Here is a 412,359-nt window from a genome sequence, read left to right on the forward strand (position 1 = left end):
TGTGCAGAATGTTTCCATATCTGCGGGAATGTGGAACTCATTACCACAAGGAGTAGCTGAGGAAAATAGCATAGATGCATTTGAGGGGAAGCTAGATAAGTACATGAGGGAGAAAGGAATAGAAGGATATGCTGATAGGGTGAGATGAAGAGGGGTGGGAGGAGGCTCGTGTGGAGCATAAACACTGGCAAAGACCAGTTGGGCCGAATGGCCTGTTTCTGTGATGGACAGTCTATGTAATCCAATGTCTCATGTTACCTCAACACAGTTACCTCCCCACCCCCCGACCCACACCCCTCCCTTCCTCTCCTGAAGGTGCTGAGTCTCACTGGGATACAGTACCATGGGCACCGGCAACCGCCAGTGCTGGGCTGAGTGCCCACTCTTCATGCGCTAGCCTAGTGTGCCAAGGTCAGCCGAGCCCGAACTGGTCCTCACACGTGCACCTCCAGCAAAGGCCATTGAATACCTATCGGGAGCGGGAGTCCCACAAGGTCAGCCGAGCCCGAACTGGTCCTCACACGTGCACCTCCAGCAAAGGCCATTGAATACCTATCGGGAGCGGGAGTCCCACAAGGTCAGCCGAGCCCGAACTCGTCCTCACACGTGCACCTCCAGCAGAGGCCATTGAATACCTATCAGGAGCGGGAGTCCCACAAGGTCAGCCGAGCCCGAACTGGTCCTCACACGTGCACCTCCAGCAGAGGCCATTGAATACCTATCGGGAGCGGGAGTCCCACAAGTCTGGAGTTTAGTAGTTACCATTCCCTTCCTGTTACTCTGGCTGGGATCAGCTAACTCAACAACTTGCATTTATATAGCGCCTTTAACAACCACCGAACGTCTCAAAGCGCTTTACAGCCAATGAAGTACTTTTGGAGTGTAGTCACTGTTGTAATGTGGGAAACACAGCAGTCAATTTGCGCACAGCAAGCTCCCACAAGCAGCAATGTGATAATGACCAGATAATCTGTTTTTTAGTGATGTTGATTGAGGGATCAATATTGGCCCCAGGACACCAGGGCGAACTCCCCTGCTCTTCTTCGAAATGGGATCGCCATGGGATCTTTTACGTCCACCTGAGAGAGCAGACGGGGCCTCGGTTTAACGTCTCATCCGAAAGACGGTACCTCCGACAGTGCAGCGCTCCCTCAGCACCACACTGGGAGTGTCGGCCTAGATTTATGTGCTCAAGTTCCTGGAAGTTCCTTTAACTTTGTAAAACGTCCCAGGGCACTTCACAAGAGCGATTATCAAACAAAATTTGACACCAAGCCACATAAGGAGATGACCAAAAGCTTGGTCAAAGAGGTAGGTTTTGTTATGTCCGTGTATCTTAATGTTGTGTCCTTCAATAATCAGACAACAGACTGCAGGGAACGATTCAACCGGTGTTTACTGAAAGAGGGTTACTCTAGAACTAACTGTACAGATCACTACTCAGGGTTTATATACAGGTGTGGTCACTGCCGGTACTACAGTATACAGGAGCTGTGAAAAGTAGTTCTCCCCTTAAAGGTACATACACTACAATTCCTCCCATTTTAGATTAACAGTACCATAACACTCATTTAACAATTAAATATCAAACTAATTACAATTAACACTTTTAACATGCAACATTAGCTGAAAATAGTCTATTTATAAATTCAGTCTTTGGGGAGGCTTCCTGGTCCTTTCTGGATAGCGCCTTTCCCGAGTGTCTTGCTCTTGGTGCGGAGGCGATTCTGGCCCCCTGTCGTCGGTTGGTTCATCAGCTTCCGATGCTACTGTTTCTGGGGTAGATGCTACCTGTACGTCGGGTTCATCACCAGGTACGTATGGGCGAGGCATGGGGTTGACTTGTTCCTGTGACTCTAGGATCTGGTCAGCATGGCATCTCACGATGCTCTCCCCAACGTCCACTGTGTACATTAGTGGGCCCTGCCGTGTGCATATCGCTCCGGGCTGCCATTTTTCTTTTCGGTAGTCACGGGCCAAGACTGGTTGCCCTACACTGAAGCTCCTTGTTGGCTTCTCATGGATGTGCTGGAATTGCTTACTCTCAACATCTCTTCGTACGTTTGGTCTGAGCAAATCCAGGAGAGACCTTAACCTTCGGTTAAAGAACATCATGGCTGGGGCCTGGTTGGTGACTGCATGTGTCGCATTCCGGTAGGCGAACAGGAAATTGTCCACCTTGTGCTGCAGCGGAATGTTGTCATTGTACATAGCCTTTATTGCCTTCTTAAAGGTTTGTACGAACCTCTCAGCCAATCCATTTGTGGCTGGATGATACGGGGCGGATGTGTAATGCCTTACCCCATTCCTTTTCATAAATCTTCGAAACTCTTCGGACACAAACTGTGGTCCGTTATCAGAGCAAATCTGCTCTGGCAAGCCGTTCCTGGCAAAAATGGTCCGTAGGACTGCAATAGTTTTCTCCGTGGTGGTGGAGGACATTTTGATGACCTCAGGCCATTTCGAGTGCGAATCCATGGCTATTAAAAACATTGAGTCCATGAATGGACCAGCAAAATCAATATGCACCCGTTGCCATGGAGATGAGGGCCACTCCCATGGGTGTAGAGGGGCATGTGGTGGTGCATTTTGGACCTTCTGGCATCCTGAGCAGCTCTTTGTCAGGTCCTCGATTTGTTGATCGATCCCCGGCCACCACACATAAGCCCTAGCAAGGCTTTTCATTTTCACCCCTCCCAGATGACCTTCATGAAGCTCATTGAGCACTCTCTCCCTTAACTTGGGTGGAATTACCACTCGGGATCCACACATCAAGGTCCCCTGGCATACTAACAGCTGTTCTCTTCTGGATGAGAATGCTGGCAACAGTGAGTCGCCATGTGCCGGCCATCCCTTCACCGTCAAATCATATACCCGAGAGAGTGTCGGGTCATTTCGGGTCTCCTTCCCTGTACCAGCGTTAGTTACTGGCAAGCATTCAATTATAGTCGAATGAAATATTTCGACAGGATCCACTGCTGGTGCTTCCTCCGCAGTAGGCAGTGGCAGGCGTGATAGCCCATCAGCGTTTCCATGCTGTTTCGTGCCCTTATGCTCGATTTCATATTGGTGCGCCCCTAGAAAAAGGGACCATCTTTGTAGCCGTTGCGCAGTCATCACCGAACGCCCTTCTTTGGATTAAAGATGGAGACAAGTGGTTGGTGGTCAGTCAGCAAGGTGAACTTCTGCCCGTGCAGATAGTGATTGAACTTTTTCACTCCCCACATTGGCTGAGGGCCTCCCTGTCAACCTGGGCGTAGTTACGCTCGGCTGAGGTTAGTGGTCGTGACGCAAAGGCTATTGGCCTCTCTGAGCCGTCCGAGAATTTGTGCGACAGCACCGCTCCAATGCCGTAGGGCGACGCATCACATGCCAACCGAATTGGTAGTGCCGGGTTGTAATGGGCCAATACCTCTTTTGATGTGATTAGTGTTTTGCTCTTCTGGAAAGCTCGTCTACATTCGTCACTCCACTTCCATGGCACCCCAGTTTGCAGTAGGGTGTTCAGTGGGTGTAGTATTGTAGACAAATTTGGCAAGAACTTATGGTAGTAGTTTACCAGCCCAAGGAACGACCTCAATTGTGACACATTTTCCGGTGCTGGAGCCTTGACTACTGCCTCAATCTTCTCTGGGGACTTATGTAACCCCTCTTTATCGATAACGTGGCCACAATACGAGATCTGTTTTCTAAAAAACTTGCATTTGGGGCGGTTAGCTCGGAGCCCATATTCCTGCAATCTAGTGAGCACCTGCTCCAGGTTGGCAAGGTGATCACTGTCATTTTTCGCCCATGACCAGGATGTTATCCAAATAACACTGGGTCCCTGGGATCCCTTGCAGGACTTGTTCCATTGCCCTCTGCCAAATAGCCGGAGCTGATGCTACCCCGAATACCAGCCGGTTATATTGGTAGAGACCTTTATGGGTGTTGATTGTGAGGTATTTTTTTGATGCTTCTTCTACCTCCATTTGCAGATACGCCTGGGCCAGGTCAATCTTAGTGAAGCATTTCCCTCCAGATAGCGAGGCGAAAATATCTTCAATCCGCGGAAGTGGATATTGTACGGTGTGAAGGACCGGGTTCACTGTTACCTTAAAGTCCCCACAGATGCGAACCTTCCTTGGTTCCCCAGGCGTGCTGCTCAATGACTTTTTCATCACAGGGACGATGGGTGTAGCCCACTCGCTCCAGTCTACCTTGGACAGTACACCTGAACGTTCCAGACTCTCCAGCTCTGCTTCGACAGCTGGGCGGATCGCATAAGGTATCGGTCTGGCCTTAAAAAATTTTGGGCTTGCGTTTTCTTCAATTTTAATCATTGCTGTCATGCCTTTTAGTGTTCCGAGTCCTTGCTGGAACACTTCTTTCGCGTCAGTTAGGATCTTTGACAGTCGCCCAGGTGTGACGTCGTCATCCTTTTTGCCAGCCACAGTCAGTGCCTGTATGGAATGCCAATCTAGCTGTATCTTCCGGATCCATTCACGTCCTAATAGTGGTGGTCCTCCATCTGGCAATACATATAGGTCCATTTTTGGTGTTTCCTTACCGTTATATATAACGTTCACCCTTATTTTTCCTTTGGGGTAGCCTTTTTGCCCCGTGTACGTCTTCAAGACAATCTTTGTATCTCTCAAGGGTATATGTGAGAATAGCCGCTTGTAGTCGCTTCGGTTTATGACTGTTAGGGCTGATCCTGTGTCCAATTCCATTTTCATTTGGACACCTGCTATCTTGAGCGTGACCCAGATAGTTTGGTGATCCTCCATTTTGATCACATTATGTAGTTTCAGACAACCCAGCTCCTTGCTTCCGGAGTCTGTATCGCTCTTCTGTTCGTCTGAACTACTCTCCGTCACCTTATGTACCTTCTTGTACTTCTCCTGTGGAGATTTCTTGCTGCTGGTTTTCTTTCCCGACCTGCAGACTCTTGCTATGTGTCCTACTTTTCCACACTGTCTGCACACTTTGTCTTTGAACCAGCAATCATTATGGTCGTGTGTTGTTCTGCCGCAGCGATAGCACTTCACTGTTCCGTATGACATTTCATTTGTGCCATATTTTTGCGGTCTCCGTTGTATCTCTGCAGCGCCCCGTGCTGCTGCTTCGTGTGATACTGCAATGCTGAAAGCCTTGTCCAGCGTAAGATCCTTTTCTGATAGAAGCCGTTTCTGGGTTCCTTCACTTTGAAGCCCACACACAAACTTGTCCCTTAAAGTATCTGCTAGTCCCGTTCCAAACTGGCAGTATTTCGATAGCTTGCGCAGTTCCGTTAAATACTCAGCATTACTTTCATCTTTATGCTGGTTCCTTTTGTGAAACTTAAATCTTTCTGCTATCAGCAGCGGTGTGGGGTTTAAGTGGTCCTGTAGAATTGACACTATGTTTTCAAAATCCTTTTCTACTGGCTTCTCTGGGGTTACTAGGTTTCGTAGTAAGCCATACGTTTTGGCACCCATTGAATTCAACAATACCAGCGCTTTCTTGTCATCTGGCACTTCATTCGCCTTGCAGTATACTCCTATGCGTTCGACATATGTCGTCCAATCTTCGACTTCATTGTCGAACGCTGTGATACTGCCACTCTTCGGCATTTTTGGGTGTGGTTAGACTGGCTTAAAATGGCGTCTCCCGCGCTTTCCTTTCTTCCCCGCTGCGGCTTAAAATGCCGTCTCCAGCGCTTTCCTTTCTTCCCCGCTGCGGCTTAAAATGGCGTCTCCTGCGCTGCTGCCAACGCCGCTCTCTGCGGTCCTCGTGGCAATGGCAGTGCCTCGCGTTTTCCTGTGCGCCTCTCTCCCCCGTTGATGCTGCTCGGCCCTTGAACACCGGCTGCGCTCTGCTCTCTCTCGCCTCTCTCCCCCGTTGACGCCGCTCGGTCCTGAACACCAGCTGCGTCCTGTGCGCTCTGCCGTCTCTCTCTCCCCCGTCGACGCTGCTCGGTCTTTTTCTGTGCCGCTTGGTCGAGCTCTAGCCCGTCGCTGTCCGGGAAGGGTCTGCACAGTACCTGTTGCCAGCCCGTTTTGCTGGACCACCGTGACTGGAAAGCCAAGCCTGGCTCTCGACAGCCTCCCCTGCGATGCTCAAATCTCCGCTGGATGACTGGGCAGTTGCCCGTGGTCGACGCCCGTGCTTCTGGACTCGACCTTCTTCCACTGTTCTCCAGGAGCGAATCCCTGGGAGGTGATGCAGAGTTGCAGGTAGGTTCGAATCTGCTCGTCGCCAATGTTATGTCCATGTATCTTAATGTTGTGTCCTTCAATAATCAGACAACAGACTGCAGGGAACGATTCAACAGGTGTTTACTGAATGAGGGTTACTCTAGAACTAACTATACAGATCACTACTCAGGGTTTATATACAGGTGTGGTCACTGCCAGTACTACAGTATACAGGAGCTGTAAAAAGTAGTTCGCCCCTTAAAGGTACATACATTACAGGTTTCAAGGAGCGTCTTAAAGGAGGAGAGAGAATTAGAAGCAATGTTCCCTTCAATTTTTTTTTTGTTGTGCGGCCCCTTTAAAGGGCTGCGTGGCCCATTCAAAATACCGCGCAAGCGTGGTTTTCCTATTTAAAAGCCGGTGAGTCGGCTGCATGGCAGCTGCAGAAAGCTGCGCGGCCTAAAGGGAGCATTGGTAGAGTAGCAGAGCGGTTTAGGGAGGGAATTCCAGAGCTTAGGGCCTATGGCCATCAATGGTGGAGCGTTGAAAATCGGTTATGTGCAAGAGGGCAGAATTGGAGGAGCGCAGATATCTCGGGGGGGTTGTGGGGCTGGAGGAGATTACAGAGATAGGAAGGGGTGAGGCCATGGAGGATTTGAAAACAAGGATGAGAATTTTAAAATCAAGGTGTTACTTAACCGGGAGCTAATGTAGGTCAGTGAGCACAGGGGTGACGGGTGAACGGGACTTGATGCGAGTTTGGACACGGGCAGCAGAGTTTTGGAAGGCCTCAAGTTTACATAGGGTAGAACGTGGGAGGTCGACCAGGAGTGCGTTGGAATAGTTAAGTCTAGAGGTAACAAAGGCATGGATGAAGGTTTCAGCAGCAGATGAACTGAGGCAGGGGCGGAGTCGGGCGATGTTCCGGAGGTGGGAATAGGCGGTCTTAGTGATGGCGCGGATCTGTGTTCGGAAGCTCATCTCTGGGTCAAATATGACACCAAGGTTGCGAACAGTGTGGTTCAGCCTCAGACAGTGGCCAGGGAGAGGGGTGGAGTTGATGGCTACGGAACGGGTAGCCGGGACCGAAGACAATGGCTTCAGTCTTCCCAATATTTAGTTGGAGGAAATTTCTGCTCATCCAGAACTGGTTCAAGAACTGGATTACCCAGTTCAAACTGGACCGGAGCAGTATCGGCTTAACTGTCTACCTTCGTAGATGTTTGGAGATATGAACCTGAGTCTGAAAGAGAAAAAAAATGGCAGAAAATGCTGGTGGAGTCGCCAACCCTCCAGGACTGTCCAGGAATTGAAGATTAATCTCCCGGACATGGCTGCGAGCAAACCCGGGAGGAAAAAATCCAAAGAGCATTAAAAATATGTTTCTTTAATGCTCTTTGAATATTTTTGTTTATCAGTTATAAAAATGTTGGAGTTGGGTAAAAAAAAAAAATAGTTTGACTGACAGTCAAGAATCGTCCAATCAGGTAATGACCTGAAACGTTAACTCTGTTTCTCTCTCCACAGATGCTGCCTGACCTGCTGAGTGTTTCCAGCCATTTCCGGTTTACTCTTCAGGCATTGAAGAGTCTGTTTGCTTTTCAATTGTCTTGGGAAGGCGGGGCCCCGCGAGGCTGGACGTGTTGGGCAACCAATGGTGGGGGGGCACGGGGGGGGCTTCTGGCGGGGTGAGGTCACGTGACATGACCGCCCAGCAAACGTCCAACCAGAGCTCCCGACCCACGTGCAGGCCTGTGGCCATTGGGAAAAAACTTCAGGCGCTTCTGGTGCGAGGTCGGCACCCAGCACGTCAGATGCAGCGCATTTCTGGCATTTTCTCCATACTTTTAGAAAAATTACTCTGTAGAGCAGAACACACTCCCCTTTCGGAGATTTTTAAATTAGTGGCGGCCTTTCTTACTTTCTTTATCTAACGTCTTTCGGCATTTTCCCACTGTCCTAGTGGAAATTCTGACCCCACATCCATTATATGACGTGGTTAAGAAAGACAGACTTGTACTTATACAGCCCCTTTCACGTCCTCGGGACGTCTCAAAGCGCTTTACAACCAATTAAGTACTTTTTGAAGGGTAGTCACTGTTGGAATGTAGGAAACGTGGCAGCCAATTTGCGCACAGCAAGGTCCCACAAACAGCAATGTGATAATGACCAAATAATCTGTTTTAGTGATGTTGATTGAGGGATAAATATTGACCAGGACACCGGGGAGAACTCCCCTGCTCTTCTTCGAAATAGTGCCATGGGATCTTTTACATCTACCTGAGAGAGCAGTTGGGGCCTCGGTTCAACATCTCATCCGAAAGACAGCACCTCTGACAGTGCAGCACTCCCTCAGCACTGCACTGGAGCATCAGCCTGGGTTATATGCACAAGTCCCTGGAGTGGGACTTGAACCCACAACCTTCTGACTCAGAGGCGAGGGCGCTACCCACTGAGCCAGAGCTGTAAGAGGTTAAGGGAATACCTGACAGCTGAAGAAGTCTCTGTGGTGGAGAGGTTCTCCCAGACTGAAGAGGAATTCATGGCACCTTGAGCCGAACAGTGCTGACATCAGCTCCACTCTGGTTGCGACAGGTTTAATTTGTCCGACGGCAACTATGGAAGTCGCTCATCCCCAGACGCCAGGGGTTGGATTTTCCTTCATGATCCCGCCTGAAATTGGGCAGTAAAGCCAAGCATCACGTGTCCGCCCCAAGCTAGAATTCCCCCTCCCACCCCCATCGCCCCTGCTGCCGGCCGCACCGCCCCTCCCCCCAGGTGCGAGTGCCAGCCGGTGACATTTTCCTCCCGTCCGCCCGGCCTGTCACTGCTCCCTGCGGCAGGCTGATGCCAGGTCAGCCTAGGCAACCAGCGGTGATAGAAACATAGAAACATAGAAGATAGGAGCAGGAGTAGGCCATTCGGCCCCTCGAGCCTTCTCCGCCATTCAATGAGATCATGGCTGATCATCCAAGTTCAGTACCCTGTCCCTGCCTTCTCTCCATATCCCTTGATCCCTTTAGCCTTGAGAAATATATCCAACTCTGTCTTGAATATATTTAATGAACTGGCCTCCACCGCCCTCTGTGGCAGAGAATTCCACAGGTTCGCCACTCTCTGGGTGAAGAAATTCCTCCTCACCTCTGTCCTAAATGGCTTACCCCTTATCCTTAGACTGTGACCCCTGGTTCTGGACTCCCCGACCATCGGGAACATCCTTCCTGCATCCAGTCTGTCCAGTCCTGTTAGAATTTTATAAGTTTCAATGAGATCCCCTCTCATTCTTCTAAACTCCAGCGAGTACAAGCCCAATCGACCCAATCTCTCCTCATACGTCATTCATGCCATCCCAGGTATCAGCCTGGTGAATCTTCGCTGCACTCCCTCCATGGCAAGAACATCCTTCCTCAGATAAGGCGACCAAAACTGCACACAATACTCAAGGTGCGGTCTCACCAAGGCCCTGTACAACTGCAGCAAGACATCCTTGTTCCTGTACTCGAACCCTCTCGCTACGAAGGCCAACATACCATTTGCCTTCTTAACCGCCTGCTGCACCTGCATGCTTACCTTCAGCGACTGGTGCACAAGGATACCCAGGTCTCGTTGCACTTCTCCTTTTCCCAATCTATTGCCGTTCAGATAATAATCTGCCTTCCTGTTTTTGCCACCAAAGTGGATAACCTCGCATTTATCCACATTATACTGCATCTGCCCAATCACCCAACCTGTCCAAATCATACTGGAGAGAGAGGGCATTGTTGAAGGCTCCTCTCCCTCAATTTTGACCCAATCAGCTTAACTTATCTTTTGAACCTCAGTTTGAGCCGAATCCTGAAAACGGGCTTTCCCTTCTCCTCTTTGGGACTCTCTTGCCCCTTTGCCTGGAGTCGCGGCTTTGGTCCCGCTGCGTTGTGGGTTGTGTTGCTCGCTCGCTCACAGTATCGGGCTTCCACTTGGTGGCAGGAATCCTGCCAGGAGCCTGCCGTTCGTGACCCACGACCTCCCCCACCCGCCGCTTCCCCTCCCCCGCCCGCCACACCCCCCAACCCAGGACAATGGCCCAGGGTTGCAGTGGAATCGGAGGAGCAGGTGAAAATCCTTCCCTGCAGTTTTGCAGATAATCCAGCCCCGTTCTCCAATCTATGGCGCAGTGGGATGGAGGAGCACTACGCAAAGGGCAGTCCCCTCCCCGCAGCAGATTACCGGTCTGCTACTCACAATGGTCCAATATTGGTGTGCGATCTGGTGCAGTCAACACACTCCAGAACTAGGGGCCATAAATATAAGATAGTCACTAATAAACCCAACAGGAAATTGAGGAGAAACTTCTTTACCCTTGAGAGTGGTTAGAATGTGGAACTCGCTACCACGGGGAGTGGTTGAGGTGAATAGCACAGATGCATTGAAGGGGAAGCTAGATAAGTACATGAAGGAAATAAGAACAGAAAATGCTGGAAAAACTCAGCAGGCCAGGCAACATCCGTGGAGAGAAATTAGAGTCAACGTTTCGGGTCAAAACCCTTTATCAAGACTAACGAGGCACAGGGAATGAAATAGATTAAGAGGCCAGGCTGGGAGAGAACAAAATAGAAGTGAAGAGACATTAAGAGGTATTCAAAACGAGACGAGATGGTGATAGGACTAGTGGAGACAAAAGACGGCTCTAGATTAGGTGTGAAATGCGCTGGCAGAGTGGGAGACAGCTGCCATGTGGGAGAGAGAAAAAAAAGGAAAAAAAAGGGAAAGTGGGGGGGAACTAAAACAAATATATTTTTATCCACACCTTTGTTTTGGTTCCCCCCCCTTTCCCTTTTTTTCCCTTTTTTCCTCTCTCCCACATGGCAGCTGTCTCCCATTCTGCCAGCGCATTTCACACCTAATCTAGAGCCGTCTTTTGTCTCTCCACTAGTCCTATCACCATCTCGTCTGGTTTTGAATACCTCTTAATGTCTCCTCTTTTGTTCTCTCCCAGCCTGGCCTTTTAATCTATTTCATTCCCTGTGCCTCTTTAGTCTTGATAAAGGGTTTTGACCCAAAACGTCAACTCTAATTTCTCTCCACGGATGTTGCCTGGCCTGCTGAGTTTTTCCAGCATTTTCTGTTGTTATTTCGGATTTCCAGCATCTGCAGTATTTTGCTATTGTACATGAGGGAGAAAGGAATAGAAGGATATGCTGCTAGAGTTAAAGAAAGAAAGACTTGCATTTATACAGCACGTTTCACGACCAACAGACGTCTCAAAGCGCTTTACAGCCAATGAAGTACTTTTTTGGAGTGTAGTCACTGTTGTAATGTGGGAAATGCGGCAGCCAATTTGCGCACAGCAAGCTCCCACAAACAGCAATATGATAATGACCAGATAATCTGTTTTTGTTATGTTGATTGAGGGATAAATATTGGCCGGGACACCGGGGAGAACTCCCCTGTTCTTCTTCGAAATAGTGCCATGGAATCTTTTACGTCCACCTGAGAGAGCAGACGGGGCCTCGGTTTAATGTCTCATCTGAAAGACAGCAACTCCAACAATGCAGCACTCCCTCAGCACTGCACTGGAGTGTCAGCCTAGCTTTTTGTGCTCAAGTCCCTGGAGTGGGACTTAAACCCACAACATTCTGACTCAGAGGAGAGTGTGCTACTCACTGAGCCACAGCTGACACAGATTGACACGGATGAAATAAGGTGGGAGGAGACTCTTGTGGAGCATAAACACTGGCATAGACCATTTGAGTCGAATGGCCTGTTTCTGTGCTGTAAATTCTATGTAATTTGCTGGCATGAGGCCTGGGTGTCACCTTTATTGATCCAGCGAGCACCAACCCCCCCTTCCATGCCCCCGCTCCAAAAACCGCCTGCACACTGCCCACTTCGTCCACCCCACCGCCACTCCAAAACCGCCCACCACCCTCTGTGCCCACCCCCCACTCCACCCACCACCCTCTCTACCCACCCCCCACTCCACCCACCACCCTCTCTACCCACCCCCCACTCCACCCACCACCCACTCCCCCCACTCCACCCACCACCCTCTCTACCCACCCCCCCACTCCACCCACCACCCTCTCTACCCACCCCCCCACTCCGCCCACCACCCTCTCTACCCACCCCCCACTCCGCCCACCACCCTCTCTACCCACCCCCCACTCCACCCACCACCCTCTCTACCCACCCCCCACTCCACCCACCACCCTCTCTACCCACCCCCACTCCGCCCACTCTGCCCACCACCCTCTGTACCCACCCTCCCACTCCACCCACCACCCTCTCTACCCACCCCCCACTCCACCCACCACCCTCTCTACCCACCCCCCACTCCACCCACCACCCACTCCCCCCACTCCACCCACCACCCTCTCTACCCACCCCCCCACTCCACCCACCACCCTCTCTACCCACCCCCCCACTCCGCCCACCACCCTCTCTACCCACCCCCCACTCCGCCCACCACCCTCTCTACCCACCCCCCACTCCACCCACCACCCTCTCTACCCACCCCCCACTCCACCCACCACCCTCTCTACCCACCCCCACTCCGCCCACTCTGCCCACCACCCTCTGTACCCACCCTCCCACTCCACCCACCACCCTCTCTACCCACCCCCCCACTCCGCTCACTCCACCCACCAGATTTTAATAAATATTAAAATTCGGCTCAGGGCCATCCAGCACTTAACGAACACGGCTCAGTCATGAGTACTTTCCCCTGGGTAGTGGGTTGAAGCTCTCTTCCAGAACTTGAGCACATAAATAAGGCTGCATCCCCAATGCAGTACTGAGGGTGTGACGCATTGTCAGAGGTGCTGACCTTGGATGTGACGATAAACAGGGGCTTCTCCTGATGCGCTGGAGCTAGCCAACATTCCTCTCTCACTGGGAAACAGGTTAGCTGCTCATTCATGTGATTGTTGTTTGCAGGATGTTGGCAATGCAGACTAGCGGCTGTGTTTACCTAACAATTTCAAAGGCTGTGTGAAGCACTTTGAGACGCCTTAAATTCAATCTAATAAATTCAATTTCTTTCTTTCAAATCTGCATCCTGGGACAGTGCTGTGCTTTCTTTCGTAGCCAAAAGAGGGCGATGTGGAGGGAGGGGGGGGTTTCCTCCTGGATCGCTTGTCATAATACAAGAGCACCACCTGCTGGAGGGAGATTGCACTACACAGAAACCACTTCCCACCCGACCTGCATTTTGCTCTGGAAGGGGGAGATTCTAACCAGGCCTAACCAGGGCAGTAGTGGCCTGAAACTGGTGTAGGTTAACTGACCGCCCTGCTTTTGCTGGCACTCCAGCCACCGCCATCTTGGCAGGGTCCTTTAAGTGGGCAGCTGGGGTTCTCGCCTGCTTCAAGTGGGAAGGCACTTGTCCCAGACCCCCCGGACTGCAACTTTCAGATAGAAATGGACATGGCCATCTTTTATTATTGTGGGGCCAGAAGGAGCAGGATAAATACTTCAGCCCGCTGCCAGCATTTGTCCGCCCCAACCCCACCGCCACCCAGGGCCAGCTCCAACACGGAGCTGATCGTTTCCCTGCCCTTCCCTACCGGCGAGCTAATCGGAGCCCCAATTTGGTACGCGCAGGTCGCTGGATCAATGCAAATGGCAAACGGGCCCCAAAACAGCCCGGGCCTCACGGCAGCGAGAGCTGGCAGGTCCATTCCGCCCACCCACTGCCTGTTTTGCACCAAGGATTATAGTTGACCCAGTCACACAGTTCATAGAATCGTAGAGCACAGAAGGAGTTTTGGTTTTGGTCTCCTTATTTAAGGAAGGATATACTTTGCATTGGAGGCAGTTCAGAGACGATTCACACGGTTAATTCCCGAGATGAAAGGGGTTGACTTATGAGGAAAGGTTGAGCAGGCTCATTGGATTTTAGAAGAATGAGAGGTGATCTTATCGAAACATATAAGATACTGAGGGGGCTCAACAAGGTAGATACAGAGAGGATGTTTCCCCACATGGGGAAATCTAGAACTCGGGGGCATAGTTTCAGAATAAAGGGTCGCCCTTTTAGAACTGAGATGAGGAGGAACTTCTTCTCTCACAGGGTCGTAAATCTGTGGAATTCTCTGCCCCAGAGAGCCGTGGAGGCTGGGTCATTAAATACATTTAAGGTGGAGATAGACAGATTTTTGCAAGATAAGGGAGTGAAGGGTTATGGGGAGCGGGCAGGGAAGTGGCTTTGAGCCCAAGATCAGCCATGATCTTATTGAATGGCGGAGCAGGCTCGAGGGGCCGAGTGGCCTATTCCTGCTCCTATTTCTTATGTTCTTAGGAGGCCATTCGGCCCATCGTGCCTGTGCCGGCTCTTTGAAAGAGCTCTCCAATTAGTCCCATTCCCCTGCTCTTTCCCCACAGCCCCGCAACTTTTTCCTTTTCAAATATATATCCAATTCTCTTTTCAAAGTTACTATCGAATCTGCTTCCACCAGCCTATCAGGTGCTGCATTTCAGTCCTTGATGATAGCAGCAGCTTGCATCTATAAAACCCACTTAATGTAAAAAAAAGTCCCAAGGCACTTCACAGAATAGACGCCAAGCCAAAGCAGGAGCTGTTAGGAGAGGATGACCAAGAGCTTGGTCAACGAGGTGGATTTTAAGAAGTTTAAAGGACGAGAGAGAGGTGGAGGGAAGGAGAGGTTTAGGGAGGGAATTCCAGAGCATGAGGCCTAGGGAGCTGAAGGCACGGCTGCCGATGGTAAAGTAAAGGTTGGCAAATGCACAAGAGGCCAGAGTCAGAGGAACAGAGAGTTTGGAGAGGGTTGTAGGGATGGAGGGGGTTACAGAGATGCAGCGGGGGGGGGGGTGGGTGGGGGTGAGGTCATGAGGGATTTAAACATGAGGATGAGAATTTGATGAGTGAGCAGGACTTGGTGTGGGATAGGCTATGGACAGCATTCGAGTTTTGGATGAGTCGCAGTTTATGGAGGATGGGAGGTCGGCCAGGGGAACACTGGAATGGTTATCAGGAGGTGGCAAAGGCATGGGTGAAGGTTTCGGCAGCAGATAAGCTGAGGCGGGGCGGAGGTGGGCGATGTTACGAAGCTGGATGTAGGCGGCCTTCGTGATGGAGAGGAATTGAGATCGGAAGCTCAGCTTGCGGTCAAATAGGGCGCTGAGGTTGCAGATAGTCTGGTTCAGCCTGAAATAGTGGCCTGGGAGGGAGATGGAATCAGTGGTGAAGGTACAGGGTTTGTGACAGGATGGGGGGGGGAGAGTCGGGGCGAAGACAATGGCTATGGTCTTCCCAATTTTTAACTAGAGGAAAATTGCAGCTCATTCAAGACTGGATGTCAGACAAGCAGCATGACAACACAAAGGTAGCGGAAGGATCAAAGGAGGTGATGGAGAGGTAGAGCCAGGTGTTGTCAGTGTACATGTGGAAGCTGACCTCATGTTTGTCAATGATGTTGCTAAATTATCAAGAATGAGCTAGTTAGATTTTTGATGGGTAAGGGTATCAAGTATTATAGAACAAAGGCGGGTAAGTGGAGATGAGGTACAGATCAGCCGTGATCTAACTGAATGACAAAACAGACTCATGGAGCTGAATGGCCTACCCCTGCTCCCCCGTCCCTAAGAGACAGCATGTAGATGAGAAAGAGGAGGGGGGTCAAGGATAGATTCTTAGGGAGGCAAGAGGTAACAGTCATGGTTTAGTTGGTAGCACCCTCGCCTCTGAGTCAGGAGAGTCTGGGTTCAAGTCCCACTCCAGTGACTTTGGCATAAAAATCTAGGCTGGCACTCCAGTGCAGTGCTGAGGGGGTGCTGCACTGTCAGAGGTGATGCCTTTCAGATGAGATGTTAAACTGAGGCCCTAGCTGCTCTCCAAGGTGGATGTAAAAGACCCTGTGATAAAAATAATAACTTCCGGGAAGTTATGTCATCACTTCCTGTGAACTGTGAACTGTGAACTATGAACTATGAACTGTGTACATACCTCACTTCCTGTCATGTGTCACTTCCTGTTGGACTGGTATAAATACTGGTCTGTTCAGTATTGTAAGAGGCTTCTACCAGAGGCATGGTAAAGACCTCTCTTGTATATAGTGTGTTTATAAGTTACTTAAAGCTTACTTTAAAGTTACTTGATGGTAAGCCTCCTTTTTCTTACATCAGACCCCATGGCACTATTTCGAGGAACAGCGGGGGAGTTATCCCCGGTGTCCTGGCCAATATTTACCCCTCAATCAACATCACTAAAACAGATTATCTGGACATTCTCACATTGCTGTTTGTGGGAGCTTGCTGTGCACACATTGGCTGCTACATTACAACAGTGACTACACTTCAAAAAAGTACTTCATTGGCTATAAAGCACTTTGGGACGTCCTGAGGTCGTGAAAGGCGCTATATAAATGCAAGTCTTTCTTTTTTTTTGTCTATAACGAGGGAAGGGTCACAGGAAGAGCAGACATCGTTGGAAATGGTTTGGCTGTGATCGGATAGGTAAAAATGAAACCAAGCAAGAGCAGTCCCACTGAGCTGGACAACAGAAAGGAGGCTTTGGAGGAGCATGGAGCGGTCGAATGTGTCAAAGGCTGTAGAGGCGATGAGGAGGGAGGAATAATGCACCACAGTCACAGAGGATGTCATTTGTGACTTTGGTTAGGACCATTTTGGTGCAGTGATGGTGGAGACCTCATCGGAGAGATTCAAACAAAGAGTTGCAGAAAGAATGGATATGGATTTGGGAGGCGACAATACATTCAAGGACTTTAGGCAGGACAGGGAGATCGGCAGTTTTCAATGACAATGGGGTCGAGGTGGGTTTTTTCTGAGGGGGTGCAGATGATGGTAGTTTTGAAGGGGAGGAGGACAATACCTGAGGCGAGGGAACCATTTACCAGCTAGCATGGGGGAACAAGAAGGGAACTTGGGTGATTAGCAGTTTACTGGGAATGGAGTCAAAGGAGCAGAAAGTAAATCTCACAGATGGGATGAGCTCAGAGAGGGCATGAGGGATGATGGCCATGAAACTGGAGTGAGGCGTGGGCACGGGGCTGGGGCAGGGGGAAGCCTGGGGGGAGGTTTGGCTTGGTGGAGGGGAAGCTGCAGAGGCAGCTGACTGGATGGTCTCAATCTTAGTGACAAAGAGGTCCATTAGGTCCTCCCACTTGTTGTTGGAGGTGAGGGTGGAGAGGGCAGGGGTGAGGGGTTTAATGAGACAGCTGGTAGTGGAGGAAAGAATCCAGGGGGGTTAGTGTAGCTCTCCAGGATGTTCCTGGAATAAGAGCGGTTTGGCAGAGGAGAGTGAGGCCCAATAGTGCTGGATGTGGTCCAGCCAGATTAGGTGATAGACCAGTTGAGCACCAGATATGCTCTGAACCTCTTGGACATGAGGGAGTGAAAATGGGGGCCATACCAAGGGGAGCAACAAGGATGAGAGAGAGTAAAGGTTTTTCTGGGGACAAGATGGATATGAATAGTCGAACAAATTGATGGCTGCAATTGTCTCCTTGGATTGGCAAATTGCCATTGTCACTTCATTATTTAAGAAGGGTGGGATCGAGAAACCAGGAAATATGACTAGTGGTGTCCTCCAGGGATCTGCACTGGAGCCTCAGCTTTTCACTGTATTTATCAATGACTTGGATGAAGGAATAGAGAGCCGTATATCCAAGTTTGCTGCCGACACTAAGTTCGGTGGCACAGTAAATAGTGTAGAGGGGAGCAGAAAGTTGCAAAGGGACATTGATAGATTAACTGAGTGGGCAAAACTGTGGCCGGTGGAGTTCAGTGTGGGGAAGTGTGAGGTCACTTTGGGCCTATGAATGATGAATCAGGAGTATTTTCTAAATGGTGAGAAGCTAGGAACTGTGGACAAGCAGAGAGATTCAGGGGTCCAGGTACAGAAATCACTAAAAACTAGTGGACAAGTACAAAAAATATTTTAAAAGGCGAATGGAATGTTGGCCTTTATCTCAATGGGGCTGGAATACAAAGGGTGAAAGTTATGTGACGGCTGTATCGAACTCTGGTTAGACCCCATCTGGACACTGCATTCAGTTCTGGGCCCCGCCCCTCAGGAAGGGTAGATTGGCCTCGGGGGGGGAGCAGCGCAGATTCACCAGAATGATACCAGGGATAAAAGGGTTAAATTATGAGGGCAGGTTGCATAGACTAGGCCTGTATTCCCCTGAGTTTAGAAGATTAAGGGGTGATCTAATTGAGGTGTTTAAGGTGATTAAAGGGGTTGATAGGGTTGATAGAGACAAACTATTTCCTCTGGTGGGGGGAGTCCAGAACAAAGGTGTAGTGTATGTAACCTGTACCACCTTAAGAGGATACCTTAAGGTGATGGACTACTTTTTGATGGCTCCTGTACATTGTAGTACCGGTGGTGACCACACCGGTATATAAACCCTGCAGAGCAAAGTGTATCCCAGTTCAGCCCTGACCCTCAATCACTAAAGACCTGTTTACTTACTTCTGTAGTCTGTGTCCTGTTATTCAGTATAACTGCAATTGAAACCACAGACTCAACAGTGGCGACGAGTCTGATCTTACCTTGCGGCAGTTCTGCATCAAAGGAAGCTTCATCCTCAGGAACGGGAGTCGAAAAAGGGCATCCGCCCTCAACATCCTGCATCGCACGGGAGGCCATCGGAAACCCGGGTTGGTTTGCTGACCACGAAGTCAAGCATCAGTGAGCATCCCTTCTACGACAGCGGCGGGTAAGCCCGAACGAGCGGCACGGGGGGGAAGTCGGCCGAGTTGTCAGGGGAGAAGGGGAGGGAAAACGACGAAAAGGGCGGAGAACACGACCACAGCCGGTGTCAGGGGCCGGACTGCAATCGGGCAGAGACGCGCAGCAGCCAGAAAAGCATTTATGGCCACAAGGACCGCGGGAGCAGCGGGGGAACAAGAGCAGCAACGCAGGGGAAAATAAAGGACCACTGGGAGGCGTGGACGGCAACAGCGCGGGAATCGCCATTTTGAGTCGGCGGGGGAAGAAGACAAGCGCGGGAAAAGCCGCCAAGCGCGGGAAAAGCCGCCATTTTGAAAAAATAATAATAATAATAATATCCAAAGGGGAAGGAGAAACTCAGCAAGGATGCCAAAAACAGGTAACATCACTGCTTTTGATAACGATGTGGAAGACTGGGCCACTTATGTGGAACGCATCGAAGTTTACTGTACAACGAATGAGATACCGGATGATAAGAAAGCACTAACCCTATTAAACTCAATGGGTGCGAAGACGTACGGGTTATTAAGGAACCTTGTAACACCAGACAAACCGGTAGGGAAGAGTTTCGCGGATATTGTTACTATCCTGCAGGAGTATTTAAACCCCACGCCGCTGCTGATAGCGGAACGATTTAAATTCTACAAAAGAATTCAACTTAAAGAAGAAAGCAACGCTGAATTCCTAACAGAACTGCGCAAGTTATCAAAGTACTGCCAGTTCGGAACAGGACTAGCAGATGCAGTGAGAGATAAGTTTGTGTGTGGGCTCCTAAGGGAAGGAACCCAGAAGCGACTGCTAGAGGAAAAGGACCTTACGCTGGACAAAGCTTTCAGCATTGCAGCATCCCACGAGGCAGCAGCACGAGGCGCTGCAGAGATACAGCAAAGGCCATTGGAATTCAGCACCAATGAAATGACATTGGGCACGGTAAAGTGCTATCGTTGTGGAAGGACAACGCATGACCAGAACCAGTGCTGGTTCAAAGATAAAGAATGCAGGCAATGTGGCAAACTTGGTCACATAGCGAGAGTATGCCGGTCAGGAAAGAAGACCAGCAGCAAAAAGTCACCGCAGGAGAAGTACAAAAAAGTACACAAGGTGACAGAGAACAGTTCGGATGAACAGAAGACGGATTCAGACTCCAGCAGTAAGCAACTGGGTTGTCTGAAAATACATAATGTGGGTAACACAGCAGACCACCAAACTATCTGGGTCACGCTTCGGATAGCAGGAGTCCAAGTGAAGATGGAATTGGACACTGGGTCGGCATTAACGGTCATGAATAAGCAAGATTACAAAAGGTTATTCTCGCACATTCCCCTGAGGGATACGGAGATTGTATTGAAAACATACACGGGGCAAATAGTATACCCCAAAGGAAAGATAAAAGTAAACGTGGTCTACAATGGTAAAGAATTTCAGAAAATGGACTTGTATGTGTTACCTGATGGAGGTCCGCCACTACTGGGATGGGAATGGATCCGGAGAATAAATGTGGACTGGCATTCCATACAAGCACTGACTGTAGATGCCTGTAAGGAGGATGACGTCAAACCTAAACGACTGTCCAAAATCTTAGACGATGCTAAGGAGGTGTTCCAACAGGGACTTGGAACACTGAAAGGAATTACGGCAACCATCAAGGTTGAAGAACATGCAAACCCAAAATTTTTCAAAGCCAGACCGGTGCCTTATGCGATACGACCTGCTGTGGAAGCAGAGCTGGAAGGGCTAGAACGTTCAGAGGTACTGTCCAAGGTGGACTGGAGCGAATGGGCTACACCCATTGTTCCTGTCATGAAGCGTTCGTTGAGCAACAAGCCGGGGGAACCTGGGAAGGTTCGCATCTGTGGCGATTTCAAGATCACTGTTCTTCACACGGTGCAATATCCACTTCCGCGGATTGAAGATATCTTCGCTTCGCTGTCTGGCGGGAAACACTTCACTAAGATAAACCTGGCGCAGGCGTACCTACAGATGGAAGTTGATGAAGCGTCACGTCAGTATCTCACGATCAACACGCATAAGGGCTTATATCGGTATAATAGACTGGTTTTTGGAGTGGCATCGGCTCCAGCAATTTGGCAAAGGGCCATGGAGCAGGTATTGCAGGGAATTCCAGGAACACAATGCTGCCTGGATGACATCCTGATTACAGGAGATAATGATAACGATCACCTCGCGAATTTGGAGCAGGTGCTCATCAGATTGAAAGAATATGGGCTCAGAGTTAATCGCCAGAAATGCGAGTTCTTTCAAAAGCGAATCTCGTACTGCGGCCACGTCATTGACCGGGAGGGGCCCCATAAGTCACCGGACAAGATCGAAGCTGTTGTAAAAGCTCCTGCACCAGAAAATGTATCCCAGTTGAGGTCGTTCCTTGGGTTGGTTAACTATTACCATAAGTTTCTTCCAAATTTATCCACGGTGTTACACCCGCTAAACACTCTTTTGCAAATGGGAATACCATGGAAGTGGAGCGATGATTGTAAGTGGGCTTTTCAAAAGAGCAAAGCACTGATCACCTCTAAGGAAGTGTTGGCTCACTTTAACCCAACGCTGCCTATTCGCTTAGCTTGTGATGCTTCTCCATATGGTATCGGGGCAGTGCTCTCACATAAGTTTCCAGATGGCTCAGAAAGGCCAGTCGCTTTCGCATCCAGATCATTGACCTCCGCTGAGCGCAACTATGCTCAGATAGATAGGGAGGCTCTCAGCCTCGTGTAGGGAGTTAAGAAATTTAACCATTACCTGCAAGGCCAAAGGTTTACGCTGCTGACAGATCACCAGCCGTTGGTTTCCATTTTCAACCCTAAGAAGGGTGTTCCGGTAATGACGGCACAGAGGCTTCAGAGATGGTCCCTTTTCCTAGGGGCACATCAATATGATATTGAATTCAAAGGTACAAAACAACATGGTAATGCTGATGGGCTGTCGCGCCTGCCACTACCTACAGCGGAAGAGGCACCGGCAGTTGACCCTGTAGAGATATTTCACTCGACCATCATCGAATGCTTACCAGTCACCAATGCGGGTATTGAGAGAGAGACCCGAAATGACCCGACACTGTCTCGGGTCTACGACTTGACAGTGAAGGGATGGCCAGCACATGGCGAACCACTGTTACCAGCATTCTCAGCCAGACGAGAACAGCTGTCCGTATGTCAAGGAACATTGATGTATGGAACAAGGGTGATTATTCCTCTAAAATTAAGAGAGAGAGTTCTGAAAGAATTGCACGAAGGTCATCTGGGAGGAGTCAAGATGAAAAGCCTTGCTAGGGCTTATGTGTGGTGGCCAGGTATCGACAAACAAATAGAGGATCTGACTAAAAGCTGCTCAGGGTGCCAAAAAGTTCAAAATGCACCTCCAATTGCACCGCTGCATCCGTGGGAATGGCCTTCAGCCCCATGGCAACGTGTGCATATCGACTTTGCAGGTCCATTCATGGATTCCATGTTTTTGATAGCAGTAGACGCACATTCTAAATGGCCAGAAGTGATTAAGATGTCGACCACTACCTCTGAGAAGACGACCGCAGTTCTAAGAACCATATTTGCAAGGAATGGGTTGCCGGAGCAAATATGTTCAGACAACAGACCACAGTTCGTGTCAGAAGAATTCCAGAAATTCATGAAAAAGAATGGGGTGAAACACTATACATCTGCCCCATATCATCCGGCTACAAATGGGTTGGCCGAGAGATTTGTTCAAACGTTCAAAAAGGCGATAAAGGCCATGAGTGAAGACCATATTCCACTACAACACAAGGTGGACAATTTCCTGATGGCGTATCGAAACACCACGCATTCAGTGACAAATCAAAGGCCTGCCATAATGTTCTATAACAGAAGGTTGTGGTCCCAGTTGGATTTGTTAAAACCCAATGTGCGAAGGGAAGTCGAAAACAAGCAATTCCAGCATGTAAATAACAAGGCCACTCGTAGTTTCGAAATAGGACAACCAGTGTTGGCCAGGGACTATAGGGGTGATAAATGGCAACCTGGAACAATTCGTGCCCGACAAGGACCCTTGATGTACACGGTAGACGTTGGAGAGAACGTAATACGACGTCATGCTGACCAACTTGTGGAATCGAGAACAAGGGTCGACCCCATGTCTACGGCAGAGACACCAGTTAAAGAACTTATTGAGCCTGTGGCATCTACCTCAGACTCGAACGTGCCTGATGATGTTCAATCCATAGGAGATCAAGTGGATGAGTCACCCCAGCAATGAGAACCAGAGACCCCTGAAAGGCATTATCCGGGCCGGATCAGGAGGCCTCCTCAGAGACTGAGGGCTAGAAATTCACTTTGGCCCCGCCAGCTGGCTAGCGCCCAAAAGTTAGCGCTGCGCGCGGAGCCAGTTGCGCCCGTCAGAAATTCAGTTTTTGCGCCCCAAGTCGGAACCGGGCGCTATTCCAGGGTGTGCCCGCCCCCGCTTGGGGCGCTGAAACTGAATTTCAGCGCTGTAGGTGCCGCAGCGCCACCCGCTGCGGAGCGTCAGGCTGCGGTACTGCAGGCCTCCTCCTTCTCTTAAGGGGGAGGTGCCTGCAACTCGGAGATTGCCGCTCGCTAGTGCCGGCAAATGAGCCCGGCACCACGGAGAAGTGCCGGGCTCCCGGAAAGCAGCCGGCAATGCCGCGGGGGGGTGGTGGAGGAGGCCGGGGAAGGAGGTGCGGGCAGGCGGCCGCCGAAAAAGCGGCCGGCCACACCTCCGCCTTAACTAGCGCCACTAAGGCTGCAGCACGGCCCGGTCTTCACATCGTTGTTTGCGGCCGCAACTAAATATGGGGGTCGGGCCGGTAGCGGGGCGGAACCGGGGCACTGCGCACACCGATGACGTCATCGGTGCCGGCGCAGCGCTACTGGCTACCGCCGCCATTACCGCAGCGCTGAATATCAGCGCAAACTCCTCTACTGGCGCAGAAGCCATCTTTGGGCGGTAACTGGGTGCAAAGCCCACTGAATTTCTGGCCCTGAATCTTTGAACAGTTGTGTGTAAATTGTATATATGTTATCCATGTAATGTTTAATTTGGGGTGTACACTGTTAAGCTAAAAGGGGAGAAATTGTAGTGTATGTAACCTCTACCACCTTGAGAGGATACCTTAAGGTGATGGACTACTTTTTGATGGCTCCTGTACATTGTAGTACCGGTGGTGACCACACCGGTATATAAACCCTGCAGAGCAAAGTGTATCCCAGTTCAGCCCTGACCCTCAATCACTAAAGACCTGTTTACTTACTTCTGTAGTCTGTGTCCTGTTATTCAGTATAACTGCAATTGAAACCACAGACTCAACAAAAGGGACATAACCTTAAAATTAGAGCCAGGCCGTTCAGGGGTGATGTCAGGAAGCACTTCTTCACACAAAGGGTAGTGGAAATCTGGAACTCTCTCCCCCAAAATGCTGTTGAGGCTGGGGGTCAATTGAAAATTTCAAAACTGAGATTGATAGATAGAACCAAGGCGGGTAAATGGAGTTGAGATTCAGATCAGTCATGATCTAACTGAATGGTGGAACAGGCTTGAGGGGTTGAATGGCCTCCTGTTCCTATGACGCTCGCTCCTGTTTTTGGAGACTGGGATTCTGTGGCCTTGCTAGAGCTCCTAATTGCTAGAGGACAAATGGAGGGTCAAAGGCTAGGCAGCTGGGAGTATGAAAGTGCAGTTGTAAGTGAGTTGGGGGTGAGTTTTTTCAGGGATGGATGCAGAAGGAACTGGGGACTTAGGGGAATGTGGCTAGTGAGGAATACATGGGGCTGGATTTTCCAAACCCAGAGGAGGCGGGAATGGAGGCGGGACAGCCGGTAAATTCGGAAAAAGTGGGGGCGGATGGCAAAGCTGCCCCCATCCCACCTCCGTGCCCTTTTGCCAGGAGGCGGGAAGATGTGTTGCTTCGGGTCCCGTCTTCTGGAGGCGGGAAAGGCATTTAATCCTTTTAACTGCCTGTTTAGTTAACAGGCAGAAAAAAGGATTAGTGCCGTTTTACCTTCACAGGTGAAGGCTTCCTGACCTCAGAGAACCCCGTCGGGTTGGAGGAACGTGGAGGAGGTCTGCGGTGGTCGGAGGCACCTGAAAGTAAGGTGTAGAGGTGAGTGATGGGTGCAAGAGTGGAGTGGTAAGTATGCAAGGTGAGTGATAAGTTATAAAGAGTGTTCACCTACCTTGTTTTCTTTCTTCAGCCTTCAGCCGCGGTGGATTGGGAGAGCTGACATCCTCCTTGTCTATTTCACAGACTGGCTCCGTACCAACAGCCATGTGAAATTTACAAATTTGAAAGGTTTGATGAGTCCTGAACACAATGACTCATCAAACTAAAGGGAATGTCAGTGTTTGACAGCTTCACAGAGCTGTCAAACGTTGACAATTCTTCTTTTAAGAAGCCTTGACAGATAGCACATCTGACATTGATGTGCTCTGTCAGTGACTTCCTCCCTAATTGGCCTGCTGAGCCCACAGGGCAGGCTTAACAATCTCAATCAGGGGAAAATCCCTCTGGTTGGTCAGGCGAGGATGGAGGTGGGACATTGACAGACAAGCAGCTGTCCCGCCTCCAACGTGCCTCCATTCACAAAATCCAGCCCAAGGAATTGGTCAGAGAATGCCTTGTCAGTAATGCAGACTATGGGAGGAGAGAGGCCAGTGGAGATGGCAATGTTGCGGGGCTGAATGTGAATATAGATAGGAGAGCTTTATGTGGATGGAGTGGTTTAGGGAGGGCTAGTTGGTTACATTCAGTATTATGCTATTTTTAAACCCATGTTATCAAGACAATTCAGATGCCAAGGCAAAAAATTAAACTCTTGTGTCTTGACGCCAGTTAAAAATGAGGCACTTAAGACTAGGAAGTGCAGTCACTTAACTTGGAACATCCATGTGTGTGGAGCCCGGGCGAGGATCGGGTCAAGATTGATTGTGGCAGTGGGTACTGTCCGGGCAGCGGGTACTTACCTAGCAGTGGGTGCATTTCTGTCCCATTTTAGACTTTCCAGCTAGGAAATCAGGCCGGGGAAACACTTTGGTGACATCTACCCTGGATTCATGCAGCGCACGATCCTCCGGTTGACATGTTAGGCTGGTCTAAAGTGCTCTCTCATTGCACATCCTGCAGTCTCATGTCTTATAACTGGGATTGGTCTTTCCAGTTGATGCTTTGTCTCAGTGGACAGCACTCTCTCCTCCGAGTCAGAAGGTTATGGGTTTAAGTCCCACTCCAGAGACTTGAGCACATCAATCTAGGCTGACACTCCAGTGAATTATTGAGCGAGTGCTGCACTGTCGGAGGTGTTGACTTTCAGATGAGATGTTAAACTGAGGCCCCATCTGTCCTTTCAGGTGGACGTAAAAGATCCCATGGTACTATTTGAAGAAAAGCAGGGGAGTTCTCCCTGGTGTCCTGACCAATATTTATCACTCAACCTACATCACTAAAGCAGATGATCACATTGCTGTTTGTGGGAGCTTGCTGTGCGCATGTTGACTGCCACATTTCCTACCTTACAACACTTCAAAAGCACTTCATTGGCTGTAAAGCACTTTGGAACATCCTGAGGTTGTGAAAGGCGCTATCTAATTGCAAGTTCTTGCATTTTTGTTCTCTTGCCTGGACCAGTAATGGCTCGCACTGTGCCTCATTTTGATACAGTCAGGGTGCTTGAGCTCTCTGGGGGCTCACCTCCTTGTGTTCTTACTCTGTGGGCAGTTACTGGTTCTAGGGGCTGTGGGCATAGAAACATAGAAAAATAGGAGCAGGGGTGGGCCATTCGGCCCTTGGAGGCTGCTCTGCCATTCAATATGATCATGGCTGATCCTTTATCTCAATACCATGCAGGGGCAGGTCCCAGATTTGATCCTGATTTGTGCTGAGTTTGCTTAATTCAGCTGTGTGGCAGTGAAACGCTACAATTGGCCTCAGTGCGTGGGATCCTTCTCCTGACTGACTTCCTGCTGGGCATCGGGTGAAGTTGGGATCAGGCATGGGTGGGATGCACCTCCCTCCCCTGCTGGAATAGCCTGCTCACACTGACTACCTGGGCTCACATAGAAACATGGAAACATAGGAGCAGGAGTCGGCCATTCGGCCCTTCGAGCCTGCTCCGCCATTCAATATGATCATGGCTGATCCTCTATCTCAATACCATATTCCCGCTCTCTCCCCATACCCCTTGACGCCTTTTGCGTCTAGAAACCTATCTATCTCCTTCTTAAATATATTCAGTGACTTGGCCTCCACAGCCTTCTGTGGTAGAGAATTCAACAGGTTCACCACCCTCTGGGTGAAGAAATTTCTCCTCATCTCAATCCTAAATGTCCTACCCCGTATCCTGAGACTGTGACCCCTCGTTCTAGACCCCCCCCCAGCCAGGGGAAACATCTGTAAAGAATGGCCACATGGGTCAAGCACACAAGGGTGGGCAGCACCTGTAGAACTTCAACCCCAGCATGAGAAAATACCCTCAGAAGAGGATGGAAGAGAATTGGTGTGAGAGAAAACAGTCAAAGGGGAATGGAAGAGCAAGGAATAGAATGAGAAAAATGGCAAAATGATGTCATCTTATATAAACTCTATTCTTTACCATTTCCAACAAAAGAAAGAACTTACATTTATATAACGCCTTTCACAACCTCAGGATGTCCTGTGAACCTGTGGAATTCTCTACCACAGAAGGCGGTGGAGGCCAATTCATTAAATATATTCAAGAAGGAGTTAGATATATTAATTAAGGCTAAAGGGATCAACGGATATGGGGAGAAAGCAGGGACCGGGTACTGAATTTGGATGACCAGCCATGATCTCATTAAATGGCGGAGCAGGCTCGAGGGGCGGAATGGCCTACTCCTGCTCCTATCTTCTATGTTTCTATGTCCCAAAGCGCTCTACAGTCAATGAAGTACTTTTTTGAAGTGTAGTCACTGTTGTAATGTAGGAACCGCAGCAGTCAGTTTGCGCACAGGAAGCAATGTGATAATGACCAGATAATGTGTTTTTTTAGTGATGTTGATTGAGAGATAAATATTGGCTCAGGACACCAGGGATAATTCCCCTGCTCTTCTTCGAAATAGTGGCATGGGATCTTTTACGTCCGCCTGATGGGGCCTCGGTTTAACGTCTCATCCGAAAGTCGGCACCTCCGACAGTGCCGCACTCCCTCTGCACTGCACTGGGAGTGTCAGCCTAGATTTTTGTGCTCAAGTCTCTGGACTGGGACTTGAACCCGCAACCAACAAGAGAGAGCATAAGCACCTTCCCTTGACAGTCAGTGGCTTACCATCGTCGATTCCCTCACCATCAACATCCCAGGGGTCACAATTGACCATAAATTAACCTAGACCAGCCACATAAATACTGTGGCTACCAGAGCAAGTTAGAGGCTGGGTATTCTGCGGTGAGTGTCTCACCTCCTGATTCCCCAAAGACTGTCTACCACCTACAAGCACAAGTCAGAAGTGTGATGGAATACTCTACACTTGCCTGGATGGGTGCAGCTCCAACAACACTCAAGAAACTTGACAGTATCCAAGATAAAGCAGCCCGCTCGATTGGCACCCCATCCACTACAAACGTCTGCATCCTCTACCATCAGCATACAGTAGCTGCAGTGTGTACCATCTACAAGATGCACTGCAGCAACTCACCAAGGCTTCTTCAGCAGCACCTCCCAAACCCACGGCCTCCACCACCTAGAAGGACAAGGGCAGCAGAGGCACATGAGCACTATCACCTCCAAGTTCTCCTCCAAGTCACATACCATCCCGACTTGGACATATAGCGCCTCCTTCATTGTCGCTGAGTCAAATTCCTGGAACTTCCTACAAATGTTCCCTGTCATTTTTTTTTTTGGGTGCACAGCCCCTTTAAAGGGCTGCGCGGCCCATTCAAACTTCCGCACATACGCGTTTTTTACACTGAGAAACCGGCAAGCGGCCTGCACGGGAGCTTCGGACAGCTGCCCAGCCGCGTGGCCACATAGCTAAACAGGAACACTGCTCCCTACCTAACAGCACTGTCGGAGCACCTTCACCACACGGACAGTAGCGTTTCAAGAAGGCGGCCCACCACCACCTTCTCATGGGCAACTAGGGGATGGGCAATAAATGCTGGCTTTGCCAGCGATGCCCACATCCCAAGAATGAATTGAAAAAAAAACCTTGGATAATCTCTTTTCTTATGTGCTCATGACTGAAGACCTCCAAGAACATGTGGTTTCAAGACTACAGCTCTACAAACTATTTGGTTACTTTTTCTTGGTGCATGTGAGACTGTGATTGTACACACAAGGAAATCAGACAGACAAGGTATGGGGACAAGGCTGGCTGGAACACAGGAGGTGCTTTGCAGCATGGGCTGAGGAGCTGGGAGGCACTGAACCAAGACGCTAAAGCACCACCACTGTGCGACAACATTACATGAGCAGCTTTCATAATACATGTGGGAGTTGGAATTTATGATGCAAAAAGTTGACACAAAAATCTGACAAACCATGACAATAGGAAGTAAGGTTTTATTGAAATGATGAAGCAAACCAAGACATAAGATTTTACTAGTCAATCACCCATGGCGGCGGCACACTGGGAGTCAAGACTAAGTGCAGACTTCAGTTGAAGCAAGGTTTAAGGCCTGGGTATATTTGGATCAGGGCATGCAGATGTTATTCAGTCCCCATTTTAGAGTCATACATTATCTCCTTATTTTTATATTTCCATTATAAATTTCTATGTCCACATTTTTAATGGAAGCTGTCTGTGTAAACTCATCACACTGTAATTACACCCTCCCATGAATTGGTGGCGCTGCAGCACCTCCGCTGGGAGGCGGGTGCAGTTACAGTGTGACGTAAGAAAACTACTCGGCACTTGGTCTAAGCGTTAAACAAAGCTTTAATCAACTGTTTTTCAACATGGAGATCTAGTTGTGTCCTTCACTAGTTCCTGTTAAAGAATGTCCTGAACAAGCTGGGCCCATGCCCGAGTATTTATACTCTCCCTGGACAGCGCCACCAGCAGGCCACCCAGTATTATTTGATAAGTCATTTCCACATGTCACAGTGTTAGAAGTTTACATAAGAGGCTTTCGTTATAAATGAGTGCATAATTTACGACGCAAAAAGTTGACAGAAGTATGCAGATTTAAGAAGTTTACAGAAGCAGATTCCATTATGAACGTGGACGTTAGCGTTTATAATGCAAACAGTTGATAGGATGGCAGACGCAAGATTTTAGAGATTATAGATGAATATTTCCCACCCTCACTCTAGGGTCTCCCTTTCCCCGGCCAAGAGGGATGCTGCCCGTTAACAGCCAGTACAACTTATCCTCTGTAATGAAATCTGTTTGTCTTGCCTGTATTCGTTTTGCACTCATGTATATTACCCTCCCCCACACGGTGTATAGTTTCACTTCCTCTTTCCTGACTAACCTGGAAGGTTCCAGGTCTTGGCTCTTGGCTCCGCCCCTGACTTCTCTTACTTAAAGATCCCAGGATCTGTATGACTCATTCCTGTGAGCCAGTTGGTGTGTTGAGATGTTAGCTCTGATCTTAGTGATTAAAAGCCAACTGGTTAAAGTCTATAACTTCTAGTTTTGTGGTTATTGAAGGCACATCAATTTTAATCACTAAAGAATACTAGGATGGATCGACTCCTAAAACCAGAGCGTCTGGACTTGGATCCACATTCTGCTGAAGCATCAAATCAATTTGGACACTGGCTCAAATGCTTCGAACTCTTCGCGAGGGCCTCATCCGCTAGCGAGGTAGATAAACTGAGTCTACTGACTACTCGCGTTAGTCATCGGATTTATTCGTTCATCCGGGACGCCACCTCTTACACGGAGGCCATCACTATCCTGAAGGCCCAATACCAGAGGCCAGTAAACGAAGTGTACGCCAGACATCTGCTGGCTACACGCAGGCAGCGACCTGAGGAATCAATGGACGATTTCTTACAGGGCCTAAAGGACTTGGTCCGGGACTGTAACTGCAAGGCCGTGACGGCCAATGGGTACTCTGACGAATTGGTCTGCGATTCCTTCATCACGGGCCTCAAATCGAATTATATCCGGCAGAGACTGCTGGAGAAGGAGGTCCTGGACTTCAAAAAGGCAGTGGCCACTGCGCGATCGCTGGACGTGGCCCAGAAAAACTCTGACTCTTATTCTTCTGGCCATGCGGCCCTCACCGCCTCGTGCGCGCCGAGCGGGCCGCCATCTTGGAATCAGCCATCTTCCCCATCCAGGTCTCAGACCAGCTCTACACCGCTGGAGTCCCCGCACAGAAGTTCACCCAGGAGTCCTACTACAGCGGCAATGTCTCGAGGCCCGAAATGCCACTTCTGCGGCCAGGTCAAGCACCCCAGACAACAATGCCCAGCGAAGGACGCTACATGCTTCAAATGTAAGAAAAAGGGGCATTTTAGCAAAGTCTGCAGGGGGAATCCGATTTCCAACTCCGTCACCGCCTCGTGCGTGCCGTGCGGGCCGCCATCTTGGGATCCGCCATCTTTTCCCGACTCAACGGCCGCCCGGGGCCCAACAGTGGCTTCGACCACGGTGGATCAATCCAGGCCACACCCGTTGACAAAATCTATGATGGACATACAGGTAAACGGGAATTTAACGAAATGTTTAATTGACTGTGGGAGTACCGAGAGTTTTATCCACCCTAGCCTGGTACGGCGGCACTCATTAACGGTAACCCCTACACAGAGCAGAATTGCTATGGCTGCTAAGCCCCACACTTCGGACATTTTGGGCTACTGTGTGGTAACACTGACTGTAAAAGGCACGGACTACAAGGATTTTAAACTCCTCGTGATGCCAGAACTCTGTGTTAATGTAATCTTGGGCCTGGACTTCCAGTGCCACCACGAAAGTGTCATGCTAGCATATGGCGGGTCCCAGCCGCCACTCACAGTCTGTGGCCTATCAACCTTAAAAATCAGCCCGCCCTCTTTATTCGCTAATCTCGCTCCGAACTGTAGGCCCATAGCGACCAAAAGTAGACGGTACAGTCTGGAAGACAGACACTTTATCAAGGCGGAAGTGGACAGACTCCTGCGGGAAGGCATTATTGAATGCAGTACCAGTCCGTGGCGTGCCCAAGTAGTCATAGTTAAAAATAGCGAAAAGAAACGGATGGTAATTGACTACAGCCAGACTGTTAATATTTATACCCAGCTGGACGCCTACCCTTTACCCCGCATATCAGAAATGGTCAACCAGATTGCGCAATACCGAGTCTTCTCGACTATCGACCTCAAATCCGCATATCACCAGCTCACCATTAGAACGGAGGACCGCCCATACACCGCCTTTGAGGCAAACGGACGCCTCTACCATTTTCTCAGAGTGCCCTTCGGGGTAACAAATGGGGTCTCGGTCTTCCAACGTGAGATGGACCGCATGGTTGACGAGAATAAACTACAAGCTACCTACCCCTATCTGGACAATGTCACTATCTGCGGGCACAACCAGCAAGACCACGATCTAAATCTTGCGAGATTTTTAAAAACTGCCCTAAAGCTGAATCTAACCTACAACGAAGACAAATGTGTCTTCAACACAACCCGTCTCTGTATCCTCGGCTCTGTGGTGGAAGATGGGGTAATTGGACCGGACCCTGACCGATTACGCCCCCTAAAGGAACTGCCCCTGCCACACAATCCCAAAGCTTTAAAAAGGTGCCTGGGATTTTTTTCGTATTATGCCCAATGGGTGCCCAATTACTCTGATAAGGCCCGACCCCTCATTAAATCGACGTCCTTCCCACTATCAGCTGAAGCTCGGGAGGCTTTCACCAGTATCAAACAGGACATTGAAAGGGCTGCACTGTGTGCAGTGGACGAAAGCATTCCCTTTCAAGTCGAAAGCAATGCGTCAGACTTTGCCTTAGCTGCGACCCTCAATCAGGCTGGGAGACCTGTGGCCTTCTTCGCCCGAACCCTTCAGGGACCTGAAATCAGGCACTCTTCTGTCGAGAAGGAGGCACAGGCTATAGTGGAGGCAGTGCGGCACTGGAGACACTACCTAGCCGGCAAACGTTTCACCCTGCTCACCGACCAGCGGTCGGTGGCTTTCATGTTTAATAACAAACAAAGGGGGAAAATCAAGAATGACAAAATACTCAGGTGGAGGATCGAACTATCCACGTTCGACTATGATATTATGTACAGGCCAGGAGCCCTTAATGAACCCCCAGACGCCCTATCACGGGGAACGTGTGCCAGCATTCATACGGACAAATTACAGGGTCTCCACAACGACCTCTGTCACCCAGGGGTCACCCGACTATACCATTTTATAAAGTCCCGCAATCTGCCCCACTCCATCGAGGAGGTCAGGGCAATGACCAGAGCCTGCCGCATCTGTGCGGAATGCAAGCCTCGTTTCTACAGGCCTGACCGTGCACACCTTATCAAAGCCACACGGCCATTCGAGCGCCTAAGTCTGGACTTCAAGGGACCCCTTCCCTCTGCCGACCGTAACGTATACTTCCTCAATATCATCGATGAATATTCCCGCTTCCCCTTCGCCATTCCCTGCCCAGACATGACCAGTGCCACGGTCATCAAGTGTCTCTGTAATCTATTCTGCATGTTTGGCATGCCGAACTACATACACAGCGATAGGGGGACGTCATTTATGAGTGACGAACTGCGCCAGTTCTTGCTCTCAAAGGGGATAGCCACTAGCAGAACCACTAGCTACAACCCCCGGGGTAATGGGCAAGTGGAAAGGGAGAATGCAACTGTTTGGAAGGCTGTCACGTTAGCCTTAAAGTCAAAAGGCCTTCCGACCTCCCGCTGGCAGGAAGTCCTCCCAGACGTGCTCCACTCCATAAGGTCTCTGTTATGTACAGCCACTAACGCTACCCCTCACGAAAAGATGTTCGTTTTCCCCCGGAAATCCACCTCGGGCATATCTCTACCCGCGTGGCTGACGTCTCCGGGGACAGTACTATTGCGGAAGCACGTGAGAGGCCATAAAACGGACCCCCTTGTGGAAAAGGTACAGCTCCTCCATGCAAACCCTCAGTATGCCTATATCGAATACTCTGACGGGCGAGAGGAGAGAACGATGAGAGACTACCCGAGGAAGACCTACACCAAAAAGGGACAGGACGCCCAGAGGTATCAATGCTCCGGTTTCCTCCCACAGTCCAAAGATGTGCGGGTTAGGATGATTGGCTATGATAAATTGACCCTTAGTGTTAGGGGGATTAAATACGTGGGGTTACGGGGATAGGGTGGGATATGTGTTGGTGTAAGGGTTACGGGGATCGGGTGGGATATGTGTCGGTGCAGGCTCGATGGGCCGAAATGGCCTCTATCTGCACTGTGGGGTTTCTGTGATTCTGTGATTCTGTGACACTGCAGATAACCTGGAAGACACTGCGGAGGCCCGGACAGCGGAGGAACCAGAATCCACTCCCCTAGAGGCACCCCAACCGGCTTTGCGCCGATCACTGAGAACCACAAAACCTCCTGACAGACTCACTTATACCAACTTTTAAGAAACATCACCCCGATGGACTAAATCTAAAGAAGGGGTGAATGTAATGAAATCTGTTTGTCTTGCCTGTATTCGTTTTGCACTCATGTATATTACCCTCCCCCACACGGTGTATAGTTTCACTTCCTCTCTCCTGACTAACCTGGAAGGTTCCAGGTCTTGGCTCTTGGCTCCGCCCCTGACTTCTCTTACTTAAAGATCCCAGGATCTGTATGACTCATTCCTGTGAGCCAGTCGGTGTGTTGAGATGTTAGCTCTGATCTTAGTGATTAAAAGCCAACTCGTTAAAGTCTATAACTTCTAGTTTTGTGGTTATTGAAGGCACATCATCCTCTGACCCTGATGGACTCCATTATCCATTCTTGGGATATGGGCATCACTGGCAAGGCTGGCATTTATTGACCATCCCTTGAGAAGGTGTTGGTGGGCCTTCTTCTTGAACCGCTGCAGTCCGTGTGGTGAAGGTGCTCCCACAGTACTGTTAGGTTGGGAGTTCAAGGATTTTACCCAGTGACAATGAAGGAACGGCTATATATGTCCAAGTCAGGATGGTGTGTGACTGGGAGGGGAACTAGGGAGATGATGGTGTTCCCATTCGCCTGCTGCCCTTGTCCTTGCGAGTTGTTGCAGTGCATCCTGTGGATATTACACACTGTCGCCACGGTGCGCCGGTGGTGGAGGGAGTGAATGTTTAAGGTGGTGGATGGCCTGCCATTCAAGCGGGCTGCTTTGTCCTGGATGGTGCTGAGCTTCTTGAGTGTTGTTGTAGCAGACGCATGGGAGCACCACCACTTCCCAGGTTCCCCTCTCAGTCACACACCATCCCGACTTGGAAGTATATCGGCCGTTCCTTCATCATCGCTGGGTCAAAATCCTGGAACTCCCTCCTGTAATGATCAATAACATGTCATTCTATAGTGGACACTAGGTGGAGCCGTAGAGCTGTGTAGAGCTGTATATAGCTGTATGTATATAAGACTACACTACCCAGCTGTATAGATATTAAGACTACATTACCCATGAGGCACTAGGCTACCCACAAGGCAACAGTCAAGATGGTAGCCTGCACACAGGAGCACACATGCTGCATCTCTATAGATACTGTACCTAGAGAACGTGTACTGAATAAATGACTAGCTAGAAGCTAGCTGTGTTCATAATAAGAATGTTTAGTTATTAATGAACATAAGATGGTACCAGGGTGGTGAAGATCTGCTGAAAATTGTGAAAAGCGACATGGAGAATTTGAAGCCACCAGAGCGTTTGAATCTCACAGAAAAAATCGACTACAATTGGCAGACTTTTAAACAACAATTCAAACTCTACATTGCAGCCATCGGATTCGGTACGAAGCCAGACGCAAGGAAGATAGCGTTGCTGCTTACGGTTGCAGGCCCACAGGCGATAGAGGTATTTAATACATTTGTATTTAATCCAGAGGAGAACAGAGAAAAATTAGAAGATGTGCTAAAAAAATTGATGCACATTGCTCTCCCAAAAAGAATGAGACATATGAAAGATACATCTTCCGTTCTCGGACACAGCAACAAAATGAGACTTTTGATAGCTTTATAACTGATCTGAAACTGAAAGCACAGACATGTAATTTCTCTGAGCTGAAATCATCCATGATTGTGTTTGGTATTCATGATAAAAAAGTCAGGGAACGCCTGTTGAGAGAAACCGAACTAAATTTGGAAAATGCAGTGAAAATATGCCAAGCCAGCGAGCTAGCTCAAAAGCACGCGAAGACTTTCAGTGAAATCAATAATGATGCGATTGTAATGAGTGATAATGCTGCTGTCGGTGCTGTGTCCTACAAGGGGAAGAAACGTGGGCAGAACAGAAATGAAAAGCAATCGGAGGATGAAATTTTTAATTGTAAACGCTGTGGTTACAAACACCAGTTAAGACAATGCCCAGCGTTTGGAAAAATGTGCACAAAGTGTAATGGAAAGAATCACTTTGCCAAACAATGCTTTTCAAAAGTAAAAACAACGAAAGGGCAACAAGTTAATGTGATTGAGGACATTGATTTAAGTGAGACATTTTTTGTAGGAATGGTGTCATGTGACGATATCAAAAAAGATACAGAAAATGTGCAGCCCTCAGAAATGGACAATGCTGAACATAAAGTCAATGCAGTAAAAGAGGACAAATGGATGATCCCACTGCAGGTAAATGGAGCATTAGTTACATTGAAACTGGACACTGGGGCAAAAGCAAACTTAATCAGTATGAGTGACATAAAAAACATGAAAGAAAAGCCCAAAATACAGAAAAAGTCAGTACTACTGAAGAGCTATAATGGACAGAAAATAGATAGCTTAGGTGTATGCAGACTTAAAGTGACAGTCAAAGACAAAGTGCATCATCTCATGTTTTCTGTTGTGGCTGAAAAACTTGATTCGATACTAGGTGACAAAGCTTGTGAAGACTTAGAACTGGTCAAGAGAGTCTACCGTATAAACTGTGCCATAAGCAGACCAGATGACTCAGGTGATGAAGCAGAGAGCCCATCAAGGATGAAAAGGCCAAAGGGTATCCATGTCTTCAAAAAGCCTAGTTTCTCCAAGAAGAAAGAAAAAGACTTTAAGGTCAAAGAGAAGCCAAAGGAAGAAAAGCACAAAGAGGAAAAACACAAGGAGAAAAAGTCCAAAGATATAACCGCAGCAGATGTTGTTAAGCAGTGGAAAGAGAAAAAGAAAAAGAAGAAGCCTGCACCAGAGCAGGAAGCAGTTCTGGTGGATACTCCTTCTTCCCTCAGGCCAATCTTTGGTGTTCCATTAGCCGAGGCTGCTGAGAGGACTATGCTGTATGATGGGATCCAGCTACCAGCAGTTTTTCGAGAGTGCATTGACTACATTGAGAGTTATGGCATGAAGAGTGAAGGAAACACTGAAACCCTCTCCAAGCAAAGATCGCAAGGAGACCTCGATCTATACAAGAGCAGATTGATGACAATGCCGCAACTGCATCTTGTCAATCACCGCCAGAACAATCTCATGAAGACACATCAGACTTACCCGTGTTGAGAAGATCCACACGTGAAGTAAAAAAGCCTGATAGACTTAATCTTTGAGTACAATGTAAAGCTTTGAAAATGTGTTAACTGTTTTGAAAATGTTTATGTTTATAGAGCACTAACAAAAGTGTTACTGATATTATCTTTATTGTTTTCTTGAAAGTTGATTGATATTGATTTTGTTAAACCTCAAAGAAAGGGGGATGTAATGATCAATAACATGTCATTCTATAGTGGACACTAGGTGGAGCCGTAGAGCTGTGTAGAGCTGTATATAGCTGTATGTATATAAGACTACACTACCCAGCTGTATAGATATTAAGACTACATTACCCATGAGGCACTAGGCTACCCACAAGGCAACAGTCAAGATGGTAGCCTGCACACAGGAGCACACATGCTGCATCTCTACAGATACTGTACCTAGAGAACGTGTACTGAATAAGTGACTAGCTAGAAGCTAGCTGTGTTCATAATAAGAATGTCTATTTATTAATGAACACAAGACCTCCCTAACAGCACTGTGGGGCGTACCATCACCTCACGGACTGCAGCGGTTCAAGAAGGCGGCTCACCGCCACCTTCTCAAGGGCAACTAGGGATGGGCAATAAATGCCGGCCTTGCCAGTGACGCCCACATCCCGAGAATAAATTTAATAAAATCCTTCTTCTTCAAACAGCATGGTTAAAGTGGGTTGTATTGGGGAATGGTGACCCAGGTCTCTTGGCAGAGCATGTTGCTGCAGTGCCATACCACCAAAAGCACCAAATCATGGGCTGGGTGTAACACCAATAGCTTGAACTTTTTAAATGGCTTCATGAGTGACATGAAGAAGAAGTGAAAAGTTTGCATTTATATAGGGCCTTATAATATTCCACATCCTTCACAGCCAATGAGTTATTTTGAAGTGCCATCACTGATGTTATGTGGGCAACTAATTTGCACACAGAATGATCCCATAAGCAGCGATGAAGGTAATCTGTTTTGGGTGGTGACGGTTAAGGGAAGAATGTTGACCAGGAGTCGGGCCTGCTGTTCTTCAAATAGTGATGTGGGATCTTTTGCTTTCACCTGCGTAGGAAGGTGGGGCCTCAGTTTAAACTCTCATCTGAAAGACGGCACCTGTGACAGTGCAGCAGTCCGTCAGTACTGCGCTGGAGTGCCAATCTAGATTGCACGCCCAAGTCCTGGAGTGGGGCTAGAACCCACAACTTACCGATTCAGCGATCTCTGTAATTGTATATCATTCATGGAATCCGTTTGTTGTGGGAATCCTCAGTCCCTGTATCGTCCTTAGGAAATTGTAGACTAGACTCGATGTGTTTCAAGCTGCGGATTAAATTGATACTGTAATTTCTGGGTGGAGGTTAACTGCTATTCAAAACACAAATCTCACATTTGCTGATTTGAGCTTCTCGCCCTCCTATTTTGTACTATGGCAGTCTCTAGACCGGCTGTCAGCACTATTCTGACCATTTACGAGTATGTTGCTGCAAGACTAATTTGAAGTTACACAGCTAGTCCACCATGTCACATACAACAATTGCACCTTCCACTACCATGACAGCAGCAGTACTGTACACAGGCTACGGAGCCACTAAACCTGACTTTTGCATTAGTCTCTCTGACCTTTGCCTGGCATAGTCTCCACAATGCAAACAATTCACACCCCGACCCAACTGACCTAACTTTATTGGTAAAAGAACACAACAAAATACATAAAATAACAACAGAAAACGCTGGAAACACTCAGCAGGCCAGGCAGCATCCGTGGAGAGAAAAACAGAGTTAACGTTTCAGGTCTGGGACCCTGCATCAGAACTGGAAAAAGCTGGAGATGTAACAGATATTAAGCAGGTGCAGAGACGGGGACGGGGAGGGGGTTGGGGGGTAGTGGGGGAAGGAATTGAAGGAACATACTGTGCTTAGGTAAGAGGCAGGAAAGATGAAATGTTGCAAATGGGAATGGCAAAATGATACAGCATGAAAAATGGGGGCAGGGGTTATAGTTTGAAATTGTTGAACTCAATGTTGAGTCCAGAAGGCTGTAAAGTGCCTAATCGAAAGATGAGGTGCTGTTCCTCGAGCTTCCGTTGAGCCTCATTGGAACAGCGTAAGACAACAAAATACATGGCTGGTGTGGCAAAAGACTTGCATTAATATAGCACCTTTCACAAGCTCAGGACATCCCAAAGTCCTTTACAGCCAATGAAGTACAGCAAGATCCCACAAACAGCAATGAGATCATGATCAGATAATCTGTTTTAGTGATGTTGGTTGAGGGATAAATACTGGCCAGGGAGAACTCCCCTGCTCTTACTTTGAATAGCACTGTGGGATCTTTCATATCCACCTGTGAGGGCAGTACAGGACCTTGGTTTAACATCCAATCTGAAAGACAACGGGCTGGAATTTGTGAATGGAGACATGCTGGAGGCGGGACTGCTGCTTGTCGGGTCTCAGTCCCACCTCCATCATGTTCTGGCCAACCAGAGGGATTTTCCCCTGATTGACCTTGTTAAGCCCATCCTGCGGGCTCAGCAGGCCAATTAGGGGGAAGTCACTGACAGAGCACGTCAATGTCTGACGTGCCGTCTGTCAAGACTTCTTGAAAGAAGAAATGTCAGCATTTGACAGCTCTGTGAAGCTGTCAAACACTGACATTCTCTTTAGTTTGATGAGTCCTTATGTTCAGGACTCATCAAACCTTCCAATTTTGTAGAAAGCAGATGACTGTTGGTTCGGAGGATCTGTGAAATCTACAATGAAGATGTTGGGACTCCGGATCCACAGCAGCTGAAGGCTGTAGGCAGAAACAAAGGTAAGTGAACATTTTCTAACACTTAACACTCGCCTCACATACTTACCACTCCACACTTGCACCCATCACTCACCTCTACATCTTACTTTCAGGCCCTTCCGACCCCCGCAGACCTCCTACTCGACTCCTCCAACCCGGCGGGGTTCTCCAAGGTCGGGAAGTCGTCACCTGAAAAGGTAAAATGGCACTAATCCTTTTTTCTGCCTATTAACTACCTGTTAACAGGCAGTTAAAGGATTTAATCCCTTTCCCGCCTCGAGGAGACGGGACCCAAAGCAGACATCTTCCCGCCTCCTGGCAAAATGGCACTGAGGCGGGTTGGGGGCGGGTTTGCCAGCTGCCCCCACTTTCTGCAACTTTACCGGCAGTCCCGCCTCCATACCCACCTCCTCGGGGCTGACAAAATCCAGCCCAACACCTCCAACAGTGCAGCACTCCCTCAGTATTCCACGGGGAGTGTCAGCCTGGATTAAGGCCTCCAGTCCCTGGAGTGGGGCTTGAACCCACAACCTTCTGAGTGTGCTGCCCACTGAGCCACAGCTGACACTTATACATTGACAAGAGTTTTTCTATTCAACCCCTGAGCGTGCTGGAAATTACATGGATACTGGGCAAGTGAAGGCACACATTGGTTTGTAGGGAGACAGGGCCCACCTACTGGTGGTCTACAACCCCAAATCTGAGGCTAAAAACACAAAAGATTAACAGCTTCTATCTCATTTTTATTTAGGTTTCCTATTGAAGCCGAATGCCTGGAAGCAAAAGTAAACAATGAATGATAATGACAAGCCTTCGTAATTTAGTCTCAGAAAACCCTGTGGTGAGACTCCCTTCGTAGTGCGACCTTTCTGTTGATTTTATTGTGGGGGGGTGGGCGGTGAGTCTCTCCAGCCTGTGAAGGGACAATTACTAGTCCTAGCCCCTTTAGGGCTACCCCGGATCAGGCGTATTCCTCAGATGTTCACTTTCAACTAAAATTTGAGGTAGCCGAATCCTAAAGACGCTTAATTGGGTCTAAAGGTCTGGACCATCTCTCCCCAAAGGAAAGGAACAACCTGAAAATGTTACCGTCCTCCAGATAGCACTTTTAATAAGTTTAGCTAGACTGTAACGTTCCGGATATTATGAGGGTCTGGAAAACTCCCCCAAAATTCTGCAACTCCTCACCAAAGGGTGTACAGAAATTGAGTTCGCGAGTTTGATACAGAAGTCTTTTGTGAGACAATTCTAAAAATATATAGATTTATTAAAGAACCGACATGTAATTTACAGTTGGTGAGTCAATCGCAACATTAACAGTTCCAAAAAGAGAATGCTTACAATTCTATTATCAGAGAACCTTACTCTCAAATCTTAACTTCACTACAGTTTTACAGTTCTTAGTTTTATTCAGGATATCCACCAAAATCAAATACCTTTGATCCCCGAGGTACAAAGAGTTGGTGACTTACAGAGCTGCCTCTGAAGCCGAGAATCGCTTTGCCCCTTTAAAGCGAGTCTACTATCCCATTTGAGAGTTCAATATTTATACCCTTTTCCAGTGGCATTTCCTTTAAGGTTTTCTGCTGATGCAAGCTAATTATCTCTAGTCATTTTTCTGCTGACCCTTGCAATTCTTACAGTCACCTCAGCTGGTAGCATTACAGAATTATGTCTCTTCTCTAGGTGTTCTAAGTTTACCATAAAAAACCCGGTGTAACGGCAGGTGTGTTTTACTTGATGTCATTTTTACAAAGGCAGATGTTTGTGCTTCTTTACAAAGTGTAAATTAGAACAACTTGTACAGGGTGAACTATTGTCTTGTTCCCAAAGGTTCAGCCTACCAGAGCCTTTAACCTTCTGTTTCAATAACGTTATTGATTCAGTGTCAACAACTATCTTATCTCAATAGCCAGAATGCTATCACAGCTTTTTCATCGTTCGGTTTCTAGATTTCCAAACCCAGTTTGTCATGTTTTAATAAAGCCAGAATTCTTTCACAGAATGGTGTCTTTTTCTGAATAGGTTATTTGGCTTATTCCTTCACACCTGTTCCCCATAAAACGATCAATAATCTGCCATCATCTCTCTCATTGAGCGTGCGTGAAAGACTTGGGGATGGATGAAGGGTCCGAGGGCCTCTCGAGTAAATCTTTTTAGACGAGGAAAGGGTTACACAAAGACACTGTAACAGAAGTTCTAAATAGTTGCTGAGTCTCCAAATATTTCTGATAGATAATCCAGAACAAATCTGTTCTCAAATCCCTGCTTAATTCATCAGTTAGGGCTGTGGAATAAATGATTGGAAGCAGTAACTTTTAAAACCTGCTCCTAAATCAGTCTTTGGGAATAACAGCTCTGTGCACTGAAGGTTTATAGCTTGTAAGCTGTCAATAATGCTGGATGGTGCCATGGGTTTAGACATGCTCAGCAAGGTATAACAGCTGAGCTTTCTATTATAACCCTTTCAACAGCTCCTTCCAAATACTCCGGGGGAAACATTTGGTTGGTTTGCGCCTCCCGTTAGCGTCCTAAGAGGGCGCTAATGGATCACAAAGCAACTAGCGCCCAGGCGCAGCGATGTTTGCACTGCTCGCGAAATTGACCAGACATTTTGCGGTGGCACTAAACACTACCGCCACGATCTCCTGCGCCCGCAGATCGCGACGTCAATCGAGCATGCAACGCCCCGGACCGTATATTGAGTGGCGCCCCCTGCCTTACCGCCTGCCGCTACTAACAACAGGTTGAGGGGAGCGTTTTGCAGTCAGGAAGGGACTGGGGGAGCACTATTTAAAGGCGAACACTTTCTGCCTTTTTTTGTCACCGACATTCTTGCATCACGCATTCTGAGAGAGAGAGAGAGAGAGAGACTTCTGGAGAGATTCAACGCTGTGTGAAGGAGTTTTGGGTACTGAGCAGCACTTTATAGGTTCATTTTGATTTGACCTTCCTTGCATCGATTTAGAAGAGATTATGGGGGCTGCACTCTGAGCTCTTTCCCTGGGCCTCTCCATTGTTCTTTCCAGCAGATTTGATGTACAGGTCTGTCCAGGCTGAGATTCAAGGCTGCAATGAGCAGGGTGTGGATGGAGAGCAAGATCGACCCTCCCCTTTAAGATCTGGCCGCAGTGTGTCTGTGTTCCATTGCTGACTGACATCACATGAGCTTCGCCAGCGCTCTGAGGTAGCGCCTTGCTCCTCGGCGTTAGCGCCTGATTTAGCGCTCCAATCAGCTCCAGGGGCGATAGAAGCCAAGTTTGCAGTCAGAGGCGATTATTAGTGTCAGGCGCTAAACTTTGCGCCCGGCCGATAATTGCGCCCCAAACGGGGCGATACCGAATTTCTCCCCCTCCATTTCTAAATTGTCTTTGTGGCTGCAGTTATTCCCCTCAAACAAATCTGGATGCTTCTCCAGGTCTGGTCAGATACAGGGGCCCAAGTTGTCAGCCGTGGCTCAGTGGTAGCACTCTCACTTCTGAGTTAGAAGGTTATGGGTTCAAGTCCCACTCCAGAGACTTGTGCCCGTAAACTAGGTTGACTCCAGTGCAGTAATGAGGGAGTGCTGCACTGTCAGAGATGCCGTCTTTCTGATGAGATGTTAAACCGAGACCCCATCTACCCTCTCAAGATCACATGGCACTATTTCAAAGAAGAGCAGAGGGGTTCTCCCCGGTGTCCTGGCCAATATTTATCTCTCAACCAACACCTAAAAATAGATTATCTGTTAATTGTCACTTCGCTGTTTGTGGGACCTGTACAGATAGGCTGCTGTGTTTCCTACATTACCACAGTGACTGCACTTCAAAAGTACTTAATTGGCTGTTGATGCGCCATCAATTACTCAAAAGACTGAAGTTGAGCGAGTAACAATCAGGCTTTTATTAACTAAAGAATGAAGGTCTTGTCTCGAGTGGTCGACCCGTCCAGAATACTAAGGGACTGGGAGGTAGTCACTTATATACCTGGAATAGTGGGAGGAGTCAGCCGAGGCATGTCCAGACCTGTACCTAGTGGAATACACATACAGACACAGACAGGTATGACAGTGGTTTACCACATTCACCCCTTGTTTAAAAATGAGTCCGGCGGGGTGAAGTGTATTTAAAAGTTCGTGTATTGGAGTCTCTCCGGAGGTCTTGTCTGCCGCTGTGATCGACGTGGCGACGGCAGGGGTGGTGGAGCTTCCGGCGTCGCGTCCCGTGTAGGCTGGGGCCCTGGAGTGTAGTCCTCATGGGTGACGGTCCAAGGCGAGCCGGCTGCTGGGGTTGGATATCGGGTCGTGGGGGGGGGTGGTAATGGGTAGTGGGTTACAGCGGTCCCCGAGGGTGCGAGGTCTCGTATGGAGACTGTGTCCTCCCGCCCGTCCGGGTACGCAATGTAAGCGTACTGGGGGTTGGCGTGGAGGAGGTCGACCCTCTCGACCAGGGGGTCCGTTTTATTGGCCCTCACGTGTCTTCTCAGTAGTACCGGCCCTGGGGACGTCAGCCATGGCGGTAACGATGTCCCCGATGTGGACTTCCTTGGGAAGACAAACATTTTCTCGTGAGGGGTGGCATTGGTGGCAGTGCAGAGCAGTGACCGAATCGAGTGGAGCGCATCGGGGAGCACCTCCTGCCAGCGGGAGGTCGGAAGGCCCCTAGACTTTAAGGCTAGTAGGGCGGCCTTCCAAACTGTTGCATTCTCTCTTTCCACCTGTCCGTTCCCCCGGGGGTTGTAACTGGTGGTCCTGCTTGTGGCTATACCCCTAGCGAGCAGGTACTGGCGGAGTTCGTCGCTCATAAACGACGAGCCCCGGTCGCTATGGATATAGCTGGGGAAACCGAACAGGGTGAAGAGGCTGTTCAGAGATTTAATGACCGTGGCACTGGTCATGTCCGAGCAGGGGATAGCGAACGGGAAACGGGAGTACTCATCAATGATGTTGAGGAAGTACACATTGCGGTCGGAGGAGGGGAGAGGCCCTTTAAAATCGACGCTCAGGCGTTCGAAAGGGCGAGTGGCTTTTATCAGGTGGGCTCTGTCTGGTCTATAAAACATCAGGCAACTGGTGGCGCGGCCGTTTACCGCGATATCCATCATGGAGCTGGATAGATGGTGAGGGTGGCCTTGATCCAGCGTCACGGAGGCCAGTATGTGGCTTAGTGAGTCACTATAGTCATCCGCCGAGACGGTGGTCGGTTCCGGTGACGAAATGGCGGTTGAGTGCGTTGGATACGATGGCGGCGGATGCCATGCGGCCGGGGGTACACAAAATGGCGGATAAGATGGCTGCTCCCACGGCCCGCACGCTGCGCTGCTGGCTGGCTTCCCCTTGCAGGCGTTAGCGTAATGGCCTTTCTTCCCGCAGCCCGAGCAGGTAGCTGTCTTAGCTGGGCAGTGCGCTCTGGGATGTTTTAACTGGCCACAGAAATAGCATTTTTGGGCCTGGTTACTGGGCATCGAAGCAGTTCTTACCGGAGGCTGCTGTCTCGGTTGGGTCGCTGCAGCGGTTGGTGCCGGGGGCGGCGGTCCCGTGTCCCACGGTTTCGATTGCCATGTCTCGGCGCCGTTACGGGGGTATGCCTCGAGGTTTCGGTGGGCCTCCTCTAACGAGAGCGCAAGGGCAATGGCCGTCTTCAGGTCGGGTTCCTTGCTTTCTAGCAGTCTCTGCCGGGTGTGGTCTGACTGGAGGCCCCTGACGAAGGCATCACAGGCGAGTCCCTGCGCGTGCTCCACAGCCGTTACCGCTTTACAATCGCAGTCTCTGCAGAGTGCCAGTAGCGCCCGTGCAAATGCCCCTACCGATTCTCCCGGTTGCTGCCTGCGGGATCCCAAGAGGTGTCGGGCGTAAATTGTGTTCCTCAATGGAGTAAGGCAGGTTGCGGGCCTTGATGAAGTGGAAGAACCTGGTGACCCCCGGGTGGCAGAGGTCATTGTGGAGGGCCCTCAGCCTATCGATCTGCGCGCTGGCGCAGGTGCCACGCGATAGGGCATCTGGGGGTTCATTGAGCTTCCCAGGCCGGTACAAGATCTCGTAATTGTAGGTGGAAAGTTCGATTCTCCACCTCAAGATCTTGTCATTTTTGATTTTGCCCCTCTGCTTGTTGTTGAACATAAAAGCAACTGAACGCTGGTCAGTGAGCAGGGTAAATCGTTTTCCGGCCAGGTAGTGCCTCCAATGACGCACAGCCTCCACGATAGCCTGGGCCTCCTTCTCGACCGCGGAGTGTCTGGTCTCCGGGCCCTGGAGGGTTCGTGAGAAGAATGCCACAGGTCTCCCCGCCTGATTAAGGGTGGCGGCCAGAGCGAAGTCGGACGCATCGCTTTCCACCTGGAAGGGGATGGATTCGTCCACTGCGTGCATGGTGGCTTTGGCAATGTCTTCCTTGATACGGTGGAAGGCTAAGCGGGCCTCTGCCGTCACGGGAAAAGAGGTGGACTTGATCAGCGGACGGGCTTTGTCTGCATAGTAGGGGACCCACTGAGCGTAGTAGGAAAAAAACCCTAGGCACCTCTTCAGAGCTTTTAGGCAGTGGGGCAGTGGGAGTTCCATAAGGGGACGCATCCGGTCCGGGTCGGGACCGATGACCCCGTGTTCTACAACACAGCCAAGGATGGCGAGGCGGTCTGTGCGGAATATGCACTTCTCCTTGTTATATGTCAGGTTCAGGAGTTGGGCGGTGCGGAGGAATTTCTCGAGGTTTGCGTCATGGTCCTGCAAGTCATGGCCGCAGATGGTCACATTATCTAGGTAAGGGAAAGTGGCCTGCAGCTCGTTTTGATCGACCATCCGGTCCATCTCCCTTTGGAAGACGGAGACCCCGTTGGTAACGCCGAAGGGAACCCTAAGGAAGTGATAGAGGCGGCCGTTTGCCTCAAAAGCAGTATACTGGCGGTCTTCAGGGCTGATGGGGAGCTGGTGGTACGCTGATTTCAGGTCAATGGTCGAAAAGACGCGGTACTGCGCGATCTGGTTGACCATGTCAGCTATGCGGGGGAGTGGGTAGGCGTCCAGCAGGGTGTAGCGGTTTATTGTTTGGCTGTAGTCGATGACCAGGCGTTGTTTCTCGCCGGTCTTAACGACCACAACCTGGGCTCGCCAGGGGCTGGAGCTGCCCTCAATAATCCCCTCCTTCAGGAGCCGTTCCACTTCGGTTTTGATGAAAACCCTGTCCCCGGCACTGTATCGCCTGCTCTTTGTGGCGATGGGCTTACAGTCAGGGGTGAGGTTAGCAAACAGTGGGGGGGGTGGGACTCTGAGTGTGGAGAGGTTGCATCTAGTGCGCGGCGGGCAATTTGGAGGCTGCTGGCTGCGGACTGTGAGTGGGGGGAGGGGGCCACCGTACGCCATCGTAACGCTTTTGAGGTGGCACTGGAAATCCAACCCCAGTAGAACGGCAGCGCAGAGGTCGGGCAGGACCAGGAGTTTAAAATTATTGAACACAGTCCCGTCTACTACTAGTGTCACCACGCAGTAGCCGCCAATGTCCGCTGACTGGGACTCGGAGGCCATAGAAATCCGCTGGTGCGCAGGCAGGACTGGGAGAGAGCAACGCCGCACCGTGTCGGGGTGGATGAAGCTCTCTGTGCTCCCGGAGTCAAAAAGGCAGTTTATTGCATGGCCGTTTACCTTAACGTCCATTTTGGACCGAGCTAACTGGTGCGGTCTCGTTTGGTCCAGCGTCACAGAGGCCAGCGTAGGGGTCGGTGTGTCGCTGCGAGTATCAGATGGGTGGGGGTTGGCAGTCTGCTGCGTCCCGGCTGGTGTCCAAGATGGCGGCGCCCATGATTCCCATGTGGCTGGAGTCGTCCAAGATGGCTGCTGCTGCGGTGGTTCGCACATGGCTGGGGAGGCCCAAGATGGCGGCTCGCACGGCCCACACGCGGCGCTGCTGGCGTTCGGGGTGGCTTTGGCCTTGCAGACGCTGGCGTAGTGTCCCTTTTTCCCGCAGCCCGAGCAGGTTGCATTCTTCGCCGGGCAGCGCGCTCTGGGGTGTTTGGCCTGGCCACAGAAGTAGCATTTCTGGCCTTGGGATACTGCTGTCTGGCTTTGGGACACTGCTGCGGTAGTTGGGCCGTTGTTGGGCTGTGGCTGGGGTGGCACGGTGCTATGGGGCTGTCCTACCGTGTCCCAGGTTGTCGTTCCCCGCGGCGTCCACGGTGCAGAGGAGTAGGCATCCATGCCCCGGAAGGCTGCGTCCAGCGTTAGTGCGATGTCGGAGGCTTTGTCGAGGGTGAGGTCACTCTGCTCCAGCAGTCGCTGTCGGGTGTAGTTGGACCTGTGGCCCGCTACGAAGGCATCCCGGATCAGTTCCTCCGTGTACTTAGTGGGCGTTACCGCCTTACACCCACAGGCCCGGCCAAGCACGGACAGTGCTTGGAGGTATTCCTCAGTCGATTCCCCAGGTTGTTGCTTGCGACTCCCCAGAAGGTGCCTAGCGTATACTTCGTTCACAGGGCGCGTGTACTGGGTCTTGAGGAGCTGGAGGGCGGCTGTGTACGAGGTCGCATCCCGGATGACTGAGTACACTCGGTGGTTCACCTTGGAGATCAGGACAGACAGTTTGTCCGCATCCGTTTCGACCGCAGTGGAGGCAGTCAGGAATGTCTCGAAGCACGTGAGCCAGTGAGCAAACTTGGTGGAAGCGTCCGCTTCCCGACTGTCCAGGTCCAGGCATGCTGGTGTGAGGATCTTCTCCATTATAAAAAATTTAGTTAATAAAATTGATGCGCCATCAATTACTCAAAAGACTGAAGTTGAGCGAGTAACAATCAGGCTTTTATTAACTAAAGAATGAAGGTCTTGTCTCGAGTGGTCGACCCGTCCAGAATACTAAGGGACTGGGAGGTAGTCACTTATATACCTGGAATAGTGGGAGGAGTCAGCCGAGGCATGTCCAGACCTGTACCTAGTGGAATACACATACAGACACAGACAGGTATGACAGTGGTTTACCACAGCTGTAAAATGCTTTGGGTCATCCTGAGGTCATGAAAGGCCCTATATAAATGCAAGTCTTTCTTCTAACCCATGCACTGTGGCAATTCTGGCCCTGCAATGTCGAGGGCTGCTGTCTCTGTCTTATGGATGCTCTCGTGTGCTCACTGAGTCCATACCAAGAAAAATTATTCCGTGTCTAGTCTCAGTTCCTAACCTTCTGTCTGTCTGTCAGCACATTTCCCCTGCCCCATATAGCAGGCACTGTAAAAACCCAGCAAACGACCCACTGATGGGAACCACTAGGAGGTCACAGTAAAGGAAGGGAACCTACAAAAGTTGAACAGATGTGTGGGCAGATGTAAGTTGTTTAATATATTTTAGATGGAAATTCCTCACCCTCACTTTAAGCTCCCCCTACCCCCCTGCCAAGATGGCAACTGCCCACTAATACTGCTTTCAGCAGCCAGTAAAATGTATTCTCGTGGACTCCATTGTCCTTCTTCCCCATACAGCATGGCTGAAGAAGGTTGTATTGCGGAATGGTGAGCCAGGTCTATTCCATGTCAGAGCATGTTGCCGCGCTGTCACGCCACCGCAAGCACCGAATCATGGGCTGGGCGTATCGCTAACTGCTTGAACATTTTGAACAGCTTCATGGCTGAGGTGAAGAGAGATGAAAACTTTGCATTTATATAACACCATATGACATTCTCAGGACATCCCAAAGCTCTTCACAGCCAGGAAGGGAACCGACAAAACCAAACCAGAGGCAGATACAGCAAAATATCCAATTGTAGTTATTGCATACTGGTTAAAACTACTAGGGTCATTCAATTCAATTCAATTCAATTCAAATCGCTTTATTGGCATGATAAGTTACATCTTATGTTGCCAAAGCATCAAAATACATTTATGGTTGAGCACATAAACACAGTTCTATTCATACAGTGTATAAACAGGTATATCCCTGAGTGTATAAATATACATTCGCATTGTTTATATATATTCATTTCTTAGTTTATTGGTTGTCCCTCTGTTCATGGCAAGCTGTAACATAGTGTGCCGCCAGTGTTACACAGCTTCTCTCCTCTCCCAGTAGGAATGGGAGTTTTTGGTTGTCATTCAGATTTCTGAATTCAGGGCATATTTGTGAGAATTTTTGGTAGAAATTCTCCCTGATGTCCTGATATTTTCCACAGGCTGTGCGGAAGTGCATCTCTGTCTCCACTACTCCCTGACTGCAGTGAGAGCATATCCTGTCTTCTCTTGGCAGCCTGGTCTGCCTGTGTCTGCCTTTTTCGATCGCTAGGCTATGTTCGCTAAGTCTGTACCTTGTCAAGGTTCTTCTCAGTTTGTTATCCTTTACCATGGTCAGGTAATCAGCTATGTTGTATTGTCTGTTTAGGGCCAAGTAGCAATTGAGTTTGCTTTGGGTTTTTGTTGTTTCTGCCCAATATGTCAGATATTTTTCCTTTTGCTTAGCGACGATTGTGTTGGGTCCTAATGAGGTAGAAAATGCGGTCAGAGGCATACCTCCGGAGTACGTCTCCAACCAGCGAAACAAATCCGAACCTACCTCCCGGCGTCCAGGCTGCGAAGAGTTGCGGTCTCGGGCCTCCAGGTGTAAGCCTGCGTAAAGGCTCACGGATCCCAGGGACACAGGCGGTTCGGAAGTGTCCCTGGGATCACATGGGCCCAGTCTTCCAATCACACATCCATTGCCATCATTTACGAAGGGAATGCCCTAATGATATGCAATGTACATAATTCTAATAAATATAAATGTACTGAATTTCAATTTTATTCATACATCCATTCATTGCACCAACCTCAATAAAAATTACATTTTTTGATAAATAATTTTAAACATCTTAATCCAGGCCAATGTTTGCAAAAACGAAGTTAAAGTGTATGTGCATAATTTTTGATTTTTAAATGTTTAATTTAAGGCTTATATGTACCCTTGTGCTGATGAAAGCAGGCCCTACACCTGCTTTCACCAGCCATAAGAGTTCCGTGGCCAATTGCTGAGCAAACGCATAAGGAAACGTGGAAGTTGCGGGGCCTTTGAAATGGATTATAACGGCGTACTCTGAGAGTACGCCATCAGGGAGACCGCAATTTCAGGGCCAGGTAAGTGCAGGTCGGAGGCTTGCACCCGCAGGAAGCCTCCGACCCGAATTTCTGGGCCCATATCAGCTTGCTGGTAGAAAATATACATGACAGAGCCTGTAGGCCATGGTGTAATGCACTGCAACTGAAATACAATTGCAACAAAAATTGTTTAAGCAGTGAAATAAAATGTAAAGGCATTTATCTAATACAAAAGCAAAGTACTGCGGATGCAGATGCATTAAACGCGCTATCAACTGTTGGGCTTCTTAACTGAGGTGCTGGAATTATGTAGTTCTAGGCTGTATTTGTAGCTGGCTGCTGAGACCTGGAGCTGAGTTGGTCAGGAACTGCGTGCAGTGAATGACCTCGTATCATTCATTGCACGGCTCCAATCCACGGTCTGCCCAAACCCAGTCCCACAAGATGGGAAGTCACATTTATCATTGGGAGTTGCAACGTTAACCAGCGTAGACATCAAAGTGTCGGGATCGGAATGTATTAAGGCAGCTTGACATTAAACGACATTAAAGAAAGGTCACATTGTGCAATAGTTCTCTTCTTTGTAGCTGCTATATAAGGCTGGGGTACAGTCCTCACAACAGCGTAAAGCAGGGTAATAAATTATGTAAAAGATCCCATGGCACTATTTTAAAGAGCAGGGGAGTTCTCACCAGTGCCCTGGCCAATATTTATCCCTCAACAATAACTAAAAACCAGATTATCCGGTAAGGTTTATCATTGCGGTTTTGTTGGATCTTGCTCGTGCAGAGATTGGCTGCCGCGTTTCCAACATTACAACAGTGACTACACTTCCAAATTACTTCATTGGCTGCAAAGTGATTTGGGATGTCATGAGGTTGTGAAAGGCGCTATAGAAATGCAAGTTCTTTCTTTCATTACATCACATTGGGAAAAATTTACATACTATAATTAAACTCTGTTGGCTGATTAACAGCTGTAAAAACTGATAAAATGTTCACTCCATGCTGTAAGGCTTGTGATTAGAATTTGTTCGTAGATTATTAAAGTCAATTGCTGTAGGAGACTCTTTTGTTGGTACGTGGCTGCAATTAGGACACAGTGTGACCCTGTTGTGTTTCTCGATTTACTGGCGGGTTAATAGCATTAAGACTATAAACAACTTCTTTTGTGTGGCACTCACTCAGGCATGGTGCTGTTTAAGCCAAACTAAAGAGAGACATACAAAAGCAAAAATACTGCGGACGCTGGAAATCTGAAATAAAAGCAGAAAAATGCTGGAAACACTCAGCAGGTCAGGCAACATCCGCGGAGAGAGAAACAGAGTTAACGTTTCAGGTCGGTGATCTTTCGTCAGAGCTGGAAACAGTTGGAGATGTAACAAGTGCAGAGGCAGCGAAAGGGGGGAGGAAACAACAACAGGGAAGGTCTGTGATGGGGTGGAAGGCAGGAGAGATTAAATGACAAAAAGGATGAAAGAAACAAAAGATGGGTCTCCATATATGCTGCCTGACCTGCTGAGTATTTCCAGCATTTTCTGTCTTTATTAAAGAGAGACATACCCGCTAATTGTTTTACCAAAAATACTCATTACCGTTAAGTTTCCCACATTTTCCCACATTACAACAGCGACTCCACTTCAAAAGTACTTCATTGGCTGTAAAGCGCTTTGAGACGTCCGGTGGTCGTGAAAGGCGCTATATAAATGCAAGTCTTTCTTTTTCTCAAGCTGTAACTTGCTGAGAAAGAGGAACTCCGATTGGCTCGGAGTGGTTTTCTGTAGAACTGGGAAATCAGCTGATTTGTCGGCTTTGGTTGACTTGTGTGTATCACTGCTGCTTCTCTCTTTCGGATGAGACGTTAAACCGAGGCCCCGTCTGCTCTCTCAGGTGGACGTAAAAGGTCCCACGGCGCTATTTTGAGGAAGGGCAGGGGAGTTCTCCCCGGTGTCCTGGACAATATTTATCCCTCAATCAACATCACTAAAACAGATGATCTGGTCATTTATCACAGTCTGTGGGAGCTTGCTGTGTACATTTTGGCTGCCGTGTTTCCCACATTGTAGTGTATGTAACTATTCTACCTTTAAGAGAACTACTGTATGTAACCGTCCACCTTTAAGAGAACTATTTTATGTGTGGCACTACTTTGCCTTGGCTGCTGTATACTGTAATACCAACGGTGACCACACCGGTATATAAGTGCGGTGTCAGGATTTATTGGGCAGATTCGCCCTGACCTTCGAATAGTAAAGTCCTGTTAAAGTTACTCTGGTAGTCTGTGTATTACTTCGCTATACAACCCACAGACTTTACAGTGGCGACGAGTTCGATCTTACCCTGTGTGCAGCAATACGTCCGAAGCAGTTAACGAAGCGTCGAGAAGAGGCAACCGCCCTCGTCGTTCTGCTGAGAGAAAACTCGAGTCTGCACAGCAAGAAAGAAGGAAGACTTCAGACACGAAGCCTTCCATCAGCAACAGGCACGGATTGTCCCTTCTGCCACGGTGGTGCTTGAGCCGAGCAGCACGAGAAGCAAGTCGGCCATGGTGACTGTGAGTAAAGGGAAAATAAATAAAATCAACGAAGGAGAAGGGCGGTGAACTCGACCACGGTCAGGGGGGAAAGGAGCCGGACAGAAGTCGGGCCCAGAGGCGCTGAGACGGGGGCAGCGTGGAGCACGGAAGCCGCGGTACAAGCGGGCTGGGAGACGCAACGGCGTCGTGAGACAGCTAGACCGCGACCGGCGAAAAAGGCCGGCAGCGACCGGGGCCACGAAAAGCGGCGACTGGGATCGTAGGGCGCGGGAAGAGATAAAATAAATAAACCGCGGAGAACTCAGCCGCAGCCGGGGAGGGAAGCACCGGACTGCGAGAGGGCTGGGAGGCGCGATTGGGAGCCCGAGCGAGCGGGAGAGACAGAGCCCGAGCAAGGAAGGCCGAGCGAGAACCAGCCCAGCGGCTGAAACTGTTCGCCGCCAACGGGTTGTACCCAGCGCCGGTTGCCCTGCCGAGAGAAGGGAACGCGCTGAAGCCGACGCACAGGCTGCGAACCGCGAAAGCCAGCGGCCGTCGCCCGAGGGAAAGCTTACCCCTCCCGCCAGGGGAAGAAACGCGGGAAGCCGCCAGTAGGCGGGGAAGAAGACAGAAGCGGGAACCGCCATTTTGAAAGTGGGCGGGGAAAGAAGATAAGCGCGGGAAACCGCCATCTTGGAAAAAGAAAAAAGAAAAAGTTAAAGAATATTGTTGTTGTTTCTCAGGAAGAGGTGAAGATGCCTAAGCGTAGTAACATCAACGGGTTCGATGCCGAGGTGAAAGATTGGCCCACGTATGTAGAACGCATCGAGATATATTGTACGGCCAATAAGTTAGCAAATTATGAAAAAGCTCTAACCTTACTAAACTTAATGGGTGCGAGAACATACAGGTTATTGAAGCATCTTCTATCACCAGCTAAACCGGCAGATCAGTCTTTCACTAATATTGTTGCTGTCCTGAAGGATCATTTTAACCCCGCACCGCTGATGTTAGCGGAACGATCTAAATTTTACGTGAGAATGCAACGAAAAGAGGAAAGCAACGCGGAGTACCTGGTTGAACTGCGGAGGCTAGCAAGATACTGCCAGTTTGGGGTAAATCTGCCAGAGGCACTGAGAGACAAGTTCGTGTGCGGGATGTCGAAGGAAGGAACACAAAAACGACTGCTCGAAGAGAACGATCTTACACTTGATAAGGCTGTCCTTATTGCAGCATCGCACGAAGCCGCAGTGAGAGGCACGGCGGAAATGCAGCGGAAGACAGCGGTACTCAGAGTGGATCAAATGACTTCGAGTACAACGAAATGTTATCGTTGTGGGAAGACAACACACGACCAGAACCAATGCTGGGTTAAAAACCAGGAATGTAGGAAATGTGGCAAGCTTGGCCACATAGCTAAGGTATGCCGGGCAGGAAAGAAGACCAGCAATAATAAGTCACCGCAGAAGAAGTACAGAAAGGTACATGAGGTGACTGGGAAGAGTCCAGATAAACAGCATTCAGACGCAGACTCCAACAGCAAGGAACTGGGTAGTCTGAGGATTCACAATGTGAGTAAAGAAGCTGACCGACAAACTATCTGGATCACACTACAGATTGCAAAAGTCCAAGTGAAGATGGAAGTGGACACCGGATCGGCGCTGACGGTCATGAATAAGCATGATTACAAAAAGTTATTCAAACATATTCCCCTACAGGATACGGAGATGGTATTGCAGACATACACGGGGCACAAAGTATACCCCATCGGAAAGATAGAAGTCAAGGTGAGATACAAGGACAAAGATCACCAAAGGATGGACATGTATGTGCTGCCTGAGGGAGGTCCACCACTTCTGGGACGGGAATGGATCAGGAAAATAAAGATAGACTGGCATTCGCTAAACACAATGACGGTAGATTCCGGAAAGGAAGAGGTCAAACCTGAACGGTTGTCCAGAATATTGGACGAAGCTAAAGAGGTATTCCAGCAAGGACTGGGAACACTGAGAGGAATTAAAGCAAAAATCAAGATTGCAGAACATGCAAGCCCAAAATTTTTCAAAGCCAGATCGGTACCTTACGCGATACGACCTGCTGTGGAGGCAGAACTGGAAGAGCTTGAACGTTCAGGGGTACTGTCTAAGGTGGACTGGAGTGAGTGGGCCACGCCCATTGTTCCCGTCATGAAGTCTTCATCAAGTAACAAGCCAGGGGGACTGGGAAAGGTCCGCATCTGCGGAGACTTCAAGATCACAGTTAATCCGGTGCTTCACACGGTACAATACCCGCTTCCGCGGATTGAGGATATCTTTGCTTCATTGTCTGGCGGGCAACACTTCACCAAGATAGACCTGGCACAAGCATACTTACAAATGGAAGTCGAGGAAGAATCGCGCCAGTATCTCACAATCAACACGCACAGAGGCTTGTATCGTTACAATAGACTGGTTTTTGGAGTAGCTTCGGCTCCAGCAATTTGGCAGAGGGCAATGGAGCAGGTCTTACAAGGTATTCCAAGCACGCAGTGTTACTTGGACGATATCCTGATTACGGGAGAAGACGAAGAGGAACACCTCACAAATTTGAAACGGGTGCTCACCAGGTTGAAGGAATATGGCCTTCGAATTAATCGCCAGAAATGTGAGTTCTTCCAGAAACGGATCTCGTACTGCGGTCATGTCATTGACCAAGAGGGGCTACACAAGTCACCTGACAAAATAGAAGCTGTCGTGAAGGCCCCCGCTCCGGAAAACGTATCACAGTTGAGATCGTTTCTGGGGGTTGATTAATTATTATCACAAGTTTCTGCCAAATTTATCCACGGTGTTGCATCCACTGAATACTCTGTTGCGGAAAGAAGTGCCATGGAAGTGGAGCGAGGACTGTAAAAAGGCCTTTCGCAGAAGCAAGGCGTTGATTACCTCTGAGGAAGTGTTGGCTCATTTCAACCCAACGTTACCTCTTCGGCTAGCTTGTGATGCTTCCCCTTATGGAATTGGAGCAGTACTTTCACACAGGTTCCCAAATGGCTCGGAAAGGCCAGTCGCATTTGCGTCCCGATCATTGACCTCCGCTGAGCGAAATTACGCCCAGATAGATAGGGAGGCCCTCAGCCTTGTGTGGGGAGTAAAGAAATTCAATCATTACCTGCAGGGCAAGAAGTTCACATTACTGACAGACCACCAGCCGTTGGTGTCCATATTCAACCCTAACAAGGCCGTTTCCACTATGACAGCACAAAGGTTACAGAGGTGGTCCGTGTTACTTGGGGCACACCAATATGACATCGAATACAAAAGCTCCAAACAGCATGGAAATGCTGATGGGTTATCGCGCCTACCGTTGCCGGTAGTTGAAGAGGCGGCTGCAGTGGACCCGGTAGAGATGTTCCACTCGTCCATAGTAGAATGTCTACCAGTGACAAATTCGATGATCGAGAATGAAACAAGGAATGACCCGACTCTCTCACGAGTCTACGATTTAACAGTGGAGGGATGGCCAGCACATGGCGAACCAACGCTGCCAGCATTTTCGCAAAGAAAAGAACAGCTGTCAGTGTGCCGAGGAACCTTGATGTGTGGATCGAGAGTGGTGATTCCACCCAAACTTCAGCATAAGGTGCTAAAGGAGCTTCACGAGGGGCATCTGGGTGGAGTGAAAATGAAGAACCTAGCAAGAGCGTTTGTGTGGTGGCCAGGTATTGATGGAGACATCGAAGAAATAACCAAGAGCTGTCTAGGATGCCAGAAGGTCCAAAACGCGCCACCACGAGCTCCTCTGCATCCATGGGAGTGGCCCTCATCTCCTTGGCAAAGGGTACACATCGACTTTGCTGGTCCATTTATGGACTCAATGTTTCCAATAGCGGTGGATGCACACTCCAAGTGGCCGGAGGTAATAAAGATGTCCTCCACCACCACAGAAAAAACCATCACAGTATTAAGGACCATGTTTGCCAGGAATGGGCTGCCGGAACAGGTCTGTTCTGATAATGGACCGCAATTTGTGTCCGAAGAATTCAGGAAATTCTTAAAAAGCAATGGGGTCAAGCACTACACGTCAGCCCCATACCATCCCGCCACCAATGGATTAGCTGAAAGGCTTGTCCAGACATTCAAGAAGGCCATAAAGGCCATGGGTAATGAAAACATCAACTTACAACATAAAGTAGATAACTTCTTGTTGACGTACAGGAATGCAACACATGCGGTCACAAATCAAACTCCCGCCATGATGTTTTTCAATAGAAGACTGAGATGCCGGCTGGATTTGATTAAGCCAAACGTCAGAAGGGACGTAGAGAACCGGCAATTCCAGGGCATGAATGAAAGGCCAACTAGATCTTTTCAGATAGGTCAACAAGTTTTGGCCCGGGACTACCGTACCGAGAAATGGCAGCCTGGAACTATTGTAAAAAGGCTAGGGCCGCTGCTGTATACCGTGGACATTGGTGACAGCATAATAAGGCGCCATGTTGACCAGATCATAGGGTCATCCACAAAGAGCCAACCTACTCCACAACCTTACACTGCTAATGTTGAAGCAGAGATACCCAGAACACCTACCTCTGATCTGGTGATACTGGAATCAGATGAACCTGACACTGTCCTTCAAGCCGACTCGACCTTACCAGAAGAACCTACTACCCCGCCGAAAACTACTACACCACTGAGGCGTTATCCGGATAGAGTCAGGAAACCTCCAGAGAGACTGAATCTGTGAACTGTTTTGCATAAAGTTGTATATATGTTATGATGTTATGTTAATGGGGAATAAGTATGTTGTAAGCTAAAAAGGGAGGATTGTAGTGTATGTAACTATTCTACCTTTAAGAGAACTACTGTATGTAACCGTCCACCTTTAAGAGAACTATTTTATGTGTGGCACTACTTTGCCTTGGCTGCTGTATACTGTAATACCAACGGTGACCACACCGGTATATAAGTGCGGTGTCAGGATTTATTGGGCAGATTCGCCCTGACCTTCGAATAGTAAAGTCCTGTTAAAGTTACTCTGGTAGTCTGTGTATTACTTCGCTATACAACCCACAGACTTTACACACATTATAACAGTGACTTCACTGCAAAAGTACTTCATTGGCTGTAAAGCACTTTGGGACGTCCTGAGGTTGTGAAATGCGCTATATAAATGCAAGTCTTTCTTTTTTTATATGTGTTAGAAAAGGAAAATGATTGCTCTGAGACTCTTTAACTGATACAGATTACATATTTTAATTTTGGATACAATACTTTTTACAGCTTGTGTGGAATTTGGGATTCATCCCTTTTAGAATGCTTTTTAATTGCATATTAAATGGTCCATACAACAGCAACAACCACACTTGCATTTATATAGCGCCTTTAACGTATTAAAACATCCCAAGGCGCTTCACATGAATGTTGTCAATCAAAATTTGACACTGAACTACATAAGGTGATATTAGGGCAGGTGACCAAAAGCTTGGTCAAAGAGGTAGGTTTTAAGGAGCGTCTTTAGGAGGAAAGAGAGGCGGAGAGGTTTAGGGAGGGAATTCCAGAGCTTAGGGCCAAGGCAACTGAAGGCACGGCCGCCAGTGGTGGAATGATGAAAATCGGGGATGCGCAAGAAGCCAGAATTGGAAGAATGCAGAGATGTCGGTGGGTTGGAGGGCTGGAGGAGGTTACAGAGACAAAGCCATGGAGGGATTTGAAAACAAGGTTGAGAATTTTAAAATGACCATAAGTATCATCAGCTGCAGTTATCTACATCCAGGAAAACTAGTCAGTCTCTTATCTGCTACTTGTCAGATTTATTGGATGATGAACATGTTGAGTTTGGACTTTTTCTCAACTCTCTTTATTCGTAAACACAGAGAATTACAGTTTCCTTAAGCTGACCCATATCCCCTTTTGAATTAAAATTACTATCATACATAGAATCTGCAGCACAGAAACTGGCCATTCATCCGGTGTTTAAACTCCACACGAGCCTCCTCCCACACTAATTAACTCTTCCCACCTTGCTCCCATCTCCCTCTATTGCCTTCTCCCTCAGGTATGCTTCAAGCCTCCCCTTAACTGCACCAATGCTCTCTGCTTTAACCACTCCATGTGGCAGTGATTTTCACATTCCACTTACATTTTCACCACTCTCTGTGTAAAGAAATTCCTCTTAAATTCCTTATTTGACCTAAAACAGCTACCTGGACTACACTTCCTCCCACCCTGCTTCCTGTAAGGACTCTATTCCATTCTCCCAGTTTCTCCGTCTCCGCTGCATCTGCTCTGATGATGCCACCTTCCATACTAGTGTTTCTGATATGTCTTCCTTTTTCCTCAACCGAGGATTCCCCTCTACCGTGGCTGGCATGGCCTTCGACCGTGTCCCTTCTATTTCCCGCACTTCTGCTCTCACCCCTTCTCCCTCCCAGAACTACAATAGGGTTCCCCTTGTCCTCACCTTTCACCCCACCAGCCTCCACATTCAACGGATCATCCTCTGCCATTTCCGCCACCTCCAACATGATTCCACCACCAAACACATCTTCCACTCACCTCTCCTTTCAGCATTCCAAAGGGATCACTCCCTCCGCAACACCCTGGTTCACTCCTCAATCACCCCCAACAGCCTCTCCCCTCCCCACGGCACCTTCCCGTGCAAGCGCAGGAGATGCAACACCTGCCCTTTAACCTCCTCCCGTCCCACTGTCAAGGGCCCCAAACACGCCTTCCAGGTGAAACAGCGATTTACTTGTTCTTCTTACAATTTAATATACTGTATTCGCTGCTCAGGATGCAGTCTCCTCTACATTGGGGAGACTAAATGCAGATTGGGTGACCGCTTTGTGGAACACCTCCGTTCAGTCCATAAGGGTGACCCCGAGCTTCCGGTCGCCTGTCACTTTAATTCTCCGCTCCACTCCCACTCTGACCTCTCCATCCTCGGGCTCTTACACTGAATCCAATGAAGCTCAACGTAAGCTCGAGGAACAGCACCTCATCTTTTGATTGGGCACTTTACAGCCTTCTGGACTCAACATTGAGTTCAACAATTTCAGACTATAACCCCTGCCCCCATTTTTCAGGTGGCAGCTGTTGCTGATTCTGCCATCCCCATTTGCAACATTTAATCTCGCCTGCCTTCCATCAGACAGACCGTCCCTTTTATTCTTTCCTCCCCTCCCCCCACACCCCTTTCCCTGCTTAAAACCTGTTACATCTCCAACTTTTTCCAGTTCTGACGAAGGGTCACAGACCTGAAACGTTAACTCTGTTTCTCTCTCCACGGATGCGGCCTGGCCTGCTGAGTGTTTCCAGCGTTTTCTGTTGTTATTTCAGATTTCCAGCATCCGCAGTATTTTGCTGTTGTATTTGTCCTTATTTGATCTGTTAGCGGATATCTTATAACTATGCCTCCTTATTCTGGAATCACCCTTAAATGGAAAAAGTTTCTACAGATCTACCCTATCAAACTCCTTCATAACTTTAAAGACCTCTATCAGATCGTCTCCTTGACTTTTCGTTTCCAGAGGAAAGAGCCCCAGAGTGCGCAACCTTTCCTAATAACTCCAATTCTGGTAACACCCATGTCAATCTTTTCTGCACTTTCTCCAGTGCTTCAATAGCACGTTTGCCAGATGGAGACCAGAACTGTACCAGACTAACAATTTCCCTTTGTGCAATATATTTGAAACTGAAGGTTGCATGGGTTGCCTACTATATGTTCCTGTTCTCACTGCTAGGTAGAAAAACAACATGCTGTCAGACTGCAATGCTCAGGCTAAATCTACAAGACAAATTTATTATGAATTATGATTATACAGAAGTAAAAAAAACAGTGAAAGCATTACTATTTTTATTCTTTATAAAGACAACAAAAATTTGGATCCATTGCCAATAACCTCTCCAGCACATGTTGCTTGCACAGTCCAATAAATTCATGATTTCCTGATATGATGGGGGCGATTTTGCCAATGGGGGCGCATTGGAGACGGGACTGCTGCTTGTCGGGTCGTTGTCCCGCCTCCATCGACTTGTGGCCAACCCACGCTATTTTCCCTTGATTGACCTTGTTAAGTCCGCCCAGCGGGCTTAGCAGGCCAATTAAGGGGAAGCCGGTTACAGAGAACGTCAGCGTATGACGTTTCATCTGTCAAATTTTTGACAGATGAATTGTCATTATTTGATAGCTCTGTGAAGCTGTCAAACACTGACATTCTCTGTTGTTTGATGAGTTCTTGTATTCACGACTCATCAAACCTCTTTCATGAGCAGAAATTAGATGGTTGTTGCATCAGCGAATGCAGCAGCCATTCTGTCATCTCTGCCGGTGAGATGCGGGAGTCTCCAGATCCCCAACTGTTGAAGCCTGCAGGAAGAAACAAAGGTAAGTTAACATTTTCTATCACTTTTCACTCACCTCACATACTTACCTCTCCACACTTGCACCCATCACTTACCTCCACAGTGCACTTTTGCACCCCTCCGACCCCCGCAGACCCACTGCTCGCCTCAGTGACCCTGGCGGGGTTTCCCAACGTCAGGAAGCCTGCACCTCTGGTGGAAAAATGGGGATAATCCTCTTAACTGCCTGTTAACAGGCGGTTGTATCCCCTTCCCGCCTCCAGGCGACGGGACCCGGCGCGGGTCGGCTACCCAGCTCCTGGGAAGATGGCACGGAGGCGGGTTGGGGGCAGGATGGGCACCCACCCCCAGATTCTGCCATTTTCCCGGCAATCCCGCCTCCAAACCCGCCCCCCCAAGGCTGGCAAGATCGCGCCCGATGTTTTTAATCGGGAACTACCTGACTCCCAATGGAGCACAGCATTACCTTAGGAACAATCGAAAATTTAAGTAAGTATGGAAGATTGTTGTATATATTTCCTCATTAACAGGTGCTGAATAAACAACTATGAAGCAAGCTAGATCAAATACAAAATGGTGGGAGACGCTTACATTCTATGTCAATGAACATCGAGACCCTTCATTTTTCAAGAATTGCTAAATGCTGCATGCATTGCTCATGTGGCTCCTTTTCAATGTCTCAAGTATTAAAGATAATGACTAAGCCTGTAAGCTTACATTCCTTGACACCAGTTTAATAGTTATCTTCCACCCAGTTATTCCTACCTTAACCACAGATCCTGGTTGGTCATTCCTGTTCAGGTGTCTCACAGGTACAGAACAAAAGGGGACAACTCCTGTAGTGTCCCCCAGGAATATCCAGCTTCCGGAACCAAAGAAGAACCCACTTATCTAGGTGCAAATATTTTTTTGAATGCTGCACAGACTGCTATTATAGGTTTAACTCCATATGAACTGAATCCTTTCTTCATAGTGCAAAATCAATGATTTAATGCCTGTATATCATTTGTTTTGCTGTCCGATTCTACGTGGCTTTTTGTCTTAGTCTGGTTCTGAATGCGTCATTTTGTGCAGTCACCTTAAATGCAGCTTTTGATCCTCAGCTTTCATTTCTATCCCGTGTTGGAGAGCCCTCTTTATTCTTGATTTCCACATATTATCCAGGCCAAAAAGCCAGGCAGGTATCTGCCACCAGGGCTCCACCAAAGCATCCCTGAAGACAATCGCTGTGAGATAACGGCAATGCCTCAGGTTTAGTTTCCTCCGACATGTCTTCCACTGTAGGGAAGTGTCTGGTCTTGCACCTGTCCGAAAAGTTTTGGTTGAGATTGGCAACTCAGCATATGGGCACAAACCCATCTCCACCATTTCCTGGCACATCAATTGCTACCGAATTATGCCAAAACTCAGATAGTTCTGCATGGCTGTGGGGGTGGGGCGAAGGAAGTGACTTTTCTCTATTGTCAAGGCCTGTTGGAAAAAATTACAGCAATAGTTTCTGTGGACAATCATAGCAACTGCAATTACCCTCTAACTGACCTCAGGATTTTTGGCCTTAAGCACAACGTTACCTGCGTAGGTGTCAGCCGTGGCTCTGTGGTTAGCACACTTGCCTTTGAATCAGAAGGTTGTGGGTTCAAGTCCCACTACATGAGACTTAAGCACAAAAATCCAGGCTGACACTTCAATGCAGTAACTGAGGGAGTTCTCCCCAGTGTCCTGGCCAATATTTATTCCTCCACCAACATCACTAAAACAGATTGTCTGGTCATTGCTATTTGTGGGACTTTGCTGTGTGCAAATACTGCCTTGTTTCCTACATGAAAGGTGCTATATAAATGCAAGTCTTTCATTTCAGTATAATAATACAATGTGCTTTATATGGTATAATAATGCTTTTGTCCGTATCCATTGACTTAAGGATTCATAAGCAATGCTATGGGAGCTCAACTATAATATAATGCCTCTCTTGTTGCCTCCTCTTCCTCAAAGTGCAAAAAGCAAATACCTGAGGATTTCGCCTTGGATCTGCCCAAAGAAGGAGTTTGGATATCATTGTGTACTGTGGCTGCAGTGTACCATCCACAAGATGCACTGCAGCAACTTGCCAAGGCTTCTTCAGCAGCACCTCCCAAACCCATGACTTCTTCAACCTAGAAGGACAAGGGCAGCAGGCGCATGGGAACACCACCACCTCCAAGTCACACACCATCCTGACTTGGAAGTATATCGGCCATTCCTTCTTCGTCGCTGGGTCAATATCCTGGAACTCCCTCCCTAACAGCACTGTGGGAGTACCTTCACCACACGGACTGCCGCGGTTCAAGAAGGCAGCTCACCACCACTTTCTCGAGGGCAACTAGGGATGGGCAATAAATGCTGGCCTTGCCGGCGATGCCCACATCCCATGAACGAATAAAAAAAAAACGTTGAGTCCTGTGAAGCTTCAGAGTGTAATGGGTAAAGCCATGAGCATGTTCACCAGGGAGGTATTCCTTCATGCCAACGTTCACATTACACAGCTTAAAGTTGTGGTTATGCATATCCTTGCCACTCTTTTGCCGCCCATTCTGCTTCTGCTCTTCCTGTTTCAGCTCACTTTACTGCCCTTCACAGAAATCACAGAAACCCCACAGTGCAGATAGAGGCCATTTCGGCCCATCGAGCCTGCACCGACACATATCCCACCCGATCCCCGTAACCCCACATATTTTAATCCCCCTAACACTAAGGGTCAATTTATCATAGCCAATCAACCTAACCCGCACATCTTTGGACTGTGGGAGGAAACCGGAGCACCCGGAGAAAACCCACGCAAACACGGGGAGAATGTGCAAACTCCACACAGACAGTCACCCGAGGCCGGATTCGAACCCGGGTCCCTGGCGCTGTGAGGCAACAGTGCTAACCACTATGCCACCGTGCCCTTATTTTGGATAGGATTGTTGTGCCCTCATCTGCAAGGCCTTGGTCTTGCTGCACTTGCTCTTGCAGTTGGTAATTTTGTCCTGCCAATTGATGGGATGACAGATGTCAGGTGTTGGAGGTAGAACTTATCAAGCTACCAAATGTGATGGTGGTAACAAGCCCGCGACTCGAATATCCGTATAAAAAGCCAGTGGTGACAATAGCTCTGTACAGCTTCAGCTTACCAGATATGTGATTTGGGTAGAAACACAAAAACTGGGAATGTGACCTAATTATACAGCGCAGTTTCAGCCCAAAGCTTATGTTACTTAATAAAGAGCATTTGATACAAAGAGTACCAATGCTACAATCTATTGGTTAATACTTTACCTGCAGTCTTCCCTCAGCCAATTCTCCTTCCATAAATTCTGCTTCCTGCCAGAGTAAATGGGACACACATGAATGACAATCTTGGGCACACTTCCCACCCTCATATAACGGACAGGCAACATCTGGGTGTCAGCAATGGGAAAGATGTTTTGCAAGAACATAAAAAAAATCAAGGGCAAGAAAAATATCAAGGACAAGAAGACATTTCAGTCTGTCAAAGCTCATCCATTTGGCATGTAAGCCTTCCCATTATATCATTGCACTATTTCAGTCTCTACTCAAAGTGAATTTCTGTTGAAATAATCTGCCAGTTAATAGTAAACAGAGATTTTTGTTGTATAGCTCTCATAAACTTGGCATAAATGTCTCTTTACAATGTATTGCTTTGCGATGCAGTGACCTGTTATGTAGGCAAGTAATAGCCTAGACGCAGAGCAGTGCAAGGGTGTCAGGCTAGAGAAAATCACTAATTAGAGTGGGCAGTGGCCTTGGAGGTAAAGTGAGGGCAAGAACTTTGAAGCTAACTCACTGGTGGATGAGGAGCCAGTGCAGCTTGCAGAGCATGTGGTAATGGGAAAGCATGAGTTCTACGGCTGAAGAATCAGGCTGCAGCATTTGGAATGAGTATTTACTTGTGGAGGGTTGAGGTGTGGAGGTCAGCTCGGAGAGCATCAGAGAAGTCAAGGTGATGAAGACATCATTGCGTCTCTTGCACATGGCATTGCTGCGATGAGAACGATTCTTATGAGCTCACTCTGTGGGAGAGATTACAAGGACTTTCCCTTGCAACTGTCACTTAATATGTCCAATGACAATAAAGTGGCATCACATTCAAAAAAGAACTGGATAACTTCTTGAAGGGAAAAATATTGCAAGGCTGTGGGGAAAGAGCGGGGGAGTGAGACTAATTGGAGAGCTCTACCAGAGCCAGCACAGGTACGATGAACTGAATGACCTCCTTCTGTGCTGTATCCTTCTATGATTCTACATGACATTTTCCCTCCAAATTTCTCAAATTATTCACTTTTCAGGAGCCAGATTCTCCAGTTTCACCGAGCCTAATTGTTGGAGGTGCTGTCTTTGGGTGAAATGTTAAACTGAGGCTCTGCCTGCCCTTTCAGGTGGATGTAAAAGATCCACTGGCACTATTTTGAAGAAGAGCAGGAGAGTTTTCCCTGGTGTCCTGGCCAATATTTATCCCTCAACCATCATCGCGGAAACAGATTATCTGTTCATTATCACATTGCTGTTTGTGGGAGCTTGCTGTGTACAAATTGGCTGCAGCGTTTGCTACATTACAACAGTGACTAGACTTCAAAAGTCTGTAAAGCGCTTTGGTATGTCCTGAGGTCGTGAGAGACGCTATATAAATGCAAGTCTTTCTTTCCCCAGTAATTGCTACATCTCTTTGTCTTTTGTCCATTGAGGCTAGCTCTGGCATTACGCATGCGTACTTCACACGTCCGGCTCTAACCTTGCGCAGGCGCAGTTTGCCCTGCAGCTTCCGGCATACTGCGCATGTGCGTTTCCCGGCGCGCCTGCTCCGGCCTGTGGCCAGTGCGCATGTGCGGCGGCAGACCCGGCTGACGGTAAGCGAGGCCGGCTGAGTCCTGATGCGGTTTGAGCCCCGGCCCCGGCGACTGACTGGCCCAGCCTCTCCCGCACCACCGCCATGGAGATGCAGGAGTCCAAGAGCCAGGTAAAGGCCCGCGGCGGCTATTGTCGCCGCTCTTTGTTTTCAGAGTGCCAAGGCCGGGGGGACAAGGGGAGGTGGCATCAGAGAGGGGCAGGACTGAGGGAGGTGGGAGATCAGGGGAAGGGGGGAACTGGGAAACTGGGGAGGTGGGAGATCAGGGGAGGGGGGAACTGGGAAACGGGAGGTGGGAGATCAGGGGAGGGGGGAACTGGGGAGGTGGGAGATCAGGGGAGGGGGGTAACTGGGGAGGTGGAAGATCAGGGGAGGGGGGAACTGGGAAACTGGGGAGGTGGGAGATCAGGGGAAGGGGGAAACTGGGGAGGTGGGAGATCAGGGGAAGCGGGGAACTGGGAAACTGGGGAGGTGGGAGATCAGGGGAGGGGGGTAACTGGGGAGGTGGGAGATCAGGGGAAAGGGTGAGGGGGAGATCAGGGGAAGGGGGAACGGGAGTGGGGAGATCAGGGGAAGGGGAACTGGGGAGGTGGGAGATCTGGGGAAGGGGGAAACGGGAGGGGGGAAGGGGGAAACTGAGGAGGGGGGGAAGGGGAAACGGGAGGGGGGAAGGGGGAAACTGAGGAGGGGGGAAACTCGGGAAACTGGGGAGGGGGGGAAACTGGGCAATCGGGATGGGGAAACTGGGGAGGGGGGAAACTGGGGAGGGGAGGGGGCAGATCTGGGGGAAACTGGGGAGGGGAGGGGGCAGATCTGGGGGAAACTGGGGAGGGGAGGGGGCAGATCTGGGGGAAACTGGGGAGGGGAGGGGGCAGATCTGGGGGGAAACTGGGGAGGGGAGGGGGCAGATCTGGGGGAAACTGGGGAGGGGAGGGGGCAGATCTGGGGGAAACTGGGGAGGGGAGGGGGCAGATCTGGGGGGAAACTGGGGAGGGGAGGGGGCAGATCTGGGGGAAACTGGGGAGGGGAGGGGGCAGATCTGGGGGAAACTGGGGAGGGGAGGGGGCAGATCTGGGGGAAACTGGGGAGGGGAGGGGGCAGATCTGGGGGAAACTGGGGAGGGGAGGGGGCAGATCTGGGGGAAACTGGGGAGGGGAGGGGGAAACTGGGGAGGGGAGGGGGTAGATCTGGGCAAAAGGAGGGGGTAGATCTGGGCAAGGGGGAGATCAGGGGAAGGGGGGAAGTGGGGAGGGGGGAGATCAGGGGAAAGGGGAACTTGGGGGGAGACCGGGGGAAGGGGGTGGGGGGAGATTGGGGTGGAGGGAGATCAGGGGAAGGGGGAACTGGGGAGGTGGGGGGACAGGACTTGAGAGGGGGTGTGGGAAATGGGGGGAACAACATGGGAGAAAACGGGGTGGTCAGGACTGGAGAGGGGAACACGGGGATTGGGGGGAGTACAGGACTGGAGAGGGGGAGAACAGGGGGGCGGAGATTGGGGGAGAACAGAACGGAATGGGACAGACAAGAGAGATGGAGAAAGGGGTGGAACTGGGTGGTCAGGAGGGAGATTCGGTTCAGAGAAGGTGACAGAATCAGTGAGGGGTGCCGGGGGGGTGGTGCAGTAAGTTTTGTGGGGGTGGGATGAGATCTGGGGAGGTGCCCCCTGACGTTCGATGGACTCGGGGTGGGTGGAGAGGGGGTTAATGTAGGCTTCTGATTTCTTGTGGGGTGGGTGAAGTGGGCTCTCGGTAGGGGAGGCAGGCTGCTGATACTCTGGGGAGAGCTGGGTTCAGGGGGGATTTGAGCTTCAAGTACCCTGGGTGATGGTGAAGTGGGCTCGGAGTCCCCTGCGGGTGGGGGAGTTAGGCTCCTGGGGTCATGGGAAGTACTGTCCATGATTACTGGGATCGGGCAGGGTCAGGTGTGCTGCAGGAGCGGAGGGAAGGGAGATGCGATCCCTGTGCCTGGGACAAGTGCCGACACGCGTTTCTGTGTCCTGGCTGATTTCCACATGTACCCGACACTGACCATTCTTACAATACCTATGCAGTGTGTAAAGATGTACTCAATGTGTGGCATGAGGCAGACTGATGAGAAATAAGAAAATTGTGTACTTTTCTGTTAACATGTTTTGTACACAGTGTTGACGTGTGTTAGTGTGTACTGCCTGTTTCCAGTATTGCTGCATTCGCTGTCGTGTTTGTGGTTTAGCACTCTAAATTTGTACTGATGACTTGAGTCAAGCTGTTCTTCTGTAATAATGTCACAATGCATTGATCAGTGGACTTTCTCGTGCTAGCTAATGCAGGGCAAAAAAAAATGGGTGGCTTAGAATGGAATAACAGTTATTTGCCAAACTCTTAGACGTATGTAATAAAGAATTCTGTGGAGCCATAACAAGGTTGGCTTATTGGATTTGGACAGCGGTTATGAAAAGCTTGAACTTTGTGCTTGATGTCAGAGATTGTCCAAACTCTCTTGTGAGAAACTATGTTTGTCCTCATTCCCAGATATTCACTGTTAAATAAACACTCCTTTCAGTGAAGAAGTAGTGACATGGGAAGCTAGCTAAGTACATGAGGGAGAAAGGAATAGAAGGATATATGCTGATAGTTCAATGAAGTAGGGTGGGAGGAGCTTTGCGTGGAGCATAAACATCGGCAGAGAGCTGATGGGCCGAATGGCCTGCTTGTGTGCTATGTAATTCTCTGTGTGCCTTTGCTGTTGAAATGAATAGTGGTGTATCTGCACAACTCATTCTAGTTGGAGTGAAACACAAACTGCTTTCCTGTTTGGAGATGGTGTATAAAACACTTAACCTCACGGGCTGTGAGACTATTGAAGGCCCTGGAGGCCTGCATTACATTGGAGATAACAGCCACTGTCCAGGTTAAATAGACACATTCCGCAATTGAGCAACATTGAAGAGGTATGGAATGGTAATTACAAGAGACTGATGTTACGAGGAATCAGAAGGAGTGGCTACTGGAGGAGCAGAAAGACAGCAGTAAATGCTCGTCAATACTGTACCGTGTTTGGCAGCTCTGATAGTTGATCTTATTAGAGGGTGCTGGGTCAGGTGAAGATGCTGAAATATATATACGTTTATATATTTATACATTGGAGTTTATTTTTGCTCCAAGTGCATTGAACAGTGCCTGGTCAATTATAGCACAGATTGGGTTAAAAGTAAAAATGTATCTGCACTGCCCCATCCCTTTTCGGATGAGATGTTAATCTGCGGCCCCGCCTGCCCTCTCAGGTGGATGTAAAAGATCCCACGGCACTATTCGAAAAAGAGCAGGCGAGTTCACCCAGTACCCTGGCCAATATTTATCCCCCAACCAACAGGTAAAACACATGATCTAGTCATTTATTTAATTGCTGTTTGTGCTGTGCGCAAATTGGTGGGCATGTTTCCTACGTTGCACAGTGACTACACTTCAAAAGTACTTCATTGGTTGTAAAGCGCTTTTGGACTTCCTGAGGCTGTGAAAGGTGCTATATAATCTTTCTAATGCAGTAACTTGACATTTAATTTCTCCCATAAGCCATCCTTGTGGCCACATTAGTATGGGTGATTAGGGGAGAGGGTGGTGGAAACACAATCGGTTTGTTTTATAAGGATCCGCCATGCATCGAGTCCGAGGCATTTTCAACCCAGTTCTTAGGGGTGTACAGTGCAGAACTCCCCATGATTTGGTATAAATTGGCAGTCCCACGGAGGTGGGGAACTGGAAGTATTGCAGTGGTGCAGTGTAAGACAGTATTCTGAGGTTGGGACCAAGGCGCATTGTTAGGCAAAGTAGTGGGAGTTTCCTTCTGTGTCGAACCATATTACACGCGACCTGGGAGTGGTTGTTACTGATAGTGGAAGAAATTGAGAAGTGCTGCTTTTCCGAGCAGTGACATTCCTCATGTTAATGAGCACCATGAGGCATCAGAAATATAAATCGAATATAATAGATCAGAGCGTGACTGCTAATTAGTGACAGACTGTGAGCTGTTTTAATCTGTAGACTCGGAAGAACTTGGATAGAGTGCTCAGTCTTATATCACTGAAGACTGTTACGGTTGTTAAAGAGTAAGAGGTGCTTATTCCATCAGACTTGAAGGTGGTAGACTGCAGCGCTGCAGGTAGAATTTGAGCATGCTTGGGAATTGGGCAGAGAAATGCAAAGTGCTTCTTCACACAAGAACAAAAAAAAATCCAGGAAGGGACTGGTACTTAATAAATGAAAAGAAAATAACGTGTATGGAATCTGAAAGTGATCTGGAGGTCCTGATTAACAATAAATTGAAGCTATCGCAACAATGCTTGGTGGCAGTGAGTAAAGGAAATCAGTAAAGGAAAATGTCTTCTTCCCTCCCACGTGGCAGCTGTCCGTCATTCTGCCAGCGCAGTTCACACCCCATCCACAGCCATCCTTTGTTCCTTAACCTGTCCCACCACCACCTCCTCTCGCCTTGAATATCTCTTAATGTCTCTTTATCTCTCCTGCTTTCTATCCTATCACTGACCTTCTCTTTTGTTCTTTCACCCCCTCCCCCTTTTCCCAGCCCCTAAACTTGCTTTCCATTTCCTGCTTTTTTCCAGTTCTGACGACAGGTCATCGACCTGAAACGTTGACTCGGTTTCTCTCTCCACGGATGCTGCCCTGGCCTGCTGGGCTTTTCTAGCGTTTTCTGTTGTTGTTAAAGGAAATCAGATGTTGGAATGTAATGAAAGGTCAATATTGAGTCGAAATAGTGAGATAATGCTACCATTTTTAAATCATTGATGACACCGCACTTAGAATACTGTGTACAGTTCCGGCCATCACAGTACAGAAAAAGACACTGCCGCTATTAGGGTGAAACAGCAACCAGAATAATTGAGGGATGGAGGGATTGGGTTATGAGAAATGATGGCATGAATCGGGCATGTTCTCGCATGAAAAGAGAACATTGAGAGGTGATATGATTGGTGTTTGTAGCATCTTAAAGAGACTAGATAATGCAGACCATGACAAGCTGTCCAGAACGGTAGAACCAGAGGACATGGTCTGCGTATGAAGGGGGTAAATTCAAAATTAACCTGGGGAAAGATTATTTCGGTGAGTCAGTGGTAACTCTATGGAGCGGTCTGCCGAGGGAGACGGTGGAAGCATATAGTGTTGATTCATTCCAATGCAGGTTTGATATCCTTCATAAAATAGTAATTTGAGATATGACGTTACAAAGTATTTACAGCACAAACAGGCCATTCGGCCAATAGGTCCATGGCGGTGTTTATCCTCCACACGAACCTCCTCCTCACACCCATCTTCATCTAACCCTCTAACCCTATCAGCTTATCCTTCTACTCTTTTCTCCCCTGTGCTTATCTAGCTTGCAAGTGTAACACGCTTGAGACTTTGGACCTATGGTTCCCAAAGCGATCCACCACTGGGGGTTTCCTCGCCTCATGTCTGGGTCTGTTGTAGACTCATTGATAAGAGATTGATTGCTATGATTAGTCAACAACTCCATTATCATTGTACAGGAAACTCTTTTTTATCCGGGACTGGCGTGGTGCTGGTTTATCAAAAAGTCTGGATTACCGAGAGCTATAGTTAAAAGGTACGAGAGCTGAGAGCTCCGTATACAGCAACAAACCCAGGCTTCCCTGTTGCTTAGCAACAGGTGCAGGAACAATGGCCACAAGATCCAAGTGTCCCTGTTGCTTAGCAACAGCTGCAGCCACACCCGATTGCACAGCCACAGATCGAGGAACGGCCAGTAATATGAAGTAAAACTTACCTGAACCTACTCCTGAATTTTGCCGGTTAACCGAGATTTCCGGTTATTTAGGTGCCGGTAAATCGAGAGTTTCCTGTATCATGTGACTACCAGGATGGTAGAAAGCGAACTAGATGGGCCGTGGTCTTTTTCCATCTAGCAATTCCTATGTTGATTTGGATGCAGATCCAGAGGTGAAATGCAGGCTTGAAGACCAAGTCCCATTCGTCCAGCAGTATAGTAGAAACAGCGACCAGGGCTTTCTACTTCTGCACTCATTTTGTGCCCGCTCACTTTCACTGTGCGGAGAATGACAGGCTGGCGAATGCCACAGCGGAGGATGCTGGCCTACCACCCAATGTTCCCTCTAATTTTTTTTGGGGGGGGGTGGTGCCGCACGGCCCACTCAAAATACCACGCATGCATTGTGCATTGAAAAGCTGGCTGTGCGGGATCCTTGGAACCCTGCTCGACCGCACAGCTACCACCAAACCTCTTGCTGTGAACCACCCATAGCTGTCTGGGGGCACTTGCACATTTACAGATCATAAAAAACATACAAGATGGTGCAGCTTGACCAGTGAACTTTAAGGTACTTTATGGGCTCTGTTGTGTATTGGAAGTACTGTCTAAAGAGCCTGTCTGGGCTCTTTCAGTGAGGGACCAAGCCTCGCACACCAGGTGCTGTGTTAATTGGCCTGAGGCATAGCAGTACTATAATTTGGCCTTTGCTAACGAGGGAAAATATCATAGCAAAATACTGCGGATGCTGGAAATCTGAAATAACAACAGAAAATGCTGGAACGCTCAGCAGGCCAGGCAGCATCCGTGGAGAGAGAGACGAAGGGTCCCAGACCTGAAACGTTAACTCTGTTTCTCTCTCCACGGATGCTGTCTGGCCTGCTGAGGGGGAAATATCAGCCTGGAGTCTGACTCCTGATCACTTCGCAGTGTGTGTGGCTGGATGGCACGATCACGTTCGGCTGTTCACCTTCCGCCCTCCGTATACACTTGAGCTCATCCCAAACTGCGCTGCCCGTATCCTAACTCGCCCCAAATCCCGTGTGCCCCTCACCCCTGTGCTCGCAGACCTACATTGGGTCCCAGTCGGCAACGCCTCGATTTCAAAATTCTCATCCTTGTGTTCAAATCTCTCCATGGCCTCGCCTCGCCCTATCTCTGTAACCTCCTCCAGCCCTACAACCCTCTGAGATCTCTGCGCTCCTCCAATTCTGGCCTCCTGCACATCCCTGATTTTCATCGCTTCACCATTGGGGGCCCTGCCTTCAGCTGCCGAGGCCCTAATAACAATTTGCATTTATATAGAGCCTTTAAGGAAGTAATTTGTTCCAAAGTGCTTCACAGGAGCCATTATCAAACAAAATTTGACACCGAGCCACATAAAGAGATATTAGGACAGGTTGAAAAGAGATATATTTTAAGAAGAGTCTTAAAGGAGGAGAGAGAGAAGGGCCTTAGGACGCTTTACTGCTTTAAAGGCGCTACATAAATGCACATTGTTGTTGCACCATAATTGAAGAAGTTGCAGAGACCTACTGTGCTGGTTCAGCGGTGCTCGGATGAAGTACTGCTAGGTGACTGGTGCTGTAACCTTAGCGTAAATGAGCACATTCAGGAGAAAAGGGGAGAGTGTGGAATTGTTCTTAAAGAGCCAATGGAAGAACTGCATGCCTGCAGATACACAGTTCATTAAGCCGGGATTTGGTGTTGGAATGCATTCACTCCAGGCCCCTCAGTCCAGACAGACATTTATGGACGCTGGGGCAGCGTATTGTACTGCTTTGAGTTTCGAACACCAGTGCTGAACTAAAGCTCTGTGAAGTGAAAGAACCATGTTACGCTGACCCACTGCACCTTCAAGCCCTGGAACATATGGTTTTAAACTGCTGCAGAGTAACCATGAAGTATGATGTCCTCGCAGAAAATGTCCAAACACAAATCACAGGTGCCGGATGTAAACGTACAGTCATCTTCCAGCATTTTAATAGCTGTATTTACTCAGAAGCTCCTGTGTGTTTCACTGAAATGTCACCGGGTGTAGAGCAGGAATCTGATTTTATGGGGTAGGTACACTCTGGTGTACACATCTCATTTTTGTGTATGTCTTTGTGTCAAGGGCATAAGAATTAGGAGCCACGCGGCTCCTCGTGCCTGCTCCGCCACGCGGCCCCTCGGGCCTGCTCCGCCACGCGGCCCCTCGAGCCTGCTCCGCCATTCAATAAGATCATGGCTGATCTTCGACCTCAACTCCACTTTCCCGCCCGATCTCCTTATCCCTTGATTCCCCGAGAGTCCAAAAATCTATCGATCTCAGTCTTGAATATACTCAACGACTCAGCATCCACTGCCCTCTGGGGCAGAGAATTCCAAAGATTCACAACCCTCGGAGTGAAGAAATTCCTCTCATCACAGTCTTAAATGGCCGACCCCTTATCCTGAGACTGTGGCCCCTGGTTCTAGACTCTCCAGCCAGGGGAAACAGCCTCTACCCCGTCAAACCCCCCCTCAGAATCTTACAGTATATGTTTCAATGAGATCACCTCACATTCTTTTAAACTCCAGAGCGTATAGGCTCAATCTCTCCTCATAGGACAGCCCTCTCATCCCAGGAATCAACTTAGTGAACCTTCGTTGCACCGCCTCCAAGGCAAGTATATCCTTCCTCAGATAAGGAGACCAAACTGTGCACAGTACTCCAGGTGTGGTCTCACCAAGGCCCTGCAGAATTGTAGCAAGACTTCCTCACGGTTGTACTCCAAGCCACTTATTGTCTACATGTGTGGGAGTGACATCGATAATATGTAAACTTTACATGTCCTGTCTGCCACACTTAAGCTGGTCCAATGCCAGCCTCTACGTCACTTTTATTAAAACTTTTATGAAGAATCAAAGGCAGTCGCTTTTGTTGTACAGAAAAAAACTCTTCTGGGACAGAAAGTACCAGTGGCACAATGTCTACAGACCGTTAGTTAACCTTTCCACAAACAAAGCCAGCCTTCTGATCTCAATCCTGCCTAGAAACTAACCTTTGAATGAACTCTAACATCAATTAGACTCTATAGCCTTAACAGAACCAATACTTGAACAGCACAATAATAATATAATTGTTTTACTTGCTACAGTATAACATTCCTGTCCTGGTAGAACAGGCCACCCTCTGCCTCACTGTGAGCAAGGCACAGGAGGTTTTAGATTATCATAACTTATGTTTTTTTTATGTAAGTGAAATTGCGAACCAACGACTGATTTAATAATCTGGAGTATGTCTGTCAAAACTCGTGATCTCTCCCTTATCTTTGTGATGAGGTGCAGAGGGTGATGAGGTCCAAAGCAGTGTGGAAAAATGCTGATCGGGTGTTCTCATCACCTCACCAAATGGATCTTCCATAGCCCTGCTCACAGCAAAAATGTGTCAAATTAAGGACTTGTATCAGAATTAAGATTGTAAGAATGTTTTTTTCCCCCTCTGGTGGCTCTTGTATCTAATTTCTGTCACCTTTGTTTGGTGGTTGTCTTTTGTTTAAGTAGTTATATTGTGTTGTCCTTTTCATTTCACTCTGGGGAGAGGAGTGAGAGCGTGCACCGAATGGGGAGAGGAGTGAGCCCCTGGGGGGAGAGTGGGAGGAGTTCACCCAATGGGGAGGGGGAGAGGAGTGCGCCCCTGGGGGGAGAGTGGGAGGAGTTCACCCAATGGGGAGGGGGAGAGGAGTGCGCCCCTGGGGGGAGAGTGAGAGGAGTTCACCCAGTGGGGAGGGGGAGAGGAGTGCGCCCCTGGGGGGAGAGTGGGAGGAGTTCACCCAATGGGGAGGGGGAGAGGAGTGCGCCCCTGCGGGGAGAGTGGGAGGAGTTCACCCAATGGGGAGGGGGAGAGGAGTGCGCCCTGGGGGGAGAGTGAGAGGAGTTCACCCAGTGGGGAGGGGGAGAGGAGTGCGCCCCTGGGGGGAGAGTGGGAGGAGTTCACCCAATGGGGAGGGGGAGAGGAGTGCGCCCCTGCGGGGAGAGTGGGAGGAGTTCACCCAATGGGGAGGGGGAGAGGAGTGCGCCCCTGGGGGGAGAGTGAGAGGAGTTCACCCAGTGGGGAGGGGGAGAGGAGTGCGCCCCTGGGGGGGCGGAGAGTGAGAGGAGTTCACCCAGTGGGGAGGGGGAGAGGAGTGCGCCCCTGGGGGGGCGGGGAGTGAGAGGAGTTCACCCAGTGGGGAGGGGGAGAGGAGTGCGCCCCTGCGGGGGGGGGGGTGAGAGGAGTTCACCCAGTGGGGAGGGGGAGAGGAGTGCGCCCCTGGGGGGGCGGGGAGTGAGAGGAGTTCACCCAATGGGGAGGGGGAGAGGAGTGCGCCCCTGGGGGTGGGGGGGGAGTGAGAGGAGTTCACCCAATGGGGAGGGGGAGAGGAGTGCGCCCCTGCGGGGGGGGGGTGAGAGGAGTTCACCCAGTGGGGAGGGGGAGAGGAGTGCGCCCCTGGGGGGGCGGGGAGTGAGAGGAGTTCACCCAATGGGGAGGGGGAGAGGAGTGCGCCCCTGGGGGTGGGGGGGGAGTGAGAGGAGTTCACCCAGTGGGGAGGGGGAGAGGAGTGCGCCCCTGCGGGGGGGGAGTGAGAGGAGTTCACCCAATGGGGAGGGGGAGAGGAGTGCGCCCCTGGGGGGGGGGGGGGGGAGTGAGAGGAGTTCACCCAATGGGGAGGGGGAGAGGAGTGCGCCCCTGGGGGGGCGGGGAGTGAGAGGAGTTCACCCAATGGGGAGGGGGAGAGGAGTGCGCCCCTGGGGGGGGGGGGGAGTGAGAGGAGTTCACCCAATGGGGAGGGGGAGAGGAGTGCGCTCCTGGGGGGAGAGTGAGAGGAGTTCACCCAATGAGGAGGGGGAGAGGAGTGCGCCCCTGGGGGGGGGCGGGGAGTGAGAGGAGTTCACCCAGTGGGGAGGGGGAGAGGAGTGCGCCCCTGGGGGGGGGGGGGGGGGAGTGAGAGGAGTTCACCCAGTGGGGAGGGGGAGAGGAGTGCGCCCCTGCGGGGGGGCGGGGAGTGAGAGGAGTTCACCCAGTGGGGAGGGGGAGAGGAGTGCGCCCCTGGGGGGGCGGGGAGTGAGAGGAGTTCACCCAGTGGGGAGGGGGAGAGGAGTGCGCCCCTGCGGGGGGGGGGGGGGAGTGAGAGGAGTTCACCCAGTGGGGAGGGGGAGAGGAGTGCGCCCCTGCGGGGGGGGGGTGAGAGGAGTTCACCCAGTGGGGAGGGGGAGAGGAGTGCGCCCCTGGGGGGGGGGGGGGGGGAGTGAGTGGAGTTCACCCAGTGGGGAGGGGGAGAGGAGTGCGCCCCTGGGGGTGGGGGGGGAGTGAGAGGAGTTCACCCAGTGGGGAGGGGGAGAGGAGTGCGCCCCTGGGGGTGGGGGGGGAGTGAGAGGAGTTCACCCAATGGGGAGGGGGAGAGGAGTGCGCCCCTGTGGGGGGGCGGGGAGTGAGAGGAGTTCACCCAGTGGGGAGGGGGAGAGGAGTGCGCCCCTGGGGGGGGGGGGGGGAGTGAGAGGAGTTCACCCAATGGGGAGGGGGAGAGGAGTGCGCCCCTGGGGGGGCGGGGAGTGAGAGGAGTTCACCCAGTGGGGAGGGGGAGAGGAGTGCGCCCCTGGGGGGGGGGGGGAGTGAGAGGAGTTCACCCAATGGGGAGGGGGAGAGGAGTGCGCTCCTGGGGGGAGAGTGAGAGGAGTTCACCCAATGAGGAGGGGGAGAGGAGTGCGCCCCTGAGGGGAGAGTGAGAGGAGTTCACCCAATGGGGAGGGGGAGAGGAGTGCGCCCCTGGGGGGAGAGTGAGAGGAGTTCACCCAGTGGGGAGGGGGAGAGGAGTGCGCCCCTGGGGGGAGAGTGGGAGGAGTTCACCCAATGGGGAGGGGGAGAGGAGTGCGCCCCTGCGGGGAGAGTGGGAGGAGTTCACCCAATGGGGAGGGGGAGAGGAGTGCGCCCCTGCGGGGGGAGAGTGAGAGGAGTTCACCCAGTGGGGAGGGGGAGAGGAGTGCGCCCCTGGGGGGGCGGGGAGTGAGAGGAGTTCACCCAATGGGGAGGGGGAGAGGAGTGCGCCCCTGGGGGGGGGGGGGGGAGTGAGAGGAGTTCACCCAATGGGGAGGGGGAGAGGAGTGCGCCCCTGGGGGGGCGGGGAGTGAGAGGAGTTCACCCAATGGGGAGGGGGAGAGGAGTGCGCCCCTGGGGGGGGGGGGGAGTGAGAGGAGTTCACCCAATGGGGAGGGGGAGAGGAGTGCGCTCCTGGGGGGAGAGTGAGAGGAGTTCACCCAATGAGGAGGGGGAGAGGAGTGCGCCCCTGGGGGGGGGCGGGGAGTGAGAGGAGTTCACCCAGTGGGGAGGGGGAGAGGAGTGCGCCCCTGGGGGGGGGGGGGGGAGTGAGAGGAGTTCACCCAGTGGGGAGGGGGAGAGGAGTGCGCCCCTGCGGGGGGGCGGGGAGTGAGAGGAGTTCACCCAGTGGGGAGGGGGAGAGGAGTGCGCCCCTGGGGGGGCGGGGAGTGAGAGGAGTTCACCCAGTGGGGAGGGGGAGAGGAGTGCGCCCCTGTGGGGGGGGGGGGGGAAGTGAGAGGAGTTCACCCAGTGGGGAGGGGGAGAGGAGTGCGCCCCTGGGGGTGGGGGGGGAGTGAGAGGAGTTCACCCAATGGGGAGGGGGAGAGGAGTGCGCCCCTGTGGGGGGGCGGGGAGTGAGAGGAGTTCACCCAGTGGGGAGGGGGAGAGGAGTGCGCCCCTGCGGGGGGGGGGGGGGGGGAGTGAGAGGAGTTCACCCAGTGGGGAGGGGGAGAGGAGTGCGCCCCTGCGGGGGGGGGGGGTAAGTGAGAGGAGTTCACCCAGTGGGGAGGGGGAGAGGAGTGCGCCCCTGGGGGGGGGGGGGGGGAGTGAGTGGAGTTCACCCAGTGGGGAGGGGGAGAGGAGTGCGCCCCTGCAGGGGGGGGGGGGAGTGAGAGGAGTTCACCCAGTGGGGAGGGGGAGAGGAGTGCGCCCCTGGGGGTGGGGGGGGAGTGAGAGGAGTTCACCCAATGGGGAGGGGGAGAGGAGTGCGCCCCTGTGGGGGGGCGGGGAGTGAGAGGAGTTCACCCAGTGGGGAGGGGGAGAGGAGTGCGCCCCTGGGGGGGGGGGGGAGTGAGAGGAGTTCACCCAATGGGGAGGGGGAGAGGAGTGCGCTCCTGGGGGGAGAGTGAGAGGAGTTCACCCAATGAGGAGGGGGAGAGGAGTGCGCCCCTGAGGGGAGAGTGAGAGGAGTTCACCCAATGGGGAGGGGGAGAGGAGTGCGTTCCTGGGGGGAGAGTGAGAGGAGTTCACCCAATGGGGAGGGGGAGAGGAGTGCGCCCCTGGGGGGAGAGTGAGAGGAGTTCACCCAATGGGGAGGGGGAGAGGAGTGCGCCCCTGGGGGGAGAGTGAGAGGAGTTCACCCAATGGGGAGGGGGAGAGGAGCGCGCCCCTGGGGGGAGAGTGAGAGGAGTTCACCCAATGGGGAGGGGGAGAGGAGTGCGCCCCTGGGGGGAGAGTGAGAGGAGTTCACCCAATGGGGAGGGGGAGAGGAGTGCGCCCCTGGGGGGGAGAGTGAGAGGAGTTCACCCAATGGGGAGGGGGAGAGGAGTGCGCCCCTGGGGGGAGAGTGAGAGGAGGTCACCCAATGGGGAGGGGGAGAGGAGTGCGCCCCTGGGGGGGAGAGTGAGAGGAGTTCACCCAATGGGGAGGGGGAGAGGAGTGCGCCCCTGGGGGGGAGAGTGAGAGGAGTTCACCCAATGGGGAGGGGGAGAGGAGTGCGCCCCTGGGGGGAGAGTGAGAGGAGGTCACCCAATGGGGAGGGGGAGAGGAGTGCGCCCCTGGGGGGGAGAGTGAGAGGAGTTCACCCAATGGGGAGGGGGAGAGGAGTGCGCCCCTGCGGGGGGGGAGAGTGAGAGGAGTTCACCCAATGGGGAGGGGGAGAGGAGTGTGCCCCTGGGGGGAGAGTGAGAGGAGTTCACCCAATGGGGGAGAAGAGAGGAGTGCGCCCCTGGGGGGGGAGAGTGAGAGGAGTTCACCCAATGGGGAGGGGGAGAGGAGTGCGCCCCTGGGGGGAGAGTGAGAGGAGTTCACCCAATGGGGAGGGGGAGAGGAGTGCGCCCCTGGGGGGGGAGAGTGAGAGGAGTTCACCCAATGGGGAGGGGGAGAGGAGTGCGCCCCTGGGGGGGGAGAGTGAGAGGAGTTCACCCAATGGGGAGGGGGAGAGGAGTGCGCCCCTGGGGGGAGAGTGAGAGGAGTTCACCCAATGCGGGAGATGAGAGGAGTGCGCCCCTGGGGGGGGAGAGTGAGAGGAGTTCACCCAATGGGGAGGGGGAGAGGAGTGCGCCCTGAGGGTGGGGGGAGAGGAGTGCGCCCTGAGGATGGGGGGGAGAGGAGTGCGCCCCTGGGGGTGGGGGGAGAGGAGTGCGCCCCTGGGGATTGGGGGAGAGGAATGCGCCCCTGGGGGTGGGGGGAGAGGAGTGCCCCCTGAGGGTGGGGGGGGAGAGGAGTGCGCCCTGAGGGTGGGGGGGGGAGAGGAGTGCGCCCCTGGGGGTGGGGGGGGAGAGGAGTGCGCCCCTGGGGGTGGGGGGAGAGGAGAGCACCCTGGGGTGGGGGGGAGAGGAGTCCGCCCCTGGGGGTGGGGTGGGGGAGAGGAGTCCGCCCCTGGGGGTGGGGTGGGGGGAGAGGAGTCCGCCCCTGGGGGTGGGGAGGAGAGGAGTCCGCCCCGTGGGGTGGGGGGGAGAGGAGTCCGCCCCTGGGGGTGGGGGGGAGAGGAGTCCGCCCCTGGGGGTGGGGTGGGGGGAGAGGAGTCCGCCCCTGGGGGTGGGGAGGAGAGGAGTCCGCCCCTGGGGGTGGGGAGGAGAGGAGTCCGCCCCTGGGGGTGGGGTGGGGGGAGAGGAGTCCGCCCCGTGGGGTGGGGGGAGAGGAGTCCGCCCCTGGGGGTGGGGGGGAGAGGAGTCCACCCCTGGGGGTGGGGTGGGGGGAGAGGAGTCCGCCCCTGGGGATGGGGAGGAGAGGAGTCCGCCCCTGGGGGTGGGGTGGGGGGAGAGGAGTCCGCCCCGTGGGGTGGGGGGAGAGGAGTCCGCACCTGGGGGTGGGGGGTAGAGGAGTCCGCCCCTGGGGGTGGGGGGAGAAGAGTCCGCCCCTGGGGGTGGGGAGGAGAGGAGTCCGCCCCTGGGGGTGGGGTGGGGGGAGAGGAGTCCGCCCCGTGGGGTGGGGGGAGAGGAGTCCGCACCTGGGGGTGGGGGGTAGAGGAGTCCGCCCCTGGGGGTGGGGTGGGGGGAGAAGAGTCCGCCCCTGGGGGTGGGGAGGAGAGGAGTCCGCCCCTGGGGGTGGGGTGGGGGGAGAGGAGTCCGCCCCTGGGGGTGGGGAGGAGAGGAGTCCACCCCTGGGGGTGGGGGGAGAGGAGTGGGAGGGTGTACCTAACAGAACCAGCCTAGCTGGAAATTAGTAAGAACATTGGCTGAGGGGGGTGGGGGAGAATAAAAGAATACAGAAATGTGGAAAAAAGACTTGCATTTATATTGCGTCCTTCACAATGCGCTTTACAGCTAATGAAGTACTTTTGAAGTGTAGTCACTGTTGTAATGTAGGAAACGCAGCAGTCAATTTGTGCACAGCAAGCTCCCACAAACAGTACTGTGATAATGACCATTATGCAATGTTGGTTGAGGGATAAATATTGGTCACGCCAGAGAGAACTCCCCATCTCTTTTTCGAATAGTGCCATGGGATCTTTTAAGTCCACCTGAACTAAGGGTGGAGCAAGCCAAGAGGAACTGTGAATGGGGAGGCAGTATGACTGCTGAAAGTACTGCGACCAGGGGGGAATTATTTTCAGAGATGCACTCAAACAAAGAGCTAAGTTTTGAAGTGCTTTTTGATTAAGTTTCCCAGGAATCACGTAAAAGAAAACGACAGCTTTTTCTTGTTTAAAGTGTGATGCATGGGATTTAGTTATGTATGGTAGGTAACAACAAGGTATGATTTATTAACTTGCGTCCATTAAATTCTGTACTGAGTGTTCCAATATAGTGTTTTAGGTTCACTATGAATAAAAAAAATGTTTGGTACATGGGGCAGTGTTCTGTTATGTACCCCACTCTCACTATAAAGCTCTCGCTTACAGATATTCCTCCATGCGACAAAAATGTGGATTTATATAGCGCCTGTAAAGTAGAAAAACACTCCAAGACACTTCACGGAGGCATAAGGAAAATGGATGCCGAGGCAGCGAAGGAGGTATTCCAAGGAGTGACCAAAAGCTTGGCCGAAGAGGTGGGTTTTGAGGATGGCCTTAAAGAAGGAAAGGAAAGTGGAGAGGTGGAAGGGTGAACGGAAGCAATTCCAGAGAGTGGGACCTATGCGGCGAAAGGCACGGCTGCCAATCGTGAGAAGAAGGGGGGGTGGGGGGGATGCACAAGAGGCTGATGTCGGAGCAACAGAGGTCGGGGTGAGAGTTGTAGAGCAAACACAGAAACATAGAAGATAGGAGCAGGAGTAGGCCATTCGGCCCCTCGAGCCTGCTCCGCCATTCAATGCGATCATGGCTGATCATCCAAATTCAGTACCCTGTCCCTGCCTTCTCTCCATATCCCTTGATCCCTTTAGCCTTAAGAAATATATCTAACTCCTTGAATATATTTAATGAATTGGCCTCCACTGCCTTCTGTGGTAGAGAATTCCACAGGTTCACCACTCTCTGGGTGAAGAAATTCCTCCTCATCTCAGTCCTAAATGGCTTACCCCTTATCTTTAGACTGTGACCCCTGGTTCTGGACTCCCCCGCCATTGGGAACATCCTTCCTGCATCTAGTCTGTCTAGTCCTGTTAGAGGGACGGGGGCCACAGAGGGTTTTAAACACAAGGATGAGAATTTTAAATTTTGAGGTGTGGGGGGACCAGGAGCCAATGTAAGTTTAATGAGGACAGCTGTGATTGGTGAGCAACGTTCCCTCTAAGCAGCGCAGCCGCATAGCTGTCTGCCGGCCCCACGCAGCCCGGGACCCGCTTTTCAAATGTGAATTTTCGCGCGTGCACAAAAGTTTGACTGGGTCGCACAGCCCGTTAAAGGGACCACGCACCTCCCCCCAAAAACACTAGGGGGAACATTGTTGGTGAGCGTGACTTAGTCTGCGATCTGACCTGGGCAGCAGTGTATTGGATGAGTTGACGTTTGTAGATGTTGGAGGACGGGAGGCCGGCCAAGGGGCCATTGGAGTCATTGAGTCCGGAGGTGACAAAGACTTGAATGATGGTTTCAGTGGTAGATTGGCTGAGTTAGGTGGTCTTTGTGATGTCGAGGGTATGAGGTCAGAACCAAGACCCGAGCTTGCGAACTGTCTGATTCAGCCTGAGACAATGAGGAGTGGAGTCTGGCAGTGGTATGGAGCTTGTGGCTGGCTCCTGATTTGTTCTTAAGTACAGTATTCACGTTCACGTTCCGGTATGTAGCACACACCTAATGGCATGCAAAATGCACGCTGTCCAAGAACTGCGTGAAGGTGAAGTGTTTTCAATTAGTTAAGCAGCCATAAATATAGAGCAATGCAAGTTAATGCTCAAATCTGCATTCTTTATGTGCATTAATATTAATGTTTCACAAAGTCTGAACAATTAAGAGTTTCCACAAAGTCTTCAGATACCCGCACAAGGTTCTCTGTTCCCTCCCCCATGGGTAGTGCGGCCATCTTCTCCCAGATAGATGGGTGATAACGTGGCAAAGGTCATTTCTGCTCAGCACAGCCCCTGGCATGACTGGGCAACATTGGGAATCTCTAGGTCGCCACCTCCTTTACATCGGCTTTCATTACTCAGTGCAGAACAAGTGCTGCGATTTGTTTCAAACTTGTATATTTCAACAGCGGCACCAGTCATAGAGTTATACAGCACAGAAAGAGGCCCTTCGGCCCATCGTGTCCACACCGGCCATCAAGCCCTGTCTATTCCAATCCCATTTTCCAGCACTTGGTCCTTGTATGCTATGGCGTTTCAAGTGCTCAGCGAAATGCTTCTTGAATGTTGTGCGGGTTCCTGCCTCTACCACCTTTTCAGGCAGTGAGTTCCAGATTCCAACCAACCTCTGGGTGAAAAAGTTTTTCCTCAAATCCCCTCTAAACCTCCTGCCCCTTACCTCATCCTCGGAATAGGAGCTGAATTATCTGCCATAAATCAAATGGATGTGCAGTATAGGACTGCGCCAGGCTGCCTCAGTGGCCAATTAAGAACATTCCCTTCACTTAAATGAGAACGCAAGAACTTGCATTTCTATAGCGCCTTTCACAGCCTCGGGTCGTCCCAAAGCGTGTTACAGCCAATGAAATACTTTTGAAGTGTAGTCCCTGTTTAGACAAACACGACAGCCAATTTGTGCACAGCAAGGTCCCACAAATAGCAGAGATGAATAACTAGGTACAGGAAACTCTCTCAACCGGCACCCAAATAACCGGAAATCTCTGTTAACCGGCAAAATGCAGGAGTAGGTTCAGGTAAGTTTTACTTCATATTAGTGGCCATGTAACCGGGGTTCCTGCACCTGTTGCCATGCAACAGGGACGCCTGGATCTGTGGCCGTGTACGGGGCTCTCATACCTTAGTAAGTATACCTCTCTGTAATCTGGACTTTTTGATCAACTGGCACCACGCCGGTCCCGGATAAGAAAGGAGTTTCCTGTAATCTGTTTTTGGTGGTGTTGGTTGCGGGGTAAATATTGACCAGGGCACCGGGGATAACTCCCCTGTTCTTTTTCAAATAGTGCTGTAAGATCTTTTGCGTCCGCCTGAGATGGCAGACAAACAGGGCCTCGGTTTAAGATCTTATCCGAAAGACAGCACCTCTGACAATGCAGCACTCCCACACTGGAGTGTCAGCCTGGATTATGTGCTCGAGTCCTGGAGTGGGACCTGAACCCTTGATCACCTGCCTCGGAGGCGAGAGTCGTACCACCGAGCAATAATCCTAAGAATGTTCCGCAGAGAAAAATAAATGGCTGGAAGTACATTGCCAGGCAATAAGAAACTTGAGGCATTCAAAATACATCGTAAATAGTGTGTGCAAAGTTTGAGCAGCTGGCAGATCTGTCAGCAAATTACTGCCTTCCGCTCACTGACTTTTGCTTTAAATTACTCGCGGATCTCTCGTGATGTCAGCTGTTCTCAGGACTGGAATGTTATACCGTGTAACGCAGAATGAATCATTCCGCCACGGTGCAGCTGTGTGCCTTTAAGACCACAAAGTCTAATGAAGACCGCACAGATACTCGGGTCAGTCGGAGTTTAATTGTTGTATTGGCCAGGGAACTTTGCAGATTGGGATGTGCTGGTCAGTTTCATGCTGCAGCTAATAAGCACCCGGCATCTTAAGACTGTTTTGCACCTGCAACTAGGTGTGGCATGTGGAGTTGCTGGTTGTGTCGCTTTTAATATATGTTGACCGGTAAAGGTAATACAGTAAAACCTGACGCAAGATCGCAAGGCGTGTGTGTTATCACGTGACTAGCATGGTAGTATTTCAGCATCAAAGCTTTGACCACGCTCGATCAGCTCCGATGGACGGGTCACATTGTCCGCATGCCCGATACGAGACTCCCAAAACGAGCGCTCTACTCGGAGCTCCGGCACGGCAAGAGAGCCCCAGGTGGGCAGAGGAAGCGCTTCAAGGACACCCTCAAAGCCCTGCAGCGGGTAGTCAAAACTGCCCAACGCATTACCGGCACCCAGCTACCGACCATAGAGCACATATACCAGAAACGCTGTTTACGGAGGTCACGGACCATCATCAAAGACCCTACCCACCCCAGCCACAGTCTGTTCGCCCTCCTGCCATCTGGGAGACGCTACAGATGCATTCGCACCCGTACGACCAGATTTAGGAACAGCTTCTTTCCCAGGGCTGTCATCCTACTGAACTCCACAAATAAACTCTAAAGCCTGCACATCTGCCAATGCACTTTATTATGGTTATGTTTATGTTAATATATTACAAGCCGAATGTATGTTGAATGTTTAAATGTCTTAATCTAAATGTACACTCTCGGGAGCCGCAAGCCTACATTTCGTTGTACTGCACTCGTGCACTAACAATGACAATAAAGTTGATGATTATGATTATTATTGAAAAAGTGTAACATCCCCATCGACACCTGGGAATCCCTGGCCCAAGACCACACAAAGTGGAAGAGAAGCATCCGGGAAGGTGCCGAACACCTCGAGTCTCTTCGCCGGGAGCAAGCGCAGGCAGCGCAAGGAGCGCACGTCAACCCAAGCACCCCACCCACCCGCCCCTTCAACCACCGTCTGCCCCACCTGTGACAGAGACTGTAGGTCCCGCATTGGACTCATCAGTCACCGCAGAACTCATTATTAATGTGGAAGCAAGTCATCCTCGTTTCCCGAGGGCCTGCCTAAGAAGTAGAATTTCCAGTTCTGTTTAAAGGAGCAAATCCTACCTTCTGTATTGTATTCTTATTTGGTTATATACTGGAAGCAGCATTATAAGAGGCATATAGCGCAGAAAAATAGGCCGTGAGCAATCTCCCCCTAAGCTGCGCGGTTGCACAGCGCTCTGGCGGTCCCACGCGGGCCGGCTCACCTGCTTTTAAAGGGGTAAACTGCGCATGCGTGGAAATTTGAATGGGCCTCACAGCCCCTTAAAGGGGCCGTGCACCCACAACCAAATGAGAGGGAACTTTGTCTGAGAGTCACAGGACAAAGTAGTTCATTTCATTTTTAGTATCTCCATTATGGTCTGCTTCTGATGCTCCAGAAATACTTGAGGGGAAGGAAGCACTTTGGCAAAAACTGTTTGCTCATGGAGCATGTCTTAGTGATTTTTGTTTTAAAACTCAACGTAGGGGCACCTCCTGAGTTTGAATGAAGTCATTGCAGACAATGCAGGGATCCCATTGTAAGAGTGGATCGGACACATGGGGTGATGTAAGGCACTGACGGGGAGCCCCTCTCGCAGCTGGCGGAGTGGATGTGCGGGAAGGAAGGAAAGGATCAGGTTGCGGCAAATGGAGCAGACTTGCTGGACTGATCAATCACAGAATCACAGAAACCCCACAGTGCAGATAGAGGCCATTTCGGCCCATCGAGCCTGCACCGACACATATCCCACCCGATCCCCGTAACCTCTACATCAACACATATCCCACCCTATCCCCGTAACCCCACGTATTTAATCCCCCTAACACTAGGTCAATTTATCATAGCCAATCAACCTAACCCGCACATCTTTGGACTGTGGGAGGAAACCGGAGCACCCGGAGGAAACCCACGCAAACACGGGGAGAATGTGCAAACTCCACACAGACAGTCACCCGAGGCCGGATTTGAACCCGGGTCCCTGGCGCTGTGAGGCAACAGTGCTAACCACTATGCCACCGTGCTGCCCACCTGATGTAGACATGGGGGGATTGCTTGAAGTAAGGTGGATGTGCTGGGCTAACAGGTTCAGTATTTGCCTCGCAGCTAGTGAAGTGCAGACACTGGAGTGACAGGGCACATGTCTGTTCGGAGCAACTGGTGGCGTTCAAAGCCTGCAGAGATCAATTGCGTCTGGGTGTGACTGTTTGTTTACTTTGAAGGCTCCACTAAAAGTAGCAATAAATACTGAGCGAAACAGACGTCAAACCTCACAACCAGCTCAACGGGTTGTTAAAGAGACGGAAAACATAATTGTAAGAGCCCTTCTGAAGAAAAGTCTTCTGAAAACGGAAACCAGGGAGTTCATTTGTGGAATAACAACAGAAAATGCTGGAAAAACTCAGCAGGTCAGGCAACATCCGTGGAGAGAAATTTGAGTTGACGTTTCGGGTCGAACCCTTCTTCAAAACTGGAAAGAAAAGAAGATAGATCGGAGGTAGGGCTGCGATCGGATAAAAGAAACAAAAGAAGTAAAAGAGACAATAAAAGGTATTAGAAGCTAGACGAGATGGTAATAGGCTGAGATTAGGTGTAAAGTGTACTGGCAGGGCAAGAGATAGCTGATTGATCTTGGTTACGTTCTTTTGCGTAAGAATATTGAAGTCCTGCAACAGCCTGATCAAGTACTTGGACAATTCCCTCCCATTTTTAAAATGGGGGTGGGGGGAAAGAAAACTCTCCGAGCTATATTTCAAAAGAAGCCCCGATATGCAGCGGCCCACCTCCTGATTGGGGTTATAACAACAGGAAACGCTGGAAAAATTCAGCAGGCCAGGCAGCATCGGTGGAGAGAGAAACAGAGTTAACGTTTTTCCAGCGTTTCCTGTTGTTATTTCGGATTCCCAGCATCCGCAGTATTTTGCTATCTTATCCCGATTGGGGTTACCATGTTCATGCTGTGTCAATATTGAAATTTGTGGCTTGCAAGGCAGATGTCTCTGAGTGCAAACCACAATCAGCTGGGAGCCTTAAATGCGGCAGCAGAAGCAGAAGCTGCCGCAGTTTTTATTTTATAGTCCCTCACAGGCGCAGCTTTTCTGTAAAGATTGCACCTTTTGAAACTAGCACGAATCTTTGCGGTTGAGAAAACTGCCGCAGTCGATAAGTGGCAAAGTGTCTCGTATCTGCCTTGTGAACATGATCCCCCTCTTAAAAGGATTAAAATAGCCAGCCTGTGAAAGCAGGAAGGAATGTATCGTGGAGGCACTTCCATGGAAGTTAGGGGAGGGTTCGACTTTCAAACACTCGAGTTTTCCGTTTGCCGGTTTTCTCCCCATCTCGCCTACATGTGCGGACTTGTACTGCGGTACAGCTCATCAGCAGCCCTCTGTTCACGTGCAAATCTAGACGGTGAGTATCTGCAGACGATTCTAATGTAGAGCAGTCACTGAAGAGCAAGCAGCATTGTTGATGTTTGGCTGATTCGCTACCCCCGCCCCCTTCTCCGTAACTTAAGGCGTTGAGGCCAATTATAGTGTCCCAATTGCTGCCCAGTTGATATTGGCCAACTCGGTATAGATTGGGAGTCGAATCTGGGATCTTTCAAGTCGTTACTTAACAATCTGAACTGTTCGCCATCGTGTGAGGGTCAGCTTATTTGTTTCACGACTCAGATTTATAGAATGGTAAAGCACAGAGGGAGGCCATTTGGCCCATCGAGTCTGCGCTGGCTCTTTCGAAGAGCAATCCAGTTAGTCCCACTCCCCCGCTCTTTCCCCACATCCCTGCAATTTTTTATCCAAGTATTTATCCAATTCCCTTTTGAAGGCTACTATTGAATCTGTATCCACCGCCCTATCAGGCAGCGCATTCCAAATCCTAACCACTCCTTGCGTAAAAAAAAGTTTGTCCTCATCTTGTTAAATTTTTTTTAAAGTATTTCTTTTCTCCAACAGTCTTTCTAACAGTACTACATTGACATCTTTCAAAGCCCTTGTGAGTTACTGGTGCAGCGTTAAGATGGGTGTAGTTTCAGAGCTGCGGGTCCTCGCGCGCAGTTTCAGCGATGCCATTGGGGGAGAGGCGCCAAGGTCAGGGGAAAACCCCGAGCGAAGTCAATCCGCAGCGCTGCAGTATTCTGCCCAGCCAAAAAGCAGCCATCTGCCTGCTTGGTTGTAAAATGATGTACGGGCATCTAAAGAGAGCCAGGCAATAAAAGGGGCGGGGAGGAGAACAGCAGGCTTCTGAAATTCTGAGAGCAAGAGATGCGCATTATTAGAGCCTTTTGTTTAGAAATCCTGATTCAAAACAAATTGCTGCTCTGTATTTCACATTGGATTTTCCCTAAACCTCTCTGCTTCTCCCTCCTCTAAGTCGCTCCTTAGAATCTACCTCTCTGACCAAGCTCTTGGTCACCTGTCCTAATAAGTCTTTATGTGGCTCGGTGTCAAATTTTGTCCGATAACGCTCCTGTGCAGCGCCTTGGGACGTTTTACTACGTTAAAGGCACTATATAAATGCAAGTTGTAGTTGAATCTTCAGGAGTGCAGCCCTCCAATAACCCAGTAAGCAGTAGAATGCCCTGTGTGGTGCCAAACCATTGAGACCAGAACGTTTCGTGTTTGGTCTTCTGTCTGTGCTGAACTATCTCCAACAAGCGAGTGTCTAACCACCGCCCCGTGACATTCAACGGCAATACCATCGCCGAATCCCCCGCCATCAACATCCTGGGAGTCGTCATTGACCAGAAACTTAACTGGACCAGCCACATAAATACTGTGGCTACAAGAGCAGGTCAGAGGCTGGGTATTCTGCGGCGAGTGTTTCACCTCCTGACTCCCCAAAGCCTTTCCACCATCTACAAGGCACAAGTAAGGAATGTGATGGAATACTTTCCACTTGCCTGGATGAGTGCAGCTGCAACAACACTCAAGAAGCTCGACACCATCCAGGACAAAGCAGCCCGCTTGATTGGCATCCCATCCACCACCTTAAACATTCACTCCCTCCACCACCGGCGCACCGTGGCTGCAGTGTGTACCATCTACAAGGTGCACTGCAGCAACTCGCCAAGGCTTCTTCGGCAGCACCTCACAAACCCGCAACCTCTTCCACCTAGAAGGACAAGGGCAGCAGGTGCATAGGAACACCACCACCTCCAAGTCACACACCATCCTGACTTAGAAGTATATCGCCGATCCTTCATCATCGTTGGGTCAAAATCCTGGAACTCCCTCCCTAACAGCACTGTGGGAGTACCTTCACCACACGGACTGCAGCGGTTCAAGAAGGCAGCTCACCACCACCTTCTCAAGGGCAACTAGGGATGGGCAATAAATGCTGGCCTTGCCAGCGATGCCCACATCCCATAAACGAATAAAAAAAAAAAGTGCAGCAGTTGGGGTGCTAGAATTGGCCAGGATGCCCCTAGAAAGGGAGAAACAATCAGCTAAGGTACCTGCCCCTCACCATTAGCCAGGGGATCCAGCTGGAAATTAGCTGTCCCAGTAAAAGGGCCTATTTGACGACATCGGCTAAGAACAGGATCGGGTCCAACTGTGATGCCCTCCATGCCTGAATTGCCAGCCGCCAATTACTAAGCTCACACATGAAGAATGGCCACTTGGGCCCCATACTAATAGCACCTAGGAAGAATCAGAGGGAAGGTGAGAAAATGTCCAAAAATTAAATAAGAAAATAGGGTGATACAGCGCATTGGCATCAACAGGGTAACAGGCCATTTCAATCCATTAGTAAATGAGGCTGTGGGTTGACAACTGAAGTGTATGCAATCGATGTGGAAATACAGATCCTGATGCAGAAGGGTTGGAGCTTTCGATTTTGAAAGAATTTATGGGGGAATAAATGTTTTAATTGATTCACCATGCAGTCACTAATCTCTCAAATGAGTTCCTGCCTATTTTGACTACTAATCAGGCCATACAGGGTTCAGGCGATTGGAAGCTAAGCTGCAATAATGTTCAGTAATGCAGCATGTCCAGTAAACAGGAGGTCTCTTGATGGTTACGCATATACACCATTCCAATTCAAGCCTTTCTATAGATCGGGTTACTGCAAGCAGTTACGATAAGAAACAAAGTGGGTGGGGAAGTGTCCTTCTCTTGAGTAACTGATCCAATTTCCAGTGTGTATGGCTCGGGAGAATCACATGAATGCAGCCACACGGACCTTTTTGATTCTGGAAATGCAACCTGCTTATATGCGTAACTTAGCATTTGAACTATAACTATCCCAAATCCCGTTCACCCGTCGCCCCTGTGCTCGCTGACCTACATTGACTCCTGGTTAAGCAACGCCTTGTTTTTAAAAATTCTCATCCTTGTTTTCAAATCCCTCCCAAGGCCTCGCCCCCCCCTTTCTCTGTAATCTCCTCCAGCCCCACAACCCCCCCCCCCCCCCCCCCCCCCGAGATATCTGTGCTCCTCCAATTCTGGCCTCTTGCGCATCCCCGATTTTAATCGCTCCACCATTGGCGCCTGTGCCTTCAGCTGCCCAGGCCATAAACTCTGGAATTCCCTCCCTTTACTCTCCTCCTCTCCGTCTCTCTCCTCCTTTAAGACGCTCCATAAAACCTACCTCTTTGACCAAGCTTTTGGTCGTCTCCTTATGAAGCTCGGTATCATTTTGCTTTATAATCGCTCCTATGAAGCGCCTTGGGATGTTTTACTGCGTTAAAGGTGCTATATAAATGCAAGCTTTTGTTGTACCAAATGTTGCCTAGATCCCCAAATGTTTCTTCTTGGTCCCAATGCCCTGCAGCTCCGATTGTTTCATGTAAACATGACTAATTTGAGGAAACTTTACTTTTCACTGCGCAATATCATTTTGGGTGCAAGAATTTTTTTTTTTAATTTGTTCACGGGATGTGGGCATCGCTGACAAGGCCAGCATTTATTGCCCATCCCTAATTGCCCTTGAGAAGGTGGTGGTGAGCTGCCTTCTTGAACCGCTGCAGCCCGTGTGGTGAAGGTGCTCCCACAGTCTAAGGATAAGGGGTAGGCCATTTAGGACTGAGATGAGGAGGAATTTCTTCACCCAGAGAGTGGTGAACCTGTGGAATTCTCTACCACAGAAGGCAGTAGAGGCCAATTCATTAAATATATTCAAGAAGGAGTTGGATATATTTCTTAAGGCTAAAGGGATCAAGGGATATGGGGAGAAGGCAGGGACAGGGTACTGAACTTGGATGATCAGCCATGATCGCATTGAATGGCGGAGCAGGCTCGAGGGGCCGAATGGCCTACTCCTGCTCCTATCTTCTATGTCCATTTGTCCCCCCTCGCCTGGAGATTGCACTTAGTCTTCACTCCCCGTGTGCAATGTCACGGGAGATCAGCTAGTTGTCTTCAATTATTTTCGGATCATATTTGCTCCTTAATTCTTTATTTGCAATTTGAGTCTCACCAAATAATTTAACTGTCAAAATTTGCCCCGGTGTTTATCTGAAGGCAATATGGTACAGGAAACTTCGTGCTATCCGGCACCGACGGCACCGAGCTGTCGCCGTGCCCTCAAAACTGCCGGACAAACCAGCGCTAATGTTGAAGCATACGGAGCTCCGTATCTGGCAACAAACACTGTTGCTTAGCAACAGCTTCTAAACAGTTGGCCGCACTCTCTCTAGCTTAGCAACAGCTTCAGAGAGACTTTGCAGAGCCTGACTGTTGGAAAAAAAGCCACGAGAAGAAAAAAAACCTAACAAAACGGCTCCTGATTTTTGCCGGTGAAGAAATATATTTTTATACCACTCTCGGAAATCGTTCAAAGGGTTTCACGCACAAATGAAGAAATTGGAAACACAGTGACTGTTGTTACACAGGGAAATGTAGTCATTGTGCACACAGCACGATCCCACAAACAACTGAGAGTTGATCTGTTTTTGGTGTTGGGTGAAGAGGGGTGGGGGGGGGGGAAATGTTAACCAGGACGCCATCCTCTTATTTGAATAGTATGGAGATCTGTAACATCCACTGGAAGAGACGGGCCCTGTAAAGTATCATGTGAAGGGCATCACCCACTGACAACACGGCACTCTCTCCATACTGTCATGATTATGTGCTCGTGTTCTGGAGTGGGGCTTGAACCCATAATCATCTGACTCCGGCAAGTGACTCATCCAACTGAGCTAACCCCATACTTCAAGTTGGGATGGGAGAAAGCCTGACGCCTTTATTCGAACCTATTATATACCCTCTTCTCCTCTATCCCGCACCCATACAGCAGTCTTGAATTTGTGCGCGAGCCAATACTGAGTGTATTTCTATTTTTAAAGAGTGAGCTTGTCCAGAGAGTTAAAGGCGTTGAACAGCAGCAGCAGAGTATCCTTTCAGCTGCAGACAAACCCCGAGCCAGAGTGCTGCGCATGCTAAATTTATCGATGGTTCCATTATGCTAGGTAGCTGGTAAGGAGCCCATCGCGTACGTGACCAGGAGCAGCGTGAGATGTTGGCTGTTGCTGCTGCTGCGTTTGTGATCCCAGAGCTATCTGTGCCTGGCAGTTCTGGCTGAACGCACGAGAAAGCCGCCTTATCAGCATCTTTATACCTGCAACATACTTTGGGCCCGATGCTTTTCAAAGATCTAAATGCAGCTGCAACAAAGCCTCGGAGATGGGCCAGGACGCAAGTGAGTGTTGGTTCAGGTTGTATTTAGCAGAATCAGTCTCTCGGTGCCGTGTCATGGGACAGCATATTTCTTTGTTGCGTGAAGCGTTGCCTTGTCTCTTCTTTGAGAGATCGAGACAGACGTGGTGGTTCAGGGATGTCAGTGGAAATGTTTTTCCCCCATAGCTTTAAGCTGTTTTGGTATATCGTTCGTATATGTTTGTGCTGTTTGGATTAGTGCTGTTTATGTGTAGATGGGTAGACAAGAATGATGCAGTTAGGGTCACGCTCCTTCTGTCCAATTCGAGAGGCTGTTTTGAAAAAGCTGTGCATGTTACCTTATTTAAAGATATTAGAAGGTGCATACTTTAAAGGGGTAATGCTCCCACTAAAAAGCAGTTGGACAAGGTTTACTGCTTTTTGTAAACGTTGTGCAGTAGCAGCACGCACCCGAAGATGTTGCATTGCTGGCACATGATAAATGTTATCCTGGACCTAATTCCCTTCCCTAGTATGCAAGTTTCCCGGTAAAAGCAGTCCAACGCGAACGGCCCCGTACAGTTTTATAACGATACTGAGCACCGAATACATTGTAGCAGCGGGGCCTAATTCTTTTAATTGTCCCTGTACTATGAATGTTGGTTATTTCGGTGGGGAAAGATCATCCGCGGCGTGAAATTCAAGGAAGACCTATCTTTGAGTTCTGAAACCCATTGTAGCAATTCCACGAGTTAAAGTAGCAATTAACAGGGTTGCCTTTGCTTTTAGTTTTGAAAAAAGTGAACCGAAAGCATCAATTTGGTGTAATTACCCACGACACGGTCTATTTATGTGGATTACACCCAATCATTTTTCTATCTATATCTATCATACGCCCTTGTGGCGGTGCAGACACAACGTTGCATTACTGTTCCACTGAACACGATTAAGCTGAAAGAAAATCCACATTTATTTTTAAGTTACTCATCATGAATATGCTTGTCAAGGATGGAGCTGATCTAAATTCACACAGACCTGTTGGGTTGGTGCACTGATCAGATAACCTCCTCTCTACTGCTCCCAGTTCAGTGTTCAAGAACCACTATGTAATGTGCAGTGTTGTGCTTTTAAAATAAAAACCTGACTATTATAATACCAGTCATTTGATTATCTCTCACTGTTTTATTACCCTTTCACCTATGTCATGCCAGCTGTAGCACACTCTGCGTGTGTGCTGTGTTGCGTATGAATAAGACCAAGTGCATTATAAAGAACAACCAGCTCTATTGATGGCTTGGTGTTAAACACATTCCCTGCTGTGCAACTCTGCTTCAGAGGCTGGCAGCGCCCGAGAAACCATACCCCGGCACAAGTTCGTGCCTTCAGGAGAGATGGGATTGCTTCCTTTGTTACAGTGTCCTGTGGTTGTAACACAGTTCAATAAACGGAATAAATTCCACAGCTAAGAGGGCGGAGCTACGAGGAGAGGTTAGCTTACCCCGTGACTTGCCTCTCTCGCTGCGTTTCAAATATAACATAGAAACATAGAAGACAGGAGCAGGAGTAGGCCATTCGGCCCCTCGAGCCTGCTTCGCCATTTAATGAGATCATGGCTGATCATCCAAATTCAGTACCCTGTCCCTGCCTTCTCCCCATATCCCTTGATCCCTTTAGCCTTAAGAAATATATCCAACTCCTTCTTGAATATATTTCATGAATTGGCCTCAACTGCCTTCTGTGGCAGAGAATTCCACGGGTTCACCACTCTCTAGGTGAAGAAATTCCTCCTCATCTCTGTCCTAAATGGCTTACCCCTTATCCTTAGGCTGTGACCCCTGGTTCTGGACTCCCCGGCCATCGGGAACATCCTTCCTGCATCTAGTCTGTCTAGCCCTGTTAGAATTTTATAAGTTTCAATGAGATCCCCTCTCATTCTTCTAAACTCCAGCGAGTACAAGCCCAATCGACCCAATCTCTCTTCATACGTCATTCCTGCCATCCCAGGTATCAGTCTGGTGAATCTTCGCTGCACTCCCTCCATGGTAAGAAATTCTTCCTCAGATAAGGCGACCAAAACTGCACACAATACTCAATAAAGACGACACAAGAAAATAGGAAGCTCGGTCAAAAACTTTTCAGGAGAAGTGTCATGGGTATTGGACCAAGAAACTGATGGGGTTCAAAAAGGGGAGAGCGATGTTCCTGTCTGCAGGATTCTCAGTCATTAGATTGAGAAATGCATCAAAATAATCTCATGGAAAGTTGGGTTGGTAGAGCAAATGGATCAATAATCTACTGTCTGAAAATTGTTATTATGTAAGCTGTGTTCTCCCAGCTTCCTAATAGTAGAATCTCTTGATTCAATTTGTGCCTTATTATTACTCCATATCAGCCACCTTTTGCCATAGAATCATGGAATAGTACAGCACAGAAGGAGGCCATTCGGCTCATCGAGTCTGCGCCAGCTCTTTCGAAGAGCAATCCAGTTAGACCCACTCCCCCGCTCTTTCCCCATATCCCTGCAATTTTTTCTCCTTCAAGTATTTATCCAGATCTCTTTTGAAGGCTACTATTGAATCTGTATCCACCCCCGCTATTGGGCAGTGCATTCCAAATCCTAACCATATCTTATTAAGCTTATTAAAAAATCTTGCACTTTCTTATCTACAAAACCTTGCATCCCATGGTCAATTTTTGTCATACTTTTGTCAACTGAGTGTGTTGAAAATTCCCATGTCCACATTTATAACGGACACTGCCCAGCGCACACACACTCGTCACTCTGTAATTGCACACTCTGACCACCAGGTGGCGCTACTCTCTCCCTCCCCCCCCCCCCCCCCCCACAAATTGCTCAAAATGGTCTCTGAACCTTTTTCATCTGCGACTGCCCTTGCTCTTGAAAACTACCCGGTGATCCCTGCTGGAAAGTGTGTGGATGTCGAGTGCAAACAGGATTGAGCTGGGTTGTGATGCTCATTGTGGTTGAATAGCCAGCGCTCACTAACTAGGGGCAGACACGAAAAATTACCATTCACAGAATCACAGAAACCCCACAATGCAGATAGAGGCCATTTCGGCCCATCGAGCCTGCACCGACACATATCCCACCCGATCCCCGTAACCCCACGTATTTAATCCCCCTAACACTAAGGGTCAATTTATCATAGCCAATCAACCTAACCTGCACATCTTTGGACTGTGGGAGGAAACCGGAGCACCCGGAGGAAACCCACGCAAACACGGGGAGAATGTGCAAACTCCACACAGACAGTCACCCAAGGCCGGATTTGAACCCGGGTCCCTGGTGCTGTGAGGCAACAGTGCTAACCACTGTGCCACCGTGCTGCCATTTGAGGAAGGGGGAAAATTTGGAGGAGAATTGGTCTTTTGGAGCTTTGAATGAGGTTGTTATGGGAACTTGGCCTCCGAAGTTTGACAGATTTGTTTTGATTTTGTTTTTGTCCCTTAAGCTGTAGTCAAGTCAAAACCAGGGGGGATTTTGTTGAAATTGTATTGTAATATCTTCTAATGATAACCGAGTGTTGACAGTCTGGAGATGGCATGACAAGATTTGACTCAAATTTTTTCCCTCCTCTCTTGAAATTATCGCTGAAGGAATAAAAAGACAAAACAAGTTACCAAAATCCCACACTTATGCATTGATAACCACACTTCATTTTCGTCAATGTGAAGCTGTTGGCAGCAGAGCTTATATGATATTAAGAGGCATCTCTAGGGCATTTGTCTGTAATTTAAAGGTAGTTATTCTGACATTGCTCACAGCACCGAGCTGGCCACGCTACTCCTCTGTGCTGGCGGACCTAAAATAACCCATGGCACTATTTGGAGTTTGAGCAGAGTTCTCCTGGTCTCCTAATCGAAATTCCTTCCTCAACTAACACCATCAAAACAGATCAACTGTGTCAGCTGTGGCTCAGTGGGCAGCGCTCTCGCCTCTGAGTCAGAAGGCTGTGGGTTCAAGTCCCACTCCAGGGACTTGAGCACAAAAATCTAGGCTGACTCTCCAGTGCAGTGCTGAGGGAGTGCTGCACTGTCAGAGGTAAGACATTAAAAGATCCCATGGCACTATTTCGAAGTAGAGCTGGGGAGTTCTCCCCGGTGTCCTGGCCAATATTTATCCCTCAATCAACATCACTAAAAACAGATTATCTGATGATTATTCACATTGCTGTTTGTGGGAGCTTGCTGTGAAAATTGGCTGCCGCGTTTCCTACATTACGACAGTGACTACACTTCAAAAGCACTTCATTGGCTGTGAAGCACTTTGGGAGGTCCTAAGGTTGTGAAAGGTGCTATAGAAATGCAAGTCTTTCATCTGATTGCTGTTTGTTTAGACCTTGCTATGCACAAATTGGCTGCAATTCAAACGTAATTTGTGTGAAGTGCTCAGCGATATTTCTCCGATGTGATGGGGCATTATATAATTGCAAGTCCTTCCTGTCACAGCTGTCAAAGGAATTCATCCCCCACTGGTCTATACAACGCTGAGGCATAGGATATGTAGATGCGAGTACGCTGTTTGACTGGCACTGTGATTGCAGAACTAGAGGACATGGATTAAATTAGCCAGTCTCTGGTGACCTTGCCCATCATCATTGTTCTGGTTTTTAATTGGCTTAGAACGGAGAGACGAAGCCAATCAGAAACAATTCTTTTAACTTCCCACCTCCAAAATGGGCAGTAATACTGTAGTTAGAAGGCAAGTACAGAAATAAAGCACAGAAAGATAGAAAAATGTAATGTAAAAAAAAAATGAGCAAAGAATGGGGAAAAGAGGGACAAAATGATATTCCAATTAAAATGTTTGTCTTTGAGGGCTAATGGACATTTGAGTAACTGTAGTGCTGCAGTAGAGTTTCTTTCAGCATCACAGTGTGAGCTGTAAAAGCAGCGGGGCCAGGGATGATTGGCTTGCAGCAGTCTAAGGGTTAACGGCATTGTTCTCATTTTATTGAGGCCATAACATTGGGCTCAGCAGTAAAACTAATGGATGGTAATAGAACTCCCCGACTTCAGATGGCCATAAATCAGCAGCGTTTTGGCCTTGTATTTTACAGCAACATCTGACTCCTCCATTAAATTAGAGCTTTATTACTAATTCCCAGGCAGCCATCATTTTAATACATACATGGAGATAAAACAGTCAGTTTACAAGACTGTGTAATCAACATACAGTATATAGTATGTTAAGCCAGCAAATGTGTAACCTGGATTATTTCTCTATACCTGATATAACTAAATAGTTCCAGTAGACTAAAGTGTTGCTATTTTTGTGCCCTGCATTTACTACTTTATCTCCCCTTCTCAGTGACTCGTGCTGAGATAATGGTCCACTAGCACAGGCTGTCCTCCATGACTTCACCAAACTGGCCATCCTTTGTGTGAGTCCCAACCAAGACCACGGAGGGTACCGGAGCCGAGCCTGATACAGTTTCTACCAAACGTCCGCACATGCACATATTCCAGTAGGAATAATAATCTTGGCTAGTTATCACCATTGGGAACTCTGGCTAATTTCTTCCCCGTTTTTGTGTTGGGGGTGCTGAAGCTGGTCACAGCACCCCAGCTGCGGCCCCGGTCCAGTCCCGCTCAGCCAGGATAGACCGGTGGATCACCTTACGAATTCTAATAAACCGTTTGGTTCCTTTTGGAAATAGAAATTTCTCCACTCAGAATACCTTTGAAGTTGCTGTGCATCATTCTCTTCCCATCTGCCTGGAGCGAAGGTGACCTACTGCCAGATCTGTGCCACTGAAGGTGCATTTGTACTGCAGCTATTGATCTGAGGCCAGTAACTGCAGAGCCTGCTCCATTCAGTGACATCTCATTTCGACATGCCTGGTGTGGAGTTTCCCTGCACAGGAGAGAGTCCTTCCTGCGTGTGCGTGCTGGGCAGGCGCACAACTGTCCTTCAGGCTGTGACATTTAACACACAGCATTCAATTCCATTCTCCGGGGCTCCCCGAGCACCTTTCACACAAAGCGGTGTCGAGCCCAAGTAGTGTGAGACTGCCTGTGTGAGCAGGTCGTTCGGGAGTCTGATCAGCACCTGACTGCACTGTTGTGCTCCACTGCAACTTTAGTGTTGTTACAAAGCAGAAACTGGTTTGCACTGATGCTTAAATTGCAATATAAAATCATCCTAAGACGTATGTGGCAAGTGACTACCCTTCACTCAAAAAGCGGTTGTGACATTACCGTATAGTGCTTCCGTTCCACAGTACGCAGCCTCAAAGGCACTAATGGCCCAAACTATGTGAACATCTAGTTTCAGGTATGGACCAGCAGTGAGAACTCAGTAGATGGACCAGCGCTGGTAGAGCTTGGGTGAACAGTCTGCTCAAGGTGTTGTTACAGAGCGCTCTTTCCTGCAGGGGTTCTGTCCGGGAAACCGACTGATGCAACATCTGGAACAGTCGCTGAGCCACCCGATGTCAAAGTCTATTTTTACATTAATGTTACACAATGATTATTGTGTCAGCTTGGCTCAGTTGGTAGTGCTCTCACCTCTGGGTCAGGAAGTTGCGACTTCAAGGCTCATGCCATGTTGAGTTGATGATCCAGGCTGATACTGGCGTGCAGTACTGCAGGAAGTTCCTCATTGTTGGACCCTGCCATCCTTCCGTCGAGACTTGGAACCCAAGTGTTATCTCCCCGTTCCAGTGGTTCGGCTGACATTAAATGTCCCACAATGCTATCTAAAGAAGAATAGAGAGTCCTTCTGATGTCTGGGCTCAACCCTCAACCAGTACGACAAAAAAGACAGATTAACTAGTCATTCATTTCATTTGCAGTTGTCGGATCTTGCTGATGTAACATTGCTGCAACCTTAACCTCGGCTACCCGTGTCCTAACTCGCACCAAGTTCCGTTCACCCGCCACCCCTGTGCTCGCTGACCTACATTGGCTCCTGGTTAAGCAACGCCTTGATTTCAAAATTCTCATCCTTGTTTTCAAATCCCTCCATGGCCTCGCCCTTCCCTATCTCTGTAATCTTCTTCAGCCCCACAACCCCCCTGAGATATCTGCGCTCCTCAAATTCTGCCCTCTTGAGTATCCTTGATTACAATCGCTCCACCATTGGCGGCCGTGCCTTCTGTTGCCTAGGCCCTAAGCTCTGGACTTCCCTCCCTAAACCTCTGCCTTTCTACAGGAAACTTTGGTTTATCCGGAGGTTAACTGTCCGGAATGCTCGATCCACCGGCAAAATTCAGGAGTCGGTTCAGTAAGTTTTTTTTTCTTTTCGTTGCTTTTTTTTCACCAGTCAGGCTCTGCAAGGTCTAGCTAAAGCTGTTGCTTAGCTACAGAGACGCTTGCAAGCTACGGCCAACTGTTTAGAAGCTGCAACAGGGTTTGTTGCTAGATACGGAGCTCAAAAGCTCCGTATGTTTTAACATTGCCGCTGGTTTGTCCGGCAGTTTTGATGGGACGGCAACAGCTCGGTCCCGTCGGTGCCGGATAGCACAAAGTTTCCTGTACCTCTCTTTCCTCCTTTAAGACGCTCCTTAAAACCTACCTCTTTGACCAAGCTTTTGGTCACCCACCCTAATTTCTCATGTGGCTCGGTGTCAATTTTTTGTCTTAATACTCCTGTGCAGTGCCTTGGGATTTTTTACGGTAAAGGTGCTATATAAATACAAGTTGTTGTTGTTGTACATAACAGCTCCTGCACTTTGAAACAATTCATTGTGTTTGAGATGATTTTGAGGCATCCACTCAGGTGCTATATAAATGCAGCCTTTGTATTTCTTTATTATGACACCTTTTGGTCATAATTACCATCAACCTAAAGAAATGGGAAACAAATGAATGAAAATCGGAAAGCTACTTGAGAGAGCGATGCACATTACCGCAAAAGCAAAGACTTTCATTTATATATCGTGCCTTGTAATTTTATACAGTGCTTCACAAAGAATTAATTCGAATTATTTTTTAAAAAACAGTATTTTAAGCATGAATTTGAAATGAAGCCCAGTAGTTTACTGTGGATGTAAGCTGGAAAACTAATTTTTAATTTGTCTTTCATTGATTCTTAATGCGAATTAAGGGATTTGGGAGCTGGTCTTGCTGGGATCAACTTTTTTTTCCACTTAGTTGTAGAGTGACGATAGGCCACGGTGTGACTGACAGCTGGGGCAGGTGCTTCTGCAGTTTGAAAAGAAACTCTGACTCGTACTGTCTCGTTAACAAACAGCGCAAGCACTCCAACTAGACAAATGCCGTTAGAGATGATGTACACTGACTAACACATAAGCATGTAAAACCACAAACTGAAATCTGATGACAGAATTGCACTGGGTAGTAATGATGCAGTATTTTTATATATATATAATATATATATGTGTGTGTGTGTGTGTGTGTGTGTGTATGTAGCGTTTCACCATGTACAGGAAACTTTGTGCTATCCGGCACCAACGGGACCGAGCTGTTGCCGTTTCCTCAAAACTGCCGGACAAACCAGCGCTAATGTTGAAGCATACGGAGCTTTTGAGCTCCGTATCTGGCAACAAACCCTGTTGCCTGGCAACAAACCCTGTAGCAACAGCTTCTAAACAGTCGGCCGTACCTTGCAAGCGTCTCTATAGCGTCTCTGTAGCTTAGCAACAGCTTCAGTGAGACCTTGCAGAGCTTGACTGTTGAGAAAAAAAGCAACGAAAGGAAAAAAAAACCTAACGAAATGGCTCCTGATTTTTGCCGGTGGCTCGAGCATTCCGGACAGTTAACCTCCGGATAATCCAAAGTTTCCTGTACGATGAAAAAAAGTGGAGTGCTAAACCAAACGCTAGCAATGCTCTGAAGCCCTGATCATATGCAGTCGGGATAACTGCTCTTGTGTCATTTGGCACTCCTGTAGTATTAAAAAATAAAGACCAAGTGGCAGCAACAGGAAGAAGAGGTGCTGGAGAAGGAATTATACCAGTTTCAAACAGACGCTGTGGGTGAGCATAGCAGAGGATTTGTGATGCTTCGATAGTCGCGCACAGGGCTGGCCTTGTTCCACCATTGATCTGATTGTCCCGCTGAGCTCCTCAGGACTGGGGCTTTTGTATGGCCATGCCATGAGGTCATGGAAAAATCTGCTCAAATGATCACCCGCCACGATTAATTACATCCGTTTATCCAGGACCTCGAGCTGCAAAGCTGCCTGGGAATTGTGCCGATGAAGCAGCGATGTGGCCCCAGTCTAAACATCCGTCTCTCTCGCTCTCTCTCTCTCTCTCTCTCTCTCTCTCTCAAGTGTATTGGAGCTAAATCTGTGCTAACTTGCGAGTTCCTTGTAACCTCATTGAGTAGACTAGGCCTATATCCCCTCGAGTTTAGAAGTATGAGAGGTGATCTCATTGAAACCTATAAAATTCTTACAGGGCTTGACAGGGTAGATGCAGGGAGGATGTTCCCCCTGGCTGGAGAGCTTGGAACCAGGGGTCACAGTCTCAGAATAAGGGGTCGGCCATTTAGGACTGAGATGAGAAAATTTCTTCACTCAGAGGGTGGTGAATCTTTGGAATTCTCTGCCCCAGAGGGCTGTGGATGCTGAGTCGTTGAGTATATTCAAGGCAGAGATCGATAGATTTTTGGATACTAAGGGAATCAAGGGTTATGGAGATAGGGCGGGAAGGTGGAGTTGAAGGCGATGATCAGCCATGATCTTATTGAATGGCTCGAAGGGCCCAATGGCCTACTCCTGCTCCTATTTCTTATATTATGTAATGGGATGCTCCAACCACTGTGCATCAGTTTTCTCTGTCCCTGAATGTTGAGGATGTAATGCAAACCTACATCAGCAGGGAGAAAGAGCGCACACAAGGGTCTATGATGCAGCAAAATGGCGAATCTCAAATAAACCTTGAAGAAATAAGAATTGTCTTCAGTAACAAGGTGGGGGGGGAGGGGGTTGCGGGGGTACTTTGAGCGTCTTGCTTTTGGTACAATAGCCTTAATTATCTCCTCAAATTGCAGCTACCAGTGACAGACCCAGAACCACCAGTACATCACCCCAGTGTTATAGAATGATCTTTCCGGCCGTACCCCAAGTTTGGGGGAAAAAATCTAGAATTTTACTGCTGTATGTTTTTCATAGTTAAAATGTGCATAATATTAAAACATTTCAAACTATCTCAATCATATCTTATTGAAATCCTAGTGATAACCGTGTCGCCAGCAGAGACTCGGTCCATTTAGGTGTCTTTCTGGTCGTACGATAAACTACCCATTGGCTGTGTGAATAGGGGCATCGGCTAAATCTTTCTGTTCTGATTATTTCACAGGATGAGATGTTCGCAAACTTGGGCCTTTCCACCAGGCAGGCTCTGACGGTGCTACGTAACCAGCTCACTGCAATCCTGGAGGAGCACCAGAAGCAGCAGAGAAGGAAGGATTCCTGGAAGGTACAGGCATGACTAAAACTCTAGTGATTCACCCGTCTCTTTGTTAACCTCCAGACTCGACTATTCCAACGCACTCCTGGCCGGTCTCCCATCTTCTATCCTCCATAAACTTGAGCTCATCCAAAACTCTGCTGCCCGTGTCCGAACTCGCACCAAGTCCCGTTCACCCATCACCCCTGTGCTAACTGCCCCGTGTCCTAACTCGCACCGAGTCCCGTTCACCCATCACCCCTGTGCTCACTGCCCCGTGTCCTAACTCGCACCAAGTCCCGTTCACCCATCACCCCTGTGCTCACTGCCCGTGTCCGAACTCGCACCAAGTCCCGTTCACCCATCACCCCCTGTGCTCACTGCCCCGTGTCCTAACTCGCACCAAGTTCCGTTCACCCATCACCCCCTGTGCTCACTGCCCCGTGTCCTAACTCGCACCAAGTCCCGTTCACCCATCACCCCTGTGCTCACTGCCCCGTGTCCTAACTCGCACCGAGTCCCGTTCATCCATCACCCCCTGTGCTCACTGCCCGTGTCCGAACTCGCACCAAGTCCCGTTCACCCATCACCCCTGTGCTCACTGCCCCGTGTCCTAACTCGCACCGAGTCCCGTTCATCCATCACCCCCTGTGCTCACTGCCCCGTGTCCTAACTCGCACCGAGTCCCGTTCACCCATCACCCCCTGTGCTCACTGCCCCGTGTCCTAACTCACACCCAGTCCCGTTCACCCATCACCCCTGTGCTCACTGCCCCGTGTCCTAACTCACACCCAGTCCCGTTCACCCATCACCCCTGTGCTCACTGCCCCGTGTCCGAACTCGCACCAAGTCCCGTTCACCCATCACCCCTGTGCTCACTGCCCCGTGTCCTAACTCACACCCAGTCCCGTTCACCCATCACCCCCTGTGCTCACTGCCCCGTGTCCTAACTCGCACCAAGTCCCGTTCACCCATCACCCCTGTGCTCACAGCCCCGTGTCCTAACTCGCACCAAGTCCCGTTCACCCATCACCCCTGTGCTCACTGCCCCGTGTCCTAACTCGCACCAAGTCCCGTTCATCCATCACCCCCTGTGCTCACTGCCCCGTGTCCTAACTCGCACCGAGTCCCGTTCATCCATCACCCCCTGTGCTCACTGCCCCGTGTCCTAACTCGCACCAAGTCCCGTTCACCCATCACCCCTGTGCTCACTGCCCCGTGTCCTAACTCGCACCAAGTCCCGTTCACCCATCACCCCTGTGCTCACTGCCCTGTGTCCTAACTCACACCCAGTCCCGTTCACCCATCACCCCCGGTGCTCACTGCCCCGTGTCCTAACTCACACCCAGTCCCGTTCACCCATCACCCGCTGTGCTCACTGCCCCGTGTCCTAACTCACACCCAGTCCCGTTCATCCATCACCCCCTGTGCTCACTGCCCGTGTCCGAACTCGCACCAAGTCCCGTTCACCCATCACCCCTGTGCTCACTGCCCCGTGTCCTAACTCGCACCGAGTCCCGTTCACCCATCACCCCTGTGCTCACTGCCCCGTGTCCTAACTCGCACCGAGTCCCGTTCATCCATCACCCCTGTGCTCACTGACCCGTGTCCTAACTCGCACCGAGTCCCGTTCACCCATCACCCCTGTGCTCACTGCCCCGTGTCCTAACTCGCACCGAGTCCCGTTCATCCATCACCCCCTGTGCTCACTGCCCCGTGTCCTAACTCACACCAAGTCCCGTTCACCCATCACACCCTGTGCTCACTGCCCCGTGTCCTAACTCGCACCGAGTCCCGTTCATCCATCACCCCCTGTGCTCACTGCCCCGTGTCCTAACTCGCACCGAGTCCCGTTCATCCATCACCCCCTGTGCTCACTGCCCCATGTCCTAACTCGCACCGAGTCCCGTTCATCCATCACCCCTGTGCTCACTGCCCCGTGTCCTAACTCGCACCGAGTCCCGTTCATCCATCACCCCTGTGCTCACTGCCCCGTGTCCTAACTTGCACCAAGTCCCGTTCACCCATCACCCCTGTGCTCGCTGACCCGTGTCCTAACTCGCACCGAGTCCCGTTCACCCATCACCCCTGTGCTCACTGCCCCGTGTCCTAACTCGCACCGAGTCCCGTTCACCCATCACCCCTGTGCTCACTGACCCGTGTCCTAACTCGCACCGAGTCCCGTTCACCCATCACCCCTGTGCTCACTGACCTACATTAGCTGCCGGTCCGCCAATGCCTCGATTTTAAAATTCTCTTGTTTTCAAATCCCTCCACAGCCTCATCCCTCTCTAACTTCCCTAACCTCCTCCAGCCCTCCAACCCTCGGAGCTCTACGTTCCTCCAACTCTGGCCCTCTTGTGCATCCCCCACTTCCTTCATTCCACCATTGACGGCCGTGCCTTCAACTGTCTCAGCCCTAAGCTCTGGAATTCCCTCCCTAAACCTCTCCACCTCTCTCTCTCCTCCTTTAAGACACTCCTTAAAACCTACCTCTTTTTTCCAAGGTTTTGCCACCTGTCTTAATGTCTCCTTCTTTGGCCTGGTGTCCATTTTTTGTCTGATTACACTCCTGTGAAGCGCCTTGAGAGGGTATACTGGGTTAAAGGTACTATATAAATGCACGTTGTTGTTGACCAACCTTGCCTTACTGACTTTTACTTGTTGCTGGGATTCTGCATGAATTGGTGGAGAGAAAGGCTCTTCTGTCCACTCCCTCACTCCCCTCACTCTCACCCCAACCACATGGATGTTGAGAATACATGATTTTAACCAAGGCACCAATGCTTGTTGCCCATAACACAATGTTTGGCTTGGACTGAATTTTTAAATGAATAATCGTTGCTCCCCATTCTAATATGAAAAAGGTGAATCCCTCCATAATTCATTCTCCGAAAATGGCCTGGTATTCTGTGAAGTCCTGTGCAGTTCCTCTGCAACAAACCTTTGAAAGTTCCTTGGTATCACACCTCTGAAAACACAGTTACTGGTCAACATTACTCTCAATGTATTGCACTAAAAACAACTTTTTTTAAAAATGGCTAAGGTTGCAATTGGTGAACCAATCTTGTGTTTCACCAGGCTGATACCTGGGATGGCAGGAATGACGCATGAGGAGAGATTGGGTCGATTGGGCTTATACTCGCTGTAGTTTAGAAGAATGAGAGGGGATCTCATTGAAACTTATAAAATTCTGACAGGACTGGACAGACTAGAAGCAGGAAGGATGTTCCCGATGGCGGGGGAGTCCAGAACCGGGGTCACAGTCTAAGGATAAGGGGTAAGCCATTTAGGACAGAAATGAGGAGGAATTTCTTCACCCAGAGAGTGGTGAACCTGTGGAATTCTCTACCACAGAAGGCAGTAGAGGCCAATTCATTAAATATATTCAAGAAGGAGTTGGATATATTTCTTAAGGCTAAAGGGATCAAGGGGTGTGGGGAGAAGGCAGGGACAGGGTACAGGAAACTCTCGATTTACTGGCACCTAAATAACCGGAAATCTCTGTTAACCGGCAAAATTCAGGAGTAGGTTCAGGTAAGTTTTACTTCATATTAGTGGCCGTTCCTGGATCTGTGGCTGTGTAACCGGGGTTCCTGCACCTGTTGCTAAGCAACAGGGAAGCCTGGATTTGTTGCTGTGTACAGAGCTCTCGCACCTTTTACTATACCTCTCTGTAATCCGGACTTTTTGATAAACCGGCACCACGCCAGTCCCGTCAGTGCCGGATAAAAAAGAGTTTCCTGTACTGAATTTGGAGGATCAGCCATGATCGCATTGAATGGCGGAGCAGGCTCGAGGGGCCGAATGGCCTACTCCTGCCCCTATCTTCTATGTTTCTATGTTTCAGGTGACTCAGTTTAATTGCTTTATATCCCACCTTCTAGTCTCTGCGCAGTATAACAATGATTCTGTAAATGGCGGTGCAAAATGAGATTGAAAAAAGTGCAAGTTCTGCCCTGTGATCTAGTATCCCTTGGAATGCTGCATTTAAAAAGAAAAGAGTGATGCCCTTTACTCTGTTACTTTGCACTGCTTTCATTTTTAAATAAACCTCATTGAGCACAACTTTGGTCTGATGGTGAGAACACTTTGAAGGGCTGGGCACCGTGAGTTAGCACAATGTTGTCCCGGGGCCTGGGTTACAATGCAGCCATGCCGGGGGACGGGACAAAAGTTTCCCCCTCTCGGCTGGGAGTAAGTGCCCTATCTCATTAGATGTTTTGAAATGAAATGAAGCCATCACTCTAGTCTCAGCATTCAAAGGGCATTTACAAACCACTCTTGCGGATAATGATGTCCTCTGAGCCCCTCAATCAGATCTCTGCCCGATAACTCACAGAGAATGTAATGGAAAGCTTGGTGTAAATTGCTCCCCAGTGTAACTGATACAGTTTATAATTTCCCTGCCCTTTGCTCTGGCGTAGCTGTTTTTTTGATTCTCTAATTTCCAGTCCTGCAGGTGATCTTAACGAGCTGAACGTATTTTCACTCGAGTCTTGTATGTGGAAACTAAACCAGTATCACACAGTTAATGTGTGGTATCCAGTGTGAATCCATTTTGTTCGGTATTTAAAGTTTGACGTGTCTCTGTGTGTGATCTCCATGGCCATCTGACTGCTGCACTGGTTTTATTGCAGGAAGTGTGGTTTAAGGGCTTCCTCAACCCCAACAACCGATCCTCCAGCTTCCATTGGCCAGGGGCAGTGCTCATGCTGCTGGCTGCCATCTTACTGCTGTGTTGCTATGGCAGCCAACCAAGTGGAAGGTAAGCGATACCTCATTGTGTGAATCTAGTGATTGGGTTCGTGAGACCAGCAACCAGTTTTGATTTAGGAACACAATACTGTATCTCTGACAGTGCAGCAAATGATTCTTAAACCCTATGTGAAGACTTCATAGTGCAGGGCGCCACCACGGATTAGCCGAGATGATGGCTAGGAGTGTGCTACCTGCAGGTTGATGCATACTCCAGAGTGAACTACAAAACACTGATCGAGTTGAGGGGTCCAGGTGACATCACAAGCTTCCAAGAACAGAGCTCGTCTGGTTTCTGAACATTATCCAAAGCCCAGGAATAAATTTGCTCTGAACACACCTGTTCCCACTTGTAAGATGCTGGATTTTCTTTTCAAATTTGGTTCCTTGCTGTTGCAGCCATGTGGGAGATTTCCAGATACAAGGGGCTTAGAGTTGTGCTGCGTGTGGGACAGAAGTTATTAACTTTTTTGTGTGATAACGAGCCTGTAGTGTTATCTAAATGTTTTATGCTGATCAAGGTGAGGAATGTTAACCTGAGGAATGGAACCCGCCCCCTCCGCCAGTGTCAGCATGAAGGTCAGGTGTAAAACTCCCTCAGAGTTTTTTTACAATACATTTGTTTGCCTATTTCTTGATGAGTAAAGCCTTTTTTGAACGATTTCGCAAGTAACTTCACCCCTAACCGGAAGAAAATGGTGAAAGCAAATCAGTTTTGGTGCAGGTAAGGTGACGGTCAGTTTGGAGATTGTCCATTTATCACAGTTTGCTTTCTGCTGCCACTCTGATTTTCATTCCCGCTAATTCTAAGTGTGTTTGTCTTTAAAAGCTGACCAAGTGTGTTCATCTGAATTGATTGACAATCCTAAATATTATAAAGGGGCTATATCTGTACAGCAATTCGAGCCTTGCAGCTTTCCTTCCCCCGCCACCCCTGTTTCTAAACTTTCTGCTGTTCAGAATCAGCCTGGTTGCTAATATTTTTATGTAGAATTCTCTCTCTGAATTCTGCGCCAGTGACACAACTTGACTTGACCTGCCAGCAATATATTCCCATTGATGTGTCGCTGAGGGGGGTATTACGTAAGAGATATCTCCCAGGCTGCCTTAGGACAGCAACTACCACGCATTAAACCGAAGCAGAGGACAGCTAGTTAACATTGCCTTTCCTTAGAAGGGTTAAGACTGTGCGGCTTTTCAGCCAGATACTTTTCCTCTTGTGCACAGACAAGAGGTGAAACAGAAAGATGCTCAGGATATAGGATGAAATATAGGATGTGCTGTACTCCTAACGCAGTTCCAGGGCTACTTCTGACGCACCTTCTCCCTAACTTGCAATCCTCAAACGAACAGCCGTTTGTGTATGTATGGGCCATAATTCAGAGCGTGTCAGCTCTGGATGCTGCAGAGAGCTTGGAAAAAATTGTAAAAGTTGAGATGGGGAAAGGAGCAGAAATGATAGACCTACAAGAGTGACCTTTGAGCAAGTCATTGCTTCGGACTATGGCTTTCGATTAAAAGGTTACTGAATGCTCCTAGTATAACCCTGTGCTATTCATATAGTCAGCATATGTTGCCATGTGAATCTGGTGGTCCTCAATAACGGGAATTTAAAATACAAGTGACCAACGATGAATAACAATGTCTTCTTAAGCATAATTTCTCTGTGGTCTTCTGTAAAATTTTATCGTGAAATTTCTGTACTGGGACAGCAAGACTCGTATAACTTCACTTATCAACTGCAGGCAGCTAATTCTTGTGCTTCCTTCTCTCCTCTGATAGCCAGGGCACCGCAGTACTGAACGCAGCAGTGTTGTTCCTGCTTCTTTTCCTCAACCTATATGTGATTGGGAGACAGGGGAGCCTGAAAAAGGGAGAGATCATGGCCAGACTACAAGAAATCATCAATAAGCTGAACGGTGAATAAACTTGAAACAAGTATTTGTTTGATCTGAGAATCTTTCTGACAGATTAAGACTGGGATTTATTAGTTCAGCTGGAGTGAATGCTCAAGATAATGGAAAAACAGCATTCACTAATGTTCTCGCAGATAATAGAACTTAAAACAGAAAATGCTGGAAACACTCAGCAGCAGGTCAGGCTGTATCTGTGGGGAGAGCAACAAGAGTTAACGTTTCAGGCTGGTGACCTTTCATCAAAACTGGAAACTTGGAGGGGAATAGCATTTAAGCAAGTACAGATCCAGGGAAAGGGGGGCAGGAAAAGAACAAAAGGGAAAGGTCTTTTGTTCAATTCCTGCGCGCTCCCCACCACCACCTATCTCTGGCTCTACACTTGCTTAAAAGCTGTTCATCTGCAACATCTTCCAGTTCTGATGAAAGGTCATGGACCTGAGACGTTAACTCTTTCTCTCTCCACTGGCGCTGCCTGACCTGCCGAGTATTTCCAACACTTTCTGTTCTGATTTCAGATTTTCAGCATCTGCAGTATTTTGCTTTTGCTACAGATAATAGACCCTAAATAAGATTAAAATCTTGAATTAAACTGTCAAAAGTGTTGTCCGTTTCCTGTGACCAGTTTTCTGGTCAGACTGACAGATGCTGGGATGTCCAAACTACAGGCCATTGGCCACGTGTTTCTTGCAAGTGCTGTCTATCCGGCTTGTAAAACCCCATGTCAAACGGTTTCTGTTGGTGCTTTCATATCTTACGGTTTGCTTACACATTTGCTGATTTGCCTACTTGAATCTGACGGGCCTGTAGTTTGGAAAGCGCTGTTCTCAACATTCCTCCCACATCAGTGAACAGATAATTCCAACTCCATCTGTAACTGACCTGGGAGGGAACGCTTTCATGTTGAGTTTAATTCGCAAAGTTAGTTTTCAGTAAAGCAGCAGCACCAGCCGATGGAGTGGTGTTTTGTATTGTGACCCGTCAAAAAGTTCAGGCAAGCCTGCCCCAAGAAGTCAGAATCACATCCTCTGCATTGTTCAACTTTGAGCATCCTGCTGCAACCATGGTTCATTCAGTGCAAACCTGTGACCCATTTGCCTGTCAGTCAGGCAACAGGTGGCGTGCTTGTTGGTTGAAATTTCTTTGAAAGGACGGGGGTTAAAAAAAGTGAACTTTGCACAACAGGAACCATGGCTGATTTTCTTTTCTTTCACCCCCCCCCCCCGCCCCCCCCCCCCCAAATCCCCTCCCTAGCCCAAGGTGCTGAGGCCGAATGTATTGCTGAAGTCAAATAAATCTGGACATACTACGTGTCAAATCCATGACCTCCTGATCTATATGGTTCAGTTACACATTGCTTTACTGACTAAACTGTGTCAGCCATGGCTCAGTGGGTAGCACCCTCGCCTCTGAGTCAGAAGGTTGTGGGTTCAAGTCCCACTCCAGAGACTTCCGCACAGAAATCTAGGCTGACACTCCAGTGCAGTACTGAGGGAGTGCTGCACTGTCGGAGGTGCTGTCTTTCGGATGAGACGTTAAACCGAGGCCCCATCTTGATGTGTTAGTGTGTACTGCCTGTTTCCATTATTGCGACATTCACTGTCATGTCTTAGTGGTTTAGCACTCTAATAGTGTTAGATGAGGATTAGTAAGGTGGGAGGAGGCTCGTGTGGAGCATAAACACCGGCATGGACCTGTTGGGCCGACTGGCCTGTCTCTGTGCTGTAAAATTCTATGTAATTCTGTGAATGGCTTTTAGGCACATGCCCAGATAATAAGATAATCTGTCAGTTTGTTAACCAAGTATGCCACATAGTCACGTTAAAGTATGCAACTTAATTCAATTATTAAATTTGCATGGAGCAGCAAAATGGTTTGTTGTAAATGTTGATTTTTGTTTTGTTCGATGTTTACAGAAGCACTTGTGGGTAATGAGGATCTGAGATGGGAGGATGCATTGTACCCAGACCTCTTTATGCCCTCTGCTCCATCCTGGTCACTCCACTGGGCCTATAGAGATGGGCATCTGTGCAACCTTCCTGTCTGTTTATTAGTGGAAGGGGATGTCATTGCACTTAGACCTGGCCAGGAGTCTTTTGCCTCGTTAAGAGGAATTAAGGTAAGCATTGTGGTTTCTCTTCTAATTAAATATGGAAACCAAGCCCTTTGGGAAAGAAAATTGTGCCAGATGGTGGCAATTGTGAGATCCCTCTTCAGAAAAGGAGAGGGGGAGCAGCCAGGAAATTATAGACCAGTTACAGGAAACTTTGTGATATCCGGCACCGACGGGACCGACGTGTTGCCGATCTATCAAAACTGCCGGACATACAAAGTTAATGTTGAAGCATACGGAGGTTTTCATCTCCGTATCTGACAACAAACACTGTTGCTTAGCAACAGCTTCTAAAGAGTCAGCTGCAGCTGCAAGTGTCTCTAGCTGAAGCTGTTGCTATAGCTACAGACCTTGCAGTGCCTGACTGGGAAGAAAAAAGAACGAGAACTAAAAAAATCTTATAGAAAACGGCTCCTGATTTTTGCCGTTAGATCGAGTATTCCGGACATACAACCTCCGGATAAACCAAAGTTTCCTGTAGTCTTATTTCAACTCTTAGAAAACTACTAGAGTCTATAATACAGGTTGAAATTACTAAGCAGTTGGAGAATCAGGAGCTAATCTGGCAATCAGCATGGATTTCTAAAAGGCAGGTCACACTTGACCGTAGACAATTCTTTGAATAAATATCCATAGATAGAAAAAGGAAATGCAGAGGATGAGTTTCATATGGATTTTCAAAAAGCTTTGGATAAGGTACCACCTAAGAGATTTGTGGCAAAGATAATGATGCACGGAATTAAGGAGAATGTGGACCACAGGTAGAGATAAGTGGAGGGTAGGAAGCAAAAGGCAGAGGCAAAAGTAAGATTCTCGGAGCAGAATGGCGTGCTGAATGGTGTTCCCCGGGGGCCTTTGTTAGAGCCACTTTTATTTAATGTGCAAGTAAATAATTTGGATTTAGGACAATATGGAAATTTCCTGACTGCACTCATGTTGGAGGTATGAACGACGCTTGTGGAAAACCTGCAGCAGGACTTGGCTAGGCTTGTAGGATGTGCAGATAGCTGATACTTTGCAGTTAAGTGTAGAAACATATAAAGTAATGCATTTTTGGAAGTAAGATTAGGGAAAGGAAATAATGTTAAGTTGTTAAATGAGCTAGAGGGACCTAGTTGTGCAGATACACCGGTCAAGAAAGATTTCAATTCAAGTTTGTAAGGGCATTAAAAACTTCAAATGGAATTCTTGTTTTTGTACTTGGAAACATTGGACTACAAAAGCAAGGAGGTAATGTTGTACTTGTACAAGATCTTAGGGCACAGTTGAAGTGTGCTGTCCTGTTTGGGCTCCTCTATTATAGGAAGGATATAAAAGAGTGGAAAAGGTGCGGCGTAGATGGATGAGGATGTTACCAGGGATTAGGGGTTCCAGTTCTGAAGAAAGACTTGAGAAGTCAGGACTTCTTTCAGCAGAGCTGAGAAGATTGAGAGAGTGATCTGATCGAGGGACTGTGATAGGGTAAATAGCGATAGGTGGCTTCCATTGCTCAGTTAAGGTGATCAGACAAATTTTAAAAACCTTATCAGTCAGAAGCTCTGAAGAACACCCTATCTCTGATCAAAGGTTTTCTTCAAAAAAAAATGAGCAGTGTGTTCGGGAGAAAATAGATTTAGTGAGGAGATCTGGAGGAAAGTACCGGCCTGGCAGAATTAGATACTGCTTCCTGAAGACCAGGAAATAACCCTTTCTAGCTCAGTAATGTCATTGAAATTTATCAACACTGCAGATATATCCCCGGACCCTTGATAGCTGCTGGTGTGTATCACTTGATGTGGAGTGTTTTATTTTGCTGTGGCTGTATTAATCAAGTAATGAGCCTCCGCCCCTCTTTTCTCTATCTTTCTCTGCCTGAAACAGGATGACGAGCACATAGTACTGGAGCCTGGTGACTTGTTTCCCCCTTTTTCTCCTCCGCCAACACCCAGAGGAAAAGGAAGGAAGGGACCCGAGACTCCTCAACAGCACAGACTCTTCAGAGTAGTGAGGACCCCGGTTCTTGAAAATGTCAGGTATAAAGAGCTGAAGATTTCTTGTGGTGATTGATGGCACCGTGGTTTCATGCCCGAGCCTTAGAGTGGCACCTCGGAATTCACCGAGGTGTTAAATCAGTCACTCATTTACATATGTGAATATTTGATATAAAAATAGAAAATGGTGGGAATACTCAGCAGGTCAGGCAGCATCTTTGGAGAGAGAAACTAGAGTTAATGTTTCAGGTCGATGACCTTTCGCCATAACTGTGGATATTTGATACCTGTCTGTCTTTAAAGAACCCATTTATCTTCTGTGGCAAACATTTTATCGCCATAGAAACCAAAATAAGGTTTGCTGCGTGCAGCTGCACTAGATAATAAAAAAGGCTTGTAACTTGGACGGGCAGTGAGGTGCGCTTCATTGAGCTTGTATAGCCGACTGTAGGCCCTGATGCTCATGCTGGGCAGCTATATTTGACTATTTCATGTTTCTGTCAGTGGTGTTGGAGAATTTTTAATTAAATTGACATTGTGACACCGCACTGTGGCAGTATAGCATGGTGCAGTACATGTAGAAATCATAAGTAAATTACAAAAATGTCGATTGATAAATCTGTTCTTGGTGATTGGGGTGAGGAGGGGGTACAGTGTCCATTGTTTGACCTTTTTACGGCATGGATTTCTGAAAGACTCTAAGCAAAGATGAGGTGCCGAGCTTCTGGTTTTACACAAACTCAAATAAGTCTCCTGTTCCATGCATGAATATTAATTTGACTGCAGTATTACAGGGCAGGGATGTGCATACACAGAGAGGCATTGACCCGAGCCAAAGTGCAGGACAGGAGAGACACTCTGACTAGGTAAATTCCGAGAAGCTAGGAACGCAGCCAATCGACTAATTGGAAATGACTTTTGAACAAATAAATCGCAGGAGGGGAGAGAGGTCTCTAACGGCAACAGTGAGGGCTGGTAAAACTGGAGCTCTCTTTAATAAATGGATCAGTAAAAGGGAGCTGTAGTCACTCTGTACAGCACAGGACATGGGGAGCTCTCGGCAGTGTCGTGCCATAGAGTATGGAGGAGCTCTGAACTGATTGATACGGTACTGCACAGAGAGGAGCTTTAGACAGTGTCAAGGTACGGCACAAAGTGTGGAGTAGCTCTAGACGGTATGCTGCAGGGCATGGGAAATTCTAGATCATGTAGAGGGTTTGTGCACATTGTAATACAGTAGAGTAATGAGCCTCTGTACAGTGTTGCAGTATGTAGCATCAGTGAACAAATTAGTACACTACTGTATATTACTTTATAGAGGAAACCTGAATTGAACAGTAAAGTACACATGAAGCCTTTAGACCTGCAGTATATAACTGTGGGTAAGGAGCGATGTGGACTGAGCAATGTATTGTATAGTTAATGTGTAACACACTGCAGGCAGAAGTTACTTTGACCAGTTTGTTATTCTGGTCTCTGCGTTAATATGTGCAGTACAGAGGAAACCTGTAAGAGGTTACAAGTCAGTTTAGTCCTGCTCTCCACTGTCGCTGTCCTCTCCTAACACTTTCAGCAGTAATTGAAGATGCAGTTTATCTGTCTGCACTGCATCGTCTTGGCCCCATTCTGAGGGCTGCTTCTGTCTCCAATTGATTTCTGGCTGAGTGGTAACATTTGCTGCATTATAGTCTGCAGAAATGCTCAGTCTGCACTGACTGAATCGCTCAGGAAGTGCGGGTCAGCAGTCTTGGTTATATTCTTGCAGCCACACTATATAGAGTTTTATTTAAAGCAGTAAGTAACTCCCAATTGGCAGATTGTTATGTGCCAGATATTAGTCTATTTACACTCCTCTAATCACAGCTGCTTAGCTTTATTTCCATTGAAGTACAATTTAACACCAGAAATTGCTGTGCTATCTAGCACTGAAGGGTGCGACACAGTCAAAATTGGGAGGGTAATTGCCCCTTTTGTTTGCAGTGCAGATTGATACTCAAGTTTATTTTCTGCATCGACTTGAAATAGTCCTGCAATGAATATAAACATAAATCTGCCCTATTTACACTTCAGGGTGTCGGTTGAGCAATCGCTGTGCTCGATCGGGCAGTAGAAATGGCGACACAAGCTTGCAGGTGCGCACTTGCTCCCAAGTTGCAATCATGACATTAAGAGTGGTCATGGACCTTTCCCTATGCAGAGAGAAGGGCCATACGGGCCAGCAGTGTGGCCATTAGCTGAATATGGCAGCCTTCCTTCAACTTAGCAAAGGGCCTGTGGTCGTAAACTTGAATCATAGGAACAGGAGTCGGCCATTCAGCTCCTCCAGCATGTTCCACCATTCAGTGAGATCATGGCTGATCTGTGTCCTAACTCCATCCACCTGCCTTGGCTCCATATCCCTTAATAGAATCCTACAACACAGAAGGAGGCCATTCGGCCCATCATGCCTGTGCCGGCTCTTTGAACGAGCTGTCCAATTAGTCCCGCTTCCCAGCTTTTCCCCCCATAACCCTGCAAATTTGTCCTCCAAGTACATGTCCAATTGCCCTTTGAAAGTTCCTGTGGAACCTGATTCCACCGCCCTTTCAGGTAGTGCGTTCCAGATCGTAACAGCCCTCTGTGTGAAATCATTTCTCCTCTAATTCTTCTGCCAATTATTTTAAATCTATGACCTCTGGTTACCGACCCACTTGCCAGAGGAAATAGTTCCTCCCTATTTGCTCTATCAAACCCCCTCATAATTTTGTATGCCTCTATTAAATCTCCCCATAACTTTCTCTGCACTAAGGAGAACAATCCCAGCTTCTCCAATCTCTCCACATAACTGAAGTTCCTCATCCCTGGCATTATCCTGGTAAACTATTGCTGGGCTCTCGTTGCCCCCCCCCCTCCCCAATCTCTCCCTCGCCATTACCAGTCGCCTCCTGCCACTGGTTTTCCCGCCCAGCTGCCGGGCAGGAAATGGAAGAAGAAAATGACAATTTAACGGCAGCCCCATCTCATCCCCGGCCTCTCCGGGTTTTACCCCCTCCCTCCCTCCCCAGCAATATCGGGGCCAAAGAATCTGCTCCCCTTCCAGTGGTAGGCAGTGTGCCTGGAAAATGGACCAGTGGCGGGAGTGTGGGGACGGGGTGGCTCACGGCAGGAGGTCCTGTGATGAAACCCCCAGGAATACACCCAACCAGAGTTGGCAGCCCTACTTGTACCTGGCCCAAGTGCCCATTCTTCACACAAAGCCTGGCCTGTGAGCATCAACAGGCTGCTTTGACCACAGGAAACATTGCAGCTGAGCTCGATCCTGTTCTCTCTCCGCATCCACACTTCCACTTACCTGCAGGGCTCACGCGTTAGCAGTACGGAGCAGGAATCCTGGCTAGTTTTCCATTTCCCCTCCCACTCTCCTCCTGCCCCCAGGCTGACGACGCTGATGCCAGTTACAGCAACCCAATTGCTTCCCAAGTTGAGACAACTCCTCTCTTTTCAGACCTGGGACTGGGAGTCTTTGGTCGACATAACTTAAAGCTACAGGAGTGATGCCTTTGCCCACCAATGCTATTGGGGGTTATGTGTGAATTTTCCTTGAAGATTAAGAGCATTTATCTCCCCATTCCCCTCCCCCTTGTTTAGTAGTGCTGCCCACCTCCTATAATTATTCAAATTAAATGCACAGAGGTCAAGGAGAGGTGGTACTTCAATTTATTCTTCTATTATGCTTTTGTGTAGAATTTCATGCTTTCACTCCTGCCAGGGAGAGGAGATTGTGATCCCATTAGTCACGGTGAATTACGAACCATGTTGCTGTTCACCAGTCTGCACCCTGTCCCACTGCTGGGCTTTCCACTCTTTAGCTATTTCTGCTTCCTATTGCTTTGACTTAATGGCCCCGGAAATGAAAGACGCCTATGTGGAATCATGCCTTTTTGTTTCCCCCATGTAAAATCATTCTTGGAACACAAGAACATAAAAAATAGGAGCAGGAGTCGGCCATTCGGCCCCTCGAGCCTGCTCCGCCATTCAATAAGATCATGGCTGATCTTCGACCGTAACTCCACCTTCCCGCACTATCCCCATATCCCTTGATTGCCCTAGAGTTCAAAAAACTATCGCTCTCTGTCTTGAATATACTCAATGACTGAGCCTCCACAGCCCTCTGGGGTAGAGAATTCCAAAGATTCACACCCTCTGAGTGAAGAAATTTCTCATCTCAGTCCAAAATGGCCAACCCCTTATCCTGAGACTATGACCCCTAGTTCGAGACTCTCCAGCCAGGGGAAACATCCTCCCAGCATCTACCCTGCCATAGCTGTCCTGTATTGTTTCTCAGGCGGAGTTTGGACCTAGCACTTTCTCGGCCTGTCACTGCACTTGACAATGAGCGCTACACAGTGCAGTCAGCGATGGAGAAATACACCGTTCCTTTCGTTCTGGTAGGTCATTTTCATGTCCGTATTTACATTCCAGAGTTGTTGAGTTGATTCTGAATTATATGAAGACCATGTAAGCACTGGATAACTGGTTCATCAGCTCCTTCCAGGCAAAACTCCCAACACGTATAGAACAGTGTATTAGATGTTGCATGTGAGCAACTGCAACAGCATATTGCTCTCATTTGCATTCTGTTCCCCTTCCCTCAAGATTTTTCCTTATGTACTCAGTTTCCCCCTCTCCTTCCCCGGGGTAGGAAGAGCTACAATCCCATGTCCCACACTTGAGTCCCTCGGGATCACCGCATATCCAAGAAAGCAAGTTTGCTGGTCTCGGAGAAAACGTAAAAAAAAAATTGCCCCCTCAATCTTCTCCCTTTCCCTGTAGACATTGAATAGTGCTGGGGGACAGTTCCCTCCAGTACTTCGGCCAAGTGCTGTTTTTTTTTAATGTGAACCTGGCTAGCGTTCAGCAGCCGTTCACCGTGTGGAGCATCAAAGCTGGGTCTGATCCTGTCCATGTACGTTTTCCAGCGGGGGTCTCTGGCGAATGATCAGGAGCAGGAACTTGGATTCATTGTTTTTTTTTTCCACCCTTCCAAACCTAGAGGCGTAAGTGTAGAACTCCTACCTCCTATACAGGACCGCATAGCTCAAGAGATTGAAGCTGGGGCCGCCTTGATTTTATAGATCAGCTTCACACTGGCAGTGCGTTTTCTCACTGAGGAAACCTTGTAGCACTTTCCTGATGCATGTCGTGGTCTGTCTGATCACAGAGCTCCATCGGTGGCATCTTGGAGACGTCCACAGATTGAACTGTCCCACCCTCTCAGCGAAGGAAAATAGTGCGGATGTCAGCGAAGAATCAGTGCAGACTTGTTTTTGCTGTTTAATGAAGGCAGAGTTCTTGCATGGTGGGATATAGTTCGTAAGAGAGTTTTATTTTGCGGCATAGCCTGATTCTGTTAGCCTCTTTAAAAACTGGTTAAGATCTGGAGCTTGCGAAGATCAGTATGTGTTTGTGATTTCATTTCAGTTATTATCAGCAACCACTTCTTTACTTAAAAGATGTTTGGAATAATCTGCCAGACAGACAATCAGAACCAAATTTAATAGCGTTCAAAATGATTGCACTGTAGGGGAGTCCAAAACTAGAGGCCATAAACATAAGATAGTCATTAATAAACCTAATAGGGAATTCATGAGAAACTTCTTTACCCAGAAAGTGGTTAGAAGGTGGAACTCGCTACCACGTGGAGTGTGTGCGGCGAATAGCATAGATACATTTAAGGGGAAGCTAGATAAACGCATGAGAAAGGAATAGAAGGTTGTGTTGATATTAGATGAAGAGGGGTGGGAGGAGGCTCATGTGGAGCATAAACACCGGCACAGACCAGTTGAGCCGAATGGCCTGTTTCTGTGCTGCAGATTCTATGTAATTTAGGAGTGGTGGCACTACTCAAACTGGTTTGAAGTGGGTTTCCGGGTGCTCTTTTAGAGGAGGCTGCATTTACAATACAACTAGAAATTGTCAGTATGGTTTTGCCTTGATCTAATGCTAAAGTTTCTGTGCAAATCCAGAATTGGGCACAATCTGGAGGAGGCAGTCTCACCCTGCTTTGCTCTGGATTTACACTAGAAGTGTGGCGATACTGTAGCTGCAGTGTGCACCTAGGTTTCAACCTCATGGATGTTGTTGTTCGACAGCTAAAGAGGACTTTACTAATGCAGAGTAAACCATGAAGATTGTTTATGAGAAAATAAATCATGATGTCTGGCCAAGATTCGGTGGCTGTCTATTCAGTAAATGCCGTCACCAAATAGTTAAATTATAGCACATGGTTTTTAAATAAACACCACTAAAAATAGATGCACTTCAAAAGGAGTGTTTTTGGTCAGTTTGGGCAGGTAATCAGATAAGGTGATTCTGGTGGAGGATGATCGGCTATGTTATTTGTTGATGGGTTTCCTACTAACCACAAAGGAAATGATCCACAGTTCTGCCTGTTCTTTTTTTAAGGCTGTGTTTCTGATCACGAACACTGTGCGGTTTGCACTCAATGCACCTGGAATCGGCAGCTGGCAGTTCACCTTCTTCCAGCTTCAGGTACGCTTGTAGCCCTTATAATAACGCAGAGCACTGGTGCAAGCTTCACATTGCAGGATAAGAACATTTCATGCCTCCCACCAGGACCTCAGCACATAGTCTGTGAGGCTGACACTCCAATGCATTACTGGGTTGGGTGAGGGGGGGCTGAGGGGGAGGTTTACTGCATTGTCAGAGGTGGCCTTCGGAAGAGGCGTTAAACCGAGCCCTCCGATTCCTGTTTCACTAGCTCAGGTGAATGTTGAGGATCCCATGCCACCGTTCAGAGAAGAGCACGAAGTTCTCAGGATGCCCTGGTCAACATTCCTCTCTCAACCATCACATTCACTTGATCTTTCTGTGATCTGTTTGTGCTCAAAATGGCTGTCGTGCTCATCTACGTAGCAAGTAATTTCTTTTCAATGTAATTAATTGTATGTGAAGCATTTTTGAGGTGTTTCTGGGAAACGGTAAAGTGTTTTATGTAAATGTAAATTCAGTGTTTACTATGAGGCCCTGATATTCTTCCGCGTGTGTCTGAGCCAGTGTGCAAGCGTCCGCAGGAGGTGGGGAGAAATCTAGTGGCTGATTCAACCCTTAAAATTATAACTACCAGCCACTTGAATTTGTTAAATAAAAGCTGTGACACTCTTGGGCATCACCGATCTTGGCATGGTGGCAAGTTAGCCAGTGCCTCACTGCAAGGATGTCAATCTGCAGACTTTTGCTTTTCTTCAACTTTTTTCCCCCCCTTTGAAAAATTTGAAAATAACCAAGGAGTTTCATGATTTTTTAAGAAAGGGCACTTTGAGTGCTACAGATGAGGTGCTGGATGGCTTTGGGATGCTTCCAGAGGAAGCGTCTATTCCCTGAGTCTCCTCCTCTTAGGCAGTCCCTCGGAACCGAGGATGACTTGCTTCCACATTAAAAATGCGTTCTCAGGTGACTGATGAGTCCAATGCGGGACCTACAATCTCTGTCACAGGTGGGGCAGACGGTGGTTGATGGGGCGGGTGGGTGGGGTGCTTGGGTTGACGTGCGCTCCTTCCACTGCCTGCGCTTGGCTTCCGCTTGCTCCCGGCGATTCCCAGGTGTCGGTGGGGATGTTGCACTTTTTCAAGGAGGCTTTAAGGGTGTCCTTGAGTGCTATGATGAGGAAAGAAGGAGTGGAGACCCGTGATGCTAGGGGAAAGCAGGTCACCAGCCCCCCAACTCAGACTCTCCTCGCAATGCGGCCCAGGGGTGCCCCAGTAAGCTGATGCTGGGCTTTGCACCAGGACTAGGTTGCAGTCAGTCCCTCTGCAGCTCTTGCTGGAAGGTTGTTGAGATGAGCTACTGATGAGGTTGGTGATTCTCGTAGACTTGCATTTGCGTTGAAGTATGGGCACTGACCCCCCTGAGCAAAAGCAATATGTGGGAAGGAGAGGTGCAGACTCTCTACTGACGCACATTGTGGCTGAGACTTTCAGTGCTGCAGAATGGTGAACCATTCTGTAGCTCGATCACCTGCCCTTCAGGCTGAAGGAAAGAGCAAGGATGCACATACTGCGTCAGAATTGCACTTCATTCTAACTCGCAAGTAATACGAAGTCAATTTCAATCCTAACGGTGTGTGTGATCTGAATGATGTTTCATAGTTTATTGCATAGTTTGTAAGGATCACTTTCTGTGTTTAGGTGAATGGAGTTCTGCCTATTCTTCCCTTGCTCTTCCCTGTGGTGTGGGTGCTGGTCACAACCTATGGAGAGGCTAGAGTCCTAGCTCAGTTTGGCAAGGCTCCTCCCGTTGGCCTGGTAAGGTTTTTCTCCTGCTTAGAATTAAGGTGGGACTGCAACAAATCAGACGGACGTAAAGGAGAGGGATACTCTGCCTGATAGTTGTTTTAAATAAACTTTTTTTACTGGCTTCTCAAGAATGTACATTCAAAATGTAAAATATATATGTGTACATTCATACATTTATTTTATGAAGTCATTGAATGATTATGGGTACATTCATACAGAAAATTTGAGGTCATTGCATATTTAGGTGTCCACACACAATTTATCAGGTGTATATTCCCATATATAGTTAATCGAGTCATTATGTATCTTGGCTATGTCGCCGGTGGGGGTGGCGGCGGATTTATTACCGCAACAGGCTGCCCACACAGAGAGCAGTGCCTATCATGGAGCCAAGGCAGCTTGTTTGGCCCAGGGTTCTGGGGTTGGTGACAGTGGGGAGTGTTCCTGAATAGTGGTGTTGGTGGCCCTCCTGGCCACTGGATGGGTTGGTGTGCTGAGAGAGTAATTTGTGTCGAGTGCTTCTCCCAGACTGCCTGGTACTTCACGAATTCACGACAAAATCCTAATTCTTCCAGTTGGAAGATGTCCCGCAAGTGTTTCGTCCGCGCATTTGTTGTGGCTGGGGCTGCCCTGCGCCAGGGGATGGGGAGACATCTTGGAGCGAGAGTTGTACTAGTCTGCTTGATGTGGAAGGCCATTTTTCTCCCGTGGACAGGCTCGGGCTCAGCAAGCAGAGTCCTCTGTGACTGTGAGATTGTTCATGTTCCTAGTGATCTCCCAGACTGTTGTCGAGAATGGCTCAATGCTTGGGCATGACCAGAATATGTGGAGGAGTGTGCTGTTCTGGGCACAACCCCTCCAGCAGTCAGCTATGGGGGTTGCGGGGGTGGGGGTGGAATTTGCTACAGGTGATGGCGTTTAATCTGTCGCCATTACTTTAGTCATTCCTCTCCCTTACGAGTCAGCCGAGGTCACATTCCCAGTCAATCTTCAGGTTTTCTGTCCAGTCCTTAGTCACGGAGGTCAGAATGACATACCGTATGGAATTTCCTCCGGAAGAGGCTATTAGGGAGAGGAAGAAAAGTTCCAAGATGGTCATGCAGTATTGCAGGGTTCAGGAGGTAGTGCTGTATCTGGAGAGAGCAGTATTGGTCCTATTGGGCAAGGTGAAAATTGTCAGAGAGCTGGTGAAAGGGCATACTATGGTCCTCATGGAGCAACTGCATCCAGCTGTGGTATATTCTCTTGGGAGCTTCCCATTGTGCCATATTTGGGGTAAGGGCTGATGGATCCAATGGGATCTTAAGGGAGGTGCAGGCCCAATTCCATACTCGGGACTAAATAAACCTTTTGATACCGTGTGTTGTAAAGGTGTAGATTCAACAGCTCTAATTCGAATTGACTGATTCTTCTCTCCTTTCAGTTGGCGAAATTCTCCGAGGACACGCTCAGCAGCTACACTGAAGTGGTTTCTTCAAAGGTACAGACTTTTAGCTGCATCACGCCCCATCTATATTCCCTTCAGATGCTTTTTGTACCTGTATTCATCTGATGCAATTAGATTTTTTCGCTCATTCCTTTATCCTAATGAATGACCTGCTGTCAAGCAAAACATGTCCTGAAGGAATTGGGATGCAAGAAGTGTGAATGGGCAGAACTGTCATCGAGTGTTATCTGTCAATACATCAGCATTGGTGATTTAGTTTTTATTTTCAATGTAACTATTATAAGGACTAGCTTCAGAGTCTGTTCTGCAGCGAATTCCCGCGACTATATCTCAATTACACCTAATATAATGAGCTTTTATAGAGATGCCATTGTTAACCGTGTTTTATCTTTGCAGCTGTTATTTATGCACTTTCAGGCAGGTTGCTGACGAGCAGCTGCCTGGGGTGGGGAATGCAGCATTAAATCCTTTGCAACGCCTCCGACAATGTGACGTGGTGGTACCCAGACTGACCAGCAGAGCTGCATAGGTGTGTGAAGCAGTGGGTCTGCCACCAGCACAGGGGCCTTGGCCAGAGGATTGGAAAATGGCGTGAATAGTTGTGCAGCTGAATGAGATTGAAACTTTGTTTTTAAGTACAGCCTGTGATGGGAGTGGATTTAACTGTGGATCGACTGCAAGCACAGTCAGGTTAATGTTCCACTCGTGCAGATCATATCGGAAAATTGCATTGGCACTTCTCTTAGAGTCTTTGGGCTGGATTTTCATTCAGGAGTCGGGTAGGAGGCGGGACTACAACTTTTGGGGTTGTAGTCCCGCCTCCATCGAGATGCGGCCAATCCACGCGATTTTAACTTGATTGACCTTGTTGAGCCCACCCAGCAGGCCAATTAAGGGCCACCCGGCAACAGGTGACGTCACAGACTGAAATTTCATCTGTCAGGAGGTTTTGACAGATGAAATACCAGCGTTTCACAGCTGTTTGAAGCTGTCAAACACTGACAGACTGACTTATAACCTGAGTCCTTCTCCACAGACTCAGTTAGAAATCTCTCCTGAACAGAAAGCTGAAGCCTGTCACTTTTGACAGTTTGCAGCCATTCTGCTTTCTGTGCCGGTGAGATGAGGGGCTCCCGAGACCTAAAGGAAGGAAGGAAGGCTGAAAAGGTACAAAAAGGTAATTTTAACTTCTTTAAACACTTTAGACACACCAAACACACTTACCTTTGCACTCATGCACACATCACTCACCTGAACACCGACATCTCGACCCCTCCAAGCCCTTCATCCCGACGGTCCGCCTCCTCTAACTTGGCGTGGTTTGGCGCCGTCGGGAATCCCACACTTCCACCTTCAGAATAGGGATTAGGCTAAAAACTGCCTGTTAACTACCTGTTAACAGGCAGTTAATTGGCACTAATCCCTTCCCGCCTCGGGGAGGCGGGTCCCAGTGCGGGGCGGGTACCCGCCTCCTTTGAAACTGGCATGGAGGCGGGTTGGGTGCGGGACGGGGTCGGGACCCCTGATTTTGGGATTTTAATCCCCCACACACCTCCAATCCCTACTCCACGGCCCAAAGAAAATCCTGCCCATAGAGTTATACAGCACAGAAAGAGGCCCTTCGGCCCATCGTGTCCGCGCCGGCCATCAAGCCCTGTCTATTTTAATCCCATTTTCCAGCACTTGGCCCGTAGCCTTGTATGCTATGGCGTTTCAAGTGCTCATCCAAGTGCTCATCTAAATGCTTCTTGAATGTTGTGAGGGTTCCTGCCTCTACCACCCTTTCAGGCAGTGAGTTCCAGATTCCAACCACCCTCTGGGTGAAAAGCTTTTTCCTCAAATCCCCTCTAAACCTCCTGCCCCTTACCTTGAAATTATGCCCCCTGGTTATTGACCCCTCTACTAAGGGGAAAAGTTCCTTTCTATCTGCCCTATCTATGCCCCTCATTATTTTGTACACCTCAATCAGGTCCCCCCTCAGCCTTCTCTGCTCTAAGGAAAACAACCCCAGCCTGTCCAGTCTCTCTTCATAGCTGAAGCGCTCCAGCCCAGGTAACATCCTGGTGAATCTTCTCTGCACTCTCTCCAATGCAATCACATCCTTCCTATAGTGTGGCAACCAGAACTGCACACAGTATTCCAGCTGTGGCCTTACCAGCGTTTTGTACAGCTCCATCATAACCTCCCTGCTCTTATATTCTATGCCTCGGCTAATGAAGGCAAGTATCCCATATGCCTTTTTAACCACCTTACCTACCTGTCCTGCTGCCTTCAGGGATCTATGTACATGCACACCAAGGTTCCTCTGTCCTTCCTAGGGTCCTACCATTCATTGTGTATTCCCTTGCCTTGTTAGTCCTCCCAAAATGCATCACCTCGCACTTTTCAGGGTTAAAATCCATTTGCCACTGTTCTGCCCATCTAACCATCCCGTCTATATCGTCCTGTAGCCTGAGGCTTCCCTCCTCGCTATTTACCACTCCACCAATTTTCGTGTCATCTGCGAACTTACTTATCATACCTCCTACATTCATATCTAAATCATTAATGTACACTACAAGCAGCAAAGGCCCAACACCGAGCCATACGGTACACCACTGGACACAGGCTTCCAGTCACAAAAACAACCTTCGACCATCGCCCTCTGCCTCCTGCCACTAAGCCAATTTTGGATCCAATGTGCCAAATTGCCCTGGATCCCATAGGCTCTTACCTTCTTGACCAGTCTCCCATGTGGGACTTTGTCAAAAGCCTTACTGAAGTCCATGCACCACCCTCATCCACGCACCTAGTCACCCCCTCGAAAAATTCAATCAAATTAGTTGGACATGATCTCCCCCCTGACAAAGCCATGCTTACTATCCTTGATTAATCCTTGCCTCTCCAAGTGGAGACTAATTCTGTCCCTCACAATTTTTTCCAATAATTTCCCTACCACTGATGTTAGGCTCACTGGCCTGTAATTCCCTGGTTTATCCCTACTACCCTTCTTGAATAATGGTACTACGTTAGCTGTTCTCCAGTCCTCTGGCACCTCCCCTGTGAACAGAGAGGTTCTGAAAATTTGTGTCAGAGCCCCTGCAATCTCCTCCCTTGCTTCTCAACAGCCTGAGATACATCTCGTCTGGGCCTGGGGATTTATCCACTTTTAAGCCCGCTAAAACCGCTAGTACCTCCTCCCTCTCAATACTAATTTGTTCAAGTATATCACAATCCCCCTGCCTGATTTCTATGCCTACATCGTCCTTCTCCATAGTGAACACGGATGCAAAACTTCACCTACATCCTCCAGCTCTACACACAGATTGCCACTTTGGTCCCGAATGGGCCCTACTCTTTCCCTGGTTATCCTCTTGCCCTTAATCAATCTATCTATCTATCTATATATATAAACTGGTATGTCTCTCTGTCTGGCTATACAGTCAAAAGTTATAGAGCGTACCTACACATATGTTATATCGAAAGAAAGCTCATCATTAGGGGACTCTTGTAGGCGTATTTACTTTTTCGTCGGACAAAAATTGTTCGCGCATTATACAAAAAACCTTCAAAATTCCACTCATTATCTACTCATTAGCATTGACTGACGTCAAGGTCGACCAATCCTGTGCCGTGATGATTGACCAATCCTACAGTTCAGCCACCTGATGGTTGACCAATCGGTGTGTGTGTGGGTGGGACTAACCATTCTCAGCTCAGGGATCTGGCAGCCATTGCCTCAAGCTAAAAACCCCATTGCCTCAACCTAAAAATATGCTCATCGAGGTTAGTATCTTATTTTTTTTATAAAAGATTTACCAAAAATGTTTTATAAGTACTTTAACTTTCATCTTTGAAGGTATTAAAAGCTAGAAATGTTTAGGTTAAAAAACAGTGCAAAACTGGCCTAGGCTTCTCCAACTGCCGACAGCCCAAATCCAGTCCCAGGCTTCCGGCCCACACATCCACCAGGCCCAAAAAAGCCCTGGAAACTGCTGACAACCCAAACCCAGTCCCAGGCTCCCGGCCCACACATCGACCAGGCCCAAAAAAGCCCTCGCAACGTGGGGCTCCCCTGCTAGTATACTAATAAAACACCTTGGGATTTTCCTTTATTTTGCCCGCCAGTGTTTTTTCATGCCCCCTCTTCGCTCCCCTAATTTCTTTTTTAAGTACCCTCCTGCACTTTCTATACTCTAGGGCTTCCACTGTTTTTAGTCCTTTGTATCTGCCAAAAGCCTCCCTTTTTTTCCTAATCCATTCTTGTATATCCCTTGACATCCAGGGTTCCCTGGGCTTGTTGGTCCCACCCTTGACTTTACGGGAACATGTTGGCGTTGTACTCTCTCTCTTTCTTTTCTGAAAGACTCCCACTGCTCTGATGTGGATTTTCCTACAAGTAGCTGATCCCAGTCCACTTTGGCCAGATCCTGCCTTACCATATTAAAATCGGCCTTCCCCCAATTTAGAACCTTTAGCCCATCTTTGTCCTTTTCCATGACTACCTTAAATCTCACCGAATTATGGTCACTGTCACCAAAATGCTCTCCTACTGACACTTCTACCACTTGCCCGGCTACATTCCCTAGAATTAGGTGAAGTACCGCCCCCTCTTTTGTAGGACTTTCTACATGCTGGCGCAAAAAGCTCTCCTGGACGCACTTTAAGAACTCTGCACCCTCTAAGCCTTTCACACTGACTATCCCAGTTAATATTGGGGAAGTTGAAATCCCCTCCTATTATTACGCTATTACTTCTACACTTCTCTGAGATTTGCCTACATACCTGTTCCTCTATCTCCCCCTGACTGTCCCAGCAAAGTGCTTGCCCCCTTTTTGTTTTTAAGTTCTACCCATCTGGCCTCATTAGAGGAACCTGCTAAGATATCATCCCCCCTTACAGCAGTAATTGACTCCTTGATTAATATTGCGACACCCCGCCTGAAGATTCTATACCCCGGAATAATGAGCTGCCAGTCCTGCCCCTCCCTCAACCATGTCTCTGCGATGGCAACAATATCATACTCCCACGTGTTCATCAACACCTTCAATTCATCTGCCTTACTCGCAAGACTCATTGCATTAAAATAAATGCCATCCAGCCTTGCCATACTCCCTTGTGCCATTACATATTTTGTTCTGCCTTCCAGGCTGACTTGTTTTTTTCCTCTATATTTGGCTGTGCATCACCCCCTACTATAGCTCCACTCCATATCCCATCCCCCTGCCAAGTTAGTTTAAACCCCCCCCCCCCCCCCCCAAACAGTACAAGCAAACCTCCCCGCAAGGATGTTGATCCTGTTCCGGTTCAGGTGCAACCCGTCCGACTTGTACAGGTCCCACCTTCCCCAGAAGCAGACCCAGTGATCCAGGAAACTAAAGCCCTCCCTCCTGCACCAACTCTTTAGCCACGCATTCATCTGCTCTATCCTCCTATTCCTATACTCACTAGCACGTGGCACCGGGAGTAATCCAGAGATTACAACCTTTGAGGTCCTGCTTTTTAATCTGCTACCTAGCTCCCTAAATTCTTGTTGCAGGACCTCATCCCTCTTTCTACCCATGTCGTTGGTACCAATATGAACCACGACCTCTGACTGTTCACCCTTCCCCTTCAGAATGCCCTGCAGCCATTCAGTGACATCCTTGACCCTGGCACCAGGGAGGCAACATACCATCCTGTAGTCACGTCTGCCGCCACAGAAAGTCTTATCTGTTCCCCTTACGATAGAATCCCCTATCACTATTGCTCTCCCACTCTTTTCCCTCCCCTCCTGTGCAGCTGAGCCACTCGTAGTGCCACAGACTTGGCTCTTGCTGCATTCCCCTGAGAAACAATCTCCCCCAGCAGTATCCAAAACGGAAAATCTGTTGGAGAGGGAGATGGACCCAGGGGACTCCTGCACTACCTTCCTAGTTCTTTCACTCTGTCTGGCGGTCACCCATTTCCTGTCTGCCTGTGCATTCTTTACCTGCTCCACAGTGACTCCAGCCGCAGCTCCAACTCCGAAATGCAGATTTCGAGTAGCTGCGGTTGGAGACACTTCCTGCACGTGTGTTCGCCCTGGACACCGAAAGAGTCCCTGACTTCCCACATAGCACAGGAGGAGCACTCCACGCAGCCGAGCTGCCCTGCCATGTCCTACCCTTAATTTACTCCCTTTACTTCCTTTAAATTAAAGAATTAATTAATTAAAATGGCCGGGAAATCGAGGGCTGTACTTGCCCAATTTTCTGATATTCACTCCCAAGCAATCAAGGCACCACACCAGGAAGCACGCAGAAAATTTCCCCCAATGTGCCTTTAACTCTCCCCTTAAAGGGGATTGTCCCCACTGAAGGGAGGTGGAAGATGTGAATCATATCCTTCCCATCGCAGCAGGGTCGCAAGCAAAGCACTGGTGTCTTCATGATGCAGTGATGCCAATTGAGTTTATCAAAGCTTCTCCGGTTGCTTTGTTAAACTAAAATTGACTTTGCTGAAATTATGCAATCTCCCAGGCAAATGGTACAGTCCCCACCACTTACACTGTCCCTGTTTTTCCCGGACAGCCACCTATATCGGGCAAACGGCGCTCGTGACCATTTGCCATCACCATAGGCGTCAATTACAAAGGCGCTGCTCTTGCTGCATTCCCCTGAGAAACAATCTCCCCCATCAGTATCCAAAACGGAAAATCTGTTGGAGAGGGAGATGGACCCAGGGGACTCCTGCACTACCTTCCTAGTTCTTTTACTCTGTCTGGTGGTCACCCATTTCCTGTCTGCCTGTGCACTCTTTACCATTTTTCCTGTCCAATAAACTATCAGTAACCAAACATGTAAGAGTTGTTGTGAAATGGGAGGTTGTTGGGAATATGACAACTCGCGGTACTGTTTGCTCCAGATTCGGGGTCACCTTCCACCTGCCCCCCCAGTCACAGTCGAACCCCCCCCCCCCCTTAAACGGCCCAGGGCTTTAATCTCAGCAAAGTTGACAGATTCATCAGTGCACTGACTGCTGGCACAAGGCCCCCTCAACACTGTTGGAATAAATTGTTTTGCAGAAAAGCTAAGGTAAACAAATACTTGTCAGAGATACTTGCTCATACTACGAGATTATTAGAAAGTCCGATGGATTTGCCATCCACCGTGAATATCTGGCAAATCGCGTTAGTCCGAATGTGCCCGCTTTATGCGGTGGGGACTGTACCATCTCCACTGGTGTAAATCGTGGGCTCTCACCGTTCGACTCAGTAATTTCTGCGAGCCAACACCCTGTTATTGTCTATCTCTACTAATCCAGCTCCCCGACACTGTCAGGCTCAGTACCTCCTGCTAACCAGCAGTACCAAGGCAGTCAGCAACATTCACAGTCTTATTTTTTTAAATTAAGCCATTGACCCAGGTGTTTTGGCAATAATTTTGCTTCAACTATTGGGCTCAGTGACTCATCCCAGTCAGATGCCATCAGTGTTTGACTGTTCAAATATTTTTGACTAAAAGGTAGTGACCAAAGCAGTTTATGAAAGATAATTTGATGCGACACCTACTACCCACCCAATAACATAAGACATAGGAGCAGGAGTAGGCCATTTGGCCCCTCGAGCCTGTTCCGCCATTCAATAAGATCATGGCTGATCTGATCTTAGCCTCAACTCCACTTCCCTGCCCACTCCCCATAACCCTTGACTCCCTTATCGTTCAAAAATCTGTCTATCTCCACCTTAAATATATTTAATGACCCAGCCTCCACAGCTCTCTGGGGTAGAGAATTCCAAAGGTTCACGACCCTCTGAGAGAAGAAATTCCTCCTCATTTCCGATTTAAAAGGGTGCCCCCCTTATTCTGAAATTTTGCCCCCTAGTTCTAGATTCCCCCACAAGGGGCAACATCCTCTCTGCATCTATTCTGTCAAGCCCCTTCAGAATCTTATATGTTTCAATAAGATCCCCTCCCATTCTTCTGAACTCCAATGAGTATAGGCTCAACCTTTCTTCATAAGACAACCCTTTCATCGCCGGAATCAACCTCGTGAACCTTCTCTGAACTGCCTCCAATGCAAGTATATCCTTCCTTAAATAAGGAGACCAAAACTGTACATAGTACTCCAGGTGTGGTCTCACCAACGCCCTGTACAGTTGTAACAGGACTTCCCTGCCTTTGCAATAAAGGCCAACACTCAATTTGCCTTCCTAATTACTTGCTGTACCTGCATGCTAACTTTTTGTGATTCATGTACAAGGACCTCCAGATCCCTCTGTACCTCAGTATTTTGTAATCTCTCCCCATTTAAATAATAATTTGCTTTTTTATTTTTCCTACCAAAGTGGATAACCTCGCATTTTCCCACATTAAACTCCATCTGCCAGATTTTTGCCCACTCACTTAACCTTAGTTTGCATAGTTTTCCTGCATTTGACACAAGAGGTAGCAATGGGGGAATATTAAAGATGTCAAGCTGAAAATCTGGGTTATTTTTCGGGACTTTGAATGGAATATTATTATTTCATTCAGAGTCAAAAGATCGAGGCAGTCTGGTGTATCTTGCTTTGCCTGTCAGATCAGGGCCATAGGCAAGAGAATGCACTTTTCCAGCAAAGATGAGTGTTGCTCCCCACTCTGCTGCCCCAGCGGATGCTGTGGGCGGAAATCCTCACAATAGTTTTGTGAGACTGGGATTCACAAAAGGAGGGGTGTGAGGTTTGGGTGCTAGCATCAACTGAAGGGGGAAGGACAGTGTCAGCATGAATTGAGGGAGGGGGAAGAGTGCTCAAGATCTGAAGGGGAAGGTGATCAGTATGAAGGGAAGGGGAGCAGTGTACCAGTGTTAGCTGGGGAAGGGAGACAAGAATCCGCATGAACTGAGGGGAGAAGAGTGTCATCTTAAATTGAGGTGGAAATGGATGAGTGCCAGCATGAACTGTTGAATAAACCCAAACGTCATGTATTTTTTCTGTTTTTCAAAAGGTAATTGAGTCCAACAATTTTGAAATAAGTTTTTTAAATGAACCAGAATGCACCATTTTTATTGTAAAAATTCAAAATTTGCTGCCTACAGCCCTGTGTCCTACCTCTCCGTTCTCCGTACTTATTCTGTACTTGGATAAGTCTTGGTTTTCCCTGACAGGAAATGACGTTCTGTATCTGGAGTCACTTTCTGTCACTACTGCGAGGAAGGTCTCTTACCCTCTGCTACACTTCCAGTCTGCTTCAGAACCTGGGCTCTGTCACAGTGAGTATTCGGCTATCCAGTGTTTTAGTTCATATCTATGGGTCTGCTCTAGCCAGATGTGAAAATCAGTTTTGCACATGGGCTTAATGGTGGTGTCTGTTGCAATATCACTGCTGAGAAATCAACAGGGGAACTTAACCTTTGGTTCTTGAGGTTCAGTGAAAGAGTGCTCTGTGCAAACACCAATATTTTGTAAGAGAGCATACATTTAACTGGCATCCGGTAAGTCTTGTCAGAGTATCTGCACTGGATAATCTAGAATTCATTGTAATTTTATTCCTCATACAAAGGCAAGATACTGCGGATGCTGAGAATCTGAAATAGAAACAGAAAGTGCTGGAAATACGCAGGTCAGGCAGCATCTGTGGAGAGAGAAACAATTGAGCTTTCAGGTCGGTGACCTCTCGTCAGATCTGGAAAATATTAGGGCCTAGAAATTCACTATAGCCTCGTTTGGGGCGCCAGCCTCGCCAGGGCGCTAACCTAACCAGGGCGCTAAAAGTAGCGTCCCGGAAGCATTCGCGGCCGCCCGCCGGAAATTCAGTTGGAGCGCCCCAGAGGGAAGCGCGGCGCTACTAGAGGCGCCCCGCATCCCTCTTGGGGCGCTGCAACTGAATATCTTGGCGCTACGTGCTGCAGCGCCACACGCTGCGGCACATCGCACTGCGGTACTGCAGGCCTTCCTCCCCTACTTAAAGGGGAGGGGCCTTGTTCTGCGCGATCTGGGGCCCAGCTGGGCCCCCGAGGATCGCGAGTGCCGGCAAAAGAGCCCGGCACCGAGGAGAAGTGCCGGGCTCTTGGAACGCAGCCGGCACTCCGCGGGGGGGCGGGGTGGGGGGGGATCAGGAGGCCGGGGACGGCAGCGCGGAGAGGTGCTGGCAGGCGGCCAGCAACAAAAATGGCCGCCCCGCACCTCCTTTAATTTGCGCCTTTACCGCCGCAGGAAGGCCCCCCTGAACCGGTCGCACATAGCGTCCGGCGGTAAATCAGGGGGCGCTTCCTAATATCGCGGCCGGGGCGCTGCGCACACCGATGACGTCATCGGTAGCGGCGCAGTGCTAACGGCTAGCGCCACCATTAGCATCCCGCTGAATTTAGCGGGAGGCGTGGCCAGTAGCTTCCGACCCACTTAGCGCCCTCTTAAGGCGCTAACGGGTGGCGCAGCCCACTGAATTTCTAGGCCTAGATGTTTAAAAGCATTTAAAAACCTGTTCTGTCTGTAAAATTTTCCAGTTCTGACGAAAGATCACCGAACTGAAACGTTAGCTCTGTTTCTCACTCCACAGATGCTGCCTTACCTGCTGAGCATTTCCAGCATTGTTCTGTTTATAATTTTACTCCTCGATGTTGTTCTGGAACCACAGCATTGGCCGAGCTTTACCCATGAACCATTCTGTCCCAAGTGTGGAGAAGTCCAATTTGTAATGTTTGTTTTTTCCACCGCCAGTTCAGCCCCTAGCTGCAGCGGATCTTATGTTAGATGATATCACTGTGGCCAGCGGATAATCTGTTGAGCTGGACAAGCCATTCTTGGGCGATTACTCCATACCCATGATGCAGGAGCAGTGGCTTTCTGTGGTAGAGTAGAGCAGAGCAGAGGCGCAACATTTCCCCAGTTTGGTTTTGGCTTTGAGAATTTGTTTTTTTAATGGCATCAGTTTATCTTTTAAGCGAAGGTTAACTCTCAGTGGGGAGTTTCTGGGCAGACTCGGTTCCTGTGATCTATCTAACCTCTTGTATATTGCCGTGTTGCCTGCTGGGGAAAGTTCTCACCAAATTACAAGCCTTTGTTTTTGCGTTTTAGTGCTGCTTAGGTTGTCAGTTATCTTCTGATTCTCTGATCTGATCTGATCTTCTCAAAGATTAGGTCAGTATACTTCTGTCATTAACCTGGGTGATTGGTCTCATGAAACAATGTATTGCTAGAGAAACATAGAAACATAGAAAAATAGGAGCAGGAGTTGGCCATTCGGCCCTTCGAGCCTGCTCCGCCATTCAGTATGATCATGGCTGATCCTCTATCTCAGTACCATATTCCCGCTCTTTCCCCATACCCCTTGATGCTTTTTGTGTCTAGAAACCTATCTATCTCCCCCTCAAATATATTCAGTGACTTGGCCTCCACAGCCTCTGTGGTAGAGAATTCCACAGGTTCACCACCCTCTGAGTGAAGAAATTTCTCCTCATCTCAGTCCTAAATGTCCTAGTGTTTAAGGACAAAAATGACTGCCTCTGGCATAAGAGACGGCAGATGAAGCAATATATTAACTTAGTCTGTCCCGCATGAGTCGAGTAGGGATTAAAGGGTTCATTTTTGGTTGCTTATTCATGCGATCCCCTTTTATTCCCTAAAGTCCTTTCATGTACTCCTTGAGGTAATGGGCAGGTAACGCACGCCCATTCTCTGTTTAATGATGCTGTAGAACGGATTTTCGGCAGCTGTGTGGGAGTAAGTGGGATTTACACTACTTTCTTGTAGCTGAAATCAGAAACTCGTGTTGGAAATCATGGGAACAGGAGTAGGCCATTCAGCCCCTTGAGCTTGATCCGTCGTTCAGTGAGATCATGGCTGACCTGTATCCTAACTCCATCCACCCTCCTTGACTCCATATCCCTTAATACCCTTGGCTAGCAAAAATCTTACCAATCTCAGATTTAAAATTATTAATTGAGCTAGCATCTACTGTTTTTTGTGGGAGAAAGTTCCACACTGCTACCACCCTTTGCATGAAGAAGTGTTTCCTAACTTCCCCCCTCAATGGCCTGACTCTGATTTTAAGGTTGTGTCCCCTTGTACTAGACTCCTCTCACCAGCGAAAAATATTTCTCTCCATGTACCCCATCAGTTTCTTTCAAAATCCTAAAAACCTCAATTAAATCACCCCTTAACCTTCTATATTCAAAGGTTCAAGCGCATGGTCTGGCACATTGGCCCATCAATGCGCTACTGCTTCCCGCTGCTTAGAATTGAGTGTTAGCCAATTTGTATCATTGAGCGTATATTAGCATGAAAGCATTATCTTGTCATTCTGAATGTTTAGGTGCTTTGCTGCGTGGACAAGCAAGGAATACTGTCATGGCCCAATCCCAGTCCAGAAACGGTTCTGTTCTTCAGCGGACGTGTGGAGCCACCCCACGACAGCCTAGAGGATCTGAAAGATGACTTGTCCATGAGGTCCTTTGGTCACCCAGAGATGGAGGAAGAGAAAGATGAGGTGAGGGTCCAATTCATCTTGTTATTCACTTGTTAAAATCTGCCATAGACAAAGTATCTGTTTCAGGGCTGCTATTCAAACCATCAGTTCCACGTTTTGAGTGCAGAATTATCTTGGAACGGAACTTCTTAATCAGGGGTCATAAATATAAGATAGTCATTAATAAATCCAGTAAGGAATTCAGGAGAAACTGCTTTACTCAGTGGTTAGAATGAGGAACTTGCCACCACATGAAGTAGTTGAGGTGCATAGCATAGATGCATTTATGGAGAAGCAAGATAAGTTCATGAGGGAGAAAGGAATAGAAGGTTATGCTGATAGGGTTAGATGACATAGAGTGGAAGAAGCTTATGTGGAGCATAAACACTGGCATAGACCAGTGTGGGCTGAATGGCCTGTGCTGTAAATTTTTTGTAATTCTATGTACAGGAAACTTTGGTTTATCCGGAGGTTGTATGTCCGGAATACTCGATCTAACGGCAAAAATCAGGAGCCGTTTTTTTAGATCTCGTTCTTTTTTTTTCCCAGTCAGCCACTGCAAGGTCTGTAGCTATAGCAATAGCTTCAGCTACAGACGCTTGCAGCTGCAGCCGACTCTTTAGAAGCTGTTGCTAAGCAACAGTGTTTGTTGTCAGATACGGAGATGAAAACCTCCGTATGCTTCAACATTAACTTTGTATGTCCGGCAGTTTTGATAGATCGGCAACACGCCGGTCCCGTCGGTGCCGGATATCACAAAGTTTCCTGTAATCGTGTTGGAACAGATCAGCATTCAGGGCAGGGCTGGATGTCATTACCAACTCAATGTAATGAGGCAGCCAAAGAATGACCCACCACATGCACCATCCAAATGGGCCTTTTCCAATGACGAGACATTGGTGGTGGGAATGGGGGTTAGCAGAGGATTTTATGCTCTGTAGTGCTTGAGATTCACTCTAATGGAAGAAATTAGCCTCTCCACCCAACATGCTCTTTCATTTTTAAACAAGTGTAGTTTTGTAAAATAAAGTGTTAAAATACTAATGCACACATGGGAACAAAATGTCAAGCTGTCTTGCTTAATTGTACCACACGCTGACTTTCAAATTCTGAATCTTCTCAATTTGTTTCAATGTGGTTGAAAATCCCAACTGTAATCCTCCTTGTGCCAAAGCACAGACAAATTGACAGATTAGTGCCTTGAGATAGAGATGTGTTGTCACACATCCTGTTTGGTTCATGTACAGTATGATTTGCAGCCAATATGTTTTTTTGTCCTTCTGTTTTACTCCCTTTCCCTCCAAAAGGGGCCGACACTTGCTAGGGTATGAAGTCGCAGGCAATGGTCACCCTCCAATATCTTGCCCAGTTGGCCCTTTCGTCATACGAGTGTGTTGGCAAGTCATTGCATCGTGTTGGGCATGGCACCCGAGCCAGATCCTGACCTTGCCCGATATCCGCACACGTACCTTCCGAGACGGATTGTGACTGTGCCTGATAGTTTTTCTCGTCACTAGCCCAGGGGAGCGGAGGTCAATGTATCACAGCCTCCCTCCCACACAAACACACTAACGCCACACAGACTGAGGATCAAACCTCGGGCTTCATGGGACAAATCAGTGAGATGGCCTCCAAATGTACCAACTGAGCCGGAGGGGTGTGAAAACCTGTGCTTTTCACCACAGGGGAACATTCATAGGTGTAATTTTCATGAACAATGCGCAGAATTAAAAATTGCTCGGCCTTACACAATTAAGATTTACATTCTAACATTGCCAGCTTGAGCACCATTGGTAAGTAAGAACCACTGAGGGGTTTTGATAGAATAAGTAGGGACAAACTGCAGGAGGGTCGGAAACCAGAGGACACAGATTTAAGATCATTGGCGATAGAACCAGAGGGGAGATGAGAAATGTTTTTACGCAGCAAGTTATTACAATCTGGAAGGCACTGCCTGAAAGGGTGGTGGAAGCAGATTCAATAATAACTTTTGAAAGGGAATTGGATGTATACTTGAAAAGGAAACATTTGCAGGGCTGTGGGGAAAGAGCAGGGAGAGTGGAACTAATTGGATAGCTCTTTCAGAGAGCCAGCACGTGCGCAATGGGCCGAATGGCCTGTACTGTGTATGATTCTATGATACTCTTCTAAAGGAACGTTGAGATTTTCTGACCCTTGTATTTTGAATAATGCCTAGTCCAGGGAAGCTGATGCTCTGTTGCCCACCGCTGGTCTGGAGTTTGTCCACATCACCAATGAGATCGGACAGGACAAAGACGAGAAGACTGAAAGCACTCCGCGATCGAGGAAGCGCAGCGAGAATCGACGGTGCAAGCACCTGTCGGGATCCAATGTCAGCTTCAGCAAAGACACAGAAGGAGGGGAGGATGATCTGACACAGGTAACGGGATCAGCAACTACATTGTGTGCGAGTAGTGGACCCCAGGTATTTGTTCGGAGAGGGTTGAAAGCAGGTGCTGGATGTATTGTGAAGAGGGGGGCGGGCGGGCGGACGGACCCCACTTCTATTGCCAGGGAGGAGCGGGCGGACCCGGCTGTATCACGAGGAGGATAAATAAAGATCCTTAGGTGTAGTGTGAGGGAGGGGTGGATGGACCCCAGGCGTATTGATAGGGGAGGACGGGCAGGCCCCAGGTGTAGCATGAGGGAAAGACAAGTCCTGTTATATTGCCAGGGAGGGTCGGGCAGACCCCAGACGTATAATGAGGGAGGGACAAGGCTTGGGTATACTGTGAGGGAGAGTTGATCGGACCACGGGTGTATTGTTGGGAAGAATCAGGGCCCAGTAAACTGAGAGTGTGTGGACCCTTTGGGTATTATTTCTCATTGACTAATATTCATCGTGATTGACTGGAGTTCACTTACTGCCCCGTCCGATCACCATTATTATAGAACATAAGAAATAGGAGCAGGAATAGGCCACTTGGCCCCTCGAGCCTGCTCCGCCATTCAATAAGATCATGGCTGATCTTGGGCTCAAAGCCACTTCCCTGCCCGCTCCCCATAACCCTTCACTCCTTTATCTTGCAAAAATCTGTCTATCTCCACTTTAAATGTATTTAATGACCCAGCCTCCACGGCTCTCTGGGGCAGAGAATTCCACAGATTTACGACCCCCTGAGAGAAGAAGTTCCTCCTCATCTCAGTTCCAAAAGGGCGACCCTTTATTCTGAGACTGTGCCCCCGAGTTCTAGATTTCCCCATGAGGGGAAACATCCTCTCTGCATCTACCCTGTCGAGCCCCCTCAGTACCTTATATGTTTCAATAAGATCACCTCTCATTCTTCTAAATTCCAATGAGTATAGGCCCAGCCTGCTCAACCTTTCTTCATAAGTCAAACCCCTTATCTCTGGAATTAACCTAGTGAATCGTCTCTGGACTGCCTCCAATGCAAAGTATATCCTTCCTTAAATAAGGAGACCAAAACTGTACGCAGTACTCAAGGTGTGGTCTCACCAATACCCTGTACAGTTGTAGCAGGATTTGCCTGCTTTTATACTCTAACCCCCTTGAAATAAAGGCCAACTTTCCATTTGCCTTTTTGATTACTTGCTGTACCTGCATGCTAACTTTTTGTGTTTCATGCACAAGGACCCCCAGGTCCCTCTGAAGTGTAGCATTTTGTAATCTCTCTCCATTTAAATAATTTGCTTTTTTATTTTTCCTGCCAAAGTGGATAACCTCGCACTTTCCCACATTATACTCCATCTGCCAAATGTTTGCCCACTCACCTAGCCTGTCTATATCCCTTTGCAGATTCTTTGAGTCCTCTGCACAACTTGCTTTCCCACCCATCTTTGTATCATCCGCAAACTTGGCTACATTACACTTGGTCCCTTCATCCAAGTCATTAATGTAGATTGTAAATAGTTGAGGCCCCAGCACCAATCCCTGTGGCATCCCACTAGTTACTGTTTGCCAACCGGAAAATTACCCATTTATCCTGACTCTCTGCTTTCTGTTAGTTAGCCAATTCTCTATCCATGCTAATATTTTTCCCCCAACTCTGTGAGCTCTTATCTTATGCAGTAACCTTTTATGTGGCACCTTATCGAATGCCTTCTGGAAATCCAAATGCACCACATCCACTGGCTTACCCTTGTCCACCCTGCTTGTTACATCCTCAAAGAACTCCAGCAAATTTGTTAAACATGATTTCCCTTTCCTAAAAGCATGCTGACTCTGTTTGACTGCAGTATGTTTTTCTAAATGCCCTGCTACTGCTTCCTTAATGAAGGACTCCAGCATTTTCCCAACGACAGATGTTAGGCTAACTGGTCTATAGTTTCCTGCTTTCTGTCTCCCTCCTTTCTTAAATAGGGGTGTTACATTAGCGGTTTTCCAATCTGCTGGGACCTCTCCAGAGTCCAGGGAATTTGGTATATTGTAACCAATGCATCCACTATCTCTGCAGCCACTTTTAAGACCCTGGGATGCAGGCCATCTGGTCCAGGGGACTTGTCGTCTTTTAGTCCCATTATTTTACTGAGTACTATTTCCTTAGTGATAGTGATTGTCTTTAGTTCCCCACTCCCTGTGGCCCCTTGATTATCCATTATTGGGATGTTGTTAATGTCTTCTACAGTGAAGACAGATGCAAAATATTTGTTCAGAGACTCTGCCATTTCCCCGTTCCCCATTATTAATCCCCCAGTTTCATCCTCTAAGGGACCAATGTTTACTTTAGCTACCCTCTTCCTTTTTCTATACCTGTAGAAGCTCTTACTATCTGTTTTAATGTTCCTTGCCAGCTTACTCCCATTAATTCTTTATCTCTCTTATTTTTTTAGTCATCCTTTGCTGGTTTTTAAAAATTTCCCAATCCTCTGGTCTCCCACCAATCTTGGCAACATTGTATGCCTTCATTTTCAATTTGATACCATTCTTTACTTCCTTAGTTAGCCACGGATGGTGCTCCCTTCTCTTAAAACCTTTCTTTCTCACTGGGATATCTTTTTGTTGAGCGTTATGAAATATCTCCTTAAATGTCCGCCACTGCATTTCAACTTTCTTACCCTTTAATTTGTTTTTCCAGTCCACTTTAGTCAGTTCTGCCCTCATGCCATTATAATTGCCTTTGTTTAAGATCAGGACACTGGTTTGGGATACAACTTTCTCGCCCTCCAGCTGAATTTGAAATTCAACGATTCTATGATCACTCTTTCCTAGAGGATCCTTTACTATGAGATCATTTATTAATTCTGTCTCATTACATAGTACCAGATCCAAGATAGCCTGCTCCCTGGTTGGTTCCATTACATACTGTTCCAGGAAAACATCCCGGATGCACTCTATGAACTCCTCCTCCAGGCTACCATGGCCAATTTGATTTGTCCAATCAATATGGAGATTAAAATCCCCCATGATTATTACCGTACCTTTTTTACAGGCCTCCATTATTTGTTGTTTTATACTCTGTCCAACAGCATTGCTACTGTTCGGGGGCCTGTAGACTACACCCACCAGAGACTTTTTCCCCTTATAATTTTTATCTCCACCCAAACCAATTCTACATTTTGATCTTCTGAGCCAATATCACTTCTCACCACTGCACTGATCCCATCCTTTACCAACAAAGCCACCCCACCTCCTTTTCCTTCCTGTCTATCCTTCCGAATTATCCTATACCCTGGAATATTCAGTTCCCAGCCCTGGTCGCCCCGCAACCACGTCTCTGTAATGCCGATCAGATCACACCCATTTGTATCTTTTTGTGCTGTCAACTCATTTATCTTGTTACGAATGCTGCGTGCATTCAGATATAGAGCTTTTAATTTTGTCTTTTTACCATTTTTCCTTGTTTTGGCCCCATTTTCTGTTACACTCTTATTTTTAAACATTCTGTCCCTTCCTGTCACACTCTGGTTATTATTTCCCCCATCTCTAGCCTGATCTATTGCTTTCTCATTTCTCATTGACTTTTTACTTTCCCGCTCACCTGGATCCTCTCCCTTCTCCCCCCCCCCCCCCCCCCCACCCCCACTATTTAGTTTAAAGCCCTCTCTACAGCCCTAGTTATTCGATTCGCCAGGACTCTAGCCCCAGCATGGTTGAAGTGAAGCCCGTCCAAACGGAACAGCTCCCTCTTATCCCAGTACCGGTGCCAATGCCCCACAAATCGAAACTCATTTCTCCCACACCAGTCCTTCAGCCACTCGTGCATTTCTCTGATCTTATTTACCCTATGCAAATTTGCTCGTGGCTCAGGTAGTAATCCAGAGATTATTAACTTTGTGGTTCTGCTTTTTAATTTAGCCCCTAGCTGCTCATACTCTCGCAGCAGAACCTCTTTCTTTGTCCTACCTATGTCATTGGTACCTACGTGGACCATGACAACTGGATCTTCCCCTTCCCACTCCAAGTTTCTCTCCAGCCCAGAGGAGATGTCCTTAACCCTGGCACCGGGCAGGAAAGACAGCCTTCGGGACTCACGCTCTCGGCTGCAGAGAACAGTATCCCCCTCACTATACTGTCCCCAATCACTACAACATTTTTTTTTGCTCCCCCCCACTTGAATGGCTCCCTGTACCACGGTGCTGTGGTCAGTTTGCTCCTGCAGTCTCTGGCCTCGTCCACACAGGGAGCAAGAATCTCGTACCTGTTGGACAAGGCCAAGGGCTGAGGCTCCTCCACCACTACCTCCTGGATCCTAATACCTGCCTCGCTTGTAGTCACACCCTCCTGTCCCTGACCATGGGCCAAATTGAAAGTAATTATTCTAGTGGATGTGACTGCCTCCTGGACCATAGTGTCCAGGCAACGCTCCCCCTCCCTAATGTATCGCAGTGTCTGAAGCTCGGACTCCAGCTCATCAACTCTGAGCCGAAGTTCCTCGAGCAGCCAACATTTGCTGCAGATGTGGTCGCCCTGGACCTCCATGGTGTCCACCAGCACCCACATGCAACAACAACAACACATTGCCTGGTCTCCCATCTCAATTAATTAATTAGTTTTAAAATTTGGAACACATATCTTTTAATCTACACCAAGGCACTTAAATTTAGACGTTCAAGTTTGGGAAAAAAAGCAAGAAATACTCACCAACCAATCACTTACCTGCTTTCTGGTGACGTCACACTTCGATTACTTTTTACTTCTTTACACTCACCGGTCCTTTGTATCTCAGCCACTCCCGCTGCTCCCGAACTCTCCCGGGTTTTGGCGCTCTCGCTCTGCTCCCGAACTCTCCTGGGTTTTGGCGCTCTCGCTCTGCTCCCGAACTCTCCCGGGTTTTGGCGCTCTCGCTCTGCTCCCGAACTCTACCGGGTTTTGGCGCTCTCGCTCTGCTCCCGCTGCTCCCGAACTCTCCCGGGTTTTGGCGCTCTCGCTCTGCTCCCGCTGCTCCCGAACTCTCCCGGGTTTTGGCGCTCTCGCTCTGCTCCCGCTGCTTTTGAACTCTCCCGGGTTTTGGCGCTCTCGCTCTGCTCCCGCTGCTTTTGAACTCTCCCGGGTTTTGGCGCTCTCGCTCTGCTCCCGCTGCTTTTGAACTCTCCCGGGTTTTGGCGCTCTCGCTCTGCTCCCGCTGCTTTTGAACTCTCCCGGGTTTTGGCGCTCTCGCTCTGCTCCCGCTGCTTTTGAACTCTCCCGGGTTTTGGCGCTCTCGCTCTGCTCCCGCTGCTTTTGAACTCTCCCGGGTTTTGGCGCTCTCGCTCTGCTCCCGCTGCTTTTGAACTCTCCCGGGTTTTGGCACTCTCGCTCTGCTCCCGCTGCTTTTGAACTCTCCCGGGTTTTGGCGCTCTCGCTCTGCTCCCGCTGCTTCTGAGCTCTCGGGTTTTGGCGCTCTCGCTCTGCTCCCGCTGCTTCTGAGCTCTCGGGTTTTGGCGCTCTCGCTCTGCTCCCGCTGCTTCTGAGCTCTCTCGGGTTTTGGCGCTCTCGCTCTGCTCCCGCTGCTTTTGAACTCTCCCGGGTTTTGATAATGTATTGATAATGTTTTGATGAGAAAATTAGTTTAAGACCATGCTGTCTTTATTCTTTTTTGGATGAAGGAAGCTCAGTTACATTACTGACATTGTACAATATTGTTGATATTTCTGGCTAACCAAGTATTCTTTTTGAGTTATTTTTGGGTAAATTGGATACCGGGCAACATTTTTTAAAGTAGTGCTTTGTGGGAAACTGGCCAGAGGCAGGAATGGTTTGTATTCCATAGATTGCTGTCTTCTAGTTTGTAGTTTGTATTACATCTGTCCCCACTGGTACCCCTGCACAGTCAATGCAAGGCCACTCCATTGTGTGTGGACACATCTTACAGCAGACCTCGAAACCACAATAAGCACATGTCGAAAGGACCAAATTAATTTGATTCCGATTCTGCACTATTTACAGGTGAGTGGTATTGGTGAAGACCTGGACCTGGAAGTAGAAGATTATATCTGCGATTACCACTTGGAAATGTTGAGCCTCTCGCAGGACCAGCAGAACCCGGCCAGTATTCAGTTCGATGACACCAACTGGCAGTTTCACATCTCCTCGCTGAAACCACTGGGCCTCAACATCCTCCTCAACCTGTGCTACTCCACCGTCACCGAGCAGGTGTGCCGCTTCTCCGACCACCTGTCCAACGTCGCCCTGCAGGAGACATCGGGCACTGCCATGCCCATCCACGTTCCTTGGGGGCTCTGTGAATTAGCCAGGCTCATAGGTGCGTGGCCAGTCTAGTACTTCGAAGATGGTTTGTGGTGCTAATTTGATACGTTAATTTTAAGATGTAACATCTGAGGCGAACCAACAACACATTGGCCCGTATTTTCCGATCGGAGGCTTCCTGCGTGCAGAGGCCTCCGATCTGAAAAAAATCTACGAACTTACCTGAGGTGCGTATACTTCTGCTCCTGGGCCCCTCGAGTCAAAATGCGCAGGGCCCACGTATCCCAGGGGCGCATGCAGTTCGCAAGCGTCCCTGGGATTACGTGGGCCATGGGGAGCCAATAGGAGAAGGGAATCTCCCTTCATACACTTGACAGATCGACCTGTCAAATAGATGAATGGAGATCACCCCAAAAACACAGTAAAACATTAAATAAATTTTTAAAAAACCATCACATTTTTAAAATGAGCTGAAATTACAATAAATTAAAGATTTTAAACAAAAATTAAATTTTTTGAAAAAAATAATTAATGTTTTTAACAGGGCTAAAAATAAACTTACCTTTTTGAAAAGCATTTTTAAATGATAAATGAGTGGGGGGAAAAGATATTTTTAAAAACTTTTTTTCAACTCTTATAAGCAGGCCTTACACCTGCTTTTACCAGGCGTAAGATTTCTAAGGGTTTTCTGCGGGCGGAGGTTCTCCAGAAAGCGGAACTATCTACCCGCAGAGGCCTTTCTCTAGGGCAGGCATCAGAGCTGTCGAGCATTCTTGACAGATCGGAAATGCCGGTTTTCAGCGCATGCGCTTGGCATGCCTGAAACCAGCATTTCCGATGTCCCTACGGGTGTGTACACAGCCCGTACACACCCGTAGGCATCGGAATATATGGCCCATTTTGGATTTTCGGATCCTGATTGTCCTATTGAATACCAGATTCTGAAGTACGTTTTGAAGTGTAGTCACTGTTGAAGGGGTTCAGATGATGCCACGAACCATCACTTTCGCAGTTAATTAAGTTATTGGAGAACCCCAAGATCCGGTTACATTTCTCAGTAATGTAGGGGTAATTCCTCATTTTTCTCGGTCTAATTAAACCTATATGCACCTGTACCTACTATATGCTGTAATCCATGTTGTACTTGGTTTAAACCAAATGAAACTGAAGGTGCCGAATGATGTATCTTTTTTTAAGAATGATTAACCAAAGGGAGGGGCCACAGCCTGTAGGTGCAGGACTGAAAAGACTAATCTTTTCTAATCCATCCACCACCTTAAACATTCACTCCCTCCACCACCGGCGTACCGTGGCTGCAGTGTGTACCATCTACAAGATGCACTGCAACAACTCGCCAAGGCTTCTTTGACAGCACCTCCCAAACCCGCGACCTCTTCCACCAAGAAGGACAAGGGCAGCAGGCGCATGGGAGCGCCACCACCTCCAAGTTCCCCTCCAAGTCTCTCACCATCCCGGCTTGGAAATATATCGGCCGTTCCTTCCATCGTCGCTGGGTCAAAATCCTGGAACTCCCTCCCTAACGGCACTGTGGGAGCACCTTCACCACACGGACTGCAGCGGTTCAAGAAGGGGGTTCACCACCATCTTCTCGAGGGCAATTAGGGAGCAGTAAGTGCTGGCCTTGAGAGCGACGCCCACATCCTGTGAACGAATAAAAAAAAGAGGTATGGGAAGGAGTTCCATCAGTCTGAAGAAAAGCCTAGAGTGGAAATGTTGCTATTTAGAATTGGTGCTTTTTATTTTGTAGGCTTTACTCCTGGTGCTAAAGAGCTCTTCAAACAAGAGAACCATCTGACCATGTACCAACTTCCGACAGCAGAGATAGTCAAAGAACCAGTGCCACGGCGACTGCTATATGTAACCAAGAGACGACCACCACTCAGTCACATGATTAGCCTTTTTGTGAGAGATACAATGACCAGTGAGTATTATTTTGAATGTACCTTGGTTTTGAAAGCAAGAACTTCCATTTAGATAGAGCCTTTCATGGCCTCAGGACGTCCCAAAGCGTTTTACAGTCAATGAAGTACTTTTGAAGTGTAGTCACTGTTGTAATGTAGGAAATGTGGCAGCAAGGTTCCAAAACCAGCAATGTGATGGTGGACCAGGTGATCTGTCTTTTATTGATGCTGCCTGGCCTGCTGAGTATTTCCAGCATTTTCTGTTTTTGTTTTTTATTGACCGAGAACTCCCCAGCTTTTCTTCGAAATAATGCTATGGTATGTTTTATGTCTACCTGAGAGGGCAGACAGGACCTCGGTTTACGTCCCATCCGAAACACAGTACCTCCGACAGTGCAGCACTCCCTCAGTACTGCACTGAAGTGTCGGCTTTGATTTTGTGCTCAAGTCACTTGAGTGGGGCTTGAACCCATGACCTGCTGACTCAGAGGTGAGAGTGCTACCCACTGAGCCACGACGAGCAACTTTCAGTGAAACTTCATATTAAGTATAATTTAGGATCAGTATCTTTGAAGCCTGTCTAAAACTGTTTAGCTAGACATGGTCCATGTGTATTTGTTTGCTTCAGTTTGATCCTGCTACCTTTTATCAGAGTCTTGTATCCTGTTTAAGTTGGAAAAGTGATGTACAACTCCAGCATCCATTTCACAAACCATCTAAAGTGAACTTTCAGTGTGTGGCTTGACCTAAATAGACATAGAAACATAGAAGGTAGGAGCAGGAGTAGGCCATTCGGCCCCTCGAGCCTGCTCCGCCATTCAATGAGATCATGGCTCATCATCCAAATTCAGTACCCGGTCCCTGCTTTCTCCCCATACCCTTTGATCCCTTTAGCCTTAAGAAATATATCCAACTCCTTCTTGAATATACTTAATGAATTGGCCTCCACTGCCTTCTGTGGTAGAGAATTCCACAGGTTCACCACTCTCTGGGTGAAGAAATTCCTCCTCATCTCTGTCTTAAATGGCTTACCCCTTATCCTTAGACTGTGACCCCTGGTTCTGGACTCCCCGGCCATCGGGAACATCCCTTCCTGCATCCAGTCTGTCCAGTCCTGTCAGAATTTTATAAGTTTAAATGAGATCCCCTCTCATTCTTCTAAACTCCAGCGAGTATAAACCCGATCGACCCAATCTCTCCTCATATGTCATTCCTGCCATCCCAGGTATCAGTCTGGTGAATCTTCGTTGCACTCCCTCCATGGCAAGAACATCCTTCCTCAGATAAGGCGACCAAAACTGCACACAATACTCAAGGTGTGGTCTCACCAAGGCCCTGTACAACTGCAGCAAGACATCCTTGTTCTTGTACTTGAACCCTCTCGCTACGAAGGCCAACATACCATTTGCCTTCTTAACCGCCTGCTGCACCTGCATGCTTACCTTCAGCGACTTGCACAAGGACACCCAGGCCAATCTATTGCCGTTCAGATAATAATCTGCCTTCCTGTTTTTCCACCAAAGTGGATAACCTCGCATTTATCCACATTATACTGCATCTGCCATGCTTCTGCCCAATCACCCAACCTGTCCAAATTATACTGGAGCTTCTTGGCATCCTCCTCACAGCACACACGCCCACCCAGCTTTGTGCCATCTGCAAACTTGGAGATATTACACCTAGTTCCCTCGTCTAGATCATTTATATATATTGTGAATAGCTGAGGTGCTAGGACCGATCCCTGCGGTACCCCACTAGTCACTGCCTGCCACTCGGAAAAAGAGCCGTTTATTCCAACTCTTTGCTTCCTGACTGCCAACCAGTTCTCTATCCAAGTCAGTACCTTGCCCCCAATCCCTTGTGCTTTAACTTTACACGCTAATCTCTTATGCGGGACCTTATCGAAAGCCTTCTGAAAGTCCAAATACACCACATCCACTGGTTCTCCCTTATCTATTCTACCAGTTACATCCTCAAAAAATTCCAGTAGATTAGTCAAGTACGATTTACCTTTTGTAAATCCATGTTGATTTTGTCCGATCCTGTCACTGTTTTCCAAGTGCTCTGCTATTACATCTTTTATAATGGACTCTAGCATTTTCCCCACTACCGATGTCAGGCTTACCGGTCTATTATTCCCTGTTTTCTCTCTACCACCTTTTTTAAATAGTGGGGTTACATTAGCTACCCTCCAATCCATGGGAACTGTTCCAGAGTCTATCGAGTTCTGGAAGATGACCAGCAATGCCTCTACTATCTCCAGGGCCACTTCCTTAAGTACCCTAGGATGTAGATTATCAGGCCCTGGCGATTTATCGGCCTTCAATCCCGTCAATTTCCCTAACACCATTTCCCTACAAATACTGATTTCTTTCAGTTCCTCCCTCTCATTAGACCCTATGTTCCCCGACATCTCTGGGAGGTTATTTGTGTCCTCCTTTGTGAAGACAGAACCAAAGTATGTATTTAATTGGTCTGCCATTTTTTTGTTCCCCATTATAAATTCCCCTGATTCTGACTGCAAGGGACCTACGCTTGACTTCACCAATCTTTTTCTCTTCACATAGCTATAAAAGCTTTTACAGTCAGTTTTTATGTTCCCTGCCATCAACCCTCAGAATTAAGAGCCAGAATGGTTGAGCCTGTGAGGAAAAAATTGGTGTCTGAACTTGACGCCAACAAAGTTTAAAAACTAAAACTGTTATTGCTCTATGCCCCTTCTCTCCTGTGGTTGCTTCACTTTTCTATACCGTGGTCTTCCCCCAACTTTCCTTGATCATTGTACAAGGATCGGCTGAAAAAATATGGATGAATTAACGGCTTAAAAAATACCGTGAATTTTATTTTATTGAAAAGCAAACAATCATACTTTAAAAAACGGCCACAGAAACATCCATTTGGTAAACGGAGCAGTGAGCCACTGCACCCACTTCTCCCCTCTTTCATTCCACGTTCCTTAAGACAGACTCAACACACTGGTTACGGTAGAGGCAGAATCAATGTGTGGGTAGATTAAAGTGGTCGAGGCCTATTCTATTTTCTCTGCCCTCTGGCCATCCTGAAATATAAACCGAGGCAATATTGATACCACTGTCAGCCAATGAGTTGGAGGCAGGATGGGACTTGTGGTTTACATTTACTCAAACAGAGTCCATTTACTCAACAAAAAGTCTCTATAGCAAACAAGCCTCCGAACTCATGACTGAAACTACAGCAGAATCTCCCGAGTACAACAGGATTATTTCTCTTTTTAAAAAAAAAAATGCATTGAGTGGAGGATAGTTGCATAATACAAATTATGTACATAAAATCAATCCCAGTTCCCTTACAGCAGTGCAGTCTCCAGGCGTGATTGACGGGGGCATTATCCAATCATCTCCATTCTTGGACATTAGGCATCACTATATGCAGCCAGCTATAAATGAGATGGTCCCGTGAGCTGATGGAAAGAGGCAGTTGAATCTGCCTGTTTCCATACTAAACAATGTACAGGAAACTTTGTTATATCCGGCACCGACGGGACCGAGCTGTTGCCGATCTATCAAAAAGTTAATGTTGAAGCATACGGAGGTTTTCATCTCCGTATTGGGCAGCACGGTGGCATAGTGGTTAGCACTGTTGCCTCACAGCGCCAGGGACCCGGGTTCGAATCCGGCCTCGGGTGACTGTCTGTGTGGAGTTTGCACATTCTCCCCGTGTTTGCGTGGGTTTCCTCCGGGTGCTCCGGTTTCCTCCCACAGTCCAAAGATGTGCGGGTTAGGTTGATTGGCTATGATAAATTGACCCTTAGTGTTAGGGGGATTAAATACGTGGGGTTACGTGTTGGTGTAGGGGTTACGGGGATCGGGTGGGATATGTGTCGGTGCAGGCTCGATGGGCCGAAATGGCCTCTATCTGCACTGTGGGGTTTCTGTGATTCTGTATCTGACAACAAACACTGTTGCTTAGCAACAGTTTGTAACCAGTCGGCCCATACCTTGGAAGTGTCTCTGTAGCTTAGCAACAGCTTCAGAGAGACTTTCCAGAGCCCGACTGTTGAAAACAAAGCCACGAGAAGAAAAACAACCTAACAAAATGGCTCTTGATTTCTGCCGGTAGATCGAGGTTTCCGGACATACAACCTCTGGATAAACCAAAGTTTCCTGTATTGGAAAATAAGGCTCACAATTCAATGCTTCTGAATAATGCACTCTAAAGTGCTTTACCTTGACAGCAAACTAACTGAAGACAGTGTAACGAGGTATATAACTCCCTTGGTGTAGCATGTCAGTGCTGGCAGGAGAGATTCTGGGATTTTGCCCATGGCAGTTACTACCTTTTGAAAGATGAGGATCTTAGTATTCTAACAGCTGCAGAGGTGACTGAAATCAAGTGACCTGTGGAAGAGCCAAGATTAGGAAATACTAACGATGAACTATGCTGTGGAACATGTAATAGATTTATGATGCAATAATGTCAAGTGCGATCTTGTAAAAGCATGTGCCAGCAAAATAAATTGTTAAACACAGTACTAAAAGGAGTGTAACTGTGATACTGAATGGCTACCTGTGAATCACAAGAGTCTAATCCAGTGGAGATAGGGGGCCTCCTGAGCCATGAAGGCAACGGTCAAATGGACTCCTTATTTGGCATGTTCTTCACTGATTGCACAGTCAGTAAAGCATGAAATTCATCAATTAATTTTATAGTCATTCAAGGAGACATTGCTGCATTTCACATGTCCTGCTGATTTCTGTGGGATATGTACCGTATCTGTTGGATTTGTGCATTGTAATTCATTAACGAGCATCTAGCACCTTTAATAATCAGAGCAAAAATTACATCTTAAAATATTTTAGTAGCACAGATATCAAAGTAGTGCCATGTCGGGATGTGACTACGAGTTCCCAGGATGTCAGGTTATTTTAAGTCCATCAGACTTGTATTTTGATTGGATTGGAGTGACCACATTACCAGAAGACACTGCATGCTGGTATCTGGAAAAACCTGCTCAATCCAAGGTGACACCCAGTGCTTCTGCAAGATCCTGTGTTTGTCTGTTCCTGGGGCAACAACTTCTCTTTTTTTATATTAAAGAACAAAGAATTGAAGCTTTCAAGGAGTGCCGCCAATTCTTTCTACCACGTTTTTTTTTGCATTCACAGATAGCGTACAGATGCTGTCTCATGGCACAGCCGACCTCATCCTGGAGGCCTGCACAGATTTCTGGGATGGAGCAGATATTTATCCACTCTCTGGCTCCGACAGGTTTGTTCTTCCCAATTACTCAGTGTGCTGCATAAAAAGCAGGCGGTGCCTGATGTACGTGGGTTTAACCCTTCGATGTAAACCATCCATGTAAACCATCAATTACACAAGAATCTTAGGAACAGGAAAAAACCAGTTGGCCCAATAAGCCCACCCCTTTCAGTTTGAACTTGACCAACCTGCCATCTCAATACATCCCTCAATCCATAAACATACCTAATTGTTTCTTGAGCCTATTTGTACTATTTGCTTCTGATAACTTAGGTTTATATGACATGGCTCTGCTTGAGCTCTATATAGTATTTCTAATTCCTACATTGCATGCAATGATTTATACTATGGAGTGAACCTGTCAGTTAAAGTACTCTCAAACATTATAGGTGTCTATGTGGCAGCAGTTGAGGCTGGTCATTGTAGTGGCTGACCTCTTCCTGCCAGGCTCCTTCAATGATGTGAAACACAGATGAGCTTGTCTAGCTGCACACAGTGACATTCCCTCTTGAAGAAATAGTGTCTAGGTGTAGGGTCACAGCAGTACTTTGAGAAAGTGCATAAAGCTGACACCACCGATGATGAGCCTTTCCAAGCTTTTACCAACCTTTTCTTGATACCTTGCCATTTCCCACCGCCTCTCCTATCTCTACCCATGATTTCTGTTCATGCGGACTGTGGGGTTTCAATAATGGTGTTCCTCCTATGGTTGCAGTTCTTTGGCACTGGTTATTGGCCAGCTCTTCCAGCGCGTGTATCCCATGATGGTGAGAGCTGGAGGTCCATTGTCCCTTTAAATGTCCTTGAACACGAGGAGTAGATGTTGTGGCAGGCAATGTGTGTTGACTGGTTTTGAGTCTAGGTGGTGTCTGAGTTTTCGCAGAGTTTGTCCTTTGTATACGTGAGTTTCCCTGACACACGTGCTGACAGAGAATGATAGCTAAAGAGGTGAATAAAGGTTCTAGCAGTGGTGGAGCATATGGATGTGGCAGCCTAACCTTGACTTACCTTGGTACCCTTGTGAGGTCATTAAACCTCATTCCACATTGTGTGGTAGATCTCGGAGTGGCGGAGGTTGCGTGACCGCCTCTGCTACATCCCGCCGAACAGCCTGAGCGATCCTCCCTGTCCTCCGTGCCCAACAGTCGATCCTTGCTGACCTTGACGGCAGCAAGCAGCACCCCCACAGCTGCACCTGGGACTTCTCCCTGTTGTTGATCCCTTTTTCTCCCCTGAGGCTGCTGCTCCTTGTGACATTCTTGCTCTTGTGCTTTCAGCTGCTTAAAAACTGGCTGAAAGGCTGTACCAGCACACACACTTCCACCCTGCCAGCAGCAGTGCACTAATGAGCAGTATAGCTGCCTCAACCAGCCTTGCATTGATAACGAGGACCCGGGGAGGAAAAGCTGGCGGGTTAGTGGCGGAGTCGCGTGGGGTGGTGAGGGGGAGCAATCGTTTGTCACCCGCCAATCGGAGGAAAATCCACCCCATGTTCTCCACCTGTTTCATATTACAACAGGAACTGCACGCCCAAGTAATTAATTGTACGTGAAACACTTTGGGATGTTTCTGAGAAAGAGCGAGCTTGCCTTTATATGACAACTTTCTCATCCTCAGGACATCCCATAGTGCTTTACCAAGCAATGAATTACTATCACAGTTCAGTCACTTGTTATGTAGGCAGAGAGCTGTGATCAGGTGCAGGGTAACTGCAACTTCTTTATTTTTTCTTTCATCCGCGTTCCTTCTTTTCATGCTACTTCAGCTCTGTAACAGTCATTTGCTGCATTTCAGTGTCAAAAACGTTCTGTAAATGCAAATTTTTCCATGATTAGAATTCTGGAAATGTGTAGATTCTCAATTCCTCCAAGCAGTTTCTGAGATTGACTGACACTGGACATTTCATTAGGATTGAAAACCCTACGCATGTTGGATTTACAACAACTGTTAGCGAACTATTTGCAAGTTCTGAAAAAGCAAAGTGATTTATTAAGAGCATAATACTTTGCAGTATATATATATATTTTTGTAAGTCATTTAATTTTGTGTCTGTGTGTTTCCTGATCTCTCTCGTATTGTGTTTTTCTGGTGCTGCAGGAAAAAAGTGCTGGATTTCTACCAACGAGCCTGTCTCTCCGGGTACTGCTCAGCTTTTGCCTATAAGCCGATGCACTGCACCCTGTCCTCCGAGCTGAACGGGAAGTGCATCGAGTTGGCCCAGGTGCCAGGTCAGAATGCCATCTTCACCTCGTATGACTTACCAGGGACCACGCCCATTAAACACGGCAGTAGACGGAACAGCTGGAGCTCTGATGGTACTTTCGGTCTTCACAAAATTATTGACTTGTGCTATTTGCGGGGATTTTTTTCTCCTAATGTGGTGTGACGTGATAAAACTCACTACGCACTTGGTTTGAGTATAAAGCAAGGCTTTAATCAACTTGTTTCAGAACATGGAGGTCTAGTTGTACTTCACTAGTTCCTGTCTTACAAAATGTCCCTGGGCAAGCTTGGCCCACGCCCAAGTATTTATACTCCTTGGACGGCGCCACCAGCTGGCTGTCCAGCGTTATTTCATGAGTAGTTTCTTTATGATGATGAGATTTATAACGTGTGTGTGTGGTTTCTTCCCCCGTTTTACCTCCTTTCCTGACTCTTACTTGGGTACAGTTCCATTGGCAGCTCAACCCTTCAGGGTGACTTGTGCAAGTCTTATGAGCCTGTTTAGTGCCTTTTTTTGGGGTATAAAATGCCTCTACTTTCTCCCCAACAACCCAGGTCCGCACTGATTACAACCAAACTGAAGGGCAGTCTGCACTGGTGCCCCAGGTTGTCTGATCACTCAGCACCTCCCTAAAAAGCAACATGGATAGATCAGTAATTCAGAGGCGCAGGAGTGGTGTATCAAACCTGAATCCGATCACCCCGGAGCGTACATTTTCCAATTACCATTATTTTATCACTGGGTTAAATGGGTTATAGCTGACATTAAAATGACTGTGATTGAAAATCTAGGCTTGAACTACCACAGAATCCGACAACCCCGTGTTGCCCAATTCCTTAAAGGGGACAGTATTTTTTAGGGGATAGTGTGTGTTAAACAGACGAGCTTTTTTTCCACCGCAAAGAACTAGTTTCCCTGTCAAGCTGTTCATGAGGAAAGGTAAATGTAAGCTTGAATTACACTTGGAGACAATGATGCTGACACTTTTTTTATTTTCTTTCCCCCCTACCATTTTCAGATGGAGTGGGTAGACTAGGAACCTGCTTTTAGGGCTTAAAGATACATTCTTGGGGCTGGTGGGCCGGTGATCTGGTAGCTGACCAGCTGTGTTCCTGCCTCACATGAGGGAAAATTCGCGCAGGGGATTGCATGGCTGTGGCGGAGGGGGTGTCGGGAGAGAAGGGATAGGTTAGATGGTGGAAAGGGCAGCTTCAATGGACCGGCAGCTCCCAGCTCCATGGCCTCTTGCTGAGGAGGACAAGAGCAGTATTACCATGAGCGCAATACCACCTACAAGTTCCTCTCCCAAGTCAGATGCTGACTTGGGACATTTATCGCCGTTCCTTCATCGTCGCTGGGCCGCAATCTTAGAATTCCCTATTTGACACCAACACGAGAGCTCCATCAGCCCAAGGATGGCAGTGATTCAAGAAGGCCCACCACCACCTTCTCAGGGTATCGAGGGGAGGGTAACAGGTGCCCACATCCTGAGAACAAATTTTTAAGAACTCAGTGCAGCAGTGCACAGTAGCTTGTGCAGTATTTTGCTGTTTCTTGGAGACGCATTTGTCCGTTCCTGATCACTGACCCCCTCGGTACTTGTACTGGGCTCAGCCTGGCAGTCACTGTCTAGTGTTGGGAGGGATCTCATAGAATCTTTCAGCATAGAAAGGGGTGCCATTCGGCCCATCGTGCATCTTTGAAAGAGCTATTCAATTAGGCCCACTCACCTGCTCTTTCCCCATAGCCCTGCAAATTTCTCCCCTTCAGGTATTTATGCAATTTGCTTTTGAAAGTTACTATTGAATCTGCTTCCTCCATCCTTCCAGGCAGCGCATCACCTAGTAACCCCCCCCTCCAAAGGACCTCGGGATCTTTCACTACATTCAAGGCGATATGAGTGCAAGTTATTGATAAGTAGTTGTGCAAACCATATTTTTTGCTTGCCAAAACTGTTTGGCTTGTTTCAGAAGGAATAGTGGAAGTGATGGAGAAGGAGGACTGCATCCAAGCCTTGAGTGGGCAGATCTTCATCGGAATGGTCTCCTCCCAGTATCAGGCTCGGCTGGACATAGTCCGGCTGATCGACGGGCTTGTCAATGCGTGCATCAGGTTCGTCTACTTCTCCATGGAAGATGAATTAAAAAGCAAGGTACTGTCTGCAGTTTCGGTTTCTGCCCTTTTAACCAAAAGCCCCACGGTATCTCGGGTGACTGTCGCTGTGCTGTAATTGCAAGAGCCATTGCAGCTTGGAGGCAGTCATTCCCGCGATCACTTGGCATTTCAGAATTTAGACTTTTGTTGAGGGAGGGTGGGTTGTGAAAGCTGTTTTGCAGAACGAGATTGTGCTGTTTTGAATTGTGTATGGACGCTGATCTTTAACTGCAACTGCTTGCCGGTTTGGGAATGATTCTGTCTGCTGAGACTGACTTTGATTGTGCTAAGTCTTTCCTGCAGAGTTCTTTCTGCTTTAAGCGCTAACATTTCCTCAAAGCAGACATGGGAGAGAGATTTAAGAACAAAGCCTCATTAAAAATGAAAAAAGAGTTGTTGTTTTCAGCATTTCTATTTGTATTTCAGATTTCCAGCATTTGCGTTATTTTAATCTCATTTAAAGCTAACTTTTTGCTAATGTAACCTGTAACAGCATTGTTAGATACTGTGGGTTAGGAAGGTAGGAACAGGAGGAGGCCATTCAGCCCCTCGAGCCTGTTCCGCCATTTAATTAGATCGTGGCTGATCTGTACCTTAATTCCATTTACCCGCCTTGGTTCCGTAACCCTCAATACACATACCGAACAAAAATCGATCAATTTCAGCGTGACATTTTTCAATTGACCCCCGGCTTCACCAGCTTTTTGGGGGCGAGAGTTCCAGATTTCCGCTACCCTTTGTGTGCTTTCTGACATCACCCCCTGAACAGCTGAGCTTTAATTTTAAAGTTAAGCCCCCTTGTTCTGGACTCCCCCCACCAGAGGAAATCGTTTCTCTCTCTGTCAACTCCTTTGATCAGAAACACCTCAATTAGATCGCCCCTTAATCTTTTATATTCAAGGGAATACAAGCCTAGTCTACGCAACCTGTCCTCATAATTTAACCCTCTTAGCCCCGGTATCATTCTGGTGAATCTGCGCTGCACCTCCTCCAAGGCCACAATCTATCCTTCCTGAGGTGCGGGGCCCAGAACTGAACACAGTGTCCAGATGGGGCCTGACCAGAGCTCTGTACAGCCGTAACATAACTTTCACCCCTTTGTACTGCAGCCCTCTGAGATAAAGGCCAACATTCCATTCGCCTTTGAAATTATTTTTTGTGCCTGTCCACTAGCTTTTAGTGATCGCTCACTCACTGCAGGACTTGATCATGTAATCTGGGGTGACTCACTGAGGGAGTGCTACATTGATGGAGGTGGAGTCTTTCAGATAGGATGTTAAACTGAGGCCCCGTTTCCCTGCTCAGGGATAAGATCCCGTGGCACTATTAAGAGAAGGCAGGACAGTGTCCTGTCCAAATATTGATCTCTCAATCAACACGCCAAAAACAGCTTATCTGCACCATCATTTCATGTGTTGTTGCTGTGTGATATTTGACTGCTGCATTAAAACTACAGTGACGTTAAGTGATTGATTGGCTGCAAAGTGCTCGGAAATGTCCTGAGGATATGAAAGGCACTATATGCATGCACTGTCTTTGTTCCTTTACTGAAGACTGAGTGAGTGATATTGTTTTATTTCTACTTGTAACACTACCTATGTGATTGTCTTACTCGTGGGTGGAAAAAAAATCCTCTTGTATCTTATGATCTGTCTCGTAACCAAATCTTAAGCTGAGCTACCCCCTGGAAATCTTTTCTCTTGGAAAGAGATGCAACTGAGCACTCGCTAACCTTCTGCTAATAATCTATCTCTTCGCTCTAGGTGTTTGCAGAGAAGATGGGTTTAGAGACAGGCTGGAACTGCCACATCTCTCTGCTACCGTACAATGGAGGTCCCGGCTCCGAGATCCCACAATCCAGCCCGAGCCACACGGGCTCCCTGCATGACGACCTTCATCAGGGTAGGGGACCCTTTGTTACTTTTTATTCAGGCCTGTAGAATATGTTCTGTGTGTGTAACCAGTGTAATATGTGCACAAAATTCAATACCTATGTTTCAAAGATTAAAGGCTTGAGAGCAGTCAACCCTCAGTTCATAGATATAATGGCCCAGAAATTCGGGTCTCCACGGGTGAGTACGCACGACGCACTCACCCGTAGGCCCAATGGAAGTGCCGGTTTCGTGCATGCACTGTGCATGCGCAGGAAACCGGCACTTCCGTTCCTCTGAAAGAAGGGGTTAAGAGGTGGAACGCGTACGCAGGAGAGGCAGCGCGTGCGCATTGAACTTACGTTTTTTTTGCAGGTTTTCCCGGGAAGGTAAGTCTCCAGAAGTTAGACATGTAAAAAGCAGCCGCAAGGCCTGCTTTTTACAAGGTACAGGAAACTTTCGTTTAAACGGAGGTTAAATATCCGGAATGCTCTATCCACCGGCAAAATTCAGGAGTCAGTTCAGATAACTTTTTTTTAACTTTTCGTTGCTTTTTTTCTCCATTTGTGGCTGTGCAAGCATGTAGCTGAAGCTGTTGCTTAGCTACAGAGACGCTTGCAAGCTGCGCCGACTGTTTTGAAGCTGTTGCTAAGCAACGGGGTTTGTTACTTCAGACGGAGCTCTGAGCTCCATATGTTTTAACATTAGCGCTCGTTTCTCCGGCAGTGTTGATCGACCGGCACCAGCTCGGTCCCGTCAGTGCCGGATGCCAGAAAGTTTCCTGTAAGTGGTGAATTAATTAAAATTAAAACATTTTTTCCACAGGTTTATTATTTTTAAATACTTTAAAGAAAGGTAAGTTTATTTTTAGCCCTGTTAGAAAATAAAATTATTTTTTTCAAAAATTTAAATTATTGTTTGAAAGTTATTTCATGTAATTTATAGTTTATTTTAAAAATGTGATTTAAAAAAAATTTATTTGAAGACTTAGTGATGTTTTGGGGCTTATACCATTTATAGGTTTGACAGGCGTTCCTGTCAAACTTATGAATGAAGCATTCCCTGCTACCATTGGCTCTCCATGGCCCGCGCGATCCACTTTGAAGCAGCGTTATTTTTTTTACTGGGCGGGGGAAGCAGTGCAACCGGCTCTGTAGAACATGGTGAGAACAGAGGAGCCATGGAGATGTTAACTGACTTATCCATCCTATCTCCTTAAGTCAGTGGGGGTGATTCAACCACGCTGAATCCTTGCACCCTAGTCAGTGTTCTTTTTTAATACGTAGATTCGAAGGATGATGCAGAGGGAGCATTGCTTATGGAAGAAGAGAGACACTCGGACCTCATTAGTTTCCAGCCGACAGACAGTGACGTGCCCAGCTTTCTGGAAGATCACAACAGGGTAAGATGCAGGCTCGGTGATGGGTCTGTACATGGAGCCACTGAATTTGTGGCCACTTCCATTACGTAAATTGTTACCTTAGAATTGGACGGAAATCTTAATTCAATGTATCTTCATAGATGTTGATGGCTGGTTCATAAAATCGTGTGTAGTCATTGCAGTTTAACATGTACCCAGTTGATCATGAGATTGAGTGCAGGGAATCCACTTTGAAGCAACTTACACAACACAGTTTTAACAATAACAACAATAATGTGCATTTCTATAGCACCTTTAAAGTAGTAAAAGCATTCCAAGGTGCAGGAGCATTATCAAACAAAGTTTGACACCAAGCCACTTAGAAATATTCGAACAGGTAACCAAAAGCTTGGTCAGAGGATTGATCTTCAGGGATTCTGTTTTTTTTTAAAGCTATTTTTATTTGTTTTCCTGAGTTGAGCCACATTCTTGGTTGAGAGGTCTGAGGGGTGACTTGCTCTCAGCCCTCTGCAGATGTTACTGGAGATCTCATCACTAGCGTGGGTGCCTGGGGGGAACGCACACGCTTTCTCTGTGGAGGAGGACCTGCACTGAGCTTTGTGCCTTCCTACACTGGCACTGCTGAGACTGAGAGTTCACTAGCTGGGGAACGGCAGAGCAGGCTGGTCTCCTGTCACTCTGACCCACGCCTTAGAAAGCTCCAGTACAGTCTGCATACAGCCCTTGTAGCATCCATTTTTAAAAATATTGCAGTAACGTAAATGAGACACTGGCTTTCTTTTCCTTAGGCTAAACTGCCACGAGGAATCCATCAGGTGCGACCACATCTCCAGAACATCGATAATGTGCCTTTACTGGTCCCTCTGTTCACAGACTGCACTCAAGATAGTAAGTGAGCATCATATACCTGTGCACTTTTAGCCACATTTAGCAATACATTGACAAGTGATGCTAATGTTGTACTTCTAGTCGGTTTGAGATAATTGGCTAAAAATCCAGGAGGGAAATTTGGAGAATTTTTTTTTTACGCAGTGAGTTGTTATGATCAGGAATGCACTGCCTGAAAGGTTGGTGGAAGCAGATTCAATAACTTTCAAAAGGGAATTGACTAAATCCTTGAAAAAGGGAGAAATGTGCAGGACTGTGGGAAAGAGCAGGGAGTGGGACTAATTGTGACGCGATGGCCCAAATGGCCTCCTTCTGTGCTGTAAGATTCTGTCTCTCAAAATGTCGCTTGGACCCAGCAGTCAGTCTGAGAAATGGGGCAGGGTTGACTCGGCAATTGGTACTTGGGGAAATGCACGACAGCGTTTCAAAGCGATTTTATCGATTCCACGGCTGAATTTGGGGGCCGCACCCCCAGGCCAGTAAATCACATGTCCAGTTGCATTTTTACACTCACCAATCCCAGAAATTTCAGCAACTCTGTTATTTTAGCAACACTTGTCTCTGAATTCGTAAGACGGGAAGTAATGCAAAGTTCAATTCATCAGCACCCCAGAGGCCTGGCCCAGAGATGGCATTACACATGGATTAAGTTATCTCCATGATGTTTCACAAAAGTCATCTATCTGGCCTCATACCTTGCGCCCTGTAGTTTCATTTACAGGAAACTTTGTGCTATCCGGCACCGACGGGACCGAGCCGTTGCCGTCCCATCAAAACTGCCGGACAAACCAGCGCTAATGTTGAAACATACGGAGATTTTGAGCTCCGTATCTGGCAACAAACCCTGTTGCTTAGCAACAGCTTCTAAACAGTCGGCCGTACCTTGCAAGCATCTCTGTAGCTTAGCAACAGCTTCAGCGAGACCTTGCAGAGCCTGACTGGTGGACAAAAAAGTAACGAAACGGCTCCTGATTTTTGCCGGTGGCTCGAGCATCCCGGACAGTTAACCTCCGGATAAACCAAAGTTTCCTGTATAAGTTTCTTTATTTTGTTGAGTGAAGGGCCAAAGCCTGCAGCACAGGACTCCCATCAAGCTTGTAAAGAGGAGAGAAATCGGGAAACAGTGATTATACGACCCCAAGCTTTAAAAGCTTGTAATTTGTCGGAAAAGGAAAAATTGGGGGCAGGTGAAGCGTTCCACGGTTTGGAGGTCCGAGGAAAGAATGTGTTGGAGTAGGAGAGAGGGCGAAGAGGTTTGATTGCAGTGAGGCGGCAGCGTGTAGGATGTTCATTCTTACGTAATTCCCTGGTAATGTGAATTTTTGTTTTACACGCACGCTGCTCTTCCTTTTCCAGCAATGTGCGAGATGATGAAGATCATGCAGGAGTACGGGGAGGTGATCTGCTGCCTGGGCAGCTCTGCCAACTTCCGGAACAACTGCCTTTTCCTGCAGAGCGACATTGGGTGAGGGTCTCGTTCTGCGCACGTTTGGCACAGTTTGCTTGTAAAGCAAGGGGTGGATGGGAGGATTGAGTGTAGAAGAGTGGAGGGATTGTCCAGTTCTGGGCACAGCAGGAATCTCTGAGCAATAGCAAAATACTGCGGATGCTGACGAAGGGTCACAGACCTGAAAGGTTAACTCTGTTTCTCTCTCTACGGATGCTGCCTGACCTGCTGAGTGTTTCCAGCATTTTCTGTTGTTATTTCAGGAATCTCTGAGCGTTTAGTAGTCTAGAATCTAATAGGCAACCCTGCATTCGGTGTGGTCACAGAGTAAGGGTGTTGACTCTATGCACTCAAGTGGAATTCTTTTTCTCCTTTCCAGCTGCTTTCCGTAGGGAACAAGCGCTGAAGAACTCGAATGGGGGGAGGGTGGAGATTGCCACAGGGAACTTGTTTCACTGAGTATCTTCAGAATCAGCTGCTTACCAAAGGCATGGTGATATTGAGGGACAAGGTTTGTTTTATGAAGGACAGAAATTACTCTTAACCAGCTGCCTCTCAACCAGGGGGAAAGGAAGGTCATTAAGAATTTGGTTTCATCTTTGGGGTTGACACTGTCCTGCGGATATTGATGGCTTAGAGGTGAAGACTGCAGCCCCGAGCCATTGGACCAAGGGGAAGGTCCAAAGGTTCGATCCCCAGTCTATTAGCCAATCTCAGCTGAGGGTGATACTATATATGTGGTCACAGAGCTCCTGGGTTGGGGATGAAAAAATCAGCCAGGGAGTCCCCGACCTTTTGAGGAAGTAATAGGAATTTTGGACATAGATGGCACTACACGTGATTACGGTAGACAAACGCAGCAACCCATTTCCATGCAGCAAGGCCCCGCAAACAGTGAAGAGATAATTGACCAGTTAATCTGGTTTGGTGAAAAGTTGGCCAGGACACTGGGAGAAAAAAGTGCCTGGGGATCTTTTACATCCACCCAAGTAGACAGACGCCTTTGTTTTAACATCTCGTCCAAAATTCAGCACCTCCGACAGTGCAGCACTCCTTCATTATTGCACTGGAGTGACTGCCTAGATTATGTGTCCAGAGTTGAAACGTGACCCCACAACCACCTGACTTGGAGACTAGAGTGCTGTGAACTGAGCTAAGCTGGCACTGAGTAATACTGGACTTGGTGGACAGTCTCACCAATATTGAGACAGTCAATATAGCTGGAGAGTCACTGAGACGGCCTCCATTCACATTTCTATTTTTTATATATGATTTATAGATTTTCTATTTGTTTCTGGGCTGCTACATTCTAGTCTTTTCACACAGTGATTATTCCAGTTTGCATCTTTAAACACAAAGTATGGATTTTACCAACAGCAGACCAAACCAAGTGGTGTTCTTGCAAAGTGTAATATTTCACATGGGTTGGAAGAATTCCTTTTGAGAAAGTCAGACAGTAGTTAAATGAAGAGTGGGATGGAGTCGCAGTTACAGCTCAGACCAAACGCACAGGTTCTGATCATAGAATCATAGAAATTTACAGGATGGACGGAGGCCATTCGGCCCATCTTGTCCATGCCGGCCGACAGAGCTATCCACCCTGATCCCACTTTCCAGCACTTGGTCCGTAGCCTTGTAGGTTACGGCACTTCAGGTGCATATCCAAGTACTTTTTAAATGTGATGAGGGTTTCTGCCTCTCCCACCCTTTCAGGCAGTGAGTTCCAGACCCCCACCACCCTCTGGGTGAAAAGATTTCTCCTCAATTCCCCTCTAAACCTCCGACCAATTACTTTAAATCTATGCTCCCTGGTTCTGCTAAAGGAAATAGGTCCTTCCTATCCACTCTATCTAGGCCCCTCATAATTTTATACACCTCAATCAAGCCTCCCCTCAGCCTCCTCTGTTCCAAAGAAAACAACCCCAGTCTATCCAATCTTTCCTCATAGTTAAAATTCCCCAGCACAGGCAACATCCTCGTAAATCTCCTCTCCACCCCCTCTAGCGCAATGACATCCTTCCGGTAATGTGGTGACCAGAACTGTACACAGTATTTCAGCTGCGGCCTAACTAGTGTTTTATACAGTTCAAGCATAACCTCCCCGCTCTTATATTCTGTGCCTCAGCTAATAAAGGAAAGTATCCCGTATGCCTTCTTAACCACCTGTCCTGCTACCTTCAGGGATCTGTGGACATGCACTCCAAGGCCCCTCTGATCTTCTGCACTTCTCGGTGTCCTACCATTTACTGTGTATTCCCTTGCCTTGTTAGCCCTCCCCAAATGCATTACCTCACACTTCTCTGGATTAAATTCCATTTGCCAAGGTCACTGGTTCATGGTGACCGAATAACATAACAATGGGGTTGCATGAAAGAGGGCTTGGCAACACAATGGGAAATCCTGAAAGATATAGACAAATATATACAATGAAAAACAAGAGACAGAACATTTAATAGTCCATTTTTTTCCAGAAATGTATTCTCTTGGTGCAGTGGTAATTCAGTTAACATGATATTTACAGAAACCTATTTAGATACAATCAGTCTGTTGACATCATTGTATGAATTTAAAAAACTGGGCATCTAAACTTAAAAAGGAAAATGCTGGAAATACGCAGCAGTCAGTCAGCATCTGTAAAAGGACAGGTCTGTACCTCGGATGAGTACCTTTCGATCAGCTGACGACTGAGAGAAACACGTTTATTAAGGCTGGGGGAAAAAAGGGGGAATAACAGATAACACCAGTCACAGAGAGGGAGTAACTAGGCTGAATGATCTGCAAACTGCTTAATGGGGAACGCCCAGCATATTTGTATGTTCTGTCTTTAGCACACTTCAGGATCAGGGCATTCTGTAGGTAGCAGTTACAAGGTGAGGGGAGTAAACTACAGAGGGGGTACCCTACCATGTCTAGCTGTTTGGTCGCTGTTATGCCTGGAATAGGTGGTGCTGAGCTCCCTTGCTACAGACACCACAAGAATAAATTTGGTAGTCAATTTTTTAAGATACAGGAAACTTTGCGATATACGGGACCGGCGTGATGCCGATCTATGAAAACTTCCGGACAGACCAGCGCTAATGTTGAAGGATACGGAGGTTTTCATTTCCGTATCTGACAACAAACACTGTTGCTTAGCAACAGCTTGTAAACAGTCAGCCCGTACCTTGGAAGCGTCTCTGTAGCTTAGCAACAGCTTCAGAGAGGCTTTCCAGAGACTGACTGTTTAAAAAAATGCTAGGAGAAGAAAAAAAAACGAACAAAACGGCTGCTGATTTCTGCCGTTAGATCGAGGTTTCCGGACATACAACCTCCGGATAAACCAAAGTTTCCTGTATATATTAGAAGTTTGTGATTCCTCAACTACAGTTTTTATTTGTTAACAGCGTTGCACTGGATCCACTCTACCCATCCCGATGTTCCTGGGAAACCTTTGGCTACGCCACCAGCGCCAATGTTTCATTTGATTCTGATGAACTTTCGCCTCTGCAGTTATCTGGCCTCTTGAACAGCCTGCCCTGTTCCATTTCCTTTCACCAGGAGGAGAGCATCAGCATCATCAAACTCATCGAACAGGTGCGTGTGTGTGTGTGTGTGTGTGTGTGTGTGTGATCCAGCGTGCGCGCGATCCAGCGTGCGCGCACGTACGTGTACACGCATACTGCAACATAACCCTCTGCTACTAGATAACTACTTGCCCCAACCTGCGCTCCCATCGCCGTGAGGCAAACCCTTTGTCTGAGCTGAGGTGTTACGCAGATTGGGATGTTTAAAGGGCTGAAGGTAAGTAAATTCTATTTGAAAATATTTTTCAGTTTCTTTTGTGAAACACTCCTCTCATCTTCATTCCACATTGGGTACGTGAGGTAGCAATCAGCCCCTCTTTCAAAAGGGTTCCTGTGGAACACAGAGTCACTGTGTCATCTGTACCAATGCCGACATATGGCCAGCTGCCCCCTCTCCTCATAAAGGCAGCCACTGAGCCTGCACATCAGTTCATTTTTCCCCAGCTCCGTTGCACTTGGTGCTCAAAGTGCCACTGGCTTCTTGAATTCCAAAATAAATAAATAGTGTGGGCTTTCTCTATTAAAGAGATATTTGTTGCATAAACCTAGCTTGTGGTCCCTTGGCTATATAAGGTTGTGGGGTGATCTGAGCGAGGTGTTTAAAATGTTAAAAGGATTCGATGAGGTGGATACGGAGAAACTATTGCCTCTGGTGGGGGGAATCAAGAACGAGAGGGCATAATCTTAAAATGAGAGCTGGGTCGTTCAGGAGTGAAATCAGGAGGCACTATTTCACAACGGTTAGTAGAAATCTGGAAAACTCTCCCCCAAAAGGCTACGGATGCTGGGACTGTTGGAGCTTTCGAGACTGAGATCGATAGATTTTTATTAGGTAAGGGCATCAAGGGATATGGAGCAAAGGCAGGTAAATGGAGTTGAGTTACAGATCAGCCGTGATCTAATTGAATGGCGGAGCAGGCCCGAGGGGCTGAACGGCATCCTCCTGTTCCGGTGCTCCTGTTTGTAATTAAATTGGGTGCTGTGTTTGTCTCTATAACAGTGTCTACACTTCAGATGTCATTTATTGGCTGTGAAGCGTTTTTGGACGTCCTTGCTTCTTTTCTTGACTGCCTTTTTTTGAGGATGTACCTCTTTTTTTTTTAAAAAGGAATTAATTAAGGGAAAATGACCCGGACGATCCTTGTCAGATTGTTAATCCGTTTGTGAAAAGAATGTGGCTGCTTCAATGCAAAGTGGTCTCGAGCATTAGAAAGATTGTAACACGATATTCTCAGTAACAGATGGGCTTGGAAAGTGTAAGATGTCTGTCGCCAGATTTCGGCGTCAATAATTGCTGCCTCAGGTTCTCGAGATATGCCCACAAGGGCAGAGTGCTCTACTTAAACTGCATAAACCAGAAAAACACAAGAAAAAAACAACACTCCAAAGAAATTCTGAACTGAAATTTTCCAGTCTCAAGTAAACCATATAGAATTACTTACTTTACAGCACAGAAACAGGCCATTCAGCCCAACAGATCTATGCCGGTGTTTATGCTCCACACGAGCTTTCTTTCGCCCTACTTCATCTCACCCTATCCACATATCCTTCTCTTCCTTTCTGCCTCATGTACATATCTAGCTTCCCCTTAAAGGCATCTGTGCTATTCACCTCAACTACTCCGTGTGGTAGCGAGTTCCACATGGTTAGAACCACAAGAAGTTACCCAGTAATCAAATAAGAGCCGAGTGGATGGTTTGCATGTATTTTACATTGTTACTGTTCCAGCTGTCCCAGGGCTGGCTTTCCAGGCATCTCTTAAATACTGTTACATGGAGTAGTCCTCGTACGTTTACCTAACGTTCATTGCAGAGACTCACTGTGGGTAGCATCTTTGACAGAGCTGGTGTGAAGTTAAAGCTCCATTTCAGGACCCTCCTTCCTCTTAAAATTTGCGACGTAGGCGTATCGAGAATGTGGAATAAAGGGGAAAGATAGGTTACCTACCTTGGTACATCAGTCATCAAAATAGAATCTCCACACGCAGTGCCCCCATAGGCGTGGCTCAATGTTTGAATCATCTGAGGGGGGCGGCGGGGGTTTGCGGTTAGAGGACTATCTGCTAGTTACTGCACCTCGCGTCAAAACGAACCAATGCGCAGGTGGAGTGTCCCCCTTTATCAGAAGAGCAGCGGGTCATGTATCAGCACCGGTGCAGATGCTGCTAACGTTTGTTGCATCTGAACATACGTTCCCCAGGAGTCAGTTTGACGAGGGCTGCACTCCTGTGGGGAGTGGGGGGAGGCTTCCGTTTGAAGAAGGAAGGTGACCGTACCAAGATGGCTAATCTCTTTGGTCAGTGGGCCCAACACAGTATGGGGACAACACAGTGTAGGGACAGTTTCTTTGACAGAGCTGCTGTGATGATAAAGCTCCATTTCAGGATCCTCCTTCCTGATATGCTTGGTTAGATATTCATTTCATGGTGCTGAAAGGCCAGGCCTGCCAGTCAGGCTGCTTGCATACATGCGGGCAGGGAGCGCCCCACATGGAGCCTTGTATATCATCACAGCTATATGGATTATGCTTGTAAAGATTATTTGCAAAGATTAAGTATAATTAACAACCATTATGGGCTTCCTGAGTTAAATTGGGCATCCGCGTTTTGTAGAATGTCCGAGAGCTAGGGAAGGCTGTCCACTGTGATAGAAATGTATTGCACCAGCCCATGTAGCATGTGTCTACAGATTATTCTACCATGGAAGGCATCGCAACCAAACCCAATCATGTCCTCCCCCTGACTTCCACCATGGTGAACTCTCCAGCAAGGGCCCCTGGAAGACCGTCAGGAGCAAGAATCACAGCTAAATGTTTTTTTTCCCTCCCTAGTTGAGGGTGTCTGTTAACACCCCTACTGGCGCATCAGCTAATTCAGCACACTCCAGCCATCAGACCTGGGGCCTCTTGCCTATATGGCTCAGTACCATAGCGCCAGCTAGATTTATGTACGGAACAATATGGGCAACTGCACTAGTCAATTGTTTGAGGTTGCATGCTGACTGCAGACTGGTACAGAGTGTACACGCCGAGGCCTTTGGATCACATGCCATAATCAATATGAGGCAGGATTACTATACTGTCTTCTGAAGCTGCTACTTTCTACACCGGGCGGCACGGTGGCATAGTGGTTAGCACTGTTGCCTCACAGCGCCAGGGACCCGGGTTCGAATCCGGCCTCGGGTGACTGTCTGTGTGGAGTTTGCACATTCTCCCCGTGTTTGCGTGGGTTTTCTCCGGGTGCTCCGGTTTCCTCCCACAGTCCAAAGATGTGCAGGTTAGGTTGATTGGCTATGATAAATTGACCCTTAGTGTTAGGGGGATTAAATACGTGGGGTTACGGGGATAGGGTGGGATATGTGTTGGTGCAGGCTCGATGGGCCAAAATGGCCTTTATCTGCACTGTGGGGTTTCTGTGATTCTGTGATAATGCATGACCTGTTGTTGAAGTGGTGCCAGTTTTGGTGATAATCTCACTGATGTTTGGTAACAGGATCCTTGAACGACAAGTGTGCTGTCTAAATATACACAGAGGTATTTTAGCTGATTAGCATTCTCAAGGTTAAAGCTATTCGTGTCGCTTCATGAGAGGCTTTCTCCAGGAAGATGTTCCAGTGAGCCAAATCAAATTAGGTTTTGCTTACACTTAGCATAAGCTGGTTGGCATCTAGCCACTGAGACTGTTTTACCAGCTTTGAGGTTACCTAACATAAGTATGTAGGATCAGAGAAATATGAAGGTAGTTTAAGATAGGTGATTGATGTAATAAGTTTGTAATTCTATAACTGAAAGACAGCAAAAAAATAGAAACACTTGCATTATGTAACAACCTCAGGACGTCCCAAACTGCTTCACAGCCAATGAAGTACCTTTTTGAAGTGTAGTATTCAACTATGAAAGGCATCACAACCAAGCCCAGTCATGTCCTCCCCTGATTCCACCATCATGCTCTTTCCAGAAAGAGCCCCTGGATGATAGTCAGGCGCAAGAATCACAGCTAAATGTCACTGTTGTAATGCAATGCCACTGTAATGACCAGATCATCTGTTTTTATGATGTTGATTGAGGGATAAATGTTCGCCAGGGCATTGGGGAGCAGTCCCCTGCTCTTCTTCGGAATAGTGCAGTGGGATCTTTTACGTTTGCCTGAGAGGGCAGACCAATCCGCGATTTAACGTCTCCTCGTCCGAAAGACCTCCGACAGTGCAGCACTTCCTCAGCACTGCACTGAAGTGTCAGCCTAGATTTTATGCTCAAGTCCCTTGAGTGGGACCTTCCCTCCAACAGTGAAGTTGGTGGATAATCGAGCTTCCCCAAAATTTGGTCTTGTATGCACAGTACAGCACAACCCTAGGCACAGTAATATAAATGAGTTCAATAAAAATAACATTGAATTGAATCTTCTTTGAGCTTTGAGATACACTTATGTTGTGTGGGAAGAGATTGGTGTCAAATTGCTGCTGTGCACTGATGGCGTCTTGTGAAAGACTTTGTCTTGCACTAATTGTGGCGAGTAACTGCAGTGTGGCTATTTGAGGTTCCCCTGTATATTTAGGTCCTAGTAAGAATGAAACCAGTGTGCGAGACTGTCAGATAACTTGAGCTCTTGTCAGTTTTACACAGGATGGCTTTTGCTACACCACAAGTTATGTCTGAAAAAGTTTTGCTCTATATATAGCCATTGTTATAACGTAATATAAAAGTTGTCCCATTGTTGTGATACTGTTTGATATGTGGCTTCAGTTCAAACACCAGACAACACGCATTAAAAATTGCAAAGTTATGTTTAAGGGAAGTCAGATAGATGAATTACTTGGTATCACCAAATGACAAACTTTGGTTTGTGAAGGAATAAACCGTATTCAGAAAAATACACCATTCTATGAAATATGCCAGCCTTTAAAACATAACAAACTGGGTTTGAAAATCTAAAAACCTAACAATGGAAAAGCTGTAAACAACATATAGGATATTGAGATAAGATAAGTTCTTGACACTGAATCAATAGCCTTATTGAAACAGAAGGTTAGAGGTTTCAGAAAGTCTGAAGCCTTGGAAAGAACACAATGGTATACCCTGTTTAGGTGTCTTAAACCAACACTTCGGAAAGAATCACATAAATTAAAGAAACATATGCCTTCGTAAAAATAACATCAAATGAAACACGGAGACATGAACCAGTGTTACAAACAGTTCAGGTAACTATGAAGACAATGGTACATCTGGTTGAGGTGTTTTTAATTTACACGTTGTAAAAAGATACAAACAGAAGACTTTGGTAAGAATGACATCAAATAGATGCACCAGCCATCACATTGTTTTTATGATAAGTTTTGAACACCTAAAGGTAGAGACACGATTCTTAATGCTGCAAGCTGATCTGACTGTAAAGATTGCAGGGGTCAACAGAAAAATGACTAGAGATAATTAGCTTACATCAGCAGAAAACTTCAAAGGATATGCCACTGAGAAAGAGTATAAAAATTGGACTTTCAAATGGGAAGATAGATTCCCTTGAAGGGGCAAAGCGATTCTCGGCTTCAGAGGCAAGCTCTGTAAGTCTACAACTCTTTGAGTCTTGGGGATCAAGGTATCAAAGGTATTTGATTTTGGTGGATATCCTGGAATAAGACTAAGAAATATAAAATTGTAACGAAGTTAAGATTTAAGAATAAGGATCTCTGATAATAAGAATTGTAAGCTTTTTGTATTTGGAACTGTTAATGTTGCGATTGAATCATCAACTGTAAATTACATGTCGGTTCTTTAATAAATCTGTATATTTTTAGAATTGTCTCACATAGTACTCTGTATCAAACTCGCGAACTCAATCTCTGTACACTCTTTGGTGAGGAGTTGCAGAATTCTGGGGGAGTTTTCCAGACCCTCATAATATCCGTAAGGTTACAGTCTAGCTAAACTTATTAAAAGTGCTATCTGGAGGATGGTAACATCTTCAGGCTGTTCCTTTCCTTTAGGGAGAGATAGTCTGGACCTTTAGACCCAATTAAGAGTCTTTAGGATTCGGCTACCTCTAACTTTAGTGAACGTGAACGTCTGGGGAATACGCCTGATCCGGGGTAGCCCTAAAGGGGCTAGGACCAGTAATTATCCCTTCAGGTTTACCTCATCTTTTACTTTTTCCAACCTATGCTGTGGACCTTGATCCTTCTTGGCTTTGTAGGAATAAGTTAATGGGGAAGGCTATTCAAACAAGCAATATAAATGGAATCAGGAGACCGGTTGGTAGGAATAATCTAACAAATTGGAGGATGGGCTTTTTGGGCCAACTGACATCTTCCTGTTAAAAACTCTTGTGGTAAATTTTCCACTTGTTCCTGGCGTGGAACTTCATCCGCAGGAGTGCAGATTGGGAAATTGCAGGCACTCAACCCGTGATATTCTATCTGTTAAAACTCATAGATGGAAAGTCGTTGGCTGAGGGGTGCGTGATTTCCCTCTGTGCGTCACGCTAGGAACGCACAAGTGAAAAATGAACCTTTTTACATTCACTGAATCTTATCACTATGATGTAGCCATGTTGCCCATCAGGCCAGATCACTAGATTCTGCCAGGTGCTACTCACAAAGCAGCACCAAATGAATCCGTACAGCAAAAATGCTGAGACCTATATGTGCAGTGTACGGTGGTTTTATATGAAGCTTGTGGCTGGTGGAGGAAAAACAACAGAAACTGAACACAATCTCGTTCCAGATTAATTTAACCAGTGGCGTTGCCATTTTTCCACAGGCACGGCACACAACATATGGAATCAGGAAATGCTTTCTCTTCCTGTTACAATGTCAGCTTACTCTGGTCTTCATTCAGGTGGGAAAATCAATTCTTTCTTCCTCGACGTTCAACTAGCACGGATCAGATCCCTACTTTAGCCTCTTAATGCTGCTTCCAAAATGTGAAACATTGTATTACTTAAAAGTGGTGTAGAACTGCTGTTCAGACTTGAGTATAAGGCTGGAAATTTAGGTAATTGATAAAGGCTGTTGCTTTATATGTGCCTCATTGTGGCGGATGGAGCAGTAATCCACTCTTCAGCACACTCATTTGCTCTGAGTTGGGTTCCTCTCTCCTGTCTTTTCTGTGCGATGAGGTCAATCCCCCTCCCCCCCCCCCGCGCTCTCTCCCCACAACCCCCACTCTCTCTCCCCCCAACAACCGCGCTCTCTCCCCCCGACCCCCGCTCTCTCTCCCCCCGACCCCCGCTCTCTCTCCCCCCGACCCCCGCTCTCTCTCCCCCCGACCCCCGCTCTCTCTCCCCCCGACCCCCGCTCTCTCTCCCCCCGACCCCCGCTCTCTCTCCCCCCGACCCCCGCTCTCTCTCCCCCCGACCCCCGCTCTCTCTCCCCCCGACCCCCGCTCTCTCTCCCCCCGACCCCCGCTCTCTCTCCCCCCGACCCCCGCTCTCTCTCCCCCCGACCCCCGCTCTCTCTCCCCCCGACCCCCGCTCGCTCTCCCCCCGACCCCCGCTCGCTCTCCCCCCGACCCCCGCTCGCTCTCCCCCCGACCCCCGCTCGCTCTCCCCCCGACCCCCGCTCGCTCTCCCCCCGACCCCCGCTCGCTCTCCCCCCGACCCCCGCTCGCTCTCCCCCCGACCCCCGCTCGCTCTCCCCCCGACCCCCGCTCGCTCTCCCCCCGACCCCCGCTCGCTCTCCCCCCGACCCCCGCTCGCTCTCCCCCCGACCCCCGCTCGCTCTCCCCCCGACCCCCGCTCGCTCTCCCCCCGACCCCCGCTCGCTCTCCCCCCGACCCCCGCTCGCTCTCCCCCCGACCCCCGCTCGCTCTCCCCCCGACCCCCGCTCGCTCTCCCCCCGACCCCCGCTCGCTCTCCCCCCGACCCCCGCTCGCTCTCCCCCCGACCCCCGCTCGCTCTCCCCCCGACCCCCGCTCGCTCTCCCCCCGACCCCCGCTCGCTCTCCCCCCGACCCCCGCTCGCTCTCCCCCCGACCCCCGCTCGCTCTCCCCCCGACCCCCGCTCGCTCTCCCCCCGACCCCCGCTCGCTCTCCCCCCGACCCCCGCTCGCTCTCCCCCCGACCCCCGCTCGCTCTCCCCCCGACCCCCGCTCGCTCTCCCCCCGACCCCCGCTCGCTCTCCCCCCGACCCCCGCTCGCTCTCCCCCCGACCCCCGCTCGCTCTCCCCCCGACCCCCGCTCGCTCTCCCCCCGACCCCCGCTCGCTCTCCCCCCGACCCCCGCTCGCTCTCCCCCCGACCCCCGCTCGCTCTCCCCCCGACCCCCGCTCGCTCTCCCCCCGACCCCCGCTCGCTCTCCCCCCGACCCCCGCTCGCTCTCCCCCCGACCCCCGCTCGCTCTCCCCCCGACCCCCGCTCGCTCTCCCCCCGACCCCCGCTCGCTCTCCCCCCGACCCCCGCTCGCTCTCCCCCCGACCCCCGCTCGCTCTCCCCCCGACCCCCGCTCGCTCTCCCCCCGACCCCCGCTCGCTCTCCCCCCGACCCCCGCTCGCTCTCCCCCCGACCCCCGCTCGCTCTCCCCCCGACCCCCGCTCGCTCTCCCCCCCGACCCCCGCTCGCTCTCCCCCCGACCCCCGCTCGCTCTCCCCCCCGACCCCCGCTCGCTCTCCCCCCGACCCCCGCTCGCTCTCCCCCCGACCCCCGCTCGCTCTCCCCCCGACCCCCGCTCGCTCTCCCCCCGACCCCCGCTCGCTCTCCCCCCGACCCCCGCTCGCTCTCCCCCCGACCCCCGCTCGCTCTCCCCCCGACCCCCGCTCGCTCTCCCCCCGACCCCCGCTCGCTCTCCCCCCGACCCCCGCTCGCTCTCCCCCCGACCCCCGCTCGCTCTCCCCCCGACCCCCGCTCGCTCTCCCCCCGACCCCCGCTCGCTCTCCCCCCGACCCCCGCTCGCTCTCCCCCCGACCCCCGCTCGCTCTCCCCCCGACCCCCGCTCGCTCTCCCCCCGACCCCCGCTCGCTCTCCCCCCGACCCCCGCTCGCTCTCCCCCCGACCCCCGCTCGCTCTCCCCCCGACCCCCGCTCGCTCTCCCCCCGACCCCCGCTCGCTCTCCCCCCGACCCCCGCTCGCTCTCCCCCCGACCCCCGCTCGCTCTCCCCCCGACCCCCGCTCGCTCTCCCCCCGACCCCCGCTCGCTCTCCCCCCGACCCCCGCTCGCTCTCCCCCCGACCCCCGCTCGCTCTCCCCCCGACCCCCGCTCGCTCTCCCCCCGACCCCCGCTCGCTCTCCCCCCGACCCCCGCTCGCTCTCCCCCCGACCCCCGCTCGCTCTCCCCCCGACCCCCGCTCGCTCTCCCCCCGACCCCCGCTCGCTCTCCCCCCCGACCCCCGCTCGCTCTCCCCCCGACCCCCGCTCGCTCTCCCCCCGACCCCCGCTCGCTCTCCCCCCGACCCCCGCTCGCCCTCCCCCCGACCCCCGCTCGCCCTCCCGCCCTCCCCCCGACCCCGCTCGCCCTCCCCCCGACCCCCGCTCGCCCTCCCCCCGACCCCCGCTCGCCCTCCCCCCGACCCCCGCTCGCCCTCCCCCCGACCCCCGCTCGCCCTCCCCCCGACCCCCGCTCGCCCTCCCCCCGACCCCCGCTCGCCCTCCCCCCGACCCCCGCTCGCCCTCCCCCCGACCCCCGCTCGCCCTCCCCCCGACCCCCGCTCGCCCGACCCCCGACCCCCGCTCGCCCGACCCCCGACCCCCGCTCGCCCTCCCCCGACCCCCGCTCGCTCGCCCCCCCGAACCCCGCCCGCTCGCCCCCCGAACCCCGCCCGCTCGCCCCCCCGAACCCCGCCCGCTCGCCCCCCCGAACCCCGCCCGCTCGCCCCCCCGACCCCCGCCCGCTCGCCCCCCCCCCCTTCCCGGGCGCTCGCGCTCGGGGGTCCTCCCCCCCCCCCTTCCCGGGCGCTCGCGCTCGGGGGTCCCCCCCCCTTCCCGGGCGCTCGCCCTGGCCCCCCCCCCCCCCCCCCGGGCGCTCGCCCCCTCCTGGGCGCTCGCTCTCGGGGGGCCCCCCCTCCCGGGCGCTCGCCCTGCCCCCCCCCCCCCCCCTTTCCCGGGCGCTCACCCTGCCCCCCCCCTCCTCCCGGGCGCTCGCCCTGGCCCCCCCCCCCTCCTGGGCGCTCACTCTTTTCCTCCAGCAAGAGTCACTCACGAGTGGGAGCCATGGATTTTTTTTCTTGTCCTTAGCTCAGTGTCATTCCCCAGTGCTGCTCCCGCTGAAATTGGCTGACTTCGCACAGAGCAGGCCTTGTGTTTTAAACCTTCCTGGTCTCCATTGCTCAGTGCCACACCATGTTTACCACTGAGCCGTTGAGAAATTTCCTGTTCTGGATGTCCATGATGCTGAGAGTAAAGCTGCTGGCTGTGATTGAAATTGGGGCGTCTATTCGGGAGCGAATGCTTTAGCCACGTGTCTAGTGTTGTCTGCTGGGTTGCATCGCTGGCGTAATTGTACACAGCATTTTGTCGTGTTTACTTACCAGTGCTGTGCTGGAGGACATGATGACCCCTCATTAATACTGGGCTCTCTGTGTTTGAGCAGTTGTTGGCCTGTCTGGTTCAGCTGCCTCCACCACTCGGCACCACCGATGTTCTCTGGCTGTCCTGCTTCTGCTACCCATTACTGAGGTAAGTGTGCTCTGTGCCTGGGATCAGGAAAACAACAGGAAGCTGTAAGTTTGCACTGTAATTACCAGGTTAGAAGTGACTGCTGCTGACGGGAATAAACATAGCAGATTAATGTGATGTGGGATTACAAATTCTGGTGAAAGACTATTTAAAATCTATGTTCTAATCAAATATTATGTGCACATACTAATTATGACTGACTCTGTGGAAATGGTGCATATATTCTTGGCAGCCGGGCTCTCTGCTCAATCTGCCCACATCTAGGAGAGGGTTATAGTCCCCTTATTAAGCAGTTTATTGGATCTCGCTGCAGGCTGTGATTCACTTTATTGATTACACTTTTTAATGTACGGAATGGACTGGGGACTGATTGTATCAATGGATAATTACCTGGAGAAACAGTTGATAGAGCAGTAGGAGAGAAAGAAAGAAATACTTGCATTTATATAGCGCCTTTCACGACCACCAGACGTCTCAAAGCGCTTTATAGTCAATGAAGTACTTTGAAGTGTAGTCACTGTTGTAATGTAGGAAACGCGGCAGCCAATTTGCGCACAGTAAGTTCCCACAAACAGCAATGTGATAATGACCAGATAATCTGTTTTTTGTTATGTTGGTTGAGGGATAAATAGTGGCCAGGACACCGGGGAGAACTCCCCTGCTCTTCTTCGAAGTAGTGTCATGGGATCTTTTACGTCCACCTGAGGGATGTATTCCTTGGACACTGGGGCCAGTCATATGAACCGCAGGGGTCTTTTCCCATCCTTTACTTTCCTGTGTAAGTAGGGTTGAACTGACACAAATTATGTTTAGTGAACAGCTATCTACTACTTTAGCCTATAGAAATTTTTTCAAGCCGTTTTTCATCTTTTTTACCAGTAGAAGTGGTGTATTATTTCCAGCGCTGTTTCCCTGCAGGAGTGTGAGGAGTCAGTGAGGTGTGTGAGCTTCCAGTAGTGTACGGATTTGCGTTTGGACTGCAGTAGTCATCATGCTGAAGAATGGGAATGCAGGGAGCAAGTCATTTTCCTCAACTCTAACCCACTAATTTTATCGGATGCGCCCAAGTCAGATGCAATGGGGGTCTCTCTCCCCCCTCCCCCGACACTGCCCTGCACTGTATCCAAGAAGGTGCCCAATGCCTCGGTGTAAGTTTTCCACTTCTCGTTGGATCTCATTACATCTAACTGAGCTTGCCAGATCTTCAGTGCTGTGGAACCTTATCGACTAGGAGCTGAGAAGAGCCTACCTGAACTCCTTTCAGTTAAGGACTACTGGCAGCCATCGGACAGAGGAGATTGTCACTCCTCTATCAGAACATATAAGATTCTGAGGGGGATTGACAGGGTAAAAACATAGAAACATAGAAACTAGGAGCAGGAGTAGGCCATTTGGCCCTTCGAGCCTGCTCCGCCATTCAACGAGATCATGGCTGATCATCCAAACCCTAGCACCCGGTCCCTACACCGACAACCATCCCACCCAAGCCCTATCCCCGCAACCCCACATATTTAATCCCCCCTAACACTAAGGGCCAATTTTTTATCATGGCCAATCAACCTAACCCGCACATCTTTGGACTGTGGGAGGAAACCGGAGCACCCGGAGAAAACCCACGCAAACACAGGGAGAATGTGCAAACTCCACACAGACAGTCACTCGAGGCTGGATTTGAACCCGGGTCCCTGGCGCTGTGAGGCAACAGTGCTAACCACTATGCTGAGAGGATGTTTCCCCTGGCTGGGGAGTCTAGAATTCGGGTTCACAGTCTCAGGATAAGGGGTCGGCCTTTTAGAACTGTGATGAGGAATTTCTTCACTCAGAGGGTTGTGAATCTTTGGAATTCTCTACCACAAAGGGCTGTGGATGCTGAGTCTGAGAGTATATTCAAGACAGAGATAGATAGATTTTTGGACTCTCGGGGAATCAAGCGATATGGCGATAGAACAGGAAAGTGGAGTTGCGGTTGAAGATCAGCCATGATCTTACTGAATGGCGGAGCAGGCTCAAGGGGCCGTATGGCCGACTCCTGCTCGTAATTCTTATGTTCTGTTCTTTTCTTACCTGAATTGGATTCCAAACCAGTGAGCTGAACCTTGGTGTTTCAGTCTGTTGCATTACCCCATGTACATAAGTTTTAAAACTAATGGACAATGCTTTTGAAGGGCTCAGAAATGGTTAGGTGAGAGCTATTTCCTTAACTGTATCTATTGAAGTGTCAGATTTGCCAAAACTACCTGTTGTCCTTGGTCCTGGATGATCTACACAGGTTCACTTGTACAGTACTCAAGCAGGAGTCCCGTTCACTTATCACCCCTGTGCTCGCTGACTTACATTGGTTCCCGGCTAAGCAACACCTCGATTTTAAAATTCTCACCCTTGTTTTCAAATCCCTTCATTGGCCTCGTCCCTCCCTATCTCTCCAACCTCCTCCAGCCCTAAAACCCTCAGAGATATCTGCGCTCCTCTAATTCTGGCCTCTTGAACATCCCTGATTTTAATCGCTCCACCATTGGTGGCCGTGCCTTCAGCTGCCGAAGCCTTAAGCTCTGGAATTCCCTCCCTAAACCTCTCTACCTCTCTATCCTCCTCCTTTCAGACCCTCCTTAAAACCTACCTCTTTGACCAAGCTTTTGGTCACCTGCCCTAATATCTCCTTATGTGGCTCGGTGTCAAATTTAGTTTTATAACGCTCCTGTGAAGCACCTTGGGACATTCAACTGCGTTAAAGGCGCTATATAAATACAAGTTGTTGTTGAGTGTCTGAGCTTTTTGTCTTTGTGGGCCACATATAAACACGTACAGACAAAACACCAATCACACATTCACGTTACGTAATTAAATTCACTTATTAGCAACTTCCTCCCCCAAGCTGAGTTACAGATAGATTAGGAATTCTTCCACCAGTGAGTGAGCAGTGCCCAGGCAGACCCTTCCAAAGTCCCAGCTGTGAAATTCAAACATAGCAACCCAGTAGACTAAGATATATAAGCTTAAATAGGAACTCTTTTACTGGGGCTTTCTGAGCTAACCGTGGTCCAGGGGATATAATTCAGAGACCCAAGGTAATAGCTGCAACACTCTTTGAAATTGTTTTTCTAATAGGACTAAACTTAACATGGCAGATTTTTGCTGTCGACAGCCATTGGTTTTCTGCCTACCGTGTGCTCTGGGTCTTGCTGCTTTGTCACAGCAATGAAAAGAATAGAATTTGTAGCACAGAAGGAGGTCATTCAGCCCATCATACAGGAAACTCTTTTTTTATCCGGGACCGACGTGGTGCCGGTTCATCAAAAATTCCGGATAACAGAGAGCTATAGTTAAAAGATACGGAGAGCTGAGAGCTCCGTATAAAGCAACAAACCCTGTTGCTTAGCAACAGGTGCAGAACAATGGCCACAAGTTCCAAGCGCCTCTAGCTTAGCAACAGCTGCAGCCACACCCTTGCACAGCAACAGATCGAGGAAGGCAAGTACAATATGAAGTAAAACTTACCTGAACCTACTCCTGAATTTTGCCGGTTAACCGAGATTTTTGTTTATTTAGGTGCCGGTAAATCGAGAGTTTCCTGTACTTGTTCTGGTGTTACTTTTTCAACTGGAGCTATCTACTCTATTCCTATTTCCCTGCCCTTACCCTATATTATTTTACATTTTTACTTTCAAATTATTACACAATTTCCTGTTAAACGATATTATGGTCCCTGCCTCGATAGTCTCGGCAACTCAGTCGTGTTTGCACTTGCCTTGTTTGGATTTTGTGGGCCGGGAGATTTGAAAAGGGGTGTTTTTAGCAATGTGGCCTCATTGGCGGATAAATTCTAAATCAGAACACCAAGCACTCTGATAACACCAGCAACTTGTGATGTAGAAAAATGATCGAGAGCGTTGGTTTGAAACTTTTTACGTGACTCATAAAGGCAAAGGCTTGGTTTAGGGTGTTCTTCCTTTCATTGGTTCTTTTTCCCAGAATGTACTACATTTTTCTACATTGAACTGCATCTGCCATCCATCTGCCCACCTTGCATGAGCTACACTTGTTAAACATTGGACAAATGTGGGCTCTGGCACAGCGGTTATACTGGGCATTGAGTGCCACTAACAACAAAGTGCTAACTGGCACAATTGGTGCTCGGGTGGGAATCGCCATCATTTGATGAATGAGGCTTTTCCCCACTGACGTTGCCTTACAACGATGTTTGATTTGTTTTGAATTGAAACCTGAGCAATGTTGATTCCCTCTGAGGTCGCCAGTGTTCAAGATCATGGTCACCCACCAGAAAGTTGTTTGGCCAACTCTTTCTAATTACTTTGTAAAATCACGTCACACCACACATGGATGTTAACGTGATGCGTAAGACTTGTGGCCCCTCGCTGCTTTCTCCTTCACGGCCTTCCTCTAATGTGCATTGCTCACAAAAAGGCGAAGAATAAAATTCACGGGGCTAGTGGCAGTGATGAACAGTTCTCCATTTATACTGGTCGCTGCAAGCTGTCTCTCAACTAAGGGCATCAGAATATCATCTCCCTACGATCACACCCACCCTCTTTCCCTGCGCCAGCTTTTTTCCCAGTTAGTTGGACAGGACAGCCTGTGCCATGACTGGCGTTCATGGTCTCTCATCCCAACGCTCCCCAGAAAACTCAGCTTCAATCCCAAATTCTGAATATTTTCTGATACAATGCTTTAACCTTTTCTTCTACATGTTTAACCCATAGTGTTCCAAATGTTGACTGCCTTTAAAGTTACCATCATCTACCTTATAACCTCTAAGAAAATATTTTATAAATATCAGACCTGAAGAGTACTGATTAATGTTCAGCATTTCAGTAAATCGTATCCGTAATTCTATTTTGGGTGGGCTGACACTTGGAACTGAAGTTACTGACTGGTAATTTTGTGCGTTTTGTGAAACTAGTACAACTCCAATAAGCCTGGGATCTTCTCAAGGCCAGGGTCTGCAGTGGGACGCCAGATGGCATCCTTCTACTGAGATGAGTTGCTGAACACCCCAAGACTAAATCTGGGTATTGGCCTGCAGAAAGGCTCTGTTCCCATCTCTATGCATTGTGTTGTTAAACCACCTTCTAGCTACAGTTGTGCCCAAAGCATTTTTAGACCTTTTTAAATGTTTCTTTGGCGCTCTTGGCAGAATAGCAACTGAACCCCTGGGGTATTTCCCCCTCCCAATAATCACAGGTTTGATCCTTCAAGTGTAGGGGCATCCACTTTGGACCTAAAGAATGACAGATTAGGGTATTTTCTAAATGGCGAGAAGCTAGGCACTGCAGAGGAGCAGGGGGATTTAGGGGTTCAAGTACAGAAATCACGAATAGTAAGTGGACAGATACAAAAGTTAATTTAACAAGCTAATGGAATGTTGGTCTTTATCTCACAGGGACTGGACTACAAGGGGTGCAAGTGATGCTGCAGTTGTATAGAGCTCTGGTTAGACCACGTCTAGAGTACTGTTCAGTGCTGGGCCCCGCCCCTCAGGAAGGATAGATTGTCCTTGGAGGGGGTGCAGCGCAGATTCACCAGAATGATACCGGAGCTAAAAGGGCTCAATTATGAGGACAGGTTGCATAGACTAGGCTTGTATTCCCTCGAGTATAGAAGATTAAGCGGCGATCTAATTGAAGTACGATAGCAAAATACTGCAGATGCTGGAAATCCAAAATAACAACAGAAAATGCTGGAAAAACTCAGCAGGCCAGGCAACATCCGTGGAGAGAAAATAGAGTCAACGTTTCGGGTGAAATCTGAAACGTTGACTCTATTTTCACCCGAAACGTTGACTCTATTTTCACCCGAAACATTGACTCTATTTTCTCTCCACGGATGTTGCCTGATCTAATTGAAGTGTGTAAGATGATTAAAGGATTGGGTAGATAGAGAGAAACTATTTCCTCTGGTGGGCAGTCCAGACAAGGGAACATAGACTTAAAATTAGAGCCAGGCCATTCAGGGGTGATGTCAGGAAGCACTTCTTCACACAAAGGGTGGTGGGAATTTGGAAAACTCTCTCCCCAAAAGCTGTTGAGGCTGGGGGTCAATTGAAAATTTCAAAACTGAGATTGATAGATTTTTGTTAGTTAAAGGTATTAAGGGTTACGGAACCAAGGCGGATAAATGAAGTTAAGATGCAGATCAGCCATGAAAAACTTGAATGACAGAACAGGCTCGAGGGGGTGAGTCATAGAGTTTTACAGCACAGAAAGAGGCCCTTCGGCCCATCGTGTCTGCGCCGCCCATCCATCCCTGTCCAGTCTAATCCCATTTTCCAGCATTTGGTCCATAGCCTTGTATGCAATGGCATTTCAAGTGCTCATCCAAATGCTTCTTGAATGTTGTGAGGGTTCCTGCCTCTACCACCCTTTCAGGCAGTGAGTTCCACATTCCAACCACCCTCTGGGTGAAGAAGTTCCTCCTCAAATCCCCTCTAAATCTCCTGCCCCTTACCCTGAATCTATGCCCCCTTGTTATTGACCCCCCTACTAAGGGGAAAAGTTCCTCTTTATCTACCCTATCTATGCCCCTCATCATTTTGTACACCTCAATCAGGTCCCCCCTCAGCCTTCTTTGCTCCAAGGAAAACAACCCCAGCCTGTCCAGCCTCTCTTCATAGCTGAGGCGCTCCATCCCAGGTAACATCCTGGTGAATCTTCTCTGCACCCTCTCCAAAGCAATCACATCCTTCCTATAGTGAGGCGACCAGAACTGCACACAGTACTCCAGCTGTGGCCTCACCAGCGTTTTGTACAGCTCCATCATAACCTCCCTGCTCTTATATTCTATGCCTCGGCTAATGAAGGCAAGTATCCCATATGCCTTTTTAACCACCTTATCTACCTGTTCCGCTGCCTTCAGGGATCTATGTACATGTACACCAAGGTCCCTCTGACCCTCTGTACTTCCTAGGGTCCTACCACTCATTGTGTATTCCCTTGCCTTATTTGTCCGTCCAAAATGCATCACCTCGCACTTTTCAGGGTTAAATTCCATTTGCCACTTTTCCGCCCATCTGACCAACCCGTTTATATCGTCCTGTAGCCTGAGGCTTTCCTCCTCGTGAGTGGCCTCCTCCTGTTGCTATGTTTAGAAAGAGAACTCCACAGAACCAGTAAATTGACTAATAGACGATGGGCATTGGAGTTGGCGATCAGTGCTAGTTAGTTCTGTGCTGCATTGCATTGTTCCGTGATAGGAAGTGGCCTGTTTTCCTCGCCCTCCTCTAAATAGGGAGTTTGCCACATTTAGGAAGGAAAAAGAGAGTGGGAGAAAAACATCGAGCAGCGTCTACTTTTTGCAAACGTACCGCTGACCGTTTTGGAGCGGTTTGGGAACATCTATCTTTTGGCACCCTTGATTGGAGAGTGACGTGATGCAGAACGAGCTAGAAATTATTTCAAACTCTAGATGTGCTGTACGCTAAGAAAATGACAGTAGGCTCTCAAGTGCGAGCAGTGGCGTTGAGGAAGTGGAGGTTAAACGTGTTAGAAAGTAAGCAAGCAAAAATGTATTCATCCCAAACTGTGCTTTTATTGTCAGTTTTGTTTTGTCGTCAGTGCTGCTCTGTTGGGGAAGCCGCCAGACAGTTCTGTGATGACGGAGACGACAGGAAAAAATTTTGTATCCATTCCAAAAAAGGTGAGACTCCTTGGAACAGTGCAAGAACTCTGTGTTGCCTGCATTTTACATTGGGAGACTGAGCTACCGATCTTGGAAGCAGTCCCCATTAAAAATAAGGGAACGTTTATGCAGTTTGGCGTATGTTGTATTGGACATAATTATCTGGAACTTAGCTATGTGCGTAAATCTCTGATAATTTGCCTTAACTACAAAATTTTGTGGCCCAGGTCACGGTTTAGAGTGTGTCCACAGCACAAATCTGTCGCAATGTTTTGATTGATTCTTCAGCTAAACACTTTTCCGCTATTCACTCGCTTCAAGGTGTTCCACCGCATCCCTTACCCACCGACACCTTCAACTCAGTGAGCAGTGTCACCGGAATGCTGCTGCTTTATTTTAAAAACACATTTTCCTAAATGTGCCCGAAACATGGTGCTTTTTATTTTCTAAAGTCCACCCGCCCCTGTCAAATCCACTGTTAAGACTGCACTGCCATACCGACGTTGCATCAAAACCAACGGATGTGTGCCGACCTCCCTTGATGGTTAACTTCATAAATGCAAACCCGTCCGCCCCCGCCCCCAGTGTAGAGCTGAGACGAGCAGACCAAGAAGGTGCAAGGTCCAGGTTCAGTCCCTGGTCTGTGCAGGGTTGATTGGTTTCGGTTAGGGCAGTGGTGGAGTGTGGCACAAGGATTCAGCGTCCCTAGTCTTGGGGCAAACTACAACCAGCCCTCCCACTCCTAATCGCTATCCAGTGAACCACTGTTTAACTGTGCTCACGTTTGGATGTTGTGCGGGGACAGGATTGGGCCCAGTTTCTAGTTTTTCTCGCCTGCACATGGTGGGGATCATTGAGGCCCTGGAGACCCTGCAGAGGGGAATAACCAGAATAGTATTTGCCCTTGCAGCTGATGGTTATGAGGATGGGCTTCTCGAATTACTACTTACTTTGGAGAAACGCAAGCTTATAAGGGTGTATGTTTAGTGATTTTTTTTTTAATGATGATGGGATTTGACTAGGTTAAATAAGTTATTTGAGAAACATAGGGATGGTCGGATAAGGGGGCACACACATAACATTAGTAGACAGAGTTAGGTTAAATAGCAGGAAATACTTATTTTCCCAGTCATCGCCCTCTGGAGCAGAATGCCGAAATATGCGTTGGGTATGGATGGATTCACTTAAAGTTCTGTGAAATCAAACTTAACAAGTTCCTGAAAAAGGGACAATTCCAAATTAGAGGGAGTAAGTTGCTAGTTAGCTGGGATTACAGGAAACTGTGTTATCCGGAGGCTAAATGTCCGGCAAGCTCGAGCCACCGGCAAAAATCAGGAGCCGTTTTGTTAGGTTTTTTTACTTCTCGTGGCTTTTCTTTCAACAGTCAGGCTCTGCAAAGTCTCTGTAGCTTAGCAACAGCTTCGGAGAGACGCTTCCAAGGTACGGGCCGACTGTTTAGAAGCTGTTGCTAAGCAACAGTGTTTGTTGTCAGATACGGAGAAGAAAAGCTCCGTATGCTTCAACATTAACGCTGGTGTGTCCAGCAGTTTTGAGGGAACGGCAACAGCTCGGTCCCGTCGGTGCCGGATAGCACAAAGTTTCCTGTATAACGATTTACTGCCTACCAAGAGCCTTGCTTGATTGCCTTAGGGAGCCGGAGAAGGATTACCCAGCACGTATCCCGAATGAGCCGTAGGCCTGTTTCCTGTCCCGGAGCTCGCATCGGTAGTGGGCGAGCCCATGGTGTACACGGTGTGGTAAACCACTGTTAACCTGTACATGCCTGTGTGGTAAACCACTGTTAACCCTGTACAAGTCCAGGCATGTCTCAGCCCCTGGCTCCACCCCTAAGCCCGGGTATAAAGGTGACTCACCACCCTTCCCCCGGGAGCTCTTAGGATGGATTCACTAGCAGAGGCATGCTCTAGTTCTTAGTCAATAAAAGCCTACTTCATTTAAGTCCATCTCGTAGTCTTTGGTATTGTTGATAGCGCATCAATTTTATTGACTAATTTTCAACATGGAGCAAATCTTGAAGCCGGAACGTTTAGACCTGGATCCTCAAGCAGCAGATACAGCCAATAACTTTGAACACTGGCTGAGCTGTTTCGAAGCCTTTCTGGAGGCCTCCAGCACTACTGTCACTACAGATGACGCGAAACGGCTTGTCTTGAACTCACGGGTGAGCCACCGAGTCTACTCGATCATCCGAGACGCCACTACTTACGTGGCCACCATCGCGACGCTAAAGGAACAATACGTGAGGCCTGTTAACGAGGTCTACGCCAGACACCACCTGGCTACCCGAAAACAGAGCCCCGGGGAATCGGGCGCTGAATATTTACTGGCACTGAGAGTCCTCGGCCGGGACTGTAATTGCAAAGCGGTGACGGCCAAGGAATGCACGGAAGACCTGATCCGAGACGCCTACGTAGCCGGCATCAGGTCCAACTATACTCGGCAGAGGCTGCTGGAACAGAGGGGGCTCGACCTGCAGAAGACGGTGGCCCTCGCTAACTCGTTAGACGTGGCCCTCCAAAACATGGACGCCTACCCCCCCTGACCGGATGGCCACGTGGATGCCACGGGAGCAGCCATCTTGGGACCCGGTAAGGCCACAAGCCGCCAGCAGCCCAACTACAGCTGCAATGACCAGAGGCCAGAAATGCTACTTCTGCGGCCAGGCCAAGCACCCCAGACAGCAATGCCCAGCAAAGGACGCGACCTGCTCCAAATGCGGCAAGAAAGGCCACTACGCGAGAGTGTGCAAGGCGAAATCGACCCCCAATTCCAGCAGCGCCGCGTGTGAACCGCACAGGCCGCCATTTTGGACCCCACCAACCACGTGTGAGCCGTGCGGGCCGCCATTTTGGACACCACCAGCCGAGGGGGAGCCGCCATCTTGGACACCATCTCGGGACCAGGCCCTCGGCGCGGGCGAATACTACAGCGACCCACCGACCTCGACGATGGCCTCCATCACCCTGGACCAATCTAGGCCCCATCAACTAGCCAGGTCCATGATGAACGTAAAGGTAAATGGCCATGCCACAAATTGCCTTTTCGACTGTGGAAGCACAGAGAGCTTCATCCACCCCAACACGGTGCGACGCTACTCCCTATCGGTTATGCGCACACGCCACCAGGTCTTTATGGCCTCAAAGTCCCATACGGCGGACGTTGGCGGCTACTGTGTAGCGACTCTGACAGTGAACGGCGTGGAGTACAGAGAGTTTAAATTCCTCGTCCTGCCACAGCTTTGCGCTCCCGTACTGCTAGGATTAGACTTCCAGTGCCATCTGGAGAGCGTCACGATGGCATATGGCGGGCCACTGCCCCCACTTACAGTCTGCAGCCAGCAGAATTTAAACACGGCGCCGCGCAAAGTATGCAGCCTGTCCACCCTGAAGGTCAAACCCCCCCCCGTTGTTCGCTAACCTCGCCAAAGACTGCAAGTCAATTGCTACTAAAAGCAGGCGGTACAGTGCCGGGGATAGGAGCTTTATTAAATCAGAAGTACAAAGACTCCTGAGGGAAGGGATTATCGAGGACAGCACCAGCCCATGGCGAGCCCAAGTGGTGGTAGTAAAGACTGGCGAAAAACAGCGCCTGGTTATTGATTACAGCCAGACGATCAATCGATACACGCAATTAGACGCATACCCACTTCCCCGCATATCTGACATGGTCAACCAGATAGCACAATACCGGGTATTCTCGACGATTGATCTGAAGTCGGCATACCACCAGCTCCCCATCATGCCTGAGGACCGCCAGTACACGGCCTTCGAGGCTGACGGTCGCCTCTACCACTTCCTCCGAGTCCCCTTCGGCGTCACCAACGGGGTCTCGGTCTTCCAAAGGGAGATGGACCAGATGGTTGACCAGAACGCGCTGCAGGCCACCTTCCCCTATCTAGACAACGTCACCATCTGCGGCCATGACCGGCAGGACCACGACGCCAACCTAGAAAAATTCCTCCGTACGGCCCAACGGCTGAATCTGACATACAACAGAGAAAAATGTATGTTCCGCACCGCGCGCCTCGCTATTCTTGGCTGCGTGGTGGAAAACGGAGTCATCGGCCCCGACCCCAACCGAATGCGCCCCCTCCTGGAACTACCCCCCCCCCCCCCCCACTGCCTAAAAGCCCTGAAGAGATGCCTAGGGTTCTTCTCTTACTACGCCCAGTGGGTGCCCAACTATGCGGACAAAGCCCGGCCCCTCATCAAGTCAACCTCCTTCCCCCTGACGGCAGAGGCCCGTGCGGCCTTCACCCTCATAAAAGAGGACATTGCGAAGGCCACAATGAACGCAGTGGATGAGTCCATCCCTTTCCAAGTGGAGAGCGATGCATCCGACTTCGCCCTAGCCGCAACCCTTAACCAGGTGGGGAGACCCGTGGCCTTCTTTTCACGGACCCTCCAGGGCCCCGAAATTCGACACTCCTCAGTCGAGAAGGAGGCCCAGGCGATAGTGAAGGCTGTACGGCACTGGAGACATTACCTGGCCGGTAAACATTTCACCCTGCTCACTGACCAACGGTCAGTAGCATTTATGTTTAACAACAGACAAAGGGGGAAAATCAAAAATGATAAGATATTGCGGTGGAGGATCGAGTTATCCACCTACAACTACGATATCTTATACCGGCCCGGGAAACTTAATGAGCCCCCAGACGCCCTATCCCGTGGGACATGTGCCAACGCACAAGTCGATAGGCTACGGACCCTCCACAATGATCTCTGCCACCCGGGGGTCACCAGGTTCTTCCACTTTATTAAAGCTCGCAACCTGCCTTACTCCATCGAGGAGGTCAGGACCATGACCAGGAACTGCCAGGTCTGCGCCGAATGCAAACCGCATTTTTATAGGCCAGACAGGGCACACCTGATTAAAGCCACCCGCCCCTTCGAACGTCTCAGCGTCGATTTCAAGGGGCCCCTTCCCTCCTCTGACCGCAACACGTACTTCCTCAATATTATTGACGAGTACTCCCGCTTCCCCTTCGCCATCCCCTGCCCGGACATGACCAGCGCCACAGTCATCAGGTGCCTCCACGACCTGTTCGCCATATTTGGCTTCCCCAATTACATCCACAGCGACAGGGGCTCGTCGTTCATGAGCGACGAGCTGCGCCAGTACCTGCTCGAGAAGGGCATAGCCACGAGCAGGACTACCAGCTACAACCCCCGGGGTAACGGACAGGTAGAGAGGGAGAACGCAACGGTGTGGAAGACCGCCATGCTCGCCCTAAAATCCAAGGACCTCCCAATCTTCCGCTGGCAAGATGTCCTCCCCGATGTGCTCCACTCCATACGATCACTGCTCTGTACTGCCACAAACGCCACCCCTCACGAGAAGATGTTCGTCTTCCCCAGGAAATCCACCTCGGGGACATCACTACCGCCATGGCTGACGTCTCCGGGACCCGTCCTGCTCAGGAAACACGTGAGGAGCCATAAGACGGACCCCCTGGTCGAAAAGGTTCACCACCTCCACGCCAACCCACAGTACGCCTACGTGGCGTATCCTGACGGGCGGGAGGACACAGTCTCAATTCGAGACCTCGCACCCTCGGGTACCACCCGAAACACCATCGATCACCATCCACTACCTCCACGCACCACCGGGGTGTCTACCACGAACTGACGACATGCCGGTGCCATCCCTACCCCGAGAGGACGACACGCCAGTGCTCCGTCCCACGCGAGAAGCGGCCGCGGGCAAAGAACCGCCGCAACCGGCACCACGAAGATCATTACGGCAGACAAGACCCCCGGAGAGACTTTCGTATACGAACTTTTGAAACACTTCACCCCGCCGGACTCTTTTTTAAACGAGGGGTGAATGTGGTAAACCACTGTTAACCTGTACATGCCTGTGTGGTAAACCACTGTTAACCCTGTATAAGCCCAGGCATGTCTCAGCCCTTGGCTCCACCCCTAAGCCCGGGTATAAAGGTGACTCACCACCCTTCCCCCGGGAGCTCTTAGGATGGATTCACTAGCAGAGGCATGCTCTAGTTCTTAGTCAATAAAAGCCTACTTCATTTAAGTCCATCTCGTAGTCTTTGGTATTGTTGATAGCGCATCACACGGTTACACCCTTGTTTGGGCATGATGGGCCTGATTGTCTCCTCTTGCCCCTTCCGTATCTTCATATGGCCATGCTTGGTGAATAGACAGAGAAACAAAGAAGCAGGGCAAATTAAAGGTTTTTTAAAATTTAAATGAGAACTAACAAGACACAAAAGGTTATCAAACAGATTGTTACTGGGGAAAGTGATTTGCTGCTGCTCTATTCCACTGACAAACCAGAATTATCATTCCGCCCGAGACTTTATCAATGCATCATTGCAACATTTAAATAATAGGCCACACTACACGGGATAAATGTAAACATGTGTAAGATGTCACACAGTAACAAATCACTTACTCTAATCATAATTCTTCCTTTTTTTTTAGAAGTATTAAACATAAGTGATCCTAATACTGAGACAGCTCCGAATATGTGAATTGCCCTGATCCCTGAGACGATCATAACATTGTCTGTCTGTGTTCCTGTCTGCAGACTCAGCAGCACTTCTTGGTGTGTTTCCTGGTCAAGTTCAGCCTCACGATTTTTGCCTACCTCGTTTGCTTTGGGTTTATGCTGCAGGAATTTTGTAAAAAATCCAATTCCTTGAACATTACCAACTGCTCGTCCATAATGAACAGGTGAGTGAGGGTGAGGGGCAATCTGTTAAAATGGTCCATTCACCACTGACTCTAGGAGTAGCTGTGTACTAAGACGAAAGACTTGCATTGATATAGGGCCTTACACGACCTCAGGACATCCCATAGCGACTTACAGCCAGTTAAGTACTTTTGAAGTGTAATCACTGTTGTAATGTGGGAAACGCAGCAGCCAATTTGCTCACAGCAAACTCCCACAAACAGCAAACTCCCACAGACAGCAGTGAGATAATGACCAGGTAATCTGTTTTAATGATGTTGGTGGAGGGCTAAATATTGGCCAGGACACCGGGGAGATAGAGTGTTACCAGTCGTCGTCGCACGTGTCTTCACACTGCTCCCTTTGGGGAACTGTATGAAGTGGTGGAAGGATTTCTGGCCGCGTTAACGTTCCTTCCGTGACCGTAACCATCTTCGTACCAGCCATTAGGGTGGTTAGTCCTATGGCGGGAGGGTTTTACGGGCTCCCACAACCCATACGAGGGGGGGGGGCCACCCACACCCACGGATGCAAGTATCCCGCTGGATGTCAACCCAGAATTTAGAGCCGGAGCTCCGACTCCACTTGCCGGGACTGTCTGGAGCGGGGTTCGAAACCCTACACCTTCTGGCCCAGCGGCGGGGATGCTACCGCTACGCCAAAGGCCCACTCCAGTGTTACCAGTGAGCCAGGGCTAATACTTTCCATCTCGGCAAACTGCATGTCCTTCATTCATTACCATTATGTGTCAGCCATAGTTCAGTTGGTAGCACACTCGCCTCTGAGTCAGAAGGTTGTGGGTTCAAGTCCCACCCCAGGGACTTGAGCACAGAAATCTAGGCTGACACTCCCAGTGCAGTGCTGAGGGAGTGCTGCACTGTCGGAGGTGCTGTCTTTCGGATGAGATGGTAATCTGAGGCCTCATCTGCCCTATCAAGTTGACACAAAAGATCCCATGGCACTATTTCGAAGAAAAGCAGGGGCGTTCTCCCCGATGTCCTGTCCAATATTTATCCCTCAGTCAACATAACAAAAGAACCAGATGATCTGGTCATTATCACAATGCTGTTTGTGGGAGCTTGCTGTGCGCAAATTTGCTGCCGCGTTTCCCACATTACAACAGTGACTCCACTTCAAAAGTACTTCATTGGCTGTAAAGCGCTTTGAGACGTCTGGTGGTCGTGAAAGGCGCTATAGAAATGCAAGTCTTTTTTTATTTTTTTCCATGGCTGAAGTAAGAGGTTGTCAATCCTCCAAGGCTCCAAACTAGAAGACAGAATAAAAAAGTAAGAAATGAAAAAATAAAGTGCAAAAGCAATAAACATGAAACTAAAATTGAAGATGCTGGCTGGTCTGTCAAACCGAGAAGGGGGGTTGAGAACTCGAAACCTTATCCGACCATTTCCATTTACAAATGCTGACTTACCCGCTGTGTATTTACAGCATTCTTCTTGATTTTTTTTTTTCCAATTAAAATCCTAATTTGACTCTTTGCTTGTGCCAGCTGCATTAAATAATTTATTAGGATTGAGGTGATGGTCAAAAGTCTCAGTCTGGAACTTGGGAGTCCGGGCGGGCCACAGCGAGGACAGCAGATGGCTGGCAGCCGGCTGAATGGAGAATAAGAGGCAGACGGGCACAGGATGATAATTCGGCTGGGTGCTTCCAATACTATAAACTGCAAGGACGAAGAACCCTTTAAAAAGAGCAGAGTCTGGAGTGTAAGCCAGGATACACTGCGTATACCCACCATTTCATTTGTGGGGGCTGAATTGCGGATTAAAATTGTGTTTTAAACTTAGTCCTGATCAACATAGCTTCCAGATTTATACCCACTGTTGGTACTCAACAGGGAGCATGGGTTGAAGACAGGGCTACAGCCTTTCGGCTCTCTGGTCATTTCTCTTTACACTTCATTATATCGGTATTAAAGGTGGGCCCATGAGCTCACGGAATGAGACTATGTCGCTTCATCTGAAACGAAAGCCTTACCTTTCCAGGGATGTTGGTACAAGTAGATTGAAATGCACCCAAATCATTAATCAGATGCCACGTTTAAGAAATAGTTGGTGTTAAATCAGTTGATGGACCACAAACCATACATAATTACCTGTTGATTTCTCAACAACCCACATTAAGTCTATGTGGGGGAAAATTTTTCTATCCTGAAAATAATGACTATATATAAATGTAGATTAAGTATAGTATGGAATGGGAAATGTTAAGATTTTTCAGATGAACCACTATAGCCTCACTCAGTGAGCGTATGGCCCCACCTTTAGTTCTGATGTAAGTCTGCTATGTTGTTGTGCTTTGAAGTTGTACTCCTATGTGGTAGGGATTGAAAAACAAGCTGCTGATCCCCTAGGCAATGCTCTGGCCCTGTGCGGCTTAGTGTGCAGTTGTCCAACAGGTGGCACTGTTCAATCAGCGGTGAGAAGTTTTGACTATACTTACAGACTTTGGCGATTCTTTCCACAATTTTTTTAAAACGCAACAAGTGGCTTTAATATTTATTAACTCTTAAGTATTTGGAGGCTGAATTGCAAAAGGTATTTACCAGTATCGACAGCAGAGCACAGTGGGATGTGTGAAGTGTGAGAAACCCCCTGAAGTACAATTGTAGATCCTGTCCTTCAAAATGGGGGCTCTATCTGGAGAGATCACTTTGAGCTGTGTACCGATAGGGTTAAGAACAAGTGGCTACAGGTCTGTCACTAGCAGTGGGAGCAGTTAAAGTGCTGACTTAGAACATCATACAAGATACATATTTGTATATTAAAGCATTGCACAATTTTCTTGGTATCAACACATTAAAATATGTCCAGTGACCACGAAAGTGGTTTCCTCACTAGCAGCAGGCTGGGGATTGGCCACATTAAGGCGTAAAGTCAGAAAGCGACACTCAGTGCAGTGTTTTGTCCATCAACAAGCAACACACACCCTGGATGTTAATCCCAGAGCCATCAGCAATGTAAAAATTCTGCTCAAGCTTGTCTATACAGCCAGCCCCCAAATTCATGTGCTGTGGCACTAAGCCATGCAGAGCATGAAGATCTCGGGTTTGATGCTCAGTCTGCGCTGATCATAGTCAAAGTCATTGCCACAGGTGACCTCAACATCCCTCAGCTAAGAAAGGGTTAAAAGACAGAGTTCTCATTCCTGATCCCCACCAGAAAGCACAGGGTGTGATATTCCGCCCTCCAAACCCAGACCGATAGCCTGCTCACAACCGCTAGCCTCACACCTAAAGAATAGCCACCAGAGCAAGGTACTGAAGCTGTGCCAGTGGAACTGCACACCAGCATAGCTCATCACCCTCACCAGGAATAGAACTGTGTGATCCAGTATGAGCAGTGACCAAGACTGAAGGAGGCCATGTAGAAGTAAATGGAAGTGTTGGGGTATATCTGCGAATGCTCTAACCCACACAGTGATGAGACATGGGTTCAGACTGATAAACTCCCACATCTAGGGTTACCAATCTCAAGCTTGCCACCGTGGACAATTACCAGCGTAGTCCAGGCACATGCCAACAAGGAGGGAGAACTCTCTTGAACTGCTGTTGCTACGCTCTCCCTGCACAGTGGGGTTGGGGGTTTGAAATGGGTGAAAGGCCACATAGCCGTGGGCTAATCTTATGGTTTCTTTTAGTTCTGCAGAGGGAGCGCCCATGTGGTTTGACAAGTATTCCAATGGGTTGTTGCTGGCTCAGAAGGTGATGGCCTGTTTCATTGTTCTGCACACAGGTAAGAGCAGCCAAACTTTCTTTGGAAGAGAAATAGCCCAATTTCTTAAACCAGTACATAACACGGTTCTATTGTTGTGCCACAGCAGGAATCTGCTTCGCACAATCTACTCTCCTTCTAGAACTGGTAACTGCCCTGAAGTTGATGTGATTGTAAGGAGGTGTCTCCTTGTCACTCACCCGATGTTGCCTAGTTTCTGTACTCAGAACAGCTAGATATCCACAACGTTGCACAGCTAGGTTTATTGGGTAACTATAGGCAACGGTTGTTGGCCTGAAAATTAATTTCTGTTTGCACGTTCGTGGTGCCTCCGTAAACCCAGAATTCACATTTCACTGTGAAAATTGAATTGAATTCAATTGCAAGACTTCTGTTTTAATCGCTCATTCAAAGACTGTCAATTCATTGAAAACTTGGCGTTTGAACCTCCTGCCTCATGTTGATGCATGTAAGTGGGCAGGGCGACACAAGATCCACTCCTGTTGACTAGAGAACCACACTGCATCTGGTTTTAGATGTCTTGTCATCTACATGTTTAACACCCAGTGTTTTAGTTTGTTGGTTCTATGGTGTATTAGAGTACCAATGTGCATTCCCATCCAGTGCAGGTGCATGTCAGTTGTTCTCCTTGTCATATGTTAACAGTGTGAGCCAGGCCATTGCAGGTAAAAGAAACCGAGCTGAATGCACCAGCTGGAAACCCAATAATTCATCTGAATATACAAAATTGGCAGGCAGGAAAAAGGCTAGTAAGCCTGCCCCACACCTTGAAATGGCTGGAGGATCATGACAAGACAGTCCTCCTTCTTCCCCCTGCAACCATGTCATCTCCTGGGAGAAGCAGAAGAAACAGAGAAAAAAAAAACAGGGCCAATAAGGGGCAAAAATACACTGGTGACCCCCTCAGTGGTATTGCCCCGAGGCTCGGCACAAGCAGGTGGCTTAGGGACATCTAACTGTGATGGTGAGGGTGAAAAAGGAACGTGTAATTTTCTAATTATGAAGGGAAAGGCTGTTAGAAAGGTTTGTGAAAATTCTCTGCCAAAACGTTCTTGACGAGCCTTTCAAGTACTAGTCAGAACATTGATTGTATAAATCATTTCTGTTCGGCGGGGGGAGGGGGGGGGTTAGTGGTGATCTGACATCTAGATTCACTCAAATCCCACTAAATTGAACTGGTTTACCCAGAGGTGTTGTGATTGGATCAAAGTTTGTATAAATAGAGTGCAGGATAAAAAGACCAGTTTACAGATTGTTGTGTCCTAGCATGCTTAATCACTCAGAAATTTTAGCAGGTTTTATCTCTTTGTAAGTGCTTTTATTTAGCTGTAAGTCTGCTGCTGTCTGTGGGTCGATTTTGTCAGCGGATTAAATCTCGGTAATTATCCTGAGCAGTTAAGACGCCAGTGTATAATTGAGCCGTAGTCGCTGTTCAGACCAAAACAATGCACAATGGCGTGTGGCTTGGATCAGAGATGCTTTCGTTGGGCGTCGCCTGCCCTGAACGAAACTTCAAAATGTTGGGTTCATGTTGAGTTCACGTGGCGCAGCTTCAGCTGTCGCAGGGCACAAGCATAGCAATAAAAATCCCTCCTGTGTGGATTCTAACCCGAATCCTGGCTTGCGAGGCACGGCTATTGGGGCCGCAGTGATGGTGTTTTGGAGAGGGTGGGGGCAATACTAAGCTGCAATGCGATGTCTGGCCACAAGCAGCTCGCTGAAGGAAGAGGGTGTGGTTGGAGGGGGTGGAATGACGCACAATCGGCATTTATTTTGTTTATTTCAAAAATGCTTTGCATCGGCTCGGAGCAGGTTGTGCAATTTTCCATTATTGAACAGATGAGTTTAGTCGTTAGCCGTGTATTTAGGCACCAGTTAACGAGACTTTATACCTACCCGTGTATTTAGGCACCAGTTAACGAGACTTTATACCTACCCGTGTATTTAGGCACCAGTTAACGAGGCTTTATACCTACCCGTGTATTTAGGCACCAGTTAACGAGACTTTATACCTACCCGTGTATTTAGGCACCAGTTAACGAGACTTTATACCTACCCGTGTATTTAGGCACCAGTTAACGAGGCTTTATACCGACCCGTGTATTTAGACACCAGTTAACGAGACTTTATACCTACCCGTGTATTTAGGCACCAGTTAACGAGACTTTATACCTACCCGTGTATTTAGGCACCAGTTAACGAGACTTTATACCTACCCGTGTATTTAGGCACCAGTTAACGAGACTTTATACCTACCCGTGTATTTAGGCACCAGTTAACGAGACTTTATACCTACCCGTGTATTTAGGCACCAGTTAACGAGACTTTATACCTACCCGTGTATTTAGGCACCAGTTAACGAGACTTTATACCTACCCGTGTATTTAGGCACCAGTTAACGAGGCTTTATACCTACCCGTGTATTTAGGCACCAGTTAACGAGGCTTTATACCTACCCGTGTATTTAGGCACCAGTTAACGAGACTTTATACCTACCCGTGTATTTAGGCACCAGTTAACGAGACTTTATACCTACCCGTGTATTTAGGCACCAGTTAACGAGACTTTATACCTACCCGTGTATTTAGGCACCAGTTAACGAGACTTTATACCCACCCGTGTATTTAGGCACCAGTTAACGAGACTTTATACCTACCCGTGTATTTAGGCACCAGTTAACGAGGCTTTATACCCACCCGTGTATTTAGGCACCAGTTAACGAGACTTTATACCCACCCGTGTATTTAGGCACCAGTTAACGAGACTTTATACCCACCCGTGTATTTAGGCACCAGTTAACGAGACTTTATACCTACCCGTGTATTTAGGCACCAGTTAACGAGGCTTTATACCCACCCGTGTATTTAGGCACCAGTTAACGAGACTTTATACCTACCCGTGCATTTAGGCACCAGTTAACGAGACTTTATACCCACCCGTGTATTTAGGCACCAGTTAACGAGACTTTATACCCACCCGTGTATTTAGACACCAGTTAACGAGACTTTATACCCACCCGTGTATTTAGGCACCAGTTAACGAGACTTTATACCTACCCGTGTATTTAGGCACCAGTTAACGAGACTTTATACCCACCCGTGTATTTAGGCACCAGTTAACGAGACTTTATACCCACCCGTGTATTTAGGCACCAGTTAACGAGACTTTATACCTACCCGTGTATTTAGGCACCAGTTAACGAGACTTTATACCTACCCGTGTATTTAGGCACCAGTTAACGAGACTTTATACCTACCCGTGTATTTAGGCACCAGTTAACGAGACTTTATACCTACCCGTGTATTTAGGCACCAGTTAACGAGACTTTATACCTACCCGTGTATTTAGGCACCAGTTAACAAGGCTTTATACCCACCCGTGTATTTAGGCACCAGTTAACGAGGCTTTATACCTACCCGTGTATTTAGGCACCAGTTAACGAGACTTTATACCTACCCGTGTATTTAGGCACCAGTTAACGAGACTTTATACCTACCCGTGTATTTAGGCACCAGTTAACGAGACTTTATACCTACCCGTGTATTTAGGCACCAGTTAACGAGACTTTATACCTACCCGTGTATTTAGACACCAGTTAACGAGACTTTATACCTACCCGTGTATTTAGGCACCAGTTAACGAGACTTTATACCTACCCGTGTATTTAGGCACCAGTTAACGAGACTTTATACCTACCCGTGTATTTAGGCACCAGTTAACGAGACTTTATACCTACCCGTGTATTTAGACACCAGTTAACGAGACTTTATACCTACCCGTGTATTTAGGCACCAGTTAACGAGACTTTATACCTACCCGTGTATTTAGGCACCAGTTAACGACACTTTATACCTACCCGTGTATTTAGGCACCAGTTAACGAGACTTTATACCCACCCGTGTATTTAGGCACCAGTTAACGAGACTTTATACCTACCCGTGTATTTAGGCACCAGTTAACGAGACTTTATACCCACCCGTGTATTTAGGCACCAGTTAACGAGACTTTATACCCACCCGTGTATTTAGGCACCAGTTAACGAGACTTTATACCTACCCGTGTATTTAGGCACCAGTTAACGAGACTTTATACCTACCCGTGTATTTAGGCACCAGTTAACGAGACTTTATACCCACCCGTGTATTTAGGCACCAGTTAACGAGACTTTATACCTACCCGTGTATTTAGGCACCAGTTAACGAGACTTTATACCGACCCGTGTATTTAGGCACCAGTTAACGAGACTTTATACCGACCCGTGTATTTAGGCACCAGTTAACGAGACTTTATACCTACCCGTGTATTTAGGCACCAGTTAACGAGACTTTATACCTACCCGTGTATTTAGGCACCAGTTAACGAGACTTTATACCTACCCGTGTATTTAGGCACCAGTTAACGAGACTTTATACCCACCCGTGTATTTAGGCACCAGTTAACGAGACTTTATACCTACCCGTGTATTTAGGCACCAGTTAACGAGACTTTATACCGACCCGTGTATTTAGGCACCAGTTAACGAGACTTTATACCTACCCGTGTATTTAGGCACCAGTTAACGAGACTTTATACCTACCCGTGTATTTAGGCACCAGTTAACGAGACTTTATACCTACCCGTGTATTTAGGCACCAGTTAACGAGACTTTATACCCACCCGTGTATTTAGGCACCAGTTAACGAGACTTTATACCTACCCGTGTATTTAGGCACCAGTTAACGAGGCTTTATACCCACCCGTGTATTTAGGCACCAGTTAACGAGACTTTATACCTACCCGTGTATTTAGGCACCAGTTAACGAGACTTTATACCTACCCGTGTATTTAGGCACCAGTTAACGAGACTTTATACCTACCCGTGTATTTAGGCACCAGTTAACGAGACTTTATACCCACCCGTGTATTTAGGTACCAGTTAACGAGACTTTATACCTACCCGTGTATTTAGGCACCAGTTAACGAGACTTTATACCTACCCGTGTATTTAGGCACCAGTTAACGAGACGTTATACCTACCCGTGTATTTAGGCACCAGTTAACGAGACTTTATACCCACCCGTGTATTTAGGCACCAGTTAACGAGACTTTATACCCACCCGTGTATTTAGGCACCAGTTAACGAGACTTTATACCTACCCGTGTATTTAGGCACCAGTTAACGAGACTTTATACCTACCCGTGTATTTAGGCACCAGTTAACGAGACTTTATACCTACCCGTGTATTTAGGCACCAGTTAACGAGACTTTATACCCACCCGTGTATTTAGGCACCACTTAACGAGACTTTATACCTACCCGTGTATTTAGGCACCAGTTAACGAGACTTTATACCCACCCGTGTATTTAGGCACCAGTTAACGAGACTTTATACCTACCCGTGTATTTAGGCACCAGTTAACGAGGCTTTATACCTACCTGTGTATTTAGGCACCAGTTAACGAGACTTTATACCTACCCGTGTATTTAGGCACCAGTTAACGAGACTTTATACCTACCCGTGTATTTAGGCACCAGTTAACGAGACTTTATACCTACCCGTGTATTTAGGCACCAGTTAACGAGACTTTATACCTACCCGTGTATTTAGGCACCAGTTAACGAGGCTTTATACCTACCCGTGTATTTAGGCACCAGTTAACGAGACTTTATACCTACCCGTGTATTTAGGCACCAGTTAACGAGGCTTTATACCTACCCGTGTATTTAGGCACCAGTTAACGAGACTTTATACCTACCCGTGTATTTAGACACCAGTTAACGAGACTTTATACCTACCCGTGTATTTAGGCACCAGTTAACGAGACTTTATACCTACCCGTGTATTTAGGCACCAGTTAACGAGACTTTATACCTACCCGTGTATTTAGGCACCAGTTAACGAGACTTTATACCTACCCGTGTATTTAGGCACCAGTTAACGAGACTTTATACCCACCCGTGTATTTAGGCACCAGTTATGATACTAAACTCATTTGCGTGAAGTTTCAACTAGTTTTGAAAACCACTTGTTAATTAGGGTATTAGACTCGTCGATAATGAATGGTTATGCTGGTTACAGAATGCACCCACAGCACTGCAAACATTCCTGTTCTTCTAGAATCGTTCTAACATTACATCGACTTTATTGGGTCTCATTTCAACAACAATAACTTGTATTTAAATAGCACCTTTAATGCAGGAAAACCATCCCAAGGCGGGATCATAGGAGCGTTCTAAAACAAAATTTGACACCCGAGATATTAGGGCAGATGACCAAAAGCTTGGTCAAAGTAGTAGGCTTTAAGGAGGAAAGAGCGGTAGAGAGGCGGAGAGGTTTAGGGAGGGAATTCCAGAGCTTAGTGCCTCAGCAGCTGAAGGTACAGCCACCAATGGTAGAGCGATTAAAAGGGGGGATGCGCCAGAATTAGAATTTCCTCTGTGCATTCTTGTTAACACACTGGGTAATACATTTGTGCAAATTTCTCTGTGCTATTTTAATGCATTCCATAATGCATTCTTCTGTATATTTGAAAAAAAGTCTACTTTTTCTGTTTGTTCTTATTCCCTCACCTCCTGTTGCAGGTGACCACGCATCTTGTTGTAGCTGGGAAGTCAGGTGTCCCGGCCCCAGACTGCTCCTCAAACTGTTGTCGGTGCTGCCCTGTTATTTCTGAGCCTTGAGTCAAATATGTGAGCAGACGAACATGTCACCCAATCCCCTGAAAGTAGCACACGAAGGAAATTAAACCCACGTGTGCATCCATTGTCAGTGGAAGACTGGGAGATCTCAAAACTCATCCATCAGTAAATCTTCATTTGATCTTTTTACTGCTACCCTGCTCATACTGCACAACATAGAGCCCACCTATAAAATACACTGGGCCACCAACCATAACAATCACGCTTAGTATTATAAGCCAAGCAAGTAAGCCGGTATACCATGCAGTACAGTTGAGTTATTCCATAACTCATTAGCAACTGTCATTCGTGAGTTATTTCTGGAGGTTCCTGTGTCCTCTACTTATTGGTCTGTCCCCACCCATTAGTTCTGATTGTGTGCTGCATGCCATCCTCTAACCTCCACCAGAGTACCAGGCAGCTGAGCTGCATGTCCGCCGCTTGGATACCAGTGGCAGGGCAAACGCGACCGTCTCCCTCATCTCTACCCGCCCCTCCGGTTCTGTTGCTAGCCGTCCCACCTAGCGGTTTGTGGGGGAACTGTAAACATCAAACAATCCTAAGGTTTAACCATATAACCTACACAGTTGTGAAGCAAACTACTTGATCTTTATAGTGCCCAGGACGTGTTCTGGAGAAAGAAGACTGGTTCAGTTTTACACTTGAGATCCTTCCCAATCTGTACTACTTCTTTTGACCAAGCTACAAGTACAGAACCAATCTACTTTGTAGAGACAGTGCCTAAGTAGATGTATTGGTTGTTAATTTGGTGTTCCTTGGTTGCAGTATGCATCTCCATCAGCCATGTCCATCGGTCCAAAACACTGTGGAGGAAAAATCCCTTCAGCAACTTATGGTGGTGCCTCACTCTACCTGTAGTGTAAGTATCGCTGGATAAGAGCACTTTACAACCTGAACACACCCCAGGTAAGATGTAGCTGTGGTTAGATTCAGAGTGAAGATTCCCCCTTCTGTGTCTCATCCAGCACTCCAAGATGACATATGGGCACGGTAAAGCTCCCTCCATTCTGCCCATTACTGTGCCTTAACTGCTATACAACTCTGCACTTCACCCTGAGAATTTATCTAAATGTATTCTGAGCAATTTTCATTAACCAGTAAGGAAACAAACTAATTTGTATTGACTGTTTAATGTACTGGGGTAAAATCTTATTAGAAGATGATAAACTGCTAAATTTATCTCCTTTTTGTTTCTGTAGCATTTCCCATAATCTACCCTATAATACATGTTGAAAACCTTGAACACTAAGATTCAGGAGGTTTCTAACCATATGAGGGTAATGAGGAGGGAGATGCAGTTTAAAACTGTCCAACTCTCTCCTTTGCTCAGTCTGATCTTTGTCTAGTTTTAAGTAGTATTGTGGTTCTAGATGACCACTGGAAACATGGACCCTCCACGTGTGGCACAAGGCTCTCTGGGCTTCAGCACCAGCACAAAGTAGTGATGGGGGGGAAAGTAGGATTCCTCACTGTACATTAAGTTAAACTTGCAAAATATATTCACAGAGGCTTTCCCAATGGCTGCACGGCGCCTTGGTTTCCCACTTCTGGTCATGATCCCGTCACGCCCATAAATTATGGTATGTTCGTGGGCAAAATCAGGCTGAGACTGTGATTTGCCTCCACCCCTACTGTTGTTGGCTTGCTAACACTCACTATGTTGCCCCATGCATGAAGAATAGTCACTTGGGTGAGGTTCTGTGCCTGTAGAATGGCACCTGGCAAGAGTTAATGTCTTGAGAGGAGAAAAATCCAGGGGTGGGGGAGAGGAATATTCAGAGACCATTGATAGAGGTCTTTATGAAGGGGTTCGATAGGGTAGACTTAGAGAAGATGTTTCCACTTGTGGGGGCCATAAATATAAGATGGTCACTAATAAATCCAATCGGGAATTCAGGAGAAACCTCTTTACTCAGAGTGCTGAGAATCTGGAACTTGCTCCCACAGGGAGTGCTTGAGGTGAATGAGATGCATTTAAGAGGAAGCTAGATAAGTTCATGAGGGAGAAAGGAATCGAAGGATATGTTGATGGGGTTAGCTTAAGTAGGTGTAGCATAAACACCAGCATGGACCTGTTGGGCTGAATGGCCTGTTTCTGTGCTGTAAAATTCTATGTAATATTACAGCCTTACAAATGATGGCAAAATGGTCCTGCCATTGACTGTCAAAGGGCAAATGGACTCATGAGCCTGTCTCTTAGTCTGCTATTGAACCAGTTTTCCATGTTGCTTGTAATCTCCAGGTTAGTGGGTCAAATCATACTGGTGGTGGTGGATTTAAAACTCTGGAAGAATATGGACACCCCGTTGACCTTTGACCTGCAGGACATCCCATTGATCTCCTGGCTCCTCGGTTTCTTGTCTGTCATTCTAGTGGTGTTTGTCAATGAAGTGGTCAAGCTACATGAAATTAGGTAAGTGCACAAGCTTACAAGGAGTTAAGAGGCTGCTGCCTCCGAGGCCTGTTGATAGCCTGTAGCCAGTGTCATTCCCACAGGAAGCTGGGGACTTGCACCTGAGGTAAAATAAAACTAGCCTTAAAGGCGTGATGTCTTTAGGAAAAAGAATTTCATTCAAAGTTTTTTTTTAAACTTAATCGCTCCTATTGAATTTTTATAATAAACTGATAAAATCATTAGTACTTTTTCTGAAGCTGAGATAATTTGCAGCATTAATTCATCACAAACATATACGTTTCAGATCTTCTTGGATCCCTGGGGTCAGCCATGGGATGCTGCAGTGTCTTGGGTTAGTCCCACTCCCACAGGATGCTGCATTGTCCTGGGTTAGTCCCACTCCCACAGGATGCTGCATTGTCCTGGGTTAGTCCCACTCCCACAGGATGCTGCAGTGTCCTGGGCTAGTCCCACTCCCACAGGATGCTGCAGTGTCCTGGGTTAGTCCCACTCCCACAGGATGCTGCAGTGTCCTGGGTTAGTCCCACTCCCACAGGATGCCGCAGTGTCCTGGGTTAGTCCCACTCCCACAGGATGCTGCAGTGTCCTGGGTTAGTCCCACTCCCATAGGATGCTGCAGTGTCCTGGGTTAGTCCCACTCCCACAGGATGCTGCAGTGTCCTGGGTTAGTCCCACTCCCACAGGATGCTGCAGTGTCCTGGGTTAGTCCCACTCCCACAGGATGCTGCAGTGTCCTGGGTTAGTCCCACTCCCACAGGATGCTGCAGCGTCCTGGGTTAGTCCCACTCCCATAGGATGCTGCAGTGTCCTGGGTTAGTCCCACTCCCACAGGATGCCGCAGTGTCCTGGGTTAGTCCCACTCCCACAGGATGCTGCAGTGTCTTGGAGTGGCTCCCTGGTCCTTTTACTTTAAAATTCTTTCCCCTCTCTCTCGAACTTGATCTTTTCTACCCATTCTTCTGGCTTATCGGCCCCTTCACAGCTCCTTACCTCCCTCAGTCTTCGCTTTGTCCCCTTTGAAACTGATTATGGAAGAGAATGCTGCAAGTCTGGAGGGTAATAGTTGGGCTGTAGACCCTTCACCGGTACTCAAGTTTGGCACCATTTGATCGCCACTGAATTTACCTCAGCTTCTCAGTTACTCCTTTGAACCTTGGTGGCCTCCTGCAGTTTGGGTCTTTACACTCCATGCAGACAATTTTCATAACCTGTCTTCAAATTCGGTCGCATTTCATTATATGGAGGTAAAATATTTTCACTCTATCTTTTAGGATTGGAAACTTTTTTTTTGTCCTGTCTGGTTTTGAGTATATTTTGGTGAAAAAGTAGGTACTAATAAGGTTAAAGGAGATATTGAATTACCAGATGCAGTCATACAGCCCAGGGGCAGTTCCTATCAGTTAGTTCATCTCTCTCCGACTGACTGGCTCAGTAACCCTTCATGACTAGTACCTCGGTCATGTTACCACGTGCTCTTTATCCAAAAATATTTTAAAGAATGAACCGAACCCAAGAATGTTAATCAGAAGGCGAGGAATTCAAAATGTGATAGTGGGTACAGTAGTGTAGTGGTTATGTTACTGGACTAATAATCCAGAGAACGAGAGTTCAGAATCACACCATGGTAGTTTGAGAATTTATAATAATCATAATCAACTTTATTGTCATTGTTAGTGCACAAGTGCAGTACAACGAAATGTAGGCTTGCGGCTCCCGAGAGTGTACATTTAGATTAAGACATTTAAACATTCAACATTCATTTGGCTTGTAATACATTAACATAAACATAACCACAATAAAGTGCATTGGCAGATGTGCAGGCTTTAGAGTTTATTTGTGGAGTTCAGTAGGATGACAGCCCTGGGAAAGAAGCTGTTCCTAAATCTGGTCGTACGGGTGCGAATGCATCTGTAGCGCCTCCCAGATGGCAGGAGGGCGAACAGACTGTGGCTGGGGTGGGTAGGGTCTTTGATGATGGACCGTGACCTCCGTAAACAGCGTTTCTGGTATATGTGCTCTATGGTCGGTAGCCGGGTGCCGGTAATGCGTTGGGCAGTTTTGACTACCCACTGCAGGGCTTTCCGGTCATAGTAGCTACAGCTGCCATACCATACTGTGATACAGTTCGTCAGGATGCTCTCTATTGTGCAGCGGTAAAAGTTAGAGAGGATTTTGAATTCGGTTTTAAAGATCTGGAAATAAAACGCTGACATCAGTAAAAGTGACCGTGAAGCTGTCTGATTGTCATAAAAATCTAACTGGTTCACTGATGTCCTTTTATAGAAGGAAACATAGACACATAGAAGATAGGAGCAGGAGTAGGCCATTCGGCCCCTCGAGCCTGCTCCGCCATTCAATGCGATCATGGCTGATCATCCAAATTCAGTACCCTGTCCCTGCCTTCTCCCCATATCCCTTGATCCCTTTAGCCTTAAGAAATATATCTAACTCTTTCTTGAATATATTTAATGAACTGGCCTCCACCGCCCTGTATGGCAGAGAATTCCACAGGTTCACCACTCTCTGGGTGAAGAAATTCCTCCTCATCTCAGTCCTAAATGGCTTACCCCTTATCCTTAGACTATGACCCCTGGTTCTGGACTCCCCGGCCATCGGGAACATCCTTCCTGCATCTAGTCTGTCCAGGCCTGACAGAATTTTATAGGTTTCGATGAGATCCCCTCTCAATCTTCTAAAGTCCAGTGAGTATAAGCCCAATCGACACAATCTCTCCTCATATGTCATTCCTGCCATCCCAGGTATCAGCCTGGTGAATCTTCGCTGCACTCCTTCCATGGCAAGAACATCCTTCCTCAGATAAGGTGACCAAAACTGCACACAATAATCGAGGTGCGGTCTCACCAAGGTCCTGTACAACTGTAGCAAGACATCCTTGTTCCTGTACTCGAACCCTCTCGCTACGAAGGCCAACATACCATTTGCCTTCTTAACCGCCTGCTGCACCTGCATGCTTACCTTCAGCAACTGGTGCACAAGAACACCCAGGTCTCTTTGCACTTTCCCTTCTTCCAATCTATTGCCATTCAAATAATAATCTGCCTTCCTGTTTTTGCCACCAAAGTGGATAACCTCACATTTATCCGCATTATTGGGCAGAAACATGGCAAATGCACTATCACCCAACCTGTCCAAATCGTACTGGAGTTTCACGACATCCTCCTCACAGCATACCCTCCCACCCAGCTTTGTGTCGTCTGCAAATTTGGAGATATTACATCCAATTCCCTCGTCCAGATCATTAATATATATTGTGAACAGCTGGGGTCCTAGGACCGATCCTTGCGGTACCCCACTGCCATTCGGAAAATGACCCGTTTATTCCAACTCTTTGCTTTCTATCTGCCAACCAGTTCTCTATCCAAGTCAATACCCTGCCCCCAATCCCATGTGCCTTAATTTTGCATGCTAATCTCTTACGCGGGACCTTATCGAAAGCCTTTTGAAAGTCCAAATACACCACATCCACTGGTTCTCCCTTATCTATTTTACCAGTTACATCCTCAAAAAATTCCAGTAGATTAGTCAAGCACGATTTACCTTTTGTAAATCCATGTTGACTTTGTCCAATCCTGTCACTACTTTCCAAGTGCTCTGCTATTACATCTTTTATGATGGACTCTAGCATTTTCCCCACTACCGATGTCAGGCTTACCGGTCTATAATTCCCCGCTTTTTCTCTACCACCTTTTTTGAATAGTGGGGTAACATTAGCTACCCTCCAATCCATAGGTACTGTTCCAGAGTCTATCGAGTTCTGGAAGATGACCAGCAATGCCTCGACTATCTCCAGGGCCACTTCCTTAAGTACCCTAGGATGTAGATTATCAGGCCCTGGCGATTTATCGGCCTTCAATCCCATCAACTTCCCCAACACCATTTCCCTACAAATACTGATTTCTTTCAGTTCCTCCCTCTCATTAGTCCCTATGTTCCCTGACATCACTGGGAGGTTATTTGTGTCCTCCTTTGTGAAGACAGAACCAAAATATGTATTTAATTGGTCTGCCATGTCTTTGTTCCCCATTATAAATTCCCCTGATTCTGACTGTAAGGGACCTACGCTTGACTTCACCAATCTTTTTCTCTTCGCATATCTATAAAAGCTTTTACAGTCAGTTTTTATGTTCCCTGCAAGCTGACTTTCATAATCTATTTTCCCCCTCTTAATTAATCCCTTTGTCCTCCTTTGCTGAATCCTAAACTGCTCCCAATCCTCAGGTTTGCTGCTTTTTTTGGCCAATTTATATGTCCTCTCTTTGGAATCTTATGTTATCCCTAATTTCCCTTGTTAGCCACGGTTGAGTCACCTTTTTTGATTTATTTTTATGCCAAACTGGGATAAACAAATTCTGTAGTTCATCCATGTGATCTTTGAATGTTTGCCATTGCCTATCCACCGTCAACACTTGAGTGACATTACCCAATCAATCCTACCCAACTTGCGTCTCATACTATCATAGTTCCCTTTATTTAAATTCAGGACCTTAGTCTCTGAGTGAACTACTTCACTCTCCATCTTAATGAAGAATTCTATCATATTATGATCGCTCCGACCCAAGGGGCCTCGCACAACAAGATTGCTAATTAATCCTTTCTCATTGCATAATACCCAGTCTAAGATGGCCTGATCCCTAGTTGGTTCCTCGACATATTGGTCCAGGAAACCATCCCGTATACACTCCAGGAATTCCTCCTCCACAGTATTGTTACTAATTTGGTTAGCCCAATCTATATGTAGATTAAAGTCACCCATGATGACTGCTGTGCCCTTATTGCACGCTTCTCTAGTTTCCCTTTTAATGCCATCCCCAACCTCTGCATTACTGTTTGGGGGTCTATATACCACTCCCACTAACGTTTTCTGCCCTTTGGTATTTCTCAGTTCGACCCATACAGATTCCACATCATCAGAGCTAATATCTTTCCTTACAGTTGTGTTAATCTCCTCTTTAACCAGCAATGCTACCCCACCTCCTTTTCCTTTTTGCTTATCTTTCCTGAATATTGAATACCCCTGGATGTTGAGTTCCCAGCCTTGGTCCCCCTGGAGCCATGTTTCTGTAATCCCAATCATATCATATTCATTTACCTCTATTTGCGCTGCTAATTCATCCACCTTATTACGAATGCTCCTTGCATTAAGACACAAAGGCCTAGAAATTCGGTGGGCTGCGCCACCAGTTAGTGCCTAAAGAGGGCACTCAGTGGCTTTAGCGCCACTGGCCACGCCTCCCGCGATACTTAGCGGGGCGCTAATGGCGGCGTTAGCCTGTAGCGCTGCGCCGCCACCGATGACGTCATCGATGTGCGCAGCGCCCCGCTACCGCCCCGATCGCGATATTTGGTAGTGCCCGCCTCTGTAACGCCGTTCGCAAATCGCGCCTGGTTCACGGGGCCTACCTGTGGCGGTTGTGGCATAAATTAAGGTGGAGGTGCAGGGCGGCCATTTTTTTCGGTGGCTGCCTGCCAGCACCTCCGTCTCCGGCCTCCTGATTTCCCCCCCCCCCCCACCCCCGGGCAGTGCTGGCTGTGTCCCGAGAGCCTGGCACTTCTCCTCGGTGCCGGGCTCTTTTGCCAGCACTCGCGATCGGTCATCGCGCTGGTGCAGGCCTCTCCCCCTTAAGAAGGGGAGGAAGGCCTGCAGTACCGCTGCGATATTCAGTTTCAGCGCCCCAAGAGGGACGCGGGGCGCCTCGAGCAGCGCCCCGCGTCCCTCTTGGGGCGCTCAAGCTGAATTTCCAGCGGGCGCAACAGTTCCGATCGCAGCGGTAATTCCGGCGCCCAGGCGAGCTTGGCGCCCCGTTTGGGGCTCCACCGAATTTCTAGGCCAATGTCTTCAGGCTTGTTTTTTTTTTTAACGCTCTTAGACCTTTTAGAATTATTATTTACTGTGGCCATGTTTGTTTTAAACCCTTGATTTCTCTGATTGCCACCTTTGTTTTTCTGCCAGCCTTACCCGGTTTGGCCTTTATGTGACACCAGTCCCACAGCAATGTGGTTGACTCTTAACTGCCCTCTGAAGTGGCCCAGCAAGCCAGTCAGTTGATTCAAACTAGGGATGGGCAATAATGCCGGCCTTGCCAGCGACGCCCACATCCCAAGAATGAATTTTAAATGTTTACCACGGATTTATATGCAGCAGAGCTAATGCAGCAATATCTTCCATCACAAACTCTTCCCAGTCGCATCCTGTTCTAGGGACAAGTGCTGCCCCTTTTCAAAAGAAAGAAAAAAATTCTGACGTGATGTCTTCTCCCTTGTTCTAGTTTCTCATTCCCTCATCTTACTCCGCCAAGCCCTCCCGCAAATTAGGCCGCGAGCGTCATCTCTCAGTTAGCAACTCTTGCTTTGCAGTTCTGTCAGGAGCTGCTCACCTATCGCTCCAAGCAGAGAAGCCAGTGTCAGAGAGTGTTCTGATTGTTTCCCGCCTTGAGTAGTGAATTCACCCAAAAAAATTAAAGGGAGGAAAACGTTTGGGTGGTTAACCCTCTGAGATAACCAGCAGTATATTTGCGTCAAACTAAATGGCGGTTGTGCAGCCGCTGTCAATCGCAGTAGTTTTTTTGCAAGTGTGTAAGACTAGTGGCTGGTGAACACTGCAAATAAATTCTAATGTTCATCCAAACAACAACTTGCATTTATATAGCGCATTGAACGGAGTAAAACCTCCCACGGTGCTGTAATCAGACACCGAGCCAAAGGAGGAGACATTAGGACAAGCGACCAAAAGCTTGGTCACAGAGCATTTTAAGTAGCATCTTAAAGGAGGAAAGAGAGGTGGAGAGATGCAGAGGTTTGGGGAGGAAATCTCAGAGCTTCGGGCCTGGACTGCTGAAGGCACGACCGCCAATGGTGGGGCGAAGGAATTGGCGGACGCGCAAGAGGGCAGAGTTGGAGGAGCGCAGAGATCTTGGAGGGTTGTAGAGCTGGAGGAGGAGAGAGAGAGAGAGGTGAGGCCACGGAGGGATTTGAATGCGCGGTTTAGAATTTTAAAATCGAGCGTTGCCAGACCACGAGCCAATGTAGGTCAGCGAGCACAGGGGAGATGGGTGAAGGAAGACATGAAACTAAAGGAAATATTATGCGGCCATATTACCCATCGCTTCAGACAAATTCTCAACTTGAGTCAGTGCTGCTGATCATTTAAGTGTTTAACTTGTGTGAATTGGATGTGATCATCCCTTGCTGTGAGCAGTTAACACCAGACAAATAAATCTGTGTGTAGTTCTCTTATTTTTAATTACTCTGTAACACCACAGACTGAGAAACGGTTTTGTGCTTGTACACAAATCACAGGCAGATAATTAGACAGCTCAGTAACCACTCTGGTGGGGGAGCAGTTCTGTCTTCAGTGCTGTGGACTGCTCAGCCCAAGAGGCATAGCAAGCAATTTTTTTTTTAAATTTCCACGTTTAAAATCCCATTTTGTTAAATTCAGCACGTTGTTGAATTAATTCAGGATTTAAGTGAGGGGGGGAAAAACCCACTCCTTTGCCTTCTGTTTCTTCAGAGTGCGAGACCGTTGCCAGAAGAGGCAAAAGCTACAGTTCGAAACCAAGCTGGGAATGAATTCTCCGTTCTGACGCTGTGACCAGTGCTAGAGAGCCACACCGACAACTGCAGGGACGCTCCGCGACCGACTTCAGTCAGGTCAGGGTATCAAGCCAGAGCTGGACCATGAGCACCGCATTACTACTGCATGAAGACTTCGGAACCGCACTGGAAGCTGCCAGCTTTGCGTCAAGTGAGGGGTTTTACCAGATACCCCAGGACAGAGATACACTGGGCATAGAGATGCGGCATGCGGTGCTTCAAAAAGTGGTACCTGGAAACGCACATTAGCACAAGCAAAAGGGAAAAAAGACTTATTAAGTTGATGTACTCTGGTGTAAAGTCATAATACCTACCTCCAGTCATTGGAGAGTGCATTACTTTAACATTGCAACCTCTTTTTCATCATATGTGTCCATCGGGCTGTGGCCCAAGGATTGCACCACAGTGACAGGATGAGGAACAGCTGCTTCAGCAAGGGATATAATGTTGGTTGTACCTTCACAGGCAAATTGTGAAAGCTGCCCATAGGGATTGGTTATAGGGGTCGTCCTTTCTCAATTGGGGATTTGAGGTCCCAAATCACTGCACCAGGCAACACTCAGTGACATAATAACCCCATACATTAGAGCCCTTTGCCATTAAAAGAGTCTTCCAGAGCAGGAGTCAAAGTCTCCTTCATCCCCAATTTTTAAGTTTCTCCCCGTCTCTAGGACTTCCCTACACCAGCCAAGTCAGTAGCCAATGGGCAGCAGGGAGTCCCTCCTCACTCACGGCCAATTCTGCTTATTCACCAGCTGCTGGGAGACGCTAAAAAATCTCTCTAGGTCAGTAGCTCCACCAGGATGTCGGGCTCGGATCAGAATTTGCCTTGTCAAGCCCAGCCCTGAATACCCACCTGACTGGGGCTATAAGATGTCTGTGTCTGTATACACGTCTCTGTCTCTGTGCAGTACCAGACAGATTGTATTTTGTTTGAGAGGGAGCAATAGTACCTGAAGTAACTCTATTGGATGAGGTGGGGATGGGGTAAATGTTTCCCGTCTGTGGTTGCCTGCTGTAATTGCTCAGTTAAGGGAACACACCCGTGAAAAGAATTGACTGCACAAGTTGACTGGATCACTAGCAGTTACTGGCAGGTCTGTGTGCCATCTAATCGATCATAGTACGGGCCAGATCCTTGTGCTCCGATCTTGCACACCATGCTCTTACCCCCAGTGATTGCAGCTCCCTGTCAGAATCCCACATCAAATAAGTGCTGCAGCTGTTTAATCCTCCTATTCAGCCGATGCAGGTTTTTGCATTACCACAGCATCCTGAATAAAATGCGCACTGGGCCGTAAGACTTCGGGTAAAATGAGTTGCTCAAAGTCTGTGACAAACTTGAAGCGCGTTGTCATACCAGCCATGTCTCCAGGCTGCGCAGCAAGCTTTAAGGTAAAGGGACGGTTCAGTTTGAGGCTGTGGACCCTTGTGCTAGGCCATGATTGGGAGGGGCCACAATGGGCCCATTTATTCAGCTTTTGGTTTGTTATATCCCTCGTTTAAAGTGAAGATGAAGGAGGACTTCCTCTCCACATTGGTAAAGAATCTAAAGCATGCAGCTTCTGACCCGCAACATACAATAAAAAGATCATGTTTAATGTAAAATAGGCATTTGGACCAGGTAACATATGAAATCGATAATCCTTTGCAATATTAGGCACCTCAACTTCAAGTACTGGTTTGGTCCCTAACTGTTCAGGGCCCTCCATCTTCTGACCGAGCTGTACACTGCTGTAATTATGATCAAGTTTCCCTTCCACCATCTCCCTTCCTCTCCTGCTTCTACTTGTCTCTATTTATTTGTGAATGTTTAATGTTTCAAACTATTTTATATTTCCAGAGAGAATCATGTCGACAGTTGCACCGATATAGTGAGCACAGTGCCTATAGGAGGTGCACACTTCCGCATGTGGGAGGTCTGCAAATATCACCGAGAGCCAATTTTTGCACTTTGTCTCCATCACCCACATAGCTTATTACACTGTGCTACGGACTCCTCCATTTCAAAGGAGGTAGGATTTAGCAGCATATAGCATGCAAAATGGTACAAATGCAGGAAATGACACTAACGGTACACAGTGGTCATACAGCACTGGACATGTGTGAAATGTTACATTTACACAATGTGTACTGTAGAGAGTGAATTCCAGTGAGTTTCAGTAAGAGTTTTGAATCCAGCAGTAATGAAAGTAGTAGAAGGTAAGAGAGATGGGAGCATAGACTGCCTGCTCAGCAAATGCTTGTTTGACCTCGTGCCTATGCAAGTCCACACACAAGCCCCACACGTGTGCCAAATCAGATCTCTCGCAATGCTCTTCAATTCAGTGATTATAGAAGATTATATGTTTTATTGAAAAACCACATCAACTCGTCCCAAGAGCATCATCATGCTATTGCGCTCGTAATTGACTGTGACTGATGGCTTGGATTTTGTCTTTGTCAAGAAGCCAGGCATTTTTTTTATCGTGAAGCTATTCTATGTGACAGTCATGTAAGAATTCTCGCAAGTTTTATATTCAAATCCAGCGTGTGCTTAGTATGGCATTTTGTTGCATTATCTTCACGCCCCTGTAAATGTTTCAATTAATTTTGATGCCCAACGTTTTCCCCTCCTGCCCCTCTGTGGCTGCTCCTGTGGCAATGAGAGGGAGCTCCGACCCTTCTCATAGGCAGTCTGATTCTAGCTGTTTTGGGTCGTGAAAACGGGGGCGGGGGGGGGAGGTCGGGTTCAACGAGCAAAGCGATTTTTGTCAGGAGCAAATAAAATACTTCAAATAATAAATACTTATCGCAGTTTTCATGACGTAAAACACCCGATAGATTATACTTGCAGAAAGCTGCCCCCTCAGCACCTCTCTTCAGCCCAACCCGGTTTGCTCGACTGTACGTGACGCTGGGGACTGAGACGGTGTTCCATGTTGTTGTTCCCTCGTTACGGAGAGATGAATGAGCCCTGCGTCAAACTGGAAGCTGTGTGTGTCGCCCCTGCATGGCATTATAGCGACATCGATATTTAGGATTTAGCCCTCATTTTGATTAATTTATCGTTCAAGGGAAGGGGTAGTTACAGGGTTTAATCAAGTCTGCCCCTAAAATCAGCGGGCTTCGTGCTGAAGCACTAAAAGGTCGTTGGAGAACTCTTCAGGAGATGGCATTCTAACAGCTTGTTAAAAGCTTCATCGCTGAGGCAATGCTGAGCGGCAAAAGAATGAGTGATACCCACTCGCAAAATGTACCCAGGGTTTTGCCAAAGGAGTCAGCAGCCAGCTGAAATTCCTGTAGGGGAGAGATTGTGCCATAATGTCCCTACTTCAGGTGAGCCCCATTCATAGGCCACTGGACACATTGTACCCCCATTGTCCTTGTATACTCTGCTAGGAGCAGGCGAAGTACTTAGCCAAGGTTTAACACGAAACCCATCTCTTGCCTTTTAAATCCAGCTGCACGGGTAATGAACCAGGACAATATGGTGGCGACTTCAACCATCCAAACTGCTGATGTTTAGGTTAGGGTGAAGGTGGCCTCTGATCACTAAAGGGAGGTGAGGTGTTGTACATGTGACAGATTTTGGGGTTCAAATTCATGCTGGTATCCCTAGAGCAAAAAAAACTTCCAGTGTTCCAGATCCCTGTTTCCTGTAACCTGAGGCAAGTGGCTTAAAATCCTTGTAGGTCAATTGTAGGTGCATCACTGGGCCACACTACAGAATGGTCGGATGTTTAAACATGTAATTGCCCCGTGGAAAGCTTCCAGTTACCCCATGATATGAAGGGGCGGGGGAAGAGAGGAGGGAAGGTGGCAGGCAGGAACCAAGTGCTTGCCTACTGAGGGAGGAGGCAAGTCACATGGCCATTATTGGTAACCCACTCGAGAATAACACTGACACAGCTTTAGGTGGTTGTTGCCCACTGCACTTGGCGTCACTGTACTCTGCCGTCAGGATGCCGTGCATGTGATGGGGCCCCGGCAGGCCTCCACTCTCCTGACGTGAAACACTCCATGTCTCTGCACTGTCTCAACAGTGTAAGCTGGCTTGAAAATGTCAGAGCCTTTTGCTCAAAGCGGGGTTGGCCTGCTGAGATATAGGTTCTGGTAGCAGCCCCAGCAGAACTTTTAACTGGTACACCAGCAGATAGACTGCAGATTGAGGTATGCCCATAAGCATAATCCGGCTAAAGTGCCTCCCTATAATAGATGTCTCTTGCAAATTAGTGTCTTAACACAATTTTGTTTTTAAACTATGCAACAAAATTTTAGTTTGTAGAGGTCTTTGTGTTTCAAGATACTTTCCTTCCCTCTCTCATATCCCAACACTATATCTGGCCCATTTCCAGCATCCATTGATGTCATTTTGAAGCTGGTTGTTCGGAGTTGTATGACCAGCTCAGGATGAACTCCCCTTCGGTATTTTGCCCCACCATAATGCAGCATCTGACCTCTGGATACATTCCCACAATGCCAAAGCTGAGGAAGGTAATGGGAGCCAACCTTAATCCTCCCTTTCTATGGTGCAGCACATTGGCGTTGCAATGTACTGTGCTCCCCGCTGAGCAGCTGGTTTTCTGTCTCATGATCCCAGTTGGAGAATATTCAGAAAATCTGTTGGTCACGGTGAGGAAGTCGCTGCTTCTGCCCTATTCTTGAAAATTATATCCCCGCAAGTCCATTAAGAAACACATTTTGTATTTATACAAGGGAATGAGATTGTGCTGTTCTATAACAATTGGCACCTCCGGTTGCACCCAGCCCAGAAGCAAAGGTGGGAAATAGCATTTGAAAGTTTTTTGCACGCCATTTAAAAAAAAAACTGCTGTAAGCTAAAAAGGATGTTGAAACCGCCTTGCTTATAACCGCACACGTTGCAAGATTGTTTGCTGCTGGACTCCTTTTTTGTGTCAAACTGTGCAGAGCACTTGGGTTAAACTGTCAGCAGCTGACTACAGCAGCTGAGCGCCCCAGGGTGACCCATTCTGGCTTTTCTTTGAGGTGAAATTCTGCGGTAAATGGTACATGTGTTGAGACCGTTCTCATCTCTCGCAGTGCCCTCACACAAATGTGAATTCAGTTCTGTATTGCCCCACCCTGAGATGTTGACTGTCGCCGCCTTCACTGCTCCCTCCCAAATCAAAATCCTTTCTCCTCCCAGGTGTGCATCTTATTATTTGAAGAATGTTTTGGTGCCATTATGTTCCAAATGATTGCCACTGGAATTAATTACATAGTGGACTCCTGGTATGTGGTGGGGCCGTGTCCCCGGGAGAGTTTGGATGCTGAAACTAGGCATCAGTTCAAATTCCCATGTTCAGTTTTTTTGATGTCCATTGTCAGATTTGAATGAGTCAAAATGGAGTAAATATTGGTACAATAACATTGATGGTTTGTAAATATTGTATGAAGTGCTAGTGACAGAACATCACTAACACGTTGTTTCTTAACTTTAATTTTTTTTTAAATGGGTTGTCTGGTTTTGAACAGCTGAGCTTTTTACACTGTATAATTGGATTGCTCATTCCATTGGACAGCAGCATCTTACTTGGGTTTGTAGCTTTGTTGAATATTAACCAACGAACTGCTCACTAATCCGAACGATAAGTACAGATCGGGGTGCTATTTGGCTTGAGTTATCCTTCCAAAAAAAGCCTACACGCTCTTCCCCCCCCCCCCCCCCCCCCCCAAATTGTGATCAATCCTTGGGAGACGAGCTCAATAATCCAAGGGTTTGTTTTTTGATGGGTCTTCACTACTCAAAAGTTGAATCTTTAAACTACCCTCCAGTTATAATTAAGGTGGCGTTTCCTTTTCAAGGCCAACCTGAATGCAGAATAGTATTGTTTTTAAAAAACCAAGACATAGGTTGTATCCCAACTCGTTGTTTTCCGAAGTGAGCCTTTCCCGTTGGGATTGACCATCAGCATGCTGCCGTATCACATCCAATCGCAACGGCATCTGTGACCCACGTTAAGTTGATCTTGCACATCCTGTCAATTGATTTTCATTAACGAAAGTGCCAGCCATTTCCTGGAGGGGGCAGCGAGGCTTCAGTTTGGTTATGATGGACAATGGCCGAGAGCCAGCCTGATGTGCAGTAATGCCGCATATACAAACTTGATTCAGTGGCATTTTATAAATGATGTACATTGTGTAAAATGTTGAGATATTTAATAATGTTGCACTGTTTTGTTTTTGATTTTTACTATGATCAAAGCTTGTAACTTGTAAGACAAATTGCAATAAATAGCATCTTTGTAGTGTTTGGTCTCCTGTTGGTTAGCTTGTTAATCCCGTGACCCTGGTTCAGAAGCTCATTGATATGGTTTGCCTGGGGCTACACGGATCTCTTAATCATAAACGTTCCGGCCTGTTGCAAAGCCGGGCCCTATTTTATAATGGCCTGTTCTCCACGGGCATAGGAGGCCTGAATATACAACCGTTAACACTTGCAATGGCTGACTTGGCAGTCTGAGGCAGTCACCCATCACCTGTGCTCGCTAACCTACATTGGCTCCCAGTCTAGCAATGCGTCAATGTTAAAATTCTCATCCTTGTTTTCAAATACCTCCGTGGCCTCGCCGCTCCGAGATATCTCTGCTACTCCAATTCTGGCCTCTTGCGCATCCCTGATTTTCATCATTCCATGAACTGCCTAGGCACTAAGCTCTGGAATTCCCTCCCTACTTTAAGACGTTCCTCAAAAACTTCTTCATTGATCAAGCTTTTGGTCAAATGTCCTAATATCTCCATATCTGGCTCAGTGTCAAATTGTGTTTGATAATGTTCCTGTGAAGCGTCTTGGGACATTTTACTACTCTAAAGGTACTATATAAATGCAAGTTGTTCTGCAAACTGCTTTGAGGCCCTGCTGGTGAGGCTAACTGGTCTCCAGCAGGATGATCTCCTGATTGCAAAGAACTCTGTCCAATAAATGGCCTTTCTGCAGCATTGATTGCAGCTTCACTGGGAAGGCCGCGATGCACAGCCAAGCACGGTGGCAATTTAAGAGGCCCTAGGCTGAAAAAATGCACATTAGTGAATCGACAGTGCTCACTGCAGCCTGCTTCCAGTAGAACGTACTCGGGAGTCCATAAATGAGGGCACCGTGCCCACTGAATATGGATGCAGGTAATTCTCACCCGAAGCAGTTCTTGCTGTATAATCACTCAGCTCATGAATCCAGGCAGCTTGGATTCCCATTTAAGGGGACAGGGGTGTCTGCCGTGTGTTCCCATAATGAACCTGGTAGACAAGAAGTTACAGAGATGGAGGAGCGAAGTCGTGGAGGGATTTGAACACAAGGATGAGAATTTTAAAATAAAGGCGGTGCTGGACCGGGAGCCAATGTAGGTCAGCGAGCGCAGGGATGATGGGTGAGCAGGAGTTGGTGTGAGTTAGGCTACGGGCAGCAGTTTTGGAGGGTGGTAAGTGGGAGGTTGGTCAGGAGAGAATGGGACAGCTCATCCCTCTAGGCACAAGCACCATGTCACACTAGACGAATGCAGTTCATGTATCAGTTAATCCCCACTCCTGTTGGGAACAACCAAATCTCTTGTCAACTACCTCCCCCACATGGCACATGAAATCAGGAGGTCGCTACATGAGATCATTGATGCAAGCTTTTTACTGTTCAACCTTGGTGTCCGACGTTATGGGCTTGCACCTCGATTTTTCTATTTTTTAAAAATCGAGGGGTTCAGGTGATTTATATATAGAATAATGGCTATCGGGGAGTAAGTTAATCTAATCGAGGGGTTCGGGGAATAGAATAACAGGTACCCGGGAGAGAGTTACAGGCTGGAATCTAATTGAGGGGTTCCGGGGGTTTATATATAGAATAACAGATACCCGGGAGTGAGTTACAGGCTGGAATCTAATCGAGGGGTTCGGGGGTTTATATATAGAATAACGAATACCTGGGAGTGAGTTACAGGCTGGAATCTCATCTGTAGCAGGTTGTCTCCATGCCTCATGAGCTTTGGAAGCAGTGCTTTTCCAGCTAGATTTTCAATGGTGCAGTAGACAGTCGATATTCCAATTAGTCACCCCCACTAGACAGGCTGTTGCAGTATCAATGGTCCTCCAAAATGTCACTGGCACCTTTCATACATAATGCACTCCCATCATATTTCCAATGTATTGCAGGCATCTGAGCCAACCTTGTAATAGTAGCACCAACTCTGACTCCTTGGGGTCGATTTCCACTCCCTTCGCCTGGCGTTAACTGGGCGCTGTGGTTACACAAACATTTTTGCGGCCTTCTGGGCACGTGCGCTGTTTACCGAGGCACAGTACCCAACAGTTGCGGCCTGCACTAGGCCACGCTTTCCTCGGCTCTGTGCAGAGAACTGGACTCCTGGGTGGCCGAGGGGGGAAGAGAAGATCGTAGTGGGAGAGAGAGGAAGGGGACAGAGAGAATCGGAGGTCAGGAACTCGGGTGGGGCAAAGAGCACGGAGAGCACAGTGGGGATGGGGGGGGGGGGAGAAGATCTTGAACCAGGTCAAAATGGGGTGATGAGAGCAAGAATCTGATCTCGATGGTAAGACGGATCACGTTGTTCCAACCCCACCCACACCATGTTCTCCCTCTCCCCCTGGACCGCGTTGATTTCTCGGAAAGCTCCGCACGTGTGTGGCAAGTGATATCATTGGGCTGGACAAAATCCGGAAGTCATGACATTGTCACAATTCACTTCATACCCAATAAACCGGTTAACAATCCGTGACCCACACACAATACCCATCTATGGAGGGAGGTCAGGAACTTGGGGGGAGAAGGTCATGAACCGGGGGGGGGGGTGAATAGGAACGTGGGCAGGGGGAGGTCAGGAACATTAGGGGGGCGGTCAGGAACTCAGGCAGGGGGGAGGAGGTCAGAAACTTGGGGAGGGAAAAGGTCAGAAACTCGGGTGTGAGGAAGGTTAGGAACTTATATGGGGGCTGGGAGAAGGTCTTAACTCACGAGGGTGAACTCTGTTCTATGTGAGCTCTGTTCTGTCTGGAGTAGGCAGTCAGAATGGCTCAAATTACACTTTGCAAACTAATTGATTACTCAGACGGTGAAGATCTAAGTGCACATTTCAGATAAACTGATGGGTGTGTCTTGTCCTCCAAGGGGACCAATCAGAAATAAGGTGGTGCCTTCAAGGTGACCAATCAGAGATCTGGTGTGGGAAATAAACGTGACTTTAACTGGACGCTAACAGCCTCAAAATGGGGTTGATCACCCCGTTAACACCGGTGATGCAGCCGGCTCCATTTTGAAAGCAGTCTGTCGCTGGGTGTCCAAAGCGCCCCCCCCCCCGCGCCCCCCAAATTCAGGTGATAGGCCCCTTTTAATATGGAAATCGGAGTCCTGTGCCATAAAGAAGTACCCGAATGCTATTTTTAGTTGGAACTGGTTAGTGCCTGGGCCTTGCACACTTCGACCAGTTCCACACTCGATGGAACCAAAGTGGCTCGTTAAAAGTGATTACCTTGCTGGTGGCTGCCCCTCCGCCTGACCTTGAGGTCTCAATCCAGGGGGCCAAACTGGGAGGCCTGTTTGCAGCTCGCCTGACAGATTTAAATAAAGCCAAGCCCTCAAAATCGCTGCGGTCTCTTTGCCAATGTCACCCAGAAGTCAAAATCGATTGCCTTGACTTCCACATGGAAGTTTGATACCTGGTTTCAATGGTGCTTGAGAGCAACTAAATTCAATGACTTTAGTTACCAGCATACTCTCTTCCCATCCCTAATTTTTAGTTCCTCCTGGAGGTCTGACTTGCTCTGGCCCACCCTCTGGTATCTCTCCCAAGCAAGCAATTCATCCTATGTGAACCTAGACAGTGAGCATAAGCAGGTACGGGACCATGGGTGGGGGATGGAGGATGGAGAGTTGGGCATCACAGCCGAGCCCAGTTCCCCTCGCCCACCATCCACACACAGCACATTCTGCCAGGGGTCGTTAGAAGGCCTTCAGGAACAAGCGGCTTTTCCCCCCACTCCTAGCCCAGGGATGTGGAGCCCATTGTAGCGGACCTGCTTTTGAATGACGCACGTAGCAGAGCCCGCGCACAAACACACACAAAACAAATGAAAAGACATGCAGACCAAAGTGAAATCAGCCACCGTTCTTAGTCAGGCCCAGTGATTCCATTTCTCAATCCTGAACAATAACTTACATTATATCGTTGTGTTTTGTTTAAGCCAAGCAGATAAAAATTAAAACTGCTTGCTCACACAATGTTAGAAATTTCAGAATAAACTATTGTACACATTTGCATCAATAATACACAGGTCAGTAAGTTGTAATTTACACAGATCAAGCTTTTACATTGTTCAAAACAGTCTCTTAATTCAATCGTTCCATTGTGCCTTTCTCCCATTGCTGTCGTTCACGACACAAATCTGTGTTTTCCATAATTTTGTACACAATCTCTAATTAATCTCACAGCAGATAAGAAATCTATCTGTTCCTAAATCCAGTGTAGCCCGCTCTCCTCAGTCTCTATTGCTGCTGTTCCTCTGGCTAGAGCATTTGGTACTTATGCAGAGAGAAAAAAAATCTGTTTCAAAAAAATATATATATTATTCTCAAAGGTGGGAGCAGGTAGGTATTTACATAATGAAACCCGCACCACTGCTGCAGTTGGACTTGTGCTTGGATCAGGCTGTGTGCACCCTATATCACCATGGTGAAATAATACTTAGCATATGGCACGCAGTTTATCACCATCCGCTGTTTGTTCACAAGCGGGAAAGAAACCCCAAGTTTGCACATGTCACAGTGAAAGTTGGCTGCTGCATCCATTCCGGTGTGCGACCCTATTCACCAGCTGGCTCTGGGTGGTAGGGGAGGACCTGGTGTGCTTCATGAGCGGAGGGAGAGAGCAACAGGCTGATCACACCACAAATGCTTATATATCTGGGAATTGTCTCAGTACTGTTTGTGGGAGCTTGCTGTGTAAATTGGCTGCCGCGTTTCCCTACATTACAATAGCAACTACGCTTCAAAACCTACTTCATTGACTGTAAAGCACTTTGGGACAACCTAGGGTCGTGAAAGGCGCTATAGAAATGCAAGTCCTTTGTGCTTACATGGCAGTTTTAGAAAGAATAAGTGACTACTTTTCTGATGTAGTTAAACTATATTAAAGCCTGTTTGAAGCCACGAATACTGATTTAGATTGAATCTAACTAATGCTAAAAATCCATCTCATGGATTTACGCTATGAGCTTTTATGACATAATGTGGAGTAGCAGGGTGTGGCTGGAAGGGATCAATGAGGGCAGCTATCTCTCAAATTTGATGATTGCTGAAAGTACGGAATTGGGACACTGATGGACACACCCCACATCTTCTATAGTGTAATGCATGCTGCAGCCTTGGAGTTAATCTCGATGGTAAGGTGAACATTTCCTCAATCATGGCTATAGAAATCTTACAGGAAATGTAACAAAGGTAGTTTTAACGCAGTTACCAGTGGGCACAGCCGTAAAGTATTATATTTTTAATATTCGTTTATGGGGATGTGGGCATCGCTGGCAAGGCCAGCATTTATTGCCCATTCCTAATTGCCCTTGAGAAGGTGGCGGTGAGCCGCCTTCTTGAACCGCTGCAGTCCGTGTGGTGAAGGTATTCCCCACAGTGCTGGTAGGGAGTGCCAGGATTTTTACACAGCGACAATGAAGGATCGGCGATATACTTCTAAGTCAGGCTGGTGCGTGACTTGGAGGTGGTGGTGTTCCCATGCATCTGCTGCCCTTGTCCTTCTAGGTGGAAGAGGTCGTGGGTTAGGGAGGTGCTGTCGAAGAAGCCTTGGCGAGTTGCTGCAGTGCATCTTGTAGATGGTACACACTGCAGCCACGGTACGCCGGTGGTGGAGGGAGTGAATGTTTAAGGTGGTGGATGGGGTGCCAATCAAGCGGGCTGCTTTGTCCTGGATGGTGTCGAGCTTCTTGAGTGTTGTTGGAGCTGCACTCATCCAGGTAAGTGGAGAGTATTCCATCACACTCCTGACTTGTGCCTTGTAGATGGTAGAAAGGCTTTGGGGAGTCAGGAGGTGAGACACTCTGGCTCTGGTCATAAGGATGGATGGGGTGACGCGTGGAAAGGTCAAATGATCTGGTCATTTATCTCACTGCTGTTTGTGGGATCTTGCTCTGTGCGAATTGGCTGCCGCGTTTGTCTACAAAACAGCAGTGACTGCACTTCAAAAGCAATTTCTTAGCTGTGAAGAGCTTTGTGGGCATGCATGGCACTGTGTAAATGTACGCTTGTTGTGAATAGGCCTTTGGGTGACAGCAAGCCTCATGAATGAAGCAAGTACAAGGGCAGCTATTCGATGCACAAACACCCACTCACTGCAAGCTGCTGTTTATAAGTTGCCCCCTCCTAGTTGCTAATATTAATGCCCAGACTCCGACAGCTCAGACATGTTAAATATTATCGGGCGGGCACACGGGTGGCATCATGCAATGTAGCTGGCACTATTATTGCTGTCAAACCTACACTGAGCGCATTCCGTGTGACCTTCCATAAAGGGACTGTTGCCTACAATCACTGCTCTGCAAATCATTTCACTGTACATGAAGTGCTTTTGAGATGCTAAGTGCTACAAAAAATGGAAGTCTGTCTTTCTGACAGGCATCACTGTGGAGCCAGGACTGGACTCTCCAATGGCGAACAAACAGGAATAGCTGGTAGCCCAGGGTGCTGATAATGCCCATTATTTTCAACCAGTTGAGATAGGTTACACAGAATTGGACTTTGTTTTAACCTATTCGGTAGCGGTTCCCACTTTGATTGTTGTAGGAGTGGGGCGGGGGGGCAAACGTCCTAATTATAACTGAAGCACATGTCTCCTACGCCACAGTTTACGTGTTTTACAGGAACGTCTTAGACAATTTATGGCAACTGTTTGTCTCCTGAAGGTACCTGGTAACACACGAACGTTACAAAGGAAGGTTTCAGAGAAACACCAAATAAAACTCATGCAGCGAGTCTCGAGTGACTGGATCGCCCGCTTCCCTCACGGGGGACGCAATGCATTGAGCTGGGTGGTTGAATGGGCCGGGCTGTGGTCAATGGCAATGCCTTGACAGAAGGTGTCTCAGTATAGAAACTGCCTCACAAATGATCTAATGCCTCAAAACCCAGCTCTGTTGAATGAGCTCTGTTTGAAGTTTGTTGCCGCCTTGGGTATGGGCCACAGGTCGACCATTCCACTTGATAATCGCCTGCGAATCTCAAAGAAACACCAACTGCTCCACGCAGCGACATTACCTGTTACGCAGGGCATTTCATTTCCACCCCTTCTGCCCCCGCGTTTTCTCCCCTCCTCTCCTGAAGGCGCTGGCTCGTACTGAGGTACCAGTTCCACGGGCAGTGGCAGCCCTCCGATACCTCACCTCAACACCCGGTTCCACTGGGTCTGCAGTGTCAGCATTATCAGAAAACCATACAGCACAGAAGGAGGCCATTCGGCCCATCGTGCCTGTGCCGGCTCTTTTAAAGAGCTATTCAATTAGTCCCACTCCCCTGCTCTTTCCCCATAGCCTTGCAAATTTTTCCTTTTCAAATATTTATTCAATTCCCTTTTGAAAGTTACTATTGGGCTTCCACCGCCCTTTCAGGCAGCGCATTCCAGATCATAATAACTTGGTGCGTAAAAGAAATTCTCCTCATCGCCCCTCTGGTTCCTTTCTCAATTATCTTCAATCCGTGTCCTCTGATTACCGACCCTCCTGCCAGTGGAAACAGTTTCTTCCTATTTACTCTATCAAAACCCCTCATCATTTTGTATTCCATCGACTTGACGGGCTGGGGGCCAGGGTCCCCTGAAGCCAGGGGTTCCCAGTACTGGGTCCTAATGGCGTCGGAGGACCCACTATTTGCATGTATTAATAAGGCTCCCGAGTCAGGCTTGGAGTGGGAGGTTTTCGGCAGCAATTTTAACTGTGTGGATGCCCCACTGCTGGCTGGTGGGTGAGGGCAGGTTTGGGCTCTATTGTGGTGCCCAGCCCCTGCCACCGCTGAATAGTCTGCCAACACAATGTGGAACCGAACCCCAGCAACAATCAGGAGAGAGGAGGAGCAAACTGGAATTTAAAAACAGGTCAGGTAAGTGAAACACGACTGGTCGAAGTTCGATGCTCCTGACTCTTTTCCCTCCAGGCATCCCAGGTACTGGAATCTTTTACCATTAGAAATGTGTTTGGCATCACTGGAACTGTACACATCAAGTTTGCACCAACGGGCTTTACACATTGGGTTTGGCACAACAGCCTGCAATCATCGTGCGGTAACAGACACACACACATATGTGCACACTCGTACACACACACACATACACACGCACACACATGCACACCAACAGACACACGCGCACACACCAGAAAAGGCACATTAACTGCTTCTAAAAATAGAGATGCAGTAGTTCCAGGGGACGTATTGAGATTCTGTGACCAAATTGGGTTTCAGGTTGAAAAGCAGAACCAGTTTTTGGAATACTGCACTCGGTTTAAATATCCTGCTCTCCGCCATTTCTCCATTCTTAGAAAAATATTTTTCTCTCTGCGTTGCAAGATTCAGGCTGTTTCGTGATTGCTTTGTGAAATACTGAACTGTGAATTAAATATTCATATAAGATGCACCCCCTCCTCCGGAGTGGGTTAATGGCAGCTGCCGATTGTAAGGTACGGTAGACAAGCTAGCGAGAACGTACAGTCCCAGCACTGCCTGGAACAGCTTATTTCTGAGCGAGCATGGGACAAGCAATTATATTCGAGCATGACTCTCTCCGTGGCACGGAATGTTCGTGGTGTGCCAACCCGAGTCCGTAGCATTCTTCAAAATGGCGACGGTCTCCCTCACAGAGGTCGCAGCAGGTTTGGGTCCTCCTTTCCGTGGTGTCTAAAGCCTGCGGCGATTGATCAATACGCGGCGGCAGGAGCTGCCCCTCAGCGTGCTGGTGTAACGGTGATTGTCACAGTCGGTCTGGTGCCAGAACAGGTACAGCTCCACGTCAATCCCGACAAAATGGGGGAGGAACGCACGCCACCCCATGCCCAGTTAGCCAACGCGCGCCACCGCGAACTGGGGTGGACCGAGTTCCCGCGTCGTCGCTGGCAGTCAGGAGGCTTCGTCCGCCCCGGCCGTGCGTTATCGGGAAATGGCGGGGCAACGCGTACTCAACTAATGACCCCCTTCGGCGGGCGGGGCGGATTCTCAAACTGAACTTGTGAGGGTGGACTTGGCGTCGGGGCTCGCTACGAACTGGACGCGAGTCTGCAGCCTCTGGAACCATGTCCGCCTTGGTTTACAACAACAGCAACTTGCATTAATATAGCGCCTATAGCGTAGTAAAAATGTCCCAAGGCGCTGTGCAAGAGCGTTACCAGAAGTCACACCGCGCTCCTTCCAGTTGACGCACCCAGCTGGCACGAGCTTAGCCTGGGCTTCAGACACATTGCTCAAACTTTCTGCAGCATTAGTTTTTATCCAAATAAAAGTCTGAAGAAGTTCCAACATGTCCAACCTGTGATTCCATCTTCCATTGCCCTGAAGCAACAAAATTCCCTGGGTTTTTAAAAAGTAGACCTTTTAGTGTTGAGCTTGAGCGAGCAGGCTTTACATTTTAAGTAACACAGATTGCGTCCCCTTTAAGGAAAGTGCTGGGTTGTAAGTCGAACCGTCGGGAACGCCAGCCATCTTGGGAGCGTGCTGCTGTCCAACTTGCCAGCTGGCACTGGAAGATAAACTAGCTGCGGCGTGTGGGAGCCGAATCAATGGTCGGCTGTATCTCGAGTGCAATCCTGGGTCTTTAGTGACAGTAGTTTGTAGGTCTTTGCCTAGCGCGACTGAGTTAGAATCTTCTCTTCTGTTGGGGGTCCCGGCTCGACATTTTGTGCTTTAACTCGTTTAAGTGCTTATTGCAGCGTCAGCGGAAAGCCGACAGTAGAGGAAATATATACATGCGCTTAAAAAATAAAGAGATAAAATTCAGTGTCTCTCAAGTTCTGCGGTTAGTTCTTGCAGGGTTCAAAAGCTGCCTGCCATTTCACACTGACAGCAGTCGCAGTGCTTTCTGCCCAAAGTCTACCATGGGGTCCAGCATTTAAAGCCCCATCTCACGCACCCACCCCTATAAAACAAGATGCAGCAAAGGTTCAATACCCGCTTCTGCCTCGGTCTTTAGGACATGGGATGCCCGGTGAGCGTTCCCCGGGCACCGTGGGTAACCTGTGGCGCGGAGCTTTGCGCTAGGGTCATTCCCGTCGGGGTGAAAAGGGGACAATTTTGGCGTTTGGTCGCAAGGCTTTCAACAGCGGTCCGCAGGCTCAGTCCAACATGGCGTCCAGCTGATCGGCGAGATCGTCGAACATGCTCCCAATGTCGTCCAAAATGTTGCCGGCAGACTTCACCGAAATGGAGCTGGGGGACACACAAAAAAAAGCAACGAGAGAGGGTCAGAAACGTGCTGGGAATACACAGAGGGTCAGTCAGCATCTAGAAAGAGTCGAGGCAGGTTACTGGCTTCCAGGTGTGCAACCTTCATCGGAGTTGAAGGCTGAAAGATAAACAGGTATCTCAGTATGATCGCCAAGAAGGGAGAGAGAACTTAGGCAGACGTAGAGAAGATGCTCCCACTCGTGGGAGAGTCGAAAACTAGGGGCCATAAATATAGGATAGTCATTTTAAAAATTCCATTAGGGAATTCAGGAGAAACTTCCTTACGCAAAGATAGTGGTGAGAATGTGGAACTCGGTACCACAGGGAGTGGTTGAAGTGAATAGTATAGATGCAATTAAGGGGAAGCTAGATAAGCATATGAGGGAGAAGGGAATGGAAGGATACGCTGATAGGGTGAGATGAGGTAGAGTGGGAGGAGCAGGCTCGTGTGGAGCAGAAACACAGACCAGTTGGGCCGAATGGCTCTGTGCTGTAAACTCTAAGTAACTTATCCCCACTTTTTCACCTTTTTGTTTGTGTCAGTCTCTCATCTCTGACTTGTCATCCTCTTAACTATTTACATGTTATTTTGCCCTTCTCACTCACTGATGATCTCTTATTTTTCTATTCAGGTGTTTCCAGGTCATTCGGCCCATTAACTGCCTCCCTGTGATTGGCTTATTTATGGTTTGCTCCCTCTCCCTATTTTCCAACCTTAGTATGGATTACTCGTCCAGTAACATAACCACGACACTACCAACTGTCGGTAGAGACATGCCGCTCGTTGCTAACAGTTACTTACACGTCATTGCCATTGTCTTCTTGGGTCAGTTTCTGCTCCACGGCATGAAGAGCCGCCTCCAGCGAGGTGCTGGTCCGCTCCAGTCGCTGGTGAGCCAGAGCAGCCTGCGGGGCCTCCGCTGCAGGCTTTGGGAGCGCTCCTCCCATCAGCCCTGCCTTCCCGGCCACAGGACCCGTGGGCACAGAGGCCCGTGCGACCCCCAGCTGCTGCACGGGGCACGGGGACCCTGGCCTCGCACCGCCATGGCTGCCACCCTGCAGAGGCCTGCTGGCTTTGGGACTGGCAAACGGCAGCCCTCGCGCTGGCGCAGACTTCGGGGAGACGGGCGGCGTGGAGAGCGGAGGCTGCTTTTGGCAGAATTCTGAAAAAAGGGGACAAAATGAAGCAATTAACAATCTGCTTTACAAAATCAAAGTCGGAGGAACAGTTTAAGAAAGTTTGCGCGTTTATATCGCGCCTTTCATGGACGTTCCAAAGCTCTACATAGATCATGAAGTACTTTAAAAGTGTAGTCACTGTTGTTAGGCAAGCAAAAGCAGCAGCCAATGTGCGCACAGCAAGATCCCACAAACAGCAAGTGACCAATTCTGTTGTAATGGTGTCGGTTAAGGGAGGAATATTGGCCCAGGACACCGGAAAGAACTCTGCTGCTCTTCCTCAAAATAGTGGCCATGGGATCTTTTACTTCCACCCGAGAGGCAGGTTTAATGTCTCATCCGAAAGACGCCACCGCTGACAGTGCAGCACTCCCTCAGCACTGCAATGGGTGTGTCGGCCTAGATTTTGTGCTCAAGATTCTGGCGTGGGACTTGAAGTAGCCCTCTTCATGCGTGAGTTCAGGCAATGAGTGTCAGCGGGCTATTGGACTGTGGAGGGATCGTAGCTCAGCCTGACTCTCTTTATCTACGTGCAGTAGGGGCCGCCTAGCCCAGTTCTACTAAAACCAATGGCTTTGCTCCAGTTGAGATTAGCTGAGTGTGGTATCAGCCATGGAGGGCTCGGGTCTGTAATGGCTTAGCACCATAGAGGGCGTCTACCTGCCAAGTCACTGGGGAGCTAAGTGGCCTCTTGCGCATCCTTGATTTTAATCAGTCAACCATTGGCGGCCGTGCCTTCAGCTGCCAAGGCCCTAAAGCTCTGGAACTCTCTCCCTAAACCTCTCCACCCTCCTTTAAGACCCTCCTTAAAACCTACCTCTTTGACCAAGCTTTTGGTCATCTGCTTATGTGATTCGGTGTCAAATTTTGTTAGGTAACACTCCTGTGAAGTGCCTTGGGACATTTTACGGCATTAAAGGCGCTATATAAATGCAAGTAGTTGTTGTTGTTCATCCCATCAATCTGGGCTGGATTTGTATCCAGGAAAAAGGCCCGTGTCTAAACTGGATTACCCACTCCCCATTAGACCTTCCGTGATGCTGTTACCTGTGGCGGTTCCTCTGGTTAGAGAAGGCCTGGTGGAAATGGGCACTGATCCCGTCTGTTTGGGTGTTTGCTGGAGATACGCAAGGGCTGGCTTGGGAGAGAGTGGGGGTTTGAGTGTCTTTTTAGTCCCCTTCTCTAAGGACTGGATGCTTCTCTCAATCTCAGCAATCCTGAACTCAACGCAGGCGTCGTCATCCAAATCACTTTTCCCGTGGGGGCCAGCTTGAGGCCTGGAGTCCACAATGTGCATGGCCTGAGCCTCTGCGTATCGAGGTCCACGCATCGGCATGTGGTGCGGCGGTGCGGCGCTTGAAGCCTGCGGAAGCTCCTTCTCTTTGGGCTTTGGCCTTCGTTTGACCGTGTCAGACTCGGTCAGGTTAAATTCGGGAAGCTCCGGCTGTTTGGGAGCTGTGCCCGTCACCGCAGTTCTTCCGTTGCCCAGTTGCGTGTCGAAGCCCTGCCTTTCCTCATCACCCTCTCCAGACGTCCCGGTGACAGCCGCGGTGCAGGTGCCCGTCTCTGTGCCATCCACGTTGGCATCCCCTCTGATGACGCTGTTTGGCTTTGGCCGCTGCTTTATGGTTAAATTCCCCTCCTCTGCAAAAGGGATGCACTCACTGGAGCTGTTCTGAGAGGATGAGGAGGTCTCAAGATCTCCTCGCCCAACTTTGGGCTCATCCTCAGCGTCCGACTTTGCCTCTTCCACATCAGGCTTGAAGGCTTCGACAATCGCAGTGGTCTCTAAGCTGACTCCCGGCTCGCTGAAGGTACGGCGCCGGTTGGCGGAGTCTCTCGCTTTCTCTAGCGGTGCTGGCGCTGCCTTGGTTGGTGCGGAGCGAGCTCCACAATGCTCGGGGCTCTTGCGAATAGTCTCCTGGTTCTCCCTCCTTGTCTCAGGAGCCTCCCTCTTTGGGGAAGGTTTCAACAAGGCCAAAGGCTTGGCCTGGCCTCCGGGGGAGCTCGACATTTCCAACATGGCAGCAATGCTCCTCACGCTTGCAGCACCGTTGCCTGCCGTTTCTTCGCCAGGTTCCTGTTGCACAGGCAACCCGTCTACCAGGTCAGGGGCATTCTGGGGGACGGCAGTCGAGTCACAGGCTCTTTCTTGCTCGGGCTCCTGCCCCTGGGAGCTGGACACAGAGCTCAGGCGTTTGGGCGGAGGGGGTGGGGGCCCTTTTCTCTTACCCCGGATCGCCAACGACTGGCTGCGGTTGACGTTTTTGTCCGCCGGCCACTGGCCCTTTGAGGCCTGGTTGCGTCCTGGCCGCCGAGTGAGAGTGGCATACGAGCTCACGGCCCCGGTGCCCGCGTCTTCCTCTTCGGGCTCGCCATCCGACATGGCATAGCGGTTCAGGCTCTGGGACCGCTTCTTTGGCCTGAAAACATCTCCGTTGAGCTCCTTGCCCAGCACCGGATGGCGGATAATTGGCACAGCGCCTGGCAACACGACAGGGTTCGGGCGAGGACTGTCCTCTGGCCCACCTCCATTGGTGATGCTGCAATGGGAGTGTAGGTAGACAAAAGTCTTGTTGGCCGGCAAGTGGGGCATAGGCTTTGGCGTTTGCGGCAACTGCTGGTAACTATGAGCTGGGGCCTTGGGGCGTTCCAGTGTTGAGGAGAAGGGAACAGGTTTACCTTTGATGGGCAGCTGTGGGTACACAAATGCTTGGACTGGCTTCCCTTTACTTGGAGTATGGGGTAGGGTGAAGTTTGGCGATGGAGGAAGTGGATACTGAGAATGCAGTATCTTCACTGGGTTTGATACAGGAGCACCCTTCTGGAGCACAGGCCTCTGGTAATGGTCTCGCCCATCTGGGACATTTCTTTCCTTACTCGGACTACTCCCGACGCTGTGCCCCAAACCGTTGCCATTTTCCTGACTCGGCCCCACAATGTGAACGGGCGCAGTGTCTCTCGAGCAGGGAAGCAAGGTGGTCCTCCCACTGCTGCCACTGCTGCTGCTCCCGTCTCCGCTGCCAAGGCTTTCTTGGGACTTGCTGTCCGACTTGGTCCTCCCGAGAACATTCTCCTGGGAGTGGCCAGATCCTCGGGATCGGATGCCAATGCTCTCCTGACTCCGGGAGATGGCCCCAACCTGTTTCATCACGAGGCTTTCCTGGCAGTTGTAGCAAGGGTTGGACATGGCAGATTGCAGCTCGTAGCTCAGCTCGCTGTCCTGGAAGGTGAGCATCTTTGGTGTTTGAGGAGACTGGCATTCTCCGTTCTCACCCTGAGAGGGTTCTATGGTGACAATCTCCAGTGCGTTGGGAGCCTTGCGCCTGAGCGTTGCGGTCTTGGCCTCCACTTCCGCTTGATTTAAAGCCTTCTGCACGTCTAAAAGCTTCTTCACAGCAATCATCACCTTCTTCTGATGGCCTGCAAAAACACAAAAAGTCACTCAAACAGAAGACTCTGACCCTCCAATTTTCTTCACCCCCTCCTTTACTGAAGATGCTGATTAAAAGTGGGGTACAGCCCCACAGACTCCAATCACCCTCTGGTACCTTACCCAAGTGATCACATATGAATGTAAACTGTGAGCGGCAGGTGGCTATTGGACCATGGGGAGCATCAGAGGTGATCCTCATCCTGTGCACGTGCACACTTTGTAGCAGGAACCCTGGCGGATTTTACCCTACCTAGCTGGGAAAGAGGGCACCAAGGGCATTATCGTAGTCCAACTGCCCCCTCAACTGAGGTCAACTAGCAGCACAAACCAAGATCGAACGTTCGAGTGCAGGCAACAGAGGGACAGTTTGAGGGTCACTCTTACCCAGTTGTGTGATCCCAATTTCTTGCAGATCCTCCCAGGTGATCTCGCTTATGAAGTTGATGCTGTCGTACCCATTATCCACCAGTTTCTTGTGGTACTGAGGCAAGCCAATCGCACTGAGCCACTCAAACAGATCCGCCTACATAAAACACAGAGTCGGCAAAAGTGAGCGTGAAATACGTTCGCGAGCTCACCACCTCTTTCTACGTTTAGTTCAGTGGAAAGCTCTCCCCTGTTGTCTATCCTGAGGTTATGCACTTTGGCAGAAAAAATCAAAGAGCAAGTTATTATCTAAATGGAGAGAAACTGCAAAGTGCTACAGTACAAAGGGATCTGGGGGTCCTGGTGCATGAAACATAGAAGGTTAGGATGCAGGTACAGCAGGTGATCAGGAAGGCCAATGGAATCTTGGCTTTTATTGCAAGGGGGATGGAGTATAAAAGCAGGGAAGTCTTGCTGCAGTTATACAGGGTATTGGTGAGGCCACACCTGGAATACTGCATGCAGTTTTGGTTTCCATATTTAAGAGAAGATATACTTGCTCTCGAGGCAGTTCAGAGAAGGTTCACTCAGTTGATTCCGGAGATGAGGGGGTTGACTTATGAGGAAAGGTTGAGTAGGTTGGGCCTCTACTCATTGGAATTCAGAAGAATGAGAGGCGATCTTATCGAAACATATAAGGTTGTGAGGGGGCTTGATCGGGTGGATGTGAGGAGGATGTTTCCACTGATGGGTGAGACTAGAACTAGGGGGCATAATCTTAGAATAAGGGGCTGCCCTTTCAAAACTGAGATGAGGAGAAACTTCTTCACTCAGAGGGTAGTAAATCTATAGAATTTGCTACCCCAGAGAGCTGTGGAAGCTGCGACATTAAATAAATTTAAAACGGAGATAGACAGTTTCCTAGCTGATAAGGGAATTAGGGGTTACGGGGAGAGGGCAGGGAAGTGGACGTGAGTCTAGGTTCGGATCAGCCATGATCCTATTGAATGGCGGAGCAGGCCCGAGGGGCCGTATGGCCTACTCCTGCTCCTACTTCTTATGTTCTCTTCCAGGGGTGCAGCGACACGGCTGCCCTGTGGTACCTTGCTCACGGTGGTTATTCTTCACGAGTGAGCCCATCCACCGAGTATCGGCAAGCTGCTGAGGGTACCACAGCTGGGCCTCAATTACCCTCACCCATCATGCCTTTTCCGGCAGGGGGTCACAGATAGCGATCAGGAAGCAGACAACCCAGCCTGATTTGCCCCTGCACAGCCCAAAGACTCAGAGGCATATTACAGCACCCTTGCCCAATGGCCGTAAGGCTCCGACATGGAATGGGTTTGTGCAGCCGCAACCCAGTTCTTAGTGGGCATGAGCCCGTAGGTGCACAATTGCTGACATCAGCTAACTCAGCACAAACAGAGGGTTAAATCTGGACCTTGCTCCGTGTGGCTTTAGTTCCACACTGCAGCACTGCAGAACAGCTTTGCCTTGGATTCTCACATGAGAACAGTAGGACGTGGATCAAACGCTTCTTGAGAGAAGGCCCTGGCGGTCTGGGTAGTGCAGTAAGTTAGACGCTACCCTTTCACACTCTGGGACCTAGGCTCAGGGTGGTGCAGTAAGTTAGACACTACCCTTTCACACTCTGGGACCTAGGCTCAGGGTGGTGCAGTAAGTTAGACACTACCCTTTCACACTCTGGGACCAAGGCTCAGGGTAGTGCAGTAAGTTAGACACTACCCTTTCACACTCTGGGACCTAGGCTCAAACCAGCCCAGAAAGAGGGGGTAAAGGGCTGTAAGGTCCTACGTGAGATTAGTTTGTGGAGTCTCCATAAGTGCAAAATTGGCTCTAGTTTGGCACCATTTGGTGATCTCACTCAGATAGCACAAGATGGAAATGGAAAATTCTCACACTTATGCAGTGGGAGGTGTGCTTGTGAGGGTGGGGGGCTCTATGCTGGGCAGTGTTGAGGGAGCTGTACTCTGCATCTAACCCACATAACAACAGCCATTGCACTTCAAAAAGTGATTCATTGAACGTGAAGTGCTTTCAGATGTCCTGATGTGATAAGATGCTATATAAATAAAAGTTATTATTATTAGCCCGTGCTGCACTTGCCATGGAGTGTTTGATGGGACAATGCATTGGGAGCTTTACTCTGTATCTAACCCGTGCTGTACCTGCCCTGGGAGTGTTTGATGGGACAATGCATTGGGAGCTTTACTCTGTATCTAACCCGTGCTGTACCTGCCCTGGGAGTGTTTGATGGGACAATGCATTGGGAGCTTTACTCTGTATCTAACCCGTGCTGTACCTGCCCTGGGAGAGTTTGATGGGACAGTGTAGAGGGTGATTTACTCTGTATCTAACCCGTGCTGTACCTGCCCTGGGAGTGTTTGATGGGACAGTGTAGAGGGAGCTTTACTCTGTATCTAACCCGTGCTGTACCTGCCCTGGGAGTGTTTGATGGGACAGTGTAGAGGGTGATTTACTCTGTATCTAACCCGTGCTGTACCTGCCCTGGGAGTGTTTGATGGGACAGTGTAGAGGGAGCTTTACTCTGTATCTAACCCGTGCTGTACCTGCCCTGGGAGTGTTTGATGGGACAGTGTAGAGGGAGCTTTACTCTGTATCTAACCCGTGCTGTACCTGCCCTGGGAGTGTTTGATGGGACAGTGTAGAGGGAGCTTTACTCTGTAGCTAACCCGTGCTGTACCTGCCCCGGGAGTGTTTGATGGGACAGTGTAGAGGGAGCTTTACTTTGTATCTAACCCGTGCTGTACCTGCCCTGGGAGTGTTTGATGGGACAGTGTGGAGGGAGCTTTACTCTGTATCTAACCCGTGCTGTACCTGCCCTGGGAGTGTTTGATGAGACAATGCATTGGGAGCTTTACTCTGTATCTAACCCGTGCTGTACCTGCCCTGGGAGTGTTTGATGGGACAGTGTAGAGGGAGCTTTACTCTGTATCTAACCCGTGCTGTACCTGCCCTGGAGTGTTTGGTGCTGACACTGGGTATCTTGACAGGGAACATTTTTATTTCCCAGCACTGACAGCCATTACCTTGAAGAGCACAAACTTCACAAAAAGAATCAAAAATTTCTGTTTTAGGAACAAATTTCAACCAATCACATTGGCCGTTCTTATCTTGTGGTGCAAAAAATACAATGGCCCAGAAATTCGGGTCGGCGGCTTCCCGCGGGTGCAAGCCCCCGACCTGCACTTACCTAGCGCGCCGGCCGTTGAGCTGTGGGCCCGCGTGGGATTCCGATCCTGGGCCTCCTCCAGCTGCCGGCGCGCAGTGCTTGCGTATCCCAGGGGCGCAGTTAGTTCAATGCGTCCCCTGGGATCACGTGGGCCATGGAGAGCCAATCGGAGCAGGGAATGCTCCATTCATAAGTTTGACAGGGAGGGCTGTCAAACTTATAAATACTATAAGCCCCAAAACATCACTAAATCTTCAAATAATTATTTTTTTTTAAATCACATTTTTTAAATAAACTATAAATTACATGAAATAACTATTTTAAACAATAATTTAAATTTTTGAAAAAAATAATTTTATTTTCTAACGGGGCTAAAAATAAACTTACCTTTCTTTAATGTATTTAAAAATAATAAACCTGTGGAAAACATTTTTTAATTTTAATTAATTCACCACTTACCTTGTAAAAAGCAGGCCTTGCGACTGCTTTTTACATGTCTAACTTCTGGAGACTTACCCTCCCGGGAAAACCTGCAAAAAAAATGTAAGTTCGATGCGCACGCGCTGCCTCTCCTGCGCACGCGTTCGACCTCTGAACCCCTTCTTTCAGAGGAACGGAAGTGCTGGTTTCCCGCGCATCGGAATCCCACGGGGGCCCACAGCACAACGGCTGGCGCGCTAGGTAGTGCAGGTCGGGGGCTTACACCCACGGGAAGCCCCCGACCCGAATTTCTGGGCCATTGTATTTTTTGCACCACAAGATAAGAACGGCCAATGTGATTGGTTGAAATTTGTTCCTAAAACAGAATTTCTGGGCCAATATGTCCATCTGGAGTTACTCTTTATTTACAGGAAACCTACCCTGGTACAGACACAGACATAAAGGCCAGGAACACCGAGTCCCATTAACAGCCAGTAACTGATTATCAAGGTTTAAAAACTGGGGCATTGAAGATCACATGAGCTGGAAGAGGCAGCTACACATATCCTTTCTGGGAGGCACGAACAGGCGTCATATTTGGGTACTGTCTACAGAAGCAGTGCGTGGTGTGGGTGAGGGAGCTACTCCTGGTTTAATGGGGCACTCTGATCTCAGACAGCAGAGCTACCACAGCACTATGTAATTTAGTTACACCATCAAAAAAAAACAACGTAAGTTATGGCAGGAAACACTGCGGGAGGGTCAGCACCGGGTACCGTGCGGATTACTCACCGGTTTGTAGTCGGGAAGCCACTCCGGAATGCTCAGCTTGCCGATCTCGGTCGAAATCTTCTTTCTGTGGCCGGGCTTCGTCACTCCGATTGCCGTCAGGTCCTGCACACAGGATCATGCCAGTTCTTAGTATTGATCACAGCAGGCAGAGGGAACATCCCAGCCGTGGCTGCCACCCGCTGCCTCCGCACGGTGGGTAGGATCCTCGGTCCCACACCCCGTGGTTTCCAAGCGTGGTGGCCAAGCGGGCCAAGGCAACGAGTGCCACCCCAGGGCACACTCGCACACTTTCAAATACCCAATGGGATTGGCAGGGACACAGGTTGCACATGTGCCCTGCCAGCCTGGCATGGTACCAAGCACATGTGCCCTGCCAGCCTGGCATGGTACCAAGCACATGTGCCCTGCCAGCCTGGCATGGTACCAAGCACATGGAGACAAAGCACAAACACACGGTCGCAGCGTACTCCCCCCTCTTACTTCCAGCCTCCAACCTCTCCCTCTCCTTTTCCTTTTTATACAACAACAACTTGTATTTATATAGCACCTATATACCATAGTAAAACATCCCAAGGCTCTTATAATTGCAAAATACTGCGGATGCTGGAAATCTGAAATAACAACAGAAAATGCTGGAAATACTCAGCAGGCCAGGCAACATCCGTGGAGAGAGAAACAGAGTTAACGTTTCAGGTCTGGGACCCTTCATCAGAACTGGAAAAAGCTGGAGATGTAACAGATATTAAGGAGGTGCAGAGACGGGGGGGGGGGTTTAGGAGGGGAGGAAGAAATAGAAAGAACATCCTGTACTTTTGTAAGAGGCAGGAAAGATAAAATGTTGCAAATGGGAATGGCAAAAATCATACTGCATGAGAAATGGGGGCAGGGATTATTATCTGAAATGGTTGAACTCAATGTTGAGTCCGGCAGGTTCGATAGATAAATGTTGCAAATTCCCATTTGCAACATTTTATCTTTCCTGCCTCTTACAAAAGTACAGGATGTTCTTTCTATTTCTTCCTCCCCCCCCCCCCCCCCCCTGTCTCTGCACCTGCCTAATATCTGTTACATTTCCAGCTTTTTCCAGTTGTGATGAAGGGTCCCAGACCTGAAACGTTAACTCGGTTTCTCTCTCCACGGATGCTGCCTGGCCTGCTGAGTATTTCCAGCATTTTCTGTTGTTATCCCAAGGCTCTTCACAGGTGTAATAAAAGACAAAAAAAAGCCCTTGTCACTTTTGTTTAATCTTTGACCTGAATATCTGACTTAGATATTGACATTTGATTTGATTTGCTACTACCATACCAAAGATGATCATCTTTGTTGAATCAATGCTCCTATGCTCCTCTGAGCTACCCTCCCATTCTTCCTCCTAAGTTACAAATCAGCAACGTCACCACATTTATTGTGCACACTTCTGGTCTCCATATTATAAAAAGGATAGAGAGGCACTGGAGAAGGTACAATAAAGATTTACAAGGATGATACCAGAACTGAGAGGTTATAAAAATCAGGAAAGATTGAACGGCCTGGGGCTCTTTTCTCTGGAGGAGAGAAGACTGAAGGGGTGACCTATTAGGGGTCTTTAAGATTGTGAAAGGGTTTGATAGAGTAGACAGAGAAGATGTTTCCACTTGTGGGTGAGCCCAACACTGGGGTTCATCAATATGAGACAGTCACTAATAAATCCAATAGTAAATTCAGGAGAAACTTCTTTACCCAAGAATGGTGAGAATCTGGAACTTGCTACCACAAGGAGTAGTTGAGGTGAATAGTATAGATGCATTTAAGGGGAAGCAAGATAAACACATGAGGAAGAAAATAATACAGGAAACTTTTTTTTATCCGGCACCGACGGGACCGACGTGGTGCCGGTTCATCAAAAATTCCGGATAACCGAAAGCTATAGTAAAAGATACGGAGCTGAGCTCCGTATAAAGCAACAAACCCAGGTTCAGAACAATGGCCACAAGTTGCAAGCATCTCTGTAGCTTAGCAACAGCTGCAGCCACACCCTTGCACAGCAACAGAGGGAGGAAGGCAAGTAATAAAAGTTACCTGAACCTACTCCTGAATTTTGCCGGTTAACCGAGATTTCCGGTTATTTAGGTGCCGGTAAATCGAAAGTTTCCTGTAGAAGGATATGTTGATGGGGTTAGATGAGGAGGCTCGTGTGGAGCATAAACACCGGCTTAGGTCAAATGGCCTGTCTCTGTGCTGTAAATTGTGTGTAATTCTATGTAAATACTCTATCCTACATGCTTTTCCTCCTCTCTCCATCTTTACTTTGTTGCAATCAATACTCATCATAATGTCTCCTATACCACCTCACCCCTCTCAGTCCACCTCTCTTCGTACAATCCCTAGCTTCTTAAAAATCCAAACTTGCATTAACTAGGCTTAACTTTACCCCATCTTCTTAGTAACATTCAAAAGGGAACTGGATATGTGCTCAAAAGGAAAATGGGGAAAGAGCCGGGGATTGGAACTAATTGGAGAGCTCTTTCAAAGAGCCAGTGCAGGCACGATGGGCCGAACGGCCTCCTTCTGTGCTGTACAATTCCATGATTCTCTCCTCTTCTTCTCAACCTTGCCATGCTCAGGGCTATGGGCCTTGGCCCTTCACCATAGGCTCCTCAGTGAAACCAAAAGTCAATACTTGAGCATGCGTGGGCGAGAAAGCCTTGATCATAAGCCTTGCCAAGCAGTGAGAGCAGCAGAGTGGTGCCGTCAACAGCCTTTGGTACTCACCTCAGGGGTCATGCGGCTGATGGTCGGCACATCGTAACCAGCGTTGATGAAGTTGGCTGTGTAATGCTGAAGTTGGAATTCACTCAGCCAGTTAAAGATAGCTTCAGCATCCTACAGAGACAGGGAGTGCAAACAGAGCGGGGTCATCACACCTGACACAAACACTCACAGCGACATCTCGAAAAACATACACCAATATAAAACCACAGAACTCAACTGACAAGAGGCGGCCAATTGCTTAAATGGAAACGGCTGAAGTTTAATGAAAATTTCTTCTCCGACTCATTCTCTCACTGACTCCATGAGATTCAATAGCAGAACATTGTTCTGGGTGAAACAACTTTCCACAAAGGGTCTACAGTTTGGGGTAAATTTTCCAAGTTGATGTTGGAGAAGAGGTGTCTGGAATGTCTGTATTGGAAAATCAGGGGGTGCGTTGCTCACGGTTTTCCGATACAGACTGCCAACGGGTTGGGAGGGGGGGAATGCATTGCGCTGCCAATGGTGGCACTAGAACTGGCCTCAGCATCCCTGAGCTAGGCAAAGAAAGAGCAGTCAGGTGATCTTTGAGTGCCATTCGGTGACCAGTGACGGAGAGTGCGTGCTTGTGGACTTGAGGTGAGGGCAGGGTCGGGGCTGGCTGTGATGACCGCCACCCCCCCCCACCCCCCAATATGAGAATAGCTTGCTGACACTCATCATCTAGGCTTGCGTGCAAAGAATGGTTACTTGAGCGAGTTACTGGAAGGCTGTAGATCCAAGCCCCAGCAAAGAGTCAGGGCCTCCAGGGACAAAGAGGAGAAAATCGGAGAGGGAGCGCTGTATTTTTCTGAACCTGTGTACGAATGTTTGTATGTGTGCGTGTGACTGCACTTGCTCGGTCTCAGGCCAGCTCAGAGTAGAAGGGCAGGGTTCCCAATCTCACAGTTGTTTCAGAATCTGACTCTCGGCCATTCCGTACATTCCTGCACAAAGACCAGACCAGAGGCAGACGCCAGGGAGGCTCCCCTGTTCCCAGTGGAAGAAATTCTTTACTTTTTTTACACAGGCCGCATGTGCCTGCCCCAGCATTCCATGGGGAGGGGAAAGGTCAAACCAATCAGACAGGCTCAGACTTCAACCAATGCGGGGCTCAGGCCTCCAATAGATGGTTAATTGACTGTGATTAAATACCCTCTTAACAAAACAAGATTTGCTTTTCCTTTCCATAAATTTTACAGCACAGAAGCAGGCCATTCGGCCCAACTGGTCTATGCCAGAGTTTATGCTCCCCACGAGCCTCCATACTTCATCTCACCCTATCAGCATATCCTTCTATTCCTTTCTCCCTCATATGTTTATCCAGCTTCCCCTTAAATGCATCAATGCTATTTGTGTCAACCACTCCTTGTGGTAGCGCGTTCCACATTCTAACCACTCTGAGTAAATAAGTTTCTCCTGAATTCCTTAACGGATTTATTAATGACAATCTTATATTTATGGCCCCTAGTTTTGGACTCCCCGCAAGTGGAAACATCTTCTCTAAGTCTACCCTATCGAACCCCTTCATAATTTTAAAGACCTTTGTCAGATCACCTCTCAACCTTCTCTTTTCTGGTGAAAAGTGCCCCAGCCTGTTCAGTCTTTCCTGATAGTTACAACCTCTCAGTTCTGGTATTATCCGTGTAAAAAGTTTTGCACCTTCTCCAGTGCCTCTATATTCTTTTTGTAATATGGAGACCAAAACCGTGCACAGGACTCGTGGTCTAACCAAAGTTTGATACAAGTTCTCTTCCTGCAATTCTATTCCTGTAGAGATGAACCCCAGTACTTGGTCTGCATTTTTTTTATGGCCTTGTTAACCTGCGTCGCTACTTTTTAAAGATTTGTGCATCTGTACCCCTAGATCCCTTTGCTCCTCTACCCCATTTAGACTCTTATTTTCCCAGGGGTACGTGGCTTCCGTATTCCTCCTGCCAAAAGCCAACACTTCACACGTATCTATAATGAAATTCATTTGCCAATTACACGCCTATTCTGCAAGTTTGTTAATGTCTTTGTACACTTTGGCAGCTGCGCCATCTTGTCTCTTTTTGCTTGAGCCTGGTGACTCGCCCGTGAGTGGGATGCTGAGGGTAGGTTTCCCGGCAGGACTGGTTGTATCATTGCATGCTGATGTCGGAGGGCGGGGGTCTGACCTCCCTCAATGTCACATGGTTAGCTCATTTTAATAATGTTTTGGAGGCCGTGTGCAGCAAGTGCAACTAAGGAGGGTGAGTGGGGGGAGGGAGGGGGGTGGAAAGCCCCGCGAGCCTGCAGCCCTGAAGCGGCTGCAGCTGAAATTCAAAGGGTCGCAGTGAGGTGGCCGCATAAAATTCGGGAGCCTCTTAAAAGGCTCAAAATTGTGATTATTTTTATAAACAGTCAGCCCGTGACAACGTGGCAGGCGCAAAACAAATGTAGAGTGTGTCCAATGAGGACGATGAAACAGTGTTGTTGGCAAGTGGTGGAGTGTCGCCAATTAGCAGGGGTCCTGGGGGGCTGGCTATGGAACCAGGTTCTGCCCCTGGAGATTTGACATAACAACCTAATGCCCCTTTTACCTCAGCCCAGCGTCTGGGTAATGCCAATTCTAAACAGACCCATTAGAACTCATCACCACTAACCATTAAACCCATCACCAATACCCATTAAAACTAATCACCACTAACCATTAAAAACCATCACCACTAACCATTACAAACCATCACCACTAACCATTAAAAACCATCACCACTAACCATTACAAACCATCACCACTAACCATTAAACCCATCACCACTAATCATTAAAAACCATCACCACTAACCATTACAAATCATCACCACTAACCATTAAAAACCATCACCATTAACCATTAAAAACCATCACCACTAACCATTAAAAACCATCACCACTAACCATTACAAATCATCACCACTAACCATTAAAAACCATCACCATTAACCATTAAAAACCATCACCACTAACCATTAAAACCCATCACCACTAACCATTAAAACCCATCACCACTAACCATTAAAAACCATCACCACTAACCATTAAAACCATCACCAATACCCATTAAAAACCATCACCACTAACCATTAAAACCCATCACCACTAACCATTAAAAACCATCACCACTAACCATTAAAACCCATCACCACTAACCATTAAAACCCATCACCACTAACCATTAAAACCCATCACCACTAACCATTAAAAACCATCACCACTAACCATTAAAACCCATCACAACCCATCACCGCAATGTAGAGGCTACTCCACATGGAGCTTTGCCTATGACCTTACCTTGCCCTCCAGAAGCTGATCAGGGTAAATAAACTGTTGTGAGTATCCCTGTTCTCCAGACTTATAGCTGGAGAAGCTTTGACGTCTCGGCATCCCTGTAAACAAAGTGGAAATAAATCAGCATCGGGTTGGAGCAATGGCTGTGACTCTGGTTTTTGACTCCAGCCCAGACTGATAGCTATGAAAGTCTCTCCGATTCCTGGTTGGCTTTCAAATAAAATGAATTTGGTGGTCTCAACCCAGTTCGAACGGGCACAAGACCACAGCCCACAATTGTTCAAAATATGGCACAAACTGCAATCATACAGGAAGTTTCACTTAGAGAAGCCATACGAAAGGCTGAGGAAATAAAATGTCACAATTATACAGTAGGAGGTTCAGAGGTTCAGGTTAAGGTACTTTGTAAATTATACCTAACCTGTGCTGCACCTGCCCCGGGAGTGTTTGATGGGACAGTGTAGAGGGAGCTTTACTCTGTATCTAACCCGTGCTGTACCTGCCCTAGGAGTGTTTGATGGGGCAGTGTAGAGGGAGCTTTACTCTGTATCTAACCCGTGCTGTACCTGCCCTGGGAGTGTTTGATGGGACAGTGTAGAGGGAGCTTTACTCTGTATCTAACCCGTGCTGTACCTGCCCTGGGAGTGTTTGATGGGACAGTGTAGAGGGAGCTTTACTCTGTATCTAACCCGTGCTGTACCTGCCCTAGGAGTGTTTGATGGGGCAGTGTAGAGGGAGCTTTACTCTGTATCTAACACCTGCTGGGTTTATGTTGCCTATTTATCCTGGAGCGCAACTCTGAGCTGTGCTAACATACGAACACGGCAGTAACAGAGGCATCAGGCAGATGCTGAGACATAGGGCTGGATTTTACCAGCCCTGAGGAGGTGGGTTTGGAGGCAGGACTGCTGGGAAAATGGGAAAAATTGGGAGCAGGTCCCAACCCCGCTCGCAACCCGACTCCAAACCATCTTCTCGGGAGGCAGGTCACCGACTCACGCAGGGACCCGTCTCCTCGAGGCGGGAAGGGGATTAGAGCCAATTAACAGCCTGTTAACAGGCAGTTAAGAGGCTTTTCACCATTTTACGCCTGCTGATGTGGGCTTCCCGACGTCGGGAAACCCGACCAGGGTCAGCGAGGCGAGCAGTGGGTCTGCGGGGGTGAGAGGGGTCAAAATGTCAGCTGTAGAGGTGAGTGGTGGGTGCAAGTGTGGACAGGTAAGTATGAGAGGTGAGTGTAAAGTGTTGGAAACAGTTTTCTTACCTTTGCTTCTTTCTGCAGGCTTCAACCATTGAGGATCCGGAGGTGCCTCATCTCAATGGCAGAGGTGACAGAATGGCTGCTGCATTCTCAGATGCTGCAGCCATCTGCTTTCTGCTGAGGAGAGAGGTCTTGGTGAGCCTGTGTGCAAGGGCTCACCTTAGAACAGAGATTGTCAGTGTTTGACAGCTTCTCAATGCTGTCAAACGCTGACAATTCATCTGTCAAAATTTTTTCGACAGATGAAGCGTCATACGCTGACGTCATCTGTCACTGGCTTTCCCTTAATTAGCCGGTAAGCCCGCAGGGCGGGCTTAACAAGGCCAATCATGGGAAAATAGCATGGGTTGGTCAGACGTCGCTGGGAGCGGGACGGAAACCCGGAAACCAGAAGTCCCACCTCCAGCATTTCTCCATTGAGAAAATCCAGCCCATAGTGTCTGCTGTGCTGAGCTGTGTCAGTGCAGCTCTCTTGCTTGTATCACGGGCTGACAGCCCCTGGGCTAGCGGTCAGGGCTCCGCGCGCAATAAGCCCCGGTGTGGAGGTGCATCACTACACCCCTTGCCTTCCCCCTTTGCCTCCTACCCTCGGCAGGGACGAGGAACATGGTCAAACCGCCAAGGTCACCCTCCATCAGCTCCTCCGAGGAGAAGTGGCCAAGACGCCATGTCCTCTGTCATTGGAGGAGCCAGAGGGCAGGGAGAAGAGAGGGTAACAGCCCCTGACAGGAATACTCCAGACGCACTCACCATCCCGTGTTATCAACAACAACTTGTATTTATATAGCGCCTTTAAAGTAGTAAAATGTCTCAAGGCGTTTCACTGGAGCGTTCTCAAACAAAATTTGACACCGAGCCACACACACATAAGCTTGTTCAAAGAGGTAGGTTTTTTAAGGAGCGTCTTAAAGGAGAAGAGAGGTTTAGGGAGGGAATTCCAGAGCTTAGGGCCTAGGCAGCTGAAGCCGCGACCACCAATGGTGGAGCGATTAAAATCGGGGATGCTCAAGAGGCCAGAATTGGAGGAGCGCAGAGAGCTCGGAGGGTTGTAGGGCTGGAGGAGATTACAGAGATACTGAGGGGCAAAGTCATTGAGGGATTTGAACACACTATCCATCATTAGGCAAAGCTCTCTTCATTGTCTTATTGAGATCATCTTCCTCTATCGCCCACCACTTTTGACTTCTTTTCAACTTGTTAAGAAGTTTGTTTGCCAGCTATTTAACCCATTAATCCCGCTCTGTGACAAGAGACAGAATTCCTGATTCTTGATATCCGCTGTTCCCCTCTTGTCTTGTTTTGTTCAGCTCTATGACAGTGCTCACTTACCTTCCAGTTTTTACAGTTCTGCGGAAGGATATACACCTGGAATTCTAACCTAGCTTTTCAGATGCTGTCTGACCTGCTGTGCATTCCCAGCAGCTTCTGTCTGTCATTCAGATGTTCAGCATTTGCAGGTTTTTTTTCTCTCTTTATTCGCAAGGTATCAAAGGTGATTTTCACTCGATTGAAAGCACAACCTAAACACTGTATTGTAATCCTGTCCTTATCACAAAAGACATTTGCTTCAATCGACTTCCCCGATGAGGCAAATCAAATCGAATCATAGAATAGTACAGCACAGAAGGTGGCTGACGTAAGAAAACTACTAGGCACTTGGTCTAAGCGTTAAACAAAGCTTTAATCAACTGTTTTACCTCATGGAGGTCTAGTTGTGTCCTTCACTAGTTCCTGTTAAGAATGTCCTGCGCAAGCTGGGCCCGTGCCCGAGTATTTATACTCTCTCTGGACAGCGCCACCCGTAGGCCGCTCAGTATTATTTCATAAGTCTTTCTTTCATGAATGACTGATTCATGTCAATGGCCATTCGGCCCATCAAGTCTGTGCCGGCTCTTTCGAAGAGCAATCCAGTTAGTCCCACTCCCCCGCTCTTTCCTCATATCTCTGCAATTTTTTCTCCTTCGAGTATTTATCCAATTCCCTTTTGAAGGCTGCTATTGACTCTGTATCCACCACCCTATCGGGCAGCGCATTCCAAATCCTAACCACTCCTTGCGTAAAAAAGTTTTCCCCCGTGTTGCCTCTGGTTCTTTTACCAATCACCTTAAATCTGCTTAATAAGTGGGTTCAAATCCCACTCCAGGGACTTGAGCACAAAAATCTAGGCTGACACTCCCAGTGCAGTGCTGAGGGAGTGCTGCACTGTCGGCGGTGCCGTCTTTCAGATGAGACGTTAAACCGAGGCCCAGTCTGCCCTCTCAGGTGGATGTAAAAGATCCCATGGCACTATTTTGAAGAAGAGCCGGGGAGTTATCCCTGCTGTCCTGACCAATATTTATCCCTCAATCAACATCACTAAAAATCAGATGATCTGGTCATTATCACATTGCTGTTTATGGGAGCTTGCTGTGCGCAAATTGGCTGCCGCGTTTCCTACATTACAACAGTGTCGACACTTCAAAAAGTACCCCTGTAAAGTGCTTTGGGACATCCGGTGGTCCTGAAAGGCGCTATATAAATGCAAGTCTTTCTTTTCTTTTTATCGACCCTTCAGCCATTGGAAACAGTTTCTCTTTATTTACTCTATCCCAACCCTTCATCGTTATTACGCCCAATTCCTCAGAGGTAGGTAAAAATGAACTCTCTCAGCTTCTTTCTCCTTTCCTTATATGCCTCAAATCAAACTACAGGAAACTCTTTTTTATCCGGCACTGGCGGGACCGGCGTGGTGCCGGTTGATCAAAAAGTCCGGATTACAGAGAGGTATAGTTACCAAGGTACGAGAGCCCCGTACACGGCCACAGGTGCAGGAACCCCGGTTACATGGCACTTATGCAGGAGCCCCGGTTACACGGCCACAGATCCAGGAGTCCCTGTTACACAGCCACAGGTGCAGGAACCCCGGTTACACGGCCACAGATCCAGGAACCCCGGTTACACGGCCACAGATCCAGGAGTCCCTGTTACACGGCCACAGGTGCAGGAACCCCGGTTACACGGCACTTATGCAGGAGCCCCGGTTACACGGCCCCAGATCCAGGAGTCCCTGTTACACGGCCACAGGTGCAGGAGTCCCGGTTACACGGCCACAGGTGCAGGAGCCCCGGTTACACGGCCACAGATCCAGGAACCCCGGTTACACGGCCACAGATCCAGGAGTCCCTGTTGCACGGCCACAGGTGCAGGAACCCCGGTTACACGGCCACAGATCCAGGAGTCCCTGTTACACAGCCACAGGTGCAGGAGTCCCGGTTACACGGCCACAGGTGCAGGAGCCCCGGTTACACGGCCACAGATCCAGGAACCCCGGTTACACGGCCACAGGTGCAGGAGCCCCGGTTACACGGCCACAGATCCAGGAACCCCGGTTACACGGCCACAGATCCAGGAACCCCGGTTACACGGCCACAGGTGCAGGAGCCCCGGTTACACGGCCACAGATCCAGGAACCCCGGTTACACGGCCACAGATCCAGGAGCCCCTGTTACACGGCCACTAATATATAGTAAAACTTACCTGAACCTACTCCTGAATTTTGCCGGATAACAGAGAGTTTCCTGTAACTTTATTCTAAAAAGACAACATTCACATTATGAAAACATAAACTTGAGACTGGGGCAGGGGGGCGTATCTCGTAGCAACACGAAGGCTGCTGCCTTGGCCTACCTCTGATTATGGTAATGCTGCCTTCCAGGATCACTTTACTGCTCGAGTGTCCGCCCCAGCACCATCGCTGGCAACTCTTTCCATGGCTGAGTGTTTCAGGTCAGTCCTCACCAAGTACTGCCTCTCTCAGACTCACAAACGCAATGTGAACTTGTGCGAGAGAGAGAGAGAGAGAGGGAGGAATGCAGGCCCGGACAGGTGATACCATCAGTTGTCGAAAGCAAGCTTGTCCCACACTTGTTGACTCAAATGGTCTTTTATCTTTGAAACACGATCTGTCGGAATTAGCAGTGATCCCAGCATTAGGAAATCTCAGCAGCACTGCAGGGCTCGCTGCAGTTTAAAGAGCCCCTTCCCCACCCCCCCCCCCCGCTTCCCTCCCACTCCCCCCCCCCCCCCCCCGGCCACTTTTTAACACAACGACAGCAAAACTAATCTAAGCTGTGTTCCTCTGACGCTGTGTTCACACTCGGGCCTGTGGTGCAGTCTGGTTGTGGGTAAGAAGTGTTCTGGCGCTCACACTGACTCTGGAGAACGCTGATCTGCGCTGGGCTGTGGGACTTCCACTTTCTGCCATGTCCAAGGCTGGACAGGGAGCGCGGTGGGGGGGGTGGGGGTAGGGATTGTGGCTTGAATTCTGGTTTACTTTACCGATGAGGAAATTCAGCGAATATTTTAAAGGCCTCAACAATTAACACCTCCGCAGCATGAGGCTCAGGAGCTCTCGTTTTATAAGTCAGACTCTTTCGGGTTACCAGGTCAAAATGACCAGACGGACCCATTCCAAAAAAAAAACTGTCCACTCCAAAACATGGAGCGGATTTCACGGAGTGGAGTCTATCTCATCTCTCACTCTGAGCACCCACATCGTGCTGCCAACTCTGGTTGGATGTATTCCTGGAGATTTCATCATGTGACCTCCCACCACCAACCGCCCTGCCCGGTCGAACAGCCGCTTTCAGATCTCCAATATTCTCCCGGATTTGCTCACAGCAGCGATACGGAGATGATTCCTTAATTCCTGGAGACTCCAGGACAATCTTGGAGGGTTGGCAATGCTACACCCACATTCGTTGTTGCAGGGCAGTGTCACCAAATGGGACAGCAACATGACAACACGAGCAGAAAGTGCCCATCCCACCCCCAACCCCACAGCCAGCTAACACTCAGCCTCGCGAATGGGGCCCACATCCCGAGAATACGTTTCAAAACAAGATAAAGGGCCAAAGTCCTAGCGTGAGTGCGGGACGTCAAGATTGGAAAAAATAGAGAAGAAAATCAGAATTCAATGACTGGGCGATGCCAAGCTTAGGTATCGAAAGCCGATGGATTGTAGGAGAGAGGGAAGACAGAGAGAGGGAAGGAGTTCCCCGGTCAAGGTCATCGCTGGTGAAGGTGTAGAGAGAAGGAACAATGGGGGAGAAATTGGGTGGAGCCGCAAACAGGGCGCCAAGCTCGCCTGGGCGCCGGAATTAGCGCAGCGATCGTAGCAGTTGCGACCGCCGGAAATTCAGCTTGAATGCCCCAAGAGGGACACGGGGCGAGGCTCGAGGCGCCCCGCGTCCCTCTTAGGGCGCTGAAACTGAATATCGCAGCGCAACGTGCCGCACGGCGCGCTGCGGTACTGCAGGCCTTCCTCCCATTCTTAAGGGGGAGGGGCCTGCACCAGTGCGATGAGCGATCGCGAGTGCCGGCAAAAGAGCCCGGCACCGAGGAGAAGTGCCGGGCTCTCGGAAAACAGCCGGCACTGCCGCGGCGGGAGATCAGGAGGCCGGGGACGGAGATGCTGGCAGGCGGCCGCCGAAAAAACGGCTGCCCCGCACCTCCACCTTAATTTGCACCGCTGCCGCCACAGGTAGGCCCCGTGAACCGGGCGCGATTAGCAAACGGCGCTGCAGAGGCGGGCGCTGCCAAATATCGAGATCGGGGCAGTAGCGGGGCGCTGCGCACACCGATGACGTCATCGGTGGCGGCACAGCGCAACAGGCTAACGCCGCCATTAGCGCCCCAGCTAAATATCGCAGGAGGCGTGGCCAGTGGCGCTAAAGCCACTGAGTGCCCTCTTTAGGTGCTAACTGGTGGCGCAGCCCACCGAATTTCTAGGCCAATGACTCTGGAGGTGCAGTTCTCAGGAGAACAGAGAACACAGGCAACTCTCTCTCTCTCTCTCTGCACTGGTCACATCTCTCCCTCCGAGACAAGCCCCAGCTAGCAAGGGTTAATCAGAGCTTCCAATCTGCCGGATAGCCGGAGGCCCAAAGGGCCCAGATCTGTCGAAGGATGGGAGGGAAGGCTGGTCTTCACAGCAATGTGCGGTGGAGCGACAGCGAGTCCCTGGCAGACGATGAAACCACGTCCGTCACCACTTCAGCGGGAGGCCCTCGTTCCCGCCCCCTAACCGCGCGCGCACCCCCTGCCCCGACCCAGCCTGTCATGCGAGCCCAGAGGTTAATTTAACGATGAAAGTGATAACAATGCTTTGATGTTTACATGAATAAATTCGTGTTTAAAATTAAACTACTGTCTCAGGATAAATCAATTGTACTGCCTGGACTGGATCCACAGGCACAGCTGTGATGTTTCTGTCTGTGGTTGGTGTAGGGTTGGGGAAGAGTTGTTATATGAAGTGAATACAATTTAATCCAGGACTTCAATCCTCAGTGCCAACTGTGGCTCAGTGGGTAGCACTCCCATCTCTAAGTCAGAAAGTTGTGGGTTCAAGTCCCACTCCAGGGACTTGAGCACATAATCCAGGCTGACACTCCAGTGCAGTGTTGAGGGAGATGCCATCTTTCGGATGAGATGTTAAACCGAGGCCCCGTCTGCCCTCTCAGGTGGACGGAAGGGCACCCATGGCATTACAGGAAACTTTTTTTTATCCGGGACCAACGTGGTGCCGGTTCATCAAAAATTCCGGATAACCGAAAGCTATAGTAAAAGATACGGAGCTGAGAGCTCCGTATAAAGCAACAAACCCTGTGCTTCAGAACAATGGCCACAAGTTGCAACCGTCTCTGTAGCTTAGCAACAGCTGCAGCCACACCCTTGCCACAGCAACAAATGGAGGAAGGCAAGTAATAAAAGTTACCTGAACCTACTCCTGAATTTTGCCGGTTAACCGAGATTTCCGGTTATTTAGATGCCGGTAAATCGAAAGTTTCCTGTATTTTGAAGAAGAGCAGGGATGGTATCCCGGCCAATATTTATCCCTCAACTCAATCACTAAAACAGGTTATCTGGTCATTATCACATGGCTGTTTTAAGGATCTTGGCATGTTTCCTACATTACAACAGTGATCCTCTCCCACATACAGTCTGTCAGTGGGGGGGCCCAGATGAGCGCTCAGTCTCCCCCCCGGCACCAGTGATGTTCTAAAACTAGCCACTAGTGGGTGCTGAGGAGAGGGGACTAGAACCAATTCTTCCACAGCCCTGCCTCCATCCAGTGAACTCTAACTCCCTGTCCCGCGCAGTAAATGCGCGTGTGTAGGAACTCACTGGCCGCTCTTTATAAAGTGTGAATTGATAACATGATGCAGAGTGGCCCTGGAGCCTAGTCCTAGGTTGAGATTAAGACACACATGTAGAAAAGCGAGACACAGACTGGCTCTTACCTGCAGGCTGGTCAAGCTGTTTGAGGGTTTCAGTGCCCATGCAGATCTGCTGATGTGCCTGATCTCCACCAGGGGGCACCACCTGCCAGAAGCCAAAAACAAATACATAAGGAACTGGTGAGCTGATGGGAGTTTCTGGCACATCTTTACACCCATAACAACCAAGGATGAGGGTGTTGACGGCCCTTGTGTCTTCTGTCCCCTCCTCCTAGGCCCTGAATTACTCATAGCAAGAGGGCTGGCAGGTAACCTGTTCCTAGGCCTCAACCCAAGTTTTCCGCAACCAGGGGGTGGGGGAAGAGTTGAAATATCGTGAGGCACAGGACATTGAAGCAGACGGTAGAAATGGGTTCAAGAGACAGTTGGATTTGTTCAGCAGCAGAGCTGGGTTTGGCCGTCTAGGGAGGGTTGGTTGGTGGAGGGGGGGCGACCCCGAGATTTGGCTGAGTTGGCAGGAAGGGGGCCGAGCTGGGAACCGCGGAAATACCCAATTTGAAAGCTGAGCTGGATACCGCACCGACTCTGAGGCTCAGCATGGAGGCTGAAGATGGGTGACAGAGGTTCCTAGGAGCAAGATGGAGGGGGTCCTCCAAAGCCACGTTGGCCGACCTCAAAATGATGGGGGAGGTCATGACCCCTGTTCCCCTCCCCCCCACTGCCACTGGTTGCTGGAGAGAAAAGGGACTGAGGGATACGGTGAGGTGGGTGACGTAAGAAAACTACTAGGCACTTGGTCTAAGCGTTAAACAAAGCTTTAATCAACTGTTTTTCAACATGGAGATCTAGTTGTGTCCTTCACTAGTTCCTGTTAAAGAATGTCCTGAGCAAGCTGGGCCCATGCCTGAGTATTTATACTCTCCCTGGACAGCGCCACCCGCAGGCCGCTCAGTTGATTCATGTCAGTGGGCTTGCTGGGCCTAGTGGCTTTCTGCAGTTCCTCTGTCCTTATTCTGGTGGTAAGCGCTTTACTGACTGGGAACATCAGCGACTGGCACTGGGAAACTGCCTGTGCTTTCATACCTTGCCGTTCTCCAGGCCAGTAGTGGCAGTCTGTCCATTGCCGCTCTCTGTGCTTTGCCCGCTGCCAGCACTGCGAATGCTGCCCACACTGCCCGTGCTGCCCACGCTATTCCTGTCACCTGCTGAATACGAGGACAAGTGACAAATGACACAAAGCGTCGATGGTTATTTAATTTCTATACCCGTCTGCGATCGGCACTGCCACTCAGATAGGCTCGAGGAGGCGAGTCAGAACACCCTGGAATAATTTCCCCACAGCACAGTCCTTGTAATAGTCAAATTACTCTCTGTCTCAAACTCCATTCCAGAGACTTGGGCACATAATCTAGGCTGACACTCCCAGTACCAGTACCAAGGGAGTGCTGCACTGTCAGAGGTGCCATTTTTCAAACTGAGACCCCGTCTACCCTCTCAGGTGGACGTAAAAGATCTCACGCACTATTTCGAAGAAGAAAAGGGAGCTCTCCCGGGAGTCCTGGCCAATATTCCGCCATCAACCAACACCTAAAACAGATTAACTGCTCACGCATCCTGTTTGCTGTTTGTGGGACCTTTGTTTGTGCAAATTGGCCACCACATTGGCCCACAAAACAACCGTTTTTTTTTAAAGCGCCATCCATTTTTATCTGATTACTATGAAGCACCTTGCGACATTTTTCTATGTTGAAGGTGTTATATAAATGCAAGTTGTTGCTGTTGTGCATTACCCCATTCTCTTAACCCCACCATTGGCGGCCGTGCCTACAGCCGCCTTGGCCCTACGCTGTGGAATTCCGTCGCTAAACCTCTCCGCCTCTTCACCATCCACTCCTCCTTTAGGACCGTCCTTAAAACAACCCCTTTGAGCGAGCTTTTGGTCACCCCTCCTTCTTTGGCTCGCCGTCCATTTCTGTCTGACTGACCCTGCGATGCATCGTGGGACATTTTTCCATGCTAAATGTGCTATATAAATGCAAGTTGTTGTTGTATGTATTGATCATAAACTATATCGAGCATTTATAGATGTAAACCATGTTCGAGTATAACATTGTCCAAACTGCTCTGCCTTCCCCAAAGAAAGGACCTTTTCAAGAGTTAGAAAACTCCGACTTGAGCATTTCTCACTTGAAGACTTCCTAGGTGTACAGACAGAGCTCAATCTTGTAAAGGTTTCTAGGGTCGTAGCTCTAAAATTTGTTTTGGAGGGTGGAGTGTGAGCGTGTGATGCAGAACAGGCCCAGTGGAGGAAAACAGCTAAGTATGGCCGTGACATCACATCCAACAAGATCACCAATGTCTAATACACTCAGGGGAGAGAGAAGTACCTCAGCTCAGAGAGAGGCTGGAGTGAATAGACACAGAAGGAACCATGGTTAGTGGTCCTTTGAACTTTCTGCTCTTGTTCCCCCAAATCCCTCATCCTACACTCTCTTCCTTCTCCCTACATCCTGTGATGAAATCAACTCATTGCCACCATCTCCTACTCCTAACTTATAGTTTCCCAAAACTGTGGGATTCCCCACCTCCCCCCGTTTTCCTTCCCTCCTAACGACCACATGGTTTTACAACCCAAGCTTGGGGTATCAGAACCAGTACGTTTTACCTCATCGTCTCTCCTACTGTCTACTGCAGTAGTGCTGTCCTGAGATTTAGACCTTGGTCCTTTCCCCCTGCGTTTCTCAGTAAGAAAACATCAATGAACATTGAGGGGAATAGATGGGAAACAGACAAGGGTTCCAATATAGGAATGGCTTTGTTTAATACAGAAGAGGGATGGATCCAACTGGGAACGACAGACACGAGCTTGGGAGGATGGGGGGCGGGGGGGGGCAGCAATTAGAATCAGATGAAGTAATTCCCACTCCGAGGCATTGCACTGGCATTAGGGTTTTTGGTTGCGGGTGAGCAGAAGCATGGAATAAATATTCTTAATATACAACAGAAAGCACTGGCTGTGGAAAGGGGATGTTCATGGTTATCGCGGGTTATCTTGGGACCAGGGATAAGCAGGAGGGCGAGGATGATGCTTACCAGGATCTGGTTGTCTGAGGACCCAGATATCCTCAGCAGAAATGAAGAACTGAGTTGTCGGGTATATGCGGTCCATGCATCTCCCTACCGTAGATAAGAAGAACTGATGGGTCTGTGTGATCGCTGCTCAACATAACAACCTAACAGACTAAGAACAACGCAAGCCAGAGGCCGTGTGTGTCACTGGCAAATCAGCCTCTCGTTGTTGTAGGGACCACTCAGGGGTCTGGACATCAACATTCCTCGGGGATGCCAGGAGACCCAAATCTAACATGAGCAATGTGGGAGTAAACTTGGAACAGGCAGCTCAGGATGGCGCCTGAGGCCTGCTTCCGTTCCCATAGCAACGAACACAGGCAGAGTAGGTCCAGTGGGGAAAAGCAGCAAACAGCCAAGGAGAGCTCAGGAGACTGGAGCTCCATGGAACCCGTACTGCACCGGTTCCATGTACTGGACGCCTGCTTATTAAACACAAACAGAGGCTGAATCTACACTTGAAGGGAACAAATCAAACATAAAAGATCACGGGAATCGCGAAACAGAAATACTGTGAGCCCAATCAGTTTTTTATTTTCTCTCCTCTCCTGCCTCTGTCTGGGCTAAAAGCACCACCTGCTCTCTGATAGCCCTCTCCTGTGGCCATTCTCCAGGTGCCACCTTCGATACTGAGAACTGGATTAAAACATGGAAGGCATCACAACCAATGCCAATTCTGCCCTCAGCCAACATTTACACACACACTGACCCTCACACACTCACCCCTCACACACACACTCACCCTCACACACACACTCACCCTCACACACACACTCACCCTCACACACACACTCACCCTCACACACCCCTCACACAAACACTCACCCTCACACACACACTCACCCTCACACACCCCTCACACACACACTCACCCTCACACACACACTCACCCTCACACACACACTCACCCTCACACACACACTCACCCTCACACACACACACCCCTCACACACACACTCACCCTCACACACACACACCCCTCACACTCACCCTCACACACACACTCACCCTCACACACACACACCCCTCACACTCACCCTCACACACACTCACCCCTCACACACACACACACCCTCACACACACACTCACACTCACAAACACTCACCCTCACACACACACACACCCCTCACACACACACTCACCCTCACACACACACTCACACACACTCACACACACTCACCCTCACACACACACTCACCCTCACACACACTCACACACACACTCACCCTCACACACACCCTCACACACACCACACTCACTCACCTCACACACACACACACCTCACACACACACACCCTCACACACTCACACACTCCACACACACAAACACTCCCTCACACACACACACACCCCTCACACACACACTCACCCTCACACACACTCTCACCTCACACACCCTCACCACTCACCCTCACACACACACTCACCCTCACACACACACTCACACACACACTCACCCTCACACACACACACACCCTCACACACACACACACTCACTCACCCTCACACACACACTCACCCTCACTCACACACTCACCCTCACACACACACTCACCCTCACACACACACTCACCCTCACACACACACACACACACTCACACACACACTCACCTCACACACACACACCCTCACACTCACACACACACACTCACCCTCACACACACACACCCTCACACACTCACACACCCTCACACTCACTCTCACCCTCACCCACCCACACACACACACCCCTCACACACACACTCACCTCACACACACCACACACACTCACCCTCACACACACACTCACCTCACACACACACACACACTCACCCTCACACACACTCACACACACACCCTCACACACACACACACCCCTCACACACACACACTCACACACACTCACCCTCACACACACACTCACCCTCACACACACACACACCCTCCACACACACTCACCCTCACACACACACACACACCTCACACACACACTCACCTCACACACACCACCCACACACACACCACACACACACACACACACACCACCCTCACACACACACACACCCCTCTCACACACTCACCCTCACACACACACTCACCCTCACACACTCACACACACACTCACCCTCACACACACACACACCCTCACACACACACACACACCTCACCCTCACACACACACTCACCCTCACACACACACTCACCCTCACACACACACTCACCCTCACACACACACACACACTCACCCTCACACACACACTCACCCTCACACACACACTCACCCCTCACACACACACACACACACTCACCCTCACCACACACTCACCCTCACACACACACACACTCACCCTCACACACACACTCACCCTCACACACACACTCACCCTCACACACACACTCACCCTCACACACACACACACACACTCACCCTCACACCACACACTCACCCTCACACACACACTCACCCTCACACACACTCACCCTCACACACACACTCACCCTCACACACACACACCCCTCACACACACACTCACCCTCACACACACACTCACCCACACACACCCTCACACACACTCACCCTCACACACACACTCACCCTCTCACACACACACACCCCTCACACACACACTCACCCTCACACACACACACACTCACACACACACACTCACCCTCACCCTCACACTCCCCTCACACACACACTCACCCTCACACACACACCCTCACACACACACTCCCCCTCACACACACACTCACCCTCACACACACACACACCCTCACACACACACTCACCACTCACCCTCTCACACACCCTCACACAAACACTCACCCTCACACACACACACCCCTCACACACACACACCCTCACACACACACACACCCCTCACACACACACTCACCCTCACACACACTCACCCTCACACACACACACCCCTCACACACACTCACCTCACACACACACACCCTCACACACACACACCCTCACACACACACTCACCCTCACACACACACACACCCTCACACTCACACACACACTCACCCTCACACACACACACACCCTCACACACACTCACCCCTCACACACACTCACCCTCACACACACACACCCCTCACACACACACACCCTCACACACACACTCACCCTCACACACACACACACCCTCACACTCACACACACACTCACCCTCACACACACACACACCTCACAACACACTCACACTCACACACACACACACACCCTCACACTCACACACACTCACCCACACACAAACTCACCCTCACACACACACACCCCTCACACACACACTCACACCACTCACACTCACACTCACCCTCACACTCACACACCACCACTCACCCTCACACACACACACACCCTCACACACACTCACCCTCACACACACACAACCCTCACTCACACAACTCACACTCACACACACTCACCCACACCTCACCCCACACACACACACACCCTCACACACACTCACCCTCACACACACACACACCCTCACACACACACACACTCCTCACACACACTCACACCACACCCTCACACACACACACACCCTCACACACACACTCCCTCACACACACACACACCTCACCACACACTCACACTCACACTCACCCTCACACACTCAAACACCCTCACACACACTCTCACCCTCACACACACACACACCCTCACCACTAACACCACACACACACTCACCCTCACACTCACACACACCCTCACACACACTCACCCTCACACACAAACACATCCCTCACACACACACTCACCCTCTCACTACACCACCACACACACACTCACCCTCACACCACATCACCCGCACTACACACACTCACCCTCCACACACACCCCCTCACACCACACACCCCTCACACACACTCTACACCCTCACACACACACTCACCCTCACACACACACTCACCCTCACACACACACTCACCCTCACACACACTCACCCTCACACACACACACACCCTCACACACACACTCACCCTCACACACACACTCACCCTCACACACACACTCACCCTCACACACACACTCACCCTCACACACACACACCCTCACACACACACTCACCCTCACACACACACACACCCCTCACACACACACTCACCCTCACACACACACTCACCCTCACACACACTCACCCTCACACACACACTCACCCTCACACACACACTCACCCTCACACACACACTCACCCTCACACACACACTCACCCTCACACACACACCCTCACACACACACTCACCCTCACACACACACTCACCCTCACACACACACTCACCCTCACACACACACACACCCCTCACACACACACTCACCCTCACACACACACTCACCCTCACACACACACTCACCCTCACACACACACACACTCACCCTCACCCTCACACACACACACTCACCCTCACACACACACACACTCACCCTCACACTCACCCACACACACTCACCCTCACACACACACTCACCCTCACACACACACTCACCCTCACACACACACTCACCCTCACACACACACACACCCCTCACACACACACTCACCCTCACACACACACTCACCCTCACACACACACTCACCCTCACACACACACACACTCACCCTCACACTCACCCACACACACTCACCCTCACACACACACTCACCCTCAAACACACACTCACCCTCACACACACACTCACCCTCACACACACACTCACCCTCACACACACACTCACCCTCACACACACACTCACCCTCACACACACACACACTCACCCTCACACACACACTCACCCTCACACACACACACTCACCCTCACACACACCCCTCACACACACACTCACCCTCACACACACACTCACCCTCACACACACACACACTCACCCTCACACTCACCCTCACACACACACTCACCCTCACACACACACTCACCCTCACACACACACACACCCTCACACACACACTCACCCTCACACTCACCCTCACACACACACTCACCCTCACACACACCCTCACCCTCACACACACACACCCCTCACACACACACTCACCCTCACACACACACACTCACCCTCACACACACACACTCACCCTCACACACACACACTCACCCTCACGCACACCCTCACACACACACACTCACCCTCACACACACACACTCACCCTCACACACACACACTCACCCTCACACACACTCACCCTCACACACACCCTCACACACACACTCACCCTCACACACACACTCACCCTCACACACACACTCACCCTCACACACACACTCACCCTCACACACACACTCACCCTCACACACACCCTCACACACACACACTCACCCTCACACACACACACTCACCCTCACACACACCCTCACACACACACACTCACCCTCACACACACTCACCCTCACACACACACTCACCCTCACACACACACTCACCCTCACACACACACACCCCTCACACACACACTCACCCTCACACACACACTCACCCTCACACACACTCACCCTCACACACACACACACCTCACACACACACTCACCCACACACACACACACCCTCACACACACACTCACCCTCACACACACTCACCCTCACACACACACACCCCTCACACACACACTCACCCTCACACACACCCTCACACACACACACTCACCCTCACACACACCCTCACACACACACACTCACCCTCACACACTCACCCTCACACACACTCACCCTCACACACACCCTCACACACACACACCCCTCACACACACACACTCACCTTCACACACACTCACCCTCACACACACACTCACCCTCACACACACACACTCACCCTCACACACACACTCACCCTCACACACACACACCCTCACACACACACTGACACACTCACCCACACACACACACACACAAAGTGAGATATTTCCCTTCTTTAGCCCAGGGGCACTGAGGCCAATTGGCGTGTCCTAGGATCACCTGGCCTTCCAGGTAATCCACCACAGACTGGGAATGGAGCCTGGAACCTCCTGGTCCGTATGGCTTTGTACCATCCCCGTGGTAATGTCACCCACAAGGCCACCGAGGTGGTTTTCTCTTCTGGTTGAAGAGAGACAGGGAGAGAGAATAGAATCAAGGTAACCTGAAGAGCTGAGAGATGCAAACAGAACCAAGAACAAGATGAGAGAATGCAAAAAAAGTTCATTAGCTGTGAAGCACCTTGTGACGTTTTACTACGTTAAAGGCGCTATATAAACAACAACTTGCATTTATGTAGCACCATTAAAGTAGTAAAACGTCCCAAGGCGCTTCACAGGAGCAATTATCAAACTAAATTTGACACTGAGCCAGATAAGGAGATATTAGGACAGGTGACCAAAAGATTGGTCAGAGGTAGGCTTTAAGGAGGAGCGAGAGGTGGCGAGGCGAAGAGGTTTAGGGAGGGAATTCCAGAGCTTAGGACCTAGTATATAAACGCAAGTTTTTGTTGTACACCCAGGGAGACTGGAGGAGATGATAACCCGGGGCACTCTCGCACAGCACCTAGAAACTGCTCATCAGCGGTTCAGACAGCTGGTCGCCAGCCTGTCACAGCTAGGGTAGGGGCTTGGCACTGGGAGCAGGGGTGGTGCTCTGTCCTGGGGCTCGGCCTCTCTGTTAGGGAAGGTGCAGCGAGCGCTGAAACTAGACGAAAGTAACTTTAAAGAAAAATTGCACACAAACACTGGACGCGTAAAGTAGACGTTCACTGCTGCTCTAGTCTACAGCAAGCTTGCTGCAGGGCCAGGAATAAGCAGGTGGGCAAGTATGATGCTTACCAGCATCTAGCCGCCTGAGGACCCAGATATCCTGAGTGTCCATGGAGAGCTGGGCTGGTGGGTACTGGTAAGAGACACTGTCCAGACCATTTCCTACCACAAATAAGAAGTCATGTGTTTGTCGACTGTTCCAATGCTCTCCTGGCTAGCCGCCCACATTCCAGTCACCGTAAACTTGAGCTCATCCAAATCTCTGCTGCACTGTCCGCACTCGCACCGAGTCCCGTTCGCCCATCACCCCTGTGCTCGCTGACCTACATTGGCTCCTGGTCTGGCCCTACAACCTGCCGAGATATCTGCGCTCCTCCAATTCTGGCTTCTTGCGCATCCCCAATTTCCTTCGCCCCACTATTGGCGGCCGTGCCTTCAGCTGCCTGGGCTCGAAGCTCTGGAATCCCCTCCATAAACCTCTCCGCTACTCCACCTCTATAAACTCCTTTACGTTGCTCCTTAAAGCCCATCTCTGACCAAGCTTTTGGTCCTAATACCTCTTTATGTGGCTCAGCGTCAAAGTTATTCCAATAATGCTCCTGTGAAGCACCTTGGGACATTTTACAAAGTTAAAGGCGCTATATAAATGCAAGTTGTTGTTGTTGTAATCACAGCTCTTCGTCGTCACCCAAAACCCCAACAAACACACCCGTCACTAGAAAAGGTTCAATGTTAACAGAAGACTATTATAAATCCCGCCTTGAAACATTCCCTTCCACATCAGCGTATGCATGGTCTTCCAGGCAGAGTATTGGATGAGAAGATTCTGGAATAATTTAGGAAACAGTCGCATGCTACGATGGAGAGACTGCAACGTCTTTCTGGATGGATGGGTTAAGATGGGCCGAATGGCCATCCTCATCTGTGTTTATCTTGTGAACCAATGCCGTCTCATCCCCATTCCTTTCCATGATCTCACCTCCCTCGGTCTTCCTAACCACCACTTCCTGATTTACCTCCTCTCTCGCAACTTTGCTGGCGTCTTGGGCAATGGAGTCTTGGTCCTTCTCCAAGGTTCCTCGATGGAGCCAAAAATAAATATGCTTCGCACAAGTCTCTCAAAGACGACCACAAAGGGGAGAGTCTTGTATTAATCCATATATATGTGGAAGCATTAATATTCAGAAGCAGAGCGGTGATCTTATGAACTCACGCTCCTGGTTCTGAGCTTCACCCACTTGGCGCGTATACTGAGAGATCAGGGACACAACCACTCCCCCGCTCAAATGCTTCTCCATCCATCCATTTTAGCGAGTGGAATGTTGGGGTAGGTGAGGGCGCCCAATAGGAGCTTGGGGGGGGGTTGGGAAGGCAAGCAAAACTTCACGCCAGGTGTGCGACTTCCAAAAATGACTCCTCACATCTCCTGGAGTCAGCCCGTCAGTGAGTGGACAAGAGAGTGCTCCCCGGTGATGTTACGGCTGTCTGCTGTACAGATCTGGACCGCGGGGAATCATCAGAGCGCCACACGGTCAAGGGCAGCATGCACGGCACCGACTGCAGCTCCAGTCATTACACTGGGCGATGGCACTACCTGTGCCAGGTGGGGGGGAATCAGTACACAGCCCAAACCGCTAAATGCAACTAGCAGACAGTGATAGCATCATTGAGTGACAGTAGTGAAGTGTTACGAGGGGTCGCCACGGCGATGGCGAGTGATAGGTCAATAATGTACGGGCCGTTGAATGATGAAGCCAGATAATCTGAGCTGTGGGCTGGAACTTGACTTCACCACGAACTTGCAGAACACACAGTGAGAACAGGTCATAGCTGAGTAACATAAAACAAACTTATATATAATATAGTATGCGGTTCATACAATGTACAATCTGTAGTTTATATAATATCAGTGTGCAGACTGGGCAGTGATCACTGGCTTCCCATACACTGATCCATAAATCAGCAGGTTAGGATAACATTAAAATGAGAGTAAATTGTGAGGGGTTTGAGGTCAGTCTCTGGAATTTCGATTGGAAAAGATATTACTTGAATACTAGCCAATCGCCTGTGACGTTAATCTCAGATAATCTGGAACATGAGCATGCAGAGACTGGAGAAACTGGGATTGTTCTCCTTCGAGCAGAGAACGTTACGGGGAGAATTCATGGAGATGTTCAAAATTATGAGGGTTTTTTTGACAGATTAAATAAGGAGAAACTGTTTCCACTGGCAGGACGGTCGATAGCCAGGGGACGCAGATGTAAGATAATTGGCAACGAACCAGAGAAGAAAGTTTTTTACACAGCAAGTTGTTATGATCTGGGTTGCACTTCATGAATGGGCGGTGGAAGCAGATTCAATAGTAACTTTCAAAAGGGAATTGGATACATACTTGAAAAGGAAAAAAATTGCAGGGCTATGGGGAAAGAGTGGGGGAGTGGGACTAATTGAATAGCTCTTTCAAAGAGCCGGCACAGACATGATGGGCCGAATGGCCTCTTTCTGTGGTGTAAGATTCGATAAATTTCTGATTCAAACCCTGGCGCATATTTTCAGACCTCAAGGATCAGCCAATTAATCAAATTCCCACGAAACCCAAGGTTCCCCCTAAACAGTGTTGCCGTACCCCGTAACCACGACCCCATGCTGCCAAAGTCATGCACCCTCACCATTGGATAGCTCTTTCAGAGAGTTAGCACAGGAACAATGGGCCGAATGGTTTCCTTCAGTGCTGTATGATTCTAGTTGCAGGCTCTGGCCATTAGCCAGCACAGTGGAGCGTGTTTCTGAAGTCTCTCTCTCTCTCTCTCTCTTGCCCGTCACCATCTTATATATTAAAAAGAACCTCATTCATCAACTGACCATGGGCAACACCACAGGAAAGGGCCAGTAGTTTTTTGAAAATCCTTTCAAACACCATCTTATTTGTCTATTAATTTGATGAATTAAGGCTGGAAGTAAGGTTTGCAATGTAATAAGGATGCAGCAAAATTAGAAAATTTACAAAAAAATTATTAAATTTAGCTACAGACTCCAATTTTCTAAGTTTGAAAACAATGTCAGAGGCCTGTGTCTTTCTGAGAAGCCTGAGGCTTAAGTTCACAGGCCTTCCCAGAGCACGCATCATCAGTTTAACCTATTACACAAATTAGCCAGCTCCAACTCGCACAATACATCAGCCTACAAGGGAATGTATTTTACGATTGAGAGGAAGATTGGCCATTGACAGAGTGTGTCGGGACCTGCTGTTTGGAAGCACTGCTTCTTACTCTGGCCTTGTGCCTTGACGGAAAATGACTGAGGACTAAAGGTCCAGGGAACTCACTTTAAGAGCCGAAATCAGGACATTACTGGGGAGTCTCAAGGCTGGGATCTGCTAATTCGTCGCAGACTGGTGATTGGATTGAGGTGACGTGTTTAAGATAATTAAAGGATTTGATAGGATAGAGATAAACTAGTTCCTCTGGTGGGTGGGGGAGGTGGGGGGGGGGAGTCCAGAACAAGGGGGCATAACTTTAAAATTAGAGCCAGGCCGTTCAGGGGTGATGTCAGGAAGCACTTCTTCACACAAAGGGTGGTGGAAACCTGGAGCCTACTCCCCCAAAAACTGTGAGGCTGGGGGTCAATTGAAAATTTCAAAATGATAGATTTTTCATTAGGTAAGGGTATTAAGAGTTATGGAACCAAAGCAGGTCAATGGAGTTGAGGTACAGATCAGCCATGCTCTAACTGAATGGCAGAACAGGCTCGATGGGCTGATAGGAAGGAACAGGAGTTGGCCAATGTTCATATGAATAAAATGTTCTGCTGAAGACAATTTGGGAACATAAAATCGCACGGTCCCTGCTACTGGCTTGAACCCCGATTTACCTGCGGAAGCCTCGCTATTCTCCGTGTTGTGATTGGTTCGGCTGAATCCAGGATGGTTGAAGGTGCGATGGGCGGGCAGCGTCTGCGAGTACATCTGCTGGTAGAGCTGGTACGCGTCGTCTGTTTGCGAGGTGGTCAAGGTAGTCTGGTGCGTCTTGGGGAACCCCTGGCGTTGATGAGGTGGCACCGAGGCGTGGCGAGTGAGGGTGCCTATGGGCAAAGAGGGTACAACAAGCAACCCGATCAGACATTCATATTTTACTCAACTCCCCACAGTGCCAGTCTAACGACGCTCTATAATAGTGTCACTTTGCCGATTTTCTCCTCTCCTCTCCTGAAGACCGTGGGCCTTGCTAGGGCATGGTTCCATGAGGGCTGGGCACATACCTCACTCAAGTGGCCATTCTTCATGCGAGTGTTGGCAGACTGCTCAACTATGAAGGGCATCACAGCTAAGTCCAGTCCTATCCTTCCCCCACAACCACACAGGTGCATGTTGTAGCAGGAGTGAGTGACCAAAGCAGGAACCCAGAGGCACTGAGGCCAACTGTTTCCCATTGCGAGATCACCTAACTTACCACAGAATGGCAGTCAAACCTGGGGCCAAATGGTTATGCCTTAGTTGCTGTTAGGAGCCACTTTTCAAACCCTCCTTCGTGCTGTCATGAGGAAGGTCACTGGGACCTGTCGAGACGATTTTTGTGCTGAAAATTTCCTGCTCACTGGTTAATGCTTCTGACTTGAGCCAATTCATCTGCCTATTCAATTGTACTGTTCTTCATCAATGTCTACCCGGCGCTTTACAAAGGAGTCACCTTTTAGGAACCTATTTTGGGAGTTTTGCAAGGGATACGGTTGTTTTTTTTGCTCTTTCCTCCCCTCCCCCTTTCATTGTCTCTGTACTTGCTTAAAACCTGTTACATCTCTAACATCTCCAGTTCTGACACAATAACAGAAAATGCTGGAAAAACTCAGCAGGCCAGGCAACATCCGTGGAGAGAAAATAGAGTCAACGTTTCGGGTGAACCCTTTGTCAAGACTAAAGAGACACAGGGAATGAAATAGGTTAAGAGGCCAGGCTGGGAGAGAACAAAAGAGAAGTGAAGAGACATTAAGAGGTATTCAAAACGAAACGAGACGAGATGGTGATAGGACTAGTGGAGACAAAAGACGGCTTTAGATTAGGTGTGAAATGCGCTGGCAGAATGGGAGACAGCTGCCATGTGGGAGAGAGAAAAAAAAAGAAGGGGGGGGGAAAGGCCAAAACAAAGGGGTTGATAAAAAATATGTAACAATGTAATAGGGGCCGAGGTTATGATCTGAAATTGTTGAACTCGATATTGAGTCCGGAAGGCTGTAAAGTGCCTAATCGGAAGATGAGGTGCTGTTCCTCGAGCTTACGTTGAGCTTCCGTGGAACAATGCAAGAGGCCGAGTACGGTGAGGTCTGAATGGGAATGGGGCGGTGAATTAAAATGACAGGCGACCGGAAGCTCGGGGTCACCCTTACGGACTGAACGGAGGTGTTCCGCAAAGTGGTCGCCCAATCTGCGTTTGGTCTCCCCAATGTAGAGGAGACCGCATCGTGAACAGCGAATACAGTATACTAGATTGCGAGAAGTACAAGTAAATCGCTGTTTCACCTGGAAGGGGTGTTTGGGGCCCTGGACAGTGGGAAGGGGCGAGGTATAAGGGCTGACGAAAGGTCATCGACCTGACACGTTAACTCCATGGATGCTGCCTGACCGGCTGAACGTTTCCAGCATTTTCTGTTTTTATTTCAGATTTCCAGCATCCGCAGTATTTTGCTTTTGCCTTGCAAAAATATACTTGGCTTAGACATTCCTTTCCCTTTAAAAACTCTGGGATCGACCAGATAAGCCAAATTCCTAAGAAACAATCTGAAATTAAAGACACATAGCTGAAAAAGGAGAACCTTGCAGATCTGTGTCTTGGTGAGGGGGTGCGGGGAGGAATGGGCTGGGTGGAAAATCAAAGGTATTCCCACCCTTGTCCTCCTCCTCCTCAGTTCATTATATCCCAGTAGCATGTAATCACCAAGTTTACTTTTCACACTTTTAATGTTGGGAGGGGAACCTAATTTCCCAAATACCAGGCCTTTGTTTCCGGGGAAGTATTCGCCTCCCTATTCGTGCCTGACTGGAAGTGTAAACAGTTTCAAATCTGCAAGAGGCACTCAGTTCCTCTGCTCGACAATGCTCCTCCCCCCACGTAATCTCATTACTTTTGTCAAGTGACCTGCTGTGAATAAAAGGTTCCATTACATCACATGGGCCACAGGCAGTCCAGTTTCCTTTTGACCGAGGAGCACGGTCCATTGACCTCACTGAGTGCAGTTCCTTTAGAAGCATTGTGTGTACTGAGCGCTTTTCCAATCAGTGCCCGTCAGTGTGGGAGCTTCATCTAGCTTCGTGGCCAGACCTTTGAAGTGAGCTAAATCGTTCCATGCATCAGCGGCTTTAATTACCATCCAGACCCTCAGCCAGGCTCCAAGATGGGTCTTTGGCTTGCCGGCCAAGTGAAGAACCGTTTCATTTATTTAACTGTCTCCCTACTCCCAATTTTTAAAGATAATTTTCAGCTGCTCCCCACCGTCCCCATTTTAGGTCCTCAACAGCTGTGACTCACTCCATGAATGAGTAGGTGATCAAGGCTCCTGTTCTCAAAGTTCTGCCATTGCTACTCTGTAAATATGCGACACTGGTTGATGCAATTGTATAATTGGTGGCTTCCCACCCTCCTATTCACGCCCTTTGTGTAGTATCCCAATGGACCACTTCACTACCCATTCACTCTTACTATATAAAATTCCAATGGACCAATCCCCTTCCTAGTCACTCCCGTTGCATAAAATCTTAACTGATGAACCCCTTCACATTCATTCCCAATATGTAGAATCCCAAGGGACTGGCCCTTCCCATTCACTCCCACTGCACAGCAATCCTATGGACCAACCCCCTTCCCATTCAAACCCACTGCACAGCAATCCTATGGACCAACCCCCTTCCCATTCAATCCAACTGGATAAAATCTCAACAGACCAACAGCCTTTTCCATTCACTCCCATTGTACACAATTCACTGGACTGAACCCCTTCCATTCACTTTCATTGAATCCCAATGACTGCTGCCTCCCATTCACCCCCATTACATAGAATCCCAATACACTAAAGCTCGTCCCATTTAGTTTACATTGTACAGAATCCTAATGGATCAATTCCTTTCCGATTTGGACCTGTTGTTTGCAATCCCAGTGGAGCAACCCTCCTTCACAGTCAATCACATTACACGGAAAACTTCCATTATGTGGAATTCCAATACACCATAGAATCGCAGAATGGTTACAGCACAGAAGGCGGCCATTCAGCCCGTCGAGCCTGTGCCGGCTCTCTGCAAGAGCACCTCAGCTAGTCCCACTCCCACGCCCTTTCCCCGTAGCCCTGCAATTTTTTTTCTTTCAGGTACTTATCCAACTCCCTTTTGAAAGCCGTGATTGAGTCTGCCTCCATCACCCTTTCAGGCAGTACATTTCAGATCCTAACCACTCGCTGTGTAAAAAAAATTCTTATCTCGCCTTTGGTTCTTTTGCCAATTACCTTAAATCTGTGTCCTCTGGTTCTCAAACCCTCTGCCAATGGGAACAGTTTCTCTCTATCTACTCTGTCTAGACCCCTCATGATTTTGAACACCTCTATCAAATCTCCTCGCAATCTTCTCTGATCTAAGGAGAACAACCCCAACTTCTCCAGTCTATCCATGTAACTGAAGTCCCTCATCCCTGGAATCATTCTCGTAAATCTTTTCTGCACCCTCTCTAAGGCCTTCACATCCTTCCTAAAGTGCGGTGCCCAGATTTGGACACAATACTCCAGTTGAGGCCGAACCAATGTTTTATACAGGTTCCTCATAATTTCCACGCTTTTGTACTCTATACCTCTATTCATGAAGCCCAGGATCCCATAAGCTTTTTTAATTGCTTTCTCAACCTGCCCTGCCACCTTCAATGTTTTGTGCACACATACCCCCAGGTCTCTCTGTTCATGCAACCCCTTCAGGATTGTACCCTTTAGTTTATATTTCCTCTCCTCATTCTTTCTACCAAAATGTATCACTTCACATTTTTCTGCATTAAATTCCATCTGCCACGTGTCTGCCCATTCTGCCAGCCTGTCTATGTCCTCTTGAAGTCTATCACGATCTTCCTCACTGTTCACTATTCTACCAAGTTTTGTGTCATCTGGAAATTTTGAAATTGTGCCCTGTACACCCACGTCCAAGTCATTAATATACATCAAGAAAAGCAGTGGTCCTAGTACCGACCCCCGGGGAACACCACTGTATATTTTCCTCCAGTCCGAAAAACAACCGTTCACCACTGCTCTCTGTTTCCTGTCACTTTGCCAATTTCGTATCCATGCTGCCACTGTCCCTTTTATTCCATGGGCTTCAACTTTGCTGGCAAGCCTGTTATGTGGCACTTTATCAAATGCTAGAAGTTACCAAATAGCTGTAGTTCTACCCCATGATTTCTCCTCTCCTGAAGGTGCAGACACTCGCTGGGATACAGTTCTACAGGCACTTGCAACCCTCTGGTACCTTGTCTAAGTGGCTATTTTTCATGTATGAGCCTGGACAGGGAATGTCAGCAGGCTACTCAACCATGAGCAGCATCGGAACAGAGTCCAATCCCGCCAATGTCTGATATGCAAACGCATTCACTTTGTAGAAGGGGCCGCTGCCATGGCATGAAATTCGAATCGAACTCGACTGATGTCTCAGCGAGTAACCACAGCCAAACAGGCCAGGTTCAACGCATACTGTGAGTTGAGTTGGCTGATCACAGCCAGGGTTACTGCTTCTGAGCGCTATCCAGAGATCCAATGCTAGAAAGTGTGCATGTGCAAACGTGAGGCCCATGCAAGATCAGGATCGGCTGTTACAACCCCACGGCTGTAACAACTACACTGACAGTAACTATCTAGGTGTCGGCTGTGGTTCAGTAGATAGCGATCTTGCCTCCGAGTCAGAAGACCTACTCCAGAGACTTGAGCACATAACCTAGGCCGACACTCCAGTGCAGTACTGAGGGAGTGCTGCACTGTCGGAGGTGTCTTCTTTCGGATGAGATGTTAAAGCGAGGCCCCGTCTGCTCTCTCAGGTGGATGTAAAAGATCCCATGGCACTATTTCGAAGAAGAGCAGGGGAGTTATCCCTGGTGTCCAGGCCAATATTTATCCCTCAACCAACATCACTGAAACAGATTATCTGGTCATCATCACATTACTGTTTGTGGGAGCTTGCTGTGCACAAATTGGCTGCCGTGTTTCCTACCTTACAACGGTGACTACACCTCAAAAGTACTTAATTGGCCATAAAGCCCGTTGGGATGTCCTGAGGTTGTGAAAGGCGCTATAGAAATGCAATTATTTCCTCTTCACGTGAAGAATACACAATTTGGCAAGGAACTGGAACAAATGTGGAATCATGGCCCAGCACGAGTCAATACCTTGAGGGAGGGGACCGCAAACTGTAAGGGGGATTACTAAGATATCTGACACTTCTGACCCAGCCTCTCCACAAATGAAAAAATGCAAGACAAAATCATTCCATCATCTGAAACACTGAAGTATATCATATAGAGGTGAGTAGGACACACACAAGACCACAAATTGAGTATGAAAGCCTGACGTGATATCCTCTTTATAAAAATATGTTTCTCACCTACTCACCTTTAGGTTCCCTGCTGTCTCATAGGAAACACAGGAACAGGATTAGGCCATTCAGCCCCTTGAGCCTGTTCCGCCATTCAGTGAGATCATGGCTGATCTGTACCTCAACCCTGTTTACCCGCCTCTGCTCCATATCCCCTGATACCCCTGACCCAACACAAATCGATCGATTTCCGTCGTGAAAGCTCTAATTGACCCCCAGCACCCACAGCTTTTGGGGGAAGAGTTTTCCAGATTTCTACTACCCTTTGTGTGAAGAACTCCCACCAGGAAGTGGAGACCACTGACCACAGCCCACTGACCTGATCTCCTGCTGATCACCTCGACAATGGACGGGGGGAAATAGCCAACGCGGTCCGTGCCCTTCTGGCTGTCGTGAATGTGGCCCTTCCAGCGCCCGTCTGCGTGCTGCTCCAGGACCTGTCACAGGGAGACAGCGACGTACTGAGTTACCAGACATACAGACACTCATGTACATATCACGACACAGGGAGAACTTAGCAGCTCTGACTGTCCAGAAATACCTGGGGATACAGCAGAATGAGAGTTTAACTACAGTATAATATACACACGAGCTTCTAGTATTCTCTGTACTCTACACAGGGGCTGCTACACCCTGTAATATACACAGGGCCTGCTACACCCTGTAATATACACAGGGGCTGCTACACCCTGTAATATACACAGGGGCTGCTACACCCTGTAATATACACAGGGGCTGCTACACCCTGTAATATACACAGGACCTGCTACACCCTGTAATATACACAGGACCTGCTACACCCTGTAATATACACAGGGGCTGCTACACCCTGTAATATACACAGGGCCTGCTACACCCTGTAATATACACAGGACCTGCTACACCCTGTAATATACACAGGGGCTGCTACACCCTGTAATATACACAGGGGCTGCTACACCCTGTAATATACACAGGGCCTGCTACACCCTGTAATATACACAGGACCTGCTACACCCTGTAATATACACAGGGGCTGCTACACCCTGTAATATACACAGGGCCTGCTACACCCTGTAATATACACAGGGGCTGCTACACCCTGTAATATACACAGGGGCTGCTACACCCTGTAATATACACAGGGGCTGCTACACCCTGTAATATACACAGGGGCTGCTACACCCTGTAATATACACAGGGGCTGCTACACCCTGTAATATACACAGGGCCTGCTACACCCTGTAATATACACAGGGGCTGCTACACCCTGTAATATACACAGGGGCTGCTACACCCTGTAATATACACAGGGGCTGCTACACCCTGTAATATACACAGGGCCTGCTACACCCTGTAATATACACAGGACCTGCTACACCCTGTAATATACACAGGACCTGCTACACCCTGTAATATACACAGGGGCTGCTACACCCTGTAATATACACAGGGGCTGCTACACCCTGTAATATACACAGGGGCTGCTACACCCTGTAATATACACAGGGGCTGCTACACCCTGTAATATACACAGGGCCTGCTACACCCTGTAATATACACAGGGGCTGCTACACCCTGTAATATACACAGGGGCTGCTACACCCTGTAATATACACAGGACCTGCTACACCCTGTAATATACACAGGGGCTGCTACACCCTGTAATATACACAGGGCCTGCTACACCCTGTAATATACACAGGGGCTGCTACACCCTGTAATATACACAGGGGCTGCTACACCCTGTAATATACACAGGACCTGCTACACCCTGTAATATACACAGGGCCTGCTACACCCTGTAATATACACAGGGGCTGCTACACCCTGTAATATACACAGGGCCTGCTACACCCTGTAATATACACAGGGGCTGCTACACCCTGTAATATACACAGGGGCTCCTACACCCTGTAATATACACAGGACCTGCTACACCCTGTAATATACACAGGGGCTGCTACACCCTGTAATATACACAGGGCCTGCTACACCCTGTAATATACACAGGGGCTGCTACACCCTGTAATATACACAGGGGCTGCTACACCCTGTAATATACACAGGACCTGCTACACCCTGTAATATACACAGGGGCTGCTACACCCTGTAATATACACAGGACCTGCTACACCCTGTAACATACACAGGGGCTGCTACACCCTGTAATATACACAGGGGCTCCTACACCCTGTAATATACACAGGACCTGCTACACCCTGTAATATACACAGGGGCTCCTACACCCTGTAATATACACAGGACCTGCTACACCCTGTAATATACACAGGGGCTGCTACACCCTGTAATATACACAGGACCTGCTACACCCTGTAACATACACAGGGGCTGCTACACCGTGTAATATACACAGGGGCTGCTACACCCTGTAATATACACAGGGGCTGCTACAACCTGTAATATACACAGGGGCTGCTACAACCTGTAATATACACAGGGGCTGCTACACCCTGTAATATACACAGGACCTGCTACACCCTGTAACATACACTGGGGCTGCTATTTCCTATATTATACACAGGGGCTGCGACACCCTGTAATATACACAGGGGCTGCTACACCCTGTAATATACACAGGACCTGCCATTTCCTATATTATACACAGGGGCTGCTACACCCTGTAATATACACAGGACCTGCTGCACCCTGTAATATACACAGGACCTGCTACACCCTGTATACACAGGACCTGCTACACCCTGTAATATACACAGGGGCTGCTACACCCTGTAATATACACTGGGGCTGCTACACCCTGTAATATACACAGGGGCTGCTACACCCTGTAATATACACAGGACCTGCTACACCCTGTAATATACACAGGACCTGCTACACCCTGTAATATACACAGGACCTGCTACACCCTGTAATATACACAGGACCTGCTACACCCTGTAATATACACAGGGGCTGCTACACCCTGTAATATACACAGGACCTGCTACACCCTGTAACATACACAGGGGCTGCTATTCCCTATATTATACACAGGGGCTGCTATTCCCTATATTATACACAGGGGCTGCTATTCCCTGTATTATACACAGGGGCTGCTATTCCCTGTATTATACACAGGGGCTGCTATTCCCTATATTATACACAGGGGCTGCTATTCCCTATATTATACACAGGGGCTGCTATTCCCTATATTATACACAGGGGCTGCTACACCCTGTAATATACACAGGGGCTGCTATTTCCTATATTATACACTGGGGATAATAGTTTGTCAGGTTACAATGTGGAGCAACATCAGAAACACACACATTGCTTGCTGTGGTTCGGAACGCACAGTACTGCAGCGCCGCTGCTCGAACCATGTGGGCTGATGATGGAACTGTCTGTTTCACGTTAACAAGTACAGGTAGACTACCCTTTATCTGGACTTCCGAAAACCGAAACCCTCTAAAGACCGAAGGTTTTTTCGTTCAGCGTAAGTCGTGCGTACGACTTACGCTGAACGAAAAAACCTTCGGTTTTTAGAGGGTTCCGGTTGCGGAAGTTCGGATAAAGGGTAAGTCGTGCGCACGACCCCCCGCCGACCCCCCCGCCAGCCCCGACAACCGCCAGCCGCCGACCCCGCCAGCCCCGACAACCGCCGACCCCCCCGCGGACCCGCCGGCCCCGACAACCGCCGACCCCGCCAGCCGCCGACCCCGCCGCGGACCCACCGGCCCCGACAACCGCCGACCCCGCCGCGGACCCGCCGGCCCCGACAACCGCCGACCCCCCCGCGGACCCCGCCGGCCCCGACAACCGCCGACCCCGCCAGCCGCCGACCCCGCCGCGGACCCGCCGGCCCCGACAACCGCCGACCCCGCCGCGGACCCGCCGGCCCCGACAACCGCCGACCCCGCCGGCCCCGACAACCGCCGACCCCGCCAGCCCCGACAACCGCCGACCCCCCCGCGGACCCCGCCGGCCCCGACAACCGCCGACCCCCCCGCGGACCCCGCCAGCCCCGACAACCGCCGACCCCCCCGTGGACCCCGCCAGCCGCCGACCCCCCCGCGGACCCCGCCAGCCCTGACAACCGCCGACCCCCCCCGCCGGCCCCGACCCCCGCTGACCCCGACTGACTTACGCTGAGCGTCAGCGTAAGTCGTGCGCACGACCCCCCGCCGACCCCCCCGCGGACCCACCTTCCGAAATCCGAAATTCTCCTTTATCCGAAACTCGGCTGGTCCCGAGGTTTTCGGATAAAGGATAGTCTACCTGTAGTTACATGTACAACAATTCTGCTGCTCCTTCCCCACCCCAATCCCAGCATTACTTACCATGATAACATCCCCGGCCCTGATATTGAGTGACGTGGGGTCGTGAATGTTCCAATAATCCTTAAGGGCTCGGACTTGCAGGATTCCAGAGGCCTCTGTTGAGAAGAGAGTCTCAGATGATGAGAAACAGCAATACCTGCCACACCCCGAGCACCTACACTATGGCAGTGCCCCCATCAGGACGGGTAATACACCGCCTATAGCAGGCACGTTGGTACTAACGCGATTTACCTGCTATGTGCAGGATGGTTTACATGAAACTTCATTATTTGTTTATAATTCTATACAGTTATACAGATGGAACATTTCCTCACTTTTGTTTCCCAACCCAACAGCACACTCCCAACAATCCAGCAGTACACAGGCAACAATCCAGCAGACTCTCAAAATCCCAGCAGACTCTCAAAATCCCAGCAGACTCTCAAAAACCCAACAGCACAGTCCACGCAGCACACTCCCAAAACAGCACAGTCCCGACAAACTGACAACCCATTTTCTTCCTCACCCCTCCCCCTGGTCCCCACGCCAGCCACTTGCTGCCCCCCCCCCCCGCCCCCCCTTTTACCTCTCAGTAGTTGCTTGATCTCTTTGCTCGCCTGGGAGGTGGTGAACTGATTGACGATGTCCAGGGCTGTTTGGTTGTAGGTGTTCCTGATGTTGACGTCAATGCCAGCCTGCAAAGAGGAATCAGGGGTGGAATTGGGGTAAAATGATGAGGCCGAACCCCAAACCTCCCATCCAATGTTCCATGGAAATTTTTCTTTTGGTGCCGCGTGGCCCATTCAAAATACCGCGCAGTTTTTCTATTTAAAAGCCGGCAGGCCAGCTACGTGGGACCTTCAGAGGCAGCAGCAGACCAGATTATTTTTGTGGGCCCTGGAGGTCCACTCCTGCTTCTCTGGGGCTACAGAAATAACTGAACACATACCTTTGCCGGACCTCGTCTCCATCGTCCGTGGAACTGGTTGGAGTGCACACAGTGCAGGCTCTGCCCAGTTCCAACCTAAAATGGCAGTCAGGGTCCTATTTACGTCATAGGACTCCGATTTCTGTATTTAAAGGGGCCTGTCGCCTGAAACAGGCGAGCGCTTTGGTCACTCGACACAACGGTGGGGGTAGGGCCACCGACCCCATTTTGAGGCCGTTTCCGCCCCGCTGACATCAGGTGAAGGGAGTGAAAATCGACTCCGAGGAGTCAAACTGAATGCATCGAGAGCAGAGCTCGGTGTCGGAGTAGAGGATAGGAGACGAAGGCACAGAGGCCTTCTGAGCAAAATGCAGCTCGTGGATCACAGCCGCCAAAACCCTGGGCCGCAGCCGTGAGCATTCCAGTACTGGCATAGATTATTACCGATTGGTACCGGGCTAGCAACCCAGAGGTCGGGAGTTCAAATCCCACCATAGCAAGTTATGACGCTGAATTCTAATAAATCTGGGAATGTGGGGGCTGGCACCAGGAAAAAAATAACCATAAAAAGCTGTTCAATTGTTGTAAAGGTGTCAGGCGTGGCTCAGTAGGTCGCACTCTCGCCTCCGAGTCAGAAGGTTGTGGGTTCAGGTCCCACTCCAGATACTCGAGCACATAATCCAGGCTGACACTCCAGTGCAGTGCTGAGGGAGTGCTGCACTGTCGGAGGAGCCGTCTTTCGAATAAGATGTCAAAGAAAGGCCTGTCTACCCTCTCAGGTGGATAAAAGATCCCACGGTACTATTTTGGGCGGGGGGTGGGTGGTGGTGGGGGGAGCTCTCCCTCAGTAAAGCAGATGATCTGGCCATTTATCACATTGCTGTGTGTGGGATCTTGCTGTGTGCAAATTGGCTGACGCGTTTCCTACATTACAACAGTGACTACACTTCAAAAGTACTTCATTGGTTGCAAAGCTCTTTATGATGTCCTGAGGTTGTGAAAGGCGCTATTGAAATGCAAGTCTTACTTTAAAAACCCAACCGATTCACTAATGATCCAGGGAAGGGGAGGCTGGGGCGACTGAAAGCAAAAGGTAGAGCATGGTGTGTGGGTGGGGGCGCGGGGGATGTACAGGAGGCCAGGGGAAGAGCACCAAACAACAGGGAGAGGGGGGCGTGTGCGAGGCTGGAAGTGGTTGCGGAGTTACGGTGAGCTGAGGCCGTGAAGCGGTCCGTAGACGAGGAGCTTGTGTGTGATCCATCAGGAGAGAGACAGCCAGCATGAGTCGGTGAGGGCAGGGGTGGTGGGAGCCAATGGGTGACTGACAGCTCCTCTCCTCTGATCTCTTAAGTGTCAGCCGTGGCTCAGTGGGTAGCACACTCGTCTCTGAGTCAGAAGGTTGTGGCTTCTAGTCCCGCTCCAGAGACTTGAGCACATAAAGCTAGGCTGACACTCCAGTGCAGTGCTGAGCGAGTGCTGCAATGTCAGAGGTGCCGTCTTTCAGATGAGACGTTAAACCGAGGCCCCATCTGCTCTCTCAGGTGGACGTAAAAGATCCCCCAGCACTATTTCGAAGAAAAGCAGGGGAGTTCTCCCCGGTGTCCTGGCCAATATTTATCCCTCAATCAACATAACTAAAACAGATTATCCAGTCATTATCACATTGCTGCTTGTGGGAGCTTGCTGTGCGCAAATTGGCTACCACGTTTCCTACATTACAACAGTGACGACACTTCAAAAGTACTTCGTTGGCTGTAAAGCACTTTGAGATGTCCGGTGGTCGTGAAAGGCGCTATATAGATGCAAGTCTCTCTTTTTTCTTTTCTCAGCTGTCAGAGTGTTACCGGACTCAGCGCACGCATGGGTTTTTCAGAGTTAACCTTCCATAAACAGACTTACATCAAGGAGCAATCGCACCACCTCGGTCTTGCCGCACAGTGCTGCCTCGTGCAGAGCGGTCCCTGTTTTAGCCACTCTGTTCGCATCAATCCCGGCCTTGATTAACAACCTGGAATGAAAAGAGTGACAGTGTTAACTGGGATCTGCTGAGCCGCACAGAGCTAGTGTCTCTGGAATTACACAGCGACGGAATCCAGGGGACCCTACAGAGAGTGTGCAAGGAGTTCCCGCAGAGAGAGTATGCAAGGGGATCCCGCAGGGAGAGTGTGCAAGGAGTTCCCGCAGGGAGAGTGTGCAAGGAGTTCCCGCAGGGAGAGTGTGCAAGGAGTTCCCGCAGGGAGAGTGTGCAAGGGAATCCCGCAGAGAGTGTGTGCAAGGAGTTCCCGCAGGGAGAGTGTGCAAGGAGTTCTCGCAGGGAGAGTGTGCAAGGGGATCCCGCAGGGAGAGTGTGCAAGGAGTTCCCGCAGAGAGAGTGTGCAAGGGCATCCCGCAGGGAGAGTGTGCAAGGAGTTCCCGCAGGGAGAGTGTGCAAGGAGTTCTCGCAGGGAGAGTGTGCAAGGGGATCCCGCAGGGAGAGTGTGCAAGGAGTTCTCGCAGGGAGTGTGCAAGGGGATCCCGCAGGGAGAGTGTGCAAGGAGTTCCCGCAGGGAGAGTGTGCAAGGGGATCCCGCAGGGAGAGTGTGCAAGGAGTTCTCGCAGGGAGTGTGCAAGGGAATCCCGCAGGGAGAGTGTGCAAGGAGTTCCCGCAGGGAGAGTGTGCAAGGGAATCCCGCAGAGAGTGTGTGCAAGGAGTTCCCGCAGGGCGAGTGTGCAAGAAATATCCCGCAGGGAGAGTGTGCAAGGAGTTCCTGCAGGGAGAGTGTGCAAAGAGTTCCTGCAGGGAGAGTGTGCAAGGAGTTCCCGCAGGGAGAGTGTGCAAGGAGTTCTCGCAGGGAGAGTGTGCAAGGAATTCCCGCAGGGAAGAGTGTGCAAGGGGATCCCGCAGAGTGAGTGTGAAAGCAGATCCCATAGGGCGAGTGTGCAAGGGAATCCCGCAGAGAGTGTGCAAGGAGTTCCCGCAGGGAGAGTGTGCAAGGAGTCCCGCAGGGAGAGTGTGCAAGGGGATCTCGCAGGGAGAGTGTGCAAGGAGTTCTCGCAGGGAGAGTGTGCAAGGGGATCCCGCAGGGAGAGTGTGCAAGGAGTTCTCGCAGGGAGTGTGCAAGGGGATCCCGCAGGGAGAGTGTGCAAGGAGTTCCCGCAGGGAGAGTGTGCAAGGGAATCCTGCAGAGAGTGTGTGCAAGGAGTTCCCGCAGGGCGAGTGTGCAAGGAGTTCCTGCAGGGAGAGTGTGCAAGGGGATCCCGCAGGGAGAGTGTGCAAGGAGTTCCCGCAGGGAGAATGTGCAAGGAGTTCTCGCAGGGAGAGTGTGCAAGGAGTTCTCGCAGGGAGAGTGCGCAAGGAGTTCCCGCAGGGAGAGTGTGCAAGGAGTTCCCACAGGGAGAGTGTGCAAGGAGTTCTCGCAGGGAGAGTGTGCAAGGAGTTCCCGCAGAGAGTGTGCAAGGAGTTCCCACAGGGAGAGTGTGCAAGGAGTTCTCGCAGGGAGAGTGTGCAAGGGGATCCCGCAGGGAGAGTGTGCAAGGGGATCCCGCAGGGAGAGTGTGCAAGGAGTTCCCGCAGGGAGAGTGTGCAAGGGGATCCCGCAGGGAGAGTGTGCAAGGAGTTCTCGCAGGGAGTGTGCAAGGGGGTCCCGCAGGGAGAGTGTGCAAGGAGTTCCCGCAGGGTGAGTGTGCAAGGATTTCCCGCAGGGAGAGTGTGCAAGGAGTTCCCGCAGGGCGAGTGTGCAAGGATTTCCCGCAGAGAGAGTGTGCAAGGATTTGCCACAGAGGGAGTGTGCAAGGAGTTCCCATAGGGAGAGTGTGCAAGGGGTTCCCGCAGGGAGAGTGTGCAAGGGGATCCTGCAGGGAGAGTGTGCAAGGAGTTCCCGCAGAGAGAGTGTGCAAGGAGTTCCCGCAGGGAGAGTGTGCAAGGAGTTCCCGCAGAGAGTGTGCAAGGAGTTCCCGCAGGGAGAGTGTGCAAGGAGTTCCCGCAGAGAGTGTGCAAGGAGTTCCTGCAGGGAGAGTGTGCAGGAGTTCCCGCAGGGAGAGTGTGCAAGGAGTTCCCATAGGGAGAGTGTGCAAGGAGTTCCCATAGGGAGAGTGTGCAAGGAGTTCCCGCAGGGAGAGTGTGCAAGGAGTTCCCGCAGGGAGAGTGTGCAAGGATTTGCCACAGAGAGCGTGTGCAAGGAGTTCCCGCAGAGAGTGTGCAAGGAGTTCCCGCAGAGAGAGTGTGACACAAGCATGTTCCGGTGTGACACAAGCATGTTCCGGTGTGACACAAGCATGTTCCCTTGTGACACAAGCATGTTCCCCGGTGCCGCACGCAATACCGGCTGATCAAATCGCCCGTAGTATAGTACACCCGAACTCTGGGACCACAGTTATACTATTGCCTGCAAACTAGAAAACAAGTTTTAATCCCACCAACTACCAAGGGTTAAATGTGCTACAGAGCAAGCCTGTCAATCTCACTCTTCAACATCCAGTGATAATCTGCATCCCCTCACAACACGTGTAACATCCAGAGATAATCTGTACCCCTGTCAGTGTGTTTAACATCCAGATAGCCTGCACCTTTAAACCTGGAATGTGCGTGATGAATAATTACTGCTGCCAGTAGAGGGCGATATGATATAGGGATTGGAGCTTGGGGTCTATTGCATGAAGAGTGGTGTTTACACACAAGGGGGCGATCTGCTCCAGTCAGACCCGCAACTTATCCACTATTTCTGGGACATCTGGTGATTATGAATGAAGCAATCTAATTAGCATGCTCGGTTAAAGGGACACCGCCATAAAGTCGTGAATCTCTCATCTCATTACTAGTTAATGACTGACATTACAAGTCCCATTAAAGCTGCCCTGAAGCAAGAAAACAAGAATGCACTTAACACAGAGTGAAAGCCTGTGGAGACAGACGTTTAAAAATTCCTCAGGTGTTGTATGCCTTGCTGTGATTAAATATCTAAGTTCAAGCAAAGTAATGATTTACCAGCTCCCGCCAGCTTATTTTAACTAGCCCGGCTCTGCTCTCCGTAGAGCACGGTTTGGGAAAACCGCGATTCCTGCTTCCGCGCATCTCGGAGGCGCCAACTCAGGTCTTTAACTGGGCAGCATTTGTTTGCCGCATTAAATCGTCTCCGCATGTTCAGCGGGCCAGGTGCGGGGTTGGTGAGTCCACTGCCAGCTCGCAGAAAGCGCCAACGATGACGGACCGACACAAGGTAGACATGGACAAAGAAAAAGGCCGTCCAATCCCCATCCACACTCCCACCCACACCTACACTCCCACCCACACTCCCAACCTCCCACCCCACTCAAACCCTCCCACCCTCCCACCCCACTCAAACCCTCCCACCCCACACACCCACTCCCACCCCACACACCCACTCCCACCCCACACACACACTCCCACCCCCACCCTCCCAACCTCACACACCCACTCCCACCCCACTCACACCCTCCCACCTCACACACCCACTCCCACCCCACTCACACCCTCCCACCTCACACACCCACTCCCACCCCACTCACACCCTCCCACCTCACACACCCACTCCCACCCCACTCACACACTCCCACCCACACCTACACTCCCACCCACACCCACACCCTCCCAACCCACCCCAACTCCCAACCCCAAGCACCCACAAACTCCCACACCCTCCCACCCCCACCCTCCCAACCTCACTCACACCCTCCCAGCCCCACCCACACCCTCCCAACCCCACTCACACCCTCCCACCCACACACCCACCCCCACCTACACTCCCACCTCCACTCACACCCTCCCACCCACACACCCACCCCCACCTACACTCCCACCTCCACTCACACCCTCCCACCCCACACACCCACCCCCACCCCCACCCAATCAAGGGGCAGGGGGCTCCCACTGCTTAAGTACAAAGCATTGGCTGCAGAGGACAGCTAACAGCCTTACTCTGTGTGCCAAGTGACAGGACATTGTGGGGATGATTCCTGCTGGTTCCTGTTCGTACTCAAAGGCACAGAATACAAGAGTAGGGAGGTTACGCTAGAACTGTGTAAGACACTAGTTAGGCCGCAGCTAGAGTACTGCATACAGTTCTGGTCACCGCACTACAGGAAAGATGTGATTGCACTAGAGAGGGTGCAGAGGAGATTTACGAGGATGTTGCCAGCACTGGAGAATTTTAGCTATGAGGAAAGATTGGATAGGCTGGGGTTGTTTTCTTTGGAACAGAGGAGGCTGAGGGGAGATTTGATTGAGGTGTATAAAATTATGAGGGGCCTAGATAGTGTGGATAGGAAGGACCTATTTCCCTTACCAGAGAGGTCAATAACCAGGGGGCATAGATTTAATTGGTGGAAGGATCAGAGGGGAGTTGAGGAGAATGTTTTTCACCCACAGGGTGGTGGGGGTCTGGAACTCACTGCCTGAAAGGGTGGTAGAGGCAGAAACCCTCATCACATTTAAAAAGTACTTGGATATGCACCTGAAGTGCCGTAACCTATAAGGCTATGGAACAAAAGCAGGAAAGTGCGAGTGGGCTGGAGAGCTCTTTTTGGCCGGCACAGACACAATGGGTCGAATGACCTCTTTCTGTGCCATAAATTTCTATGATTCTATAAAAGCATCAACTCAGAAAGTACATGCGTCCAATTTCACCCCGGATACCAACCAGAGGAAACTGCCCGCGTTAACCGGTGAAATACTAGCTTCATTCGAAAGCCAGAGGACGTGCTGAATGAGGACATGTTCTGACTGTCAGCAGCCGAGGCCAACAGTAAATCTGTTCATAATTTAACGGGTCATCAGTGGGGAAACTGGGCGTGAAGCATGGTAACTGACCCAGCTAACTCACTGGGCGAGATCAGTGCTGCTCGCCATCCAGATACAGACGCCCGATAGACAACAGAGGCTGGCTGGCAACTCGGGCGGCCTGTTCTGTGTCAGCTTCTCAAACCCAGGGAGGGAAAAATCAATGTCCGTTCAGGGGGTCGAGAGTCACGGTGGGCTCTGTCCAAGTGATTTACAGCCTTGTTCTGACACTCTGACTCATAAATCAATGGCATTGGGGGTGTAACAAACAGACTGACTGGAGTTTGACAGGCAGGGAATGAGGTTAACACATCATGATTACTTACACATACACAGGCACACGAGAGCTTTACTCTGTATCTAACCCGTGCTGTACCTGCCCTGGGAGTGTTTGATGGGACAGTGTAGAGGGAGCTTTACTCTGTATCTAACCCGTGCTGTACCTGCCCTGGGAGTGTTTGATGGGACAGTGTAGAGGGAGCTTTACTCTGTGTCTAACCCGTGCTGTACCTGCCCTGGGAGTGTTTGATGGGACAGTGTAGAGGGAGCTTTACTCTGTGTCTAACCCGTGCTGTACCTGCCCTGGGAGTGTTTGATGGGGCAGTGTAGAGGGAGCTTTACTCTGTATCTAACCCCATGCTGTACCTGCCCTGGGAGTGTTTGATGGGACAGTGTAGAGGGAGCTTTACTCTGTATCTAACCCGTGCTGTACCTGCCCTGGGAGTGTTTGATGGGACAGTGCAGAGGGAGCTTTACTCTGTGTCTAACCCGTGCTGTACCTGCCCTGGGAGTGTTTGATGGGACAGTGTAGAGGGAGCTTTACTCTGTATCTAACCCGTGCTGTACCTGCCCTGGAGTGTTTGATGGGACAGTGTAGAAGGAGCTTTACTCTGTATCTAACCCGTGCTGTACCTGCCCTGGGAGTGTTTGATGGGACAGTGCAGAGGGAGCTTTACTCTGTATCTAACCCGTGCTGTACCTGCGCTGGGAGTGTTTGATGGGACAGTGTAGAAGGAGCTTTACTCTGTATCTAACCCGTGCTGTACCTGCCCTGGGAGTGTTTGATGGGACAGTGTAGAAGGAGCTTTACTCTGTATCTAACCCGTGCTGTACCTGCCCTGGGAGTGTTTGATGGGACAGTGTAGAGGGAGCTTTACTCTGTATCTAACCCGTGCTGTACCTGCCCTGGGAGTGTTTGATGGGACAGTGTAGAGGGAGCTTTACTCTGTATCTAACCCGTGCTGTACCTGCGCTGGGAGTGTTTGATGGGACAGTGTAGAAGGAGCTTTACTCTGTATCTAACCCGTGCTGTACCTGCCCTGGGAGTGTTTGATGGGACAGTGTAGAAGGAGCTTTACTCTGTATCTAACCCGTGCTGTACCTGCCCTGGGAGTGTTTGATGGGACAGTGTAGAGGGAGCTTTACTCTGTATCTAACCCGTGCTGTACCTGCCCTGGGAGTGTTTGATGGGACAGTGTAGAAGGAGCTTTACTCTGTATCTAACCCGTGCTGTACCTGCCCTGGGAGTGTTTGATGGGACAGTGTAGCGGGAGCTTTACTCTGTGTCTAACCCGTGCTGTACCTGCCCTGGGAGTGTTTGATGGGACAGTGTAGCGGGAGCTTTACTCTGTATCTAACCCATGCTGTAGCTGCCCTGGGAGTGTTTGATGGGACAGTGCAGAGGGAGCTTTACTCTGTATCTAACCCGTGCTGTACCTGCCCTGGGAGTGTTTGATGGGACAGTGTAGAGGGAGCTTTACTCTGTATCTAACCCGTGCTGTACCTGCCCTGGGAGAGTTTGATGGGACAGTGTAGAGGGAGCTTTACTCTGTATCTAACCCCATGCTGTACCTGCCCTGGGAGTGTTTGATGGGACAGTGTAGCGGGAGCTTTACTCTGTATCTAACCCGTGCTGTACCTGCCCTGGGAGTGTTTGATGGGACAGTGTAGAAGGAGCTTTACTCTGTATCTAACCCGTGCTGTACCTGCCCTGGGAGTGTTTGATGGGACAGTGTAGCGGGAGCTTTACTCTGTATCTAACCCGTGCTGTACCTGCCCTGGGAGTGTTTGATGGGACAGTGTAGAAGGAGCTTTACTCTGTATCTAACCCGTGCTGTACCTGCCCTGGAGTGTTTGATGGGACAGTGTAGAGGGAGCTTTACTCTGTATCTAACCCGTGCTGTACCTGCCCTGGGAGTGTTTGATGGGACAGTGTGGAGGGAGATTTACTCTGTATCTAACCCGTGCTGTACCTGCCCTGGGAGTGTTTGATGGGACAGTGTAGAAGGAGCTTTACTCTGTATCTAACCCGTGCTGTACCTGCCCTGGGAGTGTTTGATGGGACAGTGTAGAGGGAGCTTTACTCTGTATCTAACCCGTGCTGTACCTGCCCTGGGAGCGTTTGATGAGACAGTGTAGAGGGAGCTTTACTCTGTATCTAACCCATGCTGTACCTGCCCTGGGAGCGTTTGATGGGACAGCGCATGTTGGGGACCACTCAGTACTGTGGTTTGGCGAAGGGGGAGCGTGGAGGGGTGAAGGTTCGGGTTAGTAACAACCGCACTGCACCCCCCGCCCCCTCCCCACAGCTGAATTTCCAGTCATAGATTGCGTCTCTGCTCAGACCAGGGTTGCTGGGTGACTGAAAGATTACCCACTATCCTCACGCTATCTCCACCTTCCCACTGGGGTATGGTCAATGCACCCCAGGGGAGAAACCTTTTAGCGTGGTTAGAATGTGGAGTATTTGAGTATTTGAGGCGAACAGCATCGAGGCATTCAAGGGGAACAACAGCTTGTATTTATAAAGCACTTTTAACGTGGGAAAACGTCACAAGGTGCTTCACAGGCGTGTTATTAAACAAAATGTGAAACATGGGAGATATTAGGACAGGCCACCAAAAGCTTGGTCAAGGAGCCTCTTAAAAGGAGAGAGAGGTGGAGAGGGTTAGGCAGGGAATTCCAGTGCTTAGGGAAGCTAGCTAAGTACGTGAGGGGGAAAGGAATAGAAGGATACGTTGATAGGGTGAGGTGAAGTAAGGCAGGAGGAGGCTCATTTGGTGCATAAACCACCGCATAGACCGGTGGGCCCAATGCTCTGTTTCTGTGGTGTAAATTCGATGTGAGAGTGGGTTGAGCCTGTGATCCAGTCACAATCGCTGACTCAAAGGGCTAAGAGTTGCAAGGAACCTCTCATACAAGCTCAGCCACACCTAAAGAACAGAGGCAGTTGAGTGCATCGAGACACAGTAGGGTCAGCCACGGATTCACAACTCATTGGAGTTTTGAATTCCGAACCAGACGCGACCATCCTCTTGACGTGCTCCGTGGAGACATCCTAATCCAAGGATAACCCTGATCCATGCATTTCTCCGTAAATCTAATTACATTTTGTATCAGGGCCAGACCGTATGGGCTCGACACAAGGTCTTGCGTTAAAATAAGTCGGCCGTACCTGATAATGTCCTTGTGCCCGTTCTTAGCCGCCAGATGCAGTGGTGTGGTGAAGTTGGCATCGGCGCTGTCTTTGGACTGACCCTCCAGCAAGGCGACGCACATATTACTGTTCAACAGGAGCTGAGCGACCTGGGGAGTAATGCAAGGGAGAGACAAACATGTCAGAGCCATCGACAATCCTCCAAAGATTAACTACCTTAATTCCAGAGATTCTGCCCGCTCAGTGATTCCAGACTGGATCCAATGTGGGGCGTGACTGAATGCTGACATCTAACGGGGCCTAGCTGTTGCTAATGAAGCCTCTAATTTAGGTGGTTAGGGAACTTGGAGGAGCCACAGTTCAGAGCGGAATTTGCAGACAGAGGTTTACAGATGGCGTCACTGGTGGAGGTTTGATTTATGACATATCTGTTCTCCTGTCACTATGATCTCTCGTCCATCTGGGAAGGCCGTTTAGCCACCGTGAAGGGCTGACAGCTGCGTCTCTGTCGAGATGGGGACTGGACCACCACCCCCTCCCCCCCACCCCCCCCCATGCTGCCTTTCTGGCTCGATACCAGCCACGTCCCGGCACCAGGGCGGAAACCTGGCAGATCCCGACTTAAAAAGTCAGTCACAGCTACCTCCTGTCCCAGAATCTCTTCCTTAAATATCTGCCTCGGCATATCTTGACTTTCCCACCCTCACTCCATCCTCAGCAAAGGCTGCAAAGCTTTATTATTCATAGTCGCAGCACTCTCGCCTCTGAGTCAGATGGTCATTGGTTCAAGTCCCACTCCAGAGACTTGAGCACAAAATCTAGGCTGACACTCCCAGTGCAACACTGAGGGAGTGCTGAACTGCCGGAGGAGCCGTCTTTCGGATGAGACGTTAAACTGAGGCCCTGTCTGCTCTCTCAGGTGGGTGTAAAAGATTCCATAAACAATTCGAGGAGCAGCAGGGCAGTTTTCCCTGGCGTCCTGGCCGATACCTAAACCAACGTCACTAAAACAGATTATGTGATCATTTATTTCACTGCTGTTTGTGGAATCTTGCTGTGCACAAAATGACTGCCGCATTTCCTACATTACAACAGTGACTACACTTCAAAAGTACTTCATTGGCTGTAACGCGCTTTGGGAGGTCCTGAGATCGTGATCCAGGCCATGCTCTTTTGTGTTGGGCTAAATGTTTGACTACCCTCATGATAAACAGTAGTGTTGCTCCCTCTTTTATCCTCCTCTTCTCTTCTCTCCTGATGGGGTTGTCTCTTTGCTGGCGTGTCGTTCCATGAGCCATGAATTGCCTTCCAATACCTCGTCCCAGGTGACCATTATTCATGTGTGAGCCTTGCCAGCGAACGTTGCTGGGCTATTTAACTGCAGGGGGCATCACGGCCCAGCCCAATCCAACCTCAACTGATGTCCACACAAGGGTGCTGCCTACCAAAAGCCAGTGGGCAGTGTTGAGAACCCTGGTGATTCACCCTCCCTAACCTAGAGACCTTTCTGCTACAGCAGCTGAGAGCAGCACTGACCAGGGACCAAACCTGGGGGATGTACTGGTCTGTCTGGCTCGGGTACTCGCTATGTAAACTCCCAGGTGGGCTCAGTGTTGCTGCCGTATGAGTTCACCGTGGGGGCGAAACTCACCTAGGTCGGCAGCGCAAAATGAGCGGAATCGCGTGGGCCGCCTCTTGAAGTCAATGGAGCTGAATATCGAATGGAGCATTTAACGGGTGGCCGAATATATATATATATAGTGTCTTGTGCGACTGTCCAATATGAATTTCAACGCTCCCCCCCCCACAAAGCCTTCCTAAACGGATGACACAAATTTCCCATTTTGATTGGCGAGTAAGATTTCCAATGGCTTTGGAAGGGTTAAATTGAGAACTGAAATCTAAACTGTTGTCGGTGAGTGGAGGTCTGCTGGTAGCCGAGGGTTAGGCCCCAGGTGTGCCTCCTCCGACTGCAAACTGATCCCATGCAGGAAGGGGAGAAAAAGGCTCATGTTCTGCCTTTAGCTGGAACTAGGCCGGAGACGCAGGGAGAATCCACCTGGAACTGGGGCCGGAGAGCCAGGGAGAATTCACCTGGAACAGGGCCGGAGAGCCAGGGAGAATTCACCTGGAACTGGGCTGGAGAGCCAGGGAGAATCCATTCATGGAAAGGTCTCACACGAGACAAGAATGAACGTGGGCAGAATCAGGGCTCTGTGTCTAACAATATATCTGCGCACAACTTAAACCACTGACACAGCCGTTGGCCCATCTCATCCTGAAAAACAGAGGGGCGGTGGGACGGAGTTACGTGCCTCAGGTTTCTAAGCAACAGCAGTTAAACCGAAAGGACTCAGTGGATAACTGTACCGTGCAATGTGGTACAAAGCCTTGAAATGAAGAAGAGCCCAAGTTCACTCTGCAGTGAGTTGACTGACTGCCTCCAGGATGGCAGTCGGAGGCCTGACAGTTGGCCTCAGTACCGTAAGGAGCCCAACCAGGCTTCCCACTGGCACCTCCTGGAATGTGTGCGTGCATCGAGTGAGGAATGGGTCGGACTAGGCCATGATGCACTCATGGTCAAACGGTCTGCAATCTGGACCCCGAGCACGAACTCCGGCAAGTTACCAGAGGGCACTTGGTGTCTGTGGAACCAGAGTCCGGCATCAGCCAGTGCCTTTTTGAAAAGTAAGGGAGACGAGAGAAAACTGGCACTCAAAAAACTCAACACTCCTTAATGAGAGCACTGAAAAACTATCAGGACAAGAATAGGAGTCAAGGTTATAGGGAGACATCTAAACATATACAACTAAATACTGCACAGAACAAAATGCTTCCAGTGTAGCGGAAAGCACTGAACTGCCTTCTGTGGAATGCGACTGGTCAGAGGCCTGATTAACATTAGATTGAGACACTGGAGTTTAATTCAATCACCTCGGACAGGAGAAATTTCACAGGGATTCATCATATGCTCCAGAACTGATATAAACTGGGGGCAATCTGTGGCCGTGGAAACTGTGCACGATCTGTGGAAGGATCGGGGTTTGGTGGGCTGGCGACGCCTTCCCTTTCCATCCCTTAACACCGATAACAGCGTAGTCAGGGTGCGTTTAATAGGCCAAGGACTGCAACTTTATTTCATTTTAATGCCTTTGGGGGCAGCAGGATGCATAAAAAATAGAGATAGCAATGGGAGTGAGAAATAAATAGGAAAGACTGGGGATACTGTAGAAACGTCATTCAACAACTGGTGCTGCTGGACCTCATCACTGATGATCCATTACTGGCTTATGTTGAGTGATATGGCGATCCCAATAAATTGTCAATAGCAGGTAGCTCACACATTATTATAGGAGCAGGAGGAGGCCATTCAGCCCCTCGGGCCTGCTCCGCCATTCAATTAGATCATGGCTGGTCTGTACCTCAACTCCATTTACTCACCTTAGCTCCCTATCCCTCGATACAGGAAACTTTCGATTTACCGGCACCTAAATAACCGGAAATCTCGGTTAACCGGCAAAATTCAGGAGTAGGTTCAGGTAAGTTTTATTACTTGCCTTCCTCGATCTGTTGCTTTGCAAGGGTGTGGCTGCAGCTGTTGCTAAGCTACAGAGACGCTTGGAACTTGTGGCCATTGTTCTGAACCTGTTGCTAAGCAACAGGGTTTGTTGCTTTATATGAAGCTCTCAGCTCCGTATCTTTTACTATAGCTTTCGGTTATCCGGAATTTTTGATGAACCGGCACCACGTCGGTCCCGTCGGTGCCGGATAAAAGAAAGTTTCCTGTACCTTGATCTAACAAAAAATCGATCTCAGTCTTGAAAGCTCCAACTGTCCCCCAGCACCCACAGTCTTTTGGGGGACAGAGTTCCAGATTTCCACTACCCTTTGTGTGAAGAAGTGCTTCCTGATTTCCCTCCTGAACGGCCTGGCTCTAATTTTAAGATTATGCCCCCTCGTTCTTGATGCCCCATCAGAGGAAATAGTTTCTCCCTATCCACCCTAGCGAATCATTTTATCATTTTAAACACCTCAATCAGATCAATCTCCTATCGTCAAGGGAATACAAGCCAGGTTTATGCAACAGTTCTTCAATGATTGATGAACTGGGACTAACCATCGGCCATATTGTCCTCAACAACAGGCCAGTCCTAGATTATCGTCAATGATCAGGTCATCTTTGACCTGATTGTGATTGTGTATTACTGTGTATTTAGGGAGACCGGTGTTATCGGGCTATCCACAGTAGAAAATTGGCAGGCTATGGTGATGGGTATGAGAGACTAAACAAATAAAGAATGGAATAGCCAATTCTTAACAATCCATATAAACATCACCACCTCTTTGCCAGGATTTTAATGAGTTTTATCTCCACTCAGACTGTTTCAGTACATAAATCCTATTCTACTTTTTCAAATTTTATTTGGGTCAAGAGGGAAGGATTGATTTTATTAATGAGTATCCATTAAGCATTGGACAAGTCATTGATTGGGCTAGGTTGTTGTACATTTTGTTCACAATGTATTTGCATTCATACATTGATTCTATTGGCACAGTTGAACATACTTGGATGGTGTTAAAGAAAGAAAGACTTGTATTCATATAGCCCCTTTCACGACCTCAGGACGCCCCAAAGCGCTTTACAGTCAATGAGCTACTTTTGAAGTGTAGTTGCTGTTGTAATGTAGGGAAACTCGGCAGCCAAATTGCACACAGCAAGCTCTCACAAACAGCAATGTGATAATGGCCAGACAATCTGTTTTAGTGAAATTGATTGAGGGATAAATATTGGCCGGGACACCGGGGATAACTCCCCTGCTCTTCTTCGAAATAGTGCCAGGGGATCTTTTACGTCCACCTGAGAGAGCAGACGGGGCCTCGGTTTAACATCTCATCCAGAGGAAATAGTTGTGAAGGGGCATGTGAGGTCCTGTGAGGTTGCTGTTCTCGATTGTGTCTGGAAATCGAGGATAGAGAGCCCCGCTCCAGCCTCCCTCACTTGTGGGCCTCTCCCTTCTTCTTGAGGATGAGCTGTAATATTTCTAAAGCAGTCTTCTTGTGTGGGCCTTCAGGAAAGTATGAACCTATTTATTTCAGGCTTTTCACATCCAAATCGCCTCACAGCCAATGAAGTACTTTATGAAGTGTAGTCCCTGTTGTAACGTAAGGAAATGTGGCAGCCAATTTGCATAATCCCACAAACAGCAGTGAGATGGCTGACCAGTTAATGTGCTTTTGGTGGTGCTGGTTGAGGGATACATGCTGGCCAGACAACTCCCCAGTTCTTCTTCGAATAGTGCCATGGGATCCTTTACATTCAGACAATTTAACATCTCATTCACAAGATGGCACCTGCAACAGTGCAGCACTCCCTCAGTACTACACTGAAGAATCAGCCGAGATTATTCAAGTTCTGGAGTGGGGTTTGAACTTATGACCTGCTAACTCAGAGGTGAGAGTGCAACCAACTGAGCCAAGGTTGACACACCTCGGCTGCCCAATTACTCTCTAGCCTTAGAGCAGGCTATACATCAATTCCTGGAACTAACACATGTCCCATGGGTGTTTTTGAAATGTATTGTCTTATAAACATCAGAAACGACAAATTGGATAAGGGCCTTTTGGCCCACTGGGACTCACCCCTCCAATACCCAAACCCTCCTGTCACAGCATCCAACTGACCATCTCCAATGGTTTTAACCCTACAGTCCGTTCAGGCCCATTAAGCCAAGCATTTAGCAGTCTTTAAACAAATAATTTCTTCCTGATACAATTTTAGATTGATGTCCTCTGCTCCTACTTTTCCAGCTTTTTTTAAAGTAATGGTCTGGGATCGCCTTATTGATGGACCATTTTACATTTGAATAGCAGATGTCCCGTGGCATTGCTCATGGTGAGGTGGAGGACGCACTGTTTTCTAACAATAGGGGTGTTATCAACAAAGTGTGACAGGGAAAACATTACGGGAAATAAGTGTGACAGCAGAGGCAGCAGCACAGGATAAAGAGCGCGGGGCCTGAGGACAGCGGACTGAAAGGAATCGGCAGCAGCACAGGATAAAGAGCGCGGGGCCCAAGGACAGCGGACTGAAAGGAATCGGCAGTAGCACAGGATAAAGAGCGCGGGGCCTGTGGACAGCGGACTGAAAGGAATCGGCAGTAGCACAGGATAAAGAGCGCGGGGCCTGTGGACAGCGGACTGAAAGGAATCGGCAGCAGCGAAGGATAAAGAGCACGGGGCCTGAGGACAGTGGACTGAACGGAATCGGTAGCAGAGGAGACAGCACAGGATAAAGAGCGCGGGGCCTGAGGACAGCGGACTGAAAGGAATCGGCAGCAGCACAGGATAAAGAGCGCGGGGCCTGAGGACAGCGGACTGAAAGGAATCGGCAGCAGCGAAGGATAAAGAGCGCGGGGCCTGAGGACAGCGGACTGAAAGGAATCGGCAGCAGCACAGGATAAAGAGCGCGGGGCCCAAGGACAGCGGACTGAAAGGAATCGGCAGCAGCACAGGATAAAGAGCGCGGGGCCCAAGGACAGCGGACTGAAAGGAATCGGCAGCAGCACAGGATAAAGAGCGCGGGGCCTGAGGACAGCGGACTGAAAGGAATCGGCAGCAGCACAGGATAAAGAGCGCGGGGCCTGAGGACAGTGGACTGAACGGAATCGGTAGCAGAGGAGACAGCACAGGATAAAGAGCGCGGGGCCTGAGGACAGTGGACTGAAAGGAATCGGCAGCAGCACAGGATAAAGAGCACGGGGCCTGAGGACAGTGGACTGAACGGAATCGGTAGCAGAGGAGACAGCACAGGATAAAGAGCGCGGGGCCTGAGGACAGCGGACTGAAAGGAATCGGCAGCAGCGCAGGGTAAAGAGCACGGGGCCCAAGGACAGCGGACTGAACGGAATCGGCAGCAGAGGAGACAGCACAGGATAAAGAGCGCGGGGCCTGAGGACAGCGGACTGAACGGAATCGGCAGCAGAGGAGACAGCACAGGATAAAGAGCGCGGGGCCTGAGGACAGCGGACTGAAAGGAATCGGCAGCAGAGGAGACAGCACAGGATAAAGAGCGCGGGGCCGCCAAATTCCAAAAGAACAGCAAAAGCAAGGAATGACGTCACAGGACAGCAGGTAGGTGATTGTTGGGTGAGTATTAGTGCTTTATTCTCTCTAACGTAACTAAATAAACTAATTAATAAAACTATAGATAATTGTGTGAATAAAGACTTTAAATAAGAGAGCGAGAGAAGCAGCTGGAGGTAAAAGTAGGCCCGACTTTTAAGAATCTTAGGGGGAGAAATTGAGTATAGCCCCATTTGGGGCGCCAGCCTCTCCAGGGCGCTAAAAGTAGCGCCCCGGAAGCATTCGCGGCCGCCCGCCGGAAATTGAGTGGTTGCGCCCCAAAGGGAAGCGCGGCGCTACTGGAGGCGCCCCGCATCCCTCTTGGGGCGCTGCGACTGAATATCGTGGCGCAACGTGCTGCAGCACCACACGCTGCGGCACGTCGCTCTGCGGTATTGCAGGCCTTCCTCCCCTTCTTAAAGGGGAGGGGCCTTGTGCAGCGCAATCTGGGGCCCAGCTGGGCCCCCGAGGATCGCGAGTGCAGGCAAAAGAGCCCGGCGCCGAGGAGAAGTGCCGGGTTCTTGGAGCGCAGCCGGCACTCCGCGGGTGGGGGGGGGGGTTCAGGAGGCCGGGGGCGGGAGCGCAGGCAGGTGCTGGCAGGAGGCCAACAACAAAAATGGCCGCCCCGCACCTCTCCTTTAATTTGCGCCTCCCCGGCCGCAGGTAGGCCCCCCTGAACCGGTCGGACATATCGTCCGGCAGTAAATCAGGGGGCACTTCCAAATATCGCAGCCGGGGCGTCAGCGGGGCGCTGCGCACACCGATGACATCATCGGTAGTGGTGCAGCGCTAACAGCTAGCGCCACCACTAGCGTCCCGCGGAATTTAGCAGGAGGCGTTGACAGTGCCGCGCCTGGGCGCCAGTTGGCTTGCAACCCACTTAGCGCCCTCTTAAGGGGCTAACGGGTGGTGCAGCCAACTGAATTTCTCCCCCTTAGTCTTAAGTTTATTTCTGTAAGTTAGTTAATAGTCTATTAAATAGAGGCATGGCAGCGCATCTCAGTCCCACGGAATGCACATCCTGTGCCATGTGGGAACTCCAGGACGCGGCCACGTGTGCAGGAGGTGCCGTCAGCTGGAGAAGCTCGAGCTCCAGGTTTCGGAGCTTGAGCAGCAGCTGGCGTCACTGCGATGTATCCGCGAGGCTGAGAGCTGCATGGATAGTGCGTTTCGGGAGGTGGTCACCCCGCATCTAAGGAGTGTGCAGGCAGAGAGGGAATGGGTGGCCACCAGACAGAAGAACAGGACCAGGCAGGTAGTGCAGGAGTCCCCTGAGTGCATCTCGCTCTCCAACCAGTATTCGGTTCTGAGTACTGGTGAGGGCGATGGTTCCTCTGGGGAGTATAGCCAGAGCCAAGTCTGCGACACCACGGGTGGCTCAGCTGTACAGGGAGGGGAGGAGGAAGAGTGGGAGAGCAATAGTGGTAGGGAATTTGATAGTTAGGGGAGCAGACAGGCATTTCTGCGACCGCAGATGTGACTCCAGGATGGTATGCTGCCTCCCTGGTGCCAGGGTCAAGGATGTCACTGTGCAGCTGCAGAACATTCTGAGGGGGGAAGGTGACCAGCCAGAGGTCGTGGTCCATATCGCTACCAACGACATAGGTAGAAAGAGGAATGAGGCCCTGCAGAGGGAGCTAGGAAAGAGATGACCTCAAAAGGTAGTAATCTCCGGATTACTCCCGGTGCCACGCGCAAGTGAGTATAGAAATAGAAGGATAGAGCAGATGAATGCGTGGCTGGAGAAATGGTGCAGGAGGGAGGGCTTCAGATTTCTGGGGCATTGGGACCGGTTCTGGGGGGAGGTGGGACCTGTACAGGCCAGACGGGTTGCTTCTCAACAGGACCAGAACCAATATCCTCGCGGGTAGGTTTGCTAGTGCTGTTGGGGAGGATTTAAACTAACTTGGCAGGGGGTGGGCACCAGGATGTAACATTAGATAGGGGAAATAAAGTGCTCAAAGGATTGGGAGAGGCCGAGAGCAGTAAAGTAAGAAATAGTAAGTTATTAGGTGGGGTCAAACTAAGAGAATACAGGATGGTCTAAGATGGGTTTACAGTGTATGTATGTGAATGCACGAAGCATAGTAAACAAGGTAAGTGAGCTGCGGGCACAAATAGCCACATGGGAATATGATGTTGTGGCAATAACGGAGACCTGGCTCAAAAAAGGGCAGGATTGGGTACTAAATATTCCTGGTTATAAGGTGTTCAGGAAAGATAGGGAAGGAAGGATAGTAGGTGCTGTGGCAGTATTGGTCAAGGAGAATGTTACAGTGCTGGAGAGGGAGGATGTCCTGGAGGGGTCAAGGACAGAATCTATATGGCTAGAGTTAAGAAATAATAGAGGTGCCATTACACTACTAGGTGTATTCTATAGGCCACCAGATAGTGGGAAAGATATAGAGGAGCAAATTTGCAGAGAAATTGGAGAGAGGTGCAAGAACTATAGAGTAGTAATAATGGGGGAATTCAACTATCCTGATATAGACTGTGATCGCAATAGTGTAAAGGACAGAGAAGGGGAAGAATTTCTGAAGTGTGTTCAGGAGAACTTTCTTGATCAGTATGTTTCCGGCCCGACGAGGAAGGAGGCATTGCTGGATCTGGTTCTGGGGAATGAGGTGGGTCAAGTGGAGCAAGTGTCAGTAGGGGAACATTTAGGGAACAGTGATCATAGTATCATAAGGTTTAGATTAGCTATAGAAAAGGACAGGGAGCAATCTAGAGTAAAAATGTTCACCTGGGGGAAGGCCAATTTCAGTGGGATGAGAACGGATCTGGTCCGGGTAAACTGGAATCAAAGATTGGCAGGCAAAGTTGTAATGGAACAATAGGCTGCCTTTAAAAAGGAAATAGTTCAGCTAGGGGGAAAGGCAGGGCAACTAAAGTCAGGGCTCCCTAGATGACGAAAGAGATAGAGAATACGATGAAGCAGAAAAAGAGTGCGTATGACAGATGTCAGGTTGCAAATACATCGGAGAATCAGGCTATATTTGGAAGGTCAGAGGAGAAGTGAAAATGAAAATAAGAGGGGCAAAGAGAGGGTATGCAAATAGAATGGCAGCCAACATAAAAAGTAATCCAAAAGTTTTCTACAGGCATATAAACAGTAAACGGGGAGTAAGAGGAGGGGTGGGGCCAATTAGGGACCAAAAAGGAGTCCTACGCATGGAGGCAGAGGGTATGGCTGAGGTACTAAACGTGTACTTTGCATCTGTCTTCACCAAGGAAGAGGATGCTGTCATAGACATAGCGAAGGAGGAGATAGAGGAGATACTGGATAGGATAAAAATTGATAAAGAAGAGGTATTAGAATGGCTGGCTGTACTTAGAGTAGATAAATCACCAGGAGCGGATGGGATGCATCTTAGGATGCTGAGGGAATTGAGGGCGGAAATCGCGGAGGTACTGGCCATAATATTCCAATCCTCCATAGATATGGGGGTGGTGCCAGAGGACTAGAGAATTGCAAAGGTTATACCATTATTCAAAAAAGGGTGTAAAGATAAACCCAGCAACTATAGGCCAGTCAGTTTAACCTCGGTAGTGGGGAAGTTTTTAGAAACAGTACAGTAATCAGGGACAAAATTAACAGTCACTTGGATAGGTGTGGATTAATTAAGGAACGTCAGCACGGATTTGTTAAAGGCAAATCATGTTTAACCAACTTGATTGAGTTTTTTGATGAGGTAACAGAGAGGGTTGATGAGGGCAATGTGGTTGACGTGGTGTACATGGATTTCCAAAAGGCGTTCGACAAAGTGCCACATAATAGGCTTGCCAGCAAAGTTGAAGCCCATGGGGATAAAAGGGACTGTGGCAGCATTGGCTAAGTGACAGGGAACAGAGAGTAATGGTGAACGGTTGTTTTTCAGACTGGAGGAAGGTATACCGTGGTGTTCCCCAGGGGTCGGTACGTGGACCACTGCTTTTCTTGATATATATTAATGACTTGGATGTGGGTGTACAGGGCACAATTTTAAAATTTGCCGATGACACAAAACTTGGAAGTATAGTGAACAGTGAGGAGGAGAGTGATAGACTTCAGGAGGACATGGACAGGCTGGTGGAATGGGCGGACACGTGGCAGATAAAATTTAACACAGAAAAGTGCGAAGTGATATATTTTGGTAGAAAGAATGAGGAGAGGAAATATAAACTAAATGGTACAATCCTAAAGGGGGTGCACGAACAGAGAGACCTGGGGGTATATGTGCACAAATCGTTGAAGGTGGCAGGGCAGGTTGAGAAAGCAGCTAAAAGGGTTTACAGGATCCTGGGCTTCATGAATAGAGGTATAGAGTACAAAAGCGTGGAAATTATGATGAACCTGTAAAAAACACTGGTTCGGCCCCAACTGGAGTATTGTGTCCAATTCTGGGCACCACACTTTAGGAAGGATGTGAAGGCCTTAGAGAAGATGCAGAAAAGATTTACGAGAATGATTCCAGGAATGAGGGACTTCAGTTACGTTGATAGACTGGAGAAGCTGGGGTTATTCTCCTTGGAGCAGAGAGGGTTGAGAGGAGATTCGATAGAGGTGTTCAAAATCATGAGGGGTCTAGACACAGTAGGTAGAGAGAAACTGTTCCCATTGGCAGAAGGGTCGAGAACCAAAGGACACAGATTTAAGGTGATTGGCAAAAGAACCAAAGGCGACTTCAGAAAAAATGTTTTTACGCAGCGAGTGGTTAAGATCTGGAATGCACTGCCTGAAAGGGTGCTGGCGGCAGACTCAATCGTGGCTTTTAAAAGGGAGTTGGCTAAGTATCTGAAGGAAAAAGGATTTGCAGGGTTACGGGGAAAGGGCGGGGAAGTGGGACTAGCTGAGAGTCGGCACGGGCTCGACGTGCTTCTGAATGGCCGCCTTCCGTGCTGTAACCATTCTAAGATTCTATGACTTACAGGAAATGCACGCAATGCACAAGACTTATAATTTATTATGTAGAGATACTTCCTCGACATGTTAACTTGAGTTTCTCTTAGAATTTCTCGCAGCTCATTCCCGTCACACATAGGCTCAGTCTTGTTTCTTTGCTCTACACCCTCTCCATCACAGCAAGGTGCCCAGAACTGAACACAATACTCCACGCTTGATCTGTCATGATCTGACTGAATGGAGGAACAGGTTCGTGGAGCTGAATGGCCTCCTCCTGTTCCTATGATCTGACCAGAGGATCGTAAGGCCTCAGTGTAACTTGCGTCAATTTGTATTACACGATCTATTTTAACATTCTTTCAGCTTTTTAAACTCACTCTGCCACATTGCCTGACATTGAAAGTGATCGGTTCACTATTGCACTCACGTTCCTTTCCCTGACTCCTTGCCCTAATTGAATTCATTTCACACTTACGACTCATGTTATTCGGCCTTTGTGAAATACGTTACCATTGTCAGTGTTAAGTTTCATTTCTCATTTGCCCAGTTGCGTAACTAATCTCAACCAATCTGCGAGTATTTCGCTACATCCTCCTCCTCTGCTGCTCCCCCTATTTTAATGTCATCAGCAAATTTGACAAACTATCATTTGATTTTTAGTATTCAGGCCATGTTGTGTAGATTAAAAGTATTAGGGATTCAAGGACCAATCTCTGCGGGTCTCCACTCAACACCTCCCCCAGTCTGCCATTACACCTCTCAGAAGTGCTCTGAATTTCCTATTTTTAAACACCTTCTTGAACCAGTCCCATTCCCTACTCTTGATTTTGCTGGCTTTGGTTTCATTAGAAGTCTTTTATGCGGAACTTTTTGTCAATAGCTTTCTGAAAATCAAGATTAACTACACTATAAGACAGTTCCACTATTCACTTTAGCGATAAATATCGTCAAAACATCGAGGTCTTCAAACCGTGCTGCGTGCTATTTGAAACAAAAACCACAGTGCATCTCATTCACTGAGTCTTTCTCGTGGTGCCAGAGATGAAATGTATGAAGCACATTCATTCCGAGAAGATTGCGTCTTTTTATGTAAAAGTAAATGTCAAAATAAAGTCAAATCCTCTCACTTAACGAACACTGCCTGCCTGTCAGACACTGACAGTGTGTGCCTGTGTGTATTACTGAATCAATCCACTAGCTCAGAGCTTTGGGTTTGATCGTTCGTTAATATTCATCTCATCGCCTCTCCGGGGGAATCCCTGTCTCCGCACAAATCCCACAGCATTTACCCAGTTTATTCAAACTGCTCGTGTCTGCTGTCAGGAACGAGTTAGTTCTTCGCTGAGATTATCACTTTGACAATATCAAAGCCATCTCGCCAGGAAAGTGCACTACACTGCAGAAATTCAAATCCTTATCCTGAGTTGCACTCATTCCTTCAAGAACAGCTATTTTTTTGTTCATTTTCCTGTTTCACTTCACAGCAATGGAGCTGACCTCTACCCACCATGCTGACTGGACAGCGGAGACCGCAGCCGTCTCAATTTAAATGATGCAGACAAGCAGCGGATGGGAGTGTGCGCCACTGTACAAAGCGAGCAGAGTGTGACAGAATCCCAAAGGTTCAGGGAGGACTTTAAAACAAAAAAATCATTCTTGGGATGTGTGCATCGCTGGCAAGGCCAGCATTTTTTAGTCATCCCTAGAAGGTGGTGCTGGGACTCCTTCTTAAACTGCCGCCATCTTGATACAACCGAGTGTCTTTCTCGGCCATTTTGGAGGGCAGTTAAGAGTCAACTAATTTGGTGTGGACTGGAGTCACATATAGGCCAGACCAGGTAAGGATGGCAGGTTTCCAATCCCTAAAGGAACATTGGTGAACCAGTTGGGTTTTTACGACAACCGGACAGCTTCTTGGTTTTGTTTTTAAAACTGAATTGAAATTCTCAAACTGCCATGGTGGGACTTGAACTTGCGTTCTCTGGATTACTAGTCCAGTAACATAACCACGATGCTACTGTACCCCTAATAGACTCTGGGGCCGACTTTCGTCCCTGTTTTCGGACAAAAACAGCGGGCCAAAAATCGTAGCGCTCTACTGATCGCCCGGCGCTCCCCCCACCCCGCGAAAATGGCGGGAACCAACTTGAACATGTAAATAGAAACATAGAAGATAGGAGCAGGAGTAGGCCATTCGGCCCCTCGAGCCTGCTCCGCCATTCAATGAGATCATGGCTGATCATCCAAATTCAGTACCCTGTCCCTGCCTTCTCCCCATATCCCTTGATCCCTTTAGCCTCAAGAAATATATCCAACTCTTTCTTGAATATATTTAATGAACTGGCCTCCACCGCCCTCTGTGGCAGAGAATTCCACAGGTTCACCACTCTCTGGGTGAAGAAATTCCTCCTCATTTCAGTCCTAAATGGCTTACCCCTTATCCTTAGACTATGACCCCTGGTTCTGGACTCCCCGGCCATCCGAAACATCCTTCCTGCATCTAGTCTGTCCAGACCTGACAGAATTTTATAGGGGTCCTGTGGCCATATGTAGCTACCTTTGAATGCAGTTTCCCCACTGGGAGCGTGGGAATCACCCGACATACACTCGTGGAGAGTGGAGCTCTGTACAGAGAGCACTAAAGGTGAAAACTTACCTTGAAAAGTTTACATTAGGTGAGAACTCATGGGATTGTATTACACTTAGCGGGGAAGTGAAATCTAGGGAGTGAATGCTTAATATTCCTAGTTCTCCCCCTTCTTATAAAATAGAGAGAAAACTTTTCATTTCATTTATTTCATTTTTTTTTTTTAAAAAGGCCAATTTTCCCAGTAGGCCCGAGCAGGGCCTTCCTCGCTCCTGGGCCACTCTGAAGAGGTCAAGAGAAGGGGAGAAAATTAAAAATGAGAAAACAAAATTCAGCCTACCAAACTGGGACCTGAAGCATTCGAACCAATATCCACGGTTAAAAACGGCTCGACATTGAGCTTTCTACCAGCTCTGTAGACAATCCTGCAGGCCTGAAGTGAACTGCCCATCTTTGGGTGGGTTTGACCTTTATGCCCATTACCGCACTTCTCAATCCTGATGCCCGCTCGCTCCACATTTCTCAGTTCCGATGCCCATTCTCTCCACACTTCTCAATCCCGATGCCAAATCTCACTCCTTGCTGGCACCTGGTGTGCGCCATCACTCCTAGCTCCCAATTCCCACTCTTATACAGCAACCCCTCTTGATCACAACACTTAGTCCTTTCGAAATAGTCCTCTTATAGATACTTAACCTGCCCCATTTGTGATACTGTATCTGATTTTTCTGTTGACATGGGAGTGGTAGACTTGACCTTTGACATTGCGGGGATGGTCCTGATTTACAGGGCACTAAAAGGTGTTAATAAATTCACAGAGTGAATAACCTTACCTTTAGTCTGCCAAACTCACACGCCAGGTCCAGTGGTGTCTTCTTGGCCTTATTTATAATGCATGGGTTGGATTGGTGCTGCAGAAGCATCTCGGACTGTGAGAGAAAATAAGAACAATGTTGATATTACCAGGTGGACAACCACTACCCAAGTCCCTTCTATATTAAGAGACAACAGAACCCTTCATTTCAGCCTTTCTCCCAGTTTCACTGCGCTGACTGGCAACTCCATTATTGACCGAATCATAAAATATAAACTAGACTGGATAAATAACTCCTGATCTGCTTGGCTCAGTTCGTAGCACTCTCGTCTTTCCTTGAAAAGGTCAAAGTTCAGTCCTACTCCAGGACACAAGCACACAATCGTTCAAAACTAAAGGAGTGCAGTATTGGCCAATCACAGACTCCAGTGCAGCATTGAAGGAGTACAGTACTGTCCAATCACAGACTCCAGTGCAGCACTGAAGGCGTACAGTACTGTCCAATCACAGACTCCAGTGCAGCACTGAAGGAGTACAGTACTGTCCAATCACAGACTCCAGTGCAACACTGAAGGAGTGCACTATGGTCCAATCACAGACTCCAGTGCAGCACTGAAGGAGAGCACTATTGTCCAATCACAGACTCCAGTGCAGCACTGAAGGAGTGTGGAATAGTCAGTGGTGCTATTCTTTAGATGAAAGCAAGAAAGACTTGAATTTGCTTAGCTTGTCTCTCAGAAACGTCTACAAGTGCTGAGTTATTGGGAAGTGCAGTTGTTGTTATGTAGCTGGACGTGGCAGCTAATCGGAGCACAGCGAGACGCCACAAACACCAATCAGACGAATGGCCAGTTAATCTGTTTTAGTGACGTATGTTGAGGGATAAATATTGGCCAAGACACCGGGGGAGAACTCCCTGCTCCTCTTCCAATAATACTGTGAGGCTTTCAAAACCCACATGAACCACCACAGACGGGGCCTCGGTTAAACGTTATTCCGAAAGACGGCACCTCCGACAGTGCAGCACTCCCTCAGTACTGCACTGGGAGTGTTCGCCTGGATTATATGCCCAAGTCACTGGCTGACTTAGTCATTCATCTCATTGCTGCCTATGTGGCTGACACAGAAAAGGGACTGATGTATTTATGTACATAACAGTCACTGCACTTCAGGGGGATTCTTTGTGGGAAGTGCAACAGAGATGCTTTGGCTATGTGACAAGGCACTATAGAAATGTATGGTTTTTTTCGTCATTCGATAATATCCAGATGCTCCCATCCTCACCCACGATGTTGCGCTGAATTATTCCAGGAAATATTAGGACAGAAAAAGAATATGTAATGAGAATAAACCTTTGAAACGATCAGGCAACAATGTCTCTGCCAGTGCAGTTCTCAAGGCGGACAGTAGGACGTGTAAGCGAGCAGCACGGGGAAGCTCCCATGTGGGGAGACTGCTCTCTCACTCTGTGGCCCAGATTTAAGCAATCCTGAGAGGGAGGGAATCGTTGCTTTTTATTATTTCGCTTGATGTGTACCTCAGGGTGCAAAAGATCGAGAGGGAGCATTTGAAATATCCCAACACGCAAGCTGAAGAATTTGTTTCCGCAGCGCTGAGGGGTCTGGAAGTGAGGAGCAAACACGCTGATGAAGATTAATGAGTGTGCGGAAGCTGAACGGGGCTGTTCACTCGCCCAGCTGTCAGTACTGATCTGACTCAATGTGAACTGTATTTATAACACTGGCAGGAGCAGCGATGTTTAACCCTTTCGTTCGGCCCGAGCAAGACTGAAGCGCACACAGGAACAAACAGAGCTTAAAAATTCCGCTATTGGGTTTGGGCAGATAAAGTATCCCAATATCTTCCCAAATAGCACCTAGCTGACACTGTCGGCCAATTCAATGCCTGCCTGATCCGACAGTCCCACCTGCTGGCGAAAGCCCTGCCACACATGATGCTTCCCAGTCAGGAACTTAAACATACTGGCACTAACCCAAATCTGACAATCCCTACACTAGCAGTGTCTCTGATCCCACACTCCCGACACTGGCAGTGTCCCTGATCCCACTGTCCCTACACTGGCATTGTCCCTGATCCCACACTCCCTACACCGGCAGTGTCTCTGATCCCACATTCCCTACACTGGCAGTGTCCCTGATCCCACACTCCCTACACTGGCAGGGTTCCTGATCCCACTGTCCCTACACTGGCAGTGTCCCTGATCTCACACTCCCTACACTGGCAGTGTCCCTGATCCCACACTCCCTACACTGGCAGTGTCTCTGATCCCACACTCCCTACACTGGCAGTGTCTCTGATCCCACACTCCCTACACTGGCAGTGTCTCTGATCCTACACTCCCTACACCGGCAGTGCCTCTGATCCCACTGTCCCTACACTGGCAGTGTCCCTGATCCCACACTCCATACACTGGCATTGTCCCTGATCCCACACTCCTTACACTGGCATTATCCCTGATGCCACACTCCCTACACTGGCAGTGTCTCTGATCCTACATTCCCTACACAGGCAGTGTCCCTGATCCCACACTCCCTGCACTGGCAGTGTCCCTGATCCCACACTCCCTACACTGGCAGTGTCCCTGATCCCACACTCCCCACACTGGCATTGTCCCTGATCCCACTGTCCCTACACTGGCAGTGTCCCTGATCCCACACTCCCTACACTGGCAGTGTCTCTGATCCCATACTCCTTACACTGGCAGTGTCCCTGATCCCACTGTCCCTACACTGGCAGTGTCCCTGATCCCACACTCACTACACTGGCAGTGTCTCTGATCCCATACTCCTTACACTGGCAGTGTTCCTGATCCCACACTCCTTACACTGGCATTATCCCTGATCCCACACTCCCTACACTGGCAGTGTCTCTGATCCTACACTCCCTACACTGGCAGTGTTCCTGATCCCACTGTCCCTACACTGGCAGTGTCCCTGATCCCACACTCCCTACACTGGCAGTGTCCCTGATCCCACACTCCATACACTGGCAGTGTCTCTGATCCCATACTCCTTACACTGGCAGTGCTCCTGATCCCACACTCCCTACACTGGCAGTGTCCCTGATCCCACACTCCCTACACCGGCAGTGCCCCTGATCCCACACTCCCTACACTGGCAGTGTCCCTGATCCCACACTCCATACACTGGCAGTGTTCCTGATCCCACACTCCCTCCACTGGCAGTGTCCCTGATCTCACACTGGCAGTGTCCCTGATCCCACACTCCCTACACTGGCAGTGTCTCTGATCCCACACTCCCTACACTGGCAGTGTCCCTGATCCCACACTCCCTACACTGGCAGTGTCACTGATCCCACACTCCACACTGGCAGTGTCCCTGATCCCACACTCCATACACTGGCAGTGTCACTGATCCCACACTCCCTACACTGGCAGTGTCCCTGATCCCACACTCCCTACACTGGCAGTGTCCCTGATCCCACACTCTACACTGGCAGTGTCTCTGATCCCACACTCCATACACTGGCAGTGTCCCTGATCCCACACTCCCTAAACTGGCAGTGCCCCATATCCCACACTCTACACTGGCAGTGTCCCTGATCCCACACTCCCTACACTGGCAGTGTCCCTGATCCCACACTCCCTACACTGGCAGTGTCCCTGATCCCACACTCCCCACACTGGCATTGTCCCTGATCCCACGGTCCCTACACTGGCAGTGTCTCTGATCCCATACTCCTTACACTGGCAGTGTTCCTGAACCCACACTCCCTCCACTGGCAGTGTCCCTGATCTCACACTGGCAGTGTCCCTGATCCCACACTCCCTACACTGGCAGTGTCTCTGATCCCACACTCCCTACACTGGCAGTGTCCCTGATCCCACACTCCCTACACTGGCAGTGTCACTGATCCCACACTCTACACTGGCAGTGTCCCTGATCCCACACTCCATACACTGGCAGTGTCACTGATCCCACACTCCCTACACTGGCAGTGTCCCTGATCCCACACTCCCTACACTGGCAGTGTCCCTGATCCCACACTCTACACTGGCAGTGTCCCTGATCCCACACTCCATACACTGGCAGTGTCCCTGATCCCACACTCCCTAAACTGGCAGTGCCCCATATCCCACACTCTACACTGGCAGTGTCCCTGATCCCACACTCCCTACACTGGCAGTGTCCCTGATCCCACACTCCCTACACTGGCAGTGTCCCTGATCCCACTGTCCCTCCACTGGCAGTGCCCCTGATCCCACACTCCCTACACTGGCTGTGCCCCTGATCCCACACTCCCTACACTGGCAGTGCCCCTGATCCCACACTCCCTACACTGGCAGTGTCCCTGATCCCACTGTCCCTCCACTGACAGTGCTCCTGATCCCACTGTCCTTCCACTGGCAGTGCCCCTGATCCCACACTCCCTACACTAGCAGTGCCCCTGATCCCACACTCCCTCCACTGGCAGTGTCTCTGATCCCACACTCCCTACACTGGCAGTGTCCCTGAACCCACACTCCCTACACTGGCAGTGTCCCTGATCCCATACTCCTTACACTGGCAGTGTTCCTGAACCCACACTCCCTCCACTGGCAGTGTCCCTGATCTCACACTGGCAGTGTCCCTGATCCCACACTCCCTACACTGGCAGTGTCCCTGATCCCATACTCCTTACACTGGCAGTGTTCCTGAACCCACACTCCCTGCACTAGCAGTGCCCCTGATCCCACACTCCCTCCACTGGCAGTGTCTCTGATCCCACACTCCCCACACTGGCATTGTCCCTGATCCCACTGTCCCTACACTGGCAGTGTCTCTGATCCCATACTCCTTACACTGGCAGTGTTCCTGAACCCACACTCCCTCCACTGGCAGTGTCCCTGATCTCACACTGGCAGTGTCCCTGATCCCACACTCCCTACACTGGCAGTGTCCCTGATCCCACACTCCCTACACTGGCAGTGTCACTGATCCCACACTCTACACTGGCAGTGTCCCTGATCCCACACTCCATACACTGGCAGTGTCACTGATCCCACACTCCCTACACTGGCAGTGTCCCTGATCCCACACTCCCTACACTGGCAGTGTCCCTGATCCCACACTCTACACTGGCAGTGTCCCTGATCCCACACTCCATACACTGGCAGTGTCCCTGATCCCACACTCCCTAAACTGGCAGTGCCCCATATCCCACACTCTACACTGGCAGTGTCCCTGATCCCACACTCCCTACACTGGCAGTGTCCCTGATCCCACACTCCCTACACTGGCAGTGTCCCTGATCCCACTGTCCCTCCACTGGCAGTGCCCCTGATCCCACACTCCCTACACTGGCTGTGCCCCTGATCCCACACTCCCTACACTGGCAGTGCCCCTGATCCCACACTCCCTACACTGGCAGTGTCCCTGATCCCACTGTCCCTCCACTGACAGTGCTCCTGATCCCACTGTCCCTCCACTGGCAGTGCCACTGATCCCACACTCCCTACACTAGCAGTGCCCCTGATCCCACACTCCCTCCACTGGCAGTGTCTCTGATCCCACACTCCCTCCACTGGCAGTGTCTCTGATCCCACAGTCCCTACACTGGCAGTGTCCCTGATCCCACTGTCCCTCCACTGGCACTGCTCCTGATCCCACTGTCCCTCCACTGGCATTGCCCCTGATCCCACACTCTACACTGGCAGTGTCCCTGATCCCACACTCCCTACACTGGCAGTGTCCCTGATCCCACACTCCCTACACTGGCAGTGTCCCTGATCCCACACTCTACACTGGCAGTGTCCCTGATCCCACACTCCATACACTGGCAGTGTCCCTGATCCCACACTCCCTAAACTGGCAGTGCCCCTGATCCCACACTCTACACTGGCAGTGTCCCTGATCCCACACTCCCTACATTGGCAGTGTCCCTGATCCCACACTCCCTACACTGGCAGTGTCCCTGATCCCACACTCCCTCCACTGGCGGTGCCCGTGATCCCACACTCCCTCCACTGGCAGTGCCCCTGATCCCACTGTCCCTACACTGGCAGTGCCCCTGATCCCACTGTCCCTCCACTGGCTGTGCCCCTGATCCCACACTCCCTACACTGGCAGTGCCCCTGATCCCACACTCCATACACTGGCACTGTCCCTGATCCCACTGTCCCTCCACTGGCAGTGCTCCTGATCCCACTGTCCCTCCACTGGCAGTGCCCCTGATCCCACACTCCCTACACTAGCAGTGCCCCTGATCCCACACTCCCTCCACTGGCAGTGTCTCTGATCCCACACTCCCTCCACTGGCAGTGCCCCTGATCCCACACTCCCTCCACTGGCAGTGTCTCTGATCCCACACTCCCTCCACTGGCAGTGTCCCTGATCCCACACTCCCTACACTGGCAGTGTCCCTGATCCCACACTCCTTACCCTGGCAGTGTCCCTGATCCCATACTCCCTCCACTGGCAGTGCCCCTGATCCCACACTCCCTCCACTGGCAGTGCCCCTGATCCCACTGTCCCTCCACTGGCAGTGCCCCTGATCCCACTGTCCCTACACTGGCAGTGCCCCTGATCCCACTGTCCCTCCACTGGCTGTGCCCCTGATCCCACACTCCCTACACTGGCAGTGTCCCTGATCCCACACTGGCATTGTCCCTGATCCCACTGTCCCTACACTGGCAGTGTCTCTGATCCCATACTCCTTACACTGGCAGTGTCCCTGATCCCACTGTCCCTACACTGGCAGTGTCCCTGATCCCACACTCCCTACACTGGCAGTGTCTCTGATCCCATACTCCTTACACTGGCAGTGTTCCTGATCCCACACTCCTTACACTGGCATTATCCCTGATCCCACACTCCCTACACTGGCAGTGTCTCTGATCCTACACTCCCTACACTGGCAGTGTTCCTGATCCCACTGTCCCTACACTGGCAGTGTCCCTGATCCCACACTCCCGACACTGGCAGTGTCCCTGATCCCACACTCCATACACTGGCAGTGTCTCTGATCCCATACTCCTTACACTGGCAGTGCTCCTGATCCCACACTCCCTACACTGGCAGTGTCCCTGATCCCACACTCCCTACACCAGCAGTGCCCCTGATCCCACCCTCCCTACACTGGCAGTGTCCCTGATCCCACACTCCATAGACTGGCAGTGTCTCTGATCCCATACTCCTTACACTGGCAGTGTTCCTGAACCCACACTCCCTCCACTGGCAGTGTCCCTGATCTCACACTGGCAGTGTCCCTGATCCCACACTCCCTACACTGGCAGTGTCTCTGATCCCACACTCCCTACACTGGCAGTGTTCCTGATCCCACACTCCCTACACTGGCAGTGTCCCTGATCCCACACTCCCTACACTGGCAGTGTCACTGATCCCACACTCTACACTGGCAGTGTCCCTGATCCCACACTCCATACACTGGCAGTGTCACTGATCCCACACTCCCTACACTGGCAGTGTCCCTGATCCCACACTCCCTACACTGGCAGTGTCCCTGATCCCACACTCTACACTGGCAGTGTACCTGATCCCACACTCCATACACTGGCAGTGTCCCTGATCCCACACTCCCTAAACTGGCAGTGCCCCATATCCCACACTCTACACTGGCAGTGTCCCTGATCCCACACTCCCTACACTGGCAGTGTCCCTGATCCCACACTCCCTACACTGGCAGTGTCCCTGATCCCACTGTCCCTCCACTGGCAGTGCCCCTGATCCCACACTCCCTACACTGGCTGTGCCCCTGATCCCACACTCCCTACACTGGCAGTGCCCCTGATCCCACACTCCCTACACTGGCAGTGTCCCTGATCCCACTGTCCCTCCACTGACAGTGCTCCTGATCCCACTGTCCCTCCACTGGCAGTGCCCCTGATCCTACACTAGCAGTGCCTCTGATCCCACACTCCCTCCACTGCCAGTGTCTCTGATCCCACACTCCCTCCACTGGCAGTGTCTCTGATCCCACAGTCCCTACACTGGCAGTGTCCCTGATCCCACTGTCCCTCCACTGGCAGTGCTCCTGATCCCACTGTCCCTCCACTGGCATTGCCCCTGATCCCACACTCTACACTGGCAGTGTCCCTGATCCCACACTCCCTACACTGGCAGTGTCCCTGATCCCACACTCCCTACACTGGCAGTGTCCCTGATCCCACACTCTACACTGGCAGTGTCCCTGATCCCACACTCCATACACTGGCAGTGTCCCTGATCCCACACTCCCTACATTGGCAGTGTCCCTGATCCCACACTCCCTACACTGGCAGTGTCCCTGATCCCACACTCCCTCCACTGGCGGTGCCCGTGATCCCACACTCCCTCCACTGGCAGTGCCCCTGATCCCACTGTCCCTACACTGGCAGTGCCCCTGATCCCACTGTCCCTCCACTGGCTGTGCCCCTGATCCCACACTCCCTACACTGGCAGTGCCCCTGATCCCACACTCCATACACTGGCACTGTCCCTGATCCCACTGTCCCTCCACTGGCAGTGCTCCTGATCCCACTGTCCCTCCACTGGCAGTGCCCCTGATCCCACACTCCCTACACTAGCAGTGCCCCTGATCCCACACTCCCTCCACTGGCAGTGTCTCTGATCCCACACTCCCTCCACTGGCAGTGCCCCTGATCCCACACTCCCTCCACTGGCAGTGTCTCTGATCCCACACTCCCTCCACTGGCAGTGTCCCTGATCCCACACTCCCTACACTGGCAGTGTCCCTGATCCCACACTCCCTACCCTGGCAGTGTCCCTGATCCCACACTCCCTCCACTGGCAGTGCCCCTGATCCCACACTCCCTCCACTGGCAGTGCCCCTGATCCCACTGTCCCACTGTCCCTCCACTGGCTGTGCCCCTGATCCCACACTCCCTACACTGGCAGTGCCCCTGATCCCACACTCCGTACACTGGCAGTGTCCCTGATCCCACTGTCCCTCCACTGGCTGTGCTCGTGATCCCACTGTCCCTCCACTGGCAGTGCCCCTGATCCCACACTCCCTACACTAGCAGTGCCCCTGATCCCACACTCCCTCCACTGGCAGTGTCTCTGATCCCACACTCCCTCCACTGGCAGTGCCCCTGATCCCACACTCCCCCCACTGGCAGTGTCTCTGATCCCACACTCCCTCCACTGGCAGTGTTCCTGATCCCACACTCCCTACACCGGCAGTGTCCCTGATCCCACACTCCCTACACTGGCAGTGTCCCTGATCCCACACTCCCTCCACTGGCAGTGCCGCTGATCCCACACTCCCTCCACTGGCAGTGCCCCTGATCCCACTGTCCCTACACTGGCAGTGCCCCTGATCCCACTGTCCCTCCACTGGCTGTGCCCCTGATCCCACACTCCCTACACTGGCAGTGCCCCTGATCCCACACTCCCTCCACTGGCAGTGCCCCTGATCCCCCACTCCCTACACTGGCAGTGTCCCTGATCCGACTCTGCTGCTCCACGTGATGTTTCCTTGATCTTTCATTGACATGGTTCCTCCTTGTTCCACTCCTCCTCGCTGCTATCACCCTGACAGACTTGCTCAACAATCTCACCTGCCGCTTGCTGCACCCTGTCCTCCTGTGCAATCAGTGCTTACCTTTCCGTTCATGGCCCCGGGGCATGGAAAGGTTTGTTTTTATGTTTCTGATGAAAGTCAACAATCACCTTTAAACACGCAGCTTCATCTCAAAACAAACAAGCCCTGACAGGCCACATCCCTGTGTTGTCTGCGAGGTACTGATAATAACATGCAATTTAAAAACAAACTTTAGAATTACTCAACAACCCTCATCATGCACTCGAATCCCACCCACTATAAACGTAGGGCCCAAGTGTGTCCTTAGTCAGAGGAGAAGGGAGCTAGAAATTTAAAGGGACGGCGTCTGCGGAGAGCCTTCGCTGCATCAGGAGAGCCTTCGTAGCGAGGATTCGAGTACAGGAGCAAGGAGGTCTTGCTGCAGTTGTACAGGGCCTTGGTGAGACCACATCTTGAGTATTGTGTGCAGTTTTGGTCGCCTTATCTGAGGAAGGATGTTCTTGCCATGGAGGGAGTGCAGCGAAGATTCACCAGGCTGATACCTGGGATGGCAGGAATGACGTATGAGGAAAGATTGGGACGATTGGGCTTATACTCACTGGAGTTTAGAAGAATGAGAGGGGATCTCATTGAAACTTATAAAATTCTGACAGGACTGGACAGACTAGATGCAGGAAGGATGTTCCCGATGGTCGGGGAGTCCAGAACCAGGGGTCACAGTCTAAGGATAAGGGGTAAGCCACTTAGGACAGAAATGAGGAGGAATTTCTTCACCCAGAGAGTGGTGAACCTGTGGAATTCTCTACCACAGAAGGCAGTAGAGGCCAATTCATTAAATATATTCAAGAAGGAGTTGGATATATTTCTTAAGGCTAAAGGGATCCAGGGGTATGGGGAGAAGGCAGGGACAGGGTACTGAATTTAGATGATCAGCCATGATCGCATTGAATGGCGGAGCAGGCTCAAGGGGCCGAATGGCCTACTCCTGCTCCTATCTTCTATGTTTCTATGTTTCTATGAGTGTACAATCAACTGTGCTGTGATATCATTGTCCCACCAGCACAAACAACCCAATTGGCATCAGCTGCCCCACAAATCCGGGTCCGACACAAACATCCGTTCACAGGGCAGGCAGTCCACCTGGAGCTGCCTGAAAAACGTCCCAAAGTATCAACAGCCCCTTTAACAAGCTGGACTGGCGTTTTTACTGCTCAGTTAATACTTTCAAAAGTCCGTTTGCATTCAAATGTCCTTTCTGGAAACAAAATGGAGGCCAGTTGTTAGGTGCCCTGTCTGGTGTGGGATTCAGCCGTGCCAACCATGGAGTCTGATTCTCCATCTGTGCCGGGTTAGCCGATCTCAGTCAGCATTGGCTGAAGAATGCTATGGGGTGGCCCCCCTCCCCCTCCCCCCCCCGGATAAGGAGGGGACAATCAGCGACACCCCCTGCATCTGACCCCTGCCCAGGGACCCACGTTGGAATGTGCTTGCGTGCATGAACTGGGCGAGGGCAGGATTGGGGTCAATCGTGCCGCCCCTTTTTCCAATCACCTGTTGATACTCAAGTGTCCAGGCACGCAATGATGAGGTATCAGAGGGCGGCCTGTGCCCACGGAACCATAGCCCGGCACCAACTGGTGGGCTGAGGGGAAGAACCGAGGAAATTGGGGAGATAAAAGGAAAGGTGAGGCGAATTCATCAAAAACACATTGACCCAGTGACAATGTCAAACAGCCTTGGACAACATGTGGAGGAGGTCCTGATACATATAACCAGGCAAGGTGCCCTTGATCCAAGACTAGCATTCACCAGGGAGGACTCTGCACAGCCCACACCTCCTACCCTCACCGCGTGACAATTCCAACAATAAAAGTCCAAATGAAACAAGGAAAGACTATTGTGGATGCAGTTTCTTCATCTCTACCTCCTCCTTCCCCAGTCGACCACAGAATCTCTACTTCTGTGGTCTTGGGCCAGAAGGAGGATGGGCAGTAGGTACCATGGTCAGTGACTACACATGGACTCCCTGCAGCCCTCCTGTGTTGGTGGGGCTCAATTAATTTTCCTTAAGAGAACGGAAGGCTGGTGGAACTTCAGTGGGATTTGAATCCATAATCTTTTGGCAGAAAACCATTGGCCTCACCCCATCCTTGGTGCTATCACTCAGATTTCAGTAGACGGTTTCCAAATAGAATTTACATACACTTGAGGTGTGAAGATCACCCAGCAGTAAGATTATAAACTGCGTCGTTCCAAAGTTGGTGGGGTGGGTTCTGTCATGAATTTGAACACTGTAGCACTAGAATTACATAGAATGTACAGCTCAGAAACAGGCCATTCAGCCCAACTGGTCCATGCCGGTGTTTCTGCTCCACACGAGCCTCCTCCCACCCTACTTCACCTCACTCTATCTGCATATCCTTCGATTCCTTTCTCCTTCATGCACTTATCTAGCTTCCCTTTAAATGCCTCACTTCACACTCGAGTGAAGTACTGGTGGTCACAGGTCCAGCACTGATGGTGATGGGAGCAACTACGCCGACAGATTGACAGTACCCACACAAGAGTGGTCTTCCAATGTTGTGTTGGTACCAATGGGTTAAATGAGCCTAATGACAACAACAGACCCTCCGGGGCGGGACCAGAAAGGGGAACTCTTACTTACCACTTCATAATGTCCATACTGCGCTGCGAGGTGCAATGGGATCTGCCCGTCCTGCGAGGCCATGTTCACCACTGCTCCCGCGCGAAGGAGCAAACGCACGGGCTCCACCTTCCCCTGCCACGCTGCGTAGTGCAAGGGTCGCATTCCTTCATTGGACATAAAACAGGAGCAAAGGAACACTGTCAGCAAACAGTACAGCAAGAACAAGGGGGTGCAATCTTAAAATGAGCTCCAGGCCATTCAGGAGCAGTATTTCACACACAGGGTAGTGGAAATCTGGAACTCGCCCCCCTAAAAGGCTGTGGATGCTGGGACAATTGGAGCTTTCAAGACTGAGATTGATCGATTCTTGTTAGGTAAGGGTATCGAGGGACTTGGAGCAAAGGATCTAATTGAATGGCAGAGCAGGCTCGAGGGGCTGACCGGCCTACTCCAGTTTCTATCTTCCTATGTAAGTAGGAACATGTCACTGCATGTCCCCCTCTATTGATTGGAGGAGGAAGTGCGGCAGCCAGCACCAATAGTGGAGATGTAACTGGCAAAAAAAAACTTGCATTTATATGGCGCCTTTAACATAGTAAAACATCCCAAGGCGCTTCACAGGAACATTATCAAGCAAAACTCTACTGCCCATATCCTATCTCGCACCAAGTCCTGTTCATCTATCACCCCTGTGCTCACTGACCTAAATGGGCTCCTGATCTGTCAACGCCTCGATTTTAAAATTCTCACCCTCGTTTACGAATCCCTCCATGGCCTCGCCCCTCCCTTTCTCTGTAATTTCCTCCAGCTCTACAACCCTCTGAAATCTCTGTGCTCCTCCAATTCTGACCTCTTGCACAACAACGATTTTCTTCACTCCACCATTGGCGGCTAAGCTCTGGAATTCCATCCATAAACCTCTCCGCCTTACTTTCCTTCTTTAAGATGCTTCTTAAAAACCTACCCGTCAGCTGTCCTAATGTCTCATGTGCTTTGGTGTCAAATTTTGTTTGATAACGCTCCTGTGAAGCACGTTGGGAAGTTTTACTACGTTGCACGGTGGCATAGTGGTTAGCACTGTTGCTTCACAGCGCCAGAGACCCGGGTTCGAATCCGGCCTCGGGCGACTGTCTGTGTGGAGTTTGCACATTCTCCCCGTGTTTGCGTGGGTTTCCTCCGGGTGCTCCGGTTTCCTCCCACAGTCCAAAGATGTGCAGGTTAGGTTGATTGGCTATGATAAATTGACCCTTAGTGTTAGGGGGATTAAATACATGGGGTTACAGGGATAGGGTGGGCTATGTGTTGGTGTAGGGGTTACGGGGATCGGGTGGGATATGTGTCGGTGCAGGCTCGGTGGGCCGAAATGGCCTCTATCTGCATTGTGGGGTTTCTGTGATTCTTCTGTTCTGTGATAAAGGCGCTATATAAATGCAAGCTGTTGTTGTTGTTTAAGGAAGTGGGTTTTATAGGAGAGAGAGGTGAAGAGGCGGAACAGGATGTTGCAATGTGCATCCTATCCTGTGAATTAAATATTTTTTGAAGTGCAGTTACTGTTGTAGACAAACACTGTAGTCAATTTATGCACAGTAAATGTGATGAATGTGGGTTTTAAGGAGCGTCTTAAAGGACAAGAGAGAAGTAGAGCAGTTTAGGGAGGGAATTCCAGAGATTCGGACCTGGGCAGCTGAAGGCACGGCCGCCAATGGTGGAGCGATGAAAATCGGGGATGCGCATGAGGCCAGAATTGGAGGAGCACAGAGATCTCGGAGAGTTGTAGGGCCGGAGGAGGTTACAGGGATAGGGAGAGGCGAAGCCATGGAAGTGTTTACAAATGAGGGCGAGAAGAATATATATAGCAAATGAACAATACTAACCATTGCTGTCCTTGATATCCACCATCGCCTGAGCTTCCAACAGCAGTGAAATGAGCTCCGTGCTCCCACTAAGTGCAGCATGGTGTAAGGCTGAGAACCTGCAGACAGAACACACACACACACACTTTAACAACGAGCAGAGTCACAAACTAACACAGGCCTGTGGGGCTGAGGCCCTTGCATGTCTTACTGATGTCTTTGTTCTTCAAAGCAGATCTATCCATTTTCCATGGCCTTGGAATCTTCAGGGAGGGTATTAGTGAACAAACACTCCTGAAATTTCACTCTTTGCTATTTTAGCCCATCCAGACTAATAGAATACCGCTAAAATAATGGAGAAAGCTATTTCACAAGCTGGTTATGGATTAGGAACTCCATTCAACCCATCTTAGTTCATCCAGTCTGAGAGATCCTAAAGTCCCCTGATTGCAGCCTCCAACTGTTATTTGTAAAAGATTCCAGGGTTTTCGTTCCCACTGCTCGGAAGTTTATTCCACACCTTGATCACTCTTCGTGTGAAGTGGAATTTCCCAATATCAGTCCTAAATTTACCTTTTCACAAGTCTGAATCTGTGTCCCTCTGTCCTGTTCTCGTAGTTTAATTTAAAATCAATTTCCAGATTTGCCTTTTCCATTCCATTTACTACCTCGGGCACAATCTTCCCGCTAATTTTTTGTTCCCCTGCATAGGCCCTTGAAATTTGCTGCGCCGTATCTTTTCCAGCAGAACCGCTGGTGAGTGGCCTGCGCGGGACCTCGCGACATAGCTCGGGCACGTCTGTGAGATCACCTCTCGGACGTCTCCTCGCCAGGATGAAAGGCCCAAGTTCCTCCAGTCTTTTTCTCATCGTTCAGGTCCCTGACACCAGGGATCAGTGGCTCTTCTGCGCACTGTCGCTAGCATCTTGAATCTTCCCCCCTCGTGCCTCAGCGGCCAGAACTAGCGGCAGCACTCTGACCACAGCACTGCACAGTTTGGTCCCGACTTCCTCGGACATAATTCTGGCTATGGAGCGCAACGCTCTGTTGGCTTTATCAATTGGCACTCTACATTAATTGGATACGTTAACCATCGAGGGCACTAAGGGGGAAAAATTCAGTATCGCCCCGTTTGAGGCGCCATTATCGGCCGTGCGCAAAATTTCACGCCCGGCGCTAATTATCGCCTCCGACAGCAAACTTGGCTTTTCTCGCCCCTGGAGGTGATTGGAGCGCTAAATCAGGCGCTTCACACCTGTCTTAAGGCGCAAAGGCCGAGGAGCGAGGCGCTACCTCAGAGCGCTGGCGAAGCAAGGAAGGGCCAATCAAAATAAACCTGCAAAGTGCTGCTCAGTACTCAAAACTCCTTCACACAGCGTTGAATCTCTCCAGAAGTCTCTCTCTCTCTCTCTCTCTCTCTCTCAGACTGCGTGGTGCAAAATTGTCACCGACAAAAAAAAGGCAGGAAGCGGTCGCCTTTAAATAGCGCTCCCACAGTCCCTTTCTGACAGCATAACGCTCCCCTGAACCTGTCGTTGCTAGCGGCAGGCACCAAGGCAGGGGGCGCCACTCAATATCCGGTCCGGGGTGCTAACAGGGCGTTGCGCACTCGACTGACGTCACAATCTGCCGGCGCAGGAGATCGTGGCGGTAGTGTTTAGCACCGCCGCAAAATGTCTAGTTAATTTCGCGAGCAGCGCAAACATCGCCGTGCCCGGGCGCTAGTTGCTTTACACCCCAATTGGCGCCCTCTTAAGGCGCTAACGGGAGGCGCAAACAACTGCATTTTTCCCCATAAGACTCCTAGTCTCGTTTTGGCCTGGTCCTTGGTTATTTCAACATCATTCAGGGTGTATGTTGTCGCTTCTCGTTCCTTCCTACGTGCAGAACATTGCACCTGCTGTATTAAATTTCAGCTCCCATTGTCCTGCCCACTTACATCGTTTATCCAGCTCCCTCTGTAATTTCCGAGCTGCCTTCGTTGAATCCACTGCCCTTCTGGTTTGTTTGGTATCATCTACAAATTTGACTAATTTGTCTTAACAAGCATCAGTGCTTTGCTCGGCATTTCAAAGCTCTTTGCCATTCCTCATGATCTTACTAAAGAATCTCTCAGTATTTTATATTAATTTGCTTCTTCTTTCCAGATGATCAATTGTGTGTGAAATACCTTGCAATAAGTTCGTTTTCTTTACATGTTAACCCTTTCTAAACTAATTGCTGCTTTCCTATTTCCTCTACTTGATATTTCCAGTTTGGCACTCTGTTCGACTGAACTGTATGTTTGACTATCCAGCAACAATAGCTTGTATTTATATAGCGCCGTTAACGTAGTAAAACATCCCAAGGCGCTTCACAGGAGCGTTATAAAACAACATTTGACACCGAGCCACATAAGGTGATATTAGGGCAGATGAGATAGGTTTTAAGGAGTGTATTAAAGGAGGAAGGAGAAGTAGAGAGGCGGAGAGGTTCAAGGAAGGGAATTCCAGAGCTTAGGGCCTCGGCAGGTGAAGGCACGCCCACCATGGTTGAGGCCCGAATTAGAGGAGCACAGATATCTCTGAGGGTTGTGGGGTTGGAAGTGATTACAGAGATAGGGAGGGGCGAGGCCATGGAGGGATTTGAAAACAAGAATGAAAATTTTGAAATCGAGGTGTTGTCGGATCAGGAGCTAATGTAGGTCAGCGAGCACAGGGGTGACGGGTGAACGGGGCTTGGTGCGAGCTAGGATATGGGCAGCAGAGTTTTGGATGACCTCAAGCTTATGGAGGCTGTCCAGGAGTGCGTTGGAATAGTCAAGTCTAGAGGTAACAAAGGCATGAATGAAGGTTTTAGCAGCAGTTGAGCTGAGGCAGGGGCGGAGTCAAGCGATATTCCGGAGATGAAAATATGCGGTCTTAGTGATGGTGGAGATATGTGGTCGGTAGCTCATCTCGGGGTCAAATATGACACCAAGGTTGCGAACAGTTACCAGGGAGAGGAATGGAGACAGTGGCTCGGGAACGGAGTTCATGGCAGGAACCAAAAACAATGACAGACATACTTCATTTGAAAAGGTGGCCCAGCTGTGGCACAGTAGGTAGCACCCTCGCCAACTGAGTCAGAAGGTGCTGGGTTCAAGTTCCACTCCAGGACTTGAACACATAATCCAGATTGCATTGTTGGATGTGTTGTCTTTTGGGTGAGTCGTTAAACACAAAGCCCCCGTCTGTCCTCTCAGGTGGATGTTAAAGATCCCACGGCTTTACTTGAGGAACAACAAAGAATTTTTGCGAAGCCCTGGCCAACATTCCTCCCTCAACCAACACGGCCAACTAAAATGGACCTGCATCGCATTTACAGGAAACTTTCGATTAACCGGCCCCTAAATAACCAGAAATGTCGGTTAACCGGCAAAATTCAGGAGTAGGTTCAGGTAACTTTTATTACTTTTTTTACTCCATTTGTTGTTGTGCAAGCGTGTGGCTGCAGCTGTTGCTAAGCTACAGAGACGCTTGCAACTTGTGGCCATTGTTCTGAAGCTGTTGCTAAGCAACAGGGTTTGTTGCTTTATACGGAGCTCTCAGCTCCGTATCTTTTACTATAGCGTTCGGTTATCCGGAATGTTTGATGAACCGGCACCACGTCGGTCCCGTCCGTGCCGGATATAAGAAAGTTTCCTGTACTGTGCATAACTTGCCTGCTGTGTTTGCCTACCTAACAACAATAACTGCACTTCAAAACATATTTAATTTATTGGATGTGAAGCGCTTTGGACAACTTTTCCTCCTCTCCACCTCGCTCTCCTTTGAAACCCTCCATAAAACCCACTTCCTTGACCAAGCTTTTAGTCACCCTTCCCAAAGACTCTTTCTTTGGCTCCATGTCAGTTTTTGCCCGTGAAGCGCCTTGGGCCATTTTACTACATTAACAACTTGCATTTATGTAGCACCTTTAACGCAGTAAAAAGTCCCAAGGCGCTTCACAGGAGCGTAATCAAACCACAACTGACTGCGAGCCAAAGGACGGGGTACCAAAAGCTTGGTCAAATTACCATCTTAAAGAAGGAGCGAGAGGTAGAGTGGGCTAGGGAGGGATTTCCAGGGATTATGGCCTGGACAGTTGGTGGCACGGCCAGCAGTGGTGTGGCGAAGGAAGTCAGGGTGCACAAGAGGCCAGAATTGGAGGAACGCAGAGCTCACGGAGGGCTGGAGGAGGTTACAGAGATAGGGAGCGGCGAGGCAGTGAAGGGATTTGAACGCCATGATGATGCATTTACATAAAAAGATAAGAAATAGGAGCAGGAGTCGGCCATATGGCCCCTCGAGCCTGCTCCGCCATTCAATAAGGTCATGGCTGATCTTCTACTGCAACACTTTCCTGCTCTATCGCCATATCCCTTGGTTCCTTGTGTCAGCTGTGGCTCAGTGGGTAGCCCACTCGCCTCTGAGTCAGAAGGTTGTGGGTTCAAAGTCCCACTCCAGGGACTTGAGCACATAAATCTAGGCTGACACTCCCAGTGCAGTGCTGAGGGAGTGCTGCACTATCAGAGGTGCCGTCTTTCGGATGAGACGTTAAACCGAGGCCCTGTCTGCTCTCTCAGGTGGCCGTAAAAGATCCCGCGGCACTATTTGAAGAAGAGCAGGGGAGATATCTCTGGTGTCCTGGCCAATATTTATCCCTCAATCCCCAGAACAAAAACAGATTCTCTGGTTATCATCACATTGCTGTTTGTGGGAGCTTGCTGTGCGCAAATTGGCTGCCGCGTTTCCTACATTACAACAGTGACAGAATCTTATATGTTCTGATAGAGGAGTGACAATCTCCTCTGTCCGATGGCTGCCAGTAGTCCTAAACTGATTAAATTTCAGGTAGGCTATTCTCAGCTCCTAGTTGATAAGATTCCACAGCACTTAAGATCTGGCAAGCTCAGTTAGATGTAATGAGATCCAACGAGAAGTGGGAAACTTACACCGAGGCATTGGACACCTTCTTGGATACAGTGCAGGGCAGTGTTGGGGGGAGAGGGTGGGGGGGGAAGACCACCATTGCATCTGACTTGGGCGCATCCGATAAAATTAATGGGTTAGAGTTGAGGAAAATGACTTGCTCCCAGCATTCCCATCCTTCAGCATGATGACTACTGCAGTCCAAACGCAAATCCATACACTACTGGAAGCTCTCACACCTCACTGACTCCTCACACTCCTGCAGGGAAACAGCGCTGGAAATAATACATCGCTTCTACTGGTAAAAAATATGAAAAATGGCTTGAAAAGATGTCTATAGGCTAAAGTAGTAGATAGCTGTTCACTAAACTTAATTTGTGTCAGTTCAACCCCACTTACACAGGAAAGTAAAGGTTGGGAAAAGACCCCTGCGGTTCATATGACCCCTTATTTATATAGCAAACTTAAAATGAAGTAGCTGTTATGATCAGGTGCTGTATAAATGCCGTGCGGCACATTCCGAGGAGTAAGCACGTTACACCCAGAGAGCATTAAACATAGTGAAAGCTTCACCATGTGCAAAAGTGTGAATGACATCAAAGTACACATTGCCCCAGTGCAATGAATGCTCTGACAGACAGCCAGCAGCTCACTGCCAACATTCCAGGCTCCGATGAAAGGATGCTTCCCAGTGCTGCTATGGAAGTGCTGCTGCGTGCCTGGGTATGCAAACACGGAACAAGGGACCGGACTGTCTCCGTTCAACCCCGCGGCCTTTTGCAAGGTAGGCACCCTCATCAATGTGTCTTGTGTCACACGGGCATCTCCTTACACTGTGAAATGCTCTTGTCGGGCTTCGCAAAACACAAGCTGCGAAACGCGCACTGACGGTAAGCTGAATTCAAGCATCGTTTTCAGAATGAGGTTTGAATGCGGGCATTGTGGTCTCGAGCGCATTACATAGAATTACAGCAAAGAAACAGGCCGTTTGGCCCAGCTGCTCTGTGCGGGCGTTCATGCCCCACACGAGCCTCCTCCCACCCTGCTGCATTGAACCCTACCAGCACGTCCTTCTATTCCTTTCTCATATTACAACAGTGACTACACTTCAAAAGTACTTTATTGGTTATGAAGCACTTTGGGACGTCCTGAGGTCGTGAATGGTGCTATAGAAATGCAAGTCTTTCTTTCTCATGTACAGGAAACTTTCTTTTATCCAGCACGGACGGGACCGACGTGGTGCCGGTTCATCAAAAATTCCGGATAACCGAACGCTATAGTAAAAGATACGGAGCTGAGAGCTCCGTATAAAGCAACAAACCCTGTTGCTTAGCAACAGCTTCAGAACAATGGGAACAAGTTGCAAGCGTCTCTGTAGCTTAGCAACAGCTGCAGCCGCACGCTTGCACAGCAACAAATGGAGTAATAAAAGTAATAAAAGTTACCTGAACCTACTCCTGAATTTTGCCGGTTAACTGACATTTCCGGTTATTTAGGTGCCGGTTAATCAAAAGTTTCCTGCACTTAACTAGCTTCCCCTTAAAGGCATCAATGCTATTCGTCCTAACTACTTCATGCGGCAGCGAGTTCCACATTCTCACCACTCTCTGAGTAAAGAAGTTTACATAAGAACATAAGAAATAGGAGCAGGAGTAGGCCAATCGGCCCCTCGAGCCTGCTCCGCCATTCAATAAGATCATGGCTGATCTGATCCTAACCACCAATCCACTATCACAGAACCATCTCCTGAATCTAACAGAATTAGACACCCGAAATAGGAGCAGGATCAGGCTACACGGCCCCTGGGCCCGCTCCGCTACCCACAGGGCCATAACCGATCCGAACCTAGACTCATGTCCAAATTCCTGCCCGCTCCCCGTAACCCTTAATTCCCTTTACTTCTAGGAAACTGTCTATTTCTGTTTTAAATTTATGTAATGATGTAGCTTCTACAGCTTTTTGGGGCAGCATATTCCATGGACCTACCACCCTCTGAGTGAAGTAGTTCCTCCTCATCTCAGTTTTGAAAGAGCAGCCCCTTATTCTAAGACTATGCCCCCTAGTTCTAGTTTCACCCATCATCGGGAACATCCTCCCCGCATCCACCCGATCCAAACCCTTCACAATCTTATATGTTTCAATAAGATCGCCTCTCATTCTTCTGAACTCCAATGAGTAGAGTCCCAATCTACTCAACCTCTCCTCATATGTCCATCCCCTCATCCCCGGGATTAACTGAGTGAACCTTCTTTGTACTGACTCGAGAGCAAGTATGTCTTTTCTTAAGTATGGACACCAAAACTGTATGCAGTATTCCAGGTGCGGTCTCACCAATACCTTGTACAACTGAAGCAATACCTCCCTATTTTTATATTCTATCCCCCTAGCAATGAAAGCCAACATTCCATTGGCCTTCTTAATCACTTTCTGCACCTGCATACTAACCTTTTGAGTTTCGTGCACCAGGACCCCCAGATCCCTTTGTACTTCAGTACTTTCCAGTTTCTTGCCATTAAGATAATAACTTGCTCTACGATTTTTCCTGCCAAAGTGCATAACCTCACACTTTCCAGTATTGTATTCCATCTGCCAAATCTCTGCCCACTTACTTAGCCTGTCTATGTCCCTTTGCAGGTTTTTTATGTCCTCCTCACTCACTGCTTTCCCTCCCATCTTAGTATCATCTGCAAACTTTGATATGTTACACTCGGTCCCCTCCTCCAAATCGTCAATATAGATTGTAAAGAGTTGGGGACCCAGCACTGACCCCTGCGGAACACCACTAGTTACTGATTGCCAGTCTGAGAATGAACCATTTATCCCAACTCTCTGCCTTCTGTTAGATAGCCAATCCTCTATCCATGCCAGAATATTACCCCCAATCCTGTGATTTTTTATCTTAAGCAATAATCTTTTGTGTGGCACCTTGTCAAATGCCTTTTGGAAGTCTAAATACACTACGTCCACTGGTTCCCCTTTATCCACCCTATATGTTACTTCCTCAAAGAACTCCAGCAAATTTGTCAAACATGACTTCCCCTTCATAAAACCATGCTGACTTTGTCCTATTAAATTATGATTATCCAAATGTCCTGTTACTGTCTCCTTAATAATGGACTCCAAAATTTTACCTACCACAGATGTTAGGCTAACCGGTCTATAGTTTCCAGCCTTCTGTCTACTGCCCTTTTTAAATAAGGGTGTTACATTAGCAGTCTTCCAGTCTGCCGGGACCTTTGCCGAGTCCAGGGAGTTTTGGAAAATTATTACCAATGCATCCACAATCCCTACCGCCACTTCCCTCAAGACCCTAGGATGTAAGCCATCAGGTCCAGGTGATTTATCCGCCTTGAGTCCCATTATTTTACCGAGTACCACTTCCTTAGTGATTTTGATCATGTTTAGCTCCTCCCCCCCTATAGCCCCCTGTTTGTCCAGTGTTGGGGTATTCTTAGTGTCCTCTACTGTAAAGACTGATACAAAATATTCATTCAGTGTTTTTGCCATCTCCATATTTCCCACCATTAATTTCCCGGTCTCATCCTCTAAGGGACCAACATTTACTTTAGCCACCCTTTTTCTTTTTATATAACTATAAAAACTCTTACTATCTGTTTTTATATTTTTTGCTAATTTACTTTCATAATCTATCTTCCCTTTCTTAATCAGTCTTTTTGTTATTTTTTTGCTGTCTTTTAAAGTTTTCCCAATCCTCTATCCTCCCACTAGATTTGGCTACCTTATATGCCCTTGTTTTTAGTCGAATACTATCCTTAATTTCTTTACTTAGCCACGGATGGCTGTCTTTTCTTTTACACCCTTTTCTTCTCAGTGGAATATTTTTTTTTGGAAGTTGTAAAATAACTCCTTAAATGTACACCACTGATCATGTATCGTCTTACCCTTTAATCTATTTTCCCAATCCACTCTACTCAATTCCGCTCTCATACCTTCATAGTCTCCTTTATTCAAGCTTAGCGCGCTTGTTTGAGAGCCAACCTTCTCACCCTCTAATTGAATATGGAATTCAACCATGTTATGGTCACTCATTCCAAGGGGATCCTTTACTAGGACATTTTTAATTAATCCTGTCTCGTTACACAGGACCAGATCTAAGGTTGCTTGCCCCCTGGTCGATTCAGTTACATACTGCTCAAGAAACCCATCCCTAATACACTCAATGAACTCATCCTCAAGGCAGCCCTGTCCAATTAATATGATAGTTAAAATCCCCCATAATTATAGATGTTCCCTTATTACAAGCCTCAACTATTTCCTGATTGATACTCCGTCCAACAGAGTTGCCACTGTTCGGAGGCCTATAGACTATGCCCACTAGTGTTTTTTTCCCCTTATTATTCCTTACCTCCACCCAAACTGTTTCATTATCCCGATCTTTTGACCCAATATCATTTCTCTGTATTACAGTGATTCCTTCCTTTATTAACATAGCCACCCCACCTCCCCTTCCTTCCTGCCTGTCCTTCCTGATCGTTAAATAACCTGGTATGTTTAATTCCCAGGCATTGTCACCCTGCAGCCATGTTTCTGTAATGGCCACAAGATCATACCCATATTTAGTTATTTGTGCCATTAACTCGTCTATTTTGTTACGAATGCTACGTGCATTCAGATAGAGAACTTTCAAATATGTTTTGTGACACTTAGTTCCTGCTTTTGCCCTTTTTATTACTTTACCTTTTACTCCATACCTTCTGCCCCTTCCTGACATGCTCTGGTTTTTAATTTCCCCACTGCTACCTAAGTCTATGACCTTCTCTGTTGTCATTTTTACCATTTGCTCTCTCGGAACCTCCCCCCCACTAGTTAGTTTAAAGCCCTCTCTACAGCCCTCCTGAAGTTTCTCCTGAATCCTTTATTGGAGACTTATATTCACGATTCCTAGTTTTACTACACAACCAGCGCTACCACAGCAGCTCTCCCAAATACCTTGGTGGAATCTGCAGCATCGGGAACAATGGGGAAACAACTGCTCGTGTGTGCATCAGAAATGAATTCTATTGTTGAGAGGCCCATTGAATGGTCAAGGCCCACAGCACAGGACAGCACCACGGAGAAAGAAGGTGCGAGTAATTCTGACTTCTGCCGCCAATGCAAAGCGGGCAATATCCCCCTCTGGCCACCCGGTGAACACTCACCCCAATTTCTATTTCCATTAACTTCAAAGGAAACGAAAATGGGGAGAGGTGTTTAAACGGGCAGTGGAGCCAATACCGCCCACTTTGCACATCAGAAATACCCCCAGTCGGAGAGGAGACAAGGTCAATCAGGCAGTGAGGTAAATGAGGTCATGCCAAGTCTGGGTCTTAAAGGCCTTGATTGTAAGAGGAAGGGAAGACTGAAGGAGATTATGACTTCTACAGGTCCTGGAAAAGACAAAGCTAAAGTAGGAGATGGGTCTCGATTTCAATACAGTGATAAGGTAGTGAGAAGGAAGAGTGTGTCGGACGGGACATTTGAAGCTCAGAATGGGAAAGCTCCCTTTCATGTGAGTGCATGTTTGCTTTAAAAGTGTCACTTCTTCATGCAAGCGTGACTTCAGTGTAAACAGTGATATGCTGAACTGATGGCATGGCAGGTAAATGCACCACCTGGTGTGGTACTGCGCCAAAGACATCCTTGTAAAATTTTAAAGAACGTAAGAACACATGAAATAAGAGCTGGAGTCAGCCATACGGCCCCTCGCACCCGCTCCACCATTCAGTAAAGTCATGGCTGATGATCTACCTCAACTCAACCCTATCCTCATATCCCTTGATTCCCTTAGTGCCCAAAGATCTATCGATTTCAGTCTTAAATATACTCAACGACTGAGCATCCACAGCCCTCTGGGGTAGAGAACTCCAGATTTACAACCCTCTGAGTGAAGAAATTTCTCCTCATCTCAGTCCTAAATGGCCGACCCCTTATCCTGAGATTATGACCCCTAGTTCTAGACTTGTATTTATATAGCGCCTTTCACGTCCTCAGAATGTTCTAAAGCGCTGTACAGCCAATGAACTACTTTTGAAGTGTAGTCACTGTTGTAATGTAGGAAACGCGGCAGCCAATTTGCGCACAACCAGGTCCCACAAACAGCAATAAGATAATGACCAGATTGTAGTGATGTTGGTTGAGGGATAAATATTGGCTAGGACACCGGGGAGAACTCCCCAGCTCTTCTTGGAATAGTACTGTGGGATCTTTAATGTCCATCTGAGAGGGCAGACGTCTCATCTGAAAGATGACACCTCCAACAGTGCAACACTCCCTCAGTACTGCGCTGGAGTGTCAGCCTAGATTATGCACAGCAGCCAAATTAGATGTCTGCAATGCGCTGAGTTGGATGATCTTGATGGCATGGTGGTTGAGGAGACTTTGGTGCCTCTGAGGTGGGAGGAAAGCGAGAGTTCGGTCTGTTCACGATCCAGTGACTGCTGCTGCTGGAGAGTACAGCTAAGTGGATGAGCACAGCATTGGGCTCAGCTGTGATGCCTCTCGCAGTTGATCAGCCTCCTGCCACTCACTGTACCGGCACACACCCGGGGCATTGCCCACTTAGGTGACCTGTCAAAGAACATCTGACGGCTGGTCGAGCACACCCTCGGCCCTTTGAAAGAGGAGGGGGGGAAGGAAAAAAATTCAGAAGGAGGAAAAAAAAAGTGCCATTTCCCAAAAAGAGGGGGGGAAAAAAATCACAAAACCTGCCCCTCCTCCCCCCCACCTTCCTCCCCCTCCTGGTACAATAGTTCCACTTCACCCTGTGGTTGGGGTATCACTCTGCACAATCTTACACCCCTCCCCCCCCCCCACCAACCCCCGTGTCACGCTCCACTCCCGAGGCAGACTCCTGTTTGAACTGCTTTAATCAGGGCCTATTGTTCACAGGCCGACTGCGCGATGACAAACCGTCGACAAGTTCCCGGCCCTCAGCCACTTGCTGCTGAACTCTCCCAGGTTCCAGCATTCATTGGCAGTCACTCACTCAACACCAGAGGAAGAGGTCACAGGCTCAATTAGCCTGCATTGTTACAGACATCCCCTGTATTTACTGAGCCATTTGAATACTATCAAAAATTACATCAGAATACTTCCTTTTATGGTACTAAGCTGCTTAAAGCACGTCGGCTTGAAACGGGCCGATGATGCTTCTTATGGAAAATTACCAACAAATTCTTACTTTCTATTTTTATTAATGTGGTTTCTTTTGTGTGACGTCGAGACTCCAGGGAGCTCCTAGTTTCATTCCTGTTCTTTCTTCAGATTAACAACTGCTGCCTGTATCCTAACTCGCACCAAGTCCCGTTCACCCATCACCCCTGTAAATGTTGACCTACATTGGTTCCTGGTCGACCAACACCTCGATTTTAAAATTCCCATCCTCTTGTTCAAATCCCTCCATGGCTTCGCCCCTCCCTATCTCTATAACCACCTCCAGTCCTACAACCCCCCCCCCCCCCCCCGAGAACTCTGCATTCCTCCAATTCTGGCCTCTTGCGCATCCCTGATTTCCTTCGTCCTTCCATTGGCGGCTGTGTCTTCAGCTGCCTAGGCCCTAAGCTCTGGAATTGCCTCCTTAAACCTCTCCGCCTCTCTCTCCTCCTTTAAGTCGCTCCTGAACACCTACCTCGTCACCTGTCCTAATATCTCCTTATGTGGCTCGGTGTCAGATTTTGTTTAATAATGCTCCTGTGATGCGTCTTGGGACGTTTTAAAGGTGCTATATAAATTCAAGTTGTTGTTGTTCTGTAACTAGTAGTTAGAAAGAGCAGGAGTCTGGCCCAGCCAGACTTGGCCTCTGCTATCCCTCCCTCCCTGCTGGGATGTCTTTGAATGAAAATCACAATCTCCCTGACGGTGTAGCCGAGATCAGGAACTCATCAACAGCTGATGGTTTGCTGCCTTCCTGATGGGAGCTCAACATCACACCCTATGGCAGAGCTGAGGTATCACAGCTTCGAGCCTGGTACAGCCTCGTGACAGCTTCAACACACTGTTGCCACCATGCTGCCCTGATAGAACCGTTTCTACTTTACCTTAGTGCTAGCATTAAGCACTAGCCCCCGCCCTCCCAGGACGTGTACAGGACAACCACCAATCTTAGCCTTGTATCAGCGATTGGATTAGATGAACAGAAGGGGTGTAAAAGACAGTAGTCTTTTCATAAAATATATATTGGAGCGGTGTTGGAGGGCTATTTGTTGGATTAGCCCTCTGAACTGTCAACTTGGGTTATGGATTCAAACTCAACCATGATTGTTGAATTGGAAGTCCCAAGTTTTTGTTGGGTAAGGATATTAAGGGTTACGGAATCAAGGTCGGTAGATGGAGTTATAATACAGATCAGCCATGGTCTAAATAAATGGCGGAACAGGCTCGAGGGGCGGAAAGGCCTCGTCTTGTTTCTATGTCTCCCGACTGTCATTGACTTTGGCCACTGGGCAGCCTCAGTGCTGTGAGCAGGATGCAAGCTGGACTGAAGGTCTCCAAACAGGGAGATTTGGAAGAGATGGAGGACACAGTCAGGAGACGGTGACACATTTCTGGACCTTAGAGAGTAAAGGGAGCCTAGAGAAGGGTCGGTAGTCGGAAAAGACAGCTGGGTTGAGGGGGTCAGATTTTTGAGCTAGTTTCGAAAAGAAAGTAACAGCACCGGAGGAAGGAGAACCATTAATAACATCAGCTGGCATGGGGGCCAGAAGTGCTAGTGAAGTGGTCAGGAGTTGAGTGGGGAGGGAATGAAGGGGCAGGAAGTGGATCTTATGGATAAGGAGACTTGGAAAGCCTACGGAGTGACAGTGGAACAGGGCTGGAGTGAGTGGGAGACAGCGGGAAGACAAGAGGGAGACGCGGGGGAGGGCAGGGGGAATTTCAGGAGCGGGGGAGAAGAAGGGATACTATGGGCAGAGGCAGTAAAAAGAGGCTGTCAATCTTGGACACAAAGTAATCCATGAGCTCATTGCACATGGTACTGGAAGTGAGGCGAGAGGAAAAAGCTTTGAGAAGTCATGTAAAAGAAGAAACTGCCCTGGGAGTGTTTGAAGGGACAGTGTAGAGGGAGCTTTACTCTGTATCTAACCCGTGCTGTACCTGCCCTGGGAGTGTTTGATGAGACAGTGTAGAGGGAGCTTTACTCTGTATCTAACCTGTGCTGTACCTGCCCTGGGAGTGTTTGATGGGACAGTGTAGAGGGAGCTTTACTCTGGATCTAACCCGTGCTGTACCTGCCCTGGGAGTGTTTGATGGGACAGTGTAGAGGGAGCTTTACTCTGTATCTAACCCGTGCTGTACCTGCCCTGGGAGTGTTTGATGGGACAGTGTAGAGGGAGCTTTACTCTGTATCTAACCCGTGCTGTACCTGCCCTGGGAGTGTTTGATGGGACAGTGTAGAGGGAGCTTTACTCTGTATCTAACCCGTGCTGTACCTGCCCTGGGAGTGTTTGATGGGACAGTGTAGAGGGAGGTTTACTCTGTATCTAACCCGTGCTGTACCTGCCCTATGAGTGTTTCATGGGACAGTGTAGAGGGAGCTTTACTCTGTATCTAACCCGTGCTGTACCTGCCCTGGGAGTGTTTGATGGGACAGTGTAGAGGGAGGTTTACTCTGTAGCTAACCCGTGCTGTACCTGCCCTGGGAGTGTTTGATGGGACAGTGTAGAGGGAGCTTTACTCTGTATCTAACCCGTGCTGTACCTGCTCTGGGAGTGTTTGCTGGGACAGTGTAGAGGGAGTAGAGGGAACCACTAACAGCATAGTGGTTAGCACTGTTGCCTCACAGCGCCAGGGACCCGGGTTCAAATCCGGCCTCGGGTGACTGTGTGGAGTTTGCGCATTCTCCCCGTGTTTGCGTGGGTTTACTCCGGGTGCTCCGGTTTCCTCCCACAGTCCAAAGATGTGCGGGTTAGGTTGATTGGCTATGATAAAAAAAAAAATTGACCCCTTAGTGTTAGGCGGATTAAATACGTGGGTTTACGGGGATAGGGTGGGGTAGGGGTTACGGGGATCGGGTGGGATATGTGTCGGTGCAGGCTCGATGGGCCGAAATGGCCTCTATCTGCACTGTGGGGTTTCTGTGATTTCTGTGAGGTTTACTCTGTAGCTAACCCCTGCTGTACCTGCCCTGGGAGTGTTTGATGGGACAGTGTAGAGGGAGCTTTACTCTGGATCTAACACGTGCTGTAGCTGAACAGATTGATGCTAACACTGGGTGCCTGAAATGCTGTACCAACTCCCAGCTCGATGTACAACACCAAAACAGCAATTTCAAGTCTTTTATCCTGCGGACCCCCCCCACTAACAGTACCGGTAACCACCACACAATGTCTACCCCGGAGGTCCCACAAACCGTTAATTAATATCTAAATGAAATAACAACAGAAAATGCTGGAAGCACTCAGCAGGTCAGGCAACAATTGTGGAGAGAGAAACAGTGTTAACGTTTCGGGTCGATGACCCTTCGTCAGAACTGGAAAAGTTGGAGAAGTAACAGATTTTTAAGCAAGTGTGGGGCAGGGACAGGGCCACTTCCTGCCCCTGCCCCACAGTTGCTTAAAAATCTGTTACTTCTCTAACTGTTCCCAGTTCTGACGAAGGGTCACAGACCTGATTCGTTAACTCTGTTTCTCTCTCTTCGATGCTGCCTGACCTGCTGAGTGTTTCCAGCATTTTCTGTTGTTATTTCAGATTTCCAGCATCCGCAGTGTTTTGCTACTAGAATATCTAAATGAATCCTGGCACACGCCAAAGCACTCAACGTAGGGTCAAATCTCGACTGACAAGAACCACGTCCTTTCCAAACACGCTTCATGTAAAGTGATTATCTCCCCACCAGGTGTAACAATCTCAAACACTAACTGAGTCTTTGTTGAAACCTGCAAAATAGCCAGGCTGGGGGGTGGGCGGGAAGGGGCAGGAGAAAAGGGTGAGGGGGAGAACTGACACCACTTCAAATAAAACAAGTTAAAACTTAACCAGAGGCACCGTTTACACGTTGCTCCAGAGCCAACTTGGAATGAAAGCAATCTGTCAGCCAACAATGAGCTCGCCAACAACTCAAAGAGACTGAAACACGTGACCACAATTCACAGATCGTCACGGCCATGTACCTCCGAGACTACACACGCTCGCAACAGGGCGCTGTCTGTCAGCACGTGAAGGCACGATAATCTCTCCTCTCCCGGCTCAGTGGGTAGCGCTCTCGCCTGAGTCAGAAGGTCATGGGTTCAAGCAGCATGCCAGAGACTTGAGCACAAAATCCAGGCCGACACTCCAATGAATGAGAATATGGATTTAAGCTTTATACCCGATTGCCCTCCCCATCCCACACCTAAGGGGCTGTGATCCACACTTAAGGTAAAACCTAGATACCACTAGATTAGACTCACTAACAGGCTGTTTTGTTTCAGTTGCCTGTAGGCCGCAATGTCATAACTTGTGCGTGAGGTAACCCCCCTGGCTCAGTGTCAGGAATGCACTGTTCCCTTCAGTGCTGTTTGTGGTGGTTCTCATTTATTTCTGACATAAAAGCTCCTATTTTTAGGCCTGTGTAAAATAAGACTGCGGCCACAGTGGCAGGTGTTGTGTGAGGGCCTGAGCTGTCACCCCAGCCCCCTTGGTAGATTGTGTGAGATAGAGGTGGGGGGGGTGGGGGGGCGCGGAGACAGAACTGAGAGCTCCGTGGAAATAGTACCAGAGAAACGAAAAGAGAAGAGAGAAGTAAATAAAGAGGCCCAGAGAGATGTAAAGGATGAAGTATAAGGCGAGAGATAAAAAATGAGGAAAAGGCCAATGAGGCGCAGGAAGGGAGCAACCAGAAGAATGGAAGAAATAAATAAAGTCTTTTCACTTGAATTCTTTTTTACGATGGACAGAGGGCAATGGGACAGGTGTCCCCCAGCAAGGTGAGGGAGAGGGGTTACAACAAACAGCCGAAAGCACAACTCACTGACCCTCGAGAGTGGCTGGCTACCCTCTGTCATTGAACCAAACCCAGCACACTGTGGGGCTCAATCTCCGCCCCAACTCCCACCCCTGGCACTCAAATGTTACAGAATTTACAAAATATATATACAAGATAACTGAAGATCAACAGAGAATTTGGAAGCTGATTTTAAACTTCTTTGTCCCTTCTCCATCTTTCTCTCTGATTTCCCCCCCCCTTGCTGTTAACTCTCCTGAATACGATGATTGGTGTTGAACTTCAGTACACCGGGACTCGGTGGCTTTCTAAAGTTTTGCCAAAATTACGGACGGGGGGGGAGGAGCCCAGGCAAGGTTGGGGGTCGCGGAAGTCTTGCTGAATTTAACGACAGGACCACATTATAATTTTTTTCTTCCGTTTCCCTGCATTGTAAAAACGGCAACAAACGCCTGCGTGGCGGGTTGGGGACGTGTTCCCCGATTTTAAATTTTTACCCCCGACCATCATGGGTTGGGGGGTAGGTTAGTATCGAGGCCGATGTTATTAAAAGGGGACCAACTATAGAGACCCTCTTTAAAAGGGCTGCAGGCAGAGACTCCCTCTTTAAAAGGGGTTTGGCTATAGAGACTCGCTCTAACTTAACCCAAAATATAAAGGGGCTGAACTGTGAAGAAAAAAGGCTGTACAGAGAGAAGGTAGTTAAAAAGGGAATGCCAATAAATTATAGAGCATGTTCAATGGTGTAGATAAAAGAAATTAAGAGTATTACTCCAAAGTCAAAGGACATCAACGGAAATTAGTGAAAAGTAAATGTAAACAGATATTAAGAAAAGCGCCTTTATTCTTTAAAGAGTGAGAAATGTTTGGACTAATCGAGCAGGTGGGGTTGTGGAAACAAAACATTGGGGTTATTCAAAATACAACTGATGCTGTAATGGAAGACTTAATGTACCAGAAAGAACATCTTTTATGGGCCAAACTACCTTTTCATGCTACTAATGTTTCTTGTGTTGCTTGGGACAGGCCGAGGGAGAGACTCCTCTTTACCACAACATTTAACTAACTATTCGAGAACAAAAACACAAATAAAACAATTTGGGAATTCAAATCATTTGGCCAGTTCTTTCTGTAAGAGCAGAAAGACACAAAATCCAGAGGGATGTGTGCTCTATCTCGCACCACGTCCCACTCACCATCTTCTTCTTCTTCTTCTTAGGCAGTCCCTCGGAACCGAGGATGACTTGCTTCCACATTAAAAATGAATTCTCAGGTGACTGATGAGTCCAATGCGGGACCTACAGTCTCTGTCACAGGTGGGGCAGATGGTGGTTGAATGGGCGGGAGGGTGGGGTGCTTGGGTTGACGTGCGTTCCTTGCGCTGCTTGCGCTTGGCTTCCGCTTGCTCCCGGTGAAGAGACTCAAGGTGTTCGGCGCCTTCCCGGATGCTTCTCCTTCACTTTGTGCGGTCTTGGGCCAGGGATTCCCAGGTGCCAGTGGGGATGTTGCACTTTTTCAAGGAGGCTTTGAGGGTGTCCTTGAAGCGTTTCCTCTGTTCTCTTGCCGTGTCGGAGCTCCGAGTAGAGCGCTTGTTTTGGGAGTCTCGTATCGGGCATGCGGACGATGTGACCCGTCCATCGGAGCTGATCGAGCGTGGTCAAAGCTTCGATGCTGGGGATGTTGGCCTGCGCGAGAACACTGACGTTGGTGCGCCTATCCTGCCAATGGATTTGCAGGATCTTGCGGAGGCAACCCCGTGCTCGCAGACCTATATTGGCTCTCAGTCACCGAACACCTTGATTTTAAAATTCACATCCTTGTGTTCAAATCTCTCCCTGGCCTCACCCCTCCCAGTAACTTCCACCAGCCCTACAACCCTCCAAATCTCTGCGCTCCTCCAATTCTGTCCCCTTCTCCATCCCCCACTTCCTTCGCTCTACCTTTTAGTCACCTAACCTAATGTTTTCTTTGACTCGGTGTCAATTTCTATCTGACTGCATTCCTATGAAGCGCCTTGGGACGTTAAAGGCGCTATATAAATGCAAGTTGTTGCTGTTGTTGTTGATCGTTGAGCCTGACTTTGTGGGTCCATTTTCTGTCATGAGGCAATCAAATGCCTCCTGTTTTCTAAATATAGCTAATGAACAATCCTAACCAGCGCTCCCATATCAACTTCTCGCAGGAGAAATTTTACAAACAGCAGTTTACCAGCAAATAAGCCCATTAGTTGCACTCAGCAAACCGCAAAAGCCACAAGTCCAAAGGCCTCATGGAAGGTGTCCTTTGAGATGACTTGGCGGCCAGCCAAAAGTCTTCAACATGCATGTTTTACCCAAACCCTAATTGCTGCACGAGCATCTAGCCTATATCTCTGTGGTTCCTGCCCAATTGTAAACCATCCCCTCTAAGTGTTTGGTTCTTTTCTTAATTCCATTGTAACCGAGGGTTGTAACAGGCAGTTGTCCCACCAGCCCTTCTGTCTCCCAAGTTGTGTCTGTTCTTATTCCCTCCTTGTAAAATGCCTTTTCTCATTTAACAAGTGCGGTGATTTTCGTTCCCTGCCACGCTGCTGCAAGAAGCACCGAGAGCAGCCTGTTGCCGGGCCCTTCGGGCATGCTTTCTCTTGCTTTCAACAGAAAGAAATTGTTTGTGTTGATACGGCAAGTTCACATTGATGCCAGGCCAAATAAATAACATTCATCCGTTGACTGAAAAATATAATAGGCTGGAAATTCCGGTCGATGAGGAGGTGGGAAGAGGTTCAACATAATCCCAGCAAGAGGGTGGGCTATAATTGAGTGCAGGATCCGCCAGGTTTCTGCTCATTAAAGGTTCCCCAATAAATTGGGGATGGGCCTGCCCCCTGATGTCTGACTTTTAGCAGCGTGTCTGGGGGTGTTGCCAGGCTACCCCAGGAATTCAGCCCAGCTCACCAACTGACATGCCCAGCAGCACCTGAGAGCAGGCGTAGGTCCCACTCTGGGCCTTACGAAGGCCCCGAATATTGCAGGAAAAATCGATGCCCCTTTGCAAGGTGGGGCATTTAAGAAAAACGTTGTTGCTATTTTTATTCGGCCCATACCAAACCTGAATTGCCATCTTGCTGCTCTGACTTCCATTTTTTCATCAAGGCTGTTACTCGGCTACAGGCACGGGTGTCCACTGCAAGGATATAAATGCCCCACCCCCACAATTCTCGCCTTATATGTTCTTGTTGTTGACTGGAGGCACTGACTGGTTAGGAACCAACGCTGTACCTGACCTGCAAGTTCTTTCTTTCTTTTTCCCATTAGATGAATGAATAATAAAAAAGTGAAGGTGAACAACATCTCTCAATCTCCAAGAGTTCTTCCAACATTCCTGACCAGGACTCATATAAAATAATTAAGCGTCCCCATTGCCTCAGTAGGTAAATGAACTATGCGGTGTCATACTGACCCACACAGACTAGCAAGGTCCCACGTTTTATTCCTCAGTCTTTGTTGAGTTATTGATCTCTGCTAGTCCGGCAGTGAAGGTCCTACAATTGGCCACAAAAGGGTCCTTCTCCTAACCACTCTTGTCCCCTCCGTAGTGCTAGGATGGCGAGGGCAGTTTGAGCATAGGGTTTGAACACAACCCCTTTCTCTGACCCCACCTGTAAGAAAATTACCCATTCGATTCATTTTTTTGTAGGGACTGTCATAAATCTCATCATCGAGAAACTACCTGTGAAGTGACACTGGACGGCCAGCTGGTGGCGCCGTCCAAGGTGTATAAATACTTGGGCGTTGGCCCCAGCTTTCCAGGGACATTTTGTAAAGACAAGGAGCTAGTGAAATAAAACTAGACCTCCATGTTCTGAAACAAGTTGATTAAAGTCTTGCTTTACGCTCAAACCAAGTGCGTAGTGAGTTTTATTACGTCAGGAACATTGCAGTTTGAAACCTGTTTGTCATCTGATGCAGGCGTTCTCAAACTAGGGGTCCGCGAGTAGATTTCAGGGGGTCCACCAGTTGGTTTGTCCCATCAATATACAGGGGAGATGACTGATGTTTATGGCATGGAGAAACAGAGGAAAAAGCACAGTCGATGCACGGTGTCATCCAGTTCTGATGAAAGGCCACTGACCTGAAGCGTTAACTCTGTTTCTCTCTCCACAGATGCTGCCTGACCTGCTGAATATTCCCAGCGTTTTCTGTTTTTATTTCAGATTTCCAGCATCTGCAGTATTTCTCTGATGTAAATTTAGGACATAATAATTTCTTCTTTGCATTTACGTAAGGTGTAATAGAGCTATTAATAACTAATTTTTATACAGAAAAAAAGCTTTTGTTGTGTTACAGGGGGTCAGCGGAATTTGTATAACACGGGAGGGGGGCGGGGGGGTGGGGGGGAGCGAGGAAGCAAAAAGGTTGCGAACCCCTGATCTGAGGAATAAAATATTTCATCCTTTCTGATTTTCAAACTCAGCCAGCTCTGCGAAGGGCTGACGGGATTTCAGAGGTTGTGGTCACCATTAATTCTGTTTCTTTTTTAAACACTTCATTAAAGTCTTTGTAAGGATGTCAACACCAGGAAGAAGTGTCCCAGGCTGTCAGTTACGGGCCTTGGCCCCTCCCTCTCCGTCTCTACGCCTTTGATACTTTCAGCCCTGAACCTGGGCTTAGTTACCGGGTCTGGAGCTGTGATGAGCTGGATAAATGCAGCCCATTGTTCTGACAGGGGCTTCTCACAGCCTTGGCTCTGTCCTCAAGGGTTCAACTGTCAGCCGGAGGGCTGGGAACTAAACTGACACAGGAGCCCTGTAATTCACACTCCTTCAGAGCAAAGAAAGACACGGAAAGAGAGGCAGAGAGCGAGAGAGAGAGAGAGAGCTGGACCATTTCCCATTACCTCACCGCCATGACAGCCTTCAGTGCTGTGGAGAGAGAGGAGGAAGGAAGGAAAGAAGGGAAAAAGGGTGAGTGAAAGAAAGAGTGAGAGTGATGGAAAGAGTGTTAAAAAGAGAGAAATAAATAGAGAAAGAAAGAGAATGAGGGATAAAAAGTGATAGAAAGAAAGAAATAGAGAAAGAGAAAGAAATAACAAACTTGTCTTTCTGTAGCACCTTTCATGACCTTAGGACATCCCAAAGCGCTTCACAGCCAATGAATTACTTTATGAAGTGCAGTCACTGTTGTAATGTAGGAAACGCAACAATTTGCGCACAGTAAGCCCTCAAAATCTGAAGCTAGGCAGACAAGCCGTGCGGAACATGGAGCCTCCTATGTAATCCAAAAGCCCGTCCTTGGCTCCATTACGGCAAAACTCTCCGGCAACGGCTTGGCCCAGCTTCAGCGGGAGTGGGATAAGGTTCACCAGGCGGCGTCGCCAGGGCGATTGAGAACCAACCAGGAAGCCGATTCACACGCACTCCTTCGCGAGCGGCATTACCAGCAACAGAAAGAAATTCTGCCACATCCGGCTGCCGTTTTGTCTGGCTTTATTCCCGGTCCCCCGACCCACTCTGCTCTGACTGCTGCAGACGGAGCTTCAATCTCAGACACTGGGAGAGAGGTCCAAGAGCCAAAACCACAGCGCTTGTTTGCCTGTTGCTGTTGGTGCTGTGAAAACCCTCCACACAATGTGAACGGAGCAGACTGCAAGACACCAGGGGACAACACCATGCTTGTTAGGGTGTCCAATCCCTTCCGTCAGTGATTTACTTAGAGATCTACAGGGTATGGTGGCCCAGTGGTTGATGGTACTGGACAACCCAGAGGTCTTAAATTCAAATTCAACCATGACAAGTTGTCATTTGTGGGCTGGGTCAAGGAAAATTACCGTAAGAAACTGCTGGTTTCATAGAATCATGCAGCACAGAAAGAGGCCATTTGGCCTATCGTGCCTGTATCGACTGTTTGAAAGAGCTGTCCAATTACAGGAAACTTTGGTTTATCCGGAGGTTATATGTCCGGAATACTCGATCTAACGGCAAAAATCAGGAGCCATTTTCTGTAAGTTTTTTTAGTTCTCGTTGCTTTTTTTTTTCCTAGTCAGGCACTGCAAGGTCTGTAGCTATAGCAACAGCTTCAGCTAGAGACGCTTGCAGCTGCAGCCGACTGTTTAGAAGCTGTTGCTAAGCAACAGTGTTTGTTGTCAGATACGGAGATGAAAACCTCCGTATGCTTCAACATTAACTTTGTATGTCCGGCAGTTTTGATAGATCGGCAACAGCTCGGTCCCGTCGGTGCCGGATATCACAAAGTTTCCTGTAGTCCCACTCCCCTGCTCTTAACCCATAGCCTTGCAAATTTTTCCTTTTCAAATATTTATCCAATTCCCTTGTGAAAGTTACTATTGAATCTGCTTCCATCACCCTTTCAGCCAGCGCATTCCAGATCATAACAACTTGCTGCGTAAAAAAAATTCTCATCTCTTTTTTTTTGCCAATTATCTTAAATCTGTGTCCTTACCGACCCTTGAAAAAAGGTCAACTGGTTCACTATTGTCTTTCAGGGAAGTGACCTGCCATCCTATCTGGTCTGGCCCTACATGTGGCTCCAGTCCCACACTCTGTGGTTGACTCTTAATGCCCTCCGAGCCACCAATAAATGCCCCCTAGCCAGTGTCGCCCGCCTCCCGAGAACATATATAAAAAGAACATCCATTGCTCGTCACTGCGGTTGTCAGGCGAACATTCAACAACAACATCTTGCATTTATATAGCGCCTTTAACGTAGTAAAACGTCCCAAGGCATGTAACCAGACAAAAACTGACACCAAGCCACTTAAGGAGACATTAGAACAGGTGACCAATAGCTTGGTCAAAGAGGGAAGTTTTAAGGAGCGTCTTAAAGGAGGAGAGAGGGGTAGAGAGGTGGAGAGGTTTAGGCAGGGAAGCTTAGGGCCTCGGCAGCTGAAGGCACGATTGTGCTTGCACCAACTAGCAAACGCCTTGCTGAGAATTAGTTCTACTAGCTCTAGAGTATTTTTAAAGCTTATGGGCACGTGTGTAAATTGCACTGGAATACATCATGAAGTGTGAGGACAACACTGGATAATGAATTACAGGATGCCCAACCTGGTAAACAAAACCAGTTTGCAGTTATAATGGAGTTGGGTCTACACAAGGGCTGACATTCTCCAGTGATGGAGACAACTCATACTAGGCTGTGATTCCACCGCTACCAGCATCCCTTTGATACCTTGGCTATTCTTCATGTGTAAAGCTAGGCAGTGTCAGCTGTGGCTCAGGGGGTAGCACTCTCACCTCCGAGTCAGAAGGTTGTGGGTCTCAAGTCCCACTCCAGAGACTTGAGCACAAAAATCTAGGCTGACACTCCAATGCAGTGTTGAGAGAGTGCTGCACTGTCGGAGGTGCCGTCTTTTGGATGAGATGGTAAACCGAGGTCCCGTCTGCTCTCTCAGGTGGACGTGAAAGATCCCAGGGCACTATTTCGAAGAAGAGCAGGGGAGTTATCCCTGGTGTCCTGGCCAATATTTATCCCTCAATCAACATCGCTAAAAAACAGATTATCTGGTCATTATCACATTGCTGTTTGTGGGAGCTTGCTGTGCACAAATTGGCTGCCGCATTTCCTACATTACAAGAGTGACTACATTTCAAAAGTACTTCATTGGCTATAAAGTGCTTTGGGACGTCCGGTGGTTGTGAAAGGCGCTATATAAAGACAAGTCTTTCTTTTCTTTCTTTTCATTCCTGTGCCTAAACAAGCGGCTGTGACGTGTCTGAACGACTATCGACCTGTCGCACTCACACCCATCATAATGAAGTGTTTCGAGAGACTGGTCTTAGCCCACATCAAAGCCAGTGTTCCTGCCTCCCTTGACCAACACCAGTTTGCCTATTGGGCAAACAGATCAGCGGAGGATGCAATCACAACTGCTCTACACTCGGCACTGAATCACCTAGATGGTAAGGAGACCTACATCAGAATGTTGTTTTCGACTACAGCTCAGCATTCAACACTATCATCCCCAACAAGCTGGCCACCAAACTCCAAACTCTTGGCCTGAACACTTCCCTCTGCAACTGGACCCTGGACTTCCTAACAAACAGACCCCAGTCTGTCAAATTAGGCAACCACACCTCCCCCCCCCTGACCCTGAACACGGGGGCCCCACAAGGATGTGTGCTGAGCCCCCTCCTCTACTCCCTCTTCACCCACGACTGTGTGGCTGTTAATGGTTCCAACACCATCATCAAGTTTGCAGATGATACCACGGTAGTAGGCCAGATCACCAACAACGATGAGTCAGCCTACAGGGAGGAGGTCCAGCATCTCGTGAAGTGGTGCGCCGACAACAACCTGGCCCTTAACACCAAGAAAACAAAGGAAATAATCGTGGACTTCAGGAAGTCCAAAGGCGGAAGTCACCCCCCCATCCACATCAATGGGGCGGAGGTGGAAAGGGTGGCCAGCTTTAAGTTCCTCGGGGTCCACATCACGGAAGACCTCTCCTGGTCCCTCAACACCTCCTCTCTGGTGAAGAAGGCCCAGCAGCGCCTATATTTCTTGAGGAGGCTGAAGGGATGTAATCTGTCACCCCCGAACCTCTCTAACTTCTACCGCTGCACTATAGAGAGCATCCTGACAAACTGTATCACGGTATGGTACGGCAGCTGTAGCTCCCATGACCGGAAAGCCCTGCAGCGGGTAGTCAAAACTGCCCAACGCATTACCGGCACCCGGCTACCGACCATAGAACATATATATCAGAAACGCTGCCTACGGAGGGCACGGTCCATCATCAAAGACCCTACCCACCCCAACCACAGTCTGTTCGCCCTCCTACCATCTGGAAGACGCTACAGATGCATTCGCACCCGTACGACCAGATTTAGGAACAGCTTCTTTCCCAGGGCTGTCATCCTACTGAATTCCACAAATAAACACTAAAGCCTGCACATCTGCCGATGCACTTTATTATGGTCATATTTATGCTAATATATATGTACAAATGTATGTTGAAATGTTTAAGTGTCCTAATCCAAATTGTACACTCTCGGGAGCCGCAAGCCTACATTTCGTTGTACTGCACTTGTGCACTAACAATGACAATAAAAGTTGATTTGATTTGATTTGATTGAGCGGTAGACTATTCAACCGGGAAAGGTATCACCGATGATTCCATTCTGTCCTCCCCGACCATACACAGACCAACACTGCACTTTCCGGCAGTGATTAACAGCGGGATCTCTGGCTGTTTTCCCGCTCTCTCTCTCTGGCCCAGGGCCTAATAAGCAAACTACCCCATCCACCGAGGTGATCTTTCTTCCAGCGCCTTGTGAGTTCACGACAAGAGAATTTACACAGCACTCAGTGAGAGCTGTGTCAGTAAGAGTGCTGTTTGTTTAGGTCTCTCTCTCGCGCACTTGAAATATCGCACTTCCCCGGCACCACACTGACAGCTGTCTGAAGGAAAGCTTCACCACACTGTAAAAAAACAGCCCTTAGGCCCCATTCAACCACATGTTGGGATATCACACTGGAATAAAGGAGCTCCATTATTTTGCTGTCCTGGCTTGTGCAGCCTCAGAGTTAACTACTTCAAATTCCACCCTACAAGACACAGCCTGACTACATCTTACATCATTTGCTTTAGCTGCTATCTAAAGTCTCGTAGACCCAAAAAAATAACAGGCTAAGAAGTCCTGATTACATATCCATAAACACTTCATTCCTCAATTGGTCCTAGAATCAACAACAACAACTTAGAAACATAGAAGATAGGAGCAGGAGTAGGCCATTCGGCCCCTCGAGCCTGCTCCGCCATTCAATGAGATCATGGCTGATCATCCAAATTCAGTACCCTGTCCCTGCCTTCTCCCCATATCCCTTGATCCCTTTAGCCTTAAGAAATATATCTAACTCGTTCTTGAATATATTTAATGAATTGGCCTCCACTGCCTTCTTTGGTAGAGAATTCCACAGGTTCACCACTCTCTGGGTGAAGAAATTCCTCCTCATCTCTGTCCTAAATGGCTTACCCCTTATCCTTAGACTGTGACCCCTGGTTCTGGACTCCCCGACCATCGGGAACATCCTTCCTGCATCTAGTCTGTCTAGTCCTGTTAGAATTTTATAAGTTTCAATGAGATCCCCTCTCATTCTTCTAAACTCCAGCGAGTACAAGCCCAATCGACCCAATCTCTCCACATACGTCATTCCTGCCATCCCAGGTATCAGCCTGGTGAATTTATATAGCGCATTTAATGTAGCAAAACATCCCAAGGCGCTTAACAAGAGCAATATTAATAAAAACACCGAGCCACAGAAGGAGATATCAGGACAGATGACCAAAAGCTTGGTCAAAGAGGTAAGCTTTAAGGAGCGTCTTAAAGGATGAAAGAGGTAGAGAGGTGGAGAGGTTGAGGGAAGGAATTAGAGAGCTTAGGCAGCTGAAGGTACGGCCGCCAATGGTGGAACGATTAAAATCGGGGATGCGCAAGAGGCCAGAATTGGAGGAGCGCAGAGATCTCAGAGGATTGTAGGGCTGGAGGAGGTTACAGAGATAGGGAGGGGGCGAGGCCATGGAGGGATTTGAAAACAAGGATGAGAATCATGGAATTCTGCAGCACAGAAGGAGGCCATTTGGCCCATCATGCCTGTCCTATCCCCTACCCTTTCCCCATACCCATTTGAATGTTTATTTTTCAGATTTTCCCTTTTAAAAGCTATTCCACGTCTTAACCCTCTATGTAAAAAAAATACTGTTCCCCTCCCACCCGCCCAAAACCTCTCCCATCGTTCTTTTGGTGATGACCTTCACTGTCTGGCCTCCAGTTACCAACTCACTGGCCAGTGGAAATTGTTATTCTCCACTTAATAAAATCCCTAATAATTTTGGGAAACTCCCATCAGTTGCTTTTTAACCTTCTCTGGTCTTTCTCATTTTGAGGCTTCTTCAAGATACCGCAAAGTGTCAGTAGGCTTGCCTACTTATCCGTTTGGTAAGATCAATGTGTAGTACTGGTCACCAAAGGCAATCGAGAGCTGATTGGTCATGGTGAAGAAAGACTTGTATTTATGTAGCGCCTTTCACGACTTCAGGACATCCCAAAGCGCTTCACAGCCAATGAAGTATTATTTGAAATGTAGTCACTGTTGTAATCTAGGGAAACGTGGCATCTAATTTGTGCACAGCAAGCTCCCACAAATGACAATGATGTAAATGACCAGATAATCTGTTTTAGTGATGTTGGTTGAGGGATAAATATTGGCCAGGACACCGGGGCGAACTCTTCGAATAGTGCCATGGGATCTTTTACATCCACCTAAGAAGGTACAGGAAACTCTCGATTTACCGGCACCTAAATAACCGGAAATCTCGGTTAACCGGCAAAATTCAGGAGTAGGTTCAGGTAAGTTTTACTTCATATTGTACTTGCCTTCCTCGATCTGTTGCTGTGCAAGGGTGTGGCTGCAGCTGTTGCTAAGCTACAGAGATGCTTGGAACTTGTGGCCATTGTTCTGCACCTGTTGCTAAGCAACAGGGTTTGTTGCTTCATACGGAGCTCTCAGCTCTCCGTATCTTTTAACTATAGCTCTCGGTTATCCGGAATTTTTGATGAACCGGCACCACGTCGGTCCCGTCGGTGCCGGATAAAAAAGAGTTTCCTGTAGACGAGGCCTCAGTTTAACATCTCATCCGAAAGACAGCTCCTTTGACAGTGCAGCATTCCCTCCGAGCTGCACTGGAATGTCAGCTTGGATTATGCACTTGGATCTCTAGAGTGGGACCTTGTGACTCAGAGACAAGAGTGCTACCATTGGGCCATAGCTGCAAGGTAGAAGTGTATACTGGGAATGGTTTGGTCGAGGCAGAGGTGCATGCTGGAAAATGTAGTCATCATTTGTGAACGGTGGCCAGCGGTGACTTTTCTTTCATTACTCACAAGAGCTGACTATTATGGCCAGGTGTGGGCTCGAGCAGGGGAAAGAGGGCAGTTTAGGACCTCAACTCCCGAAACAGGTGGGCATCGCTGTACCATTGCACTGATCGCCTTTTCCTGTCAGGACATTAAGGTGCGCGGCATCGCTGCCCACTGACACACCAGGAGTTCAACCGCCCCTTTAAGTATCAGATTGCCGGGATTCCTAACTCATGACACCAGGCTTCCTGCGGGTTTGCTTTATGTTCACCTTTACATAGTGAGCAGGAACAGACTCGAGGCTCGGCCTAGACACTGACAGTTGATGCGTGGACTGTGTGTTTGTTTAAATATTTTCAAATCTGAGTCAGCCTCCTCGGGCAAAGATCCTTTGCAGCAGCTCGCGGACAGTCCGTGTGCTGCCTCGTCTCCCTGATCCCATCTGTAAACAGCTGTCTCACGCTATGACAAGCTGTCCAATCAGGTCCAGGGCAAACCAAAAGAAAGAAAGTACTTGTATATTTATATAGCACCTTTCATGACCTCAGACGTCCCAAAGACCTTTACAGCCAATTAATTACTGTTTGAAGTGTAGTCCCTGTTGTAATGTAGGGAACACATGTAAAAGATCCCATGATACTTTTTCGAAGAAGAACAGGGGAGTTCTCCCCAGTGTCCTGGCCAATATTTATCCCTCAACCAACATCATTAAAACAGGTTATCTGGTCGTTCATCTCATTTCTGTTTGTGGGACCTTGCTGTGCGCAAATTGGCTGCCACGTTTCCTACATTACAACAGTGACTACACTTCTAAAGTACTTCATTGGCTGTAAAGCGCTTTGGGACGTCCTGAGGTCGTGAAAGGCGCTACAGAACTGCAAGTCTGTCTTTTTTCTTTTCACTTGTTCCTTTATTAGTTGGGCAGCAAGAAAAGCAGAGGGAACAGCACCGAATCCCAGCTTGGTCTTAATCCCACCGCCGGGCAGGAGATTCAGCGACACACATGGGGAAGTAAATCTGTTGAGGACCACAAGTGAAGAACTAACACTCGCTGTCTAGATAACAGGAGAAAAACAGTCACGTGGGCAAAGCACCAGACTGTGGACACCACCGGATGGACCACCACCTTTTGGGGAGTCCGAGAAATCTACTGGAGCTCGATGTGACGGTACTTCTGCGCTCTGTTGCTGGGTAGATCTCAGATGCATGGCAACAGAAAGTGATGTGGAGGAACTCCATTCCATTCACTGAAGTGGAACAGGAGGCTTCTCTCTGTCTAGCCCCCCCACATTTTTTCTTTTGCTTCTCCCAGACTTCTCGCAATTCTACCCGTGGGTTTCCACCCATGTTGCTTTCTTATAGGACGCCAGGAGACTCTCTCCACGGATGCTGCCTGGCCTGCTGAGTATTTCCAGCATTTTCTGTTGTTATTTCAGATTTCCAGCATCCGCAGTATTGTGCAATGACATAAAGGAACTGCTTGGAGATGAAATCTCCCTCGGATTTCCTCTCTTTCCCTGTGGAGAAATGCCGGGTTAGCCCGGGACGAGGGTGCTGAGATCAGGAGCCGAGCAGACCCGCATCCCGCCCGCCCACGGGCCTCCTCTTCCCTACAGGCGTGCTCCACATCCCGAGCCAGCACACGGTCTGCTCTTAGTCCCTCCTCTGTTCTCTGAGCGTACAATCAGACAGACGACCACAAAGTTTCCGTTTACCCTCCACTCTGCCTCCCAGCACTGACTCATCTCTCAGGCCCCACAAGAGAGAGATTAGTCAGAAACACTGCTCCATCTTGTCCTTCCCAACCTGCCACCTGCAGCCCGCTCCGCTGTGAGTCATGCAGACAGATGTCAGGAGATTGAACGACTTGTTCAGCAGCTGTCCCATAATTAACTGAATGGCCGGCTATGAAATTTCCCCGCTGTTCAGTAACAAAACCGCAGTGAAACTTGGAAACTGGACATGCATCCAAAAGGACACTGGAGCTGCTGTGAAAAAGAGCAGCCAGAGGCCCTCCAGCCCGGCCTCTCCCGCTTGACGGGCCATTCCAATTCCCAACCTAGCAGTCCGGAGGTGCTAGGAGGCTGCTGGCAGCTCCTTTCCGCAGCCTACACTCGGAAGGGACGGGCCACTACCTCTGCGGCCCACTTCCGCTTAGCGACACTCTTTTGTGAGCATCCACTAGGCAGAAACCCAGGAACACGACACTGGCGGAAGTTTTGAGCTCAAACGCACTGCAATCCCATGTTTGTGGCCGAACCTTCCCGCCTGTGACGGGGGAGTTAGCTTAACGCAGCACGCTGCCCAGTAAGGGTACAAAACAGTAACCACAGCAACCCTAGACTACTGAATTACATAGAATTTACAGCACAGAGACAGGCCATTCGGCCCAACTGGTCCATGCTGGTGTTTCTGCTCCACACGAGCCTCCTCCCACCCTACTTCATCTCACCCTATCAGCATATCCTTCTATTCCTTTCTCCCTCATGTATTTATCTAGCTTCCCCTTAAAGGCATCTATGCTATTCACCTCAACTACTCCCTGTGGTAGCGAGTTCCACATTCTCACCACTCTCTGGGTAAAGAGGTTTCTCCTGAATCCTTTATTGGATTTATTGCTGACTATCTTCTATCATGACCATTACTTTTACTACATAACCAGTGCTAACACAGCAGCTCTGGTGGAATCTGCAGCATCGGGAACAATGGGGAAACATCTGCGCATCAGAATTGAATTCTTGTTCTATTGTTGAGAGGCTCATTGAAAGGCCAAGGCCCACAGCACAGAAAAGCACCACAGGGAAAGACTGGAGGAATAAAAAAAAAACGGCCATAGCCCGTGTTCCTGACCGCTATCCTGCCGGAAGGTGAAGGTCCATGGGAATCGGATGAGGAGTGGATCGGTCGCGATACCCACCATGGTTGAATATTCTGCCGACACTCACTGTTTGGGCTCGCACATGAAGGACGGCCCGCTTGGTCGAGGTAGTGGATGTTAAGTCTCAAGAGTTTAATAACCTTGCTTGTATAGCAATTAAATGAGTACGCAGGAGACAGAGTTCAGTTCACAGCCATTACTTTCCAGAATCTTCTCAACCCAATGCACTCTATTTCCCATAGTGCATTGCACATCACAACTATGTGGGACAATTCAAATACAACATTCAAAATACACAACAGTGGACAGCAGCCAGCACACGGGGAACTGTACCCCCGCCCAGTACGTGTCAGCGCCGTCGGGAAAAGAGGTCCGGCATTTCGGACACTTCTTTCAGCTTCTGACATGCAGCTGAAGGAAACTGTAAAAAAAAATCTGAAACTGCTGGAAACACGCAGGAGGTCAGTCAGCAGCGAAAAGACAGGCTAATGTTCCACGTGTCAGCCCTTCAGCAGAACCTGTCTTACAGCCGACACACAAACATTGTCTCTTTTCAGATATTGACAGACCTGCTGGTTATTTCCAGCAGGTCTCTTTTTATGTTTTCGAAAGTCATGTCCAGCAGTCAGACTTCATTTCAGCATTTGTCAATGTTCTGTCTCTCGTTTCTTTGATAAGATTGGGTACCTCCAGTAAATATGACGGCACGCTGGCTCACAAAAATAAAAGGCTGTGGATGCTGGGGGGAACAAATGGTGCTTTCAAGACAGAGGTTGACAGATTTTTTGTTGAGTAAGGGTATCAAGGGATACGGAGCAACAGCTAAATGGAGTTCAGATACAGATCCAATTGAATGGTGGAGCAGGCTAGAGGGGCTGAATGGCCTTCTTGTGTCCCTAACTTTGATCATTTCTGTCTTATATACTGAAGCCCGAGGGTCTGAGTCGACCTTAACTCTAAGGGACTGTGTAATGCAGGTCCTGCTCCAAATCTAACAGCTCATTTTATTTTCATGGAGATGGAAACAACAGCACATAAACAAATACTGGGAAAACACTTGTCACGCTTTCCCGAATAAAGGTGATGCCCTCTTCAGATAACCAGTACGAGCCGTTTAAAGAGGTTGAAACTGTTGCCTGGGGTGTTCCTTTATCCCGCAGCCCAGATTGATTTACGGCACTGAGGGGTGGCGGGGTTAATGTGAACAGGATGTTGTCGGTACTCACCCGTCCGAATCCTGGTAATTAACGTTCAGCCTTTTTGTGGAGCCCAGGAGCTCTGTAATTGGAGAAAGAGAAAAGTGAATGAGACAGGAGGACACTAACTCTGTTAATGAGATAGTGAGACACAATAACTGCTAGAGAGAGACACACACACACACTACCTCTGTTAGAGAGAGTGATAGACACGGGAGATTTTTTACTTCACGACGCGCTGGGAGAGCAGGGTGTCCGGCAGCGCACGGAAACCCGGAAATCTCGGTTTCCCCGCACGCTGTGGAGGTTTAACTCCACAGTGTGTGTCTTCTGATATTGACAGGTTCCCCGCCCGGAAGTCAGCCTGATTGACAGGCTTGGCTTCCAGTTGGGTGGGCAACGCTCCGGAGGAGGCCGCAGGACCAGGTAGGTCCGATCCAGTGGGAGGATCTGATCCGGATCCCGGGGGAGGGGTCCGATCCCCGATCCCGGGGGAGGGGCCCAATCCGGGGTGGGGGGGTGGGTGGTGGGTCTGATGGTGGGGGAGCTTAGGAGTGCTCCCCGACACCGTCCTCACCTCACTGCAATTGCCGGGTTTTCCGGCCCGGGAAACTCGGCCGGCCGCAGTAAAGCCTGCAAACAGGTTAATTCCGAGGCTTCCAGCTCATTATATTTATAATGCCAACCCGCCTTCCGGGAACAGGTTGGCTGCCCGCCTCTAGTGCCACCTCAGTAAAACCCAGAAGTTGCCCACTTGTGGAGTCGGTTTCCGACACGCTTCGGTTTTTTGCCCATTTAACCCGCCTCCTGCACCCACTCCCACCCTCTCACCCAGGTTAAAATTCCCCCCACATTAACTCTGTTAGAGAGAGAATGAGCCACACTCTGTTAGAGAGAGTGACACACTATCTGTTAGTGCGTCTCACTTTCTCTGAGAGCAGTGAGAAGCACTAACATACTAGCATCAGGTGAGGCCTCTAAGGCACGTTACAAAATTATCGCAAAAATTTCCATTTGGAATTCACAGATTTCAAATCGAGCCACAAAGAACACGGTCAACAGTATAAACAGAGACTGGTATCCAAACCAACCCTGTTGTTGGCACTAGACTGATACTGTGGATTGTTACTGTCAGAAAAATCCACTTGCTCTTAATTGGTCACCTTAAGTTAACCTGGAGTGACCTGTCATGTCAGCCCAGTGACCCCCTAACACTTTACCCAGTGTTAGCAAACTGAAAATGCAATCTCCAGACACAACCCACTATTTGGAGGGGCAGAATCTAAAGCTCCACTGCTGGGTATTATGAGGAATAGAATTCAAAAGCAGGGAAGTTATGTTCGACTTGTATCAAACCTTGCTTAGACCACACTTGGAGTACTGTGCACAGTTCTGGTCTCCATATTATGAAAAGGATATAGGCCCGGATTTTCCGATCGGAGGCTTTCTGCGTGTGGATGCCTCTGATCTGGAAAAAATCTATGAACTTCCCGACACTTCCGTTCCTGGGCCTCTCCTGGTGCGCGCGTGCAGAGGCCCAGGTATCCCGGGGACGCAGGCGGTTCGCAGCGTCCCTTGGATTACGTGGGCCATGGGGAACCAATCAAAGAAGGGAATCCCCCTGCACACTTTTGACAGGTCTCTCAGCTTAGACCTGTCAAAAGTATGTATGGGGATCACTCAAAAAACACGCCAAAACATTAAATAATTTTTTTTTAATCACGTATTTAAAATTAGTTAAAATTACATTAAATTAACTATTTTAAACAATAATTATTTTGCGCAAAAGATTAAATTTAAGTTTTTTACGGGGTTAAAAATAAACTTACCTTTTTTAAAAGTATTTTAAAATTATAAATGAGTTACTTTTTTAAACTCATATGCTGGTAAAAACAGGCGTAAGATTTTTAAAGGTTTTCAGCGGGCGGAGGTTTTGCAGAAAGCGGAACTCCCTGCCCGCGGAGGCCCTTTTCCCAGACAGGCGGAGGATCTGTCAAGAGGATTCTTGACAGATCGGAAGTGCCAGTTTTCAGCACATGCGCTTCGCATGCCCGAAACCGGCACTTGCAAGGCCCCTACGGGTGTGTACACACCTCGTACACACCCGTGGTAGTCGAAAAATACGGGCGATAGAGGCACTGGAAAAGGTGCAAAATAGATTTGCAAGGATGATACCAGAACTGAGAGGTTATCACCAATGTTCCCTCTAATTTTTTTTCCGTGCACATTCCCTTTAAATATGCACGGTCGCGCATGTGCGGTATCTCTTCCAGTGGCAGCAGCTGGTGCGGGACCTCCCGATTGGTGCGTGGCTGTGCACCTTAGGGGGAAGGTTGGTTATCACTATCAGGAAAGACTGAACAGGCTGGGGCTCTTTTCTCTGGAAAAGGAAAGACTGAGAGGTGTCATGATAGAGGCCTTTAAGGTTATGAAGGGGTTTGATAGGGTAGACGCAGAGAAGATGTTTCCACTTGTGGGAGAAGACCAAAACTAGGGGCCATAAATATAAGATGGTCACTAATGAATCCAATGAGGAGTTCAGGAGAAACTTCTTTACTTAGAATGTGGAACTCGCTACCACAAGGAGTAGCTGAGGCAAATAGCATAGGTTCATTTAAGGGGAAACTAGATAAGGTCATGAGGGAGAAAGGGATAGAAGGATGTGCTGATAGGGTTAGATGAAGAGGGTGGGAGGAGGCACGTGTGGAGCAAAGACCAGTTGGGTCGAATGGCCTGTGCTGCCACGCTGGCTGCTATTGGCCAACTCAGTACAGTCAAGGGATGAATTTCACCCCCGCCTAGTGAATTGGCCTCTGGGGAGCTGCTGTCTGGGATTTCTTAAAATATGTGGAACAACACTGTGGAACATCTACCTGTAATGTTCCATTTTAATAAAAATCATCAAACGGTCAAGGATTTTGACCAAGTGGGATTCAATTCTCTCAATTTGAGCGAAACACTATCCATTCAGTAACCACAACACTCACTCAATGCCAAAGCAGTGCCATTCAGCATTTCTTCACAAGACTCTGTTTCTTGTGGCGAGATGAAGAGGGCTGGGAGGAGGCTCATGTGGAGCATCAACACCGCCATAGACCAGTTGGGCCGAGTGGCCTGTTTTCTGTGATGTAAATACTATATAATATGCTATTCAAATGCAAGCTGTTCTCGCCTTCCTTCCTTTAGTTTCCACTTGTTTCTGTAAGTCTCACTCGCCCTACTCTCCCTCAACAGGGGGACTGAATGACCCTCTCCAACTGGGGAATATACTGACCTTCCAGTCCGAGGTGTGGCGGGGTGCGGACATGACCCACCAACAAGGGAAACAAGCCGAGCCTCCAGCTTGGGTTGCCAACTATGGTTGCACGTAGTCCTGGAGTTTCATCGCATGACCTCTGGCGTCCACCCACCTTGCCCGATCAAACAGCATTTTTCCCCCCTATCTCCAGTATTTTTATAACTAATAAAAGTGTTCAAAGATCAATGAGAGCAAAAACAATGTTTTTTTTGAATGCCCCTGTTGATTTTTTTTCTCCCGGGTTTGCTCGCAGCGGTGTCCAGGAGATGACTCTTTGATCCCTGGAGACCCCAGGGCAATCCTGGAGGGTTGCGGCCCCACTTCCAGCCAAGGAGCAGGGGGGGCTGACTAACTCTCTAGTAAGGAGAGCAGACCAACTGTCCTGCCTGAGGAGTAGGTCCAACCTCTTTCCAGAGAAGCACGACAAAGGGCCGTCGCCCAGGCAGGGGAGACCTGGGGATGTGTTACAATTCCCAATTTTGAACAAATTCCTCTCGTGTGATGGAGGAGCCAAGTGGCTGCCCACTGGTCTAGACACTGGTGATTTAGTTAGGTTTTTTGTGTTGAGTGTAAGATCAGTGTAGTGTGCACCAATTCCATACAGTTAATCATTACCTTTGTTTTCATTAACTATAGGACAATATTACACAGTACAGTGAACTGGCTGGGAACAAAGAGCAGCTAAATCACCAACATCTACTGCCTGGGGTCACCATCTGTCCAGTTTTGGACCAGACACTCCAGTTACTTTTTTTTAATTAATGAATTGCCTGGGAACTTTCTAAGTTATCAACTAGATGCCAAAAGCCTGGTCTACAAAATGCAAGCCCATTTTCTGCCCACCTCATGCTCCTGTGTTTCTCAGTTATTGAGGTATTCAATGGATTTTCTCTAGTAGCAGAGCAAGTGTTGCAACTCCAGCCACAATCACATCCCCCTGCCCCGCCCCCATCCTCCGCCACGTCTGTTTTTAGACTTTGGATGAAACGTTAAATCGAGGCCTCGCCTGGCCTCTCAGGTGGACGTAAAAGATCCCACGGCACTATTCAAAGAAGTGCAGGGGAATGCTCCTGATATCCTGGCCAATAGTTATCCCTCAACGAACAAAATAGATTATCTGGTCATTCTCTCACTGCTGTTTGTGGGAGCTTGCTGTGCACAGATTGGCTGCCACATTTTCTACATGACTACACTTCATTGGTTGTAAATCGCTCTGGGACGTCCTGAGGTTGCGAAAGAAGTTTGGGAACTCCAAATGTGCAAACCACAAGCATGAACTTGCATTGTCCCGCTCTACACTTGCATTGTCCTTGTGCAAAAATCTGTTATTAACTTATCCCTGGTCTAACTATTCCAGCCTGGTTCTTTCCTATCCATCCCCTCTGTTGTACAGGTTAGGAAGAAAGGAGTTAACACAGTTGTATCCCACAGCGCGTCCTCTGTCAGCTGATGATAGATTAACAATGGCAACAGTCCCCAGCCCGCATTGGATCCTCTCGCCAGGCTGAACAGGTCCTGCTGAGGAACTGATCTGCTCACTATGTATATCAGCTCACCTGCTGCTGAAACCCTCATCCATGCTTTGTTACCGCTAGACTCAACTATTCCAATGCTCACCTGGCCAGCCTCTCATCGACAACTCCCCCTGACCCCCCCCCCCACCCCCCCATAAACCTGAGTTCATCCAAAACTTTGCACCAAGTCCCGTTCACCCATCACCCCTGTGCTCGCTGACCTAGCTTGCCTCCCGGTCCGGCAACACCTTGATTTTAATATTCTCATCCTTGTTTTCAAATCCCTCTATGGCCTCGCCCCTCCCGATTTCTGTAATCTCCTCCAGCCCTACAACCCTCTGAGATTCTGCGCTCCTCCAATTCTGGCCTCTTGCACATCCCTTATTTCCTTCGCCCCACCACTGGCGGCCGTGTCTTCAGCTGCCTGGGCCTTAAGCGTTGGAATTTCCTCCCTAAACCTTTCCTCCTTTAAGACACTCCTTAAAGCCTACCTCTTTGAGCAAGCCTTTGGTCACCTGTCCTAGTATCTCCTTACCTGGCTCGGTGTCCAATTTTGTTTACTAACACACCTGTTTTTTATTACATTAAAGGTGCTATATAAATGCAAATTGTTGTTGTAGTGACATTGTAAGTATGTTCACAAAGACTTTTACTGTAGTGAAGATGTTTCAGAAACATGATTTTACAGGAAAAGCCCACCCAAGGAAACACATTTACGATGTCACTACACATGGTGAGCAGCACAGGTCTTCACCCTGCACAGAAAGAAAAACGACTTGCATTTCTATCACGCCTTTCACGACCACCGGACGTCTCAAAGCACTTTACAGCCAATTAAGTACTTTTGCCGTGCAGTCACTGCTGTAATCACAGAATCACAGAATCTACAGTGCAGATAGAGGCCATTTCGGCCCATCGAGCCTGCACCGACACATATCCCACCCTATCCCCGTAACCCCACGTATTTAACCCCCTAACACTAAGGGTCAATTTATCATAGCCAAATCAACCTAACCTGCACATCTTTGGACTGTGGGAGGAACCCGGAGCACCCGGAGAAAACCCACGCAGACACAGGGAGAATGTGCAAACTCCACACAGACAGTCGCCCGAGGCCAGATTTGAACCCGGGTCCCTGGTGCTGTGAGGCAACAGTGCTAACCACTATGCCACTGTGGGAAACGCGGCAGCCAATTTGCGCACAGCAAGCTCCCACAAACAGCAATATGATAATAACCAGATAATCTGTTTTTGTTATGTTGGTTGAGGGATAAATATTGGCCAGGATACCAGGGAGAACTCCCCTGCTCGTCTTCGAAATAGTGCCATGGGATCTTGAGAGAGCAGACGGGGCCTCGGCTTAACGTTTCATCCAAAAGACAGCACCTCTGACAGTGCAGCACTCCCTCAGCAGTACACTGGAGTGTCAGCCTAGCTTTATGTACTCAAGTACCTGGAGTGGGACTTGAACCCACAACCTTTTGACTCAGAGACGAGAGTGCTACCAACTGAGCCACAGCTGACACAGGGAAGAGAGTAACTGTGACACCAATGGTGCTCACCACAGCTGTGTGAAGATAGTGTTTTACTGAGTCTCTGCTGCTTGTTAGGTGTTGACTTAAAGCGAGCAGACAATCACAAGAACCAGACAGGTGCACAGCCAAGTTACAATCCACCACACTGAAAATTAAACTGTGCACGGAATTCTCTTCACAACCTGCAGCTTCTCACATGAGCCCACAGTAGTCTGGACAGACTGCCCTCAATATTGGTGGATCAGTAAAAGATTAAGTTATAGCAATTCAACACTCCCTCACTAATCACTCAGGAACACCGCTGGCTGGTCTATCAATTGTCATTGTGAAAGGCAGTCTTTGTCGATCCTTAGCAACCCAGCCTGGTGCCATTCTATACTGAGGCCTATATGGTTACTAAGACAACGAGGCCTTGAAAGGTCATACCTCATTGCTGAGCCACTGAATTCATAATAGCTCATTCACTATTTCTAAGCTGATTGCGCTGCAATAGTTATTTCTCAGTTCCTGAGCTGCCGGTGGTTTTTAATAACACTCTCTCTGGGAGCTAGCCGCGGCCGTTTCTCCTGATGACTTCGGACAGGCCCTGAACCAACAGGAAACGTTTGCAGAATCTGACAATAATTAAAAGTCAGAATTGCTTAAGATTCAACCCTGACCTTTGTGCCTCGAATGTAACAACAAAGTGGTGTGGCCCTCTTGTGGCGCTGAAGGCTACGCCCCAGTAAAGGCACAGGTGCCAGCTGAAAGGTGGCAGGTTACTGGCACGGGTAAGATATTATTCAGTGACTATTGCAAGGCCCAAATCAGACAAAAGGCCTAGATTTTCAGTGTGCCGTGAGGCGGGCTTTTAGGCGTGCGGGGGGCTAAAATCCCGAATTCGGGGGTCCTGACACCATCCCGCCCAAAACCCGCGTAAGTTTCAAAGGAGTCGGGTACCCGCCCAGCATTGGGACCCGCTGACCCGAGGCGGGAAGGGATTAGTGCCAATTAACTGCCTGTTAACAGGTAGTTAACAGGCAGTTTTTAGCCTAATCCCTATTTTGAGGGGTGTCGTGTGGGATTCCCAACAGCTCCAAACCACGCCAGGTTAGAGCAGGCGGGCCGTCGGGTTGAAGGACTTGGAGGGATCACGATGTTGGCGCACAGGTGAGTGATGGGTGCATGAGTGCAAAGGTAAGTGTGTTTGGTGTGTCTAAAGTGTGTAAAGAAGTTTAAATTACCTGTACTTACCTTAACAGCCTTTCTTCCTCTAGGCGTCGGGAGTCTATCACTCAGCCAGCACTGAAAGCAAAATGGCTGCAAACTGTCAAAAGTGACAGCCTTCAGCTTTCAGTGCCAGTGACAGTTCTAACTGAGTCTGTGTAGAAGGACTCAGGTTAGAAGTCAGACTGCCAGTGTTCGACAGCTTCAAACAGCTGTGAAACACTGATATTTCATCTGTGAAGACGTCTTGACAGATGAAATTTCAGTCTGTGACGTCACCTGTTGTCGGGTGGCCCTTAATTGGCCTGCTGAGCCCGCTGGGCGGGCTCAACAAGGTCAATCAAGGGAAAATCGCGTGGATTGGCCAGACGTCGATGGAGGCGGGACTAAAACCCGAAAGTTGTAGTCCCGCCTCCTTCCCGACTGCTGAATGAAAATCCAGCCCTTTAAAATCTTTCATCCGAACTTCCAGCCAAAGTAAAAGGCGGGAGATGCGGTTTGTAAAAGAAAGTCCAGATTCCAGGCTTGCCAACTTTGGTTGGCCCCTTTCGTGGAGGTTTTGTCGCATGACCTCCCACCTCCAACCACCCCGCCCGGTCTAACAGCCTTCTCCTCACCCTCTCGATCTCTAAAACTTTTACAACTAATAAACAAAGGTGTTCTAAAAAAATGAAAAAATAAACAGAGCTAACAACTAGAGAGACAGACAGGTGAATTTAAGCATCGCAAGCAGAGGCCAGTGAAATTTCTGGTGCATAATATTCCAGGCTTTGTCAAGCATAGATTGTTCACACACTGCAATCCTGTGCATCCATTTACACACTGCCATCCTGTGCCCCTCTTTTTTTTAAATTCGTTCATGGGATGTGGGTGTCGCTGGCAAGGCCGGCATTTATTGCCCCTCTTTCGTTGCCCTTGAGAAGGAGGTGGTGAGCCACCTTCTTGAACCGCTGCAGTCCGTATGCTGAAGGTACTCCTACAGTGCTGTTAGGTAGGGAGTGCCAGGACTTTGACCCAGCAACGATAAAGGAATGCCGATATACTTCCAAGTTAGGATGGTGTGTGATTTGGAGGGGAACTTGGAGGTGGTGGTGTTCCCATGCGCCTGCTGCCCTTGTCCTTCTAGGTGGAAGAGGTCGCGGGTTTGGGAGATGCTGTCGAGGAAGCCTTGGCAAGTTGCTGCAGTGCATCTTGTAGATGGTACACACAGCAGCCACGGTACGCCGGTGGTAGAGGAAATGAATGTTTAAGGTGGTGGATGGGGTGCCAATCAAGGGGGCTGCTTTGTCCTGGATGGTGTCGAGCTTCTTGGGTTGTTGTTGGAGCTGCACTCATTCAGGCAAGTGGAGAGTATTCCATCACACTCCTGACTTGTGCCTTGAAGATGGTGGAAAGGCTTTTACACACTGTGCACCCTATTTACATGCGCCTGTAATATAACTGTATGTGTAACACTGTACAGGTTCCTTTTACACTGGACATGTACCTGTGATATTGTACATAGGCCTGTGGCACTTCATATGTGCTTTTAACATTGTACATGTGTCAGTAACAATGTTCCCTTTAAGCTGCGCAGCACGCTGAAGCTCCCACGCAGCTGGCCCACCGGCATTTAATTGGAAAAAACACGCATGCACGGAATTTTAAATGGGCTGTGCAGCCTCTTAAAGGGGCCGCGCGGCCCAAACAAAATTAGAGGGAACATTGGTCAGTAATATATCTGTATCTCTGACATACAGTAAAGATGATAAGAACAGGAAGAGGCCATTTAGCCCCGTGAGCCTATTCCGCCATTTAATTAGATCATGGTTGATTTGTATCTTAACTCCATGTACCCGCCTTGGTTCCATATCCCTTAAGGACAGAATGAAAATAACAGAATAGGTTTTTGAAATAGCTTACATTATATTAAGCAGAGACAATGATGAAGCAAAGTGGGTTATGTCCCTTTAATAATGATTTAAAAGCTGTAAAGACTCAGGGTAGTTGAGCGCGGTTGGGAGAAATGTCAGCGCTCTCAGAGAACAGTTTGTGAAACAGATTAATTAGAGACACCAGGAAGGAGCAGGAGAAATTCACTGACTCTGCAAAACCGGAGAGTTAAGGAAACACTCTGAAAGCTTTTAGTTACAGCTCCAAAACACTGAGGGGTCAGGGCACAGACGAAGAAAGCGACTGGAGATATTGAGTGGTTTGATAAACCACGGGCCAGGCTGGGAGAGGCGGCTGCAGATGGTTGCTTAATCACATCTGGTCTCTCACACAAATGCTACTTAATCATTTTGAAATTTGTCTCTGCAATTTTTCCACTGTTGTTTCAGCTGCCCTTCCCCCACTATTCCCTGGCGCCTGTGCTCTCCTCAGCAGCAGAGAGCTGCCTCCTACAGAGCCCTCCAAGAGCATAACCGATGCCAACCTTGTTAACTGGGTGCAAAGTGTGCAGGAAGACCCCACTTCAGGCAGTTTTCAATTCCTGTCGCTAAGATCTCCCCTCCTCCCACACCGTGAAGCCCCTATTGAAGTACAGATCCCAAGGGTACAAGAATATTCTACACTGCTCCTGTCCTGAAAGTGCCGAGTCTTGCTTGGATATGGTTCCATGGGCACTGGCTGCCCTCTGGTACCTCATCCAAGTGGCCATTCTTCATGTGTGAGTATCAGTGGCTATGCAGCTGTTAAAGGCATCACAGCTGAGTCCGATCCTGTTCTCGCTCAACACACACACGCGCCTCCAATCAGGTGTCACCTTTTCCTGATCAGGAGTGGGGATTCTCTACTCTCCGGGGCACTGAGGCCCACTGCAGCACCCAAACTGGTGAGTTCTGATTGGGGAGTTTGTCAAAAGTAAATTGAGAAACCGATTCCCCTCCCTCCAGAAAAGATCACTGTAATACTGTGGCTCAGTTGGTATCACATCGTCTCTGAGTCTCAAGACTGTGGGTTCAAGTCCCACTCCAGAGATTTGAGCACAGAAACTAGACTGACACTCCCAGAGCAGTACTGAGGGAGCGCTGCACTGTCGGAGGTGTCGTCTTTTGGATGAGACGCTAAACAGAAGCCCCGTCTTCCCTCTCTGAGGTGGACGTAAAAGATCCCGTGGCACTATTTCTAAGAAGAGCAAGGGAGTTCTCCCCGGTGTCCTGGCCAATAGTTATCCCTCAACAAACATCACCTAAAACAGATTATCTGCTCATTTATCTCGTTGCTGTTTGTGGGAGCTTGCTGTGCACAAATTGGCTGCCGCGTTTCCTACATTACAACAGTGACTACACTACAAAAGTACTTCATTGGCTGTAAAGCGCTTTGGGACATCCTTCATTGGCTGTAAAGCACTTTGGGACATCCTGAGGTCATGAAAGGTGCTATATAAATGCAGGTCTCATTCTTTCGACAATAAAATGTAGAGTAAACACTGCCCCCTGAAACAATGTAAAAAAAAACATAATCGGGGAAGAGGAGCCAAACTCAGAATAAGCTAGGTTGTGGAAACCCGGGGAATTCAATGCAGACTCTTGGAACCAGTCCTCAGCACAAGCTTAGGACAACTGCAGCTTATATCAAACTCTCTTCCTTTAGGGTAAGTGAGAGCACTCCAACTATAATCTTATTTACTCTATGTCTGCGGAGTTTAAGCACCATCGATGCTAAGTGGATTATCGGGTGTCCCAGAGGACTTTATGCAGAACAGTACTGCAGTGAGGTTACTGCGAAGGGATCCCGGGGGAGCGGTATACTTTGAGTACGCTTAATTTTCTTGATTTATCTTAAACGCTGAGGGACTTCTTTCTAAGGGTGGAAGCGAGGGTTTCCCGGGGGATAGTCTTTCCAATGGCACACTTTACACTGACAGTGATGTACTCATTCTACGGTAACTGATCAGGTCTCAGCACTGGCAGTGCATGTAATCATGTAATTCCAAATGGGATAGTGTTCTTGCCTATGCGTTCAGTAGCTGCCACCAGACTGCAACAGAAACTGTGCTTTATAGTATCCTTCTGCCGTAAATATTTTTTTAACCTTCTCTTCTCGTATTGTGCCGGGATTCAGTATTGTAAGCACCAGCAGCCCACTACCCGAACCAGCGAGCTAATGAACCATGTGGGTCATCGCAGCTGAGCCTCCAGCAGGTCCTCATCTGACATCCACATATATGCAATAGAGAAGTCAGCCGTGGCTCAGTGGGTAGCACTCCTGCCTCTGGGTCAGAAAGTTGTGGGTTCAAGTCCCACTCCAGGGACTTACGCACATAATCCAGGCTAACACTCTGGTGCAGTACTGAGGGAGTGCTGCACTGTCAGAGGTGCCACCCTTTGGATGAGACGTTAAACCGAGGCCCTGTCTGCCCTCTCAGGTGGACGTAAAAGATCCCACGACACTCTTTTGAAGAGGAGCTGGGGAGTTCTCCCTGGGGTCATGGACAATATTTATCCCTCAAACACAGATGATCACATTGTGCTGCCATGTTTCCTACATTACAACCGTGACTACACTTTAAAAAGTACTTCATTGGCTATAAAGCGCCTTGGGATGGCCTGAGGCTCTCCTTCGAAAAGTGCCATGGAGGCTCAATAGCCTGGCATTAGGGAAACAAAGTCACTTGTTTTCTGCTCTGATGAGTAAGCAGCCAGTGTTCACAGTCTCAGTTACAAAGAGAGCCAGACTGAATGAGGCTTTCGATACACCCTCCAGTTCACGGAGGGGGGGGGCGGGGCCCTCCTTCTTATACAAAGTTTGTTCTGTTTCAAACACTTTGCGTCCGCATTGTGAGCAGCCCACTGGCAGGCTAGCTCCGCACATTCTTGCCTTGACCTATTCAGCACAAATTCCCCCCATGCCCTTTGTCCCTTGCACAATAACTGGGCCGTTTTGTGATCTTTCTTCTTTAACTTCCCTCCTTTCCCTTCCCCGATTAGGATTCCTAGTCATTTGAGTGAAGCGGCATTCCTCAGGTTAAAAAAAAAGGACCGGCTTCAGTCAGAAAGGCTCCTCTGCATTTTCTGAAGAATCCTTCATGGTACAAATGTCAGCCATGGCTCAGTGGTAGCTCTCTCGTCTCGGAGTCAACAGGTTGTGGGTTCGAGTTCCATTCTAGAAACTTAAGCACAAAATCTAGCCTGACACTCCCAGTGCAGTGCTGAGGGAGCGCTGCACTGTCTGAGATGCCATCTTTTGGATGAGACGTTAAACCGAGACCGATTCAGCTCCCTCAGGTGGAAGTAAAAGATCCCGTGGCACTATTTTTGAAGAGCAGGGGGAGTTCTCCCCGGTGTCCGGGCCAATACTTAGCCCTCAATCAACATCATTGAAACAGATTATCTGGTCATCATCGCACTGCTGTTTGTGGGAGCTTGCTGTGCGCACATTGGCTGCTGCCTTTCCCACATTACACTTCAAAAGTACTTTGTTGGCTATAACGTGCTTTGGGATGGCCTGAGGTCGTGAATGGAGCTATATAAATGCAAGTCTGTCTTTCTCATGCTCAGTTGACTGACAAAAGGTGCGACACCCTGTCGGTTATCATGTTGACTTTATTCTTTTACTTTTAATTGTGCCCGCGTTTTCTCTCCTCCCCTTCCAAAAGTGCTGACTCTTGTTGTCTCTCTCTCTCTCCCCCTCACGCCAGTTGATGCATCCACCCGCTAAAGCCAATGAGATCAGGAAATTAGCAATCCCAATTTGGGACATATATCGCCGTTCCTTCATCGTCGCTGGGTCAAAATCCTGGAACACCCTCCCTAACAGCGCTGTGGGAGTACCTTCACCACACGGACTGCAGCATTTCAAGAAGGCGGCTCACCACCACCTTCTCAAGGGCAATTAGGGATGGGCAATAAACGCTGGCCCTGCCAGCGACGCCCACATCCCAAGAATGAATTTTTAAAGAGAATCAGTGTAGTGAACCTGCAGCCTGGTGCATTGTCATTCCACAGACTGTGCTGCCCAGGCTCACAGAGAACCATTCAAGTTACATAAACGTATACTAATAGTAATACAGGTAGACTATCCTTTATCCGAAAACCTCGGGACCAGCCGTGTTTCGGTTTTCGGAAAATTTCGGATTTCAGAAGGTATTTTATAAGACTGGGAAATTTGTCGGGGGTGGGGGTCGGCGTCGGGTCGGCAGGGGGTCGGGGGTGGGGGTTGGCAGGGGGGGGGGTCGGGGGTGGGGGTTGGCGTCGGCGGGGGGGTCGGCGGGGGGTCGGCGGCGGGGTCGGCGCCGTGCGCACGACTTACGCTGAACGAAAAAACTTTCGGTTTTTAGAGGTTTTCGGTTTTCGGAAGTTCAGATAAAGGATAGTCTACCTGTAGTATGATAACAGGGCTTAAAGGGTTAGATTATGAGGACAGATTGCTTTAAATTTTATTCCCTTGAGCTTAGAAGGTCGAGAGGTGATTGAATGGACGTGTTTAAAATGATAAAGGGATTCGACAGAGTAGATACAACCAACATCACTGAAACAGATGATCTGGTCATTTATCACATTGCTGTTTGTGGGATCTTGCTGTGCACAAATTGCCTGCTGCGTTTCCTACATTACAACAGTGACTACACTTCAAAAAGTATTTCATTGACTGTAAAGCGCTTCCTACGGGGAATTCCATTGATCTTTTGCCGGAGTTGGTTGTGGAGCACTTTCAAACGTCCTGAGATTGGGAAAGGCGCTACATAAATGCAAGTTCTTTTCAACCTCAGGCTTTTGCTGCACAGAGATCTCGCAGGCTTTCATTTAACCATTCCATTCCACGCAATCCCACCAGTGTAGCCTGATCTCAGCTAGCCATTCCTGAAACATGGGATGCCAAATGATTTAACATCACTTATTCGGGGTGGTGGTGCGGAAGATGGGAAGGTAGCAACTGCTCTCTATTTATTCTGCACCCCAATATCCTCCCCTCTTCTGACGGTGCCAAGTCATTGCTCCATGAGCACTAAGTACCCTCTGGTACCCCACACAATCGTCCATTATTAGAGTGGGAGTGCTGTCAGGCTGTTCGACCAGGGGGTGCGCAACCTGACCTCACACACGCACCTTCCTGCAGTGCAGAGGGCGCAGAGGGGGGGAAGGAGGGAGGGATGAGGTCACTGCACAGCAGTCAGGATCAGGAACTTCGGTTGATCTTACTCCCCCCTCCGTCGCTGAAGCCTAATGCAGCGGCGGAGGTTACCCAGCGTCAGCGGCGCTGCCCTTTCCCGCTACAGAAGCTCTCCGAATGGGAAGGCGGAGTGCATCCGGCCGCCTGACCTCTTTCAAATGAGTGAAATAGCTGTTTAATAGAAACCAAGTGAACACAATCTGAACAAGCAGAACACCAGCCAAGTAGCAAGTGCCCTGTGTCAGTCAGTGGTTTCTTGTTTGGTTAAGCAGCGTGCCACACTCCACTTCAGTCGTTCTGTGTGTGTGCGCACATCTACTAATGTTATTTTATCTATTCCCAGTAGCCTTTTACTGGCTCCGTTTTAATGCTGTTAGTTGTCAACATGTTTCTAAATTTCTCAGACACCCGTGGCTCAGTGGGTAGCACTCTCGCCTCGGAGTCCGAAGGGCGTGGGCTCAAGTCCCACTCCAGAGGTCTTTGGCTCTGTGGGTAAGTGCATGATCATCTGAAGAAATCAGATAGCATTAAACCGAGGCCCCCATCCACCCTCTCAGGTGGTTGTAAAAGATCCCACGGCACTATTTCGAAGAAGAGCAGGGGAATTCTCCCCGGTGTCCTGGCCAACAATTATCCCGCAACCAACATCACTAAAACAAATGATCTGGTCATTATCTCATTGCTGTTTGTGGGATCTTGCTCTGTGCAAATTGGCTTGTGTTCAAAAAAGGACATCATTGACTGTAAAGCGCTTTGGGACATCCTGAGGTCATGACGGTGCTATATAAATGCCAAGCCTTTAAAACCTACCTCTTTGACCAAACTGTCCTAATATCGCCTTATCTGGCTCGGTGTCAATTTGTTGTCTAAGTACGCTGCTGTGATGTGTGCCTTGGGAGGTTTTACTACCTTAAAGGTGCTATATAAATACAAGTTGTAAATATTTATGGTGGCTCAGTATTTATGGTACAGAACTGCTGGGAGTTCAAATTCCACCTTGGCAAGTTATAAGCTTGAATTCAAAAAGATCTGGCAATTTGCCGACCGGCACCCAAACAAAAACAATTACCATGAAACCTGCCGGATTCTCAGAAAAACCCAAACTCGCTTTAAAGTCTCACCCGAAAGACAGCACCTCCAACGGTGCAGCACTCCCTCAGTACTGCCCTGGAGTGCCTGCCTGGATATGTGTGGAGTGGGGCTCGAAGTGCCAAGATTGAGCAGCCCCAGTGAGCTCTTCTGCCCGATTCTCCATACTGTGAGGAAGTGCCACGGCTCTGGTCACTACCTCCCCACAATGGCATGGTCGCGCGCCACACCCCAGCAAGTCCCATCACTCCAAAGTAAGTTACTCAACACTACTTCCAATGATGTACTTCCCCCAATGGCTTTATATGGTAAACGTACCCTGAGCCCGAGGTTTGATTCCCAGTCTGTGCGCACTCGTTACCTCACTCATTAACCGCTCGTTAACCACTCGACCCCTCGCTCGTTAACCACTCGATCCCACGCTCGTTAACCACTCGATCCCACGCTCGTTAACCACTCGATCCCACGCTCGTTAACCACTCGATCCCACGCTCGTTAACCACTCGATCCCTCGCTCATTAACCACTCGATCACTCACTCAGGTTTGATTCCCAGTCTGTGCTGTGGCAGTAGGGGGGCGCTAGAATTGGCCTTCAGCACCCTTGGGTTAGGGGTGGGGAAGCCAGCCAAGGTTACAGCTCCTGATAGCTGTCCAGTGACCCCTGCCGGAAATCACACACCTGTGGGTGTCAGACGGGGCTCAGCTGTGAAGTGGAACCCCATCAATTGGCCTCCCTCAATGGCTAGGTTCCTGCTTGGGTGAGGTGCCCACAGGCAGTTGGCGTCGGTGGCACCATGCTCCAGCATAAATCGGTGCCGCCCAGAGAGGGGGCGAAGAGTACTTCAAAATGTATTATTAAAAAAAGAGACTCTACGTAGAGAAAAGGACGATATCTACCCAGCTCATATATCAGTCAACACAGGCGTCAAGGGTTAAGCCACACCAACCTGTCTGAGTGCAGGAACTTGTCTGACCCATGGTTTTTTCCTGAACTTCTTTGAGAATTAACACCAGAAAGAAGTGGCTTCTTCAACAGTCACTGACAATCACATCAGCTTCCGGGCCCTTGCCTGATGACCCTCTAATCTGACAGTGCCCATGGATCACTTCTTCTCAGAGAGCTGTCCGTCCGACCATCCTTCGCCGCTCTGCCCTCCCGTCTCCCCACGGCTTCCTGGGAGCAGCTGCTTCCAGTCTGCACCTGGCTTCCTTTCCCCCCTTTTTCTTTCTGAGCTGAGTGTTTTCTCTGAGGGAATTTGAAAGGGAAGCTTGCTCTGCTGTAACAAGTAGATTCAGAACCCAGTCACGCTCGGACGTGCTGCCGGAATTTCACTTTCCTCCATCTTCGCTTAAGCTGCAGAAAGGGGAGACAGGAAAGTACTCGACACTTTTAGGCTGATATAGCTTGCCTTCCTCCCTTCAGACACTTGGGAGATTTCCCTCCTGTTTAAAAAAAATATTGACCAGTCACACATCAACCTGCTCACATTTGCAGAAATCCACGCTTCTTGGGGTCAAACATTTTCTTTAAGTGTTTGAGGGTTTGTTTTACCCTCCCAAGTCAAAGCTCAAGGGAGCCACTTCATTATCCAAGTCTTCAAGAATGAATCCTTCGACGCGACGATTTGTTTATGTGTCCTGTATAGACCACCAGCAGCAGTCCTCTCCCGGCACTCCCCTCAGGTGGCAAGCTCCCCTTCCCGTCTCTGCTGCCTTTCGCTTTATCGATGCGTCTCCGAGATGCCAAGCCTCTCGCGGCGGGAGCCAGCTCACACGAGAGGGGGAGTGGCTCCAGGCAGAGGACAAGTGTCAGCGCTGAAATTAGCTGACGCCCTCCATCTCGGGCAGCCACACTTTCAAAGTGCCCAGTGCCTCCCAGACGCCGAGACTCGCCCACAGCTGAATTGTGACTCTTGATAAGAATCACTCGGTTCAAAGCAGAGTTGTTCCTCCTCCTTGTCCCCCCCCTTCCCCCGAGAGCTTCCCCCTTCGCCCCCCCCCTCTCCTCCAGATAAAACATTGATTAACAGTGTGTGAGAAGGACTAATTAAACGTTGTTCACACTCCGCAGCTCCACATAGCTGGCAGATCAGTTGAAGGAAAATGAAAGGGAGGAAAAAGGCGGAGCCAAAAGAACAACCAGCCTCTTCATTCAGGGAGAAAACTTGCACGGGACCCTCTTTACAGCTTTTTAAGAAAATGTTTTTAACTCAATTCTCTCTTATAAGACCGTTTCAAAACTCCAGCCAGGCATGACGGAAGGCTGAATCCCTTGTTTGTGCTCCCACTTAATTTATTCCTTCAAGTTATCTATCCCGCCCTTTCAGCCATGGTCCTCGGCTCTCTTACAGCAGCTTTTTAATTCGCCTGTCAGATGTAAAACTCCCAATTTTAATTGATGTTCTCTCCCTCTCCCTAATTGGGTCTGCGTTCAAAGGCAAGCGCATTGTTCAAGCTAGACCCGGGTCTCTGCAATGGCATTCTGATTGCTGGAAGGTGCCCACTCTCTCGCTCCAATTCCCCATCCCCCGGCACTACTCGATGAAGAGCAGGGAAGTTCTCCCGATGTCCTGGCCAACATTCCTCGCTCGGCCAAAACCAGAAAAAAAACCAGTTTGACCGGTCATTCATCTCCTGATGACTGCCACATTTGCCATCCTACCAACACTCACAGTTGGTGAGGTACCAGAGGGCAACCGGATGTCTAGTTGAACCACACCCAAGCAGGAAGTCACCTTCACTTTCAGAAAAGATGTGGACGAAAATGGGGGGGGGGGGGGGATTTTAAATTCCAATGCAAGATGTGGGGCTGATGGGAGCAGGGTGCTAGTGAGAGCAATCCAAGTACTGTATTCGAACAGGACTGGACAGACTAGATGCAGGAAGGATGTTCCCAATGGCGGGGAGACCAGAACCAGGGGTCACAGTCTAAGGTTAAGGGGTAGGCCATTTAGGACAGAGATGAGGAGGAATTTCTTCACCCAGAGAGTGGTGAACCTGTGGAATTCTCTTCCACAGAAGGCAGTAGAGGCCAATTCATTAAATATATTCAAGAAAGAGTTGGATATATTGCTTAAGGCTAAAGGGATCAAGGGATATGGGGAGAAAGCAGGGACAGGGTACTGAACTTGGATGATCAGTCATGATCGCATTGAATGGCGGAGCAGGCTCGAGGGGCTGAATGGCCTACTCCTGCTCCTATCTTCTATGTACAGTAACATGTTCTGCTATGAATCCAGATACAACGTAGACAGCACTGCTGACATAGGCAAACATCCCAAGGTGTTTGGAACAAAGGGAGAGTGCTAAATAAACTAAGGAGGAAGCGGGAGAAGAGTGGGGTGACTGGAGGTGCTGTCAAAGTGGGAAGTTTTGAAGAGGTTTTGAAGGTGGGGAGAGATGTAGGAAGAGCGAGGGTTTAGGAAAACAATTGTAGAGTGCCGGGCCCTGATGGAGGGAGGCTGTGCCCCTGATGATGAAACAGGAGGGAGAGAGAGGTAGGACACACAGAAGTCCAGATTCAGTAGAGAAAGGGGTGCAAACTGAAACACAGGGCTGGAGGAGGTGGCAGAGATAAAGTAGAGCGAGGCCATGGAGCTTTAGAGTTCAATGCACTGGGACTGGGACCAAGTGATGGTCACTAAGGGCTGAGGTGATGAGTGCATAACGGGTGGGATAATGAGCCCAGACTGTTAAGCTATTCAACCATGGGAGTGAAATATCAAAGCGAGACCGATCGCATCTTCATCAGAAATCCACACTTTCCATCAAGGGGCACCGGATAGTAATCAAGAGGAGATAGTAATCGGGAGGGGGTGGCGGGGGAAGAGATAGGAATCAGGAGGGGGGGGAATAGGAATCGGGGAAGATGATAATCAGGAGGAGGACCTCTTGGTTCCCCTTCCCCACGTGGAGGTGACTATAGCACCCTTGGTACTGCCCTGGCTGAAATCGGCCACCTCAGCACAGCCAGGGTTCAAACCATACTGGATGGAGTCTCAAGCCTGTAGGGGAGCTTGAAATTGGCTTTCCATCAGTTAATGGGCTTCCTGCCTGAGGACTGTCATCAATCACATCCAATTTCAAGTGCGCTGGAGCTATTGCAAAAATTTTGTGAGATCACCCCCCTCCCCCCACAGAATGTCACTGAATTGTCAACCTGCATCGAATGGGGGGTTTTCATTGGCTGAGTGGCTTTATGCCCATGGATGCTTTCAATCATATCCAATTTCTATTGTCTGACCTCCCTTGCTGTACAAACCCTCAGCGTAGGAGTTCTGGCAGATCAACAGATAGCGCCGCCAATCTAACAACCTTCTACTCCCAACATCCATGGCTGTTCTGGTGCTCTCCATCCAGAAACCCCCCCCCCACCCCCCGCTCTCCATCCAGGACCCCCCCGCTCTCCATCCAGAAACCCCCCCGCTCTCCATCCAGGACCCCCCCCCCACCCCCCCGCTCTCCATCCAGAAACCCCCCCGCTCTCCATCCAGAAACCCCCCCCACCCCCCCCGCTCTCCATCCAGAAACCCCCCCACCCCCCCCGCTCTCCATCCAGAAACCCCCCCGCTCTCCATCCAGAAACCCCCCCACCCCCCGCTCTCCATCCAGAAACCCCCCCCACCCCCCCGCTCTCCATCCAGAAACCCCCCCACCCCCCCGCTCTCCATCCAGAAACCCCCCACCCCCCCGCTCTCCATCCAGAAACCACCCCCCACCCTCCATCCAGAAACCCCCCCCCCCCACCCCCCCCGCTCTCCATCCAGGACCCCCCCGCTCTCCATCCAGAAACCCCCCCACCCCCCCGCTCTCCATCCAGAAACCCCCCCACCCCCCCCGCTCTCCATCCAGGACCCCCCCCGCTCTCCATCCAGAAACCCCCCCCCACCCTCCATCCAGAAACCCCCCCACCCCCCCGCTCTCATCCAGAAACCCCCCCCACCCCCCCGCTCTCCATCCAGAAACCCCCCCCACCCCCCCCCGCTCTCCATCCAGAAACCCCCCCCACCCCCCCCGCTCTCCATCCAGGGCCCCCCCGCTCTCCATCCAGAAACACCCCCCCCGCTCTCCATCCAGGACCCCCCCGCTCTCCATCCAGAAACCCCCCCCCACCCTCCATCCAGAAACCCCCCCCCACCCTCCATCCAGAAACCCCCCCATCCCCCGCTCTCCATCCAGAACACGGTTGGATGCTACTTGCTCTTTGCACTCTTGGAGCCGCTTGTGATTGGTTGGGGTTTGCTTTCTTCTGCTGGCCTGAAGCGGGTATTCCCATTGGTTGAGCTACTCATGATCACAGCTCCCCTCTCCAGACTATGTCACTGATGTTTCCATGGTGCTGAAGTCTGGCGTTTTCACCCGTCTTACACACCATTTTAGCAGATAACAATAAACAGTAACCAAGGGAGTAAAATTCACACAATAATCAAAAAACACTCGCACACTCAACTTTTCCTCTTACCATTTTACCAACAAATGCACAGAAGGGTTTAAGTTCACATGCATACATCATGGGACAATGAATATTGCCCAATGACGGTGTCTATTACTCATTTTTTATTTACTAATCCGAAATGGGCAATTAGCCACATGTGGATTCCCAATTAACCACATGTGGCTAGTGGTTAATATACTGGACAGCACTGCCCTAAATAACTGATGATGTACTCCTGCACGTTGAACAGCTCCTCCCCTCACAAAGAACTATCGACCGGATGCACTGCAGCAACTTGCCAAGGCTTCTTCGACAGCCCCTCCCAAACCACGACCTCCACCACCTAGAAGGACGAGGGTAACAGGTGCATGGGGATACCATCAGCTCCAAGTTACCCTCCAAGTCACACACAATCCAGGCTCGGACATATATAGCCGTTGCTTCATGGTCACTGGGCAACAATCCTGGAACCCCCGCCCTAACGGCACTGTTGGAGTAACTCCAACACACAGACTGCAGCAGTTCAGAAGATGGTTCACCACCACCACCTTCTCAAGGGCAACTAGGGATGGGCAATAAATGCCAGCCTTGCCAGCGATGCCCACATCCCGAGAAGGAATAATAAAAAAAGAACACTGCGCTCCGCAGGCTGAAATACTACTCCCTCTGTTTACCTTCCTCAGTGCCTCCAATGCAAGCTCATCATTAGAGGCAGCAGCAAACATGGCCCAACACCAGTGCCAATAGTGGTATTCCGAGGGGAGGTAGTTCGGCTGGAGTCGTCTCCGATGGCAAAGTACTCTCGGCGTCGATAGTGTCAGCTGTGGCTCAGTGGGTAGCACTCTCGCCTCTGAGTCAGAAGGTTGTGGGTTCAAGTCCCCACCCCAGATACTCGAGCACATAAAGCTAGGCTGACACCCCCAGTGCAGTGCTGAGGGAGCGCTGCACCGTCGGAAGTGCCGTCTTTCAGATGAGACGTTAAACCGAGGCCCCCCGTCTGCCCTCTCGGGTGGAGGTAAAAGATCCCAGGGCCACTATTTCGAAGAAGAGCAGGGAAGTTCTCCCCGGTGTCCTGGGGCCAATATTTATCCCCTCAACCAACATAACAAAAACAGATCATCCGGTCATTATCACGTTGCTTGTTTGTGGGAGCTTGCTGAGGGCAAATTGGTTGCCGCATTTTCATTACAACACTTCAAAAAAAAGTACTTCATGGGCTGTAAAGCGCTTTGAGACGGCCGGTGGTCGTGAAAGGTGCTATATAAATGCAGTGTTCTTGCTCAGGCCAACATCCCCAGCATCGAAGCTTTGACCACGCTCGATCAGCTCCGATGGATGGGCCACATCGTTCACATGCCCAATACGAGACTCCCAAAACAAGCGCTCTATTCCGAGCTCCGGCACGGCAAGAGAGCCCCAGGTGGGCAGAGGAAATGCTTCAAGGACACCCTCAAAGCCTCCCTGAAAAAGTGTAACATCCCCACCAACACCTGGGAATCCCTGGCCCAAGACCGCACAAAGTGGAGGAGAAGCATCCGGGAAGGCGCCGAACAACTCGAGTCTCTTTGCTGGAAGCCAAGCGCAAGCAGCGCACGTCAACCCAAGCACCCCACCCACCCCTTCAACCACCGTCTGACCCATCTGTGACAGAGACCGTAGGTCCCGCATTTGACTAATCAGTCACCTGAGAACTCATTTTTAATGTGGAAGCAAGTCATCCTCGGTTCCTGAGGGACTGCCTAAGAAGATATAAATGCAAGTCTTTCTTTTCAAAAAGAAAATTACTACTGCCTCCCCCCCACAACCCAACAAACTGTTGTGTTTGGGCTGCCATTCTAAACCTGCTCACCCAGATGGGGTTTCTGTGATGGGGTGAGGTTTGGGAGCCTTACCCCTGGCAGCGCGCGAAATGGCCGTTGGCCGAATAACGGTGCCGCGCTCGTGACGGTTGGGCGGTTGTGCGCGTGGCGGGCACTGCGTCGAGGTGCCGTCTCTCTGAATAGAAACATAGAAGATAGGAGCAGGAGTAGGCCATTCGGCCCCTCGAGCCTGCTCCGCCATTCAATGAGATCATGGCTGATCATCCAAACTCAGTACCCTGTCCCTGCCTTCTCCCCATATCCCTTTAGCCTTAAAAAATAAGGAGAATCCACCTCACGGGGGCCAGTGAGGCGCTGGCGGTGGGTAAAGGAGCCAGGCCCGCAGGAGACAGCCCCCACCATACCCTCCCGAAGCTACCCGTCCGTTTCACTGTGCTGGAGAGAAGCATGTGCTGGAATTCAATCTTGCAGCCTGTGCCAAGATTCCTGGCATTTCTCTCTGGAGTCGGGTGCAGATTTTTTTTGTTTCGTCTGAGCGTGGGATTCTTCGAAGCATGAGTGCACAGCCTGAGCACATCGCAACTCCCACCAGTCACGCCAACTTTCACCGCATTTATAATATAAAACACCAAACGGGGCATTGGTAAAGTGACAGGCCTCTGCAGCGGGAGCCCACTCTCGCTCTTTGAAGCTCTGTCAGGGTTAGCGTTGCCGCGGTCGTTAACAAAGCAAGGCTGTTATCGAGCTGGACAACCGAGGGAGGGGAAACCAGCCCGAGTTAAAGGCTCCTGTCGGAATCCCGATCCAGCTCCGCCACAGAATTACACAGAAATGACACCGTGTTGGTGTTCATCCTCCAAGCAAGCGGTCAATCCCATGTGTCCGCTCTGTTCCCGATTTCTTCATTCCCCTTTCCTTCAACCACCTCTCTCTCCCCTATTAAATGTTGACTCTCAGCGTGCTTCAATCACTCACTCCAGTAGTTCATTCCACAGCCTCACACTCCTCCTCTTCTTATCTACGTCCCCTTGTTCTCGTCACCTCAATGGCTGGAATCAGCCGGTTTCTATTTACTCTTGTCACATCATTTCAGAATTTTAAATCTCTCTGTTAAATCACCCCACAATCTCCTCCACTCTAATGAAAACAGCCCCAATTTTTACAAGTCCACTTGCATTCCCTCATACCAGGCAACATCCTAGTGACTGTGTGCGGCACCCTCTCTATTGCCTCAACATCCTTCCTATAGTCGGAGCCCAAAACTGCATACAATACTCCAGCTGCGGTCTTACTAAGGTTTCATACAGAATCGCCATTACATCTTGACTTTTATATTCCATGCCTCTTGCTATAAAATCTAGTATTCCATTAGTATTTTTTATGGCCTTATCCACGTGAGGTCCTGCTTTTAATGTGAACCCAAACCCCCAAATTCCTCTGCTCTTCCACATCACCCAATCTTTTTAATTTTCCACTTTTCGGCGCTATTCTCATGAAGGTTTCTGCCCTTGCTGGTACTGGCAGCTCTCCTGCCACACACTTAAGTCACGTGCAGGCATAGTCAGTGAGTATTGACAAGCTACTCGACCTTAGGGGGCATCACAACCAAGCTCACACTTGCTCAAGCTTGCTCCGCCATTTTGTTAGCTGTGGTCACTCCACCTTCTCAATCCCACTTTCCTGCTTCTTTCTCCATCCTTTAACACCTTTACTTCCCAAATAAGTACCCATTTTCCTTTTAAAACACTCAACTGACTTTGATGCCATGAACTTCTGGGAAACGCTCATCTTTGTTCCCCTGAATCCCGAGCATCCTTGAACACAGCCTTGGAATCAGAGTTAAATTGGTTAAGAACCAATCCAGGAATAGCTTCACATGAAAAGCTGTGAGAATATGGAACGCACTATCTTACAAGGCCATGAATGGAAAGTCCTTTTAGGGATTTAATAGGGGCTTGGGTGGGAAGTGATGTAATAAAACTCACTACGCACTTGGTTTGAGTATAAAGCAAGGCTTTGATCAACTTGTTTCAGAACATGGAGGTCTAGTTGTACTTCACTAGTTCCTTGTCTTACAAAATGTCCCAGGCAAGCTGGGGCCGACGCCCGAGTATTTATACTCCTTGGACGGCGCCACCAGCTGGCCGTCCAGTGTTATTTCACAAGTAGTTTCTTGATGAATGATGAGATTTATAACATGAAGTGAGGATACTTTCATGATTGGTAGACAAGAGGCACGATTTAGTTGGCAACACTGACACTGGCAATTCCATCCTTCCCTCTCCAAGATGGAATACAGTGAGAAATGCCAAGGGTAGTCTTCAAGCATACAGTTTCTTCATATCTCTCACAAGCCTAACCAACAGCTGTTACCTCTTACCTTTGAAGACTACACCCTTCGTCCCCCTTCACCTGTCGACATTCTTGGTCTAATTTATCTGATCTCCAATGCAACTCCCACAGCGCCTTCATTACTAAAGCTACCCCCATGAAGCCCACTCTCTTCAGTGACAAACGCTTATTTCCCCTTCACCAGCCAATACCTTCTATAAAGCCCAAGTCTGCCCAAGAGGCATCTCTCTCACTCTCCCGGATAGGATACAAGAAAAAGCTCGTCATCTGATAAGTAACCTCTCTCTCCATTACAGCCTTTCTTGTCTCCCTATTTCCTTGATATTATGATCATTGCTCCTCTGATTTCCTTTCTTATTTCTTCTAAGTTCCAAATATATCATCTTCCTTCTCTACATCCTTACAGTTGAAATCAAAACTCATTGCATTCTCTCTTACTTCAACTCATTCTTTCAAAACTGTGGAAATCCTTATCTCTCAGTCTTCTCTTCCATCTACAACCTTAAGGTTTCAAAAATCCAAGCTTGATGCCACCCAAATACTACTTTCCGATTTATTTTCTGTTCTCTCCCAGTCTTTTCACCCTTGGTGAAGTCCTGCACCGTGGGTCTAGACTATCACAGGAACAGGAGTAGGCCATTCAGCCACTCGAACCTGTTCTGCCATTTAATTAGATCATGGCTGATCTGTACCTCATCTCCATGTATCCACCTTTGCTCCATATTCCTTAATGCCTGTGTCAGCCGTGGCTCAGTGTGTAGCACTCTTGCCCCCGAGTCAGAAGATGGTGGGTTTGAATCCCATTCCAGACACTTGAGCACAAAATCCAGGCTGGCACTCCAGTGCAGTACTAAGGGAGGTGCAGTTACTGTACTGTCAGAGGTGCGGCCTTTTGGATGAGATGTTAAACCGAGACCCTGTCAGGTGGATGTAAAAGATCCCATGGCACTATTTTGAATAAGAGCAGAGGAGAATTCTCCCTGATGTCCTGGCCGATATTTCTCCCTCAACCAACATCTAGTCATTCATCTCTTTGCTGTTTGTGGGAGCTTGCTGTGCACAAATTGGTTTCCTACATTACAACACTTTAAAAGTACTTAATTGTTTGTAAAGGGCTTTGGGACGTTCGGAGGTCATGAAAGGCACTATATAAATGCAAGTTCTTTCTTACCCACCAAAAATCTGTCGATCTCAATTGAGCCAAATTTTCACTATTCCTTCACCTGGGTTTCTCAAATTAAAAAAAAAATCTAATTAACCAGAAAAGTTTCTCCTTGTGACAGGGGGTTGTCACCACCCTTGCACTACCTACCACCTGTGACTGAGTCAAGAGAGAAGCCAAACCATCACCCTCTCAACAGCAGCAGGCATGAATGGACAGCCAAGTCTTTTATTTTAGAAGTCATTTTCCACCTTTGATCCTTCCAACCTTTGGACTCCGCGGACATGGAGGGGACCAGGAGGTGCAGTGAATTAGACACGGCTCTTTCACCTCGAGGACATGGATTCAAATCCAGCCCAGACTGACTGCATTAAGGTCCTCTTGGTGTGTAGGTGTCCTAAATGAAACGAGTTTGGGACAGTGGCTTGCTGGTTACCAGTGGGGAGAAATCAAAGGTAGAAAACTGCCCATCTGATGTGTGTGCTCCATAGTTTGGAGCTCCTTGCTCTACAGTGTATGGTCACAGGTCACCTGCCCCCAGAATTGTGCGTGTGTTGGAGGGGGGTGGTGATTTCCAGCAAAAAAAATGTTTTTGTCTGTTTTTTTGTTTTTCATACAGACCCCAGCATCTGCAACATTTGACTCCTTGTGACCCCACCTCAGTGTTCTTTGATGTAATGTTTTCCTGACTGACCTGTTTGGACACCATTTACACCTTTGATTGCTGTGATTATCTCTCTGCCGAGGTGTGATAAATGGCAGTTAGAAAGATTACCTGTAAACATCTGACATTATTCTCTGACTATATAAGCTGTGTTTTTATGCATCTCTCCACTTCACCTGACGAAGGAGCAGCGCTCCGAAAGCTTGTGATTTCAAATAAAACTGTTGGACTATAACCTGGTGTTGTGTGGTTTCTTACATTGGAGGGGGGTGGAAGAGAGTGGGTGGAGCGAGAGAGGGAGTGCAGGACACCTGTTCCCCCTCGAGCCCAAGATAGTGCATGTGTGTGCTGCAGATCACCTGCCTTCCCTCCGACCTGAGGATACAGAGTGTGATGTGGGTCACAGCTCTCACAGCTGCCCTCTGACCCCTGACCCCTTTAGTTATGGAGTCCTGGCAAAGGGTCTCTACCCGAAACGTTAGCCTGTCCTTTCCGTTCAAGCCCTGCTATGTATCTTCAGCTCCTTCTGCTTTTATTTCCGTCCCGACATGCACTGATCAGATTTAGGAATAAATGAAGATAAACAATCTCAGTAACTAATCACAGATGGCTAAATCCAAGTCTGCATCGCCAGGAGCCCAGGTTTAATTATTCACCACATCAACTCGCCTCGCTCAATCCAGCGACACCCACCCGCCCCCCGAGCAACACAATCATCACTTTGCATTTACTCTGCACGTCAGGCGAATTCTCCTGGCAAGTTACTGCAAGCAGCCCTGTTAAAGAGACAGTCCTGATCTTGTACCGAGCGTTACCATGGCCCTCATGGTCGATGCTGCGTGTGTGTCGTGTCTTGCAGAATGCGAAGCCCCTCTTGCTGCACGGAATGAATTTGAATCGTTTTCTTCTCATAAGAGTCATAACGGCACAGAAGGAGGCCATTCGGCTCATCGAGTCCGTGCCGGCTCTCTGTAGAACAATCCAGTCAGTCCCATTCCCCCGAAAAGCCAGCCCGTAGTCGGCAGGATTCGAACCTGCGCGGGGAGACTCCAATGGATTCCCAGTCCATCACCTTAACCACTCGGCCACGACTATCGACAAGATGAACAGATTCGAATTCTGGCAACTTCTCCCCAGTTTTATTCCTTCCACCGCACGAAAGTGCTGATTCTAGTTGGGGTACAGCACAGACCGTCCTCCGCTACCTCTCCCAAGGGGCCAGTTTGCGTGTGCGACCCTGGACAGCGAGCGGCAGCAGGCTATTTGACCATGGAGCCAGCGCATCCAGGGAATACTGGATGGCAATTCGGGCCCAGGAACAGTGGCTAATTTCCCGCCCCCCCCTCACCCTTCCCTAGCCCTATCGCAGTACCCCATTAACTGCAGAGGTTAGCTATCTCAGCAGACATGATCCAAACTGGGACTGTGCACCACATTGCAGTTATTCACGGAGCCACCGGGGGAGCTGTAGCTAGAATCCTCTCAGTCCCACAGTAACACTCTGAAAGGCACAAGTGATGTCCTTGTCCTGCGTGTTTACAAATCATAGAATAGTACAGCACAGAAGGAGGCCATTCGGCCCATCGAGTCTGCGCCAGCTCTTTCGAAGAGCAATCCAGTTAGTCCCACTCCCCCAATCTTTCCCCATATCCCTGCAATTTTTTCTCCTTCAAGTATTTATCCAATTCCTTTTTGAAGGCTACTATTGAATCTGTTTCCACCGCCCTATCAGACAGCGCATTCCAAATCCTAACCACTCGTTGCATAAAAAAGTTTTCCTCATGTCGTCTCCTGTTCTTTTGCCAGTCGCCTTAAATCTGTGCCTCTAGTTATTGTCCCTTCAGCCATTGGAAACAGTTTCTCTTTATTTACTCTATCTAAACCCGTCATGATTTTAAACACCTCGATCAAATCTCCTCTTAGCCTTCTCTGCTCCAAGGAGATCAACTCCAGCTTTTCCAGTCTGTCCACGTAACTGTAATCCCTCATCCCTGGAACCATTCTAGTAAATCTCTTCTGTACCCGCTCCAAAGCCTTCACATCCTTCCTAAAGTGTGGTGCTCAGAACTGGACACAATTCGCAGGGGCCGAATTAGTGTTTTACATAGGTTTAGCCTAACTTCCTGGCTTTTGTACTCTATGCCTCTATTTAAAAAGCCCGGGATCCCACATGCTTTATTAACTGGGCGGGAAAATCTTTTGCGACTTCACTGGGAGAACAGGCCTCTTTAAATAAGTTACAGGTGGCTTGCCCAGGCATCGCAGTCGGTCAAAATAATCAAACTCCCTTCAATGATGACCTGGTAAATGCAAATTGTCACCATCTCCCCCAGGATAGTGAACGAGAGCTGTCTTGCAGTCTGTTTAAATTAGTACCATGTTATCCAGCTGCAAAGAGCTGCCCCCGGGTTACTTCAGCAACAGGATACTGTAATGATCAGTAACATGTTATTCTAGAATGGTACATTAGGTGGAGCTGTAGGTATATAAGAGTGGGCTACCCACGATGCACTAGGCTACCCACAAGGCAGTAGTCAAGATGGATGCTGTACACTAGTCCACATGGCTGAATAAAGTGACTAGCTCAAGCTAGCTGTTCATAATGAAAACGTCTATTTATTTATGAACATAATAACAGACACCTCATCAAGCCGAACAGACTGCATGAGAAATCGGTGAGGAAGGGACGACAGTGCAAACAGCTCCCAGTGCTCGGCCAGTGGACTGCAGCAAGAATGGGTCACAGAGGAAAGGCTGCATGCCCTAAATGGAACGGCTGTTCCTGCTGCAGCTGGTCTGATCTTACCCTCTCCCAACGCCCAGCAAGGGTCACTAGAATCCAGGCTGATGAACCATTTCACTGCCTCATTGGCTGAGGTCGGGCCTACTCAAACCTGGCACCTTCCTTCACTGTGCTGCTCCCTGCCTTAACCAGTTGAGTCATCAAAGGAATCGAATGAAATCTCAATCTCAATCATTCAGTGATTTTGTTTGTTTTTTTAAACAGTATGATCGCTCCAGGATTGATGCCCTGCACAGACCATAGCCTAGCAACACACACTAAACATCCACATCCTCCACCACCGGCACACCACAGTGCATACAGGATGCACTGCAGTAACTCGCCATATAAAGATCAACGAGGTACATGGAAGATGAACTTGTTGTTATTTTCTGCTAATTGTAGTTGTGTAAACAGTGAGTGCCAAAGGCATACGAACAGTGACGGACAGATAAAGACCCTCTGGCCCACCCAGCCTGTCCCACACGATTGCGATACCTTGTGTATCACAACATAGACACTCTCCACCCCACCCCAAACCATGGGATCTCCTGGGAAAGGCAAAAAACACATGAAAAAAACCCAGGCCAATTCGGGGGGGAAAAAAATCTGGCAAATTCTTCGACCCATCTAGACCTCAGTGTGGAACCACCTTGGAGGGTTTAATGATGGCACCAATGCAAGGGAGTTGAATTAACACGCGCAGAGTTGATGCTGTCTCTCTATCATGTGACTACCAGGATGGTTGAAGGCGAATCAGACGGACCGTCTTTTCTCGTCTAGCAATTCCTAGGTTCCCTCCCTCCGCGCCCCCCCCACCCCCCAACAATCCCGTCGGTTTAATCACTTTAGCCCAGAAGTGACTGATATTAGCGTAGCAAAGTTCAATGCATCCACACGCCACTCCTCTGTCAGCTAGTCTCACAGAGGGGTTAACAGATTTAATATAAAAAGGTTAAAGCTTCCATTAAAACAGCAGACAGCGGAATGCTGTTTTGGAATGCTAATGTCACAAACAGCCATTTCCAGGTTCACAGTTCTGACGTTAGTTCTGCACCCTTACATCTCCCGGCGCTGTAATGCCCTTGAGCCAGTTCCATGATTATATAAATTGGAATACAAATCTATGTAAATGCCTTTTTGTATCTGAAGGCCTCCCATTCCAGCTTTCAGATTAGTCAGTGTTACAACCAGCCAGATACTCGACGGGGAAAAAAGGGTCATCTTCCCTTTCAGACACCATGACTGTTCTCCATCTTTACAGCCCGGCAATCTGACAACTCTTCCCTTGGAAGCTTGGGGTCTTCACAACCTCACACTCCCTGCATGAGACTTTGATTAGCAGCGTCGCCCTTCCCAGTCTCAATCCCGATCCCTGGGCCTTGCGATCCCGGACGTGCTCTGGGCCTTGGCTATCACTTGATCCCTGCTCTCCCCCCTCCACACACACACACACTCTCTCTCTTCTGGGACTCCTCGTTCCAACCTGCCAGGAACCCCACGGGAAATGATATTCAAAACCTTGTCGGAAATAAAACAGCAGCAACTTAAGAGTTAATGACAACTCTAGGTGACTTTTCGGCCCTGTTGGGTAGCACGCGCTCATAAAGAACAGCCCAGTTGGCATGGCAACAGAGCGTCCCGGTCTCCCAGAGACTGTGCGGGGCAGTGGTTGGGCTCAGGCTTCTGGCTGGCGACAGCACACGTTCACACACTACATTATTGGGGGGGGGGGTGCTGAAGTGAGGCTCAATGGAGGCAGAGAAACAGCAGACAACAGGAACAAATTGGAGGGAAAGTCACTCCACTTCCCTGTGGCAAATGAAGACTCTATTCCATTTGCTCAGTAAGTAAAGGCAAGAGCACAATATTAACATATTTTCATTGTCCTGTCCCCTGAATTACTCAATCAAGATCAGTTCTTTCTCTGGGTCTCCTTGGTCGCCCGCTCCCCAAACCCTTGCTCGCCAGTCTCCTGGGGTCCTTCACACTCTGCTTCCTAGGAGTCTCTTGCTCTCTGTGCTTCTTAGTCGGTCATTGTTCAGTACCATGGGATCCCTTATTCTCTATTCCCCCTCGATTCCCTACTTTCTGTTCCCCCTCTCGGTCCCTTGTTCTCCAGTTCCTCAGAGTCCATTGCTCGCTATTTCCCATCGCTCCCTTACTCTCTATTCCCCCTCAGTCCTTTACTCTCTGTTCCCCCTTGATCCCTTGCTCTCTTTCTCCTACATTCCTTATTCTCGGTTCTCCCTTGATGTTTTAATCTCTGCTCCCTCTCAACTCTTTGCTCTCTGCGTCAGCTGTGGCTCAGTTGGTAGCACTTTCGCCTCTAGGTCAGAAGGTTGTGGGTTCAAGTCCCACTCCAGGGACTTGAGCACAAAAGTCAAGGCTGTCACTCCACTGCAGTACTGAGGGAGTGCTGCACTGTCAGAGGTGCTGTCTTTCGGATGAGACGTTAAACCAAGGAACCATCTGCTCTCTCAGGTGGACGTGAAAGATCCCAAGGCACTATTTCGAAGAAGAGCAGGGGAGTTATCCCTGGTGTCCTGGCCAATATTTATCCCTCAATCAACATAACAAAAACAGATTATCTGGTCATTATCACATTGCTGTTTGTGGGAGCTTGCTGTGCGCAAATTGGCTGTCGCGTTTCCCACATTATAACAGTGACTACACTTCAATAGTACTTCATTGGCTGTAAAGCGCTTTGAGATGTCCGGTGGTCATGAAATGCGCTGCAGAAATGCAAGTCTTTCTTTCACTATTCTCCCTCGATTGTTGACTGCTCGTTCGCCTTCAGTCCCTTCCCTTGTTCTCCAGTCCCCCTCAGACTTTTGCTCTGGTTCAGGCTCAATTTCTTACTTGATGACTCCAGCAGCATAGGTTTCTTTGTAAACTAAAGCCTGAACTGAACATTCATTCTACTTTTTAAAAAAAATCTTGATTCATTCTATTTCCTTACTAAATCTGATTTGCAGTTTTGGTTCTGACGAAGGGTCATCGACCTGAAACGTTAACTCTGTTTCTCTCTTCACAGATGCTGCCTGACCTGCTGAGTGTCTCCAGCATTTTCTGTTCTTATTTCAGATTTCCAGCATCTGCAGTATTTTCTTTTTGCATTTCTATTATTTGGTTTCCTTTCCTCCCTGCCCCCGCCCCCCCCCCTGCCATTTCAACCTTCTGCCTCCCCCTCTCACCCAGCCCGGCTGCCCTTCCTTGCCAGCACTCCTCCTGCCCCTCCCAGCTCCCTCACCATCTCCGATGGTCTTTCTGGTCATGTTGCTCCAGCCTGATGATGCCTGCACCGCAGCGACACCCCCGGCCAGTCAGGGAACTGCAGCTTTACTTCTGCTGCACTTTCATGTCTGAACAGCGGTGGCAGCACTGCAACAGGTGTGGGGGGAGGGGGAACACTAAACAACCTGTGTTAAAATAACTCTCCTCAGAGCGTGTAACACTGGGAAGTAAAAGGAGGAATTTGTGGGGCGAGAGGGAGGAGATCGTAGGTACAACCAAAGAGACAGGCTCTTTGGATTATCAGTTGGCAGCACTCTTGCCTGAGTCAGAAGGTTGTGGGTCAAGTCCCACTCCAGAGACTTGAGCACACAATCTAGGCTGACAGTTCACTGCGGTGCCAAGGGTGAGACTTGTGGATGAGACGTTAAACCAAAGCCTTATCTGCCCTCTCGGGTGGAGGTAAAAGATCCCATGGCACTATCCGAAGAGGAGTTCTCCTGGTGTCCTGACTAACAATGATCCCTCAACCAACATCGCTAAAACTGAAGAAGTTCTGCTCTTCTCTCCGACGGGATTTCCGTTCGTCTCTTCAACCTTGTTTTGTCATTTAATCTCTCCTGCCTTCCATCCTATCACAGACCTTCCCTTTTGCTCTTTCCTCCCCTCCTCCCTTTCCCTGCCCCTACACTTGCTTAAAAACCTGTTACTTCTCTAACTTTTTCCAGTTCTGACGAAGGGTCATCAGCCTGAAACGTTAACTTTGTTTCTCTCTCCACGACGCTGCCTGACCTGCTGAGTGTTTCCAGCATTTTCAGTTGCTGTTTCACTAAAACTGATGATCCGGTCACTTAACTCATTGCTGTGTTCAAATTGGCTGCCGCGTTTCCCTATATTTTTATTTTTGCAGTCCTACATTACATCAGGGACTACACTTAAAAAAAAACGTACTTCATTGGCTGTAAAGCGTTTTGGGATGTCCTGAGGTCATGAAAGGCGCTATATAAATGCAAGCTGTTTCTTTCTACAGGAGGCTCTCGAGAGCAAGGAAAATACAGGAAACTTTCGATTAACCGGCCCCTAAATAACCGGAACGCTCTATCCACCAGCAAAATTCAGGAGTCGGTTCAGGTAACTTTTTTTACTTTTAGTTACTTTTTTTACTCCATTTGTTGCTGTGCAAGGGTGTAGCTGAAGCTGTTGCTAAGCTACAGAGACGCTTGCAACTTGTGCCGATTGTTTTGAAGCTGTTAGGGTTTGTTGCTTTATATGGAGCTCTGAGCTCCGTATCTTTCACTATAGCGTTCGGTTATCTGGAATTGTTGATGAACCGGCACCACGTCGGTCCCGTCCGTGCCGGATACCAGAAAGTTTCCTGTAGATAGCAAGGAAAGTGGCACTGGATGTGATTTCGAGGACAGGGGTGCAGTGACTGAACGGCTGGCGTCTGACCTTGCAGCTAAGAACAAGCACCAGTCGGAGGAGCAGAGGGTGTTGGCTGGTGAAGATTGCTCAGTTGGAGACCATGAAGGGATTTGAGAACAAAGATAACGATCATGAAATCTTGAAACAAACCACGGCAAATCCAAATACCCTAGTTCTAGGCCTTGGCCACCCATAATTTTTAAAAATTAGCATGGCAAATTTAGCAACAGTGCAAAGAGGTTGCACTTTGCAACAACCCTTTAGCTACAGGGTAAATGCAGCCCAAAATCTGGGGCAGGGTGACCAACTCTGATTGGATGAATTCCTGGAGGTTTCATCACATGACCTCCTGCTTCTAACGGCCCTGCCCGGTAAAACAGCCTTTTCTTTGATCTCCAATATTTTTATAACCAATAAACAAAAAGCGCTGAAAAGAAAAATCGGAGAAACGAAACAATTTTTTTGAAAAACCTCATGATTTTTCTCCCGGGTGTTGCTCCCAGCAGTGTCCGGGAGATTAATCTTCAATTCCTGGAGACTCCAGGCCAATCTTGGAGGGTTAGCGACCCCCTAATCCAGAGTCGGGGCCCGACCCGAGACTAATTTCTCAGCTGGAGTGAAGCCAGATCGGTTCAGCATCTCGGAGACACGATGCTTCGAGATTCTGAAGCCCGAGGATAAGGGGAAGGGTGGATGGCGATGCAGAGAGATCAAATTCACCCGCACAGCTCATGTAGGCCGCAGGCCTCAGTCTCATCTTAACATTCAAAAACAAATTTGAAACCTTGATTGCCACACCACTGTGTAAGAGATTATTTTTCTCAGGGGCGGCTACTTAACGCTTTGTGCAAGATTAACAATTACGCAGCGTTAGGACACTTGCTGTGTCTAGGGTTGCCAGCAATGCTCCCTCTAAAAATTTTTTGTGCGCGCTCCCTTCAACTGGCCCATTTAAATTTTCGTGCATGCGCTGTTCCTTCCATTGACAAGCAGGAGAGCGACCTGCGCGGGGTTCTTCAGACCGTTGCGCGATCGCGCAGCTTAGCAGGAACATTGGTTGTCAACCCTCCTAGATTGTGCTTGGTGTCTCCAGAAATGAAAAGATTAAACTCCCGGACACTGCTGCCAGCAAACCTGAGGAAAATCATAGGAGCATTTAAAAACAATTGTGTGTTTCCCCCCTCTGCCGCCCGCCCCCACAGACTGACTACCAAGAATCATCCAATCAGGTAACGAAGAGTTTTCCGATTGGTGTGAGATGGACGTGCCTGGCCACCAATGGCGGGAATGTGAGGGTGGGGCAGTTGGAGGTCCTGTGACGAAATCTCCCGGACTTAGCCCAAGCAGAGTTGGCAATCCAAGAAGCGTTTCCTCTTAATCCTTTCAGGGCTGGCGAGGCCAGTGCCAACACATTCCGCACTCACAGGAGAGTCAGTGATTTAACAGTCGATTACAACGTGTGCAATAGGTTGCGAGGGCAGCCGAACCTTTCTGCCTCGGATTCTGTGGTGTCATAGAAACATAGAGATAGGAACAGGAGTAGGCCATTCGGCCCTTTGAGCCTGCTCCGCCATTCAATGAGATCATGGCTGATCTTCATCTGAGATCTTAGCTGATCTTACCAGTTCAGTACCCCGTCCCCGCCTTTTCTCCGTAACCCTTAATCCCCTTAGCCTTCAGAAATATATCCAATTCTCTCTTGAAAATATTTATTGAATTAGCCTTCACAGCCCTCTGTGGCAGGGAATTCCACAGGCTCACCACTCTTTGAGTGAAGAAATTCTTCCTCATCTCTGTTTTAAATGATTTGCCCGCTATTTTTAGACTGTGGCCCCTGGTTCTGTGCTCCCCTGCCATTGGAAACATTCTCTCTGAATTCAGCCTGTCCAGGCCTGCCATAATTTTATATGTTTCGATGAGATCCCCTCTCAATCTTCTAAACTCCAGTGAGTACAAGCCCAAACTATTCAATCTCTTTCACTTTCAATCATGCAATACCAGTCTAATCCAACGTTTCTGCATTCAAGGGTTTCACCAGTACTGGAGGCAGAGGAGGAGGAGGAAGCAACAGAGAAACTTTTTGTGGCTTAAGGCTCTGTTGAACAGAGCACGTTTCTACTTCGGCTGTACCTCCCCAGGTTGGGTACAGCACAGGTTAGACACAGAGTAAAGCTCCTTCATAAGTAACACTATAGAGCACTGAGGGAGGTGCTATAGAACACTGGAGTTCCCCCCTCGCCCACTATTCCTTCCCTTGCCAAGTTTCAAATCTCAATCATGTCTTGTGGAAAAGCCCCAGGACCAGTAGTTTCTGCACATTGACCGAGTGAGCGACATCGTACGACAGACTGAGGGAGAGCGACATCGTACGACAGACTGAGGGAGAGCGACATCGTACGACAGACCGAGGGAGAGCGACATCGTACGACAGACCGAGGGAGAGAGACATCGTACGACAGACCGAGGGAGAGAGACATCGTACGACAGACCGAGGGAGAGAGACATCGTACGACAGACCGAGGGAGAGAGACATCGTACGACAGACCGAGGGAGAGAGACATCGTACGACAGACCGAGGGAGAGAGACATCGTACGACAGACTGAGGGAGAGAGACATCGTACGACAGACTGAGGGAGAGCGACATCGTACGACAGACTGAGGGAGAGCGACATCGTACGACAGACCGAGGGAGAGAGACATCGTACGACAGACCGAGGGAGAGAGACATCGTACGACAAACTGAGGGAGAGAGACATCGTACGACAGACCGAGGGAGAGCGACATCGTACGACAGACTGAGGGAGAGAGACATCGTACAACAGACCGAGGGAGAGAGACATCGTACGACAAACTGAGGGAGAGAGACATCGTACGACAGACTGAGGGAGAGAGACATCGTACGACAGACTGAGGGAGAGAGACATCGTACGACAGACTGAGGGAGAGAGACATCGTACGACAGACTGAGGGAGAGAGACATCGTACGACAGACCGAGGGAGAGAGACATCGTACAACAGACCGAGGGAGAGAGACATCGTACGACAGACTGAGGGAGAGAGACATCGTACGACAGACTGAGGGAGAGCAACATCGTACGACAGACTGAGGGAGAGAGACATCGTACGACAGATTAAGGGAGAAAGACATCGTATGACAGAGAGACATTGTACGACAGACTGAGGGAGAGAGACATCGTACGACAGACCGAGGGAGAGAGACATCGTACGACAGACCGAGGGAGAGAGACATCGTACGACAGACTGAGGGAGAGAGACATCATACGACAGACCGAGGGAGAGAGACATCGTACGACAGACCGAGGGAGAGAGACATCGTACGACAGACCGAGGGAGAGAGACATCGTACGACAGACCGAGGGAGAGAGACATCGTACGACAGACTGAGGGAGAGAGACATCGTACGACAGACTGAGGGAGAGCGACATCGTACGACAGACTGAGGGAGAGAGACATCGTACGACAGATTAAGGGAGAAAGACATCGTATGACAGAGAGACATTGTACGACAGACTGAGGGAGAGAGACATCGTACGACAGACCGAGGGAGAGAGACATCGTACGACAGACTGAGGGAGAGCGACATCGTACGACAGACTGAGGGAGAGAGACATCGTACGACAGATTAAGGGAGAAAGACATCGTATGACAGAGAGACATTGTACGACAGACTGAGGGAGAGAGACATCGTACGACAGACCAAGGGAGAGAGACATCGTACGACAGACTGAGGGAGAGCGACATCGTACGACAGACTGAGGGAGAGAGACATCGTACGACAGATTAAGGGAGAAAGACATCGTATGACAGAGAGACATTGTACGACAGACTGAGGGAGAGAGACATTGTACGACAGACTGAGGGAGAGAGACATTGTACGACAGACTGAGGGAGAGAGCGCCCCAAAAAAGTTAGTGCCCCCGTGCCCGAAATTCAACAGGAGCGTCCCAAGCAGGAGGCGGGGCGCTACTGGAAACGCTCCCCCTCCCTCTTGGGGTGCTCCCATTGAATATCGCGGTGTAGCACCGCGGTATTGCAGGCCTCCCTCCCCTGATTAAAGGGGAGGGGCCTAGCGCAGTGCGCACCGGGCCCTGCTGACCCACCAGGGAGCAGGGTGCCGGGAAAAGAGCCCGACACTCAAGAGAAGCTGGCAGGCGGCCCAAAAAAAATGGCCGCCCAGCACCTGCCCTTTCATTATCGCCACCCTGGTCGCAAATACGGCCCCCTGACCCTGTCGGACATATCGTCCGGCGGTATGTCAGGGAGCACGAGCCAAGTTTGCAGCCGGGGCGCTGCGCACGGATATGACATCATCACTGAAGGCACAGCGCCACGGGGCGCTACCGGCTGCCGCCGCCACTAACCTCCCGCTGAATTTTGCGGGAGGTGTTAGCGGCGCCGCGCCCGGGTGCGGAAAAAAACGAATTTCTCCCCCATTGTACGTAAATCTTGGCCTAGTGTACAAATTCAGAACAGCATAAACAGGGGACAGGTTCCCCACTCTGAGGCTGGGACAGTACGTGGCATAAACACCCAACTGGGGTGAGGAGGAGAAAACAAATTTGAAAATAATTAGGAAATTCTGTATTGGGGCCAACAATAGCCTGAATCACAGAGACATAATCACCGAGAGTCTGGGGCTTGAGAGGAAAGCAAAGGATCGTGACTTGAGCCGAGATCAGGTTCAGACTGTGCGACTCAGATGTAGGCCCCAGGCTTCAGTCCCATTTATCCAAAAATAAATGCAAACATTTCCTCGCCACACCTCTGTGTAATGTTCCTTTGTATCACTGGCAGCCACTGAGCATTTTGTGTAAGATTAACATTTACACAGCGTTGGGATACTTGATGCGTCTCCTTTCAAGCCAGTGGCAACGCATTCCACACACAGTGCGTACACAGAGGAGTCAGTAATTTAACAGCGATTACAGCTCACACGACAGATCACGAGGGCAATGCAACTTTGCCGCTTTGGACTTCTCCACTATCATCCTCAATTCTAGCAAAACTTAATCCAATGCTTCATCGTTCAGGGATTATTGAGGAGCTCGAAGGTAGAGCAAGAGGATACATTTTCTGCTCATCAAGGCATTGACACGAGTGTCGTCCAAACAACTGTGCTTCCAGGGCAGGTACAGCACGGGTTAGATACAGAGTAAAGCTCCCTCTACACTGTCCCTTCAAACACTCCCAGGGCAGGTACAGCACGGGTTAGATACAGAGTAAAGCTCCCTCTACACTGTCCCTTCAAACACTCCCAGGGCAGGTACAGCACGGGTTAGATACAGAGTAAAGCTCCCTCTACACTGTCCCTTCAAACACTCCCAGGGCAGGTACAGCACGGGTTAGATACAGAGTAAAGCTCCCTCTACACTGTCCCTTCAAACACTCCCAGGGCAGGTACAGCACGGGTTAGATACAGAGTAAAGCTCCCTCTACACTGTCCCTTCAAACACTCCCAGGGCAGGTACAGCACGGGTTAGTTACAGAGTAAAGCTCCCTCTACACTGTCCCATCAAACACTCCCAGGGCAGGTACAGCACGGGTTAGATACAGAGTAAAGCTCCCTCTACACTGTCCCATCAAACACTCTCTACACTGTCCCATCAAACACTCCCAGGGAAATTACAGCACAGGTGAGATGCAGTTTAAAGTTGTCTCATCAAGCAGTCCTGTCAGGTACAAAATGGATTAAATGAAGAATAAAGCTCCCTTCAAGGGCTTCCAGGCCAGAGCTAACCTGGCATCTGGACCAAACAGTGAAGAGGCTATGCTTGCAATAGTACACTCTTCATCCCAGAGAAGGGACGAGAGAAAGATAAAGAAGATAGAGATAGATAGAGATATGCAGCTGGGGAGATAGAGAGATGTACTGACAGGGTGCAGAGAAAGCCAGTAAGATGATCACTGGGCTCCGATCCAAGGGCTAAGAGGGTAGACTGAGAGAGTTGATCCCATGGGAACGAAGAAGGTTAAAAGGAGATATGAGATAAGTAACCAAACCGGTGAGAGGAGTCAATGTGTTTATTGTGCTGAGTGTACAACCCAGAGCACGAGGGCAGGGGAGTAAGGTCTGGAGGAGCCAGTCTATACAGGAAATGAGTTTTATATCTGTTGCAGAGACAGTGAATATAAAGACTAAACTGTCCTGTAATGTGGTGACTATACTGGTAGATTCATTAACAGGAACTGTAAGCTTTATTATTTTTAAGCTGTGTATTTAGATTCCTTGAGAAGTTAACATGTTATGTGATTTATGAACATATCGGGAGAGAATTATTCCTCCCAATCCTGCTGGTGCCACCTGACTCCGGCCCATCCCTGGGTCACCTGGAGAGACGAGCGTGATAGCTTCCCCACGCCATCAGCCACTGCATCCGACAGGCGGTAGATAGGAGGCACGGTCCGCCCCAGCGATCCACAGGCACACCGCGGGGTCCTGGCATGGCAAGAGTATCACTGCATTTAGGACAAGTTGGTGGCAGATTGAACTAGCGATGATGTCAACACATACTGGAGGCACACAATTTTCACAACTTGGCAACGTGACAGGCATGTGGCTTGTCTCCCTCCGCAGGGGCACTAACACTCACTGCCCCTTTAATAAAGAAAATACTTGCATTTATATGGCGCCTTTCACAACCTCAAACATCCCAAAGTGCTTTACAGCCAATTCCACCTGAGGGGGCAGACGGGGCCTCGGTTTAATGTCTCACCCAAAAGACGGCACCTCCGACAGTGCAGCGCTCCCTCAGCAATGCACTTTACCACGGCGATGCCGGCTAAAACCACCTCTATTGGAGCCAAGTGTAGGGGCTCCAGCTGAAATACCGTAAACTGGCAATGTAAATTCAGAGCAAGAGAGAGAGAGAACCAAACAAGCAGGGTGGGGGAGGGGAAGGGGAGCGGCCAGGGAGCTGCAGCTGCAATCAACGCTGATCACAACTAAACCTCGACTTCATCGTTTTTGAAGATGTATCAAGTTACAGTGAGAGAGAATGGGGCTGTGGACAGAGAATAGGGTAGAAATTGAAATCTATGGGTCGGATCTAGTATCTGGATTAAAGAGGAGTGGCCTGCCCTCATTGTTTCTCTTGGTCACATATCTGGGATCAAAGGGAGCCACCTGTTTAATTTTATTTAATCCCTAGGGGGCCCCAGGAGTGAAGCGTCACAGTTTCCTCCTGCATGTGGAACCTGTGAAAAGAACCTGTGTATAGCGCCTTTCGCGACCACCGGATGTCCCAAAGCACTTTACAGCCAATTAAGTACTTTTTGGATTGTAGTCACTGTTGTAATGTAGGAAACATGGCAGCCAATTTGCACACAGCAAGATCCCACAAACGGCAATATGATAATGACCAGATGTTGGTTGAGGGATAAATGTTGACCAGGACACCGGGGAGAACTCCCCTGCTCTTCTTCGACATGCCATGGGATATTTTACGTTCACCTGAGAGAGCAGACGGGGGCCTCGGTCTAAAGTCTCGTACGAAAGACGGCACCCCCGACAACGCAGCGCTGGAGTGTCAGCCTAGATTTTCTACTCAAGTCTCTGGAGTGGGACTTGAACCCACGACCTTCTGACTCAGAGGCGAGAGCGCTACCCACTGAGCTACGTCCGACACCTGTGCTCTCAATGCCATCGTCTGGAAACCTGGCACAACCTCAGGACGTCCCAAAGTGCTTCACAGCCAATGAAGTACTTTTGAAGTGTTCTCACTGTTTTAATATAGGAAAAGCAGCAGTCAATGTGTGCACAGCAGGATCCCACAAATCACCTCCCTCCCTAAATTCCTCCACCTCACCTCCCTCCCACATTACAACAGCGACTCCACTCCAAAAGTACTTCATTGACTGTGAAGCGCTTTGAGACGTCCGGTGGTCGTGAAAGGCGCTACATAAATGCAAGTCTTTCTTTTTTTCCCCTCCCTCCTTTAAAACATTGTTCCTCACCCACTCTTTCGGCACCATTCCCTAATTCCAGCTATCCCTTCTCACCTCCGCCCACTGTCCACTTTTTCTCCCTTCTCCGCCCTAGAAAGCACCTTCTAACTCGAGGAACACCGTATAAATGCAGGGTAGCTGCAGTTCAGTGCGGGCAAGCTGTGCTGCTGATGGATGAACGGACATTCATTTGTCTCACAGATGTGTGATGAGCTCAGCGTGTGGATATTTGGTAAATGTGTCCTGTATGAGTGACGCGCATTCCAATCTTGTCTCATTACACACACACTGTAGCAGAAGTCAAGTGTGTCCCCAGTACTTTGTGAAACAGCAGTTGAGGGGGAGGTTAAATGACTTTGCTGTCCCCTAGCTGATAGGCCTGAGCCAAGGCCTCCATTGCCATGTACGGCCTGTTCCAAGGCCTCCGTTGCCATGTACGGCCTGTTCCAAGGCCTCAGTTGCCATGTACGGCCTGCCCCAAGGCCTCTGTTGCCATGTACGGCCTGTCCCAAGGCCTCCGTTGCCATGTACGGCCTGTTCCAAGGCCTCCGTTGCCGTGTAAGGCCTGCCCCAAGGTCTCCGTTGCCGTGTAAGGCCTGCCCCAAGGCCGCTATTGCTGTGTAAGCAGTCACTCACAGGTGGGCAAGTAGGGCCTGGGGTAACTCTTCCACCCTTCCTATCTCTGTAATCTCCTTCAGCCCCACAACCACACCCCCTCCCCCGAGATATCTGCACTCCTCTAATTCTGCCCTCTTGAGGATCCCTGATTAATCGCTCAACCTTTGGTGGCCGTGCCTTCTGTTGCCTCGGCCCTAAGCTCTGGAATTCCCTGCCTAAACCTGTCCGCCTCGCTACCTCTCTTTCCTCCTTTAAGGCGCTCCTTAAAACCTACCTCTTTGACCAAGCTTTTGGTCACCTGCCCTAACTTATCCTTATGTGGATCGGTGCCAGATTTTTTTGTCGTAAAATACTCCTGTGCAGCGCCTTGGGACAGTTTACTACGTTAAAGGCGCTGTATAAATAAAAGTTGTTGTTGCGCTTGACATTATAGGTCAGTGTCTGACCTCCATGTGCCACCCTCTGCCCCGCTGATACAAGCCAAGCCTGGGCACTCAGCAGAGAGAAAATTACAGAACACAGACCAACGTCTTACAGTGACCCCCTCTCCGAACATAAAGTGGGGGGCCGGGGGGGATTATAACTGCCAGTGGGACGCGAGTTTAACGTCAGAGCCTTGTTAACATGCACTGGTGCACTCCCCGCACGGAACTGGAGGGTCGGCAGCCAAGACCTTGCCCGCCTGCACTCAGGTATCTGGGTAATGGGGGTCGGGGGCATCACGCGGTAGGGAATGGGGAGGGTGTCCGGGGCAGGGTGTCCGGGGCAGGGTGTCCGGGGCAGGGTGTCCGGGGCAGGGTAAGCCTAAAAACTTTCCTTGTGGGGCTCCTGCTTCTCTTGACCCACAAAGAATGAATACAGAAGGACTGACTTGCTCACTATTGCGCAGTGTAAATTAGATAGTATGTTTTAAGAGGAGCAGGAACAGAGAGTTCACATGCACAAGTTCATAAGGCTGTTTTTAAAAAAACATACGTAATCCAAGGCTTTATAAATAGAGGCATTGAGTACAAAAGCAAAGAAGTTATGGTAAACCTTTATAAATCATTGGTTAGGCCTCAGCTGGAGTATTGTGTCCATTTCTGGGCACCACACTTTCGGGAGGGTGTCGAGGAGATTTACCAGACTGGTACCAGGGATGAGGGACTTCAGTTATGTTGTGACTAGAGAAGCTGGGATTGTTCTCCTTAGAACAAAGAGGTTTAAGGGGAGATTTTAAGAGAGATGTTCAAAATTATGAGGGGTTTTGTTAGAATAGATCGGGAGAAACTGTTTCCACTGGCAGGAGGGTCGGTAACCAGAGGTCACAGGTTTAAGGTCATTGGCAAAAAATCCAGGCGGGAACTTGGAAGTTATTTTATGTAGCGTGTTATGATCTGGAATGTGCTGCCTGAAAGGGCGGTGGAAGCAGATTCAGTAGTAACTTTCAAAAGGGAATTGGATAAATACTTCAAAAGGAGAAACTTGCAGGGCTGTGGGGAAAGAGCAGGGGTGTGGGTCTAATTGGAGAGCTCTTTCCAAAGGGCCGGCACAGGCACAATGGGCCAAATGGCCTCCTTCTGTGCTGTATGACAAAGGAAAGTAAAAAAAACTTACCGAGAGCATCTTCAAGCTTCCTGATCCTCTTCAATCTGGCCTTCAACCGGCTCAGACCGATATTAAAATCACTGTCGGGGCCCAATGACATCATCAGACCCCGACAGCCTTGGGCAGGCAGCTTGCCCAGAATTGCTGGATGAGAAAAAGACCAAGGTCCATCTAGTTCTAGTCCTGGTAGATGCATGATAATGGTAGATACAATGATAATGGAGTTATTGACTAATCATGAAAATCAATCTCCATCAATGAGTCTACAACAGACCCAGACATGAGGCGAGGAAAACCCCCAGTGGTGGAGAGCTTTGGGAACCAAATGTCCAGTCACCTGTTGCTACACTCACCATGATCTAGGGGAAAAAAACCTCTCACAGTAGGAGGTCTCCGAACCCCACCTTTAATAAAATCTTTCAGCTCCAGTTTCTTCCGGGAACGAACTGAATTACAATCCTCCCTTCGCCCAGCCAAAAATAAACTGTCGCTGTCTGTGCCTCACTCAGTGAGCTTGTGGGATATTCACGTTACCGGCCCCGCCCCTGATTAAAAAGCTTTGGAGTCAGTGTGGCTGCCAGTAGAACAGGGATGACCTCATCTTGGTTCAGTGTTGGGCAAAAAAACTATGGCTCCATTACCAGTCGGCTCGATTGTTTCCGCTCCAGGGAACACAGTCTGGCTCACTCGTAGGTGTCGTCTCTAGGTTTGGCAGACATTCAGGAATGCGAGAGGCAAGCACCCAGGCCTGTCTCTCTCTCTGTCGAGTAACCTTAGAGGTGAGCCCCGGTGCTTCCGTCATACTTGGTGCCGTGGAATCTCTGAAAACCCTTACTATTGGCCCATTAAAACGGTCCTGGTCCCCCTGCAGAAAGAGGTGAGCAATTCTGGCTCCGGTGTATCGTTGCCTAAGAAGTTGCCAGTGGCAGTGGCAGTGCCCAGCATGACAGCAAGTCTGCAATAATCCTTTCAGCTACACCGTGAGGAAAGAGTTAAAAATCTAACAAATCAACAACGACTCAGACTAGTTAAGATTATTTACGTTTTCTTGGGCGAGGGGGCGTGGTGTGTGGTGGAAATATATCTGCTCGAGTCGCTACACACCATCCAACAGGTAACCTACTCCCAGGCTTCTGGCAATAGTGCTCACAATCTGGCAGCTGATGGTGCCAGCATAGGACTGGGAGTAGGTTGGCTGTCTGCCCGTTTACCTCCCAAGGGTGTATTGCACAGGAAGAGACAAAGGGCAAAAAAGAACAAACAACAATTCTTTTTTTTTTTAAAACACTTAAATGGAGACATCAGGCTGAGGCCTACAAGTGGCCAAAATGGCGAGGCACCTGTGGATGAATAGGGCCGACCAATGTTCGAACTGTACAGTCCATGCTTGAACTAGTAAATCTGGACATCCCAGGGCAGCAGACTAGCACGGGGCAACCAATACTCCAACGGTCAACCACCACACAGGACAGCAAAGGAGAGAGGCCTGAGGGATTACATACAGTCAACCCTGCTGCCTGCACAGTTACTGCAGCTGGGGACTGTAATATGATGCCACCTCACGGGGGCGGCTAGACCCCACATCTGGACCTTGCCGTGTTGGTCTGCATGTAAGGTGGGGTCTCGAGCGCAATTGCCTGGACTGAGTGAGAGACGGGAAAGCCACTTTTTTTTAACCCATGATGTCAGTCATGCAGGTCCGTATTATAAAAAGGATATATAGAGGCAGTGGAGAAGGTGCAAAGAAAGATTTACAAGGATGATACCAGAAATGAGAGGTCATACCCATCAGGAAAGGCTGAACAGGCTGAGGGTCTTTTCTCGAGAGGGGTCACCTATTAGAGGTCTTTAAAATGATCAAGGGGATTGATGGGGTAAATGTAGATAAGTTTTCACTTATGGGGGATTCCAAAACTAGGGGCCATAAATGTAAGCCGGTCACTAATAAATCCAATAAGAAATTCAGGAGAAACTTCTTTACCCAGAGAGTGGTGAGAATGTGGAACTCGCTACCACAGGGAGTGGTTGAGGCGAATATCATAGATACATTTAAGGGGAAGCTGGATAAACACAAGGGAGAAAGGAATAGAGGGATACGCTAATAGGGTGAGATAAAGAGGGGAGGGAACATAAACACCGGCATGGAGCAATTGGGCGGAATGGCCTCTTTCTGTGCTGTGCATTCTACGTCCTGTGTCAACAAATCTCAATCAACCAAGTTCTAGAATTTTCCGACATCTGGCAGATAACGCAAGGCCAGGAAACAACTGCCGGTCGCGAGCAGCTGACGCCGGTTAACCGCAATAAACTGTCTCTTTGCTCTTCGGTTTCTTCCACCTGCAAGCGATGATCGAAATGGCTGGCTTCGCTAGTTGTCGACGTGCCTTGACGCAGGCGAATAAGTGACGACCGCTCGCTGCAAGTCTCGGGCTCACGTTGGGGTGGGGAGCTGCAGTGGCGCTACTGGGCGGATCACACGTGGAGCGCCGCGCGCAATTCCAGTCGCCGCACTCCAAAAGGGGGCCCGGATGAATTGGGAAAGGCGCGGAGAAGGGCAAAGAGTTACTGATGGCGGTGTTAAGTTGATGAGTAGTGGCAAAGGTTAGACAAGGCCAAACTCTTATCGTCCAGGGGTGATGGGTGAACGGGGCTCGGTGCGAGTTGGGGTACAGGCGGCAGAGATTTGGTTGAGCTCCAAGGTTATGGAGGGTGGAGGATAGGATGTCAGCCAGGAAAGGGTTGGAATAGTCCCGCCTCCCTGTAAGTGGCCCAGGCACCAACTCCGCCTCCACTCACCATAACAAATTCTGATGGCGTCAGTTGGTGAGGATGAGCAATGGCTGTGCAGCACAATCACCTGGGGCAATAGAAACATAGAAGATAGGAGCAGGAGTAGGCCATTCGGCCCTTCGAGCCTGCTCCGCCATTCAATGAGATCATGGCTGATCATCCAAATTCAGTACCCTGTCCCTGCCTTCTCCCCATATCCCTTGATCCCTTTAGCCTTAAGAAATATATCCAACTCTTTCCTGAATATATTTAATGAACTGGCCTCCACTGCCTTCTGTGGCAGAGAATTCCACAGGTTCACCACTCTCTGGGTGAAGAAATTCCTCCTCATCTCAGTCCTAAATGGCTTACCCCTTATCCTTAGACTATGACCCCTGGTTCTGGACTCCCCGGCCATCAGAAACATCCTTCCTGCATCTAGTCTGTCCAGGCCTGACAGAATTTTATAGGTTTCGATGAGATCCCCTCTCAATCTTCTAAACTCCAGTGAGTATAAGCCCAATCGACCCAATCTCTCCTCATACGTCATTCCTGCACCAGAGGTGTAATTACACGGGCACCTGGCAGGACCTTCATCAAGTTAAACCCCAAAACTGAAGCTCAACTGCATTTATAAGAGTCAGATAAACTCTGGGCCGAGTCGGATGCTAGCAAATCATTCTTCTGTGTCCATTTAATTGGCTCAGTGGGTAGCACTCTCGCCGAAGTCAGAAGGCTGTGGGTTCAAGCCCCTCGGCAGAGACTTGAACACATAATCGTGGCTGGCATTCCAGTGCAGAACCGAGGGCGTGCTGCACTGCCGGAGGTGCCGTCTTTTGGACGAGATGTTAAACCAAGGTCTCCTTGGGTAGACGCAAGAGATCCCCTGGCACTATTCGAAAAAGAGCAGGGAAGTTCTCCCCGGTGCCCTGGCCAATATTTATCTCCCAACCAACATCGCTAAAACAGATTAGCTGGCCATTTGCACGTTTATGGGTTGTTGGGGTCTTGCTGTGCGCAAATTAGCTGCCATGTTTCCTATATTAAAAAAAAGTGACCAGACTTCAAAAAGTACTTATTTGGCCGTAAAGCACTTTGGGACACCCCGAGGTCGTGAAAGGCGCTATAGAAATGCAAGTATTTCTTTCTTCATACTGTACACACCAAAGTTGGCGGTGCGGTATAAATTTGCTGGCTGTGGTCTAGCGCCGTTGCCAGCAAAGGTGCCACATTAACACAAGACAGCAAGAAGGCTGGTACGGTCACTGAACACCAACATTCTCAGACTGCAGCAAGAACAAAAGCTGTCGCATTTATCCAGCAAACCTTTCCAAGTCCTCAGGACGTCCCAAAGCGCTTTGCAGCCGGTGACGTACTTCTGAAGTGTAGTCACTGCTGTAAACAAGGCACAACCACACGCTCACAGCGAGCTCCCGCAGAGAGCAATGCGCTGAATGTTCAGATGGTGGTGAGAGTTGAGGGAAGAGAATGTTGGCCAGGATACCGGGTGGGTGTTGTTTTTGGAAAAAGCGCCACGGGGTGTTTTACCTGCACAGGCAGACAGGGGTCTCGGTTTAACGTCTCGTCTGAAAGGCATCAAAACCCAAACTGAATCACCGCAAATGATTCGAAATTACATCTCAGTGGATTGCTCAACAATAACACAGCTTGTGCATGTTATAATTAATAACTTGCTGGTTCTGACAAAAGAGCAAGGAGATTTCAAGACAGACGGTTTCAGTGAATGAAGATGTAGTATTAATTTCATTGATATTAGGTGAAGCACAAAATTAACAATGTCTGGAGAGGGGATTAATAATGAAACACAATGCTGTGCACACGAACGTCTGTGGGTTGATGAACCAAAAGGAATGCTCGGCGTGCCCGACACTCCATGACTGTAAAGTGTTCCCCCTACTGGATCATTCAGATACTTTGAGACAGGCAGAGTTGAGTGACAGGCAATCCAGTATGGACTCCAGCCCACAACCACTCAGCAAATTGGCCCTCAACCTCCCAGGTATGACACTCTGTCCAAGTGGCCTCGTCATTTGCCCCTGGAGGTGCCACCAGCATCTTTTGCCTTAGAAAGAGCTGCATTTATATAGCGCCGTTCATGACCTCCAGATGTCCCAAAGTCCTGTGTTCAAGTCCCTGGAGTGGGGCGTGAAACCACCAGCTTATGGAATTCCCTTTCTACAAATCGCTCCCCCATCACCTGGTGCGAACCTTCGCCTTACTTCTTTGTGTGGCTTCCAGATTTGCATCAAAATTAAGGATACAACAGCAGGACGCTGTCAATGGGTACTCTCCCAGCCAGACCCTCCCACCGCGCTCCGGCCAGACCCGCCCCCTCTTCTCTGCCCCTCTGTGCCAGCCCGCTCTCTGGCCAGAACGCACTTGGATGCTACTTGCCCTTTGCCCTCTCGTGCCCTGCTGGAGCTACTATGACCGGAAAGCCCTGCAGCGGGTAGTCAAAACTGCCCAACGCATTACCGGCACCCGGCTACCGACCATAGAGCACATATACCAGAAACGCTGTTTACGGAGGTCACGAACCATCATCAAAGACCCTATCCACCCCAGCCACAGTCTGTTCGCCCTCCTGCCATCTGGGAGACGCTACAGATGCATTCGCACCCGAACGACCAGATTTAGGAACAGCTTCTTTCCCAGGGCTGTCATCCTACTGAACTCCACAAATAAACTCTAAAGCCTGCACATCTGCCAATGCACTTTATTATGTTTATGTTAATGTATTACAAGCCAAATGAATGTTGAATGTTTAAATGTCTTAATCTAAATGTACACTCTTGGGAGCCGCAAGCCTACATTTCGTTGTACTGCACTTGTGCACTAACAATGACAATAAAGTTGATTATTATTATTATTGGTTGGGCTTGCTGGCCTGGAATGGTTAGTCCGATTGGTTGAGCAACCACCAATGACCGCGAGCAACCTGTTGGAGCAGGAGCATGTGAAGAGGTTGCACTTTATCAACATTAGTTCTGCTTTCATAGCTTTTTACGAGGTTGCGTGCAGCTGGTTTGAAGCTTGTTTGCTGAATGGAAATGAAGCCTTTTTTTTTAATTCTTTCTCTTGTCCTCTCTTGTCTGAGCACCTCCCCTGTGCATCCAATTGCTAAGCCCTGTCTGTCACATGCACAGCCTTCAGGAAGCATTGGCATTGTGCCCTTAAAGAAACACCTAGCCAACAAGAAAGAAAGAACTTGCATTTATACAGCACCTTTCACAACCTCAGGACATCCCAAAGTGCTTTTGAACACTTTTGAAGTGTAGTCTCTGTTATAGTGTAGGAACTAGACAGGCTAGATGCAGGAAGGATGTTCCCGATGGCGAGGGAGTCCAGAACCAGGGGGTCACAGTCTAAGGATAAGGGGTAAGCCATTTAGGACAGTGATGAGGAGGAATTTCTTCACCCAGAGAGTGGTGAACCTGTGGAATTCTCTACCACAGAAGGCAGTTGAGGCCAATTCATTAAATATATTCAAGAAGGAGTTAGATATATTTCTTAAGGCTAAAAGGATCAAGGGATATGGGGAGAAGGCAGGGACAGGGTACTGAATTTGGATGATCAGCCATGATCTCATTAAATGGCGGAGCAGGCTCGAGGGGCCGAATGGCCTACTCCTGTCTTCTATGTTTCTATGTTAAACGTGGCAGCCAATTTGCGCACAGCAAGGTCCCACAAACAGTAACCAGATAATCTGTTTTAGTGATGATGGTTGAGGAATAAATATTGAACCCAAGAACATAAAAACATTTTTTTTTAAATAGGAGCAGGAGTAGGCCATACAACCTCCTCGAGCCAGCTCCGCCATTCAATAATATCATGGCTGGTCTTCTACCTCAATTCCACTTGCCCACCCGATCCCTATAAGTCCTGACTCGTTTAGTGTCCAAAAATCTATCGATCTCAGTCTTAAATATACTCAACAACCAAAATTAACAAGCCCATTAAACCGTGTGACTTAGCCCACACACGAGGCAGGAGTCACTGTCTAATGATCGAAAACAGGACAGATTGGAATGTTTCCTCGCCCTAGCCCAGGGACACTGAAGCCCACTGTGGAGCACCAACCACAGCCCTGGCTGAGCACCAATGAAGGAGCCACTATTCCTTTAAACAGCGAATGACACCAGGTGAAATGGAAGTTGGAGGGATTACTCACCCCAAGGGAGTCGAACACATTTAAGCAAAAGAAGAACACATTTCTTGAAGCCTCCGGGGAGAGAGAAAGACTGCTTGCTTCACAGCCCCTCCTCACACCCCCAAACCAGGCCCCGCTTCAGATGCTTTCATCGCTTAATCCAAAAAAAAACACTTCACCACAAAATTATGGGAACAGACATTTCAATGTTAAAGGGGCGATATAAATGTAAGTTGCTGCGCTTGCAGAATAAGATCCCATAGAAGACACTCCATGCTGCATCATTAACCCTTTAAAATGAGCTGGGTAAGAAGCAGGTTAAGCAGAGAAACAAAGGGGATCAGGATAAATATAACAGCCATGGTCAAATTAAAAAAAAAATATATTAATTGATGGGATGTGGGCGTCGCTGGCTGGCTAGGCCTGCATTTAGTGCCCATCCCTAATTGCTCTTGAGAAGATGGTGGTGAGCCGCCGCCTTGAACCGCTGCAGTCCATATGGTGTAGGTACACCCACAATGCTGTTAGGATACGGTGGAACATAAGAAATAGGAACAGGAATAGGCCACTTGGCCTCTCGAGCTTGCTCCGCCATTCAATAAGATCATGGCTGATCTTGGGCTCTTCCCTGCCCGCTCCCCATAACCCTTCACTCCCTTATCTTGCAAAAATCTATCTATCTCCACCTTAAATGTATTTAATGACCCAGCCTCCACGGCTCTCCGGGGCAGAGAATTCCACAGATTTACCACCTGCCAAGAGAAGAAATTCCTCCTCATCTCGGTTCTAAAAGGGCGACCCTTTATTCTAAAACTATGCCCCCGAGTTCTAGATTTCCCCACGAGGGGAAACATTCTTTCTGCATCTACCTTGCTGAGCCCCCTCAGTATCTTATGTTTCATTCTTCTAAACTCCATCGAGTATAGGCCCAACCTGCTCAACCTTTCTTCATAAGTCAACCCCCTCATCTCTGGAATCAACCTCGTGAACCTTCTCTGAACTGCCTCCAATGCAAGTATATCCTTCCTTAAATAAGGAGACTAAAATTGTACGCAGTACTCCAGGGTGTGGTCTCACCAATACCATGAAGAAAATAACTGTGATGTTGTTGTATGGTCCCAACAACTTGCATTTTTATGGACAAAGAGAGGCGGAGAGGTTATGGGAGGGAATTCTAAAGCTTCGGGCTTAGATGGCTGGCACAGCCTTCAATGGTGGGGCGAAGGAAGTCAGGAACATTGGTCAGCACCATAGGGAGGACCATGTGGAAGGCAGTCTGTCGAGTAGGAGTAAGGTAGAATGTGGTGTCAGAGGTCAGGGAGATGTTTCATGGAGCTACAATTTCTGTGTTTATTTCCCTTCGGAGGTGGTTTTGGGATAGAGATAGTGTTAGCTGTACATGAAGAGTCTCAATGGGATGACTGGCCTTCACTTGTCCCACAATTATTTCTCTCTCCAGCACCGACATCACTCACATTGATCAGTACAACATGTATATAAAAAGAGCAGAAGCGCCAACTGCAAACTGAAACTCAAACAGCAGCACGGAGTGATATGTATCCAGATACAAAACGAGTACCACGAGCTCTTAATATTCTTCCTCGCCCTACACCATACCCCACTTTGGTGCATTACTGAGGGAGTGCTGCAGTGTCAGAGGGGCCATCATTTGAAAGGGACGTTTAACATCTGGATCACTGGGACGGGGTTTAAGGTCCTGTCATACCATTCCAAGGGGAACAGAGAATTTTCCTGGCACCCTGGCCAACATTCCTCCCCAGACTGACACCAATACAAACAGGTCAACCGATCATTCACCTCATCGCTGGACAAAATGGCCGTCACACTTACCGACATAACAGTCACTGCACTTCTTCACCTTAGATTTTTTTTTTTTAATTCGTTTATGGGCATTGCTGGCAAGACTGGCATTTATTGCCCATCCCTAATTGCCCTTGAGGAGGTGGTGGTGAGTCGCCTTCTTGAACTACAGAGGGCAGTTAAGAGTCAACCACATTGCTGTGGGTCTGGAGTCACATATAGGCCAGACTTGGTAAGGATGGCAGGTTTCCTTCCCGAAAGGGCATTAGTAAACCAGATGGGTTTTTATGACAATCTGGTAGTTTCTGATACTAGTTTTTAATTCCAGATTTCTTTTTTATTTAATTAACTGAATTTAAATTCCCCAGCTGCCGCGGTGAGATTTGAACTCACGTCTGTGGATCAGTTAATCCAGGCATCTGGATTACTAGTGCAGTAACATAACCACTACACTACCGCACCCTAGAAGTAGATGAAGTGCTTTGGAATATCTCCGAGAGACATGATCAGGTGCTACACAGTGCAAGTCTTCCTTTTATTCCCCTCATGATCCACACCGGATTGGTCGGCATTTATTTTGCTGAACAATACGGAGCTAATAATCTATTGGTCTCCCATGTGTGGGAAGTCAGGAACTTCAAGTGCAGCGGGGTTAGAGGGCGAGGGATAATTGGACCAGGGCACACAGATGTAATTCAGTCCCCATTTTAAAGTCATACATGCTGTCCTTACCTTTATATTTGAATTATATAAATCCCTGTGTCCACATTTAGTTGCCTATGGAAACTTGCCAGACTGTAATTACACTCTCCCGCCAGTGGCGTGCTGCAACACTGCCACAGACAGGAGGGTGTAATTACAGCGTGACACATTAAGTTTACATAGGCAAATTCCATTATAAATGTGGATACAGGAATTTATAATGGAAAAAGTTGACAGGAGGTATGCACAGATGTAAAATGTTTAATGTATTAATAGATTTATTAACAAGAAATATAAATTTGTTGTAGTCAACCCTACAGAATGAACGCCTACTTGCTACATTAAACGTTCATTAGATATGGATATTCCTTCAATGGGGATTGGCTGTGCTTTGGAAAAAGCCTTGGAGTAGAAGAGGATTGGTGCTGCATTATACCCAACTCCTCCTCTCACCTGTACAGCACAGAGCTGTGTGCGCACCACCGTACAAAATCAGCTACTGTAATAATAAAGGATCAGACACAAACCCGAACCGTGACCAGACCTTTAACCCTAACAGTTGGAGCAATAGTGCTCATGGGGACGGACACAGCCACGTGAACCACAGAGTGCGCGGCACATCTGGAACTTCAGCCATCTCCCCAACCTGCAATCGCTCAGATCAGAGAGACCAAGGTGGCACAACTCCAGGCAGATGGGCGCTGAGAGCAGGAATTACAGGGGTACAGGCACCGATCGCTACCAATGTTTACCGCAGGAGATGTTGGCAGCCTCCAGCACCACGGATAGGGCACAAGATTTAAAGTAGTAATACTATACAGTAACACTGAACATAATCCAGGACATTTAAGTCTGTCTGTTAATAACAGGTACTTAGGTACCTTGTGGGTTCAGGAGAGAATGACGCGTTTGTACACCACATTTTACAACGTCCTCAGACGCATCTCAAAGCCCTTTACATACAATGAAACCACAGCAATCATTTTGTGCACAGTAAGATCCCAGTGAGTTGAATAAGCAGTTAGCAAGATTCCGCTGGTGTTGAGGGGCGATTGTTGGCCAGGACACCAGATAAGTTCTCTGATCATCTTTGAATAATGTCACAACATCTCTGCATACCTCCGGAGCCACTGGGGAACAGGGCCTCAGTTTGAAGTCTCATCGGAAGAATAGCGCCTCTGACAATACTGCACTCCCTCAGGACTGCTCTGGAGTGGCAGCCTGTGCGCAGGTCCTGGGGCGGGGCTTGAATGGGAGAAACTATTTCCTCTGGTGGGGGGGAATCAAGAACAAGAGGGCATCATGTTAAAATTAGAGCCAGGCCTTTCACGAGTGAAATCAGGAAGCACTTTTTCCACACAAGGTAGCGGTAACCTGGAATTCTCTCCGCCAAAAGGCCGTGGATGCTGGGGGGCCAACTGGAGCTTTCAAGACTGAGATCAGCATTAGGTAAGGGTGTCAAGGGATATGGAGCAAAGTTGGGAAAATGGAGTGGAGGTGGAGGTCAGTCAATGATCTGACTGAATGGCAGAGTAGGCGCGAGGGGCTGAATGGCCTACTCCTGTTCCTTTGAATCCACAACCTTCTGAGTCGAGGACCAAGCCAAGCTGACAGCTCAGCAAAGAAGCAGAACTGTCTCTGCACGTACTCACAGAGCAGAGGAACAAACAAGAGGCTGGGAGAGAGTGTCCTGAATGACATGACTGACGTAATGTGAATCCCGGCCGCAGACAATGCACCTTTATGTTATTATAAAGTTGACAACAGCTCTCTGAACAGAGCAAAGTGCAGCTTAAAGTGAAACAGAATCTGGGTTAGGCTTGGGAATCCCAGCCGAACTTTGCATTTGAAACAACTTCATTGCCCAAAGGCATCACATTAGCCTGCCAGCGGCAGAGAGATTCCACGGGTAGAAAAGGTCCTTTCCTCTGGTTACAGTCTCAAAGCTCTCAATGGGCTGTCAGGCCCATGACATCATTTCTTATCTGCAGCCACTCACCAATACTTAGCTATGAAAGGATCACGGACGGATCAAAGTGTAGCCTCGTTTCGAAGCCGCTTTTCTAAGCCCCCGCCAGCACTGGACCTCGGCCCAGTCTCAGTAAAAGAGCCAGTGTTCGAAAGTAGCGGGGGAAGGGGCGCTACACTGGCTTGATGGTGATTCGCACAGTTTGCGTAGCTCCCTGGATGTCAGTCTTCGCCGGGAGCTCATTCATGATTACATCTCCGCCACTGAATAAACAGGAAGCTCGTACATTAATCGCAACAAGTGTTGTGACAGGCACTTCAAACACTGGCACGTAGCACAGTTCATGCTTTAAACTTTACCCCACTGAATGCACAGTAACTCAGCAGTTACACAGTGAGTGACCCTTACCCTGCTGAATAAACAGTGGCTCCTTACAGTGACAATGAGTGACCCTTACCCTGCTGAATAAACAGTGACTCGGTACAGTTACAGTGAGTGACCCTTACCCTGATGAATAAACAGTGACTCTGTACAGTTAGAGTGAGTGACCCTTACCCTGCTGAATAAACAGCGACTCTGTACAGTTAGTGAGTGACCCTTACCCTGCTGAATAAACTGTGACTCTGTACAGTTACAGTGAGTGACCCTTACCCTGCTGAATAAACTGTGACTCTGTACAGTTACACAGTGAGTGACCCTTACCCTGCTGAATAAACAGTGACTCCGTACAGTTAGAGTGAGTGACCCTTACCCTGATGAATAAACAGTGACTCTGTACAGTTACAGTGAGTGACCCTTACCCTGCTGAATAAACTGTGACTCTGTACAGTTACAGTGAGTGACCCTTACCCTGCTGAATAAACTGTGACTCTGTACAGTTACACAGTGAGTGACCCTTACCCTGCTGAATAAACAGTGACTCCGTACAGTTAGAGTGAGTGACCCTTACCCTGATGAATAAACAGTGACTCTGTACAGTTACAGTGAGTGACCCTTACCCTGCTGAATAAACAGTGACTCTGTACAGTTACAGTGAGTGACCCTTACCCTGCTGAATAAACTGTGACTCTGTACAGTTACAGTGAGTGACCCTTACCCTGCTGAATAAACTGTGACTCTGTACAGTTACACAGTGAGTGACCCTTACCCTGCTGAATAAACAGTGACTCCGTACAGTTAGAGTGAGTGACCCTTACCCTGATGAATAAACAGTGACTCCGTACAGTTACACAGTGAGTGACCCTTACCCTGCTGAATAAACAGTGGCTCTGTACAGTTACAGTGAGTGACCCTTACCCTGCTGAATAAACAGTGACTCCGTACAGTTAGAGTGAGTGACCCTTACCCTGATGAATAAACAGTGACTCTGTACAGTTACAGTGAGTGACCCTTACCCTGCTGAATAAACAGTGACTCTGTACAGTTACAGTGAGTGACCCTTACCCTGATGAATAAACAGTGGCTCTGTACAGTTACAGCTAGTGACCTTCACCTCCTTATAGGAGCACTGTAGTTTTACAATTTGCAATAAATAGAGCCATCAGCTGTTCTTGGTCCATGGCATCATAGGCCAGCTTGTGCAGATGAGAAATTAGTTTTCTTTTATGAATAGTCGATACTTTTATCTATATATATATATTTTTTTAATTCTAACATAAAATGTTGAAAGTATTCCATTCCATTTTCCTTCCCTGTCACAGGACTATAGCAATGTTGAAAACCTGGGACAGACTGAGCCCGACTGAATTCAATACACTCATGGAATATCGAGGAATTAACACACACACACTCCTCTCATTCAACGACACCATCCAGAGAACCTTCATTACAAACAGTCCATGTCCCCCTCGTGCCTGCTGTCTATTTGGTTTAAACTCGCTGTTGGTGACATGCTCACTGTAAACATGGATGGAGAGGGGTACAACACTTCTATCACGGAGCTGAAACAATGCAGGCGTTTTACAATCAACACAGTACAGCCTTAAATACCGCATATCTTGGGGGTGGGGGAAGAAAGAGAAAGCCTACAACAACAACAACTTGTATTTGTATAGCTGCTTTAACATAGTAAAACATCCCAAGGTGCTTCACAGGAGCGTTATCAAACAAAATTTGACACCGAGTCACATAAGGAGATATAAGGGCAGGTGACCAAAAGCTTGGTCAAAGAGGTAGATTTTAAGGAGCGTCTTAAAGGAGGAGAGGTGGAGAGGTTTAGGGAGAGAATGCCAGAGCTTAGGGTCTTGGCAGCTGAAGGCACGGCTGCCAGTGGTAGGGCAATAGAAATCGGGGATGCAGAAAAGGCCAGAATTGAAGGAGCGCATAGACCTCACAGGGTTGTAGGACTGGAGGAGGTTACAGAGATAGGGAGGGGCGAGACCATGGAGGGATTTGAAAACAAGGATAAGAATTTTAAAATCGAGGCACGGCCAGACCGGGAGCCAATGTAGGTCAGTGAGCACAGGAGAGATGGGTGAACGGGATTTGGTGCGAGTTAGGATACGGGCAGCAGAACCTACTGCCCAAACAGCAGTCTGTGTCCTCTGGAGGAGGGGAAAAAACTCCGATCAATGCCGTGACCTCGAGTAGCAGACATACACAAATCTCTCCCCCCACAACCAAAGTGGTTTAAGCATGCTCCAGGTTCCGTCTGACCTTGGAATGTTCCATAAACCTCTGGCAGAGAGAGAGAACGGATCGTCCAGCCAATACAGCAACTAGAGCCTTATGAGGTACTCCCGAGGCCCCCTTATCTCCTTCTCCGCACTCAGGTCCCAGAATCACAAGGCAGGGAAGGAGGCAGCACGTGGGAAGGGCAGTGGCCGAGTCGCCACAGATGAAAGAAAATGCAAATGAGAAACTGCAGAGAAGCGAGGCCTTTCAAGCCAGACCCTGAAGGAGCTGGAGAAGCAAGGGGCTTGAGGCACATGTTAGCAATGGATAAAGTCGTCCCGCTGAAGACTTCATAAATGAAGAGATTAACAGATTCATCTCCTCACAGCATAAGCCATTTCCCTAATGTGTCGCCTTCACATTAAAAACTTGGCTGTCTCTTCATTAATGGGCTTTGTCATCTCGCAGGTTGATCAAAGAGAGAGAGAGGGAGAGGGAGAGATTTATAAGCGCCTTATCATGACCTCAGGACGTCCCAAACGGCTTCAGCCAATGAGTTACTTTTGAAGTACTTTTGTTATGAAGGTAACTGCAGCAGCCAGTTTGCACAAATTACCAGCTTCATTTTTCCCAGATAAACTCAATTCAAATTCTCAAACTGCCGTGGTGGGATTTGAATTCACGCCCTCTGGATTATTATTCCAGGCCTCTGGATTACTAGCCCAGTCACATAACCGCTACTCTGCCCTCTACCACATGCAGCTCTAAGTGAGCTCCCAGACTCTTGAGAACCAGTCTTGACACACACCATTAGACACCAGGGCTTAGAGGGTTAAATTAGGAGGACAGGTTGCGCAAACTTGGCTTGTATTCCCTCGACTACAGAAGATTGAGGGGTGATCTGATCGAGGTGTTTAAAATGTTAAAAGGGTTGGACAGGGTGGATACGGAGAAACTATTTCCTCTGGTGGGGGAATCATAATCGAGGGGACGTAATCTTAAAATTAGAGCCAGGTCGTTCAGGAAGGAAATCAAGAATCACTTTTTCCACACACAGGGTAGTGGAAATCTGGAATTCGCTTCTCCAAAACGCCTGCGGATGCTGGAACAATGGAGCTTTCAAGGCAGTGATCAATAGATTTATGTTAGGTCAGGGTATCATAGGATATGGAGCAAAGGCGGGTAAATGGAGTTGAGGTACAGATCAGCCATGATCTGGTTTAATGGCAGAACAGGCTCGAGGGGCTGAGTGGTCTACTCCTGTTCTTAATGTTCCCAAGATTGGGTACAGCCCACTGCTGCTCTTCCACACGCACAGAGTGGGACACTAGGTTCTCACTACTGTACAGTGGAGACTCTTAGGAGTAGATTTCCCTTAAGCTGTCGGAAAGGAGGCGGGACTTCAACTTTCGGGTTTTAGTCCCGCCTACATAGACGTCCGGCCAATCCGCGTGAATTTCCCTTGATTGACCTTGTTGAGCCCGCCCAGCAGGCCAATTAAGGGCCACCCGGCAACAGGTGACATCACAGACTGAAATTTCACCTGTCAAGACGTCTTCACAGATGAAATATCAGTGTTTCACAGCTGTTTGAAGCTGCCAAACACTGACAGACTGAGTTCTAACCCGAGTCCTTCTACACAGACTCAGTTAGAAGTCTCACCGGCAATGAAAGCTGAAGGCTGTCACTTTTGACAGCTCACAGCCATTTTGCTTTCAGTGCCGGCTGAGTGATGGACTCCCGAAACCGAGAGGAAGAAAGGCTGTTAAGGTAAGTACAGGTAATTTAAACTTCTTTACACACACCAAACACACTTACCTTTGCACTCATGCACCCATCACTCACCTGAACACCGACATCGCGACCCCTCCAAGTCCTTCAACCCGACGGCCCGCCTGCTCTAACCTGGCATGGTTTGGAACCGTCGGGAATCCCACACGACCCCCTTCAAAATAGGGATTAGGCTAAAAACTGCCTGTTAACTACCTGTTAACAGGCAGTTAATTGGCACTAAACCCTTCCCGCCTCGGGTCGGCGGGTCCCAGTGCGGGGCGGGTACCCACCTCCTCTGAAACTTACGTGGAGGCGGGTTTTGGGCGGGATGGTGTCGGGACCCCCGATTTTGGGATTTCCCCGCCCCCCCCTCCGCCCCCCCCACACGCCTGAAACCCCGCCTGACGGCTTGAGGAAAATCTACCCCGCCTGGAAGAGCGATCAATAGATAAATAAACACAAACGCATCCTAGCCTCTCCGGCATAATTCAGTGAGACCCAGAGCTGGGCCGGGCTGCCCGAGGTGAAGCATGCCGGAACGGGAGAGGAAGTGGAGTTGCATCTTGACCCCATTAAAACTGTATCCTCAGGACAAGTGGGGGAAGGATTAATGGCCCTTCTTTTTTTGGAGTCCCCTGATATTTTACTGAAGTCACTAGGATCATGAGGTGAAAGGAAGGCCAGATGGGTACAGGGGACGCATTTAAGGGAAAACTAGCACATTCAGGAGAAAGGAATAGAAGGGAATGCTGATAAGGTTGGATGAAGTAGAGTGGCGAGTGGAGGCTCGCGTGGAGCATAAAGACCGGCATGGACCAGTTGGGCCGAATGGCCGGTTTCTGTGCTGCGATTTCTATGTAATTAGGCCTCCTGCCTTCAGTCCCGGTGGGTAACCGAGAGCAAAGGTTTGGGCTCTGGTTAAAGTGTCGCTTCGGTAGATACGGCTATGAGAATTCCAGGCCAGCAACTCTAAGCCGGGTGGGATGGTTGTTAACACCAGGGCATTCCCTGTCACTCTGTCGGCTTCTATTCCTTACTCTGTGATTAATGCTGTCACTAAGTGAGAACCAGATCAGAGACTCACCTCATTCATCACTGTTGCATTCTCCTAAAACAAGCCCGTTCTGCCCAGTCAGGCCCGCTTAAAGCTGCAGTCTCCCCTCCCTGATGGCCCATGGCAACTTTAGGCAGACGAGCCAGGTCAGCATGAACCTGTCACATAAATCTGTCCCTAATTGGACAATCTTGCTCAGAGAGGCCACAAAGATGACAGTTGTGGGATATGGAGACGTCACATTTGGGGGCACTCTTCTGAGATCAAGACGCATACTTTCTGGAATTTAACTCTGTATCTAATTCGTGCTGTACCTACACTGGGAGTGTTTGATGGGACAGTGTAGAGGGAGGCTCTGTATCTAACCCGTGCTGTACCTGCCCTGGGAGTGTTTGATGGGACAGTGTAGAGGGAGCTTTACTCTGTATCTAACCCATGCTGTACCTGCCCTGGGAGTGTTTGATGGGACAGTGTAGAGGGAGCTTTACTCTGTATCTAACCCGGGCTCTACCTGCCCTGGGAGTGTTTGATGGGACAGTGTAGAGAGAACTTTACTCTGTATCTAACCCGGGCTCTACCTGCCCCGGGAGTGTTTGATGGGGCAGTGTAGAGGGAGCTTTACTCTGTATCTAA

The 412,359-nt window shown here is 49.0% G+C and overlaps 2 protein-coding genes and 1 non-coding gene across 6 annotated transcripts; 1 reads left to right on the forward strand and 2 right to left on the reverse strand.

Moving 5' to 3' along the window:
* Positions 1–66,921: 66,921 nt before the first annotated feature.
* tmem94 (transmembrane protein 94) lies at positions 66,922–218,893 on the forward strand. 2 transcript variants are annotated; one of them, XM_085963319.1, is made up of 31 exons: positions 66,929–67,069; positions 104,974–105,093; positions 109,704–109,831; positions 111,604–111,740; positions 113,651–113,853; positions 115,708–115,859; positions 120,142–120,244; positions 122,262–122,348; positions 124,004–124,120; positions 125,535–125,591; positions 134,646–134,750; positions 137,792–137,965; positions 140,142–140,345; positions 146,292–146,607; positions 148,321–148,494; positions 153,619–153,721; positions 155,810–156,027; positions 157,907–158,088; positions 159,854–159,992; positions 161,248–161,363; positions 162,131–162,230; positions 163,587–163,695; positions 167,061–167,250; positions 173,988–174,065; positions 177,747–177,832; positions 185,401–185,482; positions 192,038–192,183; positions 195,836–195,930; positions 203,375–203,468; positions 204,852–205,022; positions 212,557–218,893. In XM_085963319.1, the coding sequence occupies exons 1-31, from the start codon at positions 67,043–67,045 to the stop codon at positions 212,627–212,629; spliced, it is 4,086 nt and encodes a 1,361-aa protein (XP_085819445.1). In that variant the 5' UTR covers positions 66,929–67,042; the 3' UTR covers positions 212,630–218,893. The 2 variants fall into 2 exon arrangements, 1 of the variants encoding a protein (XP_085819445.1); XR_015073042.1 differs by lacking the exons at positions 195,836–195,930; positions 203,375–203,468; positions 204,852–205,022; positions 212,557–218,893 and having other exon boundaries at positions 66,922–67,069; positions 177,688–177,832; positions 192,038–192,070.
* Positions 218,894–222,730: 3,837 nt separating this feature from the next.
* Positions 222,731–350,158, reverse strand: caskin2b (CASK interacting protein 2b). 3 transcript variants are annotated; one of them, XM_085963317.1, is made up of 20 exons: positions 350,103–350,158; positions 317,312–317,409; positions 315,456–315,601; positions 303,285–303,380; positions 287,879–288,009; positions 279,549–279,657; positions 277,308–277,416; positions 276,743–276,837; positions 272,779–272,896; positions 266,729–266,938; positions 256,107–256,190; positions 254,097–254,218; positions 253,077–253,158; positions 244,539–244,633; positions 241,227–241,337; positions 238,476–238,577; positions 234,068–234,206; positions 231,295–233,670; positions 229,871–230,231; positions 222,731–223,180 (listed from the first exon to the last, which is right to left on the reverse strand). In XM_085963317.1, exons 2-20 carry the CDS (start codon positions 317,334–317,336, stop codon positions 223,144–223,146), a joined length of 4,548 nt encoding a protein of 1,515 aa, XP_085819443.1. In that variant the 5' UTR covers positions 317,337–317,409; positions 350,103–350,158; the 3' UTR covers positions 222,731–223,143. The 3 variants fall into 3 exon arrangements, with proteins under 3 accessions (XP_085819443.1, XP_085819441.1, XP_085819444.1); XM_085963315.1 differs by having other exon boundaries at positions 222,731–229,050; XM_085963318.1 differs by lacking the exon at positions 256,107–256,190 and having other exon boundaries at positions 222,731–229,050.
* Positions 350,159–378,255: 28,097 nt separating this feature from the next.
* On the reverse strand, positions 378,256–378,337 carry trnap-ggg (transfer RNA proline (anticodon GGG)). Its single transcript has one exon. It is a non-coding gene; the product is annotated as a tRNA-Pro (tRNA).
* Between the last annotated feature and the right edge of the window lie 34,022 nt (positions 378,338–412,359).

Source organism: Somniosus microcephalus, chromosome 21 (genome assembly GCF_052327205.1).
Source record: "Somniosus microcephalus isolate GS21.2 chromosome 21, FLI_Smic_1.0, whole genome shotgun sequence".
In the NCBI taxonomy this organism is placed as follows: domain Eukaryota; kingdom Metazoa; phylum Chordata; class Chondrichthyes; order Squaliformes; family Somniosidae; genus Somniosus; species Somniosus microcephalus.

What these genes read in the sequence shown, in the direction of transcription:
- tmem94 (XM_085963319.1), top strand. Translation starts at nt 67,043, where the DNA reads ATGGAGATGCAGGAGTCCAAGAGCCAG. An exon ending in TTACTCTGGTCTTCATTCAG is followed by an intron (nt 174,066 to 177,746) that starts GTGGGAAAATCA and finishes GTGTTTGAGCAG; the next exon opens with TTGTTGGCCTGTCTGGTTCA. An exon ending in TTGTATCCATTCCAAAAAAG is followed by an intron (nt 185,483 to 192,037) that starts GTGAGACTCCTT and finishes TCCTGTCTGCAG; the next exon opens with ACTCAGCAGCACTTCTTGGT.
- caskin2b (XM_085963315.1), bottom strand. Translation starts at nt 317,336, where the DNA reads ATGGTGGATATCAAGGACAGCAATG. An exon ending in TGGTGCGATTGCTCCTTGAT is followed by an intron (nt 277,417 to 279,548) that starts GTAAGTCTGTTT and finishes TCCTCTTTGCAG; the next exon opens with GCTGGCATTGACGTCAACAT. An exon ending in ACAGCTTGACCAGCCTGCAG is followed by an intron (nt 244,634 to 253,076) that starts GTAAGAGCCAGT and finishes CTTTGTTTACAG; the next exon opens with GGATGCCGAGACGTCAAAGC.